This window comes from Equus quagga, chromosome 2 (genome assembly GCF_021613505.1).
Source record: "Equus quagga isolate Etosha38 chromosome 2, UCLA_HA_Equagga_1.0, whole genome shotgun sequence".
In the NCBI taxonomy this organism is placed as follows: Eukaryota; Metazoa; Chordata; class Mammalia; order Perissodactyla; family Equidae; genus Equus; species Equus quagga.
The window spans coordinates 87,344,796-87,921,511 of NC_060268.1; the positions used below are offsets into that span (position 1 = coordinate 87,344,796).

At 44.9% G+C, this 576,716-nt stretch overlaps 1 protein-coding gene across 2 annotated transcripts; it reads right to left on the reverse strand.

The window, feature by feature from the left end:
* Positions 1-151,276: 151,276 nt before the first annotated feature.
* On the reverse strand, positions 151,277-440,074 carry SLCO3A1 (solute carrier organic anion transporter family member 3A1). Of its 2 annotated transcripts, XM_046650659.1 has the most exons (11): positions 439,396-440,074; positions 379,630-380,095; positions 220,461-220,559; positions 211,182-211,445; positions 195,994-196,158; positions 190,770-190,968; positions 188,554-188,692; positions 175,714-175,889; positions 171,275-171,339; positions 160,848-161,090; positions 151,277-151,942 (listed from the first exon to the last, which is right to left on the reverse strand). In XM_046650659.1, the coding sequence occupies exons 1-11, from the start codon at positions 439,573-439,575 to the stop codon at positions 151,860-151,862; spliced, it is 2,079 nt and encodes a 692-aa protein (XP_046506615.1). In that variant the 5' UTR covers positions 439,576-440,074; the 3' UTR covers positions 151,277-151,859. The 2 variants fall into 2 exon arrangements, with proteins under 2 accessions (XP_046506615.1, XP_046506607.1); XM_046650651.1 differs by lacking the exon at positions 151,277-151,942 and having other exon boundaries at positions 159,624-161,090.
* Between the last annotated feature and the right edge of the window lie 136,642 nt (positions 440,075-576,716).

Consider the following 576,716-nt stretch of genomic DNA (forward strand, 5'->3'; position numbering starts at 1 on the left):
TCTGCCCATTCTACTTCCTAGATGTCTCTGGAGTCATTGTAGTTCTCTCCATCTCCATTGCTATGTTCAAATCCAGGTCCCATCATCTCTTGTCTGTACTACACAGTAGTCTCTTAACTCAGGTCCCGGCTGCCCTCTTGCTACCCTTCAGCCTCTTTTCCATAAGGCAGAGTAATTTCCCCAAAACAGTCACACCATTCCCCTGCTTTACCTCTTCCAATGGCTTCCCATGATTTCCATGGGAAGCCCGTTCTCCTGATCCTGGCTTTGGGGCTCCACTCTGGCCTGTGCCTACCCCCCAGCCCAGCAGACACCCTCCCTCCAGCCTCAGTACAATTCTCTTGCTGTTCATCTGGGCTGGTCTTGGTGATCTCAGAGCCCTGCTACACTCTTCCCTCTGCCCAGGACATCCTTCACACACACAGCCCCATATTGGATCCCTGGGGTAGGTTTCCATGGCTACCTATGCTTTCTCAATCACAGACCCGGCACTGGTCAATTGTAAGTGAGGTTTAATTTTGTTTCCCAACTAGACTGTAAGCTTCAGGGGGCCCAGGCCTTTGGAGGGCTTGTTCTCCTCTTTCTCTGCGTCAAGCACAGCACCCACCTTGCAGTAACATCGAGCAATATTTATTGGGTTGAATAACCATGGCCCTTTGCCCAACCATTGCCTTTTAGGGTCTCAGGGACACCATTTGGACCATTTAGACGTCACCAGTATGCAATGAACCCTCAGTTCCTAGTGCAGAAGCCCCAGGTGTGTGCATCTTCATATCACTGGTAGGGCCCACCTGCCTATCCCTCTCTTCATCACCTGGTTTAGGGAGAAATCAAGTTGGCATGACGTTGGTTTTCTCTGATTGACTGGAGAATGATCCTGCATGTACTTGGAGCCCTGAATCTAGTCCTGTGCTCACCACTCCAAGCCCTTGGGCAGGGCCAGACTCTACAGAACCCATTACCATTATCGCAAACAATATTATACCTACAAGACTCAGGCATGTTTCTCCAGTAGCTCCCTGCTTGCTGCCTTTCACAACACTAAAGACCACATATAGGCATGGGTCAGGGGCACAGGTCAGACGGTCTTTGATAACAAATGAACCCAGCTATAGGTAATTAGAGCAAAGTCAGGCCATCGCACTAACACAGCATAAGACAAGAATGTGGATAAAGAGCCCTGGGCATAGTGAAGTCCCGGATGCTCTCACCTCTTGCCCAACTTAACTTCTTTCCTCCCGTTCCACTGCCTTCTTTCAAATCTTTTAACTCAGACTCCTGTTTCCAGCTCCTCACCTCTGCACTGATCTCAGAGTTTAGGATTTGCCCTCTGCCTCTTGCTAGTCTGGATATCTCATGAAGCACTCAACAGCTAGAACTTCACCATCATACCAGCCTGCCCTTCCCTAGCCCCACAAAATGAGATGGGGAAAGTATGTGTGGGTGAGTGTGAGTACAGTGTGACAGAGCAGTTTATTCATTTTCCTCTTCAGTTGTCCGCAAGCCTTCTCTTCCTTTGCCCCCAACTCCCTCCCTGGCCCCAAGACTGTCAGCAAACAAGACCCTTCTGGGCCCCGAGGATCTATTTCTCTGGTCTCATTGTCATCTGTGTTCCTCCACTCACACTACGTTTCAGGACTCTGTGCTTGTCATGTGCTGTTCCTGTCCCTGGAATGTCATCTCCATCTTCTCTGCCTTGCAATTCCTGACCATCCTTTGGGAGGAGCCAGCTCCAATGCCCCTTCCTTTCTAAAGCTTCCCCGCTGCCCCAAGGCAGAGGTAGAAATCCCCTCCTTTGTGCGCTCACAACACCTTGTACTGATCTCTGTTAAAGTGTTTGTCATCTTGCACAGCTGTGGTCTGTTTGCAAGTCTGTCTCCCCAACTAAAACGTGAGCTTGCTCACTAGGTCTCATTCATTCATCTCTGGATTGCCTATGCCCAGCCAATAATTTGTGCTCAGCATTTGTTACAACAATGCATGGACCCAGAAGAGAAAGTCCTCATCCAGCAAGCCTTGCTCAGCCTCAGGCAAATGGGGAAAGTGGCCCTCGGAGAATCAATCAGTGACAGTGGCTTCCCTCCCTTCCTTCTCCCCAACTCATCGTCCAGCTGCTCCCACCTCTTTTGTGATTTAATTTTGATTTGGCCCTTCAGCCTCTTGGCTGGCCCCTTCAGAAAGAGTCATCAGCGATGAAAGCTCTCCATATCCCCTCACACCTACAGGGCTTGCTCAAATGATGGCCCTGCCCCTCCTGGCCTCTCCAGCACCTGAGCAAGCTGTCCAGGGACACAACTTTAGATTGGATGGAGGGCAAAGTGGTTTGGAAAAGTCTGTGCACCTGGCAGGGCATTATGTTGGCGGCATTGGAGCTTAGGAAATTAATGAAAAGGGAGGGAAGACACTGGGATTTTAGACTTGCAATCAGGGGCTCTGCGACCATCGAAGCTGGCAATATTAAGGGAGCTAATGTGCTGACCGCGGGAGCTCAGCTGGTCTCCATTTGCTGCGCTCTGCATAGCAGCGGGAGCTGGGCACTTTTTCCTCGTGCCAGACAATGAGATGCTGGTGGAGAGGCAGCAGGCACGCCGCTGCAAATGCCAAGCAGGCACAGCTGTGCCAAGATTTGAGGGCGCAGATGATTCCCTGGCAGCCCAAGAGGCTTAACCCATCCAGCTATCCTCACTGATTCAAAAGGAAATCTGGAAGGAAGCTGATACTCCTTGGGCCCCAACCACGTGCTGGGTGCTTTATATGGTTCCCCTCATTTAATCTGCCCAGCAACTTTGAGGCCTCTGCCTCCCATCCTACCTGACAGAGGAAAACCCCAAGGCTCCTGTGAGTTAGTCCTTTCGCACAGCAGGGCCACCTCTTGCACTCCTACAGGCTGTGTCCTGCATAATGGCTCTTGGCCAAGCACACAAAGCGGGGTGGAAATCTAGCCACCCTCTGGTTGTGAGGCTGTGTCCAGAGGGTGCCTTTCTAATTTGCAGAGGCATCCCAGAGACTGGCCACCACCCTGCTTGACAGCTAGAATGGAGGTTGATCTCGGGTTGGTCCAAATGCTCCATTGGCTACCTCCTTGTATATTTCAGTCTTAGCCACAAACTTGAAGGAGGTCCAAACTCGGGTGAGGGCAAAACCAAGAGAAAGGGGAAGAGTTAGTGCTGGGAGGAATGGGGACCCACTGGCCTAGTTTCTCAATCATCTTATTTCTTCTAATCATGACCTGATCATTTGTTTATGGGTCCCGCCCAGCTGCTTCTCATTTTTCAATATAAACTTCTTTGGGATTCAGTTGGGTAGGGTAGGGAGACACGGACGCATGTTATCTTTGCTTTTACTTTTTTTTAATCACTCGTCAATACCACCACACGTTCAATCCCAGAGTTCTCCTGGGTATGAGGCAGCTATCTTGATTGGTTTGCTCACAGCTGATGAAGTTGGGGCCTGGAGGGCAGCATCTTCACGGGGTCACTATAAATAGTACAGTTAAGCCTAGCCAAGCACATCCCAAATGCTGGTTTCGTTCCTGCCTCAGCTTCTGCCTCCGTGACTACCCTCTCCAGCCCGCCCTACAGACCTCTGGCAGATACGCCTTCACGAATCAGGAAGTTCATCGTTTTTCTTCCTAACTCAAAAGCTTTAAGGGAGTCCATATTGCTTAGAGGATAAAGTCCTAACTTTATCTAAAAGTGGTTCTCAAAGTGTAGTCCCTAGACCAGCAGCATCGATATCATCTGGGAACTTGTTAGAAATGCAACATTTTAGGGCTCCTCTCCAAGACCTGCTGAATCAGAAATCCTAGGTGTGGGGTCCAGCAATTTGTGTTGGAACAAGCCCTCCAGGTACTTCTGATTCTTGCTAAAATCTCAGAACTTCTGGCCTATCCTAAATCCTGACTTACCATCTCTTTGTTATCTTCTACTCCGACCAGATCAATCCTCTCTCGGCTCCTGGTCATGGGCTGTTGGTTTATTCTTTTCCTCTCTGCTCCTATGGTGCCCACTGGCGATGGCAGCAGCTGGTTGTCTTCTCAACCTCCATCCTCCCTTTCTTTATTACCAATAGATCTGTATTATGGAGACACCATTGTGCCTAGCTGTCCACATTTCCTTTGCAACTAGGTATGGTCACAGAATTAAATTCTAGCTAATGATTTTAAGTGGAAGTTAAGGGGGAGGGACTTCTGAAAAGGAATGACAGCCAGCCAGGGTGGGCCCCTTTTTGTCTTTCCACTTTTTCCTCTTCCTCCTGACTACTGCCTGGAATATGGATATAATGGCTGGAGCTCTAGCAGCCTTCTGGGACCTTTGAGGTAACCTTGACAAGGATGTTACACACAGCCAAGTAGAAAGATAGAAAAAGCAAGGGTCCCATGGAGCCACCATGACAGCCCTGGAATCTGATCTCTGAACTTTATGGGGGAGAGAAAATGTCTGTGTATAGAAGCCATGGAAATTAGGTTTCTGTTAATAACAACCCAGCAATTTCTAACTTAAAATGCCTTCCAATTTTTTCTTTATTTATACATATCCGACCTGTTCTTTAAGGCGTGGTTCGTTTCCTGTCTTATTCATTTAACAAACACTGAGAAGCATCCACACTGTGCCAGGCCCTGAGTAGGTCCTAGGAATGCAAACAGGATGAGCACAGCATCCTCACATGCCGGCAGGATTATGGACTTGTCTTTCTCCCCTGCCATCCAGGAGCTTGTCTGCCCTTTAAGGGCAGGGCCTCTGACTCATTCATCTTCGCATCTTGAGGCTGTAATGTGGAACCTGATACCTGGGAGGGGCCCAGTAAAGGTTTAGGCCTTGAAAAAATGGCTGCCGTGGACTCCCCTGGAAGCTTCAGCTGAATGACTTGCTGGCTTATAACAGCACAGCTGGTAGTGGTTATAAGTGGAATTGATACTCTATTGGGATGTTTTTGGTTGTAAGAAACAGAAAATCTGATTTAAACTGGCTTAAATGATAAAGGGAATTGATTGACTTAAACCCAGAACTTCCAGAGGTAGGGCTGGCTTCAGGCAAGCGTAGTCCTAGAAGGTTCCTTTCTTTATACTCCACAAACTTCCAGGAGTTCACTCTGACTGAACGAACTTTGGTTCCTTGCCCACTCCTGAACCGTGTGTGGGGTTGGTGAAGATGGGCTATGTTAGGCTTGCACTAACATTTATGGCTTCCAGGCAAGTGTACAAACAGAGGCTTCCAGGCGATAGCCCAACCCTTTTCTCCTCCACTCCACGCTCCATCCCACATTGTGAGGGCTTCATATACATGCTCGTGGATACCTCTGCTGTTGTGTCCATACTCCACATCTGGCCTAGGCGTGTGCCCACTGGCAGCAGGATCTGCCTTTGGGAGGACAGAACTGGGGAAGAGGCTGGTGCAGGCCCAGGAAGCAGAGCCTGGATACCAAGGGCATGATCTACAAGGGGAGTCACAGGCTCCTTGTGGGCCTGTCCCCTTAGTCCCTCAGACTCTCACCTTGTGGTAAAACGCCATGAGGTGAGAGCTCTGAACCAGGGTCAGAGCTGGGCTCTCCGAAGTGTGGGCCCTGTTGCCTGCCTGCAGTTCTGGACATGGTGATTAACTTCAGCTAATGGGCCCATCTCCAGAACTGGAGGGAGTACCACACCTGCTCAAACCCCAGGCCTGAGTAAGGTAGAGTATGGCTTGGAAGGGTGAGATGGGAATGGATGCTGAAGGGGCAACCACCAACTATGCCTACAGTGGCTCCGCCCGACTGGCTACTGTGTCCATGCTCTTCCTGCTGAACCATGCCACCCGTTAGCCCAGAAGAGCTTGCCCGCAGGATCCATGTTTTGTTCACCACTGAATTCCCATCACTATTCACAGAGCCTGGCCCAGAGTAAGTGCTCAATGTATATTTATAAAATGCTGAATGGTTGAATGAAAAAGGCTTCCTCTTATCCCCATCACTCACAGTTTTCATCAATTGTATCTTGCACATATTCTAAGTCTTGTTGCTTTCGGCCATCTCAGGTAAACTTTTTAGTTGACCCAAGGTCAGGGCTGCAGGGGGCCTGGCTTGGTTCCCTCCCTCAGAAGAGGTGGCATCACTCAAAGCCAGACACATGCTTCTAAGGGGGAGCTCAGTGATTAAAGGGCACCATGTCTTCTGCACACCTCATGTCCTCAAAAGCTGCGTGTACCTGCGTGTGGGGTGTGCATCACAGCCAGTCTTCTAGACTCTCAGATGCTGACATTAGAATTTGATCACACCAGAAGTATAATTTGACCAGGCATCACGAAGCATTTTGCTTTTGTCTAATTTATCATTATCAGTGGCCATCCGTGGAAATAACTACACTTTGCTGCTCAAAATAGCTGACCTTGTCTTCACTCCTGTCTCCACAATCAACGAGGGTCAGCCGTGTGCTCCTCACACGCCGGTTCATGGCAGCGCCTCCTCTGAAAGGGAATTTTCCTGTCCCTGTGATGAGAATAAAATGGATGTTATCTCCTGCTTCCAAGAAAGAGCACCACATTTTCTGAGACATGAGCTTTGACCTGTGAAAATGGCCATCCTCTGTTGATGCCTGGCCCTGGACAGCTGGGTCCAGGGCTCCAGTGAAACAATTGTACAAGACACACAACAGGAGGCCACTCTACGGAAGGACTCAATCTGGTTATTTTAACCCTTTCAGTAAGTGATCTGAACCGGCACATGCCTAATCCCAGAGGGTATGATGTAGTCCACACGTCCCAAAGCCCCCAGATAGGTTCCGGGGGCTGACAGCCCACAGTGCGGGGACCCATGTTTCACTTGACTTGTTCTTGACTTGAATCTTTTCCCTGCTCACTCCACCCACCAGTTCCTCCTGAATCAGAAGATTGCTATAAATTCTCTGGGGTATTCGTTGGGGGACTGTAAGAGCTGGATTCCAGATAATTCCTCTGTGCTACTGGCCCATAGCAAGTTCTAAATAAAGAGTAACAAATCTCCTGAGACCATCAATCTGTGTCTACTTTATTGCCTCGTCTCTGCAGCACCAGCACAGTGGTGGGAGATATCAGGGCTTGTAATTAGTAAGGAATGAAGGAATGAATGAATGATTGAATGAATGAATTCACTGTCCCTGGACCCAGTACATGTAACCCAACTAATTCTTCCCCTAGGATTCATTTTCTCCCAATACTATAGCCTACCCAAAGGTATAAGAATAGCTACTGTCCCCCATGTTTCGAGGGTGTCTCAGCCCCAGAGAATGATCAGTTCTGACATGTTCAATATTGTCTGGTTCGTGGGAGTCACCTGTTGCAGGTCCTGGTACAGATATAAGTTCTGTGAGCTGCGTTGGCAAGCCTGATGTGCAGTTGTATGCAGTGCTGGTCTTTGCTCTGGTTCCCATCATTGCTATACTGGCCAGGGCTGACTGGGGAAAGAGGTGATAAAAGTGAGTATCCAGAACATCAAGGCCTCATTTAAGCCTAGTGCTTAGAACAAATGTTCTCTAGTTTATATTGAGACCCTGATAACAAAATGACATTGGTAGTTTTCAGTTTCAAAATGAAGGGGAAAAAGGAATCAAATCTCAAATGCCATGTCTCACCAGTGAAGGATGTAACCCACACAAGTTACAAATGGCTATTGAGTGGACTTCTGACTGATGGTTGGGACATGGTTACATGGTGTTTTGGATGTGACAGGATCTGAAGAAGTTGCCAAGGAAACTATTGGAGAAATATTATTCTTGGGTTTAGATAGATACCCTCTGAACACATGTTGTTGGTAGGTTAAATAATTGTCCCTCAAATATGTCTGTGTCCTGATCCCTCGGATCTGTGAATATTACCTTACATGGCAAAGGGACTTTGTAGCTGTGATCAAGTTAAAGATCTTGAGATGGGGAGATTACTCTGGATTACCTGCATAGACCTGATATAATCATGATTGTCCTTATAAGAGGGATGCAGGAAGAACCAGAGTCACTGGTGATGTAATGTTGAGGTGATGTAATGATGGAAGAAAAAATTGGAGTGATGTGTTTTGAAGATGAAGGAAGGGGTCCCAAGCCAAGGAATCTAAGTACAACTAGAAGCTGAAAAGGGCAAGGAAAGAGATTCTCCCCTCAGAGCCTCTATGAGCCACCAGCCCTATAGAAACATGGGTTTTAGTCCAGGAAGGCTGATTTCAGACTTCTGACCTTCAGAACTGTAAGAGAATAAATTTATGTTATTTTAAGTCATGGAGTCTGTGGTAACTTGTTACAGCAACAATAGGAAACTCATACAGATGTCAACCATTAACCCTGCATTTACTATGTCTTATCATGAGTAATTTATTGTGTCTCTGACCTCCTACCAATGGAAGACATACGAGTGAGGAAGGTTTGTTTGGCAGTGAAGTGATTTGGTGTAGAACATGTTAATGACTTATCATGCAGTATGAAGAGACTAGAGAGGTGGGCAATTCCACGTTACCCGTTTGCAGAGCCATTCTGCATTCCAATCACTTGAGGAAGTGAACCTATGATTTGGAGGAGTGATAACCAAGAGTAGCTTCCACTTCCAGAGAAAGGATGAGGGAACAGAAATGTGTTCCATAGAAAACAATCTTCTCGGGTTGGACCTCTCTAGATGTCACTTTAAGTCTCCATAACTCAGTTTTCCTAGAGTGGTTAAGAGCATGGACTTTTGGGTTAGAAATATCGGGGTTCAAATCTTAGATCCACAGCTCTCCAGCTTTGTGATCTGGGGCTGGTTAAACGATGTATTTAGGCAATATTCTCATCTGTAAAACAGGAAGAATAAAAGTGACTCTATAAGATTAAATAAAATACCGTATGTAAGTAGGTTATCCTGTGGCCTGGCACATACTAATCACTCAATAAATGGGTATTATTATTATTTACTCACCCATGGAAGGGCCATTGTAATCATCTACATGAATGCCATGAGGGCCAATACAAATCCATCTTGGGAAGTACTTATCTTTTGATCAGTGTATTAGTCAGGGTTCTCCAGGGGAAAAGAATGAATAAGATATATCTATATTAATAGAAAGAGATTTATTGTAAGGAATTGATTCACACAATTATGGAGGCTGAGAAGTCCCAAGATCTGCAGTCAGCGAGCTAAAGAGCCGGGAGAGCCGATGTGTAGCTCCAGTCTGAGTCCGAAGGCCTGAGAAACAAGAAAGCTGATGGTGTAGGTTCTAGTCTGGAAGCCACTAGGCTCAAGAACTGAGCAGAGCTAACTGTTCAGTCCGGGTCCAAGGATGGGAAAAGAACCCCAGTTTAGTCAGGCAGGAGGAGTTCCCTCTCGCTCAGCCTTTCTGTTCTATTGGTCTACAACTGATAGGATGAGGCCCATCCGTGTTAGGGAGAGCAACCTGCTTTACTCAATTGACCAATTCAAATGTTAATCTTATCCAGAAACACAGACACACCTAAGGTAATGTTTGACCAAATATCTGGGCACCCTCTGGCCCAGTCAAGCTGACATAGAATTAACCATCACAATCGGCCAACAGATAAAATCAATGGGCAAATTCTGGTACTGTTTCACAGCTTGGGTTAGACGATAGGAGTGTGTGGTGTGTCATGCTCTCTTTCCCTTGACTGCCCAGTAGTGGGCGTACATGTTGAGTGAAGCCTCTATTAGCATAGACCCCTGAGTGGCTATGGTGAGTAGAATTCCCTGCTGACCTGCAATGGACATGTAACAATGTAGCAAAGGAGAGTCTTCAAAGCTTTCCTGAGCACCAGCCTGACATTTAACAGCATAAATTTACCGCTCCAGTCGGACAGCTCCAAATCACATCCCAAATTTAACACATTTGCATGTCCAAAACCAAATTCTTACTTCCTTCCCTCCTCAAACCTGCTCCTCTCCAGTTTTGCCCATCTCAGTATGTGGCACCAGCATCCTCCCAATTAAAGCCCAAACGCATATCCTTCCTTGATTCTTTCCTATATTCCCCACATCCTTTCGTCAGTAAATCAGTTCAATTTCCAAACTGTTTCCTGAGGTTATTCACTTCTCTCCATGACCAATAGTATGACTCTAATCCAGACCAGGACCAATGCAATTGCCTCCTAACTCACTTTGCTCTCATACTCGTTGTTTTACAATCCATTCTCTGCACAGCAGCCAGAGTAAACTTTAGAAATGGAAAGTATATCTTATCATTCTCCTGCTTAAAATCAATTTATTAATTCACTAACAAATTTTTACTGGGCGCTTAAGCACAAGGCACTGTTCCTGTGCACTGGAGACACAGCAATAATTAAAGCAAAGTTCCTCTCCTTGTGGGCAGAAATAGGCAAGCTCACAAGCAACTGCTGTATGTAACAGAAGAATAGAAGGCATAGATGCAGGTGGACCAGTAGATTTAATGATGGGAAGATGAGAACCCTCTCATGGATAGCTATATTCTTTAAGACAAATAAAAAGCAAGGTCATTAGCTGCAAGTGAGGCAGAGGGGCAAGGTATAGGTGGTTTAAGGTGAGAAGGAAATGTATGGAATGGTTGTCATGGAGAGAGGGATGACAAGGGGACTAAGGAACTAGAGTCGAGTCACCGGCAGCTCTGAAGGCTCCCTTGAGATTGTGAGCATAACTTTAAAGTCAAACAAGTCTGCCTGTGCGTTTCTCTCCAGACTCCATCTAGTTCTCTCAAGGCAAACATAGAGTATTTAAGCAGGGGTGGAATTTTGTTAGGTAAATGAAATGGCAGAAAGAGGTGAAAGAGGTTGAGGATGTATAAAAGAAAGTGTTACTAGTGATGGTCCATGGATTTAAGCTGAGAAAGAAGGAGAGTAAGAACTTGAGGGAGTAGTGGATAGTAAAAGAATGGCAGACTCAATGGATTGGAGGTCCTCGTGGGACCAAGGAATGGTTGCAGTTGGGGTACTAGAAGGAGTAATGGTGGGGGTGGGGGTGGATAATAGCACTTAAAATACAGTCCAGACCATGATGTGTCTCCCAACTTCCTCTCCAGACTCCATCTCATCCCACACTGTACCTAGGTCCTCAGCTTGGGCACACCAGTCTCTTTTCTCTTCTGAGAAACCTGCTCAAACCGCGCCCTCCTCTTTTTTGCCCTCCCTGTTCCGGATGCCTGGAGAGCTTTTCCCCCTATACGTAGTCCTATGACTGGCTCCATCTCATCATTCAAGCCTTCCTTGACCTCCTATCTAAAGTATTGACCCACTCCTTCCCTCACTGAGGTTACTTTTGATCATATCAACCACATAGTATTTGCCTAAACCTGAAGTTATTACATTTATCTGTTGACTTGTTTATTTTCAGTCTGCCCCTCCCACCTAGAAGGCAACAGAAGCAGGGACCATGTGTGTCTTGTTCTCTGCTGACCCTCCAGCACCCAGAATAGTGCCTGGCACAGGGGAGGATCCCAAGGACCAAGGGGATAAATGGACAAAGGCATGAAGAAATGAATTTTTGTAAAGAAACTTTCCCTTCATCACCTCAAAAATTGTTGATCTACAGACATTTTTTCTTTTTCCCAAGCAAGTGTAGTGTTTTGGGTGAAATCACATGGAAACCCTTTCCAGTAGGGGCGGCAGTTGTCAACTGTGGGTAATTTTGTCCTCCAGAGGCATTTGGCAATGTCTGCTGACATTTTGGTCATCCAATGTATTATTGGAATCTAGTGGGCGGCGATCACGGATACTGCTAAATGCCCTACAATGCATAGGACAGCCCCCCACATCAAGGAATTATCTGGCCCCAAATGTCAATAACGTCAAGGTTGAGAACCCTGCTAGAGGCTAAGAATAATCACCCCGTGAGAATCACCGGCCAGACCAAACACTGTGTGGAACTTGAACGTACCCCCACAGTGCCCTGGAGAAGTGGAGCTCTCCCTTGACGTTGGAACTCCCCCACAGGCCCTGCCAGTGCGCTGTGTCTCTCCAGAGAGATACAGTGAGGGAAGCACCGGACTGGCACCAGCCAAGATAAACAATCCAGAAAATATACCCAGTTCTTCCAGGAAAGGACACAACCCTGAGGGCAGACCTGCATTTGTAACTGGTTGTTATTTGCCAATTGGGGCTCAGGCAGCCTTGAAGTGGACAAACAAACAATTATGTGGAAGTGAAAGCACACATTGCAGGCCTTGATGGGCCCCGCATTGAGGGTTTCTCAACCCCTAAAGCCCTTCCTATTTATCGGGAGAGACCCCATTTGCAAAACATTTATTCAAGGCTTAATTACTAATAAATCCCCACATGGAGACACTCCATTGAAAGGCTGCACAATAGCCTGGCTTGGTAATCAATGCCCATTCATGCGCTAATCAGTGGAGACAAATGGTTGTGAGAGGTGTGGGGAGCAGGCCCAGGGAACAGAGAAGAGACTCCCTCTCCCCTTCCCTTTGGGGCTTTTCTCTAATTAAGGCCCTGTTCACAGGCTAATCAGTACCAGACCCTTTCAAGTTAGGGAAGGCGTTCCCCTGCTGGATCTGTGCTCTTGTGTAGGCAGATACTCCAGTCCCTGTGGATTTCCTTCAGCCTGAAACATCAGCCCTGCTCTGACCAGTTGGGGTCTTGAGCCCTGTTTTTAAATAGGCTGGGGATCATCTCTGGGCTGGTCTCCACCCATACATGCAACCATCATGTATCAAGTCCTGGGACTGGGAGCTGCTCTACATGCATTCTTCTATTTAGCCCTTATCACAAATATGGGATATAGTTTTATCATTATTATTCTGATGCTAGAGATGGGAAATGAGGTTATCTGACTTTTCCCAAATCATATAGATAGTAAGCAGAGGAATTGGTCTTCAGTTCACCAATGAATTAAACGTTTATTTTACACACACATGTGCCAGGTACTGAAAATACAGTCCAAGGGGGAGGATGGATACAAAAGCAGTTAATTATCACATCACAAGTGGAGGCCCATGAGAGGGGCCTGCTCCATTCCAAAACCCAATGACCCTCTCCCCTGATTGAGTAAGGCTTCATTGGTAATCCAGGTGAGGGACACTAGTGACTTGGACCAGTGTGTAAATGGTAAGAAGCCATCAGATTCTTGTAAGGGAAAATTAATTCCTATGTCATTAAAGTTACTTCAGATAAGGATAATAAGGGAAAGGGCATTTATAATCCCATTTCATTTATTAACATAGATGTAAAAAATCTTACACAAAATATTAGCTAACTGAAATTAACAGTGTATTAAAAAATAATATGCAAGTGATTCTTTGTGGATAAATAAGAAAGATAGCAACCCCCAATAGAAAAATAGTCAAAGTATGTGAACATATAATTTACAGTAGAGGAAACCAAACATATCTGAAGAGATGCTTAAAATCATTAACAATCTAAGATTATAAAATAAGATAGCACTTTCTGTCTAATAGATTGGCAAAATTAGAAAGCTGGATAACGTCAAGTGTTGGTGGCGATTTGGGGATGGAAAACCTTGGTCACTGCTGCCAGGAGGGCAGATGGTGCGGACGTTCCACAGAGCACAGCTGGTACTTTTCTCTTAATTGAGTCCAATTAGGTAGGTGCACACTGAACGACTCAGCAATTCTATTCCTCTCTATGTCGTCCAAAGAAATTCTTACACATCTCCCCAAGGGGCATATACAAGGTTCTTCATCGCAGCATTGGTTGTGGTGCCAGGAAGCTGGAGACACCTGGGCATCTGTCATCTGGAGATTGGGTAGGTGAACTTGAAGGATGCACATAGCAGAGCAGGGAGCAGCAGCTTAGACGCAACAGATTAGCTGTAGCCATAGCAACATGGATGAACTTAAAAAAACATAATTAGTGAGAAAGGTAAGAAGCAGAATATATAACTCAATAACATTTATGAGAAAGTTCAAATACATGCATATAAAACAACATAGTTTTGCAAGAACACATACAAACAGAAGCGCATAAGTAAGTGCATTTGGATGGTTTCCACCTTGGGAAGGAGACCAGGAGAGGGGTGTAGAGTCAAGGTTCCAGCAGGAAACAGATGGTGCACCCAAATTAAGATAATTCAAGATAGATTTGTTTACAAAGGGGTGAAAGGGTGTAGGGAAACCTCAAGAGGGAGTAGAGAAATCCAGAACTGGTGGAAGTTGAGCCGTTACTTCAACCCAACCTGAAAAGACTCGAGGAGGAAATGGTTACTGGAACCTGAAGTGATTAGACTTGTGAAGACAGGGTTGTCAGGAGAGCAGCAGTGGATTTCAGCAGCTGAGGGACCCAGCTAGGCTTGAGTGACCCAAAGGAAGAAAAGAAAATTAGGGATACCTTACCCTGACCTCACTCTCCTCCTCCCTTGTTCTCCATTGCCCCCACGCCACTCCCCATTGGCCTACTCAATAGAAAGCCAAGGGGCAAGGGAGGCCATTGATGTCATCCACTCAGGTCTGCCACTTGGACAGAAAGAAGAGGGAAGAAGCATTTGGGACGAGTAGATCTGGAGGGACAAGTGGCAGTTACAGGACTAATGGGCTCTGAGGAGAAAGGGAACTAGTAAATAAAACAAACAAATAAACATAACTGTGGGGGGTGCTTGCAAAAAACCCAACAAACCAGGCAAATAAAGAGAGTTCCCTGTCTAGGTGGAATCTGGGGGCCAGCTGCAAAGGAAATGAAACAAACTTTCCCACACATTCTTATTCTACATTCAACACAAGTAAATTTGTTTTGCATGTTCACATTTATGATACTTACTATAAAGTTGGCGAGTTAGCGCACAAATTAAAGCACTAGTGTTCTCCAATAATGGTAAAATTTTGGAAACATAGCCTTTGAATATGCAAGTTTTTATTAGACCTTTTGAGAAACAGATAAATATCTAGACTTTCTGACTCAAACGTTGATGGAATCCTTGCAGACTTGAAGCATCCATGTAGGACTCTGTTTTAGGACCAGAGTTTAAAAATTACTTTCTTGAACGAATGCATAGCTCTCTGTGATTATCTAACCCAAGTCATCAATCTCCATAATGTGTCTTCTCTTCCAGCTCCTGCCTTTGATTAATCCAAATTTCTTTTGGTTTTCTTTTATTACAGAGTATTAATGTTTAAAATACCATAGTCTGTAAGAGTGCAATTAAGTGGCCTCTGGAAAATTCCATTTCTTCTCGTTTAATGACGAATCTTCCAAGAATGACTTAAACATAGTGTGAACAGATGATAGGCCTTTTTTCTTCCTGCTTTGTATCACAGTTGGAAGTTAGAAATGTCTAGCGCATGTGAGTGACACTTGCAGAAATGAACCACAATGAGACCTAGGCTTTGAAATCAGGAGTGACTCTCGATAGGGTCTGAGGCAATGGCAAGGAGCCCCAAGGTAAGATGGCTTCCACATGGATTTTCCAGCAGACACTGGAGGGAGGGGCAGAAATGCTCAGTAAAATCAATAGATTAAAACGTCTAGCTTTGTTCAAGGCTAGACTTTGGCAACAGACCAGTAAGTGGTTCAGGCAAACTAAACACATTGGTTGAATGTTCCAGGAAGGGGAGAAAACTGTCCCGAGGACTGGAGACCATACCACACTGATCTCAGGAGGAGTGATGGAAACCTTGCAAAGGGACACCAGGCAAATCAGAAGCCCAGAGCTGGGTTCTTCAGAGGCAAGTACGAGGAGGCTTTAGGGACAGAGATGCTGTGGATAGGAGAACAGCTGCACAGAAGTGCTACGACTTCTGAGGCCAGGAGTGCAAGCCTAGGACCAAATAAGGACGGAAAGCAGGTTTGGGAGATACCAGATTTGGTGTCTCCAGATACCAAATCCACACCAGATTTGAGTGAGCAGCATCACTTCTGTTGGATTTTGGGACAGTTGAGACATCTGGGTTTAGGAACAATTTTCCTTACTCTCAATTCTATCCAGCTCACTTGATTGATCCATGGTTTCTGTGATCTTGTTTTCCACCTTTTTTTCTATCTTTGTAACCCTTAAAGTTGGTGTGTCTTTCTACAGCAAGATGGGTATAGATGGGGAGGTGGAAACTCACAGGGGTCCTGCTGGTGTGACGGTAGAAGGTCCAACAGCACAGCACCCAGGAAAATCTGGGCATCTGGGGGTCTGAGAGCAAAAGGGCAAGGTTGAGCATGACTCTGGAGGCCGGCAGGATCCTGAGAGGGTACCACGGCTGGTTCCTGAAGGTAAAGTAGGCTCCTGGGAGGGAATGTCCAAGCCTGGCATGGCTGATGCTATCTTCTTGGGCTCTGCTCACTCACCAACCATGATCCCCTTAAACTGACAGTTGAGTGCACTTATAGTATTCAATTGAGCCCTGGCTGGGAAATTTTAACGTGTGAGTGGTCTTAACCTTGTCAAGGAGGTAGGGTTTCTGGAAGTCATAGTATACCTCATGAGAATAATGAATATTCAAATATTCACAGTAAATTTCTTGTGGGAAAAGACCAGAGGAAAGTATTGTGTATTGTGCCCTTAATCCTAGCACAGTGCATGGCCGCTAGTAGCTGCTAAATAAATGTTTGTGGAAAGAAGGAAGAAAAGGAAGAAGGTAGAAAGGAAGGAAGGAAAGGGAGGAAAGGTAATCAATTTAACTAGAAGAAATGTTTTCCAGACATTATTTTCTAATTGTATGTTAGAGATTTTCCTTTCTTAGTTTGCTCTTATGTTTAATCATTATATTGGCTTATCAATACTTGCTAGCAAAAAACGTCAGTAATAGGGAGGTACAATTTTAAGAAAAATTTTGGAAGGACAATTTTAAAACAGAAAATTCCAAGTTCTCCTGCAAATTACAAGAGCTACTTTTATCTCTCACCCCCTTTTCAGTAGTGGTCTATTTTGGCCTGGGTCAGAACTGAGTGCTTTGTGGGAGAACTACTGCTCTCAGGGGATAAGCTGACGACCGAGGGAGGCCACTGCTCAGTTGAGGTCTACAAATATTTCCTCAGCACCGGTGTTGTGTAAGGGAGCTGGAGGAGGGCACTGAGAGGATGTGATGGTCAGTTGACCTGCGAGCTGGACCTGGGCGATCAAGGGTTCCCCACCCTCTCTCCATCCTTGGAATGCACATTCTGCCCACTGTTCCCGCAGTGGGAGCTGTTCTTCAGATTCAGACTTGAGAGAATAAGGTGTTGTTGAGACCATCTGGACAGTATGCACGAGGGAACCCAGTAAGGCCCCTATCTAACTTTTTAAGATTAGGGCAGGCAGGTGAGGAGATATGCTCATTTTGTGGCAGCCCAAGACAAGCCTTCTAAGTGAGTTCCTTCACTTGTTAAACCTGCCGCCTCCCAATCTGGATGAGGTCTACCTCTTTCTTCCATCTCTCCTTGCCCTCTGTCTACAGCGGCCAGTTTACAGACCAATAGGAGTTGCCTTGCTTGAGGTGTGGGCTTAATACTTTCCTTCCTGGAGGAGGTCTAGAAGTAGAAGGCAGCCTCTGATTATTTCTGCGTAACGCAACATCCATCCATCCTTCCATGTTTCCTCCCATCCTTCCAGCCTTTGATCCATTTATCCACCCATCCGTCCATTTATTTAGTCATTCAACAAAAACTTATTTAGTTACAAGCATAATGCTAAGCTCCCAGGATGCAAATAATAATCAACCTGAATGAAGTAGGCGAAAGCTGGAGGTGTTGGAGATTCCAGGTGTTCTCGACCTAGGGAGTACATTGGGATCACTTGCGGAGCTTTCAAAGCACTGACACCTGGATCCCACTCCCAGAGTTCGGATTTAGACGCTGTAGGGTGAAGCCTGGGCATCAGCCTTTTTGAATGCTCTCCATTTGATTCTAATGTGCAGCCACGGTTGAGAACCACTACTTGAAGGGGATGAGTTTGAGTTTCCTGGACAGATAAGGGGAGACAAGATAGTCCAGGAATAAACGTATACAGAGGCAGAAAAACGTGACAGAGTAAGTTGCCTTCAAGGAATAACGAAGAGTAGACAGTTGGAGAATAAAGGATTAGCTGGGACACAGGAGAGATGGGCTGGGCTGCTGTGATGGATGAGAACAGCATGCAATGGGAGACAGCACAGGCCAGTTAATCCCCTAAGCCAGGATTTGGAAAGACCATTTAGAGAAGGTTGGCGTTAAGTCTCTCCCTTGCAGGACAGCTAGGATCTGACAGGTGGAGATGGGATGAAGTCTCTCCAGGTGGAAGGGACAGAATAAGTCAGGTAAAGCTGTGATATGTCTGCGAGAGCTGGAGCCTGGAGTTCCCAGGCTGGAGTGAGGGAGTGACATGGTGAACAAGAGAAAAAAGATTGAAGTTAGATCACAGGCTGAGGATTTGAGATTTTACCCTGAAGGCAATGGCGAGCCATGGAAAGTCTGGAGGAAGGGAACATCAACCTGAGGCATCGTGGAGGAAGCCTAGCAGGCGGGAGAGCCTGAAATGAGGCTAATGAATAATTTCTAGGCGGTAGACTTTGCCTGTCTCTAACATGGTTAATGGGCACATTATTCTAGTCTGAGTGAGTAAGAGACATTTTCCTACCCTTTAAAACTCAGAAGCTGATTTAAGTGAGGAGTCATTTTAAAGATCAATTCTGAAATTGTTGTTGGTAGAGAACAGCCTGTGGGGGTGGAGACGAGGGTGACAGGGTGGAAGCAGAATTGGGTTTTGATGAAAAATCCCATTGCTTAAATACACGGAGCAATCAGCAGAGGATGAGCGGTGTAGCTTCCTTGTTACCTGTTCCAGGAAGATGGGGTCTCCAGAATGCGCCTGTGCTTGCCCCTCAGTCGTGTTGGGGCTGGGCACTGAAGGGACACCCCAAACAGCTACCTGATCCCCACAAATAGCTCAAAGCAGAAACAAAAAGGAGACAACTCCTGCCCTCGCCTTTGTGGTGGTTGTTAGCGCTGCCAAGTGAATTCTGACTCCTAGTGACCTGTATCTGGCTGAGCAGAACCCTGGTCTCTGTGTTTGTGCCATCCTTTTGAGCCTTCTGGCGCTGTATTGGACAAGGCTCTGCTGCTATTCACAGGGCTTTCATGGCCAATTTTTTCAGAAGTGGGTGGCCAGGTCCATCTTCCTAGTCTGTCTAGTCTGGAAGCTCTCCTGAACTGTCTGCCATGGGTGACCCTACTGGTATTTGAAATCCCAGCAGCATAGCTTTCAGCATCACAGCAACATGCAGTCACCGCAGTGTGACAACCGACAGATGGGTGGTGTGGTTCCCTGACCGGGAGACAAACCTGGGTTGCAGCGTTGCTGAATCTTAACCACTAGACTCCCAGGGCTGGATACCCTCCCCTTTATTGACCAAAAAATTTAAAGAAAGAACAAATGGGTCAGCCCTATCTCTCAGTCTGTGGGCGACAAGACCCTCCACCTACAGGTTAGGCCCTGCTCTTTCCTAGCTGTTCTGAGCAGGCAGGGGCCCTTCAGCAATGTACACCCATAGTGGTGGGCACAGTGTCTGGAATTTACTAGTGAGTGCAAGGCTGGCATTTCACCAGAAAGCACTGGTACACAGCTAGTTTTTAAAATACTGAAATGTTTTCTTGGGAATTAGAAAATTGCTGCTGCTACCCGAATGCCCTTGTACTGCCTGGCTGTCCCACCTCCTTCCCTGGGGTCCCTTTGGATACTCCAGACCTCTCCAAGGTCCGGCAACTAAAGGGCCAGTGTTCCTGGCACAGCAGGGGGCTCCAGGCTCCCATCTAGAAAGTCACCTGCTCAGCTGCCAGGTTTTGGGTATCACCCTATGTGTGTATCCAGGGGTCTCTCCTGAGAGCTTTGTTCTCGTCCTCTAGTTCCTAGCTGAACCCATGCCCAGCCCCCCTGCCTCTTCTTCCTGGGGCCTGGGCTCTGCCCCATTCCCCACCTCCCATCTTGCGTGCCCCTCTGCTGACTAGGATCTTGCTTTGAACTTAATGGACCAGCCTTCTCCGAGCATCACTGCTAGATGCCCCTCTATGTACACATGCCGACCTGTGTTGTCACAGCTCTGAAGTGTAGCCTGGGCCTGGTTAGCACAGCCTCAGAGCACCCTCCTTCACCAGGCCTCCAGAGCACTGGGCTTTGGTCTCCCAGTTGACCTCCCTGTCCAGGCCCTGCCTGAAATTGCAGCATACCCCAGCAGCCCAGTGCCTTTGAGCGAGGACAAATGCAGTGTCACATAGGATGATCTCAGGAATCTGCAGATCCTCACTGAAGGCAGTCGATGAAAGCCTGAGAGGCAGAAGGTTAAGGCCAAGGCCTCGGGTGGGCAACAGACACGTGCTCCAGGACTGGTGCTACCATGCACAGGCTGGTGACCTTGGACCATTTACTGAACACCTTAGAACCTCAGTTTCTTCTTCGCTAAAATGGGGGAAAGCATGCTAGCATCCCAGAGTTGAGATAAGCATTAAATGAGATACTATGTGAAGTACTGGGCAAGTAGAGGTGTTCAATAAGCGAGAGCTCTTATTAATAGATTATATTCCTCTTCTCTTGGAGCTTCTAGGCCTGTGTTTCCCAGGCCTCACTCTGACTGAGCCTCTGGACAGGCGGATTGGTCTTTGTTCCCTAGCTACTCCTCCCCCAAACCTGACTACAGATTTTAGTTCAGATGGCCCTCTGGGTCTTTCCTCTCTTGGACACTTCACCTGTCAATCTCAAATTCTGGCCCCTGCCCATCTTGTTGGCTGTGGCAGACATCACTGAGAACCTACCTAGTACCCATTCTTCCTTTCTTGCTTATTAACAGGGCCCTGCTTTTGTCCACGACAGTGATATACCCAGCCGAAGTACTCACCTTCCCAGACTCCCTGAAGGAGGGGTGGCCAAGTGTTTATTTAGCAAACACTTATGTTGCACTCACTATGGGCCAGGCATGATTGTAAGCACCTTGCAATTTAGTTCTCATGGCATTTCTAAGAGGTAGGTACTATTATTCCTATTTTATACGTGAGAAAACCAGGAAAGGTTAAGTCAATAACTCAAGAACACAACTATTACATGGTGGAGCCAGGATTTGAACCCAGTTAGTTTTTCGAGTCGGTGCTCTTAACTATCATGCTTGACTGGTTCCAGCCAATACAAATTGGATTTCTGAGAAAGTTTGTGCTTTTCGGACATGGCTGTCAACCTCTTCCTGCTTTCTCTTTGCTGCTTCTTCTGGCCAAGAATGCTAATGGAAGGTATAAGGTGGAGCCATCATCTAACAGCCAGGAGGTGACAAGCATGAGGAATAAAAGCCACAATACAGATGATGAGAGCCCAGGACGGTGAAGACACCATGGGCTGCTGTACGACTTCTGGATAGCCTCCCCTGGGCTCCTTGTTATGGAGAAAAGGAACCCTCTACTTGGCTAAGCCACTGTGGTTGGGTTTCTGTAGCTGAATGATAAATCCTAACTGGTACCCTAGCCCCAGCCTCTGGCAAGGAGGATTGCACAAGGGCTCACTCACATCAGAAGCTTTTTCAGGACACAGCCTGCTTCAGCTCACATCTGATGGCCGGGAAGTGGCCCCTTAAGAGACCCAGCTGTGGCGCTGCTCATCCACAGAGCGAATGAGAGCCTTTGAGCATCATCACAGCCTTTCCCCAGCTCACTCCAAACTAGCCGTCAGTGATGGTAATGGAGAGGCTTGATTAGAACTCTCTGACACGGCTAGGAGTCTGGCTCTGTTCTCTCTGCCTCTGAGTGGAAGAGAAGCGCTGTATGGTGTGAGGAGGGCCCCACAAGATACAGATGACCAGAGAAGACTCAGGAAGATCGGCCTAACAGAACCTTGGCTGGGAGAAAAGAATAGCTTCAAACTCTGTCCCCTAATTTCCCAGCAGGATGCCTAGCACATAGAGCCTGCTCAGCATGTTTTATTCACGCCTTTGTTTGAACTTCAGGGTGGAGAAGGGAGAAAGGCATTCATACATGGACGTGCTAAACAAAACAAATAGTACGAAAAATGATAGGATAAAATCTTTCCCACTCCTCATTCTACTTGTCTCTCTGTTGCCAAATTTCTGTTTATATTTTCAGAAATATCCTGTGAATATATGTTTAATCAGATAGACTAGAAGAAGCTACACTAGCCAACAACCCAAGTAATAGTGGCTCAAAATTAAAAACAAACAAGATTTATTTCCCACTCATGTCATATATCCATTATGGGTTGGTAGGGGGCCCTGATCCCAAAAGTTGAAAATCACTGGGCCGGGGGAAAGAGAGAACTAGAGGATCTTGTGTTAGCAATTAAATGCACTAGCCTGCAAGTGACATTCACTGCTTTTGCTCAAAACTCATCGGCCAGAATGAGTCACACAGCCCCTCCCAAATACAGTGGAGCCAGGTTGTCTAATCAACTGGGGCTCAGAAGGCGGAGAACCAGGATTGTTGGGTGAACAGCACGATTGACTACCAGACACAATTTTGCACTTAGTTTTTGGTTTGTCTTGTACTTTGGAAATATGTAAAGTGTTTAGAACAGTGTCTGTCTCATAAATATTTTCTATTATCATTTTTTACCTATATTAATTCATATATAATATATCTTACATCACTTTTACCGATAGACCCTTCTTGTTTAGTAGATGTCTCTTGAATGAGAGAATGGAAGTTAAGCCCTGGCTTATCGTGTCTCTGGAGCTGTGGGGAATGAGGCGGAAGGGGAAGCTGTAGATTAGGAACTCAGCAGATACAATGCAGAGACAGCCCTGCAGAAAAACTCCAGGCAGCTCAGAGCAGAAAGATGTGGGTATTGGACTTTCTGGCCATGTTCCCACACTGTGCTGAGCCTCAGGACCTCATGCCAGCTCTTCATTTGATGGCCTTCTGGGTCCACATAATGACGAGCACTCCTCAGCTGACTTGTCTTTTTTGCCTGGGAAAGGACAGAAGTTGGCGTGCCACCAAGCCCTGGCTGCCTCTTGGATCAAGTTCCTCCAACCATGCAGGACAACCCCACAAAGCCCTTTAAAAGGCACTTGTGATGATTTAATTAAATCTGACAGATTTTTAAAAAACCACTAACTGGAGACCTCAACCTCATTTCCCATCTATTTTTTTCCTGCTTCTAAAGGTTAACAGCAAGCTTAACTCCTTCCTTTGCCCTAGAACTGTAGTCATAATGAGCGTCCCAAGGGAACATCCCTTCCTCTGCCTTTAATGAAGCCACTTCATCTACTTCCTGAGAAGGGGGCAGTGTGTGCAAGCAGCAATCTATCATCATCTGGAGAGCTTAGAATCTCTCCCAGCATCAACTTGAACCTCTGGAGCTAAAGTGCGTTCAGGCTGGGATTCAATGGCAAAGACGCTGCCACCTCAGCCCAGGATGGCCATTGTCACAAGAATATGGCTAACTCTGGGGGTTACACAGAGGTTCTTAGAGACTCCTGAAGCTGCCAGCGATTGACAGTGGGAATGGCTTTGGGACAAACCTACCTCTGAGCTGGTGGGCCATGTGTGGAGAAGAAGAGGTCAGGGAAAAGTGACTTGAGAACCAGACTCAGCTACACTGGATTCAGCCTGCCTTGCACTTCCCAGCGGTGAGTGGATTGTTACTGAAAGCCTCCTTTGACTAGTGAAGGGGGTGCACAGGAAATTAACAACTTAATGTGGAATTCTCTCCCCCGATCCTCAGGTTAATACTGAATGGTCAGCCTCCACCACATATGACAGCACTGAGGTTCACTTTTCTTAGGGGAGTTGACCGCAGTCACGTGACTTGTAAGCAGCAGACCCTGGGCCCAGACGAGGGTCTTCTGACTCCTTGTCCAGTGTTTTCTCCACTCTCCCCTGTGGTCTCTCTGCTCATACTTACCCTACGCCTCCTCCCACCCGGGTGTATTTTTATGCTGCCCCCATCTCTGCTGTGGTGTGTTGCAAGGTCTGCTCTTCCCCTGTAAAGAACTCCTCCCGTTCAGTCCACCATCCCCCTCATCACCGATTGCCCAAACTTATCAGTCCAGGACCCATTCTCTGAAGACCTTGTTCTCTAAATCTAAAGGGACAGAGTTTTAAAGCCTGGGGGGGCACTACGCCCCCTAGTGGGGGGATTGGAATCCCCAGGGCGAAGGGGAGAGAGCTGTGAGCTTGAAGAAGCGTAGTCAAAACAATTTTGCTCCACTCTATTTTCCGTCCTGATATTCTATATCCTTTGAAGTTCCAGATAACTCTGAAGAAGCCCATGAGATTTTTATGTTTGTCAAGAAAGAGCTCACATTTGGAAATAGTGAAAAATGTGGATTTAACTACTATTAAGGTTGGTGTGGCTCTCATTGATGTCTGTATTTTAAAGGACTCTTGGAGACACGAGGCAGAACCCCACAAAATAAACCCCCAAAACGGGATCTTGGGCTCCATCGGGGCCAACCCTTTGTCAAAGAGCCTCTTCTTTCCAGCCACACCATTAGGTGGGTAGCCGGGTCTTTGGATAGAGGTGTTCCAACTCCCCCTTTCTCACCAACAGCCTGCAAAGCCTTTACAAGCAGGGCCAGTTCTGCCCTCTCATCTTTCAGCTTCCCTTTAATAGGAATTTTCAGAGCCACAAGATCCCAGTGGTCACAGGATGCTGAAAAAATGGTGAAAATCAAGAAAGACTCAGAAAATCTTCTGAAAGAAACACATGTGTGTCTAGATGACATTGAGAAATGCCTGGTTCCATCCAAGCCCATTTCCTGAGGACCCTCTCCCCATTCCTGCCTCTAGACAGGAGATACCTGTTACCTCAAGAAGGGGCATCCCTGAGGCTGGGAAAAAAGGAGCATCAAATTCCTGGCTTTTAAATGAGGCAACTGAAAAACTGTCATCATCCATGCCTAAGGGAAGAATATTCAGAAGAAGAGCTGCCAAAGGTAGTGTTTCCCCCTTGAACAGAGTTTACAATGTCTTTGGCTTGCAGGAGAAGGAAGAGCTGGAAATGGAGAGAGAGAGAGTGACAGGTGATGCCATGCTGAGATTGACCTCAAGTAAGGGGCTGTGTTATGAGTGAATTGTGACTCCCAAAAAGATACATTGAAGTCCTAACACCCCCCACACCCCCAGTACCTGTGAATGTGACCTTATTTGGAAATAAAGTCTTTACAAAGGAAATCAAGTTAAGACGAGGTCATACTGTATCCAGTGACTGGTGTCCCCATAAGAAGAGGAGATTTGGGGCCGGCCCGTGGCATAGTGGTTAAGTTTGCATGCTCTACTTCAGTAGCCCAGGTTCGTGGTTTGGATTCTGGGTGTAGACCTGCACTGCTTGTCAGCCATGCTGGGGTGGTGGCCTACATACAAAGTGGAGGAGGATTGGCATAGATTTTAGCTCAAGGCTAATCTTCCTTAAGCAGGAAAAGAAGAAAATTGGCAACAGATATTAGCTCAGGGCTAATCTTCCTCACCAAAAAAAAAAAAAAAAACCACAAAACAACAACAAAGAGGAGATTTGGACTCAGATGCAGGGGAGAAGGCCATGGGAAGGCAAAGGCAGAGATTGGAGTGATGCATCTACAAGCCAAAGAACACCAACCATGTCTGGCAAATACCAGAAACTGGAAGAAGCAAGGGAGGATCCTTCTCCAGCACCTTCAGAGAGAGCATGGCCCTGCTGACAACTTGATTTCAGACTTCTAGCCTCCTGAGTATATTTTTGTTGTTATAAGCCACCCAGTTTGTGATAATTTGTTCCAGCAGCCCTAGGAAACTATTACAGGTGGTTCTCTGAAGGAACACAATTCCCAGAGGAATTGAGGGATCCGAGAATAGAGAGAGGCCCAGGAGGCAGCATCCTTGCACCACCATGGCGTGGGAGCAGTAAAGACAAGGTGGCTGTCAAGGTCAGGGAGAGCCCGAAAGTTCTCAGTGGGGTGAGGGAAGAAGTATGAATTTTCCTGTGTCCTCAAGAAGGGAAGGTGCCATTCTGCACCTTCAGCCGTGCTTACGCTCCCATCCTCTACCTCGAGACGCGGCTGCTGATCCAGAAGGGGTTTGCGTCAGCTGACATTGGCTGGGACCCTGTGGCCGGGGATCAGAGAGGAATACAGACACATCAGCAGATTCCTACCCGGGCAGACACCACCCACAAGGATTTGAGGGGGCTCCTAAATGACATCCCTGTTCATCACCTAAGTTAGAAATAATGGACAGATGGACACAGAAGTTGGGCAGTTATAAATCCAAGTGTCATCTTTATAAGTGAGAAAGGCAGGGGAGGATGTTGCTGAGCTGAGTGGAAACAATGGGCCTATGACTACTGCACACCGGTGTGCAGTGGGCTGACTCGTTCACAGAAGGCACAGAGCACTGTGCCCCTTCGCTGGGAGGGGAGAGAGGAATGGGCAATTTCTGCATACAGATCCCAAAAGGAGGGAAACATGAGAGAGGCAGGCCTAGCTCCTTCTCTTAGATACCTCACGGAGAATGAGGAAAGGATCTGGGAGTATTGCTCTACGAACGTCTCCCCAGCTAGAAACGAGGACTGGGGAATATGAACTCCTTCCTTTCGCCTCCCCAGGACCAATGCTGCGATGCTGCGTGAGGCTCCCTGGACTATGATGCTACTCCCAGGAAAAGAAAGCGGGCGGGGAAACCCTGAACTGTTTGAGTTTAAACCTGAAATGCTAAGTTTATCCAGAACTGACTAAAATTATATCTGCTGCCTTCAAATAGAACGTGGCTTCAAAGAGAATTTGAGTTGTAGCAAAATCAAGTCTCCTTTCTTGCTAACCTGAGTTTATGAACTAGGTTCGTACCTGCTGCATGAGCAAATGAAGAGCCACGGTGGGAACACTGGAGGGATAGATGAATCACAAAACATGACCTTCCGGATTTGATTGACATAGGGCTACAGTCAATCCACCGTGCTGGGGCTTTCTTTTCTCCGAGAACTACAGCAGAGACCCTGCATGCAAGGTAGCTGTCCCTGAGGAAGTTTTCAGGTCATCAAAGCACTCTACTAGTTGATGCAGGCAGCTGCCCAGAGAGGGAGGGAGAATCCCCAAATCCATCACCTCCACTTTATACGTGATGCTAAAAGGTCGGTGTCAGAGTTGGGACTTGCCTAAGGCCATAGGGTAGGCCAGGGGCCAGGCTGGGATCGGAATTCAGGTCTCCGCATGCCCGGGAGGCCCTAGCTGCCTTTAGAGACTGGAAGCTTCCTGAGGCCAGGGTTGTTCTGCTGTTCTTTCCTAACTCCCCACACCACCCTTGCCCCACGTCAATGCCAGCATAGGTGGAGGCAACCTCGTTGTAAATAGCTTTGATGCACGCAGAGGGATTCTTTCCAGAAGGATGTGACAAGCAGGCTCTTGCAGTAGGGCCTCGGCAGAAAATCACCGAGGTTTGTGTCCATTTGCATTTCTACCTAACTCCACTAGGAAATTAGAGTCTTCCATTCTTCGGCCTTCCCTTTGGTACTAAGCAGTTCATCCCTGTGCCACATGGGCCGTTAGGACATGTCTGTATCATGTGTTGGCAGTCCCCAGGAGCTGGTGCCATTTTGCACCTTCATCCATGCTTACCCTCCCATCCTCCACCTGGAGACATTGCTGCTGATCTAGCAGGGAAATGCTCCTTTTAGGTTACCCATGCCAGTTGGAGCATGAGGTGCAAGAGTTAGGCAAGGGTTTACTTTATTTGTAAAAGTGATAACTTTTTCCTTCCAGAAAGACACAAAGGAGCCTAATAAAGTGTTCTATCTTTCTTGTCCCTTCGAATAAACTCTGGCTTTTATATGGCATTTATTTGGCTTAACCAGGAGCCTGGTTAAACATACAATTTGTTTATGCTTCTGATACATTTTAACCAGCATTTATGGAGGGGCTGCTTTGCACTAGCGTCTCGTGGGGGCAAGATGCTGATCGAGTCGTGGTTTCCCCTCTGGGGAACTACAGGGGAAGGCCTTTGCCTGAATGCAATGCACCTTCTTCATATGCACGGGCACCCAGCCCTGCCTTCACAGAGCAGAACGGGAGGGCTGGGCAGGTCCCAGGGAGGAGAGACAGACAGCACTGCCAGAGTCTGCGTCACTCGGGAATTCGCAGTCAGGAGCTCAAGTAGCTACATCTATAATTGGCCACCAAAGGGGAAAAAAAGATGCATGTTACTCTGTCTAAAGATGTACTTATTTCCGTAGATGGCTTTTCCCAAACTCAGCTGAGGGATCAGACTCTGAAAGCAAGAAGAAGCTCCCGCAGATGGATTTGACAGTTAACGCTGGACTCTATTCTCCAGAAACGTTCCTGTCGGCTTTTGGTTGATATCATTTACCCAAGGGAATAAGGAGTAACAAACGTTGAAAACATTTTTTTCAGATTTTTTATGCATAGCATTTTTATTACAACATGGATAAAACCATAATAGATGTCAAAATGGCACGGTCTGTTTTTACTACTTACCTGCATGCCTGTGTGAATGCCTCCACGTTGACCGGTCTTCGGAACTACCTTTTAAAAGTTGGTTGTTAGATTATTAGGTTGTCCCAATTTTTTTGTGAGAATAAATAAAATGATTAAAGACAGCTTTGTGCATGAAATTTCCTCCTCTTTGGATTTGCCTTGTAATTTTGTAAGTGTAGATTTTTGCTATGTAGGAGAATTACATTTTAGGTTGTCAAATCCACCGGTCTCTTATCATTTCTGCGTGGTGTCCATCAGCACCACTCCCAGGTTCTAAAGCCACCTAGGGCACAGAGACAAAGGAGAGACAGAAACCACCTCATTTTAACTTACCTGGTGGTTGGTTGCTAAAGCCATCTGTGAGCATGCTTGCTGGCAGGAGTTCCTGGATGGTTCTAGACCGTGTTTGTTTCTTATCTTGACTTCCTGATTTTCTTGTGAGTTACGCCCTGTTCCATCAGGAAATGAGTGATGGATTTTCGTTCAGCCTCCTTGTTCGTGGGGCACCGATGGGGAGCCCAACCAGTTTGGGAACATCTCTCCACTTGTTTTCCGCCACTCTTTCCCCTCACCCTCCCTACTTCTCCTGGTACCTTCTCATTGCCTTTACTGGATGCTCTTCTTCAGTGCCTTGATGCATATGCTCCCCAAGGCGCTCTTTCTAGCAGTTTTTAAGGGGTACCAAGCAGGCGGGTCGTTTTTCTTCCGACATGTCTTGGGGTATTGTGCGGGGATTATACAGATGCCAAGCCATTTGCTGGGCTCCCATTCTCTCCAGCCACGGGGGAAAACAGACTTCCCCGGCTCAGAGAGCCGCCACAAGATGTTTCCTGTGGGAAGCATTTCCTAACGTTGTATCTCAGAGGGCTAGGTCGTGCCTCGTGTGGTCACTGTCCTCTGGACTCCTTTGGCTGAGGGATAAAATCTAAACCCTTCCCTTGATATATAAAGCACTCCAGGTTGGTCCTGGCTGCTCTTCTGAGCCCTGTCTCGTGCTGCTTCTCCTCTCTCATATTCTATACCCCAGCAGTGCCAGCACATGGTCCACTCTCACATCAAGCCTTCACTTTCCCCAGCCCCATGAACCTGTGCCCTTGCTCTTCTCTCTGTGTAAACTACTGTCCTCCCACCCACAGAAGCTTTATTTGCCTCTGTGCTGGCACATCTCAGGGTATACCTGTTTACTTAGATCTTTCTCCTTTTCTAGATCATGATATTCACAAGGGTAGAGTCCCTGCCTTCTGTGACCTATAGCATTAGTTCTAGCCCAAGGCTCAGCCCAGTGTGGGTGATCAGCTTATGCTTGTCACGTGAATGCTTAAAGCTACAATAGTGAAAAGGAAGAAGGGAGGCTCTGTGGAGAATAAATACATAATCTATATGGTAAAACAGGGAATGATATTATGGGAGGTACATACAAGTTTACTATGAGTTATCAATTTTCTTTCAGCACATTTTACATTTGCTGCTGGAATTCTAAAGGGAGGAGCCAATATTTGCTCTGACACTTATAGCGCCTTGAAACGGGATTAGGAAAGACAAGATGGCAAGCAGCTAGCTGATTCTTTCAAATTCTCCTCCCATCACCAGTGCCTAACATGACAGCTTGTTTAACCAGGCTCCCGGGAAAGGCCACCACTGGGACTTAAACTCTTCCAGCATTTGACCTTCCACTATGTGCATGGTTATCATACCTTGAAAAATTCAATTTGGTACTCAAGAGTCTGCAAGAATCTCTCAAAATAGCCACAAATATTTGCATAGTGCTGACGCTTACACAATTTTGTCTTCAGAACAACTCTGGGAGGTTGGAAGGGCGTGTTTTGTTGTTTTCATCTCCATTTTATGAATGAGAAAACATACTTGGTGATGTTAAAGAACTTGCTGAAAGACAGACAGCTAGGAGTAAAGTCAAGATCTCAACTTGAATCTCTCTGACTCCAGATGGATCTTCTACCAATAGTGATTAAGAGAGAGTAAAGAGAAAGAAGAGTCTTCATCCAAATGAGTAACTTTGTATTTATTTTAAAATGTGCTTCATTCTTTGGCCAACAGACATCTGTAACCACATCTGAGTCTATGTCAGGACTTTTTCTTCCTCTTGTAGTGGGCAAGGGATCTTCATTTCACACATCATTGACAGTTGGCTGCCATGATTCCACCATGGCAATGCAAGCCATTAACAAGACCAAAAATTATTCTAAGATGTAAGAAGAAAAGTTATTTTCTTCTGAATTGTATATGTTTTGGTTTACGAACAAAACACATTAAATGACATTCTGATTAAAAAGAACAAAGGGCTTTGTAATGGATGAGCAGTATCCCCTAAAAAGATAGGTCCAAGTCCTAACTCCCAGTACCTATGAATGTGACCTTACTTGGAAATAGGGTCTTTGCAGATATAATTAAGTAAGGATCTTGGGATGAGATTAATGGACTGGATTAGTGTGTGCCCTAAATCCAATGACTAGTGTCCTTAGAACAGAAAAGAGAGGGAGATTTGAGACAGAGAGGGAAAGACCATGTGAACACAGAGGCAGAGTTGCAATTATGCTTCTACAAGCCACGCAACATTTGAGCCACCTGAGGCTGGAAGAGGCAAGAAAGCATCCTCCCCTAGAGCCTTCAGAGAGAGAGAGAGAGAGCGTGGCCCTGCCAATAACATTGACTTCAGACTTCTGCTCTCCAGAACCGTGAGAGATTACACTTCTGTGGTTTTAAGCTACCAGTTTGTTTGTGGTCAATCAGCCCTAGGAAACTAATACAGATTTTACTACCTGGAAATGGGGTGCTGCTGTAACAGATACCTACAAATGTGGAAGTGGCTTTGGAATTGGATAATGGGCAGAGGCTGGAAGAATTTTGGGGAGCACGAAAGGAAAGTCCTAGATGGCATGTTCCACTGGGTTTGCATTTGGGAGCTGCGGAGCACCTCAAGGAGTCCCACCAGTGCCCTCGGTGAGTGAGGACATTTCCTGCCCTGGCGAATCCTCTCTGCTCACAGAACGCCAGCCTCTGGCCCCGTGTCTTGTGTTCAGTGCCCTCCTGATCGAGAGAGTGTCACAAGGCCCCTGTTGAGTGGGAGCCCCTTGGTGCCTGCCAGAAAGCTGGGTGTAGAGGATCCTGTCATGGGGGTACCTGCAGAAACTGACACTCCAGGCCAGAGGCAGAATGGAAATCAGGACAGCTGTGGTGGGGACTCTACTGCTCAGGTGAAGGACTCGGCTCACCCAGCACGTGCAGGGTTGGGTGCCCCCTCCAAGTGGGAGGCAGCAGGTTCAGGGAGAGGACCAGACTGCGGGTTTTGGAGCCAAAAAGACACGTAAGTGAACCTTGGCTCCACTGCTTAGTGACTCCACGACTGTGGGCAAGTCACTGAATCTCCCTGGATGTCGTTGTCACCATCTGCCAATGGGGATGATCACACCCACCTAACACGGTTACTTTGTGGATTAAATGAGACACCAGGCATAGTAACATGGTAACAAACCTAACCTGGTGCCTGGCATTTGGTGGGCACTCAGTTACTGGTTAGTCCCCCTTCTCCTCTTTGAATGGGACTATCTTGAAATTGAGTTCCATTTGACAAACATTGGTTGAGTTCTTGCTCTGTCCTGTGTATGTGCCACTGCTGGGAACAGAGATGAATCCAATGAAAAAGTCCTTGTCCTCAGGAAGGTCACAGTGTAGGAAGGGAGACAGACAAGTAAATGTAATTGTGATGGCCAGAGCACGGCAACATGAGTTGTTTTACAGGACAGAGGTTACAGTATACAGCACCACAGCATAAAAAGTCTCCCAGTAAGGCATAATTCTCTCCTCATCTCTGGGGTGAATAACCAAAAGGTGCCATTTGAGAGAGAAGAGGAGCTTCCCAGGTTTTCTTAGTCTGCTCAGGCTGCTATAGCTAAATACCATAGACTGTATGGCTCCAACAAAAAAAAGAAACATTTATTTCTGACAGTTCTCGAGGCTGGGAAGTCCAAGATCAAGATGCTGGCAGATGCAGTTCCTGGTGAGGGCCCCTTCCTGGTTTGCAGATGGCGACCTTCTTGCTGAGTCCTCACATGGTAGAGAGAGCAAGCGCTGATGTCTCTTCTTATAAGGGCACTGATTCCATCATGGGGACCACACTCCCATGACCTCATCTAACCCTAATTACCTCCCAAAGACCCCAACTCCTAATACCATCACATTGGGAGGCAAAGATTCAACATACGAATTTTGGGGGGGTCACAGACATTCAGTCCATAACACAGATGGGCCCAGGGGAGAGGACCTTCAGGCAAAGGCCTGAAATCCTGAGCTGGTGTACTGAGGGATCTGTAAGTAAGGATCTGTAAGTGGATGTCTGAAGGGTAAACTTTCAGTTGCAGAGCAGGAGAGATGATGCTAAACAGATAGCAGAGCCAAAATATAAAGACCCAGTACATCATGCTGAGGCATCCTGAAGTTTCACTGAAGGGCTCTGGGGAGTCACTTAAGACTCGTAAGCAAGAATAAGAATGCTGCCATCAGCTATGCTTTCAAGGAACCCCTCTAGCCGCTGAGAGCAGGATGGATTAGAGGAAGAGAAGGGTGGAGGAAAGGAGACAGTGATCCTCTGTGACATGGCTCAGGGAAGAGCTAGTAATGGCCTAGACCAAGGTAGAAGATCCCTCCCATATGCTCCCAATACAGAATTTTCTCCAATCCACCTTCAAGGCACCTGAAGACCTTCCAGTTGGAGTCACTGGTGAATTGTTTTTTAATTGCCTAGGAGGAAGACAACATTGGTACCAACTTGTTTGCTTGATACTACCACCCAAGGCCACTTGGTGAAACTTACTCAACTTCTCTAAGGTGGGCTCTGCCGCCTAGAAAATGGAGTCGTGCCATCACTCAGAGGTTTAATGGGATGACGTATGCAATGTGCCCAACAGAGCAATGGCACCAGTGAGCGTCCAACGTAGTTAGCTATGAATACTGGACAGGTTGAGGAAGGAGACGAATGCCCTCATGTCACACTCAGATCTCCTCCTCCTTCTCTAACCAGATTTACAACCGGGATAAGAATTGGCTCCAGCTTTGATGTGAAAGAATTTATTGATGAAGAAATCTGTCCTGGCTGAGGGATGCAAGACCTTTGGGGATTGAGGGCCTTTTCTCTCCCTTTGCTAAGACCCAGTGTAAGCCGTGGCAGGCCCTAGTTGGGGCTTGTAATGGTAAAGATGCTCTCTGAAGCACCTTTTTAATGGGATTGATGCCCAGGCCTCCTGAAGTCTCCAGAGGCTCCGTGAGGATAAGACGGTGGGTGGCTGGGTAAGCCCTTTGAGTGGATTAGGTGTGACACCAGAGCTCTGTGTGTGTCAGCTTAATCACTGTTTTTATTATAACAACTCTAATGGAAAATTTAGAGACTAAAATGCATCACTTCTAATCCCACAGGTCTATGAAATTGATTTCATCTAATAAGCTGCTTTTCTGCCCTTGTCTATTTGCATATATGTGTACAAACACATACATATATCTGCATATCTATACACATACATTTTTACTTTTATTTGACCTATAAAAAATATTTTGGTTTGGAAGATAAAAATTAGAATATAGAGCTCTATCTATGTTGCTTATTCTTCATACTTGTCATTTTAATGAGCACAAGCAATTTCTTCAAGATGGTGTATCATAATTTGCTTTACTGCTTTTCTCACTGTGGGCACTTTACGTCGTTTTCAACATTTTTTTTTTCACTTTTAAGCAAAACTGCAGTAAATATATGCATGCATGTAATCTTTTTAGGAACTGTTGCCTTAGGGCAAATTCCTGGTAATGAGGCTCCTGGGAAACAGTAATGTGTAAAAATGCTGGCTTTGGAGTCAGGCAGATGTACATTCAAATCCTGGTTCTACTGTTTACTAGGAGTTTTACTCCAGCTGTGTTGCTTTCATCTCTTCATCTGACGGCACATATCAGTCAGGCATTGCTGCCTGACAAAGAAGCGCAAGTTATTAGTGGGATGTGACAATAAGCATTTAGTAGGGTACAGGTCTGTGGCTGGCTAGGGTTCAACCCATCTAGACTGGGCTCCTTTCATTGACCCTGCTTCTCTCTGCAGGTCTGTGGGTTAGCTGGAATGACTTTGTTCCACTTATCTCTTATCCTCTTCCTTTTTGCAGGTGTGTTCTTCTCATGGTGATAGCACACACACACAAGAAAATAAAACCAAATGCACAAGCACTTTTTGAGTCTCTGATCACATCACATCTGCTAACATTTCATTGGCCAAAGCAAGTCATATGGCCAAACAAGGCGAAGGATCAGGGCAATATACTCTGCCTCTTTAGTGGGAAGGACTTCAAGTCACAGCCAGAGGGAATGGATACAGAGAGGAATAAGGAATTAGGGAACGTTAATGTGACCTACCAGAGTGGGTAATAGTAGTTAGTATCCACCTCACATTGCTGTTATAATGACACAATGATAGAAAGTTTCTTAGAGCTTAATAAACTTTACCTTCAGGGGAGGAGGGTTCATTTCTGTTTCAGTTCTCCATTTTGTTCCTGAGCTTCCAACATTTTTGCATATGATTATTTATTCAGTAATTTTTTTTGTTGTTGCATGAAGTTGGCTATTATTATTATTTGTCCCAGTGACAAAGAATCCTAGCTTTACCCTAGTCCCTACCATAGGTAGTCACCACCCTCTACCTTTCTGTGCTCCTCTGGCACTTTGGCCAAATCTCCACCAGCATTCATCACATTCTATCATATTTAATCATTTCTGCATCTACCTTTTCTGCTATGGATGAACTTCAGGAGAGTGGGGGCTGCCACTTAATCATCTCTCTTGTCCCAGTGCCTAGCACAACATCATGTTCATAAGTGCCAGAATGAAGAAAAATGTCAGCACTCTCAATATTTTCTGTGTTTCTTTTCTTTCCTCCTCTTGGTCATGTTTTCCTCTACCTTCTTGCACATATAGAATATACTTATAAAAGCTGTTTTAATGTCCTTGTCTCCTATTTCTACGTTCTCTGTGATTTCTGAGTCTGCTTCTATTGACTGATTTTTCCTGTGGTTACAGGTTGTATTTTCCTGCTTCTTAGCTTGTCTGGTAATTTTTGATTAGATGTTGGATATTGTGTATTTTTATGTTGTTGGTTGCTGGATTTTGTTATTGTATGGAATTTTGTTTTGGCATGCAGTTAAATTACTTGGAATCAGATTCATCCTTTTGAGGTTTGCTTTTAAGTTTTCTTAGGGCCCTTAGACCAGCCTGTAGTCTAGGGCTAATTTATCCCTGCTAATAAACCAATGTGCTTCCAAGGATTTTACCCATTACACGTGTATTAAGAAGTCTCTCCACTCTGGCTGATGGGAACATAAACTATACGCAGCCTCGTGTGAGCCCCGGAAATTGTTCTATGCACTCTTTTCTGGTAGTTCTTTCCCCAATCTTTGGTAGTTTCCTCTCAAGCATGTGTAGATCAGTACTCAGCCAAAGACTCAAGACCCTTCGTGTAGCTTTATCCTGCCTCCCCAGAAATTCTAGTTGCTCTGGCCTCACTGAATCCCCTACAGTATCACCTCATCTCAGGGAGATGACCTGGCTCTATGTGAGTTCCCACTCCCTGTGCTGCAGCCTTGGAAATACCTCCGGGCAGTAAGCTAGGGCAACTGTAGGGCTCACTTCAGTTGTTTCTTTCTCTTGGTGACTACAGTCCTTAGCTACCTAGTGTCCCATGTCTGATAAACATTGTTTTAGATATATTTATCTGGTTTCCTTGTTGTGTAAGGTAGGAGGGTAAATCTGTTCCTGGTTATTCCATATTGGCTGGAATGGGTATAACTTTTGCTATTGCTCTGTGTCTGGGTGTTTTTAGCTTGTGAGAGAGCCATGCTCCCACCTCTTTCATGTCCTTGACATCACCAGTTTTGTATCTCTCTGACACGCTAGGCCAGTGTTTCTCAAGCTTGACACTGTTGACATTTTGGGCTGGAACATTCCTTGTTGTGGAGGGTTGTCCTGTGCATTGTAGAATGTTTATAAGCATCTGAGGCCTCTACACTAGATGCCAATAGCACATTCCCCACCCCAGATATGACAATCAAAATGTTTCCAGATATTGCCAAATGTTCCCTGGGGACAAAAATCATCCCCAGTTGGTAACTACTAGTCTAGGATATCAAGTTGATAGCAAAGCCCTCACTCATACCTTTCATGTAGTAGAGGATTTTCTATCCCTTGGGTCACGTACAGAGATGTGCTCTTCCAATCAAGAGTTTACCTCACTGGGATGATGTTTCATTGGCCAACATTTCCAGTAATCTTTCAGTGACTTAAATGCCTTTTGTTCTGATCACTTTGGCAGAGAACATGAGAGAAAGACTCTGAACCTGAAGAGTGAGGTTGTTACCTACACATCAGTTTGAGGTGAAGGGGAGATAATTGAAAGAGTTCATTTTCTCAGTAGGAATGTCCTTTACAGGAAGTTTCATAATGGAAGCACTGATAAGAACCATGGAAATGGTCTTCTTAGTGTTTTTTGTATGTTCTGGAACAACAACAACAAACAATTATTGAATAGTGACCCCATAATTTGCATGTGGAAAATACGCCATTAAGGCTAAGAAGAACGGATTTATCTGAGTATTGTGGAGATCAGTGTTCTCTTACCATGGTTCAATAGATATAACCATTGCTGTAAACATGAGGACAAACAAGAATATTATCACCAGTTAACAAAACGTGGGGAAAATCAAAAGGCTGTTGACTAATAGAAACTGAAATCCTTCCTTTAATGAGCTGCCTCATGCATCTTCCACGTCTTTAATCTAGTGAATAGTTAATTTTTTTCTTTGCATTTGAAAAATTGCGCAATTTGTTTTCATTGAAGAAAAATCAGAAAGTCCAAATTACCTCAGAGAAAAATACCATAAAACAACCACCAGAGATAAATACTCTTCTCACCTTGGCGTATACCCTTACAGACGCCCTTTTGTCTGTCTCTACCTCCACACCCCCGCCTCCACCCGTATACCATCTATCTTTTTTTAAACAAATTGACATCCTGTTATATATAAAGTCTTGTAACTTGTTTTTTTACACATGACAGTATATCATAAACATCTTTCTACATTAATAAATATACAGCTATATAATATTTAAAGTGGGTACATAGTATTCCATTGAATGAATGGAATATACTTGAATCAATCTCCTATTACTAGACCCTTATGCGTGTTCTGAACTTTATCTTTATAAGCAAGACAGTGATGGACATCCAATTGTATACATTCCCATCCACTTTTCTAATTATTTCCTTAGGACGCTAAAGTATGATCTCTCAGTTTATTCCCAGAATATGGGCCATTTACAAGGCATACTTCTTTTAAAATAGAATCTGTATTAGTGTCATGATTAAACTCTCATTTAGTGAGGGTCAGGAAGGAAGTTTGTGAAAGTGGCCCAAGGGCCAGGGAACTGGAGAGAAACTTCCTTTGCTCAGGGTGCCAAGGATGATGTACTGTTTCTTTAAAATCCCGTATTCCAAATGGCGTCTTCAACTTTATCCTCAGTTTGTTATACAAGTGAAACATGGAGAATTTTTTAAAATAAAAAACAGAGGAAAAGAAGATGACAGTCACCCATTGTATTAGTTTTCTGTTGCTACATAATGAATTACCACAAACTGAACTTAAAACAGCAAAAATTTATTATCTCAGAGTTTCTGCGGGTCAAGAGTCTGGGCACAGCTTAGCTGGATATTCAGCTGTGTCTCATGAGGTCACTATCAAGATGTCAGCTGTGCTCTGGTTCTCATTTGGAGTTTGGGGTCTTCTTCCAAGCTCATTCAGGTTGTTGGCTGGATTCAGTTCCTTGTAGTTACAGGATTAAAGTCCCTATTTTGTTGCTAACTATTAGCCAAGGACTACTCTCAGCTAGAGGCCACTGACAGTTCCTTACCATAAGGTCCCCATGGGCAGGTCATAACTTTTCTTCCAGGCTAGCAGGAGCTCTCTGACTTCTCTTATCTACAACTTCTAGACCCCTTTTAAGAGCTCACCTGATTAGGTCAGGTCCACCTAGGGTCATCTTCCTTTTGATTCAACTGACTCATGGTCTTAATGACATCTGAAAAATACCTTTTGCTGTATAATATAACATAAATGTAGGAGTGAATATCCCATTGTATTTACATGTCCTGCCCATACTCAAGTGAAGGGGATTATACAGGGTGTACATGCCAGGGGTTGGAATCTCGGGGATCATCTTAGAATTCTGTCCACCACATCCATAATTCTAGTCTCCTAAGAAAACTGCTCTTGTTATTGTCTAGATTTTTGTCACCCCTATGGTCAGGTATTTCCTTAAAAAGAAATAGTTGTAATTATAGAGTTCAGTCACCATCAAATCTTTTTTTTTTTTCTGCTTTATCTCCCCAAGCCCCACCTGTACACAGTTGTATATCTTAGTTGCATGCCCTTCTAGTTGTGGGATGTGGGACGCCACCTCAACGTGGCCTGACCAGCGGTGCCATGTCTGTGCCCAGGATCCGAACCCTGGGCCGCCGCAGTGGAGCATGCGAACTTAACCACTCGGCCACAGAGCCGGCCCCAAATCTTTTATTCTCTTCATAATAATATGCCAATGTGTCACTGCAAAATTTAGATGAGCATTATTTGAAATTTTTGGTTGATGTCTGATATAGACTGAATGTTTGCTTGCCCTCAAAATTTAAGTATTGAAGCCCTAACCCCAATGTGGTGGTATTAGGAGGTGGTGTCTTTGGGATGTGATTAGGTTTAGATGAGGTTGTAAGGGCAGAGCCCCCATCATGTGATTAGTGCCCCTCTTAGAAGAGGAAGAGACACAAGAGCTTCTTCTCTTTGCCATGTGAGGACACAGCAAGAAGACAGGCATCTGCAAGCCAGGAAGAGAGCTCTCACCAGGAACAGAATCTGCCAGCACCTTGATCTTGGACTTCCAACCTCCAAATTTGTGAGAAATGAATGACTGTTGTTTAAGCCGCCCAGTCTATGGTATTTTTTATAGCAGCCCAAGCCGACTAAGACAATATTATGAATGGGATTTTTTTTCCCATTATATTTTCTAATTACTTCCATTGCCAGGATTTTCAGAATTTTCCACTTGATTCCTTTGTCATCAGTTCCTCATCATGGATGTCAGGGGACATAGGGGTAGTGGATTTCTATTACTTTTTCTATTGTTTTTATAGAGGAGAGCTGAAGTACTGGAACCGATGAAGGATGGCTTCTCCCAGACAGACTTTCCTTCACCGATGAAATATTTATGATGACACGTTGCCTAGCTATGGTCACCAGATCCTCCTGCATACATAAGAGGGAAATTCAAGGGGGCATTTCTCCTAGAGACGCAGCAAAGAGAAAAACCAGCCTAATGAACACAGCCTCTGCTTCCTTGATGAAATTCCTCCTAGTTTCAGGCAAAGAAAATGTTCATTGGGGAAATGGTCGTGTAGGCTAGAATAATTTAACAGCTGGGTGAGAGTGGAGCAAGAGGAAGACTTTAAAGAGATAAAAGCAGACAGACTGTCAGGGCTACGTATCTGTCATGTAGCAAAATGTTTTATTTTTCATCACTGCCCACTGACGTGTCTCCTGACAACACTGTCCTTGTCCCTGTCATCTTGCCTGGTTCTGACTGTCAAACTGCTTGGCTCATTAAGGTAAACCAGGGCACCTGAGTTGAGGTCCACAAATTAAGGACCCATTCTTTTCAGGGGTGTTGGTTTCCAGGCATTAGAACATTTCACAGAGAAGGGGGCTAGGATGGAAGTCCCATTTAAAATGAATTGTGTTAGAATATAATTCTGTTAAAGGATGGGGTGTTCAAAGACTGTACGCTTCCTCAGAAGTCACTTTTCTCTTCCCAGGAGTTATCATGAAACCACAGAATGCCAGAACTGGAAGGAATTGTTGAAACCACTGTGACAGAGCCCAGTTTTCTTCTTTCTCTGTCTCCCTCTCTCCCTCCTTCCCTTCCTTCCTCCTTCTCTCTATTTTTAATCACCAAGAACATTTTCCCCTCTCCTCACAAACTGCACATTTTGCAACTAGAGTCACCACACCAAGTAAATGTAATTCCAGGCAAAAGCAAGAAACTGAACACCTTCATTAACAGGTGTGGCCTTAACACAGGTAAGTGTGCAATTTCTTTTAAATATTTTGCAATATTGAAAGTAGCTTGCCAACCTCATAATTTCCTTTGTGGATGCCAAGGGGCAAAGCATCCCAAGCTTGAAATCATGAATCTAATCTATGTTCCTCATTTTCCAGATGATGGAAATTTCCAGAACCCATGTAAATTACCTCGGTGGGCTCCTGAGTACTAAGCAGGCAACCTGGATCAAAGACCTTGGAGAGTGATCAGAGACCACGATGGTACATTGGAATCATCTGAGGAACTTAAAAAAATACTGACACTTGGATCCAGAGATCCTGATTTAGTTGGTGTGGGATGGGGCCAGGGCTTCTAATTTTAACGTGCAGCTGAGATTATTTCTAAGATCTCTTCCAGCTCTAAGTTGCTAAGAATTCTTATTTGGGGTGGGTCTATATGAGAATTGCACCAACTGTGACAACCCCTAGAGAGCCCATTTGGCTGTCGCTGTTATTTTACAGTTCAAAAGTTTATTTTGTCTTGGCTCTCCTCAGCCCCAGCTACTGTAGCCTGCTTGCTCTTAAGTACTCATGAACAGTGGAGGCCAGGCACAGCTTGATCTCCTCTGGGTCTCAGCATCTCCCTACTCTAATATGGGGATGACAGCTGAGAACTGTGGGCAAAGGCTCCAGAGCAGTGTGCTTTCTATATGCCATGACAGGTGCTCCTGGGGGTGAGGGAGCGCCAGCAATCCATGCAGGATGCTCTCCCCAGAGCTGAGGTCAGAAGATGAGTTCCATAGGTTAAACTACTTGTCACTGAGCCTCAGTAGAAGACTAGATTCCCCTCCACCCTCTCCCAGCTGGATTAGGCTTCTAAAAATATCTCCAACAGCAGCATACTCTATCTGATGGGCTTGACAAGTTATAGTCATCAAAGTCAGTTCCTGCTGCTCAGCCAAGAGGAGTCTGTCCCTGGTCAAAGTTTCACTTACTTGAAATCTGTCACCTTTCCCAGGTCAGCAGAGAGCTGATGGACGTTTTGTTTAATATAAGAGTGAATGCTCAGCTATCCAGTCTGACTCAACAGCGATAGCCACCAGAGAACCTTCTTGTCTTTGTGATCTGGACTTCAGTAGAGAGGGACCTCTCTACATGTCAGCCCCGAATCAGATCTGTGAGAAGATTCTGTTTCCTAGCTGTTGGGCAGCCTGGAATCTTGCTCCTCAAAAGCTGTGGGGCATCTTTATTTGTTCAACACTTCTGGGAAGCACTTGAGTAGAAGGATCGAGATCTGTTGGGAGGTTTATATCGTACAATACTCAGTGGAAAAGTATACAAAATGGATTGCACACTATTATCTATTTATCTAATCTCTCTATTAAGGAATAGAAAGAAACCCTCTGAAGTATTCAAATTGACAACCTCTGGGTGCTAATGTGACTATGGACAAATTTTACATGCTTTATGCTTTTCTATATTTACCAAACAACCCACCAACATCTGGCACTACCTTAACATACTTTTAAAACGTTTTTAATAGTTTATATTAAGAAGCGTTTTTAGTTTTGTGTAAACGTTTGGGGTGAAATGTTATTAGGGTTTTTTAATTACTTTAAATGTTATTTTACTCTTAGCAGGATAATAGAGTTAGTAACTTCTGATAGCGATGAATATTAGGTTCTTTACATTAGATAAAGTTGCTTCAAATCACAGGAACCAGTTGTGCAAATAACTGAACAAACTTTTAAAAATATTTATATCCATTTGATCTGGTAGTTCCATTTCTAAGAAACTATCTTAAATAATGTTAAACGTAGAAAACACTTAGGCATGAAGATGTTCATCACAGTGTTATTTATGAAATAAAACGCTGGAAATACTTTAAAATGTTTTTGTTAAGGAGTTAAGTTATATCTAGTTAACGTAAAATATGAAATCATTAAAAATGATAACCATAAAAATTTTAGTAAAGTGAAAATGCTTATATTTAATGTCAAAAGCAAAAAATCTAGCAAACAAAATTGCATATACAGTCTAATCACACATATGGAGATTATAAGTAGTATTTACTCCCGTGAATTGTGATGAGAATTAAATGAAATAATGTATTTACGTCCTTACTAAAGTATTGGATACGTTATAGCATTCAATAAATGTCAGCTCTTAGTTTTCTGTACACATGTAAATGTTTATATTAAAAAGAATAGAGGAAGGGTTATTCAATAATTCTTTTACTTTCGTGGAGTTGTGAGCGAGTTGCAGGAGGATTTTCTTTCTATTTTTCACATTTTCCAAATACTTCTTAATGAACCAATATTCCTTTAAATATGAGGAAATAAAAGCATATAAATGAAAATAAAATAAAGGTTACTCTACGTTTGGATTCCCTATTAAGTCAACAGAGTGACAGAGGAGAGGGAGACTCTTGTGATGCTCTTGTAGGACCCCCTGAGTGGTCCAGGGTTGGGTGCTCTTGCCCCACTGAGTGGTCCCGGACTGGGCTGAGATGTTGGTAGTAAGGGCCACAAGGCAACGCTTAGGAAATCAAGTAAAGATGAAACACATGTGACAGACTTAAAATTTTCAAGGAAGGAATAATCTGAAACACATCTTAAGGATGGATTGGAGAAGGAGACATCCATGGGTTTGCCTCCTCTTTCAGGAGCAGTGGCTTGGTGCAGTGTGGAGATCTGCCTCGACAAAAAATTATAAACTTCTCCATCAATTTCAGGGGTACCTGTTGTACTTTCATCTCAGTCAATCAGCAAAAAGCAACTGAGTATCGATTGTGTCCTGTCCATTTTGCCCTAATCCAATACCTAGCAAAATGGCCTCTGGGAGGGCTCTGCTGGTCATGGCGCTGACCTGAGTAGGCAAAAGAGGTGGTCATGGTGGGTGGGGGCACAAGATGCTTATTCAGGAAGATGGATTTTTGAGAAGAAATATTAATTTAGCATTCTAGGGGGTCTTCCTACTGTGGATTTTATCCTCCTAGCCATTCCATTTCCTGCAATATTTCCATCCCAGAATGCATGTGTATGTAAAGTACTTTGGGAGGCTGGTGTTTGATAAAAAGCATTCTCAGCTTCATCATTTTGATGGGCATGTTCCATTAAATGATCTACTCCCACTGGGTGATAGAAGACGTCAAGGGTGAGTCTCTTTTACAAGAGTTCTTGACACAGGCTTGGAATCAAGCAAAATCTTCATGCTGGAAGCTGTTTGCTATGCAATGGCCAAACATGGCGGTCTCCTCATTGTACTCTCTTCTCTGCATTGGATGTGAAGACAGGCACCAGGGTGGGGAAGGGCAAGTGGCAGGAGGTCTCTGCCATACGTTCAGCTACTCACGTGTCCTCCTGGAAGGACTTTCTCTCTTGGGGCATCAGAGGATGCCATTTTTTTTGCTTTGGGGCTGCTGGAGGTGTGTGCCCCTGCCTTTCTTCTCTGTAGAGCTTTAGGTGGTGTCATCAGCACAAAGGTAGAGTTAGTTTCTTACTTGCCCATCTTTATTTCCACTTGGATTCAGGGCTGAGGAACTAATTTCCTGCCTTGTTGCACTCAGAACCTGGAGGCAGTTTAACCTTTGACGACTGAGTTAAACTCTCAAATAGGCTGAATAATCATTAGGCTTTAAATTAAGGATTAAACACTCCATGAGGCTCCCAGTGTGAGCGCACTCTGAATACAGGCTGCTTCCATGGCTCTCAGCGTGGAGGTGAAGAATGTGATCTCAGTCTCTTGAGGCTCAGCTTGTGCTGGCAGCACAGATTCCATCCCTGAACTTGTAATGTAAAATCTTTGCTCCTCTTCTCATAAGATCCAGGGACTTCTACAGTACCCATGTGCAACTAGCTCAAAGCAGGTTTGGTAAATATTTGAAAAATCAAATCTCTACCCTGAACACATTCAAGGTTGGTCTACCCTTAATAACTCTGCTTGTCATCTTTGCTACTGCTTTGCTGTGTGATATTGGGCCAGTCACTCAGCTTTCCTAGGCTTTCTAAGATGAGACAGTTGGATCAGAATGCTCTAGCTTAAACTTTGATGACTCTATTTTAGGCAGGGACTTCAGAGTTCCTATTTTCTTCTTGCTTCTGTTCTCATGAAATAATCTTAACCTTCAATGCCTCCATCTATCCAACTATTATATAAGATATAGAGATAAAATGTCAGAAGAGCAAATATTTTGAACTTCTGCCACATGGGCAAAACACTTTGGAAATTCAAAAATATGCCACAATCTCTGCCCTTTGGCAATTATATTCTATGGGATGCTGGTTCCATAATATTTGATAAATCTTTAGGGGAAAAAAGATGTTTGGGGTTGAATGAATTTGGTTAAGGCTGCATACTACATCATCCTCTTAAAAATATGCAATGCACACTATCTTTGTGGCCTGAGATATCCTGTTTAACTTCATTTAATCAGCATCTTCCCAACTATTCAATCCACGGTGATCTTATTTATCTGCTTAGCTCACAATTACCTCGCCCACCTAAACTCACTTACTCTCTCAGAACAGAGGGCATTTAGAAGCCATTTTGGATAATCTGATTCATTGCCTAGCAAGAGTTGATTAGACTAGAGATGGGTCCCTCCCTTAAACTGGGCCAATCAGCTATAGCAGTCCCCCTTTAACCTGCAATGTACACTGAAGCAGCAAAGAACATCAGTCTGTAGAGGAAGCAAGAACAAAGCAGAGAGGCACTGAGGGACAGAGGTGAGAGAGCATCTGCATGGCATCCCTGATCCAGTCCATTCCTTAGGCCCCGCTGACTGAGGGTTCCTGGGAGACTTCTGTATCCTTAGACTAGGTTCTCCTTTTCTGCTCAAGCCACAGTGAGTGGTTTCTGTACCTTACAATGGGAAGAATCCAATTTACTTTTTTGGTTTTTTTGGGGAATGCCAAATAGCGTTTCCTTGAATCTGGAGAGTAGTTGGCCATAATTCCTTCTAGAGTACCTTGGGAGCTGGTGAGAGGCTGAGCCAGGGAGCACTCTAGCTGTCAGACCAGCGTTGTGGCAGAACGTCAGCATTTAGCTGGTTGGTGAGTAGGTAGAGTGGTTTTGGTACAGGTCATCTCTTGGGGCAATGGTGCAAAAGAGGCCTAGATAAGCAAAATTGTGTCAGAAACAAGAGTGTGGCCGCTTTCACATGCAAGTTGTTACTCTTTTGAAGGACAACAGGGGCTCAAAAGTATGTTAACCATGTTTTTTATTTTATGATGTTTTGACATTTTGGGGGGGTTGCTTGCTGGCTAGGGAGAAACTGCCCCTTGCAGGGCCAGCCAATTCCTAGAGATAGTAAACGACTTGCCTTTGAACATGCCTTTCATACGCAAACCAACCAGTCTTGGGTCCATATCCCCAACCACCTCCTTTATCTAACTCTCACAAACCAAGTCAATAGTCCCCTGCCCCAAAGCACCCAGGGATAGGTACCAGATAACTAGCAGCAACTCTTATGCCCCAAAGCCCATTGGAATTATTCAAACTAGCCAATCCTAAGATGTTTACTCTGCCCTGCCTTGCTGTTCCCATGGAAACCCCAATAAAATCTGTGGTCTATGCTTTCCCCTCGCTCCTGCTTCTTTCTCCTGACCAACGCTGGTGCTTCCTCATGTCACCCTGTGTGCCATACCTCTCATTTTTAGGGGAACCATGAGTAATGCTAAACTTTTCTTTCAATGGCGTTGACCCCTCCATGTCATGAACTTTATAAATTAAGGCCTAGTTGCAAATTAAAAAGCATCAGAGGGAAGGAGCTAACCTATGAGCCATTTCATAAAAATCTTCAAGAATAGATAAATATGTTCTTTAAAATCAAAGAAGGCAAAGTTCAGAGAAGTTAGGTCCGATAGCCAAGGTCAGATAGGCAGCACCAATGGAGGTAGACTCAAAACATGCCACCCTATGCCAAAGCACATCCTCTTAACCACAGCTAAGACAGAGGCTCCCTGATCCACACTGTGCTCGGCGCTGGGCACATGGGATGAACATGACAGATAATGGTCTTCATCCTTATGGAGTTTATGCTCATTTTAGTGAGGAGACAGACACGGATAAATGAATCTACAAAGAAATGGATACTTTGAAACCAAGAAAGCCCTAAAAGTTCAAGGTAGTCAAGGAGATAACTAAAAGATCATTCTAAGTGAAAATAGCCTGAAGTTGGAGGAAGGTGAGGATTTTCGTTACTGAATGGAGATGAGTAGAGCCGACTTAAAAAACAAAAAGCAACAGATGTTAGTCAATATATCTTATTTCACCCAATGTATCCCAAAATATCATTTCAACACATAATCAATATAAAATATTAACAAGATAGTTAACATTGTTGTTTTCATAATAAATCTTTGAAATCCACAATGCATTTTACACTTACAGTATATCTCAATTTGGACTAGCCACATTTGAAGTGTTCAATAGCCACATTTGCCCATTCAATATTCCGTATCAAACAACACAGTGGCAGATTATCTAGATATAAAATTCTAGATTGATAGTTAGATTCCCTCAGCCCTTTGGAAACACAATTCTGGCATCTGTTATGCTAATATGAAATATGATGCTAGTCTGATTGCCATTCCTTTATAGGTAATTTGAGTTTTTTCCCCTTCTTTGATTGCTTTTAAGATTTTTTTTTTTGTCTTCAGTATTTTGTGCTTTCACTATAATGTTGCTGGAATTAATTTCTTTATATATTTTTTGCTAATGATTCCATGTGTTGTTCAACATAAGAACCCAAGTCTTTTTAAACTTGGGAACGTTTCAACCATTTTTGTTGAATAATGTTTCTCCCCCCTTTTCAATGTCTTTTTCTAGAAGTGACATCAGGTACATGTTTAATCTTCTCATTCTATTCCCCATGTCTTTTGACAGCTCCTCTATAATATTCATCTTTTTTCCTTCTCTACAGTATTTAGTGTATTTCTTTAGTGTTTTCTTCTGGTTTACTTATTTTGTCATCAGCTACATCTATCTAATCTGGTTACCAAAGGTATGCTGGGGTTTTTAATTTTAATGACTAAGTTTTTAATTTCTAAAAGCCCCACTTAATTCTCTTTAAAATGTCTTTTCAAAAATTCTGAACTATTCTTTCATTACAGTTCCTATCGCTTCTTCCATCTCCTTAATTCTTTTGCTCATTTTTTAGTCCTTCTCAAATGGTCCTATTACCTCCAGTTCTCCATGTGATACATTTGCAGACTCACCCTCATTGTCTTCCATTTTCTCCTTGGGTTTATAATTTCGATTATGAATTCATCTCCAGTAGGGGCTGCCGCGTCTATAGTGGGCTGTGGAAGGGTTTGCGTAGTAGGGTTTTGTGTTTGCTTTGGCAAGAGTTCTAGGAGTTCCGCTGGTTCAGGAATAGTTTTGTGTTCCTTTCTCAGTTTAGGGTTTTTTCACCGAGTGGGTGGCTTAATTTTGGACTATGTATCCATAGTTTCTATTTTTCCATTTTGTAGAGTTTACTCACTTTTTCTTTATCCCTGGCCCCAGGAGGACAAGTTTCCTTGCTCTTTTCCCAGACCCGTGGGCAAAGCTTTGTTGTCTTCCTTTGGAGGATGGAGTATCTCGTAAGGCTCCAGGCTTTATGCAGGGGCTTATGCCTAGCTCCCGAACTCCTAGGTTTGATGCTTCACATGGGGCTAAAACCCTAACCTCTAGAATTTGTTTGGGCTCAGTATCCATGGGAGCCGTAGTCAATGAACTGCCCCCTTAGTACAGTTGCTTAGCTTCGAGGTCCTCTTTCATTTCCAGGTCTGGTCTTCTTGTTTTCTTTTCAAGCTTATTTTATAACTTTTTGAGAACCCTTTCCCATAATTTCCATTTGTCGTGAAAAGGTCTTGTGTCTTCTAAATCTACCATATTCCTAGAAGCCTTCTGTGCATTGCTTTTATAACTTAAATAAAAGGTAAGAAAACTCTTTCTTCTTCTTGTCCCACATACTTCATGTTCCCTGTCGTGGTTTTAAACAGTCTTTTCAATAAATGTTGTTGAGATAAAAAGTTTTTATGACTGTGTTGTTATGTTGTTATGACAGAGCTAGAAAGAACCATTTGTAGGCTTTCTTTGCCAGAAGAGCAAAAGAGGCTATGTGTAGGGGTTTGGGATCAGACAGGGTCCAAATCTTGGGATGACTCTCTGGCTATATGACCATGATGTTTGGACTGTCAGCCCCCTGAAAGCAGATACTTGCTGTCTGGATCTCCACTACCCTGTTCCCAGCACAAAGTAGGCCCAGAAATATTTGTTGAATAGATGAATAAGCAAATAACTTCAATTCTCTGATCCTTTGTATCCCTGTCTATAGGATAAGAGTAACACTGCTAACATTGTTATGTGGTAGTGCAGCTTAGAGTTGGTGTGTGTAAAGTACCAGGCACACTGTATGTGCTAAAAGATACGTACTGTACATGGTTCTAGAAAAGAGAGGACCATGGTTTTATTCAGAGAGTGGCCAACGTGGATCATGTAAGATTTTATAACTAGTCTCTTCTATGACTCCTTGCATGCGTTGTGCATTTCCCAATCATTCAGATAGCGTTGTTCACCTCTGCACATCTCCTAATCTATCTACATCTTTTGGCTAAGAAGGCTGTCACAATGGATGTAGTTCTCATGGCCCCCTGCACGGAGCTCTTATCTCCCTGTCATTCATGTACCGCCCTCTCATAGACTCCTTCCGTCATAATTAGTGCTTGTTTTTCTTATCATCCTTTCACTCGATAGCTTGCTGTCTGCTGTCATCCTTAGCTTTCCCTCAGATCCTTTGAATGCTTTATAAAGGTCAATTTGGAATCCAATCTTGCCCTTCCTCCCTTTTTCTTGTAACTATGTTGTCTCTGCAACTTGAGGCTATTGCTGAAATAATTTTTATCCTTTGCTGGCTTCCAAATGGCTGGATAGCTCTGTTTTTTGCCTGGATTTTTTATATATATATACTTTTAGATCTACATGTGATTTAGAAGTCTTTGTCAAGGGAGTTTATTTGGTCTAGCTTTTGAAATCTATGTGCTGATTTTCAACTTGTGAATAATCCAATTACTCTTTCATGGATTTCCTACCCTGTCTCCATGCCTGTGCCAGGTACTGTGGAGGCAAACAACAAAGGAGAACGTTCTGTCTCTGAGAAGAGTACAGTCTTATTGGGGAACATGCCACAGGTGGCATTATAGGATAGTATCAAATAATGTATAACCAAGTGGGAAATTATGGGACTCAGGCTATGAGTGGCACATGAATTCAGAGATGAGCAAAATCCTTATGGCTGGAGTCATCTACAGAGTTTCATGGGGTAGAAGATTCTTCAGCTGGGTCTTGAAGGAGAGGGAATATTTGAACAGGCATGAGGGAATTACAGATGTGGAGCACAGGTAGCCTCAAGCATGGTGTTCCGGGGACACAGAGAGGACACTCGCTATTACAGAGCAGAGTTTATGCTGAGTGGTTAAGGTGGGTGATTATAGAAGGCCTTACTAGGATGGGAGGGGCTCTTCCCAGAAGAAAGCATGTAAAGAAACAGATTGCAGAGGAAATACGTATGTGCCAGTTTGGGTTACCTTTGGTGGTCTTGGTCTTATACCATCCACCCCGCATAAACTTCACACTCACACTGGCAGTTCTGGACTGGCCAGCGTCAACTGGAGAGGATTCAGAATTCGCTCTCTCCGTCCAAGACTGCTCAGGATCCACATCTTAAGTAGAAGCTTTTACCAACAGAATCTCTGAAAAGGTTTATACTTTTTCCTTCAGCTTGCTTTGGCTACATCTGCTGATTACAGAGCAGTGACAACTGTCCTGAGTGGGCCTCCTGCCCTTGTGTCCAACTCTGTGTGTCTTGAACCAATTGTGATGGTGGGAGGAATTTGAGACATTTGTCATTTGGCCAAGAGAACAACCCCTGCCATGGCACAGAAACTGTGTCCTCTGTGGCATTCCCCACGAACCAAGCCCAGACACGCCCCAGCACTGCAGCGGCTCAAGGTTTGCTGTCCACTGTCACCTGGGCTACTTGAGCCTTAGGAGTGACCAAGTGCAAGCCAGGCATGGTTCAGAGTAGCACAGTGAAGGAAGCCGTGCTTCTTGTTCAGTTACAGCTGAGGATAAGAAATGTGGCCGTCGGTCCCCTGGATTATTTCCTGCTTCTCTTACTATCATCATTTCCTTGACTCTTTCTCCTGTTCATTTCCAGGAGGGGTAAATTCAAGTGTTACTTGCTTTTAAGAACTGTCAAGGAGTGAAAAAATATAGTTCCTACCTCTCAATATAAAGATGTCTCAAGTGACTTTAATGGACAAATGTGTCAGTTTGGGTAGGAACAGGCTAAATGAATCAAGGATATTTTGCCTTTGGAATGAGTTTGACTTGCTGGATTTTGCTAAACTGCATAATATCTGTAGTAGGAAGCAACACTTCACCCAGACCAAGACTCCATGGGGTATGAAGTAGCTCAAGGAGGTTTTCGTAAAATCCTTTGGTTTTCTGTCACTATAGTGTGTTAAGAGAACCGACATCGACAGCAGGGAATGGTGTGCTGGGGTGGAGTTACTCTTGTTTGAGTTGGAGGAGTTAGGAAGGGGCTACCCTGTGTTTAATTTGAGTGGTCTACCTGGTAATATACAAATTATTCACACACACACACACACACACACACACACACGCTTGACCTGATCTTGCCCTGGCAATCAGAAAAATGGCCTGATACTCAGATTACAGGGATACTGGAAAGATGACTCAGTAAAAATCATTCAATTAATGAATCAACAACAACAGCAACAATAATAGTAAAGAGATACGTGGTTTCTCCAGACCTTCCTGACCTTTGTATTATTTGTGCCATCATAGTTTCTTTGTTTTCCTCTGCCCACTGTGACACCATAACTGGTGTAGTCAGTGGCCAACATCACACTTGTGCTGTGGCCTAAATCTAGACGTTGGCTGATTTCATTACCCATTCTTTGACTGCAAGTGATTGCAAGTGGAAAAGCAATTGTGTCACATGCAAAAGTGACCAATGAATAGGTGCCAGAGACCCTGTTTGAAATCCCCACCTCCTCCAAGTTATGCAGAAGTGGTGAATTAGGCTGCACGCAACGAAACTGCCTGGACCACAGGAAACTCACCATTGGAGCATCACATTTGAGTTTCCGGTCATGGATGTACTCTGGGGCGAGATGCCTGATCATGGATGACAGTGCAGTGGCGCACAAAAATGAGGGTGCTTGAGAGACCCAGAGATGCCACCCATCCTGGTGTTCCTTGGGTCTTAGCTACTTGTGACACATGGCAAATCTCAGGGGTAGCAATTTGCCTTTAGGTTGGAAGTAAAGTTACCCTTTTTGTACAACAGATGATCGTGATGATTACTTTTGCTTTAGGCAAATGCATAAGAGGAAAAACAAGCCCACAAGGTTTGGAGGGGGGAGAAAAAGTTAAATATTAAGATCTGAACTTCATTCCTTAGAAACTGAGAAGGAATTGGGAGACAGGACCTGTTTTTTCTTTTTATTGCTGTTGGTTTTGTTTTTCAGTTTTGTTTTCATTCTAAGTAGAGATGACTCAAGGGATCATTAGTAGGTATTTGAACAACACCCTTTTCTGTTTTGTATTACTGAGTATAGAGACTACCTGACTGCAAACCTGCGACTTAGGAATGGCCTTATACAGTGTTTCTTTTTCAACCATGTCTACCTCTCCTCATCTACTGGGTCCTGATTACACTTTAAGGCCAGTTGGTGGAATGAATTAAAAAGATCTTTGTTGAATAGTGTAGTGTTGATCTGAAAAAAAATCTGTTTTTATTGGAGGAAGGAAATGTATCAGGTGAAATAATGAGAGTATAAAATGTGGCTGGTTACTGGATTTGCAAGTTTGGGCATGCAGTTCTGTGTGCTTTATTTATCTATTTAACCAGCATGTGTTGGTCTGTGTCCTCACACCAATCCAGGTGCTTGGGATCTAACTAAGCAAAGACTTGGAGGAGAGGGTGTCATCCAGGGAGAAATCTGGAAAAAGAGTGCTCTGGGCAGAAGCAACAGCAGGTGAAAACAGCCGGCATGCCTGACATGTTCCAGGGACTACCAGGAGGCCAGTATGGCGGAGTCAGTACACAAGGGCAAGTGAGGTCCAGAGGCACTGAGGGGTGCCAGACCACACAGAGCCTCGTAGGCCACTGAACATCTTCAGTTTTTACTCTGAGGAGAGTTGGGAACCATGTAGGGTTCTGGGCAGGAGTGATATCATCTGACTTACATTTTAAAGAGATTAGTTTGGCTGTTCTGTTACAAATAGACTGTTGAGGGGCAAAGACAAAAGCAGGGGAACCAGTTAGAAGGCTATTGTAGAAATCTGAGTCAGGGTGGCAGCAGTGAGGCAGTGGGAAGTGATCCGATTATAGGCATATCCTGAAGGTAGAACCGCCTTAGCTTCCTGATGGATTGAGTATGAGAATAAGAAGATGATTCCATATTTTTTGGCTTAAATACCTGCAATCTGGAGCTGGCATCACTATGATAGAGGAAGCCAAGGTGAAATTAGGCTTTGGAGGGAGGATCAGAAATTTGGTTTTGGATGTGTGTATAAGAGAGATCTATTAGCTGTACAAGCAAATGTAGATATCATTCAGATAGTAGGCATTGGATATATGAGTCTGGAGTTTGAGAGAGAGCCTGGGCTGGAGATGCCAGTTTGAGAGTCATAAGCAAATGGATGGTATTAAATCCCTGGAACCAGATGGGGTGGAGAAGAGACAAGGTCCAAGGACTGAGCCTTGGGGTACTCCAACATCGAGACCTCAGGGAGGAGGGTGAAGTTGTGAAGGAGACTGAGAAAGCACTGCTAGGGAAATGGAGAAGTAAGAGGAAAACCAAGAGTGTGGTATCAGGAGCTTTGTGAAGGAGGAAGGAATGGTCAGTGGCACTGAGCACTGCAGATACACCTAGAGGAGGACTGAGGGATGACCAGTGAATGTAGAATCAGAGACAGCAAACACGGGCACCCTTATTTGTTGAGGAGTTTTGTATAAATGCGAGCAAAGAAACAAGATGGCAGCAAATGGAGGAGGAAGTTGGGTCAAGAAAAGGAAATTTTTAAGAGAGAAACTGCAGTTTTGTATGAGTTCCAGTAGAGGAACTGTTGATGCACAGGAGACACAGGAAAGAATGGCTGGAATGCTTTGAGTGTCCTGCTGGCTGGAATGTGGATTAGGTGCTGAGAGAACTAGCAGCTATCTTGGGCTATGAGGTGTCATACTAAGGAAAGCAGAACAACACAATGGAAGGAGCTTGGATTCCTAATCATCATGGAGCTGCCATACAAGCTCCAGGCTGCCTGCTTCTGGACTGACCTTTCACGTCAAAGAGAAGTAAATCTCTTTCTTTTCTTCCAACAGGTTCTTAAGAAAAATTTCAAACATAGAACATTTGGAAGTATTGTCCAGTGAATACCTGCCACCTACTTTCTATATCTAACATTTTTCTCTTCTTGCTCTATCACATATCTAACCATCTATCCATTCCTCTATCCTTCCATTGATCCAGCTTATTTTTGGTGCATTCCAAAGTGAATTTCAGCTTTCAGTACATTCCACCCCTAAACTCTTCACCATGTGTACCACTACCTAGATTTTAATATCTGTTTACAGTTCTTATATATTTCTTTTGAGATAAAATTTACATAAAATGAAATGTTCAAATTTTACTGTAACATTTGATGATTTTTGACAGATACATACACCTGTAAAACCCAAATCTTCATGGACATATAGAACAATACCATTACCCCAGAAAGTTTCCTCGTGCCCCTTCCCAATAACTGCTTGCCTTCACCTCCCTCCCCAGAGGCAACTATTGGGCTTTTTTTTTTTTTTTTCATATATTAATTTTCCATGTTCTAAAACTTCAGATAAATGGAATCATGTTTTGCATAAGGCTATTTTTCACAAAGAAAAATGTTTTCATATTAAGCCACATTGTAGCATTAATCAGTAGTTCACTCCTTTGTACTGGTGAGCACTATTCTATTGAATACTGCTAAAGTCCTAGTGAATATACTGAAGTTTGTATATCCAGTCTCCTTTTGATGGACACTTGGTCTACTGGCAGTTTTTGCCTGTTATGAACATTCTTGTACAATTTATGGACATGTGTTTTCCTTTTCTGGTATGGAATTGTTGGGTCATAGAATAGGTAAATGTTTAGTTTTATAAGAAACTATGAGACATTTTATCAGAGTGGTTGCACTATTTTACATTGCTACCAACAATGCATGAGAGTTCCTGTTGCTCCTTATCTTTACCAACATTTGGTGGTGTCAGTCTTTTTAAATTTTAGGTACTCTAGTGAGTATAGTGGTATCTCATTGTGGTTTAATTTGCATTTCCCTGGCTGTAATGATGTTGAACATCTTTTAATTGCTTATTGGCTACATGTGAAGTATCTGTTCACCTCATTTTCTCATTTATTTATTTGGTGGTTTGATGTTTTGTTATTGAGTTTGTATTCAGTTGCTGCATTTGTCAGATATTTGTTTTACAAATATTCTTTCCCAATCTCTGGCTTGTCCATAAATTTTCTTCGTGATGTCTTTTGATGCTCAAAAGTTTTTGATGAAGTCTAATTTATCAAATTTTTCTGAATTATGGTCACTACTCTCTATGTCCTATCTAAAAGAAACTTTTACCTACCCCCAGGTTGTGAAGATATTTTTCTAAGTTTTTCTCAAGAAGGCTTATAATTTTAGTTTTTGTAATTAGGTTTATGTATGATATGAGGTAAGGTGGCAAGATTTATTGTTTTGCATATGGATATTTAATTATTCTAGCCCCTTAATTGAAAATGGTATATTTCTTCATTTATTTAGTTTTTCTTCAATTTCTCTCAGTAATACTTTATAATTTTCAATATAGAGGTCTTGCATGTCTTTAATGTAGAAACTAAATCCTAAGCATTTTATGTTTTTAAATACTACTGTAAATTGAACATTTTTTATTTAATTCCATTTTTAACTGTTTTCACACTAATATGCAAAATACAATTGATTTTTGCATATTTATTTTATATGATCTGATGTTGCTAAATTCATTTTGTAGATTCCTTAGGATTTTCGGTTTAAACAATCATGTCATCTTCAAACAAAGACCTCGTATTTTTTTAAAGAATTTATTCAGTTCATCTTCAGTTTCAAATTCGTTAACTTATATTTTCTTACTATTTTTATTTTAAATATCCATTATTTCTGTAGATATTTCCCAGTTTGAATTTTGTGTTTTGTTATTGGCATCTTCTCCTTGTTTCACTCTTATTCATCTTTTCCAGTAACATGATTTTGGTTTTATTAAGCATGACTTTTTTCTTGATAAAGTTTCTTGGTAAACATATTTAAAGTTATATAATCCCCAGATAGTACTGTTTTAGCTTCAAAATTTGACCTTCAGTGCTTAAATTCATTATAAATATTTCTTAATTTATTTTATAATGTACTATGAAAACACACAATTATTTAATAATGTGTATAGCCTCCAAATATATAGGATTTGAAAAACTATTCCTTCTCTATCAACTTCTAATATTAGTGTCTACAATCTATGTAATATTTATACATTGGTCTTGATGGAGGATTTTTTTGTGTCCTAATACAAGGTCAATTTTTGTAAAAGTCCTCTGTGCATTTGAAAAAAATGTTTCTTCTCTGTTTGGTGAAGAGTGTAAATATATCCAGTAGCTAATGTCTGAATATTATTAATTGCATCGTAATTAATAATTCCCAATTTGCCTTCTGAACTCTGGTGAATTTTCTAAGTACAATTACTTGTCTATCTATTACTGATTTAGCTATTTCTATTTTATATCTATTTCACTGAAGTTGTGTTGATTATTTATTAATATTACAGGATATATTGTCATATAGATTAATGATATTTATGCTGGTCTCTACAGTGTTCTTCTAAATGTTATAAATATTCTTCTTTGTTTCTTGGAGTGTGTGCAGTGTGTGTAATTTTTTCAAAAAAATATTTTATTGAGGGGCTGGCCCAGTGGTGCAGCAAGTAAGTTCACACGTTCCACTTCAGTGGCCTGGGGTTCACTGGTTTGGATCCTGGGTGTGGGCCTATACACTGCTTGTCAAGCCATGCTGTGGCAGATGTCTCACATATAAAGCAGAGGAAGATGGGCATGGATGTTAACTCAGCGCCAGTCTTCCTCAGCAAAAAGGAGGAGAATTGGCAGCAGATGTTAGCTCAGGGCAAATCTTCCTCAAAAACAAATTTATTTTATTGAGTTCATATTGGTTTATAACATTGCGTAATTTCAGGTATACTTTACTATATATTGGTTTCTACATAGACTGCATCTTGCTCGCCCCCAATAGTGTAGCTTTTATCTGTCACCATACATATGTGCCCTTTTACCCCTTTCACTGACTCCTACACCCCTTTAGTCTGTTCTCCTTATCCATGTGTTTGTTCATCTTGCACATATGAGTGAAATCATATGGTATTTGTCTTTCTCGGTCTGGCTTATTTCACTTAACATAGTAACCTCAAGGTCCATCCACGCTGTTGCAAATGGGAGGATTTTGTCCTTTTATGGCTGAGTAGTATTCCATTGTATATATATGCCACATCTTCTTTATCCATTCATCAGTTGATGGGCACTTGGGTTCCTTTCACGTCTTGGCTATTGTGAATAATGATGCAACAAACATCCAGGGGTGCATGTATCTCTTTGTATTTTTGATTTCATGTTCTTTGGATAAATACCCAGTAGTGGGATAGCTGGATCACATGGTATTTCTATTTTTAGTTTTTTGAGAAATCTCCATACTGTTTTCCATAGTGGTTGCACCAGTTTGCATTCCCACCAGCAGTGTATGAGGGTTCACTTTTCTCCACCATTTATTTTTTGTCTCGTTAATTGTAGCCATTCTGATGAGTGTGAGATGATATCGCATTGTAGTTTTGATTTGGATTTCCCCAATAACTAGTGAAGTTGAACATCTTTTCATCTGCCTGTTGGCCATCTGTATATCTTCTTTGGAAAAATGTCTGTTCATATCTTCTGCCCATTTTGTGTGTGTGTGCGCGAAGAAGACTGGCCCTGAGCTAACATCCATGCCAATCTTACTCTATTTTTATGTGGGATGCCACCACAGCACGGCTTGACAAGCAGTTCTAGGTCCATGCCCAGGATCAAACCTGTGAACCCTGGGCTGCTGAAGTGGAGCACACGAACTTCACCACTATACAACCAGGCTGGCCCCTCCTCTGCTCATTTTTTGCTTGGGTTGTTTGTTTTTTTGTTGCTGAGTTGTGTGAGTTCTTTTCATATTTTGGAAATTAAGCCCTTGTTGGATATATGACTTGCAAATATTTTCTCCTAGTTGGTAGATTGTCTTTTCATTTTGTTCATGGTTTCCTTTGCCTTGCAGAAGTGTTTTAATCTGATGTAGTCCCATTTGTTTAGTTTTTCTTTTGTTTCCCTTGCCTGAGAAGACATGGTTTTCAAAAAGATATTGCCAAGACCTATGTCAAAGAGTGTATTGCCTATGTTTTATTCTAGGAGTTTTACAGTTTCCGATCTTACATTCAAGTCCTCAATCAATTTGAGTTGTTTTTTTGTGTATAGTGTAAGACAATAGTCTACTTTCATTCTTTTGCGTGTGGCTGTCCAGTTTTCCCAACACCATTCTCCATTGTATGTTCTTGGCTCTTTTGTTGGAGATTAGCTGTCCGTAGATGTGTGGTTTTATTTCTGGGAATTCAATTCTGTTCCACTTATCTGTGTGTCTGTTTTCATACCAGTATCATGCTGTTTTGATTACCATAGCTTTGTAGTATATTTTGAAGTAAGGGATTGTGATGCCTCCAGCTTTGTTCTTTTTTGTCGGGATTGCTTTGGCTATTTGGCATCTTTTGTTGTTCCACATAAATATTAGGATTCTTTATTCTATTTCCATGAAGAATGTCATTGGGACTTTGATTGGGATTGCATTGAATCTGTAGATTGATTTAGGTAGTATGGACGTTTTAACTATGTTTATTCTTCCATCCATGAGCATGGAACATCTTTCCATTTCTTTATGTCGTCTTCGATTTCTTTCAACAATGTCTTATAGTTTTGAGTGTATAGGTCTTTCACTTCCTTGGTTAAATTTATTCCTCGATATTTATTTTCTTTGTTGCAATTGTAAATGGGATTGTATTCTTGATTTTCTGCTAGTTTGCTATTAGAAATGCAACTGATTTTTGGATTTTGATTTTGTACCCTGAAACTGCATTTGTTTATTATTTCTAATAGTTTTTTGGTGAATTCTTTAGAGTTTTCTATATATAGAATCATGTCATCCACAAACAGCAAGAGTTTTACTTCTTTGTTTCCAATTTGGATACCTTTTATTTCTTTTTCTTTCCTAATTGCTCTGGCCAAAACCTCCAGTACTATGTTGGATAAGATTGGCAATAGTGGGCACCCTTGTGTTGTTTCTGTTCTCAGAAGGATGGAATTCAGTTTTTCACCATTATGTATGATATTGGCTGTGGGTTTGTCATATATTACCTTTACTATGTTAAGGTACTTTCCCTCTACACCCATTTTATTGAGAGTTTTATCATAAATGGTTGTTGGATCTTGTCAAATGTTTTCTCTGCATCTACTGAGATGATCATGTGATTTTCATTCCTCATTTTCTTAGTGTGGTGTATCACATTGATTTGCAGATATTGAACCATCCTTGCATCCCTGGTATAAATCCCACTCAATCATGGCATGTAATCCTTTTAATATATTGCTGTATTCAATTTGCAAATATTTTGTTGAGAACTTTTGCATCTATGTTTGTCAGCAATATTGGCCTATAACTTTCCTTTTTTGTGTTGTCCTAGTCTGGCTTTGGAATCAGGGTGATGTTGGCCTCATAGAATTAGGAAGCATCCTATCTTCTTGAATTTTTTGGAATAGTTTGAGAAGGATAGGTATTAAATCTTGTAGGGTTTGTTAGAATTCTCCAGAGAAGCCATCTGGCCCTGGGCTTTTGTCTTTTGGTAGTTTTTTGATTCCTGTTTCAATCTCTTTACTCATGATTGATCTATTCAGATTCTCTGTTTCTTCTTCATTCAGTTTTGGGAGGTTGTATGATTGTAAGAATCTATCCATTTCTTCTAGAGTGTTCAATTTTTTGGCATATAGTTTTTCATAGTATTCTCTTATAATCCTTTGTATTTCTGTGGTATTGTTGCAATTTTTCCTTTCATTTCTAATTTTATTTATTTGAGCCTTCTCTTTTTTTCTTAGTGAGTCTGGCTAAGAGTTTCTCAATTTTCTTTATCTTCTCAAAGAACCAACTCTTAGTTTCATTGACCCTTTCTAATTTGTTTTAGTTTCCATTTAATTTATTTCTTCTCTAATTTTTATTATTTCCTTCCTTCTGCTGACTTTGGGCTTTGTTTGTTCTTCTTTTTCTAGTTCTGTTTAGGTGTAGTTTAAGATTACTTATTTGAGATTTTTCTTATTTGTTGAGGTAGGCCTGTATTGCTATAAAATTCCATCTTAGTACAACTTTTGCTGAATCCCATGAGTTGGTATGTTGTGTTTTCATTTTCATTTGTCTCCAGTTATTTATTATTTTTATTTTTTTGCACTGAAGATGATTTGCCCTCAGCTAACATTCACTACCAATCTTCCTCTTTTTGTATATGAGCTGCCACCACAGCATGGCCACTGACGGAGAAGTGATGTAGGTCCCTGCCCAGGAACTGAACCCAGGCTGCCATAATGGAGTGCACTGACTTAACCACTAGGCCACCAGGGCTGGCCCTGTTTCCTGGTAATTTTGTATTTCTCCTTTGATTTCTTCATTGATCTAATGATTATTCAGTAGCATGTTGTTTAGTCTCCACATATTCGTGACTTTCCAAGCTTGTTTCTTGTAGTTGACTTCTAGTTTCATAGCATGTGTTGGAAAAGATACTTGATATGATTTCAATCTTCTTAAATTTATTGAGGCTTGCCTTGCTTCCCAACATATGGTCTATCTTTGAGAATGGGCACTTGAGAAGAATGTGTACTCTGTGGTTTTGGGATGGAATGTTCTATATATATATATTCATTAAATCCATCTTGTCTAATCTTTCATTTAAGGCCACTGTTTCCTTGTTGACTTTCTGTCTGGATGATCCATCCATTGATGTAACTGGGGTGTTGAGATCCCCTTATATTATTGTGTTGCTGTCAATTTCTCCCTTTAAGTCTATTTGTAGTTGCTTCATATACTTTGGTGCTCCTGTGTTAGATGCATATGTATTCATAAGTGCTATTTCCTCTTGGTAGAATCTCTCTTTTATCAGTATATACTGCCCTTCTTTGTCTCTCATTATCTTTTTTATCTTGATCTCTGCTTTGTCTGATAAAAGTATGGCAATGCCTGCTTTCTTTTGCTTGCCATTTGCCTGGAGTATCATCTTTCCTCCCTTCACTCTGAACCTATATTTGTCTTTAGAGCAGAAATGTGTTTCCTGAAGGTAGCATATTGTTGGGTCTTGTTTTTTAATCCACCCAGCCACTCTGTGTCTTTTGATTGAAGAATTCAATCCATTTACATTTAGAGTGATTATTGATATATGTGGGCTTAATACTGCAATTTCATCTCTTGTTTTCCAAGTGTTCTATATTTCCATTGTTTCTTTCCCTTGTATTTCTGACTGCCATTTGAGTTTGGTGGCTTTCTGTGATGGTTTTCTCAGTTTTCTCTTTAGTTACTATTTGTGACTCTGCTCTGATTTTTTGGTTTAGTGGTTACCATGAGGTTTGTATAAAGGATCTCATAGATGAGATAGCCCATTTTCTGATAGCCTCTTATCTTCATTAGCCTGAGCAGGTTCTATCCTTTTCCTCTTCCTCTTCTGATTTATTCTTGTCACAAATTATTCTTTTTTGTGTTGTGAGTTTGTGACTAAATTGAACTCAGTTTATAGGTATCTTTTATGCTTTCCTTCCCTTTATATTTTATGTTATAATTGTTTGCTAACCTGTTCTGATAGAGAGCTATGATCTTCCGATTTTGTCTGTCTATCTCCTTGCTCAAAGCTTTGTAAACCTTTGCCATTTTGCTTCAGGTAGGAGGGCTTCCTTCATCTTTTCTTGTAAGGCAGGTCTAGTGGCCATGAAGTCTCTCAGCTTTTGTTTATCTGGGAAAGCTTTTATTTCTTCATCATATCTTAAGGATAATTTCACTGGATCGAGTATTCTTGGTTGAAAGTTTCTGTCCTTCAATCTTTTGAATATATCTTTCCCTTCTCTCCCAGCCTGTAAGGTTTCTGCTGAGAAATCTGCTGAAAGCCTGATGGGGGTTCCTTTCTAGGTTATTTTCTTCTGCCTTGCTGCCCTTAATATTTTTTCTTTGTCATTGATTTTTGCCAGTTTTACACTTATATGCCTTGGGGAAAATCTTCTTGCATTGATGTAATTAGGAGTTTTATTCATTCATGTACTTGTAAGTCCAATTCTTTCCCCAGGTTTGGGAAGTTCTCAGCTATTATTTCTTTGAAAAAGATCTCTCCTCCTTTCTCCCTCTAGTATGCATATAATCCTTATGTTACTTTTCCTAATTGAGATGAATATTTCTTGAAGCATTTCTTCATTTTTTAAAAATCTTAGTTCTCTCTCTTCCTTCACCACAAGCATTTCTATCTTCTAATTCACTAATTTTGTCCTTCATAAAATCTGCCCTATTTTTTATGGTTTCTACATTATTTTTTTACCTCAATAATTGTGTTCTTTGTGTCCAGAATTTCTGTATAGTTTTTTTTAGGAGCTTCTCTCTCTTTGGTGAAGTATTCTTTCTGTTCATTAATTTTATTCCTGAGCTCGTTGAACTGTCTTTCTATGTTTCCTTCTTACTCATTGAATTTCTTTATGACAACTATTTTGAATTCTCTGTCATTTAGATTATAATATTCTGTGACTTCAGGATTGCTTTCTGGAGACTTATCATTTTCCTTCTGCTCTGCAGTGTTACTGTAGTTCTTCATGGTGTTTGATGAATTGATCCTCTGCTGGCACATTTGTGGCAGTATCAGGTCTTGGATTCCACCTGCCACTGCTGGGGTTGGGGGCAGGAGATGTGTTTCCTGATCCTTCCCTGTCCTACTGGTAGTTGTGCTGATTGGGCAACTCTGCATTCACATGGGCTTGCTGCAGCCACTTAGTGCATTGCATTCATGTGAATGGGGCCTGTTTGCTTGGTGGGTGGGTTGCAGCCAGGCACTGTACTTGGTGGGTGGGTCCAGCTGAGCTGCTGTATGTGGTGTAGCATGAGGCTGAGCCAGCATCACTCAGTGGGGAGTGTTCACAAGGGTGGGGCTGCCTTGGTAGGTGGGTGTTCCCATGGGCCAATCTACCATTCTGAAAGCATTCACATGCAGGCTAGTCTGCCCCTGCCTCTACTCATGGTCATGCTGCCCACAGTGTGAGGATCCATGACCTGGATTGCTGCCTCTGGGGAGAAGTCTGTTCACCTAGTTCCACTGCTTCCCAGGGATCGAGTCCACCCACCTTCAGATGTATAGCTGTGTGGATCTCTCAGGCATCCTATTGTGTTGTGTTGAGAATCCTCTGTTGGTTAATGAATCTCTGTTTAGTTGTAACTTAGAAGGGAGAGATAAGGGAACAACTCACTCTGCCATGATGCTGATGTCTCTTGACAAGACTTCATATTTTTTTAAACCTCTGTTACAATGATACTTTCTGTTACTTGCAGGAGTACTTAACTGCCTATTCATGAGTAGCACTAGTGAAATTTGATAAATAACCAATGCCAAACACAATGAAGGCTCATTACACTATTTATAGTTTCCAAAAATGCTTCCAAATGTGTTCAATAATAGGAGATTAGTTCAGTAAATTTATGGTACATAAACTTGTGATGAAATATTATGGAGCCATTAAAAGTCTTGTTCTTGGATGATTGTTAAGGTTACGAGAGAAAGCTGATGTATAGTGTGGGGGGAAAACCCAGGATACAAAATAATCAGAACAGATTAAGTTATGTTATATTCAAGAACAATTTCAAAATCTTGATGTCTTTCCACAGCGAAAGTTTTTGGCACATGCAGGTCAACAGTCACTCAGGAATCCAGGTTGATTGTGCCCTACCATCTTGTGACTCCGGTATCTGAGTTACATGGTCCCTGTAGTTGCTGCTACAGGAGAACAGAGATTGGAGAATGGCTGGGAAGTGGTACAGTTAACTTCTCACATGTCATTGACCAAAACTAGTCCCATGGCCCTTTCCAACTTCAAGGGGCTAAGATGGTCGCCTTTATGACCAGAAGAGGAATAGAACCTCATATTGGTGAACATCAGTCATGTCTTCTGCAGTAATGATTCCAAACTTTCATCCAAGTGTATAAAATTAATATTGCACTGTACAGAAAATATATCTGTGGCCACATCTGCCCTACAGTCCACAAGTCTGCAACCTCTGACTTAGACATAGAAATTTACATCTAAAATCAATTTTCAAGATAAAAATTTGAGATAAAAATTTCTTTGACATTATAAAAATTACATAAAAACAAGAAAAAATATTGTAGCATTATGGAAAAAACAGAAAAAGTGATTATCCATAGGTCAGGCATTTTGGAAAATTTTTGGATGAGAGTAAATAGATTCAGATTGATGGATATGCTAAGCAGAGACAACTATCCTGCAAGTCAGCACAAGGAAAGGTGGCTGTATGGAAGTAAGTGGGTGGATGAATGTTTTTCAGTGGCATCTTTGAAAACTGCTAGCATTTCTGTGACACAGGTTTGAAGCACAAGTGGAGATGAGCAGTACCCGGAGAGGGAGCCAAGTGACCAGGGTTCTTTGCTCTGTGCTAGTGGCCATAACTCTTCCTTGTGACAGCACACAAGCAAACATGGGGGCTTATCTGCAGTGGATCCAGAAGGTGTGGAACAGGGTCATGGAGAGAAAGTGGGCTGGTGCCACAGCCAGTGTGGGAGGGAGAAGTCACTAGCACAATGACGGATTCTTGGACGCCTATGGCCTCCCTACTAGCTTTTTCCTGACTTCCCTTGGCAACTGCCACTGTGATCTCCTCATTCCTCCTAGATCAAGTATTTATTGAAAGCCTACTGAAGGCCAAGCAACGTGGCATGATGAAGAGCAGGCTAAGCCCAGTCACCTCTAGGACTCCACGAGCATTCTGGTCTGCTATCGCTGAAAGGAAGTTTCTTTCATGAGCTACCATGGCCCATACACCTATGTTCATAGTGAGCCAACATGCTCACCAACTGGTGACCTGAGCTCAAAGATGGAGTTCACACTATCTCTCTGTATTGTTCATATCAGTCCACTGGTTCTGATGTGGGGTAAGGAAGCATGTCAGAATCACCTGGCTAGGTGTTTAATTTCATTTATTTATTAAAATTTTTTTTAAGAAATCCTGTAGTTAACACCTTAGTTTTTTTTGTTTGTTTGTTTTAGTTGGGAAAGATTCACCCTGAGGTAACATGTGTTGTCAATCTTCCTCTGTTTTTTTTCTTCCCCTCTCTAAAGCCTCAGTACATAGTTTTGTAAATCCTTCTAGTTCTTTGATGTGAGCCACCACCACAGCATGGATACTGACAGACGAGTGGTGTGACTCCACACCCAGGAACCAAACCTGGGCCATCCAAGTGGAGCATGCTGAACTTTAACCACTAGGCCATCAGGGCTGGCTCAGTGTTTTATTTTTTAATACTCTTATCTAGACATCTTTCCTGGAGATTGTTATACTTCTGTTGAGATTAGGAAAAGCAGCACTGAAGGAGGAAAAGAGAAACTGGAAATGTATATTTTGAAAACATTTGCCAAGTGATTCTGATATACAATTCCTCAAGGCACTGATCTCAATTTTTCTTTGTAAAATGAACAAACAAAATCAGCAGTTTGAAGAAATGTATCAAGCTGAGTGGCCAGGAAACGGGAAAGAATTCAAAAACATGAAATTCATATTTTTCATGAGATTGGAGAGGACATCACGTTTATGAAACAAGAGAAGACAGCTGTGGGGAAGGACAATTCTAAAAACAAAGAAAGATCTTGGAAATAAAGCATGATCTTCACAAGACAAAATATAATAAATATCTCAATGGATACTTCAGAAAACTATATTAGAACTCAGGCCAACAAATGTTATCCTCCTAGAACACAAAACCAAAATTCAGAGGTGGGAATTACGAGTGAAAGTAGAAAAAACATTAAGGATAGAGCCAAGGACTCTATTTGTAGAACAGAAGTTCCAGCAGGAGAAAGTGGAGAAGAGGAGAAGCATTAAAGGAACCTGTCTAAGACTTCAATCGTAACACCACGTGAAACCTCAAGTGTTCTTTATCTAAGTTGAGGCTGCAAGAGGTGAAGGCTGGGAAAGAATTACTGTACACAAATTATAGCAGCTACTGTAACTGACCAAGAGCCCTAAGTTGATAATCATAACTTTCTTTTTCGTCATCCTCTCCTGTTCCCCTTACCTTCTGCCGGCACCTTGGGTGAATGGGATTCTGTTGTGTTGGAATAATGCCCACTCTCATTTTCACAAGATCAAGTTGTTTTTGGTCCCATCTTTATTGGATGGCTGCAATTTTCCACCAATACAGTGAACACCTGCCTCCCAGAGATAGTCCCACTTGCTCCGATAGCATAGCAGCAACCCAATTTCGCCTTGGTAATTGGATCAATCGCCTTAGTAGAATGACTCCTTCTCTACCTGTTAGTTCAGTAGTATGAGGAATTAAAAATGGCTAGGCTTCAATGTCAGGCTGCAATTTCATTGAAATATGGCTGTGATTCCTGGTGGAAGCTTTCTCACCTTGGGCGCTAGGAACTCCAACTCCATCAAACCCAAGGTCATAGCAAAAGAAAGTAAAATTTCTTCAGCAAATTATTTGGTAAAAGAAGGAGAGAGACAACTCCCACTTCCACACTTTACTTTCCAGACCTATGCATTCTGGCAGTTGGAGTAGCCCCAATATTGGCTGCTGACTTAAGGAACATACTGCATCCTGTAAGGTAGCTCCCCAACCTTGCTGAATGTCATCTCCCCACTGGTTCTGTAACTAAGGCTTCACCACTTTATCAAGCCAGCTGCCTCCAGGTGACGGGGCACATCGTAATTTCATGGGCATGAGCTCATTGCTATACTTCTTTGAAGTAAAAAGATCGCTTTGTTGGAGTTGATGTTGTTTGGGATATCATGGCAGTAGATAAAGCACTGATCATGGTGCCAGCAGAAGCACTATAGACAAGAAAGAAAATCCATTAACATAATATACATTTATCCTGGTGAGGTCAAATTGTTGCCCTCTCCATGATCAACAAAAAGTGGAGAAATGGCATTTGCTTAGGTCGATTGTTGCATACCTGTGGCCAGCAGCTGTGCTGATTTTCCAAGTAATTTACCACCTTTGGAACCAAAGGTAAAATTGGTGTCACCACCTGATGGTTTGTGATAGTGTGAGTTATTTTCCACACCCGTGTGGGTTTTGTACAGGCCAAATAAACTAGTTAAAGGGGACTGTGGTAAAAACTCCTACCCCTGTATTTCTCAAGTCTTTGATGGTGGCCCTCTACGTGGTGGAACCGGACAACTAAATCATGTTTGGTCCCTCTAGACTGATTAAGAGATGAATTCAGCCCAAAACTCCATCCACCATCTCATCTTCATAAGTCACCACTCAGACTATTGGACCATGGTGGCAATTCAATCTCCAGGGCTTGACATCAGTTCAGAGGCAGAAATCTTATAACCCTTGGAAGATCTGGGTATTCTTTCCCTAATGCACAGACACCCTCTAAATAGATGCAGGTCCCTCTGGGGAAGGCCTGGAGGAAGATGCATAGCATATACCTGTGTCTGAGTGATAGGGTCCTTTCTCAAAGGATACAGCCTAATCCAGGTCTGTGAACAGTTTATGTCTGGGAAATGGATGTGAGGCCATGGAAACTCATGACAGTGACTTATATTAGGATTCTGCCCACCAGAATATTAAGTACAGCTGAGTAAGCTGCTCATCTATTCTATTTCTGGGGACCCCATAATTAAATTAGCTAGTTTTGCAGATTCTGTGGGTCAAAATACTTCCATTTTCACAAAAGACACCATTGCTAATTTTAGAAATTGTTTCCACATTGTCTCTGATGGTTAAGCACTGCCACTCAGCCCCTGGAACTACTCCTGGTACCAATTACCATGTCAGTCCAAGCCTGTCAAGAAACAGATGGAACACTAGAAGGGTGACTGGGAGAGTTGAAGGAAGGGCCTCTTTGCAGAGGTGTCGGTTGGGTTACAGGAATCCAACCCCATGACTAGTAAGAGGATAGAGCTGCTACGTGCACACCCCCTGCCCCTCAAGGCCTGAAGGGCAAGAGGAGGGAGTGGTTTCCGGAAACTGGAGTGGGGGCGTATAACAGAAGCTGTGGCCTTTGGTAGCGAAATGCAGCTACTGACTAGGTGCCGGGAGGATGCCAGGGCAGCTTATGTGCTGAGCTTCTCCCTCCTTCCTCACTAACACCCCTTTAGATTTCCTAAAGGTCCCTCCCACTGGTTGAACCCAAGCAATAGATGAAGGGCAAGGAAGCCCCCCTCCCCACACAGAGCAGACTAGAAAAGGTGGATTAGAGAGCCTGGGGAGAAGAGGACCCAGCACGGGGAACGCACCCAGTATGCGTTCAAGAGTGAAACTATTAACTAGCTGTGAATAAAGAGAAATTCTCTAACTTAAGTCAAGTATATCTAGCAGAAAACAAAAGCAAAAATTATACCTATATGTGAAACAATAGAACAATGCCACTTAGAAATATCACTTTGTATAAACTCTTAAAAACACATATGCCCATTTATGGGTCAAATTGTCTTCTGATAGTTTATTCTAAAGAATCACATCCACAAAATTGATAGTACATTTATGCTCATTGTGGGATTCTATATTAATTTAAAAAACCATTGGAAGTGTTCAATAATTAGAGGTTGAGTAAATAAAGTATGGCATAGCTGAACAATGGAATGCTGTGCAAAGAAAAGCATTTCTTCTTTCTGTTGCTTTTCAGGTTTAAATTCTATTAGCCTTTCCTGTGCACCCGAACTGTAGATCAGGCACTTACCAGTCACTTTCTCAAAGTTCCATTTATTCTCCGTTATTCCATTTGATTTAACATCAGGCATGTGTTTTTCAATTAAAAAGCTTTTATGGAAGGACTGGTCTTCAGAAGACATCAAGACAGCTGCTGTAGGGTGCACAAAACGATTAAGATATACTCTCTCCCACCAAGGAACTCCCAGCTGAACAGGGCGAAGGCGGGACATGCGTTATGCACACAATGTGGTAACTGCTCTAGGGAACCAGGATCGGAAAGAGAGGGAGCTGTCTTTCCCCTGTTTGTAAGGAAGGCTTCATGCAGGAAGAAATACCTGTTCTGCATCTTGATAATGAGATGGGATTTGACGGGTGGGCATAAGCAAAGGGCATCCCAAGGAAAGCAAGATGGGAAAGCAGACTGTGTGTGGTGGGGTTTGGCAGTGTTGCTCTCCAGTATAATTAGGATTAGTAGGATCTTAGTGACTAGCCTGGGACCTTAACCATCGTTGTTTCTATTAAAGGAAATGTTCTGTTTTTTAACACAATGCGCTTTCAAGTGAAAATTTCTTCAGGAATCAGGGCTTTCAAAATCTTTGAGTCTTCCGTGAGCATAGTTGAAATCTGCCAATAATAATAACCCTGATTTTCTTCAGCTCTCTCTGCTTGCTGTTAGATTTCACTGGCTAATTTCTAATGGTCGGTGCCTCCTTATTGCTTATGTTGGAGATTTGCTCACAGACTGTGTGTTTCTTCCTGGGATCAGCCCCGTGGGGCCAATGTTTTCTTATCAGCAACGTATCATTTTATTTGGGGTTGATTATATGTGTTTAACAAGGCATTCAGCTGGAAATATATCTCATAATTTTAATTGTCGATCACTATTCCTGGTGGAGGGTGTTTCTTTTACCATATGGGATACAGACATGAGGAGGATTGACAGAGGGCAAATATAATGACCATTAATCAGGACTGTTCGGGGCTGGGGGACGCGAGGGAGTTCTGAGTTTATCTCTATGGATGAATGTGACAGCTGTTGGCCACATGCTATTTAAGATGTAAAAGCAGTCAACATTGAGACGTAGAAACCTGCTGGAATGAAAGTTCCTTTGGGAAAAAATGACATTTGGACCATGGCTTGTTCGAGAGAGGCACACATGCGATGTTTTGTGCTCTTCTCAGCAGAAGGGGGCTTGGAGGGCATGTGGAAGGTGCAGAAACGAAGCAGGTGCTACTTTTCCACAGCTGTTACCCTGAATCTGCCAAGCAGAGGCCGGGGTGTGGCCACCTTTTGTAATTAGTCATCCCAGGCCTGCTCTGCTGCAGGTCCGAGTCCTGGATCTTGATTGCGTCTTTTGACCATGTTGTCTGGCAATACACACGTCAACTTGGGGAGTGTGTCAGTGGTTTCCTAGAATGTGATGAGTGGGAAGGGGGTCAGGCGTGTAGTTACCAGTGGGGGGAATAGGGCAATGGCTCCTTAAATGCATTCGGTGGGAGGCCTGGCCTGGCACTCTATCATCTCGAGCACAAAAAGTGCAAATATGTGAAAGTCAGTGGTCACAAATATTTCTATCAGCCACCTTCACCCACCGTGTCCAGTTCTGCCACAATGTCCACAGGATGCCCCAGCCAGAGCAAGATGGAATCTCTGCAGTTGGCTTGAAAGGCCGGCCCTCTAGACCTGCCATTACCTGATCCAGGGGGACTTTCCAACCTGCCCCGCTTTGGTTCTAACATTTGAAGCATCTCATGCGCAATCCAACGCAGCTTCCTTCTCTTTGCCATGTTTCCTTCCTCCCTGCCTTGGCTCATTCTATTCCCATTAACCTGGAATCCGGATCCTACTTCTCCTTCAAATAGTTTTCCCAACTGGGAGGGACGGGCACCTCTTCCAGAAGTTACATCTCTTGGCTCTTTATGTGCACATGTTTCAAGGCACCAATCAGATCATTTGGGTGGACTTCTCACCAGTGGACTGACAGCTTCCCAAGGGCAAAGTGTTCACCTGGTTTGCAATACCTTGCATAAAGCCTAACAAAAAATAGGCCCTCATTGTGTGTTCAGGGCACCATTATCTGTTTTTCTCTCTAAAACATTTCATGCCTGTTAGTTTCTTCGAGGCCCTTTTTGAGGATTTTGGCTCATTTCCACAGCTGACTTTAATTGGTCAGGTTTTCGTGAACTTTAGAGCTCAGATGGTGCTGAAGGGGATGAGAGGAAGAATGCATTTACTAAGCATCTGCTTTGAACCAGATTCTAATATGATCTCATTGTCCCAATCACTCTCCAAGAAAGGTCTAAGCAATCCTTCCACTTTCGTATAGTTAAATTCCATATACCTGTTCCTTTGTACCTTGACATCCTTAGCTGCCTTTTATGCATCCGATTTTATACATTATCTGATGAGCAAATATTTGTGGCTATCATGTGAAGTCATGGTCACCAGCCAAAGATCCCTGAGCAGAGAGCCAGCAGGTCTAAGGGTGTGGAGGTTGCCTCCTTTTCCTTGGGTTCCACCTCAGTTCCCACTTGGGCTCCACAGGGCAGGGCCTTTCCAGAATAAGAGACAGCTCCAGGTAGCCCTTAGACACCAGGATGCTCTGAGAAGAAAGGAATCCAAGAGAAAAGAGAAAATCTCAAGGAAGAGGCTAATGGAAAGAATGCAAATGGTCAAGCCCAAGAGAATGTGCCAGCTGGACTTTTCCAAGCTCATTGCACTTACAGGGAAGGCTCCACAACCAACTACACTGGCCCAGTTGTGTCCTGGGGTCTGACAGATATCAGTTCCCTGCTTCCTCCCCAGGATTAGTCAGTGGGGGAGGCAGGCAGCTCTGAAGTGTCTACCAAGCCAACATGGCTTATAAAGCTTCTTATGATCCCTGCATCCCTCCTTCATTTCCCCAGAGTTTCTCTTAGCACCATGCTCTTGAACTCCACTTTGCTGCGATCCTGTGCTACTTAAAAGACCCATGAATATACCGTGTTCTCTTCCTTCTAGGCCTTTGACCCTGCTGCTCTTCTTCCTAGAAAGTTCTTCCCCCTCCACTCCCCGACTCACTCTTACTTCTGCCTGTGCTTTTCCTCTCAGCTGAGACACCATTTCCTCCAGCAAGGCCTCTGTCTTTCCCTAACTCTTTATGATGACCTCACCGAGGGCCTTGTCACACTCCACTGAACCTGTCTTTTTACCCCTGTCTCTGAATCTGGACCTTGAGCTCCTTGAAGGCAGACACTGTGTCCTATGCACCTCCTTTATCTCCAGCACCCAGCATGCTGTTTGCACACAGGGCACTCAGGGAGTATTTGTTGAATTAGTGAAGGAATTTGTGGCTCCTCATGCATACTTTCAGTGAATGGTTTGCAGTAAGGCAACGTGAAGCATTAGAGAAAGTTATCTGCAGACTGGCATGGACATATTTTAACATCTCTGTGGGGCTCTCAATGTGAGAAAGAGTTCAATTTTCCCAAGACTATTGGCAAAATTCCTAGGACCAAGGGGCTCAGGGTGAAAGAACCTTTTGATTTTGAGTAAGACCCTGCAAAGAGTCACCAGATAGGATCTCAACTGAGAAAGACGTGTGGCCCTGTTTTTTCATTGTTAGTTAAAAACAGTGGTGTTTGCTGTTCTCTGCATGCACCCATCCTGAGGGCCAAATATGTGGTCACTCATGGTCACATAAAGTTGGTAGGGACATAGCTGATGGGCACAAAGCCACGTTAGCCAATGGCTGTGGGATTGAGGCTGCCAGAGAGCCAGCCTGGCCTCTGAGTTGGGGACAGCATTCCAGTTCTCATGCATTGTGACTACTCCTGAAGCTCTGAGAAGTGAGACATCCTCCTCTGCTGGCCTCACATCCAAGTGAGAAGAGCAATGAGCCCCTGTCCATGCTGTCCTCATGTGGGAGCCTAGGCTCAGGCACGGGGGTGGCTGAGAGAGGCCAGGATGTGGCCCAAGAGCTCTTCAATGGAATAAACAAGCCACAAAGCAAGCTGCTGTTTATATTTTATTTTAAATAAAGACAAAACCCCCAAATTTTAGGTACTGCTTTGAGAAATCTCCTGTGCATATGAACTGCAAAGCTACTTACACAAACATTCATTTCCTTAATACATCTTATATTTGTTCCATTCTAACATAAGTTGTGTTTTGAGGAAGATTAGCCCTGAGCTAACATCTGCTGCCAAGCCTCTTTTTTTTCCTGAGGAAGACTGGCCCTGAGCTAACATCCATGCCCATCTTCCTCTACGTTATATGTGGGACACCTGCCACAGCATGGCTTGACAAGCAGTACACAGGTCCACACCCGGGATCCAAACTGGCGAATACTGGCCACCAAGGCGGAATGTACAAACTTAACCGCTGCACAACTGGGCCGGCCCAACATTTGTTCCATTCTAAAACCACACTGAATAAATCTGGCAATTAGAGATTCCCCCTCCCCAATTGCCCTAAATCCAAACAAAAGCAATCACTACTAATGCATTGACTTCTATTTTTTAACACGTAGATATTTTAGCATAACTGTAATTACAGAGTAATTATTTCTTATCTTCCTTTTTACTCAATGTTATCAGCATTAAAATAGCACAATCTTAAAAACCATAATTTAAAATATGGTTCATCTTTCATTATAAATTTAGTGCATGCTTATTAAACAAAACTTAGGGAAAAAAGAGCACAATTTGAAAGAACTATGCTGCAAACACAATTAATGCCTATATTTCGCAACATTTTCTTTCAGGTGCTTCTTGGGCACAGAATCCTAAAAATGTAGCTGTAATTAAGCTGTAGATGCAATGTTGTATCCTTTTTCTTTTTTAACTTAACCTAGAAATGGTTTGTTGCCATAATACTATAATTATCACTTAGTCTTCACAGACATAATTCTTAATGGCTATGTACTATTCTATTGACTAAATGCTGGGCATTCAATTGTTGACAATCCGTCACTTTTCTAAGTATAATTACAACGAACTTCTCTCTTATTTTCTTAAGATGGATTCCAATACACTATATGATTTTTTAATTGTGATCATGATTGTTACCATTTGTACTTGTTTAATCGCCCAATTCTGAGGCATCAGCTCTTTCTTTAGGAGATGGGTTGCTGCCCTTTGAAGTACGACAAACCTTCACTGGACATCCACTGGGTTGAAGTCAGGGGGTCTTAGGGCTTTCTTTAACCTGAGGGGAAGTTTGCACTGAAGTGCTGGGGCCCTGGGGTCTGGACGTGCCAGGCCTGGCACAGTCTGTGCCCAGTGGAGACAGCTACCTCTCTGTGAAGGGCAGCGCTTGGCTCACAGCCCCACTGCCAACAAGAGGCAATGCTGGGGACTCTTGGTACTGAGTGTTCTGCGCCATGGAAACTTAATATTCTCAAAATCACCACCTTGAGGTTGATAAAGCTGGGATGTACTTTCAAAATATTTTAAAACCTTTGAAGAACACAGTGGGACATCAATAACAAAACAAAAATAATTATGAATACCATGGACACATCCACCTTGCAGAATCTGTGAGGATACCCAGCCTTCAACAAGCTCACTGGTCCTGCTCATTTATGCCTACATTTTTAATTATGGCCTCTCCTGTGCTTCTTAATCGCCTCGCTTTTTCAATCCAAATCTACCTTTTGTCTCTAAAAGCCAAGAGCCTCTTTGTGTAACTGGGAAAGGTCAGGAGCCCAGGGGAGCTGCAGCTTCTGGAACTGCAGCCTGGGAAGGAAGCAGAGGTTTGATAGAGGATAATCTTTTACTGTCAGTTAAAGTTGGCAAATAGACTAATTCCCAAATTGCCTCATAATCTCAATTCCTTAAAACAATCTCTATTGTACATTTCCTTCTAGATTTCAACATGTAGGTTATTTATAACTAAAAATCATACCATGCTAATTTGTTATCTTGCTTTTCCTTATCCTGTCATAGTTAATCTCTTACTGTTTTCCACTCAAGTCTGTAGGCCAATGATTCTCAAAATGTGATCTCTGGACCACTGCATCAGTATTACCCAGGAACTTATTAGAAATGCAAATTGGGAGTCCCACCAAGATCTACTGAATCAGGAACCCTGGGGGTGGCGCCTACCCATCTGTGATTTAATAAGCCCTCCAGGGGACCCCAATGAACCGAGTTTGAGAACCACTACTGTAGGCTATCATATTAAGCAACACCGATGTGCCTGACATTCTTTAAACCCTGCTACCCAAAGTGTGGCCCTTGGACCAGCAGCATTGACACCACCCGAGGGCTTGCTAGGAATGCAGAACCTCAGGCTCTCTGCAGACCTACTGAACCAGAATCTACGTTATAAGAGCAGTATGAATCATCTGAATCTTGTTAAAATGTGGATTCTGCTTAGGTGGGTTTGGAGTGATGCCTGAGAGTCTGCATTTCCAATGAGCTCTTAGGTGATGTGGATGCTGTTGGTTTGTGGACCACACTTGGAATAATAAGGCTCTATTGGGCGTATACTTTAAAAAAAACATAATGAGCTTTAAGTATATATACAAGTGTTTTACATAAGCATCTTATAAGTTAGGCACTAATATCTCCCTTTTATAGATGAGAAAAAATGAGTCAGAGAGGTGAAGTGACTTTATCAAGATTGCACAGCTAGTTCCTGCAGAAGCCAAGTCAACAGGTATGTGACTCTTTTCCTGCTTTCTATTATATGGTTTTGAGTGTTTAATACCTCTAAAACACACTCAAAAGTAATAATAGTGAAGGAAGCCAAAATCCAATCTCCTGGTGCCATCATCTTCTGTTCTCTTAACTTACTTAGCATTTGTATCTGTAGCTCTGTTTTTGACTCAATCTTTATATTGGTCATATGCTTAAATTACGGCAGTAGAGGATGTCATTACTTATGTCTACAGATACAGCAAATCTCATATCTCACGTATTATTCCTACCAGAGACCAAGATGTGCTAGCTCTATTTTTTGAGCTTTGCTAATAGTTTATTCCACAATTACCGCTTTCTTCTTAAATATGTGTATCTAAAACTATTAGCTGCCTTATGAAATGGGACTGCAATTCAAATGTGGAATTCTTCCAGAAGATTATATTTCCAGCCTCACTCAGTGCTGCCAATTCCCCGTGTTACATACCTTAGGGGTGAGACACACCTGAAACTGTTAGTGTCTCTGGCATCTTTTGGTCGGAATCAGCCCCTGTATTTCTGTGTCCTGGAAGGAAAGCAAATCATTTTTTCTAAAGCGGGTGAGGGGAGGGAAAGGGAAGGGAATAGGGTTTGAGCTGCGTCTGTGTTTCATTTTGGACTTAGCTTAATGTGCATGCATTCGAGACTTCTCTTCACCGTGAACGTGGCTTTGTGTGGAGCCCAGAGTAACGTATCCCAAACCTGTTGGGACATGAGCTGGAGGCACAGGCAGAGTCTTCAAAGACGCGCGTCTTCGCTGCTTTCTGTCCAGCTCTCTCGGCGGACACTCATTTTCTGAAAGGAATAGGTTTCATTCCGCACCTGTTCCTGATGTGTCAGTCAGCCGCACGCAGAGTCTAAAGCTATTACCAAGGGAGGGGAAAAGAATAAAAGCCCTATTGCACTTTTAGATTACCTTTCTTGTTAAACGATCTCATTACTTCCAAAGTAAGATGAAATACAATATAATTTTAGCATACGTCTTGGCAGCCTCTTCTTTCCAATAAGAGTGTGTTGGGGGTTGGGGGGTGATGGATAAGTGGAGAGGAAGAGAGATGTAGCTTGTTCCATGTCATCAAGAATCTCAGTCCATATTCAGTGGTAAACATAAAGAGATCACCTCACCACCCTGGAGGAGGTTGGTGCATTTATCCCGACTAATAAATGAGGGGTCTCACATACAGGCAATTCGAAGATCAAGCTGAAGGGATGCATGAGAGTCCTGGCCGGCACACTCAGCATCAATAACCTGCTGCTTGTGTGGGAGAGAGGCTGGTGCATTCCTTCCTTGGAGCTTAGGGCCCAGTGAGGGCAAATTCATCCTCTAACAGGCACCACAGTCCGATTCACACACCATGTGCTCATGGAAATTTCTGTGGTCTGTACTTAAAAATAGAGTCCGTGGGACTTGTGGACACACAGATCAGTGGTTATTCCTGTAATGGGAAATGTGCATTTCCTGATATTTAGTAATGACTTCTCTCCTGGCCTTACACCACCTAATTACCACCCAATTCAACTTATAGTGGGCTGAGCAAGGCAGAAATTTATTATTTGCCTTTGTACTTTAATTTGGACATTTTCTGGTTATTCACACTGACTCCAGCCAAATGAGGAAACCACACTTTAACAACTTGTTTCACAGAAGCTGGAAAACTGTCTTGCTGTTTTATCCTGCCCCCTTGATGATGATCTTTAACTCCAACTGGATTATGAGTCACGAGGCCGGGGATCATACACATAATACACATCTCATACACATGAGTAGAGTGCCTTGTCCATGGTAAGTGCTCGGGAGTAATTATTTAAATCTTCATAGAGAGCTCTGGTCACGTCAATATTTACTTAACAAATCTCATTGGCTTCTCATGTTCTAAAGAAAGCTCTAACTCCTTGACATGCCATCCGAGCTCCATGCTGTGACCTCAATTCAATTTTTGTCACCTATTCCTTTCCTCTGTGAATGAGTCAAACTAAAAGACTCAGTGTTCCAAAAGCCCTGTAATGTCCTCTTGTGACGACATTTCCCTCTGCAGGGGATGTTCATCCTCTCATCTATCAAAATTCTACCCCCTTTTCAAAGCCCAGGCCTGATGCTGCCTTCTTCTGGAAGCCTTCCCTGAACCTCCAGCCAGAATTCCCATCCCTCTCACTTGTTTCCTCTGGAGGACTCATTTCACAGTTGCTAACACGTATGCTTACAGCTTTCACTTGTTCCCTCTGCCCAACACGGCATTCAGTTTCTGCCGTTTTAGCTGTTTTAAAGCCGTTAGAGACCCACTCAACCCACTCTGAGGATACCAAGGGCAAATTTGTGAAAGGAAAACAGGCAAACTGAAGAGGAACTACTCTGCAGAGGCAGGGGTGGGGTGGCAGGGGAGGACTTGGTGAGATCTGAGCCCATTATGCAAGAGGGGAGGCAGCAGAGAAACCGTCTGGGACAAGATGGGAAGATGGGTCTTGTCTAAAGTGAGAGGACTTCTTCAGGGTCAACTGGGTGAAGGGCTCCGAGAAGTTGCAGGGCACTCAAGAATATGACAACAGAATTTATTTTTGGTCGTTTGTTTTTCAGTTTTTATGACGTCCATTACGTGAAAAATAATATATGTAATATATTATAAATTATGAAACATACTTATGAACTAGACACTCATAAGTCTACTTCCCAACTTAAGAAACAGAACATTACAAAAGCCATTCAAACTCTCTAGTGCTTTTCTCCAACCCCATCTCCCTCTCTGCCCCCACAACATCCATCGCCCACTATCTCACCAACTAGAGTAACGATTGCTCTGAAATTTTTATCATTCCATTGCTTTCATTACAGTTTTGTCAGATATGCACGTGTGTTTAAATTGTAACTTGATTCCATTTTTCTTTGTTTTGCATTTTGTATGAAATGGTATCATACTGTTTGTATTCTTCTGTGACTTTTTCATTCAAATCATATTTCAAAGCTTCATCCATGTTCATGAGTGTAGTTAAAATTCATTTACTTGTATCTCTGCATAGCATTCCCTTCTGTGACTATATCACACTTACTGGTCCATTCTTTTATTGATGGATACTGGGATTATTTCTACCTTCTTATTATAAACAAACCTGCTACTAGTATTCTTGGACATATCTCCTTGGGCATTGGTGCAATAGTCATTACCATAGCTGGATTTGATTTTTGTATATGGTGTAAAGTAGGGATGAATTCAATCTTTTCAAGATTGGTAATAAATCCTAACAGTATTTATTAAATTATTCATCCTTTTCACAGAGATATGTCAAATTTCTATATAATGTGGATCTGTTTCTTGTTTTTTTGGTCTATTTTCCATGCATTCACAACAACCAGACTATCTTAATTACTATTTATTTGTAAGTCTTGATACTAGTAGGAAATTCTACCTACTTAATGGTTCTTCTTCAAGAGTATCTTGGTTACTCCTGGTCTTTTTCTTTTCCATTCCCATTTCAAATTTAGTATGTCAGCAACGATGGAAGAAAAGGGACTAGATTTACTCTCCTACTTTAATGCTATAAAATGAGCTGTGCTAAAACTGTAATGATGTTTTGAGTCTTTCCTTTACTTCTTCAACACATTTAACATACCTACTTATACTATATCTGATAATTCTGATATCTGAAGTCTTTATGGATATGGTCTATCATTGTAGCTATTTCTTTCTGCTTTCTTTTACTTAGGATGATTTTTTCTTATATTTTATTTATTTATTTTTTTGGTTTTGGAGCTTGTAATCTTGGGGACACTTTCTGTAATTTCTCTGAGACCTGCGTTGCATTTCTTTAGAGAGGATTTGTTTGTTTCTCCCAGAGAACTGGAACCACTCAGACCCAGGTCCCTGTTAAGTAGAATTCTCCTTGCAAGGTTTTGGCCCACAAATCAGTTGTGTGACTTCTGTATGTGTGCTAATTTATGATTATGGGAGCTCAGGAGAGGCTATCTTTAAATTTATTATTTATTTTATTTTATTTTTTTACTGTGACCCTAGAACCTAGACTTAGCAAGGTAATTATCCACAGAGGCCTCGATGGCAATGACTATACCCACTTCCCTCCTTAGCCTCTGCTCCTTTTTCAACTCCATTTTCAATCAGGACTGCAAGGGATTTCTTTCTTTTTTAATTCATTGTCCATTTATTTGAAAGTGTGTGTGTGTGTGTGTATGATGCAGAATTATTACCTAACTTGCAATCAGAGAATTTCAGAATCTCTAGGCTATCATATTGTCAGAGATAATAGTGTTCTACTAAGAGTTGCTTTATGCTATGTCCTTGGATTTGTGTTACATTCTTATACGGCACACAATTGGATTTCTTTTAATGCAATGCTGCTCTGGTTTGAGCCTTGTGTATCATAACTTAACATATGGGTTGTAGCCCCGTATGTAGTGCCTTGTGTTCTGACCATGGTACTTTCTTATCTCCCAACTAGAAAGCAAGCTCTTGAGGACTCAGAATGCATCTTACTCATGACTATGCTTTCAGTGGTGTGCTGGCAAATTGGCTCCCTGAAAGAAAAAAAGCCCTGATTTGTAGTGCTTGTCAGTTTCTGCGCCGTAAATACTCCAGCCATGGCCAGTTTCAAGCTACCAATGGTCTAATAACTGGATCAGAAAATTCTTGAAATTATAAGTGTGGGCTCTTGCCAGCTGACCGAGCTGGCTCCAGCACACCACTCCCACAACTCCTCACGTGACATGTAACACAGAGGATGCTCTCAAATACTTGTTGCATTAAAGTACAAGTGATTTTTCAGTACCTCATGCAGAGCTATTAAAACTCAGCAATTCCTCCCATTTTTCGGATTTTTCAAAGTAGCTACCCAAATAAAATTGCCTCTCTCTACCTTTTGTCATTCTATTATCTTCCCAGTTCAGCCAATGAAATGACTAAATGCCTTGTTCTGTAATGTCTTTTTCGATTTTCGATAAGCCTGCAAAATAAAATGACTAGAATGAGAATGACAGCTTCAACACGATGTGGAAAGCAAAGTTTGTCATAAGCAAGTTTCAAGGTATTTAGTGCCTCGACAGGTAACTAAAAAATGAAGAGTTGGCTGCAATGCCAAAAGCACGTTTTCTGTTTTGCAAAAATGGAAGAAAAGAAAAACTCCAGGTCAGAGTGAGTTCTTCACAGAGTGAGATAATTGTTTTGCAGCTATAATATGCACAGAACTCCTAATTGATTTAATTGGCCCAGTTATATCGACTGCTGGGTAAAGATATCCAATAAATTCCTAAAGACACGTAGGTTTAGAGAAGGTAGAGCTGTGTCCAGCTTTAGAGATGAGTGGGCTTCGTGAAAGAGAGCACGTTTGAGTTGGGCCTCAAAACGTGTGCAAGGTTTAGCCATGCCAAGTTGGGAAGAGTTTCAGGAATAGAGGAAACATCTGAAAACCCTACCACTTCTCTGCCTTTCCCTGAATTTACGTGCATCTCTGGAGGACTGTAAATGCTATAGCAATTTATAGATTTATGTACATGAAGAGGTCCTGACTGGTGAAGGATAGCTAGCTTCCTCTTGAAGAAGGTAGGAAGAATAAAACTCCTAAAGTCTCTACTTCTCTCCTTTTTCCAGTTAATTTAGGTTTTACTTTGAAAGGAAGTAAGAATTTTGGACAGGAATTCCACCATGGAATTTTCATAGCACACTCAATTTTTAAGGAAAATAGCTAAAATGAGTTTCCCTTGAAGTCAAAGCCTTTTAAACTTCAAAGAGTTTGGGGATGTGATTTGGTGAGATTGATTCAAATGCTTGCTTAGAACCTTACGGTGTTTAATATATGTTTTGTCGCGTGGTTGAAAGTTAAGCAAAGATTTGACGAAGTCTGAGTTTTTCAGGTTGTCTAAGTTTCCCTAGCAAACATCTTGAAAGTTTCTTGTAAACAGATGATGATTTATTATCCCCATTGTCTAAAGCCAGAAACTTGGAACGCAAATTCTCCTTCATCGCCTGCTTCCAATCAATCACCAGTCTTATTCATCATACGTCATTAATATTTCCCAAATCTATCCACTCTCCTCCACCCCCTTTATACTGAGCAGAGGCTGTCTTCATGCAGTAGTCTGTCTTCATGCAGAAAGCTGTCAATGCATCTCTTTACTTCTACCTTTGTTTCCCTTCCCTACCAGTTATGATTACTTTCTGCTGCCTATAATAGAAAACACAAATCACAGCAACTTAAACAAAATAAACATGAATTTTTCTCTAAATAAAGGTGGTCTGGAGCTAAGCAGACTTCTAGGGCTGGTATGGCAGCTCCACGGACAACAGGACTGACTCTCTCTGTTTCTCCTTTGCCATTCTCAGCACGTGGCTTCCATCCTCAGGGTTGCCTCATGATTGCAAGATGAACACTATTGCTACAGCCATTCCATCCACATTCCAGGTAGCAGCAAGAAGGAAGATGGCAAGGGCAAAAGAATTTACCTTCTAATCAGTCCTGCTTTAGAAAGCTTTTCTAGAAGCCCTACCCCTCTACTTACAGCTCATGGAGCAACCCTATTTGTAAAGGAGCCCAGGAAATCTCATTTTTTAATTAGAAATCTTGCTGTTCCCCGTAAATAAAGGTCCCGTTAATAAGAGAGAAGAGGAAAATGGCTACCAAGGAGGGAACCAGCAGGGCTTGCCACATGTATTAATTTTTGCAACTCTTAGTGAAATGCAAATTGGTCACCTCAGTCGTCCAAGTAAAATCCTTTTGTTGTTCCCTGTTATTTCCATACAGGGCCCTGTATTATCTGCCTCTTCTCTTTTATCTTTTGCCATCCCCACCTCACACTCTGTGTTCTACGCATAGACCCAAGCTCCTTCCTCCTCCCCAAATTCCAGGAGTTGTTTCCTCCTTACCTCCCAAGTCCCTTCGCCTGTTGACTTCCTACTTGTCGGCTAGATTCAGTTTAGACTTGCTCAGAAGTCTTCTGTGACCACTCAAGGATGGCTTGGGTGTTCCATCTCTGTGCTCACATAGCACCTTTTCCTTATCCTGTTCACGCCATTAGCACATTGTATTCTGTTTATCTTTTACTTGTCTCTTTCCCCAAATAGATTGTAAACTCCTGGAGGAAAGGGAAATCGTTTCAGTCATCTTTGCATCTCCCACATCTAGCATAGTAAGAGCACATCGGAAGACCACTTAATACATTCTGGTTGGATGAATAAACTAATTATTAAAGCATGGGTTGGTGATGGGGTCATTCGTCTTAATGACTCCAGCAATGGTTGCCAGCCCAGGAGTGGGAGCAGCGGGGAACATGATCAGGAGGTATGCCAGCGGAATAAGAGGAGTCAAGGGGACAATAAATGACCCATCAGAGTTGACTGCTTGTAGCTCCACATTCCACAGTTTGCATGTGAAATTGATAGGAAACTGTGAAGTGCAGATGAGAGTTTTTCCGTGTGGCCATCAGAAGATAAATCCATATCAAGGATTCTTTTAGTACAGTCTGAGATTAGTGGTGATTCATGAGGGCCGTCTTGGAGTCCTTGACCTGAACAAGACCTAGTCTAGTCTCTTGACCTGAACATATATGTAATTTATAAATTATAATTTTACTAATGATATTAAACCGTTGAGATTTCTTCTGGAGCATCTCATAGAAGCACCATTTTTCCTATCCATTCTGATAAATTATGCTATCATAGCATCTGGTTTTTGCTCAACTGAGGAGTTGGTGGAAAGTGGATTCCTGCTGCCCTCTGAGATCACAGGCCTGTGTCTGGACCACAGATAAAGCACAGTGAATGTGGGGCATCCTCCTGTCTGCTGTGAAGGCATCACACCCTGCAGGGCCTCTTGTTATTAGGGGAAGTGAGACAGGATCCTGCTCTGAAGCCACTTTAATATTTAAGTTTTAGGCATTTCTCCTGAAGAAGATAAAGGGGAAAGAAGTAAGAAAGGGGTGGAAGTAGAGCCATGTGGAGTTTAGAAACCCACTATTGGGGCTGGCTGGTGGCATAGCAGTTAAGTTCACACGCTCTGCTTCGGTGGCCCAGGGTTGGCCGGTTCGGATCCCAGGTGCAGACTTACACACTGCTCATCAAGCCATGCTGTGGCAGGCGTCCCACATAGGAAGTAGAGGAAGATGGGCATGGATGTTAGCTCAGGGCCAGACTTCCTCAAAAAAAAAAAAAAAACAATTATAGTATTATGACAGAGAGGCAATTAAACAGTTGGGCACCCCTTGTTTGAGAGCCAAGCCCTGTGTCTGGCATAAGGAGAAGAATCAAAAATTACTTATTGAATGGAGGAATGAATGATTTTGGAGTACCAATTAGACATTTTAATGAATGAATCACATAATCTTTCTCCTGCTGACGAGATCCCCAAACCAGGAAGTTTGGGAGTCTGGCATCACCTAACAAGACCCAAATGTGCCTGATTTCATATTTTGTCTTCAACCAGCCCATTAGGATGATATGGTTTAAACCCTAATTTTATTGTAGTTCTCAAGTTTAACCTTAGTTTTTACTTCCCCTGTGTCATTTTGATGTCTTTTTCTAACATGGCTTAATTATACTTCTCCATTTCTAGCAGAGAAACCATTTTATTATGGTTGGGAGATTTATGGCTAATGATGAGCAAGAACTGGAAGAAAAAGCTGAATCTAGTGAGCATACTCACCATTTTGTTTAGAAATGTTGTATATTTAACTCCCAATTACCTACACTAATAAAGGGAGGGGCTGTCCATATAAGAACCATTTGACATAAGGAAAAAAAATTTGAAGTAAAAACCAATAAAGTCAGACTTCCACAATTTGGAATTTCTGATCGTTCATCTAGAGTCAATCTAAAACTTTATAGTCTCTATGAAAAGTTTAAATATGCCATTACAAAAAGTCTTACATGTTTATTAAAGGCTGTTCTTGTTGAATCTCCCCTGGGAACCACTTTGTAGTTGTTGGTAGAAGTTATTACACTCAGGAAAGAATAAAGTTTCATTTCTTGAAACATGATCAATAATTCTGATGAAACTTCTTCGTAGTTACTCTGCCTTAGTAAGGGTCTTTTTTTAAGTCTCAGCATGAAAAGATTTTCAGGGGCCCATATTTATCATCCTGAATTTTCTTTGGCTTAAGCTAAATATTGAAATTATTTGACCTTCTTGGAGTCGTAGGTGACCTGGAGAAGGGACCCATAGAACCTGTTCATTGGTATTTGTGTCACTCATGTTTTTACATTGTTCTTGGGGTCTGTGTAAGTATGAAGAGTTATGCCAAGTCACAAAAGTACTCACAGGAAAATCTATCATTTTAACTGGCCGCTCCGCCTAATTAAGGAAAGAAGATTCAGGCCTTTCTTATGAGAGACTGAAATCACATTAAGAGCCCTTCAAGAGTTCAGAGGAAGCCTGTTTGATGTGGCTGAAGTAGTGCGAGTTCAAAGCCGCTTTGTTCTCCTCAGCGTGGTTGTGCTCTAGACAGCCCAGAGCATCAACCTAAATAGCTTCGTGCTCCCTAAACCCAACGAAACCCAATTGCCCACATCACTGACCGCTGGAAAGGTCCGAAGAGGCAGGACATGGCACCATTAGCCAAGGTTAAAGAGCTGCTAGTAGTGGTGCAAAGATAACCCAGCATTCCAGAATTCTGGAACAGCTCTCTTTCCGTGAATTTGCCACCAATTCTTTACTCCACAGCAACATTTGGAGTCACACGGTCTGGCTCTGAACTGGGGAAATTGCTTAATGACTCTAAACCACGAGTTTACAACTAGGGTCGATTTTGCTGTCCAGGGGACATTTGGCAATGTCTGGAGACACTACTGGCACTTAGGGATGCAGCTAAACTTGCCACAATGCACAGAACAGCCCCCATAATAAAGGATTATCTGGCCCCAAATGTCAATAGCACTGAGGTTGAGAAACTCTAAGCTTTTGTTTACTCCTCAGCAATATGGAAATGACATTCCCTTCATAGGGTTATTGAAATAATAACGAGTGATCATGACAGCAAAATTCTTAGTTCAGTACCTGGCCCACAATGGATGTTCAGCAACAAACAGCTACTAGGCTAAGGAAGATGCCATGACATGTAGATTTAGTGGGATATTGTAGGGCCCGGGCCTTGCTTGCTCAGCAAGAGCCCACAAGCCCATTGCAGTCATATGACCTTCTGGCTCCCTTTCTGGCAGGATGCCCAGCTGCTGGAATTTGTAACTAATCCAGGGCCTGGCCAGCCCAGATGTTACCTTGTCTCATTCAAAGAACATCACATCTTAAAGGAACAAGAGATCGTCCACATGAGCTACCATTCCTGGGAATGCTGGCCATGTCAGGGACAGCCCCTCCTGGCAAGCATCTAGCCTTTGTGCCCCCTGCCTATATAAGCAACCTCTTCCCCACCTGCAATTGTGGGCGTACACTTCTGTCCAGCCGGCCGCCACTGGAGCTCGCCTGTAACTCGCTCCCAATAAACCCGTATGTCTCGTCGCCATCTCCGGATCTTTTCTTCGGTCTTTCCACAACCTATCCTGTGCTGCTTACTCAACTGGGCGTGTGGCCAGACAGATATGAACAGAGAGCCCACTGCCATTGAAACCCTTTTGGACCACTGCTTGGCTTCATGCAGCCCATCTTTCTTTTCAGGTTCACGTCCACCTCATGGAGTTTTATGCCTTTTCTTATACATGACATCTCCCCGTGCTTTAAGATCTTTATTTTTTTTAATTCCTTTATTTGGCAGGTAGAAGAATTTATCAAGTTACTGTTTTCAGCCTGAATGTGTGGATGGATGTGTTAAGTATCTGCTTCTGTAAGGATGGTTTTCTACTCTCCTCGTGTCCACAACAGCCCCAAACCCTGGAAACGAGGCATTTATGGCAATTTCTTCTGGCATTTAGAATTAAGAAAGAGAAATCTGAGGCCAGTCTAAATCTTTTCCTTTGTAGGTAATCTAGGTTTTCTACCTGGACTTGGAAGATACTGACTTTTTGCTGGAAATGAAATGATTATTATCATAATTCACCAGAGTATGTTTGCCTGCTTTTCTTTTTCATTAATGGCTTGGGAATTGATGGGACCTTAAATTTTAAGATGTTATTTACACAGGTAATTTTTATTTAAATAACATCTTGGTGGAGATATAAATCACACACCAAATAATTCACTTATTAAAGTATTTAGTGTTTTTTTTCAGTATATTCACAGAGTAGTGCAACCATCACCACGATCCATTTTAGAATAATTTTATACCCTTCCCACAAAACCCCATACCCATTAGCAATTATTCCTCATTCTCACCTTCCCCACTCCAGCCCTAGACAAATACTAATGTACTTTCTTAATCTATAGATTTGTCTATTCTAAATATTTCATATAAATGGGATCATACAATGCATGGTCTTTTGTCACTGGCTGTTTTCACTTAGCATAATGTTTTCAAGGTCCACCTATGTTGTAGCATGTGTCAATACTTCATTTCTTTTTATGGCCAAATAATATTCCATTGCATAGATAGACCACATTTTGTTTATTTATTAATGAGTTGATGGGCATCTGGATTATTTCCACCTTTTGGCTACTATGAATAATATTGCTGTGAATATTTGTGTACAAGTTTTTGTACGGACATATGTTTTCATTTCTCCAGATACATATATAGGAACAATTCTTAGGAATGGAATTGTTAGTGTCATAACTCTATGTGTTTTTTTTTCCCCAAGATTTTACTTTTTTCCTTTTTCTCCCCAAAGCCCCCCAGTACATGGTTGTATATTCTTGGTTGTGGGTCCTTCCAGTTGTGGCATGTGGGACGCCGCCTCAGCGTGGCTCGATGAGCAGTGCCATGTCCGCACCCAGAATTCGAACCAATGAAACTCTGGGCCGCCTGCAGCGGAGTGCACAAACTTAATCACTCGGCCACGGGGCCAGCCCCATAACTCTATGTTTATTTAAACATTTAAGGAACTGCCAGACTATTTTCCAAACTGGCTGCACCATTTTACATTGCCATTAGCAATCTATGTGGGCTGTGGTTTCACCACATCCTCACCAACTCTTGTCATCTGTCTTTTTTGTTTTGGCTTTCCCAGTGGTAATGAGGTGGCAAGGGAATATTTTTAACATTTACTTTCTAGCTTTATTGAGATGTAATTGACATACAACATTATGTAAGTTTAAGGTATATAATGTGATGATTTGATATATATATATATTTTTAAATGATTACCACAATAAGGTTAGTTAGCACATCCATCACTTTACATAGGTACCATTTTTGTGTGTGGTGAGAACTTGTAAGATCCACTTTCTTAGCATCTTTCAAGTATACAACACAGTATTGTTAACTATAGTCACTATGCTGTACCTTAGATTCTCAGAACTTAGTCATCTTATAACTAGAAGTTTTTGAGCTTTGACCACCTTCATCCAGTTACCCCAACCCCCACACCCCTGGCAACCACCATTCTACTTTCTGTTTCTAAAATTTTGGATTTTTTTATATTCTACATCTAAGAGAGATCATATAGTATTTATCTTTGTCTACTTATCTCACTTGGCATAACATCCTCAAAGTCCATCCATGCTGTTGAAAATGGCAAGATTTCCTCCATTTTATGGATTAATAATATTCCATGTATATATTTATATATAGTTTTTTATCCATTCATCCTTTGATGAACACTTAGGTTGTTTCTGTGTAAGATAGAGTTTCATTCTTTTACTTGTGGCTATCCAGTCTTCCCAACACCATTTATTTAAGAGACTATCTTTTCCCCATTGAGTGTTCTTGGCTCTCTTCTCACATATTAGTTGACCACATATGCACTAATTTATTTCTGAACTCTTGATTCTGTTTCATTGGTCTCTGTGTCTATTTTTATTCCAGTTCCATATTATTTTGATTACTATAGTTTTCTAGTATAGTTTGAAATCAGGAAGTGTGATGCCTCTAGTTCTGTTCTTTTTTCTCAAGACGCTTCATTTATTTAGGGTCTTATGTGGTTCCATACAAATTTTAGGAATTTTTTTTCTATACTTGTAAAAAATGTCGTTGGAATCTTGATAGGGATTGTACCAAGATGACCTCGGATGGTATGGACATTTTAACAATATTAATTCTTCCATCTGTGAACTTGAGATATCTGTCCATTTATTTGTGTTTTCTTCAACTTCTTTCACAAATGTCATGGTTTTCAAAGTACACATCTTCCACCTCTTTGGATAAATTTATTCCTAAGTATTTCATTGTTTTTGATGCTATTGTAAATTGGGTTGTTTTATTACTTTTTCCAAATAGTTCATTGTTAGTGTATGCAATCACAAGTAATTTTTGTATGTCGATTTTTTATCTTGAAACTTCACTTTATTCTAACAGTTTTTCAGTGAAGTCTTCAGGGTTTTCTATATGTAAGATCATGTCACCTGCAAAGAGAGACAATTTCACTTCTTTCTCTCTGACGGGGATGCTTTTATTTCTTTTTCTTGCCTGATTATTCTGGCTAGGACTTCCAGTACTGTGTTGAATAGGTGTGGTGATACTGGGCCTCCTTGTCTTGTTCCTGATCTTAGAGGAAAAGCTTTCAAACTTTCACAGTTGAGTATGATGTTATCTTTGGCTTGTCATATATGGCCTTTAGTATGTTGAGGTACATCCCTCTATACCCAATTTATTGAGTTTTTAGCATTAAAGGATGTTGAATTTTGTCAAACGTTTTTTCTGCATTCTTTAGATGATCATGTAATTTTTATCCTTCATTCTATTAATATGGTGTATTACATCTGTTGATTTGTGTATGTTAAACCATCCTTGCATACCAGGGATGAATTCCACTTGATCATGATGTATGATTCTTTTAATGTGCTGTTGAATTTGGTTTTCCAGTATTTTGTTCAGAATTTTTGAAGCTATATTCACCAGGGATATTGGCTTATAGTTTTCTTTTCTTGTAGTGTCCTTATCTTGCTTTGGTATTGTGGTAATACTAGCCTGGTAAATTGAGTTTGGGAGTGTTCCCTCCGCTTCTATTTTTTGGAAAAGTTGAGAAGGATTGATATTAATTCTTTTTTGAAATGTTTGGTAGAATTCACCAGTGAAACCATATGGTCCTGGGCTTTTCTTTGTTGAGAAGTTTTATATTACTGACTCAATCTCCTTACTTGTTATTGGTCGGTTCATATTTTCTGTTTCTTCATGATTCACTCTTTGTAGGTTGTATGTTTCTAAGAACTTATCTATTTTTCCCAGGTTGTCCAATTTGTTGGTGTATAATTGTTCACAGTAGTCTCACGATTCTTTGTATTTCTGTGATATCAGTTGTAATGTCTCCTCTTTCATTTATAATTTTATTTCTCAGAGTTTTTTTCTCTTTTTCCTTGGTTAGTCTAGCTAAAGGTTTGTCAATTTTGTTTATCTTTTCAAAGAACCAACTCTTAGTTTTGTTAATCTTTAAAATTTTCTATTCCCTATTTCACTTATTTCTGCTCTAATCTTTATTCTTTCCTTCTGCAAACTTCCAGTTTCATTTGTTCTTTTTCTAGTTCCTTAAAGTGTATTTTTAGGTTGTTTATTTGTATGATATTGTATTTTATAGTAAGAAATATACATTTGGTCTTCATCCCATTTCTGGCACAGAACTCCTAAAACCTTGGAATTTCCTGTAATGAAAGCAATAAAGGTGACTTTTGTTATGTTAATGTGGTTATTAGATGTTTGGAACTTTCAGTTCTACCCTCCAGACTCTGTGTAGGAGAGAGGGACTGGAGGTTGAATCAATCACCAATGGCCAATTATTTAATCAATCATGCCTATGTAACGAAACCTCCATAAAAATCCAAAAGGATGAGGTATAGAGAGCTTCTGGGTTTGTGAATATCTGGGCATTTGGGGAGAGTGGCACAATCAGAGAGCATGGAACCGCTGTGCCCTTTCCCACATATGCATCTCTTCCATCTGGCTGTTCCAAAATTACATCCTTCTATTATAAACCAGTAATCTAGTAAGTAAAATGTTTCTCTGAGTTCTGTGAGCTGCTCCAACAACTTAAGTGAAACCTAGGAGGAAGTCATTGGAACTTCTGACCTATAGCTGATCAGTTAGAAGCATAGGTGACAGTCTGGACTTGTGACTGGTATCTGAAGTGGGCGGAGGTGGTGCAGTCTTGTAGGACTGAGCCCTTAACCTGTGGGATCTGATGCTGTCTCCATGTAAATAGTGTCAGAATTGAGATGAATTGTAGGACATGCCTGGTGTGGGGAAAAATTCATACATCAGAATTGAGTGCAGAATTGTAATATGAGATTTTTTTTTCTTGATTTATGTGTTTATAGCTACAAACTTCCCTCATAGACCTGCTTTTGCTGCATCTCATAAATTTTGGCATGCTATGTTTCCACTTTCTTTTGTCTTAAGATTTTTTTATTTCCCTTTCAGTTTCTTCCTTGATCCATCAGTTGATGAGGAAGTGATTGTTCAATTTCCATCTATTTGTGAATTTTTCAGCTTTCCTCCTGTTATTGACTTCTAGTTTCATACCATTGTGGTGAGGAAAGATACCTCATACGATTTTTATTTTCTTGAACTTGTTGAAGCTTGTTTTGTGGTCTAACATATAATCTGTCCTGGAAGATGTTCCACATGCTTTTGAGAAGAATGTGTGGTCTGCTGCTGTTGGATGGACTGCTCTGTATGCGTTTGCTAGTTCCATTTGGTCTATATTGTAGTTCAAATCCACTGTTTTCTTATTGATTCTCTGTCCATTGTTCAGAGGGGGATATTAAAGTCCTCAACTATTATTGTATTGATGTTTATTTTTCCTTTGAATTCTTAGTATTTGCTTTATGTATTTAGGTTCTCTATTATTGAGTGCATAAATATTTACAATTGTTATATCTTCTTGATTGATTGACCCTTTTATCATTATATAATGATCTTCATCTCTTGTGACCATTTTTAGCTTAAACTCTATTTTGTCTGATATAAATATAGCTATCCCTGCTTTCTTTTGTTCACCATTTGCTTGGAATATCTCTTTCCATTCCTTCATTGTTAGCGTATCTGTGTCCTTAAAGCTAAGGTGAGTCTCTTGTAGGCAGCATATCATTGGACCTTGTTTTTTAAAAATTCATTCAGTCATTCTATGTCTTTTGGTTGGAGAATTTAATCCATTTGCAATTAAGGTAATTACTTATAGGTAAGGACTTATTGACATTTTGTTGTTTTTTGACTATTTTGTAGACCCTTTGTCCCTTGCTTCCTCTTTTGCTGTCTTCCTTTGTGATTTGATAACTTTTTGCTTTGACTCCAGTATTATAATCTTTTTTGTATCTACTACAGGTGTGTCCTTTGTGGTTACCATGTGGCTTACACACGATGTCTTATAGTTATAATATCCTATTTTAAACTAATAACTTTAATAGCATACAGAAACTTTAAACTTTTATTTTTCTGCCCCTTACATTTTTAGGTTATTAACATTGCAATTTAAATCTTTTTAAATATTGTGCATCAAATAACAAATTAACATAGTTATAGTTACTTTTAATACATTTGTTTTTTTAACTTTTAAACTAGAGTTGTGATTTACATACCACCATTACAATATTAGAGAATCTGATTTTGACTATATCTTTACCTTGAACATTCATATGTTTTTACAATGTTAATTAGCATCCTTTCAACATATAAAATGCTCTTTAGCATTTCTTGTAAGGCAGGTCTGGTGGTGATGAACTCCCTCAGTTTTTGTTTGTTTCAGAAAATCTTTCTCTCTCCATTTCTGAAGGACAGCTTTGCTGGGTATAGTATTCTTGGTTGACAGATTCCACCCCCCGGCCCCGACCCCGATATTTTAAATATGTGATTCCACTCTCTCCTGACATAGATTCTACTGAGAAGCTACTGATAGTGTTATGAGGGCTCCCTTGTATGTGAAAAGTGACTTTTCTCTTGCTGCTTTCAAACTATTCTTGTCTTTGATTGTTGAAAATTTAATTATAATGCATATCAGAGTAGTCCTTTTTGGCTTGAAACTATTTGGGCTCCTTTGAACCTCATGAATCTTGATGTCCATTTCTCTTCTTAAGTTTGGGAAGTTTTCATCCATATTTCTTTATGTAGACTTTCTGTCCATTTTTCTTTCTTTTCCCCTTCTGAGATTCCTGTAAAGCATTTGTTGTTACTTGTCCCATAAGTCCTGTAGGCTTTATCTGCTATTTAAAACTTTTTGCTTCTCTGACTACATAATTTCAAACAATCTTCCTTTGAATTCACTGATACTTTCTTCTGCTTGGTCAAGTTCTGCTGTTGAAGCTCTCTGTTGAATTCTTTGGTTCAGTCATTGTATTCTTCAGCTCTAGGATTTCTGCTTGTTTTTTGATGGTTTCTGTTTCTTTGTTGAACATATTTTTTCCTGCATTATTTTCCTAATTTCACTTATTTGTGTCTGTGTGTTCTTGTAGTTCACTGAACTTCTTTTGTGTGTGTGTGTGTGTGTGTGAGGAAGACTGGCCCTGAGCTAACATCTGTTGCCAATATTCTTCTTTTTGCTTGAAGAAGATGGTCCATGAGCTAAAATCTGTGCCAATATTCCTCTACTTTGTATATGGGATGATGCCACAGCATGGCTTGATGAGCAATGTGTAGGTCTGCACCCAGGATCTGAACCTGCAAACCTCAAGCCATTGAAGTGGAGTGCATGAACTTAATCTCTATGCCACTGGGTCAGCCCCTCACTGAACTTCTTAAAAAGGATTATTCTGAATTGTTTGTCAGACAGTTCATAGATATCCATTTCTTTAGAGTCAATTATTGGATCTTTATTAGTTTCCTTTGGTGTATTCATGTTTACCTGATTCTTTGTGGTCCTTGATGCCTTGCATTGGTATCTGCACATTTGAGTAAGCAATCTCCTCTTCCAGAATTTATAGGTTTTTCACCAGGGAAAAAATTTTACAGGTCAGCTCAGCTTGGGGTCCTCAGCTCAGATGGGTCAGCTGGTAGTATCCATGGGCAGGTAGGACTTGCTCTCAGGGTCTCTTGTTGGGCATGGCCACTGCCCATGCTCTGAGGTCAGGGAGTGCTGCTGGCTGGGCTCCATGTTTGGGTGGTCCTGCTGACTGGACTCTGCATTCAAGCAGGGGCCACTGGATGGGCTCCCTGGCTTGGCAGTACTGCTGGATTTGTTCAGCTCTGGTCAGGTTGGGTTTCAGGCTGTGTTCCCTGGCAGGGTAGTGCCACTGGTTGGATTCCACAATTTGGCAGGGCTGCAGGCCATGCTCTGCAATTGCTCCTGGTTGAGTGGGGTCTCATCCTGTGCTCCAGACTTGATTTTGCCACTCTGTGTTGAGGCTGGACTTTGCAAACAGGTAGGCCATTGGCTGTGCACTGTAGAGTGAGGTTGCTGGCTAGCATCTCTTATTCGGCTAGGTCTTCAGCCATACCCCACAATTGGGTCAGGATGGGGACTGTGCTCCATGGTTATATGAGGTTGCTGTCCAGGCTCTCTGGTCAGGTGGGGCTTCAGGCTATACTCCACAATTGTTTGGGGTCACTGGCTAGGCTCCCTAACTGGACAAGGCCACAGGATGTGTTCAGTAATTGAGCAGGGCCATGTGCTGTGCTGTGTGGCTGGGCAGTGCTGTAGACTTGGCTCTGAGGCTGCTCAGGGCCACTGTTCAGGCTTCCTGGTTATGCAGGTCCGGAGGCTATGCTCAACAGTTGGGCAGGGCTGCTGGTTTTGCTCCTTGCCTAGACTGGCCATAGGATATGCTCTTCAGCTTTTGTGTGTCTGTGGCCATGCTTTTTGGAGGGATGGGACTAGAGGCTATGCTGAGCAGTTGGGCAGGACACAGAATTTTCTCTGCTGCCCAACTGTAGTCATAAAATGGGCTCTGTGGCTAGCATGTCCCATTGGCTGGGAATCCAAATCAGGCAGAATTGCCAACCAAGCTCCCTGGCCCAACATAGCCACCAGCTTGGCTCTACAGATGGGTAGAGCTGCTGGCTGGGATCTCCTCTCAGGCACCACTGCAAGCACGAGTGCTGTCTGCCAAGATCTGAGCACTGGTTGCTGTAAGCCCCATTTGCTTTCTCTGTCTTGATCTGATTGCCAGTGGTCAAGCTCCACAGGTTCTTCCAGTAATCTTCATGAGGCGAGACCTGAGTGAGCCTCCCAGGAAGTGCCCCTAATATTGAGGAAGCTGGATGACCGTCATGGGTTCTCCTTTTCCCACTGGAGAAATTGTAGATCTAGTGAGGCTTTCTCTGTGCAGCACTATGATGCTTGGGCAGAGGCAATGCAGTCAGTTAAACTCCTCCTTTTATCCTTCTAATGCAGTACTTCTCAGACTCTGTTGTCAAGAGTGGTGCTTCAGCCTCATCCCTAGGTTCTGGGATTTTCACAATGATGTCTTGCCTATGGATGGTTGCTGGGTGGTCTTCTTGTGAGGGGGACTGAAGTCGGGATTGACCTGTGTCTCCAACTTGATGATGTCACTCCTGGGAATTTTAAAAATTAGGTCTTTTATTATAATTTTTCTTCCATTTGCTCTGTTATTTCTTTTTGGATTATAAAGTCTTTTATCCGTTTACTAGTTGTCTTAATCTCTTTATCCTTTACCTCTAAATCCTGTTATATTCTCAAGCTGAACTACTAAATCATTTGATATTTTGTAATATTTACTTAATTCCTATTTCTTATTATAGTCTTTACATGTACTCTAGTCCCCACCCCAAGGCCCTTGACAACTCAGTTTTTCATCAGAAAGTGACATTTTAGTTTGAACCATATGAGACGGCCAGTTTTGTAGCTCAAAAGTGTTCAAATATATGTAATTTCATACAGTTCAACCTAATGTCTTGATTTCAGATTTCTCTTTTTCCATAGACATAATGTCCTCTTGACCTGTTTTCAAAGAGTGATCTAGAGATGTGTCTCCTAGAGGAGACATTTCGTAGTGTGATGTTTGATTCCTCAGGAGACCCTTGTGGAATACTGAGTCTATTGGGGTCTAGTAATTTTTCTTTACTCACTGTTTAAGAGGTAGGTCATCTTCTTTTTAGCATTACAATTTATGATGGCTTTTTCCTAAGATTGTATGGGCTCCTCATTCACCCATTGCCTATCTTTGAATACATTATTGTGCTAAAAGGTCTTTCCAAATAAGAATTAGAAGGAAAGGAAAGAAAAGAAGTAAAGGGGACCAACATGCCCATACTACCCCATCAAGGTAGCTTAGGAACCAAGTTGCATTTCTATCTGTCCATCCTCAGCCCTCCATTACTTGGATCCCTGACCAGATGGAGTAGGGTAGCGAAAGTGGTTGCTGAGGCAAGCAGCCACTTTATAGGCAAGTTCTCAAAGCTCTCCCAAGTGTATCCCAGTTTGCCTCTTTCATCCAGCCTTTGCTGGTAGGATTCAGGCATATCAGTGTATGGTCAGAGCTTTAGTAGGAAGTAAGATAAATGAAGAATGTGGTAGGAGAATGTCCACTTAGTTGGTGCCCCCCATATTTTCTTTAACTGTATATACCAAGCAAATATTGAGAGCAGATGCTGTAGCCAGAACCACATGAAGTCTTTTATGTGGGATCTGCCAACTGCCCATGGCCTGGTCTGCTATTGCCTTCAGCACCAAAGCTGTAGATATTTTTGTTCTTTTTTTCCCAGGGGTTCTAGTGGAGACACTTTCTTGCAGGAAACCAAACCAATAGGAAACCCATCCCCAACTGAGTTTAGCTGTGGAATCATATTCTGGGCATCATAGGTCAGCATTTCTTTTTTAAAAATTTCATCTTCTTTGTGATTGGATAAATGTAAGGGCTGACTCAACTGGGCCATGGAGTGCCCAGATATTTGCTCAAATATTCTTCTGAGTGTCTCTTTGAGGGTGTTTCTGGATGAGATTAATATTTACATTGGTAGACTGAGTAAAGGAATGCCCACCTTAAGGTGGCTGGGCCTCATGCAATCTGTTGAAAGCCTGAATAGAACAAAAAGGCTGACCCTCCCCCGAGAAAGAGAGAATTCCTCCTGCTTGACTGCTTTCAGACTTGAACATCATCTTTTTCCTGCCTTAGGACTTGAGCTGAAATCTTGGCTCTTCTGGGTCTCGAGACTGCCAGCTTTTGGACTGGAACTATATCATTGGCTCTCCAGCTTGCCAATTCGCCCTGTAGATCTTGGGACTTGTCAGTCTCCATAATCAAGTCAATTCCTTCTAATAAATTGCTCTCTCCCTCTCGCTCCTTATATCCTATTAGTTTGGTTTCTCTGGAGAACCCTAATAAATGCTTCATGTTGTCCTGAAGTTCCTCAAGATTTCCTGTTCTCTTTTTCCTGTCTTATTTTTCAATGCTGCTATAGATGTTTTTGTATCTCCTTGGTCATTCTCATGAATTTCTAGAGGGGAAGGGAGATAAGCACGTGAGCTCAAATCCCCATTTTGAAACCTAAAATCTACCAAGGTTTACAAAGCAGTGAGGAAATCGTCCTTTCTCTTTCTGTAAGTTCCTTCTCCTTTTTCATGCTACCACACATCCCCCCAGCTTCCTCATTGTTTCCTCCTAAATCATGACACATTTCCTCTCCCTTCTCTCTCCTCATAGTCTCTACTCTGGGCCTCTTAAAAAAAATACCTCCATTTCTGTGCTTTTTGGTAGTTAAATGCTAGCCATGTACCTCCTCAAAGCCTGTCATTTTCCTTTTTATTCCACTCACTGACCCTGTAAATGACATTTGATGCACAAGAGCTGGAACAGTCATTAGCTTAAAATGTATTTTTTTTAGGAAAAAAATCTCTCTCAGCTCTGAATCATGTCTAAAAACTTTTTTTTTTTTAAAAAAGGCACCCTGCAATAAACCGTCTCAATGTCCACGTCTGGCCCTGTTGGGGTTTGATTGCACAGGAAAGCAGAGGAATGTTAGGTAATGTAACTGTGTGCACGGTTAGGTGAAAGACTGAAAGTACCCACAACCCTAAGGGAAGGCTCCTAGGAGGGACTATTTTTTTCTTTTTCTTATAAAGATAATCTTTATCTTCCCTCTGATACTTAAAAACCAAGCTTCTATGTCTTTCCTGTTTATTCGGTTTAAGTAGAATCCTTGGAAGAATCCAACACAAAGCGATGTCTATTTGAAGCCACATGTCTTTTGAGGTGAGTTGGGTTGCATCTTGGAGTTATCACTAACTGAATAGAGTAGGAAATTTCTCCCCCAATCTGGAGTCAGACACACTTAGATAAATGCCCATACTGCATGATGCAAAGGGGTAAGAGCAATATGACCAGATAACCCTTTTCCATGTTAGGGCTCATTTAGGTTACTTCAACTTGCACATTCTGTCAGGACATAATGTCATCTGCTGGTTAAAGTATCCTGAATGGACCCCCACATAAAACAGGGACATCCAACCCCTTCTGTCCATATTCAGGCTGTACCAACAAGCCCCAATCCATTTCCGAACTAGAGTCCTTGAGCCTCTTTAGAGACCCAGAAGTCCTTTAGAGTTCGTAAGGCCCTGGGGTATTGCTCCAGAGAGGGCTTACACGACATCCAAGCTGTCGTCAAATTGCATGGTGATCCACACACTAGTGACCCAAGATGTATGTAATGACAAACTTGATTGAGAAGAACTTAAGTGCAGGAAAGTACAGAGCACATGGCATTCCCTCAGCCCCAATGTTATCCCTTAGAAGACATGCTTAGGAAGCAGAGCTGGGTGTGCACTCCAAGTGAGGAAATGCCTCTCTGCCACCACGTTACGTATTTATGGGCTAGATTAAGGTGGGATAGGGAATATCTAGTTTTTTATGATACAAACAGGATTCTTGGCCCAGAAAGTAGCCTTGTTACTCAGTTTGAATACTGATGTTGCCGACAGAACTTTTTGTCCTTTCAACAGCTGATTCAGACCAGCTGAACCAATTCACTCCCTCTCCATTAGAAAGGGCCATCCCACACTGTGGTCATCAGAGACCAAAGGTTTGTCTTTCTTCAGTCTGAAGTCTTTCTTTGGACCTTTGGGACTAATTGAATATAACCTTCCCCATCAGGAAAATAATAAGACTTTAAATGGAGCCTTCCAAGCTTGCTGATGACATCAGAGGAGTCACTGTGTGATGAGAGAGGTCTCAAAAATACTATAAAGCACACCACAGGGATCTGAAGAGCTCTTCCGAGCCCAGCATGGAGCCCAGCCTAAAGCAAGAGGAGAAAACCCCAAGGTGCAGACTGAGAAAGATCCTGGAGCCACACAGCCTGATCCTGAGATACTCACTGAGCCCAAGGCTGAGGGCAGGAGATGTTTTACACCACATATACTTCCCCCAGGGCTATGTGGTTATCTACATGACCTGGGAAAGGGGGTCAAGGCTGTTCTGTTCAGGACTGAGATACTGATTGGCTCTGGAAAATGTGTTTTAGGGTAGCCAGTAGGTTGAAGATTATGTCTTGGCCTTAGAAGTGCCAATCCAAGTCCAGAATGTTCACACAAACTGGTAAAAATCTGTTTCCTAGATGCCATAAGGAGGCCCCAGTGCTGGTTCCAGAGACCTTAAGGACAGGTGTCCTGGAGGGTTCTTAGCCACTATGAAGACTGTAGAGATATTCCCAGAGTAAGAAAGGTGTTACATCTAGAAGAGGGCAGTGGACAGCTATATGTCCACATAGGTAAACATGTCCCGAGATGGGATACACAAAGGGTACACATACAGAGTCAGGAGAACATTCAATATTCACTTGGCAATGACAATTGTCCATGGGAGAAGATGACTTGTGTGGTTTTAGGGAATAGTGATGGGATAGATTAGGCCTGGTTGTAGTGATGGGGTGGAGAAGAGCATCACCAGGTCCCTTAGGGATAGTTTCCAAGACTTCTGGGAAGTGAGGTGGCAGAATAAGAGCATCACTGCACACTTGAGAGTTGAACATGATGGGCATGGATAATTGGAAGAGAACTGAAGAGGGCGGAGAAAACAGGGACTCTGGATTCTGCAAGCCATAGTGATTTCCTCAGCATTCTCTGACAATAGGATGCCAGCAAAGTCACCCAAAACTCAATCAGATTGTGAGTGACAAATTCAGCACCAAAATACGTTTTCACTGTGAACTGCTATCTGGGACAGTTAATACAAGACTATTCAGGGATCTCTGTTTATACAGACAATGAGCCATTTGACTTTTCCCTATTGTCTCTGTATACAGCTTTGACTTTCACGTGTGTCTGCCAGTCTTCTTACATATCTTCCATTATTAGCTGATGAGCACCTGTTCAATTTCTATTTTTTTTGGTCCCTCTATCCATGATTTCATAGTCATATATCTTTGTGGATGGCCCCTAATACTCCCTGACATTTACATCCTTGTATAGTCCCCTCCTACATTGATTCTTTGCTTCTTTAAAAACAAAATTCAGTGGAAGTGATAATATGTGACTTCAAAGCTAGGTCATAAAGTCATTGTGGCTTCCAACTTACTCCTTCTTAGATTGCTAGTTCTGGGGGAAGCCAGAGCATTCAAGAATTCCTGTAAAGAAGCCCACATAAAGAAGGATTGAGGCTTCTAACCATTACCCAAAACCCAACCATTACACCAACACCACGCAAGGAAGCCACCTGAGAAGTGGATTCCAAGCCTACAGACGGCTACATCCCTGGCCAATATCTGATTGCAGCCTTGCAAGAGATCTTGAACCAGAGCCATCCAGCTGCTCCTGAATTTCTGACCCCTAGAAAGAGAGATAATGGTGATCATTGTTTTAAACCACTAAGTTTCGGAATTACTTATTATGTAGCAATAGTTAACTAATAGGAAAGAGGACAAGAGCACAGAGGGGAAGGGCAAAGAGGCAAAGTGAATCGCTCCAAGGCAGTGTGACTGAGACTTGATTGACGAACTGGAAACATGTGGTTGGCCATATTTCAGTATTGCTATGGACCAGTGACTCCTGTGCACCTCCCATTTTCCCATGTTGGTCGAAAAGTGGTTGTCCTATGTCTCTCCCACCAACATATGTTGGGTGAGTTGGAGCAGAAAACTGGTCTTTTCAGTTCAGAGGTGTTCAACTCAACAGAAGCTGTACATGAGCAGCTGAACTCAAGGAACCACACCTGCAACACTTCATCCACATCTAGATCCGAGTAAAATGGATGGTGAACCTGAGTCTGGTGCCGTAATAAATGAAACCTGTGGAGGAGCTTGGGAAGGTCTGAGTGTATTTTGCATATGGAAGGAATGTAGATAATTTGTGGCCAGTGGACAGATGGTAGTAGTTTTAAAACATATTCACAAATTCTTTGAATCCTCCCACAAAAAGTGGAGTTTAATTCCCTACCCTTTGAATATAAATCAGTTTTAGATACCTGCTTCTAATTAGTAGAATGCAGTCGAAGTGATGTTACATGACTTAGAAAGCTAGGTTAGAAAAGATGATAAAGTTCCCATCCTGGCTCTCAGTCTGTACTTTTGCCCTTGGAGCTTTTGAAACCCAGTCATCATGTTGTGAGGCAGCCCAGGCCACATAGGGAAACCACATGTAAGTTTTCTGGCTAATAGCCCCAGCTGAGGTTCGAGCAACACCTTCCAGACATGTGAGTGAGAGCGCTTTCAGATGATTCCAGCCTTTTGTGCTCACAGCTGATGCCAGCTGGAGCAGAAACTAAATTATCCCCACCAAGCCCTGCTCAAATTGTAGATTTATAAGCAAAGTAAATGTTGTCATTGTTTTAAAACACTAAGTTTAGGAGTCATTTGTTAGGCAGCCACAGTAACTGGGACAAGATCCTCTGTCTTTTCTTTCTTGGCTCCCCCAATTTTTTTTATCTTGGAGAGAAACCTGAGACACATTCTGGGGCCCCTTTTCATTATTTTCTCCTTTGAGGTAGGGTAACATTAGTCTCACCCAGTGAAAAAAGAAAATGTAAAGAGATTGTCCATTTGAGAAGGACATGCCCATATTAAATCAACTTTCATTCTCTGTGTCAAGGGTGTATTGTGAGAAATTCTCCCTCAGTGTCCCAGCTCTCATATAACTATGGTAACACAGCAACTGTCTCAAAGTGGCAAATACCTTAGCGAGGTAATCCAGTTTATATTTATAACCTCAGGGATATTTCTCAATAAGAGTATGTATTCCCAAATGCACCAAGTACTTGATAAAGAATTGGACAGCAATAGACTTTCCTACCATTTTTAATAAACCTACATAATTCTCTAGCCAGGGGTCATGTGTTAATTCACCCTGTCTCTTATCATGCAACTTCACTCAATAAAACTGTCATCCCTTCTTCATGAAAAAGAACATCCTAAGCTTTTAAAGGCCCCTCTGCATGTTGATGATAGCACTCATGTAGGGAGCTAGATCTCATATGTAATCTGGTACCTCTTTCCAGTGATGGCCTCCTTTAGTCCCCTGTATAATGCGCTATATGAAATTAGTTTCAAACTGCCTCCATAGCTGCAATACCAGCCATTCTTCTTTCCCTTCTGAAATAACTTCCCCTGTCTCTGAAGTGGCCATGTGTCTTGTCCTGTTGGCAACACTGGAGGTAGTGGTAGGGGTCTTTCCCCGTGGCATCTCCAGGATAAGTCATTGGTTCTACCAGCTGCCCTGGATGCAGTGAGAGAGTCTTTCCTGTTTTCTCCCTTCTCCCTTCTCCCAAGGGCTCAAAAATACTTAGAAATGCAGAGTAACCAGGGCATCAATTCATGAACCATGTTATCTTCCCTCATAGCCCTCTCATAGCACTTCCACCTTCTGCCATGTCCCTCAGGAACCATCCTGTCACCAACCATCCAACCTCAGCCAAGTGGGATGTCTTATAGCCCTTTCCAGTTAGCCTCTTTCCATAATTTAAAAAAACCATAATACCAAATCAACTGGCACTGGCAGGGACCCCATAGTAGATGCCAAACATCAGGTAGGGTACATGGTAACCCACACCATGATGCATTCATAATGGAAACAGTGATAATATTTATTGAGAATAAATTTATGAGCATAGAAGAAGTAGAGTGCACAGAAGTAAGCTGAATTTGAGTCAATGGTAGTGCAAGTGCTGAGAAAAGTGCCCCAGTAGAGGAAACTGGACCTGCACTGCTTTATTTATTGGCTGAGCTGGGAGAGGTAGGGGAGACCCAGTTTTCCATATAACAAAGTGGTTTACTGTTAGCAGCCTCGAGCTCAGCTATGGAGTATCCATACCAATGCTACTGATATGAGCTAGAGGCCTTGCTGAGGGATGGGAAAAAAAACGGGGGTCTGCATGACACTGGGAACCAAAGGTTAGTTTCTACTTACAGGCAGGGATGGGACTCTTGAAGCACTTACACTGCTTTTGTTGGGACTGGATGAACAGGGGACAAAGAACCACTCAAAGCACAAGCCCGGTGAGAATTTTGTTTACATGGTTTAAGTTGCCCTATCAAGACAATCGGGACATCTCCCAAGAGCTCTCAAACTACTTTGAAGAGTCCTCTTATCCCTGCCTACCTCTCCCTGTCCTAAACCCCTCTGTGTTTCAGTTTGGGTCATTCCTATGGACCTGTCTTTAAGTTTACTGATTCCTTTCTTGCCTGTGTTGAATCTACTGATGAGGCTAAAGGGCATTTTAGATATCTTATGTATTTTTCATGTCTAGCATTTCCATTTAACTCTTATAGTTTCCATCTCTCTGCTGAAATTAACCATCTGATCATGCATGTTGTCCATCTTTTCCACTAGATCATTTAAGATATTAATCATGGTTAAGTTCCCTATCTAATATTTCCCACAGTTGTCATCTCTGAATCTACTGGTGATTGATTTGTCTCTTGACAATGTGGGTTTTTTCCTTTTTTATGACACGTAATTTTTGTTGAAAGTCAGATAACTTGTACAGGAAAGTAGAGACTGATGTGACTAATTCTTATGTCTGGAAAATTAGCACAACTTTCCTTCTGCTAGGCATTTACCAGTTGGGCACTGGAGCCGATCTAGTCACAAATTAAGCTAACATGCCGTGATCTGTAGGTCTGTCCCCAGCACATATTCCCACCCCTCCTCATCAGTAATGGTTTTGTTATGTTTTCTTTCCTTGGCCACAATGAGTTTTTACCAGTACCTTAAGGGCAACAGAGTTTGCTGCTGTCCCCAATGTTTTAAGCCTTTAGTTCAAGAGGGAAAATAGAGAAGGATCCAAAAGAGGAATTCATATCCTTTCCCTTGGTGATTACTATTCCCTTATGAGATGCTTTGTTAAAACTCTTGCCCTACCTCTACCTCTTTTGTGAGCACCCAGTCAGGTATGTGGGTATAGCCTGCAGGTGGGTGCAAATTCCCTTTAGGTCTTTGTCTCACAGGGGTTCTCTCTCTAGCCCATATTTGGTCTTTTGTAATTGGTTAAAAATATTAGCTGAATTCTTCTTACTGGTGTCTGGAAATGTCTACCCTAGTTAAGAAGTCCTCAGGCCCCACCTCTCCTTAAAGGAACCTCTATTTCCTTAGATTTTCTTGCCCTGAAACTTCAGCTTTCTGTTGGGTTCAAGATGAGTTTTAAATTTGGCAACCATCTGGCATTTTGTTGGTCTTGTTGTCATGGTTAAAATGATGCTTTCTACAATTTTCTACATCCTAACAGGAAACCAGAAGATCCTCTCATTCACTTTAAATGAATCAACACAACTACAGAATCCTCCCCAGTAAAAACAAACCTTGAGAGTCACTTCATAAGTCTTTAATGATATATCCTGCCTTGTATTATTAATTACATAAAGACATAATATTCTTACTTATGGTCAAAAGTATTTAAAGTCTATTTCTTGGCCCTTCATTTGTGGCTGAATCAGTTATCTGCTGTGATTTCTTCAAGGTGAATTTTCCCAGAAGTATCCAATGCAGTGTTATTTTTAGCTTGCACCATTCCTGTCTAGTTAATTGTTTATTCTTCTTTCTTCTCAGTTAATTGCTTAAAAAATCTCCTAAATTTTGCATTTTCTTAATCTACAACATTTTATAGCATTCCTATATAGGAATCTGATCATAAAATTTAGGTAACTTGGCATGTATAGAAGCGTAATATCTGAGGTGTCAAGAAGTCTACAGTGACTGGAAACTTTGACTTTACCTCATTCTACCAATAAAATGAAATGACACGCTTTCCATTCCATTTTGTTCACTATGGGGTATAAATTATATGGTGATGGAGATATTTAGAAGATATTGGATAAGATATTTTAATACTGTAACCTATAATAATTTGTGAAATTTCTCTCTGAGTCAGGTTTGAATGGAACACATACTTTGGTGATGTTGATGGACATTATGTGATCGATAAAATCCTAAGACTCTACAAGCAGAAATTATCTTTGCTACTAAGAGATCATAGCTACCTAGGGAGTGGAGATCTTTGTATCATATAATCCCGAGGAAAACTAGATCCTTGACATTTCTCCTTTAGACACAATTATGTCATGAAACAGTGTGGGTCTCCAGCTGAAGTAGACATAAAAACCAGATTTTATGATACAGTATAAAGGAAAACATTACTTTAAAACTGTGATTTTTTCCTCATTATAAAAGTAGTACAATTTATTTTTTTAATGTGAAAAAACCAGAAGATTTAAGAAAGATTTCAAACAATATTTTAAAAATAGAATAACAAAGCCTAGTTGGGCAGTGTAAATGGTTGTAATTTTTTGTAGTCTCTCACAGATATATCCACATATAAATAATCCTAACTTTAAAATTATTCATATATACATAGTTATGTATATATTATCAGTGTCCTACTATATACAGTTTTCTACTCTGCCTTTTTTTTAGTTATCATTGCATTGGAAGTATTTTCCCACGTCATCAAAAATGCTTCATAAATATTTTTAATGGCTGAATAATATTCTGTTTCATAGTTGTGCAATAATTGAATATAAGCCTCTTGTGTATTAAGATTGTTTCCACTGTTTCAGAATTGAAAATAATGCCATGATGAACTTCTCTACATATAAATCTGTCTTCATTTTTGATTACTTCCTTAGGATCCATTCATAGAAGTAAAATTACTGATTCAAAGAAGATGAAATTTTTTATAGCTCATGACAGGATATTTACAAATCATGTTCTGGAGAGGTTTAACAAATTATATTGCCACCAGTAGTTTATGAGAATATATGTCTTACTGAATCCTCACAAATATTGAGTACCACTATTTAAAAAAGTCTGTGACAGTGGTGAATCGTGAAGAACAGTATTTCCTCGATATTTTACTTTTTATTTCTTCTCTTAATACTGGGGCCAAACATTTTCCTACGAGTTTATGTGCCATTTGCATTTCAATTTTTATAAAATGCTTGACAATGTATTTTCTTCTTTCTACTTTTTCATAATGTTTGGTTTTCCAATGTGACTGTGCCATTTTGCATTACCAACAGCAATGTATGAGAGCTCCCATTGTTTTACATCCTCTGACTGTGCTTAATATTTTAAGTTCTTTAAAAAAATTATTTTTGACATTATAAAAGGTGTATAGTGGTATTTCATTGTGGTTTTAATTTGCGTTTCCCTAGTGACTAATGATACTGAGTATTTTTTTTTTGGTGTTTATTTCCTATCTGTATCTTCTTTGTTGAGGTGGCTGTTGAAATCTTTTGTCCCTTTTTATTGGGTTGGTTATTTGCTTATTATTGAGTTTTGAGAGTTATGTTATTTATTCTGGATACATGTCCCTCTTAGATATGTGACTTGAAAACATTTTCTGCCAGTTTGTGGCTTGTGTTTTCATTCTCTCAACAGTGTGTTTTGCAGAGTAGAAGTTTTTATTGTTGGAGAAGTATGGTTTATTGTGTTTTTCTTTAATAGAGCATACTTTTGGGGTTGTATCTAAAAACTCTTTGTTACATCACAGTGCTTATCTCATTTATTTTTGTCTATAAGTTTTATAGTTGTAGATTTTACGTTCAAATCTATAATTTATTTTGAGTCTAGTTTTTACGTGCTGTGAAGTATAGGTTGAGTTTTATTTATTTATTTGCATATGGACATCCACTTGTTGCAGAAACATTTGAAAACACTCTCCATTCTCTGCTGAGTTGCTGTTGTGTCTCTGTTGAAAATAATTGACCATATTTGGGTGGGTCTATTTCTGGATTCTTTATTCTGTTTCTTTGATCTGTGCATCTAAACTTTCATCAGTACTACACTGTCTTGATTATTAAAGTAGCTTTAAAGTAGTCTTAAAACCAGGTGGTTTTTGTGCTCTTTGTTCTTCTTTTTTCAAAATTGTTTTGATTATTCTAGTTCTTTTGCCTTTCATATAAGCAATAGATTCATTTAAAAATATCTACAAAAAATCCTGCTTGGATTTTGACAGGGATTTCATTGAATTTGTGATGATTTGGGGAGAACAGACATCTTAATATTGTTTCTTTAATCCATGAACATGGTATATCTATTTATTTATCCTTTTTATGATTTCTTTTATCAGTGTTGTGTAGCTTTCTGAATATGGATCTTACACATATCTTGTTAGATTTATACATAAATATTTCATGCATTTTTGTGTAATCAGTATTTTTACATTTTTCTAAATTTCCAGTTGTTCATTGCTAGTATACAGAAATACAATTGATTTTCATTTGTTGATCTTGTATTCTGAGACCTTGAAGCTTCTTCGCAGATTTTTAAAAAAATTCCTACATAGACAATTATCTGTGACTAGAAACAGTTATATTTTTTCCCTCCCAATCTATATTCCTTCAATTTCTTTTTCTCGCTTTATTGCACTAACTAGGAATTCCAGTACAATGTTGAATAAGATTTCTGAGAGTGAACATCCTTTCTTTGTTCCTGATCTTAGGGAGAAGTCATTAATCTTCCACTATTAAGTGTCATGTTTGCTACAAGTATTTTGTAGATGTAATTTATCAGGTTAAGAAGTTCTCTACTTCTATTCCCAGTTTTCTGTGAGTTTTGTTTTTTTTTAATCAAAAGTGAACTTTGAATTTTGTCAAATTCTTTTACTTCATCTATTGATATGACCAAATAGTTTTTCGTCTTTATTAATATTATGATTTACATTAATTGATTTTCAAATGTTGAGTCAGTCTTACATTCCCAGAATAAGCTACACTTGATTGCGAGATATTATTGTTTTTATACATTGCTGGATTTGATTTGCTAATATTTTGTTGATTATTGTGTTTTCTTCTGGGAGATATTGGTCTGAAGTTTTGAAGGGTTTTTTCGTACTTTCCCTATTTGTTTTCATATCAGAGTAAAACTGCCTTCATAAAATGTTTTGGGAAGTGGTTTCTGTTCTTCTATTTTCTGCAAGAGATTGTGTCATATTGGTATTTTTTCTTAAGTGTTTGGTAAAACTTGCCAGTGAAATCATCTGGGCCTGAAGTTTGCTTTGTTGAAAAGTTTTAAATTACAAATTCATTGTCTATAATAGATACAGTACTATTATTTTTTCTGGAATGTTTTGGCAGTTTCTGTTTTTCAAGAAATTGGTCATTTTCGTCTAAGTTGTCCAATTTACGGGTGTAGAGTTCATAGTATTCTTTTACTATCTTTTTAATGTCTATACTAATGTCCTCTTTTCCATTCCTGATATTGGAAATTTGTGTTTTTTTCTCTTGTTCAATATAGTTAGAGGTTAATTAATTTTGTTGATCTTTTCAAAGAATTGGTTTTTGGCTGTATTGATTTTCTCTATTCTTTTTTGTAATAATTTTATTGATTTCTGCACTTTATTGTAGACTTTTAAAATATGTAAGCATTTTTTGCTATAAATATCCTCTAAGCATTGATTTAGTTGTATCCCACAAATTTGGATATGTTGTATTTTCATTTTTATTAATTTCAAAATATTTTCTAACTTTTCTTGAGACTTCCTGTTTCATCCATAGGCTAGTTAGAAGTACATTGTTTTATTCAAGTATTTATGAATTTTTCAAATATATTTCTGCTACTGCATTCTAATTTAATTTTGTTTGGTTAGAGAATATACTTTGTATGATTTCAGTTCTTTTAAGTTTTCTAAGATTTCTTTGAAGGCCCAGGATATGGTCTATCTTAATGAAAGTTTCATGCACATATAAAGAATATGTATATTTTGCTAAAGTTGGCTGGGATGTTCTATCTATATCTGCTAGTTTAAGATGGTTAATAGTGTTGTTTAGGTTTTCTATATCATAGCTAATTTTCTGTCTACTTGTTCAATTGACTACTGAGTTGATTGTGTTGAAGTTTCAAGTATACTTGTGGTTTCAGTTCTATCAATTTTTGCTTTATGAATTTTGAAGCTCTTTTGTTAGGTAGATACACATTTAGAGTTGTTAATTCTTCTTGATGAAATCACTCACGTGTTAGTCAGCTAGGGCTGTCATGACAAAATGCCACAAACTGGGTGACTTAAACAACAGAAATTATCAGATTAATGATTTGCAGATGTTTCCTTCCATTCAGTAGGTTGACTTTTCATCTTGTTAATGGTTTCCTTCCCTGAGCAGAAGCTTTTTATTTTGATGTAGTCTCACTTGTTTGTTTTTACTTTTGTTGCTTTTGCTTTTCATGTCAAAATCAAAATATCACCAAGACTGATGTCAAGGTTATCACTTATGTTTTCTTCTAGGAAATTTATAGTTTCAGGTCTTATGTTAAAGACATTCAAGTTTTTAATCCATTTTGAGTTAATTTTTGTGTATGGTGTAAAATAGTGGTCCAGTTTCATTCTTTTTTTTTGCATGTGGCAGGACACCTAACTTTTCATTCATTTCAGCTGCGTCTACCTTGACCTCATGAAACACAGATAACATAGTTGCTTTAAATCTCTCTCTGATAATTCCTACCTCTGAATCATCTCAGGGTTGGCATCTGTTGATTGTCTTTTCCTTGAGAATTGGTCACATTTTCCTCATTTTTTATAAGTAGAGTAATTTTGGGTTCTATTCTGGACACTTTTAAAATTATGTTATAAGACTCTGAGACTGTTAACATTTTCTGGAGAATGTTGATTTTTGTTTATTTTAGCAGGCAACCTGGTTGAGTTTAGACAGAAAGTTTTATGTTGCTTTGTGTGGATGGTAGTTCCAACATCAATTCAATTTTCAAGGCAATTCTTTGCTCTTTTTGCTCCGTCCCATGGATGCACCATTCATGGGTGGTAACTTATAGTTCAGTTTCCAAAGGCTTTGTTATGCTGCTTTTGGTCTGTCTCATTATGTACAGCTCAGGGTTGAGTACATGATTTATATTTTTTCATAGGCAGAATTAGGAGATCCACTTCTCCATTACTCTTTGATTTCCTCCATACTCTCTGGCATACAGGGATCCCTTTTCCTGGTCCTCTGGCAACAGAAAGATGGAATTTATCTTGGAATTTTACCTGACCACTCTGCTGCCAAAGATGCAGCTCCATGATTGAGGCCACTGTCAGGAAAAAAAAAGAGAATACAATCATCATTATCATATCGCCACATTCTTTGGATGACTGGGCCTTTTCCTGGTTTCTTTGCCTAGAGTTTTTCTCAGTGTTTTGGCTGCTCATGCTGTCATTGCTGCAGCTTGAAAACTACGGCCTGCCTTTGGGGCAAGACGAGGAGAGAGAAAAGATGGAAAAAAATTGGAATCTTCCCCATTATCCATGGCTCTCAGGGTCCCTTTTCCTGATCCTCTGGTCAGAAAGAAAATTTCTCTCTGAGTTTTGCTGACTGTAACACCATGCAGCTTTGTGACTAGGACTGCTTTTGGTTCGAAATTGTGAGAGAAAAGATAAAAACAAAATAGATTAATCACTCTATGAGGGTTTTTTTTTTCAATTTTTTACTCCCCTACCCAATTCACATGCTTTTACTTACTTTTTAAGTCCTTAGGTAGATGCTTTTTCTATTTTGTCCAGAGTTTAGTTGTAATCAATGAAATAGGTTGTAGTAGACCTACTCTATCCTGACCAGTGCTGAAAGAAGTCTTTCTTTTCTTTTCAAATTTATTAATTTCACAAGAATATGAAATTACTGGATTCTCTTTAATTTTCCCTGGTGTGTTTGGGCTATTTTGATCCACAGGTCCAATTCTCCCTATAGTTCAACTATTTTCTTCTATTTTATCTTTGAAAATTATTTTTCTTCCATTCTGCTCTTCTTTTCTCAGAAACATTGGTTATCCACTAAATCTTCAATGCCTGCTTTCTATATCTAGCATATTCTTTTTCCTGCCACTTTTTTCTCTTTGTACTTTTTCTTTGTAGTTTTCTCTTCCACATTAATGAGTCTATTTTCCACACTATAGTTTTAGTTCTTTATAACTTCTAATGTTTTAAATTCAAGAGTGTTTTTTTTGTGTCCTTTAAAAATTTCTCTAATAATTCCACTTCCCTTTTTACATCATTAAGTGTCTTAGTATTTGTTTTTAAAGAATTTTTTGAGTGCATAGTGGTACCAACAAAAATGTCTGGAGCAAGTATTCTTTAAAGTATGCTTTTCAGCTATCTTTTTAATGCTGTGTGCATTTTCTACTTTTAGAGTACAGAATTGCTGCATATATTTTATATTGGTATTTTGTTTATTCTACCCACTAATATGGGCAAATTCATCTAAATATTCAATTTGTCTCAAAATAGTATAGGAGGATTATTTTTGGATCTTCTATATGTTTTTCAAAGCATTTTGAGAATACTTTTATTAACACTTAAGACTAAAGGTTAATTGATGTAGAATAATGTTTTTAGTTTAGTCATTTTTTAGCAGGCTTGGCAAAGAAGTTGAGATTGTGATCTGACCCATATAAGAAACTTGATTTCTTAATGTTTTTTCTCTGTTGATCTTGCATCTCAAGGTTGAGATTTTTTCTCATTACATTAAAATCTTGCATTCCTTGGATAAATCCCAAATAATAATAATTAATTGGATTTTCAAGGTAATGTCAAACTCAGTCTGAAATATTATATTTGGTACCTACATTGCTACTTGAGGGAAATTGATCTATAATTTCCTTTTTTGTGCTATTCTTGTGAAGTTTGGTTGGGGAAACATTTGGTTTATTAAAGGTGACTCATCATATCAATTACTTATTATAAAAATGATAATCTCTACCATTTTGTTTGTCTAATATGCAAATTCCTTTCTAGATATTTGATGTTCATTATCTCTTGTCCTCACAAAAACACTTTGAGATACTTATTATTTTAAATATTTTCCATAGGACGTTTTGAGTCTCAAAGCAGTTAGGTACTTTTTTCAAGGTCACACAGCTATTAATTGAAGAGGTAGATTTCAAATATAAATTCTCAAAAGGTATCCCAAACATTCCTTTTTTTATGGAAGAGTGAAAAAGAACTCAGGTATTTTCTTGGGAATGAAATGTTCATTACTGTAATTTTTAATGTAGTTGGAAAAATAGAGAAGCTTTTAAATTCATATTTTATATTTGAAAGTATAGAAAGAAGTGGCAATAGCTAAGTAGGAAGAGACTTAGATATTCTAAGAGGGAGGGAGAGAGAGCATTTAAACATTACACCTCCCAAAGACTAAACTTTCTATAACTATTGTGAGGGAAAATCATCCCAATGTAAGTGAAGTTCAAATAAACCATAAAAGAAAGTGAGACGGTTACGTGCAACATAACATTTCCAAGGGGAAAAAGTTAGTATTTATGTCCACCAAGATGTCTTCTCCTTACTCAGTAAGAGAATTGTAGGTGGGCACGTGGCTAGAATACATTTCCTTAGCAAGTTCTTCCCAATGTAATGGCTTTTAAGAGGCAGTTGAGCTCCCACCACACTTCTCTCTACTTCTGAGTAGATGCAGATATTTATGAAGCCCTAGCTGGGGGTAGAGTCACAACATGAAAGGTGCTTGAGTCCCTGAATCACTGCAAGTAGACCACTGCTAACCAGGAATACTTGCTTGGGATTTCTATGTGCATGAACAGTAGACTTCCACTGTGTTTATAGTTCTTTTACATTTTAGTGTCTATTTTTACAACAATTTAGCATACCCTAATGCAATTGTTTGTTCCATAATATGGTGGTTGGAAGCAGGAAATTTTAGGAAGCGCAGAACTCAACTCACACAGAAACCTTTACATCAATCCCATTATTCTTGTCTCTAACCCTTCCCCCCAAGTAGGATATTAAAAAACAAACAAAATATTAAGTGACACAGAAATCCAAGAAATCAATATGCTGAACTTTTAGAGAGTAATTTCTAAGCTATGTACATGAATGAAAGCAAAAATAATTATAGTTGGTTCTGAAAGATAACATCCTGGTTATGAAGAATGTGCCATTTATAATAGCTAAGAAGAAAGAAGAGCACCAGGAATGGCCCTAACCAAGCTAACCACATGCCCATTATTCACAACAGAGTCTGTCCTGGAATGATTTTTCTTAGTTAACCTGAAGTTTTCCTCTGTTCATGGCAACTAAGACACAGCAAATCAGAAGCATAAGAGAGATTAATAAAGATAAGTTCACTTAGAGCAGAAAAATGACATACCACAGCCTAACAGATAAGGAAACTGAGGTGTAGAAAGGATGACTAATTTGCCCCAAATCACACAGTGGTAAGTGGCTGAATAAGGTTTTAAAAAGTGGAAAGAAGGATCTCCAAGGCATAGTGTTCTTGGATCCTTCATGTTGGGGTAAACAGGGCTATTGAATTGTTCATTAGACCCTAAAGATGGTATAATAGGCATAATAATCAATAGTTCCCATAATGAACTAGAGTCATCCAATATAGGGAAACAACTTCTTTTTAAGAAGGCATGAACTTCTGCCTCCAGAAAGATGGAGGAGATATACTTTTCCCTATTCCTTTCTCTAAGTACAACTGAAAACCCTGAACATTATATATAAAACAAATCTAATGAGACTCTGAAAAGTGGAGAGAAGTAGACAAAACTGTTAGGCACCTCACGACTCAAAGAACAACATGGTGATAAGTACCTTTGGTTTTCATTTTGCCTGATATATTCCAGACTTGGAGTAGAAGAAGCCAGCAACCTGGAGTTGCCAACCAGTGAAGAAAAAAAAAGCTCAAATAAAATCCTGGTCTCTCTAGCCAAAGGACCAGGAAACGGGCAGCCTAGTAGGAAATAAAATTTTTTAACAATAACCACAGCCAAATACAACAGCTTTGCTCTCATCCATGACAGCCAATGCTAAGTGGGGAGCCAAGACTTCTACCCTCACCAGGGTGTAATGAGGTACCACAACATCCCCACTGGAATGATATCAGAGAAGGCCAAGTAGGGGGCCAGGACTTTCATCCCTGCAAATGGTAACAAGGCTCCCCCTCATGGTATCAATGGAGCCTGCCTCCACTCCCATCTGGCAGTAATGAAATGCCCCTCACCCTCCCTGCTGAGGTACTATCAGAAGAGGCCTAGTAGAGAGTCAGGACTTCCACTGCCACCCACTGATAATGAAGCCACCCAAACCTGCATGGTATCAGTGGAGACCACATTGGCAGAACTAATGAGACACTCCTACTCCTAGCAAGGGAGGTATCAATGGAGGCTACTAAGGAGATGGAACTCCTACCTACACCCAGAAATAATGAGGAGCTCCCCCTTGGGTGTCAGTGGAAGCCAAATGGAGAACCTGGACTTCTACTTTTGCCTGACAGTAACAAGGCTGGACTCCTCCCCTTTGCCCCTGGCAGAGTAGTGTCAAAGGAATTCAACTAAAACAAAATATTTAAATAAGATTCAGAGTCTCATAGGATAATGCACAAAAAGTCCAGGTTTAAATAAAAAGTCACTTTTCAAAGAACCAGGGAGATCTCAAAATGAATGAAAAAAAGCCAATTAATAGATGCCAACACCAAAATGACAGTGATGTTAGAATTATCTGACAAAAATTTTAAGCAGTCATCATACAAATTCTTCAAAAAGAAATTAACAAACACACTTGTAACAAATGGGAAAAAAATTCTCAGAAAAAAAATAGCAGACATAGAGGAAAATCAAGTCAAAATTTTAGAACTGAAAAATACAATAACCAAAACAAAAAGCTCAATGCATTGGCTTAACAGCAGAATGGAGGAAAGAGAAGAAAGAATCAGTGAACCGAAAGCTAGAACAATAGGATTTCCCAATTTAAACAATGAAGGGAAGATAGATGGAAGAAAATGAACAGAGCTTCAGAGACATGTGGGACTATAACAAAAGATCTAGTATTTTGTCATCAGAATCTTGGAAGAAGAGGGGAAAGTGGGTGGGACTTTCAGGGAAATATGGTGGAAGACTTTCCAAATGTTGGTAAAAGACATAAACCTGCAGATTTAAGAAGATGAAAGTATCCCAAACAGGAGAAGCACAAAGAAATACACACCAAGCACACCATATTCAAACTTCGGAAACCTAAAGATAAAGAAAAAAATCTTGAAATCAGTGTGAGAGAAAAACAATACCTTACCTATAGGGGAAAAACAATTAGGACAATAGATTTCTCATCAGAAAACATGGAAGGTAATAGAAAGTGGCACAAAACTTTTCAAATACTGAAAGAAAAAACTATCAACCCAGAATTTTATATATGGTAAAAATGTCTTTTATGTGAAGGGGAAATCAAGCATTCTCAGATGCAGGGAAACTAAGAGAATTTTTCACCACAAACCTACCTTAAAAGAATAGCTGAAGGAAGCTCTCTCTCAAAAAGGAAAACGACAAAATAGGAATCTTGGAACATCAGTAAGGAAGAAAGAATATGGTGAGCAAAGTTAAGGATAATTACAGTAGATTTTCTTTCTTCTCTTGAGTTTTCTAAATTATATTTGATGGTTGAAGCAAAAGTTATAACACTTTCTGATGTGCTTCTAATGTCTAGAGAGGAGATAATTAAGATAGTTACATTATAAACGTGAGAGTAGAGGGATGTACAGGGAGGTAAGGTTTTTATACTTCATTGGTATGATGGTAAAATCATGACACCAGTAGACTGATAATTTATGTATACATTATGTAATACCTGGAACAACCACTAAAACTGTTAAAGAGATACACTCGAAAATGCTAGAGATAAATCAAAGTAGAGTTCTAGAAAATATTCAGGTAACTCACAAGAAGACATTATTTAAAAAAACAGAGAAACAAAAGACTGAAGAAGCAGAAAACAAGAAATTAAATGACATACTTGAACTCTTACATATGGATAAATGCATTAACTGTAAATGGTCTGAATATATCAGTTAAAAGACAGAGATTGACAGAGTGGATAAAAAATCATGACTCAATTATATGCTGTCTATAAGAAACTTACTTTAAATATGACAGTTTAGGTAGTTGAAAGTAAAAGGATTGAAAAATATTTATCATGTATATATTAATCAAAAGAAAGCAGAAGTGGCTATATTAACGTCAGATAAAGCAGACTTCAGAGGAAAGAAAATTGCCAGAGACAAAGTGGGACATTATATCATGATAGAAGTGTTAATATGCCAAAACAGCATAGCAATCCTACGTGTATATGCATCAAACAACAGAGTTGTAAAATACCTGAAACAAAAAGTAATAGAACCGAAAGGAGAAATAGACTAATCCACAATTATGGTTGGAGATGTCAACACCCCATTCTCAACAATTGATAGACAATGAGATAGAAAATCAGCAAGGATATAGAAGAACTCAACACCACCATCAACTGTCAGAAGCTAATCAACATTTATAGCATATTCCATCAAATATTAGCAGAATATACATTCTTTTCAGGTTCCCCCTGAACATATAGATCATATCCTGGGTCATAAAACAAATCTAAACAAATTTTAAAATAATTAAAACCATACAAAGTGTGTTCTCTAACCAAAATAGAATCAAACTAGAAATTAATAATAAAAAGATAACAGGAAAATCCTAAGCATTTGGGAACTAAACAACACACTTCTAAGTAATCCATAGATCAAAGAGGAAATCTCAAGAAATATTAAAAAAAAATAACTTGAACAGAAAGAAAATAAAATACAATATATCAAAATGCATGTGACACAGTAAAGCTGTGCTGGGAGCAATATTTATAGCACTAAATGCCCACATTAGGCAAAAAGGAAAAGTCACAAATTAATAATCTATGCTCCTACCTTAAGAATTTAGAAAAAGAAGAGCAAAATAAACCAAAAGAAAGCAGAGGTAAAGAGGTAATAAAAGTAGGAGCAGAAATCAATGAAAATGAAAATGGGAAAACAATAGAGAAAATCAATGAGAATAAGAGCTGGTTCTTTGAAAAGACCAATAGACTTGACATATTCTAGTAAAACTGAATGACAGAAAGACAGAGAAGATACCAATTACCCCATCAGGGATGAAATAGGTATGTTACTACAGACCCTACAGACCTCAAACAGATTGTAAGGGAATACCACAAACAACTCTACACACATAAATTCAACAACTAGGATGAAAAAAATACTATCATAACTCACTCAATATGACATAGATCATTTGCATTGCTCTGTAACTGCTAAGGAAATTTAATTTATAATTTAAAACCTACACAGAAAGAAATCTCCATGCCCAGATGCTTTCACTGGAGAATTCTACAAAATGTTTCAAGAATGAGCACCAATTTCACAAAATTTCTTCCACAAAATAGAAGAGGAAAGAACCCTTCCTAACTTATTCTATGAAGCTAATATTACCCTGACACTGAAACCAGGCAAAGACAGTACCACCAAAAAAGAAAAAGAAAAAAGAAAACTGCAGACCAATATCACTAAAGAATATAGATGCAAAAATCCTTAACAAAATATTAGCAAATAGAGTGCAGCAACACACAAAAGGAATTATATATCATACCCAAGCAGGGTTTATTCCATGGGTATAAGCTGATTCATATTCAAAAGTCCGTCAATGAAATCCACCATATTAACAAGCTAAAGAAGAAAACCGTATCATAACATCAACATCATAAAAACTCTCAGACAACTAGGAATACAGGTGGAACTTACTGAACTTGCTAAGAGCATCTACAAAGAACCTGTAGCTAATATTATTCTTAAGGCTGAAAGACTGAGTGAATTCTTTAAGTCAGGAACAAGAGAAGATTATTTCTTTTGTTCCTGTGTCACCCCTATTCAACATAGTGCTGGAAGTTCTACCCAGTGCAATAAGGCAAGAAAAGGAAATAAAAAGCATGCAGCTCAAAAAGGAAAGAAGAAAATTTTCCCTATTTGCAGAAGACATGATTATCTATATGGAAAATTCCAAGGAATCTATGTAAAAAAAAAAGCAGTCTAGAGCTAATAATATCAGGAAGTTTGCAGGATGTAAGATATTGTATAAACACATGAAAATCAATTGTATTTCTACATGCCAGCAATGAGTACATGAATATCAAAATTAAAAATTTAGTACTGCGGCTGGCCCTGTGGCCGAGTGGTTAAGTTTGCATGCTCCAGTTGGATGGCCCAGGGTTTCACTGGTTTGGATCCTGGGTGAGGACAGGCCACTTTGAGGCGATGTCCCAAATGCCACAACTAGAAGGACCCACAACAAAAATATACAAATATGTATTGGGGGGATTCGGGGAGAAAAAGCAGAAAAAAAAGCTTGACAACAGGTGTTAGCTCAGGTGTCAATCTTTAAAAAAGATGTAGCACCATTTACAATCACTCAGATAAAAAGAACACAAGTGTAAATCTAACAAAACATGTGCAAGACATATGCTAAAAACTATAAAACTCTGGTAAAAGAAGTAAAAGACGATATGAATAAATGGAGAATATGCTTTTTGTGGGTGACATAATAAATCTGTCAGTTCTCCTCAAATTGATATATAGGTTTAATGCCATTTCTATCAGATCTCAGCAAGGTTTTTCTGTCACTACTGACCATTTTAATCCAAAATTTACTCAGAAAAGGAACTAGAATAGCCAGAAATAATTTTAAAAAAAGAACAAAGTGGGAAGAATCAGTCTACCTTCTTTCAAGATTTATTATATAGCTACAGTAATCACGACTGTGTGATATTAACAGATGGATAGACACATACATCAATGGAGCAGTATAGAGAACCCAGTGTAACAAACACATACAGAGACCCAACTGATTTTTGACAAAGTTGCAAAGCAATTCAATGAAGAAAGGATAGCATTTTCAACAAATGGTGCTGGAGCAATTGGACATCTTTGTCCAAAAAAAAGAACTTCGATCTACGTTTAACAACTTATACAAAAATTAGCTCAAAATGGATCATGAACTTACCTGTAAAATATAAAACTGTCAGAAAAAAATAGAAAAAAATCTTCGAGACTTAGGGCTGGGCTAAGAGTTTTCAGATTTGATACCAAGAGCGTGATCCTACGAGGAGAAGATGATGTTAGACTTCATCGAAATTTAAAACTTTGCTCTGTGAAAGACTCTAAGTGGATAAAAAGACTGGGAGAAAATATTTGCAAACCACATATCTTACAAAGGACTAGTATCTAAAATATACAAAGCAGTAGAAGAAATCAAACAATTTGATTAGAAAATGGGAAAAAGATATGAATGGACATTTCACCAAAAGGATATACAGATAGCAATTAACACATGAAATGTTGTTCAGGATAATGCAAATCAAAACCACAACTAAATATCTCTACACACGTCTTAGAATGGCTAAAATATAAACCAATGAGAACACCAAATGCTAGTGAAAATGCAGAGAAACTAGATCACTTATACGTTGCTGGTGGAAATATAAAATGGTAGAGCCACTCCATAAAAAAAGTTTGTTAGTTTCTTAAAAACCTAAAATTGTGACTACCATGTAAATTGGCAAGTGCCTCCTAGGGATTTATTCCAGAGAAGTGAAAACTCATATTCTCACAAAAAGCTGTATGTGAATTTTTTTATTGTGGTAAAATATGCATAACATAAAACATACCATCTTAAACATTTTTAAGTATACAGCTCATATTAAGTACATTCACACTGTTGTGCAGCTGTCACCACTACCCATCTCCAGAAATTTTTTCATATTCCCGAACTGGAACTCTGTACCCATTAAACAATAATTACCCTTTCCTCCCTCTCCCCAGCCTCTGGAATCACCATCCTACTTTCCGTCTCTACTACAGATGCTTCATATAAATGGAGTCATACAGTATCTGTCCTTTTTTGATGGGCTTACTTCACCTAGCATAATGTCTTCAAGGTTCATTCAAGTTGTGATATTTGTCAGAATTTCTTTTTTAAGGATGAATGATATTGTACATGTATCCTACATTGTTTTCCAGTTTTATTGAGATATAATTGACATACAGCACTGTATACGTTTAAGGTGTACAGCATAATGATTTGACTTATATCTATTATGAAATTATTACCACAATAAGTTTAGTTAACATCCATCACCTTATATGGATACAAAAAAAGAAAAAGAAAGTGTTTTTTCTTTGCAATGAGAACTCTTCAGATCTACCCTCTTAACCAACTTCTACATATACCATACCACAGTGTTAACTATGGTCATCGAGTTGTACATTACATACCTAGTACTTATTTATTTTATAACTGGAAGTTTGTACTTTTGACCACCTTCATCCAGTTCCCCTTTCCCCCAATCCCTGCCTCTGGTAACCACAAATATGACCTCTTTTTCTGAGTTTGGTTTTTATTTGTTTGTTTGTTGTTGTTATTTTTGATTCCACATATAAGCGAGATCATACAGTAGTTGTCTTTCTCTGTCTGACTTATTTCACTTAGTATAATGCCCTCAAGTTCCATCCATGTTGTCTGTAAAGGCAGGATTTCCCTTTTTTCTTCTGGCTGAATAATATTGCATTGTATGCATTATACCACAACTCTCTTACCCATTCATTTGTTGATGGACACTTAGGTTGTTTCCTCATCTTGGCTATTGCAAATAATGTTACTATGAACACGGGGGTGCAGATATATCTTTGACATAGTTTTTTATTTCCTTGGAATATGTTCCCAGAAGTGGAATTGCTGGATCATATGGTAGTTCTATTTTTATTTTTTTGAGGAACCTCCATACTGGTTTCCATAGTGGCTATACCAATTTGCAATCCCACCAACAGTGTAAAAGGTTCCCTTTGCTCCACATCCTCACCAGGATTTGTCATCTCTTATCTTTTTTATGATAACCATTCCAATAGATGTGAGATGATATCTCACTGTGATTTTGATTTGCATTTCCCTGATGGTTAGTGGTGTTGAGCACCTTTTCATGTTCCTGTTGGCTATCTGTATGTCTTCTCCGATAAAATGTCTATTCAGGTCCTTTGCCCATTTTTTAAATTGGATTATTTTAGTTTTTCTCTATTGAGTTGTATGAGTTCTTTATACATTGTAGATATTAACCTCTTATCAGACATGTGGTTCACAAATATTTTTCTCATTTTGTAGGTTGTCATTTCATTTTGTTGAACATTTCTTTTGCTGTGCAGAAGCTTTTTAGCTTGATGTAGTCCCTTTGGTTATTTTTTATTTTGTTGCTTGAGCTTTAGGAGTCATATCCAAAAAATCATTGCCAAGATGCCTGTCAAGGAGCTTTTTAAAAAACGTTTTCTTCTAGGAGTTTTACGGTTGCTGGTCTTACATTTAAGTCTTCAATCCATTTTAAGTTAACTTTTGTGAGTAGTGTAAGACAGAGGTCTAGTTTCATTCTTTTACATGTGGATATCCCATTTTCCCAGCACCATTTATTAAGTAGACTGTCCTTTCTCCATTGAATATTTCTGGCTCCCTTGTCAAATATTAGTTGATCGTATATGCATAGGTTGATTTCTGGGCTCTTGATTCTGTTCCATTGGTCTAAGTGTCTGTTTTTATGCCAGTACCATACTATTTTGATTACTATTGCTTTATAATATAGCTTGAAGCCAGGAAGTGCGATGCCTTGTGTTTTTGTGTTCTTTTTCAGGATTGCTTTGGCTATTCAGGCCTTTTGTAGTTCCATATAAATTTCAGGATATTTTTTTTACTTCTGTAAAAAATGTCATTGAAATCTTGACAGGAATTGCTTTGAATCTATACATGGCTTTGGGTAGCATGGACATTTTAGCAATATTAATTCTTCTTATCCATGAACATGGGATACTTTTCCATTTATTTGTGTCTTTGATTTCTTTCATAAATGTCTTGTAGTTTTCAGTGTAGAGGTCTTTTATCTCCTTGTTTAAATTTATTCCTAAATATTTTGTTTCTGATGTTATTGTAAATGGGAGCATTCTCTCTTTCAGATAATTCATTGTTACTGTACAGCAATGCTACTGATTTTTACATGTTAATTTTGTATCCTGCAACTTTATTGAATTTGTTGATTAGATCTAAGAGCTTTTGGTGGGTTCTTTAGGATTTTCTCTACGCAAAAATCGTGTCATCTGTGAATACAGCCAACTTTACACCTTCCTTTCCAATTCTGATGACTTTTATTTATTTTTCTTGCCTGATTGGTCTGGCTAGGACTTCCAGTACTATGCTGAACAGGAGTAGTGAGAGTGGGGCACCCTTGTCCTGTTCCCAATCTTAGAAGAAAAGCTTTTAACCTTTCACCATTGAGTTTAACATTAGCTGTGGGTTTGTCATGTATGGCCTTTATTCTGTTGACTTCTGTTCCTTCTTAACCTAGTTTACAAGTTTGCATCATGAACAGATGATGAATTTTGTCAAATGCTTTTTCTGCATCTATTGAATTGATCATATGATTTTTTAATTTCATCATGTTAAGGTAATATATCACACTTATTTGTGTGTGTTGAACTATCCTTGCATCCTAGGGATAAATCCCACTTGATCATGGTGAATTATCCTTTTAAGGTGGTGTTGAGTTTGGTTTGCTAGTATTGTATTGAGAATTTTTGCATCTATATTCAAGAGGATTTTGGCTTGTAGTTTTCCTTCTGTTCATCAGGGTAATGCTGGCCTTGTAAAATGAGTTTGGGAGTGTTCCTTTTGATTTTTTTTTAAACAGTTTGAGAAGAATTGACATTAATTCTTCCTTAGATGTCTGGTAAAATTCATCAGTGAAGCCATCTAGTCCTGGGCTTTGCTTCCTTGGGAGATATTTTACTGATTCAGTATCCTTACAAGTAATTGGTCTGTTCAGACTTCCTATTTCTTCCTGATTCAGTCTTGGTAGGTTGTATGTTTCTAAGAAATTGTTCATTTCTTCTAGGTTGTCCAGTTTGCTGGCATATTGTTGTTCATAGTAGCCTCTTCTGATCCTTTCTATTTTTGTGGTACTGGTTGTAATGTCTCCTCCTTCATTTATTATTTTCTTGATTTGAGTCCTCCTTCTCTTTGCCTATGGTTAGTCTAGCTAAAGATTTGTCAATTTTGTATATTTTCAAAGAAGAAACTCTGGTTTTGTTAATCTTTTCTATTGTTTTCCTGTTCCCTATTTCATTTATTTCTGCTCTAAACTTTATTATATTTTTCTGCTAACTTTGGGCTCAGTTTGTTCTCCTTTTTCTAGTTCCTTGAGGCAGAATTAGGTTGTTTATTTGAGATCTTCTTTGTTCTTAATATAGGCATTTATTGCTATGAGCATCCCTTTCAGAACTGCTTTTGCTGCATCTCATAAGTTTTGGTATGTTGTCTTTCCACTTTTGTTTGTCTCAAGATACTTTTTATTTCCTTTTAATTTCTTCTTTTATCCATTAGTTGTTTAGGAAAGTGTTAATTTCCATGTATTTGTGAATTTTCCAGTTTTCTCTCTGTTATTGATTTCTAGTTTCATAGCATTGTAGTCAGAGAAGATACTTGGTATGATTTCAATCTTCTTGAATTTGCTAAGACTTGATTTATGGCCTAACATGTTGTATACCCTAGAAAATGTTTATATGCACTTGAGAAAAATGTATATTTTGCTGCTGTTGGATGAAATGTTTCATGTATGTCTTTTAGTTCCATTTTGTCTATAGTATTGTCCAAATTTACTGTTTCCTTATTGATTCTCTCTCTGGACAATCCATCCATCATTCATCATCCATCATCACAGAGTGGAGTACTAAAGAGCCCAACTAATATTGTATTGATGTTTATTTCTCCTTTTAGCTATGTTAGTTTTTGCTTTACGTATTTAGGTGCTGTGATGCTGGGTGCATAAAAATTTACAATTGTTCTATTTTCATGATAGATTGACCCCTGTATTGTTATATAATGCCCTTCTTTGTCTCTTTTTACCGTTTTTAGTTTAAAGTCTATTTTGTCTAAGTATGGCTACCCTCCCCCCTTTTTTATTTGGTTACTATTTGCTTGAAACATCTTTTTCCATCCCTTCACTCTCAGTCTGTGTGTGTCTTTAAGACCAAAGTGACTTTCTTGCAGGCAGCATTTGTTGGATCTTATTGTTTTATCCATTAAACCTTTCTGTCCTTTTATTGGAGAATTTAATTCATTTACATTTAAAGTAATTATTGATAAGTAAGGACTCACTATAGCCATCTTGTTAGTTGTTTTCTGGCTGTTTCACAGATCCACTGTTTCTTGCTTCTTATTCTACTGTCTTTTTTTTGTATTTTGATATCTTTTATTACCAGTATGCTTTGACTTTTTTTTTTCATGTTCTTTTGTATAATTACTATAGGTTTCCCCCCTGTGGTTGCCAAGAAGCTTATATAAAATATTTTAAAATTATAACACCCTATTGAAACTGATAACAACTTAACTTCAATAGCATTCCTAAACTTTAAACTTTTACTTCTCCTTCCCTCACGTTTGTGGTTATTGATGTTACAGTTTACATAATTTTTATATTGTGTACTGATAACAGATTATTTTAGTTATGGTTATTGTTTACTATATATGCTTTTTAACTTTTAAACTAGAGTTGTAAGTGAATTATGCACCACCATTACTATATTACAGACTCTTTCTGTGACTATATATTTACCATTATCAGTAAGTTTTATGCTACCTTCTTTTGCTTTTATGATAATTGGAGTCCTTTTACTTCTACTCAAAGAACTCCCTTTAGCATTTATTGTAAGGCAGATCTAGTGGTGATGAACTGCCTCAGCTTTGTTTGTTTGGGAAAAACTTTCTCTCTCCTTCATTTCTGAAGAACAACTTTGCTGGCCACAGAATTCTAGGTTGACAGTTTTTTTCTTTTTAATATTTTGAATGTATCATCTCATCTCTCCTGGCCTGAAGAGTTTCTGCTGAGAAATTCACTGATAGTCTTATGGGGGTTCCCTTATATGTAACTTCTCTCTTTTCTCTTGCTGCTTTCAAAATTCTTTATCTTTGATTTTTGATAACTTATCTATAATGTGTCTTGGTGTAGCCCTACTCATGGTAAAACTATTTGGGGTCCCTTGGGCCTCGTGGATCTGGATGTCCCTTTCTCTCCAAAGGTTTGGGAAGTTTTCAGCCACTATTGCTTTAAATATACTTCTGTCCCTTTCTCTTCTCCTTCTGGAATCCCTATAAAGTAGATATTGTTTCTTTTTTTGTGTCTCATAAGTCTCATGGACTTTCTTCATTCTCTTTCATTCTTTTTTCTTTTTGATCCTCTGACTTGATAATTTCAAATGTCTTTTCTTCTAGGTCACTGATTCTTTCTTCTGCATGATCAAGTCTGTTTTTGAAGCTCTCTACTGAATTCTTCAGTCATATTTTTCAGTTCTAAGGTTTCTGTTTGTTCTTTAGTGGTTTCTATTTCTTTGTTCAATTTCTTGTTTTGTTCATGCATTGTTTTCCTGATTTTGTTTAGTCTTCTATCTCTGTGTTCTTGTAGTTCACTAAACTTCTTTAAGAGGATTATTCTCAACTCTTTGTCAGACAGTTCATAGATCTTCATTTCTTTAAGGTCAGTTATTGGAGTTTTATTTCCTTTGGTGGTGTCATGTTTGCCTGAGTTTTTGTGATCCTTTGAGCATCTGAGTAAGTGGTCTCCACTTCCAGACTTTATAGGTTTACTTTGGCAGAGACAGTTCTTCACCAGTCTGTTCAGTGTGGATTTCTGAACAAGTCTGCTGGTAATATCCTTGGGCAGGTGGGGCTTGCTATCAGGGTCTATTTTTGGGAGAATCCACTGCCTGTGCTTTGAGGTTGGGGGTGGTGCCACTAGCTGCGAACAGTTGGATAGGACTGCTGCCTTGGTTTTCTGCCCAAGCAAGACTGTAGGATGGGCACCTCAGTTGCCTGGGTTCTCTGGTCAGGCTTCCTAGACATTTGGGACTGGGTGCAGTACTCAGCTGGGGCTCTGAATTAGCTTCCCTGCCCTAGCAGGGCAGCAGGACAGGGCCCCAGGTCCTACACAGCTCATTGTGTGGGGACTGAATCAGGCAAGACTGCACTGAATTCCCTGGCCAGATGAGGCCACACTTTTTTCTCTGCAGACAGAGAGAGCCATAGGCTGTGTTCTTTGTTGAAGTGCCACTGTAAGCAGGCTTGTTGGATGGCTACACAGCTTCTTCCGTGCCGTGGTAAGGTTCCCTGGTCAGGCTAGTTGGAGGCAGTATTCGGCAATAGGTGGGCCTACAAATTAGTTTCTGTGTCCAAGCAGAGCAGGAGAACAAGCTCCAAGGATGGAAAGGCTTTTTATTTGTGGTCTTGACTCATGCCCCAAGTTCCCTGTCTGAAAAGGGCCACTGGCTTTGCTCTGTGAACACTCATCTCTGCCTGCTTTACTCTTTGCTTGAGCATTGTTGGGCTGTGCATATTTCCAGGTGTTCTGAGAAGCCTTTCTGGTCAGACAGAGCTGGGAGCTACACTCAGCATTGGGAAGGGCTGTAAATTATCTCCCCTATCTGGGTGGAAAGGGAAGCCCAGCTCTAAGCAGACTCTCAGGTGTTCATGGTCGGTCTTTGTGGTCAGGAGGGGCAGGGAGCTATTCAACAGTAGATGGGGCTATGAATTAGCTCCCCTTCCTGGGAAGAGGCACGTCAGGCTCCAGGGATGTCAAAGCTCTTCATTTGAGGACCTAAATCGGGCAGACTTGCAACCCTCTGAGTTTGCTGGTCAGACAAACTTGAGCAGTTCAAGTTAGACCACTGACCTGATTCTGCAGATGTGCAAAGCCACTAGTTGGGGCTACTACTGCTAAGATCAGAGAGCTAGTTGTTGCAAACCCCTCCTCACTTCTCCATCACAGATTCCCAGTGGACAAGTTCCATAGATTTCCTGCAATTCTTGTGGAGTGAGACTGGAGTGGGGGCTCACAAGAAGTGCCTCACAATGATTGGGGAACTGAATGCTCACCCTGGGCTTTCTTTTCCACTCGAGGAACCATAGGCTTAGGGAGACCACTTGAGGTGGTTCTGCACCTGCCTGGGGGAGGGGCAATGCAGTTAGTGTGTAGCCACTCCTCTTACCCTTCTGATGCAGTCTGTCTTGGTCTCTGCAGTGCAGGGAGTGCTTTATCACACCTCCATGTTCCAGGATTTTCTCAGTGGTATCTTATCCATGAATAGTTGTTAGTTCTTGTGAGGGGAAGCTAAGTCAGGAATGACCTATGCCACAATGTTGGTTGTGTCATTCCTACCACATTAAAAAAAAATCTGTTCATCTATCAATGGACTTTTCATTGCTTCCACCTTTAGGCTATTGTGAATAATGCTGCTCTGAACATGGGTGTACAAATATCTGAGTCTTGCTTTCAATTCTTTTGAGTATATACCAGAAGTGAAATTGCTGGATCATATGGTAATTCTATTTTTAATTTTCTTGAGGAACTGCCACACTGTCTTTCTTTATAGTAGCTGCACTATTTTACATCCCCACTAGCAGTATACAGGTTTCCAATTTTTCCACATCCTTGCCAACACTTATTTTCTGTCTTTCTTTTTTCTTTTCTTTTTTTTTTGATAATAGCTGTCTTAATGGGTGTGAGGTTTTTATCTCATCATGGTTCTGACTTGCATTTCCCTAGTGATTAGTAATGTTGGACATCTTTTCATGTGCCTTTTAGCCATTTTTATATCTTGTTTGGAGAAATGTCTATTCAAGTCCTCCGCCTATTTTTAAATAGGGTTGCTTGTTTTCTTGTTGAGTTGTAGGAATTCTTTATATATTCTGGATATTAACCATTTTTCAGATACAGATCTTCCTCCACTTATGATGGGGTTACACCCTGATAAACCCATTGTAACTTAAAAGCATTGTAAGTCAAAAATGCATTTAATACACCTAATCTGCTAAGCATCGTAGCTCAGTCTAGCCTGTCTTAAATGTGCTTAGAATACTTACATTAGCCTACAGCTTGGCAAAATCATCTAACTCAAAGCCTGTTTTCTAATAACGTGTTGAATATCTCATGTAATTTGTTGAATACTGTACTGAAAGTGAAAAACAGAATGGTTGAATGGGTACAGAATGGTTGTAAGTGTATCCGTTGTTTATCCTCGTGATCCAATGGCTGACTGGGAGCTGTGGCTCACTGCTGCTGCCCAGCATCACAAGAGAGAATCATACTACATATCACTAGCCTGGGAAAAGATCAAAATTCAGAATTTGAAGTAAGGTTTCTACTGAATGCATTTTGCTTTCACACTATCATAAAGTTGAAAAATTGTAAGTCGAACCATCGTAAGTTGGGGGCCAAGATTTGCAAATGTTTTCTCCCATTCCTTTTCACTTTGTTGGTTGTGTCCTTTGATGCACAGAGAGTTTAAATTTTAATGTAATACAATTTATCTATATTTTCTTTTGTTGTCTGTGTTTTTGATGTCATATCCAAGAAATCATAGCAAAATCCAATGTCATGAAAATTTCCCCTGTGTTTTCTGAAAGTTTCATAGTTTTAGCTCTAATATTTAAGTCTTTGATCCATTTTGAGTTAATTTTTTTTTATATGGTGTAAGATAAGAGTCCAACTTCATTTGGGTGCATATGGATATCCCGTTTTCCTGGTACTATTTTTTGAAATGACTGTTCTTTCCTCATTGAATGGTCTTGGTGTTCTTGTCAAAAATCCATATATGCAAGATTTATTTCTGGGCTCTTTATTCTATTCATTTAATCTATATGTTTGTCTTTATGGCAGTATCACACTGTTTTGAGTACTGTAGCAGTGCAGTAAGTTTTGAAATCAGGAAGTGTAAGACCTCTAACTTCGTTCTCTTTCAAGATTGTTTTGGCTATTCAGGGTCCCTTGAGATTCCATATGACTTTTAAGATGCATTTTTCTACTTTTTCAGAAAACATTGTTGGGATTTTGATAGATATTACGTTGAATCTGTAGATCGTTTGGTTAGTATTGACATCTTAACAATATTAAGTCTTCTAATTCATGACACAGGATGTGTTTCCATTTATTTATGTTTTTAATTTCTTTCATCAATTAACATGAGCTTTTATAGCAGCGTTATTCATAATAGTAAAAAACTGGAGATCACCCAGATGTCCTTCAGCGGGTTAATTGTTAAATAATCTGTGGTACGTCCACATAATGGAATGTTACTCAGCAATAAAAAGGAATGAATTATTGATATACTCAACAGCCCAGATGAATCTCCAGAGAACTACGCTGAGAAAAGCCAATCTCCAAATGTTACATACCGTATGATTCCACTTATATGACTTTCTTGAAATAATAAAATTATAGAAATGAACAACAGATTAGTGGTTACCAGGGATTAAAGATGGGATGAGAATAGGGAGGAAGTGGGTGTGGCTACAAAGATCAATAGGAGGGATTCTTGTGATGGAAATGTTTGACCGTACCAATGTCAATATCCTGAGTGTGATATTGTACTAGAATTTTGCAAAATGTTACTATTGGGGGAAACTGGGTAAAGGGTGCATGACATCTCTTTTTATTATTTCTTACAACTGCGTGTGAACCTACAATTATTTCAAAATAAAAAGTATAATTTAAGTGAAAGAAAAAGGAACAGAAATGTGTAATATCTTGTAGAAAAATTTCCATAAACTATTGTTAAAAATAAAAGGAAATTTAATGCTATTTTGGAAACCACTGGCTACTCAAGTTCTCTTGAGAACCAAGGGTTTTTGATTTGCCTGTTTTCATGATGCTTATAATAAAAGTATGTGTAGCAGTCACAGCTCTGGGTGGTTTAGGAACACTGTTGTTATTAAAAACTAATTGTCACCAAAGATAATATGGAGAATCTGTCTAGAAGAGTGTGTGATGTTCTTACTTAAGTCAGACAACCATGAGTTCTAGTCAGGCAGCATTATCTAAATGGCCCCAAGCAGGGGAGTAGGTTGGCACCTTGTTTGTATTCACAGGAAAGTCTGCACTTGCCTGACCCAGAGACTGAGTCCCTTCTTGAATGTTGAGCCCTAGACACCTCATTCACCCCATCCTAGTCCTGGCCCTGCTCCCAGCCTTAAAAAGCTGGATGTCCTGAGCAAACTAATTTCTCAGCTGTAAATTGGATGAGTGATTCAAGATTATCTCTAGAGTTCTAAGTCTAAGATTAATAATAATAGCTAATGGGCATGGGCTTCTGTTTTAGCATTAGGCATTTTGTCCATTAACTTATTTAATCTTCATCACAACCTTTTGAGGGGTATCTTCTTATCACTCTCACTTTACAAATAAGAAAACTGAGTGTCAGAAAGCGAAGGAAATTTCCTGAGAACACACAGCAAGACGGTGAGGAAGCTGGGAAGAGGGGACCAATGATCCCAGTTTGCCCAAGACTGGAATTGGGAGTTCCAGTGCTAAAACTGGGGAAGCCCCAGGAAAAACGGGATGAGCTGGTCACCCTTGCTGGGAAGCCAATCCTAAATTAATAAGACTCCAGAGTCTATATTCTCTTGGCTGTACCACACTACCTCTCAGTTTCTTAGAGACCCCCCCTGAGAATTGCAACTGTCAAAGCAATGAGACAAATTGTGTTTTTTCAAGGGGAAGTGGGCATAAAGATGCTATCAGGAAGAATAAGAGAAAGTGGCACACAAGGAAACCTGTATTTACATTCTATATTGCTCAGTTTCAAAAATAATTGGTGAAAAGAAAGAACAGCAGACAAGCAATTAAATTTGAAATGTATTAAAATGAGAAAATCAGGGAGATGAGCAGGGAATTTATATATATTTTAAATGTCTTATAGAAGTTTTAATAAATAATGTATGCTCCTTAGAAACAAACGCTAATAAAATAAATCTAGGAGGATGGTTTGCAGTAGGATTTGAGATCAACAGATACAGAACATTAATCCAAGATTGGCAGAGTTAATGGCCCCGCACACAAGAGAGCTTGCTTTCTCAGAATTGCAGTTTGCACAGAGTTAACCTCCCTTCTTTCCATAACCTTGCCTTTTGAATAAGTGTTCCTTTGCTGAAAAAGTGTGATACATTCCTCAGGGAGCAGAGTAGCACATCAGGAAAACACAGAATTGGCAACAGCTTGGAGGATGCCAAACCCAGTGACCGCTGGAGCAGAGTTGGGTAGCAGATGTTGTGTCACCATGGCAACGGGTTGGGCGGCTCCAAATGAAGAAGGGACTCAATTTCTAAGGATTGAGAGCTGAGGGAGGCTTTGATCCTGCCCTTCTCCAGAGCTCTGTGGCTTTGAAAATGTTGGGGGCAAAGGAAGAAATAAAGGAGAGGCTATCATAGTTTTATTTCCTCAGTGCCATTGTACTGTTGGTAAAGGAGAAAGACACTTTTTTTTAAATATCAATCTTAGGAAACATCTTGCCAGCTGTGAACTGAGTTGCCTTGTCTCTGGGAGACTTGATAATCCCACTCCTACTTGAACTGGTGGCTCCTTCCACAACCTTCCTCCGCTTCTTTTTGCTTCCCAATTACTGTGCTGGTGAAGGGTAAGGAATCCTGCAGAATGACTGCTTATGGGCAAAAACAAGGATCTATGGGCCACTTTCCCCCTCGCCCTCTGGCTCTCGCGTTCTGCCCTGAAGCACAGGCACTCACTGGGCCATCACTACAGGGGCCCAGGGTCTATTTAGTGTGACTCACACACTCACTAGGGCCTCCACTGCCATCGCCAAGTGAGGTTGTGCACACACTCGCCGAAAGACTGATTGCAGCGAAGGGCGATGTTAACACAACCTTCTAATCGTTCTCCGACACCATTCTACTGCCTCTGTGTGCTCTGAATGAATTTTTTCTAGAAAACGTAATTATCTTGTGAATAACACAATTATATTGCATTCTGTTTTTTGCGTCAAAAGCCTTAATTTTTGAAATGTAAACAATTAAAATATTTCTCGGTGTTTTAACCCCACTTGGGCATTTCTTTGCCTTTCAATACATTGTGACCTTCAAAAAATAGCAGTACGCCCTGGCCTCCCTCACCCTCCAGGAGGCCTGGGAATCTGCATGCCATGCTGGGAAGAGCAAAGGCTCTGTGACCTGGGAGGTTCTGCAACCTTTCTGAACCTTAGCGGCCGATTCTAGAACAATCCCCTGGTCACAGATAGAAAATATTATCATTTCTATTTATTTTTCATCTCAGCCTACAAAAGTCTAGTTTCTGTATTTGTGTTATAGTGTACATAATATGTTAATGCAATGGTGTCTATGTGTGCATGTGTGTATAATTTTAAACTTAGTCTTTATGGAGGTTGTATCCTGTAATTTTTTAAACAGCTTTAATTCACATATAATGCAATTTATCCATTTAAAGTATATGATTCAATGACTTAGTATGTTCAGAGTTGTGCATCCATCATCAAGATCAGTTTTAGAAAATTTTCATTATCCCAAAAAAGAAACTCTCTTAGCTGTCACCTCCTCCAGTCTCCACTCCACCCCATCCAGTCCCTGGCAACCACTCATGTACTTTTTGTCTCTATCAATTTTCTGATTCTTGATATTTCATATGAACAGAATCATACTCATGTGGCCTTTTGTGTCTGGCTTCTTCAGTTAGCTTGGTGTTTTCAAGGTTCATCTGTGTTGTGGCATGTAGCCGTACTTTATTCCTTTTTATGACTGAATAAGATTCCACTGTGGATATGTCATCTTATTTATCCATTTATCATTGCTCTTATGCGTAAGCAACCCAACTTTGTTGTAGACCCTGACCCATACAATCTCTATATTATACATACTATGCATCGAAGATGATTTTCAAAATATTCGACAACAGCAAGGCACTAACTAACAACAGATGTTGTAAGCATTGGAGTTGGGTTCTGGAAGGCCCACTTAGTGCCCAGGCACACCCTTGATTTGCTGGGACCCAAGCAGTGGGGCAAGGTTCTCAGGGGGCTCAGGGCAGAGGCTGTTTACCAACTGTCATGGAAGCATTTCAATATTTTAACAACAGATGTGGCAGTATCCGTGCATGCAAGCTGACATCTTCCTGGCAGATCAGCTGTGAGGGTTAAGTGAGGCCAGGCACACAGAGGGCCTGGGGTCTTGTTCAGAAATATGTAGTCCCTTACCACATGTAGCAAGCACATCTGCATCTGTCAGCCTAAAGTCACTGCTCCTTGTTCCTTTCTATCTAGGACTGCTCCCCGCGGCTGAGCGAGTCCCTCTCCTAGGAGCCTATTTTATTATGCACCTAAAGGGAGTCATAAGGTCTATTGCATGTGCATGCCCATCCCACTGAGATATCAGATGGAAAATCTTTTGCATGGGCCCCATGGTCCCTTCCCTGGAAAGAGGACAAACCTGGCTGGAGTATGATGGAATAGACTGGTTGCGAGGCCCCTGGGATGCAGGAAGAGAAAAGTTCAAACGAAATCCTACCTTTTCAATTCTCTTCTTGCCTCTCCTTGGCCTATATCTCAAGCATATTCCCTAATTCAGTCTAGGGTCAGTTGATCGCATCTCATTTTTACCATTGAAGTCACAGAATTTAGGAGGAAACTGAGGCCCAGTTACTTGCTGAAGATCACACATAGATAGCTAGCTTGTGGAAGAGCTGAGTTGAGAGCAGAGGTTTCCAGATTACAGGCAAGGGCTTCTTCCAGAATACCAGCCCTGCAAGAGCAGCCAGTTTGACAGCCACGGCTGAAGTGACCGTTCAGTTCAGTACAACAAACGGCAAGCTTCGCCGAGCTCCTCCCTGTTCAGTAATGGTGCCCTACACCCGTGCTGCATTCCATTTATACTCATAAAGTGAGTCCACGTGCCCAGTCTCTTTCCGGCCTCATAGTAACTGTACAGTGCAATCGAAGGAGTTTTCATCTTAGAGGATCTTGGCCACTGGAGGACCTGGATTGGAGCCAAATGATAGTTAAAGAGAAAATAAAACTTATGAGAATGAACTCAAAGGATTTAGACCGAAGAAGAGAAAGCTGAAGGGGCAGATGGGTGACATGTTTGGATGTTTTAGATAACAAGGACTTGCTGCAAAGGAAGAAAGAGCATTTGGTGGAGGAATAGCATATAGCGGAGTCCAGTCAGAATGTAAATGGAGGGGTGACCCTTGCAGACGAAGTTTCATGAAGGCCTGGGGGCAGTATTGGTGGATCAAGACCTATGTTCCCAGGAAGGTTTGTTACAATCCCTTTGGGTTATTTGAATGCACCAGCCTGTGTTCTCCTGAAGGGAGAGCCAGGAATTGAAAGGAAAACAGCAGAAACTCCTCCTGAAGGGTGTGAAGGAAGCCACGGGTCACCTGAGCCAGGGGCACAGCGTCATCTTCTCTGCTTCTCCCACCTCTATATTACCCAGAATCGGGTAGGGTATCAGCCCCTCTGGGCTCCTCGAAGTGTTCAGAATCAGCAGGAGCATTGAGCTGCAGGTGACGGAAACCCCAGCTCCAGCTGGCTTAATCAATAAGGAGAGGGTTTATCTCCCATAACAGGACATGGGGAGCTAGCTAGGTCAGGCTCTAGGCATGGAACGATGAACTGCTCATCAACCCCATCAAGGCCCTGGGCCCTTCATCTCTCCATGCCGTTGTCCTCAGCTTTGTCCCAGAACTCTTTCCTTGAAGGCTGTAAGGTGGGAGCCAGGAGCAATTGGGGTGACATGTTCTCATTCATAGAAGAGAGAATGCCCACTTGCTTCCCCGTCATGACATAAAAGCCTTTCCTTTTCTCTTGATTGGGCTCAAAAAGGTCACACATGCCCACTCTTATGCCAAAATCAATTACTAGGGAAATGCCATGGCCAATTGGCTCTTTGCTTTTAGACCAAAACAGTGTGGATGAAAGTTTGGGAGTTAACAGCAAAGCCCACTACACTTCCATTCCATCTGGACAAATTTGTCACAGTGCCCGCTAGGGTGAGGAATGAGCCTGGGGTCACCAGCTCTTATAGTTACCACCTGAGGACCAGGGTATTTCTGAATCCAAATTCTGTCTTCTTTCTACTACCGTATATGCCACACTCTCAAACTTCTATCACTCAAGTAACACCTTCACATTTTTTTTTGCAAGATCAGCACACCATCTGTGGCATTTCTTACTATTTTTCTTTAAACAAGCTCACTTATTCTTCATAAATTTGCTTAAAAGTGAAACTTTATCAACATTGGAAATAGGAAATCTGTATCTCTTGCCAAAATTATAAGATTGCCATAAAAACAAATGTGATAAACAATGTTAATTTTATCTAGACACTGTTGCCTGCAAAGGTACTGATTCTAAGACAGCATCTTCAAAAGGGAAGGTTAGCAAGTGTTTGAAACTGTTAACAACACACCAGCATCAAACAGAGACTTTCTCTTTAACCTAAGCAGATGGATTGAAAGAAATTTGAAAGTGGAATAACTTTCCCACTAGATGAGTCAATGTTATTTAAAGACATACATGTATACCACCTTTCAGGAACCAGTGTGATAACCAATAAGTCAAGTGAATAACGAATTTTACTCCATCATTCTATCTGGGTCGTGCTAGACATAACCACATGGACCATTAATGACTGGTGCTCCACTTTTTGGGGAACTGTCTATTATACTCTGCTTCCTTCCTTCAATTTTCATAACTCCTCTTTAGCACTTGGTAGTGACAACAATTGCAAAGGTATTGACACTGTTTGCTAGACATGGGCCCCTCATCAGGCTACAAACTATAGATATATATTTATTGAGCACTTACTATGAATTGAGAGGGTGTAATGTACTTATATCTATAGTCTACTTATAATCTAGGCGAAGAAAGAGGACCCAACAGTTGGCATGAAGAAGGGAAAAGTGTGAGTGGGGTTGAAACAGCAGCCTCTGCCCTCTCCTCCCATAGCTCAGAGGCAGCCCGAGGGGCCTGGAACCCTTCAGTCTCTGGCTGGTGTCCAAGGGATGAGGCACCTGAGTCACTGCTTGGCTCCCTAGATCTGGAGTGGATTTGACTCCCCAGTGAAGGCAGAGCCAAGAGCCACACTGTTGGCACCTCCCTCCCAGGCTCACCTGGATGCCAGCCAGGCCCTGAGGAGAGAGATGCCTTCTACAAAACACTTTAATGGCCAGCATACATAGGGGGCTTGAATCTAGCCAGGGGACTCAGCCAGAGCCTGAGAGCAGGAAGAAAAAGGTATGATGTGGCAGCTGCCCCAGGTGAGCCGAGGCCCGGGGTGCCCTCCCTGTGCAAGGAAGGATGCAGGGGCTGAAAAGAGCTTCCCTGGGAGGGCAGTTCCATTCGCTTTGTTTTAGACGATTCCATGGGCTGGTCCTTAGCTCGGATCGACTCCTTTGTGCTGGCGTTGGTTGGAGCACTGTGCTCATTGCTATGGAAGGGATGCTTTTGGAGGAGGCAGGCAGGGCGGGGAAGTGAGTGCATGCCCTGCCCTGAATGGTGACTTACTGTTTCAGGCTCCCCCAGTGAGTTCTTCCCCTGGGCATAAGCAGGGACACCCTCGCCCTTTGATCCTAATGTCATTCATCCATCATCTTCTAAGGCTTATTGAGAGCTGAGGCCAGTCATGCTCAGGGCCCACACAGATCACCCTGTAGGGCACTGCGTGGATCTCACCAAATGTGCCTCTTCTTCTCATACGGGGCCACGGCCATGTTCCTGCTCTTGGTCACTGACCTGCTGCCTTTATACTCCCTCTGTCAGCAGTTGGATTAATCATCTCTCCTTCCCACCCCTCCACCAAATTATTCTGAATTATCCTAAATTATTCAGCAAAACCTGACTAGCTCGAAGGAGGCTCTTTCATCCCTCTGTTTAATGTTTTTTATTACCTCACTAGGTAAGGAGTGTGGAAACTTCTTCTTGATTTGGGTTAGGACTTGGGAAAAGTTTTTAGATGTTAGTGTCTTGCACTGAGTTGGGCTCTGCTCTCAAAATCAGCTCCAGGTGGTACTTCCCCTTCCCCAGTTCTGCCATCCCCCCATGTGGTGAAAACAGCACAGATCAGGGAGCCAGACAGACACTGTGAGATTCCGGGGTGTGGCGACCCCTCCAACCCTCACATTTCTCCTTGGCCAAGTAGATACAGTGGATACAAATTTCACAAATTCAGGTGCACAATATATGTAATTTTACTTTTCTATAGGAATTTAATTTATATTTTGAATACCTATTCTGCATGATAGAAGAAATGTACTGTCAAATAATTTGGGATTTCTTGCCCTTTCCCCAGGTTTGCACTTATGTTCTGGGAGACTTATCTAAAAATGTCATCATTCCCAGGGCCCAACTGCTCCTCAAAGTCATTTGAACATCTGCGGAGCTATTCTCCCCCTGTGTGGCTCTCTGTTCTCTATCCGTGCAATTGCCAGAGACAGTCTCCTGTCTGGAGGGTCCCTCCATCTGGAGCTCTCTCCTCCCCTTCTCAGCAATTTTTGGGAGCACAGGTATCATTCTCTGATACTACTCCAGTGGTGTGCTGGTAAATGTTTAACAACCAGTTCTGGGGCAGGGTGGAGGGGGAAGGGTGGAGAGAGAGAAGTCCTGATTTGTAGCTCTTGCTAATTTCCGGGGTGTAAATACTTCCACTATGGCTGATTTCAAGCTACTAACGATTTAACACTTAGCTCACCAAATTCCTCAAAATCTACCAATCGGCTCTAGCTAGCTGGCTCAAGCATGCCACTGCATGACACATCTTGTAACCAGTTCTCTGGAGATGAACTGCCTCCCTGACATAAGGCCCAGCATAGAAGACAGAAGTCATCTTGCCCTCACATCCCAGAAATGAATCTGGGATTTTTCTACCTGCTCAGGCTCAGCCCAGGGAGAAGGGCATAGGCCACTCTTGCAGGGGCCCCCAGCATCTGTGCTCTCTCATCGCTTCTTTTCTGACTCCTTCTCCCAGCCTAGGGAACGTTTTTCTAGTTGGTGGGATGGCTTTGAGTGGGAGGCGGTGACTTCTAATACTCAGTCCACCTCTCAAGCTTGAGTGATTTCTATTGCCAAAGGGCTTTTCAGATGACTCTTTGCTCTGCTCTCTGTTATCCTATTCCTTCCTTAAAGCAACTAACACAAAATGGCCTACCTGATTGGAAGGAGAAAAGGGCCAAGAGGGAAAAGTCAATACAAAAATGAAAAATTCATCAATATTTGGAAAGCATTACTCTATTGCATAGATATAGTAATACTTCACAGGATTTTGGCATGGATAAATGAGAAAAGATACAGGAAGAGCTCCAGGCAGAGTTTGACATGGAGAAGATGCTTCATGACATGTGGAATCCTCTTTCACCTCCAGCTGAAGGAATCGCAACTTCCACTGGTTTGTATTGCCTTGAGTCAAGCATGGCTCCCACGCGTGCTGGCCGCCCTGTCTCCTTCCTCTCCCTCACCCTGAGAATGTGGCACTATCTGGGATCAGAGTGGATATTCTGTGCACCTTTCCATTTAGAAGTTAGGAAACAAGCACCCAACTTTACAAAGAGTTTACAGATCTTGTGCACAGCAAATATTAGCTAAAGAAGTTAAGGCATCAATGACACGGAGAGGTTAAACATGTTTAAATTGTTTGAGACTCTATTTTAGCTCTCACTGCATCCTCAGGGTAAAGGATATCTTAATGATATCATCGTATCTGCCCATTTTAAAGGGCTTGCCATCATTTTGCTTTGTGTTCTAGTTAACTGTCCTTTTGACCTCAGCCTCCCTGCAAGATGCACATCCCTGGAGACAGGCCTAACACAGAACTTCTTGGTGGTCAGAAAATGACTGTTGAGTTGTTTTCTTGATTCCTGGTTTTGCTATGGTTTTCTTCTATAAGAAGCCACCCACTCAAGAAAGAAATGGAAAATGTGTATTTCTTCAATGTTGCACTACTTGACTCTCAGCTTACGGCCCTATCCGGGTCTATCATTTCTACTGGTTCTAGTCTAGATGACCTTCTGTACAGGGCATGCTAATTCTTCCTTCTCTGGGGAAGGGATTGGAATGTGATACTCCATTCTGGCTTCACTCAGAGTCTTCAGCCATGGGAAATGCCTTTCAACTTCCATAAGATGGGGCTACCTTTAGAAACAGAAATGATCCTTGGAAACCAGAGGGGGCTTATTTTACCCTGGGATGGGAAAGGAGTGGGATTTCAGTTTGCTCCATCCTCTGCTGTACAGACACTCAGCGTAGCTACTTTTGATCTTGGGGAGATGGAAGCGAGGATGAAAACTGGGCAGAGGGAACTGGCGATCATTGGTTGGCCATGAACTCCACCACATCAGCATTCACATTGGATTGTGTGTGTGCTAGCTGACTGCAACCCTGGAGAGGTCCTTGAAGAAAATAACATGTCCAGGCTCCAGCCTGCAAATCAGATCAAATGCAAGGCCAGACTCTCGGCATGGGCACATAATGAAAGGGACTCTCAATACCATTTTTTTTTCCTTTTGAGAAAAAGTGGATGGGTATCTTTTCAGCTATGAGATATCTGGAGGTTAGAATGGGAGAAAGAGGCTCTCTAAATCTTGCTGCAGATTCCCTCTGAACTTTGGGTCTCTATCTCCATGCCTATGGTGGCATAAAAATATTTTGCAGGATTAGCAATACAACATGTTTCTAGTTTTCTGTGCTCCCCTCTCCCTTTATTAAACCTTTTAGTCCTTTCCCATTTAACTAGCCTTTGAAGCATCTATTACCTCAACAAAGCATTGGCAGAGCAGGAAAGCAGAGAGAAGAGTTTGGGAAAGCTTTGACCTTTAGGTATCAAAATCTAAGGCCTTGAAGGGTGGTGCTTGATTGGAAGCAATTTCTCTCCTCCCCCTCTCTACTAAATTAAATAAAAATCCCCTGAGATGGGAGAGAGAGAGGAGAGAATCAGAGAGTGGGTTAGACCCAGCAGTAAACTCTGGTGTGGTTCTAAGAAGGTGCCTTGAGTTCCTGTCAATCATTCCAGGGTGGGGTAATTAATGATGGAACCCCCAGGTAGGTTAGAGGATGATTCAAGAGCGGTCCTGTCTTCCTGCTAGATCAGAGCCTGGGGAGCTGGCAGGCTCTGTAGAATCCCTTTGAGTCCAGCATGGCATGGGGAGGAATAAATTAGAAACGACTCCTGGCATTTCTTTAGGCAGAAATATACTGAAACAGTCTCAAGAGTTTCCTAGGGCCTCCAGCAATGGTAGGCAGCAGCTGAAATTTCTCAGAAGAGGCGTGTGGAAGCGGCTGAGATAGACCTATCTCTGGAGAGCTAGTGATGGGGAAATGGGAATGTAATAGTGACCTTACTTCAGTCTCTATAACTTGCAGCAGACGTTTTTTTCTTATAGAAGAAAAAGAGGTGGTGCCTCCAATTTCTTGAGGAATCCAGACTAATACTTGCCCAGGGATCCTTCCTAGGCCTTTGACTTGGAAACTCTGCAGGAGAAGGTCACACCTCCCAGCCTCTTCCTCTTGAAGTAGGCTATAGTGTGATGTTCTATGCCTGCACCGTCCAGGATAGTAGTCCCTAGATGGAAGTGACCATTTAGATTTAAGTTAATTAAGTTAATTAAAATCAAATTAAATTAAAAATTCAGTTGCACTAGCCACATTTTGAATGCTCAAAAGCATGCATGGCTGGTGGCTGCCATATTGAACAGTGCAGTCTAGAGCATTTCCATCGTTGTTCGAAGTTCTGTTGCTCAACACTGTGGCCTTTGCCACTACCTCTGCTAAGGCATTACTACTGACCACTTTTTTCTCCTCTGACATGCATGTGCATGTACACACACACACACACACCCACCCAAGCAGCCTGAGCCAACAGAATCTTGTTACCAATCTCTGAGCTGACATTTCGCTGGGTGTGGCCATGTTCAATGAGTGGTGTGTTTTTGCTGACATTTCCTAGTCTCCACTCTGCTCTCACCACCATCATTTCTGACCTTGATACTGAGTGAAAGCAAACCAGGCCCATGAAGCCTCAGAGTGGGCAGTCACCCAGGGGATTTTCTTGCTCCTCTAGCAGCTATCTCAAATGTCATAATCTCTGTGAAATCTGAATCACTTCATGACATGGACATCACACACTAATATGGTATCCTTTCGCAAGAGAGCCCATAGAGGATCAGCAACATGATGGCTTGGGGGGGACGATGTTACCAGGCCCTCCCAAGGGCTGATTGTCTCACCATACTAGAATAGCAAGTTTTCCAGGAAGAACCTAAAGAATTTTCTTGATCCCCAGAATCTACCATTATCATTAAATCCGTTAACTGATGTCATTCTTCCAACTGAAACTAGAAAAGGAGAGGCCAGTGCCCTCTCGAGGAGAAAGAAGTCACAGAGGTGGGGACTACCTTATAAAATCGATTGTGGGGACAAATATAAAGTACCTAGGACAGTGGCTGCTACTTAATTTGGTCTCAATAAATAACAGCTGCTATTTTTATTTCTCAGCTGCCTTCTGGGATAATCTTCATTTTGAGGGTAAAGCAGTAAGAGGGAGGGAAAACAGCAGTGGCTGCCTCACCACAGGTCACTTGCTCTTGCCATCTGGCATAATAAGAAATTGTCCTGCCTCATCCTTCAGGCTGGACCTGGTTTACTCTGGTGGGTGTTGGGTTTTTTTTGGGTGAGGCTGTGGTTTCATGTGCCAGGAGAGGGTGCATTCTGGAACAATCCTTGGGGTCTGCCTTGAGGGTCTTTTGGAGAAGGAATCCCAGAAGGGTTGAACATACAGTAGATTCAGGGGACAGTTATCTAGGTCTGCCTAACCTAAGCTGAAGTGACCTCAGCTCCACTGTGCTGGCCAACAGCCAGTGGAACCTCTGGAAGAGAAGGAAATGCAGTTTCCAAGGCTCTGAGTGTTCAAGGTGAGTTGACCTTAATCCCTATAAACTGGCCTCAGCAGAGTCACAGGAGAAAAGACTGTGGACCTCACTCTTCTAGAAAAAGAGTGGCTCATTCTGCAGAGTTTGTACTGGATAGATTCAGAGGGAATGTGTAACTAACTCAGGTTATACTCAGAATATCCTGGAAGAATGTAGCTCTTGGAAATGAACAGCGAGGAAACTGGACCAAGGGGCAGGAGAACTCACTTCAGCCAGAACTGGGTCCCCAACCTAAAGTTCAGGATGTCCCTGAACTATGGGAAGTGTGGAGGGCTTTGGATTGTCGCCAGAGGAGATGATGTTGGTCTCTCAGCCAGAAGGTGCCTATGTTGAATGTTCCAGTCTGCTGAGGAGCATGCATTCCTCACTTCAGAGCAAGACTGATAACCCCAAAGGTCCCCCATTGCCTGCCACTGTCCTTCCCGACAAAAGGGCTCCACTCTAGCCAGATGGACAAATCATAGTTGTTTCCTACAAGGATGGACTAAGAATTGATACAAATGTCCAATATTTCTCCAGAGGCTATGAAATCTTATATGGGTCCCTGGACCCAAGCAATCCAACCTACTTGAAAATGAAATCCTGGTATCCCCAAGCAAGGGTTGGGTACTGGTTCTGTGCTGTATCTGCCTGCACCTCAGATCAGGAATTGACTCTTGATGTCCCTGCAAAGACAGAAGAAGCAGTGGAGGGGAAAACACTCAACTCTTGGAGAAAGGCACACTAAGCTCTTAATTCTAGCTCTGTCACTTACCAGTCAAGTAACTTGGGTAAGTCACTTAACCCTCAGAGTTCCAGTTATTTCTTTGGGTTGTTGGAGAATCAAGAAAGATCACAATTGAGTATAGAGTAACCTTGGGAACTCTAAAGTCCTATCTAGGCCTAAAGAATTATCAGTCCAGAGTGGCTGATTTGGATTGGGCTAAAAGAGATGGAGAAGAACAAGACACTTCAGTTCTGGTCTTCCTCATGTAAACTTAGGAGAGATTTGCTCAGTCATGGAAGATGTGTATGGTTAGAATGGCTCTGGGCATCAGATCTTCCCCCTGGCAACGTAACTTACCTTTTTAGGCTACTGGACAGGAAATTTACTTAATGCATTAAAAATATCTAGTGTACTTTTATATGTATCAGGTATTATCCTCAGCACTGTCAGAGCTAAAGAATTAAACAAGACATAGATATTGTCTGTAAGGAATATATCTCAATAGAGGAACATAGCATATGGACCTAAACATGATTAATACAATGAGTATAAGTGCTGTGAGAGCAAAGGATTGTGGGATCCAGTGGGAAACTCACTCTTGGTGAAAGAGTAGCGGGGAGAGTGTGGATCAGCAGAATCTCCAGTGACTCACCACCGAGGTGGCTGGTGCATTGAGACTTCCCTAGCCCAGCTTCTGCCTGTAAGACCCCAGCAGAGGGGCCAATCTGGGTTTTAAAGATGCTTTAATATGATCACCCTGGGGATAACTGGGATGTGTAAGACATCACATGGGAGCTATTATGTGAACTAGATATTGAACTGTTTGCAAAAAGCCAAGCTTAATGAGCTGAACCTAGAGAGCACCATGGTTCTCTATAATATTTGTGCTTGATGTTGAAGGATAGGTGGGATTTAGACCAATGGAGACAGTCGGGTTATAACAGGATGTCAGGTAAAAGGAATTGAAGCTAAGTGCCCAACCATGCTCTTTATGTAGGTCATGATGGGCAAAAGATGAGAAGGTGGCCAGGAACTCAATTCTTGATCACCAACGATCCTGAAGACCCAAATCCTGTCATACCGTGGTACCTCCTTCCTCTGTCCCCACCCCACCCCTTTATTTAGGATAGGTGCTGAGCAATGTAATTTCTGGATCTCACCATATGAACATTTAAAGCATAATAGACATTGCCAAATTGTCTAGTGGGATGATTGTACCAATTTACACTGCAGCAGCATTTGAGAACAGCAGTTACCTTGCGCCCTGACACACGAGATTATCAAAATAAATTTTTACCATCTCGATAGGTAAAAATGATCCTTAATTCTTTAAAGATTTGTATAATAGTTCCTTGATTACTAGTAAGTTTGACTCCTTATTGTACATTTGTGGCTCCTCTTCTCTGAGCTTCTCGTTCATATTATTCGCTCTATTTTCTGTTGGATTTACAGACGATGATGGCAATGGCAGCCCCTGGAGCTGTGTAAAGCAGCAGCTTTGATTCTCTTTTTCTTGTTGATATGTAGAGATTTTTTATATAGTCTGACAGTAATATTTTGTCATTTATAGCTGTTTCAAATATTCTCTTCTCTTTAGATTTTGTATACGCTGTTTTAGATTATACAGATATTTTAATTTTGAAATGGTGGAATCTAAATCTATCAATCCTTTTAATTATGGATTTTTGTATTTTGGATCTTTTTAGAAAATCTCCAAACCATCAATGTATTCTGTTTTTCCTAAATCTTTATAGTTTTTTAAACACTTTTAGCTATGTAAAGCATGTAGGATTTATATTTTTCATTGGTGAGAGGCAATGAATCAAATTCCTCTCCAAATCACTCTCCCCAAACCATTAGTTGAATAGTCCAGTGTTTTCCCAGTAATTTGAAATGCTCTCCTTTAACATATGCTAAGTCCTCATATGTATAAGAGTCTGTTTATGGATGCTATTCTGAGCTTTGATTTATTTATCTGGTCCTGTGCGAACGCCACACCTTTTTAAGTACCAGATCTTAATTAGCATGTTGATTTTTGAGAGAACTACTCCTCATTTATTGTTTTTTTTTTTTTTTTGGAGGAAGATTAGCCCTGAGCTAACTGCTGCCAATCCTCCTCTTTTCTCTGAGGAAGACTGACCCTGAGCTAACATCTGTGCCCATCTTCCTCTACTTTATATGTGGGATGCCTACCACAGCATGGCTTGCCACACGGTGCCATGTCCGCACCCGGGATCCCAACCAGTGAACCCCGGGCCGCTGAAGCAGAACGTGTGCACTTAACCGCTGCGCCACCGGGCCGGCCCTTGTTCTTTTTTATTTGTATTTTCAGAATAACCATGGCTGTTCTTGGGCACTTCCATTTGAGTTTTGTAATCAGTTTGTGAATTTCCATAGAAACTTCTATTGAGATTTTCTTGGGGATTACATTGAATCTTTTGGGGAGAAATCACATTTTTCAAGTACTTGGCCATCCAATCTCGGAATATGGTAATACTCTCTATTTTTCAAGTTATTTCCTTTGGCTTTGAAGATGGTTTCACAGTTTTTGTTTTTAAATAAATAATGGACATTTCTGTTAGGCATTTTCATAGGTTAGGTGTGCTGCTCTCATGAAAAAGCAATGTCATCATTGTTGTGATTATTAAAATAATAAAACCTTTGTAAATGAACTGGGCTGGGTTCAGCCTTTTTTGTAGCTATGGCTTTGCATTTTGCTTTTTTAGAAATTTGAAAGCTAAGCCAGTAGGAAATTTATATTCATCAGTACTCAAGCAACACAACTGTCTCTACCCCCTGTCTGCCCCAGATAGAAGGATGTGCAGATTTCTGCACATAAGAGATGACCATGAATCTGAGCCTACACAGGCAGAGAAGTGGTAAACATCAACTCACCACATTACTAGTATATACGCACAACTACTGATGGTCTAATCACATTCACACTAGTGTCTACAAAAGATGACCTTATATTGAAAAAAGAAGAAAAAAGACAATACAAGAATCCTTCTAACACCATAAGTTTCAGGTTCAGGTAGATATTTAGAAAGATCATTAAATGGTCTTCCAAAGGGTTGAGCATAGTCCCAACTTGGTTGTACTTCAGCTTTAGTCTTACCAGGTTCGATAATTATTGAACTTGGTTTGGTTTAAGGGTACATTTCAATGAGGCTTGAAATTCTCAGAGCTAACCATGATCTAGACTCAGAGGGCATGTTCAAGTGTGCAGTAGATGTTGCATGTACCCGTACCCATTTTTAATTCTGCAATAGCTTTGTAGGAAAATTTCTTTTTCATGAGTGAAAATATGAAAGTGATTGAAATGCTCTTACAGGCCAGTAAAAGCTGTGGCTCTCTCTGGCCACCATCTTGGAACTCAATAACCAGATGGTTTTACTTTCCTTGGTGGCAGGAGTGAAGTAAGCACTACTGGGAAAGACACCTTTCCTCTTCGAGATTTTTCTGGTGGTAAAAGAAAATTTTATGCCTTCCTTATCTCTATGTCATGGAAGTATTTCAAGCACCTAAGAAGTAGGCCAGTGTAGACTGCCACCAAAACTCATAAATGAAAAGTTGCATATAAATTCATGTAACTAACAGATGCCAATGATCTTGAAGCTTTAGGAGTGATAAACAGTAGACAAAGATTTAGAAATGAAAACTTAGACCTATGTCAGAAGTATAAGAACAATTAGAGTATTGGACATCTTCAGAAAGGAAAAGGAAAAATCTTTTATCATTCAGGGTCCATAAATTTGGACCCTACTAATCATTACTAGTTTGTTGTAGAATTCATGAGAATGAAATAGTTTGTAAACTCAATTTTTAAAGCCATTTTGAGATAAATGTGCATATGACCATTAGATAACTTGGAGAGTTTAAGGATAAAAAATTATCTAAATTTGTGAAATGACCATATTATATCACATTCCTTGGCCATTATTTAAAATAAACTTCTCAAACCAGGTCACATATTTTTCAGTTGAGATATTTGCCAAATTGACTTCACCACAAAATACCTTGTCTTCTATGGATCTATTCTGATAAAAAGATGAGGAGGTCTGTGTCTGTGGTTTTATAAAACCATCATAGTCATAGCTTCTCAGAAGTACATGGTGTTTATAAGGATTGCATGCATGCTGGGTTTTGGAAAAGAATTAATACATGATTTGAATTCAGAGTACAAGCTTTCAAAAAATATGATCTAGTTGGAGAAGCATTTCTGAAATACCTCTGGGGAACAAATTTCTTTTATTAATCCAATCAGCCATTGGATGTCATCCTTCCAATTTAATTACGTTTATCTGCCACTGGGTGACTTTGCCGCTTATGCGTGTAATTTCAGTGGGTGCAAATGGTGATGGCAAATAATTGTCCTCTGGGAGATAATTGCTCTTATAATTATTTACCCATGCAAGTTAGCTCTGTTAGAAACTTAATCCTCTGTCAGATGACCTGGCAATAGGAGACAACATATTTCCTATGTACTCAATTGGAGCAGGAGCCCTTATTTTCTTGGACACTTTCTAGGCAGGCACAGCACTAAGTCCCTTATATACATCACCCTACTGAATCTTCACAATCTTCCTATGAAGTGGGAATGATTGCCTTTGCCTTATTGACGAGGAAAGCACTGCCATTTAGATGGCAGGTAGAGGAACCCAGATTCAAACAACCCAGGCCAACAGGCTGGAATGAAATGATTCTTATTTCACAGGGTCTTTGCAAGGCTTGAATGAGGAGGCGGCATTTGTAAAGAATTCAGCCAAGTGCTTGGTACGTTATCATGGTCCTTGTGTCTGTTCATAGAGATTTTACTCCTGCAACCACTGCCTGCCTCCTTCCAGAAACCCTTTCCAATGGACAGGCCAAGCCATCACACCTGGAGCCTTTGAGGCCTTATTCCACCCCACCTCCTTGAGAATGCTTCATCTGGCTACGCTGGTGTTTAGGAATCCCCTCCTCTCTGATTTCCCGTTACTCTCATGACTCTGTTTCTCAGGAAGAGCACCTGAACGTAGAGTATATCATAGAGATCTTTTTATTCTATGGAGGCTTGCTTTTCCTCAATCTAGATTGTAGATTTGTTGAGTGCATGTCTTGCTTGGATCTCTCCACAGGGCCTCAGAGGGAACAGGGCTCCATACCAGGCCCTGGATCAATACTCTGAGTAAGTGTGACCCCCATGAATAATTAACTACCTGAAGGCCAGAAGGTGCTGAGGGCTCAGGTCCAAGGTGGCTGTTCAGTATGGAAAACTGGGAGAATTCTCTTGCAGGAGCCTCCTGTCATCAGTACCACCCATTGACTGGCCTTCCTTTTTTGATGATAGTAGCATATTTTGGCGGTGTGGCGTGCCAGGGGAGATCTTGTGGGTTTTTCCCTCTTCAGAAAAACTGGCACTCCCAACTCCTCCTCTTTCTCCCTAGCCTGAGTGTGCCCCCTGCCCTCACACAAAAAGGGCTGTAGAAGAGGGTGAGTCGCCATTTTGGAGGAGAAGCGATGTTTATGAAGAGAGGTGTTGACTGATTTTCTGCCCCAAAATTGAGAAAAGCGATTGCTCATAAAGCTCGGGGTTATATTAAGAAGGGGAGGCTGACATCCTGCAAGCCGGGTGCGTGGGCTTGCCGAGCTGTCCCGTCACCATCAGAGCAGGCAGGGGAGAAGTGCACTGGAGAGATGGGTGTGGAGGGGCCCCTTTACAGAAGGGGCTCAGGCAGCAGAGATGCCCAGTGACAGGAGCAAGCTTAGCCACGGAAAGTCCGATAAGCAAACCATGCTTCTTTCTTCAGCTTCCACTCCTCGGTCTGGAGCTGAGTTCAGGCAGGGAAGAGGAAGGCGGTGGGAGAGAGCAGACCCTGCTTCCTATCCATCCAGGCCCCCAGAGGCACAGGTCTGGGCTGCCCTTGTCAGGGAGGGCCTGAATGGAACAAGTGCCTGAAGTTCTTGAATGGTTAGTACCGGATCTTAACAAGCAAAGCAAAGCTGTTTTAATAAGTAAAAATGACTAAAAAATTAAGGAATTGACTGGGAAGTCATTACAGGAGCAGCTACCCAGCAGGAAAGAGGATTTCTAAAGAACAGAGTGGTAGCAAATATTGGTAAACAGAAGCTGGTTTGTATTTATATGGCCGAGGATAAGATTTCGCAATGAAACTCATTACTTCTTGAGTCCCAGAGGGACTGACGCTGGGCTGTACATACATTGCATTCTCATGATGCCTCTGCCAAGGAGGCTGAAACCTTCCCATTAAAGACTCACATAAAGATGAGGTTCAGAGTGATGACTTGACTTGCTAACCTGGCAGGGCTAGTAAGCAGCTGAGCTGAGATGCAAACCTGTTACCTGCTCTTTCCACCAAGCCTTCCTGCTCTCTGACTGCCCCAGCTATGCAGCGCCTATGCTGTGCAGAGGACCTCACAGTGTCCTGTCTGTTTTAACTAAAAATCATGTCTTTGCTTGAAACCTAGCATACATCAGTTTGACATACAGACCGAATGGAGGAACCACTAACCATCCCCCCCCCCCAATGCTCATATTCCCAAGAAGTGTAGGATGCTAAGAAGTAGAGGGTGGGACCAAGTTGGAGTGAGGGCCTCCAAGTACTTGTCAAGTCCTGTCCTCAACCCAGCATAGGTCTGAGTTCTGGATCTCTCCTCCCCGGTAGCTGCCTTGGTGATTTTTTTGGGATTGATCCACTGACGCCATCTGAGGAAATTACAACGATATGCTCCTTCAAGGGTCACATTCGCAGGGACAGTTGCTATTTGAATAAAATATTATCTCCAATGTCCTGCTCAAGCCCTATGTTGCCTTTTCTAGCACTGCATTGTAACGCCTAATCATTTGCATAAACCTTAAAGAGGTAGCCAATGATTATTTTAGAAACAACTGAAGGAACTGCCATTTTCTTTGGGCTCTTTTTTTACCTATACTGAGCACTGATTTTACTAGGAAAATATAGTTGCCTCAATAGAGAATAATTCCCCAAAGAAACTGAAGAGTAGGCACAGGGGCGAGTTAAGCATCTGGGGGAAGAGGAAAACAGCTCGTTGCTAAGCTGGGGGTGTAAAGCATGAGGCTGGAGGCTTCCCACGTCCATCTCATTGGGAAGATGCTCCAGTTGCACCTGTGGATTGTGGCCAAGTTCTCAGTGACAGAGATGTAGAGAAGCCTCATAGGAAAATGTCCCCTTTCCAAAGGAGGCTGGTGCCTTCTGCCATATCAAGTTGGAGTCCCTGAGGCTGTTCTCTATATAGCTGGTGTTCAGGGTTAATCGCCTTCTTTATCTCATCCCTTAATTCCCTAGTGAGGAACACAGAAGCGAGACTGCCCACTGAAACACTTATAAAGATCTAAAAAGCCCTCCTGTGGGGGTCCAGTAACCACATGCTTGTGCATCCCATCCCTGGGAACACTAGAACTTAGGAAGCGTAAGATTCTTTTTTAAGTGCTTTCTGGAAAGCAAAAGCTAGTCTCTGCTCTGTGCATTAACTATAGACATTTCTCTGCAGAGTTACGGAAACAGTTCGATAGCAGTAGTTCCTAAAGTAACAAGGCCTAAAAGAGGAAAACAATAAGCAGCTCTCTGTGAAGTGAATGTGCTAGTGGTTCTGATGCAAGGCCACAGAAACAGCTGTTTCTATTTTGGTTGAGCCAAACGCTTGGGTGCATGACTAGCCCTTTCACGGAGACTGAGAAAAAGGTCAGGTTGGATTTTCAGATCTGGATCGAGGTGGACCAAATGTGTATGTGGTTCAAAGCCCTGGTGGCCCATGGTAGCTGATAGGCCCTTGGGAAGAGATGGCACTGGAGTTTAATATAAGCTGTCTATTCTCCCAGAGTTGGTTGAACGATCCGTGTGAACGGCTCTCTCATGGACCTGCTTAAATATTGAAGGATGAATAACTTGATTCCAAACAAGAAATAATATGTCTTTGTGAAGTTAAGATAAAATGGAGGAAGAGTAAGTTTTCCATAAATTGACCACCTTTAGGGGGGAACAGGTAGCAAGAGAAAAGAAAGTGAAGTGTAGGTGAAAAACAAATGTCAAATTTTGGTCTGAAAGCATGGACGCTGGGCGCAATACCCTCTCCTGCTTTCTTCTTCTGCCTCCAACTGAATTTCCAGTGAAAATGAGGAACCACTCACTGCACTTTCAGCCGCTTCAGCATCTTTTCACATCAGGACAGAGAATGTTGAAATTGCACTTTCTTGAGATTTTTCTGCCGGAGAGAATAAATCATGCTGCTTTGCAAAAAATAAACAATCACATAAGTAACAAGACCAGGCTAAAAAAGAAGTTCTCAAGGCACCAATGGGCCAAGTAATAGGGCCCCAGAGAAGGTAACTAACCCAAGCACACCCTTTCCTGACTCCAGAGGGAAAAAGACAATGCAGGGCTGAGGGAGGTGCTAGGTTGACAAGCTTTGATTTAAGGTTAGTTCAACTGCAAACAACGATGGGGCTGAAGAGCGCAAGATCCAGGCTGGAAGGAGATAGGAAGAACGTGACCAGCCCCACAAGAGCAGTGGGGCTGTTTGGGGTCTTTTCTTCAGAAGATGAAGGGGGAGCATCAGTTCCTGGTGCTCCAGTCTGGCCAGGGATGTGACGAATGTAGCGTGACTCTAAGATGCATGTCAGTGGCAGGCATCCACCTGACCAACCTGTCTATATGAGGTAGGAGTCCAGTCAGTGGACTAAGGATGTGCAGGAGAAGCTAGCTAATTAGGAAAAGGCCTGGCAAGGATTGGGAAGGTGACTGGAGCTCCATCCATGGTGAGGCTTGTAGGAGCGTCTATGGACTTAGAGAAGGGAAGCCAAATGCTGCCGTTGCCTCTGAGAAATGTGACTGTAGTTAAAGCCAGACAGGCTGATGAGTCTGAGGCTGTTGGTTCATCATTCATTCATTCAAGTGTATATTGGTTGTCCATGAAATGTCACGTCCTATACTAGACAGATACTCTGACAGGAGGCCATTCCCTGTTCCCCAGGGTTCACAGACAGTGGGAGAATCGGAAAGGAAAACCAGACAGTAACAGTACAGGATGATGGGATGTCTCAACAAGTCTATCAGTGCTGTGGAGCATCTCATTCCAGCCAGAGGCTGGGTAGCAGTGAACAATTACCATTTATCAAGTGCCCATTCTGTGCTAGACACTGTGCTTGGTGCCTTCACACGGGATCTCAACTCTTACCACAATGTAGAAAGCAGGTGTCAATATTCTCATTTTACAGATAATAAAACTGGGGATCAGAGGAGTCAGATCCCTTCCTCAAGGCCACACCGGCAGCAAGTGCTGGGGGCAGGATTTGAACGTAGGTCTGTTTTGGCTCCAGAGACCATGCTCTTTTGAACAATTCAAAGCCCATAAATATAGGACACACACAGCCAGAAACACTCTTCTAAAGAATCTTTTAGGATTGTCCTATCCAGAGGCACAAGAGAGAAAGATAATAGAGATTACAGCATGAGACAGAGGAAGAATTAAAATAGTGCTTTTAATATAATTTTCAGCAAACGTACAGTATGTACTTTACATCATATATTTCTAAACTGCTCATCTGGAAAATATAAGCTGCAAAAATACAGAATACCACACTCAAAATCTATTGAGTATGTGCTTTTTCCCCCTCCATTCTGTGAAGCAGGGTGATTTTTGAACTCTCCTAACAAAATCCAATCTCGGCCGATTTCAGAACTGTTGGAGCCCTCGGTGAGAGAAGCATTCCCAAGTTGGGGTTTTCTAAAGCATGTCAGCAGGCCACCCCGACAGGAGCCACCGGAAGGAAGGCAGAAGGGAATTTGCATACCGGCTCAATATTACTCTTGAGGGACCCGGAAAAAATGCCTACTCCGAGGGTTTGGAGGACTCCTGACCACAGCCGCCTCCTTAGTCCTCGTCACAGGCCTGTGCTTGGGGCCTCAAAGGACCACACACTGGCCGGAGAATCCACACAGGGCCCCTTGGGTTCTCGGGTGGGCAGAGCACACTAAGTCAGGCCCGCGAAGTGTGCGGGCAGTGTCAGGCTGTTCTCTGCAGGCAGAGGATGAGGGCCAGGCCCTCAGCTTCTCACAAAGGAGTCTTCTGAAGGTGAATGTGACTCGGGGCAGGTTTTCTCAGTCTCAATGTCTTGGTACTCTGTGCCTAAAGGGGGAGGAGGGAAGAAGAGCCAAGAGGAAAGAGAGATCGGTCTTTTCTGGTTTTCCTACTTTTTTTAAGGCTTATATAATAGTATCATGGCTTTCCAGTGGAACGGAAAAGGGCAGGAAGTCATGTCAATAAAATGCTGGGTTTTGCTCCATGTAACCCCAATGGAACCAGATTCTAAGCCCAAAGACCTTTTGCAAGGCCACATCTTTCTGAGAAGCATATTTATCTATGTAACTATACCAACACCCACGTGGATGTTTCTTCTATGAGAATTAAACAGATGTATGACAGTCATGAACTTATCCTTATCTTATATAAATCACCAGTGACAGACTTCGTGTTCTAGGACTCGAAGTGTCACTGTAGTCTCTACTGGAGAGGTGGCTAAGGGCCAGAGAAGACCTCCTGCGTCTTAATGTCATGCTCTCTCCTCTAGCATTCTGGACCAGTTTTTCTCATGTAGCCACAGATCTTTACTGCATGCTGAGTGAAACAATCTCATCGGAGCAAGGTTTTTAAGCCTATGCCACACTTCCAAAATAGATGCGGTGGCTTCACTTAAAAGGCATTAAAAACTCAGCTAGTCCCTGTGATGATTTACAAGCTGCGTAGATCTCATTGACTGTGACATGCAGCTTTCCTGTTCAATGGCAGAGGGGGGCCATACCAGTCCCCACTCATTTACTTGTCCTCTTTAGACTCTGACTCGCTGGTACAAAAGGTGACAATTTGGAAATGTCACTCCTTTCCTTGGGATTTTGCAGCTGAGATCTGACTTATAGAAGCAGCAGCCCATAGCTTCTGGAGCATCCTTCCTCAACTTTCCCAAGGCTCGGATTCTTGTAGTCCTAGGGGAACTGCTGGAAGCCTTGGGGGCAGGGGCTTGGGGAGAGTGGGACAGAAGCAAGAGAGCTGGGGTTGGTTCTTGCGTGCAGAATGAGTAAGACAGAGGAAAGCTTCTGCTGACGTGGCTAAGATGGAAGGAAAGAGGAGTGTTTTTAAATGTCTCCAATGTTTCACTATTAATGTAAAAAAGTTTTCTCATTTTAGTTTCCTGTGCCTGTAGGCTAAATTTTGCAGAGGTTCTCACCTCCAGCTAGCTCTTGGCTCATTTCTTTATGAAAGTACAGACTTCTGTGGGGCTTTTCCTGATAAGAGATGCCCTGTTGGCCTCATCGGAGCTTCCTAAGAAGCCAGCTCTGTGTTCTCACTTTGGTGGCTATGTGGCATAGGGGAAAGAGCACTGCTTCAGGAGGCAGACAGACCTGGCATTGGCTTCTGTTGACTTTTCCTAACTAGCTGTGTGAGCTTGGGAAGCTTGGGTTTACTCAGCCTTAGTTTTCTGATCTGTAAAGTGGAAAAAATTATACTTACCTTATAGGGCTGCTGTGAGAAAGCTGCTAGGAGCATGACCTGGGATCATGCCTTTATGGCACCTGGCACGTGGGCAAGCAGGCTCTTAATAAACTTGAGCTCCCAACCCCTTCCTTCCTTAAAGGTGCTGGACCAGAGCACAATTTGTGTTAGTGGGGTTCCTCTTGTAATGCAACTTCCTACATTGCATACTTCCAATTCATTTTATGGCCTTAGATTATAAAACCAAACTGTCTCGACAAACATATCTCCATGAGAGTTATCTTGTATTAAGTTAGCATGACTTTAAGAAAATCACTGTTTCAAGGGATTTAATGGGATGACAAAATCTCAGCCTACAGAATGTTAAACCTCCAGAAAATTTACTATGTTGTTCCATTTGCTCATAGCAAAAGAACATAATCACTTTACCTTATGGAAAAATTCAGAATTTATGCTAATCATTACCTAGTGATTATTGGCCTCAGTCATTAACACAAAAATAGAAAAGTCTAGAAACTCTGTTCCTAAAAGCCTAGTATCTGATAATAGAGTAAGACATATCCAAAGGGTGACCTGTGTCACTGCGTCTCAAGGCCCTGGGCTGAGCTCTTGAAGTTGATGCTGTGGATGCAGTGGTGCCAGCGGGAGAGGTGTCTGGGTCTCTCCACTGGAGCTGATGACCAGCACTGAGGAGTGCTTTGAACGTGCATTTCAGAAAGCATTAGAATGCAGGAATCCCGTTTCCTCTTACCTGTCCACTTCCGGTAGAATACCCCATACAAATTGATCACTGAGCTCTGTGGTTTAGACCAGGAATAACACAGGAAGCACGGACATCCACACAATATAGCTGTCATGGAGTCCTGGTTGCTATATCAGGGGGCATGTGAGAGGGTGTGGGGCCCCACAGTCCCTTTGAGCCGGAGTCTTCCTGATGAAGCAGTCCCTAAGGTGGGGAGGGTCTCTGAAGTCTGCCCAGTAGGGGGGGAATATCCACAAAGGCTAAAAACACGGGCTTTGGATTCATAGCCCTGGGTTTGACTCCCAGCTCTGCTTCGTGACCTTGAGCCAATTCTGGAACCCTTCCAAGCTTCATTTTCCTCTCCTGTAAACTGATGCTAATAACCGTCTCTGCCTCACAGGCTATTATTGAGACTAAACGAGCTAATACATGTAATAAGCTGGTCCATGGTAAGTCCTTGGTAAATGTTAGCTACTATGATTGTTAGTTTATTAGAGCTTACCAATTATTCCACCTGGCTTATCTATTAGCTTTATAGTGCCAATGTTTTATGTTGATGGGAAGGAGGGAGGAGATTTGAAATACCATTCAGTATCTGGATTCCTTCTTTTTCTAGTTCCTACGTTTTCACCTCCCATGCCTATTTCTAGGCTCATTTCCCTTAGGGAAAAAGGATGATTACTCTGGTGGAACTATCAAGTGAGTGTCAGAGCTGGAAGGGACTGTTGATTGTATAGTTCAAATTCACCTCATTTCACAAGAGAAAGACATGTTGCCTTCAATTATAAACCTGACAATAACGGGGTACTTACCTCATTCTTGGAAAATGAGATCCCTGAATTAGATTCCTGCGGTCAGGAACATCAGGGTTGATGGACACCTGGCTGAAGGACCCTTCCAACACATGACTCAGCCCGTGCTAGAGCAGCCTCAATTGCTCGAGTCCCCCACACATGCTGGGCTGCTTCGGACCTCAGCCTGCGCTCCAGAACAGAGATCAGCACACTATGGGCCTTAGCCAAACCCAACCTTGGCTTGCCTTGGCAAATAAAGCTTTGCTGGAACACAGCCCACTGCAGCCATGCATTGTCTAGCGCTGCTTTCATGCTACAACTGAGATGAGCAGTTGCAACAGAGATCTTCTGGTCCTCAAAGTCTAAAATGTTTACCACCTGGCTGTTTACAGAAATTTTATGAACTGCTCTCTAATTCTTGGTTTCCAGCACCAGCTCTCTGAAACCATCCCGATTCTCGATGCCACGAGGCAGAACGTACCACCACCATGAATCAGCGCGCCTTGCACCCAGACAGACAGACTGACCCAGCTCTTAACAGCATTCTAGTGCTTTTGTTTGTTTCAGGTCTGTCTGGCTCACTGAACTGTGAGCTATTGGAGGACAGGACCATGTCTTTTCCACGTTTTGTATCTGGTCCAGGGCCCGGCATATTGCCAAAATTTTAATAAAGAAATGAGTGAATAAATATGTTTAGAAAATATCAAGCTCATACCACGTACCTCCAAATGACACTAACCCTGCAAAGGAAAAGCATGCTACCATGTGGATAGTCTCTGAGCAGTATGAATTCTGTCCCCGTCTCCATGACAGTCACAGATTTCTGAGATACAGGCGATGCTTTGCTTTTTGAATTTCCCATTTTAGGCTTTTTAACTCATATTCTTTTGCCATGATAACCAAGCAGTCTGAGGTCACCTACAGATGTGAGAAAGGGGAGGCGTGGGTGGGTGGCTGTGTGCAGAGAGTGTAGATTCTACATGTTATCCTAGGCAACCGGCCCTGTGAGTGGCATCTGAACAAAATTATCTTTCTTGCATATTCCACCAGTTAGAGATTCTTCTGTTTTACCAATTTCTTCTCTTTTTGTGCGTGTGTGAGGAAGACTGGCCCTGAGCTAACATCTATTGCCAATCTTCCTCTTTTTGCTTGAGGAAAACTGTCGATGAGCTAACATCTGTGCCAATCTTCCTCTATTTTATGTGGGATGCTGCCACAGCGTGGCTTGATGAGCAGTGCTAGGTCTGTGGCCGGGATCTGAACCCACGAACCCCAGGCCACGGCTGAAGTGGAACACATGAACTTAACCACTACACCACTGGGCTGGCCCCCTTACCAATTTACTCTTGAGCAGCCACAATACCCCAGAGGGGCTAGGTCCAAAGGCTGACACTTAGTGCCAGTTGCTGTAGGAGATGAGGTCCTCACAGCTGCTGAGAACTCAAGAACTTGGACTGAGTTGGGAGAGGTGGGTATAATGCACAAGGAAGGAAGGGCAGAGGGAGGAGGAGGAGGACTGCATTTATGTCCCAAACTATTTTTTGAGGCTGAATTTAAATCCACTAGCACCTTCTCTTGGAGAACGTGGCAGCTCATAGGAGTTTGACCTGGATTCTAACCTGACGGGAAACACAGATCCTGGTTGAGAGGAGGCTGACGAGAGGGATGAGCTCAGGGGAGCAATCAAGTCTGCTATCTGTCTGGTACTTTCTCCCAGCTTCTGGACAAACGCCTGGTTCCTCCAAGCCATCAAGACAGATCAAAACAGCCCAAGACAGCAAATATTCTGTCTATTGGACTAAAAAAGTGCTTGCCTGGTTTTTTCCTCTCATCTAAACCAAACCAAACCAAACCAAATGCACGAACAACAATAAAATAGAGTGCAACTCCACAAAACTGGAACAGAAGTTTATCCTGTCCTTCTCCCTCTGCTCTTGACTGTATGACCAGCCACATTGATTTCTACACGTTGACCTTTACTGCTTAACACTGCTGAGGAGTGCTTTCAGGACCCCCCGAGCAGTGCACAGCACACAGGTCTGGCAGGCCCGACGGGGTGGAGAAACCGCGCTTCCCAGGACCTGAACAGCAGGCAGCAAGAAAACCAGTCTTGCAGGTGCATGGGGAGCTCACAGCTACTTTTCCACCCAGAGTTTCTCTGGGAATATACATGTATATATTTCCACTTTACATGCTCCTCAATGAATGGCCTCCTCTGGAAGTGGGGAAGAGAATCCACTGGCAACCAAGGCAGAATCCTTTTCCCTGAGAAAATTCCTCAGGAGTGGTGTGGCTCTCATCCTGGGGACTGGCACTGGCTGTTTGCCCTTGTACGGAACGTTTCCGTGGGTCACCTCAGGCCTGCGTGCTTTACAACAAGAAGGGATGGGAAATCTTGCCATGCCTGAGTGAGGGGAAGCTGTAGGTCATTACTGGGGACAGGGAAGTGGAATCAGGAACCTGAATGTACAGACACCACTAAACTAAACTTTGAAAATCATCACCAGAGGAGACTTTCCACTGTAAGGTGGTGAGAAAGCAGTGATTTTTAGGGAGAAGCACACTCCTTCCTGCTTGGGAGACATTAGGAAGTCTGTCAAAGGATTCCTTAGAAGCTCTTGGTTTCCCCTAATTACTCTGCTTGTTAAGTGCTACTAGCAGGCTCCTTAGGGGGGACCATGAGAGGAAGCCTCTCTTGCTCCTTCGTTAGCTGTGTGGAAAGCCCGCATGCTGTGGGCTTCTGGAGTGGCAGTGTCCCCACAGTGCCTTGGAGCTTCACAGCCTTCCTCTGTGGAGGCGGGAAGAAGGGAGCAAAGCTGCCCGTCTTCCCTGACTGTGTACAGCCTCGGCTGAAGGAAGACGGCGAGCCCGTCCCCCAGAGAGAAGGGTACTTTTACGAAATGGGTTTACTTCATTCGCGGGAAGAATATTGGTAAAAACCTTCTTGGTCTGTATGGAGGAGTCAAAAAATCTGTCCAAAGTGGCAGCAAAGGGAGACCTTTTCATCCATCCCTGGGCACGTTCCCCTAAGATGCTGGAGGAGTTGGTAGCAGAAGAGAAGAGAACTTGCGCATTCCCTTTTTAGTTTATTCCATCCCTTACATTTTTCTTTGCTGTTAAGTCCAATGGAGACCTTACCGGGAAATCTCTTCATTCAAAATACCACTCAAAACCCACCAACCAAGGGACCGGATCTTTGTATGTACAAAGGTTTTTTTGTAGCACAAAAGCAAAATTAAAAGCAGGCTAGGTTTTCTGTTCTGTAGTATATGAGAGAAATTAAAACTTTAAAAGGTGACACCACAGACTTTAGAGCCATCTTGCAAAAGGGGACTTTAAATTTATATCCAATTGTTGATAAAACTGAGCCCTGGAGTTGTTTTCCTTTGTCATCCTAATATCTTATTCTCATTCATTCTAAATCTTAGGGAAAAAAATCCAAAATGCAAAGAGTTTTAAAAAAACCGGTTTTTGAAAAAACACAAATAGCCCCAGGAAACGCTACGTTATGGGGCCTCGATGTGTGTGTACCAAATTTGGACAGCTATGCAATGATATCTGAGGGCAGTGACCTATGAGCAATACATTTTCAAAGCAAAACTAACCCCAAACCTCTACAGAAAGGTTTCGAAACCTCAGGAGTGACAGAGCATACATATTTTATGAATTGGTTGGAAAACAATCCTGCTGTCTACTGGTTAACATATTGATGAGTGTCCCCATTCTCACCAACAAGGGCAGACTAAAACTAAGCAGATGAAAGGGCTGTTTCAGAAGCATCCTGTCCCAGGCAGCTGATCACAGTGGCTGCGCACCACGACACAAGCTTCTCTTGTGGTTGTCCTTCCTCAGTGGCGTTTCTCTAGTTTTGGGCTGTCACTCAAATGCCCCATTTACGGCGTTAGTTAAAAATTTGGCACAGCACCCCTCTCCCCACCCCCTTTCTCCTTTCCTGACTCTTTTCTTGCCCTCTGGGTGAATTGCAAATATGTGTTTGAGGTGAAAAAGCAAACAAACCAAACCAGACAGCTCTTGAGGTCTTTCCCAGGGCCATGAGTGGCCTGGACAAAGGTCACAGAAGATGCACGAAAGGTAAGTTGACTGGGCCCTTTAAGCGGGGGTGTGAGCATGTGCGCACTTGCACATAGGCTCTGTCCCCTTATGGGAATGGCCTTATAAGGCCAAGTCTGCTGACTGCAAGAGGTTTTCCCATAATTCTTACCCCAAACAACGAGAGGTTTGCTCTCTAGCTGTTTGAGGTTCAGCCACTTTCAAAACACACACAAAGGCCTCTTAGTTCAAGACTGACCCAGAAAACATTACTGACACTTCCATGCACTGGCCAGGAGGGAGCTTCAGGAGCTTGTGGGTCTATTCCTTATCACAGACACCACAGACCGCTCGACAGCTTGTGCTATGGAACTGTTCTTTCTCTCCTTCCTCTCCCCAGAAGCACCGCGCCCATACACACAGCCCACATCTAAGCGAGTCTCCTCCACAGGCTGAAAAGAACGCCTCTTGGAATGTGAAACATGAATATAAAAGGGCTTCCCGTGACAGTGATCACTGAATCACGGGGAATAAAGCGAGAAGGAGAAGGCAGATTTGCAATTCATCACATTATCCCCTGTTGTCTCCAGTGTGATTCTTTTAAAGGCTGCATATACACTCTCTTTTTCAAGCGTTTTCTTTTTCTTCTTGTAACACATTGTATATTCTTGTTGTTTTCACAGAATATCCAAATGAGGATAAAATGATAAAAAATTACAATAGATTAATTGCATCCCTTGAATCACATTATATTTTTGGTGCATTAAAAAAAGGAGAAAAGTAAAAGCAACCAGCATAATAAATTCGGCCGAGAGAACTGTGTTAGTGACTAAAGGGTTAACACAGATTTTAGAAGTAGTTAAAAATAGTATTAGAGGATTATACATACAACAGTTTGAAATTCATATGCATTGCATTTTTTTTCTCTTTAAAAATGGCAAAATGTTTGGCAAATGTAAGCAAATGACTTGGACTATGTTGGGTTTCGCCGGCTCTGAGGGAAGTCAGTCATAGCCAGGCGAGGCCCACTGCTTCCTGAGGTCACTCTGCGGGGCTGGGGGAGGGGGGGAGGCGGGCGCCCACCACTGGGAGGTGCTGCGGGGGGAAGGTGAGGTGCTGGCCCCCCACGCCCCGCTCCCCCTTGGGCCCTCAGTCTTGAACATGGAAATGGAGCTGGTGAGAGGTGCCAATTACAGACTCCAGCATGGATCACCCATTAGCATCGCTGAGAGAACTCTGGGGCCTTGAACCACATGCAGACTGGGTGAGTCGTCTACACAGTGACCCATATTGCGAAAGTTAGAGAGAGGAGCGAGCTTCCGTTCCTCCGACTTGCGCGCCTCCCCAGCCCCCCGTGGAGGGGGAGGGTGGCACGGGGTGTGTCACTAGTGCTTATCCTGGCAATGTTGTCAACTTGTGTTTCATAGTAGACTTTTTTTTAAAATATTTTTTTGTTCTGTATGTGTATGTATATCCAGAAATGTCCATCCTCCAAGCTGGCCACCACTGTTCCCTGAATTTGCCAGTGCCTGTTGCTTGCAGCTGTCGGCATCCTGAAAAAGCACGAGGTGCCTTCCAAGAGTAGACTCTGAGCCCCAGCAGGTCGCACACCAAACACATGATCCCATGCTTTCTTTATTCTGAATCCTGTCTGGCTCTGATTTTGAGAAAAAAAGACAAAGGTCGTGTATATGTGTGCGTGTGTGCATGTGCGTATGTGTGTACTGAGGTTTGTTTTTTTTTTTTGGAAACCTTTTTTCTTTTTTTTAGGAAAAATGACCCTTTGATTACTAATACAGAGTTCAGCCCTCCTTCAGTCACTATAAAACGGACTCCATGTTTTCACACCACTCATGATCTTCAAGGTTATAGATAAACTTTGTCCTATGTGTCTGGTTGGTGGGCACAGGGTCCCTCCCCAGATTGTCTAAGGTCAGAGTAGAGGCAAAGAACTCACTGGTGCTCAGCCCGCCCTCGTGGTTTTTGATGTATCGTTTATAGTTTTTCCGCAGGCACTGCCACGTGGTGGTGTAGAGGACGAAGGCAAAGGACTTGAGCGCGATGGCGATGCTGACGTACAGATATCTGTAGACCACGTTGTCATAGAGGACGCAGGCGCCTTGCTCCCCACAGAACGTGCTCCAGAACAGGCAGGTGGAGTCGATGCCGGCCCCAAAGATGAGGGGTGGGGGGATGAAGCCTGCGGGAGGGAAAAGAACATTTACTGTCCGGGCTCTGATGGCTGCTTGGGTGTAGGGACGGGCTCCTCCTCCCTGCATGTGCACTTCTGCTCACACGACTGTGGGTTAACGTGTCATAATTGGTGGTTCTACAGCACAGGGGCGAAAGGACCCTGTCCGGAGGCTGAACTGCTTGAGTTCGAATCCCAGCTTCGCCTTTTGCTTACTGCACAAACCCGTGCAAGTTACTTAAGCCCTCTGTGCTTTAGTTTCCTCATCTCCATACAGGAAAAGCATTTAGAACAGTGCCTGGCACACAGTAAACACAAAATAAATGACAGCTGCTAACATCATCATCCTCATCTGCAGAGAGCCTGACAAGGAAGAGAGAGTCCTTCTCGAAGCGACACATTCTTGGTGTCACTCGAAGTGCAACCTCGTAGAGGGCATGGCCAAGAGGCAGCCTACTCTGTGTATCGTTCTTCTGCGGCTGTGTGTGCTCTTGAGCAGAGGGAGCTGGAACCAGGAGGGCCCAGAAGTTGAACACGAGTACACTAGACCTTGTGTCAGTGTACACGCGTATATATAGATGGGGGGTTCATGGGACCCCCTGAAGTCCAGCCACGATCGCCAGAATAAGAACGTCTGTGTTATATACACTTCAGGGCCTCCTTCCTCAGGGGCCTTCAGAGGGCAGCCTGGGAGGGGAAGGGTTGTTGAAGGAAGCAGCACTTCCTTGATTTTAATGATCGGACTGGAATGGCACGAGATGGGGCGGCATGGTCCCATCAGTGCTAACGAGGTTGGCAGAGCTCCCCAGGCCCAGTCTCCTCAGCACATCCTTAGCACTCTCCAGCGCTGTCGCTTGTTACCCTAAAGAGAAACTCCTGAGAAAGTTTTAGTTGAAACCTCATTAGACTTCCAGGCAGCATGAGTTAATGAACTCCAAACTCAAAATCCCACACGACCCGCCCCCTCTTTGCAGCTTCCAGGTCAGCTTGGTCTTGGCGAATGGAAACTTGTATCCCCAGCATTCACCGCCCAAAGGCAACCCTTCCTTGCCAATCAGCGTGTGTTCTCCCTGTGCAAGTGCCTTTCCTCATTTAACTGAAAAAGAGCCAACATGAGGAACCACCATAGCAACCACATAATAGAAATGAAGCCACACTCCACATTATTTAGGTAAAGAAATAGAGCTCTGGAGCCAATTTAAATGATGGATAGACTTGGGGAGAAACAGGACAAGTCTGGCTGGTTCCTACTGGCCCCATGGGATAAAACAAATCCATTCACCTTTCTACTTCTGAGTTTTATTAGGGTGTGATGAGCTCCCAAATCCTTCTGCCTTGCTAGAGGGACCACCAACCAGCAGGCAATGGGAGCTAAGACAATGACACCTCTGATAAAAGGTTTGCCATAGGAAGGAACTGATAGGAAAAGGCCCCTTGCTCCACAATGCATGGGTGCCCAAAGAGTTGTGCACTGATCCAAGTTGGCCTAATCAAGACATATTTTAAGCACAGTGGAGGAAATGTGCAATTTAAAAGAACCATTCATGAATACTTCAACGAAAATATCCCTCTGAAAATGCCATATGTAATACCTTCATGTACCTGCATCTGAGTGAGAATCTTTATAATATTGAGTTGTCTTTAAAGCAGGGCATACTGCTACGTGCCATCGATGTCAATTTTATCCTGTCTATTGTTAAGTTCTCCTACCTGATGACAAGGCCCTGGAGTCAGACATAGCCTTCAAACAGAAATTGGAAAGCTAAGCATCTAGCAAAGATTTTCACATTATACTCAATATTTTGGAGAACACTTGTAGAGATGAAAGAACATTTAACTTAAGGAGCTGGAAGCTTGGGGCAAGTCACTTGATCTCTCCGTGTCTCAGTTTTTTGATCTTTAAAATGAAACTGATACCAATTGCTTGGTCAAGGTCAGGGCGAGCATGATGCAAATGAGGTCATTGTTATACAAGCAAGGGTCTGGTCCTCCCATATGGCCAGAACTTCTGCTACCTTACTTATGTTGCACAGGTGATAGTTTAGAATAAATCTCAGTCGAGTACCTTAAGTAGAACCTATATGAGATTCCTTTTAGATTTCTGAATAGAGAAAATATTAGCTTTCATTCCTGCCAAATTCATCTTTTCCTTTTGATCGACTTAAAATTTTCTCCACAGGGGAACTCTAGCTCTCAGCCCTGAATTCCAGGTATGCAGAGAACACTAGAGATGATGAACTGGCTGGATCCCTTTCATTAGAGGCCTTTGCCATTCTAGATCTCATCTGATTAGTCACAGAAGGGAGTGCCACTTGATGACTCATTTGCACAGGCAGCCACTCCATCTTACACGTTTATTACTCAGGTGAACCAACTAGAAGCCCGGGCAGTCCCTGCAAGATCCTGGCTCTCCAGACACCAATGGGAGACCTCTATAGTATGATGACCGTAACGATACCCACTGTCTGTCGCTGCCCCTCACCCCAGCACTGCACACGGTGCTCCTCACATGTCAGGAAACCCCTCCACAACCTTTTTTACCCATAGAGAAACCAAGGCTGAGAGATATTAGTTGTCCCAGGCTTGATATTTCAAAACCCCAAACCCAATAACCTCCTTCCTAAAGTTTGGTGATTTGAGGAGAGGGTTTTAGAGTTCTTATCAGGGATTCCCAGGGCTACAGACACATTTTATTTACCCTCTGCTAAGCTCTTGGGAATAAGAGGCTTGTGGAAGCCTGGTTTTGAAGCTTTTGGAGTGAAACATACAGGGGTTCTGATCTTTGCAAAGTGTGAAGGGGGAAACACACACACACGCATGCATGCACAGCAGTTGTGATCTTTGCAAAGTGTGGAGTTCTGCCTTCTCCAGTTTGTTAATGCTGTGTAAGAAAGCTGGGAGATGGTTATTCAGTATACAAACTCTCTCTGAGTCTTGAGAACACCTCAGGCAGTGTTTGCTTGGTGGTGGGGAGGAAATACAAAATTTGGAACCAGAGACAGATGATTTTGGATTTCAACTCTACCACTTGAGAACTGTGTGACCCTGGTCAAGTTACTCAACTTTATTGAATCTGTTTCATTGTCTATAAAATGGGCACAGTAATGCCTTCTGAGATTTTTGTAGAGATTAAGTGAGATAAAATTTCTGAAAGCCCCTCATAGAGTGGGCTCTCAACAAATCTGGTTCCTTTCCTGTTCTTTGGTTTTTCACTTGGATAAATGAAAATCTATCCTCTTTTATTTATTTTTTTGGTGAGGAAGATTCACCCTGAGCTAACATCTGTGCCCAATCTTCCTCTATTTTGTATGTAGGATGCTGCCACAGCATGGCTTGATGAGCTGTGTGTCGGTCCATGCCCAGGATCTGAACCCATGAACCCCAGGCCACCAAAGCGGAGTGTACAAACTTAACCACTATGCCACTGGGCCAGCCCTAAATTTGTCCTCTTTTAAATCAGCATCTCCAGAGAAAGATACACAGAATACCCTTCAAGCCAAGATTCAGTGAATAACCCCAAGTGTCAAGAATTCTTCACGTCATAAGTATAAGTCAGGCTGCTGCTTCCTGCAGAGAGGCCACATGGGTAAGGTGTACGTGAGAGTGTATTTCTGCTCTGAGCACCTTCACTCTGTTATGCCCTCAGTTGCCTAAGGAGGGCGGGTGAGGATGGTGTAGCATTTCTTTACAAACTGTGTGAGCCTGCAGAAGCAGTCCTCTCCTTTTTTGCCCTCTTTTCTCCTGGGGAGGAGCAAATGGATGAAGCAGGCATTAACTGGGGTCCCATCACTGGGACACCAGGAACCCACCGTATGTTGTGAGGAGGGGATCCGGAGGCTCAATGCTGTTATGTGCTATTACAGGGCATATTAAAAGGATTAAATCTTACTTCCTATTACATTCAGGCCCAAATTGCAGCCATATATATTTCAATGCAAAAATTGCCACACCACTTAAGGAAATTGTCTCTGTTTTCCTGAAATCTATTAACAAAGATGAAACCTCAGGGTCCTTGGCAATTTAATTCACTCCCCTGGTTGAAAAGGCCGGGTCTATTTATATTCTTTGGTCTAAACTTAAAAGGTGAACTGAAAGGCTTTTGTAAGAAAAATAAATTCTCATTCCTTTATGGGACAAAAAGGAAGCTGAAAATTACTCTGCCATTTTCATTTCAAAAGATAGCCCTTCCTCTCCAGCTTACCTGCCAAGACTTGAATTCACCATGGAATCTCTATTTAACCTGATGGAATTGCTGTTATGTCCAGCACCAGCTAGAGAGGGATGTCAACAAGTATGCTCTCCTCAAAGGATTAACGAACTTCAGTAATGCCGAGAAAGAGACCAGACTGCCAACATTGGCCCGCATCGTCCATGGACATCTGACATTCACTTTTCTTAAAACCAAGAAGTTGGGAGGAGCTACTCTGTTCTCATTTCATTCCTGGGCACCTTGTTAAAGTCACTAAGGCTCAAAGACCTTAAATAACCTGTCAAAGGCCACGCAGTCAGTAATGGCAGAGCTGGACTCAAATCCAGGCATGCCTGACTGCAGAGGGGTCCACGGTAAATATGTGGTCATAAATATGTGGTAAATATGTGTCACCTTAGCACGCATATGGAAATAGATCCTGGGTGGTGCAGGTGCTTCAGGAAGTCAGATGTATCGTTAGTATTTAATAAATGTTTGCTGAATAAACAAACAAATGCACAGGAGAGTGGAAGGGTGTTCCATGCATTCCAGCCACTGTATCCTGCTCCCCACCACCCCATGGCTGGGTGCTGCACGGCCTCTCATCTGGGATCCCTGGCACGCTGTGCTCTCTTCTTCCAAAGCACTCACTGAATGTGTTCCTTTCTCCCCCTTGCCTAAAGAACTTCTTTATATTCAAGACTTCACAGCAGGAGCTCAACGAATGTTTGATGAGCCACATCAGGAGTTTGCAAGATGCACTTCTCCTAGACTAATTCACAATTCACCCAAGACCCAAGGACAGTCCCCTCAGGAATGACACCTGTGTACAGAGGTGGCCCCTGAGGCTGATGGTCCCAAAGCTTTTTGTCCAGCATGTTGTTCTGGAAATCTAAGAGTAGGGGTTTGTGGGAAGAGCGTGTGTGGTGGCGAGCCCAGCCAAGCTCTTACAAGTCCCTGGAGACACCTGAATGTCTGTTACCTTATTCTATTAAAGGCTACTCCATAGGGCCAGTCACAGGTCGAATCCTCAGCTTTATCTTGTGCTTCTGCTGCTTCTCTCTTGCTTTCATCTAGTCAGTTGGGGCATTCAACAGATGTTCCTCCACAATATGGCTTCCATTTGTCCTTGCCTTTTAATCTCTACCGGGCTTGGCTTCCTCTCACCTCAATGCTTTGAGTAGCTGTCCTGCATCCTGCTGCACCAGGTTGCACTTTTCTCTCAGGATGATCTTCCTAAGTCAGAATTCTGAATGCATATCCCCTCTCCCATCTCAAACCATCATTTGCTCCACACTGGCAACTACTTAAGTCAAATCTTTTTTTCCCTTGAAATTCAAGGTCCTAACTCTTCTAGTCTATACGTTCCCCATACTTGCTTCCTTCTCTTACTGGAGCCCCCCTGAAGGCAGGATCTGGCTCCTATTTACTTTGATATCCTTTGCAGCACCTACAACGGTGCCTTGGACATAGCAGGATTTCAGTGAGTATCTGCTTCCATTAATTTAATTAATCCACCCACGGCATGCAGTTGACCCCAGGAGCAAGATTCTGGATCAGACCTTTGAGCAGATGGTTTGCCCACACCCAGAGAGAAAAGCAGTGATCAGGGCATTTGCAAAAGGATGAAGGAGTGGATTTGATTACATCAGGGATTCTGCTATGGGTAGGCGATTCGGTTTACTCTGAATTTACTGACCTTATCCAGCTCCCTGTCCTCCTCCGCTCAACTTCTGCCACTGTCCTGGGTGACGAATTTCTCCATCGACATGCAATTCCACACTGGGCCCTTTCAACAACTCATCCTCAATGTCAAGGTTGTTCACTCCCTTTCCTCTCTGGTCATTCCACACCCTGGGTTTTGTCATCTCTCAGAGCTTCAGATGATAAACCTTTGGCTACAGATTCCAATTCTTTCCCCATGATTTATTACATCTAGTTCTTAAGCTCTTTTATCTTTTTGTCCTCTCTTCCCTCTTCTATCTTTACTGCTTCCTTATCCAACCTAGGCACCACGGTCAATCACCTTAGCCCCACTGTGACTACTTTCCTTAATTTCTTTGCTCCACACTCCTCCCACCTCACCTGCCATTGATACCACTAACCACATTCCCTCTTCTACTCCAGGGCTGCTAAGGGCTATCTCGGAAGCTCTTGGCATCACACTGACCTGTGCCGTTGCAGTCTCTGCCCCTGTTCTTTCTAGCAACTCCTTTCCATTGGCATCTAAAGCCACAAGGGAAAATAATCTCACATTCACTTCTGGGTCTTGCCCTCTTTCTTTACACTACTCACAAGTATCTGGAAAGAGTGGTCTCCCCTTGCTGCCCCCACTTCCTCATGCTCTGACATCAAAGATGGAATCCCTTTTCACATGTACTGTCCAATACGATAGCCCCTGACCACACGCATCTACTGGAATGAAAATCAATAAAAATTAAATGAAATTAGCTTACAGAAGCCACACTTCAAGTGCTCAATAGCCCCATGTAGCACAGATATGGGGCATTTCCATCATCAAATAAAGTTCTGTTGGACAGCATTGGTCCATACCACTCCCAACTTGCTCCTCATCCTGGTCTTCCCATTTCAAAAAATAACACTCCCATGTACCACGTGACCCAAGCCTTTTCAAGGAGCTGTCACTATGGATTCTTCCTTCTCAGATATTCCAGTCTGCACATTTCCATTCAGAGACTAAGCCTTGACAGGTCTTCCTCCGCCCACGTCTTCCCATTGTGGTAGCCATCATCTCAGCTCGGGCCTCCATCAGCTACTCTGCTATACCAGTGGCTTAGCATTCAGTCCCTACATTCTCCACGTGGCAGACAGTGGCCCTTTCTACAAATGCACAATGGATCTTATCACTCTCTGGTTGAAGTCCATCAATGACTTCATTGGCTTTAGAGATAAAGGTCAAATCTGACAACGGGGCCACAGCCCTTCTGCATCATGTTCCTGACAGCTGTCCTCTCCAGCCCCATCTTTTGCCGGTCCCCCCCTTGCCCTCCACGCTCCAGCCATGCTCGGCTCCCTGCAGTCCCCAACCAGGCTGTAGGTTTTGCTCATTCCCAGGCTTTAAGTCCCTCCATCTAAAGCACTCTCTCCTTCTTGCTCATCTGTATAACACTTCATCATTCTTCTTGTCTTAGGTAGACATCACACCCTTGCAAACCCACACCCTTGCCCCATCCCAAGGCCAGATTAGGTGGCTCGTCCACATGTTCCTGCTGCACCTGTGCTGACTCCCTCTCAGATCTCATCACACTCAACCTTCATGGCCCCATCGCATCCCCATTACCCATGCGGGGTCACATACAAAGGCGGACAATGTCATGGAATCTGCTATCTTGGTTGGCCCCTCATTAACAATACTCATGGTTAATCTTATTGGGTGCTGCTGGAAATGGAATCAGGCCAAATGCGAGCACTTCTTTGGTAAGCTGCTTTTAATTAAAAGGTGAAACCGCGTCATAACCTTCTAGAGCAGAGTTTTCTAAACTCTGATTTCTGACCTATAATGGGCAATAAAATCAATATGGTGGGTCATGACCAACTTTTTAAAAAGCATGGCATAGAACAGAATAGAAAATATCAGAATGCATCATACATATCAAGGGTGGGTATTTTTTCATGAAATTTTGGTTTCCGCTATATCTATGCATATGTATGTGTGTACTGAGCTATATACTGTAAAACTTATCTCCTGCTGTGGGTCACAGTCACAAAAGATGAAAAATACTGTTCTAGATAATTCCTGGGGCAGACATACAAATAGTGAAACTGCTTTAGAGCAACATACAATGATCTTAACAGTATCACATTATACACGCTCTGTAATCCTCAGTTCTGTCTTCAGGTGTCCTATAATTTTTTCATTAACTTTCAGAAATATCTTGCAATTTTTTCATTTTGTGCTATCAAAATTATTCTGAAGGGTAGCAATTTTTCTACCAGCTATGTTGAATCCTCAGCATCTTTTTAGAGGTGCAGAGACCTCTACAGCAACTCCACAGATGAGGGGCCCCACCTTCCCTGGTCAGGTTCGGAGAGGACTCCCTAAGAGCAGGGCTGTGCTCACTTACCTGGGAGTGGTCCACGGAGCTTTGAACACATTAGGTGCTCAATATACGTTAGTTGGTTGAACGAATGTGTATGGAGAATGGTTCCACCGTTTTCAGAAATAAGGGTCCCCAACTTGCTACCTGATATTACACATTCATCTATCCATCCATCCACCCAAATCAGGGTGAGACTGGTGGGCATGCTGACACACGCATATTCTACCCTCCCAGTGATAAGAGAAAAAAAATCAGCATAATTATTACTCGTGTGGTTACAGAGTTCTACAAGCCACTACAACGTCCAGGAAGGCCTAAGTGTTTTATTTGAATTACTACTGAACTTGTTTTAACTGGGTATCTTCACACCCAGAGCATTTCTGTTTTCCACGAAATTGAAATAAGACAAAAATGACATTTAAGTTTCCCCATGTGTACCAACACACATGGATCGACAGTGACTAGGAAGATTCTGGGGGCCTTGTGCGGGCACAGCTGGAAGGACTGCAGCAACTCACTGGAATAATTCCAAAATAATTATTGGAATTATTGAAAGGGAAGTGAGGAGGGGCATAGGCCGTGTATTTGCCATTCCCCAGGGAAGACCTTATCTCATTAATGGATCTAAGGGTGAATATGTTTCTTCTTTCATATATCAATTACATCGGAATTAATCTCATTATAAAAGTAATAGACAAATACATTCATTAGAAATCTTAAAACAAATTTAGAAAATACTTTTCCATAATTATAGATACAGCCCTATAACGATGTTTCAGTCAATGATGGACTTCAAATACGATGGTGGTCTCATAAGATTAGTGCTGTATGACCTAGGTGTGTAGTGGGCTATACCATCCAGGACCTTGTGTGAGTCCACTCTCTGATGTTCACACAACGACAAAATCGCCTAACAACGCATTTCTCAGAACTTATCCCTGCCATTAAGTGACACGTGGCTGTACTTTAAAAACATTTGAGTAGACAGTATATTATAGACCACCTTTTCCCCCCTCCACATATCATGTGCCCTTTCCAAGTCTATAAATATTTTCTTTCCAGAATTTTAAAAGGGAACATAAATCCTATTGGGATTATAGACCATAATGGATTTAACTAATTCCCTGCTGTCGGATGTTTGAGCTGTTGCCAATTTTTCAATTTTACAAATGTTTTTATAAACATCTCTATAGCTAATTCTTTGTGCTCATCCACGGTTACATACTTGGAATGAGGAATTTTATTTTTACTCTAAAAATATAGGCCGTGAGTATTTCTCTTTCCACATTTACCATTTAATGTCCAGTAAAGAGGACCACTGCCCTATTATTCAAGGAAAAAAATTATCCTATTTTGATCTTGGCCTTGACAGAGGGATGTTCATAAAGCAACAGTGTGGCCTAGGGGGAGACTTAATTCCTTCTATCCAGAGCAAACCTTGGAATGTAGGCTCTGGAACATGAAGGTCAAAAGTGCCTCATCCCGGAAATCCAAGAGAAAGAAACTAAGTCAGTTTGGAAAAATTTAAAGCGTGTGAAGTTCCCATTTGCGAGGCATTGTGAGAACGCCTCTCTCTCCCAGCTGGCGGCCCCATAAATGAAGCATTTCACAAGCTGCTCATGGGTTGCTTAATGAGGGCGCTGAATTGCACCATCAAATTTTTTTCCCTTTGGTGCCATCACTTTTCCTCCTTATGCTGATGGAATTCAGGGTGGCACGAAGGCAGGGTTGATATAAATGAAAACCGCGATATCCAGGTAGCTGCCTGAGTTTAAGTCTAAACTATCAGCAAAATTTACAGACTTAAAGTTTCTCTTGTTTACTAATTTCATTTTTTTAAAAAAAAGAGAAACTAAAGAAATGGCATGATTTCGCTGATATTTACTCACCTGGTCATGCAAGCATCCAATTCATTATTGAGGGAATAAAGAGAGAATACGTACCCAACAGACGAAGGAGGAGAAAAAGAACTCCCAGGGCGTAAGACTTGAGCTCAGGGCTGACTGTCCTACACACAAAGAGATGAAGAGGGGAAAAAAAAGATCCTTATCACTCCACTTCAATTAACAGACCCCAGAGTTATTCGCTACTGTCCATCAGAGCCTGGCTTTAGAAAATTATTAATAGTTTTGGCGGTTTTTTTTGCTTTCTCTGCCGAAAGTCTGAAAAATAACTACAACTGCAGTGGCAAGATAATTTTAAGAATTTAACTGTTTTTTAATAACTGGAGCTAATCTTGTCATTGGAAGGACGGAATGCAAATTTGGTCCATAAAGTCTTCATTTAAAGGCATTTTGCTTTTGCCAGGACAGGGACACATCCTAAGCTGAGAGGTCACGTGTATCAGGGAAACATCAACTAGGAAGACCATTCCCCTTATGCTTCATAAACAGCCAAGAACCCTGAACACCTTTGTGAAATCAACCTGACTAGCATGGTTTGACACCCTGCATGGACCACTTGTGAAATAATCCATCTAAATCCAGTTTGAGTACCTTTAAAATTGGAAAGGTACCTTCATAGAGTCATGGTTCTTTGTTTTGAACTGACTCAATTTCCCTGGCTTTGGTTCACCCAGAACAGTCCCTTAGAATGATCTTCTTGCACATTTTCTAGAACACTCTCAGAGTGCAACATTTTCTAGGATGAGAATGACAATGAAAGAGGTTTGGAAATGATGACCGATTCCAGGTAGAAGGTCCTCACAGCTGGTAAGAGCTCTCCTTTGTAATACCTCTTACTCTTGGAACTAGTATTTATTCAATGCTTGTCTTGTCTCATTGAGGCCAAGGACTTCTTGCACCTGGTTGATCATCAGTGCAGGGTGTGGCACACAGCATGTGCTGAGTGAATGTATAGGCGGGTGAATGGATGGGCAGACGTCTCCTACTTATGACCTGGGGTGGCCTCATCACTAGCGTGGTGGTGAAGGAAAGTGAAGGGAGAGATGTTTGACTGTCCACATGCACATGTGCTTCAGGTCATCCTGAACACCACTGGCAGAGAAGCTTCCTCTTACCCCATCCCCCTCATGAGTCCCTAGGGGAGATGGGGAGGTAAGTACATAACTATGCCCCCTGGAAGGACTTGGCTAGGCCTAGAGACAGTCCAGTGTGGCTGAGCCTTTGGAAACACCAGGAGCATTTCAGTGTGGCTGAAAGACCAGGAAGACCCACGTGATGTAGGAAGGACCTAGGCAATCAATTCTGTAGAAAATAAATGTTAGAAACAAAGTTACCAACAGGATGTTAAGTCCAATGGGATGCCCAGTACATAGGATACTTAACCTGTCTATGGACTTGGTAGCTAGAATAATATTCTTAACCGACCCCAGGGGTCATTCATCCAACCATCCCATGGCATCCATCCAATGACCTACCACCTGGTTTGAGCCTCAGATGGGCACATCTTTGGCTTCTCAGTATAGAAGGCAAAGAGACACTGTCAAACCAAAAGGACATGGAAGCAGTGTTCACAATATTTTGCCCTATTTCTGAGATTTTCAGGGAAAACTAAAAATGTGTTATTCTTGGGGAAAATATACATTTCTTCTCAATTATAAAAGTACAGTATAGGTAAGTAATCCCAGGGCAGCAGGTCAAGGCTTTCACTGAGTCACGGGGAAACCACTCTGGCTGATTAAGCCAGACACCTGCACAATATCAATGATGAGATCAGTGTTTCTGGACAGAAACATGATCAGTTCTCTTTAGAATGTGGATGTGACAAAACCCAAGTTCTTTTATGTTAGTATTGGGTCCATGGTTCCAGTTTTTGCACATTCATTTGAAGGTACTGACATGAAAGACCCAATAAATAAAGGCAAATTCTCCTTATCAAGAAAACCCACTGGCATAATGAACTGGAATATTTATCACTTGAAATTTGATTTCCTTTTAGCTATTGTCACTAGGAATAAAGAGAACAAGGTGCTGAGATCCCCCTTCATATCCTGTTGGGAAACTGGTTCCCACAGGAGGAACAATCCTTCTCAGGTCTAGTTATGGAGAGATGGAAGGCTCAGGTCTGAAGGTTCTTGAAAGTTCTGGGCAAGGCCAGGGACGGAGTCTTAGCTCCACAACTTACTGGCTGCATGAGCTGGAGAATGCTGCTCACTCACTCTCTGAGCCTCAGTCTCCCCCTGCAAATGAGGGATGCTAATAAAGATGTAAACACAAGAAGTTGTGACGAGAGCCCAGCAATGGCACCAGGGGCTCAGTGGGTGCTGGCTTGTCCTCTTGCCTATGGACCTCCCGAGCACTGTTGCTGGCAGGTACGCTCCTGTCTGGTGTGAGAGTGAGAATGGGTCCACTGCTCTGGGATGGGGAAAGGGCTGGTGCACATCTGGGCTATGGCCCAGACTGCCTGTGCCCTTGTGCCTGCCTGGAACACCTGTGATGGCAAGTTGGACTCGGACGGTGACAGAGTAAGTGCTACCCTGGCCCTCTTGAAAGGCACATGTGAGCATGTGCTCCCGCAGGCCCAATGGAGCACCCAGCTATGAGGTAGACCAGGCCCAGCCTAGGTCATTCAGGCCATCTGGTGCTGATCCATTTAAAGGGAATCAAATATTTCCCGCAAATCTCCAAGAGCTGTTTATCAAGCTGTGAAACTGGAAGTGATTAAGATTTCAGCCGACTTTCTGTGTTGGGTCCGTCAGTGACAACTACTGAGCTGGGTTTTTGCAGAGGAATCATGGGGGGAGAAAAAAAGGAATCGGGGGGGAGAAAAAAGAGGACAGGTCACTGCTAATGGTTGCGAGGGGCACTTTTCCAGCTTCTTGGTGCCTTTTGTGTGTGACTAGCATAATATAACTTCATGGGAATTTCTAATAAAAAACAAACCACTGTAATGCAGCCACCGCAAACCCATGTCTGAGATCTGATGGTTTGTCCATATGCATATTAGATATAATCATCCTCCATACATAATTTAAATTCAATAGTTCATTTCATAAACACTTGTCAGATTCTTAAGAATTTTCATTATTCCACCGAACTGTGGTACTATAATTTAACTCGCTATTCCAATTCAGGTTTTTCTGCTATTATAGTTAACATTGTAATAAAAATCTGTCTGCATTGAGCTTTTTTCTTATAGAGAAGTATTTTCCTAAGATAAGTAGCAAGGGGCAGGGTTACCACATAAAAAATCTGAACATTTTTATGACTCCTGATTCACGTGGCTATATTGCTTTTTTGAAAGGAGCTATAGACTTTTCAGCACCGCCAGCAATATGTGATTTGACCTGTTTTGCTGCAGCCTTGCAAGCACTGGGCGTGAATTTTTAAAATTTATTTTTCAAATTCAGTAAGTATAAAATGGCAATTTGCTATTGTATCCTTAATGCTTCTACACATTAACAAGGCTTTGCTAATGACCTTCTGGAGAACATAAGTACCCCATATAAATCCTCCTCCTCCTCGGAAATTCATAACAAAGACGTGGAAAAGCAGCAGGCACGGCGAGAAGAGAGAAGCTGGATAAGGCAGTGGGGATGTGTATTTGTACAGGGCATATGCAAGCATTTCATTCCTACTTTTATTCCCAGCGCTTGGGATTGAATTGGTTTGTTTAGATAACTGCATCCCAGGAAGGTGGGTCTGTCTGTGTCTGGGGTCACTTGCTCTGGTTCAGATGAATGCTGGGGGATGGAGCAGTTCCCTTCTAGCTTCCTCGCACAAATCTAGATAACTCTGCACATGTATGAGTGACTCAGAATATTACTCACTAATTCAGCTTTGAGGCAACTCATGTGCCCCCAGGTCAGGCCCTGAGAGACAAGGAACCACAGAATTATGGATGCCACTCTCTCCAACCATCTCTTTGTACAACAGCAGTCACTGCTTGCCTTCCACGAGTCACTGGGCATGGCATTACACGCTCCACAATAACCCCTCACATCTCCACAGCGTTTGTACACACATGGTCTCGGAGGGACCCACACCCCGCTGGATGCAGGCAGGACCAATGATGTCACCCCCAGCTCCAGATGCAGCAACAAGTCCAAGGGAAAATCTGCCCAGGTCGTACCGCTAACTGTGGCTGGGCAGGGGCTGGACGTGGGGACTTGGCTAGTCTAATGTCATTTTCATCTTACTCCAGCAACACCATTCTCTGCAAAAATCAATGCAGGACCACAGTCCCTTTCAAAATCACCTGCAGAGTGTATTCTCGGGAGGACTTGAAAGCGTAATCATCTCCCTTGGGCCCTGCTTTCTCCTCTGGGTGTGAGGTCCCGATCAAGTGTAATTGATTCCTATCGGCCTAGGGAAGCTGCCTGCAAGGCTCAGACCTGAAGTTCTGCTCTCCAGGACTGCAGACACAGCCAGGCAGGGGGAGAGGCGAGGCTGGGCTCTCAGGTCCCTGGGGCTAAGCTTACCTGATGAGGATGATGACTGAGGGCGTCTGTGCCATTGCCCCGATCATGCTGCAGACACACATCACGCACAGGAAGGTGAGAAAGGCCTCTTGGCACCCGGGACTGGGGCATTTTCCGGGAACCACGGTGGCGTTCTCAGGCGGGACGGTGGTGAGGCACGCACAGCCCGTGAGATTCTGAAAGGGAAGCGTTCAGCCCTTTTAACTGGGGGTGTCTGCAGTTTCCAAACCCAAAACCATCCATCAGCTGGAGCTGTTCATAGCCTAATTCTGCATTCTGTAGCATTCCATTAATTAGGCCTGAATAAATGAGTTAGCTTTTTAAGAAGGCTGCAAAACACACGCAAATAGAGGAATATTTATGGGAGGAGAGCCGATTCCCTGTCTCCCGTGTATTTCATCAACATGCTCAGGAATCCCTCAATAAGCTGTGCTGTAGAGAAATGTGTCCCCCCAATAAAATTAGAGAGGAAATTGCATTTCCACAATATGATAAAACATTGCCAAATTAACACTGTAATTACTTGCCAATTTGTCCTCTTTTTTTATTCAGTTATAATTACACCCAAGTGTGTTAAAAGAAGTAAACCAGGTAAACCTGCATATTGTTACTGGTTCCGTGCCCGATGTGGCACTTGGAACAAAGGATGTGCAATGTCATGCACGAAGTCCTTGTGCTTGTGGGGCCACGAGATGCGGGAGCTAACGGGAAAGTTCTTGAGTGGCTGAGAAAGAGAAGCCAGGGAGCTTAGAGCAGACTGTGAGCCAGCCAAAGCCCAACGAGATATATTTATTAATATATGATCAGAGGAGAAAGAAAAGCAACTGTATTCCATTTGATCTTCTGGGTGGATTCCTGCCCAGCCGCCCCTGTGCCCAGTCCTCGGTTCCCACGCATAGTCCTCGCTCTCTGGGGCAGGAGGACAGGCATAGTCCTTGCTCTCTCTGGAGGGGGGGGCGGGGGGGATTTCCAATGGCAGAGGGAGGAGCAGAGGCTAGGAGAGGCAGTGCCCAGCGAGCGCCAAGCCAATTAAGGCTCGATAATAATAGTGCAGAGGCCTCTAATGAATACAAAATGAAAACAATCATAAATGATTCATTGCTTTTTTCTCCAGGTCGGCTTGGCTTTCAGAGCACACGCCGCCGATGTAAATCCTCAGGAGGGCCAAAGAAATCTCTGGCTTCACGTTTCTCCTCCTTGGGCCGCTCTCCCCACATCCTCATCCCTCTCCCTTTCCTCCCCGCTCTCCTTTCTTTTCTTTCCCCACAGAATGTACAGATGGGGGTTTGTTATCCCATAAGGCTACATGGGATGCTTTCGGGCGCGTCCAAAGCCTTTATGCTCCCCCTCCAACAGGGTCTCCCTGAATGGCTGTGCCCCGCACTGGGGCAGTTGCCCAGGATGCGGAAGTTGGGGGAGATACTGGTGGAGCTGGACCCTTTGTCCTAAGTAGTCTGCCCAGAGCGGGACCCTTTGTAAATAGCCCAATTATACCACCCAGGGGAGGTTATGGGAGTTCTCTGCACGCTGCTGAGGCCCTGCCCCCTGCCCCTTTCCATGTACCTCTGCCTGAGACTTCCTAGCTCTTCTTCAAAACCTAGTGCTGAAACCTCCCTCTGCCGGGCCTCCCAGGCTCCAGTCCCCTTCTGTGAGGCCCCGTGAGCCCAGTACGTCTCTCTGCGAAGGCACGCTCCACACCCCACTGCAGAGGCCCTGCCCTGATCCCAGAGGAGACCTTGTGCTCCTGGGATAAGAAAGTGTCTTACGCATACCTCACTGAGCATCCTCTCGTAGCACAGCACTGAGACACGGCAGACAAAACTCAGCAGACGGTTTTAGAATGCATACAGGAAGGAGTCTCCCTAGGCTTTATTAGGAAGCAGGTCTTCTCCCAACTACCACTTAAACTGCCACTTCTCTCCCTGCCTGGGAGAGGAAACTGCTCCCTCCTCCCCAACCTCCACCTCACAGCCAAACTTTTCTAGCTGTTTACACTTGCTACCTCCATTTCCTCATGGGCCACGCTCTCACCTCACTCCAGCTGGCTTCTGTCCCCACACCCATGAATGGATCATGCTGTGCTAAGCTCTCCAGTGGCCTCCATATCCTGACCCCACCATCCATTTCTCTCTTACTGGAGCTCCCAGGATTGCACGCCCGTGGACCACTCCCTCCCTGGCTTCCCGGGCTCCACTCTCCCGGTTTCCTTCTTCCCTTTCCAGTTGCTCCTTTTCCACCTTCACTGATGGTACCTTCTCCCCTTTCCTACATTAAAATGCTGGTGCTCCTCAGGGCCCTGGTCTGGACTCTCTTCCCTTCTCACTCTGCACTCTGCCCTAATCTATGCCATTTGTTTCACCATCTATGTACCCTCTGACGACTCCCCTAAATTTAATCTCTAGCTCATATCCCTTCCAGACCCACGTGGTACGTCCCCGCCTAAGACTCTGAGCACGTTGACAGATCAACACTGAATCCAGGAACAAATGCCCTGTGCTGGATTCTGTGCCATCAGCCTGGCACTACCGTCTCATGCCCTCTCTTCCTTCTTTTCTTTCCCCACAGAACGTACAGATGATGGTTTCTGGGAACTACTTCCCCAGAACTCCCTTCCCTGCATGGATGAGAGCTGGACAGGAGGGGAACGTGGGAGAGATTTAGAAGGTAGAAGTGAAGCAGAGGCCATTACTCTCAAGTCAGACATGGGGATAGACATACTCAGAGGTGTCTGCCTATAAGGTACCAGTCGGCCCTAGCACCCCTTTGCATCCACCCTCTTTTCTGCCGACCCTGCTGACGACAGAGGCCCGTGTCCACGCCTACTGACTTGGCTGCAGGCCCGCTGGCATGGTTCCCCAGATCCTCCCCTAAGCAGCCATATGAACTCAGCCTCCTGGGATTTTCCCACAAGCCCTGACTTACTCACCTGAGCTGGTGCTTCTGGTGATGTAATAACTGTTCTCTGATCCTTCATCTCACTTCTTCCAGATCTTAATTCCCCAACTCCTCCATGTTCACGTAAGCTCTGATTCCTATACTAAACCATGAATTTCCAAAATACTTGTGGGTGCTGTTCTCCTGACTGAACCCTGACAGATACACAACTCCTGGCCCCAATCTCCTTTCCCTCCACATATCTTGCCTTAGAAATGGTATCCTAGGAACCCTATAGAAACCAGGTGGTAAATCTGGACCGCCCCTTACTCCTACGTCAAATCGATCTTCCTCATGACTCTAAGGCTAATGAGGACTGAGACCAGTGTGGTTTTGCTCCCTCCTTTATCCCCAGCTCCAGAGGACAGGGCTTGGCTCATGATAGAGATTCAATAGCTGTTTATCGAATGAATGAATAAATCCTCAAGTCCCGTTCATTTCACCATATCCCAAATTCCCTCAAACCCTGCCCTAGTTCAAACCACTCCCATGCTTCTCTGACTCTTGCAGTAGCCTGTGAGGAAACAGAGATTTGGGACTGGGGACTTACACCCACACGCACTCACAGAGTGCTCAGGCTTAAATGAGGCCCAGGCCCCTCACGGATGGCTATGGCCTTGTTTAGTCAAGTACCCTAGGAACTCACGTAGCCTCTCAGGAATGTGATGTGAGTATTGAGTGAGTGATGAGAGCCAGAACCCTGTGAATGAAGCGTGTGATGGTGAGTTTTGTTCAGTTTAATAAGTAATCTGGAACTGGCACTTACTCCCAGCCCTAGATCTTTGCCCCACCCCTAGGCTATGGCTCAAATGCATTACATTTGCTATAAGAGGAAACCGCCTGGCCCCTCTCTGCTCTAGGAAGTGGAAAACCACCTCTAAATGGATCCACTCTGGATGAGGTGTGTGGTCATGGCGGTAATGGAATGGGATAAAAACGAGACGTCTTCATCTCAGACCACGGCTAACACAGTGATCGCGCAGCCCTGTCTGGTCTGGGTGAGGCGAATGTGTTCAGAAAGCCAACATCCGCGAATGGAGTGAGTGGACATGGCAGGATCGAACTGTCGTGGGATTTGCAGCCAAGACAGAGGGGAAACAGGTGAGAACACACAAGCCAGGGACAGGACAAAAATGCGCTGGGGCAGCCCCCACCAACCTGACAGGAATGAGGCATCTGGGGTTATTAACACCAGAAGAGGAGAAGCGAGAGACGGGCATGTGACCAGTGAAGATGTCGGCTTCCTGGCGCCGAAGAGAAAGGTTGGAAATGGATGGATGCCCTAAAGTTTCTAGATGAATCTGTATTTATTCATTCAGATTTAATTTATTCAAGAAAAGCCGTGAACGAGGCTGGGGAGGAGGTAAGCCAGAGTGATCTGAGCAGAGACCTGATGGGTCTCCTTTTCAGTTAGAACAGCCCATCCGACACAGTGAACAGGAACCACCAGGCAGTCCTGCAGCCTGAGGGGGAGGCTGGGATGTTCCTGGGACCCCTCCAGCAGAGAATCCAAGGGAAAGCGCTAGCCTGCAGTCATAAGGCAAAGGATGGGGAACATCCTTTATTTGGGCTTAGGCAACACAAGAGAGCACAGATGGACCTGGCTATTGTGCTACAGGAGCTGTGGGGACTCTGGGTGCATAAGGCGTTTGTCAGAGAAGAAACTTCCACACAGGTGTCCGAGTGTGGCAGGAAGAAACATACAGTTTTTCCTCCCAGGGTGTGTAATCAGAAGAGATGACTTTCCACCAACAGGGTTTCATACTACCATCCCAAAGGAAAAGGAAGCAGAGGGACAGCCCTTCAGCTGCTATTAAGTGGGCATCTAAATGGGAACCCCTAGACCAGCAAAAGCTCTGAGCAGTAGGAAGTTTGAAAATAGAGAATCTGAGTATGAGAGAACGATCACTTTAATTAAGGACATGATAGAGGCTGGGATTCTAATTCTCATACTGTCTGTATACAATGGTCCTGTCTGGCCAGACCAAAAAGCAGATGGACCACAAAAACTGCCTGGAGATCCCACGGCCTGAATGAAGTGGTATGCCCCAGTGCTTTCCTGGGCAGCCCCCAATATGCGTAACTATTAAGAAAGAGCACCAGGCTCCAGGAGATGAGCTTATGATCCCTGACCTGGCAAATATCCAATTTTCCATCCTGTTTCAAAGGAATGTCTTCCCAGTCAGCCATTCTCTGGATGGAAATGCAGTCCCCGCTGCTTCCGTGAGAGTTGAGTTCTCTGCCCAGTGTCACACATCAGGCGGCAGGACCTAGTTTTACTGGAAGTAAGTGTACCCTGATATCTCATGTTGATAATCAGAGGACCGCTGTGCTCACAGAGGAACAGGCCTGACAGGCTTTGGAACCAGTGGTGACTTAGAGGACAGAGTGAGACTGTCTTGTAAATTCGACAAGAACTTATCCTATAGACAGACTTGTCCAGGCACAAAAGGACATAAGTAGAGTATGAGTCACACTGCTGTTTGTAAGAGCTGAAATTTTGCACCAATCTGAACACCCGTCAATAGGGATTGGTTAATAGATCCCGAGAGAGCCACACAATAGAAGATTATATAGCTGTAAGGAAGGTATGAGAATGCTTTTTATATGCCAGTATGGAAAGACCTACAAGACAGATTATTAACAAGAAAAACCCACAAGCAACAAGGTACAGAATAAGGCCCTATATGTGCATTACAAAAATCTAGAAGGATATAAACAATAAACTACTAATAGTGATCACCGATTTGGCAGGCTGGTGGGTTGAGAAGTGGGTGAACGGGAGACAGAGATGGAAGGGAGAATTTCCACTCCCTCCTCTTTACACTTCTTGAGTTTTGAACCACACCAATGTATCATCTTTTAAGAAAATTTAAAACTCGAGAACATTAAAAAATAAAGAAGAAATCAATGAAAGAAGAATAGCACCGTTATTGAAAATGGTACTCTTGTTCCGTATTCAGTCATTAATTTAAATCGAGAAATGTTTCTATTCGCATACAGTGACCGGGATAAATAATTACGATAAAGCTGGAGATCATAAAAATAGAAAAATTGCTCTCTGGAATCTCGGGCTCATTTTCTACTGATGAAGGAAATCATAAGCATGCTGTTTTGACAGCTCATATTGTAATAACAAAATATTCGTTAGCAGTGTTTCAAAAATACTGGCAAATAAAGTTGTTTTCTTCGCCCCAACATTCAACACCAACGAATCAATTCCTATTCACTGTACAAATAAAACTAATTTCTAGGTTGAAAGATTACTTTTCCAAGGGGCTGGGTATGGGGATGATGATATTATTTGTATTAAGAGCCTGCTGTGAACTTGTAAGGTAGAGAGTCACTCCCAACATTTGGGACCACTGTTTTTGCTTTTCCTTCTGTTACGCATTCAGTTATCAGGAAGAAATGACAATTTCTATGAAATGTCGGGCCCTAGGCCTGTAGTTCAGAAAGGGAGTTTGCCAGAAAGAGTGCTGACACACACAGTGCTCTGTCCTGCTTTTGTCTGCTCCATCTTCGATCCTTTGTGCATGACAACCTAATAACTGAGACGTCGTGGGACTGGTGACACCACCACAATAGATTGAGACATCTTCCTTTGAATGACAACATACTCCTATGTGTCCTGGCCATCTACGGATTCTTTCATGATTCAGTGGAGTTCCTCAGACATTCTCCTGTCATTTATTACTGTCTTCTTGGAGCTTAGAATCTCTTAACCTCATTGGCCCAACCCAAGCTGGTATTTCCAGGCAGAGACCTCAGGGCTCATCGTAAAGAGCACCGCCCGCAACCCACACGCCTCAGAGCAAAGGGGATATTGAAAAACTGCAAGAAGAGATGTGCTGCCTTGTTCCCTTGCAGGGTTGCCGGCTGAAGGATAATGGCCAGGGAGAAAAATTCACAGATGAAAGCAAGACCTCTGTCCACCTTCCACCCCCCTAACCTGTACTGCACGAGCCACAGCACATCCTGTCAGACTGTCAGAGCCTTAATTATCTCCTGCCGAAGGGGAGGAAGGGGCTGTTTCATGGGGAGCAGCGAGGCTCGCTGTGGGCTCCGGCCATCTCAGGGAGGGAGTGGTGGGTAGAGCACGGAAGTGGAAGAATGTGGCTGCAGCTCAGGAGGAACAGCAGGCCCCTGGGTCTCTCCCTTTATCCTTCTCTCTCCCTACTCCACACCAAACCCTCACCCACATCACGAGGTTCAAGCCTCCGTGCCACACCTATGCCTACACGCATTCCCATGCTGGAATGTCCTTCTATGCCCATCCACCAGGGAAATACCCACTCATCCTTGACGACGAGGGTCCAGCCCTGCCCCTGTTCCTCCTCCCGGGAATAATGTCCACGCTCCCTCCTTCTGGGCACACCCGCCCTGAACCAACTCCTACCCGAGCAGGCATAACACTGCAAGTTCACTAATTTCTCTACGTATCTGTTGCCTTCTATTAGAATGTAACCAGCTAACCTTTCACACCAGATTTTTTTAAATAAAAAGTTTCTCCTTATTGGAAAAGGGATGCATGGTCATCTTAGACAATTTAGAAACATACAGAAAAGTGTAAAGAAATAGATAAAAATGATTTTTTCAGTCCCTGGCCAGAGAGAATGTTCTATGAACAGTTGGCTATCTACCCTTCCAATCTTTTTCCGTGCAAGGACATATAAATATTTAGGTTTTTCGTTTTCTTCACTAAAGGGATCATAATCTATACTGTCTACTGTTTTATAATGTGTTCTTTTCACAACACTATCCTGTAAGGCATAAGGCCAGCTGAGCTGCGGCTCTTGCACGTCCCCTTGTACATAACTATGAGCACAGTACATCTCATCTCACAGTAAACAAGAGCTCCTGACCGTACTCATCTCTGTATGGCTAATGCACAGCCCAGGGCCCGAGATATAGGTACAGAGAGCCCAGTTGGGCCTGATTTCAGAATATTCACAAGTTCCTTCGACAAGCCATCCCCTGGATGAGTGCAGACTTTAAATCAGTTCTGGCAGATGGGGTCAGCCTATAAGAGAGTGTTTACAAACTCCAAACCTTTGGGGGTCAGAAAAGAAACAGATAAGACAAATAATCCAGGTGTAAGGGGTGGCCAGTGGTGGGGACTGTGGCTAAGTGGAGATCAAATATCTTGTCTAAAGGATCAGCCTCTTCTCAGCTCCAGCCACTTGGTGTGCAGGTACCACGTTAGTCATTGTCTAACTTTACAGAGGCCAGAAGCCTTGGTTCAGGCCACTGTAACCACATCTGCAGGGCAGACACGGTGTATAAGCAACCAGTCTGTTTCTTGGGCTGTCGCATGCTGACATGGCACCTCTCATCTCCGGCTTGGTTTCTACAGGGGGTGAACACAATAATGGTGACAGGGGAAAGGAGATGGAGGGAGGAATGCTCGATGTCAGCTAGATGCTGACCTGTTTCTAGAAAGACAAAATGTTAAGAACTCATCCCTCTACTAGAGGCTCTCAGCTAGGAAGGGTGCTGCGCCCCACAGGGAGCTATGGAAATATCTGGAGATACTGGTGGTTTCACAGATGAGGAGGGGGCTGCTCTTGGCATCTGGTGAGTAGAGCCCAGGCATGCTGCTCAACATCCTACACTCCACAGGACATTCCCACAACGAAGAACGATGCAGCCCAAAAGGTCAATAGTGCCGAGGCTGAGAAACTTGGTACTACAACAGTGGTTCTCAACCTTGGTTACATATCAAAAACACTCAGGGGAGTTTAAAAAAAAAAAAACCGACGTCTGGGTCCCACTCCAGAACAAGGAGAGCAGAATCTCTGACGGTGGGGCTCTGGCCTCATATTTTAAAAGCTCCCAAGTGATTCTACTGTGCAGCTAGGACTGAGGCCTGTGACACTGAATGACGAGCTGCCTGCATGCGGCCATAATGGGGCCATTCCCTCCCCTTCATAGAACCTACGCGGGGCTCTGCTCAAACAGGTGCTCGATAAATATCTGTTGCCTGGATGGGGGGATAGATTACCCGTCTATCACTAGTCCCCTACAAACCACTGTGCTGGACTTGTATTGACTTTCAACGTTCTATTGGTGGCTGATATAAGCTTTTTTTTTTTAGTCAATTACTCAGCACATCAAAAGGATACAACTTCCAGCAGTCAGTCAGCAGCATACCAACACGCTTTCTGTTGGAATAATTACTCCTGAGAGTGAAAGGTACAGCAACAATCTGGACAATATATTCATGCCAAAGGAAGCTTGCAAAATTAACTTGCAATCTTTTTTTGTCACCCCTCCTGGTCATATGCAATGAGGAGAACTAGAAATCGCATATTAAATGCAATCCTGGAAACTTCCATTGCCATCACTCCAGGAGCTAGGAAAGAAGAAAGCAAATACGAAGAAAAGCCCCAACCAGGGGGGAGCAAAGTCTAGTATCAGGAAACCGCTCACGCTAACCAGATTTCCTTAGAATCAGAATTATTTCATGGGTGACTTATTCACATCTAATCAAGTTACGGGAAATTTTCCAAGTCGTGATGGAAGCTCTAAGTGGTGGGAGACAACTAAGGATTGAGTCTTTAGGACTGAAATCTGCACCAGCCAAGCCACCCGCCTGCCAATTGCTATTCGAGAGAGTGGTACTATGGCCCGTGGCTCTCTGGGACTCTGAGGTCAGCAGGGGGTCTCCGGCTGGGCATTCAGGAAGTCTGGGGCCTTTGTCCAGAGCCATGGCTGGTCCTGGGATTGCAACCCCATCCCTGGATGCTGGAGCCTAGTGAGGGAGATGCAGGAGTAATGGAGCCATTCCATCAGGTGAGGTAAAAGCCTTGCGAGGAGACAGCAGGTGCCGGGGGCCGCTGTAGGAGGGGCACCAACACAGTCCTGGAGGAAGTGACGAGGCTTCTCAGTGACAGAGGAGGAGAGGCTGAGCATGACGGATAAGGAGGAGCTATGCATGTGAAGGGCTGAGACAGAAGACCATCCCTGACAAAAAGAACGGCATGTGCAAAGGCCCACAGCCAAGGGAGAGCTGGGTGTGTTGGGAGAATCCCAAGAAGTTCCACAAAGCAAGTCCTTCTTCTAGAGGTGGAAGGAGAAGGGAGGTTGAGCCCAGAGAGGCAGCCAGGGCCAGACTGTGAAGGCAGAATGGCCTGACTGTGGGGTGTGTGCACGAAGAGGTTCTTTCAGGTAGGAAAAAGGTGGGGATCCTAAAGAGGGAAGTCACAGAGTCAGAGGAAGACACTGGGTTTGGCACCAGACAGACCCTACGGTCCCATGCCAACTCCACCACATTCTGCTGTGTGACCTTGGGCAAGTGACAAAACTGTAATCAGGGAATAAAAGTAGGACCGGGGGCCGGCCTGGTGACATAGTGGTTAAGTTCACGCACTCCACTTCACTGGCCCGGGGTTCCCCAGTTCGGATCCTGGGCACGGACCTAGCACTGCTTGTCAAGCCATGCTGTGGCAGCATCCCACATATAAAGTAGAGGAAGATGGGCACGAATGTTAGCTCAGGGCTTGTCTTCCTCAAAAAAAAAAAAAAAAAAAAATAGTAAGACCTAGACCTCCTTCCCAAGGTTGTCGTGAGGATTAGTGAGATAACGTCCAGCGGGCAGAGGGCACAATGGCTGGATTCACACCTGGAAAGACAGAGGACTTCAGTGGATGGTGAAGGAGTGCATACGAAAAGCTGAAAGAGGGAGGAGAGAGGAGGAAGCCTCCAGCTCGTAAAGAGTCTGTCTGAGCGCTTGGAGACAAGAAGGAAAGAGGGAGAGAAGCGGGGAGGGAACGTACCAAGAATACAATCCACCATTTGGCTTTTTCTCAAAATACTGCAGCAGAGACTTAGAAGATTGCAATTGCTTTATGCTCATTTTTGGATGGTGGCCTGAGATTCCTCTGACTCTGGGCCAAGCCTCCGTGGGCCGTGAGTGACACGTGGAAGGCCCACACAGGCTCCGGAAGGAGCTTACTGCTGTTGCAAGTTTTACGGTCGTGGTTGTTTTTAAGGCTGTCACAAGGGCCGCTTTCCAGGATACGCGTGGCTCTGTGTCCCCAAATCCCTCATCCACCCATTGGAAGCCAGGGCATCCAGAGACTGTCTCCATGGGGACGGAATGCTGTTTCCATTCCTCACCCTGGTCCAGGGGGGTCTCAATCTCTGCTTTGTAATCGCAGGGGAATAAGCCCCTCGCTTTGCCTGCACCCCAGCAGACAATGTGAGGCCTCCAGGAATGTGAAGAAAAGGCAGGTGTCTGGGGACAAATGACATGTACAGAGGGAAACGGAGAAGCCCGCCAGCGAATAATTGCATTCCACAGCGTGCTGTTCCAGCTTGCTGGCAGCAACGTGGGCCTGGTTAGGCTCTTACTCAATAAGACGGTTGGACTTGCAAGATCAGGCGAGATGCAATTTTTAAGACAATTTTTTGGTCAGAGAATGTTCTGGAATAGAGACTTGTTTGGTCTTAGGACGTTAGCCTATACTGAGTTAATTTAATTCTTATCAGAGGACAATAACCCAAAATGACTTATAACTTTTTGGATATTAAAATGTTAATGAAAATTGTTGCCATGAAAAATAATAGCTTGTATTTTTATTTAAGCCATTCTCAAGGCCCTGTCCCCTTTTAAAAAATCATTTCCATTCACATAAAGAAATTGCTTTATCATCTAATTTTAAAAATCCATTCCTCCCCATCTGCCCCCTGCAGGGATTTATTTTCTCTATAGAAAAATGCTAATAACTGGCCAGGAATCTAAATGTTAAAAGCAAGGAAAAATGAAATCTCTGGAAATGAAAATAAATGATCAGTTTTTCTTCTTTCAGATAAACTACTGTTCCTAAAAGATACAGGCTGTGGGAAAGGGAGGAAAGAAACAATTTCAACTCTAAATTCCTTGAAAGCAGCCACTCAGCTTTCTTCTTCCTTTCCTTTTCATCTATGTGTTCCTGGACATTTACGGAGTACTTCCGGGAGCCCACGCTGGCTCATGAAGCTCACAGATCAGAGCAGATGATGAACGCTGTTGGCATGTTGCTGCAGTGAAATGAGACAAGTGCCTCTAGGAGAGGAACCCCCAAAATAAAGGAGGGAAGGGATGGTTCACAGAGGAGGGGGCATTTGAGTGGGGTATTGACAGTTGAGTAGGAGTTATCCAACTGGAGGGAGAAGTATGAAAAGACACATGTTGCGTGGGGAAAGCTGAAAGGAGGTACAGCTGAAGAGAATGACTGAGGACAGACACATACAAACCCAGTTCAGTGCCTAGATCTTCTAGTCCATAGAGCAGCATTGGAAAGGGTCATTTGAAGTGACCAGAAGGGACCCATTCTGATCTGTGAGTCCAGTTAGGCAACTACTGCACTGGTCCAGGCAGGAGATGAGGAGGAAAGAGCCAAAAATAAAGTATAGTGGGAGGATGAAAAAAGTTGGGAGGCATCCAGTTGGGAGGAAAAAGGCAAAAGGAACTGAAGAGGGAAGAGGTTGAATTTGTATCAGATAGTCTCAGGTTTGGAAGAGGTCTTCCTTAATACTTTGCATACTTCTGTTGATGGGGAGCTCACTACCTATAGAGTCATCCTAGTCCACTGACATGTTTTGTGAGTGCCTGAAATCACAATCTCTTTCTCTGGCTCCATACGTACAGCTTCCTCTGAATTTTTACTTTCAGCTGCTCAATACGCTTTTTGAAACGTATCTGATTTAGCAAGAAGGCCTGAATGGCTTGCAGTCCTCGCATCCTGCTGATGGTGGATCCTCCACTAGACAGCGCAGAGGCTGAGGAAAAAGTCACAATGCAGGAGAGCAAAGTACGGAACACGCGTGGTTGCCCACTCCTGGCCGTGACCTTGGGTTTTAAGCTACTCTGGCTGCCTGAGTCCCCTGCCCCATCCCATCCCGTCAGAAAATCACCAATACCGTGCTGTTGCAGCCAGCAAAGCAGGCAGACAGGTAGGTGACGCCATCTGCTCCACACACTGGAGTGAAGGAATCGGTCTGGCATTCACAGTTTTTATTGCAGGGCGAGTAGGGGTCCAGGGCCGAGGCAGGCGCTGAGCTGGAAAAGAAAGGAAACACGGAGCCCATCAGAAAAAGGTCGGCTTCCAAGAGGACCCCCCACAGGGCCAGACCTCTGCTGGGGTGAGTCATCGGGCACCCTTTCTTCTTCCTCCTCCAATCTGAGCCCTCCCCGTCCTGCAAGGACTAGCCAGCCCCACGGCTGAGAGCTGTGCGGACTGTGCCCTGCGCCATGGTGCCAGGCTGGGCGGCTGGCTGGGTAGGCTCTTCGTCTTCCCAAAGGAGGAAGAAGCTTTGTACCATTGGCACCAACGTGCCCTCTGGACTGGCAGCAAACGGGGCTCAGCTCAGGGCCACTTCCTCCCTGACGCCTCTCCTGGTTGCTGAAGCCTTGGCTCACTCCCCCCTCCACACACCAACAACTAAGCCCAGCTCAGACAGACGGACAGTCTGGGGTAGTCCTTGTCTCTGTGTCTCAGTCCTCCCCAGCAGACTGTAGGCCTCACGATGCTAACACACTACGACAACTAGACTGGCTTCAATAATTGTTGCCTGTTTGATTGATCCAATTTCTTGAGAAAAATAACACCAAGATATTTTAAATTTTCTTCTGCACCATTCAAGGCACAGTTACTGACAGCAAGCAAACTGCACAGAGCAGAAGGATGCAGCAGGTATCTTTTCGTGCTGTAAGAGAAAAAGTCTTCTTCGGCCCCGTTATTGTCAGCTAAACCTCCCAGGGCTCGGAGCACTTCACGATAATAAAGAGGATGATGGCGATATCTGATCATTTGTGTATTGCGTGTATGATTTCATGAATTCTCAGTATAAGCCCATGGCGTTCAGGGAGGAGGAAACTTTGGCACAGCCAGGCTGAGTCACCTGCCCAAACGTGCCTAATGCATAGATGGTAAAAGGAGGGACTGGAGCTCTGCTAATATTGGCAGACTTAGTGCTTGATTGTAGGCCCTCAGCTTTTCTTTTTTCTTTTTTATTGAATAGCTTTATTACAGCAAAACTCTGTGCTTTGAACCACTATAAGTCCACTAATTGCGAGTTGGCACGGTAAGGGCTGGCGGGCTTTATCTCCAAACACTGCTATTTACGGCATACCCAAACCAGAGGGCACCATATTTGGAGAGGGAGGAGCTGGGGCCTAGGGTGGGGTGGGGATTGGAAGAGGTCCTTGTGGTGATGGGAACAGGGATGAGGGGCATATGGGGCCTGGATTGTGCAGGGATCTAGAGACAGCTGCCTCTGCCTGTCTTCTCCCATTCTGCCTGCTCGCCCTTGCAAGGGGGCAGATAAGCCTGGTTCCAGTGAATCTTCTGGCTTAACTGCATGCAGGAGAAGGCCTGGTGGCATGCCTGGAGGAGGAGATTGGTGTGGAGAGAAACTGGTATTCTGCAGGCCAGCCAGGCAGCAGCCTCAATGCTCCAGACTGGATTCCCAAGGCAGCCTCCAAGTCGCATGTAGAAAAGGGGACAGCTACTGACGCTGGATCTATAAGGACTCCCCCGAATTCCCTTTACAGGTCATTAGGAGTGGACTCTAGATCAAAGTCCTGGGATAATAACTAGGAAATAAGAAAAGTGGCCCATAAGAACCAAAACTTCTTTCCCTTCTTCTCTCCCTTCCGTTTTTTCCCCACCTCTCTCCCTCCCACACTTATCAATACTTATCATGGGTCAGACCCTGTAATTACTATGTGAGTCTAATGATAGCTTCTCCAAGTTTAAGGAATGGTTGAAGTCTATTCTGTCTTTTATTTTAAACTGCATTTTAACACAAAATTTATTCTCATTATCTGTCTTCCCATCATTCCTAAAGTTAAATGCCGAAAGTAGTAATTTGAGTACCCTGGGGAGTGAGTGTCTGATGGTCCCCCCAGCGCTCTCCTGACCACCCTGGGAGGGAGCCATTGAGGGAACGCTCAGTCCTCTCTGCCCAGAAGGTTCACACTGATTCTCTGACCCCTGGAGGAAGAGGCAGGGGCATCATCAATTCCTCTGCCCCTGGTCACTAGGGACACAGCTGGCTCCACTGATGTACCGCGGAGGAAGAGTCCTGGGGTCTCTGGGCAGGCAGGGGTGGCAACAGGCATTTCTGGGACTTACGTGTTTCCATAGGGAACAGTAACCCCAGCCACGGGGCCCGTGTCACAGCCCAGGAAGAGGAAGGAGACGTAGCAAGCTGTGGACACCAGGTTGACGAGCATGGCCATCCGAATGGCCCCGAGGGCAGACAGGCTGAGCTTCTTGACCAGGAGACCGCCCAGGAAGATTCCCAGACAGGCACACGGGATCGCAGTCATCCCTGGGAGAAAGCAGAGGGCCAGGACCTGTGAGCAGGGGAAGCAGGGTGGCGCCTCGCTGACGGATGGGGGCCAGGCCCGAGGCTGAGCCCTACGTAGACAGAATCCCCCGTGACGTCACCCAGGGCCACTTCCTCCACAGCACCCCGAGTCTCCATTAAGGGCCTCAGATCTGCCCTCAGGGACCTCACAGAAAGAAAAGCTCAGTGATTAGGAGTCCAAGTGCATACACCGCTCATGCTGAGTCGGGTAGCCTCATGGGAAGCACACACAGCTGGTGTGGCAGCAATTCAGAGACAGTCAGACCGAGTGGGAACACGCATGCGCATGTCCGGAAAGTACCATGGACCAGTGACGCGCTCTCTGTGCTGCTGAGGGTATGCAGGAAGGGCACTCGCTCATTGCGGATTTTTGCCCCCTGCTCTCACTAGGCAAGGAGGCCTTCGCAGAAGGGTCTGGAGGTTGTTTAAACAAAGGTCTCGGAACTCACCAGCCCGTGGAGATGGCGTTTTAACCAGCTCCACAACCTCTCAGGAAGGTGCATCAATCAAATCAATACTTTTTGTAGCTCTTGGTGAGTAATCGGCATGAAATTTGTTTTTCTCTTATAAACAGAGCTATCTGCAAGGCAGCAGGACTGAAAACCTGTTATTTCTGATTCTCAGAGCCTCATGGAATTTTAGGAGGACCAAAGGGTCCTCGGGTTCCAGCCTCCCGCTTGGTTTTCCTCTGCTCTGATTCACTTCATCTAACACTTGGCTTTAAACCGCCCTGTGTCATTTATCCACCGTGTAGACTGTGCATGGCCAATTTCCCAGGCGAGGCTGCCTCTGCCTTGCCAATCAAGAGACCTCTAGGTCAATCAACTACATCAACCAGCTGGTATGTGCTAAGGGAATGCAAATTAATTTTGATATTAGGGTAAGAAAAACATAATCAGGGAGGCTGAGCTCTGCGAGAAAATGGCACAAGTCACGTTTTTCAAAACACATGTAATATTTCTGTATCATTGGATGCTCTTGGATTATCTGCACTTCATTATCCCTCATTCTGGGAGAGAAATGATCCTCACAACCTGGCCCCTGTGTGCTCCTCTACGCTCACCCCATGCCACATTCCCCCCAACCACACCCACTCCTCCTCCTTTCTCTCCCTGAATAGGCCAACCCTTTCAGGCCCCCAGTCTTCGCACTTGCTGGTCCCTCTTCTAGAACATTCTTGCCCTATGTCTGTACTTGGCTGGCCCCTCTGCTTGTCAGAGAGGCCTTCCCAGACCACTCCATCTAGTGTGGTCCCTCACTCCAAGCTTTGATTCTCTATTGTTTCTTGCCCTATTGCATTGTTTTCAAGGCCCTCCCCACTATCTCAAGCGGCCTCCTTTATTTTGGGTCTTTTTGTTTCTTGTTCCCTCTCTCCCTCCTAAGACGCAGCTTCCCTGAGGACAAGCACCTTTTCCATCCTGTTCAGTCCAGCACAGTTCCCTGTGCTTAGCATGGGGCCCAGCACAGAGGGAGCACACGAGGATTATTTTCGGGATGAATGAAACTTTGAGCAGACTGGGTCTGTGTGAATGAATGCTGGTGACAACGTGCCCGGGCCCAGACAGCAGGCCTGTGTTTTGTTTCCCTTCCTAGCAGAGACAGTGGGGAGTGTCACCCGCGATGATGGTAACTATGGCAATAACAGGCTTTCGGCACCTTTTCTCCAAGCCATCATCAGCCTCTCCCCTTCCTCCCTGCTGTGTGTTCAGCCTTTATAGTCAGGCTGTTGTTATGAGAACTTCCCCCAAACTCCATCGTCATTATTTAACTTATGCAGATTGAGTCCTTTTTATCTTCATGCATAAACCAACGCCATCAGCCCCTTAATCATCTGCGTTGCTCTTTTTTGAACTCTGCCCCATTTGCTGATGACTTTGTGGGTGGCCCAAAGGTCTGTCTGTGGGAGGTACCGATGGGGGAATTTCTGACACAAGCCTTGCCTTATGCTCCCAGGACCTCTCTGCCCCTAAAGGCCCACTGCCAGCTCCTCTTGCAGCCAGCCCTCCAGAGTGCTCGCTGATGAGAGTGATGCCACAGGCGGGACACCGGGAGAGGGCAGGTGTGCTGCCTGCCTGGACTGATGGACGGGCCACCAGGCTGCCTCTCCGCATGGCGGCCAGAGAAGGCCCCCCCCCCCCCCCCCCCCCGCCAAGCGCTCTAACAGACAGAAGTCAATGGGAAAGAAACAGGCGCAAGGAGGCAAGATTGGTTTTTGGAACTATTGATTTGTTCGTTGATAGAAAACTGAGGGATCTGTTCTTAAATAGAACACAGCCCCAGCGTCGGAGCAACCGTGCAGATCTAATCAAAATGTAAGAAACAGTGGCAAAGAAACCAGCAGGTAGAGAGAAACTGGATGCTGGAGGGTGAAACCTGAGAGATCCTCGGATAACAAAGAAATTATAACTTTAATTATAAAGAAATACGTTGTACTCTGTCAGACAGGGATTAAAGAGCTGGCTGCTTTTTGCTAATACTTCCTGGAAGAAGCACTTACAAAATAGTGGATGGTAAAGCATTATTAGTAAAAAAGGAGAAAATAAAGCTTGTGCTATTCTAACAGTTTCGGGGGAGAAGTGCTGTGATCCAGCCACATCATTGTCGTAGGGTTTTAATTTTTTTTCATTGTCTACATTACGTCGTGTGAAGTGTTAAAGCTTAAGGGACCAGCCAATAAATTTCTGCATCTGTATACACCCGTAACCACAGCTCAGTTAAAGCTCAAAACATTTCCAGCAGCGGAGGAGGATCGCTGTGTCCCCCATGCAAGTTGGCTTCCCCAAGGGTAACCATCATTGTGGCCTCTACCACCTCAATTCACTTTTCTTCTCTTTAACTCATATAAATATGTACTCTTTTGTGTCTGATGTCTTTCAGCTCTGTCAGATCCATCCACATGGAGGCATGTATCAAAGCTCTTTCCTTCTCACGCTGTGTCACAGTCCACTGTATGAACGTGCCATAATTTATTGACTTGTTCTACTCTTGACAGACACTTAGGAAGTTTCCAGTTTGAAGCTATTATGCATATGGCTGCTCTGGACACTCTTACATATGCATATCTCAATGAGTGGACTACACAGTCATTTCTGTTGGGTATACACCCAGTGTGGAACGGTTGGATCCCAGTGAAAGCATATGCTTAGCTTTAAGAGGCACTGCCAAAGAGTTTTCCAAAGTGCTGGTACCATTTCGCATTGCCACTGGCAGTGGAGGAGAGTTCCAGTTGCTCCGCATCCTCCCCAACACTTGGTACTAACAGTCAGGTGGATGTGGAGCAGCATCTCACTGTGGTTTTAATATGCATTTTCCTGATGACTCATGATGGGTTAGCACCTCTGCATTTGTTTATTGGCCAAAGTTGAAGAGAAGATCAGAAAACATTGCCTTGTCCACTCCTCTCAGAAGATGACCTGACTCTTACTTAATAGAAAGAATTCTATGGGGATGGACTCTCTTAAACGTCCAGCCAAAATTTGCACGTTCTCAGGGGCCACCCTCATGTCTTTCTCGTTCTCTGTGCTTTCAGAACAGAGGAGCTCTTCTGTCAAGGGCTATCCACCCACATTCTGCCTCCTTTCTGCAATCACCTTCTGCTGGCTCTCTTCTCTCTGCTTAGAAACTCACACAAGTCTTTCCTGTCACAACAGCAATTGTTTCCTAGCAACACCACCATCACCACTCCTCTCTGTCGACTCCAACACACACCGCCCACCACATCCTTTCTCCCCTCCTCCACTGCTAAGCTTCAGCAAAGTGTCCTGCAGTCACTGTCTATCCCTTCCCTCTCATGGGCGGCTCTCCACAGCACAGTATGGGCTCCCCTGCTGCCACCTCAGGGACACAGCCCTGACACAGGATGAAAGACATCCTGGTGATTAAAGCTAACAGACACTGAGCAAGCTGAGCGCTCACACTGCTGACCACTTCCTTCTTCTTGGAATGATCTCTTTCTTGACTCCGTGACCCGTAGATTTCTTCCCGGTGCTGTTTCTTAACCTTCTCTGCAGACTCTTCGCTCTTCTATGTCCTCAGGGTGAGTGTTTCATCTCTTCTACTTCTGCACATTCACACTAGGGAAATTCCACCCCCGTGTTCTCAACCACCATCCACATGCTGATGCAAACTAACCCAGATCTCCTTCTTGAGCCCTCAACCAAACACAGGACATCATGGAGATACACTCGCACAAGCATCTCATACTCAGCAAATTCAAATCTGGACTCATCATCTTCCTGACAGATCTGACTCTTTCCTGCCATTTCCAGGTTTCACAAATGGTCCCTCCAGCCATCCAAGCCACAAAACTGAGAGTCATTCCCGACTCCTTCCTCTCTCTCATCTGCTGAGGGACTATCTTCCTCCTAAGTGATGCTGCTTCTCACGAGAGCACATTGGTTTTCCTTAGCATGCCAACTCCAAAAAATGGGAGGCGGATATCTGTACTCTACTATTGAGAAGGACGGTAAGGCCCTGCTTGAGCGTGGGGAGGAGTGCCACGATCCACTGATTATGCCTGCCATGGGCATGGAGACCATAGGAGCAGACGGCTTCCAACCCCTATGTTTGCTGACTGTGTGTTTCATGCTGCCAAGAACATTCTTGCTTTTTTATGGGCATGACCAGAGCGTGCTCGCCTTTCAAGATCCACCTTGATTTCCCTCTCCCTTCATCCTATATTCCTCCATATTCTCCAGTTCACACCAATCTATTGATTTCCTGGCCTGTCACAATTCTTGCTACGTTCATGTTATATCTTAGCTCTTTATCATTGCATACTTTTAGCAATTAACCCAACTGGGCAAATCTTACCCCGAGAATATACTTTGAAATTCCTTCTACATATGGACCACACGCACACTGCTGCTGGAGGAACTGCACAGCCTGGGCCCTTTGGCAGGCCTCAGAAAATTCTTACAGTATTATATGCACGACATGCACGACAGCCTCCCTCCGCCCTCCCGGGGGACTGAGGAACAGACTCACCGAGCAGCTGGTTGGCAGAGGAGGTGGTGAGGTTAAACTGCTGCTCCAGGTACTTCCCCAAGAAGGCAGCGAAGCCAGCCACCACCGCAATCTCCATGCAGGCGGCCAGGATGATGCAGGTGAACACAGGGTTGGAGAGCAGGTGCTTGGTGACCTTCGGAATCACTGCAGGGAGAGAGCAGCAGAGGGCCAGGGTCACACACACTGCACTCCCAGGCCTCCTGCCCCCAAGGCCCCTTCTTCATCCACTTTCGCCCATCTCTGTAAACAGCATCTAGAGTCACCCGGTTGCCCAGGCCCAAACCTCCATCCTGTAAGTCACCCATAATAGTGAAAACTCCGGCTTCAAAACATATGCTGATATATTGCCAATTAAACTGACAACTACTAAAACAGAAGAGACTATACTACGCCTGTTCTTCCAGTTCACTGGAAACACTGAAATATTTTATAAGCAATCACCAGTTCTTTCTATCCAAAAAAAGGAGTTTGGGGTTTGTGTCTCAAAAGGGAAAATATAACTTAATTATATATCATAAATTATAAATGTATAATATTATATGAATACATCTAAGTAAATCTATCAATATACCTGTGATGAATATTTATAACTGCATATGCGTGTTAAGAAAATGTATTTAATCTTAACACTTTCAAGAAAGAAATGAAATTTTAATGCTCTCACATATACTGAATACAACCCTCCCACCCCCGACCTTCACAGCTACCCTCCCTGGGAAAAGCTTCCATGAGCTCTCACTTGGGGGACCGAAGCAATCCCACCAGGGTCTTGGTTTTCACTCATGATCTAATTATTCCCAACACAGTAGCCAGGAGGATCAGCTCAAGTCACTTTCCTGTTCAGAACTCCATGATGGCCAAGATTCATACCCCATTAGATGATGGCCATGGTCGGCCCCTCAGCAATCTGTTCACACTTCCTGCCACACCCCTCCTTCCCTCCAGGCCAGCCCTGCTGGCTCACACCATTTCTTGCCTGCACCCAGGTCCTCCCCACCCAGGTGTGTGCAGTGGGGGCTCTTCCCTCTACTGGAATGCTCTGCTCTCGGGTCTTTGCTGCACATGTTCCCTCTTCCTCAAGGGGTCTTTTCTCATCACCCAATCCAACCTAGAAGAAGCCGCCCACGCAGCCCTGGTGCTCAGGCTCAGATGTGAGTTGATGGTGGGCAAAAGCACTTTATGGTTTGTGAACCACTTTAAATACCACCAGAGCAGGAAACCAGATGTTGTTGAGGTCATGCATTTTGATCTTATTTTATTAGGTTCTTAAAGTACGTGGTTTCATAAACCACTAAGATATCCTTATACTGGTGCTTTTAAAAATGAGAGATTTGTTTTTTAAATCCTTTAAAAGCAATAACATTATTTGGCTGTTTCCAGCGGTGAGACCCTTGGTATGTGGTCTTTGACCAGATCTCCTCAATTGTGGTGTGATGAAGGATCCTGGCAGTATGCAAGAAGGTTCAGGGTGGTGGTGGGGGTACCAGGACAACCTCAGCAATTCAACATTTATGCCATTATTTTAATGACACTTCCAAAATATTTAACTAAAATCAAGCTGATATATCAATTGTGTGGTTTCATGGCTATCAGAGCTTAAGACAAGGCTAGGTTAAAACAAGTAGATTTATTCAAAGAGAAGTCTTATGTAAATAATGGTACAGGTAGTAAGCAGATAAGGCAAAAGTTTGTAAAAGTGGTGTGCAAATGATGAAAGTCAGGGGAACTCTGTTCTGCCATAATCATAATAACGTGGAATATTTGGCATGTGGGTTCTGTTTCCACCTGTGTAAACGGAGAATATAAATGGAGTCCTGGATGAAGCAAGTTATCATACTAAGTTTAGGAAAAACCGACAGTGCCCATGGTCACACGAAATAAACAGGTGAGCAGGGAGTCCAACGCTGCATTCCAAGGTGATGAGTTAGCCAGCTGTCCTGAAGAACAGAACTAATTATATGGGCTCAATCTCATCTCCTAGGAGACAAAACTTCTAAATGGCCCAACTAATTAAAATAAAATAATAATAGGAGATACGTAAGTTTTTAATAATGTTAACAGACAAGCTCAATAAATCAAAATGACAAAACAATGGATCAGGAACTGGCAGTTACACAAAACTTAAAATTTATCACTTCTGGGAAAGTTACCAAGTTTCCAGAATGAAAATTTATACAAAAGATAGGGACTTACAGGTCCTTTAACATAATAAAAGGAACTGGGTTATGGGAATGGACTGAGCCAGATGACTGGGGGCTCAGAATCACTGTGGGCTGAGCAAGCTGATCCTATGTCCCAACTGAGAAACAACCAGACAGTAAACAGAGCTGGTGGCCTCAGCTGTTCTGGGGTGATTTCTTATGAAATTACTAAAACCTTAGGAAGGCAACTCTTGGATCAAATAAATGCACACACACACATACACACAAACAAAAACTTTAAAAAGGATATGAATCAGAGTAAAGACAGTGAGGAAACAACTTTAAATCCATGGTATTCCCACATTTATATCCTGCTTTATTGCAACTGTATTCGCCTTTACACATGTGTTTTATTTTTTACAGGGTTCCAAACATTTAGGATAATCTGATTTTATTAGAAATGCTATTTCAAATAAATGTGTAGAAGCGGGTAGACAAAGTCTACATGAAACGTTGGGGAATTTTCCTTTCTTAAACCCACATTATCAAATATTGTACCAATATTCAGAGGAATGGTGACTGTGTAATGTTTAAAAACGTGGGCTGCTCAACAAATACAGATGAGGAATACATCGGGCACAGACAGAGGGTAATGAGGTAAGTGTCTTCATGTAGAAAGGCCCCTTGGATGTTAAGACTCTGTGATCATAAATGAATGAGTGAAGGCTGATTTGCTATAGTGTGTGGCACACTGTGATGGAGTAATGTACCTGTGACAAGGACTGGTTGATTATGTCACAAAACACCAAGCTTCACACTAAAGAGAGTGGTATGGATCACACTGGGTGACCACAGTGTCTCCTCGTAATGAATGAATTTGAAAATCCCCCACTATTTATGTTTTGGCAGATATTACATTGTTGCTCCATCACTGTGCTCTTTTGGAATTAAGATAGCTAAACTCTGGAAACACTGCCAACAATCAATAGGCAGGTTGGGGACATTCCAGGCCAATGATCCTCTGCCATACTTTCCTTGTGGGCCCCACTTCCTTTGTGAGAGCGCAGACTCTTCAGACTCGGGGACTTCAGGAGAAGGAAGCACACCGGCCACACTTGCTCACAAATAAAACAGCTGCTGAGCTGGCACCACCAACATCCTCCCATGAGGAGCTTTGGTCTCTGGCTCAGAAATGATGCCAATGAGGATCTGAGTTTGATCAAATTATGTATCTGGGCCTCGGTATCTCCCTGTCCTTGATCAAGGCCATCATGATTTGCTTGGGGATGTGGAGGATTCTTGCTCATCAAAGGCAGCTCCAGTCAATGGAATGTTTTCATACTTCAGCAAGCATTTAAATTATTCCAGAGATAATTCCACTTCAGTGGGAAGGACTCCTTGTCAAGATAGGAGCCTGCCTGCTTTTGTCTTAATATCTAATGATTAATTTTGCCTTGAATTAGATGTGAAAATCATTAAGTCTGAGGATCATGTGATTGAAGGCCCAGGGAAGCCTCTTTATTTGCACGAAGAACATTCTTTTTTCCTCTACCAAGCTGATTTGCCTCCAGAAAAGACAGCCTCCTTTTTTGTTCAGCTATTTTCCTCCCAGATTCTTCCTCCCTTCCAGGGTTTTCCTGCAATGACTTGGAGTGTTCTCAAAAGAAGAGTCCTTTTCAAAGGTTCAGCTTACTCTCCAAAGCCCCAGTTTCAAAAGGGGTATTAATGAGCTTGATCCTAGGGCTATCCCAGTGTTTCAAGCTTGTTCATTCAAATGGATTGTGAAGCTCATAAAATTCTAACTTTCTAAGGAGGCAGTAGTTAATGAGGTGGCCCAGAGAAACAGAAACTGGTGAACCAAGGCCACACCAGGCCACTGAACACCTACGGTCTCCCTTAGCCATTTACCTCCCACCTACTGATTTAGCCTCAGAGCTTGGCAGCTGGGGTGGGAGGCAGGCTGGCGCGCATCCTGCAGTTTCACCAGCTGGGGAAAACTTGTCACCTCTCACCGGGAGCACAGTGCTGTCACCGGCAGAACAGTACAAAGCTGGGATCAGCGGCAGGGGAGCGGCCTCTCGGGAAAACAAGTTTTCTACGGCTAGTCTTCAGAAGACATTCCTGTAGGATTGAGACCCTCTTGGGAACTGTGCGTCCTCCGGGAAGGAGGAAGGCAGGTTTGGAGAAGTTGTGAGGACTAATGCTAATGGATCATTTCCTACATGCCAACTCCTGCAATCCTTACAACAAAACTGTGATCTTGAGACTATTAAAATCCTCCATTTACAGATGGGGAAATTGATGCAGAGGGTGGTCCTATGGTTAGGGGAGAATGGCAGAAACTCAAACCCTGGCACCTGTTGCCACAGAGCACGCTCTAACCAGTGTGCTTTCTGGTCTGGGTTCTGAGAGGTGCTGCTCTTGGTCTGGGCACAGGCCACCTCTGGCAATCAAATGTGTGGCTTAAGTCTTAGAAATAATAATAATAAAACATTCCCTCTGGGGTTGAGGAAAGTCATCAGATCTGGCAGGCCTCAGGGACTTCGTCCATGTTTTTTGAAGGAGGAAGGAGAGAAATGAAAGAGAGAAAGGATTGGAGACATAGAGAGGAGAAACCCTGATCACAGAACAGGTTTTGTTGAATGAGGTTGCAAAAAATAATGACTAAGAACCTGGGCTAAGGAGCTGGGTCACTGGAGTTTGAATTCTGGCTTCAAGACTGAGTAGGTGTGTGACCAGAGCACACCACTCCATCCCGTGGATTGTCGCCAAGATGAAATGAGAGCCATGTATGTAAAGCAGGTCACCCAGTGCTTCTAGCACACAGGTAAGAGCTCGAGAAGCATCACAATAATTAACATAATGGAAGTAATCCTGGGCTACGTTAAGGAGACAGCCCTCAAGCTGTGAGGACATCGGGCTGGATGCAGGACTGCCTATGTGGAAGATGTGGTGAGTAGGCAAAATGGGAAAGAAACTGGGTGGGTGAGCGGAGCTGCTGGGAGCCACTTTCTGAGGAGATTCCCCTCTTGCAGAGGGCCATGCAGAAGGTCAGGGGATCAGGAGGTACAAATCCTTGTCCACTGCCTACCCTGGGAATTGGAGGTACCCTGGAAAGTGCTCACCATGGAGCTCCGTTACACTTCACTTTGACTCTCAGATATCTCTGCCCTTACTCTACTGAAATTGGCCTTGACTTTCTTTTTCTTTAATAATTTTTCTGTCAATACACCATGGTTAAAGTTCTCAAGAAGGGGAGCTGGAACCAGCGTATGGAACTGTTCAGTAATTGTGACAATGACAGCCAGTGCTTGCTGAGCAACCAGTGTCGGATGGGCAGCATGACAAGGGTTTCTCATTTAACTCTCACAACCATTACAACAGGGGGTGGTCTTATCACCTTCATTTTAGACACGAGGAAACCAAGGCTTCCTTGAGAAGCTGAAACCTCCCACCCCCCATATCGGAGTATAAAACTGAGAGGTGAAGGATGCTGGTTTAGAACTCAGGTCTGCCTGCACTCCAGAGCCCACCTCTAAATCGTCAGGTTTCTGGGTGGGGACTTGAATCGACAGAAGAGCGATTTTCTGAAAGGTGAGTGGTCATGAAGCACTTCCCAACACATGCGATGCAGGAGCCAAAGAGAACAGAGAGATGGAAGTGCTGGGTGAGCTAAGATAAACGAAAGTCTTCAAGTCACAAGCAAAAAACTGAAAGCAGGAGGAAGAGATAATGAAGACGTAGAAAAACAACATAATGGAGGCACAAGAGTGAATCCAGGGTCGAGTTAATCATAGAAAAAATGAATTCTCATGGCACAGCAGGCATGTTCAGCAGCCACCAAGCTGGTTCCCCTGTACCCTGTGTAGGCTGCGATCACCACACCAACGTCCCCCACCGGACCTTGGTCCTGGGCCCTCCTCGCTATCCCACTTGAGGAGCCACCTGAGAGCAGAGATGGAGCAGATCCATGTCTGGACATGGGCACTGTGCCCAGTAAGAGTAGATGCTTAATAAATGCAAGGTGGATTAAAGAATCCAATAAAGAAACAAATGAATGAATTGCGAAGTCTTAAAAGGTAGCTGTCATAGTCTCTTAAGAAACATTAACTGTAGAAACAGAGAGCAATTTATGATTGCACCATTAGTGATATTCCACAGGTTTATGGGCCACGATGGAAGTGGGAATAATTAGCTAATGTGGTCATTTCCATCGCTGCTTCTGGAGGCGCCCAAACCATTCCCTTGTCTCCTGTGGGAGGTGAGGCCTGCGGTGCCCAGAAGTCTTCTGGAAGCCAGCCCTACCATGCAATGGGCTTAGACCAGCTGCCTCGGGCTCCAGCTTTGAGCCCACTGTGACCTTGTCAGATGAGCCTGTCCCCCAAGCTGTCAGACAGCTCCACCTCAGGATGTCCAGGAGCCCAGAGAAGCTTCCTGGCACCCCCTCATTGCCAGCTTTGAGAGAAGGAGCTACAGGTTTCCATTTGCCCATCTTTGGTGAGGCAACAGGCAGAAGGCAGCACATCCCTTGTATAGAGAAGGTTGAGCTTTGAATAAGAAAACACGAAACCATCTGCACAGCAAACGAGCATCCTAGACTGAAACCCAAGGGTCAGATGGGTGTGGATGGGTCAGGACAACCTAGATTTAAATCATCAGCTCCTCACAGCTCCACCAAGAAAGCCCCGAGAGACAAGGAGTATTGCAGCTGCCCCTTAGCTGGTTTAAAGCAAGAACCAGGCGTCCACAGAGCTGTGAGCTGCAGCTCTAAACCGGTGTCATCCGGTCATTTCCCTCCCTCAGGAGTGTGAAGGCAGGAACAGGGGATCACCAGAGGGTTTCAGAGATGGAGACGGGAGCCTGCGAGGCAGCAAGTTAACATGAACAAAAGAGTCCTGTGTTCACATAAGTCTAAGCAATACGCAGTAAAACCAAGTCAGCCAGCTTCTCTTTGAGCCGGCCTTCTCAGCACCTTCAACACCACGCACCTCAGTGGTGGCAGGGCTGACCGCCTTTAGCATTCATAAAAATTCCAATGATGGGAGAATTTGTCTCTGGAAGCGTGAAAAGAGAAACAGTAACATTCAGAAAACAAAAAGTGAGGCAAAACATCCAAGTTGACATAAATGCCCATCTCTAAGCCTAGGCTTCTAATGTTGGGTTTACAGCAGACCTTTTCAGGGCCTTCAATATGCTAATGTCACCTTCAATATGCAGCATCAGCCTCCAAGAGGATCACGTCAGAGTGTCCCAAGCTTATTTTGTGAGTGGGTCCCCCCTATTTTATCTTATATACAACTTCCAGGGGAACAGGTCTGATGTGTTAGGCCCTGGTGGAGACCCCTCAAAGGGCACCCCCCTCCTGTGGAGTTCATTTTCAGCTGGCCTCCTTAGACTCACCTGGGGAGGTTTAAAGACATCTGGATGCCTGGATTACCTGCCCCTAACCCCAGACTCATAGAATCAGAATTTCTAGGGGTGGGGTGTGTTTTGAGGTACCCCACAGGTGATACTGACTCAAATCCTGGTTGGAAAACAATGGCTCATAGGATAAAGCCCAGACACTTCAGGAGGGCGAGGCGAAGGCCCTCAATAATTCATTCATAATTTTACAGAACACTTATTGGGCAGCCTCAGATACCGGGAACTCTGCTCGGTGCGGGAGCTGACACCAGCCTGTCTTCTATCTTGACCTTTGATCAATTCTATTTCCAAAACCAGATGCCTCTCTCCCATCTGCATCTTGGGCATTTCTGTCCCCTGCCTCTGCTCACACCTGCTCCCCAGCCCAGAAGCTCTTCCTTCTCCATCCACAGGGATCCTGCTCATCCTTCCAGATCGGGCCAAAATGCTGCCTTCTTCACGCACCTGTCTTCAAATCCTTCCCTGGTGGTACTTGCTACATCCCTTTGAACCTCTCATAATCCTCGCCACCTTCTATCCTGTATTCAAGCAACATTTCATAAGTGCCCCAAGTTAACATGAACAAAAGAGTCCTGTGTTCACATAAGTCTAAGCAATACGCAGTAAAACCAAGTCAGCCAGCTTCTCTTTGAGCCGGCCTTCTCAGCGCCTTCAATACGCAAATATAAATTATGAATCTCCCAGAGGGTCGTACAGTATACAGATGGCTTCCCAGCTTTTTTGGCCATGTAACGTCTCTTCTCAGTTGTTTTTCTTGTTGATCTGTCTTTCCCTGAGCATCTCAGAGGACTTGTGCTCCAAGGAACTCCCACTGGGAAATGCTGCCTTCTAGTTATTTCCTTCCTTCCTTCCTCCAAAACACTTATGGGGCGTCCACAGTGTGTCGGGCATTGTGCTAGGGGCCCTTGTCTGTGTTTACCTCAGGTGCTTTGCTGAAATAACTGGAGAAGAAAAGCCACGCTTGCTCACAGACATATCCCCCACCAGCTGTCCCCCGCACGTCCTCCATCAACACTGATAAGAATACAAGGAAGATGCTGACCCATCTGGTCCCTGAGGACCTATAAAAATGGCTCCTGTGACATGGCAGCATATGACCCACAGGCTGGTACAGATTCCAAGTCTTTAGAAGGGCAGATGGTTTCCTTGGCCAAGGAATCAAGAAAGAAGAAATTAATGGGAAACCCACATGAGATGGGAGAGAACACAACCCTGAAGACAAATCGCATGATAAAAACACTCAGCCATTCAGGCTGCAGAACAAGGACTCTCTGATCACCAGGTTCCTCACAATAACATTACGCTGAAAGGCACAGGCCCCTAATTAAGAAAAATGGAGCAGAAGCCGACTGCTGGCTGGCAGAGGATGGAGGCTTGGCAGAGATGTGGAAGCCAGAGGCGTGAGCTGGGTCCCGAGGCCAGGCCAACCCACATGGAGCCCCTGCTGAGCGGTGGGAGGCACAGTGGAGGGGCAAGTGTGTGCCCTGCCCAAGAAGCAAAACACCTGCCAGGCAGATGCACAAGTAAAGATATGCAGCCCAAAGTCACCAGTGCAAGCCAGCCTGAGCAACTGGGCTGGCAGACCCTCTGCGATTCAGCAGCCTGGGCACCAGGAGCAGACCCTCCCCACACAGGTGGGTCACCTGTGGACTAGTCGTGGCATTCAGCACAGGTGGCGCTCCCGCCAAGCCTGTGTCCGTGAACGGGTCAAACACGGGCCAAAACTCTGGGAGGGGGCTGGGGGCAAGGAGGGCTTTAAGGAAAGCAGCCAGTTGTGCTGGGCTTGGCAGTCATGTCCACTGACTCGCATGTCCCTCCATTTATCAAATAGGTCTTGAGCACCTGCTACGGAAGGGCAGGAGCAAAGATGCATGAAGCCCTTGCTCTTGTGGAGTGTATGGAGTAAGTGAATAATCACTCGTACAAAGCTGCCATTATGACTATGACAGAGACAGCAACGTGCCTTGGAGCAGGTGCCATCAGGAGGGCAGGAAATCATCCTTGGGGAAATGATGTGTGAGCTGATGCCTGAAGATGGGACCAGAACTCCAGTGGAGGGAACAGCAAAGCAATGGAGGAAATACAGAGGACTAACAGGAGGCTGGCGAGGCTGGGGTGGAGGGAACAGGGGGCAGTGGGCTGAGAAGAGGCTGGAGGAGCAGAACATCACAGGGATCTGTCCCTTTAAGCAGGTGGTGGCAACAGGATCAGGTGTGTTCCAAAATCATCATAGAGTGGATAACAGACCAGAGGGTTGTGAAAAAATCACAGTGTGGATAACAGACTGGAGGGGTCTGGGCAGACTGGAGTGCAGGAGGGACCAAGAGCAGGATGGAGACACCCCTAGGTGGTAAAACCAGCAGATCCCAGTGCTGTATGGCATTAGGGGGGCGGGTAGGGAGAAAGGTGAGGAGGGTGTCAACCCAGGCAGACTTCAACTCCCCTAAAAGGGTAGGTCCTCTCGAGTTTGGCTCTGTATTTTCTCTTTTGGAGAGGGAGCAAGTGGAGCAGAGAGTACGCTTCTCTGAAACGGGAAAGGCTTCGTTCATCTGCTCCAAGCTGGTTCCCTTTTTCTCCTCACTTGGTTCCTTAACAGTCAAGTAAATCCTTGTGGGAAACAGAGGAAAGGGCTCAGGATTGGGAGTCAAGAGATCCAGGTCTGGTCCCAGCTGCACCCTTCATGGCTGCGGGAACCTGGGGACATGGTTCAAGCCCCCCCAGAGTTCCATGTCCTGAGCGGTGGCACAGAGATTAGTAACAACACCCCCCTGAGCAGCCGGACTGTGAGGGCCCAGTGGGAGGCTGGTGCAAGTGCTCTGGAAGTCAGAAACCATCCTCCACGTTTTGGGAGTGGGTTTTAAGACTCTGAGCCTGAAGACCCACCCTCACCCTGCCAGCTGAGCCATCACCTGCTTACACTCGGTGCCGCTATCTATTCTGGGACAGCAAGAGGCCACTTGGCAGTCAGAGTGAAGTGCGCAGAGGCAAGTGTGCTCAGCTTTGCATCGCTCTGCTCTCCCAGTGATCAAAGGCAGGCCTCACCCTTCAGATTTTAAACCTTTGGTACAGTTCCACTTGTCCCAGCTAGAGAGCCCCTCAGAGGGTCGGCATGTGCCAACGCTTGCAAGAAGTCATCCTTCCCTCCCTTTCAGGCTGTCCCCTTGTCGAGAAGACCCATTGTTTAGGGTACATCTGTGCTGCGGCAGCTGGAGTTTCAGGACACTCTGATGAAAAGTGAGCGAGCACCTGCTGATGCCACTTTTTCTTTAACAGAGTCCGTTTATTGCCCAAAGATGCAGCCTAATGCTGTGGTTAAGAAGACAGGCACTGGGCCCTCCCCAGGTTCAAACGCCTGTCCTTACCATCTGTAAGCCTCATTTTCCTTATCTGTAAAATGGTACTGATGCCTCATGGGGCTGGGGGGGTTAAATGTGACAGTGCATGGAAAACAAACATTAGCTGCTATTGTGTGTGTGTGTTTGCGCACATGTGCATGCACGCTGGCAAGAAAGTGTCCATTTGTTTATGCATTCGATCAACCAACATCACCCATGTGCCAGGCCCTGTGCTATGCAGTGGGAATAAAGAGATGAACGAGAGCTTCGTCCTTGGAGAACCCACAAGCTTTAGGGCGGATGCAGACAAGCAGACAGGCCACCACGTAGTGGGGTAAACAAGTGTTGTGCACGGGCTATGTGGACGACAGAGGAATACAGCTAACCTAGCACTGGGCATATGGGGGCATGTGCGCCCAGGGGCTGTAGGGAGCGCTTCCTGGGAGGTGGGGGCCGAGTCCAGCCCAGAAGTGGAGCAAGGGAGGTAGAGCATTCTAGGCAGAAATAGCAGCAAAGAGGACAGTGCACGATGTGTTCCCGGAATCGTACAGAACGTGATGGGGAAGGTGCGCAGCCGTGTAGCTGCAGAAGGGACCCAGATCCTGACCATAAAGGCTTCTCTAGGGCACGTGACACTGGAGACAGTTTCCAAATGAAACACGAAGCTGTGGATGTGAGATTTAACACACGAGCTGATGATAATGCCGTCCATTTGTCTATAACAGCTCCTTGAACTCCTTCCTTTTACAAACCATTGGTCTAGCCTTTTGCAAACCATTATGCAAACTCTCAGCATCTAGATCCAGGCCACGTTAGGTGCAGTCCTGGCCCACATACGGCTGACGGGATAAGAAAAGGGAGGAGTGGACACAAGAGACAGCTGTGAGCAGGCCAGGTATGTCCTGAAAGATGAATCAGCAAAATGCCGTGAAGAACAAGATGAGGGAGGAGGGGCTTTAGAGCCAGGGTGTAAAGGAAAAGTTATTTTGGTGGCACAGAGATGCAAAAACTGTGTCTTGGATTTGCAGACTCCCACCTGGAGGAGACACTGGAGTTTGACAAACCCAAGCATTTGTTCGCCTGCTGCCTGCTTTGTAAATGGTTATGTGACAGTCACTACTGAATGGGGACTTCAGGGCTCCACAAGTAAGCAGTAACAGCTTTTCTGCACAGTATTGGAACAAAACTACAGACTTTCCATCTCTCCCCTTCTTGTAACAGTTGCAAACCCAATGGATGGCTGACTTTGTTGGAAATAGACCTTCAAAGGCTGCTTTTTCGGGAGAGTGCCATCAAAAGTGAACCACAGGCCTGAATTCTTACATCTCTGGAGCTCGGCTTCCTCATCTATAAACAGGAATAAGTAATAATACTGACCTCACGCAGCTGCGGTAAAGATCACACCAGACATCATTATGTTAAAGCCAAGGAAAGTTAAACAGCATGGCCAAGGCTGCATGATCAGGAAGTGGCTGAGCTGGATCTGAACCCAGGTGAGCAGCCTTACAGCTGTCCCAGGATCAGGGGAGGCTGTCTAGTCCCAGTGGGGAGGAGGATAGACTGGCTTCTCTTGGCACAATGCCAGCTCTTCTCAGGGGGCCTTTGCTATCTGTGGAGCATGGCAGGGGACACAGACTGATGCTCAAAGAGAAACTCACTTGCAAGCTCAAATGAAACAGACACGAAATTGCAACATATAGATTTTTAGAGCAATGTTAATTCCTCTGATAAGTGCAATGCTCAGCTTAACCATACCTGTTAATGTGTAGCACACAGCATGGAGACCACCAGGTCTCTCAGTCTTCATGCAAATTGGATGAAGAGTTTGGGAGCAGCAGGTAGCACCATGTGGTGCTTTTGGTGGAAATGTCCACGTGGCAAAAACATTTTCTCATGTGGAAAAATGAAGGACCGGGGTGGCTCCCTCTCCATGTGCCAGCACAAGTAAAATCTGTTTATTAGCACAATAGCTCACTTCACTGTATTCTGGCTCCTGGGGATTCTTCTAGACACACTGCCTTCCTTTCCTGCTGGGACATCCTTCAGGTCTATTAATGGACTATTGCTTCTGGGAATTGCTAATTCTAAATTAAAAATCATTAATTATCACCTCTCATAATTAACGGCCACAACGGGTGATCATATGGTCTCGCGAGTCTCAGGCCATCTACCCAACTGTGTCCTTGTCACTTGGCCAAAGCTTGTCCAACACTCACCCTGTCATTGCTTCGACCTTGCCTACTGCATGCCTGTCCACAACATGAGCTCCTGAATATAAGCTGCCTTGGTCACCTCTGTGTCCCTGGAGCCTAGCAGGGTCTCGGGAAACGCTGACTGAACTGAACGAATGAGTGAACGAGCGACTAAATCATAACCCAAGAATTCTGAAGCCGAGACATCCCTCATGACTCAGCTCTGCCTCCAATCCAAGAGGTGGGCTCTGCCTGCCTGCCCGCTGTGTTTCCATAACCTTCCGTGCTGTCTGGCTCTGTAGTTCTTGGCACCTTAGACCGGCTTTGCTGGCTTATGGTCTGCCCCTCCACTGGATGGTGAGTTCTTTGATGGCACAGTTCTATCTTTTTTCTCTCTGTATCCCCAGAGATGAGAGATGACAGATGACTGGTGCAGCAATCAGAGCCATGGGAAGGCAGGGCCATCATCCTGGGATGAGGAAAGACCTGGTAAGGCTGCCACTACCTGGGTCCAGGGTGTCCCTCGCCAGGCTCACTCTCAGGCCAGCCCCCTTCATTTCTGTGGATCTGGTGACTGGGCTGCCTATGTATGTGGCTGGCTGTGAGCAGCAGGCATCACCCTCTGGCTACCTGGGGGCTCCTAAAGTGGCCTGTTTGGTGGCCTCTTTTATTAAGCACACACTCCTGGGGGGCCAAGCCAAGGCAACCTCAGAGGACACAAATGGGGTGGCCTTCTTGTCTACTGACGCATTCTGGAACTTACAGGGATGAATTCTAAAGATCTTCTATGGACAGTTTCAAATTATGAATTTGGTAGAAACTATCACAGAACGTGGGGTCAGACATGACATTAGGTTATTAAATTAGTCTCTTCTGGGAATTAGCACGAGTTCTTTCGATTCCTCACCGACTAACAGGTGCTATTAACAGACAGTCTTCCACGAGCCGTGCTTTAATTCTCATGGCCACGCCGTCACTTAGGAATGGTGTTACAATTTTACACTGGTGGAAATGAAGCGTGGAGAAATTAATGATCGCAGAGCTGGTGAAGAGCAGAACGGGGATCTGAGCTCACGCAGCCCGCCCGAGGTTCCCTCCGTGGTCCTCAAGCATCTCCACAGAAAGTGCACCTCGTTATACAAAGCTCATTAGGGGGACTTCCACCAAATGTCTAAATCGGGCACCTGGAGGACTGCAGCTGTGCCTGTGAGGGCCGGCCTGGCTGTGCGCCCAGTTCCTGCAGAGAGGTGACTGTCCACCTTTCTCCCACCCCGGTTTGCTCCTGCTCACTTCTAAAATCCAGCAGGTTCCGCAGGGGGCACGAGGAAGGGGTTTTGTGAATTAAGGCCAGGACAGACACTGAGCAGCTTTTCAGGCTCTGCTGTCATTTCTCTCGCCTTTCAGAGACTGTGCCAAATGTGGAAACAACCCAGGGGGCTTCTCATTCTCATTCCGCATCATTGTTTGTGTCTTACCACATTGTCGAAAAGAAGCATTTTTTTTTCTTTTAAAAATGACTGCGAGACCCTTGCTGCATTCTAAAGTGTGACTTTGTTATGAAGACTGAGTTAATATTTCTTTCCAGATGAATGCATCTCTCGTCTCTCATGGAGGGGATGGAAGGACAGAGAGAATCTAAAGAAATACACTTCGGATGTGGCTTTTTAAGAATGCCTGGATCAGGCACAGGGATGCAACTTCAAACAGCCTTCACTGCCGCGATGTGCTCGCAAACGGCCTGAAAGAGCCCAAAAGAGCTCCAGGAAACGTCTAGCCTCCTCCTTCCCCCTCTCACTTTCTTCCTTCTACAGACATTTACGTTTATTATACGTCAGGTGCTGGTCAGTCACTGGAGAGTCTGCAGGAGAGATTGGTCTGTGTCCCTTCACTAAATAGTAACTATTGGTCCTTTCCATCTCAGGGATAAGTTAAGCATCATATTGGCGGAAGCAAATCGTGTATAACAGATAGGATTCTGCCTCAAGGCCCCGTACACCCAGTCCCGAGTGCCCCCCTTTCCCTGACCCGCCTCGATCACCCCATGACTCTGGCCCCTGCGGACCAGGTGCCTTCACCTCTCAGTTGTTGGAAGCAGGAGGCGCTGCTGTCCGGCTCCAGGGGGTGCCTCAGGACCCCGTTGCTGGGCTTGGGCCTCTCATACTCTCTTTCGGGGAGCATGGCCTGCTCGCTCTCCATGGCAGGGTCTGAGTGCGGGGGCAGAGACTGTGGAAACCCGAACATCAAGAGGGAAGAGAAGAAGAGTAAGGCACCGCAGAGCAGGAAGCCACCCCACCAGGCTCCGATCCAGCGGGGGTCGTCCGGAGTGATGTCCAGGTTACCTGCAATGGGAAAGAGCACAGTTACTGGAGGGGACATGGTGGGGCCGGGACTTAGCTGGGGTTTTGAGTCAGTTGCACAGACAGGCCGAAGGCTCTGGAAACAGCTGGGGGTGGGGAGGAATGGATGCCCAGCTAAGCAGCTTATCGTTCCACATGGGCGCTTCTGTTTCCCCCAAGGCTGAAGGCTGATCGCTCTCCCTCCTTCATTTGCTTGTCTGCTCTGTACTTGTATGAGTCTAAACAAAAACAGCGAGAAGCCAGACACCCTCAGAATTTAGGCTGGAACTGACTGGCTTGGCAGAGGCCCCAAGGTGTGCTAACAAAACACAAGGCAACAGAAACGTTTATTGTTCAAGTGTCTACATTTACCAGGTAAATTCACTCACACCCCCACAAAAGAGCAGCTAACCTGAGATCCCATTCAACGCTCCACCCCCTGTCTTAAATCGGGTTCACAGATCATAAGGGGTGGCACAGAATGGAAGTCAAGAGCCAGGAGACCTGGCTTGAAATCCTGCCCACTCCTCGCTGTGCGACCTCACGCCAGCGATCTGCACTCTCTGTGCCTCGCCTGGCTGACCTACACCACACCGATACTGATGACAGTACTTACCTTATGGCAGTTGAAAGATGGAATGAGCCACATCCCAGGTAAGGTGCTCAGGATACTGCCCGGCCTGTGCTCGAGCATTACTCGACGTTTGCTTAATATTTATGGCTAGGGTCCTGCTTCCAAGCTGCTAGTGGATAGGTTAATTCAAACCTTTGTGGTGGCCTGCAGTTTGGGGCCAGCCCTCTAGTAAAAAGCTTTGTAGCCAACTTACATGCTTAAAGGCAGTATGCACGTGGTTTGGCTGTCTTGTACTGTTATTTCTTTGATTTGCAGCTGAAGCCATAAAGATATAACTACAGCTTGCCCCTGGGTTGATTTTTTTTTTCCCCTTTCTCTACAACTGCCTTTCACAGCAGCGCTCCCAGAGGAGCTGGTTGGAAATGTCTCTTTGAGGGTAATCCCATGCCCAGGGAGCATCGAATGAAATTGTTGGAAACCTGGGCCACAGCCTATGAGCTAAGAAGTAACAGGGCCACAGGCCTGGACCAGATGGATGGACAGGCTTGGGAGGAGAAATGACCACAGGCACCAGACGACCGCTACACCATCTGTAAAATGCTCTCCCTGAAGACTCTTCAGCTAACACTAACGAAAACGCCAGCCATCATTTACTGAGGGTTACTCAGCACCAGGCATTATGCTGAGTGCGTTCTTAACGGTTCCAATCACAGCTGCCCACAATCCTACAAGATAGAGTCTTGTATTATCCCTATCTTAGATAGATAGAGACATCAAGGCTTAGAAAGGTTAGGCACCCTGCCAAAGTTCACAGAGTGGAAGATTGGAACACAGGCATTCAGACGCCAAGGGCCATGCTCTTTACTGTCTACTACACTGCCCACCCCCTTTCTTTTTTTTTTGAGGAAGACTAGCCCTGAGCTAACTGCTGCCAATCCTCCTCTTTTTGCTGAGGAAGACTGGCCCTGAGCTAACATCCATGCCCATCTTCCTCTGCTTTATATGTGGGACACCTACCACAGCATGGCGTGCCAAGCGGTGCTATGTCCGCACCCGGGATCCGAACCGGCAAACGCCGGGTCGCCAAAGCAAAACGTGCGCACTTAACCACTGTGACACCAGGCCGGCCCCTGCACTGCCCCCTCTTGATTGTCTGGACTTTGTTTTGGGCTCCCTGGAGGCCCTGTAGCAGATGATTAATTCCTACACTTCGTGCAATGGGCCTAAGACCATCGACTCTTCTGGTAAATGGCAAGTTGGCCTTTGGAACATGAGTGACCTTTGTTCAGGAGACCTTCATAGCAAACTAGCAGCAATAACCAGGGCACTGCAAGGGACCAGGTGCCTTTTTGTAACTGCACGCCAGAAAGGAGAGAGTGTAAGTATGATGCGCTTGGAGCTGAATCCCAGCTCTGCTACTAACTAGATGTGATACTGGGCAAGTTACTTACCCTCTCTGAGCCTTCGTTTCATTATTTGCGAAATAAAGATGACATCCACCTAGCATGCTTGCAAGGATGAGAGGCAATGAGCAAGAATACCCTGATACATAGTAGGCTCTTCATATATGGTAGTTCTTATTATTTTTACTTTTAGGTATGTATTTACATGAATGGCAATTTTAAGATACAGATCTTTTAGAAGAGCATGACACGGGAAAACACAAGGTGATCTTGAAGCATCTTTATGCAAACAAGAGAAGAGCTAAGGAAGTAAGATTGCCTGGGGTAGCGAAACAAGAATGTTTTCACCAGTCACTGACTGTGTTTCTTCACCTGCTGCCAAGCGATGAATGAAAACAAAAGACTTAGGTAAAGGGAGCTACAGTATTTCCCTCCATTGTCTATGGGCTCCACAAGGGGGAAGTGAAAGCTGGCAGATGTGAGGCAGCAGAGAGAGAGAAACCCTGGCAGTTGTTTGGAGAAACAAAATTAGTAGCATGTAGTCATATTTTAGGTAGGAAGTTAGTGACTCTCCTCTGTGGGAGAAAACATCCCAGGGAGAGAGGCTGTGGTGGGGGAGGCGGATGTTTGTGTGAACGTGTCGTTTCGCTCCCTGTAGGCATGTGCACGCATGCGGAAAGCCAACATTTGCTCAGGATTTGTAAGATGGGGAAGAGCAAGTGATGTCAGACCAAGGCACGCCTGCCACTCAGGCCAGAGAGCGTCTGTAGGAAGACGTGTAGAAGGCAGGACTTTGTGGATCTAGGAAAATCACAGCTGGCCATTTGGGAAAGTACTGATTTTTTTTCCCTCCATTTCAATTATCCAGAGCACCGTGGCAGGGAGAGAAATAACACGCTGAGAAGAAAGCACTCAGCCTTGGGGCACGCTGCCCGCAGGAAGGGGCCGGCGTAGTGAGCAGAGTTCCAGTCTGATTTTGGTGGTTCCCGGGAAGACGACTGATGCATGAAGCCAGTTTGGGAAACATCGTTTCTGAGGCATTTCCTTTCTTTACCCACCTCCACAATAAGAGTATTTTTATGACGCGTTTTGGCTAGTCAGGGTGAAAATCTCCTTCCACAGGCCTGGCAGCTGTCACTGCTTAGGGGATACTGTCCTGGAATCACTGAGGCTGAGGGAGAGTTCCTTCTGTGTCAGCTGGCAAAGGAGGGTGTGGTAGACATCACTGATGTCTGCCTTCGGATCTCCTCTTCTGAGAACAAGGAGGATTACTCCTCCCTAAGTGTGAAGTTAGGTATGGCCACAGGCCACAGAGTTTTGCCAATGAAATGTCACCAGGGGAACAGGTGTCACTTCTGGGTGTGGAGGTATGTATGAGCTGGTGTGTGGCTTGGCCGTGCTCTTCTTCCCTGCCTGATCATGGAAGCATCTGGAATCCTCTTGAGATGGTACCTGAGAGGCTACAGTGAGCAAACTGTTCTGCTGACCTGTGTCAGATATACTGCACGAGGAAGAAATAAACCTTTAGTATTATTCTAAGTCACAGAGATTTGGGGGATGTTTGTTACCACAGCAGAACCCAGCCTACCCAGACTAGCACAAAAGGCTTAGGAAATAAAAATGCATGCTCTTTAACAACAGTGGTCCTGGGCAGGCTTAGAAAAACAAAAGTGTTATTTTAGGTACAGGCGGGGGCAAGGCATGAAAACCCCTTTACTTCTCTTTCAATCTGGTTCTACTTAGTATCTTGATCTTAAAAAATTACTGCAGTTTAAGCCTTTTGGCGAAGGCTGCTGTCAGTAAGATGCCCAGAGCAAAACTAAAAAGCACTAATCTCTCACTGACTTGAATATATCAAATTGCCAATGACACCAGCACCATGGATGAAGAAAGACGTTGAAAAAAGCAAGTGGGAACAGTATCTCAAGCTTTGGGAACTGCCTGAGCAAAGGCGTGACATCCTCAAGGGACCCTTGAGTCAACTAGTGAAACTCCCTCCAGGCACCTGTCTATCCCTTGGTCATTCCAGCCACTGCGAAAAGATGCTAGAACAGGAGCCGAAGTGGAGCAAGGACAGCTACCCGCTGGGTCGTCAGGATGGAAATGTCTGCCTGCCATGAGGCTGCCCGATTCGGGTCTGCCTTTGTATAGGTGTCTACAGGCTTAGAAGGACTTCTGCTTTACAAGATTCATTTTTCTAACCCTTCTATGTCTTGGAACAGTGTTTTTGTGGTTTTGTTGGCTAAGCTGAGCAAGCTTTTGGCAATTGTTTGCTCCCTCTGCTGAAGGTCACGTAAGCACATGAGGTTGAGATTTCCACCCATTTCCCAACCACTACCATTATAGGTTGAAAACAAAAATCACGGGGAGCAGGGTCAAACCAGTTTAAAACTAACCAACCAAGCCATGCGGATACCCGAGACTGTGGGAAGGGCAGATCAAACTGGGGACACTTACTTCTTACTCCAGGGCCACGCTACTGATGTGTAAGTGATTCTAAGCCTCTCTGGGTAGTTTTATTTTTTTCTTCAGTCCATGTACCTATTTGGCTAACCTATTTTGCAAAACTTTTGCCATGGGACTCAAGAATTCCAAGAGTATCAAGTTACAGACCTAATTAGAACTTGGAGACAGGGAGGGGCTGAGGGTCGAGGGCAGTAGGGAACCTTCAGGATCCCAGCCCTTGGGCTCATTAGTCCAGCATGAAGGAATCTGGCGACAGCCGCCAGCCCCAGCGTGGCAGAGAAGGAGGCTCACAGCTTGTCGACCTTTTTCGTGAAGCAAACAGATGGATATATTTTATTCCAGCTGCAAACACTATGCGGCCGTACAGGGCTGGCTGGCGCACGTCTTAGGATGGATGTGCTGGTGAAGTCAGGTCATCTCAGCGAGACCTTTGTCCAAGGAAAGGGGCTGTCTTCTGGCTAAATTCCTAGGGAGGTTTCAGGGAAGCAAGCCGCTCAGGTTGGGGTCAGACAAGCCTGGGGTTTGGATCCTACTAGCTGTGGAAATGAGTTAACCTTGAGAGTCCCTCATTACAGCTAACATCACTGTGCCCATCCCATACACCAGGCACGGGGCTAAGTGCTTTGTGTGATTAATTCATGTGATCCACGCACAGACCCACAAGGAGAATGTCCCCAGGATCACACAGCTCGTGAGAGGTGTGGCTTGGATTCACATGGAGGTCTGATGTCAGTGCCGAACTCAGAACTCACAATCCTGCATGAGGACGCCTCGTTTGTTAAATGGGGTGAATAGGACCCACCCTCCCATGGGAACCTTCTGAGGTTCAAATGAGGCCATCTATGTACAGCTTCAATAAGTGGTCAGTTCATGGTTCTGTCGTTATCCATCCCCTTCTTCCGATACAGCCACAATGTTAAGGTTGGTCAGTTCAATGCTTCGGGGTGGAACCTGCTGGCAACTCCTTCTTTTTTCTAGATCCTATTCTCGACTGGCATCCGTGTTACAAAGATATTCTAAAAAAGAAGTTCTGGGGGCACCATCGTTCCTTCCCCTGGCTGTCACAGGAGGCATCTACTCTGCATGAGAAGAGGGACAAAGGGAGCCACAGAGGGATCAAGCACAGATGCAAGGCACAGCCACAGGATCCCCGTGTCTAAGTGCAGCGGGGGAGCACTCCCGGGAGCGGCCCCGAGGTCTCTCTGCCCCATAGCTGGCCCATCCCTAAAAGCAGCTGCCTCCCATGCACCCCCAGCTTCACCCACTCCCAGACTGCAAAAGGCTGCCTCACTGGTCTCTCCTTTTTACCTTGTTTCCTTGGCTGCCACCAGGTTGCATGAGCAAAAGCACGTTCTCTCCTCCATCTGCTCTGTCACAAGGGCCCTCCATGGACCTGCCACCCCACAATTCCAGGCCACTGCTCTTCACAGTTCCCCATCCAACTCTCAACGGGGATTTCAGAAACATGTGGCTGTGTGCATGGCCCCTGTGTATTCGTGCTTAAGGACACACCCCCATAGGCTGGACACACAGGGGCTGTGTCTGAGTTGGTGAGGAAAAGACAGGGGAGCGTCATCTCTAAAGAACTGAGAAGGCCCTTCCTCAAAATACAGCCCAAATTCACTCACAGAGAGAATGACAAGTTTCAGTCACAAGATCAGAAAAATAAAAATTGCTGGGAACTAGAATTCTGTGGCTGGCTCCCTAATAGAATAAATTATATTTTTCTGCCCTCTACTGGTCAAGAGCAGCACCGGCCTTCCCAGGGCCTTCAGAAAAGACACAAACAAAGATGGTGACTCACAATGCATCCTTCCATTCCTTAGAGACACAGGAGACCGGAAGTGAGCTATTAACCTGTTAGTCGGGGGAAGGCTGTCGTCAGCAAGATGCCCAGAAGGAACAGAAACGCACCCATCTGCCTTCTGTAAGGGGAGGCTGCAAGCTGCCAGTGAGTCTAGAACCATGGATGACGTGACTTCCCTCTGGGCCTTGAAGGATGAGGAAAGATGTTGAACAGAATGGGGTGGGGACAGCACGCCAGGCTGAAGGAACAGCTGGAGCAATACTTAGGGGACTGTGAGTGCACCAGCTAAGCCCCCTCTGGCCACTTGTCTACCCCTTGGTCATTCCAGGCACTAAGAAAAGATGCTATTTCATCCCCAGGTGGGAGCTTGGTGAGGGGAATCTTGAAGCAGAAATATCCACATGCACGCTTGCTCAGGAGACCTGGGTCTTATACACAGATACACCGCTTGGATTGGGCACATCCTTGTGCCTCTCTAGGCCTCAGTTTCCTCATTTGTCAAATGAAAGAGTTGGAAGAGAATGATATGTGAGGTTCATTCTGGCTCAGAGACTCTGGTAATCCACAGGCCTTGATTCAAGGGGGTCCCTGCTGACAGGCTGAGGGCAAAAAATATGCTGCCCAGCCACCTAGCTTCTCCTTCCAGGTAGCCTTCCCATGGCACTGGGAGTGCACCCCTCCCCAACCACCTTTTGCTATTCCTGTCTTGCGCTGCCTTCAGTGAACGCAGCAGAAGCTGGCTTTTTTGTCCATATGAGCAAGATGGCAGCTGACTCGCATCACATGTCATTTCTCTGAGGCCACCCCTCATCCCACTCATTACAGAGAGGGTTCAAAGGCGACCACTCCTGCACCCAGCAGCAATGAGTCCCCTCCCGAACAGACCCAGTGCTTCAAAAGAATAAATAAAAAAGGCTGCGTGTGCTTGATTTTTCTTTTTTCCCCACTTGAAAATCTGTAACATCGTTAGCTACAAGTAAATATATCAGTGGGATTAATGGAGTGAACCAAAAAGTGACTTGATTGGATTTAAAACTGCATTATTTCTTTGGGGTGAATTAGCAAATTTAGCACTGTCGAGAGATGATGGATGGAGGACCCGGGGACTGAGAGTTCTTATCGATCCTGAGAACAGATCAGCAGAAGGACGAGAAGCCGGAATGGCTTCCCGCACTCTGTTTTCACAGAGAAAGGAAATATGGCTTCTCTGCTCACTAGACTGCACAGGAATACAGGCTTCTCTTTTGGGCAGGCGGTCGAGTTGTGACCACATATGGTGGGCAGGGTCTAGGATGGTCTCCAATGATCCCCACCCCCTGGTATTCATGTCCTTGTGTAATGATCCCTTCACCTGAGTGTAGACCAGAACAACTGGCTTGCTTCTAACACACAGAATGCAGCAGACACAATGCAATGTCACTTCTGAGATTAGGTCATAAAAAGACCATGGCTTCTGTCTCAGGTGCTCTCTCACGCATGCTCCCTTGGGTTGTTTGCTCCAGGGAGCCATGGGGAGGTAGCCCTGTGGAGACGCCCATGGGAGGGAGCCTGAAAGTGGATCTTGCAAGGCCCAACAGCCATGGGAGTGAGCTTGGGAGTGGATCCTCCTCCAGGTGACCTTTGAGATGACAGAGGACCAGGTAGACACCTTGGTTGCAGCCTCTTGAGAGACCCTGAGCCAGAACCACCCGGCTAAGCAGCTCTTGGATTCTAGATGCACAGAAACAAACTGGGACATAGTAACTGTCTTGTTTTAAGTCACTAAATTTAGGGTAATTTATTACACAGCAATAGCAAACTAATATACTACATGACTTGCCATGGACACTGAAATGTGAGTAGAAACAACGTGTGTGTCATTTCTGAGCAGAAGCTTCAAGAGCCAGTGCGAAACTTGCCAAAGTCTGGTTTCCTGCCTTGGCAACTGTGCAGGCTGGGGTCAGACCAAACTTCTGTGAGCCTGGGTCCCGGAGTGACCACAATAAGCCAAGTCTCACCCTCCCCAATACCACCAACCTACACTGGATATTCAGTGTGAGCAGGAAATAAACTTTGGTTGCATAAACCACTTAGATTTGAGAATTGTTTGTTACCACTGCATAACCTAGCTCATCTTGACTAGCACTCTGGTCAGTCAAAGTGTGCTACGGGATTGGGGAGCCCAGAGCAATCAAGAAAGGCATTTGCTCTTCCTGCTAGGAACACAAGAAGTGTTGCTTGAAACGGTTCTGAGGTATGCTATGCTTCCTTATAGAGGCCACCACAACCGTGTCCTATAGAAAGAATTTTCAAATACTCTGTCTCATTGACCCCATTCGTATACTTGCACTTTCAGAACACATGCTCCAACTTTTGATTAGAAAGTAGGGTCCTCATATAAGTTAACTGGCCAACATTCAGTGAGAATGTGTACATGCCAGGCATTGCCACCAGTATCCTCTCATTTACTTCTCACGACAGCCCTGTGAGGCAGGTGCAATGATCATCACTCTTAAGATGAGGAAAATGCAGCTTTGAGGAATAAAATCAACTATAGGAAGTTATTTCAGCCTCTAGGTAGACATTGGCAGAACACAGACTTGAGTCCAGGCCCTCTGGACCAACCCTCACGCTCTTTCCTTCTATCTCAGGTGGGCCACTGGCCACAGAGGTGGACGCATTAAGGGGGCCGCTTAGTAGGAAGGTTTTGGAACCCATAGGCTGAAGGCTCCTTTACAAGGAAGGAAACGCTTGGGGATGGTGGTAAGAAATTGAGATATATTCCTTACTTGTGTCAATGAAGACAGCATCCACATAGATTTTGGTACAGAAAGAGCCCAGGATAAATCCACAGGCTGGTCCAAATACCAGCATCGTGAACAGGATTCCTGAAAGGAGATGAAACAAAGATTAGATTTTAAAAAAAGGCAATTGAATGAGCAAAATAGTCAAAAATCAAGGAAATTATTTTACATTGATCAGAGGAGAAATCTGATTATACAAATGACATGACAGGAATTAGTCTAAAAAATCCCAGAGGAGGGAAACCCAGTATTTCTAATTTTGGAAGCTCTTGAAGCGCTATTATGCAGGAATTCTATAGTTTTGGTAGATTGCTTTGAAATATTTGTGGGCCCCAAGTACCCACAAATCATAACATATTAAAATACATTCACATCCATCATTTAGTATTTTTTCTGCCATAAACATTTTGGAAAGGATTTTTGTAATTTCGCTTTTACGTTTATCTGTCTTTACGTAATTCATTTAATTTATGGTTGGCGAAGATTTCTCAGCACCCCTTGTGCAAACTCAGGAGTTCTTGGGAAGTGAGAAAAGTCGAAGCCACAAATTATTTTCAAATGTAATGAAATGTTTACGGGCATTAAATTTCCCAAATAAGAAAGCCGACATAATGGTATGCTTGGAGAACATTTGATTAGATGTCGTATTAATTTCAATTCTGCAGTGTCCCCTCGTCACTCAATTCTGCAGTGTCCCTTGCTATCTGCGGTCGCTGTAATAGCTGTTCAGGACTCCAGCTTTTCCGCAGGACTTGAGAAGATGGTACTAGGCACGTGCTTATGGAGCTGACAGATATAGTACCTGGAATTCTGCACAAAACTTTTGGATCATTCTGGGAAAAGTACTGAGGCCACATGAAAACCCACAGGCTGTATCTATTCAATTAAATTTCAATTTGGCAAATGTCTCCAGAGCACTGACAGTTCCCAAGGCCCTGGGAATAAACACATAGGTAAAAAAGGAGCCCTTCCCTCAAGAAGCTGGCTGCCTTGAGGGGACAATCAACAATATGTGGTCAATCCAACCCAAATAGGCAGCCAGAGGGTGGTTGCTAACAGGTCCACGTGGGCACAGGAAGGACGAGGGAGGAGATGAATTTGACCAGAGGAAATCTGGGTGCAGTGGAGGGTAATTTTGGTCTGTTCGCAGGGGTAGACTAACTCGCTGGAATTCTCTCGGAGATGTCATCATGGAACCACTCAAATATTCATCCAATTAACACTTACTGAGCTCCTTCCCTGTGCCAAGCAGTATTCTCAGGGATGGGGATTCAGCATTGAACCAAACAGTCAAAAACCCCAGCCTTCCTGGAGCTCAGACTTGGAGGGGGGAAGAAACACAATTTCAGAAACTGTAGTCAGGAGCTCAATTGGTTTCTAAATTCCCAGCAAAGGAAGCCATGACTTCCCGATTTACAGACAGGAAGCGGAACCTCAAAGCAGTTGCTGGAAGACAGCTTGTAAGGAATGCTGTTTGATGAAGAAAGGAATGAAAAGAGGATGATTTATCTCGTAGAAATGGGGCTGAATCCACTCTCAGAGAAATCCTACTCAGTGATTTGGAACAATCTAGAAATTCAGGTGTCTCAAAACTGCCTCTCCCACAGCCACCCAGAGACGCCTGGTCTCACAGTTATTCCGGTCTATAGGAATCTGGGGAGAAGCAACACCCACCTTATTAGTACATTGGCTCTGGATTGTCACAACTTAGATTAAGATGACCAAACAGAGAAAGTTGGGGGTATTATCGGAAAAGTCTAGAATATGAGGCTCTTTCAGGTATGGGCTAGAATTAGGGAGGGTGACCTTAGTGGGGTAGGGTCAGGGAGCAGAGCTAATCTTGGCCGCATTCCCTGGGTGGAGGAAAGTGAAGCACGAAGTGATGCTGAGAAAGACATGGGGACCGGGGCATGGAGAGGGGGCGTCCAAGGCAAGGGCAGCACCCAAGGGAGACTGAAGATTTCTGCTCCAGGGCAAAAAAAAATTGTGAAGCCAGCCACATCCTCCCTTCCAGGCTGCGGTAAGCCATGGTCAGTCACTGGCCCTCTAAAGATGGCTCAGCAAGCAAACCAAGTACTCAGGCTGTCCCTAAAGAACGGGACACAGGAGGGGCTGGCTCAGTGGTGCAGTGGTTAAGTTTTCACGTTCCACTTCTCAGTGGTCCAGGGTTCACGGGTTTGGATCCCGGGTGTGGACATGGCACCACTTGGCAAAAGCCATGCTGTGGTAGGCATCCTACGTGTAAAGTAGAGGAAGATGGGCATGGAAGTTAGCCCAGGGCCAGTCTTCCTCAGCAAAAAGAGGAGGATTGGCAGTAGTTAGCTCAGGGTTAATCTTCCTCAAAAAAAAAAAAAAAAAAAAAGGGGACGCAGGAGACAGGAACCCAATTCTCTTGGCAAGGGTGCTGCAAACACCCTTGTGACTCACCTTCAATATTCCCAGCAGGTGCTCTGAGCCCCAGCAGCATCCCCACTACGCATGATAAAATGCCTTCTTTCATGCAAATTAAATAAAACCCCCATCAACGTAATAATCACTGATTCATCCCCTACTGATTGAACAAGGAGAACTATCATTAATACTTAACAAGTCCAAGGACCAAGCTTTCAGTATCATTGGAAGGAAACAACCAATGAACTGAAGCGGCTGTGTCGAGATTGTTCCGTCCCCTCTCCTCCACTTGGGGGCAGTGGAGTAGAGTGTGTGGACTGGCCAGACATCAGGGGACAGCTGAGACCCCAGGTCCTGGGCCTCCTGCCCTGGTGCAAATTGTGACACAGAGGAAGGGCATCCCACAAGCTCAGTTGCCCACCAGAGCCCTGCAGGGCCCAGAAGGGCCAGCCCTCCCTTTAAGCAGCTCAGACAGGCAGAGGCGTACCACAGAGATGTCATGCACCAAGGTGGCCTGTCCATCCAGCCAAGAGCACCTCCCACTCCAGTTCCTCTAGCAAACCCTCGGATTGCGGCGCTCCATTTTAACAGGATGGAGTTCTCCTCCAATGCCAAAGAAGCCCGAGAGGACCCAATTCCAAAAACCAGTGACAGATGTGAGACACACGTATTTTTGCATGAAGGGCATTTCCCTCTCCCCCAGCTGGAATTTCTGGGGCCATATTCTAAGTGGCTCCTTTATCCTCTGAGAGATGTCTAGTAAATCCCCAGCAGCAATGGGTTCTCGAACAGTCCAGTAGTGGGGATGTGGGAGCAGCCTTTATCACTTAGAAATACCTAAGGAAAACAGCTCAAATCAAGCAGCATCGGAGAGCATGGCCCTGGTCTTCAGGGAAAGCTGTTCCCTGAGAGGAGCCTATGAGACTGGCTGTGATCTTACAGAAAGGGACTTCTGAATTTGCTTCCTTGCTGTCCCTTCAATTCATCCTACTAGGCTGTCATTTTGTTCTTGTTTAGCGAAACCACCCCAAATGTTCTACCTAAACAGGCGAGAAAAAGATTGTCCGGCTCTAAAATCCAGAATCCCTGTGTTGAACAGCGAGCTTCTCCGGGGAGGAGAGAATGTTCCTCAGCAGTCCAGTGCTGCCCCCTGCTGTCTGCCAGATTCATGTACACTTGAGAGGAGGGGGTGACGTGGAGGAGGAGAGCCAAGACTCAGGCCATCAGAGACGCCTGTGAGGCACCTTCGGTTCTGCTACCTTGAGCCCCACGCTTTGCATGCATTATCTCCTGTGATCCTTTCAAGGGCCCCGACAGGGGAATCTACTGTGCCCACTTCACAGCAGAAGAAACAGTATCTCTAAGAAGTTTAGCCCCTCACTCCCAGCACACAGCTAGAAAGCAGCACAGCCAGGGTCTGAAGTGGGGTTTCTTCCACCCGTTAAGGGAAAAACCATATCGGAGGCAGCTCAGGAGACAGCGTGGGCCACCTGGGTTCAAATCCCACCTCCACGAAGCTTGGGCAAGGTATAGTTTACCTCTGTGTGCCTCGGTTTTCTCATCTGTAAAATGGGAATGATATCGGACCTCTTTCACAGGGCTGTGGAGAGGATTTATGACTTCTTATTTGGGAAGCTCTTAGAACAGTGTTTGGCACACAGAAAGAGCCATGGAAGTGTGAAATAGCTGAGGCCCGTGTCTCTTCTACTACAAGAAGGTCAGCACACACAGGTTCCCAGTCCTCCTCGCTCCAAAGAACACTTCCCCTCCCACACCTCATCGCCTAAAGCCACAACAGGGGAGAGGGGCTGGAGCCGGGGGAGGCCCAGCCTGGGACAGGGTTCTTACTGGGAAGCAGCTGGGACCCCGAGCCTCAGCAGGGCCCAGACGGACTAACCATTTGGAGTCCACCCCTGCCCTGACTGCCTGCTCACCAAGCACATTCTGATGCTAAAATAACACAGCTTCCTAGGGATGTGAAGACTGGAAAAGGTGGCAGGGCCATTCAAGAGGGAATGGGACAAGCCCTGTGCTGACCTCACTCTGGCATCCTGGTCTGAACACAGGCTTTCTGTACATTAGATTAGTGTAAATCTGCAGTTCCCAAACTGTGTGCCGAGGCACCTTGGGGTACCCCAGTGAACTCATAAAACGTTTTAAGTTTTTGAGGGAAACACAGACATCTCTGACATCAGTTAGATGTTACTCATGAAACTACTCATTCAAGGGAGCTTGATGGTTTCAACATCGGATCGAGCTACATTCCTCTTAACTCCATCGTTATCTTTGTGAGCTGAGTTTTCAGTAGTTCCTGTGATAAAAAGCAAACACTGGGTGGAAATGGATGTGGAAAGGGAAAAGAGGGTGGTGGAGTCCATTCTGGTTCCAAGGTTTGAGAACCGCGCGGTCTCCAGCGGGGGCACACATGCCATTAGTAAGTGATCATGCTTATTTACAAAGAAAAGAAAAATATTTTTTTCTTTCAATTTACATGTATTATTTTTTCAAACATTTATTAAGTGGTTTGAACCTAACTGCTTGATAAACAGAACTGCTGGGTATCTTTCAGACTCAGGGCTCTGTGAAAAATATATTGGAGATGCTAAGGGCACGATGACCCAAGACAGTCTGGGGCCCTCTGCTGTAAACTTGAGGCCCACGCTATACAGTCTGCAGAGTTAGCACCAGGCATCTCCAGATGATGCAGAAGAAGAGACGAACTAGACAAGAACTCTGCCCTCGAGAAGCCTGCTGTCTTACTGGAGAGACTTTCAATCATTCTTAGTCGCTGAAAACACACGATGGGCACCTACTGGGTACCAGGCCCTGTGTCAGGAGCCTGGATAGAGCCATGAACAAACAGAAAAAATTCCCCCTTTCCTATGGAGTTTGTCTTCTGGAAGATGAAAGGCCATAAACCAACAAACTAACCCACCATACGATGTCAGGGGCGGTGCCAAAGAGGAGAGGGCATGATGGTGGGGGCTAGAGAAAGACCCCCCAGTGCACTGAGTCCTGTGCATAATACACACAGCACTGTGTTAGACGTGCTATCAACCTGGGGCAAGGGGACTCGCAGGTTAGGGGTTCCACTGTGGGAGGCAGAGTAATGGCCCCCAAAGATGCCCACGTCCTAATATTGGAAGCTGTTACTGTTACCTTAAAGGACGAAAGAGAATTAAGGCTACGAATGGAATTGAGCTGGCTAATCAGCTGGCTTTACAATAAAGAGATTGTACTGATTATCCTGTGCACCCAGTGCAATCATTTGGGTCCTTTAAATGTGGAAGGAGGAGGTGTCAGAATCAGAGAAGGAGATGAGAGGACAGAACCACAGAGAAGGCATCAAGAGAAAGACTTGACTAGTCACTGCTGGCTCTGAAGATGGAGGGTGGGGCCATGAGCCCAAGCATGTGGGCAGCCTCTATAAGCTGGAAAAGGCAAGAAAAGGGATTCTCCCCTCCAGAAAGAATCTTCCAGAAGGAGGGCAGACCTCCAACACCTTGATTTTAGCTCAGTGAGACCCATTATGGACTTCTGACCTCTAGAACTGTACGATAAGAAATGTGTCATTTTAAGCCCCTAAGCTTGTGGTAATTTATTACAGCTCCAATAGGAAACTAAAACAATTGTCAAAAGCACATTTGAGGAAATTCTCAGATCTTATAACTACAAATATACCTGTGAATCTCTGAGAACAGGATGTTGCATGAAGCTGTTTGTTAATTATTTGGCCACGCGACATTGTTTGTGGGTCATTTTTCAGACCTGGTGTTGACTGGGGCACAGTTCCAGAGATGCCAGAGGACACTTCAAGCCTGATGGGGCAGAGGTGGTGCCTTATTCTTCTGTCTGTTCCTAGTTTGGCCGAGTGTGATGATCAGTAAGTTCTTGAACTGTTGAAAGGATGTGTAAGGGAGCACACCAGTTATAGCAGTGATGCAAAAGAGGGAGTGAGCGACTCTCCTTGGCTGTGGCCTGTCCGAGCTCAGCCGGTGGGGAGGAGCAGAGATGGGACTCAGGCCCCAACCTGCTATTTCCCTGGACGGTGTTCTCTGCAGGGGTCTCTCTCAGTGCTGGGGACCCCCCATCCGTCTGCCTCCTCCTAGATGCAGTGCTCAAGGGGACTGACAAGACAGCCTACAGAAAGGGTCAGGCCAGACGCACAGAACCAGAAGAATTTGGAAAACCCAAATGGAGCCTTCTATTTGGAATTTACTGGCCCAGGAAGAATTAGTCAACTTTACTATTATTATTAATAAATGATAATTATTAAAAGTACTAAGAAACATTTTTTGCGTGTTTGTGGAATGTGACGTGCTGATTCTAAATTGCGTATAGAAATGCTGAGGGCCAAGACCAGCCTAGACACCTTTCTTACAAAAAGAATTGTCAACACTTTCCAACTGGAGATCAAGCCTTCTTTTAAAGCTATAATGATGAAGACAGTGTGTTTCTGGCACAAGCAACAACAAACTAGTAAGGGAAACAGAAAAGAAAGCCCCAGAAACAGACCCATACTTATGTGGACACCCAATTTATGACAAAGTGTGCATACACAGCAGTGGGGGAAGGATGATGACCTTTTCCATAAATGGTGCTGGGACAACTTGAAATTACAGGGGGCAAAAAAAAAAAGCCAGCCTCCCCACACATGGAAAAATCAATTCCAGGGAGGTAAGAGACTTGTGTGAAAAGCAAAACAATAAAGCTTCTGGAATACGACAGACAAAATACTGTCAGGATGTTGGGGATAGGGAAAGTCTCTTAAACAAAATAAAGAAAGCACTAGCCATTACAAGAAAAGCTTGATAACTTAGTCTACATTAAAATTAAGAAGGTCATTCATCAGATGCATCAAACGAGCCCACTGAGAAGTGAAAATGTGGGCAAATATATGGGTAACACACATCCTTACAAAGACACACACAAGAATCAGAGGGCTCATATCCAGACTACTTAAAAACTACTATAAGTCAATGAGAAAATGACAAACACATTGGAAAAGAGACAGAAACCTTCACAGGTACTTCGCAGAAGAGGAAATTCAAACCTCATTAGAACTGAGGGACATGCAAATTACAACCCCAATGAAACATCATTACATTTTCAGCTGACTAGAGTTTGACAATACCGAGTGTCGGCAAGGATGTGGGGTATCTGGGACTCTGTACGCTGCTGGTAGAAGTATAAATCACACAAACACTTTGGCATAACTCTGGCAGTGTCTACAAAACTGAAGATAAACTAACTCCGATGATCTACAATTCTAACTCCCAGGTAAATAGCCCACAGAAAGTCTGACGTACTTGGAGGCACATCCAAGAATGCTCATCCTAACACTGTGACATCCCCAAACTGGAAACAACCCAAAGGCCCACCATCAGAAGAACAGACAAACAAACTGTGACATCTCCATTCTCTGGAATTACTACACAGCAAAGAAAACAAATCATCCAAAACATGGATGAATCTTAAAGATATATGACCAAGCAAAGAACACAGACAGGCAAGAATACATCCTGGTGCGATTACATACATCCTGGTGTGATTCCACTTGTACAGAACTCAAATCAGCAAAATTAAACTATTTAGTGATAAATAACGAGGTAGTCAAACTTCAACGAAAAACTTTAAGGAAAAAAAAATGAATTGTACAGAAGTCAGGACTGTGGTTACCGCTGCTGGGGAAGGCTGGTGGGGAATTACCATCAAGAAGAGGCAGGGCGGGGAGTCGGTGCTGGTTTTGTGTTTGGTCTGTTTACAGGCTATCTGGATATTTGTTTCAGGGCAATTTTTCAAGCTGTAATATGTTTTCTGCGCAAAAACATGATTGTTACATTTTTCCCATATATATGCAAGTGTGATATAAGTACCTATATACACACAGCTGTTGGCTGTTTGCTGAGTGCCTGCTGCATGATGCCAGGAACTGGACTACGTGACTTGTACCTGTCATCTCACGACTCCTCCTAACAAAGCAGTGAGCTGGGTGCTGTGATCCCAGTTCTACCAAGAAGAAACTGAGGCTCACAGAGGTTAAGCAACTTGCCCCACGGCCTGTGGCTTCTAGGCGGCAGCTTGACCCCTGTACCCTCTGCAGAGCTGGGCACCCAGTTAGGCCAAGCACAAATAAGCAAAGTTAAAGAACCAAACCAAACCAAACCCCAAACCCTGCTATTCACAGGCAGCTGCCTCCTTCCTACACCTTACGCTGTGATGAGGGAGCCACTCATGGGGATGGATGGCTACCTGGAAACTGAAGCCCGCTGCAGAGGGCAGTGTGGGTGGTGATGAGGGGCTCCCAGAGCCAGCTGGGTGTGTATCCTGGGTGTGCACTTCGTCCATGCTGGCTTCCACTGATGCTTCACAGCTTTGCTAGGGCCTAGAAGAGCCAGGGAAGGGAAAGACGCATGGGCCCCTGCTCCTCTCCGTCGGCCCTGAGCCTTCTCAGCTGGGCTCACCACTCCCTCGGCGACAAGCAGGAGAGCCCATCCATGGGCTAGCCACAGCAGCGCCCATGTACCGTGTGAAGGAGAAGACGCTGACATTTCCCTCTGAGCCTTTACTCTTCTCTTTGGAGCATGCCATGGGGCCTGGCTTCCATGCCAGCAGCCCACAGGGCCGGGACAGGGGGGTGGAGGCTGTCCCTGAGGAGCTGCGGGCATCTGCCAGCTGGAGGTAAAGCTCTTTGTGTTGCTGAAAGCAAAGCCAAACGAGCCATCCAGAAACCCAGGGGCTTCCAGCAGCGCCTCTGCTCACTCTGTAATTAGACAAACCCATTAGGATTTCCGAGGGTCACTGCATGGAACAGGATAGCATGACACCTGCCTCAAGGGTGGGTCAGGACATGACAGAAAGGGCAGGGTCAGGCTCCGCTGCCACCTGTGTGTCTGCGAGCCCTGGATAGATGCTCCTGTGCCTCAGTTGCCACCTCTGTAAAATGGGCCAACAATAACCCCGACCTTTCTAGGGTCTTTGAGGATCAAATGGGCGAGAGCACAAAACAGGCCTCAGAGAGCTTCCGGGACAGAGATGTTCTCGAAAAACATCAGCTGTTAGTTATTCTTCTCGCCGGTGCTTCTCGGAGCAGAATTTTGTTTTCTGCTTTATGAGCTTTACTTTTGATTACTTGGGTAAGAGATGAGTATTTTAGAGAATGTGGAAAATAGGGAATCATATACAGAAATATCATTGTTCTCATGTTTCCTTTTTGGCGTCACTGTATTTGTATTGCATTTCTTCCTGTGTGTTTCTGCATTAGTGGGACCAGATAGGGTAAGCTAAAAACAAAACCCATTTTCCTCACTTTAAAAGAAACACTGAAGAACGATCTGAGAATAAACTAAGGATGGAGAGGCGCCGCGACACAACAGTCAAGAACACAGACCCAGGAGCTGGCCAGCGTTTGCACTCACTAGCTGTGTGACCCTGGGAAGGTTATTTACCTTCTCTGGGCCTCCATGCTCTCACCTGAGAGTGGAGATAATAACAGTTCCTACCCCGAAAGGTCATCTCAAGGTTTAAGTGATTGACGCATGCCAAGGGCCTCCCACAGTGCCTGGCATACAGTAAGTGCTTAATCAATTTTAGCTATTATTGTTACAAGGAAGATGGCACAAATCGCCATCTCTCACTACCTAGAGAGAAACACTGATGTTCATTTAGATATCCCCTTCCAGTCTGTCTCTATATATAAGATTAATTTTTTAGAGTAATTTAAAAAAACCACCGAACACAGCTCTCCTAATAGAAAGCCTGGAAACAAATGATAAGATTTTCTAAAGAATATATATTTAAAGAATAGAATTATCTATTGCCGTACAATTTGTGGGGCTGGGGAGGGAATTTCAAGGCCCAGGCACTTCTCGGCTGCTGTGGGGAGAGCGGGAGCTAAGATCCTCTGGAACCAGACTGCCCATCGCCCACGGCCCAGCTCCCGATACCTTCCCGGCCGTGGGGACGGAGGGCCCCCGAGGACACTGTGATGCCACGTGATAGCCCTGACTTCTTTGCAGGGACTGAGCACAGAGCCAGGCAGGTGAAGGGCGGAGCTGAGGGTTCTGTGATTGACAAAACGTAAGATCACTTCAGGGGAAGTCTGTGGCTTTCTCGGGAGGGATTCTGAGATGTGCTTGATACAACTTCAAGAAAACAAGACTGTTCTCTCCAGTAGCAGCTCGCTGGGCTGGCACATGTGGATGAGTGCTGTGGCCTCTTTTCAAAGGAAAGTGGTCTAATTCATCTTTTGTTTTTGTCCGATTATAAAAGCAATGCCTTCAGAAAGAGGGACAGACTACTATTATCTTACTAGCCTGAGACAGTCACTTTCTTCAAGTTTTTACCCCTCCTGATGTATCTGAGGTCAAACAAAAATTCCCATGACCCCTTGATAAGGTATCACGTTATCTTTCTGTAGATGAGAAAATGCTCAGAGAAGTTAGTCAATTGCCCCAAGGACACACAGCTTGTACATAGTGGAGGTGGACTTGAACCCAGGCCTCCAGGATCCCCTGGGTTCTTAGAGAAAGAGACGGTGATCATGGTGCAGTGGTGAAGCCTTTGGAATGAGTCAGACCTAGGCTGAGATCCTGGTTATGCTTCTCAATTTCTGGCTGACTTATTCCTCAACTCCAAGTCCGGGACTAAGATCTACTTTGCAGAACTGTGAGAAAAAGATGCAATGCAGGCAAAGCTTCTGGTGCCTAGAACGCAGCAGATGCTTTCTAGAATTCTCTTTGTGTCTCAGGATGATGTGTCCAGGAAGGGAAGCCTACATAGCTGGTCTCCCCCAGGCACGTGTGTCTTTAGCTGGACTCAGAACCCTGGGCAGTCCCCTGAAGCGGGCAGTGAGGAGAAAGCTCAGGTCGGTGGCGGCTCTTCCCCACTAGAGGGCAGCGCCGGCCTAGAAAAGAGAGAGTCCAGGCTTCTTAACTTCCTGGTCCTCCACTTCCTCGCTGCCCACGAAACCCTCACCGGAGATTGCTGTTTTCATCCCCCACTTGCCTTCCGTGCCCTCAATTTATCCAAATGTACTCTTCCGTCCTGCAACCTGCCTGCTGAAATTTCTACCCTAAGAAGGAACATGCAGGCATCGCACGTGCATGAATAAAACATGATCCGTAAACAGCAGGAAGCCTGCAAACACGCGATGCTTATTTCTCCGGTGCCCACGGCCAACAGCCTGACGGCGTTATGTAACTGACCTTTCTTCTCTCTGTGGGGGAGGCGGAAGGGGAGAGAGGACGAGGAGGTGACCGTTCCCTGAACACAGATGATGTGCCAGACACTGCACGAAATGTGCATAACAGAGTTATCCCCATTGGAAAGTTTATAAACAAAACACTGATGTTGCTAAGGCTGCGTGGCGTGTGCCAGAGCCACAGCCCACGTGCCCCTAACCACAGCATCATAGCTGTCACCTGTTAGGTCAGCTACATCACTGGGCCTCAAAGTTGGCTGCACACTGAAATGTCCTGGAAAACAAAAAATTACTAACGCTTAGGTCCCACCCCCCGGGATCTGATGTGGCTGGTGTGGGATGCAGCTTGGGTCCTGTGATTTTTCCCAAGCTCTCCAGGTGCAGCCATGTTGAGAACCTCTGGGCTCTGCCCTTGCTGACCTGAACCAAGGACCCACTTGTTACCCAAAATGCATCTGGGCACACGGGAAAAGGGAAGGATGTGAACGCTACTGATGTCAGCCCTGCAAAGTGGGAGTGTGGTGTGGCCAGACCAAGGTCACTGAGCATGGTGGCAGGCCCTGAATCTCTCTTGTGCAGCCGGCTAAAGCAGCTCTGTATGCCACCACAACTTTGAACTCGACTACAGAACCCTGCCCAGCATACCTGGCATGGCCCCTGATGCTCTCCGGTGTCCGGGCCTTCCTCACGCTGGTCCTCAACCAAGTTTCTCCTCTCCTCCAGGCCCTGAGCAGTGCACCAAAGTTCTATCCTCCACTCAAAGCCTGCCTTAAGTATCACCTCCTCCAAGGGGCCTTCCTAGATTTTTCTCTCCTTCCTTCTCCTTCCCTCTTCTGCCACAGCACCTAGCCTCAGACTTTTCCTATAGTTCTGCTTACATCTGCCCGGAGGCAAAAATAAAGTTCGATATATTAAGCATGCCATAATAATTGCAGGCCAAGGGAAGGCAGAGACCTAGTTTTAAAAAAATCCTATTTTGCACAGGGGAGATGCAGCCCTTTGCCTGGCAGAGGGATCCTGTGTTTGTCGTTTGTACTGTGAACTGATTACTGCCCCGGCCCGGGAGAGGCAGGAGGCCCTAGCACCATGGAGAAGGTGCATCTAACGAAGGTTGTTCTAAAAGGCTCAGCTTCTTTGGGATGCTCGCGTTTGGTCATTTGATCAAAGCTACAGTTGTCACTAGTCTTGGTTTCTCAACCTAGCTGACAGAAGCTTTTTTTCTTCTTCTCCTGCTCGGCAGGGCCTTACCAGGGTGAGGGCATATGTCCCACACCTGGATGCGATGCCCACAGGGAGGAACCCACTGTCAGCATGGGCCAGGCCGAGGCTCCCTGGTCAGTGCCCCCATGGGACACATGTATCAGGGCTGGGGCTACCGTCTCATTTTTCTGTAGCTTTCTTTGTACCTGGCCGGTACCAAGGAGCAGGGCAAGAGCTGGCTGACTCTTCAAAGCAAGTGAGAACAGGCCTGCCCTCCTCCCATCCTCCGTTACAGCCTGGGGAAACCCTGGGTCCAAGAGTGATGAGACTGCACCAGCTGACGAAATGAGAAAACGTGGCTGACAGGTGAGGGCTAGGAAGCTGTGAACCATACAGGCAGGCAACCCACCAAATAGCAACAGCTTGCACCATCCTGAAGGGCCGACATCCTGTTTGCACCCTGAGTAGCATCTTTCCAGAAGCTCTCCTTGGAGAACCTCTGAGATGAGAGGATGGCGAGTCTCACGGCTTCCTGTTGTTCTGACCCTCAGCCTCCAGCAGGGGGCAGTGGAGAGATGGCGGGGCCTGGAGTCCAGAGGTTGGGCTGCAGTGGCAGCCGCAGGAGGCCACGCTCAAGGCACTCAACCACTCAGCCTGGGCAGCTATGGCTGTAAAACGGGGCAGTGACCTACCCTGCTTCCCTCCTGTCACAGGCTGAACTGTGTCCCCTCAAATCCATTTGTTGAAGCCCTAACCCCCCAGTACATCAGAATGTGACTATATTTAAAGAATCGATTAAGTCAAAATGAGGCCATTAGGATGGGCCCTAATCTGATAGGACTGGTGTCCTTATAAGAAGAGACACAAGGAGGGCACGAGCACAGAGAAAATACCTGTGAGGACACAGGGAGAAGGCAGCCACCTGCAAGCCAAGGAGAGAGGTCTGGGGAGAAACCAACCCTGCTGACACCTTGATCTTGAACTTCCAGCCTACAGAAGAGAAATAAATGTCCATTGTTCAAGCCACTGAGGCTCTGTTTTTTTGTTGTGGCAGCCTGAGCAAACAACACGCCTCCCAGGACTGTGTGAGGGTTACATGTGACAAGGCATGAAAAGAGCATCTGGAAGTCAGAGTGCCACTCAAATGGTATGGGACCTTAGACACATAAGGTGAATCGATAAACATTAATCACGCCATCCCAGGACTCCCAGAAGTCAGGATGGAATCAACACACAGCACCCTGTGCGGGCATTACTCTGGTTAGGACCAGCAGGATGTGAAACAAGTGGGGAGCTCCGCCTGTGGGACCCCTGTCTTATTCTTTGCCTCTGACCTCCTCACTGTGCCCAGCATGGGTAGATTCTCAAATACACTGCCGAGTCTTGTATGCAAGGCAAGTGGTTTTCACCCAGGGTGGGAGCTGAACGGGGTGTAAGAACCACAGACAATCGGATGAAAAGAAGACCCCATCCACAGCCTCGGGCCTGAGTCGGGTTTTGAAGTAGGACTATTATTAGTGACGAGGATGTGGGTGCGGTGGTGATGGTGGCACTGACCTCTAGCCAGCTGAGGGCTGGGTACCCGCACTTTCTAGGCACCGTCTCATTTAATCCTCCCTAGAACCCTATCAGCAGATACACTCCCATTTTACACATCAGGAAACTGAGGCACAGAGAGATTAAAGCAACCTGCCCAGTGACACATGTACAGTAAGTGGGAAGTGCAAATAAGAACAAGGACAGAGGATTTCAGAAAAGCAGTGAGGGTGGGCACAGGGCACTCCAGGAGAGAGCAGAGGCAAAGGCAGGGAGGTGAGAGAGCCCCACTGGGAGGCAGACAGTAGGAGGAGACCCTTGCAAACAAGCAAAGGGTCTGGAGTGCTGTCGCGGAGCTTCTGAGGGTCTGTGGCTCCCTGTCGTGGGGAGCGCCAGCAGCTCTTGGATGTGGTGTCTTGCTAACACTGTGTGTCAGGAAGATTAAACCTGGAGGCAGGACGGGGGCAGGCAGTGGAGGGAAAAGGAGCAGGCAGCAGGGAGGCCAGCCGGATTCAGAGGGCAGGTGTGGGGTGGGGACGTGGACTGGGGTTAACCAAACTCCACTGAAGTCCCCACCATGGCACTCTGACCACCCGAGAGTGAGCAGACGCACGTCCCTGTGCCTCCCCCAGGGGGCGCTGCATCTTGGAGCCCTGCATCAGAAGTGGGGCCCGGCCCAGGGGACTTCGAGGACCTGGGCGTACCCTGGGCCCTCACTGGCTGCTTCTCAAGAGGAGTTACTTGCTGAAGAGGTCCTGTCTCTCTCCTCATCTCACAGGCACCCCCACAGCTTCAAAGGACCTTAGAACCATAAGGAATTTCCTCAGGGGCCTCAGGAGACTCACGGAGGGAGTGCTGCTGTGGTCACCGGGGCTCAGAAAGCCACAGTGATGGGCCCAGGCCTCAGGGATACAGCGGGACCCCGCGTCAGAGGTCAGGGCTCCCCTGACCGCAGACGGAGCTCCCAGAGGCCCATTCTCAGTTCTTGGTGCGTATTTCTTATTCACCAAAGTACTCAGGTGTTCACCCAAGGTGACCTCATTTTGTTTCCATTGCTCAGAACTGACAACCCACTGCCACTTCCATCTGGCCATACTGATGCCATCGCTAAGAGCAACAACAGAGTGACTCTCCATTAAGTACCTCTCATGTGTCAGGTGCTTTAGACACGGTACATAATTTAATCCTCATGACAACCCAGAGACAAGGGTGTCTTCACCTCCAGTTTACAAATGAAGAAACTGAGGCACAGAGAACTTGGGCTACCAGCCTACGGCCACACGACTGGATAGAAGCCAAGGTTCTGTGGGCCCCCAGTCCTGCACTTCCTCCCACCCACCATTTGGCAGGAGGAAATGGCAGCAGAAGGGTTGTGGGCCCTGGAAGTCCTTCTAACAAGTTCTAGAGGAGACGGTGTCGGTGTCTGCAGGGTGCAGAAAGCCTGCTCTGAGCCTTGGCCCGCCTGTCACTCGGAAGCCTAGTGGCCTGAGGGAGACTCAGGCATACATGCACACACACACACGGGGCACTACACAACTCCTTCAGCGTCGGGGACCCGGGGCCCTGGTTTATGCATCCTCCACTCAACAGGTGTGCTGTCCTCCATCAGTGGAAATGGGAGGCGAATGCTAAGACATTTTGTCTTGTCGCCAGAGGGAGCCAGACACCTTCTCATGATAGGGGACTGCTGCTTCAGGAGTGTGGCTGGAGGTCCGCAGTTCAAGGTAGGAGGGCCAACCTCCTGCTCCTCTGCCGGCGGCTTCCTCGCCTTCTATGGTAGCAAATGGCAGATCTGTGATCCTTAGTGAAGGTCCTCACACTGTGTCTGTCAAGAAAATGACCATTTCCAAAATGCCTGGGAAGGGGAAGGGAGGCCTTCAAGATCAAAACAGGTTACCCCAACCATGGCGCCTTGACCTCCCCACCCAGCTGAGTCCGTCCTTGACTATATTAATCCACCTAAAACTGGTGGAGTAATACTCCCACCCTGCTTGAAACCATCAGGGGCTTCCTACTTTATAACATAAAGTCCAAACTCTGGGCTGGCACTGTCATGAGTAGGGGCAGGGCTGTGATGCCAGGCTGCACCAACACACCTGGTGCCAGGTGGACCGGCCTCTGAGAGCAAGCCGGGGACCACAAGATGGGGGTGGCGGCCCACAGCCTTGCACTGAGTGCACACTGAACTGTGGGGACTGGTCCAGCGCTGAGCCAACAGGAGAGGGACACATGGCAGCAGCCAGCATGGTGCTCAAGGAGGCCAGGGAGCTCCTATCCAGGTTTGAACAAAGCATCACAATCAGGCACTGGGGTGGGGAGGGTCCTGGGCTAGTGGGAGGTCCTGGGCATTGTCCATCTGCCTATCAGTGGACCCAGGTCCCTGAAGAGGAGGCCTTCCACATAAGCAAACGAGCAGAAGCCCAGCTGTCACTCAGAGGGGACAAGATGGGGACGGGAGTTGGGATTCTGGAATAAAGCAGAACTCCCACCATCAAAACTGCCCTGCATCCAGGGGGGCTGACAGCACTGAAGCCCTGAAGCAGGCCCCAGAATACAGGGTTGCAGCTGCAGAAATCCCTATCTAGAGGCAGGGCGGGTGGGTCCCCCTGTCCCAACTGGGGCAAGACTAACAGACTGCAGGGATGACAGCTAGTGGGACCCGATGGCTGCATTCTCCCCTGCTTCCAACCTCATCCCCAGTGGCGCCCCTCCACCAGGGGTTTTGTCTGAAGAAGCATGGAAAACGGTTGAGGTGGGAGTGAAATGCAAATTTCACCCCTGATTTATCACTAAGGGTGACGCGGCTGCTTGTTGACAGTCTGGTGATTTCAAAGCTGACAAAATTTGAGGACGGGTTATTAAACGCTGCATTTCTGTGTTCTGTGAGAAGGGAGCCTTCACTGTCAGAAGTCGACAGACCTCACTAGGAAGGAGTCCTGACTGACCAACTTCATTTCCTTGGTGGTTTCCAATAGGGTCGGGAGGCTGCTCAGATTGGGGGAAAGTCATAAACACGCATCTCGAGGCAAGCACAGACTGGACAAAAACACTGGTTCACTCTATGAGAGAAGGCTGGCTGAACGTCCTCCAGGCAAGAGAGCAGGTGCATGGAGTCTAGTCAAGATGAGGGAGTCTCACCCATCCCGTCCTCAACATACGCGATGGTGCACTGGCACACTGTGCACATTTGAGAGGGGAGGTCAATACACCAGAGGATGATTAAAGACTCAAGATGAATGACACAGGCTGAATCCATGGACCCAAACTCTGAGGGAGAAGCGTAGCCAGTGTTCACGGACAGGAAACTTTAGGATGGACTGGGGAAAGTGTGGTGCCACCAGCTGTTCAGGGCAGGAAGTATCAGCACGACTTCCCATCAGTGAAGCTGTTGGCCCAAATGTCAATGCCACCTCAGGGGCATCAACAGAGTCTGGGGCACAAAGGGGTGGCCCCCCATCCTCATATGGTCAGTCCCCAGGGTGGTCAGTCCAGAATATGACGTTTAGAAAGGGCCATGCCATACTGGATTTTCTCCTGGAAGAGCACCTGGGAGAAGGAGGGAGCTAGAAGCCATGGCACGAACCAAGTAAAGGACCGAAAAAGAAGAATGAGCCTCAAAAAGAAGAATAAGCAGGAGGTATGACTGAAATGCTGTCATGAGGGATAACAGCTCAGCCACCGTGTATCTTTCCAGAAGCCAGAACCAGATTTGGAATGCAGTTATAAGAAAGCAGGTGACCGGGAACGTTGGGCACAGATGGACCGACTGTCTTAGGAGGTAGTGAGCTCCTCGCCAGCGGGGGTGTTCAAGTGGAGACCAGGTGTCAGGGTTGACGGGGAGGGAGTTCCTGCTGGGTGGTAGAAAAGCAGACAAAACGGTCCCCAATTCTCAGATTCTAGGATTTTCATCTGGGCAAACTGCCAGGAATTTCTCAAGCTTCTCCACTATCCCGAGCACACAGAGGGTGGGGATTCTTCTCCCCAACTGCTCCATGCACACAGGTGTGAAGCCCCTTCCCCAAGGGGCAGCAATGACTAAACTCACAGGGAGCAAGCACGACATGGGGGGTGCCCATCAGAAAGCCGAGTCACCACTGGCCATCCTCCACTGCTCTGCTATCCGCTCTCTCCCAACTCGGAGGCTGAATCAACACCAGCTGCTTGATTTCCCTGCGTCTCAGTCCCGGAAGACAGCTTTTCTGGAAAACTCGTCTGTGCAGACACTGAATCTCTCCAGAGAAATTGAGAGGCGGGATTTCAACGCACAGATTGGAGAATGGGGGAGAAGTCGCTGAGGGATGTCCACTTTTCAAAAGGCAACGGGACAGATGGATAGATGGATAGCAGGACTTGAGACAGCACCACATCCACCCGGGTGGGTCTCTGACGCGGTCCTCAAGGCCCACACTAGAAGAGAACTGGAGAAACTGTCCCAATAATTGGGCCAAACACTATGCGCCTCCCTTTCCTGGGAAACTGCTTCTGGTTCTGCTTGGAGATGAGGGGGAGGGGGGAAAAATTACGCAAAGCCAGCAAACAAAGTCCGCTTCCAGCTGCGAGACCCGGTTTGGGGGTTCACCGAAAGGATCAGATCAAACTCCTCCCACCAGAAGCCCTGGGCAGCCAGCAACTTGTGCTTTTTTTTTTTTTTTTTTTTTAACAAGGGGAAAGAGACTGTCTCAGTTCTGACACTCGACAGGCTGGCTCAGGAGAAGACAGTTTCTCCAAAGCAGGGGCTCCCAACCAGGGGCAAATTTCCCCCCAGGGGACCTCTGGCCACATCTGTAGACATTTGTGGTTGTCACAATGGGGTGAAGGGACGCTACTGGCATCTAGTGGGTAGAGGCCAGGAATGCTGCTCAACAGCCTACGAGGCACAGGACGGCCCCCACAACAAAGAATGGTACGGCCTCAAATGTCACCAGAGCCGAGGCTGAGAAGCCTGCTCTGAAGCACCCAGGCTGCAGCTGATCTCAGAGCCTGGCGTGGCCCACAGTCAACCTGCGGGGCAAGCAGGTGGGGCTGGGAGCAGGAAGCGGGGAGACCACTGGGATCCATTTACCACGGACTGCCATATGGCACTCAGAATTCAATAAGCTTGAGGAGCTCCCTCGTCTCTACCAGAGAAGAAGAAAAAACCCCTGATCCTTCCAACTCTAAAAGCTCTTGATTGTCTGTGAAAGCCAGAAGGAACTTTCTCGTCCACTGGTTCCTGACCACCCCTGCTGTGAAGTCAGCTGCGTCCCCATAACACCCCTGTCATCTGTGTCCCCGGGGTGGGGCGTCTTGGTGAGGCAAGAGGTAATGAATGACTTGAAGACAGCTGATCATGGGTAACGCTGCAGCATCTAGAAGAACCGAGGAGCTCACTTTTCACAGACGATGGAACTGAGAGGTCACGTTGTCCTGCCCAGAACCCACCCCCGCCCCCAGCCTATTCCCCAGCCTAGGACTTGACACCAAAGTCCCCCGAGCCCTCTTGAGCAAAGCTGTGGTTTTCAACTGCGCTCCCTGGTGCCCGGGGCTGCCAGGCAGAGGGTGGGGGAGGGAGCTGAACGTGGGAGGCCAAGGTCTGGATTGCACTGTAACCAGGAGCCCCTCCTTCGCCATTCTGTCCTGTGGACTTCTGTGTAAGCTTTCTGTAGTGGGATGAATGACAGCCCCCAAAAACGCATGTTCACATCCTGGAAGCTGTGAATGCGACCTTATTTGGTAAAAGGGTCTTTGCAGATGTAATTAAGGATCTCGAGATGTGACTGAGGTCCTGGATTACCTCGGTGGCCCCATAAACCCAAGTGTCCTTATAATACACACATAAAGAAGAGACAGAGGGAGAAGAGAAGGCCATGTGGAGCCAGAGACTGGAGTCACAAACCAGGAGTGCCCGGAGCCACTTGAAGCTGAAAGAAGCGAGGAAGGATTCTCCCCGGAGCTTTTGTGGGGAGCACAGCCCTGCCAACACTTTGATTTCGGACCTCTGGCCTCCAGAACCATGAAAGAATAAATTTCCGTTGTGTTAAGCCACCAAGGTTTATGGTAATTTGTTGTGACAGCCTTGGGAAGCTAATGCAGTTTTCTTTAAGGAAAGAGTCCATGGCCAGAAGTTTGAAAATCACCAGTTCTAGTGGGCCACCTCCCCAGGGGTGATGCTAAGTCCAGAGCAGGGACTCAGAAACCAGCACTTCAGTGACAGTGGAGTGAACAAGAGTGTGAGGTTGGGTTGAGCCCAATCTCCTTTTTCATCCATTAAAGGGAAAAAGGAAGGGTGGCTATGCTTATTGGGCTTGGAATTGCTCAATTCTTCCAGAAATTTTGCAACATCCAAATCCTTTGCAACATCCAAAATCCTTTGAAATCTATTAACTGAGAAGATACTAGAATCCACAAGTTAAAAAAAAAAGTCCTAGTGCTGTCATTGCTCTCCAGGCACCTCCCATGGGGCGCCCCAGAGGGAAGAACTGATCAGTGGCATGAACTGCACCCTCGGTGACAGCTGCAGAAAAACAGGACCCTGGTTTAGAGACCTCCCCAGGTTCTGGTGCAAGTTACTCAGTGGAAGGAGCTCATCCCGTCCTGGCTCCCAAATCACGACAAAGACACATCCTGTGTGCCTTGCCTGCCAGGAACGACCCTACAAATGGCCTCATAAACACTTAGTCACAGAGCAGTCTTCAGTCTTCAGACATGGCCAGCTCCTCATTTCACCGGTGGGGACAGCAAGAGCAGGAAAGATGAAGTAACATGTCCCTAGGTGTCACAACTAAAGAATTAGGGGCAGAAGAGAGGCCACAGCCCACCCAAGGACCTGCTGCTCTGTCATAGCGCCCTGCACGTCCACCTGCACTGGCGGGTTGGCATCATCCATCAGGAAGCCCGCTCTGTGCCCTCAATCATTTGGTAAGCCCTAATGCTAGAAGAAAATTATTCTGAGACAGGCCACACTTAGCTTCAAATAGACTCCGTCTCTGACACATATTTTTTAAAAGGCTAGAGAGGGAGTGATTATAGCTCCTACTTCACCTGTTCCTGAGTGTGAATTACTCAGCTGGGCACACAGGGGGCCCCACACTGTCCTTCAAATACCGCCCATCTGCACTCCATTGTGGCTGGACTAGAGGACCCGGTCTCCTCTAAATGGCAGACTGTGACCCTCCCCAAGCGCAGGGCCATGCTGCCTTCATCCTCACACTCCAGGGAAGGAGCGGCAGGCTCCTCAGCTCCTCACTCCATCTGTGAGCTCGCCCTCCTTGAGGTCCAGCTCCGCCAGCCACCCCAGGAGGGCATTGCCAATGTCCTAGCCAAAATGCATCTCTCCCCACAACACCCCTGTGGGAGGGAGTGTCCCAGCTGTTCTTAGCAAATGCCCAGGGCACGGCTGCACCTTTTTCATCCTGGCTGGCTTCTTTTCTTTTGCTTCTTAGTGTCTTTCTGTGCTCCCTCTACCCTAAATATACTGAAATAAATAAGTAACTTTAAAAGATATGCATATTTTTTTTAAACTGTGGTAAAATTCACCTAACATAAAACTTATCACCTTACCCACTTTGGAGTGTACATTCAGTGGTGTTAAGTATATTCACGTTGTTGTGTAATCTCCAGAACTCTTTTTTAAAAGATGAATATTTTTAAAGGATGAAAAATTTCAAATATAAAAGTAAAGAGAACAGTGGACCGGCCCGGTGGCACAGCGGTTAAATTCACCTACTCTGCTTCGGTGGCCTGGGGTTTGCCATTTTGGATCCTGGGTGCAGTCCTAGCACTGCTCATCAAGCCATGCTGTGGCATGCATCCCACATATAAAGTAGAGGAAGATCGGCACGGATGTTAGCTCAGGGCCAATCTTCCTAAGCAAAAAAAGAGGAGGATTGGTGGTGGATGTTAGATCAGGGCTAATCTTTCTCAGGGGGAAAAAAAAAACAACTAAAGCGAACAGACTAAAATAAGGAAGACCCGGATACTCATCACTGGCGCCAACTGTCATCACTCATGGTCAATTTTCCACGTCTGCCCCATCTACTTCTCCCACCTCTGTGTTATTTTAAAGCAAATCCCAGACATTATTTTGTCCATAATGTCAGGACCTACCTTTAAGATAAAAACAAAACCATGATGTTTCTATCACACCCCAACATTTTACAGCAGCTGCAGAAGGTGGTTCACCCTTCAAAGCCCCTTCACCTGCCTTGTCCTCTAAACACGGTGTGAGGCGCCATCAAGACCCATTTTGCAGACCCAGGAACTGATGATGAGGCTCAGCGACTTCTCAAGAACACTGATGCTGCGCCTGAGACTTCTGAATCCCAATTTCATGTTTCTTCCACATCCCTTACACTGCCTCTGGGAGGATGACTTGGTTGGACCAGCTGGTTCTGAACGAGCCTGAGGCCCACCCAACAGAAGCACACCCTCACCCCGCTCTGACCTTCCCGAGTTCTCATTTGAGTGGCCTCCCAGTTTGGCTTCTTTAAAAATTCCTGCTCGATTGTCTTAGTATAAAAGTATAAAGGTTATTGCAGTAAGTCACCTTAACTATTTCACATTCCATTTTTCGTCTTTGGGGAGAGAGGCAAGAAAGGCAGATTTATGTCACCTGGGTGGGTTCTCAGCCACCACTCTTGGGGAGGGCTTTCCCCAGTGAGTCACTTGGTGACTCATTTATCCTTCTGCTCTGTGGAGGGCGGGAGCCTTTAGAGGAGAAAGAACCAGAATGCAAAGGATTACTCATTGCAGAAAGCTGCCTCCTCCCCCAGCAGGCCCCACTCCCATTCTGGATTCCCCCTGCCCCTGGGGCCCTGTTGATGAGGGTGGATTTTGACGGGGTTGGAACTGAGAATAGCAAAGAGCACGGCACCAAACTGGTCTGATTTATATCACCAGGAGTGATGCCCTCTTGTGCAATGAATGCAAGGACTGCTTCTTTCTCAATGCTTGCTCCCAACAGGAGTCCTGGCAGAAGTATACCACCGCAGGCAGGACCACTGGGGATGACCTTTTCCTGAGAACCACCGACTGTAGACTCCTGCATACAGAGTACTGTATTGCATTTTCAGAATGTCCATCACACTGCACTGAAAACATCTGCTTACACATCTGGGTTGGTCTACCTAGACCAGAGTTTCTCAACCCTGACACTATGGAAAGGATAGGGCGAATAATTCTTGGTTGTGGAGGGCAGTCCTGTGCATTGTAAGATGTTTAGCAGCATCTCTGGTGTCGGCCTATTAGATACCCTCAGTCTTGACATCAAAAACGTCTCCAGTAATTGCCAGATGTCCCCTAGGGGTAGCAGTGGCCTTGACTGAGAACCGCTGATTTAGAGCATGGGCTTCCTGAAGTCTAGAACCTCTGTCTCAGTCCTCTTTGCCCCCCTAGAGCCCAGCACAGTGCCTGGCCCGGAGCAGGAATCCCCAACTATTTGTGCATCTCTACGAATCACCCTGTGAAACAGGTGTGTGACCCATATGTTACAGACCGGGCAGCTGAGGCCCAGAGTGGTTCTGAACCTCCTGGCTCACACAGCTAGTGAGTGACAAGGCTGGTAACTCCAGAGCTGGGCTGTTTCTGTGCCCCGTGTAAGGGGTGGGAGCTAGCAGGTAGCTCCAAAGAGAAGCTTCACCTGGGATCCTTCTGCTTTCCAGCTCTGGCCGCCCACGAGGCGAGGCTGTTAACACTGTTGGGACAGAATATTCCAAAGTGCCTGTAGCTGTTAATTAATAAGGAGTGTGTTTCAAGACTTCATTGAACCTGGAGCCTCTGTGCTGACGGGGATCAAAGTGACTGGAGCCACATGGTCCTACCAAGCATGAGACGAGCAGGTTAATATTTTTTTCTAGTAGCTTAAACCTGAATAAGTGATAATACTTTGAATCAGGTTTGCAATATGAAGCAGCCAGAGGAAGCTCGGTGCCCCAGTGCAGTTGGGCTGTGAATGAATTTACTTACAGACTAGAAGTGCTGTCTTAATTAGGTTTGGAGTCTGCTTTCCTTTTTGAAGAGGAAAGGAGAACAGAGAAACCGTCTGATTCATACTTGAAAGTGGGAGCGAGGTGGTGGTGGGGGATGGACTCACGTGGTTTGCAATCTAGAACCAGATTTGCTGAGCAGAGTCTAATTTCCAACGTGGCCACTGCAGGCTTCTAGCTAAGTTCTCCTTTAAAGGCATGCCAATTATGAGGGACACAAAGAGCTTCACGCATCTACACCTGGAGCTCAATCATGCCTATACCACCTGACATTGCCCAGCAGTGTCCTTAGGAGGTAGCCTGGGTCATGTGTCATTACTCCGCAGTGGTCAAGTGGGTACAAAGGGAAATAGTAACCTGCACGGATGCTCCCAGCGCCTGAAAGCCAGTCCCCAAAGGTGCATGGTCAACCTGTAGTTAGGGGAGGCTTAAGGAGTCTTATTTAATGATCTAGTTGCTGACACCTGACACCAGGTTAACGCCTTAATCACACCATACTTGCAGGTCTCCAGATTGAGAAGGCCACTGTATTTGTGTTAGGAGAGAAAAAGAGAAGCCAAAGAGAAATGGTTCCAGTGCAGTATCTGGGTGTCACCCCCTCAGCTGGCTTACTATGCTGCGAGAGGTCCCCAACTTCTCCCTCAGAGATGTAAGACACGTGGCCTGGGACCTGGGTAGTGGGCACTAGGGTGCTGGCAGGCTGAGGTGAAGGGGTGGCATCCTAGGCTGAGGACACCATGTGGGAAGCAGAGGGAGGTGAGGATGGGATCTGACCCAGAGCAGAGGGCGGGACAGCAGGTCTGAGCTGGATCACGGCAGACCCAGCGTGCCTGGGGTCACAGCTGTGGTCTGCAAACAGCTGTGGGGAGACAGAACGGTCTCCAGGTGGAAGAGCCATGCCCTAGGATGCCTACCCTGGCAGCTCTCTGGACATGTGTAGGGGGGATTAAAAAACAAAAAGAGAAAGATGAAGACACAGTGCCTTGTGAAACAGTGAGGGAGAGGCAGTGGACCCTGCTGGGCAGTGAGAACCCCAGGAGCAGGGTCCTATGAACCACCCCTTCCTCCTCAGTCCTTAGCATGCTGCCTACAACACATCAACTCTTGAAAAGAGGTTCGCTGAGTTGATTCAATAGGCCATGTGCTTATCGCCATTCTCAATCCTTGTTATTTTGGGTGAGTCTGTTTGCAAAGAAAACCATGTTCTCAAGTTGCTGGTTAAATTCTTGGTGGCAGAGGTAGAGATCCAGGCAGGTACGAACGCCCCTGGAACCACAAAGTCCCTACAGACACAGGCTTGGGCGCGGGCTCCTTGATGGTGCAGAAACCCTCAACAAGCAATTATTTAAAATGTGGTGAGCAGACTGGAGCTGCTCGAAATCTAGGAGCAATGGACACTGAAGAGAAGATGCAGTAAGAAGTAAGAACTTGACAACTAGGAGCTCACATCGGATTTTAAAATGCTGGTGTGGAAGAGCCTTCTAGAAGAGGCCACACCATGGGATGCAAGTGATGAAGATGCTGGAACGGACCATCTCATTGAGGGCTCAGTTTGCTCTGCCCTCTAATGATTAGATGCATGCAGCGAAAGTCTTATATTTATGTTAGATCTTCAGACCTTATTCATCTTATAACTGAGCTCGTACCCTTTACCAGCCTCTCCCTATTTTCCCCACCCCTCAGTCGCTGGCAACTACCATTCATTCTACTCTCTCTTTCTACGAGTTTGATTTTTTTTGGGGTTCCACAAATAATTCATCGCATGCAGTATTTGTCTCTCTCTGCCTGGCTTTTCTCACTTAGCATAATGTCATTCAGGTTCATCCATGCTATTGCAAATGACAGAATTTCCTTCTTTCTAATGAATGAATGATATTCCATTTTATATATATATACACACACACACACACACATAGACATTTACCAAATTTTCTTTATCCATTCATCTGTCAACACTTATTTCCATAACTTGACTGTTGTGAATGATGCTGCTATGAACATGGGAGTACAGACATCTCTTCAAGATGATGATTTTGTTTCCTTTGGATATATAACCAGATCTTATTGGAATTGCTACATCTTATGATAGTTTTCTTTTTAGTTTCTTGACTAACCTCCATACTGTTTTCCACAGTGACTGTACGAGTTCACATTCCCACCAACAGTGCACAAGGGCTTCCGTCTCTCCATGTCCTCACCTACACTTCTCACCTCTTGTCTTTTTGAAAGAGTCTTGATGTGGAGGGAAAAGCTCTTGTTTCTCGACACTGATACCCCACAGGTGTCTCCTTAAAGCAGCAAGTCCCACCTTTGCCACACGGAGCACAAAGACAACATGTGCATGGCCCCCAGCATGAATGGACAAGGCTACTCTCTCCTGCAGGGACCAGCCCTGAGCTAGCTCACCCCAGGCCCTGCCCAGCCACCTGCGCTGAGGGATCCCACTGTGTAGTGCCTGTAACCCCGGCTAGGGGTGGGGGCACCCGTCCCTGGAGAGAGGCATCCAAGAACCACAATATTTGAGAGAGCTTGGCGATACTGTAGCCAGCACCTTCCAAACTTGTCTCTTTTTGCAGTGAAACACTTTCCTCAAAGGAAAGCTCATGCAGAAGACCAATCCAAACCAGATGAGCAGAGAGCAGCTCTGGCTGCAGGGGGTCAGCCTGCTTGACCCCTCCTCCCAGGTACTCTGGGGCTCCAGAGGTGCCTTAGGGAACCCTCGGGCTCCATGGAAAGTACTTTCAAATTCAAGGCTCTAATCTAGTCCAACCCCTTTATTTTATAGGAAGAAAGAACTGCCCTTTCTTCTCCAGGATGTGAGTGTCCCCATAGGGTCATCACCAAGACTCTACGGCCCTTCTGAATGTGCAGCTGGAGCAAGCAGCCTGGCACCCCTGCATGGTGCAGAGGGCTCTGGGGTCCCTTCCCCTGGCCTGCAGGATGGGGGTATGAACATGCTCGTGGTCTGGCCATGGAGGGACATACCACTGGACCTTAAAGCACGCATGCACACAAGCACACACACAGACACGCACATACGCCCTGGGTGCCATCAGCGGGACAGGTCCTCAGTGTTTCCCTATTTAAGATCCAGCTTGCTCTCATCTCCCAGCATTACTTACAAGGCATGAACAAGCCAACCAGGACTCCCAGAGACATCCTAGAACGGCATCTGAATTCTCGTCAGGTCCACAATAGGCTTGTCTTTCACGTGTTCCCACATTCATCCAGATGTTGACTTTGATGTTAACTGAGGAACAGGGAGGTTTCCATCCACAGAGAACAACTAACCTTGACGGGCCCCTGAGACTCACTGGATCCTCCCCCCAAGTCTACAAGGCAGGTGCTATTCTTAGGCTCCCTTTACAGGTAGAGAAACTGAGGCTTGGAGAAGTCAAGCAAGCTGTCCAAAGCCACACAGTAGAGTGAACAGGAGAATGTGGATTTGAACTCACCAGTAAGATGCATTCCCATTTCCCCCCAGGAACCAGCTATGTCTCCACATTGTATTCAAGGTTTGCATCTCTCAGAAGCACCTTTTTTCTTTAATAATAATAACTACAATCACTGCTATTTATAGAGCACTTATTACATCCTAGACCCTTTGTATGCACACTGTCATTTCACTTCACAAAAATGCCAGAGATAGGAACAATTCTTTTCTCCAACTTTGAGATGAGGGAACCAAGGCTTAGAGCCGGGCACTGTGAAGCCAGCACTGGAGGCTGTCTTCATGGGTTCTTTCCATTGGATGCCCCTCCCCTGAAGGCCTGGAGGACATCACACGGGTGCTCGCCCTCCGGTACCAACTCCCCATTGGAATTTGGACTTGGGCCAGCCTTTTCCCTCCCATTTCCTTCAAGACAGATTCATTAGGTCAACCCTCTGGAGGTTGTTCTTGTTCTCCCAGAAGTTCCGCCCGCTGCTGAGGATGTGCTCCCACCAGGGATAGTGAGCACGGCCCGAACACCTGGGCCTCCCGCTGGCAGAATCAAGGATGACTGGTCCTCGCTCTGCTTGTTTCATTTCTGTGACTGTTGCCCATAAAAAGCTTCCTGGCTTCTGAGCTCCCTTCCCTAAGAGGCTGGGGAAACTTCTAGCCTCCTAATGCACAGCTTCCTTGTTTTAAACTTTCCAACCACGGCTCAACAGGACCGCCAGATAACTTTTTATCCACTTCTAAACAGAAATAGCAGGGGAGCTGTAAACGTTTTAATATTAGATTGTGGTGATGGTTGGACAACCCTGTAAGCTGTGCATATAAAACAAGCAAATTTTATGGTATATAAATTATACCCTAATAACATTGTTTAAAAAAAAGGAAAAGCAATAAGAAGCGTTTTTAAAAGAGCTATAAAGGGGTTTGAGCACATGGGTCCTCCTTAATTACTGCAGACAGCAAAGGCTACAGGGGAAAGGCTGGCCACATATTTACGGCAACTCTCCTGAATGATCTAGTGAGTTCTCCTTTTCTCCTTGCAGAAACACTGGAACTGAGACCCCAACTCATCCAACTCACCCTTAAGCTCAGTTCAGCAGGTGGGGGTTAGGGGGAGGAGGTTGGAGACCCAGGAGCAGAGTTTAGCATAAGGTGCATCTACTAGGAGGTTCATCCACGAGGGGTTATTAACTGAGGTCCCAGTAGGGCCCTGGTAGAAAACTGTCGAATGCGGGATCCACAGCCGGACCAGCTGCAAGGGTGGCCTGGTGGAGGGGTTACCTTGTCCCCAGTCACTGGTAAGCTCAGAGTAAACACATCTCTAAAAGCCTCATTCATCTCATCTATAAGATGACAATACTTTTAGCACCTACTTCATAAGGTTCCCCTAAGAGTTAAATGAGATAATCCATGGAAAAAGCAAAAACTCACAATAATGCCTGGCTCAATGTTTTAAAAAGTTTTGTTACACTCCTTAAAGGGAACAAGTGTAGGCGGAGTCCTCACGTTGCCCCTGACAGTGAGTTTATACGATTTCATTCAGTCTTCACAATGATCCTTTGCAATGATTCCCCTTTTAAAGACACAGAGAGAGAGGCTCCCCAAGGTTAAGACACTGGCCCAGGTCACGCAGCTAACAGCTAGCAGAGCTGGGATCTGACCCAGGCCTGGCTGACTTTGAAGCAGTTGTCACTCCACTACGCCATTATGACAAAAACCCCACCCACGTTTCCAGGGTTTGGACTGAAATGGATTTCACTGGTTATCTATGCACATGAGGGGTCCACGTCAGCATCTCTCACATTGACAACACGTCCATCTTTGCTGAGGTCCACACTCTCAGTTGTCATGGCCACATGCTCAAAACAGGCCCCAGTGGAACATCACAGCACATCAGGTTCCCAAATGGTTAAACTTCCCTCTAGCTTGGAGCTCAGCACTTAAAAGCAGAACCTGAACTAGCCCTAAGGGGCTATTTTTAGCTGCCCATTTTCGTTGTCCTTTTTGGGCGATCTGATAGTGCAGGCTGAGCTAATGCTTTCCGTCCTGGTGTTTTCCTCTTATTAACTCCTACCTTGAGAAATGCTGAGACTCCAAAGGCCTGGCCCAGTTATGGGGCTGCAATCCAGACTTATCTAAAGGGACCAGAAAGAGGCAGGCAAGCCCTGATCCAGGCGCCCTCCCAGGGCTGCCCTAGGGTGGGAGAGAGGTTGGATGGGAGCCAGTGGTTTCCAGGCACACTGATTTCCAGAGAAAGCCTTAATAAGCATCCGGCAGAGGGACCACAACGATAATCCCAACGGCCACGCTCCAAGCCAGGAGCAGGCCGCCTGAGCAAGAGGCTGAGACAGTGGCCCGGCTTGTCAGAGACTGCCTCTGGGGGACGGCTCTGCTCTCACCACCCTGGAGTAACTCCGTGAACAGCTTGAGTTTACAATTAGAAATTCACTCCTTGGGCCAACTGGTCTGCCGGTCGCCAAGCCCTGCCACCCTCTTCAAGTTTTCTAACGCCTGCCAGAAGAGTTGCCTTCTCCAGGACATAAGTTTGACCACACCAACCCCTCCAAAACTCATCAGTGATCTTTCATTGCCTTCTGGGAGAAATTCACACTTCTTCACACGGTTCACAAGACACTCCGGCCCCCTCCCAGAGCCTCTTCCCCATACGCCGCACTCGGGGCTGCTGTGTCTGCGTGCATCTCAGAAAGGCTCATCTGACTTGGATAGGGTCTGGCTGCTCCCTGAGCCTCCCCCCAAAAATTGATACGCACTCAAACATCACCTCCCCCACAAAGCTGCTCCTTCCCGCCCTGCAAGCTCTCAGAATCTTATTCCTTCCAGCATAATAAACGCTCAACCCAAGTTTGCTGCATTGAATTAACTTAAGGCATCTGCCTTCAATTAAAATATGCAAATTCATCTGGAAAGGGAAGCATTTCATTCCTTAGTCACCAGCACTGCTGTGCCAATGCCTTTGCTGGGTGCCTCCCTGAGCGCAGCATGGGAAGGCGGAGTGAGGACTGAGGGCCAGCAGAAGGGCAAAGAGGTAACTCTGGGAAGGTGTTGCCTCCTTCTCTGGGTCTGACAGAGGAGAGTCCTGGGGCAGCCACCAGGCAGCCTGCGGCCCCTCCTTCCACACCCCCCACCCCAGTTGAGAGGGTGTTTCCAAATCTTGTTTTCATAATGGTATGATGGAAATGTTATTAACCAAACCACTGAAGATTTGACCAAAAAAGGTCTCTGCTAAATGACAGCAGTTTGTCCTCTGACATTTGGCTCCTGCTGTGCATCTGTTCAAAGTGGAATCAAGGAGCTCAGTGTCTGATGGAAGAGACTAGACTGGGAACTGACCCTTCTGGAACAGACTGCGCCCTGGTGCAGCAGGAGGTGACCGTCTCTAACCAACTGCAACCGTCTGCTGCACTCGAGGTGGTGTCCTCAGGTCTTAGTTACACGCGGAGAACCTGAGGCCCTGAGAATATGTGATCTGCCCAAGGTCTCCGTCTACCCACGACGCTGTAAGTCTGACCACTGGGTCACACGCCAAGCAGCACGACGTGCAGGGGGCCTAGGCTCCTCTCCCCTTCTTGAGAGCGCTGGACATTACAGAAATTCAGCCACAGCCCTGGGGCTGACACATGTGACATTCAGGTAAGTTTCTATCAGAAAAGTATTCCTGTAAGGAAGGGAAGAGGACTGACACCAGAGCCCCTCCGAGCTCCGGGCCCGGGCTGAACACAGCCACATGCTGATGCAAGCTAATGTCATCTCTCTTTGCTGTGTCCAAGGAGGCTGCCACTCCTGGGCACACAGATGACACAAGTGCAGACCCCTAGCCATGCAGAGACCTCTGAAGCAGCTAACAGGGTAGCTCCCAGGGACATCACAAGGATTCATACCCAATAGTCCCCTCCGATCTATTTAGAGCTCACCTTTATCAAGTGCTTACTCAGAACCAAGGGCTTTTATCTTATTTAAGAAAGTAAGCAAAAGGTGAAGATAGGATCGGTTATTTTCATTCACATTTTACAGGTAAGAAGTTGAACATCAGAGAGGTTAAGCCACTTATCCAGGGTCACACAGGAACTCGTGGAGGAGATAAGATTTGAACCCAGAAAGGGCTGACTCCAAAATCAGCTCATTTAACAGCTCTGCCACACAAGAAACAAGAGACTGGGCTTTCCATCTTCTTCCTACCCAGCCCAGGAAGTATTTAGGGATCCCAGTGAGTATTTAGGGAATATTCCTGAATGAGTGATCAAACGAGCTCTTGTTTGTGCACGCATTACCTTCGGGGAGTAGAAAGGGTTATGCTCATCTCCTTCTACCACGAATTCAGGGATCCCCTGAATGCAGTCCATCACCCCCTCCTCCTTCCTCTCAGTAAACGCTCTTCTGGTGTCCAGATGGAACTAGGAAGGACCCTCAACTCCCGGGGGTGCTGAGCCTCCCTGCTTACAGCTCCCCTGGGTTCTCTGTGCTCTTCCCCTGCGGCTGCTCACTTCAGAGGCAGGAGGGCTGCCCTTCTCCCGGAACAGCAAGGCCAGAAAAGGTGAGCTTGCTGCCTGACATGAGCCAATCGTAAGAGAAGGTCATGCAGACAGCAATCCCTTCCTTTTTTCTGCAGTCTGCTGTGGAATGCATATAAGAAGCCCTGAACCACTTCACAAAGAGAGAGAGAGGGCGAGGGACCTCTGAGAAGGCTTTTAAGAGACAGGAGTCTGGGGGTGACCATCTTCAGGGTCAGGTAGAAGCCATTCTTGACCACGAGGAGCCAGAGCCAGGTGCCAGGTCCTGCCAGATCGGGCTCTGGGGAGCCACAGATGCTGCACCCCGACTTCAGCAAAGATGGGCTGCACTCCTCAGAAAGGCCAGGGAGAGCCAACCACCATGGACGTCATGGGCCAGGGTGCCTCTCCAGGACTCCTGAGGGAGTGGTGCTCTTGGGGGACTCAGTGATCCGGGCCTTGCCCTCTCCTCTGACTGCAGGGAGAAGGAGCTGCAGCCACAACTACCTCACCCAGCCCAGGACACGAACCTTTCCTCCTAGGTGAGCCCAGCCACTCGAGTAAGTGCAGGCAGCCCACTCTGTCCCCATTCCTGGTGGCACAGCCTACTTTGGGCTGGAGTCGAAGCGGAAACTTGGATTCTGGTTCCCGTGCTGCCGTCTTTCTCCCTTACCTGTGCCTCAGCTTCACTGAATAGTTCTCCAAAAGGCAAACACTCCCTCCCTACTCCATCCTACAGATGCTAAAGATGAATTAGATTATTAAAAATATGCAAAACCCTCGGAGGCCCTGAGGATTCTGGTGAGAACCAGAACCAGAGACCGCAGAGATAATTAGAGGAGGTGATAAAGGCTTCTTTGTAGTGGTGGGGATGGAGCTGTGGGAGGCTGAAATTCTGAAATTCTCCTTCTATCATTTTTCGCAGTGAGCTTTTCACTTGAGACACCAACAGGTGTCTCCAGAGCCCCCAACGGAAAGGGCATCTTTTCACGCTCAGAGTCCAGTTCAAAGCAGAATGCCCTCAGAGAGCACCTCAACTGACTGAGAGGGGCCCCTCACTCACTGTGGGAGATTCTCACCACACCTGGGGTCTGTTATCAAGGGACTAGGGGTTCACTCACATTCAATCTGTAAGAATTCTTGTCACCTTAAAAACTTTCTGGAACAGAATGAGATGTAAAGTGTGTGTGTGTGTGTGTGTGTGTGTCTGTGTGTCTGCCCTCCTTGTACAGGTATCTGAAAGGCCTGGACGTGGCTAATGGCTCAGGTCTTCCTCTCCTGGTTGACATTTCCTCCGTGCTCAGGGTCTGCTGCGGTGCCCCGGGAAGGGCTGGGGCAGCATGCAGAGGCAGTGAGAATGGGGCCTGGGAACTCTGCGGAGGGCCGGGGTGTGACTGTCAGTGCCTCTCTGGATAGCAGGAGGAAGGTGGTGCAGCCCGTGCCCTGCCTTGCCTACAGCCCCAGCATGACCACGTGGCCAAACCTTGTGGCCCCCCACCAAGGGGAGCCCTTTGTGTGACGGTGGACATGCACAGGCAAGAACAAGCCCATGGGGGTGTCTGCAGGGGCGATGCGGGCACTGGGAGAACGCCGGAAAAGCCCCTCCTTCTCCGGCCCCTCCTTGCCAGCATGCTGCCCACTCTCAGCATTCCTGCAGCTCCATCCCCACCAAGATGGCCAGCAGGGCAGGATATACAGCCTCCATGCATCTCTTAGCTCTCTCAGAACCCTCCCAGCAGCTCCACTAGCCCTTAGAGCATTAGAGATTTCACAGCTAATCACGGTAGGAAAACTCCTCTGGAGTGATTCAGTGAACAAACTGTGGGCAAGTCTCAGTCTTTCAGGACTCTCAGAGGGGCAGCTGGTAATGAAGCAGGAGCTTGATTCAAACACCAGCAGAGAGGAGAGGCTTCTGCTGGCTTCTCTTCCACTTTGATCCCTGGGATGGAGTTCAGCCGGAGCCCTCCCTCTCATCCAGGTCTATACTCATTTCCACTTGCTCTCAGCCCTGTAATTCTGATAAGGCTCAGGTACCCTCCTCTCCTCCCATCAAGGTTTTGGTTTGTAGATCTAGGGAAACCGGCCACTAGGCTTACAGTGGAACGTGGAGCCCTGAGCTCATGTGCCATCTGGTGAGGGGTATGGAACCCAAGGCGGGCACAATGCCAGCCGCTGCGCACAGGCTGGCTAATGAGTCAAGTGACAAGCTTCCTCACAGCCCAGGCATGCGTCCTGCCAAGCCCTGGGGAGAGGCGCTGGACACAGGTCGTGTTGGGAAGGTGACATCTCCAAGGAAGCACTTATGTTGTCAGAGAGGGTGCCCTGTGCCAAGGCCGGGGAAGGGCTTTGGGAAGTTGGTGAATCCAGCCCCTGCCTCAGGGCAGAGGGAAGGCTGAGCCCGCCCAGCTGCAGGGCACACATCTGCTTCCTGGGAACGGACAGGCAACGTTAGAAACCTGTTCCTGGGCCTTGGCTTCAGCCTTTCTCTAACGAAGGAGTTGGTCTACTTGGTAAGCAGGGCTGGGCAGGACGGGCTCACCGCTCTCACCTACCCCAACACCCTCCACTGCTTCCTGAACTGTCGATAAACCACAACAGAACACTGATAAAACAGGTTGAGGAGCGTCCCCCAAACAGAGATGCTCAAATCCTAACCCCATACGTCTGTGTTCCTCTTCCACGGGCTGCCAGATGGTGTCACTCAATGGGGTGTAGCTGCACTCCGAAGGCATCCAGCATCCTGCCTTCAAGGTCATCTGAAGGCCACCCTGACGGAATGGACTGAGGGTGTAGGTTGAAGCATTGATCTCAGTCTTCTGGTAGATTTTAATTCAGAGTAATAGGGGAAAAACTCAAGGAATGAGTCTCACTTATTCTTTAACTCTCTGCACAGGTTAGAGCTCACAGATCTCTTAACACTAAACAGGAGAAGGGGCACTGAACTTAGGCCCCCAGCACTTGATCTGTTTCCCAATGACTGAAATAACACCCCCCACTTTCGGGGGATGCAGGGACGCGACACGGATCAGGGTTGTGTGCCCACATGTGCCCGCCTATACAGGAGCCAGGAGAGTATTCAAAGACGGCCGTATTTAATCAATGTGACAATGCAGCTCAAGCCCAAGTCCAGCTTGATCCTTACCAGCTGCACGAGCGTGGCCAAGTCACATCCCTTCTATGGGCCTTAGCTCCCCCATCTACAAATCTGGGGATAATACTACATATCTTTCAGAGTTACAATAAAAATGAGAGATGACAAACGCCCTGAGCCTTGAACACTGCCTGGCATAGAGTCAGCCTTCATTTAACATTAGACATTACTATCAATCATTATTAAAGCAGAGTTTGAATTTGAATTGTTTTTCTCCCGCTCTCACCTAGGGCAAGGAACCTCTCCGTTCTGCAACCCAGTGTCCCCATTTGTCCACAGAGGGATAGGATGGGACAACGCTGAGACCCATGCAGCCTCTGACAATTAGTGATTCCTCTGTAAGGTGGCCTAGGAGGTCCTCCAGGAGAAGCACACTAAGGGGCAGCAAACATTTTTGTCAACATCTGGACACTGCTCACCTGCCTTCTCCACTGCTCTCTGAAGAACAAGGAGACAGCGAGGCTCGAGAGTGAGGGCTGGGCTGGGCTGGGCTCTCCATCCCAAGGTGGGGCCCAAAGGAGACCCATCTCTCTGGGACTTGCATCCTCACGGACTGACAGCTCTTAAGTGTATGTATGCAGAAGTGTTTTAGACCTCCAGGAAGAGAGGTACGTCAGTCCCCGAGACCCACCTCAATGTCTGATCAAAACCCACTTGCATTTTGTCTTCAGCACCTGCCACTCTTAGCTCTAACACTATTTTCAGGGAAAAGTAAGCAGCTCAAAAGCAGTAAGAAAATGACTACAATGCCCTCTATCCCAGAGCTAGCTTTTCGTGGGGTCCCTCTGCACAGTGAAATGATGTTCCACCTGGGGAAAGGGGCACAGGATCCACCATTCCCTCAGCAGCCTTGCCTCAGCCCAAGCCTTCCTATCTGCAGTCCAGGTGGAAGTCGGGCCACAGCAACCTCAGCTTCTAGCGACAGAGGGCCGAGAACTCTCCTGTGCCTGCCCAGCTTCCCAAGCTGGCCGCTCTGACAAATGAGAAGGGCAACTGCCAGGCGAGTGCTGCCTTCTGGAAGGGGATAGACAAACTCTTAGATACCTGGGAACATATTTTCTAGCTGGAGAGAAAAAGTGGCGTGATATTTGTCCATCCATAATGAAAGGATCAAGAGGATAATACAGTAAAGAAAACAGAGAGCTAAATATATACAGACACAAAAATGGGAAGGGGCTGGAGTTGACCCCGAGGATCGTGAAGTCCAGGTGCCCCCATAAACCCAGTCATGCTGCTGTCAGCAAGGCATTCTTAGGAAGATGACAAGAGGGATGGCTTCTCTCACCAATGGGGGAGGTGGTGAGGTCTGGGCAGACACACCCCGTCCTGGCATCGGCAACAGCCAAAGAGGGCAGATCTGCTCTGGATATTAGGAGAGCAACTGCCAACAGTCTGAAAGGGAACTTACAGGGAATGTGGCTCTGGATAGAAGGAGGCCCTCGGAAATAAAGTCTCGCTAATACCACACGGGAGGAGAAAGGTCGGATGAGTCTATAGTTTAAATGGGAACTCACAGATGGACTTAGAGCTGCTAATGACAGATGACGGAAGGAGCGACATGTTTTTAAGGATGGATACAGAAGAGTGGCAGGAACCCCTAAGCAAAAGGTGGGCCCTGCTACGGCCCAGAAAGGGACGAGGTTCTAAAAAGTAAAGAGCTCAGAAAGGCATTTCTAGAGCACGACGAAGCACCAGCAGAGTATGGGCCTTCAATTCAGAGCAGATGGTTCAGCAAGAAATCGTCCTCAACTACAATTTTATACATTGTTTTTTTCCTTCAAGGAAAATGTTCTTTAACCCCAAAGGGTTGAACAAATGTGGCTATGAGGGAACCAGAACCCAGAAATAAAGGAAAAAAGGAAAAGACTTCTAAACATGTTGTCCGATGACCTCAAGGCCCCTTGCTTGCCCCGGGAATTGGATGGAGTCAAAAGTTCAGAAGTACATAGAGGCTGCATGGGAAAATTATGTAAAAACAAAGAAAATACAGAAAACCAGCACTAGGCAAGTGTCCAGTCTTTAAAGACCGATAGGCAGATTCTGGAAATGATATCAGTAAAATAACAGAGTGTATTTAACCAATGGTTTCTGGAACTTTAACAAAAAAAAAAACCAGCAATAAATATGAGTAAAAATGGGTTTCCTGAAAACAAATTGAATCCAACCAACCTCATTTCCTATTTTCATAAAGTCAATAGATTGAATAAATTAAGGGAAAGCTGATGGTGACCCTCATCTGACAATGTCTCCCCTGGCAGCCTTGATTCAAGATGGCGGAACGCCAGTCACACGCAGACTCCCATTGGTTGACTGGTACAGCAAGCTGGAGGGGCTGCATGGGGCCCAGTCCCTGCCTTGTCAGCCACGGTGAGACCTGCTGGTCAAGTGGTGGGCGAGTATGAAGTGGAATGCAGGAATCAAGACTGCCGGAGGCAGCGACAGGCTGCAACAATGGAGCGGAATGAACACCACGAGAATGGACAGGGAAAGAAAGTTTTGTATTAGACAAAAAAATAAACCACAGAATAGGGATCTTTGACTGACGAGGAGTTTCAATGAAAAAAGACCTCAGATCTCTTTTGCTTGACTAGAAGTTCAATGTGGTGATAAAGCTGTTAAAAAAAAATTTTAAGCAGTATAGAGGGGCAGGTGAAATGAGCAAAGAGGGTCAAAAGGTCAAACCTTCAATTATGAAACAAGCCCTGGGGATGGAAGGTGCAGCATGGTGACTGTAGTTAATAATAGTGTATCGTATATTTGCAAATTGCTAAGAGAGTAAATCTTAAATGTTGTCATCCAAGAAAATAAACGTAACTATGTGTGGAGATGGATGTTAACTAGACTTACTGTGGTGCTCATTCTGCAATATATGCAAATATCCAATCATTAGGTTGTACACCTGAAACTTACATAACGTTATATGTCAATTACATCTCAATAAAAGAAAAGTCTAGAGGGAAAAAGCATTACCTGCAGCAACTCATTTAATCTTCAGAACTCCACAAGATAGGAACAGAAACATCCTTATTTTAATACAAGATGAGTCTGGAATGTCCTGTGGTTTGTAGTGCCAAAGAGGAAGAAGTTCCCAAAAAACCCCCACACTGATGGGGTGTGTACATCAAAAGGACACAAGAATCACTGAAAGAGCACCCAGTGGCCAAAGCTGGGACAATTTAAGCAATAATATAAATAAAGTAGTATTGGATTACAATCCAAAGTATGAAATAAATGCCCATGAGCCTACACCCATATAAATCAATAAGTAAATAAAGGGAGGAGGACAAAATTCTGGTGCATAAAATTCCAAATAATTTATGTAGATGCTCTGTCCTCTAGGAGGTGGAGCAGAACTCCTCACTCCTTAACTGTGGGTGGCACATGGTGACTTCTTTCCAAAGAACACAGTACGGAAAGAGGGAAAAAGAGTCACTCTACAGTGGAGAAACTGACTAACACTCCCTCTGCAAGTTGATCGAGGTCAACATCCACAGAGATAACTCATGTTGAGAGCATGTGTCCTTGATACGATGGGATGAGGATGGTGCTTGACTTCTGGGCTCTTCTCCCAAACCCCTATCTTCAGTCTACTCATGAGAAAGAACAGCAGACAAATCACAACTGAGAGACCTCCTACAAAATACCTGCCCAGTCACCCTCACATTGTCAAGGTCATCAAAAGCAAGGAGAGTCCGAGAAGCTGTCAGAGCCAAGAGGAGCCTAAGGAGACATGACATCTAAGTGTGATGTGGTGTCCCGGATGGGATCCTGGGACGGAGAAAGGACATCAGCTAAAGACTAAGGACATCTGGATGAAGTGTGGACTTTGGTTAATAATAATGTTTCAACCCCGGTTCATTAATTGTGACAAATGTACTATACTAAGATAAAATGTTAATAATAGGGGAAAGTGGGTGTGGGGTAAATGAGAATCTGTACAACCTTCACAACTTTTCTGCAAACCTAAATCTACCATAAAATAAAAAGTGTATGGACAAAAAAGAGGAAAATGGGGCCCTGAGAGGCCACACGTGGAACCACAGTCCTGCCTATGAGACTTTCTGATTGACATCTACCTCCCCCTTCAACTGTACCCCTGGGAGTGCAAGGACTGGCAGGTTTGTTCACATCACATCCCAGCTCAGCGCTGACACCACGCCTGGCCCACAGCGGATGCTCAGTAACACTTGTGAATAAACAGGAAGACTTGGGGACATTACATATATATCTTAAAATATCTGAAGGGTTGTTGGGTGAAAGGGCTGAATCTAGTTTAATTATATAATTCTAGAGCAGTGCTGTGCAATAGAAGTTTAACATGAGCCACGAATAATTTAAGTTCTTCTAGTAGCATAAAAGTGAAAACAAATAGGCGAAATTGATTTTAATAATATATTTTATTTTAATCCGAGGTATCTCAAATATTATCATTTCAACATGTAAAAGATAAAAACTAATATAAAAATATATTGCTATAAATATAAATTGCATTTGTATATACATATAAGTTTATTAGTGAGATATTGCATTCTTTTTTTCATAGTAAGGCTTCAAAATCCAGTGTGTATATTTCACACTTATAGCACACCTCTGTTGGGAGTCACCAACATCTCAAGAACTCAACAATCACACGCAGAGTGGGGACATAGGGGGAAATCCTGGCTCCAGAGCCCTTCGGAACAAGAACTTGGGAATTACAAGGAGCCAGCCCCACAGAAGGGAATGCCTTTAGCACTGAACTGTGTGTGCAGCTGGAATAGGGGACCTTGGAAAAGAGCGATCTCCCGGAGCCAGGAGGAATCCACGCAGAGGCTGGTGACTTCCTGCTGGACCCCTAAGAAAGAGCTCTTTCATCGGCTTGGAGTTCAGCCCAGCCGAACCCCTGAGGTTCCATCCAATTCTTACACAGCTCTGAGTCTGGGATTTACACTCTAGAAGCCTGCTGCCACGATAATTAACATCCATATGATGCCTTACAGAGCGCAAAACACCACAGCACACACCATCTCACCTGATTCTTTCCAGCTCCTCCTGGCAGATGTTACTATCTTTTCTTCCCCTGAGATAAGGGAACAGAGGCTCAGAGAGGCTAAGCGCTGCACGGGTCCCACAGGGTTAGCCCATCCCAAGGCAGAGGAGAGGAACAGACACTCAGCTGGGTGTAGGTGCTCTGTCTAAGGAAATTCTCTCAAAGGCCTCAGACCAACCACACAAGTCCTGAGCTTGCTCAGCAGCTTGGGGCAAGGAGGGGTTGAGGATAGGCTGGTGGCCCCAGGAAGGGGCAGTATGGGGACTCTGTGACAGGGGCACTGCTTCTGCTCTGAAATGGAGGACCCTGGAACAAAAGGACAAGGAGAGCAGAGCCTGGCTTTGCTCACAATGGCTGTCATTTGGTCTTTAAAGTCACACCCTTGTGAGGTCATCACCAACCGCTCCCCAGAACATCTGCCCAAAATAGCACTGACATCTGGATGTTGCAGAAAAGACTCATTGCTGTGGAATTACGAAGAGCATCTGACCCTCACCACGCAGCACTTTTGCTCCCGTCTGGCTTCAACGAGCAGGACAGGGAGAAAAGCATGAGTGGAAAATGTGTGTGTCTTCTTGGAACAGTTAATCTGCTGGTTTCATGGCTGTTCCCCCCACCACTGCTGATCCCTCCAAGACCAGCACAAACCTGGCACATGCAGGAACACCATGCGGCAGCTCGGTGCGAGATGGGTTCAGAAAACAAGATCTCCTCACTCCCTCACTCCAAAGCCTCTCCTTGATTCTCACTCCAAGCTGAAGCTCCTGATCTTACCACACTCTCCCTCCCTTGCCAGCCTTGGCTCCCAGTTACTCCTGCCAACTTAAAAAAAGTCAACTTCACTTTCAAACCCTGACTATTTGGTTCCACTGAGCAAATCCAGGAGGTCTTATGTATCAAAAGGGTGTTTCCTGTGCCTTCGTTTATGCTGTTCCTTCTCTTAAAATCTCTTCCACCCACACCTCAACCTGGCCAATCACACCTCTGCTCAAGTTCCAGCTCAAATGTCACCTCCATGTGGAAGGCTTCACCTCGCCATGATGTCCCTGAGCATGACGCATTGTTACCCAGTTCTGACTACTTGCACCTCTGCCATCGCAAAAGAAACAAACAAGATAATTCCAGAAACTAGGAAGAAAACACAACATGAAAATGTGGCAGAGGGACACAGGTGGGAAGCAAATTTGTAAGGGCGGTCAGAGAGATCTACTCCAAGAAAGTGGATTTGAGCTAGGACCTGATAGATGAAAAGAAGGCAGCTTCTGGGGGCCGAGAGTTCCACATGGTGGGAAAAGCAAGTGTGAAAGCCTTGGGTGGGCACCAACTTGAGCCATTTCAGGAACAGCAAAAGGGGCTGGGAGGCTGCATCAGGATGAGCAGGGGCAGAGTGGAAGGACACAATTCAGGGAGGACGGCAGGCTCTCTCCCCGGTTCGTGATAGGCAGGCTGGGTTTATCCTAAGTGGAATGGGAAAGCACTGGAACGTCTTAAGCAGGGATGTGGCATAAAAGATGACTCTGATTGCTGAGTGAGTAATGGATTATGGAGTGGATAGAGGAGATGCTGGTGGTGATGGTGGGTTGGACTAGCACAGTGGGCAGGGGATGGAGAGAAGTGATGGACTGGAGTGTATCTGGAGACAGAGCTGAGAGCATTCACTGATGGATGAGATGCAGGGAGTGGAGGCAAGGGCTTTCAACCACTTGTGCACCGTACCCAGGGTGAGCTCCTAAAGAACAGGAGCCCGTTTTATGAGTCTCTGGATGGCGCACCATGCCTTGCTCTGTGGGTGCAGGCACTGTGCCATAACATCGCATCCAGAGCAACAAGCCCTAGAAAGTGCTCCCCGTGTATGTTATTTCTATTTCTGTTGGAGGTCACAGTACACTGCATTGTCCTCTTTGCTTTCAAATCAGTTGTCCCTTCATGCCCCACGAGTCCCCGAAGGGCAGGGGCCAGGCAGAGTGTGTGGCCTACAGTGGGTGCACCATCATGCCAGGTGAACGCCTACCGGAGGCTGATGACTTAGTACCAAGAGTCACGGAGAGCAGCCTTGATGGAAAAAAGCCCACAGATTCCGCAGGAGACAGGAAGCAAGAGGCCACGCTCATTTGCATGTGACAGTGACCTAAGTGTGCTAGTTAGGGATCAGTCACACTGACTTTCAGTTACCCAGACCCAGGGCAAGGAAGGGACTAGAACCCCTGGAAACACCCTTGACGACACGAAGGGGTTCTGGGCCTCTGGGGGCCTGTTAGATGCCTTCTGAGCTCGAGGAAATTCTGCCAAGATTTGCTGTTCCTTCTCTTCTTAACTCTTCTACAGTTAAAAGGCTCCATGAGCAACTCGTGTTCTTGCTCAGAGATGCTATTGTCAGTATGTATTACCAAGCTGCCACTTATCCTTCTCCCTCTTCCCTCCCTTGCTGTGCCTGCAACAACTCTGAATATTTCCTCCCGGATATCTTCCTGAATGGCCCCAAATGTCAGTAATCTCTTGGAAATTGGCCACTGCTGCTGTTAATGTCTGGGTTCTCAGACCCCTAACAGCCTTTGGATTTGTCATGGGCTATTAACTAGCTAACTCTTCATTAAGTGCTGGTAAAGATCAATTTCTGGGGGGCTGATTTGGCTCCATTTGTTTGCTAAATGGGAGAAACAGATGTGCCTGCTCACATCTCCCTGGGTTTCACTTCGTAGGACACTGTGGCCTACGTACTGGTCCGCAAAATCCTTGCCTTCAGAGTGTTGGGCAAATTGGCCTCTGTTGTCATGGTGATGGCCGAGCAGGGGCAGCTAAGGGGCAGTAGCAAGAGCTCAGGACAGCCGGTAGGCCAATCACCTCTTCCCTTCACCTCTCCTGCCCTAACACACACTGCTGATTGGACCAGGAACAAATCACTCATCCTAGCTGAGCCAATCACATTGCTTCTCCTGGGAATCTGGATTTCTGACCCAGAGACTGAGGCATTTGAACAAGGCTGGGGACAGGGCTAGCACTGAAGCTATGGGGGAGGCAGAGACCAGGAGGGGAGGCCACTGGGTGGAAAGATACAGGCGTAAGCTCAGCCATGGGGCACTGAGAGATGAGAATGTAAACTTGGCTCCCAACCTTCCAATGCTATTTCTTCTATGAGGCTCTGTCAAACCTCATTTCCTGTCTTGCACTGCCTGTAAAATATCCCATTGTATCCTTAAAATAAACCCTCCAGAGGGTTGTCTTTCCCTCGCAGCCATACATCTCTAAGATAATGGGCTTTGACGTCAGACCAACTTGGATTCCAATCTTGGTTCTGGCACTTCCTGTTACCATGTGACCCCTCCCGGGCCCAGCTTCCTCATCTGTGAAACGGGGCCAATGCCCCTCACTTCACGGGGTTACTGACAGGATTAAATGAGTCACTCTAGGTGAAAGCTCTTGTTTCCCAGTAATAAATACCCACTGAATGGTTCTCAACGTGGGGGATAGGAGAGGATACCTGCCCCCAAGGGGACAGATGGCAACATCTGCAATGTCTGAAGACATTTTTGGTTGTCACATCTGCCAGGCATGAGGGGGCCACTGGCATCTAGTGGGTAGAGGCCGGAGGTGCTGCTGAGCTCCTACAGTACACAGGACAGCCCTCTCAAAGGATTATCCAGCCTCCAAGGTCAATAGGGCTGAGCCTGAGAAGCTCAGCCATTGAGTCTGGATCACTGCTGTCAGCAAGGCCAGGGACTTCTCCCCATTGTCAACATGGCCACACTGCACAGCAGCAACAGCACTTTTTCCCAGACCCTCTGTGCCCCCCAAATCCCCCTACCTCTCCTCTACCCCCTGCTCCCATCACCCTTCCTCTCCCCAACCCAACTCTCCTTTTCTTGAGGGGAATAAAAGTACCTATGCCATGCTTGGTTAGGAGTCTCTTCGTTCTCTGGGAGAAGCCCATGGGTTCCTGAAAATGAAGGCTGAAGGATGAAGACTTCACACTTACTTGCTCATGTCTTTGGCTTGAAAAGGAGGAGGAGAAGTGCTGGGGACGGTGGTGGCACATGGAACCTACCCAAGTGAGCTATAACCAACAGGGGAGCCAGGCAGCCCAGGCCAGGCACCTGGCAACCATACTTCTGGCTTCCACCTCTCCTCGGTCCCAGCTCATGGGACCTATTTTTCTCACCCTAATTCAGCTGTGTTTGGGGCTGCTCTCCCAAACACCCATTAGATGGTCCAACTTTACATGGAGGGTCTCATGACCATCTCGCTGACGAGGGAGAGGATACAGCACACTTTCAGTCACAGAGAAGTCAGCATCGCTGCGGAAATGGAAAATGGCTTCAGATCTCAGAGTAAAGGAGAAAATGTGATTATAGCTCTGGCCATGAGTACCCATGAAGAGAAATGGCCCAGGGGGGTACCGGGACTAGGGGTCTTCTGAGACTTCCCCAGGAGAAAAGGTGGCAGGTGGCAGGCCTATTTCAGACTCACATTGGGTATGGCAAACTCAACACCATTAGAAGTGGCTGCCAGGTCCCAGGTCTGACGGAGTGGCAGGGATGGCAACAGAGGCTCCAGGCAATGTTGAAATTGAGGTGTCAGGGGGTTGGATAGTGGGGTTCTGGGGAGGTTTGTGGCAGTTCAAATAGACCTCTTAGGGACAGAGCAGGGAAGCAGCTCCTATGGAGAATGGACTATCAAAGGCCAGCAAGGCGGCAGTCCTGGGCCCCAGGCAAATGGCTGGGACCCATTAGGGGCATAGATGGGTGACAGTGGGCACCACAGTTCAGTAGGCACGTAATTTTCTTGTGGACCTGATCCTAGCTCTTAAGATTGCAGGCTCTGAGCAGTAAGGTGAGTTCAGCCTGCCCTGGCTGCTCAGATGGGGTCCAGGTACCCTGCCAGGCTCAGGAAGACTCAGGCATGGGCTGGGGCTGAAACCGCAGCTGGTAGCAGGAGGGCCCGAGGCTGAGCAGGAAGGGAAGAGGCTCAGGCCAATCCTAGGCTGACAGAGAATGCCGAAAGCACTCTGAACTTCAAACGATGCAAAGGAGTAAGTGATTTCAATCACTCACGTTTGGCCATTTTGAATGGAAGGGCTAAAGACGCCTAGTTAATTGCATGACTTGTCTTCTAATATCTTTTTAATGGGCCAAGACTGTGGTTTTTATGATGTGGGTCCCAACCAGTGGCATCAGCAGCATCACCTGGGAGCTTGTTAGACATGCAAATGAGCAGGCCCCGCCTCAGCCTACAGAATCGGAAGCTTTGGGACTTGGCCCAGAAAGCCTTGTTGGAACAGGTCCTCCAGGGTGGCTAGACAGTCTGAGAACCACTCGCCTAAAGCAGAGAGACCCAGCTAACGGGCAGTTAAAAACTGGATTTTAATACTCTGGGGAATGAAATCCGAAGCTGGGGTCCTACTCTTCTTATGGCTCTGTTCGACCTGGAGTCAATCAAGGATTCCCAGCTGAGGAGCACAGGGCTCAGCCAGACTCTCCAGTACTGATGTGGTGTGGTGGCTGCAGACACTGCTGCATCAGACAAGACAGCCCGTATCACACGTCGCTAGAGCCACAGACTCTGACACATTAGCATAGGAAAGATAAGTCCGTATAATAGACAATGATTTTTTAAAAGTCAGTGTCTGCCTGTCTACTATAGACTGTCCAATATGGCTTACACCCCGACACTGGAGATGCCTGTTAAGCCTCTTAGCTTCTTCGTTGATAAGGTGAGCAAGTCCCCTGCAGCTCTAAGTCGGTCTAAGATTAAGTCTAGGGGTGTGCATCAGACGGCTAAAAGAATCTTATAATCCAGTTGGGAAACGACAGTGAAATCCACGAGGCCGTCCACTGCCTCCGTTAAGTCTTAGCGCCGGCCCGCAGATGCACAGCGCTCTGCATTCTTACCACAGTCACCAAGGGCAGAGCAATGGGCATGGATTCGGGATAAAAGGCTGGGCTCAAATAACCTGCGAACTGGGTGACTAAGTCAAGGGACTGGAGACACTGATAATATCTCCTTTGCACGGTGCTTTGAGGCGTAAGTGGGAAAGGAACATGCTAAACGTGGAGCCTGCATGGAGGAGCAGTAGCTCACTAAATGCAATGTGCCTTTGCATTCTAAAAATGCTAAATCCTCCGATACGGAAAACGAATGGCTGGAGTTAGTGAACAAGGTCATTTGTTATTTGTAACGCTGAAAAGCTGGAAGCCACAAAATGACCTGCAGTAGGAGACCGCACAAATCAATCAATCGTGTATCCATGTGATGGACTATTACACAGTTTTTTTAAAATGCTGTTTAAAAATAAATTAGTGAGATGGAAAAATCCTCATAGCAGTAAGAGAATAAAGAAAGATAAAATGCATAAACAGCACAAGTCTAATTATGTGAAAATAAAATATGCCCTATATAAGCATGTGCATTTAATCTTTCAAAGATACGTACAAATTATAATAGTAATTTCTGAGTGATGGAATGATGTTTTTTTAATCTCTTCTGTAAACTTCTCTGTGCTTTACAAGATTTTACTATGAGTCTGTATCATTAAAATAAAATTCATTTATAAACGTTAGAAATGAGAGGAAGCAGGATTGGAGGTTTGGCGGATGGTTGGAGATGGTGAGGTGGAAAGAAAGCTGAGGGGGGTTCAGGCCAGGGAGGAGCCCACGGAACCACAGAGGGGGTGTGGGGAGGGTCTGGTGGGGGCTCAGTGGACCTGCTTGTCTGAAGCCAAAGACTATGCTGGGCGTTGGGGGAAGCGGTCTCACTGGACAGACTGGGTGGCAGTTCAGGAAGAAGCTGGACTTGCTGCAACAGCTGACAGAGGAGCCACTGCAGCTTCTGGAGCAGTGGGCCGCAGGATGAAGAGCAGTGCTGTCGGGGCTGCATCAGCCCCTGAGTGCAGGATGTCCCGAAGCATGGGGACACACAGTGAGGAAGACGAGGAACCACTGAGGGTAACAGGATCCAGAGGAAGGAGCTCTGGGTTTGGGATGCCTCTGGAATGAAGATTCAGAAGGATTTCCCATCTGCTCTGTTATGAAGGGACAGGCCAGGAGGAGCCAGGGGTGGCCCCCATTTGCTGGCCTGAGAGGCTGAGTATGTGGCAGAGCAGTCACTGAAATCCACACAGGAGGAGATTTTATCTTGTGGTCTGGGGGACAGAACATGCCTGGAGCTAGGGCTTATCTGGTTAGGGTGAGGGATGACTTCCCAGAGAGACAGGAATGGGGTGCAAAAAACTGGCCTGAAGAGGTGCTCATCCTTTGGGGTCCCAGAGGAGGAAGGGGCCCAGAATGCGAGGAAGCAGTGGTCAGCAAGGGAGGAAAGGAGCTGCCGGCCCCTTTCCAGGAAGAGAGGAGAAGACAGTGTTTCAGGGAGGGTGACGGCCGAGATGACGCAGAGGCCACTGGTCACCTTTGAGAGGTGGCGCTGACTCTACATCCTAAGAGGCCAAGAATTCATATACCGGGCCATGAAGCCACTGGGCCCAGTTATGGGAAGAGTAGGCGGGAACCAGACTGAAGCTGGGAGGAGCAGCTAGGTCCAGAGAAAAGACCCTGTTAAGAGAGGGGAGTAGACGCAGTACAAGCGCAGGAGCCCATCTGCAGGCACAAAGGAAGGAGGCTCTGGACCAAGCGACTGGACGGAGAGAGGAGGAGGGGCACAAAGAGCTGCTTCAGCTTCTCCGGGCTTCCCTGGACAGAGCTCCACAACAAGCGTCTAGTTTCGGCCTCTCAGGGTTCTGGGTAAGAACTAAATGAGTTAACGGACGTAAAATGCCTGGCACAGTAGACACCTAGTACAGTCACGCAGCGCTTAACGACGTTTCAGTCAACGACAGACCACATACACCATGGTGGTCCCATACGATCAGTTCCATAGTGCCTAGGCATGCAGCAGGCTCTACCATCTAGGTTTGTGGAAGTACCCTCCATGACGTTTGCACAAGGATGAAGCCGCCTAACGAGGCATTTCTCAGAAGGTATCCCAGTCATTAAGCTACGCACCACTGTACCAGGAAGTGGCTTCCATTATGTGGAAATAATTAAAGAAAATGGCTGAGGTGCGATGAATCGAAAAATGTGAATCAGGAGCCAGGTGAGAACCTTACTTTGGAAAATAAAACATGAAAACGTAGTTCCTCTATGTATGGAGCCCATCGGCTAGCCGGCATCCAAATTTGGGCAATCTTAAACAAAAAGGTATCACAGGTTATATTTATGTGACACTGAGTTCTCCATCTGGGGTTGGACGGGGTGGCCAAGGATGGATCTCAGGTGGTGGACCTGAACACCTGCCATCAGCCTGCCTGGGTCAGGGAGGGGCCGGCAGTCCTGACATTTGGGACCTGCTTGCTCTGCTTATGCAGCAGAGCGAGAGCCCCTGAGGCTGTGTGATGTTAATATGTTAATTCTCACAGGGTCCTCAAGTGGAAGGTCTTTCTGATCCTCAAGAAACTGGCTTCCACCCACTCCCAAATTTCTCTAGTCTCTTCCTAAGTTTGGATTCAAAATCAAGTAATGTTGACACATAACAAATGCATGAAGGATACTGAATATTTGTGAGGAGGCAGCTATCCGGCCGCTGTTTGTTTTCCTGGCCTGCACTGGGAAAACAGAGAGTACCTATAATCCCATGGATGATGCTTTCCTTCTGTCTGCACGATGCCTTAGTTTTGTCGCTCAAACAAGTGCAACACTTCCTTGCACCACTTGCCCTTGGGGCTGAGGCCCAGCCAGGTCTAGGAGGCTGGCTTCACCAAGGAACCAGTCAAGTCAACCGGCATCTATGGAAAGCAAACACACGCCTTTGGCCAATTACTAACATCACAGCTCAAACAACTGGGCCAAATGACTCTCAGCTCATCAGGCAGCCATGGCTGTAACAACTGCACAAACGTGGGTCACAAGAAATCAAACAGTTAGCCCAGAACAGAACAGCTCATCCTAGTCATCTTGTTTCTACAGAACAGCTCGTCCTACTCATCTTGTTTCTAGACTCTCCCATCTTCTAATCACTCTGGCCCCCTGAGTCATCCTTCTAAAAATATCCATCTTAAAACCTGCTGATGACTTCCTATGGCCGAGATCACCTGAGCCCCTCGGGGTGGATATGGCTCCCCACAAAATGACAACTTTTTAATTCTCCTTGACCTGTGTCCTACGCTGGCTGGTTTCTCAATGTGCATTGCTCTTTCCTACGTCTACCCTTTTGCATCTTGGGGCACATGCGCTGTGGATGGAATATCTGCCCTCTTCCAATGTTTAACTAGTGATCTCCTATTCACCCTACAAGGCTCAGCTGAATTCGCACCTTATCTGTGAAGCCTTCTCTGCCTCTCACCTCCCAGACCCCCATGTGACAGCCCATGGCCCACTCTCGCCGAGCACAGGCAACATCAGGTTCCTCTGTGAGTTCCTCTGAAGCAGGAAGTGCCTCCTGAAGCTCGCATGGCCCGTGGCCCGATGCAGTGCCAGCCAGCAAGAAAGCTCCTAAGGGTTCAGAGGTGCATGAACAAGCTAACCTGCCTTGAAGCCTTGCCCCAACATTAACTGGCCCGACAGTCTGCGTGCTCCAGAAGTCATTCTCTAGGTGCCATAACAATAAAACAGTCACAGCTAATCCCTGAAGTCATCCTCTGCTATTGTCTGCAAGAGTCAACATCTTTTCACTTTTAAAATTAATTTTAGGTTCGCTAGGCAAAATGATCTGAGTCGGTTTTGCACAGCCTCTGCCTGGCACATTTTTGACACCATGTGAATGTCAAATGGTGACAGTAAAAGGAAGAGGAAAAGCACTTGTTTAAGGAGAGACGCCAATGGCTCTGATGAGAAGGGAAACAGCATGTACTGCTGCATCCGTCTGGCTGAGAGGACAGGGCAAGACTCGGGGGAAGCCATTAACGCTCCGAGCAGCCTGGGGCTCATGGGCGAACTCAGACCTCTCACCCGCTCCCACCCACTCTCTCGAGAAGGTGAATTCCGCTCCCCTCTTGTACCTAAGACACTTCAGCTTCTCAGGCCTTTGTGGTTCCAATTTCTAACACTGGGCATGTGGGGAAGGATGGGAGGTGGCGGTGGGGCCTCTAGATAAATGCAAGATCCCTCAGATTCTGGAACTCTATGATTCTAATCACACATGTATACACATATATCCAGTGAAACCCGATTGTCTCCATCTGCATTTAAAATACATGTGTCAGAAAGACCGTACAGTTCATTCTGAGAGCTAGGGGTGGGCACAGCCTACCAATACTTTCCCCTTTCTCTGAACTCTTAGTGTACAAAAGACTGTCCAGTTCAGTCTTCTGCTGTGTATCAGGTGATTTCTCAAGAGTTCTGGTCATTTAGCAAACGTTATTTGACTCATGTGCTAAAGAGTCACCTCCAAAAACAGGGCTACTACTCCATGGTGATGGCAACTATTTTTCACATGGTCATTTGTCTCTCCCTCTCTGACCCTGTGATGCTTGTTTAGCAAGGTGAATGTCCTGGATAAACACCTGTCAAGTGATGGAAACATACCTGTATTATACATGTACCAAAAGGGTTAATGGGAACCAAGAGCTGTCATACATCTCAGGAAATCTGAAATCGATCCAGTTCTATTTCTTCTCCAGGGATGCTATAAGAAAGGAGACAGCACTAACGTTTACTGAGCCCCTCTGTAGGCTGGACACTTTCTACAACGCATTACCTTCAATTTAATGCTCACAGCAGTCCTGTGAGATGGGCACTGCCAAGCAGGAAGCAACAGGTCCGAGGCCAGCTGGGCCCAGACACCACAACATGTGGGAACCAGGCAGGACACTCACCCACAGGTCTAGAATTGCTCAAACCATTGACACCCAAATCAATTCTAGTGCCTGTCAAAAATGCATATTCCCAGGCCCCATCTCAGATCAAGTCAATCTGAATTTCTAAAAGTGGGATCTGGAAATGAGCATTGGAAACAGCACCCCAGATGCTTCTGATGCTTGAGAGCCACAGCCAAAGGGCAGCAATTAAAGAAGGTTGGTGTCCACTCTGCTCTCCTTAAGAGCCACCACCTGCCACTACCAGTGGTAATCACCCTACTCTCCTGAGATGCCCTGTCAAGGCACAGGCAATGGCAGAGACAGGTAGCATGGTCCAGGCACCCCAACGCCCTCTTTGGGCTTCACTGCATAGGTGAGCACCAACAGGGCCATGGGAGAGGATGGCACCAGTGTCACCATGGGACACTGCTCGTAGAACACAGACAGGTTTGCAGGTCATTATTCTACCTTGATTACCCACTCGATGTCAAGATCAAGGGAAGGAGGCTCTGAGGTGAGAAGTGTGACTCACGTGGAGCCAGCCTTCTCCTTCTGGAATGTCTGCCTTCAGCCACTACCCACTTCCTTGCCCTGGAACTTGAGGAAGACATGCACTTGTTCTCACCTCACGCTGGAATATCTCCTGGTCCTATAGATTCAAACGTCCATTAGAAATCAGGATCACCTTGGGGCCAGCCCCATGGCCCAGTGGTTAAGTTCGCGTGCTATGCTTCGGCGGCGCGGGGTTTTGCTGGTTCGAATCCTGGGCACGGACATGGCACTGCTCCTCAGGCCATGTTGAGGCAGCATCCCACATGCCACAACTAGAAGGACCCACAACTAAAAATACACAACTATGTACCAGGGGGCTTTGGGGAGAAAAAATGAAAAATAAAATCTAAAAAGAAATAAATAAAAAGAAATCAGGATCACCTCACACATCTATAGATGGCTAATTTTCAACAAAGGAGAGTCTCTTCAATAAATGGTGCTGGGAAAACTGGACAGCCATGTACAAAAGAATGAAAGTAGACCATTATCTTACACCATACACAAAAATTACCTCAAAATGGATTAAAGATTTGAATGTAAGACCTGAAACCATTAAAACTCCTAGAAGAAAACATAGGTAGTACACTCTTTGACATCAGTCTTAGTAGTATCTTTTTTGAATATCATGTCTACTCAGGCAAGGGAAACAAAAGAAAAAATAAATGGGCCTACATCAAACTAAAAATCTTTTGCATGGCAAAGGAAACCATCAACGAAAGGAAAAGACAACCTAACAACTGGGAGAAGATATTTGCAAATCACATATCTGATAAGGGGTTAATATCCAAAATATATAAAGAACTCATACAACTCAACAACAAAAAAACAAACAACCCAATTAAAAATGGGCAGAGGATCTGAACGGACATTTTTCCAAAGAAGATATACAGACGGCCAATAGGTACATGAAAAGATGGTCAACATCACTTATTACTAGAAAAATGCAAATCAAAACCACAATGAGATATCATCTCACACTTGTAGAATGGTTATATTAAAAAGATAAGAAATAAGTGTTGAAAAGGATGTGGAGAAAAGGGGACCCTCATATACTGCTTGTGGGAATGTAAACTGGTACAGCCACTATGGAAAACAGCAGGGAGATACCTCAGAAAATTAAAAATAGAAATACCATATGATCCAGCTATTCCACTTCTGTGTATTTATCCAAAGAACAGGAAAACACTAATTTGAAAAGATATTTGCACCCTTATGATCCCCATAGCATTATTTACAATAGACAAAACTTGGAAACAACCTGTCTATTGAGGGTGAATGGATAAAGAAGATGTGGTATACACATGCAATGGAATACTATTCAGCCATAAAAAAGATGAAATCTTGCCATTTGCATCAACATGGATGGACCTAAAGGGTATTCCATTAAGTGAAATAAGTCACACAGAGAAAGTCACATACCCTATGATGTCACTCATATGTGCAAGATAAAACAACACCACCAGCAGCAAACACACACAGACACAGAGAATAGACTGGTGGTTACCAAAAGGGGAAGGGGAAGGGGGAGGGTGAAAGGGGTAAAAGGGCACATTTGTATGGGGACGAACAGCAGCTAGACTTTTGGTGGTGAACACAATGCAGTCTATACAGCAGAGAGATATAATGATGTACACCTGAAATTTACGTAATGCTATAAACCAACGTTACCTCAATAATCTGGATGAAATCTGAAATATTCAAGGAACTGACTTATTACCTTCATGAGAAAACATCTTGAGACTGTAATAATTGTTATTTTTGATAAGATTAAGACATACGGGGATGCAATACTGTAGGAATGAAGTTGGGTGTCAAAATTGTATACCTCCTTTAAAACAGCCAGCCTCTTCTACAGCCCTGTGAGTTTTCCTCCTCCATAGATCAGTTTTTCTGTTTATAGAAGATGAATAATGATCTCTCACATGTGTACAGAACTTTATACTTGGCCAAGTACTTTACTCACAGTAGCTTACATATTTTCTTCTGGCCAGCCAGGGAGGTTGTTCAGGCTGGGATCATTATCTCCATTTGAGAGATGACAGACAATTGGACAGATAAGGTGGCACATCCATACAGCCAGCTCTACCTGTTTCCACAGAGAAAGCAGCACCTGAGCACAGGTCTTCTAGCTCCAGTGCACTTTGCTATGCTGTGTCTGACCCTCACGGGAGGCTCATGCTCATCTCCAAATAATTTCTGGTGTGAGCAGAGGAGGCCTTCAGGTCCCATTACTGCATGTGTGAGGCTAACTGCTCTTCTCATTAGGGGACACTAATGGTCCAGTGGCCATGGTTGAGGACAGACCACCATGTCATTAAATAGAGATGCAGGTAACAGTGCTGAATTCAAGGCCGTCAAGCTGGAATGCTCACTGCTAGGGCTACGCTGGTAAGTTGAGGTAAAAAAATCAAAAACAGAAGCTGAGAGGAAGGGAAGTCTCATGCATCAGTATGTCTGGGAAGCCCGCTCATGTTCTAGCAACTGAATGAACGGCTGGAGCAAGGCAGTGTGAGCTGCGGAGGACTTCAGGGCTCCGGCTGTGTCTTCCGTGGGACTCTGCAGTCAGTTTCACACCGAGAATGAGAATGAAGCAACAGCGTGTTGTCGGCAACTCAAAAACCAGTGTCAGAGCGATATAAAGACAGCATCAGAAATCTGTTAGGAATTTAACTTACGCTGAAGGTGGACGGTCAAGGCCGGTAAACAGGGCCTGTGAAACAAGTTCTAGGTTTAGCTTTCTAGAAGCTGACTCTCTCTCTATATGGACACATGACTTTACTATTAAGATTTTTGTTGAAAGAAGCCTAGATTTTTGAATCAGAAATCTGGGTTGGACAGCTAGCTTGACCACTTCTTAAAAATGTCACCATGCACCAGCCTCACAGACTCAGGTTCTTATCTACTCACAAATGAGTTGTTTGGAGGGTCTAATGAAGAATGTATGAATTTCCCCTAATTCAGGCCAGGAAGAAAAGGCAATCTCGTTTGGCAGTAAAATACGTCATCTGGCATAGACATTATTACCAAAACACAACCTGGGTGAAAATGACTGTGGGTCTTACACAGGATGGCTGTAAACAACATACAGATCATGGAGGACTGAGGCTCTCATGCTTACAGAACACAATCAAGCATCTCAGGGCACGCTGCTGCAGTATGAGCTCCATCAGTAGAGGTACAGGCTTTTTGGTTTTATTCGCTTACTCAGAACAGTGCATGGCCCACTAGAACGCCCCTAGAATTCAGTTACTATTTGTTGAAATAATGAACCTCTGGAGTTGGTCACCAGGGAGCAGGAGAACCTGGAACCAGGACCTCTGAGTCAGTGTAACCAAAACAGCCTCAGGTCTGCCTCCCCTAGTCCCATCTTCTTGGAGGTCACACTGTAATGATCTGTTGAATGAAAACTGTACTTTCACCATGAAATCTGGGTGCTTCCCAGCCCAGAAGGTGGAACGTTACAAACCCACAGAGTCACAAGACTTCAGGGCTGGAAGAAGTCTCTGAGGCCCCCTAATCTCACCCTTTCAGAGAGGATGAAGCCAAGGCCCAGGGAGGTGAGCTCCTAGCTACATAACTGGTTAGCAGCAAAGCTAGAACTTGGAATAACTGAAGCAATGTTAATTTTTTTTTTAACTTTAAAAAATAGACTTTGGCTTTGAAGGAGGCATATGGCTCGCTCTCCAGGTGAGTGAAAAGGTTGTATTAATTGGGGCCTCTGCCCAGGAGGGGAGGAGGCAGGGCTGTCAGTTTCTAAACCCAAGGGCAGCTCTCAGGAGATGAAGCCCCTTAATTCTTGGCCAAGCGGAATTTTCAGGAAGAGAAGAAAAACTTGAACAGAATCATTAAAAAGCCCCAGAAGGTTTCTCAGATTCTAAACAGCCCTTCTTCAACAATAGGCTGGCACAGGAAGCGCATAGATTAGACTTCCCAGAACAAACTCTCGGACTGGCTTTAAAAACTAGAGGAAAGTATGCTCCAGGCGAGATTCATTTTGGGTTTCATGAAACCCAGCCAGCTAGAAGGATTGTCAGACACGCAGGAGGAACCCAGAAAACAGATGGGGCGTCTTCTTCTAATTGCAACATGGCCTGAGGAAGTTCCTCAGTTGGAGGGAAGCCTGGCGGTGGCGTCCAAGCCCAGGGCAGTGGCCCTGCCCCAGTTACTCCGGAGAGGATGGTGTTTCGGCAGACAGGCAGTAGGCATGCCTGGCCAACACCACAGTCCACACTGAGCGCTGTGTGAGTGCCCTGCGCTGCCCTACCCAGGAGCTCAGATGCGGACCATCCTCCAGGGCCCCACGCAGTGGCACCATGGGAAACTCCTGTCATCTCCCCCCCATCAACCCCTACACCCCACCGGCTCTGCCAACAGCACTCTGCTGCACCCCTACCTCAGGAGAGGAAGGAAGCAGACTGGGGACTTTTCTGGGTCCAGGAGGGACCCTGATGAGGGCAGGTCACACTCTCAGGGACCTCTCTCGGATGGGCCTCCACCACAAGAGAGGGGACTATAACATCCGGGGCTCCACGGTGTTAGGACTCACTCCCAGTTGTCATTATGTTAGGTCTGTCCTCTCTCTCAAAGCTGTCCTGGAGTGAGCCCCCTGAGGCTGGCAGAACCAAGCCCTCTGTCCCCAGCAAGGCCCGGTAGGAGTGAAAATCGGGCAGCCGGCAGACTGGTTCCTGGTTCTCTTCGGCACTCTGTCTGCCTCAGAGCCGTCTTAGAATTCACAGTTCTGTATGGGTATATTTATCTGGGTTTGTATATTTTATATTTAAACAGATCTGGGTTCCTATATCCCTTTGGGTCATACAACAGGGATTTTTCACCAAACATAGTGCTGCCAAAGGAAAAGAGTGACAGTCCCCTCTGGCAAAGTTTACCTTCGTTTCACTATGACATAACATACACAGCACGGAGTGACTGTTATTGGTGTCCTCACCAACCTGGTCTTATTTCTTTATCCAAATTCTTCTAAGGGCCTGAGGAGGGGCAGCTTGTGAGGCCACCAGGAGGAAAAGCAGGAGGACCCCTGAGCGGCCAGCTCTGGTCTAGTGCCTGGTTCCCTCCGGAGGTGTTCCCTGCCCACTGGACTAACTGTTCCCAGCGTGAAGAACCCTGCGCCCGGGAGCCTTCCTGTCCTGGATGCTCCATCCTGCTCTGCCCCTTTAACGCTGACCTTGGACAAGCCATTGACCATCTGTGAACCTGTGGGGACCTTACAGCACTGTGGTGAGGATAAAATGAGGGCGATGTAGCTCACCATCAATAGGTGACAGCTGGGGCCATTAGTATTAAAGCAGGGGCATAACTGATCAATGGAGCCGATATTCTCCCTGGCCCTTCTCTTACAACAGCTACATGTCACTGCAGGAGGGGACATGGATATGAGGCCCCCCCGGGTGTGAAAGTGATGAATCCAATGGCCTCTGTCACCCTACCTGATCCACCCGCCACCCTGGACCCAGGTGATCCCTCCTCTACCTGGAAACACTTTCTTCTCCTGGCTGCTAGGCTTCTGCATGCCTGTCTCCCCGTTGCTCCCTCTGGTCTCTAGCCCAGGTCCTCCTCTTCCGCCCACTCGGCAAGGGAGTGCCCCTGGCTCCCTTTTTTATCTGCACCCACTCCCTGGGCCACCTCATCCAGCCTCCAAGTTTTAAGTACCATCTCTACACTGATAACTCCCAAACTGACACTTCACTGACCTGTATGCTCATGTAGCCAAGTACCCACTCACTGGCTTCCACTGGACATCCTGGATGACTGGAGTCATCTCAAATTTAGCACGTCCACACACAAGCTCCTGACCTCCTCCCCAAATCTGCTCTCTCTGCAGCCCTCCCCCATGCTAACGACAGCCCACTCATTGGTCCAGTTACTCAGGCCCTCCTTGACTCCTCGAATTTCCCATTCTCCACACAGAATCCATCAGAAGATTCTATCAGTGCTCCTTTTTCAATACATGCACGCTGTCCCCTGCTCCCAGCTCCCGTGGATCCCTCTGGATCCCTGCATTGAGTCCTGCCATCCTCCTTGCCCATCCCCAGCCCACTGTCAACACAGCATATAGGGGCCGTGAGATCCTGTCACTTCTCTGCTCAGCACCCTGCAATGGCTCCCATCCTTCTGCATAAAGCCAAGATCACCCCAACAGTCAACAAGACTCTGTGATCTGCCACGGCCCTCTCTGTGCCTCTCCCCCTCCCTCACTGTGCCCCAGACAGGCTGGCCTCCCTGCTTGCTCCCCAACAAAGCAGGTTTGCTCCCTCCCCAGGACTTTGGTCCTTGTTGCCCTGTCTGGAAGGCTCTTCACTAGATAACCTCATGGCTTCTCCCTCATTCCCTTGAAGTGTTTTACTCACGTCCTAATCTCAGTGAGACCTACCCCATCTACACCAAAACCGAACCCCACCCAGCACTGCTATCCTCTTCCTTTTCCATCACAGCATGAATCACCATCCACCACCATCTATTCTGCTTAGCTATATTGTTTATTCTCTTTCTCTCCTCACTAGAATATGAGATCTGAGAGGGAGGGATTTTTGTCCATTTGTTCACGGCTGTATCTCCAGCTCTTAGAACAGTTCGTGGCACATGATAGAAACTCCAGCTGAATGAGCACACCCCAATCCCAGCTTAAGACACCCTCTGTTTTTCCCCCATTCTCTTTTGAGCACTGTCTCGGCATTAATCCCCCTTCAGTTTTCCACTCCACATGTCCAGCCAGCTGCCCTAGCTTGAACATGGCTACTTCTGTACTATCAGGACAGGAGGTGGAGGGAGAGTATGGAAGGAGGTATCACCCTGTTGCTCTGGGGGTGGCAGGAAGATGACAATCTTCCTCCAAGGGGCAGAACACCAGGAGGAGATGAGTGTGAATTTCAACGCTTCCAGGCACTTGGACAACGTGCTCTGAAACCTCCTTCAACTTGACTCTCCATTCTAGTCATCAACTCTACTACACAGGCATGGCCTCAGTGTCCTTATCCACAAAATGGAGACGGATAATAAGGCCCCATCCAGGGAGTTTTTTTTAATATATGAGATTCTTTTGTAAACTCCAAAATTCTATAAAAACTTCTCTAACATTACAAGGCTTCTTGTATATTTCTTTCTCTGATCTGTCTTCTATTTTCGAAACCCCAAACCCCACACTACCTGCTGAAGACGCTGACACGGACTTCCCAACACCTCAAAATCAAAATGCTCAGACACGACCTGTTTTCTCTCATTTTCCCCTCATTTCTCATCCTGACTTCCCACCACAGGCCACCAGCTGCACAGTCTTGAAATCACAGAGTAACTGTCATCTCTTCCTCATCCCTTACAAGCCCAGTTCAACCAGACTCCCGATCTTTCTAGTACTGCTCCTGTGATGTTCCTCAAAGATCCCTCCTCCATGCATCTCTGACTTGGTCCATGTCCTCCTGCCGGCCTGCCAGGAGCATCACAACAGCCCTCCAAAGGGCCCCGCCCACCGGCAGAGCCACTTCCCCATTCCAACCTACCCAATCAGGGCAGCCAGAGCTTTCTGCCGAAACTCCAGGGCATCGGCACTATTTAAAAGCTTCTGATGGTTCACCCATTACATACATAGTGAAATCTGAAAATCCACAGCCTTCTCCAAAATCCCGCCCTTCCAGCTTCATCTCTGTTTATACCCTCGACACCCCTCCACTTACTCCAGGGTGGTGGAAGCCCAGCCCAGACCTCAGACTCTAAATGACACTGTCCACTCGACCTCCCAGCCTTTCCTGTGCTGTCCCCTCACAGCCTCCCAGAACAGCAAGATGAAGCCCTCTTCCGCCTTTAGGACTCGGATCCCACATGCTCAGGGAACATTCTCGGATGCTCCCGGTGAGGTTTCATTCTCTTTCTCACGCCTGACCCCCAGAGCTCCCGCATGTTCCCTGGCCATGTGCTTGCACAAGGTGTGGCCCTCTGAGTTTGAGACAATTCTGGAGGAAGTTTTACACCAGCCTTCTGCTGGGGAACTCTGTATTCTGGCCCCTGTCTTGGCCAAAGATCGCTACTGCAGAGACCCAGCGTAAAATGAAAACCATGTGGGCAGTGGCCCACGGGTGAGGGCAGGCTATCACCACCACCAACGATGGTAACCACCGAATGACTAACGTGGCATTTAGTCCTGTGCCAAACCTTTGAGTGGACACAGCTGACATCCTATTTACAGATGATATGTTGGGGCACAGAAAAGTCTTAACTACCTGGCCAGCACCACATAGCTGGTAAGTAAGCGGCAGAACCCAGAACGAGGCATCTCGGTGGTATCCCCGAGACTGCCCTTCCCATAACCCTGGGCCCTCCCAGGAGTGAAAGTGGACAAGGCAGCCTTAGGGACCGACCTCAGACACACACCACTTCTACAGTTTGTACAATGCAATTACAAAGAGAGTCAAGGTTAGGGCTCCATGAAGGCCTTTTGAGGCCTTAAGGAGCGTGAGGCCTCATTAGCAGAACAATTGAGCAGCAAACGCAGCCCCCTTATTTGGGGTTGTAGAAAGTGTTTAGCATCAGATAGCTGGTTTCAGCCAAACAAAACCGGCTCCTGTTCCTGCTGTGCTCGCACAAGTTCTAAAAGGTTAACGTAATTAACTCTCTTTCTTTCTTCTCAAGCTTTGCAAATTCTCTTTATACCGCTATTATTTCTCCACTGACTCATCTCTTTGAAAAAACCCCTCCTGTTTAGCTCCTTTAATTTCTTTCTCATTCAAAGCTCCATCGATTTCCTTTGTCTTTTCTCTTCCTTGCCCCTGGCTTTCAGGCAGAGCCCTGGCAGGACTAAATGAAGCTCAAGCGGATCCAGAGTATCTTCTGTGCACAACAGTTTTCTAAAAGGGTAACAGACCTTCACAAAACTCGAAATGCCCTCCTTATGTCGCCCCACCCCTCAGAGGGCGTGACCCAGCTCAGATGAGACGCCAAACTGCAGCCAGTGGTGCATTTACGCAATTCCACGACTCCATAGGTTGGCATCTGTTTTTCAACTAATCCAGCCCCCAGCAAAGAGCGTTTCTTGTTTCCATGGTACTGTTGACGCATCTCTAGTGTCCTCAAAACGTGAGCACAGAGAGGTCCCATGAGGGCACAGGGGAGGCATGGCTTGGGCTTCAGGAGATGTGGGTTCGAATGCCCCTGTGCCATGGTGGGTGTGACTTACTGCATGCTGCTTAACCCTGGCAGAGTCTCTGTGTCCTCATCTGCAAATCCAAGGTCTGGGAAAAGATGACCTCACACACTCGGTTACATCTAAAATTTCCTAAATTTTTTACCCCTTAGGGCAGAGTTCTTCAAAGTTCACGGTGGGTTTCCTTGGTTCTATCAGCAGTAACGGTAGCGGGTGGTTAAATCTTTCTTAGGTGGGATGGTGGTGACTGTGCCCTTTCCTGTGGCTCTGGCACGGAGAGTAATCAGTCAGGCCTATGCCAAGCCCACAGACCTCCTCCCCTCCTCCCCCACGGCCGGGCTTCTGCCAGAGGCTCTCCAGAAGGCAAGAAATCGTCCACTGTGGACTCCCAGGATGAAACTTTGTATTTCGTAAAGGTCTTCTCCCCTGGTATTTGTCTAAGAAAGGCATCAATGCATAAATCTCAAGGCCACCAAAGGAAAAAAAAAAAAAAAAAAGATGCAACTGTGTCTAACACACAGCTTTTGAAAACCAACGAACCCTTTGGGGCATTTTGCAGAATAAAATACACAGAAAAAAATCAACAACAGGAGGATGGCATTAAATTATTCAAAGGAACATCATTAAAGCAAACTTTGCAATGCCGGTGGGGGCCTGGGCAGAGCCCGCGTTCAAGATAAATGCCCAGTTCCTTCGGGACTCCTAGTACCAACTGTTACAAAATTAGCGCTGAGAACATTTTATTACAGCAATAACGCACCTTAAGAAGTGTGATGGGCCGGGCGGGCTGCAATTCTGTGCCACTTCTAGAAAACTGACCTGTGGCCTTCTGGCTCACAGACTCTTCACCTGAGCCAAGAAGGTGCCTGATTGAATCACAGATCTTTTACCTTTCACAAATACCAGAGAGAAGAGTTCCATTAAAATGTATGAAGGCAGGTGAACAGGCCTCAGCTGGAACGGGAACCCACCTCCTTGGGGAGGAGGCCATCCACCTTTCCTTTTAACAAAATCCTATCAAATAATTCATTCAAACAGTGTGGCTCGACTACACATATGTGGATGGGGAAAATACTGAAAAAAAATAGACAAAAATGTACTTTATTCCTGGGTTGTGGGAAAATGGATGATTCTTATTTTCCTTCCCAGCCTTTCCTATGTTTCCAAATTTTCTATGGGGAGTATGTATTCCTTTATGAGAAAAAAATAAACATTTTTCAAAAACAAACGTTCACATGGGTCTTTGCCCAGGCAATGCCTACATTTAAGTAGGTAAAAGATGAAAAACAGAGACTCTGTAGATGGACACTCATCAAGCCTGGGTATAATCCTGCTTTGGTCCAGTGCAAATATCTTTAATCCCCAGAGCACAGGGGCCGGGCACTCATGCTCACTGCTGTGCAGGGCCTGGCCGGGAAGGGAAAACAACCCCTGACAGCTGTTCCCACATCACCAGGCACAAATCCTAAATTTGGCATCCTCTGGAAGCCAACGAGTTCCTTTTCTTTCCCCGCTCAGAGATCTGACGCGTAAATACAATAGGCTGCAGCAAGTTTTCAAATAAACATTTTCCAATGCCATGCAGTGATTAGAGAATCACCTTTCCCAGAAGAGATTCCATCTACCGCCTCTTCTGTAAGAAACTGGCAACAGGATGTAATTTAATTAAAATATTTACTTAAACGTATGCCCTTTGGGGCTTGAAAGAAATGGGATATTTTTCTAAGCAATTGGCAGGTTGGGAGGCTGTTTGACTGTGGGTCAGGGTTTTCTGACGTTTAAACACACACCCGGGCATGTGCATGTGTGTACACGTATACACACACACACACACACACTCGCTTCTGAAGCAAGAAGTCAACACTCCTATTCAATATGCCAGCAAAAAGCAAATTGCTCTCATTTCCAGATCCTACAAAAATCTTTGGGAATGCCAGGCTTCTGGCATTCTGCACTTGGCTTCAGAAGGGATGGAAAAAGCCCCAGTTCCAGAATGTTCTCCATGAAATTAGAAGTAATGGTTTCATTGTGGAATAAAACCCACTTAAAAAAAAAAACTCAAGACCTGACCATTCTAGCTTAAAAAATTTATTATAGATTTGAATATTGCATTAGGTCTAATATCCCAACAGTCTCCTTTCCGGGTTGGACCATTTCCCAATTTTGAGGGCCGGTATCTGTGTCTCTTCTTTCCTTTGCTTTTCTCTCTTTATTTCTATTTTATTAAAAATGCATCCCCAGAGCCTAGAACATTGCCTGGTGCTGTCGGCCCAGTAGATATTTATTGAATAAATACACTTGCTGGCTGGAGCACGGCAGGGAAAGTCCTGGGAGAGTCAGGGAACAGGTGCATGTCTCTGCTCCTGGGGCCAGCAGCCCAAGGCCAAGTTGGAGGGGCAGATTTCAGCCCTGTGGCTTCCCTATGATACCAATGGGGTCCGGACACCTGGGTTCCGGTTCCTACTAGACCACCGTCTGGCTGGAAACTTGAAGCAAATCCCAGGAGGCCTGCAGCCTGCACCACTGTCCCTCTCACTCAGCTCCATCACCACCTGACAGACAACTGCCCAGCTTCCCACACTCTGTGCTTCCTCTCTGCCTCCACTGGGCCACCGGGGTCTTCCTTTCCTTCACGTGCTCGGCGGCACCCGATGTAAACAGCAGCGAGTCAGCAGAACCGATTGGTCTTCTGCCCACTGTTAGTTGTCAGCGGAAATTGTAGGGAAGATTCTCGAATAGGTTTGTGCCTACTGAGAAGAACACTGTGATAGGAAGAGTCAATTTAGTCTCTTAAATGTCCACAGACCTTCCATGCGCTAAGTGTCCCTCTTGTACACGTGTGGCTCACCTGAAGATGAAAATAAACTAAAAATCAAGATGCGGAAATGTACACTTTGCCATGGCCCCCATGGTTTCCACCCACTGTCAGGACAGATGAGATTATTTCATGCCGTCCTGTGCATGACCTGTTCCTCCAGCCTGTGCCAACGATTTAGCATATGTGGAAAAGTACACCTTCATGTTTTCATTCGGGTCATGGATAAAAATGTTGAACAGTGCAAAGCAAAAGAAAATTCCTGTGGCACTCCACACCAGAGTTCTCTCCAGACCAATGTCAATCCATCAATGAATGCTCCGAGGGCAAATTGTGCAGCTACAGTAGCCCCTAGGAGGCAGTGTGGGTGTGCAGTCAAGAGCACAGGTGAGGAAGGCAGAGAAACCGAGGGGAGAATCTTCCTCTGCTGTTGTTGGCTGTGTGACCTTGGGCAAGTTGCTTAATTTCTCTGAGCCTCAATTCGATCATCCACAACATAGGAAAAATACAGCACCTTATTCATATAGTTGATCCGAGGATAGGTGAGACAAGGCATTAGCCTGTATCTAATATACAACTTATCTCTCAATAAATTGAAGTGTCATGTTGTTTAACAAGTTCATAAGGATATTATGAGAAAATTTGTTACACATCTCCAGGAGCTCACATCTTGGGCATCTATTTGACACAACAGCAACCCTATCAAAAATGTAGTGCATTTATTTGGCTTTGCTTGTTTTTAGAGAGCTCATGACAACTCCCAGTAATCTTCTATCAAAGCTCCCCCATCTGTTTAATAATCCATTGTAGACATTTGGCGGGGAGTGCCATCACTCGCTCACGGGCACTGTCTATTGTTCTCAGGATCCATCTTCCCCTGTTTAATAAAAACCATGACAACTTTCCCACCTCCTTGGCCCACCTCCTTTTCTTCCCTCTTCATGACTCCCTTTAAAGAACCAGGTAGCAGATTCTAGGAGCTCGCATCTCCAAATTCTCTTACGAGAACAGAAAGCAGAGCTCAGAGAGCCGCGAGGCTCCCTCTGTGCACTTGTTTTAATTACTATGGACTCCAGCTGCTTTGTGAACCTGTTGGCTCCACCCTTTCCAATTTGACGCATCCTAATCAGTGGGAACAGTAAAAGTGAAATAGGAGCTGACTAGTTCTTTCTCTTTGTCATCTGTTGGGCGTACCACCTGCTCTGGTCACTTCCGTCCCCTGAGTGGGAAACTTCTTAAAGACTCAGAAGTGGAAGAGCTCACTCAAAAAGAAACACAGACAGAAATAAACAAAACCCCCTTCCGCCTTCTTCCCCCCATTTTGCAGATAAGAAAACCAAGACTCTTCTCGTCTGTTGCCAAATCCATGAAACCAATCAAATCGAGAGGTCATATCCAAATCTGCAGTTCTCCTTTTTGAAGAGTCACCGGATATAGAAGCAGAGTCCTGCCCCACATTTGGTGACTGGTGGTGGACGGTGGCTTGGACGTGAGCATGGCAGAGAATGACATCACAGCCTCCTTTGCTGGGCACAGGGCAGAGCTTTCCAGTGATGCACTGACTGGGGCAGAAGAATCAGGAGCAAGGACTGAGATATGTAAACGGTGTCAATAACAGATCATCCAGCCCAATAAAATGCCTTTATGAGGTAATTAGCAGTTCATAAAATCTGTTAAGTAACTTAGAAACCTCTGTCCCGCTCCTTTAGCGTCTTCTGCTGCTAAAGGGCCCTTGGGAAACATTAGCTCTGACTCCATGATGAATCATGGCATTGGCAAGGTAGACGGCAGCCACTGATGGGGGGTAACTTAAAAAATTCTTCCTGCTTTGCTGACTGAGAAGATAGTCTCAAGTTACCCCAGTTTCACAGTCAACTGTCACAGGAGACTGTTATGGAGATGGTCGGGGAGGAAGAGAAATGACAGTGGCCTTAACCAGAGCCTTGATCCCCTCCCACGTGGAATGGGATAGACCAGCTTCGCAGAATTATGTCAAAATTTAGAAAGTAAGAATGGACAGTGCCTGGCCCTGGGCTTAGCACTGCTCAAAAACCATTGGTAGCTGCCCATCCATATCTGCTAGTATAGTAGTGTTGCCTTTGTTTGCAATTAGCATTCACTGAGAGCCTCCAGTGTCCCCCATGTATCTTCACAGGAACCTTATGAAGTATCATCCACAGCCTTAAATTAAGAACCTAAGACTCAAGGAAGGATAGACTTGGCTCACTTTTCAGCCCGTATCATCAAGTGCTTCTTGATGAATTTGAATTTAAAAATCTTTTAGAAGTAAGAATCTTATAACATAAAATAAAAAACACAAAAGAAAAATCTCTTATAGCCAAAAAGCTAGAAAGAAAAATAACTTCTACTAATCTGCTATTAAGGGATGATAGTCATTGTCTCTCAATAGTCGTAGGGCATCTAGTACCTTTAGAGTACTATGCCACAAGGACATGCCATTAGGAGGATGGATGGACGGTTGGGTGGATGGGTGGATGGGTGGGTGGGTGGATGGGTGGGTAGATGGATGGGTGGGGCCACTCCTTCACTTCATTCAGGTCCCTGTTCAAATGTCACCTCCTCAGAGAAGTCTTCCCTGGCCTGCCTATTGTAAAATAGGACTTCATTCTCCCTGTTCTGTAGCCTCTGAGCCTGCTTTGCTTTCTTTAGAGCAGTCATCACTACTGTTATTTTATTATATTTGTTAATTTTTTCACCTCCCTCACACTAGGGTCTAAGTTCCAGGAGGACCGGGGCTTTGCTTTCTTGTGGCCGTACCCCCAGGACTCAGAGCAGCACCTGCCCATAGCAGACACTCAATAAATGTTTGTTAGCTAGCTAAATGGGTGGGTAGAGGAATGCATACACATATGCATCACTTAGCACAAATTTATATCAATATACGTTAGTATAAATTCCACTTAAATACAGATTACCATGATTCCAAAAAAAGTCTGAATTCATCATAACAGTAAGCTGGGCAGCATAATATTTTCATTAACGTCCCAATGGACCTGAGGCCCAATTTCCTTTGAAGATGAAGGCCTGGGGGGGGGGGGGGGGGGGGAGGTTGGGAAGTCCTAGCCTCTTACATCTCAGCCAGTGACTTCTATCTATGAGACTGCAATCCAGATATGAATAGAAAAGAGAGATTCTGCTAAAGAAAGCATTGAGATTAACTCTGCCCATGACATGCAGAGCAGTGGGGTCACATCAGTTTCTTTCATTGGTTTTTTCATTCATCTTTTAACTCCACAGGGGACAGGCCTGTGCTATGGCCGGGGCCCTGAGGCCTGGTGGACCCACAGCAGGGAGGGGACAATTTAAACACTAAGGGCTAAGCCAGGCATAGTGGGATGCTCTGTGAGCCCAAGAAGCAGAGGAACCAGGAAACACATTGCCCAAGCGATTCGCTAGCCGGCTCCAGAAACTGAGCCTGGCTCGACAGAAAACACATCCTCCCCACCAGCACTGTGAACGCAAAGAAAAGGATTTCAGCCCCAGAAGAGGGAGCTCAAAAGCCATCCAGCATAAAGATCTGGCTCTCCAGGATGAACACCTGAAGGAGGAGGGTAACAGCGGTCTCGACTTTCAAAGTCGTTTATTAAAATATCAGTCTCGCTCTTTCACAGCCAGACGCTCTGGAAGCTCCGATTTTCTTCCCATACAGATTACCAAAAGATAAAAGAAGAAAAGAAAAAGAATTCAAAAAAATGCAATGAATTTCAATCCCTCAGTCTTGAAAACACAACCAGGCTAGCCATTTGGCACCAATGTGGCCATTTAGGATATAAACAGCTCCTAGACCTTCTCCTTGTATGTTCTGGAAAGAAAGGTGGATTTCCTTTAAGCTGAGTCTCATCCTTGGGAGGCTGCAGAGAAGCCTCAGGGCACCCTTGAGGAGCCTTAGCACACTTACCGGCCATCTCCTCAGGTCGCCCTTGAAGAAGCCAAGACCCAAAGGGCACAGACAGGTTCTAGTTCAGACTCTTCCCTGAAGCTGTGTGACCGTGGGCAAGCCACTCACTTTCTCTGAGTTTCCTCCCCTGTAAAATGAGCAGGTTTGCTGGAATAAGCATCCACGTGGCGATTCTAAGACTTCTTGCTGTTTCCAGGAATCAGCTTCTCTATAGGCTCTGCTCAGTACCCAGAATTCCACGCTTCCCTGGAACACAGGAAGGAAGGCACCGTACGTTTCCCACGGCCCAGAGTCCCTTGTTCCTTGGCAACGTCCTGTCAGTTCCTGACGCCCCCTGCTTCAGATGTCACCTGCTACTTCGAAGGAGCCCTCCCTGACTGACCACGCAGAGTTAGTCTCTCCCACCCTGCACATGTTTTCTCATGTACATGTCATACCACTTATCAAAGCAGCTTTTAACCACCTGTTTGCAGCCCTGGCTGTGCCCCATGACAACAAGAAACCCGGTTCAAAGAGAGACGAGAAGAGTAAATACGTGATGGATGAATTCATAAACAAAAGAACAAATTGTTTTAGTTTTACGTCTTCTCTCTCCGGCGCTTAGTAATAAGGTAAAAAATAATGCATTTTGAGAAAACTACCACTCCTACGAGGCAAGAGGCTTTTCCTCCATTCCAGAATGCCCCACACTTCAGAGCAGTAGGCCAAGGCCACCGATTTCCTTCATGGCTTTACTGGTGACTATTCCCTGGGTTCCCCACCACCCCCTAAGGTTTTGTCACACCCCACCCCACCCTGAGCCGAACCATGTGCAAAGGTCTTAGAACATCCTGACTCTCTAACAGGAGGACACGGCTTGTTTTTTGTTCCCAACCACAATCGGTCTAGCCCACATACCACACCTAAGTCAGCAAGAAAAATTATATAGCTGGAGACTAAAAATAATTTTGGAAAAGAAAAGCATTTCTAAATACCTAACTTCCTTTGCTAAAAATCTTGTCCTTTTAAAGCCAGGAATTTCCTGGTATCACTTTTTTTCCTTCCCCCAAGGGCTCATGAGGATTTTATGCCAATGGATGGGAACTTTGGCTTCAGACAGGACTTCCTGCCTCATCTCTACACCTTCTGGCTGAATCCAGTCCCCAGACAATAAGATGGATTGACTGCTGCCTGCCTGTCACTCGCAGCAGGCATGAGCCTCTCAGGACAAATCGGCTTTGGCCTTAGCTTTCTAAAAACTGAGGCGTCACTGTAGTAGGTGGCATGGAATGACAAGACACTCTGCCTGCCTCCCACAGCCTCCCTCCAGGCTCCCTTTCCCCGGGTTCTCACTGCTCCTGGAGCCTGCTTGCCTCAGAGTCATCGTCACAGTAACATCTCTCCAGAGCAGGTGCTGCCTCAGAGCAGAGCTGTGGCTCATCCATTCTTGTGGCCCAAATGCGTGGCACATAATGGGAGCTCAATAAATCTCTGCCGACAAATGAGTGAAAAAAGACCTCGCCTTTAAGGCAGGCCTCCTGCTGCATGACCCCCAGCACATTGTGCTCTGGCCCCCCAAAACTGTGATGAGCAATTAGGACAACAACAAGCACCACAATCACACAGATGACAATGGGATGGTGGCTGCCATTCACTGAGTGCTTGCTACGCGTCTGGGAAATCCCATGTATTATCTCATTTAATCCTCACTCCAATTCTCCGAGGATGGTATTATTATTAGTATCCCCTTAACAGACAAGGACTATGGTTTAGAGAGAATATACAATCTATATGATGTCATGCAACATAGAGCCAGGATTTTTTTTTCTACTGTCATTAAAATCACTTTTTATCATATACCACAGAAATAATGAAATGATTGAAAATATTTCTAAGGTGGCTTGAGAGAATCCATATTTCTGGAAAATGCTAAACTGTGCACTATGCTACCTTCTGGATTTGCTAAATTCTCCACTTTGCCCACAATGATAAGACGTGGAAACAAGTCTCTTTTGAGTGCTGAGGTCAAGGAGAAGGCAGCCAGGCTCATGTCAGGGGCCTGTCTACTGGCAGCCAGCTTTCTCTCTGCAGGGGAGCATTGGGTCGTGTGTGAGCTGTGCCCCCCCCCCACCTCCTTCTTGTCCCCACGTCACTTACTTAACCAACACCACCCACACAGAATCCAGCATGAGAGTCAATGGTGGTCGCTGTAAAAATATAAGAAAATGAAAATAAATACAATTCGACTGCTTTTCCATATTAGTTAGCCCAAAAACCTGCAATGTAATTTTTTACTCTCCCAGGGCAGGGTTCATGCGGGCCAGCCCCACATGGTTTCAGGAATTTAGTATTTCTGCCAAATAAATCTGCTGAGATGGGACTGTTAATTCATTGAGCCGACAGATTTCAACCCTGCTTCAAACCAGAAGCTTCATGATATGACAAAAGTACGTGCTGTGGGAAAAAAATATATATTGTCTGAAGTTACAAGTCTAGCTCGCTGGTGAGAAACTTCACGTCATTAGAGAGAAGCTTGTATCCTGGATATACAACAGTCGGGAAAACCCGTCCCCACCTTGTAGCTGGAACATGACCTGAGGAAGATAATGATAAGGGGCAACAGCTGTCTCAGAGGCCCTGCATCCGTGTCTCTTCCCCAACAGGGTCCCCGTGTGACCTGTGTTTTAGAAACAGGGAGAGGACACAGTCCTCACTAGCCTGCTATGAAGACCACGATGATTCCTTTCTCCTCTTCCAACACACCTGGGCAGGGCACTGCCAAAACCTTAGGTCTGCCCCATAAGGCACCCTGCAGGGATAAGGAACCCAAGCAGAATGGAGCCACCCACAAGCAGCAGGGGACACGGGCAGGCTCTCCAGGGGCCACTGACAGATCTCCCTTTGACAGGGTCAAAGGCCTCCCTTTCCTGCCTGCCCATGAACCTCTGCCATCAGGTAAACTCTGGACACCATCAGGCAGGCCTCAAGAGGAGGGTGCTGTCATAGGAGAATCACCCCCCAAGCCACTCCCCCACAAGTCTGCAGAAACTCTCCGTGCCCCCTCAGGGCTCAGCTCAAGTCTCCCTGCTGAGCCCTGAGCACTTCCAGCTCCAGCAGCTCACCCGGCCGAGGGTGAGGCTGGGCCTTGCATAGCAGTGATGAACAGTTTATAAATAAAAAGAAGCCTCTAAACTTAAAAAAAAAAAAAAAAAAAAAAGGAGGAGGGGACTAGCATCTATTGAACACAACAGTGAAGAGCGACACGCTTTATCTGATCTGAGTCTCCCAGGAATTTCATGACTTGAGTACTCGTTATCCCAAGTTACAGAAGAGTAAACTGAGGCTTTGAGAACAAGGCCAAATACATAGTCTGCCCAAGGTCACAGAGCCTTACTAAACGGCAGAGCCAAGCTTCGAAGGCCGGCAGTCTGACTCCAGAGAACCGTAAATCCCCTTCGCTCTCATGTTTCCTCTGCACCAGCAAGCCAAATGGGCCCCAGAGAGGCTCTGTGGGTCCAGGATGCTGAAGGGGCCAGCTTTATACAGGTCTTTAGATGAAACCCTGGCACCTCCCCAACGAGTGGAGGAGAGGAAGGTCCCAGGCCAAGAATTCCAGGACTGACCTGACTCACGCCCAGACACACAATTTCTGCCTGCACAGCTGAGATAGAATGAGCAAGACCACTCTGGCAGACCTGAAAACACGAGCCAGTCAGCCTGGGTAGCCCCCAGGAGGAACGGTGTCAGCCCCTCCTGGATGCACACACCTGCCCGCCTTGTTAAGGATGCACACATCCCTAGTTAAGATAGATCACAGGAGCAGTTCAGCTGGAGTACTTTAAAAATAGTCTCCTGGGGAAAAAGAAAGTCCCGTGCGGCACCTTGTCCTAGGCTGGGCACAAGGACAGTGCTGGCAGTGGCATCAGATGCTGCCGTCACGTGCTGTAACGGAGGGACAGCCAGGTCGCACCCGACAACTGCAGGGGCTGGGCACTTAGGTTTGCAGACCTGCAGGGTGGGCATGGGGAGGACACCGTGGGCACCCATACGCTCGGGACTCCCCCAGGCTCTCCTCTGTGTTCACCCAGTCAGGTGCAGCCCACAAGCGAGACCTGGGCTGCCAGCCAGATGCCCCTCCCTCTTGCCTCACTTTTCTGACTTGCCACAGCAGCCCTGGCTTCCATGCCAGGGTGAGCTCAGGCGGCCAGGGGCCTGGGGAGGGCACTGATGTAAACCCGGCTGCGGAATTCACAGCTTCCAGTTCTGGCAGAAGGTGAGCAGTGGTGTCACACGGTGAGGGCTGCCTGCTGCTGCTCCTGACACCATGAGCAAGCCCTGTGGGGGCACAAGCCAAAACAGGCTGGAAGGACTTGCCAGCCCCGGGTATGGAGACTTGAGGGTGAAGCACCTGAGGCCACTGCTCTGAATCACCCAGGGCCCCTGCTGTCCTGCCAGAGCACATGCACAATAAAGGATGAGCGGTGCTGACAGCAGCCCCTCATCCAGGAAACCCAAGTGACTTGCCCAAGGCCACACAGCTTCTTAACAGCAGAGCTATTAAAACTGAAGTACCTAACACTTATCTAGTGCCCTTCACATCACCCACACCTCCTCCCCTGGCCTGGACCCTGTCATCTTCAGCCTGTCCCCCTCAGTCCTCCAGAGGCCTCCATCCCTCACATGTAGCTCTGTGTCAGCCACAATCCAGCCCTGACCCACGTTATCACCTCTCTGCTCCATCTCTGTGGTCTCGGTTTGAAGCCCCATCCCCCGCACGTCCCAGCCAGCCTTCTCCCCTCTCCATCACTCGCTTAGCTTCCCTCAAGAACTTCTTTCCTTCCAACTTCTCCAAATCTGGGATGGTCTGGGGCCTCCCTCTGATTTCAGATAGTTCCTGCACATCCCTGGCTCATGTGTCCCTCCCAGAAGCCTCTAGCTCTCCACCCTGTTGGACCAAACCCCAACGCGGGGTCCCCTGTGCACATTCTCCTGACCACCGTGGGGAACGCCACTCATCCCTGAGGGCTCGCCTCACCCTTCACTGTCCTCTCACTGATTCTGGAGCCCATCCTCCACAACGGTCACTTTGGGGTTTCTCATCCCTAAATGTCCACTCATGCTGTCTCTCACCCTCCCCTACCACCCACAGCCATGGCTCTCTCCTTGCATGTTTCTAAGATGACAGTGGCTATCAGGTGCAGCACCCCTTCTCCTGTCCTCTGCACCCCCACAGGTTCACCTCTACCCCAACTTCTTTCTTCTACTGCCCCTGTATTTGAGAACGGGACTGTCTTTGCCCTTCTACGGATAAACTCCTTACTCACGTGTGGCCCTTTCCCACCTTCTCCAGAAGGGGCTTCATTCTGTGGCTCTTTTTTTTCCAGCACATTCAACACTAGCTCCTTCCCCCTCAGGGAACATGATTTGGTCTCACTCACAGCGTTGGCAGTTTGTTGATTCCCTCTGCTTCCTTAGACTCTTTCACCACCACCCACTCTTTCCCTACCCCTTAATCCCAGCTCCTCCAACTCTACCGAAACCACATTCTTAAAAATCCTCTGGACCTTTGAGGGATCAGTTCCAGTAACCACTCTCCCTAAGCCTCCTCCTCCCTCATGCACCTATAGCAGCTAGAACTGTCCATGTCATCTCCTTTGACTGTCTCATTTGCAAATGGCGCCTCACTGCTTTTCACGGCTCCCTCCTCACCTTGGAGTTCTCCTTTATCTGCTCCTCTTCCTTCTTTGGCCCATCACACATGGGTGTTGAGTGGCTGACTCTCTGCCTTCTTTCCCTATACTCTCTTCCAAGGAAGTGGTCTCCACTGTGACTTCTACAGAGATCCACTCTACAGAGGAGATTTCCAAATATTCAATCCAGCCCGAACCTTTCCTAATATCTTAACCTCACGTAACTCACTTTGAGATATTAACACTCAGATGCCACCTGAAACCTGCCTGCTCAAAGCTCATCCACCGTCTTCTCCTAATCATCCCTGCCTCCTCCCCTTCCGTGACTGTGACCACCTGTCACTCACTCAGTCTTTGTGGTCTTTTTCCTTAGTCCTGTCCACTCTTGCTTTGATAAATCTCTGGAATCCCTTCTTTCTCCTCCACTTCCACTGTCACCATGCCGATTCAGGCTCTTGTTAATTCATTAAGTCATGCAATAGTTCTTCACATCGGTCTCTCTGCTTCCCTCCTCCCAGTCCCATGCTGTACACTACCACCGTATCAACTTACAAAGGCCACAGAGACTCCCACTGCCTATATCCTGATGTGGTCAGGACCAGTTCCCTCCTTTGGCCTTCAAAGCCTTTCCTAGTCACCCGCAACAAACCTGCAGCATCAGAACCTGGCTTGCTGTCTCCCAGCCTTACATCTCTGGGCCTTTTCCACACTGTATCCTGTCTGGAATGTCCACCTCCTCCTTGGAAGTGCCCTAGCCTGAAATCCTTTCTCAGCACTCTTCAATGCTATAACAAGTAGTGTCTTTATAATTCATTTGGTAATGAATTGCAGCCATTTGTCTTTATGCTTAGGTCCAACTAAACTACCAGCTCTTACCTTCACCAGGTGTCTTGGCCACTGTTTCTGAAGCCATCCCCCTCTCAGTGCAGCCCCTCCTGACGGAGCAGAAGTGGTCAGGCACCCCGGCCCCACCAGCGAGCAGGGACTAGACTCAATCTTACAGTCAGTAGGCAGAGGCTGCGCCCCCAACAGTTATCCTGAGCACACAGCAGCCTGTTCACCCACGACCTCACTGCCGCATGGAAACACGCCCAACTTCTTGCCCACTTAGCAGTCCGGCTCCCCCTTGGGAATGGAAGCCTGCCCTGGACCCAAGCCTATGAAAAATGGAAGGCTCCTGGCATTAAATTTACTGAAGGTCATCCCCAGGCCTAGCTCTTGCCTGCCCCAGCCTGCCTGAGGACGGACCTTGCCTGTCATAGGCCTCTCTGAATAGCTCTATCACCTGGAACTAGGAACTGTTGCTCACCTGCCTTTACGTATCCCCTGCGGTCCCCGGCTTCCATCTGCGCTGCCTGCTTAGCTATCGAACTGAGTCAGAACGCACCAACCCCTGTGGGGACTGCAAACTGGACCTTTCCCCCTAGAGACCTTCCCTCCAGCCAGGTCACTTGCCTCCACATCAGATCCCGGCCTGATCCTTCTGGCTTTCTCCTCTTCCTCTTCCCTCTCCTCTTCACCAGGCCATGTTGCTGAATTCCCACAATGCTCTGGGTCTGAAAACGCCCATCCCTCTCCCTCTACAGAGAAGAACAACGTCCTCAAAGTTTCCATTTCCCTCATCGCCCCCAGCACAGAGCCTGGCACACTGGGCACTCAGTAATTTGTATGAATTTGATTTTTGAAGGAAAGTGTGTGAGTGGGCAAATGGAACAGGAGAGGTGGGTGATCCGGTGACCAGGATGGGCAGGGGGCAGGCTTGCTGTCTCCTGCTGCTCTTTAACCATTAAGCCTCATTTCCTTAGGACTGTTTGAACCCACTTCTAACAGGCCTGGCTGATTTCCTGTGTTTACAGAGCCCAGGGCAAGTACAGTTCAGTGCCCCTAATAGCAATAAATTATGGCTGTAACTTAAACTACAGGCCTGGAAGGAAACCCTAATCGCGGGGCATTTTCACCCCTGCAGCCCTCCAAAGGTGCCAGTTTTCTTTCCAGCTCTTTCTCTGCCTCTTTGCACCCACGCTTCACATCTGTGCCCAGGTATTTGGCTGGAACAGGAGCTGTGCTCAAAAGAGCCGGCAGGCGGCCAGCTGCCCACACAGCCCAGTGAGCTGCCCAACAGCCTTATTTTCCTTTCTTTTTCTTGGGCAGCAACAAAGGCATCGACTTTCCCCCATGTATTTCTCCCCTGCCAAGGTCCAGACGAAGGGAAATGATGCTGAAACTCCTGCCTAGATGAGGGGAGATGAGGAGGCCTCAGCCTGCTCCTTGGAAGAAGGCTTGTGCCCTCGTGGTGCAGAAAAGATGGGTGGGGCGACCACATGAGGCTTGGTCATCACTGTGTCTATTTGTGAGTGCTATCCTTATGTCATTTGACAAAGTGAGAAACTGAGGCTCAGAGAGGTTCAGCGTCTTGCCCAAGGTCACAGAGCTGTAGGGTGCAGGTCTGGGAATTAAACCCAGTGTGTTTGACTTAAAGTCCAAGCCCTTCCCCAACCTCCTCCTGCCAGTAGGATCTCTGAAGGTCCTTTCAGATTCCACAGTTGTATGACGGCTCTGCATCTCAGCTGGATTTAAACCCAAGTGATGAAGCTTGATGATCAGTGACATTTTCTATATCACTGGAAAATGACCTTTTGTATATTCTTAATAGTTGACGTTCTCGACTGACAAGTATAATCCAGCTGAGCTGGTGGCCCAGACGTGCCTCACCGACGAAGGGCTCCCTGCGTTGCGCTCCTAGAGTACATCAGACCACAGGGACAACACTCACATCATCTGGCCTTCTGCTGCAGTGAGATCTCTGCCCTAGAAGGCCTGTAGCATTGGGATCAGACCTTACTCCACCTGCTACCGTGGCAGTGGCCAACACGGCAGCTGGCGCAAAGTACAGGCCGAGTGTCGAGAAAATATCAGAGGTATGGAATACACTCTCCCTCCAGCAGCAGGCAGTACAATGCAGAGCAAGCCACAATCTCCATGAGACCCCATGTTCCCATCCATGAAATGGGAATAACGATCCCAAATTCGCTGTGTTGCTGAGAGACCTGATGAGCTCATGGGATCCCAGTTTAGGATTCACACTCCCTTTGGATGGAGAAGAGCCCCGGTTGCCCTCTTTGGGGGTCTGGAAAAGCTCCTAGCTTCAGGGTCTGCTAGGCACAGACCCACCCACCTGCACATGGCTTGGCTCCCTCTCCTACCAGCCCAGCCGAGACTTCCGTCCCTCTTCCTCAGGAAGCTGTGTTGTCAGAACTGCCGGGCCACTGGCTATTTTCCCGGCAGACCACATGACAAGGAATCTTCCAGTTTACAGTCTGTGACAGCTTTGGTCGATAAGCTGCTACCAGAGTTGTACTTTCACATTCAACAAATGACATTTTCTTTTTCATCAAGAAGAAAACTTCTCTGAAGTTATTCAACCTTATATTCCCCTGTGATTCATTCGTGCTCTCTCCAGCCGCTTGGGGATTCTCTGAAGATGCTTCTACCTCAATCCAGCAGGGGGTACGGCAGACCCTCCCCTACTCCTGAGTTTGGGGGAAGTGCTCCCCTTCCAGAAGGACAGCTTCCACCTGATGAGGCTTTTCCTGCAGCCCACACAGTCTCTGAGCTTCTTAACCATTTCTACAGCCAAACGGTCGGGGGCAAGAAGGGGAGAGTCTTCACAAGGCCACCACCACCTCTGGGTGTAGCTCTAATTTCTTAAGTGCTTTGCTATGCTCAGTCACGAAATGAATGACACACGTGGTCCAATGGCTTCACGGTGACTTTATTCCTAGAACCGTGGAACATCTGGGAGAGAAGGGACCTTTAAGACCTTCATTTCTGATTTGTTCATTTCACTGCAAGCAAATTGAGGCCCAGAAAGACTGTGCCCTTTTCTGCTCTGTTATCCAAACTGACCCCTAATGGGGAGCCATTCGCTCAGGTGCAAGCCACTGCTACCTCTAAGGCTTGTAACCGAGAAGATTAAAATACAATGGCATTTGTAAGAGGCAACAAGGACAGACCCTGGCAGAAAAGCACTCATGCAGTAAATGATCATTACAGGAAAACAAGCTCGAGTGATGGGGAGCTGCCTGCATCGCCGCCTGCAGTTCTGCCTCTTCTCCTCTGGGCTGTCTTTGCGCCATCCCCTCCCCGTTGGAGGCTTCAGTCCCCATCCACATGCTGATGCGTCACTGACTCTCCCCTGCAGCTGTGACAACTTCACTCAGAAGCGGCAGCCGCCTCTGGACTTGGAAAAAGCTGCCAGGCGGAGTCTTTCCAAATAACACGCCAGACTGAGAAGCCCCCTGACATTCAGCAACCTCTTGTGTGTAACTCTTCCTGGTCACGTCACCAACGAAGGATGGCGATCGCCGTTACTCATCCGTTCAGCAGCTAGTGCTGAGCTCTGCCGACATGTCAAGCACTGTGCTAGGAGCTGGGGAGCAAAGCCAAGGCCTGCCCTAAGTCAGCTGACACCCCGGAGGGAGAGGAGACAATAGACAAATAACTGAGTAAATACGTCACATGTCAGGCACTGATGGGTGTTGCGGGGGAGAGGCAGCAGGGACCAGGGACTGAGCTAGAGAATAACAACTGGGGCAGGGAGTGGGGTGGGTAAGGGCTGCTGCTTCCTATAGGACAGCAAAGGCAGGCTCTTTGACAGACGCCGGAAGTAAGTGAGGAAGCGAGCCATCTGGATAGCACAGGGAAGAGTGTCCTGGCAGAAGGAAGAGGAAACGGAGGCTGCCTGCAGCATTCGAGGAAGAGCAAGGAGTCTGGGGTGACTGCAGGCGGGTGGAGGAGGAGCAGGGTGGCAGGGCCCTGGTCACAGGGGGCCGTGGAGGCCACTGTCAGGACTCTGGCATGTCCTGTGCATTGGACTGACTTGATCCGCCTGGTGTTTTAGCAGGACGGCCCTGGCTGCTGTGCTGCAAACAATCTGGTGAAGCAGCTACTGTGATGGTCCAAGTGAGACAGAATGTTTGCTGGACCAGGGGGACCCACGACGGAGGTGGTGAGAAGTCGAGGGCACCCTAGCTATGCTTTCACAGCAAAGTTGACTGCATTATAGGGTATCAGATAAAATAATCACGATGCCCCCAGGGACTGCCCAGTAGGTCTTGTCTCATCATTTACAACTAACTTGAGGCTTAAGGAAGCTCAGATGTCATTATGCAAGAGATCAACAGGGCTTCTGAAGATGGAAACATGAGTCTAGCCACTCACTCAGTCCCCACTGACATCAACAACAGAGCTACAGGAGAAACAGTCACACGAAGGGTGTTGTGCAGCCAGGCACCGACATCAGCACTCGAAAGGAAGCAAATGCCTACACACAAGTCCGGCAATTACAGAGAAATGTGCGAGGATGTATGATTACAGACTAATACCCACCAACATGCCATTGATCAGTGGTTCCCAGGATGTGTGGCTGTTAGTAAGTGTCCTGGGAGAAAGTGAAAAAAAAGCTTCTCAAACCAAATGGAGCTGGGAAACATTGGGTTGAATGAAGTTAAACTGGTTTCTCTGTACAGGACTTCTCAGGGCCTTTAGTACGTTAATGTGCCTGACCATTCTCCAAGAGATCTGCATCGAGCTCAGGTATTTTGTTGTTTTAGTGGGGCCCCTTCCAAGAGTAATATTATATGAAACACTGAACACATAGATTACAACACATGAGCATCTACTCTGTGCTAGATCATAATTCAACAAAATTCATCCGGGGTCCTTGCTGCATGCTGGGAGAACAAAGAAAAACAAGGACACCAGCCAGCATGTGGTGGTTTGTGGTCAGGGCACCTGCTCCGCCGTCTACCACCTGCCTGCCTCCGAGGCTGTCAAGAGTGGAGTGAAGCTGCAAGGCAGGGAGGCTGGGGGAGCCCAGCCCACATGGTGCTCCTCCTCCATAAGGCCCCTGGGCCCCACTGTCCCTCTGCACAAGCACAGGGATTTGGAAAAAGCCTCTAGGGAACGCACATCTTTTAAAAGCACATTCCTTTCTTCACACCTCTCGCCCACCTGAACTAATCAGAAGGGAATGAAGGAAGCAACATTCGTGGGACAAGCTGTGTGTTGCCCCTTTCACACAGATCTCTCCCCTTTAGCCCGCATCACAACTCCACCACAATCATAGCTAACATTTATGAAGCTCGGGGTAGATCATAAGGCCTTTCCATGTACCAACCCATTCAGACCTCAGAGCATCCCTTTGAAGGAGGTGGGCATGGCTATTCAAACCAGAGGAAAGTGAGACCTGTAGACATTTGGTGACCTGCCCCAGATCACGCAGCTCACAGTGGCAAAGCCAAATCCAGAGGTCAGTCTGGTGTCGGAGCCTGCTCTCTTCCTGAGACCCCAGTGCCCACTCTATTTATTGCACAGGCTGTCCAACAAGCAGTGGCCCACGCTGGAGACCTTATCAAGTTGGCTGGCTAACCTCAGAGACTGAGCACGCTGGAAGAACTTAGCCCAGGGCACTGCTCAGAGCCTGGGCCGCCTAACCAGGCCCGAGCGGTAGAAAGATGGAGGCTCAGCAGAGCCCAGGGCACTTGGTATCTGTTCTGCCGCGGCTGAGCTGTGTGCCCTGGTCTGCGGCCCTGGCTGCACTGGCTCTTGCTTATTTCAATTCCAGAGTTGTTCTGGAAAACATTCTGATGGTGAGGCTCACAGGTTCATCGACGTCCCAACTGTAACTCAGCAGAGCACGAAAATTGGGGCAACACGCGCCCCTTGACCTGGACCTGGATGCCGGCTGGGGTCACTGAGAAAGAAAACAAGTTGGTGCAGAGAAATGTCATAGTATACAAATGTCACTTCAATAAAACAAAAAGAAAAGATGTCAGAAGTAATACATTTTTCATTTTCCTCACAAATGACTCCATCTATGATATGGTACAAACTCATTTTACACATCAGAAAGCCATAAAATCTCCTCAAATAGTACCCAGAGCTGAAATATTACTCTTCTGGATAGGCAGCGACTTTATTTCCCTTCTTCGGCCATGACTGATCCTACCCAAGGCAGATTTACTTTTTGAAAAGGTTCACTTTTAGTTTCAGTTTTGTATCTGCACAGATCACATAAACGCTCAGGGTCCTCATTACTGTTTTCTATGCATAATCATCACATTTGCCAAGATCACAGAAAAACAGCACTGAGAAAACAACCTATACCTCTTATTTTTATATATATGTGTGTATATATATATATCTCCCTTCTGTTCTACCAATTTGAACATAATTTTAAACCTAACTCATTATTTCAGTGTCAATGTCGAATATCCAAAACCTGTGAAAACAAATCTAGATTTTAATAAACTAGCAGAAAGAAGGTCATGGGTCAAAGAATTTAAAATGAAAAATCTTAACTACAATATTTTTAGTCCATTGTACACGCCACTCAGCTAGATACTTGATAAATATCACTTCATCTTCAGAAAACTCATGCAAAACAAGGTTACTATCCTGATTTTAAACAGCACACGAAGTTCAGAGAGGAAACTTGGCTTGCCCTCGGGGTGCTGCACCCTCAGGCAGAGGAGCTGGGACCCGAACCCGGCCAGTGTTCCTAGAAAGCTTGAGCTCTGGGGAGTTTTTAGTGGCTGGCCTGGGTTTCAGTCAGACCCGTGTCAGCCTAAGTGAAGTAATTCCAAGACTCCGAGGTATGTGTGTGTGTGGTCACAAGGAGAAAAAATAAGTCTTCTGATTTTGCTAGTGGGCCATCTGGGACCATGTATGGGGTTGCCCAGTTCATTCAAGAAATGAGGTCAGAAGGGGGGCTCCCGTTCACTGAGCTGACTTCTTCCTCAAAGGTACCTCTCTGGCCCCACTGGAGAGTAGACGTGTGGCTCGCTGGTCCAGGAATGGCAAGTCCCCCCAGGGTGTCAATCTGGCTCCTCCTAAAGGCACCAACTTATTTCTTAAAGAGCTTCTTTCAAAGATTTAGAAAATAAACAAACGCGCACTCTTTTTGAGCTAGCGCCCTACAAACCAGGAGAGCCTGGATCTCCATCCCCCCCGGGGTAAAACACGCACATTAACCTCAGGACATCCTTGTTTTATGCTTTGGGGGTTATTATTTTAATACATCTGACTCCTGATGCCTCAAAAATGACAGCACAGAACAAACAGATGGCGCGCTCTCTCTCTCCACCCCACCCACGGTTTCTGACTTTCACCAGGGTCTACTGCTCCTAAGGACTCTAAACACCTGTGAGACGGTCTCAGCACCACTGAAATCATCCACTCCCCTTGCACCTCCCTGACGACCCCAGGTCACTCTGTGTCCTGGAGCAGTCCTGTGACCCACCACAGGGCAAGCCCCCCTCCACATTCTCCCTATTCGAAAAGATGCCCCTTCCTTTGTTTTAGCCATAAACCACATCTGACACCCTCTCTTCTCTCTCAGATCTCCTCCTCCTTGGCATCATTGATTCAACCTAAGAGAGGCCTCCCAGCCTCATATTCCAGCCACGTACTCAATGTGCACGTCAACTCAAGCTCAGAGTCCGCAATGAATGAACACTTCTGCCTTTTCCCTCTAGACCAATGCCTGCATAATTTGTGCCTATATATTATCCAACCAACTTTAACATGAACCAGACAGGTTTTAGGAGAATAAACAGTATCTCCTGTACCGTTAGCACTTAACGTGAATTGGGCCTTTCCCTATACCAGAATACATGGGTAATTATGTTGTCCCGAACGTTTCATCACAGGTTTACTCCAGTCCTCTTGTGTGTCGGCTGGAACATTGCTTATTTCCTACAAAAACTCTTGCACAATGCACACCAGTGCTTAATCAGTAAAACATGACGCGGAAAGTTACGTAACTCCATGCAGCACAGTCCCCAAACTATCATTTAATGGGCCTTTCTGCTACTTCCTTTAGAAATTACTTCACCTACGTAAAGGACTCCAAAACAGAGATCAAATAAAGGGAGAGATTGCTAAGAGGACAAATGTGGGGGCCTAAAAAGGCGTCTTAACTAGCATTTTCTCTCGAGGGGAACTCCATTTCTGGATGTGGCAGCTTAACGAAGTAGAGTGAGCTAGTAACAAGATCACGGAACACATCCATCTCGTTGATTACCTTCACTGCGTTTGTCTTTCAGGGCACCGGGCATCAAGTTTTGATAAGAGTCCAGTCTTTATCAATGACTGCAGTCATTTAAATGAATAAGAAAATTGTTTTTCAGGGCTTTTTTTTCCTTGCTTTTTTTTTTTTCTTTAACTCAGCGTTCCTTAAAATGCTTGACAGAAATGAGTGTCAGGAACAGGAAAGGCAGGATCGGGCAGAAGTATGTCTGATCCAAGGAGAAGACAGTCACTAACGCAAATCTCAGATATGTGAGACCTAATTAACCTCCGAATTGAACAATTTCTGAGTGTTGCTTTCCAGGCTTAAAAAAAAGCAGATTAGCAAATTACCTAGTCGCATGCCCAAGCAGGAGACGACAGAGCAACAGAACAGCCAACCAGGATCGACTGAGCACTCCGGGTGTGATGTTACCCACTTTCACGGATAAGACAGTTTCTTTGTCTTTTTTAAAATTATTATTTTTTTCCTTTTTTAAAGATTGGCACCCGAGCTAACAACATTGCCAATCTATTTTTTTTCTTTCTGCTTTTTCTCCCCAAATGCCCCCAGTATATATAGTTGTATATTTTAGTTGTGGGTCCTTCTAGCTGTGGCATGTGGGACGCCGCCTCAGCATGGCCTGATGAGCAGTGCCATGTCTGTGCCCAGGATCTGAACCGACGAAACCCTGGGCCGCCAAAGTGGAGCACGTGAACTACTCGGCCACGGGGCCAGCCCCTAAAATTATTTTATTGAGGTCATATTGGCTTATAACATTGTGTAAATTTCAGATGTACATTATTATATTTCAGTTTCTGTATAGACTGCATCATGTTTACCAACGATAGCCTAGTTTCCATTTGTCACCATACATATGTGCCCCTTTACCCCTTTCGCCCTCCCTCTCCCCCCTTCCCCTTCTGGTAACCACAAATCTGTTCTCCTTATCTATGTGTTTGTTTATCTTCCACATGAGTGAAATCATACAATATTTGTCTTTCTCTGGCTTATTTCACTTAGCATAATATTCTCAAGGTCCATCCACGTTGTCACAAATGGCACAATTTTGTCTTTTTTATAGCTGAGTAGTATTCCATAGTGTATATGTGTATGTATGTATGTATGCATGTGTGTGTGTGTGTGTGTGTACACCATATACGATAGCTTCTTTAATCCTCATGAGGGTCAATTAGCTAGTTTATTCCTCAGGTGCCAGTTACAAGACCTGAGGCTTTCACTGAGCCCCAAGGTTGGTTTGTAGCAGATTCAGGAGTAGAACTCAGACCCACCTGATTCCATGACTTGTGCTCCTTCTAAGACCACATGGCCAGGCCACTCTTACAGAGGTGAAGGTGACCGGGACATGAGACACAATCCACTACACCTCCGTTCAAAATCTGAACACTGAGTTAGGGGCTGTTCCAACCCAGGAACATTAATCTGCAACAGCTTCCATGTGCAAAGGCTGAGTTTGCAGGACTAGCTGGGTGGCTTTCTATTAATTTTTCAAAGGCCAATCACATTTCTCAGTCTCATTTCCCCAAGTGAGTTCCTCGATCCAGCAAACCTGTCTACAGAGTTTCCCACACTGCTCTCCAAAACAGCTAGGAGACAATTGAGCGATTTATTTGACTAGACAGGCTTCTAAACGAATATAGTGCAAACATCCTGAACTTGTCATTTAACTACTGTTCTGCTCTTCAGTAAGGTGCAGCAAATCAAGGTGCTGGTGTTTATGAGGGTTCAATCAAAGAGTCCCAGAGACTTTAATAGATTTTTTAATTATTCCCATAAAGAAATGACCCAGTTTTCAGGGCTGAGAGCCACATGTCACTCTTGGCATGGTATTTACCGCCAGACACTGCTGCATTAGGTGGGTGCTCAAAAGCATGCCTTCGATGCAGCTAGAACTGAGGTTTCCCAGGATGGAAAATAAAAGATGTTTTAACATTTTAGAAAAATTATCTCAGCTCAATTGAGACTAAGGCAGTTAAGGGACAACGGAGAGGAAGCTCCGATTACCGCTTCTGTGGGCTGCATCTTCTATACTTGCCCCACTCGCTCACCAGTGCCCATCCCTTGCCAAACGCAGTTAAAAGGCTTCCCTCAGAAAATCACTCTGGAGAGTTTGCTGACGCACAGACAACAGTGACAGCTAATCAGGGAGTTAATGTTTCTGGGTTTTAGTGTTCGATTTGTCCAAAAATAGCCAATAATTCACTCATGTGTTGAGCACCACTCAGGCACCCATTCTGTGCTGGGAGCTGTGGGAAGAAGAACTACTAAAACTCTCTTCCCGGGGTGGTCATCGTCACCATGTCACCACCACATCCCCAGCAGGGTAGTCATCGTCACCTCTGCATCACCAAGTGACACTCATAAGTGCCTGTGGTCGGACAGACACAGGCCATGCTGCCTCCCACACAGTCACCCCATCCTGGCAACTCTGAGAGACAGACACTGTCACTGTCACACCATCATACAGAGGAGGACACAGAGGCCCAGCGGGGTTGCATGCCACAAGCCACACAGCCGGCAGGTGGGAGAGCCTGGACTCAACCCAGGTCTGTCCAGTTCTTAAAGCCACACTCCCATTTACTCCAGCACGGCTCTCAACCTCTCCCATGAATTAGAGTTGACTGGAGATTGCTGAAGCTGACACTTCCCGAACTCTAGCCCAGAGAGCCTCTCCCCAAAGGTCTGGGTGGCATCCAGAATCTGCATCTGTAACAAGTGTCTGAGACGGCCTCCGTACCACAGACCACGATGCACTCGCCGATCTTGCACATTTCAGTTAATCTGGATGCTGGTCAGGAATCTGAGATAGAGGCTGACAGCTCCAGCTGCCGGGCAGGTGAGAGCACAACCCTCATGGGAACCGTGTGGCTGGTCCAGAGCTGGGAAGCGCTGACGGGTAGCACCGCCAGGCAATGCCAACCCTAGTGCCGCCCTGGTGGAGCCAAGTGCCAAGGACTGTGATCTGACCTGGTGTCATCCTCTGGCCCTGTATCCATGAATCCTATGGGGACTGGCCATTGTGTGTACCGGGACTGTTCACTGTTGTTGCTTGGGGCACAAGTTGTTTCAGGTGGGAAAGCTCCTCACCCACACAAGAGGACCATGTCACTACCAGATATTTTCTTGCTCTCACTTGCCAACCCCTGGCCTTTCCCATGAGGTATGGGATTTCTCATCAATACAGCAGAGAAAATAACAGAGTGTCTGCTGAAGAAATAATGAGATGTCCCCTGATGAGCAATAATGAGATGTCCACTGATGTGCTTAATGTCAGGAGGCAGAACAACTAGGTTTGTTGGTGGATGCTGAGACCGATGTATGATGGGCCAGTTGATGGAAACTAAGCAAAAGGAATGTACACTCCAAAGTGTATACTCTCTGGAGCCAAGGACATTTATTAACACTAACCACTGGAGATGAGACAGGACGTGTGTAAATTATTTCAGCAAATCAGTATTCAAGCATCAAATAACATTAACCGAACCCCTAATCATGCATGCATGCATTCATTCATTGAACAAACATTTACACCACACCTGCACTATGCCAGGCACCGTACCAGGCACTGGGGATACAGCAGTAAACAGTGGGACTGAATATCCCTTCCCATCCGGATGTTACAGAACATGCAGCTGGGGGTTGGGGAATATAAAGGTTAAATAACACTTTTCTTACCATCGGGGCATACACAGTCAGGGGGAAGTTGGGGACTGTAATTTTAATGCAGGAAGAGTGATACACTTACCTCATTTCACCTTTACAACACTCTGTGAGGATAACCAAGCGTCCTTACTCCCATTTTACAGATTCGAGAACTGAGGCTCGAGGCATTTAAGTACTTGGTTGTATCATCTATTGGTAAGTACAAGAACTGGGAGGTGGAAATTCAGATGACTCTGTGCAGAGTTAACAGTTAGTAGATGCAGTATGATCAGCACAGGGATCCCTGTGTCCTACAACAGAAGACTTTTCTAATTAACTAAGTTCATTTAATTGAAACTGATATGCATTTGAGAAAATTTAATTCAAATCCTACAAAGATATTCAATAAAAGTGGAGCCTCCTGCCCAGCCCAGGCCCTTCCAGAGAGGCAACTGCTATTATCAGTTTCTAGGAAACGCTTTACTATCAAACTCTAAATATACCATGTGTGCATCAAGCAAATGAGATTAATTGTTCCAAAAGGCTACAATCAGTAAGAAGAGAAATTCTCAGAACGGCAGGGAGGAACCAGTTGACTCGCATTCCATGTTAATGTTTTTTCCTAATAAAGAAGAGAAAAGGCACTAATTACATTCACGCTATGCTGTTCTCAGCACCCGGGCTTTACAGAATATAAGAACTGTTACCAGACCTACAAAAATCCATTACTTTGTCCAGACAGATGCTGAGCGAGTCCTTTGTTCAAGTGCCTTTTCAGAGTGAAACCCATTTGATGGTTTCTCCCTCTTGGTGTCTCGGGCCAAGGGCTGATGTCCGGACAATGCCCGCCTGGGAACAGGGCCCTGGCTGCTTATCAGGGAGAATCAACACCTGTGGTGGTGGCAGGGGGGGCCTTCTTTCCGTATGAATGTACATCGGGACTGAGATTGACGGGCAAACCACGCATCCGCCCCACGGGTGAAGCATCTTCATGTCGTCACTGGAGTAAGATTCTGAGTCCCAGCAGCTAAGGGCTCAATATTGACCCATCAAGTCCTTACCCAAGGGCCCAATGTGATGGTCTCAGAAGTGTGGCAGGAAAAGAGGCAGCTCTACTGACCCTTATAAGAAGGATGCAGGAACCTGTACCAAGTGGGCACCTATCCACGGAGAGATGCTAACTTAGCTAACGAAAAGAAGTCATGCAACCTCCTTGGACCTCAGGCTTCACATTCTTAAAAGGCCTGGCAAAGACACAGAATTCAGTAATACTGGCTGGCTGGCTGGTTAGGTCAAATCAGAAATCCTTAACATACGACCAGCTTTAACATTCTAAGAGTGTAAACCCTTCTGTGTTGATAAAAAGGCACATGTTTACGTTCTCTTCTTTAATCCAGCCTTAACAACTCACTAAGATATTGCCCTGGGGGTGCATCTGAGACCAAGAGCCTAATCAGCCTTTAGGTGTCCTTATACATCAGTTTCTGTCCTTCTGCCCCTAGCATGGGACTCAACTGCTCCAAGTGACAGGCTGGAAGACTGGCACACACAGCAGGCCAGTGAGCCCAGGAGGCCGGGCAGGATGCGCTGGCACGCTCCCCCTTCAACTCAGGCTGAACAAGGAGCAATTCAAGCCAGAAGGTTCCTATGGACCACAGTGACCAGAAGGTAGGCATTTATTCCACAGCATTAACTAGGCAGCATTTCGTGGCGTGTGCTGGTGTTGTCCCACAGCTGGATGCTCTTCCCGCTGTAGCACTCCCAGTGGTGGGAAAAGAGGATTCACAGAGACACTGCAAATACAGCACCTTTCTCCCCTGGTCCTTAAAGCATATTAACTGCTTATTTAGAGAAAATGCTTTAGAGCGGTACGTTTTGCTCATTTTCGATTAGGCATTCATAGTTATGTCTCAGGAATGAATGAGTGAAAATGAGATATGTGAATTGGGTAGAACAGCTAGGATGTCATCATTACAAGGTAAATTGCACATTTAGAAGATGGAGACAGACAAAGACAGACAGACAGATCAGCCTGCTCCTGAATTTATTCCCCGAGGGGAAATGAACAGCCAATGTGCGAAGCCATTCGCCTACCCGGGATTCAGCAGACCATGGGGCATCCCAGGTTGCCAAGGCAACACCAGCTGAGCACAAGATGAATACAAGTGTGTGCACACGCAGGCACTGGCGCATGTGCACAAACACCTCCCTGTCCACAGCCACACAACTCAAGAGTATGTTCCAAGGAAGAAAGGACTCATTTCCACATAACTCCTCCTGGGAAATCTGAAAGGTGTTGACGGCTGTTGCTTCAAACACCCAAATACAGAAAATAGTTTAATTACCATAACAAGCTTCAAATGTAACAAATGTGAACACTTTGTACTATTGACTTCAGGTCTCTTTCATTTTGAGTCTTTCTTTTTTTAAAAGAGATAAAACATTGCAGAGTTGAAGCCTCCTTTTGTCTCCAGGTCAATCCAACTTCCTTTCCTTCCCAGAGAATACTCACTGCTCTTCTGAATGTTTCCACGCCTCCCCCATGCATGATTTTATAATTTGGGTACTTCTATGTTACCATTAACAATAGAAAGTGCTATTTTATGCCTTTTTTTTTTTTTTTGCAAAGGAGGATTCACCCTGAGCTAACATCCATGACCATCTTCTATTTTTCAGCATGTGGGCCACCAGCACAGCATGGCCACTAACAGAGCAGCATAGGTCCACGCCCGGGAACCGAACCCAGGCTGCCAAAGCAGAGTGCACTGAACTTAACCACTAGGCCACCGGGGCTGGCCCTACGCCTTTTTTCTAAGTTACATGAATGGAATACTACTTTACTGCAACATCTTTTCTGCCTCAACATTAAGTTATCCACATTTATTTAACCTTTTCATTTAATTGCTATATAGTATTCTATCTTATACATATCAGATACTTTGTCCATTCCCTCCCTGATGGGTATTTGGTTGGTCCCAGTTTTTACCTCTGTTACAGACAATGCCCCAGAGCACATTCCTGTATAAATACATTTCCTCATGTATGTACACCGGGTTTTCTTGGGGGTCTCTATGTAGATGCAGAATTGCTGACTTGTAGTAGAAACCGGCACTTACTCTCCAGTGATTTTTACCAATTTTCATTCCCAGTAGGATTGTCTGAAAATCTCCACGTTTCTGCCAACCCTTGGTGTTGTCAGGTTTTTAATTTTGGCCAGTCTGAGGTGTGAGACAGTAACTCACTGTATGGTTTTCAATTTGCATCTCCCTGACTATTAGCGAGGCTGAACATCTTTCATGCTTATTTGCCTATACAGTTTTCTTGCCTCTGATTTCTCCCTGTTCCCATCCTGTACCCATTTTTCTGTGGCGTAGTCTTTTTTCTTTCTGACTGTAGGAATTCTTTAAATATTCTGGATATTAATCCCTGACTGGTTATATGTAGCAGATATTGTCTCGAATTATGTGGCTTGTCTTTTAGTTTAGTTTATGGTGTCCTATTATTAACAAAGTCTTAATTTTAATGTAATCAAATCTGTGTTTTTGTTTTCTGTTTTTAGGGTTTGTCCTCTTCCTCCCAAAAGTTTAAAATTTTTGGATTTTCATATTTAGGATTTTAGTCATCCTTTTTAATTGATTAAAATATAACCGATTTTCTTAGTACGGTGTGAAGTAGGATCTGACTGTCTTCTCGTTTCTCTTGGTTTGCAGGCAGTCTAAGCACCATTCATTGACTAAATGGTTTTCCTCACTTCCTCTACCATCACAGCTCTCACTCACCTGCCCACACATGTACAGACTGGCTTCCGGGCACACCAGGCAGTTTAAATGGTATATATTTCTATCTCCCTGTGCCCATACCACATTTGGAATTACTACAATTTACAACCCGGATAATGATTAGGCCAATTTCCTCCCTATATAACCCCCTTACACCAAACTATGTTAATTATTCTTGATCAATTACTTTTCCACATTTTAGGAATTTTATCTTATATTGTTATACACATACACACACTCACATGCAATCCTTGTTTTCTTTTTATTGTAACTGCAGTGAAATTACAGATTAAATTTGGGGAGAAAAAATATCTTTATCGTACTGAGTCATGCCCTCCGTAACATGGTATATTCCACCCTGTGTTTAAGGGCACCGTTTCACGCCCTTCAGTAGAGTTTTACAATATCCTCCATAAAGGTCTTGCTTATTTTTGTCAAGTTTTTTTCTTCCGTACTTTACAGTTTTGGTTGCTAGTATGAAAGTCTATTTTTTTATTTTTTACTTTTTCTTTTCTACTTGGTTTTTATTTCTCTATAGGAATGCTATTGATTTTTGTATGTAGATCTTGTGTCCAAAACTGAATTCTTACTAGATTTACAGATTCTTTTTATATTGATAATCATATCATCTGCAAATATGGAAAACTTTGTTCTTTTCTAATTTATGCCTTTTTTCCTTGTCTTATCAAATAGCTAGAACAGCCAGTGCAATAGCGAATGCAAGCAGTGAAAGAGAGCATTCTTACATTATTCCTAAAGTTGCACAATTAAGTATGATGTTCACTGTATTTTTTTTGGTAGACATTCTTTTTCAGAATAAAGACGTTCCCCCTATCTCTAAATCGCTAAGATTTTCTGCTTTGTTTTTTCTTGTTTTGTGTTTTTAATCATGAATGGATATTACACTTTTTCCCCCTACCTTGTATGCATGGAGATGCACAAGATTTTTAGGGAGAAGCTTTCAGGGTGCATAACTACTTTTCTCCTCCAGGGCCAGAAACACAGGCTTGAAGAGACTAAATTGCCAGTCTCCCAGGTCGGCTAGGTCTCAGCATCCAAGGCTGGGGTCTGCCCTCCCGGTAGGCGCCCCTACAGACCACACGTCTGCAACTCCTCCATCGTTGCCTGATGGAATGCCTCCACACTGTTTTGGTCCGAAATTATCCCTAAATTTCCTTTGGGGAAAAAGATTCTTGTGTGAGCTCGAACTCCTAAGCATTAGCTGCCTATGACACTAGCTCTCCACGACAATCATCATGGGGAGAAAGGGAACTCATACTGATGCATGGTACCCACATCCTTCCATGGGATTCTCAAAAGGCATGATTGAGGTCGGCATCATTATCTTCATTTTCCACTCGAAATCAGACCTCGGGAGGTTAAATAACTTGTCCAAAGTCTTACCCCAGAAAGCGAAGGAATTGAAGTTGGAAGGCAGGTCTGTGTGACATCCATGTCCTGCACTTCCCACTTCTTATGGCGCCGCCCCTAGCCTCCAAGGCCACCCAACAGAATTACGCCCGGCCACCCGAGGCAGACCTCACAGAGCCAACAGAGCCACTCTGTTTTATTTCATCTTTCCAACTACTTTGTAAATTAGTGGTTGGGGTTGCAAACCGCCCACTTGCAGAGCACTGTGACTAATGTAATTAAGCACAGGAAATGGCTGATTGTTGTTAGTCTGCAACCTAACAATGAAGGTCAGGGGATGCTCAGGAAGTTGATTTTTCCCTTGTGGGGACTCAGGGCAGAGTCCCAAATGGGAGTCTCCTTTGGAGAGCTATGATCATGTGGGCCGGGATGCCAGGCAGCATCCAGGCATAGCCCATGGCTGCAGGACCCTGGGCAGAGAGCAGTCCCCTTCCAGATGACCCAGAGTTCCCCTTCGGCCAGGGTAAACAAAAGGTGCAGACAAGGGAAGGGAACCCAGGTGTACTGACCCCCAAGGCAGAGGGTTTCATGCCTTATCTCATTAATCCTCAAAACATCCCAAAATGGGAGTTGGTATTTCCCAGGCTTTACAGATGAGTGGACGAACACTCAAAGAAATGATTTATCCAAGACCCTCCCAATCCCCAAATCCCACATGGTGACAGAGCCGGATGCAGAAGCCAGCACACTCCTCCTCTCTTAGGTCTTAACCCAGCACTTCATCAATCCCCTGATCTTAGAACTGACTTCCTAAAACAGGCTCCTCTTTAAGGACAACACCATGCAACTGTTGAGAACATGGACACTGGCCAGACTACTTAATTCCAACCCCAGTTCAGCCTTTTAAAAATTCTGTGACTTCGGGAAAGTCATTTACACACCTCTGTTTCACATGTTTCCACATGGATAAAATGAGAATAACAATGTACCTACTACAAAAGGTTGTTAAGAGGATTAATAGGTTAATATCTGCAAAGGCCTTAAAATAATGCCTGGCATATAGTAAGGGCTATGTATTAGTTATCCATTGCCGCATAATAAATTACCTCAAAACAACAATAAACATTTATCATCTCACACAAGCGTGGGTAAGGAATTTGAGTGGTTTTCACTTGCCGTCTCTCATGAAGCTGCAATCAAGACATCAGCCGGGGCTCCAGGCTTCTGAAGGTTTGACTGGAGCTGCAAGACCTCCTTCCAAGATGGCTTATTTACATGGCTGATGAGCTGGTACTGGCTGGCGGCAGGAGGCCTCAGTTCTCCATGTAGGATTGTCCTCACAACGTGCAGCCAGCTTCCCCTCACAGCAAGTGATCCAAGAGAGCAAGGTGGAAGCAGCAACATCTTTCTTGACCTAGCCTTGGAAGCCACACATCATCATTTCCACATCATCGTATTGGTTACACAGGTCAGCCCTATTCACTGTAAGGGTCTGAACTCCAGGTGGCAAGGATTACTGGGGGCCAACCTTGCAGGCTGGCTACCACAGGACCAGGTCTATTAAATGAAGAAAGAAATCAGATCTTAACTATTCTTGCATTCGAAGTGCTTGGCATTTAGTGAGACAATCAACACAAACTTAGAACGGATGTATGGATGAAAAGAGGAAAAGCCCATGTCATCCTGGCCAGGCTCCAGTTCAGCTCTCTGCTATTGCACTGCCTGCTTTCTGAGCCATTTCCAAGGAAGGAATTACGTGCTCTCAATTTCTACTCTAAATCATTATCTCACAAATTAGTTCTCAAATTTCATCTTCATATAAAAGTGTTTGAAGTGGGAACCTCAAACCAAAAGTGCTATGTAACTTTCACCCTTCACCCAAGTATACCAATATGAAATACTTCCTTTGAATTCAGAAGACTCAAAACAAGGCAGCCTGAAATTGCATGCCTTGGTGGAAGCGTCTGCACTAATGCGGTTGTACATAGACGAGCATGTGTCCCAAGACAATTGTGGGAAAGTTCTTCCTTGCACGAAGGCAGACTATCAGCTTCCTCCTCTTTCCACCAAAGCTGTACTCAGGAGATACGGCTGGCTGAAACCCAGTGAGCCCAGCAGCAGGCCAGCAAGGGAGGCCTAATGATGGAGGAAGGACCCACCTCTCTGAGGGGCCTGGGATTCCCTTCAAGGTCCTTCAGATCCCTGTTTCTTGGCAGCTTTCTCACATCAGATCCGTGCCAGAGATTTTAGACATGGGGACATGTCACAGCAATGGTGTTCCCACTCGGCCCTAGGACGGCCTTTCCAACAGTGTTAGCAGCTCAACCCAGGATGACATTCTCCAGCTGCACCACTGCCCTAACTCACCAGAGGTGCAGACGTTGGCTCCCCGAACGCACTGATGGTGTCTTCCACAAGGCGAAAGTGTCTCTGAGGACACGACACTCAGGTCAAGCAGGTACGGCTGACAGTCCTGAGAAGCCGTCATACCTTCCCTGGTTCCCTCCGGTAGCATCACAGCATAAATGACCACACCTTGGCCTCTACTAGCAGTAAAGAGGCCTCCTGAGAGCCTGGTAGCCAGAGTACGCTTCACTCTACATCACTCTTGGAAGAAGATGTCAACATGATTTCCAGGATCATAGGCCTCACATTTGCAGCCTTAATAGTTCCTTTAACGTACCAAGGATGGAATTGTAAAGAAACATTAAAATCATGGAGCTGGGGTCAACAAATGGGTCACTGGTGGCCATACTCTTCCCTAGGCCAAAGCTGACAATAGCTCCAGGGCTCTGCTCCCCAGTAAGACGACACAGTAAAAGTAGGTAAACATCGGGTGGAAATGCTCATCTTTAGCAGTGAGTATATTCGCTAAATCTTGACTGAATGACAAAGTCATCACTGAATTCAGAACATTCTTCCCCATTTTACACTGGCCCTTTGACACTCACTTGGTTTTAAATGGTTAAGGACAAATGCTCACCTTGACATTTGAGAAGGACAACAGCAGAGTAAAATCCAAAATGTAACCCCACTTCCAAGTGTGAATTAGAACTTCGACTGTGAACTCCCATGTGATGGGCAGAGCTCGAAGCAAGGTCCTTTAAAAAACTCCGGTCAGCCATGCGTGAGGGGCTTATCAAAGCCTGCAATTCATCCCTCTCTGATGCCACCCCAGAAATTCTTCCTATATAGTTCTGTGTGTCATTTTTGGACTCATCATTCTCAGAGCTGCTATCTTCTACTTTGGTTTATCCTAAATTCAAATTATCTAGCTCTACACAAGCATAATGAATAAAATCTCACATTATATATACATATAATAATTCTTGGTCTTCACCATCTAGAGCTGTGAAGTCCAACATGGTAGCCAGCAGCCATCTGGGGCTAGCCTGGACTGAGATGTGCCAGAAGTAGTAAGCACACACCAGATTTCAAAGACTTAGTGTGCAAAAACAGAATGTAAAATACCACATTAATTTCTTTCTATTGATTACATGTTGATGTATTTTGAAAGTATTAGGTTAAATTAAATATGTTATTAAAATTAATTTTACCTGTTCCTTTCTACATTTTAAAATGTGGCTAGTGGAAAACTTTAGACCACACATATGGCTCACATATGTCTACTGGATTGCGCTGGGCTAGACGCTCTAAATTAGAGATTGCAAACCAGCAGCTAATGTCCACACAGGACTGACAGACACAATTTGTATGAACTATACAATGTTAGCCCAAAGGGTGATTTTAATTTCAAACAATTGCTAACATTTATAAAATCAAGTGATTAAAAACAAATGGATTACACATTCTCTTTAAAAATAAAGAAATGTATTAACACCAGGCCCACATTCCTACATGGCAAGTATGGCCAGGAGCTGCCCACTTTGGGCAGGACACCTGCCCTTCAGTTCTCCACTGTCCCCACCAGGCCCTATTGCCCCCCAACACTGAGGTGAAGGCCACCCCACTCTCTGCCAGCTTCACACATTCAAATTCTCTTCCTCTGCTGGCATTTGAGGTGAGTCCCATTCCAGAATCGCAGTGAGAGGCCTTCTAGGCAGGAGCATAGCAGTGTGGAGGGTCTGATCAAGGATGTGCAGATAAGAGATCTGGAAAGAGAGGTGGGTTTCAAGTACATGTGTTCAGCTTGGGGACATTTTTTTTGAGGCTGGACATCTAAGTGGAGATGTTCCAGGGGCATTTGGAAATACATAACTGAATATATATAGGAAAGCGCCAGAGGTTAAGAACAATGCCAGAGGGATACCCAGGGGCAAGAGGAAGAAAGATGAAATGAAATGGCTCAAAAGCCTGAGAAGGATGAGTTAGAGTCAAGAGGCAGGTACGTGGAGGGGAGGGGGTAATATGCAGAAAACCAAGCTTAGTGGGACAGTGCCAACAGTGGGGACTAAATGTACGAATCCTTGGATAGATGCCACCACAGCCCCATTCTCTTCTCTTAATAAAAGCTATCAGTTTATCTCAGGCAAAGCTGGATTTGGAAAAAAGGCAAAACTTCATCAAAGCAATTTCACAAAACTCTAGCCCACCACCACTTCTTCAAAACCAACTCTGCCTTCCCGTGCCCACACCGTGAATAGCCCCTATCCAGGGTTTGTCTCCAGAGAAACCGTCCATTTCCTCCATCTTAACTCATTGCCTCCCTGCCCCCAAGAATTTTTCAATCTATTGTATGTGTAGCAATTGAAAATACACATCCCTTGACATCAATAGGGGATTGGTTCCAGGACCCCTCCTACACCAAAATCCACAGATGCTCCAATCCCTTCTATAAATTGGCACAGTAATTGCATTTAAATCACATACATCCTCTCGGACACTTTAAATCATCTCTACAGCACTTACAATACCTAATACAATGTAAATGCTATGTGAACAGTTGTTATACTGCATTATTTAGGGAATGATGACAAAAGTCTGTACGTGTTTAGTACAGACACCACCACTGTAGGCCTTTCAATCGGCAGTTGGTTGAATCCACAGATGAGGAACCCAGGAATACGGAGGGCCAACTGTACACATAAGGATGGGGATCACAGACTCTCTGATAACAGATTTTGAAATATTCTAGATGATTACAATTCCACTGCCACTCTTTTCTACATAAATGGAAGAAATGTTCCTTCTCCTAATCTTTTTACTATCTCGGCAAATATTTTCCCAAGTGATTATGCTAGAGCTGAGGATTCAGACACTGGTCCTCTGACTCAGATAATCTACTCTGTGACCAAAATACAAAGGAGATTACAGATGCTTCTGGATAACTATTTTGTGATATTCATTCATGTCCCTGAGCTGGTATCAGCAAATTGCTTTTCATTAGTAGATAAATAACACTTTGGTTCTTCCATGAAACAATTAATATAAGCAGAGTTAGATGCAGACTTCACCGTGATGCCAAGCAACGTAATGGCAATCTCAGGACTTCTCATTACCATCTTATTTGCACCATGACTCTGCAACTCTTTTGCAAACATCAGTTATTTGAACTCTCTGCATTCCATTTATTGGTTGTGATTTCATTCTATTCATTTTTATAGATGCAGAAATCTGGGATGCTTTCACTAAATCATCTAATCGTGCAGTCCATAAATATTTACTGTGCATCTAGATGTGTAGGCTGGGAATAGGGCCACGACACTGAAGAAGTTATGTCTGATGCCCCTGAAGAGCTCCTCCAATAGCAAGGGGACTATATACGTTACAAACTATAATATAACGTGATCAGTGCTGCATCAGGAGTCCATTTAAGGCACAGAAAGGGTATGGAGGGAGGAAGATAGAGAAGCCAGGAAGAACCTATTCAGGAGGTGGCAGCTGAACAGGATTCTTGAGGAAGAATAAAAACTTGCAAAGGGTTAGTGCAGAGGAAGAATTTATGCAAAGGCCTAGCAGAGTGAACAGCAACACAGTGGGTCTGGGAAACTGAGTAGGTGCAGCTTCTGCAGAAGGGCAAGGTCAGGAGCCCACAGAGAAGGGCCAGATTACGGAGCCTAACTTTAATATCCCCACAGGGAGACACAGAGAGACTGGAGAACCTAATCAAAGACACCAAGGTAAGCTTAAGGTAGCGATGAAACCATACAGGTAATTGATATCTTTTCCCCTTAATTCCGGTTGTACCCATGATTAGACTGTATCCTGCCTCTTTCTGCATTGTAGGATTTGTGGCCCAACCTTGCATGAACCACATGAAACTGCAGCATGAAGCTGCTTGGCGTATCTAACAGTGTGATGAACAAGACACCAGTGGTTTCAAAAGTGTGGTTTCTGGACCAGCAGCAGCGCCTGGGAACTTATTAGAAATGCAGATTCCCAGGCCCAGCACCAGACTTGCATAATTACAAACTCTAGCGGGTAAAGATCAGCAATCAGTCTTGTGACAAGTCCCCCAGGTGATTCTGACTTCACTCACATTTGAAAGCCACCAACGTAAGACACAAAGGCTATTATTTTTCTAGTTGATCTCCAAATTTGCTTTTTCTTCTGATTCCTTGTGCTGAACCATCTCATGGAACAAAATTTTCCTGTAGCTCACTTGATTTTTAATGTTTAAAATTCAACTTTATTTTTAAAGGTTAAATTATTTTTTTCACTGCTTATTTGACCGACAATGCCAGACATGCCATCTATGCCCTCTTTTTAATTTACATCTTCCCTATCAGCCCCTAGAAAACCCCAAATCTGCAAATAAGAAACACTTATTGGTCAGGTTGCAGATAGCAGCCCAGAAACAGGCTTGTGAGGCAAACTCAATTTCAGATGAGTGTTCCTGAATGGATCCCCTAATCCTTTCCTGCCAAATCCCACATCCCTCAGGATGGCCAGCAGAACACCTCCAACTGGTGCTTTCATATCTGTTGTGCCTGCTGACTAATTATATCTTCTAAGACTCGGGATAACTACTAATTTTTTCTGAGTGCTTTGAGAGCAAGCCACAGGTCAGATTGTCATTTGAGCCATGTCCACTACTGGTGGTATTATTAACAACAACAAAGTAGGCTTCCCATCAACGACACAAATTCCAAGACAGCAGGAACTCTGTCTTGTTCACCATTGTATTCCCAGAACCTGGAGCAGCACCCGGCACCCAATACATAATACATATTCAATAAATACATGTTGAATGAGTGAGTTAATACATTAGCACCTACTATACACTTGGCTCTAGGAATATGAGAAGAACAAGGCAGATCTATACCCTTCCTTCATGCAGCACCGACCTATGTGCAAAAAGCAAAGAAGGGGATGCTGTGAGGTGCCAAAGATGAATAAGAAATGGTCCCTGCTATGTCTGGGTGGGGACACACTGAGACGGACAGTGCCTGATCACCCCAGCTGACCACGGCTGCCCCCAACCAGCTCCACTCTACATTAACCACTCCTGGCATCTGTGGCCAAAAGCACAAACAGAGACGCACTTGCCCTACGCCTAAATGTCAGAAGTTCAAAACCAAGCTAACCCACTGTTAAATAAAACGCTCTAGTCTAATTTTACAAACATACTTCCAAAACTACAAAATTAAAACTATGTAAAGCAACAGCTCATATCAAATAACCGTGGACAGTACAAATCCAAAATTAATTTATTTCCTACCAAAGGGTGGCGCTGTCCAGTAGAGCAACCGATGCCGCTGGTCTGACCTGAGATTTGCTAGGAGCACACAAACACACCGGATTTTAAAGCTTAGGACACAAAGAGAATGTAAATATCTTGTCAATGACTTTTTAATGTTGATCACTTTTTGAACTTACAATATTTGGGCTATACTGGGTTAAAATGCATTATTAAAATTAATTTCACCTGTTCTGTAGATTCTTTTTAATGTGACCACTAGAGAATTACAATTACACCTGTGGCCCACATCATACTTCTGCGGGACGGCACTGCTCTAGGAAGAGGCAGCAGTGGTGGGATGGGAAGGAGGGGAGGGATCCTGCTGCCAGTGCCCACAGCAGCTTCCTATTCCCATCGCTCCGGAAATCCATAGGATAAACACCCACTGTGTGTCCTCTTTACTGGGGGGTTGGGGGGGGGGGCGAGACAAGGAGGCTCTTCATCTCCTGGCCAAGGTGCCACTGCTTGCCCGCCATCACCACCCCCAAACCCCCACTGGCATACCTAGTGAAGATCAAGCACAGTGGCTGAGAGGTCCCCCCTCCCCTCAAAGTCATGCCACACAGCCTCTGCCCACAGATGCTCCCAGCGCCCACCTCCACGCTCCTCAAAGAAACCTAAACTTGGAAGACCAGATCCAAATTTGGAATTCTCAGCCTCCTTGGCACTGGAAGCTGGTCATGAAGGGGGAGAGCTGGTCTTTGGTCCAGGTGCCTCTTCTCCTCCCAGTCTGGGCTCCATCCTGCTCTTCAGAGGCCACTCCAAGTGCACGTAGACCCAGGAGCCCACTGACGCAAGCTCCATGCACTCATTCCTCCTTCCATCCCATCACTGCCAAGAACCATCTCTTGGCCACCCCTTAGGCCACTCTGCAGGACAAGCAGGCCCTGGAAGTGGTGGTCTCAGGGCCCTTGGTACAGGGAACTCCAGGGTTTCTGGTAAACTAGAATTCCCGAAGGGTAGCCCTCTAGACCCCAAGAACTTCAGAAGAGCACTCTAGGGGCGCCCTCCTAAAGCACAGCGCCTGGGGGACCTCTTATCTGACCTAAGGACTGTGCTGACAGCACCCACCAGAACAACTAAAGTTAAAAAGACAAGACAGTAATACCAAGGGTTGCTGAGGATGTGGAAATGCTCCTCATCCCCCACTCATTTGGAAATGGACATTGGTGCAACCACTCTGGAAAATCTACGGGCAGAAACCTGGACCTATGTTTATCTGCTGAAGAGGAACACACCTATGACCCAGCAATTCCACTCCCAGCTATACAGCCAACAGAAATGTGTACATTCCTTCACCAAGACCCAGAGGCAATAACGCTCACAGAGGCACTAATCATGAGAGCCTAAAACTGGACACCATGCAGATCTCCATCAACAGCAGAGTAGGTGATGAAATGGTGGCACAGTCATACAATGGGGGGCTCCACTGCAGTACAATGAACTACCTATAGCCACACACAAGACGGATAAACGGGACAAGCAGTAGAGTGAAAGCAGCCAGACACAACCAAATACACATGAGATCATTTCACTTAAATAAAGTTCATACAGGTAAAAGTAATATAAAGGACTGGATGTTAAGAGAGTGGTACTTTGAAGAACCAGCTGGTGGGAAGGGACTTGGGGAGCCATGATGGGGGCTTCTGGAATGTTCTATTTCCTGAGCTGGATGGTGGTCACCTAGCTGTGTATGTTTTGTGAAAATTCATCAAGCTGTACACTTAGGATTTGAGCGCTTTTCTCTATGTATGACATACTTAAATTTTTTTAAAAACTTCACTGAAAAAAAAAAAAGATTCCTGCAAAGAAAGAGTGGGTTGAAGATGACATCAATAATACAAACACAAGTAAATACCAAAAAAATGGCAGGGCCTGTCGTCCACCTAGGAAAAGCCTTTATTAGCCATATTACAAGATTACAAACAGTGACAACTCAGCAAAAAAATGTGAAATTATGGAGAAAATAATTTGAAATATGGATCTATATTCAAAATCATTAATAATAAACCTCGCTCTAAGTGTATATTTTTATGTCTTGAGAAATCAGCTGATGATAGTATGATGCCATCAAGACTGGCTAGACTTTTTTTTTTTTGAGGAAGATTAGCCTTGAGCTAACATCTACTGCCAATCCTCCTCTCTCTTTGTTGACGAAGACTGGCCCTGAGCTAACATCCATGCCCATCTCCCTCTACTTTATACGTGGGACGCCTACCACAGCATGGCTTGCCAAGCGGTGCCATGTCTGTACCTGGGATCCGAACTGGCGAACCCCGGGCCGCCGAAGCAGAAGGTGCGAACTTAACCGCTGTGCCACTGGGCCAGCCCCCATAGCTAGACATTTTTAAACACTGTTTACCTCATCATTCTTTTGTTTTTCTTGTTCTATAATTTATGTTCTACATGAACAAAGAAACACAAGTACACAATTTGTAAATATAAAGTATTATTGGTACTTAAAATTTTCATTGACCAGTTTTAAGCAAAAACATTTGGAAACCCTTATCTAGATGCATTGGCATAAATGCATTGTTTTATCCAGCTCAGGACAAAGGTGCAAATGTATTTCAACTTTGCAGAAATTCTGGACTTTTGAAATTATTTGTAAATCTGAAATAAGGACAGTCAGATCATCCAGGAAATCACTTCACATTTTCATTTTTTCCTTTACTTGTGAAAACACAGCTGAAGAGGGAGGTTATCAAATGTAACTTGATCCTCCCTTGAAGCTTCAGAAACAGTTTGGAAAGAGGATTTATGTCTTAGTGCTGGGTTCCCACAACTGCCCCTTGAGAAAAGTCAACAAATTGGACAGCCACGCAGCTCACAGCTCCGCCAGGCAAGCAAGTCAAAACGAAGGCACAAACTCCTCTTTTGAGGGGGAATAACCGAGAGCAAATCTGACCCTGCGACCCCCAGACTGGATAAAAAGAACCCTTATTTGGGTCGGAGAGAGTCAGAAGTGCAGCCGCTTAGATGGAAAACCATGTGAGCAGAAGCACGTCCACCCTCACGAGCGTCTCGCCTCTTTCATAGCAACCGTCTTCATTTTCCTCCGTGTTTTAATAGCCTAGTAACCACAGTCGGATTCGCTGGAGACACATGGCAGCATCCAGACCCAAGTTAGAGCCATGTTAGGATTCAGGAATGTACCACTGGTTGAGTGTCTTCTAAGGAGACAGGAACCAGCCTAATGAGATAGGGTCCTCCACAAGTCCCCTGGCCTAACAAGATAAGGCCCTGACTAATGGGCAAGCTAGGAGAATCAGATAGAGGCTACCAAGATTTGCATTCTGCAGCTTCGGGACTTTCCCAGCCTACACATGCGCCCTAGCACCCAGGAGTTGTCTGAAGTGACCTTAGCCCCATTACCATAGTAAAAATCACACCCAGAGGTGGAGAGCTAGCATGCTAATGATACATGCAATGCATGTGGTGGCATGTTGAATGACAGCGCAAGCCCAAGGAAAACCCCACTTCTACACGCCATGTCAAGGCCCTCCTCCCCAGCCTTTGCCTGATAAAAGCCCATAGTCCAACTCCCTAATGAGCGGATCACCAGCCCCCTCCCTTTCCACACGGCTCCCTTCTGTCTCCCTGTGCACAAGCCCATCAACTTTTATTTTTCTACTCCTGTTTGCTGTCTCTCTTGATTTCTATCCTGGGGGACAACAAGCACACAGTGTACGGGTAACAATAACAGGACATGTAAAACCAGAGATCTGTACCCAAGCATACAAGTGCCAGCTTTTCTCCACCCTGTTCCGGCTACTATGGTAAATTTCATGTTGATCTCACACTTACGTCCATCAATGCTATTTTATTGCTTTTTTGTCACAAATATTAAACTTTGATTTTTCACTAAGTCCCGTCCCCATGGTCTCCCCATGCCACAACCAAACAAATGTGCTTTCACTGCCTCAGGAAGGAAATAAGTAATTTACTTTTAAAAGTGTGCTGAGCACTCGGGGGAAATTCAGCCTCATGCTTCCTTCTGATGGGTTTCAGCTCTCAATTGGTCCAGGGGAGTCAATCAAAGATCAAGTTGGAACTGGAGAGCAACCTTCCGGGCTGGCTCAGCTGGGGCAGCTGTCCCATTAGGCCAGATAAAGGATGAGGATGAAGGGTCAGACCTGGCTCTCCTCACAGGGGCAGCATGGAGGATGTCTCAAGAAATAAACAGCCCCCACCCCATGACGCTCAGGGCCACACTTCAAGAGAAATGTGGGAGAAATGCACTGGGCCTTGTTATTAAAACTCTTACCAGGACAACCTTTATAAAATGGGCATGTCATAAAACTGAAATGAAATGCACAGCCCACAGGACCAGGCCTGGCAGGGGTGCACGCTCAGTTATTGATCACTGCAGCAAAAAGTCAAGAGAATCTTGTAAAACATAACTTGTTAAAACACGACTGCCACATCTGACTAGCCCCATCCCCAGCCTAGTGGGAGTTAGTCAGAGGCAGAGAGGGGACACACTGCTGTGGACGGAGCCTGTCTCTTGCTGCCGCTCCCAAGCAGGGAATGCCCTTCTGTGAAGGGACAGACCCTCTAATTCTTGGGGAGTCTGGGGTGGGGTTGATACAGGTAAGCCACACCTGGAGGGTCCTGTCCGCTCGTCAGGTGTAATGTGGAGAGCGTGGGCTTGGAAGACTCACAGGTCCGCTTTCACGATCTACCTGTGTGGCTCTGGGCAAGCCCAGGCAGCCCCCCACCCACCAACATTCCTTCTGCCACTCTTCACGTGCCAGCAAACTAGCTGTGATTCTGGGACATGGGTCTTCCTCATCAAATGTTGTTTTCTCAGAGACCCTGTAGGGGAGCCAGGTGGCGAGGCCACAGAACTTCAGGCCCCACCACAAAACCCCTTCACCCAGAACAGCTCCACTGTGTCATTATCCATTTTGGACATCTGCCTAAGATTCTATTTAAACAAAGGATTTCCTAGCTAAAAAAAAAAAAAATAGTTTGAAAACCACTGCTCTAGGAGGCACTCATCTCACGAACCCTTAAAGGAACCAACCTCTTAAAGAAAATGTGGAATTGTCTTTCCCACAACTATTTCTCATACGGGCCCTCCTCAAAGTCAAGGCCAGACTGTGAAGTTGTGACTTAAATGGGCCCTCCTGTGTGAGCTGTTACCTTCCAGTGGTGGCACCGCTCTGATGGCTAAGAGATCTAATGATGCGAAACAAGGAGCCACGCCCGAGTTTCCCCGTCTTAGGAAGATGTGGTGGGCATAACCCGTAGGTGGTCCCTCTCTGGCAACACCAACTGTTCCTGCCACAGATTTGGCAGGAACTCTTTTTGGCAGCTGCCTGAAGTCAGGAGAGCCTGGCTCGCCGGCTGAGGCAGGCTCCCTGCCTGATGTGGCCAGGGCTTTGTGGCGGTGGGCTCGCCCCGCTCTTGTGCTAACGTGCATGCTTTGAATAAGTGCTGGGGTGCAGAGGAACGCACATGCAGCATGCAACCCAGTGCCTGGTACGCAGCATCCTAACGTGCTCAGCAACACACAGCAGCCGCTTTGAATATAAATGAGTGCCATCTCTAGGCAAAGGGTCATGCAGGGTGCTGGGGAGCGGACGAAAGTCATCAGGCACCATTCTCCATCGTCAGGGAGCTTAGAACCTGGGGCAGGACTCAAAAGTTTACACTGATGTCCATATCTGCAGCACTGTGGGATCTGTTACAATGGTTTTACCAAGAAAGAATTGAGGGAGCTAGAGAAAGGCGTGATTGATTTCTTTCTGTAAAGGCTTTTGGGATAGGATGAGCTCACCACTTGGTTTGCCCGGGCAGTTCTCGCTTGTGAGTTTTGTTCTGAGGGAGTCCCAGTTTGGATGATAAATCTTATGATAGCCTTACATAGCGGGGGACATGGCACATGAGCTGGTCCTTGAGGGACCCATAGAATGTCCATAGGAAGGAAGCATCTCACAAGGGGGTACAGCCAGAGCAAAAAGACACAAGTCAGGAAAGCGTGGGTGTGTTTGGGAAATGTCGAGGAGTCTGCTGCGGCTGGAGCGTGAAGGGCACAAGGAGGGGTCAAGGAGAGATGAGAAAATACGGGCAGAGTCCCAGGCGCTCACAGGCTAGTTCACGCCTTACTTTGGCTGGCGAGGGCATCCTGTGGAGCTTTCTGAGCAGGAGCAGGTGTTCAGAGGTAAGCTTCAGAACGAAAGAGAGGGGAGGAATCAGAGGACAGAGCCAGGAGAGGAAGGAGGGCCTAGCTGGTGGGACAGCAGTCCGGCTTCCCAATCATCTCTCCCCAGCTCAGCCGCTGCCCTGGTCTCTACTGTTCCTGTCACTCAGGAATGCTGGCTCACTCTCCCTAACAGACAGGCATCCCACTCACACCACTTCCTGGACACACACTGGTCCCAGGACCGTCTATTTTTGGCCCTCCCAGGCCAGTGTTTGACAAGAAGGCACAGCTGCCAGGCACTTCCACCCCAGTGGGACATGCTGTTCCATAAAGGGTCACGTCGCTTTCTGTGCCTGAGTTAGGGTCGCCTGGACCAGAGGGTGGAGGTCGCCTTCTCCTCTAGAGTCGCCGTGCCTGCCTTTCCTGAGTCTGGGGAAAAGTCAGTTTCTGAGAAAACAGCATTTAATGAGGAAGACCCATGTCCCAGAATCACAACCAGTTTGCTAGCATGTAAAGAGTGGCGGAAGGAATGTTGGTGGGTGGGGGGCTGCCTGGGCTTGCCCAGAGCCACAGGAGAAGATCACGAAGGCAGAGCTGTGAGTCCTCCAAGCCCACGTTCTCCACACTACACCTGACAAGGGGACAGGACCCTATAGGTTCCCCAGCCCCAATACAGCTTCAAAACTGGGGCCAAGATGCCGAGCCCTTTAATGGCAGGGCCAATAATTTCTGATCTTCTTTGATATCACTGTGACCAGAATGGGAAAATAAATGTTGAATGACTGAGTGAATGACTGAATGAATGCACAAATGAATGAATGCTACTCAGGCAGTTCCATCTGAGCAGCCTCATCTCCCCACCCAGCCAGCCCCTGAGAGCTGTAAAGGAAACCAGAGTCACACATGCACAGCTAAGGCTGAGAGGACTGGCTGAGCATGCGGTGAGGGGGTCTGAAGGAAATCAGGCAGCAGATCTAAAAGAAACGTGCAAACCCAGCCTCTCCACTGCTTTTCCTTTAGGAGTGTTTTCAGGGTACCACATTCTCAAGGTGAGAATAAATTTATTTTCCCCCTAAGGACACATGTTTTCTCTGTTTGCTAAAGTGGAGCTCAGTGGCAGAGGTCTTACGGGATGCAAGGCACTACGCTAAGCACTTGATGTGCGTTACTCACTGACTATACACAATGCTACTAGGAGACAGATACCATTAGCATCACTATTTGGGGAGGAGGTTTAATAAGATTAAGCATCTTGCTCAAGGTTGCATAGCCAGTTACCTGGCAGAGCAGTGATTTATACCGAGGCTGTCTGATCGCAAATTTACTACTACACTGTAGTGCCATTTAACCTTTTTTCACGGACAAATGGTCATACGCTTTGGGGAAGAGGTAGAAAAAAGGAAGGAAAATACAAACTGAGAGTCTGTTGACTGCCAGACATAAGGCTAGGTGCTTTATATATGTAAACTCACTTGGTGCAACAGTTAACTCCAAAAACATTATCATATCCCCTTTTTGCAAATGAGGCACCTGGACCTCAGAGAGATTAAATAGTAGGTCTGAAATCATATATGACAATTAGTGCAAGAGGATGGAGAACGGCAAACCAATTCTGGTAACCAGTGATGGAGATGGGGTAGAGACAGGAGTATGAGATGGGGGAGTGGGGGTCAGCTTATTCTAAAGCTGAACTAGATCACAGGTTGGCAAAGTTTTCCTGTAAAGGGTTAGGGAGTCAATATTTTAGGCTTTATTGACAAAAACCGGATTTGGCCCAAGGCCATAGATCGTTCACCCCCTAAACCAGACGATGATGACACACAGAAAGTTTGAAATCTCCAGAGACTCCTACTCCTAAGAGCAGTTTTCACATATGAATTCATGGTTTCTGGGAGTTATTTTGTTCTGTGAACCTAGAATCATTAGCATATACTGTCAAAAGGCAAACCCCTGCGTAAATTTTAAATCAACTCCAGTGGGAAAATCCTAGGGCACGCACAACTTCTACAGCGGGAACAGAAAGGAGAATACTTTCTACAGAAGGGAAACAGGAAGTGCACGTTCCCATACTCTGAGCCTGAGTACAGAACAGATGCTGGGACTTAAATTGACATCCAAATCCTTCGCTCCTCTTTGGAGAATGGACCAGGGCTGAGCAATCTGGTGGCATGCGTAATTAAGAACTCTAAAGATCACTGGCTTCCATTCTAAAGGGCACATGTTCACAGAGAGCTTTTTCCTTGTGCGGATGCCAGAAACTTATGTACAGCATCATTTTCACTACAGAATGAAAGGGCATAGTTCACTGAGGAAAGAAGGAATAAAAGGATTCAAAATATCTAAATCAGAAATAATCCGTCTTCCTAAACAGCAATGGGAGGACATGGGGATACCGGACTGAGGCTACCATTTCCAGGTGAGAAAATCCCGCATATAATTGATTTATGGATTCATCTTTGACCAATGACCTCCAGTAGACGTGCTTCCTAGTCCTGGTGCATCTCAGAAACCTGAAAAACTCCCCAGAAGTGGGTGACAGCAGAAAACCAGCAAGAAGCACAAGGTGGCATTCATTTGTTCAGGAGATTATCTGGTTCAATATCTGATTCAGTAATCGATATTTCTACATTCAATATCTGAGTCAATATTCAATGATTACTGAGAGTCGACTCTGTGCCTGGCTCCATGCAAGTTTTGGGGAGACAACGGTAAACAAGACAGTCACTGTCCTTGTCCTCATAGAGTTGAGTCTCTAGGGAGGATCATTTAGAAGATAAATTTTTAACTTCAACCATTAAAAGTATTTCTAATAAGATTTGCCTGCAAAAGAAAGACCTGCCTCTGGTCCTTCTTTACTGAGATGTCTCAGGACTTCGTTTTCCTGGGGTACATTCTCAACATTTTTTTCCTTCCTCCCTAATTAAGCCAAAATGTACTGTGCTAACTGGTTTTGTCTGGAGCCGCCAGGAAATGCCTCCTCACAGTGCATCACTGACAACATGAAATGTGTCACGACATCCTTGGACAGCTGCTTCATTTCACTCTATGGACCAGGAGGACATGGCCCAGCTGGCTGGGAACTTGAAGGTGAAGCAACACGTCACTGCAGATGAAGGAACAGAGGTCAGGCCGATCTGAGGTTACTCCCCGCTTCCACCAGAAGACAGGAGCTGCATAATTATAGGAGGAAATGACTGTGACAAGTAAGCTCTCTACCTGGGCAATTTATTAGTGAGGTGTAAAAAACACAAGAACCTTCTCAGATACATAAGAACTCAGAAAATACATCACTCACATGCCTTTACTGGGAAAACATTTCAAAGACATACTCCAGCAAAACAGCTAAACCCAAGAACTCAAGAATGGGAAAGTCTCAGTGCACAAGGAGGGGCAAAGAGTGAGAAAACCATCTACATTTAAAGAACTCAGTATAAATTGCTGTTAAAAATATGGTTTAACAATTGAATATAAAAGCCAAAAACTAAGCTTGAAGAAATACTTTATGGTAGAAATAATTATGCCATGATAACCTTAGTCTATACAGAATTAGAGACTCTATAACCTTAGATGATATTAACAATCAGAAATTGGCTGGGGGCAGGTTGAAAAAGAAGGGAGAAAAGTGAAATAAATTTCTTATTTTGTCAAAAGGAAGTAAGATCTTACTCCTATCTTTTTTATTCTTGTCTGTAATGATTAGAGAATTATAGGTTTACAACCTAATGAAAAGCATTACTAGAGTTAAAAACAAGCTGTCTATCTTTCAAATCACCCCACAATTAATAAAGGGAAAGATAAAACATATAAACAGCAAGTCAACACAAAAAATAAAATTCCATGTGAAAGAACAAAGACCAAACAATTAGAAATTTTAGTAAAACCCCCAAAAACCTGAATGAGTTAAAAAAAAAAAAAACCATAATTATATGCTGTTTGACAAAGCACATAAAACAAGAACTATGAAGCATAAAAATGAAAGAAGGGACAGAGACATCATGTAACGTAAATAAGAAGAAGAATGACATTAAAATGAGACAAAGTAAAATTCACATCAAAACAGCATGATACACTATACAATCCAGCAATTCCATTGCTAGGTAACCCAAGAGAAATGAAAACAGACTTGTGAGCAAGTGTGCATAGCAACATTATTCATAATAGTCAAAACCTGAAAACAGCCCAGTGTCCATCAGCTGGTAAATGGAGAAACAAATTGTGGTACATCCACGCAATGGGATACTGTTCAGCAATAAAAAGGAACAAATTACAGATAAATGTTCCAACACCACTGAATCTCATTAGGAAGCGTTAAGCTGAATGAAAGAAGCCAGATACAACAGGCTACATACTATCTGGTCTCATTTACACAACATTCTAGAAAGGCAAGTCTATAGGGACAGAAATCAGACCAGTGATGGTCCAAGTCTATACGGACAGAAATCAGACCAGATGGTGATGCCATACAACTGGGTTCGTTTATCAAAACTCATCAAACTGTACATACTTAAAGGGGTAAATTTTATTGTATGTAAACAACATAATAAATCTGCCTTTTAAAAAAGGAAAAAATAATTAACAGGAGCAAACAAGGTCATTTTATGTAGGATACACTGTATGAAGAAAGAATATTTTATTTCAGCATCTGAAAATCAGAACAAGGAGACACTGAAGAGGACAACATCTTATGGGAGAATTTAATACTCCCCTTTCAGTCTTTGATCAACTAGATTTAAAAAAAGAAGAACACAGAGAATCATTACTTAACAAAACTGTAAAGGAATGACTAACAAGTAAACAATAATACAAACTCTACCGACTGGAAATTAATAGATTCTAACTACTGCATGTTACCTCACTTTCACCTGTTTACAATAACGCCATCAGATGGTCACCGTGCCCAGCTGGCAGATAAGGAAACTGAGACACATAAAGGTTGGGCACTTTGGCAAAGGTCTTACAGCCAACGGAAGAGGGATTCAGAGCCAGGTCAGCTGTCATGAAGGTAATAGCCAATCCTAGTAATCATATTTGCAAGTCTGCCACTAATAAATGTAAACAGTAGTATTTCCTTATGTCTCCCACCGCATTATCATTCTTCCACCATCCAATAAAGGGTAAAACAAATTCACGGAATTTGTTTGTTCCATTTAAGTTCTGGAGCCCAACCTCTGCCAAAAAGTCTACACATTTAGAATCACACAGATGCAAAACGGTATTAACCTATGAATAGAGAGAAATACCACTTCTTGTAACTGACAGCCAAACACAGAAAAAGGTGACCCCACAGAACTGGAGTAGAAAGTAAACATAAACATTTCTGCAAATGTTCCTTTGGCTTACCAATCACGACCGTCCACAGTCACGCTGAACTTGTCTAGAGTGAGATGAAATGTTTAAAGAGCTCCTCAAATTTTTTAATCTGAGGACTATGCCAACAGGATAGAAAGTTCTAGAAAGCAAAGCTACAACACAGATGCTCTGGAACCATTCAATTTCAAGTATTCCCTTCTGCTGCTCCCATAATGTCCCAGTGTGCCCCAGGGTACTTGCCAATGGTCAGAAGCTGTGCAGAGAGGCCCTATCCAGACTAAGGGGTCAGAAAAACTCTTCTGGGAGAATTTGATGCCAGACCTCATTCTGGGGGATAAACAGGAATTATTCAGTAAAGAAGGTGGAGCTGAGGCTACTCCAAGGAGAAGGAAGAACATGATCAACAACAGTCTTGAGTGACGATGGTACATTCTGGAAGCAGTTAGTATATATGGCTGCAGTTCTGCTGTCCAATAAGATAACCACTAAGCCCCATGTAACTACTGAGCATGTGAAATGTAGCTCGTCCACACTGAGATGTGCTCTAAGTGCAACACGCAGACTGGATTTCAAAGACTTGGTACCCAAAGAATACTGTAAAATATCTTAATACCTTTCTACTGATCATGTATTGAAATGATATTTAGGATTAAACAAAATATATTATTAAAATTAATTTCATCCGTTTCCACTTTTTTTAATGTGGCTACTTTTTTTAATGCAGTAGAAAATTTACAATTACGCAGCTTGCCTTTGTGGCTTGCATCATATTTCTACTGTTTAACAGAGTGGGGTTGGGGAGTGGCTAAGGATAATAACAACAGATACGATATTATTTTTAATAGTGATAGCTAATATTTATTGAGTGCTCCATGTTCTAAGCAACCCCCGCTCTGCATCACACAGCAAATGGTTGAGCAGAAATTCAAACTCAGTTTTGGCCCAGAGCCTCCCCTCCTAGGTGTGCGCGACAGAGCGGGATAAAGGAAGGAGGTTGTGTGTTCTTCCCTCAAAGTAGTGGCAGGCAGCAGAGGATCCCAAGGACAGTGCCTTCACATCAGAAGCAGACCCAGCTTCCCCAGGAAAATGAGCTTCAGTGTGGAGCTGGGAGAGCAGAGTCACCAGGAGCCTGAGGACCTGCCACCCCGGCTGCCAAATTGGCCTGAGAGCAGCCCCAGAGCAGGACATACCTCCACACCGACTGCTCACACTTGAGTGTAACTCTGCCTGTACAACACCCTGGCTTCTACCCACCCTCTCCCAGGGCAGCTGGGGACCCCCACCACAATCAGCACACCCATTCCTGCTTCTGGCCCCGGCTGGGAACTGCTTGGCCATACTTTGAGAAATGATGCAGCATGCTAACTTAATGATTTTGAATGTCTATTATGTGCAAAGTGTCTAACACCTAAACAAGAAGTCCCCTCTGCACACATTACCTCTCTCTGGAATCCCAACAAGCATATGAGGTGCTGCAGGCCATGCCAGTACCTCGGTGTCACAGACAGGAATCGGGCTGCCAGGCTCAGTGACTTGCCCAAAGTCACACTTCAGCCTAGGGCTCTGCCTCCGGGGCCAGTGGTCTTTCCTCGCCTCACCAGTAGCACTGCTCTTAAGGCTGATGTGTGCCACAGAAAGCAGGCTGCCCTTCTGCTTGGGGCACCCACTGCCTGGTAGGGTGGGAGTGCAAGCTGAGAATGGAACGGAAAAGAGGAGCCAGGCAATGGAGGAGGGCGGCTGTGCCAGCACTGCAGGAGCAACGTTGCAGAGAGGGGCTGGACCTGGACACAAGCCCGCGGCCACCACCTGGAATCAGAGCCCGGCAGGGTGCCCTCCTGGCCAGAGAACCTGTTGCCATGGAAACTGATAATCAATGAGCTGCTGGGCAGATTCTGGCATTTAAAATACTCAACCACTTTATGAACATGACTCACACCCATCTATGTGGGTGTGACAGCTCTCAGTTGAGGGCTAACAGTTTTTCTATCTTCTCCTCTCTGCTTACCACCACTTCCTGTGTCCAGGATGCTAAGAGCAAAGGATGCTAAACGCTGGAGGCAGGACAAGTTTGGGACAAGGGGCTGGGGTGCAGGATGGACTGTGGACCATGCCAGCCCCATGAAAAGGCATTCAAATCCGATTTCTTAAAAAATGCACATTTGACAGCCTACTGTCATGTACTAGGCTGCCAGTTCTCAAGATCAGGCCTAGAATTCAACACTCTCCCTCAAAGTTCTTTCTCTCCAAGTTCTCCCTTAAAGGGTATAGAGGGAACCACACTAGCGAATGTCCCTTGAGAATTTACTTTATTTCAGGCACTTTATTTGCACTAAATCATTTCATCTCATAAAAAAACCAACGATGTAGGTACATTTATTCTACTCCTTTTCCAGACAGGAAACTGTGGTACAGAGAAATTAAGTTAATTGCCCACAACTGCGCAGTGAGGAAACAGAGATGCTGGGATGGGAACTCTTCCCTGGGTGAGAACCACGGTCCTACCTCACCCTTGTCCCCTGCAATCACTCACTCAACTTCTTCACTTCCCTCAAAGGAACCATTATTTCAGACACACAGACAAAACCCCAGCTTCTTCCTGTTGATCCATCTATTTTTCCAGTCACCCACCAAATCCCACTAATTCTATCTTTAGTTAACTTAGGCTTGAATCTAAATTCTATCCCTTATCAGCTGTGTGTCCTCTGACAATTCAGGTAACCTCTCTGTCTGCTCTCCATCAGCAGAATGGAGATGATAACTCAGAGAGTTGCTGTCAAGTTCAGATGAGATCAAACGTGCAGGGCCTCAGGAATTTGTTCATTCCTGGATATCTATTACCATGTTTTTCCTGGGGAGTGAGAAAGAGGAGAGGATTAAAAAACTCACACCCTTCCATCTCAGTGCCCTGCCCAGTGCCCCGTACTTTCCTATGGACGTGTGCGTGGAGGGGCAGCTCATCTCACAGGTGAGACGCACAGAGGAGCCTGGTAGCGCCAGGAACCAAACCGAGGCCACGTCAGGGTGATCCCTGGGCCTGCGTTCTCACCCAGAGTACACGGGACCAGGAACACTTCTACTCTTTCCAGTAAGTTCTCTGTACTTACGTCCTATAAAGTCACTGCCAACACTGAACCACTGCTCCTGGAGGAACGGGGTTGGGTCCCTGCAAGCCTCTGCTCACAACAGTTTCACCAATGGTTCCCTAGAGAGCCTTGCTTTGTATGTTTCTGCTTAAAGGCACCTTATTTAATATGTCTTCGATTCACGAACACTCAACTTGCAACCCAACTGCTCTAACTCAGGCCCGAACAAAGCTTATCTAACACGTATTTTTTTTTTTCCCCCCACAAGGGACATCACAGCCTTCCTGAGCTTAGAAACACGAGACAGCACTTCAGCACTGTGCGTGGGGGCCATCTCAAACAGTGAGATCACCAACAGAAAGCACAGAAATGCGCCGTTAAACAGATCACAAAAAGGTCACTTGTTTACAATATGAGAGCTGAACCAAGAAGGCAGAGCGTGGCCTCATTTGAACTCTGCTGGGGATGTGCATACGCGGGAACTCCAATTTTTCGCCTCTCTGCGTATGTCTGCAAATGACCACAAAAGTGCCACAAGTATGGATTTTTGAGGTTGCGAATCAATTTTAGTGAGTAGGCGAGTTCGCAAATATGGAATCCACAAATAATGAGGACTGACTGCATAGGCCTACACTTATCAAAGGATTTACCCACACACGCCCCTCTGTGCTACCTGCATCTCAGCACAGGCATGCAGCTGGCTGGACGTGATGCTTGAGGATGGTACACCCCCAGCAACGCAGCTCAGCATCCTGGGTCAGGCAAACAGGTGTCGGCCCTGTCTGCTCTTCTGGCTTGGAGAGGCTGTCAGAAGGAAACCTCATGTCTGCATAGGTACCGTCTAGCTAAGTCAAGACACTGCACGGTGGTGTGATCCATTCACACTGCCTATTTCCAGTCAAGACACACATGGAGGTTTGAAGGTTTAATGGGAGAAATGAGTCCACTTATGAAAACATTTTAAAAAGGAACATCTTGTTTCACTGGGGCTCCTTCTGGGTTCCTGGATGCCAGGTACAGCCCACCTCCAAGCTACATGCTTCTATGCAGGGACTGGAGACAACCCCGGGCCTCTCCCCACCATGCAGCCTCCTCCCATAGCGACTCCGCAGGTCTGGTGACTGCTCCAGGGTGTGCTGGCGCCCAGTCTGCCCAGGCTTGGGGCCAGCTAGCCAGCTGTGGATTTCATCACAACCTCTCTTGTTTTAAAAACAGAGCCCAAAGACAGGCACACGAGTAGACTGCTCTGTGGCCATATTTTAAATAATACACTAAAATGTAGCTCAGAACACACGCTACCTCGCTCCTACACGTGCAACGAGACCCTTGCTGATGAAGTGCTTTGAATAGCTTGAGAAAAAGGTGCTGTATTTCAATGCCAATGCCCTTTTTTTAATGACCACAAGACTTTTTCTTTTCTGTCTAAAGTTAAAGGTTTTTCTGAGTGAGCAAGAAAAGTCTTTTTGCCTTTTAGCTTTCAGCCAAGGCGGGAAAACGCTATACGTCTTTGATCAACATGGCAAATCTCACGCTAGAGAATTTCAGCTCATAAAGGACTAACTGGCAAGTTAGAGGCCACACGACCATGGCTTCCAACTCGAATCTTCTTCTGGCCAGCAGGCCCAGGGGCTAACCCCACCCAACTCCCTACCACTCAGTCCGGACCCACCCCCAGCCTCCGCCACCAGGAGACCCGCAGATGTAGCCAAATTCCTTCCATGAGAGAATGGAAATTTCTCTTGGGATAACCAGGGGTCAAGTCTGGGAGACGCAGGAGCACTGGTACCAGAAAAGAAGTGATATAGGTTGAGTGTCCCCAAGTCAAAGAGGAGTTGGGAAGTGTTCTTGATAGAAAGACAACAAAGAAAAGCGACAAACACAAGAAATTTTACTCCATAAGAACAATTAGTTCTTAGTGTCGACATATAGTGGTCAGTAATTTCAAACCCCACAACCCACCCCCCAAATTATTTATTCACTCATTCATTTAGCAAATATCTACTGACTACCTATATGAGGCAGGCAGGTTTATGCACGTAACATCTGCTTTGTACAATGAAAAACCATGGTTTATCCCTCAAGATGTAGTGGAGAGACAGGTGCATGAGCAAGCGATGCAATAACGTAGAACAAGGACGAAGGATGACAATGTTACATGCAGCATGGCACTGGGAGGGAGCCCCTATGTGTGCGTGAGGTGGGGGTGGGCATAGAAGGCTTCACAGAGGAGACCCTTGGGCTGACTCTACAAGAAGCCACAGGGACTTGCCAGATCCACTGGGTGAAGGAGACAGAGGATTCCATGCAGAGGAAGCAGCACATGCAAGGCACACTGTACACATGTGTGTGCATTGTGTCTGTGTGTGGGGAGTGGGCAGAAACTTCACACGTGCATGGGGGCACTCTCATCTCCTCCCCAGCTCCTTTTCACTCTCTGTCTGTGACTAAACTTCCTTTTGTTGGCACCCGAATTTGGTGCCACTGGCCCCATGGTGGTTTGTGGAGCCCTATTCGTCTTAGTGACCAGACCTGATAAATCAGAGGCACTGTTCTAGCAATAACACCTTCAAGCTGCATAATAAACACAGTCCAGAGAATTCTAGAGGGCCCATCAATTACTCACACTCTCTCTCTCAGAATCTCAGCAGAACTCCGCCAAGTTCACTTGAGAGAAAGCTCACAGGAGGCTAGAAAGCATCATCTGAAAGATGCCAGCTGAACTCTCTTCCCCCTCCTCCTCCTCCGTTCCCGAGGTGGAAAAGCGAAAGGAGCCAAGAGTGGGTTGGGAGCAGGATGCAGACAACTTTTCCAGTCTCTGATCCTATCCTGAAACTGAGGGCGCCAGCTTTCCTCTGCAGCCTTCAGGATTACGTCTTCTGTCTGAGAAAGCGGATGAGCATGCACTTTGATGGATGGGCTGTGAGCTGCTCGCCTGGGTGCTTTCCGAGGTGATTAGGCAGAGGAATCGAGAAAATGCTCAGGATGGAAGCATCTGAACAAATAAGGCAATCAGAAGGGAAAGCAGATGTGAGCATTTCAAAATTTCAAAGCACCTTGAGTCTCGCAGGAAGAGGAAGGAGAGGAGGGGAGAGAGGAGCCTTCTTCCTGATTTAACTGCCCGAAGATCTGCCCGTGAGAACTCTTGGCACTGAATCTTGCAGACCCAGTAGACAGGAAAGAGAGCTCATGCCAGTGGGACATGGGACACTGCTGAAGAAGCGACCTTGACCTTTCTTCCTGCCACTATGTCCTAGTGGCCCCAAAATGGTTGGCTGGTTCAAAGTAACCATAGCCTCAAACTGTCCTTTGGATATCTAATAGATAACAGGATCTAGTTATTTAATATCGGATAGAGGAGAGGATCCAGGAAAATATGATCAATAACAGGAGCTGGAAGTCAAGAGGACCAGGACCAAATGGTTGATCTGGAAAATGGGTTTAGTTTATTTCATCTGAGGTTAGCTGCATAATATGTGACTCGTCCAAGAGTGGACTATTATTTTATGTCACGTGCTGTCTGTCCTCATCAAGGGGCAATGCTTCTGGGTTCCCTCCGCACACATCAGCTCTGTGTACTGGGGGGAGGGAAGGAGACGAACAGGATTATTCTCCAAAGAAAAGCATAACCAGGATGGACAGTCTACCCGAGAAAGCTTCAAGCGGGGAGGTTCTTTGTGCTCTCAAGGATTAATCTCGCCACAGTTCACTTCTGTGGAGAGCAATCCAACTAGGAAACTGGACTCTCTGCTTCCTTCTCCCGCTCCAGCATGCTCTGATAATTAAAAGCTTTTATCACTTGGAATGTTTATTTAAAATAAACACAAGAGCGACTGCATTTACTTAGATACAGATTCCTATCATCTAATCACTTCTGTGCATCTTCACTAAGGAAAACCCAAGCAACACAAACAGATTGAGGTATCTCAAAATGTCTTCAGAGTCCAACTCTTCTGGAACATTTACAAAGATAGTTTTTACTAGGGGCTGAATGTCTGTGTCCCCCCAAAATTCTTATGTTGAAATCTAAACCCCCAATGTGATGGTATCAGGAGCTTGGGCCTTTGGGAGGTGATTAGCTCATGAGGGTGGAACCCCCATTAATGAGATTCGTGCCCTTATGAAAGGGACGCCAGGGGCCGGCCCCATGAATTAGTGGTTAAGTTCATGGGCTCCACTTCAGCAGCCCAGGGTTCATGAGTTCAGATCCCAGACACAGACCCACACACCACTCATCAAGCCATGCTGTGGCAGCGTCCCACATACAAAATAGAGGAAGATTGGCACAGATGTTAGCTCAGGGACAACCTTCCTCAAGCAAAAAGAAAAAAACGGGACGCCAGAGAGCTCTCTTGTCCCTTCCACCACGTGAGGACACTGCGAGAAGACAGCCGTCCGAGAACCAGGCAGTCAGCCCTCACCGGACACCAAATCTGCCAGCACCTCCATCTCAAGCTTCCCAGCCTCCAGCACTGAGAGAAATAAATTGTTGTTTAAGCCACCCAGTCTGCAGTATTTTTGTTATAGCACCCTGAGGAGCCTAAGACAGTTTTAAAGCCATTTATAAAGTTATCTGATAGCAGAGTTCAAAAATGCAAATTAGGTCTCATCTGTCTTGCTGTCCAAAAAAAAAAAACCTATGCAAAGCTTTTGTCTTCTCCGTGACTAAAGCTGCCCTTTGGAAGTAAAATGCCATACAAATGTGATTTGTGCTACAGCAGCCACGCTCTTTGCAGAAGCAAGGGTTCGAATTTTTTACATTCTGCAAAGCGCCACCATATCATTCAGCCACGGGTTGAAACCGCCTCTTGACATGAGACATGCCAGCTGCTGGCTTTGAGAAGTGTCACCAAGGTCCAGGCATAAGTTCCTTCCACTGCTGCAGCATTCTAATACATCCAGGTTCACTGGGATCTGAGAATGGTTACTGCTCCCAAGGGACCCATTCAAATAAATGTTCCTAAAATTTGCATTTGGAAAGCACATCTCTGCCTAGTGCTGTAACACAAAGCTGAGGCCACAAAAATCGAGTTCTGGGCTCCACACCTCGGTGGGGTCAGAGCCTGAACTGCTCTGCACTGCAGTTTTGTGCCCAGCCCCAACAGGGATTTTTCTGCCCCAGGCACGGTGGGGACACAACAACACGCTCTCGATCCATTTGGAGACACCTGTACGTCGGCAATCAGCATCCTCCCCAGCTTAAACCCGGGGCTGTCCAACGCTCCGCTCTCTATGAACCACTCCGTCTGCACTGGTGTCAGCGCTGGCCTGGGTCAGTACAAAGCCTCAACTCCTCTTTTCTCTGCGCCCCAAATCTGTCAGAAAGCACAAACGCCCTGACCTCATCTCCAGCCATGGGTGCATCCACCGTGCAGCAGGGGTTGCCAGCCAAAGCCCTGTTTCTGTCCGGGTCATTTCTCAACCTATCTCCACTCAACCTTGTTACTTCAGATGAGAGAGCTGCCCATAATTAGCCAGGTGCAAATGCCCTGCAGCTGCCAAAACGAGGCGGCTCTGATGCCCTCTGGGTCACTCACAGAAGAGCCCAGCAAGGATGAACTCCATCAATTCTTATCGGAAGGCAGCAAGTTTGAGCTTCCCAAAATCCCCTTCCAGGCTCTTCTTTGAGCTTCCCTTCTCCCTGCAACAAGGGCTAGGAGCTGGAATCCACGTCCCCAGGGCAGGACAGGCTCCAATGACTGGCTCGCTCCTTTCAGACACCTCCAGGAGTCAATGCTGGGAGGAGAAGCAGTTCAGAGCAGAAGTGCCCACACTCACTCTTAAGACCTGCCACACACACACACACACACTTGCTAACTTCCCACAATCCGAGTGTGCCCACAGGCAAAGCACTCCTTTCCCACTTGCTCCATCTCAACAGGGTCTGCCCCAAGGCGAGGCCGCCAACTGCCCCCCCTGACAAGGCCAGGCTGGGGAGAAGAGGGAGCAGGCAGCCAGCACACAGCAGAAGGAGAGTCCAGGAGAAGCCTCGGCCCGGGTTATGAAGCGAACAGTCAGTGAAGGATATTTTTAGGGAGCTTGGAGCTGAGAAAGCCTCGGAGGCCCAATGAGATTTTTCCTGGCAGTGGAAGTACTTATTTGACCTGTCAGGTCTCATTTGAAAAGTGCTTCTTTAGTACCACTTGGAATTCAGAGGGACCGGACCGGGATCTTGGGCTTCTAGTTCATCAGGGGCTATCCAACCATCAAGGGGTAAACGTCTCCTTCAGGGGTCCCTGAGGAGTCAAGGCCTGACTTTGGGGTTCCCAAGCACTGGGCTGGGGTGAGGCCTCCTGTGCTTTCCCCTTTAAGCATATGTCTGCTCTCTGACTACCCTGCTCTTTAGGGCACTAGATTTTCACGTACACCACTCTCTTTCCAAAAGTTTCTGAGAGCCCTTGCCACCCCAAGCATCCTGACTGACCCTCTCTCGCCTGGCTGTGCACTGTCACCGAGGAGACAAGGCCCCCAGAGCCGCTCAGACATCAGTTACAACTGCGATTCTCCCAAGAGCCAGCAGGATGCCCATAAAAAAGTCTTGAAGTAGGACTTCTGGGCACAACAAAAACTCACAGAAAGAGTGAGTGGTGGCGCAGTGGTTAAGTTTGCACGTTCCACTTCGGCGGCCCAAGGTTTGCCGGTTCAGATCCTGGGTGCGGACCTACACACTGCTTGTCAAGCCATGCTGTGGCAGGCGTCCCACATATAAAGTAGAGGAAGATGGGCATGGATGTTAGCTCAGGGCCAGTATTCCTCAGCAAAAAAGAGGAGGATTGGTGGCAGCTGTTAGCTCAGGGCTAATCTTCCTCAAAAAACAAAACAAAAACCAAAAAAACCTCACAAAAAGAAAGTATAGGATAAGGCCTAAGAGTACGTGGATTCCAGTCCTGCCACCTAGTCCTCTGTGGGCCGGAGAAAGTTATTTCAGTTCTCTGAGCCTCCAATTCCTCATCTGTAAAATGGAGATGAAGACAACTTTCCTGGGAGGATCAAAGGAAACAATTCCCAAGAACCTGCTCGAAAGTACAGAAAGGGCTCTAGAATCGAAAGGGATCCTTGTACTTCAAAGTACTGGCTCCCTGTGGCAAAGAAGGGTGGCTGCTGACGACACCCGCTCCTGCTCCTTCCTGGGCACCCAGCTCCACCCCCTTTCCCGGCCTCCCAGGGTCACCCCAGGACTGAGCTCTGGCCAAGGGAACGTGAGTACAGGTGGTGGTGCCACCCCCGGGCCACAGCCCTTTGGCCATATTCCTCCATCCTCCTGATGCAGACAAGCACAGCAACCTTACAAATGACGTGCTGAAAATGGCAATGCCAAGGAAAGAGCCACCACTTGGAGGAGAGCAGCCCACGGTTAGTAAGACTCGTTCTGGACCTCATGCGAGCAAGAAATAATGTCAGTTTAAGCAATGATGCATGTGAGGGTTTGCTTGTTACAGCAGCTGTCAGGATCTCAACAAATACATTTCCACACAAAAAAAGGGCACAGGGTATAAGGCACTACTAAATGTTTCACCCAAAGATGACAACAACAAAAAATTATGAACGACAAGGCGTTGTATCTCCTTTTAAAGTTCGGTCTTGATTACACACACAGAGGTCACGTGACGTGGGGATCACTCCAGGTAAGTTTATAATCTTGAGTGATCTTTCTGGTGCCACCCAGGCTCCCTTTTCCTGCAAACTTATTTTCGCAAGTTGAAAACAGGCAGCTTCCCCATCCATCCAATTACCATCCATGTGACAAAATCACCAGCACGGGCCACAGTCAGATCCAGGGTGACCTGGGAACATGTTCTCTCGGGAGGTAAGCACCCCAGACTGCCATCCCCCAAGCATTAGACTCTCATCAGAGAAATATCTGGGGACACTGCTGGGTGGGGCACACTGACGGCCTGGGATGAACTGGCAGGCTGGCCAGGATAGCATTCATCACAAAGGCCCCTGAAGGTCACTGCTGGGGCTTTTCCTTTGGGTTTACGACCTTCCATGGCCATCTGCCCTGTGTCCTTCTCCCTCTGTCCTCCGCTGGCCCTTCCCTCAGCACCAAGCCTCTTCCATGGCTGTTTTACCAGGTTCCAGTGATTTCCTGTTTTCCCTCTCCGGTCTCAGGAAATCCTTGCTCCATAACTCTTGAAATTTCCACTCCAGTTGGTACCTTGGAGCCAGCTCCTGCTACAGTCTCGGGCATTTTCCGAGAATTTCCAAATGACCTCTGGAGGACCTTCTTGGGCCCTGTAAGCCTGGGAGATGCTGCACTGGGACCCAGAGAGCTGAGCTCGATTCACAGCTCAGCCACATGCCAGCTCATGACCTTGAGTAATTAGCCCAAGTCATCTGACCTGGGTTTCTTCCTCCACATGATAGCAATAGAAGTACCTTTGCCCCAGGGCTTTCATAAAACTAAATGCATTCATTCATTCTCTCAACACACAGTGAGTCCCTTCCCTGTTCTTGGAACCATTTTAAGCTTAAAGATATAACAGTGAATGATGCGCTCTCACGGGGCTTACATTCTGGTGAGGAACAACAACAAATAAACATAGAGTATGCTACGTGGAGACAGGTACTGTGAAGAAAAAGCCCAGGAAGGGGACCAAGAGCGCAGGTGGAGGGTGAGAGAGGAAAGAGTGTTCAAGGGAAGGCTTTTCTGAGGCAATGACAGATGCACAGAGACCCGAGTGAAGTGGAAAAGCAAGTGCAAAGGCCCTGAGGTACAACCCATTTATAACATACAGAGATGTACTGAAAAGTGCTCCACATATGTGAGACCTGACTGGTCTCTGGAACCCCACACACCTGGGAGTGAGATGTTTTCAACACACCTCCGTGCCTGCCACAAACCAGTGCTGTCTTCCTTCATTTCCTCTGCACCACCACGGTCCCCTTCAAGAAGACATGCCACTGCTGCATACACCCTTCAGAGCAGCATCAGGGGAATCTGACCTTTCTTTAGGCAAAGGAGAAGAACAGCCTGAGAAGTTCCAACATGGGCTGGTCCTGACGCCATCTTTGTTATCACATCTTCCCCAGCAGCCACGACTTAAGGAATCTTCCAGGAATTCTTTTTGTAATTCTACTGGGGTCGTGGATAATGCAATTAGGAGATAAGGAAATTGACTCGACTGAGATGAGTCAGGATCCTAAAAACTCAAGGATCACGTTTCAGCCAAGTCTGCTTCAAGTCGAGGGTTCTTGGGGCAGACGGACAGGGTGCTGGGGGAGACATTAGGATACCAGGTGGGAGGCTGCAGCAATAGTCCAGGGACAGAAATCACGGAGGCTTGGACAAGGAGGGGCACAGAAGCTGACCGACAGGGAAAACAGTCACCTACTGATCAAATTCTCAAACCGTTCTGGGTTCAGTTTTAGGCTCCTGTCTCCCCAGGACCTAGCCAGCGAATGGTTCCAGAAAAGATCTTTCACTAAGATGACATAGAAGGCAAATTCCCTCCTGCTTGTTCAGACAAGGTTAAAGATCTCTGCATGCCAGAGGCAACTTCTCGTTGCCAGAGGAGCCATTTATTCCAAGTTGTTTTCTTTTCATCTTTTGCAAACTGCTTCCCTTTGAAAAATTATGCCTACTCCACTTACAAATAAATATGCCAGCAGATCTGCAGAGCGAGGGAAGAACCCACACAGCGAGGGCAATGGGGCTGCCCAGAAGTGGGAAAAAGGAGAACAACCCACACTCGATTTTCCTCCCCAACACCCGGGGCCCATTTGGCACCAAGACCCCCTCAACCATTTGGTCACAGACACATGCACAGGTTCTGGATCTCAGACCTCCTGCTGAGAGGCCACCAGGATTCCCTGCAGCTCAGACAGGGGCCAGCCCCAGCAGGAAGTCAGAGATGACGGAATTACAATAGCCAGACTATAACTCCCTTTCATTCTCCAAAAGCTGTCTCTGACCCCAGTGCCTCCCAGGGATGGGCCTTCTACCCACCTGTTTGGGGAACCACTCCCTCTTCCTCTCATCCTTGCCTTGAACTAAGAGCCCTGGCCCAGGGCTTGGGAACTGCACGCACCAAGAGGCTTTTGCTTTTGATAACAGCAAAAACATGACCTCCCGTGGGCCAGGGACTTCACAGTGCACAGAGGCATTCCAGGAGCGCTTTCACCAGTGGCTGACATGGTTTTAGAACCTGTCTAGTCATTATGAACTCTCACCTCTGCCCCTAGAAACGCTGGTAATTTCAGCTTCCGAACACAATCACAGGCGGCATTCATCTGTTCTTCGGTATGCTCATCAGTCCATTTTCTCATTGCTTTATCAATGGCATATGCACAAGGCACAACGCCCCAGCGAGTGGAATATGAGGATGAAATCCATTTGTCAGACCTCTAGTGAGCGCCTACTATGTGGCAGCCTGGGGAGACGCACCTGGTTCCGGGGCTGGAAAGAAAATGACTTAGGACAAAAAGCAGCCCAGTGCAGCCAGCCTGTCTGGGTTCAAATTCCAGTGCTTCTACTTCCTGGCTATGAGACCCTGTGCAAGGACTCCACCTCGCGGGGCCTTGGTGTCCTCATCTGTGAGATGGGATAATACAGGACCTACTCCACAGGGCCCACGGTGAAGACTGAACAAGGAAATGTCTGCACGGCACGTAGGACAGTGGCTCAGAGTACGAGAAGGAGCTGCTGTGATTCTTAGGGAAGAGCTACAGGAGGCGGCAGAGGTGGACAGGGGGACGGGGAGAGGCAGGGGACGGGGAGAGGCAGGGGATGGGGAGAGAGACAGCTGGACTGTGGTATGAGGGTCACAGATGACCTGACCAGGGGCCACAGGGAGAGGGAAGAATATCTCAGCCCTGGGGAGGGTGTAGACAGTGAGGGACCCTCTCAGGGTCCCCCGGAGGGAGGTTAGGGGGGGCAGCGTCCAGGCCGGTGATGGACTCCTTCTGCTCAGATCCTGGTTTGGGAAGGGAAGGGGAGGTGGAGGGCGCTGTGCAGCCCCCCCTCTCCCAGAGGGGAGACTCCAACTTGCCCATGCAACCCCTCACTCTCTGAGCTCTAACCACGCAGGCTCCATCCTGATGAAATCCGGACAGGGCCACTTTCTCAGCCAACGGTGCTCTTCATCCAGCCAACCTGCCCTCCCTCTTAAGCTCAGAGCCTGGATTCACCTCCTGGGGAAAGCCTGCAGGCCCCTGATTAGGCTCGACCCCTGTCTCCCTCCTTCACAGCCCCATCACAACTGCAATATAAATATTTGCTTCTGCAATCCCTTATTGACCTTTGGCCCCCTCGGAGCTGCAGAGGGCAGAAATTACTTACTCAGGGTGGTACCCCTCCCTGTCAACATCGTGCCTGGCCCCAAGACAGCATGCAAGACCTGCCAATACAGTGCGTGGACGATTTATGCTGAGAAACTCGCTAGGGGGCTCAGGGACAAAGTAGAATGTGGACCCACACACATAGCTTCTAATCCAAAGGAATCTACACAGTGTGCTTCGGAACCCCTCAGGGGTCCCCGACACGCTTTCGGGGGGTCTGCCAGGTCAAAACTGTTTTCATAATAATACTAAGACCTCATTTGCCCTTCTCTCTCTCATCCTCTCAAGTGTCCAGTGGGGTTTCTACGTGGTGTGTGAAGACATCATCACTGATGGCCAATGGAACCTGTGCCTGTGTGTTCTCAGTTTTGGTTTCTAATAGTCAACATCCATAGATATAACCCATGGGAATGCAAGATCATTGGGGTCCTCAGGAATTTTGAAAAGTGTAAGAGTCCTGAGAACAAAACATCTGAGAACCGCTCATTGCTCTGATCGATCATTCCCACCCTCCCCCCACCCAAGGAAGATGGAGTTTCAAAGACAAACTGGTCTCGGAGAGCTGTTACACGAGCTCGGGGATCCCAGGGACAGGGGCAGGGCAGGCAGCCCACAGGTTCACCAAGCAGGATGAACGCAACCACCCCACCCTAACACCGTCTCTGCAAAGAGCCAAGGAATGGGGCCTCCCACATCTCCTGGCAACCCTCCACCCCATCCCCACCCACCCCCAACAAAGCAGAGCTGGGCGGGGCATCCTGACTGCCAACCTCACTCTCCCCATTCCTGCCAACAGGCTCAGGCACCACCACAGCAGACTCCCTGCCGTTCCCATTCACACCCTGAGGTTTCACGGGTACAGGCCCCAATGGGAACCACCCCATCTGCCTGCAACAACCTAATCTACCTGATAAACACCTGCTCCTCCCTGTGGCCTCCACCTCCCCCGAGGGCCCCTCCTAGGCCTCCCACAGAGGCCTGACCCCCATCCTACACCCCCTTATCCCATGCACCACCTCTGGGTCTTCTCTGCACTCATTTGCCTCCCTGCCTGGGTTTCGCAGGACCAGACAGGCTCCTGGAGGACAGAGGCTGCCCTGATTCCTCCCCGCGGCCCGAGCACAGGCTTGGGCTCAGCAAGCATTTACTCAACGAATGAAAACGAGTGAATAAGAGAGTGAGCGAGCAAGTAAGTCAGTGACTTGTGCTTTCCAAAGACGACAGTTTATCTGACATTAGCCACTTTCTACACAGATGTCTTCCTCTACTGGAATGACCTGGGACCTGTTTCTAGGATTAAGAAAGCTCCTTCCTGGTCTTATCTGCAGAATGAGCAATCTCTGTCCAGATTATTTCCCGAGGCAGCCTCCACTCAGGCTGACACAGACCCCTTTCTTTCGATTGTTTCCACTTCTCAGAGAGACACTGTCCCAACTTGTCCCTAAATCGGAGACTCTCCCAGCTGCCGTTTCCTTGACCAAGGTGACAGTGACAGTGATGGTACAGCTGGAACCTCCCTCTCGGGATTTCACCCCCCTCTTCTCTCCTAGACCCAGCAGTTTGAGGGGGTCGATGCAGATTAGATTCTGGAGCCGGGGTGGGGGCATGGCAGGAGGAAATGTGCAAATACTCGCTGAGAGGACGGAATCAATATGCGACAACTGTAATTCTCAGCACGATAATTACACCACGTTTACAGGGCTCTGCAGAGTCACTCTATTGATTTCAGAAAAGTATCTCTACTGCGTCAGAAACACAGGTGCAAGCCCAGCTCTGCACACCAGCCTTTCCCTTCATTGATCCTGAAAATAATATCCAGATACAGGATGCCTCAGCATGCAATCGTGCATCTTCTGCCTCCGTGATTTTGCTCAGCAATTTATTATCCACTTCCGCCTACCTTACTCAGATCCATTTTTACCCTCAGAAACGGGCAAAGGAAAACTATTCATTTATTCACTCGAATCACTGGTACTGGGCTAGGTGCTGGTGATGCAAAGACACAACAGTTCTCTGATGGAGTTTCTGAGCTCCAGCCTTTGTGCTACAAAAAACTCGATAGTCTGTTGCAAGGCATTGGTTTAAATGTATGCCTAAGATAACCACCAAATGGGAAAAAATACTTGCAAATTATACATCTGATAAGGGTCTAGTATCCAGAAAATATAAAGAGCTCTTACAACTCAACAATAAAAAGACTAATAAGTCAACTCAAAAATGGGCAAATGATTTGAAGAGACATTTCTCCAAAGAATATACATGAATGGCCAATAAGCACATGAAATGATGCTCAAAATCATCAATCATTAGGGAAATGCAAATCAAAACACTTCACACCCACTAGCATGGAGACAATCAAAAAGAGAGACAATAACAAGATAATAAGTGTTGGCAAGGCTGTCAAGAAATTGGAGCCCTCACACATTACTGCTGGAAATGAAATGTAAAATGGTGTGGGCCCTTTGGAAGACAGTTTGGCAGTTTCTCAAAATGTTAAACACATGTGAATTATGTGAATTATATCTCAGTAAAATGACATACACTTAAGGATGTGGATAAATGAGGTGAGATTCAGCCAATACTCACCCCAGAGCCACATCACCCCCAGGGAACTCTGGGAAGTGGCCTTAGCATGAGAATATGCACAATAGCTTCAGCTCACCTGTCAAATAAAGTGAAAGCCAGAGAAACAGTTCTTTTTTTTTTTCTCAGATTGGTTATTAGCTACCTGTTGTTAGAGTCACAGAGGGTGGCGCTCTGGCTGCTTTCCCCAGAAGTCTTTGTCATCAAATTACTAAAGGCAGAATCAGCATTCCACATACCATAAAACCCAGCATTGCCCAAGACACTGAACGGCACATTCGCCAGCCCTCACCCCAAAAAGCAGGAGCGCTGGCTGTGAAATACAGGAACAAAGGAAGCTGGACAAAATCTAAACACGTTCCAGAGGGACAAACGGTGGGAAGACGTGGAGCATGGGAATCAAAGGGAAACTAATTAAGTGTTAGGGACCTCAGGTGATTAGAAAGACTGGACTAGATGATGGAGCCCACCGCAAAAAGCCAAGGGGACACACACCCGTGTGTGTCCAGTCTGCTCTATGCACAAGGTTCCCCATGGTAGCTCACCTGCCCTGCCCTACACCCCGATCCCACAGTCGGGGATCAGAGTCCCCATTTGGTCAAGGCCGGGATCAAGGGCGGGGCCAGGCCAGTGGCAGGGCTGGACTCCCCCTGCCAGCCAGGCCACGTGGAACACCTCTGACTCTCCTCACGCACCTGGGCCAGACCCCACCACCATTCTTAGGCTCCTTCCTGCTTCCCCAGCCCCGTACCAATCCCTCCACTGTATACACACCCTAAACTCGGGCCACAGAGGCGGGCCCTGCCCCTTCACGCCGCCCATCTATGTCCCAGCTGCTTCCTGCGCCTGCTACAACTGTCTTCCTCAAGAGTAGCTTCAATTTCTCATTCTCCTAAAAGCCCTCCAGTCAGAACTAATGTTTCCTCCTCCCCATTTCCGCAGCACGCTGTTGAGCTCTCTAGTCCGCCTTCTACAGTAACGACACCACCAACAGGTTTACGGGCTGCCCAGCTGCCAGGCTGCTCTGGCACTTCACTTACAGCTCCTCTCTGCATCCTCACCACCAGCCCTGAGGTGGGTACTCCTCTTATCCCTGCTTACAGGCGAGGAAACAGGCACGAGTTCACACAGCCAGGAAACGGAGGAGCCGGGATGGAAGCTAGGCCGTCTGGTCTGCTGTCCACATCCTTCCCCACAGCGCCATCCTCCTTCTGAGCTTGTTTGTGTGTTTATCAGCGTAACCTGTGTACAGAAGCATCCGCATCCCCCTGCCCCAGCCTATTTTAATATTTGTAATGCCCCCTTCTCCAGCGCCAACCCCATCCACACCCAGACACATGTGTGCAGAGGGTAAGCACTCAATAAGTGCACAAAGAGAACTGGGGACAAGGATGGCATCTGCTAGAGGGCAGGGAAGTTTACACCAGGCATAAAAATGGAGGGAATTACTCCCACAAATGATGAAGTAAGCAGGAAGATAAAAAGGCTTTCCCAAAGTACTGATTTGTTTAATAATCTAAGAAATAGGTTTTCTGTAAAGGAAACGAGGACGTGGGGTGCACCTTGGTCTCTGAGACCCTTGACAATGAGTGTGGGCACATAGCACCCAGGATACCTTTGGGGGCACTAGTCGGCATAGAGGACCCCATGAGCCCAACCCCGACCTTCAACCTTACATCCCAGACTGACTGTCTTTCTTTCACCATGCCTCTCCTGCTCCTTAGAGCGCCTTCTGTTTCAGGGCAGAAAACCCAGCCCTTGTGTCTGTGGGCCCAGGGCACCCATGCTTGGCCCATACAGGAAGTCCTACTGTAATTGCCCACATTGTTTTGAAAGCTTTTCAATCTTCGAGACAAACTCCTTTTCTCATCAGTAACAACCCAAAGCACAAGGATACACGTTTCCTACAAAGATGTGTCTCCACCTGGCTCTTCCCACCAAGTACTCACTTGGGAGAATACTGGAGCTTAGACCGGGAACCCCCATGCTCCCAACCAGGGGCTCCTGCCGTCCACCCCCATCGTGGGGCCGGGTGCACGTGAGCACTGCTGCAGGCTCTCTAAGTCCACCTGCAGGAATAGCGTGTGGGGCTGGCACCACACTGGGCCGCCTCTTCTAAACTTGGCCACAGCTTGTGCTCTCAAAACCCTGCACGCCGACAACACCTCTTGGGAGCAGGACACAGGGTCACATTTGGGCCCACTGTGGAGGGCTGGTTATGAGTTTCGCACGCCCAGCAGGAGCAGAACAAGCTTCCCAGAGGATGGCACTAATTAGCAGGATGGCACAGAAACAACGGGCAGGTAATTGTTGGAGGCCAGGGCCTCATACCCGCTTGCTGGCTCAAGCATGCATCAGGGTGTGGAAAGCGGAGCAAGGAATGCAGAAGTCGATCTCCATTTTCTCTCTACTCGGCAGTATATCTGCCATCGGAATTCTGCTTCTGCTCCCACGGCCCTACTAGAACATCCAGTCTGGAGGATAAACACCACTCAGGAGGAACTGGAAAGCCCACTGCTGACTGGGCTGCAGCCGCTTCCTATAAGTCACATGGGGGGCAAACGGGAGTAGCCCCCAGGACAGCACTTTACAGTGTATATGACAACCATGGGTCCTGAAGTCACCTGCCTACAGGGCCAAGCAAAGAGTAGACACTAGAAAAGCAGACTGGGTGGGAACTGGGCAATTGGAGAAAACGAGTCTCATCTAGATGCAGCCGCCTCTTGGTCCAGCCATCACAGCTCCAAGAGAAGACCAAATCCAGAGGGGATGTTGGGAACTAAACGACGTTTTTAATAAACACTGAAGCGAGCTAAACAACAGAATTCCTGAACGCAGTCTGCTGGCCTCTCGTGGAGAGGATATGGGACACTTTACAGAGAGTCCACTTCCTGCCCATAATAGCCAGAGCCATGAGTGTTTGAGAATCCCAAAAGGGCCAGCAGAAAAACCCCAGGGCACAGAAGAGGAGGTGCAGGTGACATGTCACCCCCTGAGCAATAAGCTGAAAGGCACTACCTCTGCCAGCAGCAACCAATCCGAGGCCATGGGGAGCCGTTCAGGAAAGGCCAGGCCTGAGAAGTCTCAAAAGTTCACAGAAGGGCCTGTGCACACAGTGGATTTCTGGGTTAGACAAGCTGCTCTTGCCACGTGGGTGAGCGTCACTTTCTGCCACAGGGCACTCTGGAAAGGCCGGGCTGGGCAAGGAGGGGTCTTATCATTGGAGGTGCACCCAGGGAGGCACTGGGGCTATTTCAAAGAGCCAGGCTTCCTGTGCCCTTTCGTTCTGTCCTCCACAACCCCACCCAAAGTCTGAGAAGGGAATGCACGGGGCCAAAGGCCAAGGCACACCGCCCCTGTCCCCTGGCACATCCTGTGGTCAACTCGTCACTAGGAGGCCGTACGGCGAGCTTCCTTTATGCTGCTTTGTGGGGGTATGGTGCTGGGGATGGAAGAGCGCTCCATGAACACCCGCTGGGGCACACCCCTCGGACTCACCGGTCATCCCTGCCTTTGCCATTCCACCTGGCAAGTGTCCGTTGGCTGAACCTTCCTGGAAGGATGTGTACCTGTCCTTCCTTGCAGGGGAATTTGGATGACTCGGGTCATTTGTCATCTTCTCGACAGCCTTCAGGCATTACAACTAAACTGGGAAAACGGGTTCTGATCGCATTCCTCCTTTTTAATGTGACAAAACTACACCAGAGACATTTTGGGGAAAAAATAGTATAATTCTTCCAAGTCGTTTTCCTTAAGTGCACTGTACACCCAACCTATACTACAACTTCAGAAACTGTTTTTTCCTGTGGTTCTCTACCATACGCCTTCCAAAATTACACAACATTCTTCCGATAATCATCTTTAACAGTTGCAAAACATTCCGTCAGTTTCATATATCGTAACTGACTGGACCACTCCCCTTCGTGAGGGTCTTCTGACTAGATCTCAGTTGTTAATGTTACTGGTGAATTCTTACCTTTGCTTTTTCATCTCAGGCCCCTCTACAATGTTCTTCTGTGTCACCTTTCTCAGGCCACTATCTTTTCAATCTTTTTTTAAAAAAAAGACCTTACATACCTTCTCTTTAATACGTTTACTGGGTCAAAGGTACTTTTATTTCCTAAGTAATTATTTTAACTTTTTTTTTTTTTTTGGAGGAAGATTAGTCCTGAGCTAACATCTGCCAATCCTCCTCTTTTTGCTGAGGAAGACTGGTCCTGAGCTAACATTCGTGCCCATCTTCCTCTATTTTATACGTGGGACGCCTGCCAAAGCATGGCATGCCAAGCGGTGCCATGTCTGAACCCAGGATCTGAACCAGTGAACCCCAAGCCACCAAAGCGGAACATGCGCACTTAACTGCTGTGCCACCCGGCCGGCCCCTATTTTAACATTTTTGAGGGAAGCCTCCTCGTCAGAAGAAGATAGCAGAGGGGAAAGCATAGACGCTGGGTTAAGGCCTTGTTTCTGTCTCTGGAGATGGCCAATTGTGCCCTGAAGTTTCCGTGTGTGACACTCTGAAGACTCCTTCCCTCAGACCTTGGTAGAGAGGAATGTGCTTGAGGGAGTCAACAGCACCAGTGACTTCAGTCTCTCCCGTCTGCTGTGAACTTTGACAGGCGTTTCTGTCCCCCATGACCTTGAGCATTCCTCCGCGGTCCTGCAGCCCTGCCCAGATCCCAGGGTATCAGGGTATTACCGGGCAGGGACGTAAACAGAGTCCCACAGGTTGCCCAGGGCTGATTCCTTTGGCAAAAGTGTAGCCTGGCTCCCACCACTGACCAGTTGTGTGACACCAGACAAGTCACTCAGCTTCCCTGTGCGGAAGGAGCTGAACTAATGAGCTTTAAGTCGTCTCTGCTCTCAAATTACAAGAGGCCTGCCCTCATGGGCCCAGGACCCAAGGTGACCCAGGACTTGCCCCTGGAGTAAGAAGTCCACACTGTGGTCACAATCACGAGCTAGCGCAAAACACTACCTTCCGCTTTTCCTTTGCTGTCACCAAGTGGTATTTACATGTTCAAGGTTCATCACTTCCACTGTAATCCAGGCTGCTGCTACCTTTTACCCCTGCTGCTATAACAGCCTCCTCATTGGTCACCCACCACCCATTCACACAGCAGCCAAACATCGGCAGGTCACGTCCCTCCTATCTAAAACCCTGAAACTGGATTCCTATTACATTGAGAAAAACATTCCAGTGACTTACCATGGCCTAAGGGCCCTGCAGGACCAGTAGCCGCCTCCTCTCCACTTCAGCTCCCCATCTCCATCCTGTTCACTCTGCCTCATGGGTTTTATGCTGGTTCCTCCTGTACAGTAACTTCTCTCTTCTGCCTCAGGGCCTTTGCACATGCTGTTCTCGCTGCTTGTGGTGCTCCCCCTCTCCTCACAATCATTGTGACTTGTAATTCTCGTGTTTGCTTACTTAAGGATTCATTCACTCATTCATTTTTCCCTACTAGGATGTAAGCTCCACGAGGCCAGGGTCCTTGTCTCTTTTGTTCCCAGCCCAATACCAGCCACACAGAAAGTATTTAACAAATATTGCTGAATGAATAAGGGAAGTACAAAATCCACAGCTCAGAACATAAACTGTCCAAAGACAATTCATTCAATTAGGGCCTGAGTGCTCATTGTAACAGAAATAATGGAGAAAGGTTAAAATCTGGATGTGGGAGCAGATCTGAACATGTACTACAGAAAGTTCCAGGGGAAGTGTGATGCTTCAGCTGCACCGCGAGTGAGAGAGTGAGGCGCAGTGTGTGCGTGTGTGTACTTGCTGCCACCTCCCCTCTTCAGGACACATCACCAGTTCCACCTGGCAGGACAGCCCCTCCACCGCACACCAGCCGCTCGAACGGGCTGAGCAGAGTGACAAGGCTCCAGAGGAAACTGGTAGGACCTGTGATGGACCATCCGCCAAGTGAGCACAGAAGCTGAAGCCACCCTGAGTCCAAGCTCACAGCTGCCGGCTGCTCGCTAAGCTGGCACTGTGGGGAGGCCTGTCAAACGCCAGCCGGGGCGGCCAGCATGCACAACTCTGCGCCTCTGGCGGACAGAGCTTCGAGTGGCCTTGATAATCATGCTCCCTCTTGCTGGCCTCTCAGCCCAGAACCAGGAGCTGCAGAACCCCTGAGGGGCTCACACTTTAACGGGAGAGCCCTGGAGGCCTAAGCCAGCTTGCCCGACTAAAGAGGGGCCTTGCCCAAGAGATGGAGCAAGCCTAAAAATAATAGTAAACACTTATGTGGGGCTTCCTATGGGCCAGGGGCTGCTCTAAGCCCTGTATGTAAATCAACACATATTAACAACCCTGAGGAGGTATTTTAGAGATGAGGGAAACTGAGGCACAGTGAGGCAGAGCAATGTACCCAAGGTCACCCTGCTAGTAAGTGGTTGTATCACTGAGGACGTGCAGGCAGCAAATAGTACACTCAAAGGCTTCCACTGAAGAGAACCTAAGGAAGGACGACTTAGGGAGGTGCACGCAAGGCTGGAGGACCCAACAAGGGATGCCAGGGCACCCAGGACTAGCAATGATGGGAGTCACCACCAGCCCTTAGGCCTGAAGAGGCAAGAGGAGGAGCTGTCATTGGAGCTCCACAGGAGCTGGCAAGGGGAGAGGAGGCAGCTATGGCAACACCATGGCCCACAGGGATGGAGGGAGCAGGGGGACATGGTCCCAGCCCTCCATCTTTCGTCAGGGCTCCGATGTCCGGCCGGAGCCTCCTGGTGGCCCTCCACTTCATCATCAGGGAAATTACGCAGCCGTTATGGAAAACAGTATGGCGGTCCCTCAAAAAAGTTGAACAGCAGATTTCTGTATGGCCCAACGATCCCACTTCTGGGTATATGTCCCAAAGAACTGACAGCAGGATCTCAAAGAGATATTTGCACACCCACGTTCACAGCAGCGTTACTCACAACAGCCAAGAAGTGGAAGCAACCCAAACGTCCACTGACAGATGAACGGACAAACAAAAATGTGACATTGACGCAATGGAATATTATTCACCCTTAAAAGAAAGACATTTACACACGCTATAACACTGTGAACCCGGAGAACATTATACTACTGAAATAAGCCAGTCGCAAAGGGACAGACTGCACACTTCCACTTACATGAGCTACCCAGAGCAGTCAAATTCAGAGACAGAAGCGGAGGGTGGTCACCAGGGGCTGGGGGGCAGGGAGGAAAGGGGCGTTGGCGTTTAACGGGTACAGAGTTTCTGTTTTACAAGAAAGAAAACGTTCTGGAGACCTATTCCACAACAATGTCAATATACTGACCTACTGAACTGTACCCTTAGAGAAGGTTAAGATGATGAATTTTATGTGCATTTTACCACAATTTTACAAAGCAAACAAAAAATGGGAAATTAAACCAGACTTGAGGTTTTGGGTGTGTTCTGTGGGGTCCTGGATGGCAAGGACAGAATGTCCACGAGATGCTTACAGAGGAGAGAGGGCGGCCCCGGGCCCCCAGCCCACGCAGGGGGAGCCGCTCTGCTTTATCTGTCTGCTGGGGGGGTTTCCTTCAAGATTTCCAACAGGCAAGGAGTTCCGCCAAACCAGAGTTTAAAAAACCAGGGAGCCTGGTATTTTTAAATCTAAGAGGAAGGGCCGTGGGCCGACAACCAACTCTGGGGCGCATCACTCCCAGCGCGGCCTGTGTCTGGCGCCCCCTGCAGGTGCGCCCTGGCAGCGAGGCTGAGAAGCAGGTTTTATAGGTGCCACCAGGGACCAGGCGCTGCGGAGGTCAGCGCTTTCAACAGTTTGGGATTTCACGGACCGGTCAGATGTACAATACTGAGGGGTAAATGACAGAGGTGCCATCTTTTTATTTCCACAAGTAAAATTTTAAAAAGAAAAGCTACCTCGAACCAAAAATTAGGTACATTTGAACAACAAAATAGTAGGTGGGGGCACTATCTCCGAATAAAGCACAGACTTCAAATCCAATGAATCAAGGCGATGAACTCTCCACGCTGAACTTGTTTTTCTCATTTGTGTCCTGGGTGGGAGAGACCTGGCTCAAAGGCAAGCAGTCTCCAGCCAACAGTGGTTTAGTACCCTGGCGCTGACCTCTGAGAGCTGTCTCTCTACCATCCGCCCCTCACCCTCACTCCAGGACTGCAGGCTCCCGGAGACCCACTCGCACTTATGGAGCTCCTACAGTATACAAGGGCCCGCGGCAGGCAGAGGAAAGAAGGAAGCCTGAGCACGCTGAGATGTGGTCACACACACAGAGACCAGCTCGATGAAGGTTAATGATTAGAAGATTCTAGACTTAAAAATTAAAAGGGAGGAAAAAAAATTTTGTAAAAGAGGAAGAGTGAGAAACAAACATCCCAAGTGGGAAAAAGGACAAAGCCATCAGAATGAGAAGCTTCAAATCCTGCAGGATGAAGGGAGAGAAAAGACCATCACTGAGTTAAAGGGACCCCCAGATCCTTTCTAACATCCTCCTTTTCCAGAGGAGGAAAGGAAGCCTCAGAGAAGCCAAGTAACTTGGCCAAGGTCACCCAGTGTTAAGTCTCAGAGTTGCAATCTGGCCTTTCCCAAGGCCAGGAGGAGGAGGCCCCCCTCCTCCTGCCACCCCCTGCTCCTGATACACGTCTGCCTCCCAGGGGCTTGGGCTGCATCCCAGCTGGTCACTTATTCACTCATTTGATGTCCCACCCGCTCACAAACACTGAGCAAGTACTCAGTCCCTTCCCAGGAGAACAGCACAACCTTCTCACCAGGCCAGCGGAACAGCCTGCTTTTTCCCTGCCCCGGGGCGGCTATGCCCAATCACGCAGGGGGACCTGCAGAATTAATTTCGCAGGGTAGCTGCCTAACGACCTCTAATCGCATGGCTGGAGGCTTACACATCAATGTGGACAAAACCAGACGTAAATGTAAATGCACGATTTCCTTCCCACCATCGCCTCTGCCTCCCTTTCAATAAATCACTCTGCTAGAAAGGCAGGGTGGCAGAGCCCGAGGCCAGAGGGCAGAAGTCAAGGGCTCTCCTCTGGCTGGATCCCTTATTAACATTTAGCAGCCCCCACCCAGGATGTTCTCAGGGCTTCTGGGGGATGCCTGGGGCCATCAGAAAGTGGCAGAAACCACTGAGGGAGGCAGTGGTCAGGATGGACATTTACCCAAGCCTCCCGATGGAAAATGAGACTGACTCAGTGCCAGCCACGTGCTGGCTGGGGGCGCATGCTGCAGGAGCCTTGGGCACAGGAGGCTCACTGAAGTTGCCAAGGGCCCCTGAGCCATGATCAAAGCCACAGACGCACTGATGCAAACACAGACAGCAGGGCAGAGCAGCTCACAAGAGCGTGAGAGCGTGTGTCCGGGGTGTTTGACAAGGGGACAGGGGGTGCCAGAATGACACTCTTGGATCACCATCACAACTCCCTGAACCACAAGAAGTGCCATCAGTTCAAATATTGATTTGAAAGTCACTGTTTCAATTGACTTATTTCAGCATACACGGAGGGGCGACCTTGCACCCAGGGCAGGGCCTGGGGCTGGAGTCCGTCTGCTCCAACCCCTCTCAGTCAATCTCCTTGAGCCTCACTTGCTCCCCTCGTCTGTGAAACGGAGACTGGGGGGCGGCTCAGTATGCAGCCAGCACTGACTCTGGCTTGGTAGATATTATCTATGGCTATTATTTTTTTACTGAAACCAGGCAGCTATCAGGCCCTCTGTGGAAGGCACTAGAAACAGATGAGACCAATCCTATTCTGGGTCCAGAGAAGCACAGAGACCTGAGTGTCTCCAATGACAGGCAGGGATTGCTGTCACTGAGCGTGGCCCCAGGAGAGACAGCAAGCCTGAAGGCACGGGGCAGGGAACAGGGGGAGAAGGGGAAGGAAGAAAGGCCACAAAAGGAACGGCATAGGCCAAGGGTGTGAGGGGAATGTGTGGTGAGAGCAACTGGTGCGAAGAGGGAGCGGGAGGCAGGGGCCGGAAACAGGGGCTCCAGAGCCAGACAGCGGGAGTGCAAAGCCCAACTCTGCTACTCTCCTGCTGTGCGATCTTGAGCAAGTGACTTGGCCTCTCTGTGCTTAGACCAGTGCCTGGCCCAGGGGGAGGACTCAGTAATTGCTGGCTGTGAGTAACACAGCAGCAGCAGGCTGGCATGGTTCTAGGGGGCACTGGGTGGGTTATGGGGGCTGCTGATGGTTTGACGGCAGGGGAGAGGGCCTGGGCAGAGGTGTGGAAGGGGGATGGAGGAAGCAGGAAGGAGGCCAAGGGGCAAGGAGTATAAGCTCTGGGCCAGAACCCCCCTTAGAGGGGAGCCTTCTGCACGTGCTCACTCACATGCAGGCCCCAGGAAAGGCTCCATCAAGAGGGGCAGAGCTGGCAACAGGCAGTGTGGCTGACAGCCGCTGCCTTCGCCAGGCCTGGCTGGAGCCAGTGGTCAACAGGGGAATGGGAAGGCTGGCCCTTCTGCAAAGCTGTGGGCAAAACCATGCAGCCCTGCAGAACGGGGAGGTGGGGGGGTCCTGCGGCAGAGCCACACGGTCCCTCCACCATGCCCAAGGCAGCGTCCAAGAGGAGGGCAGGCACCAGGCCAAGGTTCCGCCGGGAGGAGGGGCAGCATCACAGCTAAGTTCAGAAAACAAGGATGAAATCTACTGTCGACCTAACGATGCTGGCCTTCTCCAGAAACCCTCTGGTCCAGCCTCCGCGGTTCCTGCTGCACCACGCTCCACACCACACAAATGCTAATGCAGGATGCAGGCCCCTGCTGAACCCAGACCTGTCAGCCACTGAGGGCAAGACAGATTCTGCACTCTGTGCGCCTGGGTTCAAACCCCGGCTCCACCGCACACTAGCTGGGTGACTGGAGGCAAGTTACTTATCTCTCTGTGCCTCAGTTTCCTGATCTGTAAAATGGGAACAAGAGTCCACTTGTTATGGTTGTCTTGAGGGTTAAATCAGTAAACATACATAAAACACTTAGAGCAGCTTGGCACATAGAATTATTTTAACTGTCAAAGAAATCATCTTGTAGCTATGACAAATACCTAGATACCAAAAGGCCATGTTTTCACTTTTCTGTTGAAGTTGCAGTGTTGTCCATGAGCAAATCCATCCTACACACAGCTGCTGGGTTAATTTTCCTCAAATGTCATTTCATGCCATCACTTTTCAACTGAATGAGCTACCAAATGACTACCAGGAAAGGGGGCCGGGAGGACAAGCAGTGGAGGAAACTAACATTACTGAGGACCACCCACATTCCTGGCCCTGTTCGAGAATTTGAGAGACAAGACCTCATTTAAACTTTACAAGAAGCCCCATAACACAGCTAGTATATCCCCATTTTAATGATGAACAAAGAGAGGCTCAGAAAACTGAAATGGCTTACACAGCATCAGCAGCAGAGCTGGCATCTGAATTCAAAGCCAAAGCCTGTTTCTCTATTAATAAAAGTACTGGGAAGATGAAGAAAGATAATGATGATGACAGCTAATTTCCCTTGAGCGCTTACTCTGAGCCAGGCGACGACGTTCTGAATGCTTCTCATGTGTTAACGCATTAATCCTCAGAAAAGTCCTGACAGGTGAATAGTGTTACTATTCCCATTTGACAGATGTGAAAACTGAGGTTAAGTAACTTACCCAAGATCGCACAACTTGGGAGTGGTGGAGTTGTAATAAGGTGTTCATTGTCTCAAATTAAAACTTTGCACAATCCGTTCTTCCTGGAAAGCCCCCTTCCCTTCTCCCCTTACCCCGGACTTACCAGCCTCGCTCCTTGTCTGTAAAATGTAGCTCAGAAACCCCCTCCCACCAGGCGGCCTCCCCAGAGACCCTCCTTGCTCCAAGGCTCCAGTCAGAGCTTCTCACTCCAGGCCCTTGATCCCCACTGGGCCTGGCGCCTGGAGAGCACTTTCCTCGTGCTACTAAGGCCGAAAGGCGACAGCCGAGCAGGGAGTCCTTATTAAGGCCATCTCTAATGAGCCCTCAAGAGCTCATAAGCAGAAACACATTTTAGTGCACTTGGGTGGTTTCCTCTTACATGGGCAGCTGGGAAGACAGCCTGCTATTCAGCTACAAATTGCAGCTCACACCCTTCCTTCTCACAGAGATAAAACTCAAGAGAGAGGGAGACAGGCTGTCCTGGCTCCCCGGCCCCTTTCAGGACTGACTTTCCTTCTCTGCAGACCCCAGGAGCAGAGCCAGGATGATGTGAGCTACCCAAACTCAGCAGATGAATGAAAGGCCTTCGGTGTCCCATAATCACGGTGACCACAGTTTAGGGACACAAATTGGGACACGTGGTGCCTATGAGGGAAACAGAATGGGATATTAGAACTCAAGAACATCCTGGGGACGGCAGCAACGGAGGAAGGCGGCCTCCGTGTCCGGAAGGGTGGCAGGGGGCAGTGATGCTGAAAGGCCACCTCCCAGATCAGCCTCAGCCTTCACCCTGGAGCAGGTCCCTCCTCCTCAACCCCGTCCGCTGGGGCTCCATAACTCCGGGAGCCACTGAAGCAGTCTGCACACTCCCATATCAGCACTACGCACGTTCTTCTCTGTTTGCACAAAAGGGCACGGAAAGGGTGCTGGTATCAGGGGAAAAGCCCCCAAATTTAACACTGTCATTATAATGTCCTCAAATCCCTCATAATTTAAACCCTCCAGGCCAGAGCTGTCCCAAAGAACTCTCTGCAATGACGTCAATGTTCTATAATCTACACTCTCCAAAATGGTAGCCAAGAGCCACCTGTGGCTCTTGAGTCTTGAGATTTAACTAGTGCAACTGAGTAATTGCATTTTTAATTTTATTTGGCCTGAAGTAGTTTCAATAGCCACATGTGGCTAGTGGCTGCCATACTGCACAGAAATCTATGACAGCTTAAACCTAGAAACCATGCAAATTAGTAGGTTGGGCTTGTGCTGACATTCTTCCTCTATTTAATGACACACGGGGCACCTACGACGTGTTGGTAATAGCACATTTTCATCTCACTTCCTGTAATCATCACAACATCTCTAATAAGAAAAATGCTACCGTCATTCCCACTGTCCCTAGGAGGAAACTGAGTCAGGGAGCTAGTCAGCGATAAGGAGCCAGGACAAGTACAGGCAGCGGGATCACAAACCCAATAGCAACTCCTTGGTCAGAGGTCTGCGTATGTAACAAGGGGTGTTCTCTCTATCCTTTTCTTGCCACTCGGACCTGTGAAAACTTTAATAATTAGGTTTATAATTTCCTCCTATGTCCCCAAGGCTAATTGTGATGGGACGTCTCCAAGACTCTTTTAAGATCCAAACAGATCCCATGGAGCCTGGGTAAACAAAAGATCCTTCTACTAAGAGGCCCAACAAGAAGCATAAAAGCTACTAAAAGCGTGGCCATGTGCAGGCACTGCTACCCATGCAGGAGCACACTGTGCACACACATGTGAAACGCTCCCTTAGAATTCACCAGAAAGGAAGTGATAAGCTCTCTTGCTCTCCCAAAAACCAGCAAGCCCTGAAAAATGCCCTTCTTTTAGGCCCCAGAGGCTACCACCTTTCATTAAAATTTCTAAGAAAGAAAGGGCTGAGGCTCATCCGCATCTAGTATATTAGACTTGTAATAATCAGGCTGGTTGACTTAAACAGTGCCCATCCTCGTGGCTAATAGGGCTCCCAGCATTCTCAATGCATCAGCTACACCATGTTTGTAAAAGCTCATTATGCTGCCTTTTCCTCTCCTAACTTAACAAGGCCACTTCTCGCCATCAAACGGACAGGGCCTGGACCCCTGACATTTCTTATTCAATACAAGAAACCAGATGAGGAACCTGATCATGGAGGATTCCCAACTGCTGGAGAGGGCTGCCTCCTAAGAGGCATTTGAAGCCTAATGTGTGACCATGAAAAGGTGAAGTTACAATCAGGGTCTCAGGAAGGGCAGTAATTTACAGAATCACAAAAATCATTGGCAAGAAAAACTGAGCTTGACGTTGAAAAGAAGTTCAGCCCAGGGAAAAAGAAAAGGAAATAAAAAAGAAACCTCCTATTATGTAGTAACGAAACCGATCAATGCTTGTCAACCTCGCCCCTCTGGCTGGTTTCAAAATATCACCTGTCACAAATAAAAAAGAAAATCCATAGGTTTGCAATGTGGTGACTGTTAAGAATTTGTTAAGAGTGGCCTTCAAAAGATCTCACTGGGTTTTGGGTTTTTGTTTTTACAATAGTTAGAATCTGAGAATCACAAAACCTGGAGTAAATACGTGAGGGAATATTGGCAGATGTCTTCAACAGCAGTAATTTGTCAAAGAAATGGTATGGGGTACCCACCTGACTCTTTAAAACAAGTAAGAAAGGTGAAAAGAAATATTGGGAGAAGCATTAGAGAAGATGGGTCTTGATGCTCCCACATAACCTGCTAGGTGTGCCATAGACGTAACGCCCTGACCTTCAGTACCCAGGCATTTCTCAGTGGGAGATTCTGAGGAATACGACAACCTCTCTCTCTCGGACAGAGCAGGCTTGCTTACTGCTTGCTATAAAAGCAGTGTGTTCCCCAAATTCAGTGCTCCTCTGCTGTAAATCAACTCACTGCAGGAGCAGACATCCACTGGGGCCCTCAGCATCACCTCTGGGATACTGACAAGGCAGAGGGAACAGTCGCAACACACTGATTACTGTGCCAGTAGTAATAAAGTCCTTTATCTCTGACCCAGGAGTCTCAAGTCTTCTGAGCATCCATGGGGTAACAACAGGCTAAGTTTTTAGCTTCTAATAAGATAAGATCAAATTCCAGACTCGAAAAGAAGCTGCAAGGCAAGCTAGTGACCATTTGGAAAAGTCATAAATCCAGGGACAGGGCACACGGGTAGTCAGACCTTTAATTTAACTGCCCAGGCATCATAACTTCCTCACTCATAAAAATCAGAAAATCAAACTCTGGCAATTCTAAAGCGGTCGAATATGGTACATGGGAGCAGACACCTGCATTCAAATCACAGGTCTGCCACTTACTAGCTCTGAGACTTCGGGCCAGTTACCTAACTAACCTCCCTGTACCTCAGTTTCCCCCATCTACAGAACGGTGATAATAATAGTACACACCCCAGAGGGTCACTGTTATGAGAATTATCAAGTGAATTTATGTAAAGCTCTTAGTGCATGGGCACAGACAAACGCCACATGAGTATTTGCTATTATTACAACTAGCTCTTAAAAATTCAGTGATTCTATGTCTCTATATAATGCTAATTACTTGTAATCCTTTATATAATGCAACATTCCTTTCTTTATAGGATACATTAAGTAAAAAAGTCAGTGGAGAAAAAAGTATATAATGATCTACATTTCATTAAGAAGAAGGGAGATATTAACATATAAATGTATTTGGTTACATTTTTAAAACAGAAAGATAAAAACCAAAAACTTAAAGAAAAATGGGTGTCTCTAAGGTGAGGGAGGGAAGAGAAGTGACAGATTCAGAAGCTAGAATTCTCAGAATATTCCTACTTGTGGAATTGACTTGGAATCCATGTAAATAGTTTACATCATTACAAAACAAAATTGTGTCTTGAGAAGTAATCCATAAAAATCAAAAGCAAAATGGAACAAGTTTAATTGTTTTTCATTGAATTAGAGGCCCAACCACACAGAGAGAAGCCATTTTCAACAATTTTTAGACAGTCATTTAACTATATAACCCTACTAGGATATCCCTTAAGGACAAAAAGAACTACAAAAAAAAAAGCTTAAGTTGGTTTTGGTAATCATACAGCACTTTAACTCTTTTTCTTACTTGAATTCTACCTCAGGATAATAAAATAGCTGAAGTGAGGAATTTTTTTTTTTTTTAAAGATTTTTTTTTTTATTTTTCCTTTTTCTCTCCAAAGCCCCCCGGTACATGGTTGCGTATTTTTAGTTGTGGGTCCCTCTAGTTGTGGCATTTGGGTGCCGCCTCAGCATGGCTTGATGAGCCGTGCCATGTCCGTGCCCAGGATTCGAACTGGCAAAACCCTGGGCCGCCGAAGCGGAGCGCGAGAACTTAACCACTCGGCCACGGGGCTGGCCCTCTAGGAATTTTCTCTTAATAGAAGTAATAAAAGGAGGAGGAATGACAGAATTTGAATGTTATCACTATCAAGGACATGATCAATAATGGCTGTCAAGACCACAGAAAGAGAAAGCCAGACATGTGTCTCATCATGGAAGCACACGTCACCACCTAGGAAGTATTTTTTGCCACGCCACCCCCCCCCAACAAAAAAAAAAGTCAAACCTGAATCTGATCAATCCTCTAGATCCAAGCACCACTTTACAAGAAATGCAGGTAGAGGACAGAAGAACGTGTCAAAAAGCACCATCCAGATTGTACAAAACTGCAGGATAAACAATCCAATCTCTTTAATCTGGCAGAAAGAAAGAGAGAAAAACCTAGAGATTAAGAGACCAGGCAACTAACTGCAAAGCACAGAGCTTGTGTGATTTCACAAAACTCTTTTATCTGAGATGACTGGAGAAATTTGAACACTGGTTAGATATTTGTTGATTATAGAAACTATTATTAATTCTTAAGGCATGACAATGGTAATGTGATTAAAGAGTTTTTAAAGAATCCTATCTTTCAGAAACAAATATTAAACATTTGCAGGGAAAATGAGATGTCTGAAATAATCAAGGAGAGAGAAGGATGGGTGAGGGTATAGACACCAGAAAGGCCGTGTGTTGATAATTACCAGGTAACAGATACACTGAGGTTCATTCAACTACCCTTTCTACTTCTGGATATGTTTCAAATTTCCCATAATAAAATAAAAAATCGATTATTCTACAAATCTCAATTTGGAGCCAGACACAATCAGCAGACACTATGTTCAACTCTTATCACTTATTTACTAAGAGATATGACTTTGGACAAGTTACTTAATTCTGCTGAGCCTCAGTTTCCTACCATGTAAAATGGTCATGATGAACATGAAATGAGAACACACAAGGGCAGCGCAGAGCACAGTGGGCATGTGGTGTGCGCTCTACCACCAAAGGCTTCCCCAGACCCACAGCCTTCTAAGTCCTGGCCATTGCAGATGGCAAGCCTCAGAACCTAATCTTCCACTCTGACGTTAAATTAAAAGCTTGTTTAATGCTCATGGATTCTTTGCTTAATAGTCTCCAGCAGGGGTGAAATGCATTCTTAAAAGAACATGCTTGTCTTCTGTGTGATGAATAGCAATCTCCGTTTCCCCTTTCATCTATACACACACACACACGCACGCACACACACACTGTGCTAGGTGGCCCTTCTCAGGAAGTCAACACCATTTCCCCAGCTGTGAATGCTCACAAGTTCTGAAATGCTTCTCCCAGATATCCAGACAGCCAGTTCTGAGATATCGCCTTCCTTGCTAAGCCTGGATGAGAGGCTTTGCCATGTTATTTCCTCATCTGGATAATGTATCACATCAGGGAACAGCATTTGACACCTATGAAAAATGGAGCCTACACAAGTCCTTGCTTTGAGAACACGCAGAACCCTGTTTCTTTTCTCCAACAACAGCAGCCATGGTCTGGAAGCGGCATGTCATTTTGCAAGGCATTGAGTCATTACCCACACTTGTGAAATATCCCTGAGCACATTTGGTCAACATTTCCCAAGTCCACATATACAAACGCATGTACATGTTCCTAGTAGCCCAGTATTTCATTCTGTCTTCCCTGTGTTTCAAGCTCTTGCTTTTTAGGACAGTCTCTGACAGTCTGATGGGAAGCAGAGGAACACATCTCTTGGAGAAAGAACCCTCTAGGCTCAAGTTCCCATGCAGTTCCTTACTGGGCAGGTCACTCAACCTGTGTCCTGATTTCCTTCCATAAAATGCAGACAATAAAACCTAACTCAAAGGGTTGTTTTGAGAATCACACCGGATAATCTGTGTAGAGAACTTTGCCCCATCTCCGGCACACAGAAAGTGCTTCATAAACGTTTGCTCATATCCTTATGCCTCTTACAGGCTGGGGCCAGAGGTGATTCATCCACCTCCCCAGCACCTAGCATGGGGACTGACACATGGTAAGGTGTCAATTAACGTTTGTTAAATCACTGAGTGAATGAAATGTAGACAATTAAATTTAACATGTCTCTATCAAAAAGGGGTCAAAAGTTATTTTAAGTCTCTCAAAAGTAGAGTACTATTATCCCATACATATGCATTATATTAATATACATAACCATATTGTTATTCTTCACTGGGCATGTAATAAAATTCAATTAAAATCCAATCAGATGCCTTGGAACTTTCAGAACAAAGGTTCCAGAACAATGCGCATCTCTCCAGGTTGGTAAACGTTCAAACCCTGCTTTGGAGCAGTAGCAACATGAAGGACAACTTGGAGACAGGCCAGATAGGGCACAATGACACTTGTCAGAGGTGGCCACAATCATCCAGGTGAGAGGTGCTGAGAGCCTGGCTTAGGGCTGTGAGGGGAGGCACAGAAGGGACTGGGGAGCCAGACACAAGGGACCTTTAGGAGTCATATCAATAAGAGATGGTGGCTTTTAAATGCGGGGGTGGGAGGGAAATAAGGTGAGTCAATGACAAAGCAAACTGGCGAGGAAATTAAGGAGTTGAATTCTGGACTTACTGAGAATAACACACCTTAGGACACCCAAGTGGAGACGTCCTTTTTTTTTTTTTTTTGAGGAAGATTGGCCCTGAGCTAACATCCGTGCCCATCTTCCTTTATTTTATATGTGGGACGCCTGCCACCGCATGAGTTGATAAGCGGTACATAGGTCCACACCCAGGATCTGAACCCACGAACCCCAGGCCGCCAAAGCAGAGAGCACAAACTTAACCACTACACAACTGGCCAGCTCCAAGACATGTCTTTTAACAAGCCAGAAATACAATGCACACAAATGTTCATAGCAGCATTATCCACAAGAGCCAAGAGGTGGAAACAACCCAAATGTCCATCAACAAATGAATGGATAAATAAAATGCGGTCCACACACATACAGAGGGATATCATTCAGCCTTCAAAAAGGACAGACATTCTGGCACAGGCTACAGTATGGATGAACCCTGAGGATTCATGTTGAGTGAAATATGCCCAATACAATAAGACAAATACTGTACGATTCCACGTACATGAGGTAACCAGAACAGTCAAATCCATAAACACAGAAAGCAGAAGGGTGCTCGCCAGGATTTGGGAGCTGTTTAATGGGCACAGAGTTTCAGGTTTGCAAGATGAAAGAGGTCTGGAGACCTGTTGCACAACAACGCGAATATACTTAACACTACGGAACTGAACACTTGAAAAATGGTTAAGATGATGAACTCTTTGTTATGTGTTTGTTTTAACCACATTAAATTTTTTTTTTTAATTTAAAAAGAAAAAGCTAGAAATGTGGAGCTGGAATCATGAGCTAGAGGAGCCCAGTCTCCCAAATTTCCAACTTTGCACCCATATTCCCAGATTGAACACTTGGTCACTCACACCCAGGCCTGCCCTATGAACGCTCTCTCTCTCCCCCAGGTAGACCAACAAAAAACAGCCACTTGTCTACAGTCACCAGGAAGCTCTCCATAAAGTGTGGCTTAAAGACACACACAGGGAAGAGCGCTCAGCTGCTTGGACGTCACGCCCACCAACACGGCCTCAGGAGGCCTTTGCCACTCTCTGATCCACCACATAACCACCTTCCTCTGCTAACACAGCTCGCTGCCACGGGCATCTATTCTGGAAGTTCTTTAGAACACCACGGGGCTGAACAACTGTAGGCACCCATTATTTCCCCATGTTGAAAGGCCTTGGGAATCACATTATTTTAACTTGTTGATCTCTGCTGGTTCTTTTTCTTCCTCGTGTGTTCCTCTCTGATCCATGAAGTCTTTCTTATCCCATCGTTTTACCATGTTTGTCCCAGCTGTGGTCGAGTGGGTTCTAAAGTCACTCATGACTTGCAGAGAAAAGCAACTCAGCTTAGCCAGCCATGGAGTAAAAAAGCTCAAGTCCAAGTTGCATAACAGGGATGAACATTCACCAATTAAACGTTGCTAGGCCTGGAAGGTAAACAAAACTGTCTGGTGAGTGAGTTTCTCTCCCTTCTCTACAGGGAGATTATGAAAACAACTCACACGGGTTTTTTTTTTCTTTGTAGGAACAAAGCTTTATCTGATGAGAGTTTTAAAAATTCCCACAGAGATGCCAGGCTCTGAGCACCCCATACCCATGAGACCTCTCCTGACCTAGGAGCTTATCACTATTTCATACTTTACTGCTAAAATAATGAACAGCTCCAGGTACTTAGTATACCAAAAATAATGAGAATAATAATAAGGGAGAAGGAGAGAGACAAATAATGAGGTAGATGGATTAAGCCACTTTTAATACTTAGCATAGCACTCTTGGCGTCCTATATTATCCTGGTGGGGCATAAGAGTGTCTAAGGATGGGGGAGGGGGAGCAATGGTGGAAAAGATATGGTCTTTGGGATAAAGGAGACCAGGATTATAATCCAGGCCTGGCCCCTCTCCAGCTGTATGACTCTAGACAACTTCCTTAACCTCCTCCAGCTTCATTTTCTTCATCTGTGCAACAAGAATGACAAGCCCTATCTCCCTGGGCTTTAGGAGGAGAGAGCAAGAGACCGCACATAAAGCTCCTGTTCTCTGTCTGTCATACAGCAAGGACCCCATAAACGAGAACTAGTGTATTCGCCGTTATTATGGTCATCATTCAAACATGCATGTGCTTAACACACTTGTCTAAATAAGGAGACAGCTGTTAAATTATTTTTGTGACAGCAATGAATCCTAAAATTCAACACCTACAACCAGTAACAAGGCCAATATTAAAAAATAAAGTAAAAGCACCAATGGGGGAGACATTTTGCTCTTTATACTGCCTGATGCCCTTTGAATCTTGTCTTTAGCCCCAGAATCACAGATACTAATGGGTACTTAAACCAATCCAGTTCATCTGGCTGGATGGATCAAGGCAAGGTTCTCTCCCCTGTGATACAAATGCAGAGATGGAGTCCAGGACAGGTGAAATGATTTAGATCCAATAATAGACACCACTGGGTTTCAAATGGTTCCAAGTATCCATACACAATTTTAGAATCTATTAGATCCTTGCTGTGTTAATGAGGCCTCTTGCTGGGAATCCAAACTCCCTTTGTAAACTCCATTAACAAGCCACAAGGCAGGTGGGCAAATGTGAAGGTTCTTAGAGTAAGAACGCCTTGCCCAGAAAGGGAACCAGTGGGAAATCCATCCATTTGTACCACATGCTCAGGACATCAGAGAGAAAGGGAGAAAGGCACCTCTCCTTGGAGCGAGATTAGGATGAGCTCAACTCCAAGCTCCCCTCCACCTCCCACACCTGAACGAGGAGGCAGTGGTAACTAGTAGACAAGAAGGAGGATTCTCGAAGGCAGCAACTATACCAAAAAGTTTGGGATGAAGAGTTTTGCCCATACAGTTTGCCAAGTTCATTCATGTCCCCAGATGATTTTTTGAGTCCCTCACAACGTTATCCCTATTTGTTTGTTTTCAATTGCCCCAAGAGGATTTTTCCGAACAAGAACACATGGAAAGTTTTGACTTTGAGAGTTCAGATTCCATAAAGGACCCAAGTGCATTTTTAAAATGTTTTTGCTTTTAGAGCAAAAAAAAACCAAGTTTTGATTTTCCTATCTGTGCATCAGTTCAAACCAGTACAGAAAATTTGCTGAATATTACCCAAAACACCTACGGTTAGGCTGAGAGAAGGGATGGAAAATTTCAGCCCCAAAGGAATTTGGGGGGGGTGTGAAGGGGGGACATAGGAGGCGGATGGCTAGGAGGGCTTGTCCCACTGTTGAGCTGAGCGGGCATTCTGACCTTTCACCCACAGCGATGCTTCCTATTGTAAATACAGTGGCTGCCCGGGGAGCAGACCAAGTTAAGAGCCGAGCGGTGAACAGCATTCCAGTCCCTGAATGCCATCTGTCACTCCATACAGCCTATCACCTCAACCATCGCGGCTTATCTCACCCCAAGATGCCTGTCATCAGGGTCTGCCCAACCTAAGGACTTCATGTGGTGTTAACCTTTTTTTCGGTCACGAACCTCTTCGAGAATCCAGCGAAAGCAAGAACCTTTTGCCTCAAGGAGCCCAGTTAAGCAGTCCTCCATTACTCTTGACATTCTTAAGGTAAATTTCTAAATCTCAGCTCTAAAGGCGACATCTAAGTTTTTACGAGTGTCCACTGGCCACCTAATGCTTTTAGTACCTTCAGATTTTGTCTGTATGTGGGCAAAAATAAGCATGCACATGCATGCGCACACACACAGCTTGGCAGGAATGAAATGGAAAAGCTAAGTTGGGAACAGAGCACACTCAGCTTATCCACTCTTGACAACACGAAGTCATGAGAGGGTGCTAAGGCAGCTTTGGCAATGGCGGCCATGTAAAGGAGCCAGGGTTGGTCACGTTTTTTCCACCCAATAAACTGCACCATTGAATAAGCCAACACTCTCCAGCCCGCACAAGAGATTTGCTATTAAACACTTAACTGTTCCTGCAACAAAGCCTGCAACAGGTTATTTTTAAATACTTTTGTTTTAAATACCTTGATGCTATGAAAGAGCTAGCACTTTGATCAGAGGACAACTGTCTCACACGTGTCTCCTTGGACAAAAACACTCATCCCGGTTGAAGGTGGTCAAACCTCAATGAGAGGAAAGAAATCTAGTCCAACGCTTACATGACATCACAGGACATTTAAGACTGATTCGGCAGGATCCTCTTGGCTGCAAATGTTGGAAAAGATAATTTATGTGCTCAAGTAACTGGGATTCTAAAAGGAATGCTAACTGGGATGCTAGCTTCAGGCATAGCTGGATCCAGGGAGCCCTCTTGCCCTCTTTCTCCTGGTCTACTTTCCTTTGTGCTGTCTTCATTCCTAGGTCAAGTCCTCTGCATGTGGCAGCAAAGACGGACATTGGAATCTCTGGGCATTCACAGTTGTTATAGTTAGCAGTCCAAGATGAGAAAGAGACCTCTCTTTCTCTCTTAGTCCATATTTCAAACCTCATGGTAGACTCTGATTGTCTCACTCCTTGCAGTTCTCTATCATAATTGGCCATGCCTGGACCACATGGTTATTTCTGCAGCTCACAAGAACCACTTGGGATGAGCATAGCTAGTTTCTCCGCAAAAAAACGAGATGCTGCACAGACAAAAGCAAACATCCACAACAAAGACTCTTACATGAGGCATTTTAACACTAAAGAATTCTCTAGCCATGAAGAACTCACTTCCCACTGAAGAGCAAGGCCATTAACCTCTAATCCCAGTGTTAAGAATAGCAAATCACAATCCTCTACAGAAACCAAACCTTCACAGCATCTGCTCTCACAGAACGCTTCCTGTAGGTGAAAGGAGAAAAGGAAATAAAGCCAAGCTGATTCTCTCTCAGACAGGAGAAGTAAATAGTCGAGAAATAAACTAAAGAAAGAAATATGCGTGTTATTCAGAAAAATCTCTCAAAATATTTTTACTTCAAAAACAATACCTGCATTACAGTTGAAAAGAAAATTAAATGGGTCTGCTTTCCCTAGCCAGGTACAGAAAGAGGTTGGTGGTAAAGAGGTAGTAAGCAGTACTCTTTGAGGTTTTGAGGTTCATATGGAAGGAAAACTTCCTCGTGTGCATCCTTACCTTTCCCACAAATCTCTTCTAGGTCCGCCTGGGCCTCTCTGGCCTCAACATCCTGTCTATCAAACACTTCAATGCTCTGCTCTAAAATCCCTTAGCAAAGACGCTCTCACACAGTAAACATCCGTAGGCCCCAACCAGCCCCAAATGGTATTGGTTTCTGCATTCCAAAGTTCCCTTCTGGGATCTGGGAGCAGCATTTTTCTTCATCTGGCCATGCTTAGCTTGAAAAAGTGGGTAAGTTTCTTCCCCATTCTGCGATTCCCATTCTTATGGAGCAGGAGGCAAAGCCTTGGCCAGAACAGCACCCTGAGAGGGCCGCTCAGCAGTAGGCACTCATTTCTGCCCCGGTGTCCTGTGTTTGCCCAAGAGCCCCTCTCCCCTTCTCCCAACCCAAAGCCCATATCATTTGAAACCACAGTAGATAACACTATTTATTCTGGCGGTGGCAGTCATGATGTGTGACTGCTTTCTTTTCCTCCTTTCTTAGTTGCTTTATTTATCTGCTACTCAAAAGGTGAATGCACTTGGAAATTGAGGGTCTGGCGCAAAGAGCCCAAAATGGTAAACCACTGATGTATTTGTGCTGGCTTACATATCACTGACCCACAGACGGCTTGGAGACGATTTCAATGAGTTGGCAATTCAGTCCACTTGAAACATCTAGATTTCCAGGCTCTCTTAAAAATCAGAAGACCTGGCATGACTGACTGAGTTCCCACAGGGCAACAAATGGCTGAGGACGAAGCAAGGACCGTTGGCTCCCCAGCCTCCAGGCAGTCTGCTTTTCTCATTTGCTAGCTGAGCCCCTGCAGCACTGAAGACTGCTACTCCTGAGCAGATGTGGGAGGGGGCTTCAAAACAAGGACACCAACACTTATGGCCAGCCCAAAGCCTCTTTTCATGACACCCTTGTGCCTCACTCATTTATCTTCTGGAAAAAGCCACAGCTAGGCCAAATGGCTGGTTTCCAGCTACACTGAACCGATCTGAACTAATCGGAGCTTTCAAAGTTTCCAGCAAATGTGGATGAGACTATAGCCACAAAAATGTTCATCACCTAAAGTTCCAACAAGGAAATTCCAGCATTTTTAGATTGGTAAAATATAATGCAATTACCTAAAACAATGTTTATTGTTTATGATATACAAAAAAGTTTATATCAATTGATCAAAAGCAGGTTTACTTATAGTATGATCTTAACTAACTAAAAATATATACAAAGAAAAAAGCTTAGAATGAAATATACCTAAATATTGACACTAATTTTCTATAGGTACCTGGATTATCAACCATTCACATTTTCGTTTTTCCCAATTTTACTAAAATGAGAATACATTCTTTTGAAAAATTAAACCAATATTAAGAAGCAACACATTGGAACCCAGAAAACCAACCAACACATCATGTTGGGGGCAATGGCCATACTCTGCGGTGCCTCCCACTTCATACAAACCAGATCACCTGCTGCCTGGGGCAGTGCCAGCACTTCACGTCCTTTGAAATGAGCCACAGGAAGGGGTCTGCAGGCAAAGGGGAGCGCTGCTGATTTAACTCAGGGCTGAAGAGGTTGCTATTCTCAGATCTAGTAGATGGATTACATCCTGGGCTGAAAATCAGGATCCCACGACTCTTGTCAGAAGACATGCCTGTGTGTTTAAATAAGTCACTTATTCCTGCCTCAGTTTCTTCATCTGGAAATGGAGATGATATGACCATAAAGAGGAACTAGATAGCACTTATTGACCTCCACGATGGACATGACACCTGATGCCCAGACAAAGCCTTGCAAGGCAGATCCCACCGTCACTTTACTGATAAGGAAACAGGCTCAGGTCAGCTGGAAACGTGTCCAAACTCCTGGTGGCAGGTCTGTGGAGGAGCCAGGATTTGAAACTCAAGACTGGCAGACTCTAGAGCCCACACTCTGAGTCTTGTCCAAGGTCACTCAGCAATGAGCACAGCAGTGACTCCATGAACCATGGGGCATGAATTATGAGCGGCTGAAAATGGATAAGAAACACCCACCAGCACGGGTAACATGGAAGTACCAGATAAGAGCCACACTCGCGTTCCCCAGCACGCTGCTAACACACACGAAAATGGCATATGACCAGCAGCTGGGGAGAGCGAGTGGAACACAGCCAAAACCAACTGACCAGTTTTAGAGTATCATTTATTTAAAAAAAGAAATTAATGAGGGAAACTTCAATATCAATGAAGTTGCAAGAATATAATGAGCTATGCTGGCTCCCAGAAGGGACAGCTTTTTAATTATCTTTTCAGATGAACTGCAGTCACAGTGTATTTGATCCATACTCGACCCACACTCTTTGGAGAGTTAAAACACATTTTACCCGACGTCAAGTTAAAATAAAAACTCATCAGAAGCAAAATAACTCTGGGCTCCCAGGGCTCAGAAGAGAAATTCGGTTCTCTTTGGTTGCTGGCTGGAATTATAGTGACCTTTGTACTAAATAAACACTTGGCAGATGAAATCTGTGAATAATTCTCTTTGCATCATTAACTGGAACACGGAGGTCTCCACTGGGTTTCAATATAAGTGACAAACAAAGAAAACTTGACACATTCCTGTCTAATATATGTGCCTCCCGGTTTGGAGCAATTGCTCTCTCTATTTGGGCATCCTGCAAGGACCTCATCCTTCTGGAAACGCAGAGTCCCCACAGAAAGGCCAACTCAAAGAATCACTTTCCTCTAGCCCCCTCCCACTCTACCTGCAGCCTTCTATCTCTGTATCTTCCTGTGTGTGTGTGCACACAAGCATGCAACTGTGTGTTGGTATTGCATGTGTGTATATCAGCCAAACACACTCACATGACTCACAATGATCACCAAATAACATCATCCTCATGTGATAAAATTACAGAGAACTATACAGAGACACACCGAGATACACAAATGAGTGCATATAAAACTGGTGAAATCAGAATAAACCTCATGGATTGCACCAATGTTAATTTCCTCGTTTTGATATTGTAGTACAGTTATGCAAGACACTACCATCAGGGGAAATGGGATGAAGGATACAGGGAACTTCCCTGTATCTTGGAACAACTTGTGATTCTATAATTATTTCAAAATAAAAAGTTAAAAAAAAACTACACCCTCAAATAATTTTTGGGGTACCCTAAAAGAAAACACATCAATGCAGCTCCTCATAAAAAAGTTAGGACAAAAGACACAAGAATCTTGGCTTGGTTTGGGTACTGGTCCCCTTGGTACCTGTTACAGGCTGAATCATATTCCCCCAGAATTCATTATGTTGAAGCCCTAACCCACAGTACTTCAGCATGTGACTATATTTCGAAGTAGGGTCTTAAAGAGGTAATTAAGGTTAAATGAGGTCACATGAGTGGGCCCTAATCCAATGTGACTGGAGTCCTTATAAGAAGAGGAAATTAAGACACACAAAGAGACACCAGGGATGTGTGCACACAGAGGAAAGCTCATGTGAAGGCACAGGGAGGAGAACGCACCATCTGCAAGCCAAGGAGAGAGGGCTCAAAGGAAACCAACCCTACTGACACCTTGATCTTGGCCTTCCAGCCTTCAGAACCGTGAGAAGGTAAATTTCCATTGTTTAAGCCATGCAGTCTGTAGTGTTACGTTATGGCAGCCCCAGTAGACTAGTAATAGTACGCACATCCCACATGCCCCATTTATCTGGTTTGTCCCCAGCCCTTGGTTTCTTTCTCTAAGAGGAAACAGCAGCTCAAGTGTAGCAGGAAACCTCACTAAGGAAAGCACACAGGTCCTAGTACGGAAGAGATAAATTTTAGGTACCTCATCCCCACCCATGTGAGACTGGTGCTCAGCTATCAGGCAAGTTCTCCAGAGAAAAGGGATCACAATTTTTCAGGACCAGAAGCACCGTGGGGATAGTTGTAAGAAGACAGATTTCTAACAACACAAGGACAATTTCCTAATGGCTATCATGGTTCAATAGAGCAATAACCAGCCCTCTGAGGGTAGCACATCCACAATGCTAGAGAAAGGTGAACAGAAGGCAGAACAGACCAGCTGCCCCAGCCTCAGGAGTCTCAGCTCTGATCTGTGCCCATCCCTACTCAAAGCCCCATATGAAACAGTGGCACAACCTCCTTCCAGAACCCTGACCCGAACTGTGAGGCAGCACTTCCCTCCTCTCTCTCCTTTCTACTCCCAACTCTCTAGTCTGGCTTTGACACCCATTCTCCATTCCAATAGCATGTCTCCCCTTGGATTTGCAGCACACTGCTCTCTTCCCACGGCTCCTATGGTTTTTATTTCCTGAAGGCCCCCGGCTGTCTTGTAGAATGCCCTGACTTGCACCTGACCCTGGACCATCCAACAGCCTTGCCACAGATCCTGGACGTACCTCGAAAAAACCCCACTCTCAGACCTGGAGCTCAGCCCCATTCGGCTAAGTTATCTTAAGCGAGAATTACTTAACTGTTCAGGATCACAGCTTACCTGTCTGCTTCATTTATAATGGCAAAAATTTTACAAACCCATGTTCAATAATAAAGGGTATTAAAGATTATGGGATAGAGCTCAAGGGACTATTACGTATGCAGTAATAACATCATAGATGAATATTTAGTGACACGGAGAAATGCTCATAAAATATTAAGAGATAAATGAAATTGCAAAACATTATTTATTATAAACATATTTTTTGTAGAAAAGCATACCAATGCAGAAAAAAAAAAAACTGTATATAGCCATAAAGCTAAGGGTACTTATTCTTTAACTATTTTTTTTATACTTCCAAAGTTGCCAACAGTGAACGTGGAATATTTTTTAACTAAGAATAAAGTTATTTAAAAAATCCTTACCACTCTCATTTCACCTCTTTCCTCCTCAGAATAAAAAACAAGGCGACAACCAGCTGACACAGCAACCTAATGAAAGGACACAGTGAGGCCATTACATTGCCCCACTCATTCTTCCTACAATACAACCTGCCATGTTGTGAACGTGAAGAAACAGAGCCGCTAAGAAAACTGGGCTAATGACAGGTCACAACACCGGCTAGAGGCACAAGCCAACTCCCAAAGTTGGGCCCCCACCTCAAACCCTTTCCAGTGCCAATCTGCCCGATCCGTCCCTTGATGAAGAAAGAGGGCCACGTGCCACCCACTGGTCACATCCAGCCTCACCGTGAGGCTTGGCTCCACACACTGCCGTAGTGAAAAGCCTGCCAGCAGAGCCGCGTCGCCATTCATTGGGTTTTGACTCCTGGTAATGAGCTGCCTTGGCTCCCTCCCCACGCTGGAGAGGAGCGGCCGCAGAATGGTGCCAGCCAGAGAAGCCCCTTGTGAATGGCCCATGGAGGAATCCAAGAGTTTGGCAGTGGCCCGGCCACAAGAGGCCAAAGCAAACAGTCATTTCAGCTTGACTGAAAATATCAGCTTGACTCAAGATAGCCTGCATCCCTTTCCCCCGGTTATAGTGGGATCTATGACCAGGCCACAGAGGTCACCCATCTGGTGACCCACCACGCAGGCAACCCAGGGGGGCAGGTCCTGCCACCAGTGACCTGCGGCCCGAGCACTGCATGGTTATCATCTCCCTCCCTGCTGACAGCCACAGGTAGGGATCCGCTGTGAGCAAGCCTGTGTCTACACACGCAATATCTAGAATCCTTTCAATCTCCGAGCCACACTCACATCTTAGGCGTATGATCAGACAGCTGGTTGTGGGCCTCTCTCTCTTACCCAGCTGTGCAGAAGCTAGGACCAGGGGGCACACGCTACTCTACCCCAACAGGTACACGTCTACACCCACAGTCCCAGTCCCTTCAGACTGCCCTCCTCTCCAAAGGGAGTTAAGAGGCCATAAATTTATATCAATCCTGTTCAGTGGGCTCCCCCAAACACTTCCTGAAGCAAAGGTAAGTGGCTCCCGGAACTAGCACCCTATTAAGGGAGATAAATGCTAAAATAGTCTCGTGATCACAAACACTTTTTTATGACCCGTACAGTAAATGAATGAACCAGTTATGCTCTGCTATGCTACGGTCTTCTTAAATTGTTCCTCGAGAATTCAAACCATGCATGGAATCAAAGGCCACCTATTGAGGCCAATCTGTGCAGAAGGCTTGCTCTCTGCTGCTCCCTGTAAACACAGACCCATAAACCCAGTTTGGAAAGACTTAGAGAGTCCATCTCCAGGGGCACGTGCTGTCATGTTTTGGAATGTGGCCAGAGGGACCAAAGCCCCCAAGATCTCCATGCACCATGCAAACAAGAGACTCTCAAACCTCTGGCTGCTTACTACCACAGAAGAAAAGGCGCCCAAGGAGAAATTTGGCCAAAACATTCTTCCTACCAAAAACTCCTCATAAATTGCATAGTCAAGGCGAACTGGAGAAGGCCCCTTGCCTCACACGGTCAGCCCTACTGCCCATGCCTCCCCCTCCCACACCTGAAAGCAAAATGCTTCCAAACCCTAAAGCTTTGCACACACAAAAACCAGGCCCTCGAGTGGGAGGCAACCACAGCCTAACTCATCAGGGAAGACTTCCGGAAGAGGGCTCTGAGCCTGAAGCTCCAGGCAGGAAGCCCCCACAGAGGTGATCTAGCACGGGCATGACTTCAGGAGAGAGAGTGGAGAGAAAGTTCTAAATTTATTCTATCATTAGAGACAAGAATCATGCTCAGATTTATCTACTGCTGTCATTGCTACCAGAATAAAAACCCCTCTCCCAGGGTCCTAGGGTGACATCAGTTTGGTTAGAGGCCAATCGTCTGACCACCTCAGGAGACTATTTTGGCTACGTGCTGTGGCCCGTGTCTTAGTCTGCAACAGACTCACGTGGAGTAGCTGTCACTCCAGCTTTAAAAGTAACAAAATGTCAATGATTTCGTTAGCCCCCGCTCCCCACTGCACCAACCTTCAGACACAGTTATGCAAGCCCCTAAGCATATGGAGGGAGGGGCTGGCCATCTTCAGCCTGAGCAGTCTTCTCTTCTACTTTACGTTCCACAGGCAGGCGGTGACCAGGCTCACGAGTGCTCCACCGTGAACGGGGAAGCACATACTCTCTCTGCCTTTCTCACCCTGAGCCTGTTCATAGAGTGTCTGCAACACGTTTGTTCCACAAAGGCGTCTATGCCATAGCTGGGACAGAAAGGCAGAGAGGAAACTCAGCATTCAGGTGTGTAACACCTCCTGTCTCAGAAAGCTTGGGCAGCGTAGGGTGGAAGCTTGGCAAATATGAAGCTTTATGTTAAGTTCTGTTCAAATTCTATTTTAAGCTAAACCTCCATATTATAATTAACTTTATACCTCAAGGCACCCTTCCTTCCGGAGGCACTAAGCTTCTGCAGGTAGAGGTAATTTTTCCAAAGCTTAGCACTCAGAGACTGGGGATATGTCATAACAATCCAACAGCTCGTGGGAGGCAAAATTATACTTGGCACACAACGGATGGAGATGCTGGGCAGGCCAGCCCTAGCCCTACAAATGACCATGTGACAGTGTCCAGAAGCAGTGACTGAGGACCCCTTTTACTGTAACAGCAAGTCACCACTAAGATACTTCCCAACCCTACACCTGCAAATGGCTTCCATCCTTCCAGCATAAAATATCAGAAACTATTATGTGCAAAATAATTTTTTAAAACTCAGATGTACCTTATTTCTTCCTAAATAGCCAGTTCCAGTGCATATCTCCACTACAGAAAAAAACTACTCAAATTTACCAACTTCCAATGATACCAAATACCAACAATGCAATGCTCTCTCCCTTTGAGCTTCAATAGGACAATGACCAGAAGATCGTTTTGATTATTAAAAACTGAAGCTTCCAATGCATAGACCCCAAGGATGCCTTCGTGGCTAATGCCAGATAGCCCAAAGTCCACACACACACACAAAAGCAGATAAACAAACATAAACCTCCTTCTGACCATGTCTGCCCGTTCAAGGTCTATTAACGCTCTAGCCCAGCTGAGCTCAAATTCTGCTGCACAGTAGAACCACTTGGGGAGATTTTCAAAAGGGCTCCATGTTCAGGTTGCACCCCAGACCAACTACATCATTACTCCTGGGAGTACAACTCAGGCAGCAGCATTTCTCAAAATCCCAGAGCTGTGCAGCCCAGTCTGAGAACCAGTGCTCTTGGGCTAAATAAAAAGCTCACGGGCCCCCCTTTCCTTCCCCACACACCCTGGTTACTAACACAGAGCAGGAACCCAAAAAGAACCGCACGCCCAGGGCGCTGCTGCAGCTCCTACCTATGTAGAGCGAGGAGTCCTTCCTGCGTACGTGGTCGTCGATGTAGGAGACGCCCAGCGGCTGCACGGGGGTAGCACCGATCCCCAGGAGCACCTGGGCCCCAATGAGCAGCAAGTACATCATGTTGGTGGCGGTCCGGCTGCGGCAGATGAGGTCAGGGTCGGGCCCCTGGTCGCCGCCCGAGCCGTTGGCGGCGCAGACGTCGCGGCCCTCGGCGCCCCAGCGGATCTCGCCCGCCTCGTACTTGTACTGGTGCGTCAGGAACTCGGGCAGCGCCGAGAGCAGCGCGCCCAGCGCCATGACGATGCCGCCGCAGCCGATGAGGCGCGGCCGGTGCCCGCGCGCCCCGAAGTAGCTCACGAAGAGGATGAGCGCCAGGTTCCCGATCTCGAAGCTGCTGGCGATCACGCCCACGTCGGCGCTCTGCAGGTTGAACCTCCGCTCCAGCGTGGTTAGCACGCTCACCTGCGGGATGCAAAAGGAAATCTCAGCGCCGACCCAGATGACACCACCGAGGCAGCCCCTTCCGGCCTCACAGGGTCCCTGCTAGTCCCAGACCCTCCCACCCTGCAATTTTTTTTACCAGCTGCAAAAAGGCACCTGCAGAAAGTGATTTAAACCTGAAGGGTCCGCGAAATGTTTACTTACTATGCTCATCCTAATCCAATGGTTAAAGAATTAACTTTGCCAATGGCAAAGAAGTTTTTCCTGGCACTTGTTTCTATCCTGAAAGGTTCTTTGTCTATTAAGGAAGCACAACTTCCACTGCCCCTAGCCCCACCATTTAGGGCTCATAGGACGCCCACAGTTCTCACGTGCTCTTTACTCTATCCTATTTAGAAGGCCCATGCTGCGCGGGCTGGGGAGCAAGGGCCTCTTTACCCAGAGGTTAGCAAAGCATACCTTTAGGAAATACATAAAAACAAAAGGAAACAAAAGCCTGAGTGGCAAAATGGACAAGCTAGATTAGCTCATTAGGGTAATCATCAGCTCTTCCCTTCCTTCTAGAAGCTTCCAAACAAAGTTCCTTTCCCTGGAGGCCAGGTAAATACATCCCTGTTCTGTGCAGGACAGCTCCACTAAGGCCCCTTGGAGGGGGTATTTTGAGGACTTTCTCAACCTTTGTATTCTTGTCTGCCCTCCATTTGTTTACCAAATATTTACCAAACATCTGCTGTTGACCTGGCAGTGCCCTAGACACAGGAGACAGAAAAATGAGGAAGTGATGACACCTGGCCTCAGGATGTCACCTAGCAGAAAAGTAAACAAGTATACAACTATAATGCAAAGCGACTGGATGTTACATTCATGCTGCAAACATCACACTAGGGGGAGTCAAGAGGGGATGCATTAGTTTAGGGCTTCTTGAAGTGGAGAGAAAATGCAAATGGCCTCCCTCGCCTGCTGTTTTCAGGTTCCACTCAGGGTATCATCAGCAAGACCACAGTATCTGTCGTGGAAGGGCTGACAGCCCCAGCTGGACAGGGAAGAACATTCCTGGCAAAAGGAACAGCCTGAGCAAAAGTCAGGTGACATGATTTAACAACAGAATGAAAAAGAGTTGGAGAGGTGGGTTGGCGACAGATTATAAGGAGCCACCGATATCACTCTCAAGAAATTAGGTAAAATTTGGTGGAGGAAGACCTGGTTTGAATCCCAGCTACTATTTCCTTAATTAGCTCTATGATTTTGGCCAAGTTACTTAACCTGTCCAAGCTTTAATTTCTGTGAAATAGGAGAAACAACTACCTGGCAGGATGTATGGGAAGATTAGAAATAAGCTGTGAAAAGTCCGTTAGCACAGACCTGGCAGGAGAGCATAGGGAGAGGCAGCGGAGGGGTGCAGAGCCAGCACTCAGGGGCCAGAACGCCCAGGGCCATCCTGATTCTGTGTGACCTTGGGCAGTTGACCATGTGCTTTCACTCTCCCATCTGTAACATGGAGAGAAGAGTGCTGCCTCTTAGAGCTGGTGCCACGAGTAAAGAACATACACGCTCAAAGGCTAGGTAAGGGCCATCTAGAACCATTATCATCATTTCTCTGTGGGCATCCGGGAACATCAGAGATTCTAAAAGCATAAGACTGACACCAGATGTGACTGCAGTGTGGACAATGGATGGCAGAAGAGTAAAGAAATGAATGTCAGCAGAGAAAAAGGCTGGACTATTACTGAGAGAAGGGAGGAAAAAAAGGCCGAATCAATACAGCAGCAGTGGAAATGAGCAGGGAAATTGCAGAAGCATTGTAGAGGCAGAATTCTATCCTCAGGGAGACGGGGCTGTGTCTGCTGATCAATTGGACATGTGCTGCTAAGGAAAGGGAGGAAGAAGGGTCTCATGGGTGTAACTTTCCTCCAAATGTATAAATAAGTGCACTGTTGTCAATATCCGTGCATCCCCAGCCTCGCGGCAATGGCCACACGTGCCTATGTGCAAACACCTGTGATGAGTAGCGTGCCTCTATTCTATTTGCCTTTATTATAGAAAGGTAGAGAAGCCCAGTGACTCCTCTTAGCCTCGTGTTCAACCCCACACATTTAAACAGACTTCTTTAGCCCAGTGGTTCTCAGCGCTACCTTCAGATGAAAGTACCTTTGGAAGCGCTAAAAATTTCAGATGCCTGGTCCCTCCCACGTTTCTGACTCAACGGTCTGGGGAGCAGCCTGGGCCCTGGGGATTTTGTTACAACCCCCCATTGGTGATTCTGTGGAGGGAGAGCAGCACAGTGCTAACACAGTGCACACATTGCTGTGGTCCTTCCTTCAGCACGGGTCCTAGGGCGAGCGCTGAGGAGCAGGGTTCTAACACTGGCACGGCCCCGTCTGTAACCAACAACAGGACGTCCGGGTGTCCAGCTATCGCCCGCATTCTAATTCTGATTCCTGTTTCCATTGTGCTTTCTAACCAAGTCAAGATCAGCTCACAACCAGCCTTGGTTATGTGGTTAGACCATTAATTTTCAAACCAAGTATTTGCAATTGTAGATAAATGAAATTTAGTGAGTCCTAGTCTCATTAAAATGGCTTGCAAATATTCCCAAAGAAGTTCTTTCTGAAAGCTCTGGGCAAGTGAAAACAAAGGCTTCATTTATTCACTCCTCTCCTTCATAACACAAACAAGCGTGATGGAGTAAGTGCTCTCACAGAGGCTGACAGTAGTTAATGCAGTGTGGGAGCGCAAAGGAAGGCAGGCGAGGTGGGGAGCTTCAGGGGGCCTTCACCCAGGCCTTTGCACTGAGGCTTGAGAGATGCCCAGAAGAGGCCGGATGCATAAATGGAACAGGGATAGATCTGGGCAGGGTCCTCTGGGTGTCCCAGTTCACCTCGAGCAGTCTGGTGAGTCTGCAGCCTGGTGACCTCCACCACAGGCGTAAAGGACAAGGGAAGTGGGAGAAAGGGCAGGCAGTTGGGAAGGGTTGGAGCAGAAGCCATATTTCATTTCCACTATGAGGCTTAGTGACATACATACCAGGCAGCATATCTGAAACATGACAACTGCTCCGTTTCAGCAGGTGTGCCCTGTCATAAAATATCACGCAGGTGTGGACATTTATGATGACTGATAAGGGTGGTGGGGATAGAGACAGCTGTGGGCAAAACAAAAAATAATCAGCTCTTCTAGAGAGAGCACTGACGCCTGTGCCTGCAGCTCTTGTCCTGCCTCAAACCTGCTCTTTGCAGAGCAAGGCCCAGGGTGACAGGAAGGAGTAGGGTCTGTACCTCCTTGACCAGTGGCCTCTCACAGGCCTCAGGGACACCCCAGTGGATCAACAGTTAAGCTATGCAAACACTCTGAAAAGATGCTTTGCAGATCAATGAGATCGGAGGCTAATGTCTTCACTCACTCAAAACACAATTTTGAGAAGATGGACTAATTAAGTATGCATGAGGCCATAAAACCCACTTGTGGCTTTTATGTGGCATGAACAGTCCAGCAACGAGGACGATGCACGCTAAAGCAAACGGCTGTCTTTACTTAATGGTAACAAGATGGATGGAAAACGTCTTGATAATTAGAGACGAAGGAGCCGCAACTCCAGGAGGAAAAGAAAAGAGGAAGTGTCCTTCTCCTGCGCCAAGTGGATATGAAGTTATTATTAAAAGAATGCAACATTTATCAGGTTTCCACTACCACAATTCAAAAAAAAAAAACCCGGCTGGCACTTTAGAATCTCCGGGAGCAATTGTTAAAAATAGATTCCCAAACCCAGAGAGGAAGCTCAGGAATCCAAGGTTTTATAAAAGTCCTGGGGTCTCTGATGCCCAGCTGGGGCTGAATACCACAGGCGTTCCAGGTGTCCACACACATACTCACCGTCAAGTTGGAGCTGTGGTTCTCAACCTTCAGTGGCAGCAAAATCACCAGGAGGGTGTCGGACTACCGGGCTCCAGCCTCAGAGTTTCTGATTCAGCAGGTCTGGGATGCGTCTGGCATTTTATAGTTCTAACACGCTCCCAGGTGATGCTGATGCTGCTGGTCAGGGGACCACGCTTTGAGAACCACTGCTCTACTGGACCTCTTCTCCTCACCAAGCCTACCCCCACTCAAGATTCAAGAGTTTTTTTAAAATCAGATACAAATTGAAAGCACACAGTCATTTCCAGTTCCTAGAGACGCGCTCTCCTTGTATGGGAAAGCTGGGTCGCATTTTGGGGAGGCTCACTTCTTAGGGTGCCTAAGGCACACTCAAGCCAACTGCAGTGATGGGGGCCCAGCCCAAAAGGGAGACTTCAGTCCATGCTGTCGTAAATGCTGTAAGACAGGAGACACCCAGAGACCACGGCCAGGTACAGATGGGCCCCTCGTCACCTTCCAAAGGGCCAAGGTTACCAGGAACTTGCTGAAGCAGCAGCCAAGTTCTTAGCAGCAGCAGCTGAAGCCCAGGACTGCTCCCAGAAGCCCTCCTTACTCTGGCTTAGGGAAAAGAGCCTGGATGGGAATCACCTGGGCAGCTTTTGAAACACACCAGTCAGCACCTAGCACCCCCACCCCCGGACTCTGATATAATTTGTGCCATCTGGGCCTGGGCGTGAATATTTTCAAAGTCCCCCAGGTGATTCTAATACACAGACAGTTGGAGGTACATGTGTGTGCATACAAGACACAGTGTGTGGACACTGCAGAGGGCTGTGTGTGCAGGGGTGTCTACAACAGGGTAACCTGGCCACATCAGTGCACTACCGGAACAGGGAGCCTCAAGTTCAAATCTAGCTTTGACAGCACTTGGCCAAGGCATTCTTTCTGAGTCTGTTTCCACACCTGGGCAGTGGGGACAACAATCCTTGCTTGAATCAGCATCATGAGATCGTGTATCAGAGCAGCTGGCACACAGTAGGTGCACGTAAAAGAGCTGCCCTCGTCACGGGTGTGCATGCTCTGTGTGACTTCCAATTCAATTCCACACACAGCGTGCCTGCTCTGTGGGAGGTGCAAGAAACCTAAGTATGATGGAGAGGCAATCCCTGCCCTGTGGGAGTTTGCAATCTGGGGAGAGCAGAGAGAAACAAACAACACAGCCTACAACACAGGGAAAGGGAACAGGGTGGCAGAAGCTTCAAGGGAATGAGAACATGCATGTGGCTGCACGTGGAGGAAAATGTAACTGGGATGCAACAAGGATGAACTGGATTTTCAAGGGAGGGGTGGGAGGTGCCACACTATTCCAAAAGCAAAGATCAGCAGCATGTGGGAGGCATGGCATGATGGAAAGAAACTTCAGACCACCCCTGGGCTAAGGGACCTTTTGGCCTCAGAGCGCTGTGAGGAGTAATCTGAGATACAACAGCCTTGAAGGCCAGGCTGAGGGTCTGCCCTTGATTTGCAGGTCCATGGGGAGCCAAGGGAGGTTCTTGAGCGGAAGCCATCCTTCAACATTATCGTGGCAGTGTTGCATAGCGTGGAGTGATTCGAAACTGCCGAGGCAGTTATTTCAAGAGTACTGGTGAGAAATGAGGCTTCAGCAGGGTACCACCAGCAGAACGTCAAAGAAGGGCACCCATGTGAGAGATGCCTCTGAAGTAAAGTGCAGTCAAGCCGGCAGCTGATGGGAGGCCCAGGTCAAGGAAGGTGGAGCCGAAAGGACCTTGAGGGGGTCTCCCCTGGCTCCTTCCAGAGCCCCTGTGAGGGCTGAGTGCTGGGAGGCTGTGAGGAGCCGGGGAGAACAGAGAGGCTGCATCTAAAAGCACTTCTGTGCTGAGGGGCATAGGACATGACAGAGGCCAGCAGGCTGCCCCCGGGGACCTGGAGGAAGCTGCACCCTCCAGCGACATGCACAGCAGCAGGGCCCAGGTCAGGGAGCAGATGCTGGAACAGTCCAGAAGATGTCAACCTCCCATGAAACTGCAGTCACGCAAAGCACCCTCGGCCCCCTGAAGAGGGATCAGCCCATTTTTTCTGAGAAGGGCCAGAGAGTAAATATTTTGGGCTTTGGGGCCTCATGGTCTCTGTAGCAACTACTCAGACTCTGCCATAGTAGGACAAAAGCAGCTTCTGTAGGCAATACGTAAATGCTGGGCATGGCTGCGTTCCAATAAAACTTTATTAACAAAAACAAGCAGTGGGCCGGATCTGGCTGCAGGCCGGAGCTCGCCCAACTGCTCTACAGTTCTCCATCTATCCAGTTTGGGAAATCGCATTATTCTACATCTGGTAATAAAAACACTGGCCATTCATAACAAATTTGTGAAGCACTCCTGTTGCTCACACAGCAAAGTCATTCTAGGCACAACATTAATGCAAGTTGGTTTTTTGTTTTTTTTAATCCCAAGAAAGCAATTTGCAAGGCAACTTCAATTTCTCGTCTGATGTGCCAAGAACAGGCTTTCCTGCAGGAAAGCGGGGGAAGGGGCTTAACTACCTCAACCCAGAGAGCATGTCCCCGTGATGAAACCGCAGCGGCAATTTCATCAGGCGAGCAAGACACACTGAGGGCTTTTGTTTTTCATCTGAACAGCAGCTCCTTGGAGCAAGTAATTTAGGGCACTGGGGAAATGGCACACATAAGGCATTCACTTGTGAATTCCAGGATCCGAGGTTTACAGAACCAGGTAACAGAAGACAAGACATGAGCACCTCCTGTAACTGCCCTGGTGGTAAACAGATCATCCGCCTGCCCACCTCACAGGTCAGCCAGGGAAGAGAGACATTTAGTCAATGTTGCTTTATTTCTGGTGGAATGATTTAGCCTGTATTATACCCACAGAATATAGGGGTGTAATTTTACAACCATTTTTCTTAAAAAGCAGAGTAAGAATTACACGGAATATCTCTGATTTAGACCTAACTCTGGCCTCCCGTCCAGGCCAAAGACATCAGTATGTGTGAGGGGACGAGGGGAGGAGAAGATGGAAAACACGGGAGATTTTCGGAGCCACACACTAACACTGGACCCTTAGGCAGGGCACTTAACATGCCTGCAACTCCCTTTTCCCATCTGTAATGTGGAGATGATGATTCTGCCTTCACAGCTTGGCCATAAGCTTCAAAGTGGGGAAATGCTCTGTGCAATGCTGTCACTGCGAGTGTAGTTATGCCTGGGGTTGCAAATTAGCAACGTGGCTTCGCCGTTCCCTGCAGCAGTTATCCTGAGAGCCTGCCAGCCGTCTCTGTACCTGGGTCTTATAATAGGCATCATCATTTCCTTTGATCACTCCATCTGAGAGTGAGAGTCTCAGACCAGCTTTCCTTAGAAAGGCCTCATTGGTTTCTGTCTCCGAGTCCTCCTCTCTAGCATTTCCTGCATCTTTCTTCATTATTTGCATCTTCCTCAGACTATTTTTCCCTCCACACCCCATTTCTTAGTTTCTCTCATCTCTCTTCTCCTACTAACTTTCTTCCCTTAATGGCCCTAAAATATAAAGGAAGCATATTTTGTATTATTCCTTCTATTTCATGAAATCTTATGTTCAATTAATTCTGAGAGAATGTGTAACATTTTGTGAGTCTCTTCTAAAAAAAAAAAAAATCCCTAAATTTAATTGCTTCCTACTTATAAATCTCATCATTGATTTTTCTCTATAGCTCAGTGGTCCATTATAGAAAAACAAAGATTCTCCATCCTGCCAGGTACAACTAGTGGAATTTTCTTCCACTGAGTTACTGAGCTTTAAAGTTCTTACCAGAAATTTTTGCATCAGGCTGATTATTATTATTAGTTTGTGTTTAGAACCTTTCACACAATAACTTGTGACATTCTTTCAATTGACAATTTACATGGTGCTGGTCTGTATTACTGGAGAAACTTCAAAAACAATAGGAGTTAAATGATTTTCTCAACATTCAAGAAAAATGTATAGAGGAGCAGACATAGTCTCAAGAAAGGGATTTCCATCTAACATGCTCACAATTTGCGCGCACACACACAAACTCCCTAGGCAGAACTGTTTCCACTGAATCAGGCTTCTCTATACGCTGGGCCTGGGCTCACTGTCAGATGAACTGAAAACCCCACACTGAGGACCCTGCCATGCAAGGGACTCATCCAGGGGCTGAAGATGCCCTCAGCCAGCTCACAGGATAATGGAAGCAACTATGAAAACAGGCAGTTATCACAAAGTGTTCACGAAGTTTCTCTGTGCCAGAATACAGAGAAGCAGTCAGCACCCAAAGAAACACAGTAGTTAGTACCCAGGAACACAGGAGGAATGCAGCATCAGGGCAGGCTCCGGAATGGGGGTAACGTTAATTACAATCACGTGGAGCACTTGTTAATTACTTATGCCAGGTACAGTACTGATGGGTTTCCATGTATCAACAAGTTTATTCTACACTATGATTCCAAGAGGGAGGCAGCTTTACTATCCCAATTTGACAGATGAGGAGCCTGAGGACAGAGGAGATGACCATCCCGCTGACGGCCACGCAGCCAGTGGGTGGACGGGGTGCCAGGACTGAAGCCCACCCGCCTGACCCCACAGCCGAGTGACCAAGCACTGTGCCCCTGCCTCAGTGAGGTCCCCTGACCCCCGGGAGGTGAGGGCTATCAGGCTCTATCCGGTAAGCAGAGACAACCCCAAGCAACTGGTAACCAAAGTTGCTGTAAAAAGGAAAAAAAGCTTAGTTATTGTTAAAAGCTATGCAGGGAGGAAACGCGTTATAAAGTCAAAAATAATTTTGAAAACACTGGGTTGAACAAAGATAAACAGGTTTCTTTACGACAAGACTTAGATTTCCAAATTCATTGTTAGTCATCCATGAAAATATATGTTATGTAGCATTTCCTGAAACTCTCCTGACTATGAAAACTTTTTTTTTTTAAATACTGAGCATCCCTTGAAAAAAATATACTTTCAGAAACACTGGGTTAAGGCGGATATGAGAAATGTTTTTAATTAAGTACATAAAAAGCTCTGCTTCTCCTAGAAACTAATTTTATTGCTTCTTTCACCCTACCTACCTCCAACCAAAGGCTATTAAACAGGATGATGACAGCTGGATTTCCCTTTTTGCTTTGCTTACCAGGAATCTCAGAGTCAATCCTGCAGCCATGCTAGAAGCAATGGTGTGGGATGCCAAGGCTGCATATAAGCATTTCATTTCTTTTTCTTCCTGGTCTTCAAATTCTACTTATAATTCCACAGGAGTATATTACTTATAAACTGCGTCTACCAGGGCAGGGTACAAAATCATTATACATAGATTTCTCAAGAGCAAACCACCAGACAGGTAGGCTTAAGCCCTAATACCAAGATAATCTACTTCCACCTAATTATATCCTCTCTTGAAAATGAACCCCACAAATAAGCTGATAAGAAAATAATACGCTTACCAAAGCTTGCGTGTCCAGGTGTAAGATAAAACCAGTCAGAACAAAATGGTTTTGTTCTGCCCATGTGCAGCATTCACAAAGCTTCCAGAAGACTAAGAAAGTCTAATTCTAGTGTCAGAACAGTGAAAGAAAGAGCACAAGCCTTAAGGGTTCATTTTCCTCAGTCTGCGCACACCAGCAAGCTGCTCTGACCCAGCTGTCGGTGTTTCCCCTGTTCCTTCCCTGCATGTCAGGCACAAACACCCTCAGCTGCACCCAAGACACACAGTGATCGATCAGAGGACCCACGGATGTTACTGCTCAAGGAGATGTTGAGGAAGACCTAGCCCATTGCCCACATTTGACTGGGAGGAACCGGAAGCCCAGAGGAGGGAAGTAATCTGCCCAGGATCACACACTTCTAAGTGACACGATGTCTCCTGATGCCCAGCCCAGTTCTGTCCCCAGTGTCATAAGAAAAGTAGACATGTCACTCCTTGGCCTCCCTCCGCCTACTACTTGGATGGATGTTACCTTGTTCAAGGTGCTAAAAATGCTGCACCAATATATATCAAACTTAGTACCAGAAGGTGTACCTGCGATTGAATAAAGCAGTGGAGAGGTGAACGGAAGTGCAGGTTGTGAGCACAGTGCCTCTTCCTGCAGGAGCCAGAGGTGGGATCCTATTGGGAAGAAGAGGTGAGGAGGGAATGCACTGCAGGGCGCCCACCTCACCTCCACTCGGGAAGAGCTGCCCTCCTCCACTCAGCATGGGTCCTCCGCCCGCTCCTCCCTTCTTGTCTCCATAAGACCTTTCTCCACCGTTCTGCCCTCTTTCCTTTCTCTTCTCGCTCTCCCCTGGCTCCTTCTTTACCCTAGCCACAAACTTGCCCAATGCTCATGCATGTAAAAACAACAGCTTGAAGTCATCTTTCTTGTCACTGCCTCCTGCTCCTCTTTGCCTTCCATCAAACGTCAGAAAGGAAGTCCACAGTTCCCTGTTTCCTGGGCTCACGTCAACCCCATTGCACTACTATGTGATGGCCACAGCAAGCTGCCCTGGATTAAGGTTCCCAGTGAGCTCCCACTTCTTAAATGCCCTATCGTACCAGGTTTCTTCGATCTCGGACACAGCTGACCACTCTGTCTTGTGACAAGCACAACTCAGCTGTCCTCCATTCTCCTCTTCCCTCCCCACCTCCTCTCCTGTAGTTCTCTATGGCCAGAATTCTCCAAGGTCACATCTGAGTGTTCTTCAGTCACTGCACTATTCCCATGGGGAGATTCCCACATTCTCCTGTCTGTCTCCTCCATGCTGATGACACCCATCTCTTCCTGCAGCCACACTGCACCTCAGTACTCCAGAGCCCCCTCCCCTGGATGGCCACAGCACCCAGCCTCCACAGTCTCACCCCAGCATTCTGCTCTTGACCACCCACCCCAGCCCACGCAGCCCTCTTATCCGTCTCCCCATGAACATCAATATTTCACTGACATCTGCAAGGTCCCAGGCCCTTGACACATGACAGTCATCCCCGGTTCCACATCCCACCCACCTTTGCCCCTCGTCCTGTCACTCCCTCTCCTCGCTCCCTCATCGGGACCCCTCCTGTCTAAGCTCAGCTGCTCATCCCCCTTCCCTGAATTCTCCCAATGTGTCTGCACTGGCCGCCATCCTCTTCCCTGTCTCCCCTCATTCAATCCATCCCCAATTCATTCTCTACTTAAAACTCTCTGGTGATGCCCGCTGCCAATTGGAAAAGCCGGAGCTCCTCACCTTGGGGTAACAGACCCACTGAGGGCTGGCCACATGCTGCCTCTCAGCCTCCCTCCTGCAGCAATCCCGACTGGCACTTTCCTACACTGGCCTGGATCTCTCTCATCCCCTGGCCTTCGAATTGGCCAAAATACCGCCCGGCTCCCTCCACTCACCTGGGAAACCCCTACTTCTCCAGCAGCAGGCAGTCCAAATGCCACCTCCTCTGGGAACCCTCCCTGCCTTCCTTCACCCTCTCCTTTGCAACCATAGAACTTCATACAGACTCCCATAAGGCTGTCATTATTTTGGCATGTCTGGCGTCCCTCATAAAGGCTGAAAGCTTCTTGAGGGCAAGGGCTGTCTTATCATGTCTACAGTCCTGCTCCCGAGCACAGAGCCGGGAGATGGGGGGTAAGCCAGGTCACTGCATCCAACTGTGCAGGACGTATGCTTTCCTGCACGAACGTGTCCCACTGAGGGGGTGAGTGGGAACTGAATTCAGTTTGTACTCCCTTCCCCCCAGTTGTGTCCACTGGAGGAAGGAGGACCAATTTCCCATTGCCACGATGGCTCTGTATGGGCGAACGGCAGCCTGGGTTGGTGAAACACACTATAAGGTCCCCCTGCCCTCCCACAGCTCCCCGGTGGCCCTTCCCTTTGTGCAAATACCTAACTAAGCATCATGGCCAAGCTTCACTGTCTACTCCTGGAGGTGCCCAATGCAAGGAAACTTCTGCATTGGTGGCAATCGTGCCAATTAACTGTTTGGAAACATGAGTGTGCAGACCTGTCTCAAACTCAATATGTTATGTGAGTAGCACTGGGCATTTTAGGCAGTTCCTGGGGCTGGGAGGAAAAACACACAGGAGCCCAAGACAAAGACTGCTTGGCCTCAACAAGGCACGCAGCCATCTGTTCCTTGGGTCCCCTGCAGTCTTTCCTCCTCACACCTGCAGTTACTCTGAGAGCTGCCCTTATTTTCCCTGAATGTCAAGCATCACTTAGTAAAGATGATCTGAGGGTCAGGTGAGCTGACTATGTGCAAGGCACCAGGCCAAGGATACGGGGGCTAAAGTCCTAAATAAAAGATAGTCCCTGCCCTCACTAAACTAATCATAGGAGCTAACATTTGGTAGCATTTACAAAGAGCCAGCACTGCTCCCATGACACTATGTATGCTAGTCCATTTCATTATTACAACAACCTCATTAGGTAGATACTATTATTATCCCCATTTTGCAGATGAGGAAACAGAAGCCCAGATGTTAACGTTAACTTAACTAAAGTCTTGCAGGTAGTAAATGGCAGTACCAGGATTCAAGCCCAAGCAATGTGGTGTCAGAGTCTATGCTTTTAACTGCACACGGTTTTTCTTCTGTAGAAGATGGGAAAAGAAAATGGGGCTGAAATCGCAGTGTGAGAAGCTTGGGAAATCCTCTCCTCAAAGAGCAATGGTAAAACTGGACAAAACTGTCACAAACAACCATTTCAAGACTCTGGAAATCAACTAAAACTTACAACAAATTGAGGAGCGTGTATTCATGAAAAACTTCTGAACCTCGGGTAAGAACAGTGGGAATCTGGGGTCTTTCCCTCCCTCCCATGACCCTCCCATGTTGGCTGGCACAGTTCCACTGGGCGGGCTGGCTGACCATGCAAACCAGCAGCCTCATTGGAGGAAGTCTGCTTGATTTGAAGTGGAAGGTGAAAACCCTACACTCAGTGGTGCTGTCAGTAAGGATGGAAATCCCAATAGCAAAAGAACAGAGAAGTCCACTTCAGCTACTCTGAGGGCATGATGCTGGTTGGGGCAAGCACCAGACTGGCAGACTAGACAGAAATTTAACAGAAAGATCAAACGTAAGGGTCCTCGATAAGCTCTCCACATGTCTCTGGTTGACTGAAAGCCTGTGCACAAGTGGAGGAGAGACCAGAGAGGGTCTGTGGTCTCTACTCACTCCTGGCTGACTATAAGCCTGTGTGCATAGGAAAAGGAGATGCAAAGGGGCCCAGAAGAAAATAAAAGCTGGGAAGACTTAAAAACTGCCTTAATTTTGAGTAAAATCTTAGTGCTTGGGGCATCTGAACACAAACTCTGACCAGCCATTGACTATGCAGACATAGAGGTGACCCCTAGGAAGCCATGCTTAAAAATAAAAACAGGAATTTAGGACATGAAAAAAATGTAAAAACCCATAAGAATTCAAACAAAAAACTGAGCCAAAATATCAATGGCCACATACCACAAGACACAGATTCCACAGATTTAGTCCAGGCAAGTAATTAAACAAATAGCAAAGACAACAAACCTCAGGTGGGACGGGGGGAGGACAGAGAACTGAATCCAGAGTTGCAAGAGTATATTATCTAAAATATCCAATTTTCAACAAAAAACTGAGTCATGCAAAAAACAAACAAACAGGAAAGCAAGGCCCTTCCTTAACAAGGGGAAGAAGCAGTCAATAGAAGCAGTCTCAGAGAAGGCCCCAGTGTTGGACATAACAAAGACTCAAAGCACCTCCTATAAATATGTTCAAAACACTAAAGAAACTCATGTTTAAAGAATTAAATAACAACATGATGATAATAATCCAATAAATAGAGAATAGATAAAATATTACAAAAAAAGACAGATGTTAAAAAAAAATGAACCAGTGGAAATTCTGGAGTTGAAAAGTATAACTGAAATGAAAACTTCACCAGAGGAGCTCAGTATCAGATAGATGTCAGAAGAAAGAATCAGTGAACTTGAAGATAAATCAGTAAGTGTTACCAATCTGAAGAACAAAGAAGAAAAATGAACAAAATCTCAGAGACCTGTGGGACCCCAGCAAGTACACCAATATACATGTAATGGGAGCCTTATTAGGAAAGAGGAGTGAAAAAGGCACAGAAAAAAATATTTGAAGAAATAATGGCCAAAACATCCAAAATGTAGTGAAAAATATAAATCTATAGATTCAGGAAGATCAACAAACCCCAAGTAGGGAAAAAGCAAAGATATCCATGCCCAGACACATTATAGTCTGCTCATATATATGTTGAAAGGCAAAGACCGACAGAAAATCTTCAAAGCAATAAGAAAAAAAGCAACAACACTCATCACATACAAAATTAACAGCTGACTTTTCATCAGAAACAACCTACATCAGAAAGCAGTGGAAAGGCAAATTGAAAGAACTGAAAGAAAAAACTGTCAAAAAAGAATTCCATATCCAGCAAAACTATCACTTGAAATTGAAGGCACAATAAAGGTATTCCTAAACAAACAAAGACTGGGACAATTCATGGTTAGCAGATCTTCCTTGCAAGGAATACTAAAGGAATTCCTTCGGGTGGAAAGTAAATGACACCACACAGTAACTCAAATATACACACAAATAGGTACTAAGAAATAAAGAGCACCTGAAAAGTTAAATATGTGTGTAAACACAAAAGGCTGTATAAATATATTTTCCCTCTTCTCTTAACTTCTTTAAAAGGCATAGGATTGCATAAAACAGTAACGCTGCATTGTTTGATTGATATAAAGATGTAATACATATGAGAATAGCACAAAGAAAGGGGAAGAAATGGAGCTGTATGGGAGCAAAGTTTCTATATTTTACATAAATTAAGTTAGTACTGATCCAAAGTAGACCGTGATAACTTAAGATGCATACTGTAGATACAATCACTAAAAAAATAATTCAAAGCATAGGGAGAGAAGGAATTAAAATGAAACACGAGACAATATCTATTTAACACAGAAGAAAGAAATAAAGAAGAAATAGGGAATGAGAAAGACATGAGACATAAATTACAAAATGGCAGAGCCAGATGTAAACCCAACCACATCAACATAATAACAGAGCCCCAAAATACACAAAGCAAAAATCGGCAAAGAGAAAGGAGAAATAAACAATACAATGATACTAGTTGGAGACGTTAATATCCTTCTCAATAACTAATAAAACAACTAGATAGAAAATCACTAAGGTTACAAATGATTTGAACAACACTTTCTACCAATCTTACAACTCAACAACAAAATGACAAAGAACCCAATTTTAAAAATAGGCAAGTAATTTGAATAGATATTTCATCAAAGAAGACATACGAATGTCTAATAAGACTTTGAACAGATGCTCAGCATCGTTAGTCTTTAGGAAAATGCAAATAAAAATCATGAGGTACCACCACCCTCCCACTAGAATGGGTAAAATAAAAAAATACAGACAATACCAAGCATTCACATGGATGCGGAGAAACTAGAAGCCTCAGACATTGCTGGTAGGAATGTAAAAGATGAGACGGTTACAGCCACTTTGGAAAACAACTGAGCAGTTTCTTAAAAAGTTATATATAAATTTACCACATGATCAGCAATTCCACCCCCAATCTATCCAAGAGAATTGAAAACATATGTCTACACAAAGACTGCAAATAACAGTATTGTTCATAATAACCACAAGCTGGAAACAACCCAAATGTCCATCAATGGTCAATGGGTAAGCAAAACATGGTATATCCATAAATCCACTAGTAATCTACTCCAGTTTATCTACTAGATTCCAAAACTAAGGAATAATATTCGGCAATGAAATGAAACAAAGTACCAATACATGTTGCCACAACATAGATTAATCTCAAAAAGATTATGCTAATCAAAAGAAGCCAGATGTAAAAAACTGCATATTGTATTATTCCATGTATATGTAATGTCCAGAAAAGGCCAATCTACAGAGAAAGAAGGCAGGTTGCCTGGGTCTAGAGCATAGGGTGGGACTTGACTGCAAATAGGCACGAGCAAACTTTCTGGAATGATGGAAATGTTTTAAAACTGGACTGTGGTGACAGTTGCACAACCTTAGAAACTTACCAAAAATCATTTAATTGTATACTTAGAAGGGATGGATTTTATGGTATATAAATTAGACTTCAATAAAACAGAAAGGAAAAAAAAGGACAACGTGTACAAATAGCCAGAAGGCAAGGCCAAATGTGGTAAGTGCAGTAAGAAAATGGGGTAGAATGGGGGGGGGGGGGGTTCATGAAAAGCTTCCAGCAAGAGCAATGACTGGAGCTTGGACAGTGGTGATAGGTGAAGATGAAAGAAAGCAGAGGAGTGGAGAGAACCTAACAAGCAAACGCATAGAGGTGCGAAAGGCTGGGGGATGTTTGGTGACCCATGCACCATCCAGTTTGCCAAAGCACAGAGGGGAGGAGAGGTGGGGAGAGAAAGGTCTACGGAACAGCCTCACTTTCTGGCCCCGGGTCAGCTCTATTCTAAGCCATCTTCTTATTCTAGATCAGTGGCTGGGAACTTAGTGTTGGTCTGACTATTCTGGAATCCCTCAAAAGATATCCACAGTTCCAGAAGATTCTGGGGAACATTTGGGTGGAGCCCAGGAGTCAGTATTTTGAAATCCCCCTGGGAGATCCCAATACTGTTTAAAACGGGTAGATAATTAGAATTCTCTAAAAGGGTTCTGACCAGCTCTTCGGCTGGAAACACACCAGCCTCTCTCTGCCCCAGAACCACACCTGGCAACTTCTTCACCCCAAGAAGAAAGCAACAAGTTTCCTTTTAGGCATTATTTTTAGTGAATGGAGAATATGGGGCATCAAGAGTAAAATTGGAGAGCAGTGTTTTTCAACCTTTTTTCATTATCACCCCTTCAAGAGCCTTTTTAGACATTTCTTCCTAATTTCCCCCCCTGAAAATTTGAATACCAGACATACTGTATATCTGCTTATATAGTGTATGTATATCTACGCTTTCTACATAAAAACAGTAAAAAGTCTTTTGTACTCCTCTCCCACCCACAGGAGGTAATTTTCCCTCCACTAGGGGTGATATCAGCCCCATTGAGAATGCACGCTCTGGGGTCTCCTGGTGCCAAGAAGGAGCAGACGACCCCAACCGGCTCAGTATCATGCTAGTATCCTGTGGATCGAAATGTAAATTTCTTTAGCTGAATTTTTCCAGATCAACTGGAAATGAGGAAGTGAGGGCAGCCTTCTCAGTCCCTCTAGAAGAGATCTAAATGGCTCCGGAGGCCAGAGAATAATAGAGCCAGCCCCAACAAGGAGAACAATTATGGAAATGAGATGTTCTGTGTTTAATAAAAGCTCGAAGCCAGGAGAGACACAGCGCTTGGGGAAATTGCATAGACAAGCGGCTCTGAGGTGGTATTAGAAATATCACCAAATATAAAAGACAATGCACTCTCTGGAAAAACTGCTATCTCCAGCTTCTAGAATGGAGGCATTTGCCCCTCCAGTTGGATATACAGGGCAATGCATTCTTCACCTCGGGAAGAAAGTGGCTATTGCCTAACTCAGGACCAGAGAGCTGAGAACACGTTGCTATGTCCACTGCTGACCTGGGGTCATGGCTCTGTTCTTGAGCAGGGAGCTGGGTGTACAATGGACAGTCACCAGATGCACCCCCGGGAATGCTGGAGCCATATCATCTTAACTGGGTCACATTATCTCCCTTTGACTTCATGCTTACAAAATAAGATGTGTTGAAAGAGACACCTTTGCACAAGCCAAGAACACCAGAAACAAACCATGAGCACAAGTTTTCTGCATCTCATTTAATTTCTACTCAGAAAACTACGCCTAGAGCAAAGACTCGCTCACATGCTTGACTTCACCTGGCTCTGCCCCTGCACCACACTCTCCTCATACCGACATGTCACCCACTGCAGGATGCCACGACAGGCCAGCAAACAAACGAGACAGTCTTGCAATTACAGGTCTTGGACACCCAGTTCCAGCACTGCCCTTGGCACACTGCTGCCAGAGTCTGGCTGCAAGGCAGACTCAGCTTGGCACACAGGAGCAAACCCATCCACCGGGCTGCCAGTGTCCAAGGAGACTGGCTTTATCAAGATGACAGTCCCAGCATTTGCATGAGCAGAGAAAACACCTGCCACAGAGTGCTCTGTGACAATCCACAGAGCCAGGATCAAGGAAATGGTCAGAAATCAGAAGGCTGTTGATTTTTTATTTTGATCCAAAGAATGTAAAAACCAGGGTAAAGGATTAGTTGTAACATCCAATTTCTTACTTTTTTTTTTTTTCGAGGAAGATTAGCCCTGAGCTAACATCTGCTGCCAATCCTCCCCTTTTTGCTGAGAAACATCTGTGCCCATCTTCCTCTACTTTATATGTCGGACGCCTGCCACAGCATGGCTTGATGAGCAGCACATAGGTCTGCACCTGAGATCCACACCAGCAAACCCCAGGCTGCCGAAGCAGAGAGTACAAACTTAACCGCTGTGCCACCAGGCCGGCCCTTGTTTTGTTTTAAAAGCAATAATCTGTGTAGACGTGGCAAACAGTGTGGTAGGAACTTACCATACTTAATTGTTAATTCTCACAACTCTCCAGCTGCCAAGAAGGCATTATTCTATTTTCCAGAGGAGACTCAAGATCAGAGAGTTATATATCCTTCCTAATATCACACAGCTAGACAGTGGCAGAGACTGGATTTCAACTGTAGGGGAGGAAGACAATTCCTCTACCCTCTGGGTCCTTCCGGCTGGGCTAGGAATTAAATTGACATAAGACAGTATAATAGGAGAAAATCAAACAAAGCTTTATAACATGTATACATGGGAAACACTCAGGAAAACTGTGCAACTGGCTGAAATGGCTGAGCCACCACCTTAAATACCATCTTCAGCTAAAGACAAAGGAGGATGTTGGGGTGGTGGTTTGGGACCTCAAAGGGGAGGAAGGCAACTCACATGGAGATGGAAAGGCAAATGGTTGGTAGACAGAACTTTGGTAAGAGTGGGCTTAGCAAGGATCCTCCCCAAAGTCTATAGATACCCAGAGTTATCTAGGGCAATGGCCTGTCCTGGGGACAGGCATTTTATCTCAAATTCTTTTAGGCAGTTAGGGGAAAGGTCAAAGTTTCTTCCAGAGTCTTTTGTTCTCAAAAATAATCAAGCCAAAGAGACACATTTTGAGGTGGCCAATTCTGACCCCCGACACAAGCCAGGACTGTCAGGCTCCTAAACCCATGATACCTCTCATCAGAATCATAGCTGGCATCGTAGAGACTTTTCTAAGTACAATGCTGACTGTTCTCTTATAAGATACAGCACGTCCTGATGATAAACTTCTTATATAAGGCCCACATTTATTCATGCTGAGAAGACTGTCCTCCATGTGCCATTTCTTCCTGGAGTGCCATCTCTGAGAAGCAACTGTGGCCACCCTATGGGTTTGACTTATTTTGTAGGCAAAGAAAAGTTTTTTTAGCTTTATGATCAGAGCCATCACTCTGAATCCACATCCAGGAAATAATGTGCTGGCTTACAGAGTACAGGGTAGAGAGGTGCATATGGTTATGCTGGGAGCATTTCTACAAACACAAGAAAAGCCCTAGTCTTAATTCTAGGACGATACTATGAAATGAAGACAGCACATTAAGGGCTCTCTCAGACCACGCCTGTTTCTTCCTTTGAAGCAGCTATCTCTGAAGTTACCTACAATCCCACAAAGAGAAGAGAAACCAGTGGGAAAAACAAACATTGGGAATTGGAGGAATCAGGCCTCTTTGGAAGAATAAAACCACAAACAGAGTGAGTGGCTTTATTGAATAGCTTCCACTCAGAAACAAGACAGGATATTGGTCGTCTTGACTGAGGTGGGTCGAGACAGTTCAATGTCCCCCGCTCAGCCGAGTTAAAAAATCCATGTGGGCTCTGAAGGGAAGATTTGCATTTATTAGAGGTGAAGAACATAATAAAAATGCAAAGTACCACATGATAATTTAATAACCTGTAATGATAAATGCCACAGCACTTGGGAACTCAAAAGATCAGACAGAAGAAAGCTGAAGTACAAGCCTGGCACAATAACCCTAAATGTTTAGACTGGAGGAGTCAAGAAAATAGCTTCAATTTCTCATATAGTACAAAATGGGACAGATTATTAAGAACTACTAGAAGCGCCATGAATCAATGGTATTGGCTGGGAAACCAGATGGCAAGTCACAGTAATTTTCTCCCAGTAATCAAATGTTAGTTTCATTTACAAAAAGCTTCCATATGGAATCCTGACTCAATAAAACATTCTGTGCTGGCCCTGGACGATCAATGCAGTTGAGCTAGCCCCTTCTCCAAGGGAGTACACTCATTTCAAAACAGCGCTAAATCCTAAGGCCTAGTAATAGGTTTCACTTACAGCAACGCTCTGCAGCGAAATGCATCGTATTCAACTTCTCGACACTTCCTTTCCCCATTTCATTAAGAAACAGATCCAGAGCTAGAGGCACCACTTCCGAGTTGCACCTCCTCTTTGCTGAAATTGATCCTCCTATCATCAATATCTCCAGTGATCAACTCTCATTTCTCCCGCCCAGACACCAAAGGAAGGCATTGTGTTAATAACACAAGCTTGCTTATATATAAGGAGTCACCAGCCTTCTTGCCCTCAGGTCATTTTGCTTTAAAGCTGCTTTTTCATGTAAAATACATCCCCTGGATTGTACCGCTTGAGATTGGACATAAAGAGATGTGCCTACACTGCTACAGGCTGTGAAATAATTGCCAAGGAGCGCCTTCCCAAAGGACAAAGGAGGAGGGATTCCTGTGACCCCACAAAGCCAATTCCTTGAGTCTCTGGAGAGGGCTCGCAGACACAAATCCAAGACGCCCGTGTGGATCCGCAAGAACGGACTCACCCTGGAGTCTTGAGAGTTCTTCCCAGCTAGCTTCAACCTGCTCCTAAGACACACAGGCTCTGGAGGGGCCCTGTTTTGTGCCTCTTTGTAGCAAGAGCATAGAATAGGGAGTGAGCGAGCCCTTGCTAGGTAAAGTGGGGCACAAGCACAGGGAGCCTTGACATCACCTGAGAGCCTTTTAGAAATGCAGTATCGCAGACTCTGCCCCAGACCTACAGTCAGATTCTGCATTTTAACAAGGTCCCCAGGAGATCTGCACAGTAAAGTCAGAGAAACACTGCCTCAGGCTACCTGCTTTATAATCCCCCAACCTACACTCCATGGCATCACAAACCTTCTTAGCAGCCTCCTGAAGGAAGACGGAAGGAAAGTGAGCTTATTCAGCCAGTGTGAACTCCAAATATGACCAAGCGTCACTGTCAAGGTATGTTTGGGGAGGAGGGCATATGCAAACTCGCTCTGTGACCTTCACATGGCCAATCCACCCATCAGTAAATTCTGTCAACTCCGCCTTGGTACATCCCCATCTGTCCACACTTCCAGCAATTCAATAGACACCTGGAGGACAGGAGGCATCACTCAGTATCTTCCTAGGGTTCTCCGTGGCACCTAGAATAAAGTCCTAACTCCAGACCCTGGCCTTCCAGGTGCTGAGAAGTCCCACGCTGTCCCCTTCTCCAAGTTCATCTCCTACCCAGTCGTCTGTGCTCGCCATTCCAACCACACTGGCCTTCTGCCTGTTTCGCCAACAGGCCAAGCACAGTTCCAACTTCAAGACAATTTGCTGCTCCCTCTGCCTGCAACACTTATCTCAGGTCATGACAAGGCTGTCTCCTCCTCACCAAACAGGACTTAGCTCCGACGTCCCCTCCAAAGGGATTTAAGGACAGTATCCCTTTGGATGCTAAGCACCACCATCCCTTCCAAGCCCACCACCATGGCAATAACCTCTTTTATCCTCAGTGCACTCAGGTACTTCGTCTGGAAGTGGTCCATTGGGTCCTTGTACATTATATACTCCCCCACTAGCATGCAAGTCCTTTGATAGCCAAGACCTTCTCTCTCTTTGCTGACTGCTAGCGCCTAGAAGAGTAACTGGCATTTGGCAGAAACTCAATATTTACTTATTGAATGAATGGATAGATGCATGGATGGATGGATGAGGAAGTACTGGCCTAAAAGTTCTAGTCCTGTGGTTCTTGTCGGGACCCAGGGCCGGCTGCCCTAACATACCCCACAATGCCATATTATTTTGAATTAAGTTACCTGTTTTGACCCTCCTCTCTCTGCTCCTCCTGAAAGCAGGCAATAAGTCTCCCATGTGAAAGGTACTCTTTCTGCACCACGAGAGAGAGACATCCTTACGACCAGAGCTAAGGAATTCAGGGCCAACAAGGCTGTAGAAACAAACCTCATTACTTTTACTGATTTACTACCTCAAGCCTAAACTTTGCTCATATTCCTCAATAATCACATATCCCAAACCCAAGTTTCGGTGTCCCGTCAATTCCTCACAAATGTATGGTTTCTTTGTGCAAAAAGATATGCAAACTGCCTGCTTTGTTCACTCTTTGAGCATCATTTTATGATCTCCCATATGCAAGTATTAAATTGGTGTTTCTCCTGTTCATCTGGTCTTGTGCAATTTTATTATTTGTCCAGCCATGAGAACAAAAGAAGGGTAAAGGGGGAGAATTTCCCCCTCCCTGACATTCTCTGTTCTGGCTGCATCTTAATCATGTGTGGCTGTCTGAAAAACACCAATACCAGACCACCTGAATCAACCTTTGAATGCTAGAGTGTTCCACGTTGTCCTCCATGGTAGCCACCAGCCACATATAGCTATATAAATTTAAATTAAGACTGAATAAAATTTAAAATGCTCTTCCTCAATGGCACTACCAACATGTCAAGGGGTCATTAGCCACATGTGGCTAGTGGCGACCCTGCTGGACAGCACCAATACAGCACATTTCTATCATCATAAAGAGCTCTATTGGGAAGCACCATTATAGAACATAATCTGAATCTAATCTATTATGTGGCTCATTTATGTATTGAATTACACCTATTGAGTACCTGTTCCTAACCAGACACCATACCAAGTGCTAAAAATAATGGTAATAATAACGATAACAAAAATAACAACAGAAAACACTTTCATAGCGCTTAGCACGTACCAGGTATTGTTCTCTAAGCTTTACATGTATAAGTTCATTAATTTGCATATCAGCCACATCAAAAAGATACTATCGTTATCCCTGTTTTACATAGGAGGAAACTGAGGCAGAGAGAGATTTAAGAAGTTTGCCCATGGTCACACGGCTGGTGAGATGAGGAGTCAGAATTCAAATGCAGATCCTGTTAGACAGACTTGTACAAAGAGGGAGCTGGAAAAGACTGGAGAGAGCCTTCACATTTCTTAGCAGTGATAACAGAGTCTCAGCTGACCCAGGGGCTTGCTCAGTGGCATAGCCAGCGTGTGCCGCGGCCCAGGGAGGAGCTCTGCCCCTCTGGTATATGCTGTTCTTACCTCCTACTCGTGTCAGAGGGAAGCAGCACAGGAAACAAGGTCTGGGCTGGAAAATTCCTCTAAAACCTTAATGGATAAGGCCTACCTGCATTCAAACCGCCTTGCCCGCAGGCAGACTCTGTGCCAGTTCCAGGACTCAGGGCAGCGAGTGTGGTGTTGGGCAGGGCCTCTTCCGATAGCTCGGGGCTCTGTGAATCTGCAGCCACCTCTGTTTAGGGGGTGCTTTTCTCCACATGCTAACTCAAACCTCTGTCCCAGTGCTTCCCATGACTGAGTGAGGTGGGCTGGTGGAGGGGGACAGAGCAAGCCTCAGGGCTAGATACACCACACCTGCTTCCAAGAACCATCATCAACTTAAGTAGGAAGACCACGGAGGAGCCTTATGCATCCTGTTACCTCATTTGCGAAACGGCAACACAAACAGCTTGTAGGCTGCTGTGGGGGTTAGAAATTACATCCTACGAGCATCAGAGGGGCAAAGAGGACAGGCAGCTTGTCCTTTCAGTGTCATACGAGGACACTGTTTAACAGACGTACCCAAGGATTACTTAACCTTCGGGGGGGGGGCGGGCTCAACACACTATGGCCCTCCAGCCAAATCCTACCCTCCACTGGCTTTTGTCACTAGGGTTTCACGGGAACACAGCCACGTCCATCTGATTCCTCATCGGGCCTGCTTTCCTGTTCCAACAGCAGAGTTGAAGAGTTGTGAGAGAGAGGCATATGGCCTGCAAAAACCTGAAATATTTACTATCTGGCTCTTTACAGACCAGCCAAGCCCTGATCAAGAGGAATATAATACACCTGGGTTTGATTTTGCTAATAAGCGCTCAGAGACTGTGTAGCTATGTGCTGTTAAAAAGAGGCAGCAGGCCCAGGACGGAGTCATTCGTCCCCCAGGACAGCAAACAAAGACTTAACGGCAGTTTCAACCCCGCAGAAATGTGACCTTTAAAACAGGCCATCTGAAAGGTCTTGATCAACACTAGTGAGGTAATCTCCAGGATAAAACTCCTGTTCCTTTCTCCTGAAAATAAGATGTCTAGGCCTGGAACAATTCTTTCTTTTTGCTAATAACTTCCTGGCTCCACTCTCCTCCTATAAAAACCTTCCAACAACTCCTCTGAGAATCTCTCTACTTGTTAGAGGGGGTGCTGCCTGATTCACGAATCGCTTAACAAAACCAATCAGATCTGCGAATTTTCTCTGTGAAGTTTTGTTTTTAACGGTGTTCACTTGTAGATTTCTGAACAGCAGAAAAGACAACCTCAAAAGTTGCAGGAACGTGGGCCTGCAGGACATCCACTAATTTTGTATCGAACTGCTACAGATTGAGTTGCCCAGGAGGCAGACTCTGAAATGGACACTATCAGGTCAGTGTTTATGAAGTCAACCCCCGCAGAGGGGAGGGAAGGGAGCAGGACTCCGCAGAGAGAGACGCTGTGCTGGGACACAGTTGCGACAGCAGACTTGGCTGACCCTTGGGCAGTTCTGAAGGTAGGATGACCCTCAAGAGATGCAAGTGGGGGTGAGAGGTCTGGCCTTCACACCCACTCATAGATCAGACACGGCACACGCTGCCCTGGGAGGAAGCATGACGTTGGGCCAGGTGACTCTCCAGCCAAGGCAATCCCTGAGGGCAGCTGACAGCACTTCCAGAAGCTGGGCTACCTCAAGGCTGATCGGAATGGTACCTCACCATTTCGCCCACACTTACCTCCTGATTCTCTTCTATCGTTCCTTTTTTGCAAAATGCCTATAAATACCCAGTGCCTGAGATGCTCTTTGAAGCAGCTTTACCAACTTACTGGTTCCCTCATTAATGAGTTAAATAAAATGTTTGACTCAGGTTCACACTATCATTATACGAGGCGCATGTTGTTCACTTTCTCACAATTACTTTTTGACAGAATGCACACATTAAATGGCAATATTATTATAAAAATAATCATGGAGAAAGTCATTATTTAAAAAGAATAGGAAGTTCACACACAGCAAGGCCTTCATTGCTACATCGCTGCTGAGCTGTGCCGTCCAGCCAGGACAGCGCCGGGGCACCAGGGAGTCGGGGCAGCAGCGAACTCCTCCTCAAAGGTCAGCCCGAATGGCCAGCGGGAGGGAGGAGGGAGCCTGCCCAGAACACAGAATGCTGGAAAATAACCAAAGGGGAACCCTGAGGCTAAATCAGGCTGCCTCTGGAGTCAGTGTCTGTCAGAGCCTTTATCTGGCTTGTGCTAAAGGATGGGGAGCAGACAGCGATTTCTGGGGAGTCTAGTTAGGTCTCTTTGCTCTAGGAAGTGAAAAGGTAGACACAGCATGTTAACCACGCTTGCTCCAAAATGCCCAGTAAGAATCAGAACTGTCAAGGCCACACACAGAGGGATAAAGCCCTCGGGGGCCGCTGGGAGGACTCTGTGCCTGCTGGGGAGACTTCAGGCCAGTCATGAGTAGGTGTCAAGGCCTCTGCAAGAGGGAGGTTCAGGGAAGGCTCAAGGAAGACCCCAGACGTAATACACACTCTCTGCAAACATAGCACATGGCCGTGGTGAGGGGCAACATGCAACTGACTTAGAAATACAACAGGAGCCAGCCTGGTGACACAGTGGTTAAGTTTGCGCACTCGGCTTTGGCGGCCTGGGGTTCTCCTGTTTGGATCCCGGGCACAGACCTACATACCACTTATCAAGCCATGTTGTGGCAAGCATCCCACGTATAAAATAAATAAAATAAAGGAAGATGGGCACGGATGTGAGCTTGGGGCCAATCTTCCTCAGCAAAAAAAAAAAAAAAAGGAAAAAAGGAGGATTGGCAGCGGATGTTAGCTCAGAGCTAATCTTCCTCAAAAAGAAAAAAAGAAATACAACAAAAGGATGGAAATGGCTGGATACAGTGGTGGCGAGATGGATAATTATAAGACAAAGCAAATATCATAAAAGATGTTAACTGTACAATCATCACAGTGTGTATATGAGTATTACAAGTGGACAATTCAACTTTTTTACACGTTTGAAATATTTCACAATAAAATATTAGGGGAGGGGCCAGCCCCATGGCCGGTTGGTTGGGTTCGCGTGCTCCACTTCAGTGGCCCAGGATTTCTCTGGTTCGGATCCCAGGCACGGACATGGCACCACTCATCAAGCTATGCTGAAGTGGCATCCCACACAGCAGAACCAGAGGCACTCACAACTAGAATATACAACTATGTGCTGGGGGTTTGGGGAGAAGAAGACGAAAAAAGAGAAGAAGATTGGCAACAGATGTTAGCTCAGGTGTCAATCTTTAAAAAAAAAATATTGGGGGAAAATGATTATTGATAGTATAATGGGAATGAAATATAACATCAATCCTTCTATAGTCCACAAGTTAAATGTGTACATACTTATAAAATATACATATTTACATGCACACATACATATATATAATATTGACAGAACGAATAAAACATACATATGTGCAGACTATTGGGCATACAAACAAAGGGAGAGGGAGTCAGTCTGGGTTTGTATTTTGTTCTAGCAAGAAATTAATGCCACAATATTTCCTAGACTGCAGAATTCAGGAAACTCCCTTCAAATAAGTTATTCTTAAATGTAACAGAAAGTTGCTCGGGGCAAATGATATTTATGAAACAGATGTCACAGAATAACAACAATTCTGAATGATACAAAATGAAATCATCTGAACAACCAAAAAAGAAAAGGAACAAAATTCAAATACCATTCATTCTCTTGAACTGCCTTGTTGATGCGCCTGGGCCGATGGCCTAAACAAACAGGTGGAAAGCAAGGCTGCCCAGCAGACTCTGGGTGTCAATACTTCCATGCTATATTTGACACTGGTGAACAGCAATCACATTTGCAATGAATCTGCCTTAAAGGCTTGCTAGTAAATTCATAGCACAAGCCAGCACTGTGTTAGAGGCAACATGGAGCCTCAGACGAAAGTACCAGTGCCACCAGCCAGTGTCAACAGGCACAATAACCCACGGGTAGAAGGAGAGGCCGTGGCAACCCAGGCCCAACCAGAGACCCAGGGAAACCCAGGCACTGGGATAAGCGCTGAGCAATGCGTTACAGCCTAAGGGGAGATAGCAGAGGCGTGCGGTGCTGCGAAGCCCACAGCGTGCTACAAATGCAGCCGAGATTCAGTAGGGCCACCCGCAGTCCTTTCCTGGGGACAACAGAAAACTGACTTTTATCTAAGGACTTTGCATCTCCAATGGTATCACCTCAGTCAAGGAATAATAGAGTTTGCTGCACAGAGAACCAACAACGTCCACTTAGCTGGAATATATTGATTCTTCCATAAGAAATGCTCACACATCACCTATTACTAATATTAATACAAGCAATTTTTACTGTGCCCTTTATGGAGCGGGTTCTGTGTTAACCACTTTATGGATTAATCCTCCTAGTCCTCATACAATCCTGTAAGAGCTCTCGCTACCCCATTTTGCAGATAAAGCAACTGAGGTTCCCTACGCCCAAGGCCATCCAGCGGGAGGACTGGAATCCAGGCAGTCTGACCACAGAGTCACAGAAAACCCTAGCTCTCTGGTTGTGACAAATCACAGTTCTGTGTATGTCATTTGTCTAACTGGAAGTGCACAAACGAAATTAAGGGAATGAGAGGCAAAGAGCAACAGCAAGTGTATCTACAGGAGCGAAGACACACATAGGGGACACAGTGCGAGAGCAGCGGCCCACGCAGATCCCACAGGCCGGTCCCCAAACCACACCCTGTTCAGAGGATGCTGCCAACCCATCTCTGAGGCTGGGAGACTCGCGAGTTCCCGCTCCTGACGCCCGGCCAGCCCTTCACTCTGCGGCAGCGAGAGGGCGGGCGCTGTACTCAAATCGCCTAATAACGATCCAAACCGAACCACAAACAAGGGCATAATTAAAGCTCTCTGACTTTCGTTTAAAGATATCTGAAATCTGCCAAGTGCAGATCACGGCCGAGACAAAGCAGCAGGTCCTAAAGTTTATTTGGCCTTTTCTTCTCCTGCCTGGAATCCTATCTGGGAGAGTAAAGAAAGCTAATTATCTACTGAGCACAGACAGGGTGCCAAGACCTGGATGAGGCGCTTTCCACAAACATTATCTCATTAAGCCCTGGCACGAACTGTGTGACACAGGTATTTTTAACTTCAATTTAGAGATACAGCTGGAGAGGCTCAGAGAGGTTAAGCAGCTTGCCCAGGGCACACAGCTGGCATGGCAGAACAATATTCTAAACCTCAGCCGTCACATCCAGCCTGGTTTCATTAACCCATGCAGGTACGTCGAACATCTTTCATCACAGACGGTCGGGGGACAGGGTGAGCGCAGCAGGCCCTCAGAAGTTCCCAGCATTGAAATCTGTGTATCAATGCAAAGTGGCAAATCCCCTGTGCAGGGCAGCCCAGGAACCCAGGGCACCAGCTGGGCTCTAAACAGCCAAACGGCCAGCCATTCTGGACGCCAAGATGAGAATGAGCATTGTTTGTCACCAGCTGCTGCTAGGCTCCCATGCACACAGGCAGTACCATGTCACTTGAGGGGGTGTGGCGCGGGCCAGGGGTGCAGGGCTGCGGTGTCTCAGCTGGCAGACCAAGAGAATAGTAAAAAGCCTGAGGGTCATGGCTGGGGGGTGGGGGGCCTGGACAGCCCAACTCAGTCACGAAAGGGCTCAAGCCATCCTGGACTTAGAAACAGCAGAGGGAGGGGCAGGGGGGACAAGGGACGACAACCTTCTAAAGGAGAAAAGGAAAAATACTGCAGAATAAAAGCAAAGCATCACCAGCACATGCGGACGTGCTGTATTAACTCGGAAGTCGAAGGCATTTCTAAACCCATCTGTGACCCGTGCTGAGGAAGCGGGCACTTGACAGCGACAATGACACCTGGCGTTCACACGCATCCATCTCCTGGTGCCTTCTCACAAAGGGCCGTGAAAGCCGGCCAGGATCCCACTAGGAAAGCGAGTCTTGGCCCCACATCGACGCACGCACAGAGGGAGAAGAAATAAACTCTCGTTCCTTCCCCCAGTCCACCGCAATGTCAACTGCAACCACCGTTCTTTGACCTCCAAGCGTCAGGTTCTGAACGATAATAAATAAATTGCAGGATTAGAAATGGAGGATGCAGGCACTTGTCAGCACCTGCCGTCTTGCAGGGGCTCATTAAATGCCCGTTATCCCTCATAGTCACAACTTTTAGAGAGAGTCAACAAAGCGCCATCACAGCACATCCTTAATTCTTGTCTCGAGTTAAGCTGGACGACTCAGATTGATGTAGTTCTGTGAGTCCTGAGAACAAAGCCACAAAGATAAGGGTGTTGAATGCATCCCAGCCCTAGGGTGACTGAGCAGTCAGGAAGCACAGAAATAAGGTCACACTGGAGAAACAATACTGATGCTGGGAGCCTGGACGTTACACCTCTCCAGAAGGGCAAAGCATAAAGGGGCAAATGACTGGGTCCAAGTTCACACTCCTGCAGGGGCCCCGGGCAGGAGGCACCGCAGAGGACTTCCCACACTCGCTCCACAGGGAAGACGAAGCAGGAGACCACCCTGATGGGGACAGTGGACCAGGGGCTCAGAGGAGGCAGATCTCACATAATGGGAGGACGTGGGGAGGAATCTTAATTGCAAAAGAAGTAGGAGATGAGCTCTGATGTCATTTTCCAGCTAATAAGAGTTTGCTCATGAAAAAAGATACCATCCTCCAGCTTCCAGTATGGATTTCTGTGCTGTCAGTATTGTAGAGGAAAACCTCTCATTGAACAAGTAACGGAGACCAAGGGAAAGTGCAGGACACACTGAAGGAAATGAATAATCAAAGGCAAAGATGCAGAGGCCAGTAGGGATGCTGGGGAAATGGACTGACCATCTTACCAGCCCCAAATAATACTTAAAAGGGATCAATTCAGCCTTACTATGGCTCACAGGGCCCTGCAGCTTCTGGTCTTCTGGCTCCCTCTCTATTGTCATCTCCAACTACTTTCCTCCTTGCTCCCTCTGCTACAGACTCACTAGCCTTTCCCTTCCCTGATGATGGCAAGCATGCTTCAACCCCAGGGCCTTTGCACTTCCTATCCCCTCTGTCTGAAACACTCCTGCTCTGAATAACTGTCTAATTTGAGCCTATACTTCCTTCAAGTATACTCAAATGTCACCTGCCCAGAGAGGCCTTTCTCTACCATCCCCTATGCTAGCAGTCAAGTAAAAAGGAAAGTGGATGGGAATCAATTCAGAGAACATATGGCTGCTCACAGTGGGGGGTTCTATCCCAAACACCTACTGTGAATGGAATCAAGGACAGAGAATGACGCACGTGTTCAATGGCCATCACAGCAATATAAGGGTTGATATATCTTACAAAAGCTAGAAACCCACCGGGGGCCATTCTCTGCATCACTAGAAGACCATGGGGGTTCCAGACCCAGCTGCCCAGCAGAGGGTTCCCTTTTCCTGTAAGATATGATTTCAGACACTCCGGTGTTTGGCTGCTCAAAAAGGAGGCATCTACCCAGCTTCTACCGGAGACACACGAGCCAGGGTAGCGTGGAGAAGCACACTCTGGCCTCGCACATCCTGGGTCTCCTGTCACAGGAGCTTGGGAAACTCTTGACCTCTGAGCTTGCTCCAGGAGAAGCCAGCATGGCCCTCCCTGCCCTGACGAGTGGGCTCTGGGGAGGTAACCCCGGAGAAGGGGTCAATAGGAGAAAAGGCACAGCCAGGTCTGGAGCTGGCCAGCGACATGGGAGGGGGCAGAGAAGGAGAAGACCATCTCCCTCCACTCTGTGCGGACCCTCCCACCAGCTGACCTAGAGCAGAAGGGCAAGCTCAGCATCCCTCTGCGCCTTGCCAGCCACTTCCTTCCTGGGCCCCCACATGGGGTGGGTAGGCCTTTTTCTACTAAAGGAGCAAGAATCAGGACATCTGCACCTTTTCCCAGAAAGCTTTCCTGATGTGCTGGAGGACATCGGATTTAGTGCTCCTGGACCACAGGTGAGCTCGTGAGGGGGGCTCCAACTGCTGAACCCCAGCAAGTGGGGTACGACCTGATTAGTTAACTTCTGTGGAGCTCAGTTTCTTCAGCTCTCAGAGAATACTATTTTGAGAGTTAAATGAGATGATATATGAAAAATACTCAGCAAGGGCCTGGCAAACAGTAGGCATTCAAAAAATGCTTCATTCGAACAAATGATTCTGATGATTTAAAAAAGAAAATGTCAAAGTTAGATCCAGACTCTCATTATCAAATCTTTCTGAAAGATGCAAATTGTGGAAATCACTTAAACCCTATTTAATACTAGGAAATAGACATTTTACAATAATTTCTGATTTTAGTGATTCACATAATCTCTGTTGAATAAATTAACGATGGTTTCCTTATTTTAAAACAACTTTTTATTACTTAAATAAAAGGTTCTGGGGCTGGCCCAGTGGCATAGTGGTTAAGTTCACACATTCTGTTTCAGCTGCCCAGGGTTTGTGGGTTCAGATCCCAAGCAACGACCTACACACTGTTTGTCAAGCCATGCTGTGGCAGCGTCCCACATACCAAGTAGAGGAAGATGGGCACAGATGTTAGCTCAGGGACAATCTTCCTCAAGCAAGGAGAGGAAGATTGGCAACAGATGTTAGCTCAGGGCCAATCTTCCTCACCAAAAAAAAAAGAAAAAAAGGCTCTGGAGTCAGAATGTCTGCTTTTGGTACCCCAGCACTGCCACTTTTAAAAGTGTTTAGAAAGTTTTCTGATCTCTCAGGACCTCAGACTCTTCATCTATAAAATAAAGATAAGACTCATACTTATTTCACAGGGTTTTGAGAGGATCAAACAAGTCAGTACACACAAAAACTTCAGAACAGTGTAGAATATTATCACTATTCTTATTATCACTATTTTGATCATCAATGCATTTTCCATGATGCTATAGCTGCCACGTTTTCTGCTCTGTCCCATATTTCTGTGCAAGAGGCTAGGCAGAGAATTGACATTCTGATCCGAAAGAGGCATTTCTTTTACTGAGAAGCCTAGGGTTTCTGACATTCCCTATGGCACCTCAGTTGATGGAGTAAAAAGGAACCAGCACGAGGGGATTCGAGGGTCTCAGTACCAAGTCTTCTCTTTCCATTCTCAGGACAAGCAGATTTCGCAAAGCCAGCATCCCAGGGCCTGGTGAAAGTGAAACCCAGACCATTTACTGCCAGCTGTAGAAAACAAAAACAAAAAACAAGAGGGGGCCGGGAATACTTTTTTTTATTATCAACCAGCCTCAAAGCTTCTTGGCAAGCTGAAGATTAAGATGAGCTGATAGAGAGGCCTAGAATCAGAAAGGCTGGAGCACACGGCTCCTTCCTGGGTCCTTGCCACTCTGCTGACAGAGGGCGGCACTGGGCTGGACCGCACCATGGCTGGTGGCCCATCTGCTATTCTCTTACTCACCAGGCGCTAAAAGTGCAGCCCAACCAACTTCTTAAAGAACAAGGTAATATCACAGCTCCTTCGGGTCCCAGGTGACACCTAACTGCAAAGAAAATCCCAGTTCTTTCTAGTCTCTAATTTACTGGCTTGGATGGAGCTATACCTTTTGCACATGTTCAGTCAAATCAGAGTGTGGCTGAAAGGCCATGGATGGTGACCGTGGGAGCGGAGGGGGAAACCGCCCCCAGCCATCCCTTACTACTAAACTTCACGTCTCTCTGCTTCATCATTCACTCATTCATTTAGCAAACATTTGTCAAATGCTACTGTGTGCTCAACCCTGAACTGGGAGCTGTGAACACAAATGCACATGCTTCACCAAAATGTTACTAAAAGAGGAGGAATGGTTTACCCCAGTTCCACTCAGTCAAGGCATGTCCTGAATGTGTGCCTGGGAAGGGACACGTGAAGCTGCCACCCTCCCACTGAGCTGAGCATCAGTCCTCACGTGCCCTCTTCTCGAACATGTATCTCACCGATGCTAAGCATGATTTCAGTCCAGGCATTTTTCAACAGCACGACCCCAAAATGCACTACATACCTTCTGGGCAACTGAGAAATATCCCTGGGTGATATCCCACCCACACACCATGTGGGTGTCCCAGCCTGCTTTAGAATTTAGAATTGCAAACTCCTTAGTAAGACACAGCCATCCCTCAAGGTACCGATCTTAAAGGTTTTGTGTTCTAATAGGGTCGATTACAAAAGAGGCCCCAAGAGAAGGGCACCTGACCTGGCCAGGGAGCGGGAGGGGAAGGTGATGGCGGGGAGGGGACAGGGTTACCCCACTCAAGCATGACGCCCCACGTCATTGCGAGAAGATGACAGGAGATTGCCAGGCAAAGAAATCACATTGCTTACACAGGGAAAACCATTTCCTAAGGTCTGGGCCAAGGGCACAAGTTTCTGTTTCCCTTTTCAGACGTCTCGCAAGCTGCTATTTCCCACAGGAATCTGCATCCACTGTTTAGTGCCGACAGAAAGTCCGAGTGCTGACTCTCTGACCAACAGCTGTTGGTACTACAAGCCCCTGATCCAATACAACAGGTTTCTCTGAGTGGCTTTCAAACCTGCAGTCCCAACGCTGAACACTCTTCCTTTCTCTAGGTCAACATAAACAGCAGAGGACAAGGGGAGAGTCTGCTGGTCGCACAAAGGCAGGTAAAGAAGTCCTTCTATGGGGAGGAATGTCAGATCACTGGGGCCATTAGCTAGGGCCTCTTTCGATCAACGTCAAACCAGAAACACAGCCCTGGAGCTGGGACTCTGAGAATGATTTTGGTGTTTAAGATCTGTCACGTGACCGGCTAAACAATCCCTGGGCATATCTTTTAAAAGACCACATGCAACACTTTTCAAAATGAAAATCCATCAGTGAGACACGGAAACGATTCCCTCTGTAAGCCATCCCAAAAACAGAACAAGATCTTCCCCAAAGGGTGCAGGGGACCAAGCAGGCTGAGCAGCTGGAGTTACAGCTCCTTTTATCAGGAAGCGTAACTTCTTGCTCCCCTTTGCAAGGAAACTAAATATCTCGGATCTCAAGGCCACCCTGCAAGGAGAGACACCACCTGGCTAGCCAGCTCGCCTGGCTTTAGTTGGCTCTCTCCACCGCGTTCCTTCCCTCTAAATAATTTGGGTCTTACTGCTTCTGGAGGGAGCCCTGCTAAAAACTCCAGAACAGAATAAGAGACGGAGACTGGATCCCTCTCAAGTGCGCACTGATTCTGTGCTGTTAGGACCCCATCAGCCCTCTCCCAGGTACTTCTGTTTAAAAAGATACGCACAACCCAATGTCCTTCAAGGAGTGAATGTTTAAGTTAATGGTGGCACATCCATACCATGGAAGATTACTCAGCAATAAAAATGAATGGATTATGGACACATGCAACAACTTACATGGCTCTCCAGGGATTTGTGTTGAGTGAAAAAAGCCAATCTCAAAAGGTTGCAAGCTGTATGATTCCATTTATATGAAATTCTTAAAATGACAACATGACCGAGATGGAGAATAGATTAGTTAGGGAGCAGGGGAGGGCGTGGCTATAAAGGGTGGCAGGAGGGAGGCATGTGGTGGAACTGTTCTGTGCCTTGACTGTGGTGGAGGTCACAAGAATCTACACGTGATGAAATTGCAAACATTAGACACACACACAAACGGGTGCACGTAAAACTGGGGAAGAAATCTGCGGGTGGACTGTATCCATGTCAGTTATGGGGACTGGGCCTCCTTCGGGATCATTTCTTACATCTGCATGCGAATGTATAATTATCTCAAAATTAAAAGTTAAAAAAAAAGATGAGCTGGTTGAAGTTCGAGAACACAGGCTAGCTTCATTCAGACACTCTGCACAGTGCCCTGAGCACTTATTAAATAACGAGATCCAGGTGCCCTCTCTGGGACTCACCATGCCACCACCTCTGCTGTCACACACATGCCTGCAGTCACATAAAACTCTCCCTGAAACCACTAAGACCACTGGCACCTTTTAGGGATCTTGTTAAGAGTTCAAGTACATATTAGAATTAATCAGCCACTGTGTGGAACATAAGTTTCACTCAGAAGCCAAAGACCTATCCTATAACAGTATTTTTATAGAGGGGAAAATGGACCACTACTTATAAAAACCACACCTAGAGAGGTGACTCCATGCATCTGTTGCAGCCATGAGCTGTGGGCAGCTGGAACAACTATATGAATCCCCTGATCTTCCTTTTTCTTTCCTTTGTTTTTTTTTTCCTTAATTTTCTGGCATTATCTTTGCAACCTAAAAAACACACAAATGCTCACTTTTGTTACATGCACACGCATCATGCTAGCTATAACTGCAGGAGCACACCATTGTCTCCAACACACTCCTAATTTTCCCCAAGCGTAGCATAAATTTCAAACCGTCAAATAAAATGATTTGATACTGTCCTTGGGGATGTTACGAACCCTCACCCCCACCAATGACATCACTGTTTCCATAGTAACTAATGTACTTCAAAGTGGGGAAAATGCAGACAGTGGCTTAAAAAAAAAAAAGGCAGGCAACGTAAGCGATAGAAATCAAGCACATCGCAGTGTAAGTGGTGACGCAGAACGTACCTGCGTTACAGGGCGCCAGCTCAGGGACAAGCAATCAGTATTTTAGTAGAATCCTTATGCTAACAGATATCCTATATAACAGCGGCCTATCAAATTACACAGTTGCCTTTTGAAACATGGCTACCCAGCTGAATGCAGGGGGGTCAACGTGTGTGTTCAACACAGGGGTACAGATCACAGGCTGATTTTCAAAACAGCCACATCCTTTATTTCATAGTTCTGTTGTAATTATGTCTAACTGAGAACAGCTTTTTCAGAAATATTTGAATGCCAGGAAGACTGTAACTTCTCACAAGAGAGAAATGGAGAAAACGGGTAGAGAGGGAAAAAGGCTCAATTCTTATTTCCCAAATGCAAGAAAAAGTTATAAAATATCCACGAAATGCAACATGTCTCTCCTTAAGCAGAAGGTGCTCCTGGCGAGGCAGGGGTCCTTCTTCAGTTACTGTAGGTATTTCATGGTCTAGATGTTGGTGAATGAAGATTTTTCCGGACACGAAAATCCACACTTTGAGCTGTAGGGGAGGCAGCTCAGAGGTGACAGTTCGGGATGGTTTGACACAAAACGAGAGTCTGGTTTTAAAACATAACAGACTGTTTGATCTGTCCCTGTCAAAATGTCATTCTTAACACTTAACATTTAACATACTCAACAGAAGCTTCAAGCAGTGCCATCATTTACTCTCCGTGCTCTGGGAGCCGATCTCTAGAAGACCGTGAGATGACACCATATCCTGCAAACACCCAATGAGCGGCTTTCCTCTGATGCCCTTTAGCTACACCAAGGCTGAGGAATGCACCCAGACTCAGGGAGCCATTGAAAACGCCCAAACCCAAGCCCGGCCTAAGATCCTACAGGACGATGGTTTCATTTCTGGGAGCCTAGATTTGGCCCCATTTTATCAGCTCAGTTCTTTGTGTTTCAATAAAGCTCTGAGATGTAAGTCTTTCCAGGGGACAGTCTCTGGCTGGCCCTGCCTCCTAGTGCCTGGGGGGACCGGGGAGGTGACCCAGCTATACGCCGCCCTCCCTAACTTCCAGCTGCGTGCTCAGCCCAGACTATGAATCTCCACTTGCTGTGAGGCTCATTGAGCTACTCTCCTCCTAAAACACTTCTTTCCACAGGTCACATGACTTTCTGCAAAAAACCTAAGATGCTTCCTTGTTGTCTACTAGATTGTCTGGAAGTCAAGGCCTTCGCTCACCCAGCTGCCACCTCCACCAAACGCGACCTTCTCCCCTCCCCTCAAGGGCGGACCTGGCTGCCTGGATCAGAGGTCTTCACTCTGATGTTAGTTCCTCCTCTTCCGAGAGCACAGCCCCCCTCTGCTCTGGATCTTGTGGGATCCACATCAGCGTGCTCCTCTTTCCCATCTCCACCAAGGGACTTTTTATCTTCAGCCGCCACACTCACTCTTCCACAAATCTCGGCCATCACCCAATGTCATTCGCAAAGCACCACAAGGCGAGCTCCTTCGGAGCGGAGATTCCTGTGTGTTTGGATGGTGCTGTTTCTCCAACACCTACAAAAGGGCCTGGCAAGTAGTAGAAGCTCCATAAACGGGTCTTGAGTTAAGATGGCAGCGTCACAAACATCTTAAACTCTTGAAGGGCAAGAGAGAGAAGAGAGCGGAGCTGGATAGCAAAATAAAAAATACACCCAAGGAGAACGGCCAGCATCCTTTTGAAAGGCTGCACGCCAAATTAATTAAAACATTAAATAGTTATTTAAGGGATTAGGAGACAACATAAAATATCAGGGAGAAGATTCTTCCACATCAGAACTAAATTTAATGCCTCCGATCAATAAAAACTATCTTAAAGACCAGGAAGTAAATCAAGTAAGAGAAGCCGCACATAATAGGAAATGACTTTAGGAAGGTGGTTGGTTTCCATCCAAATGCTGAAGTAACATATGGAAATGAGGTTTATCATTCAGTGGAGTTGAATCACTTCCATTTAGGTCAAACAGCAGGACCCCAAACATACCGGCAAAAGTAAGATACCCATAATTAGCTGTTATAGTGTCCCGGGGCCAGGAATACGAATAGAGGGAAGGCCTGGGATAGGCACACACCCACCTCCATCACAGACCAGAGCCACACAGGCGGCGAGGGCAGAGCAAAGGAGAGCCCAGCACAGCCATCTGGAAGGTGCTGTGCAGAACATAAGCAGGCCTATTCGACTGGCTGGGAAAGGCCCACAAAGGCAGGGACATCTCCAATTTGCAGGACCTCAGAACCCCACTTACCCAGCTGAGACAACATCTGTGCACACACGTGCCTTCGGTTTCCCAGGCAGCCAGCCTCAGATGAGCAGGAGGGGCCTGCCCAGAGGAAGAAGTCCGCCTAGGCTCCTGGTTGAAAGGACTGGAAAGAATTGGAAAAGACACCCCAGGAGTGACAGCTAAAGGCCGGAATTCACTAGCACGCAGCATCCTCTTTGGGCAGCCGGGACCCGCAGATCAGAGACCACAACTCGAAGAATTCCTTAAGATTTTAGAGCAGAGGTCGGCAAATGTGTTCTGTAAGAGACCAGAGAGTGACTATCTTAGGCTTTGCAGACCTTAGCGTCTCTGTCACAACTACTCGACTCTGCTCTGGTGGCGGAAAAGCAGCCGTAAACAATAAGGTGTAAATGAGCCAGCATGGCAGTGATCCACAAAACTTGACTTTCAAAATCAGCCTGCAGATGGATTTGGCCCTCGGGCTGCGGCCCCTGCTCTAGAACCATCCTTACTGCATCTGCTCTTGATTTTCAGCCATTCCTCCCCAGTGTTTCTCCACAGTGCATTACAACAAAACCCTCAAAGCAAAAAAGGCCTGAGAAACTGTCTTCAGGGACCCATGGGAGGGGCGCCAATGGGAATGAGGCGGAGATTTACTGAGCACATGAGCCAGGCACTGTACAAGTGTTTCACACGGGGTAACTCATTTCACTCTCATGAGGACCCTCTGAAGTGGGTATTTTGCTCATCCCCAAATTACAGATGAGAACTGAAGTCCAGAGAGTGAGGAACCAACCCAGAGTCAGGCATGAGGGGCAGAGCTGGGCTGGAATCCAGTCTCACCCCAAAGCCAAGGTCTGACCCCGTGGATATATAAACTGGACAGACAGTGCCCACATCACATCAGTGGGCCTGGGGCAAAGACCACGACCCGCCATGGGTGGGGAACAGTAAGAGGAAGGGGAAGCAGAAGGGGAGGAGGCCTGAGAAGGGTCTCCATAACAGAGGAGCAACCAGGGTCCCCAACAGTGAGCTGTAAAGTAGGGACAACGCTGAAGGACTGAATGAGATACTATGTGTCAAGTTCTGCATCAGTGCCCAGCACACAGCAAACACTCAATGAAAGAGAGAGAATTATTATTGGTACCCAGGTTAGTGCCTGCTCAGACTTGGGCAACAGCCTCATCTGTTAAAAGGATGCTGGCAGAGATTACTTGCCAACTTCAAGGGAGCGAATGTCCCTTTCATATGCAGAGGCCTGGATGTCACTACCCATCTCAACCCAGTGGTCAATCATAGTTAGCACCACGAATGGGGGTCAACCAGACATTTTAACAGGAAGTACTTAAAAGAATGCTTTACCAATTATCTAATATAATCAAGCAAAACATAAATATAGTCAAGAAAAAACTAACTTCCAGTGCACAGGAAGTACAGAGAAAAGAGGACAGGTTGGATGGAACCACGAGGAAATAATCAGATAAATTCAGAATGGGGAATGTTCTGTAGTATGTTCTATATAATGATGACTGGACTGATTTCTTCAAAAAGCCAACATAGTAGGAAAAAGTAGAGGAATTAGCCTAGATTAGAATTGTTCTAGATTAAAAGAGACTAAAGTTGTATACACATGTTCATGGCAGCATTATTCACAATAGCTAAAATGTGGAAGTAACCCAATGTCCATCAGTGGATGAACGGACAAGCAAAGTGTATTATATACATACAATGGAACATTATTCAGCTTTAAAAAGGAAGGAAATTCTGGGGCCCAGCCCAGTGGTGTAGTGGTTAAGTTCGGCATAGTGGTTAAGTTCAGCATCCTCCACTTCAGCGGCCCAAGTTTGTGGATTTGGATCCCAGGCATGGGCCTACACCACTCACCAAGCCATGCCACGGGGGCAATCCACATAGAAAAAATAGAGGAAGATGAGCACAGATGTTAGCTCAGAGCCACTCTTCCTCAAGCAAAAAGAGGAAGATTGGCAACAGGTGTTGGCTCAGGGCCAATCTTCCTCAGTAAAAAAAAAAAAGGAAAGGAAAGGAAATTCTGACACAGGCTACAACATAGATGAATCTTAAAGACATTACACTAAGTGAAATAAGCCAGTCACAAAAGAACAAATATCATATGATTTCACTTACTTGAGGTATCTAGAATAGTCAAAATCATAGAGACGGAAAGTAGAAGAGTGGTGCCAGGAGCTGCAGAGGGCAAACGAGCACGGGGAGTAATTATTATTTAACGGGGACAGAGTTTCAATTTTTCAAGATGAAAAGAGTTCTGGAGATGGATGGTGGGGAGTGTTGCACAACAATGTCACTGAACTGTACACGTAAAAATGGTAAAGATGGCAAGTTTTATGTTATGTGTGTTTTACTGCAACAAAATAAACTGAGAAAGAAGGGACTGAAAGTCATATAACAAATGAAATGCATGATCTTTAATTGGTTTGTGGATGTTTAAAAAATAAATAGTTCCAGAGTTACAGCTGGGGATGTCAAGAGTGATGCCAATAGAGATGTTTTGGGAACATTTTGAGGAATTTGAATATGTTGGGGGTATTAGTTGAAATTAGGGAATAATCAACTTGTTAAGAGTGATAATAGGGTTATGCTCTTAAAGGGAAATTATCATAGTCTATGGAGAGGCATACTAAAGTACTTAGGTGTGAAGTGTCCTCACTTCTATAATTTACTTTAAAATGGTTTGAAAAAAGGTATACGAGGGGCTGGCCTGGTGGAGTAGCACTCTACTTTGGTGGCCCAGGGTTCGTTCGTGGGTTCGGATCGCAGGCACAGACATACACACCACTCATCAAGCCATGCTGTGGAGGCATCCCACATAGTAAACAGAGTAAGACTGGCACAGATGTGAGCTCAGCAACAATCTTCCTGAAGCAAAAAGAGGAAAACCAGCAACAGATGTTAGCTTAGTGCCAATCTTCCTAACCAAAAAAAAAAAAAGGTATATATATATATATATATATACATTTCTGTGTCTATATGAAGCAGATACGCCAAATCTTAACAATTGTTAAACATTCCACACATGTAAGATGGCATTGTACCCATTTTCGTTTGTGGCAATAAAACTGAGACCCACAGTAAATAAATGACTCCCCAATCAGGAGTCTTTCAGTAAATATCAAAATGCTATTCCTGGTAAGTCGTGTGGGATACTTTTTGCATAAGGTACATATAATTTTGTACTAAGGTTTAGAAAAATGACCATTTGTTGAAGAAGTGAACATTAATTAGAGTGTTGTTCATACTGGCATGGAGGAGTCCGTAATTTTGTGGGGGCTGTGATGGCAGAATTATCACATAATGGCCCTTGTTTTGAGCAGCCGGCTGTTCAGAGCGAGAAGGCAGTCGAGGGCTGAGCATGCAGGTAACAACACGCCAGGAACAGGGGCCCTGGGACGGGCTGTGGAATGCACACAGGTCACATCAGAGATCTCACAGCACCTGCAAATGCCATTTTGCACTCAGAGGGGAGGAAGGGACAGACCACAGTGGTCTCTGGCCCCAGTGAAGTCAGGCAATGTCCCTTACGTTTTCCCTCAGTTGAAAAAAAAAAAGAGGAACGACAACATTCTCTCGCAAGTAGTAACGTGTTAAAATGATACCAAAACACCCAACGTGCTTGAGCGTTCAATTCAGCTGCAATTACTTGAGGAGCTGTAGCCTGAGGAAAGAGAAGGGATTTCAGGTCCAAACAAAACTGAGAGACCCAGGCTCAAACACCAACTGTATTAGCCTGGGAAGTTACTGAACCTCTCCGAGCCCTGGTCTCCTTATCTGTAAAAGAGAAATAACGACATCACCTCGCAGAGTTCTTGTGGGAGTCAAATCTGATCATTTATGTACTTCTGGGCATAAAAGGAAACCCTCCTAAAATGTCAGTTCCCCTCTCCACAGAAGATTCCATTGTGACTCCCTCTTCAGTTATGACCCATCCCCTTTAATTTCATCATCCCGTTTTATAATTCTGAAATGCAAAAGAGAGAATAGTTAGGAGAAATTGGATTCTATATTAGCAAAATAAAACTGTAAACAACCTCACTAACAGAAATAAGGGGCTGAAGTACGACACAATAGAGTGGAATATCATGCAATCTTTTTAAACGATGCTAGGTACCTCCCAACTAAAACGGTTCAACCTTCTGTACAAAAGCTTCTAAAACTTAACCCCCCAAATTTTAAAGCAAAAATAAAATAATCACCAATCAAAAAACAAACAAGAAAATGAGTGCGCCCCAGTGTCATAACACTCAAAAAGTGTCTGCCAAGAAAACTAAAGGAATATTCTAGATGAGAGCAGAATGGAACACTGTCGCAAGGCTCATAACCCTGCATTCATCGCTCTCAGGAAGATGAACCAGCAAATAAATAAAAATCCCGAAAATTTTCATGAATACCACCAAATCTGGAGAAAAACAACCTGAGTAGGTTTCTGTAGATTCCTTTTTTCGGGCTGGGAAATAGTGCAAACATCCACTGGGGAGGAAGGTTGAAAAGGAGGCCATGAATCCATGGTGCTGATTACCTCTGCTGGGAGGAAGTGAAGGCTCCAGGAGTACGCAGTGAAATCCCAGGCTGATCCGAGGCCAGAGAATACTGCCCAAGGGTAGGCAGAGTATGCCCCCACACAGGAAGACTGAACCCACTTAAAAGGACCTTTAAAAGATCCCAGAAGCCAAAGCCGCCAAGCCCACGTCTTCTGGCCACGACTAGTCAGCATCCTGCACACCACCTGCTATAGCTCAGCTAGCCTCAGCCACTCTGCATACCTTCAGGCTACAGAAAGCATGGACAGAAACTAAAAACCAGCCTGCAAACGTCAGCTTGGGGATAAGGGGAGAAAAGAAAGAGGCTTCAAATCAAGAAATCACCCACACCTAGAACAAAAAAGATCTAGGCAGACTCGCTCACGCAAGAACACAATGGGAAAAAAAACACAAAAAGCCCGGGCATATATAAACACAGACTCCTGGGGGAAAGGAAAAATGAAGCACTGTAGCAAAGAGAAAGAATTGAGCCTAAAAGAAAACAAAACCCAAGGAGAGGAAGATTCCACCCCAAAAGATCTTTGAGGCATAGAACTTAATATGAACATGAGTTCAATAAATTGAGAACTCAAAAGCAACATTAACCCCTCCCCACCAAAAAAGAAAAAGAAAAAAAAAGAATGAGATTGTAGACCTGAAGAAATAAATTAGGGGCACTAGCCCCATGGCCGAGTGGTTAAGTTTGTGCACTGCTTCAGCGGCCTGGGGTTTTGCTGGTTCAGATCGTGGGCGCAGACATGGCACCACTCATCAGGCCACGATGAGGCGGCATCCCACACGCCACACCAGAAGGCTCTACAAATAGAATATACAACTATGCACTGGGGGGCTTTGGGGAGATGAAGAAAAAAAGAAAAAAGAAGATTGGCAGCAGACGTTAACTCACATGCCAATCTTTAAAGGAAAAATGAAATAAATTGGGGACTAAAACAAACATTAGAAAAGTAATATATAAAATAAAATCTACAGAGAACTAAAGAAAGATGGCTTCAAATCAATGCATTGACTAGAGGAACGCTAAAAATAAACAGTGAATGTAGATGAAAATAAGGAATTAATCAAAGCAAAACAAATCACTAGGAGTTCAAAGACAATCCAACATCTAGATAACTGGCATCCTTAAAGCAGAGAACTCACTGTACAGGACCAAGAAAGTACTCAGAGACGACAGAAGAGAATTCTCCCGAGACTAATAAAGAACTGAATCTGTTGACTAAAAGAACACAGGAATTGCCACAGAAATATGACACACATCATGCAGCAGTAATACGCATTGTGATTAAATTATACATCAAATATTGGGGAAGAATTCCTCAGGCATCTCGTCTATAAGCAAATAATCTATAAAGGAGGAAAAATCATGCTGGCCCCGGACTCTTCCACAGTAACATTCAAGGGTGGAAGACAGCGACTTCTTTCGAGTTTTAATTGTTTGCTGGTAAATTTGAGTGAAATTAAATTCACTGCTTCGTATTTTAAGAACACATATTTTATAAAGTATACCCAGCCAGCCAGCCATTTTTCCACGTAAAACAGAAAGAACTCTGAAATGATATACATAGTGCTAATGATAATTGTAAGAGAGATTTACTCTGTCCTCCTCCCAGAATTCATACCTTGATTCATACTAGAGGAACTCGTACCTTCTGGAAGTAGAGAAAAACTATCTGCTCTTCTGACCTTGCTCACTCAGTCTTCCCCAAAGGGGTAAAATTAGAAAGCAACCTCACAGGCTTGCCCCAGCCTCTTGCTTTTCCTCCTTTTCTGTGAATAGTTCTCAGGATGCACACATTCTTTGCTCCTCCAGGAGATAAGCTTACCTGAGCAGGTGGGCCCTGCTGGGACACACAGCCTGTCATCTGACTAGGAGCAAAGTAGGGAGGAGCCCGAATCTGGCCACAAACTGAGTTTTCTAACCTAAATTCCACATTTTCCCATACAAACTCCAAGCTGATATTTTTATACCCCTGTGGCTGGCTAGCATGTCTACAACCCAATTGGTTCTTAATTGGGAGTGTGAGGGGGAGGCAGAGAGGAAGGTGTGATTAATCATCACTCCTCAAACCCCAACATCAGTCATGATTATCTTTGAATGGTAGGATTTGGAATTTCTTAAAACATTTTTAGCTGAACTCTTCTTCATTTTAAAATTCTTCCTAATGGGGTTGGCCCGGTGGCGCAGTGGTTAAGTTCGCACATTCTGCTTCTTGGCGGCCCCGGGGTTTGCCAGTGCGGATCCTGGGTGCAGACATGGCACTATGTGGCAAGCCATCCTGTGGTAGGTGTCCCACATATAAAGTAGAGGAAGACGGGCATGGCTGTTAGCTCAGGGCCAGTCTTCCTCAGCAAAAAGAGGAGGATTGGCAGCAGTTAGCTCAGGGCTAATCTTCCTCAAAAAAAAAAAAAAATTCTTCATAATGAACGGGTATTGTTTTTACAAAGGCAATAAGGTCATTTTTCTTTAAAACCATTACACCAGAGAAGAATATCTGATATTACAGAAAAGTGGTCATAATGGTTTAGGGGAAAGAGCAGGTTCAAAAGAATGCGTAGTGTGACCTGATTTTATCATAAAAGAATAGTAACAACCATAGTGATGTACTACAGAGAGACACAGGGCTTACCCTTATCTTTGGACAATTATCTCATTTAGTATTCGCAAGAACATCTGAAATCAGTATAAATATCATCCCAATCTTAGAGCTGAAACGGAGAATTGGAGAGGCCAAGTGATCTGCCCAAAGCCACGTGAGATTAACCCGCAGCAGACACGGACCTCACAAAGCCCATACCCTCTACCGCTCGGTCCTCAAAGTCACGAAGGAATGTGGGTAGACCCAGACAGACTGAAAGGATGCGCACACAATGTTGACAGCATATCTCCAGGTCATGGCAATACGGATGATGTTTCTGCTTTTTCTTTTAATGTATCTATGTTTATCTGTATTTTCCAAATTTTCGACACACGTATTCCTTGCGTAATAAGTAAAACAGTAATGTCTTTATATTAAGGAAAAAAGCCACAAGCATGAACTTGAAGTTCAAGTTAATGGTAGAGCCAAATGATGTGGCCATGTGGGGCTCCAGAGCTGTCTCAGCCAGTGCCTGGATTGGCCATCTGCAGGCAACAGGTGTGGGCCAAGAGACCAGAGGCATGCTGGCTGGACTCCACTTACCCTCTGCACAGACTTGGAAGCTGAAGGGAACCAGCTCAGTAAATCCCCCATCCACCCCTAAACCCACATCATCCGGGCCTCATCCCACCAGCCAGTTAGCCGTGATTATAGGATGGCTTCTCTCCGGACCCTCGCGATTATTGTGAGGAGGGGTGCCCCCTCTCAGAAGCTTGCCAAGTTCTTCTCAAGGAGAACAGGCAGGCAAGTCGGAATGGCCTGCACCCAATTTTTAAACTGTAAACCGCACGCCCACTTTTTGTTTGGAGACACTTCTTGTGTGTGAACACAGTTCGTTCTGTTACCAGCTTTAAAAAGTTATCCAGAACTGATACATCCGAGGCTGAACTGAAGTGTTAAAAAACAAAAAGTCAAATATGACAGGACCTTTCCTAATTTTAGCTCATCTTATAGAAATCTCATTTGTAGACAACTCAAAAGAGAGGCTGAATACAGAAGTGCCATTGTCTCTGGATGCTACGGCTCTCCCCCTCCTCCTCCACTGCCCCCATCCTGGGGAGCACAGCGTTCCAGGACAACCGGTGTCCTCTAGCCCTTTGGCGATGCAGCCATGCTTGCTTCTAGCCGAGCCCGAGGATGCCCTGATGCAGCTTCCCTCCACAGGCTGGCAGGCTGGCTTCTAGCAGGATTTTAGGGCACCACTGCAAAGCTGGGGGACGTGGTGTGGAAGAGTGGAGGCCGAGCCAAGAGAGATGCCGACAGCCCCCACGCTGCTGGCTGGAGCAGAGACTCGCCAGCGCTAGCCCTGACATGCCCCTGTGTGCGGCCATGGCCCCGGGTTCCCAGCCTGCCCCTTCTCCTTCACAGGCTTCCCAATCTCGTCCCACTCTGAAGGCTCTGCCCAGCCAGCCTCTTTCAGCACTAGCCCTGACATCTTGTTCCCCTCGGATCGCTTGACCAAGCTTAGGAAAATTATTTTCCATCTGCAACCAGAAACATTCTCCCCCTCCTCCCAGGTCCACCTCCAACACCGCCGCCCACCTCAACCCAACACTCTGCTTCTACGATAAGAGACCACACTGTCTGGTGTCATCCTAGAGGACTAGCTTCAAGGTTCCAAGAGGGCTAAGCCGCTGCCTGGCCCAGGACCTGAAACAGTCAAATAAACAGTTAATGAAGAACTTATAAACACACCATCTCCCCCACTAGGATATATAAACTCCACGAGGGCCAAGAACACGCCTTACTCAACTCTATATTGCTCACAGCACTCAAGGAAGTTGTCCAAGTTAATTAGTTTGGCAGAGACCAAGCTGAAGTCTTTTAAAAGGAGCCCGTGCCGAGAGATTCTGAGAATCATTCAGCTCCCACCTCCACCAAAAACACATGGAGACGAGTGAGATTAGAATGCAGAAGTCTGGTCCTGATGTAACCCATACCTGGCTGAATCCGAGACTGGCCGGCACAGGGATGAAGTCTCTTCCAGTCTCACCGACTCAGATTGGGCTTCAGGGAAGAGACTGGGCCAGCTGGAAATTTTACCAAGCCTGGTTCCTGGTAAGGAGTCCAGGCGTAAGGGACAGGGGAGATGTACAAGTACACACACACGCGCACACACTAAATGTATATGCGCACAATGCTCACCCCCATGTATTTCTAGGCGTTTTTATATGCATTTCCCTTAATCTGAAGATGGGATCATTCAGTCCACTCCCTGAATTCAGCTGTGCCCAGAATGGGGCAAGGACTTGTTCAAAGCTACTCCTTAATCTGGTCAGGCTCACCCCCACCAGCCTAACCATCACCACCAGAGACAGAAACACAGTTATCTTCCTACCGAAAGGAAACAAGGACTGTCACAGGGCAGCCCTTCTTCAAAGACAGGGCTTCCTGGAAAGAATGACTCTCCGACCAACGTCCCATAATCTTCTTACCCAATGCAAAACCCCAAAAAGGGCAAACAGTTTGTCTTTTCCTTCCTTTTTTGTTCTTCATCAGACCCTCAGACCATTTTAGGGTCCTCTGCTCTTCCTCTTCTCTGGCATTGTGGGTTGAATTGTGTCCCACAAAAGACACGATGAAGGCCTACCTCCCAGGATCTGTGAATGTGACCTTATTTGGAAACAAGGTCTTAGCAGATGTCATCAAGGTAAGATGAGGTCATGGGGGTGGGCCCTAAGCCAATACGACTGGTGTCCTTATAAGAGGAGGAGAAGGGAGAGACACAGGGAAAATGCCATGTGAGCTCAGAGGCACAGCTTGGAGGGGCACAGCCACAAGCGAAGGAACGCCAAGTCCAACGGCCACCATCAGAAGCTGGGAAGAAGCAAGAAAGGATTCTGCCCAGAGTCTCAGAAGAAGCGTGGCCCTGCCAGCACTCTGATTGCAGACTTCTGGCCTCCAGGACGTCAAGGAAATAAATCTGTTGTTTTAAGCTACGCAGTTTGTGGTAATTTGTTATGGCCCCAGGCAACTAATACACCCGCTTTCTTCCTTGAGAAATGCCCAGAGAACATATTCAATATTCGTCCACCCTCCCACCTCGAGGCCCAAGTCCACCTCACAACCACAGGATAAACTGTCAAAGCCACCTGCTCCCTACTACACACCACATCTTTCTATATCCAAGGGAGAAAATGTAACCCCCATTTTGGTCTAACATCGGAGATACTGAAAATGTTCAAGAATGACCCTACCGTCCTATGAACGCCACAGAAAGAAAGTTTTAAATAAAATATGTGAAGACTCCACTCCCCTATCCCCACTCCCAAATAAAATACAAAAGAGCTCAGAACTAGTCCAGGAAGGTGGGAATTAACATACAGTCCATGGCAAAGGTGGGACTGGATCTTTATGGCCTGTAAGAGGCCAAGAGCTCAGCTGCATTATCCACCGAATGAGGATGGTGGGAAGCTGACAAAGGAGGGAGCTAGAAGAAGGGCCTTAACAATGTCCGTCATGTAAGTCTAGCACAAGAGTCCCACTTGAGAGTGAGCTGGGTTTTGACTCCCAGGAGCATATCCTCATGGAGGTCTCACAGATCTGACTGTGACATCCTGCCAGGGCTGGTGAACTGTGGCATTGTTGGGGTCAGAGGCCAAGGCAGGGAGGTAAGAACAAAATTAATGAACAACCAGGAGGTGACAGAGCTAAGCTAATACCCGTGACAACCAGAGCTCAGCTCACTCGGCACGAAGAGGAAAGGAGCCACAGAGGCGACAGACCTGAACACTCAGCTTCCTTTTCTGGGCTCTAAAATGTTTCACTTGTCACACTGAACAGTCTCCGTGAAAGCCTTGGGTGCCAGGGGTCCTTGAGTTATTTTTAATTGCTGCCTTGGTGTTATTATTTTTAAGTGACAAAAACATTCCCCAATGAAATTCAAAGTACCAGAAGACAAATATATGTAAATGTATGCATTTTTATCTGTTCACTAAATTAAGGATAGGTATGATGCTTATTAGGAACACTGTGTCTATTAAAAAAGGAGGAATGTCTTAAAAGAGAGTGAGAGTGATTTTTTTCCAGCATTCGCCAAAACATTAATCTTATTTGTTTATAATGATTATTTCCAAAAATAAAATTCTTCCTGCATGCCTTACCTGCTCACACCTGCCAGCTACCGTGGGCTGGCTCTGGAGGGTGGGCTGCACATTTGGGTAAGTTACTTAATTCTGTGGCCTGATTTTGCCTACAATAAAAGTAACAAATGCAGAACTTCTGCAATGTTATCTTTAAAAAGACCCACGAATAGGTCTTTCAAGGCCGGCCAAGGCCAACCTCGGGACAACACATCTACTAGTCGGCCAATTCCACCTGTGCATCTGAGAAGTTTCTTGGGGCTGCATTTGGACTTGGCCCAAGTGCCGCTGGCTCCACGCGCCACTCGGAGCCCGGGTGCAGCAAAGCAGACCTCCCCATCTGCTCCACCCACTGCAAGCTGCAAAGCTGCAAAGCTGCTCGCTGACTCTGATCTATTTATATGCATCACCACGGATTGGCACAGGTAACTGGAAGGTGCTAATTTATGTTTTTTGTTTCCAGAAGATATCCTTTCCTCGGCTGGCTGAGAAACGTGCTGTTGGCATGTTAAGCCTCCAAACCGTCATCATTTTTACCAGCGCTGGGAATGCAACGCAACACGCCACATAATAAATCATGAGGCTTGCCCTAAATTTTTTGCATAAAGATAGGAGAGACCTGTCTGAAGCTCTTCTATGTCCATTTCAACTGGTCTATCTATTTCCCTTTAAGACTTTTTTTCCCCAGCACTCACCCTGGCCAAAACATAAGCTCCTTGTCTACAGCACAGGAGGCTGGAAATCCGAAATCGACCATGCGGTGTGCTGCGCTGTGCACCCCACGCATGTGTGGCTTTGAGAAGAGGCTGGTGTGATGTGCCACACTGAAACACAGGCACATTATGCAAAACAAGACACAGTACATTTCAAGTGCCACCACAGCAGCTCTTCAGGAAATGAAATGGCCAAAGGATGGAGCCCGTCACATTCAACAGTGCTTGTGTTCCAGGACATCCCATGGAACCGCACAGCAATCTCTAAAGCCAAGCTTAAAGGGTGCCCGCCCTCTGCAACCTTGATAGGTGTGGTGACCAGAGATGCAGGACAAGCCTCGAGCACCCTGGAGAGAAGGGGGCTGGTGCTGAAGCAGTGGCCAGCCAAGTTCCAAGCCGATAGCTCGAGGTGGCTCGATGGGTCTACTTCCAACCATTCTCTGACCCAAAAAGCCAATGGAGAGATGAACTCATCAACACCTTTCTTTATTCTACAGGATGCCTCACAATAATGGAATCTTACATAATAAAAACATATGGGTCCATGCTTAGAAATTTTTATCTTCATTAAGGGAATTCTTAGCAGGGTAAACACAAGATTCCAGGTACAGTATTTTAAGGCTTATATAATCAGTCAGAGGGAAGCTTTCCAATTTCAACTTGCTTATATTCAAGGTGGTAATTTCTCATTCTCAGCAGCTGAGGATGGGCGAGCAGCAGCGTCAGAAGTGGGGAGCAAAGCCAACAACTGGAGAAGGAGCCTAGTGTACCTAAGCCCTTTCCAAAATGGGGAGGAGGAGGGAAAGACGATAGCCATTCCCAAAAAGACTGCACAATAGTCTTTCATTAAAAGACACCATTGTCGCACTGTTCTCCCTACACCAACCTTGCAAGTGCAGAAATGGAGGTAAAAATCATCATTTCTACCTTCCTCAGGTTCCTGTAGTTGCGTGGGCAGTGACTTAGGGAGCAGTCTGCTCACTATAGGACAATATTCCCCAGGACTACTTGTTGAAAGCCTGCTCAGCTGCTTCCTATTTCTGCTAACTCCGCACAACCAGGAGCTCAAGTGCCACAGCAGCCTTTAGACCTAGAAGGAAAGGTTTCAAGGGTTACCTGGACAGCCAGGTTCATTATCCAGAGACCTGTCCTGAAGGGCAACTTGCCAGACAAACCAGAATCTGCCGCCACACAGCACAGAACTCACATGGGGAGTGTGGGTGGGTGGGTGGGTGGGTGGATGGGTGGATGGGTGGATGGATGGACAGGTGCTCTGAGAATCCTGGATGCAGGCTATGGCTGCAACCCATCCAAGCAGGCAGTGGTGCAATTGCTGCATCGCTAGGGTGTGGCCGAGGTCTAAGTTACTGTGCAGCAGCGCGAGTCCATTCAGAAGCCTGGAATATGCTGTTCTTCTCTCTATGCATCTGTCTATCATCCAAAGAGCTGGCCCCACCCCCACCCCCTACCATTCAAAAAGTAGGGCTCGTAGCAACCTATGTTGCCTTTTGCTTTTAAATATGTTCAATGAATGTTGACTGGAAATCATAAATGAGACCTTTGTTGTAAGCCCAGGAAAATTCTAATGACCAACAATTACATCTCAGACAGGGAAATAACTATTCCCTGTTCAAAGAGGAATGTCCGGTCATTTAAGAAACATCTGGGTTGGTTACCATCATTTCCATTAAGGAACTGAGCTACCAAACCCTCCATCAGGAGCAGCTTCCTTTTCAGAAGGGCTCAACTCAAAGCCACAAAGAAGCAGCGAAATAAAGAAATAGGGAACAGCCAAGTGCAGACATTCTGCCCACATCCAGAGGGACATTTCACTCTGCAGGTTGTCACCGGAACGCCCAGAACCAAGGCTCCCCATGCTCACTGACTCCACGACCGTGGCTGCAGAAGGCCCAGCACTTTAGAAAGCTGACAGGTTTCCTTCCTCGGGGAAGTCGACACAGGGCCACTAGGGTCTTGGGACCCAGGAGTCCTCCGAAGCATGTTTACTCTTATGAAGCCCGTGGCACTTGAACGTGAACCTAAGAATTCACCTAAAATAAACGCTGCAACTTGACCCACTGAGAAGAGCCCAGTTCCTTCCCCATCCTTCCCAAGGACAGGTGTGACCAGACTGGGGAAGGAACGCTGCTTCCAAAACTCCAGATGCAACGAGCAGGCCGTGCAGAAGGGATCCTCCTAAACAATCTATGAGCCATAAGCCAAGAGGGACGGCTCCACGGGATGAGAAACAAGACTGTACCAAGAGTTCATGTGCTCTGCTTGTGAGAAACCAAACAGGATCAAGATCAGGGAAATGCCCACAACTGAGCCCTGCTTAACACCGCAAGGAGACCAAGGGGAAGACAGTGGGTGCGGCGTGAGACCCAGGCCCTTCCTGGCAACCAGGGCTGAGACGCGAGGTCGCACGTCTTAAACAAGGCTGCCTGGAGGGCAGCATATGTCCACAACATATGCCCCTGGTTCCCCCACCCCCGACACCCCAGGATCCCCTGAAGTGGACATTTTTCATCCAGAGAGGCAGAACAAGCTACAAGAGCCCTGATCTCCAATTTGGCAAATCAAGCCCAAGCCCCACACAACACCCCCAATCCTCAGGTCCCTGGGAAGGACTTCTGCGTACCAAGGTCAAGGAGGAGGGTTATGCCATCATCATTCAAGCAATTACTGAATACCACACCCTTCGAGAAGCACTCTGTCACACGCCCACTTATTGAAATCTCTCAACCATCTGTAAATTACACTCTATCATTATCCCCATTTTTCAGATGAGGATATTGAGGCTCAGGTAAGTCAGTCACTAAAAGCTGATAAGTTAACAGATCCAGCTTCAAACATAGGCCTTTTGACGCCAAGTCTAACATACTTTCCACTGCTCCTCAGCCGCCTACAACGTAGAAGATCATTCCAGTCTTCACCCTGTGGCCACAGACCAGAGCAACAGCTCCCGAGGACCTCCCACAGCGAGGCTTCAGGGTACCTGCGCCTCCCAGGCCTCCTGTGCTGACCTGCTCCACCCACCTCAAAGCACCCATCGTCTTTAAGCGGTCAGCATAACCCTTACCATAGTGGGCTCCTCTCCCACACGACTGTCACTTTTATAGCATAAGATAAAATGGGCTGATGTCATCATAATAAAGGAATAAAAAGAATTAGTAACTTATTTATTAGTACTTATTTCTTGCTTGTAAAAACTTTCTACCTCCCAGACAAAACATTCACGCAGAATAGGAAACCACTTGAGTGCACAATTCACTACACCAAAACCAAAGGTTAAGGGAAATAATTTTATTTCTCATCGGTTGGGGCTACATAGTTATTATGTTTGCAGTAAATATGTGTAACCGTATGAGTATTAACAATAATAGCTAGTATGTATGAAGCACTATACGCCAGTTAGCGCTCAAAGTGCTTTACAGGCACTGATGCAGCGAATCCTCACAGCAACTCTCTGAGGGTAGGTACCCCCGTGATCCCAGTTTTAAAATGAAAGACCAAGGCACAGAGAGGTTAAGTAATCAGCCCAAGGTCACAGAGCTGGTAAGGGGAAGAGACAGGAATGAATCCTGGGTCTTCTGACACTCATCCCATGAGCCACGGCTGCCACAGGTACATGCCTGGGAGTTTTAACCATCTAACTTTGGGTTTTAACCTTTTAGCAACACTGCGTCTCGTGTTAACACATAAACCCTTAGATTACATAAAATACAAGTGTCTTTGAGCCACATCAACTCACTTATCCCGTGAACCAAAGCCACCGATTCCACTTTTTTTTCCTGTTTATTATCTATTTTGTAGATTTGGATATAGAAACAGAAAGCAAAAATAAACTAAAAGAGGAAGGGTGCTATCTTTCTGGCCTGCCAATTTCTTGGAATAAAATATACGTGACTTGTCTTCAGGGGAGTTCTAAATCCACGTGTAAGCCATACAATCAAAATTACCATTGAAATGTCCCTTCCCATGTTCCAAAAAGTACAGAACACAGCACTCAGTGAATGTAAGCCCGTACAAGAACATGTAAATATATAAGGCGCACAGGAATGTACAGAAAATAATAGAGGACATACGCAAAATGTGAGTGAGGAGAAGTGAGGGTATGCACTTAGAGTGGACTTCATAAGAACACAGTTATTCAAGGACGTGTGCTCTTAAATCTGTGCAAGTTAAACGTGTTTGTGAAGTTGGCAGTGAGGAGCTATAGAAATGCTGCTAGTACAGAGTTTTAGATTCCACCACAGCAAGGGGTGACCGCCTTTCACACACCTGCCTGCCCACGGTCCCCCCTTCCTCGCCTGGCACCTCAGGGAGTCCTTAATCCAAGGATCATGGTCAGCCCAGTAGGAGTCCTTGCCACTCCCATGGCCTCTGCAGGAAGCCTGGCACAGACTGTAAAACCAACGTTGCCAGCCTCTGCCTGCTCTCTGTAACCAGCAAATAACACTCACAGGACTTCTACGTGAAATGCATCTCTATCCTCGACGTTTTTGCAACGTTACACTTACGCATCCCCAGGCCAGTCTGGAAAGGGAACCCGGGTGCTGAGCAAGGCAGCACCTCCAAGCTTGCTGTAAGATGAGCAAGGTAAATGCACAGAGACCCGCTTGCTCAAGCTGCCCCAGCCCAAGGACTTCGTGCAAGAGGAAACTTACCCAGCCTGACACAAGACAGTGTTGCTCCCACAGCAGGCAGGAAGATGCGGCGTAAATGCTGAGCCACTGATCAGCAAGGCAGGGCCACTGCAGAGGGCTCCGGGTCACCCTTTCCAGAAGGGCTCTCCAATTGAAACGGGACAGTTACAAAATTCAGGAAAGAGACCTTGTTCACTTGACAACTAATTCCATTTCTGTGATTGTTAAACACAGAAGAGAAAACCTGCACAGAAACTAAGGTGTGTACACAAAGCTGGTCAAAAGGAATTTTCAGAAATACTTTTTTCCCTTCGTAATTATTAGCTAAACATTTTCAACCAAGCTGTAAGAAGAAAAAAAAAATCAGGATAATTTTATTTCTTACTACCTGGGGCTATATAGTAATTATGCAAATGACAGGGAATTTGTCACTTTGAGGAACCGTAAGTGTGTAAAATAATTTGATTAAGTAAAATACAGTTGCCTTAGTCATCATACTAATTTGACAAGGACTTTAAAAATGTCCCTCAGCTATCTGCTTCTCAGTTAGATATGCAAAAACCCAGCTTCAAAAAGATGCTTTAGGGAAAAAAAAACAAAAAACAAAGCAAAAAATAACAAATCCAGCAGTTTCACCTCAGCCATCAATTGCAAGCCCACTGAATGCTCTGAGGCCTGAAAAAACAAGTGACCATAAAGCGGTGAGATGGAGCTTTGCGACACACACTCAGTCATTCGTCTATTACTCTGTCACTACAACCTCAGACTTCATATTTCAAACTCTGAAGAGGGGAATGCCCAGCCTTGGTTCCTGGGAACCGCCTGTGCGCCCCACCCAGAGATGAAACTGGCCTTGCTAAGTTTTCATCCAGAGGAAATTCAAAGGCATACGCACATGAGCCTCAGTGACAACCCCCCAGAGCTGTCAGAGGTTTTAATTTCCTGTACATATCCTTATCTACTCCAGTCCTCAGTAACTTGACCACATCCACCAACCTCTGTATGCAGGGCTGCCGGCAGCGAACGGCCTGAAACACTTCAGTGGGTCTCCAAGAAACACCGTCAAGCGCACACAAAATCACTCTCTCTCTCTGCGCTTCCCAGCTACCTGCACCTTCTCCAAACCACCCAAGACTTAAGCAGATGTTACATCCTCGCAAGTAGGTCAGCTCAGACCGGAGCCACCCGAAGCAAAGACCCAAGCAGAGGAAAATTAAATTGCATTCTCTATTCAGCCCACGATGACAATCAAACTGAACAGGTCTCTCTTCCTACGCTGAAAAGAATATTTCATAGCCAGTCCCAGTTAAGCGACTAAAGAGAACCATCCTGTGGACTACTGGTTTATCTGAAGCATGATTTCCAGTTAAAACAGTCACAAGGGTAACAGATGTCAGAATCCACAGCCGGGCCAGTTTGTACCCAGATTACCTATCACTGAGCCTGGGCATCAGGATCAGTCTTCCGCACTTCCCTGGGAGATCGCGACACCCAGGCAAAAAGTTCCTAGACGACAATAGAGCTTAACAATTGGTGGCTTTCTCATACACAGTTTCCTGTCCTTGAGTTTCCTCCCTGGGCAGGTTCTCGAGGGAAAACACACAGACACAGACGCACATGTACACATACACACACGCGCAGAGTCCTGCTTTGCAAAGTTGCTTCTTAAATCACAGGCAACGTTGTGCTCCAGTTCTGTAGCTGGGAAGCCTACACCAGCATCACCGAAAACACAGGGCAATCTGTCTTTTCAGAAAGTAACGGGAGAAAGGAAACGCAGCCTCCAAGTAAAAAAAAAAAAAAAATGGCATCTGGCAAGACAAGACAAGAAGGTAGCTGCTTGGATTTCTGGAGTCAAATAGGAAATAATGTCATTGGCAGAGAATCTGTGATCACCCTCCTCTCTATGAACGTAAGTATTGTTGGCAGTGTCCCAAAGTGTGCCCTTCATCAGGTATCTGCAAACGCTTCCTCAGAGGGGCAGACCAATTGCCGACATAAAGATCATATATGACACACACCTTGCACATGGACCCTGCATGTGTGATCACCTACAAACACGAGTTCTCAAGTTTCCCAAGCAAGCCCTAATGAAGGAAAAGGGTGAAATTCACTTTTCCTGCAAACAGCCTGCAACACTTCATTCTCAAACGATCCATAAAGAAGTCTCAGAAAGCTGCAGAAATAACAAACTTTCTATTCCACCTCCCAAATAACAGATGAAGAGAAAACTCCCAAGTGGCCCAGAAGAGCAAAACCCACGGCGAGCTGACTCAGTCAAGCCTGGCAAGCAAACTATTTATTTTCATGAGCTTCAGATGGCAATGGAGAGTCGAGGGCAGCTGGGCAAGGCACAGCCCTGAGCACCTTCTGCCTCCACTCCTAGTAATCAGAATGAATTCAATTTCCTAGGCCTGTCCTCTCCTGGGCCTCCAGCTGCTTTCTGCTGGTCACCTGTTGAGTCCTGTTACCCTACCCTTCCGAACCAGGCTTTCCATCAGCCCCGGCTGGACGTGCCAGGAGGCCTCCACCAGGTGGACTGAATTCCTCCCGTGCCTGCCACTTGCTTACTCTGGGATTAAAGTCAGCTTCCTATGTCCTGGGGCCAGCCCTGCCTCTGTGCATCCACCACTCCACCAGCCCTCTGCTTCTTAACTTCTCAAGGAGCTGAGGCCACTCCTCTGGGGGAGGCCCAGCTTCATCTCTTTCTAAAACCCCTAGATCATTGCCAGCTAAAACTAAGCCCAGGCCTTTATCACTCCTGGTGTGAAAAGTTCTGTTGGCTCTTGCCGCACATGAATAATGCACTCTATTGAACAAAACTGGTTGGAGGCAAACAAACTGTTAAACTGGAGGCAGCTGTTGATATCCTAATTACCTCCTTTCAAACACAGACCCACCCGCTTAGGGGTTACACACTTTGCATATGCTACAGTACAGACCCACGTGTATTTTATTAGCGTACATTTGCAGCCTAGTTAGACAAGTACGTAGCAATACACGGTACCTATTTTGATATTTTAACAAATTCCCTCCAAGGAAAGTCTGATAAACTGATCCCCAAGAAATGGTTATTCCCTACCCCCAAAACTCCAAAGGCCACAGGTACTGTCTGCAACTGTGTATTGTAACTATAGACAAAAAGTGCATTTTATGAAACAAAAATCTAATGAGAAAAGAAAATGTGCTTTCGGCCACAGGGTTCACCTGCAGCGTACAAGTCACTTCCATCTCACAAGGAGCAAAAGAAATGCATTTGATTTTCAGAAGTCCTGTAACTCTGTCACCCCAGGAAGCCAGCTGAGTTTGAGCCCTCTCTCACAACCACAGAACCCACTTTACCCCACATCAGAGACCAAGCCTGCTTGTCCTTCCCTCTGACGGCAAGCCCCCAGTCTCAGGAGATCGCTTATGAATGGCCCACAGCACCCAGCGCCTGGCCCTCATTAGCCGTACCCCAAGGCCAGGGATGGGGGTTTTAGTGGTACCATCAGGAAGAGCATGGTTCTTTCTCTGAATGTGCTTATCCAACAGCCAAAATCTTGTCAGATTCTATCTCCATCAAACTTGCCCACTAACACTCAAAGTCTGTGACATTTGATTCCAGTTTCGGGTCAATAGCCAAGGAGTGATTTAACCCTATACACTCTGAAAAACCTCTTCCTGTTTCGGAAGGGCTGTCCTTGGGTCTGGATGTCACTGCCTGGAACTCACGCTGGGACCACCTGCGCTCAGCAGGAGAAAGCGGCAAAGTAGGTATTTGACAGTGCTGAGTCATTACAAGCTGGTTCCTCTGATACGTTATGCACCCCTGGGCCGTTTGAGCACTAATACCCCCTTTCAGAAAGGCAAATGAAATAGCTGTACATTGTGCAAAATAATGCAACCCCCTTGTGCGCGAGAGACAACGGTAGGGAATTTAGGTCGAAGAGCGGGTAGCAGGAACTACACAAACTCGCAGCTGCTCTCCAGGTACCGTAACTTTATCCCAGACGCTGAGAGATGGCTGTTGGGCTACACAGTGGCAATATTCCCTTGCAGCCCAGCTCAGACCAGGGCCACACTCGGGCGCATTTTACTCTAAACTGTTAAATCCCCCTGTAATTGGCGGATGGAGAAAGCGCCGGGGGAACATGATGCATAATGGATTTGTTCTCCAGGCGGATGGAATGGAGAGTAGAGGACGCAGGATGCCAACTGGCTTTTCTTCCCATGTGCAGGTCATCCGAAAACCGCGATGCCTTCCTCTCCAGGGGGGCTCCTGAACTCACCCTCTGGCTGCGCTTTCAAGCCGGGAGAGGAATAGTTTCACGCCCACCTGCCCGCTGCCTCTCCTCCCCGGGTACCCCCAGCCCCCGCCGGCCGCACGAGCAGCTGCCGGCATCCGCGGTCCCGCCTGCTCCCGGCTCGCTCGGCAGCCCGGGCCGGCAGCTCCCCCGGTGGCCGCCTCTGCACCACTCGCCAACCTCCACGCCGGGCCGAGGTCATGCCCGCCTGCCCCCGGCGCCCGGGCGGCCCCCTCCTCGTGCCAGCCGGCCGCCCGGGGAGCCGGGCTGGGGAAGGGGCCCCGCGGCGGAGTTGGCACGGGGACTCACCAGGTAGGCGCCCACCGTGCCCTGCGCCAGCATCAGGGCGCACTCGGACACGAGGAAGATCTTGATGTTGGAGAAGCAGGACACCTTCTTTTTCTTCTTCTTGTTCCTCTGCGCCTCGTCCCCCTGCAGCTCGCCGCTCCGGCCGCCGCCCGACGAGCCGCCCGGCTTCTTCCCCTGCATCCTTCCCTCGCTGCCGCCGCCGCTTTCCCGCTCGCCCCGGGTGTTGGGGCCGCTGCCGGGCGGGGGTGCCCGCGGCGAGGCTGCGTGCTGTCCCCGCCCCGGGTCCGCGGCGGCCGCCCCCGTCCTGCCGGGGCTGGAGAGGTGGAAGGCACAGCTCCTCACCGCCGCCGCCGCCGCGCTCGCCCCCTTCCTCCTCCTCCTCCTCCGCCCTCCCCTCGCCTCCTCCTCCGGCTCGGGCTGTGCCAATCACAGGGGCTCCTCGCGCCGCCCGCCGCCGCCTCGCCGCCCGCGGACGCCCGCCGCGGCCATCGCCCGCTTCCCCTCGCCCGCGGGCCGCGCCTGCCCTCGCCTCCCCGGCCTCCACCCGAGGCCCGGGCCTCGGTCGCCGCTGCCCGCCCCCGCCGCGCCGCTCTTCGCTGCCCGTGCGCCCCTGGGGAGGCGCGAGGGGAACCGGCTTGGGGCGCCGAGGGCAGCCCTGCGGCCGAAGCGGGGAGGGTCCCGCTGCCCGGAGGACTGGAGGGAGGGGGTGTCCTTGCGGAGGAAAGAAGGGGGTGCCCCAGAGAGAGGAAGGCGGTGCCCGGCCCCTAGGTGGCGCTGCGGGGCACGGGGCGCCGCCGTGGACGCTGAGTGGTACTGCAGGAGGAACTGGGGCCCCGGAGATGGGGTGCAGGGGCGCCCCCGCGGGGCAGCGACCTGGTGCTCCGGCATCGGGGCGCTAGACTGGAGGGGAGGGGCTGTTTCTAGGAAGAGAGAGAAGACCGAGGACCCAGGAAGGGGTTGGCGCGCGCTCTTCCCCTCCGCCCCGGTATCTCTGGGGACAGATGTTGCGCTCTGGGGTTTGGGGAAGTGCCAGAGGTCAGAGCCGCTTGAGGCTTCTGCAGCCTGCGGCCTCTGCTCCTGCTCTACGGAGCCATTCAGCGTAAACAACCCCAGACCGAAAGGAAAGAAAGGAATTGAAGCAGTGCAACGAGGAAGTTCGGTTAATCCATGGAGAGCCGCACAGATTATCAGTCGCCCCCAGCCATGGTGTCTAGGCAGCTGCACGGTCGCAGCGACCCCAGCAGAGGGCCTTGTCTAGCCCTCCATCTGCCTGGAGCCCATCCTCAGGAATGAGGCTGCCCAGGCTGGAGCCAGCGGGGAAGAGATTAGCCGCGGGCCTGCCTTGGTCCCCACCCCTCCCCTAGCTTTGTGGCCGGGGGCCGCCTTCCTTGGCCTTGGCCTTGGCCTGAATGCCCGGGGGCCCGTGGCAGCTGCTCTTTATAATCACCAGGAGTTTGGGCCACAAGTCGCTACGGATAAGATTTTGGAAGCTCAAAGGAAGCTGGAAGGACTGGACAAGTACCAGGAAGGGCTCAGCAACTTCTGCCTGGCCCTTCGTGGGGGTTCCACCAACCCTTGGAAAAGCCCTTCCTTAATAATTGTGTCAAAGAAAATGATCCACTCTCTGAGGCTCTGGTGTACCAGTGCAGGCTTAGATTTGAAACTGAATAGCAATTAACACTTCCATAATTTTTACTTACTCCCAAAGAGCTTGAATGAGAATGGATGGTGTAATGGTGGGGGTGTTGTCTTGCCATACCGTTTAAATATAATCTGCTGCATCCTTCTGTGGTTCTAGACATGATCTCACTTGGTGTCCCTGTCAGATGCTCCCCTCCCCTTGTCTGGGCTGTCTCCTATCTGAATTGGCTCCCCCCACAGAGGTCTTTTTCTATTTTCCCCAATTCTTGTCATCGGGGCTACACCAGTCCCCAAGAGTCTGTCACCTTACTGGAGCCCCTCCTCCCTTACTCCCAGCACCCTCCCCTCACTCATAGCCAACTTTCCTGCAGAATCCTGCCTCTCACTCCCTTGGCCCTTGCCATCACTCTGGCATCCTGGGAGCCCCTCCTCACCTTTTTCTGAGAAGACCCTTGATGGGCCAGCTCACTTCCCCTCCTCTGTGGCTGTGAGCCCCAAGCTGAGCTGAGACATTTCGCTTGTCTCTGCACCCTGATCCTGCTGCTGTTGGAAGGGCATTCAGAGTCCATTCTAGTCTTCAAGTCTTGTTTACATACTTCGTAATAACGAGAGCTAATGTTTATTGTGTGCTTACCCTGGCCAGGCATCATTTGTTCTAAGTGCTTCACCCGCATTTACAATTTAATCCTCACCACCTTTCTCTAAACTAGATACTATTATTAGCCCTCTTTTACAGATAAGAATAGAGGCCCAGAAAGACTGGCTAACCCTACCAATGTCATGAATCCAGTAAATGGCAGGGCCAGCCTTGGAAACCAAGGTGTCAGCTGTCACAGTCCTGGTTCTTAATGACTTGCTATATATTATCTTGTTTATCACCCACTAGTCTGTCCCTTGGGAAGAGTGTAATTCATATTGATCCTATTTTATAAATGGAGACTCAGAGATGTGTAGTGACTAGCCCAGTGTCACACAGCTCAAAAGGGACAGGACGTGAATCCTAATCTCTTTGCTCTCTACACATTGCCTCATGTACAGTCTGAGAGGAGCCCAGGCTTTTTTCAGTTCTGACCATTTGTTTTAGGTAAAAATTTAACTGTCTTTAGAGAAATCAAACACTGTCACTGTCAGAGAGAGGATTTTGGATGAGGGTTGTAGATTCCTCCTGTAATTAAGGGTAAGCAGCCATGAAAATAATCCTGTGCCTGAAGCCTTAAGAATAATCAAAGTCAGCCTGAAGGAAATTAGGCGTGAGCCTCGTGACTGTCAGAAAGAAGGAATTTAACACGTTCAGTTCCCTTCCTTCCAGCTCGTCCTTTATTTACTCGCAGATCAGGGTCCAGGGATGATGAGGGGCGTGTACAGGCAGCAGGTGCTTCCACTGGGCTTCTCTCCTGTGAAGACAGTGGGAGCAGCAGAAAGACAGTAACGTCCTCGTCTCTGCACAGCACGTGGCTGCTGATGGAGTGCTGTGACGCGCTGTTAGATCTCATGACAGGAAGAGCTGATCCTATGAGACCCATTCTACTCGTAAGAAAGAGCAACAAGTGGCCTTTTGGAGCTCGCAGCTAGCAAGTGGCAAGAATTAAAACCTGCATTTTCCACCCCAAATTGGTGGGACCCCCAAGGAGGAGGAAGGGGATTAAGCGGGGGTTTAGACCCCCCATGATCTGTGGTGCCCCCTCCAACCAGCCTCTGAAATGGACAGTTGACCATCACATGAAGAGCAAGGCAAACAGAGCTTAAACACCACCCAGCACCTCAACTGGGCACCTTACATGCGGCCTAGGAGAAACGCTGTGGCCACCACTTCCCAGTGGAGCCTGTTTCATTCATCTATCCCCCTAAGGGTGGATGGTGGATTTAGGACCAGTCAGGACAGTATTATGAATGACTCTGGGACCCTTGTGATTATGTTGGCCTCTCAACTACTTTTCTAAGTTAGATGAAAATATCGCTAGCTAAGGCTGTGGTTCCATGATTCCCGCTCTGTTGGCTACTAGAGGTATCCCAAACACTGAGAAGCCATGTGATCTAGACATCTGATCTAGGGAAGCAGAAAGAAGATTGGATGACAAGGGAAGATAAACTGGCTTTTGATTCCTAAAATATTGATAAACTGCCTGTAAATGTTTAGTAATTAGGATTGGGAGAGTTTTTCTCCCCCTCTCTGGAAAGGACCATCAATTCATTCACGTAGGAGAGAATTGGGTTAACTTCATGGGCACGGAAAAAGATGACAGTATCTTCCACTGTTACTGGGCTGTGGCAAGGTTTCACAGCAAGCAGCCTCCCTGTAATTCAACACATGAGAAGCTGTTGTTCAAGTAATTCACATGAGCCATCTTTTGCCAGCTTCAATTTTGTTCACAGGCAAATACAAAGTTGAAAAACTAAATGCAAAGAATGATTTCTGATTGTCACTGGGATGGAAAATAGATACTTAGAGTCTCACCCTATGGGTGGATTTTTTTGTTTTTCTGAAAATATACCAATCATGTATTGTGTCCAACCAAGGATAGAATTGGGACTAGGCCAACTTCTGTGCCTTGAAACTAATATTTGGGCTGAATTGAAGCTTATTTTTTCTTCCTCAGAGTTTGTCTCTCCCCACCCCCACTTTCCAATTAGCATGGTCCATATCCTTTACTACCAATATGGCCTGTGTTTGCTACTTACTATATTCATAGTGTATATTTTAAATTATATCTCTTAATTTAAATCGTATCTCTTAATTTGAGTATATCCTAAAGCTCAGTAAAGAAGTGAAAATGATAAACATCACTGTGGATGCAATTAAAAAATGGTGAATCCAAAATCCAAGGGGAGAAAGAGAAGAAAGAAAAAAAGAAAGAACATTAATGGAAATGGGAGAATAAATATGAGAAAACTCAGGTTTTAGGAATGTGTTATATTTATGGAAAATGAGTTTTGAGAAAGAAGCAAAATAAGAAACATTTACCGATGATGGTGTATTTGGCAAGCTCATCATTCGCTGCCTTTGATTGATATGTATGTACATAGACTGTGTTTCTCCAAATAGACTGTTAGCTTCTTAAGATTAGAGAGAGTGTTTACTTTAAAAATAAAGGATCATTTGTCCTGCTCAATGTCTAAAAGGCCTCTTGCCAAGAAGCTTAATACTTATGATTAGGACAGGAAAACGACCCAGAAGTGTCAAGGTTTATAGAAGGTTATAATCCTTCCAGATACTCTCCCCAGGAACCCCATTTTCCATCCCAGCGGCAACTGAACACCCCTCTTCTTGCAGCAAGAGTGGTCCCCATCAGTGCCTTTCATAGACGCAATGCCTTTTCTCTCTCAGAGGACGAGGTCTCAGCTTTGCCCTCAGAGTCTGCAAAATGCACACAAACCTTTGCATTCTAAGGATGGATACTGATAGTAACTGTGGGCAAATGAAATTAGGCAGCACTGAAAATGTCATGGAGGCCCAACAGCATCTCCAGCAAAGAAGTATGAGGCTTAGAGGTTAATTATAGGTTACGAGTTTCATGGTTCCAAGCCCAGCAGAGAGCAGCCACAGCTGTGTGCCTTCCTGAGGTCTGGGGGGCGCCAGGCCTGTGCACCCCAGGTGGGCATGGTGCAGTGTAATGCTTAACCCTCCCGCTGATCAAAGAGGATGAAGGGTTCCTGGAGAGCATGCAGGAAGAAAATGAATGAAAGAAAATCCACAAGGTGTTGAATGCCCCTAAAACCTGAATCAGGAGTATGAGTATAGAGAAAGCATATCGAGGTGAGGGAAGAGGAACAGCCCTGCTCAGATTAGGGTCCTCCCCTAGCCCCCAGCTTCCTCACTCTAAACCCTTTCCCGCCCCTCCAGGCACTCTCCTCCCCAATGGAACAGCAAGTAAGGAGGGTTGAGGAGTGTGACAATCTGAAGAAGAAGGCTATCTTACCTCTGTCTACCTGTAATGGGCTGATTTGTGTCCCTTCCTAATTCATATGTTGGAGTCCTAACCCCCAGTATCTCAAAATGTGACTGTGTTTGGAGATAATGCCTCAAAACAGGTGATTAAGGTAAAATGAGGTCATGAGGGTGGGCCCTAATCCAGTAGGACTGGTGTCTTTATGAGAATAGATTAGGACACAGAAAACACAGAAAGAAGGGTGACCATGTGAGGACACAGGGAGAAGAGGGCATCTTCAAGTCAAGGAGAGAGGCCTCAGAAGAAGCTGATCCTGCCAGCACCTTGATCTCAGACTTGCAGCCTCCAGAACTGTGAGAAAATAAACGTCTGTCGTTTAAGTCACCCAGTCTATGATATTTTGTTATGGCAGCCTGGGTAAGCTAATACGCTACCTTAACCCTCTCCCTAGCTCTTCACACATCCTTATACCCTGGCCATAATTAATTGCAGTTCCTTGAGCCCACCATGCTTTCTCCTCCTTCAAACTTTTGCACCTGCCTTTCCTTCTGCTTGGAATGCTCTTCCTCCCCTTTCTTCAGCTGGCTCATACCTACCGGTACCTTAAGATCCCCCTGAAGTGTCACCTCCTCCAGAAAGCCTTTAAAGAGTACTCTTCATTGTGCCCTTCCACCCCCCTATGCCACCACTGCCTCCCTACCACCTACATCCCATTGCTACCTTTGCCAACGTCTGCCCCAGCATTTATTCCATTGTTGAGGGCACTCACTGTTCTTCTCCCTGGCTAGCCTTTGATCAGTGTCTTTCATCTCCATATTTCTGCCCCTGGAAGAGCCAGGCCCCGAGCAGTCAGTAACTACTGGGGAGAGAACAAATGAATGAGGACACAAGAAGTACCCTTCCCCACCTGAGCCATCCAACAGCTGTGGGACAGGACAAAATGGCAGGAGAAGCCCATGAGCATTGGGAGGAGAAGAGGAAAGGGACATGATAGCGACAATAGCTATAAAACCACGCCTGGCCAGGCAGAAAGTGAGAGCAAGAGGGACTACCCAGGGCCCAGAGTCTCGATACTCAAAGTGTGGTCCACGGACCAGCAGCACTGGCGTCACCTGGGAGCTTCTTAGAAATGCAGATACTCAGACCTCATCCCAGATGTTCTGCATCAGAATTTAAATTTTAACAGGATCCCCAAGTGATTCATCTGTGTGTTATAATTTGAGAAGAATACAACCGGCCTAGGATGCTATCAAAAGTGGCCTGGGGTTGGGCAAATTTAAGCAGCATTTTCATATTTATATTTATTCCCCTCTTCCTTCTATTTGGGGCTTTGGAAGAGAGGACTAATGAACGACTGGCTCCAAAGAAGATGCTGGTTGTTTCATTTTCCTGGAATCACCATACTGCAGAGTCCCGCGGAGAGGAAGCCTGGGTGACTAATAACAGGGCAAGCCACTGAGGGAGAGGTCCACCTGCTGTTTTGTTTTGTGTCTGATTGTTGTTGTGGCAACGCCTCTGAATCAGAATGAAAGTTGAGGTGCTAGACTTCCGGATCACGGGGGCTGCCTGAATTTCCCTCTCCCAACTCCTGTTAAAATACCCACGAACATCCAAAAGGACCGCCAGGACTTAATTGAGACGAAACCCCAGGATCCTGAATATGGGTTGTCCAGTTTCTCAGGAGACTTGCCCTTAACACAGATCACAAGGGATGACCAAGGAAGCGTGCCCCCTCCCTCCACAGGGAGAATGGAAAGGAGGGTTCTTCATCAGGGACCTGGGCTGATTCCCCACTCAGAAAGCCTGATAGTCAACCCCTGGTTGCCTGAGGACACTCACCCCACCTCTCTCATCTTGTTAAATCTATCTGTGCAATTGCAAATCCCAGAAAAGCACAATGGGCCTAGGGGAAGGGGGGCCAGGGTACAGAGTATGTTCTGGGATGCCAAGTAATACAGTAATATAGGGAGTGGGTAATATAGTAATATAGGTCTGGGTGGGGATGGGAAGCACATCTAATAGTGTATAACAAGCCACCCCAAAACTTAGTGGTTAAACAATGAAATTTCTTTTGCTCAAGGGTCTGCAATCTGGGCAGGGCTTGGTGGGGAGAGCTGGACTCTGCTGTCAGCTGGGGCAGCTGGAAGGGTGAGGGCTGGAATCGTTTGCATGCCTGGCTCCTGGGCTAGGAAAACTCCAACAGCTGGGGGCTGGAATAGCTGGGCCTCCTTGGCATCTCCATTTGTTCGTGATCTTTCTTCATAATCTCTCCAGCGTGGCAGCCACGGGGAAGCTGGACTTCATCCATGTCCACTCTGGGCTCCCAATGCACATACCTCAGAGAGGAAGCCATGTGGCTTGTATGACTTAGTCTTTAGTCATACAGTGTCATTTCTGCTACATTCTATTGATGGAGGCAGCTACAAAGCTCCACCTAGACTCAAGGGGAGAGAACACAGCTCTCCCTCTCAGTGAAGGAGGGTCAATGCCACATTGTTAGAAGAACCTGTCGGATCTTGCTGTGGCCACCTTTGGAAAATATAATCTGCCATGTACATTGAGGGCACTGCATTGTTGCAATTAGAGTTTCTCATGTGCTGTTTCAGGCCACAGAAAGACAATGGAATTTCAAATTATTTAATAATTAATTCACTTCCCATTTACAAAGGAATAGTCAGGGAAGCAGGAGAAATTCCTGCCACCGTCTAACAGTACACACTGCTAGCTAGGCATCGGAAGCTAAGCTGGAGACTATGCATCTTAACTTGCTCGCCAATTTAATATTTAAGAGGAAGATTCTGGAGATCCAGAATACAACCAACTTGGATAGATTTCTCCTTGTTTAAGAAGTGAGTGTGCCTGTGTGGGAGGAGGAATAAGGATACACAGAGTCTATGAAAAATATTCTGTAGCATAAAACCAGGGACTCCCTAGACCAATGCGACAGAGAACAAACATACTTGTTTAAAAAATAGTTGATTATATAAAACAAGAAAAATCTTAATCTTGCTGTTTTGTATTCTTAATAAATACTAGATAGTATGTACTTTCTGAAATAAGAAATAAAGCATTAGGTGAAAAAGGTGAGGCTTGAGATTGTAATTGAATTTGAAAAGGAAGTTGACAAATAAGAATTGGATTCAGGTAAACTAAAAATAAAATTGTGGAATTGAAATCTGATTTTGAGGCAGTAAAGATCAGAATTGAAATTGCAGAAAACCAAATAAATGCTATAGAAAACAAGCTAGGAAAGTTTTCTATCAATGTAGAGAAAAGAAACAACAATAAAAATGATGAGAGAAAAGATGGATGATTTGATAGATCGAAAGTAAGAACTTAATATGTGGATAAAAAGAACCCCCCCCCCCCCAAGGAAAATATAACCAGAAGAAATGATGTTGCTGCAATATTTAAGGAAAAGAATGGAAGAAAACTTTTCAAATTGAAAAAAAATTGAATGTACAATTTAAAATAGCACACCATTTTCGGGCAAAATTAATGAAGAAAGATGCACAATTAGACATAATCTAGCAAATTTGTTTGAATATAAAGGATTTTTTAAAATTCTACAAACATTCGGACAAAACATTAAAGTTTCTTGTCATCAAAGGAAAATAGGCTGAATGGAGAGTGTATTACAAGAATGGATGCTGGATGGTAACGGAGCAAAGTCTAAATGGTACTCAGAGAAGATGCTTATGACTCAAGCTGAAATGTTGTTACTTTGCAAAGAAAACAAAAAAAGACGTTCTTAGATATTCAAATCAAGGGCTCAAAAAAGATACCACCCATGAGCTTTTCTTGAAAAATTTGTGTCAAGATACGCACGAATGAAACAACATATTAATTAAAGACAAAAAGTCAAGAATAGCAAAAGTGGGTTCAGAAACATTGTGACAGTCCCAGCTAAACATACAGAATTAAGTTTAAAAAAATGTTGTAAATAGAGTATCAGTACAGATGGAAAGATTTTTGGTGTTGTTTCTTGAAGCAGAATAAGTAAAAATAAAACTTATAAAAAATAAGTCCGTGATTCCAATGATTTTTGGCAAAGAATGGGAGAAAGAAGGGTAGGAGGGGAATTAGAAGGGTACAAAATTCCTCATCTTAGAGAAGAAGGAACCAAAGTTGTTATATTACTCATAAATTTGATAATTAGGGAATCTACACTCTCAGGTGTGATTTTGGAAAACCTAATTAGAAGAACTTGTAAGAGAACATATGCTTGGAAAAATGGGGAAAATAGAAACCAAAAAGAATTGTAATACCGGGAAGAAAACAGTATAACACAATGGTCAAAACTGTAGGCTTTTGAGTCAGGAAAATCTGTCTTTTTCTGGCACTTATTAATTTTTGTCTGAAAATTTATGTACCTACTTGGAGCCTCTTTCTCTATCTGTAAAACAGAAATAACATGTACTTCATAGTGTAGTTGTAAAGATTAAAGGAAATGTTTATCTAAAGAACTTGGTCCAGTGCGTGGCCTCGGTATGAGTCAATAAACATGTTGTTGTTGTAAATTGTTGTTACTGTCATTATTTTTTTTATTATCACTTGTAGTAAAAGATTGAAAATGCTTGAGTCTCATTGTGTGCCCTTCCTCAGAGAAGCTCTCCTGGTTCTGTTTTCTGAATCCTTTCCTCAATTGTATCTGATTTTTTACAATTCTTTGATTTGCATCCTGTCCTAGATTTCTGATCAGTTCCTCAGACTCAACATTTAGAATGTTCCTTTCTTTTCCCATGATCACGTGTGAGTTTTTCTTGTTTTCATGCCTGCAGCTGTTTCTCCTGTCTGTGTTCAGACTCAGTTGCTCTAAAATGTAACTGAGCAAAAACCCCAGCTATCCCAAATAATTACCCACGACGAGAGGAAGGACAGTTATAACAATAAATTTAAATGATTTAACCTCTTATATTAAGATACTAAGACTTCAGGATTGGGCTGAGAAAATCCAACTCTGATCTGTCAATGAGAAACATATCCAAAACAAAAGGACACAAATAGATTAAAAATTTAAAAATGAGTAAAGATTTACCTTCATTTTTTTTGTTTATATTTTTCTGGTATTAATATTAAATTCAGAAAAGACTAGATACAAAGCCAAGAAATGTTAAATGGGTCAATGTGTGCATAAAAGTGTGCAGTGTTCAAGGAAGATATAAAAGGCACAAATGTTTTATGCACCAAATACGTAAAACAAAGATGGACAGAAACATAATTGTTTCATGTGAGCGTTTTATAGAATTACCAGTCTTTGAAAAAACAAGTAGAACAAATAGATAAGTTTTAAGGGATTTGGGCTATATATAATTCAAAAGTATTTAAAACAAAATCAAGAAAAAACAGAAGAAAAGATTTTCTAAAGATAAGCATAGAAAAATGAATGAATTATTAAAAATATAAACGGTCAAGTTAATCCACAAATTCAAGCACTGGTTTTACTTTTAACACAACTTGAGAATATATAAAAAGTAAAGAGAGAAAACAAAAATTAAAAGTAGAAAATAATTATAAAAATGAAAACAAAAATTATGACAAGAACATATTAAAAAACATCATGCTAATAAATTTGAAAAGCTGAATTAAGTGGATATTTTCATAACAAATTTTACCTGACCCTCGGGTAATCACCTCTAAAGATGCCCCATTGTTTGAAAATTTTACTGGTCGTAACTTTCAGACTTTCAGAAAGATAATTCCATGTTATATGATTTTTCCAGATATAAAAACAAAAGCTGAAAATATAAACGTTCATTTTATGAAGTCAGCATAACATTGATATAAAACTGAAAAAGAAGCACAACAAAAGAAAAATAAATGCTGTTATAATTTTGCAACAACGTGTTAAATATTTCAATGACATGAGGAAAATCAAAAGATAAGCCAATGTTATCTTTCTCATGACAAAGCGATTCTAAAGTTCATACGGATGAATAACACGTGAAAAAAACATTAAGAACAAATTGAAATAGAACTGGAGCAATTAGATTAAGGAGGCATGTCCTCCAGGTATTAAAATATATGGCGAGCAACACTGACAAAGCAGTATGGTACCAGTTCAAGAACCGGCAGACAGATTGATAGAATAGAACGATCAGCCCTGAAATAGCCTCTAGCATATATCCCAGCTTAATAAAGTCAGCACAACAAAAGATGCGAAGGGAGAGGTGCTTCATCAAATGGTTGAGAAGATTGATTAACGCAAATTATAGCCTCACCACGCCGCAGCCCCAAACAAAAACAACAATAAAAACAGATGGGTTAGAGAACCACACATAGACAAAAATAGACATGAATAACTACCAGATCTCTGGGGAGGGAAAGACACGCTAAGCATAAAAGCAATGGAAGTAATTACAAAGGAAAAGCTAGATAGATTTTATTATTACGCGATTAGAACTCGTCTATATCAAGAAACATCATTCACAGCAATAAAGTCACAAACTGGGAAAAGTAGTCTAGCAACAGGGCAGAAGGATAATCTTATCAAAACATGAATGGCTCCTACAAATCAGTAAGTAAAACTCTAGAACCCCAAAAGAAATGTGGGCAGAGGATCCACAAAGAAAATTTAAAGAAACACAAAATCCAGTGAACATGCAAAAATGTTCACCTTGATGACTAATGAAACAAATGCTAGTTCAAACGTATACAAGCTACATGCTATTCACCCACTAAAATCGTAAAACACTCTCTAGAGAAAATTTTCCGTGCCGGTGAAAGTTTGATGGAAAGGCTCCCTAATAAATTGCTGGTAGAAGGATGGATTTGTTCGAACTCTGTGGAAAACGATTTGGTAATATCTACCCAGGTACTCAAATTGTTCCTTCCTTGGATCAGTAATTCCCCTCCAATAAATCTATCCTAAGAAAATAATCAGAGACATGAGCAAAAATATAAGTATATCGCTTTATTGTTTAATGTTTATTGAATAATTATGTATATCACTGAAAATGGGAAAGAATGTGTATGTTCATTAATAGGAGACTGACAAAATTACATTACATTTTCAAGAAAAGACAGTATTGGGGCCGGCCAGGTGGTGTAGTGGTTGAGTTTGTGCAGTCTGCTTCAGCAGCCTGGGGTTTGCCGGTTTGGATCCTGGGTGTGGACCTATACACCACTTATCAAGCCATGCTGTGGTAGGTGTCCCACTTGTAAAGTAGAGGAAGATGGACACGGATGTCAGCTCAGGGCCAATCTTCCTGAACAGAAAGAGCAGGACTGGCGGCAGATGTTAGCTCAGGGCTAACCTTCCTCAAAAAAAAAAAAAAAAAAAGACGGTATTCAGCCATTTAAAAATATCTTTTATAAAATATTATAAGAAGGAGGAAAGCTCTTAATGAGTAAGAAAAGGGAGGATTCTAAATTGTATGTGTGGTATGATCCAATTTTTGTTATATACGCACGCACACACACACATACACGCATACACATCATACTTAGGACCATGGATCTGGAGTCAGAGTTAGAATTTGAATCACAATTTACCACTGACTAGTTTATGACCTTGAATAATTTACTTAACCTTTCTGAGCCTTGATTTACCCACCTTTGAAATGCGAATAGCAATAGTACACATCCCAGCACGTATTGGAAGAGTTGTGCAATGTCAGGTGTCTAGCACAGAACCTGGCTCATAAATGGCAGATTTTGCCTTCACCTACATTTCTGAGTTGAGATTTTAAAAAAGTAAACATGCAATGGATTACAATTTTTAAAAATTTCTCCTGAATATTAAAACCTGTTTACACATTCCATCATTTCTGAACCCAAATTGCCTCATTCCATGGGAACCCTCCAGCAAATTGACATTTTTCATCCCCCCTGCCCCAGCCCAAAGGCATAAAATGAAACCTAGGTTGCTGTCAAAACCAGTCTGCTAAGATAATTTTGAATAAGAAATCATGTAGGAGTCCCTTTGTACGCTCTCCTTTCTAGCTCTTATCTCTCTAAGCAAGTGTTCTCTCATATCCTGTCCAGAGGCCTCTTCCTAACTGTAAAGATGAGAGGATATCTTTGGCACAACCCCCAAGGTGGTGTCGACCCCCAGCTCCACCCAAACCGTAGATGGACGCTAAACAAGTTGCAGCCAGAGCAAACTCTTGCGGAGTTCCAGATCCCTTGAATAAAGGAATCAGTACGTCTGGAGTTACCAGTCAAGGAGGAGCCTCGTAAAAAATGTAAGAAAACCAGGACTTCTAGAAGGAAATATAAACCAGGCTGAGACAGGGGAAAACATGCTTCTGTCCTTTTAATGTTCTCATTGAGGAGGACATGCAGAGACCACGTCTTTCTTCCTCTGTATGCCTGTATTCAAATATGTTGGAAGTCAATGACTGAGAATTGCAGGGGAAGATATAGAACAGGTGGTACAGAAAATATGGACCAGGGGAAACATGGGATCCTTCAAAACTGAATCCCAAAAAGAGAAGAGGCTTCAAGATGAGGGAAGCGAAGCCTTTCTTGGAATAGCAGAAACTCAACGTGCCACCATCCAGAGCAATTACTCCTCAGGGGCAAGAAACACTTACGTATATTTCCCAGGGGCCGGGAAGTCATCTGGGATGAGATTGGAAATCAGTGTGATAAGGGCCATGACGAGATGGTGGAACAAAGACCAGATGCTGAAAGTCCTCCAATGTCAGTGTGACGTGAAGACAAGCACAAAGCCAATATCGCGGCTAGAATTATGAAAGAAACAAGGTTCAAGCTGAGGTCATTTGTTGCATCAATACGTTAGAAAGTCTTAGAGGTCGATAAAACCTCATGCTATAAGAAGAGTCAAGTACAGCAACTTAATTATGTTTATAATATTAGAAAAAAATCAGTGTGAACGCATGAAGTTAAAAAGCAGTATTTTTCCAGCTAGAAGCTTTCAACAGTGGTAGCGTTTTGTTCACTGCCTATTCTCACATGAACTCCCAAATGCCCAGATTTGGATCTCTCATACTGCACTGGAAGGAACTAGTACTCCTTGTGTGTGTGCTCCCCCACACATAGACACACGCACAGTAGACTGGGCCTGAATACCCTATTGTTGCCAGAAGGCAGAGATAGTCTCAAAGATGCCAGGGACAGAGCTGAAAGGACAAAGGAGCCAGCTTAGAGGCCTCTCACCAGCCAAATTGTAATTTGAGCGTCAAAGAGGGTATAATAATTGTGGTTAATTGAAATATGATGAGTTTGTGAAAGCCCATAATTTTGTAATGATATTAAGCAAAAAGTTTATATAAAGTGTACTAAAGGCGATTAGGATGAGCGTAGGAGTTTGGCTATAAAGGGATCTGTTTAATTTTTTATTAGTTTTAATGAGAGGAGGTTAATATAAATTGGTATTTTATTTCTTCTGCTAATTCTCTGTTTGATTTTAAAACACAGAGCGTCTAGCTGCATAAGTAGAGAAGGAGAAATACAGGGAACTCTGAGTTAACCAAATCGCCCTGGGAAGATATACAGAATCAAGAGCAGGAAGGACTCGCAGGCCAGTGCTCATACACAGTAACTCGGCCCAGAGGAGGTTCCGAACTGCGTGCCAAGATGACAAATCGGCCAAATGTCTTAAACAGGAGCGCTCATTGCTCAACCTTGGTTCTACCTCTCCTGGGAGATTAGCCCTCTAGATGGCTCCGCTAATTATCCTGAGACATTAGTATGGCACCCACAGGTTTTCAAGAATGCCAATAGACCAGCTTATCACAATGACAGGACAATGGGCTGTGTCACACTTGGCTGAGAAAGACCTCAACGTTTGATAGGGAAATTCCAGGCTACTAAAAACTGAAATCTACAGGAAAAGTGTGGACCTAAAATTTTTCTTAATTAATGTAAAAGGCGAAGATGGTCTTAGAAAGTTTCAGCCTGATGTCCATGGCTTTGTTTTGAATGGCCTTGGAAGAAATGGCCTGGCTTATCCCATAACCAAGAATCAACTGATTAATCAGATTCTGTGACCTTGGCTGCCTGAATGGATAGCCATTTTCTTTTGGATCTGGGTAAGAATGCTGTAACGTTGGGGAGATTTTTAATTAATTACTGCTGTAATTTTAGGAAGCATAGAAGTAGTATTAAAATAATAAAGGAATAGGGAAGACAACGAGATGCTGAAATTTTAGGAATAGGTTTGGGTGTAAGTATAGTGACTTTTTTGGTGATCATTGTTTTATTTGTTTGTTTTGGGTTTTTTTGTTTTTTGATGTGTTTTTGGATGCGTTTTATTTGTTGTTTGATGTGTTTGAAATGCTCAAAAGAACATCAACTAAAACAGGGCATGAAAAAATGTCCTTTAAAAAAAATGACACACTGAGGATTTTTATGAACTTTTCAAGGTCTGTTTCCACTGCAGTTTTGGGAGTAGAAGCCAGATAGTAATGGGTTGAGGGGTAAATAAAACAGGGCTGGGACTGGCATAAGGCAAATGAGGCAATCGCCTTGGGAGCAAAATGCAAGGAGATGCCCAAACACTAAGCAATCAAGATTAATAATATTTTAAGGGAGTATTTTTAAAAAAGTAAAGATTAATGCAAAAAGGTCCGTGATGAACAAAATATCAACATTTTAAATACTACAGGGTGGAAATTAAGAGAATATGGACAGTAGGGGTGCACAATGGGTTCTTTTTCCAAAGCTGACTGTGCAAGGAAAGAGGTTATGCTAGGAAGAGACCCAAAGTCCATGGAGGTGAGTTGGCTGGCTTGTTGGTTTAAAGATGGGAGAACCTGAAACGTATTTATAGACTGAGGAGGGGGCCTAAGCCCTTTCCTTCCTCATCCAGCCGTGCAGTTACAGGGGGCATATGGATTCTTCCTATGTACATAGTATTAGGGTGGGAGGGGGAGGGGAAAGACTATCGTGGGAAAGCAGGATGTCTTGCCTCAAATGGAAAGCAATTCTATCCTCCCGGGGAATGCACAGATCTTCTTTTCCTTTTTCCCATGCTGTGAGGATGGGATGAGCCCTTGTGACAACCTCATGCATCCCCTCTGCCCACTCCCTGCCTAATTACCACAACCGCCAGGAGTTTCTAGCCACACCCACTTTTCTTTTAAATTGGCACCTTTTATCTTGGCCCACTTTTCTTTTAACTTGGCATTGGTGGGTGGGATCAGGGAGAGAAACTCTACCCCTTGTTATTTGAAGTGCATTCTGGGGACCTACCACGTGGCCACCACCTGGGAGGTTGCTAGAAACGCAGCCTCTGGGCCTGCCTAATTGAGAAGCACCTCTTATCCCTCTGGTCTCAAACTTGTGGTGCGTCAGAGAGACCTGGGGGTCTTCAACAAATGCTAATACCAGGATCTCACCCCAGATCCTGATTTGACGGTCTGTCCTCAGCCCCCTCCCCATCATGGCCTGGGTGTCAGAAGTTTTAAAAACTCCCAGGTGATTCTAAAGGGCAACAATGCAGGAAAATTTGAGAACCACTGCTTTGTGCCTCCTGTCCGTCACCTTCTAAGCCCATTTGCCAGCTTCTGTGTGGTCATTTCCATGCAACTAGGGGAGGGCAGACAAGAAAGGAAATGATCATTCCTTCCGCCTTTGACTGAGGATCATAGGCAGGCAATTGGATGATTTCCCCTTCAAGGGTATTGTGCCTTAAACTTTTGCACAATGAAGCCAATGAGTTACCTGTAAGTGCGTTAGTGGCTGGTTCTGTGTCTTCCACACTGCTGGGATCCCAGGGCCTGTGCACGCCAGAGCGAGTGCTCACATGTTATCATGTCCCTTTGAAATTCCGATGAGCGCTCCAGGTTGGAACACCCTCGTGCATCAGGGAACAACTTTTCAGCTTTTATTTTCAAACTTCAAAGTTCAGTTTTGAAATAAAGGGTTTATTTCCCCGCATAAGCCTACAGTTTTTCCCAGGACAGATTTATGTTTAATCAACTTTTGGGGAACTTCCTTGGTGTCGGCAGTTTGCTCTCTTTTCTCTGAAAACTGCTTCAGAACTGCAACAGCTGAGTATTTGCCTTATTTTTGATCTTTGAGATGATATAGCAGCTTTCTTCCACACAGCCTCAAATTAACCGTCGAAGTCAGGATTTAACTATTTTGAGGCCTCTTTTCTTTTTTTCAAACCAAATACAATTATTTGATCTAATAACTGGCCAATAACACAAACCTTAAAATAGGAAGGAGGAGGAAGAGGAGATGGGTAGAGGAGAAGAGGAAAAGGAAAAAGATGAGGATTCACAATGCAACCAACAGCTTTGATGAAAGAGACTTTGGGAGCAGGGTATGTCTCATTCATAGAACAGCACTTAGCATCTAGTAGGCACCTGTTAATTACTGTTTGAATGAATGAATGATCAGTTAATCTGCCATCCACTGCTCTCTGTCAAATCCAAAGGCTCTTCTCTGAATGAAATCACCACAGGAGCATGAAGTGGGGAAGAGAGGGTAGGGAGATTCTTTTTCTGGAGTTATAATGATCCACCTAGGGTCCAGCTGAAAATTAGGGGCCAGCTCGTGAGAAGTTCCCTACCTTTTCCACCCAACATAGGATTTAGCTGCAGGAAGCATGGCTATCCACTCAAATCTCATTCCTGGGGACCACCTTGCCCATTTCTGTTGGGAGACGGCAGATGAGTGGCAAAGAAGCAGCCGGCTGTAGCCCTTTCAGCTCCTGGGATGGACTGTGCTCCTGCTCCCAGGGAGAGACCTGCAGAGGAACCTCTGTGAGCTCCATATCTAGCCTCGCAAATGCAAATTGATGTTTAGGTCTGCTGTTCACACAACCCAGGCAGAGAACAGGGCGAAAGCTGAATGCGCTCCTACGAATTCACGTGAGTCTTTTGGTCACTTAAGATTGGAACCCTTGCTGGAAAAAGAATGGAGCATTTCATCTGGGTGAGCTCGACTGTAACTGGGCACTTCTGTAATGTCCTACATCATTTGCTTTTATTAATAAGCTCTTATAGCAGAATTCTGAAAATCTGAGTATGCTGTTACTGTCTAATCTTATAACAAACTGTTATTTCAAATCTCAAGTTTTGAAATGGCCCGGTAAAAGCAGAGAAATCTTCCATTCCTGTTTGCTGCAGAGCCACACATGTAAAAATAATTATGAACTGTGCTTTTTCACTATCACTTTTTTGAAGTCCCAGGAAGCACCTTTGGAGGAATGCTGGGCTGGGCATAGGCTTTTTTTTTTTTCTGCTTTGTCTCCCCAAACCCCCTCGTACATAGTTGTATATCTTAGTTGTGGGTCCTTCTAGTTGTGGCATGTGGGACGCCGCCTCACCGTGACCTGACGAGCAGTACCATGTCCGTGTCCAGGATCCGAACCCTGGGCTGCAGCAGCAGAGCTCGAGAAGTTAACCACTCGGTCACGGGGCCGGCCCCTGGGCATCGGCTTTTGCAGATTTGAAGAGGACAAACTGAGAGGAAGGGCATCCTCCATACACCAGATGGATAGCCTCTTTCCATGAGCCTGCTACAAGTCATCATTTATTCTCCGATGCCACAGGCTGTTCACCCTGTCTGGTATGTTGGCCCCTGGAGATGAGGCTGTCCTAAGAAAGGAGTGAGAGGGAATGGTTGTAATACCTCCCCATGCAAAAGCCGTGTGTAATGGGGTAATTTATCTTATTACAGACCCGCATATCAATTCACAGTGCATTTAGTGCATCATCAGGGAACAAAATCAGCTTCGTATTGAGGAAAGTGTGAGTGATAATTATAATCAGAGAGCTTAACCCTATTTACTTTTAAACATATGATTTTTGAAAGTAACTTATAAACAAGAGTTCATCCTATTTTGATTTCAGTTTTTAACAAAACTGATTTAGGAAATGACGTTTTCCTTTGGATAGTAACACTTTGGAGACATCTCACTAAAAGGATTAAAGTTAATGCCCCTCTTTATCTGAATGGGCTTTGCACAGGCTGCTTCCCTTGTCTGGAATGCTCAGCTCCTGGGTAATTTGTCCCATTTCTCAGGCCTCGGTTTATGTTATGGACTGAATTGTGTGCTCTCAAAATTCATATGTTGAAATCCTAGCCCCTAGTACCTCAGAATGTGACCTTACGTAGAGATTAGGTCTTTATAAGGGAAGTAAAGTAAAATGACGTCATTGATGTGGACCCTAATCTGATAGGACTGGTGTCCTTGTGAGACGAGGAGATTAGGACCCAGACACACACAGAGGGAAGACCACGTGAAGACACAGGGAGAAGACGGCCATCTACAAGCCAAGGAGAGAGGCCTCAGAAGAAACCAACCCTGCTGCCACTTTGATCTTGAATTTCTGGGCTCCAGAAATGTAAGAAAAACCATTTCTGTTGTTTAAGCCCCCAGGTCTATGGTATTTGTTATGGCAGCCTGAGCAAACTCATGCAGATTACCCATCACTTCTTCACAGAGGCTTTTCATCTGAGTTAGGTCACTCTATTATGGTCCCTTGTGCTACTCTTTATTATTCTTTCACAATTCTTGTCATAAGTTATAATCACTGTATTTTATACAACCTAAGATGCCATTGATTATAAAATGCACCATTATTGTATGTACCTATGAGGAAGTTTCTTTTTTTAAAAAAAGCTCAAGGTGGAGAATTTAGCATGGGACCCCACACACAAAGCTGGCCCACCAACGCAGTCACAACAGAAATAAATCAAGCAAATAGAAAAGGACAGCAAGGAAACACAACCTTAGTCCCTGGCGGAAGGAGGAGGAAAACTCTCGCCTGGCAATTTGAATCAGAAGGTGATCATCATGCAGGTTTGTGGTCTGAAGTCCAACCACAAGTGTGGCTCAGAAAACCTCAATCAGAGAAAGTAGCTTAAAGGGAGTCTCATGTTGGGAGTAGCCCCAGGTAAGAGAAACAAATGCAGATCCTCTCGAAGAACTTGACTCCCTTCCAGGCCAACTCTAACAGAATACATGTTAATGGTACAGTGAGTCTTGATATCGGATATGCTGACGTTTAAAAAAATAGACGTTATCGTGAAATAAATGAGATAGGGTATCATTTATTAGCAAGGATACTTGCTTAATGTCTCAGATTCATAGATAGCATTGACATCTGTTTGCTCACAAGCTTACCTCCTTTTCCCAGTAGAGAGCTGGTACATAGCGGGCATTTGATAAATAGGAATGGAATGAATGAGTGAGTGAAGCAAATTCTTCTTGAGCTTCGCCCACTGAAGTCTTGGCTTTTTTTAAAAAAAAATCCAGTTCTATCTACTAGTTACCTTTGTGTGCTGAATGAGTTTTGATTGTAGTGGAAAGAACATTAGATCTGGAAACCTGGAAATCCAGGTTGGCATCTTTATTGACTAGCTCTAAGACTCTGGGCAAAGGCTTCAACTTTCTGGTTCGCTGTTTACCTCTCTGTAAAATGGTAGGGTTGTATCCTATAATCTCCACAGTCCCTTCCAATTCTAGTAGACTGCCCTTCGATTTTATAAAGAAAATAATGAAGCAGACAGTTGGGGGGTACTTATCACTACCGTCATCACTAACCTTCTCCCAGTAATCAGATACGCAGTTGACATGGAGCTGAGAACTCAGTCATGCATGAACTCCTCATATGACTCTCTCTGCTTCTTTACTAACACCTCACTATGTGAAGACAACACCTTTCGTGATTGTTTCAAATATTTTCATGCAGTGATGTAAATGGCAGTAGATTGTGCATAAAGGATAAAGAAACTGAGCCTGAGGAAAATAAAACACGATTGGAAGAATCAGGTATTTGTCATGGATAAGAGAAAGTCTACCACTTTGGATCAAGGCAGAGACAAATTACTGAGATCAAGACAAATTATGAGTAAGAAGTAAGGTAGATTTATAAGAAATAGGCCAACATAAACCCTGAAGCTTTGAGCCATGTGGAAGACAATTTACTGGCAATCAGGAACCAAAGGATTCTTAGGGGCTGAAGGTAGAGAGCAAAGCAAGGAGAATGTGAGGGAGAGCCTGCGTATCAGGGCCAGAGTATCCACTGCTGCCCCGGCTCAGGAAACCTCCAGTCCATTCTGCCCAGTCCCACCTGGGCCGGGATGCAAAGTTCTCCTCCCCTTGTGAAAGTTCAAGCCTCCGTTTAGGTGCTAACAAGTGTCTAGGGCCAAACAGTGTGCTGTCCAGAGGCAATGGATCAGCCAAAGAAAGGACCTCAGAATAGCCTCTAAGCAATGCTAACAGTGCCCCTATCCTCTACCTGTGGACAGCACACCCTCCAGCAGCTCTCACAGTCAGAGGGCTTAATCTGGGTCTTTCTTCTGGTCTGGCAATGGCTTCCAGTCTTCTTCTCCATAGCACGGCCATTTCAGATTTGTCCCAAGCCCTTCACTGTTGACCTAAGGTTATGCCATGGAGTTGGGTTTGTTTTCTTCTCCAGGAAGGGACCTCTTCTTTCAAGGATTAAGAATCCATGAAGTGGACTTGGAGATAAAGATCTACACCCTCCCTTTTTTCCTTCTGCCAATAGTCCTACAGTCCTACATCTGTGCCTGCCCATCTGTCTCGTGAAGTTTTGACCCAGGCCTCCCTGGCTGTCTAATTTTTGTCAGGTCAACCCTGCAAAATACAGATGCATGTGATATGCAAACTATTAAATGTCCTAGGAAAGACCTCCCTCTAAACGTAACTGGGTGGTGCAGCGTGAGAGCTCCTGGGAAGCCAGGGGGTAGAGCAATGCCCAGCCAGCACCTGTTTCTTTCTTGAGCCAGACTTTGGAGGCAACGGACAGGATAAGGCAGGTGGTATCAGCCAGAGAGCTAGTCTATGCAGAGGAAGAAAGCTTTGCCTAATGGTGTGGCTAGATTCCATTGAAGATGGAGCCAGTGTTGGGAAAGTCAAGCTTCTTTGGAGAATGAGAAACAATCCCCATTGATAGGAGGTGAGACTTTCAGCGAATAATGAAGTTCATCTGACCCACTTCTGGGGGCGTGGAAGATGGACAAAAACACAAATGCAGGACAAGACCTAGTTCCCACTTTCTTGGAAAGAGTTAGATTCCTGGACAAAAGGAAGTGTCCTTAGAGTGGGGGAAGGGTACAAATGTTAATTAGGGGAAGAATATATTGAATTTAATGGTTTTTAAAAAAATATGGAACTGTGTGATTTATTGTCTCTAGTAAATTAAGCAATAATTCCGATATAATCCCAGAGAAGACGGGGAGGCATACGCTACCTCTGGACAAGGGAGGACATATGTATAAGCAAGTCCCGGAGAGGAGGAAGAGGGGAAACACCTGCCCATCTGCCCAGGTGGGCTGTGGGAAGGAAAAGGAAGCAGGAAGGGGAAGCAGCAGTCAGACCTCCATGCACTGACATCCTTGCTCCAGGTCGATGATTACGTAGCGCCATAACACACGACCCGCCAACCATTCTTCCTGACTTCATTTGTATTCGACTCTTGTTTTGTCTTCATATTTAATTTAATTTGTTTTTGAAATTGTGTGTGTTCGTAATCCATTGCAAATCCCTAGGGAATGAAGAGCAATATGCCTTCATTATGGGAATATTTAAGGATGAAGAAATAACCAGTATTGGCTCAGTTCAGATAATTCGAAGGTCTTCAATTTAGAAAAAACTGAGGGCTTTGAGGAGTTTATTTTGGGAATTTAGGAAGAACAGTTGAATCCCAGCTTTTCAGTTTTTTCCCTGAGTAATCATGTGGGGGGGGTGTGTATGTGTGTTAGGAAAATGGCAGAGATAGAGTTGGTACTAAGGGTGTGAATATTGCATGTAACTGAAAAAGACAATTCTATATCCCTTATATGTTTTCAAGAAATTGGAACATATCATACTTGTACATACACACACACGCACATGCACACACACCCATATGTCAGTTTTCAGAGAATTAGAACACGATCAAATTCACTTAACACTAAAATATGCTGAATATAATTTTAATCTTTCTTTGATGATTCAGAAGCTATTTTAGGCTCCTTATGCCTCTGGGTTATTACTATGAGCATAAATTATTATCGTGCAATTCTTCACAGCCTCGGTTGTTCACATTTTTCTGATTATTTTCTCATGAATGAATGGGAGCCTTCCATAGTACCTTAATTAATTAGTATGCAGAACTAGTAATAAATGTGCAGATCGTTTTAGGGTATGATTGGGTCAACTTACAGGAAGACAATAAACTTGTCCTAAAATGGAAATATATGTGAAGACTTTGCTAGTTATGCCTTTCTGGTGATTGATTTCCCATATCAAACATACAAGAATTTTAGGGAGAAAGAGTTCATATTTACTTCAGGAGATAGGAGAAAATTTTAATGAGGAGGTTGCATTTGAGCTTGACGTTGAGGGATTAGTGAATTAATTCATGGAGACCAGAGGGCATTCCACGCAGAAGTAATAGCAGGAACGCAGGAGCAGAGGTGGTCTGGAGTTGAGTATCCTCGCTACTCAAAGCTGTGGCCTGAGGAGCAGCAGCATCATCACTTGGCCTTTGATAGAAATGCAGAGTCTCAGGCCCTCACTCCAGCCCTACTGAGTCAGAATCTACATTTGAGCCAGAGCCCTCAAGTGATTCATATGTACATTAAATTTCGAGATATACTGGTATAGAATATTATATGCATTATTTGTAAATAAGGCTGAAAATGGTATCCAGTTATGAAAGGCCCTGATGCCATCCCAAGGAATTTAGACTCTGATAGGTCATGGAAGCGTTGACAGCTTGTGAGCAGACACTGATGTGTAGGCCGAACACCACTCAAGTGGGATCAAGGCTGGTCTTACTGTGGGGGCAAGGTCTTAGAAGTCCCCTGATGTGTTAAGTTCCTCCAACTGTTGACTGGAGAGAGGATGGGTGGCGGCAGCTAGGCTGGCAGGGCAGCATTGGGGACGGGATCAGTGTCACTTTACTAACTGCTGATGTGCAAATAACACTTCGGGAATGTTACTCTGGCTTCTGTGCTTTGGATGGATATTAGTGAGGAGACATAGAGCCCAGGAGAGAATCATTAAAAGGCTTTGAGACAGTCTAAGTAAGAGACTTCACTCCCTAGTTTGCGAAACTACAGAGAGAATGGGAATGAGGATAAAGACAGATGAGACATCGCGGAGGCAAACCATCAGAATCTCATGTATCCAACGAAGTGTGATTTATTTTCCTGTGACATACTAGGCATTGTGCGAGGCCTTGAGGCCTCAAGAGAAACTATGCTCTTCTTATAAAGTAACTCCAAACTACAGATGGAAGCAGGCATACAGCAAACAGTTTCTAGGGTGGCAGAGTTGATGTTGAGCCCAGGAATGTTCCAGAAGTAAAAGATCCCCATCTGAGTTAACCCATATAAGCAGAGGCATGGAGGGTTGGAGCAGGGGAATGGAAAAGCATGACCAACCTGAAGAAGAGTTGTTTCACATTCCTGCAAAGTAGGGTTTCTAAGGGGACTGAGAGGGGACAAGGCTGCAAGGACAGGCAGGAAGAAGATTCAAAGGGCCTTAGGGAAATTTCACCTTATCCCATAGGCCATAGGAAGATGCTGAAGGATTCTAAACAGGAGAACAATATGGGCAGAATTGGATTTTCAGTATAACTTTGCCAACATTACAGATGATGAATTAGAGGGAAGTGACACAAGTGATCCTGGAGAGAAATCAAAGGAAGAGAGAAATTGGAGAAAAGAGCAGTCAACTGTGCTAGAAACCATGAAAAAAATCAAGTCAACCAAGAGCTCCGGAAGAAACGCCTGCAGTTAAGAGGTTATTGGTATCCTTGGAGAAAATGGCTTCAGCGGAGAGCTGGTGTGTACTAAAGAGCTGAGGTGTGTCTAAGGAGGTGAGGGAGTAGAGAATATGGTGAGGAGTAGCTGCAGCTGATGGAACGTGGAGCCCATAAAGAGAAGAGATCAGGGAAGCATGTTTTACTTTATCCATCAAGTTGTCTCTTGTGGAAACAAAAGGTATTGCCTTCCATTTTCTTCTAGCATAGTGCTATACCTGTGTCTGATAGTTGCCTAGTGAGTGACGGTCTGTGTAAATGAATGAAACATCCGGGATATTTCGCTTTACCCTGGACTGTCTTAACCCTTCAGTTGCAGAATTTTAGTATGATTTCTGATGAGAATAGCACCATCTGGCTGAACGGATTTTTTCTGTCAGATTGTTGCATAACAGTAATGAAGGGAGCGCAACCATTTTGACCAATGTTGTTTTCATTTCTCCTCTTGTTGGAATTGTCCAATTAAGCTAAAAATGAGCGGTAGGTGTGCACCCTCCCCTCAAAACATACTTAATTAGTTCATCTAGGCTTCAACTTTAAAAGCACTTGAAAGGTTTCTTTACTCTTCATCTGAGTACACATGGAGAGAGAGGGAGGGCATGTTGGCGTTAAGAGGTGGAGTCATAAAAGACAATAAAACTTGTCTTAAAATGGAAATATATGTGAAAACTTCACTAGTTATGCCTTTTGGGTGATTGATTTGGGTGAAAATGCAGTCAATGCATCGTTTTTATTGACAAAAAAAGAAAACCAACATTTATCGAGCATGTGCCAAGTTTTGACTACTGGGTTAGTGACCTTCATTTCATTCCAACAACAAACCCACGAGGTGGTTGTTTTCTGTCTCATGCAGAAACACAAGGACAGGGGCTGGCCCGGGTTATTTGCTCCATGTTCTCGGGCTCTGAGCTGTAGCACGGAGACTCAGAGCTGCCTGACTGTAAGGGCCGGGCTTCCTCTCCCTCACCACTCTACCTCCTGGGGAAGTAAAACTCAGGAACTCTTAGTCGTGATAGGAACTAAAATTTCCAGTAAGATGGATAGAAAAAGGAGAAATAAAAAAGGAAGAAAGGAAGGAAGTCAGGCCTCTGAGGGTCTCTGGTGGAGCCTCTGAGCTGCTTTTGGATTTGCCGTGTGGTCGGGGGCCACCTGAGTCTTTCAGAAGAGGCCACAGACATGGGGGAAGCTAAAAACTTTGAAAAAAGAATGTCCTCTTCAGACAGGAGTTAGGTGATGTTGTAGATTCTGGAAATTTTTGTAAGATAACAATGGCAGCTTTTGCTCAATGATTGGCTTTGCAAAGAACACTAACTCTAGGTTACTGATATATCATTACCAATTCAGGGTTAGTCATATGACTATGAGTTCAGGGATGGTGATCTTCATGAATCTGTTAGCCCCCTCTGAGTTCCCACTATGCCTTCTCTGATAACTGCCAGTGGTGGCTATTTATTGAGAGCTTACTACAGCTGGGCCAGTGCTGAGGGCTTCACATTTATATGATTCCCATTTATTCCTTACAACCACCCTGTTAGGTAGATATTTTTATCTCTGCTTGCACATGAGGACATTGAATCTTAGAGAAAACTTGCTTAAGGGCACATAGTAAGTGCAAAACCACAGTTTGTATTCAGACCCGTGTTGATCACAAGCATAAGTTCTCAGGGCCACCATGTCTACTGCCTTTTATACATCTGGTTTTTCCAACTGTGTGTTTGCTTCACTGACTTTCTCACTGGATTGTGAGCCACTTGAGGGCAGAGCTGAATGTTATCTCTGGACGCCTGGAGCCAAGGACAGTGCCTGACGCACAGTAGGCACTCAACAGATATTGGAAGGAATGAATTGATGGATGGAGAGAAGTACGGAGGGCAGGCTAAGTGTCATTAATATTTCTTGTCTATTTTGGTCTTTTCTTTTTATAAACATAAATCCTTCTGTCTGTATATTTAATGTGAGAGCATTCTAATATACGTTTATTTCTTAACCTGCTTTTTTGGCTTGTAGGGTATAGTGAGCTTCTTTCAATGACACTAAATATCCTTCTAAAAATTATGTTGATATTAAAAAAATATGTATTCCCTATTTCCCTCTTTTCCCACCAGAAAAATAAGTTTCTTATTAGGAAAATATCAAAATGCCTTACTTTGAGATTCTCTTATGGGCCATATGAACTTCTAGAACTCTACACAAAACTTAATTTTCACAAAAAAAGAGCCACCCTCAAAGTAGGACTAGATCGAGTTCTAAGGACAAAGATTGGTAAGATTATTTCCAACTTTAAATATCTCATCCCAGAGCCACAGCATTTCATGAAATGAGCAAAAAGTCCCCAAACAGCACAAAAGGAAACTCTCAAGCTCTTAGTAAATTACACTGGTGCTCTAGATTTTTATGTTTTAGAAGGAGAAAAGTAGGTTACCACAAAGACACTGTGTATTTAGACATGAACATGTCTGGTTAGTGTTCACTGCATGTCAACGTTTTTCCATCAAGGCTGAGTGGGGCCAGGAATGTGAGTCAGGGAGTGGGAACCTTAGAACTTAACCCCCGGAGCGTGCTGTGTTTGGAGAAGTCAGGTAGAGTCTCGTGGCTCTTGCCCAAATCTGGGCACTTTGCTTCTTTGGTTCTGAACCAGCCTAAAGCCTCGTGCCAATGCTGGAGTAAAACCACATAGAGAGAGGGAGGGCCTGGGAGGAAGCAGAGAGAGGGGGCACCTGTGGGGAGGGACAAGGGCTTATTCTGATTTGACGTGTGTGGGTCCTGCCTATCCTTCCCCCTCTAGAAGCAGACTTGGGTCTTCCTATCCTAACCAGCTGAGCTTGCTTCTGTGCTTTCTTCAGGGGCACGTGGTAGTTACTCCTCCACAAGAGTTTTGGCATATTTTGGCCCAGTTGTCAGAGTTCTAGGTGAGATGTGGGAAGAACGTATCTCTAACAGATAGCACAACAAGTGCAAAAACACACATCAGGGTGGCTAGACCCTAAGTCCATGGGACGGGCATAGACCCCTGCGTGCACCTCATATCCTAGAGTCACAGAGGTTCTAGAATCTACTTACTTAATCTTGCCAAGCCTCAGATTACTTATCTGTAAAGCAAGGGTAAAAAATATACTTTATAGAATAGCCGTGAGAAGTAAATGAGAAAATATGTGTAAAGGAATAACATCATACCAGTCTTGTGACTAAAGTCTTATCATCCATTTAATCAATAAATATGTACTGAGCACTGACTTTGTGCTGGGCACTGAGGTTCCTATGATGAGACAAACCAATGATTCCTCTCTGCAAGGAGATTATATTCTAGTAAACTCAGCAAATGTTAGTCATTCTTTGTTACTATTACTATATGGTGTATCAGTTATCTATTGCTGTATAACAAATTATCCCAAAACTTAGAGCTTTGAAACAACAAACCTTTATTATCTTAGTTTCTATGGGCCAGGAATTTGGGAGCAGATTAGCTAGACGGTTCTGGTTCAGGGCCACTCAAGATGTTGGCCAGGGCTGAAGTCATCTGAAAGCTTGACTGGGGCTGGAGGAGTCACTACCAGGATGACTTGCTCACATGTCCATTGGTGGGAAGCCTCCATTGCTCACACATGGACCTCTCCATAGGGCTGCTTGGGTGTACTCACAACATGGCAGCTGGCTTCCCCCAGAGTGAGTGTTCCAAGAAAGAGAGCAGGGAGGAAGCCGTGATAGCTTTTATGACTTACTCTCAGGAACCACATCCTGTCACTCCCACCCTATTCTATTTGTTAGAAGTGAATCAGAAAGTCCAGCCCATACTCAAAAGGAGGGGAATTGGGGCCCACCTTTTGGGAGGGAGGAATTTGGAAGAACTCGTGGATATATTTTTAAACCGCCACATAAAATTCAGGAGAGAGACCAGAGAAGAGAGTGGGGAAGTTGATGGAGGCCAGACTCAGAAGAGTCAAGCAGGGCTTGCTGAAGAGCGAGGGTTTCCAGCCAGAGGCAACAGAGATGAATCTTGCTACTCTCACAGAAAGTAGTATGTGAGTATCAGATCTGTGAACAGAGCACGCTGGAATCACAGAGCTGGCCTTCTCTGAGTTCCTTCTGTTGTCAAAGTTCCCCCCAAATGAAAGACCCGCTATTTGGAATGTTGCTGGTTTCCTTTCCATTTCTGTTTAAGATCTGTTGGAGAGCCTTGTTCTTTCTGAAGCACAGGGAACAGAACTTGGGACTCTTTTTCTTTCTAATCTGTAAAGAAACATCTTCAGGTTCAAAAACTGATTAATATTCATGAAGCCGGGATAGTATGTTCAGTCACAATAAGTAAGCAGAAAATTTCTGATTTTCCTGGACAGAGTTGAAAAGCTTAGATGCTCAAGTCCTTGGTCTTCTGCCACAGTCGTCTCTCAGCTGATGCACATATGCTCACTTCAATAAAAGAAATGCAACCAAACTTTGACTGGCCTCATTTTATTTATTTCCTTCCGAGAGAACCCTTTTACATGGAAAAGGACCTGGGATCCTTTAAAAGAGAGAGAAAATTCCCCACACATCGCGCAAAACACAAGCAATAACTTAAAATGCAGGACATCAGGAGTCAGGCCTTGGCGTCTGGTCCATATGCGTGCTTAGTCTTAGGGGCCACCTCACGGGGTGAGCAGGCACCTTCAATCTGCTGGTTTATAGACAAAGCAAATAAAACTCATCTGTTTCTCATGGAACTGTGTTTTAAGAATGAGTGAGAACAGCAGCAAGATTTCCATTGGCAAAGCATTTTAGAAGGCAAATTGGGCCATTCCTAGATTTTTCACAGCTTATTTGTTGCCGTAGACTGTTTACCCCCTTGCTAATGATCTGTGGTTCGGTCAATACCCTCAAGAGGAAAAAGCATAAAATACTTTCCCCTTCTTTCTTCTGTTTCCTGCCCTCCCCATGAGACAAGTGTTAACTTTATGTCATTTCCACTGGCAAAGTAAGGAAGAAGATTTGTACCTAATTTAGCAGCTCAATGTTTGTCCTGCTCAGAACTTTTTAATAGGGATTCCATGACTCCTAGGAGAAAGACAAATGTCCTCACCTTGGCCCACAAGGCTCTGCATGGCCTGGTCCTGTCTCCTTCTCCAGCTGCATTATATACCACTCCTCCCTGCCTCTCTCTGCTCCAGTCACATTGGCTTTCTCTTAGTCCCTCATAGTTTCCATGATCCTTCCTGCCTCAGGACTTTTGCACATACTGTTCATGTTGTTCCCTACGCACATAATGATCTTCCAAATCTCAGCTCCAGGCACATCAGAGGAGCCTTTCCCAACTTTCCTGAGTAGGGCAAATCCCTCTTTTCTAGGCTCTCCAGGTACCATGTAACTCTTCTTCCTAGCCCTGTGTTTGTTGCTACTCTAACGTATGTTGATTTGTTCTTCTTCCTTGGTAGATGGAAGGTTAAAAACTGCATCTGTTTTTAATCACCCTGGCACCTAGGTACTTAGCACAGTGTCTGGGACATTATGGATACTTAATATTTGCCGAGTAAATGTGTGAATGCACCAGGGTTTGACCTCGAGCCCTGACATTTCTAGCTGTGTGAACTTGGGCACGTTACTTAAATTTTCTGGCTTTAAGTTTGTCCTCTTTCCAGTGGAGTTGATAATATACACTGACCTCATGAAGTTGTCGTGAAGATTAAATGAGGGAATTGAGGGTAAAAATACTTAACACAGTGCCAGGCATGGAGCAGAAAACAAATGTTTGAATATTTGTATTGATCTTCAACCATCACATATCTCCTCAAAAAAAAAAGTGGATTTCATATACTTAAAGTCAGTATGATTTTTAATAGAGTCTAGACCAATGCTTACCATTTTATAGATGAGGAAATAGAAAAAGAGAAGGGTTTAGTTTCCTGCCCAAGATTGGTGGTCACCTAAAGTCCATTCTTAATTTTGCCCATGAGAACATTACCTTCGTAAGTCCAAAATTCACTCACAAGTATTGAACATAAGAAGCCAGTCACCTCCTTTTGCTGTTGTTTTCTGGTCTTTATACCTTTTTCTCTCCATCAGAGCTTTCTCCCTCACTTTTCTCCAAGGTCTTCTCTTCTCTCATATTTATGCCTGAATAAACAGAGCAATAGGAACACTCCTTCCTAGGAACTGAATTTGGATCTGTTGCTGAGAGCACTGGATTCCGTTGTCTGTTCTTTACGCCACATTCACAGAAGCCCAGGCCCAGCAGAGGGGAGAGAAAGACGACATCTCCATTGAGGAATGGTGCCCAGACACCCCCATCAGACAAGCTGCATCCTGAGTTTGGGGATGTGAGAGGAGCTCCAAACCCTACCCATTGGTAGAGTGTTGACCCCACCCTGTACATTTAAACAAACCTGACCCATTCACACACCATGTGACTCGAAGCCAGTGTAAACAGTCTACAGACATTTCAGCTTTGATGTCACAGTACCTAGGAATCGCTTCACACCCTTTCAGATTCTTGATTTTGTCTACTGTTTTTTTGAACTTGTTCCTACCTTTTGGACTTGCCAACTGAGTTTGGTATCTTCAGCTTGGTCCTCAGCCCTGATAATGATAATGAGGATACAAAATAATTCATATTTATCATACGCTTACCATGTGCCAGATACAACATATATTCTTTGCAGTCTTTATAATAACTCTTTATTATACCCAGTTTACAGGTAAGGAAATTGAAGATCATAAATTTGAAATGACTGTCTCAGGGCCACAGAATTTATAAGGGGGTGAGTTGAAATTTGTACCTTTTCTGACACCCAAGCTTGGCCCTTCCGACCATGTCACATTGTTTCTCTATAGGCTCTATCTTAGGCACATCCTCTGTCTTTTTCTAGTCTTGATTTCCTGAGAGAATATTTCCCCTTGGCTTCTACTCTCAGAAGCCAAGCCCTGATGTTGCCCTCAGTTGGATCATCCCAGTCCCTAGTAAAATAAGACTGTAGTTTCTTCAACACTACCAGGCATAGAATATATTGTCTCACTACTGAGTTTAAGGTCTTCCATCTTGATTATGGGTGAATCAGAGAATGAAGCGGGATGTAGGAAGGAGCAGGTGGCTAGTAATAGTGATGTAGGAGGACTGTGGGGCATGGGGAAGATGAAGAGACAGGGGATGACAGAAGAAACCTGTGCAGAGACAAAATGGTATTCAGTAGCCAATCAAAGATTCTTTTATGGCACAATAGCCCATTAAACTGTGGGGCCCATTTATAATGGGACCTCACCCAAGGGTGCATTTATTTAATCATCATCCCTCCTCTCCCCCACCCCCACAGGCCCATTGGGTATTCTTAGCATTGAGAATGTATGGTCTTATTTCATAATTGACCTGCCCCAGAAGGCCTGAATGCTAGCAAAGGAGCCAGCTCACTGGAAAAAGGACAAAGACTAAAAGATTGTGGTTATTTTAATGCCTCTACTGAATGGACTGACCAAGGCATTGGGGACCTTCGGTAATGGCACTTAAAGCAATAAACCATGTGCAAATTTCAAAGATAATGTTAGATTTCAGGATCATTATAGCTTACGGCCATTTTCACCAAGCACAGTCCAACCACGGTCTCAAAATAGCTGTTGTCTTTTAATGCCTCTATGTAGACAACCGCCACATCTTTTCCAATCCATGAGCCACTCCAAATATTACAAAAAAATATTGGCTGCATTCATCTTAGATAATGTCTCCATTGAACACAGAGATGAGATCAAAATGATCTCTTTCTCTTAGCTGGCTTACACTGATGGGCCATGTGGTAAGGAGCCCTAGGTCGACCCACTGATCCTAGGAGTATCCTGACATGCCAAGGCAGACAATAACAGCTGAACCTTTGGATCCAGCCAATATTGGTCCTTCTCTGATTATCTTAGATCCTAAATGCTCTCGACATGACCCCTTTTAAAGTCACAATAGTTAATTTAGACCTCTGCAGTCAATTTATGGAAGATGCATTAGGAAATGGAAATCTGTCTTGACCTGGATGAGGCCTGAGATAATGTAAATTCCCCTTTAGCCATAAAGAAGTCCATGGTGGGTCTGTTCTGAATTAGCAACATGTGGAGGAAGTGATTCTGATGATGATGATAGAGCTTAAATTTCTAGAATAATTGCTGGTTTCCAATAGGCTCTTAGTGACGTGAGGCTCATTACAATAGCAAAAGCCAGAGTTATTGCTCAGATGTGGTCTCTTCATTGTTTGTTCAAGTTATTTCCTTTTCATAATGAGAACAAAAGGGTGCTAGCAGTACAAGTTTTGGCGGATCTTATCAGGTAGCCCTCGACTTTTCTTTAAATTCCACAAGCTTGCTATCCCTGAAATGACTACCTTGTCTTTTCATTATTTATGGAGCTATCTATTCTTGCTCCACAGTTCTCCAGCCTCCATCCCCAGTTACCCTCGGCATTCATTCATGGTCATCCTGGATTGCTTATTGTGCCTCTTATACCTTACATGTTTTCCCAATTTTGTGAACCCATACATATTCTCAACTGTCTCTCCGCTCTCCCTATGAGCTATTCCACAAAGTAGATTCCTAATGGTCCTTCAAAGTCCAATTAGACACAAAGAGGGCAGTGGTGGAGCACAGGTAACTCTCAGTTTGAACAGCAGGGAAAAAAACCACAGGAGGAAAAATTCTCTACTAACCTCTCAGCGGTCTCTTCCTTTATATCTGACACATAAGCGAGAGCTCAATAAATATTTGTTGACTTTAAAAATTTTTTAAATTCAGACATCCCTTCAGATTTCCTTGAGAAGCTCTAGGTCTCTTTAAAACACCTAGTATCCACAAATATGGACCCAAGAAACCTTGGTGTTGAAAGAGTGCATGGCTACCACACTAAGAATCCTATGGCCATCATAGCCTGTAAGGTGTTGTAAGCAAGGAAGGGGCCTGAGTTCTTAATCTGAAGAGACTGGGGGCAGATGCATTGAGAAAAGCTGATGGGGTTGGAGGTAATGTTCTTTTAATCCTTGTGCTCTTAACTCCCTGGTTCCATGGCCACTCATGTTTCCAACATTTGCTGCCAACACATCACCCACAGCGGCTTCTACAGCCCTGACCTTGCCTGCCAGCAACTGGAGGAGCAATTGTGTTCCGCACTTAAACTGAGTCATGAACACATTTGCCAGAGGCTACTCTGGGGACACTCTTCCCTATCTGCAGAAAGTATGAAACTAAATCAAATAAATATAAACAGAATCATCCTGGGCAGCCTTGAGGCTGGTTTCTGCACAGCATGATGTCCAAAAACCATAAATCGGACTCAGAAGAGCCTTGAAAAGCCATGCAAATATTTGGAGAAGTTCTTCTGAGGAGGCAGAGAGGAGGCAAAAGATTAAAAAATACACTGAATCACGATATTCTTAAACCTCAAAAGTTTGATTCACTGAATTCAACCCTTTAGTAAAGTGCATTCTTCCAAATGCATGAATTTGTTTCTGATTCCTCAAACTCAAAGCTGCATATTCAGATTGTAAACAAAGATCTGACTAGTAAGAGAGAGGCAAGTTCAAGGACCGATGCTGGCCTCAGGGTCCTTGGGTGGCTGCATAATACACAAGACTGGCATTTCCAGAACAGTCTCTTGGCCACAATCCGGGACATCCAACAAGCACATTTCACATTTATGTCATTCTAAGTTTATAAAAGGAGACTTCAGCTGGGGGAGGATAGCTTTTAGGAAAAAAGTCCTTTCTATGATAGTGTCCCCTCTTCTCTCCAAAGAAATGATCCTATAAGACATTTTAATAGATATTTCTTCCAATGACATTAAATGGTACTTCTGAAAAGAAAAAAATAAATAAAAGAACAAAAAGCTATGTCTCATTTTGCTCTCTCCAGTGCCAAAAAACCAGGCCTACATTAGGAATGCCACTGCTGAACTTACCCTATCAGTGGCTGTGCTACTGAACACCATTCAACTAATATATTTTTCAGAATTTAGATTTGCACATCAGTAAAGCAAATAATACATTCATTACCAGTGATTTACTAATGCCTGATAGTGAGACCATGTTACAGCTCTTTAAGTTTTACTTACACTTGATTTTTTAAAGGAACAATGGCTAAAGAGACAATTTTCTCTGTATTTGTGGTTTTTCCCTTCACCGTCTTTTAATATATCCTTGGGATCAAAATGAATTCATGTATGTGCTTCAGATATTCAGTGTTAGCTTGAGGGTAAGTAGGTGATGTGTTCAGTCTGTGATACACATTCAATGTGAGAGATGGATGGAAGGCCCACCCAGGAGATCATCTGGGTGGATGGTCTTGAAAGTCAAGTTAGTCTGAATGTCCTGCCCTAGACTTAGAGTCTGTTGCCAGAATGCACTTTTGTGAATCCAGTTGAAAGGAACCAGTGTGGTAATGGGGAAAGTTAAGGAAAAAGGATGAACAGGGAAGGGAGGCTGACTTTTGAGACTGGTGGCCAGGAGAGGCAGAGACACAGGGTAAGTGTAAGGTACAGCCAGAACGAGCAACTCTGAACTTTGTCCAAGAGAGGAGTAATGGTTGGAATTCTTTACATTGGTGTTGCAGAGGTGGATGTCAAAAGCAGAAGGTCATAAAGGTCCCTCTCCACCCATGAACTGTGTGGCAGACACTCTCAATTATGCACTAACATCTCTTCTATCCTTCTTGCTGAGTAAAAATACCCCAAATATTAGCCAGGTACTTGACAGCCAAGAATCAAAGATTACATTTCCCAGACTCCCTTGCAGCTAGATGTGACTGTGACTGCATTCCATTAGGATGTAAGCAGAAATGGAAGCGCCCTGAAAGGGAGAAGTCTTGCTCTTCTCCTACAATTTTCTCTTTGGAATGCCAACATGATGGCCTGAATGGAGCAGCCATCCTGGACCCCACATTGAAAGCTGCTAGATGACAGCAGAACAATAAAGTGAAAGGATCCTGCTCTGAACTGCCTACATTTTTAGAGAAGGAAATACACTTCTTTTTCTTTTATTCACGCCTCTGTTATTCTGAGTTTGTCTGTCAATTTTAAGTACATAGGTGGAGAGGAAGGAATGGATAACAGCAGGAGTCTGGACTGTGTTGTTTTCAGACATCTGACTGTCATAGTCCCTCTTCCTGTTTTGCTTTCTCCCCGCTCAAAGGGTGAGGGAGTGAAACTATGATCATAAACCATGGATTGACCTGGAGAGAAAAGGGCTGAACCAGAGTTTCCTGGAGTTTGCAGACTTACAGGTTAATATCTCAGTTTACACTGTAACAGCCTATGGTACTAAAAGACCATCAGATTTAACAGAAAGATGAACTTTTCCTGGCACACCAGGGCCACCTCACTCTCCAGCTAAACTTCAAGGAACACAGAAATTGTTCTGCCTGCTTTTGTATAGCTTGAAGAATGGTTTTTACATTTTTAAATGACTGAAAAAAAGGTAAAAATAAGAAGACTATTTGTGACACATGAAACTTATATGAAATTCATATTTTGGAGTCCATAAATGAAGTTTTATTGGCACACAGTCTTGCCGATTTGTTTACTTATTATCTGGCTGTTTTCACATTCCATGGGCAGAGTTGAGAAGTCAGGCTAGAGACTGTATGGCCTGAAAAACCTGAAATATTTGCTATCTGGCCCTTTATAGAAAAATTCTGCGAACCCCTGAAGTAGGTATAAGCAGCAGATTTGGTTTAAATCTTGGTCCTATCACCGGCTAGCTGAGTTGACCCTCAACACAACTTTTAACCTCTCTTATCTTTAGTTTCCTCATATGTAAAACTTGGATAATAGTACCTTTTTTGATAGAGTTTTGGGAGAAGAAAGTGAGATAAACACTTAGGAGATTGCCCAGCTTGAAGTATGCACTTAAATATGATAGTACTGTTATCTCAAATTCTTTGCTCCACGAAAGCTTAAGTCTTCTGTTCAGATAACCTTTCTCCAAGCACACATGAACAAATTTTATTTCAGGTATCAGTCTGGGTAGTCAGTATTGATTGTAAGCTTAAAGCAAATGGCACTAGAGTGTAACCAATATGCCTGTACTTCTGAGACAGTTTTTAAATTTCAGCAAGAGCGCTTGACCCAAATAGCTCTCGATTTGATGAGCTGTATTGGTGACATATGTGTTGAGCTGTGAATTCTTGGGTAATTCTCATCTGCTCTGGAAGCTTTGACTCCACAGGTCCTCAGCAACACATGTAGAGCCTGAACTTTTTCTTTTTTTAACGTTCACAAGGCTATACCCATATAAAGCTGATGACGTTATTCATTCACTAGGTATTTATTCAGCTCCTACTGTGTGTGTGTGGGGGGAGAGGCACTATGCTAAGTTCTGGGGATAAACTATGTAAGTGACCGTCATGGTGTTAGGAAAAAAACAGTTTGGAAAAACAGTTAAATGCTTCCAAACCCACCCTTGATTTCCTGGGGGCAGTGAGTTGGTGACAATGGTCTCTGTCTTTGTGGAGTTCCCTGTCTGTAGGAAGTCACAGGTAACACATTTTGGGAACGATCAGCCAGACCCTTGGAGCACACAAGGGCATCCTGTTAGTTTAGTTAACAGAGGATTTGGGTGAAATACTGTTAATCACTGAACTGAAAGGAAATTTACGAGGGGTCCTAGTTAATATTTACTTTTATATTCTTCTGTTTTTTCTTCTGGATCACCTATGACCATCATAGGATGTTATGTCTTACTAAACTGTCCTATCTTTTTTTTTTTTTGAGGAAGATTAGCCCACAGCTAACTACTGCCAATCCTCTTCTTTTTGCTGAGGAAGACTGGCCCTGAGCTAACATCCACGCCCATCTTCCTCTACTTTATACATGGGACGCCTGCCACAGCATGGCTTTTGCCAAGCAGTGCCATGTCCACACCCAGGATCCGAACAGGCAAACACTGGGCTACCAAGAAGCGGAACGTGGGAACTTAACTGCTGCACCCGTGGGCTTACCTCCATCCTATCTTTTCTCTGAGGATTGTTCTGAGCTAGGTTACGAGAATGTTCTATTGTGCTTAGAGGAGGAAATTTTTTAAAAAGAATGATATAATTGTTTTAATGAACTGTAAGAAATATAAGCACTTCATAAGATGTTTCATTTAAGTTAACAAAGCTGTTCTTAGTGTAACCATGTGGTGGGAATGTTTGTCTTCAAGCCGTTGAACTTGGTCTTCCTGTTGAATAGAATGCTTTGCCATTGTAGTATTTTGGCTCTGAGGCTCACAAAAACCAAACCATCACACCAACATGGCATTACCATATTTCTGTGCATCAATTTTCAAGGTATTTAAATAACTGTATTTTTAAAATCTTTTAAATTTCATTCCAATTCCTGGTAGTCAAATTAGATGAGGCAATTTTTTAAAATGGACTCACTTGGAACTCTGAACAATTCTTCTCTCTCTCATTTTTTTAAAGATTGGCACCTGAGCTAACATCTGTTGCCAATCTTCTTCTTTTTTTTTTATTTCTTCTCCCCAAAGCCCCCCAGTACATAGTTGTATATTCTAGTTGTAGGTCCTTCTGGCTGTGCTGTGTGGGATGCTGTGTCAGCATGGCCTGATGAGCAGTGCTAGGTCTGCGCCCAGGATCCGAACCAGAGAAACACTGGGCCACTGAAGCAGAGTGTGTGGACTTAACCACTCAGCCATGGGCCAGCCCCAATTCTTGTCTTTTTGACTTATCTTTTGGTAATAAAAAATGATCAAAATAGCTAGAATTCCAGTTGTAGTCTCGTTATCTTCAGGAAAAAAAAAAAGGAGAAGACTATGTTGAGTGGTACAATTAAAAAAATTTTTTTAAAGAGGATGCTTTTGTAGTATGCACTATATCTCTTTCTAGAATGCTCTTCACTCATTATCTGCCTGAGAAATCCTAGCCCCCTTCAGGACTCAGATCAAACATTAGCTCCTCTATGAAACCTTCCCAGTCTTACTTCTTCCCCGGCGGAGCTGGTGTCTCCGTGCTCTGCGAATCTGTAACACTTCATTACGCTCCTCATACTGCGCTGTAATTATGTGTTCACACTTCTGTCTCTCCCATTAGACCCTGTGGTTCCCCAAAGGTATATACTGTATCTTGCTCATCTTTGTATCCTCTGCTTCTGAAACATTGCCTGACACTTATCAGAGCTCGGTAAGTGTTGGATAAACAAATTAATTAGGAAAAGACCTGATAGGAAACCAACACTAAACAGTTTGCCCTGGGCTCCGTTTCAAGATAAAGACCTGGTCTCTACAGCTGCTCCTTCGCTGAGGGCAGGGTCCCAGAGTCCCTCCCTGGCACCCACCAAAAATTAAATGTATGACTGGTATGATTTAATTCCGACTCCTGCTTTCTCCACATCATTCTCTTCCTCAAATGCTCCAGTTGGCTTTTGCCTTCCAGAAAGTATTTGAAATTTTTCATTGCCTGATAATCTTGTTGCCTTTAATCCCTACTCCTCCTCAACCCATTTTCTTTACTATTAGTGGTTTAGTCATTTTTGTACTTTTCTCTTATTTTAGTGGGGTCTTGAGAATGAAAGGAGACAAAAAAGAAAAATACCTGGTCTTTATCCCAGCTTATAAATTAGAACTCTTGACTTTTAGAAAGATAAATGAGGACAGCCGGAATGGAAGACTTGTTCTCACAGCAGTTCCCTTGAAAATGACAGTCTGCAGTAATCTCTTGTGTCATATTTGCAAAAGATCTGATGCAGTAGTTACAAAAAATCAAAATAAATGTCATGTTGTTAATAGAAGCCCAGTGTCCATATAAAGGAGATGGGTGGGGGTGAACTAGCTCCCTTTCATTTTCTACCAGCCAGATCTCATCTGCCTAATGTGCTCACTTCAACAGGCGTGCATCCAAATGGAACTAGGCAGGAACTAGAAATAAAGCCATATAATGAAAGGTAGGAGAAAGACATGATACATTGTTTGGAGAACACATGACTTAACAGTCCAGGACAATCCTTTTCTAGTATCTGAGGAGTGAGCATGCAACTTGGGAAGTAGTTCTGACTTTGAAGTCCAAATGAACTAAGGTCGAATCTTGCTCCATCACTTATAAACTCTAGAAATTGGGGTTAGTGAGTTAACCTCTGGGAGAACCTGTTTCCTTATCATGAATTGAGGAAAGGAAAACTTTCACTCCAGGGTTATCTTGGGTATCAGAGAAGATCAGCTATGAGCTAGTTCAGTACCTGAGCACGGAAGCATTACGGAACTCAATTCTCATTAAAACCCAGTAAAGCAGGCAGTGTCATTCCTGATTTATAAATGAGGAAGCCAATGTTTGCAGAGGCTAAGAACTCGCCCATACTTGTAAATGTAGTTCCACTTGGAGAGTAGACCGTCAATAAACAACAGCTCATTCTTAGCACATGAAAGAGGAAGAGGCCTTATTCTGGGTTGTTCCAGAAACCATCGGGAGCATTCCAGCACAAGGAAATTATGAGTTTTAGCTTAGGGAAAATTCTTATTACATTTCAGAGCTGTCTAGCAGTGAAGCAGTTTTCTCAAAAGCTCAGAAAATTCCCTGTCCTTTGACATATTCACGCGAGGCTGGCAAGGGTGTTTCAGGGAGTCTGGAACTCAGATTTCCTCACTGGGTGAAAGGCAAGACTCCATGGCATGTCACTCTCTCCGGTTCCTGGCTGATAATTCCATTTAGAGGCCTCCCACCTAAAAGCATGCACAGTCTGACAGCTATGTGTTTCTCCATCCCCTCACCCAGCCGTATCTTCCATCATAGCATCCTGTCCTACGTAGGGTAATACATGTAACAAATACATCTTTACTTGTTACCTTGTATCTTGTATTTTCTGCCATCCAGACCAGAATGAAAGCTCCATGAGACCAGGGACTGGGTCCTTATTCCCTGCTGACTCCCCAGAGCAACATCTGGCCCTCATAGACACTTTGTAAATATTTGTTGAATGAATGAGTAATAAATACCCCAATAACATCCTCAAATCTATAAACAGGCTTGGAAACACATCTATTCTCTCTGTCCTCCTTGTTCCTTCTTCCGAAATCCCTCGTTCGGCCATGATGCCATCACACCGCCATGCACCCATTCTTCAGATGACTTGGCATTCCCCGTGAGGAAGCGTTCCCTTGCCGTTTTGGGAAAGACCTGAGATCCGCTGCTGGTAGCCCTACCGAATCCTGTGTGTGGTGTTCTAGCCCTATATCAGTCCATTTGCCATTCTCTCGAACTTAAAGACATCCCTTAGTTGTCAACCTGTATGGGACAGAGAATACTCCTTGTCCTATGTACCATTCCAAGGATCATGATGCTGAAGAAGGAGAAGAGCCCGTTCCTTCCCTGTGAGAGAGCAACAGCAAACAAATGAGAAGAAATAAATAAAAACCTATTATGGGAACACTGCATTCCTCCCCCAGTATTTCCTTCCATGAAGAGGGACCTCCATTAGAGAAATGCTCCCGGCGCCTCTCCCCCCTCTGGCTTAGTCATCTCTGGGAGAAGAGAGTGGCTTCTCTGAGTGGTGTGTTGGGGAGAAGGAACCCTTCCTCCTTCTTCCTCTCTTAGGAGATGGCTACTGAGTGCGATTTGTGCTCTGGCATGTTCTCTGCCAAGCTGTCAGCTCAGCAGTCATGGCTCTGCTTCTGTTGGGAGGAGACCTGACATTTTCTAGTGCTGCCTGCACTTGCACGGAGATTTCCGATTGACTTGGGGTGCGGTTTCAGGAAGCCTGTTACTGTTGCACGTCTCATCTGAGTCTTTCAATCAAGTCTTTATCGGTACTAAAATATTTTCAACTTCATTTGTTTGCCTTTTATCTCTCTTTCAGTTGGTTCTAAACTTGGGTGGCAAGAAGAGGTACAATTTATTAACCCCTTCAGATCCTAGTGAAATTGAAAAGCGGGACCATAATATGGTTGAAATCCTCTCGCTCACCCGGGTAGAGTGGAACAGGAGGACTGGGCCCTCACAGATTCTCTCCTCTCAGGTCTAGGAAGGTGATGGTTTCCCATGTTTGTCTCTGTGTATTTGAGATGGGGATTTATTGAAAATAGGCTACCAAGGACTCAAGGATGGGGCTTACAGCCTGCCGATGAATACAGAAACCAGCCACTCTTCTCTCATCTTCCTAAGACTTCAGCTAAGACATTTCAGGTGCAGGTCCGTTGGCTGGGGGGGCATCCCTGCTTGCATGCAGCAAACAGGGGGGCGAGGTTTCATTCTGGTTATACTGTGTTTTACAAAAACTCACCTTTTAAAACTCAAACATACAGGGGCCAGCCTGGTGGCGCAGCAGTTAAGTTTGCACGTTTTGCTTCAGCGGCCTGGGGTTTGCTGGTTCAGATCCTGGGGTGCGGACATGTTACCACTTGACAAGCCATGCTGTGGTAGGCGTCCCACATATAAAGTGGAGGAAGATGGGCATGGATGTTAGCTCAGGGCCAGTCTTCCTCAGCAAAAACAGGAGGATTGGCAGCAGATGTTAGCTCAGGGCTAATCTTCCTCAAAAAAAAAAAGACAAAAACCCAAAAACTCAAACGTACCTAACTGGGTAGTTATTTGTCTTACAAAACAATTCCACTTACTTAAATAGTCTATTAAGATCACATCGGGCATGATTTGGGTCATGGAAATTCAGTCAGCATCAAACTTTACACCGAATATGGAATAGAAAATAAAACATGGGCCCAGTTTTACCCACTGAGTTGGAGGCTCGTGACGAAATCTTGGAAACACTTGCAACCAAAGTGCAAAGACTAAAATACATGTCTAATTGCTCTCCTGCGCACGAGGCTGACGAGGTTTCTAAATCTGCCTGGGCATCCTCTCCTGGCCAAGAACAGTGACATTTTCACCTCTCGCCGTCTCACCCTCCAAAATCTAGGGCAGCCAGCAACACTATCCCTGTCTGGGGCTGAGGAGAAGCAAGCCCAGCTGAGGGGCCCAGCTGGGCCATCGCCTCAGAACGTCTCAGATAGCTGCTTAATTTTTTAAATCCACACTTAACCCTTGGGCCCCAGGCCTGCGCTGGTTCAAAGCAAGGGCACAAAGGGACAGTGTGAGCTGTTTGTGGTGTGGCTTCACGAGGATCAGATGAAGAGATCACACCGTGGGCCATGCCGGTCATACAATCTCAGCAGGAATTTATTCTGGGCTCTGCTTCTCAGAGGCTAACACTCACCACTTGGTTTGGGGACTGGAATAGCACGCCCTTTTTAGAACCTACAAACGGCTCCCAAGAAGTTCACCTCGAACAAAAACCCTGAGCCACATTTTGAGGATTTGCCGATGTCTTACCGCAAACCTGCTTATCTGTCCTGATAAGGTGTTCTACTCGTTTCCCGCTGTTACGCACACACTCCTCGGACCCAGAAAACACTGCCAGTTTCTCCTCTGAAATTTAGCTCTCTTCCTCCACAGTCCTATTAGTGTCTGATGCTCATGGGTCATGACCCCATCTGTCTATCTTTACTTACAGTCGTATCTCCAGTACATAGTCCACTGCTTGAATCATGCCTCCTGTGACTGGGCAACCAGCTGTTATGACGAACTCTAAAGCCACGGTAATTAAACCAGTGTGGGACCACTGCACAAATTAACAGATAGATTCTGGGGGCTGAAGAGAGATGGTCCAGAAACAAATTGAAGGATATGTAAAATGTAGTTCTGTAATTTACTCATCCACAAATACTTACTGGGCAGGTGTACTCACCACACAAGATTGTGGTGAAAATGGGTGAATAAGCCACGAATGGCTCTTGCCTAATGGAGCCACCAGGGGGTGGTGGGAAAGGCAGATATTAAACAAAAAGTTTTATCTGTCATAAGTGCTCAAAACGCATGGATTTTATGCTGCCATCTCAGGAACATTGAATTCACTGCTCCCTCCATTTGGAACGCTCCCTCCCTCTTTTCCCAAGAAATTGGCAAGCTTGTTCCCTCACTACATTCAGGTCTTTCCTCAATGCCTGTCCACAGAAAAGCCTTCTCTGACCACCCTTTCTTAAATATCAGGGCCTGTCACCCTCGATATTGACCCTCTTTATTTTTTTTGGTTACACTGATCTACCTAACACTATGTTATATAATACAGCTCTGTGTCTGTTTATCGCCTGGCCTGGCCACTGGAATGAAATCTCGTTGAGAACAGGAGCATGGTCCACATTTGTATCCCCAGCTCCTGAAACGGTGCCTAATTGGGGGTAGGCACTGATCAAAAATATAATGAGAGAATAAGCGTTAGCCTTCCCAATCAGCACACATTAAGCAACAAATGATTTGGGGATAATTAGTTTTCCATACACTCCTACATTATTCTACATTTATCAATAAGTGCTAAATAGGTTGAACTGCTTAATAAATATATTAGTGAAGTACACGTCAACAAAGAAAAGACAACACATGATAAATGTATAGCCAGGTGGCTTGTCACAAAGTGATTGCCATGTAACTACACCCAGACATAGAAAGAGAACATCACCAGCTCAACAGAGGCAACTGTTGGGACCTAGCCAGTTATGGTGACCAACCATCCCAGTTTGCTCTGGATAAACCTAGTTATAACACTCAAAGTCCTGGGTCCCAGTTAACTCCTCAGTCCCGGGCAAATCAGGATGGCTGGCCACCGTATTTCCAGTCACCACCACACTTCTACCAAAGTCACCCCTCTCCTGATTTCTAATAAAATAGACTAGCCTGTCTTCTTTTGAACTTTATATCCATGAAATCATGCAGTTCTTCTGCTCATTATCTTCATGAAACTTATTCATATTTTGCGTGTAGAAGGAATTCATTCATCTCGCTGCTGTAAAATATTCCATTTACTTATTCATTCTGCTGTCAATGGACATTCGGATTGTTTCTAATTTGGGGCTATTAAGAATCAAGCTGCCGTGAATATTCTTGAACACGTCTCTCGGTGAACCCAAGTGTGTGTTTCTGTTGAGTCGATCTATTCCTAGGGATGGAACCACTGAGTCACAGAGTATGAGTGTGTGCAGATTAGCAGATAATGCCAAACACTTTTCCAAAGTAGTCACATTAATTTGCACTTCCACTGGGAGTGTATGAAGATTTCAGTTTCTCCATAATTGAACAATATTTGGTATCGTGAATATCTTTAATTTTACCCATTTTTCTAAGGGTGCAGTGTTGTCTTACTGTGGCTTTAATTTGCATTTTCATGGTGATTATTATACATTTTTCAAAGTGCCTGGTCAAATCTGTTGTTCAATATTCTACTGAGTTGTGTATCTTTCTTTATTCATATATTCTCTCTATATTCTAGATAAGAGTCTTTATTGATAATATGGAGTAAATATACTCACTCCTTGTACTAAAAAAGGGAATATTCTATAGTTGGTTTGCTAAGAGATTGTTTTTTGAAATCATGAATCAGAGTTGAATTTTGTCAAATACTTTTTCTGCATCTATTGAGATAATTATTTACTTTTTCTCCTTTATTCTATTAATGGGAGGAATTTTATCAACTGATTTCTGAATTTTAAACCAACCTTGAATTCCTACAATAAGCATAAAATTTATCCTACTGTATTATCTTTTTAATATATTCTCTGTTGATTTTTTTTTTTGAGGAAGATTGGCCCCAAGCTACCATCCATGCCCATCTTCCTCGACTTTTTATATGTGGGATGCCTCCCACAGCATGGCTTGATATGTGGTGCATAGGTCTGCGTCCAGGATCTGAACTGGCAAGCCCCAGGCTGCCGAAGCAAAGCCCATGAACTAAATCACTACCCCACCAAGACAGCTCCTAATATATTCTTGAGCTCAGTGTGTAATCTAATTTTTTTGATCTATGCTCATGAGAGAAATTTACTCATAATTTTCATTTCATATAATGCCTTGTCAGTTTTGGGAATCAAAGTGATACTGGCTTCATAATGCTAATTAGAAAATTTTCACTCTCTATTCTCTGGAAGATCTTGTGTAAAATTGTTGCAATCTTCTTTTAATATTTGAAACTATTCATCAGTGGAAACACCTGAACTTGGAGTTTTCTTTGGGAGGCTTTGTGTGTGTGTGTGTAAAACAACCACCATTTTATTATCCTCAAATTTTTGTGGCTCAAGAATTCAGGCAAGGCACAGGATGAACAGCTCTTCTCTGCTCCATGACGCATGAGGAAAAATGCATCCATTATTTATAGCTAGAATTTTAGGACTAGGATTATCATGGAAGACAATCTAGCCTATCTGGTCTGAAAGCCATCTGGTCTTGGAATTTTCTTCATGGGAAGGTTTTTGTTGTTGTTGTTTTAACTCTGTTTAGAGTTCAAATAACTTTTTGAATCTTTGATTTGACACCTGTCTTTAGTCTTCTGATGTTTTTCTCAGGTATCATCTTCAAATATTGCTTCTGTCTCATACTTTTCTTCCTTTTATTTTGGTGCACCAACTATCCAAATATTACAAACATTAGATCTTCTTAATGTATTCCATATGTCTAACATGACCTTTATTTCCTTCATGCTTTTTTCTCTCCGTTATTTAGCCTGAATATTTTCTATTGACCTATATTCCAATTCACTAATCCTCTTTTCTACTGTGTCTAATCTACTGCTTACCTCATTTAATGAGTCTTTAGTTTTCATACTTTCAGTTCTAGAATTTCCATTAGTCTCTTAAAAAAATGAAGTTTTCGGAGCCATCCCTGTGGTGTAGTGGTTAAGTTTGGCACACTCTGCTTTGGTGGCCCAGGTTTGCAGGTCCAGATCCCAGGCATGACCCTACACCACTTGTCAGCTATGCTGTGGTGGCAATCACATATAAAGTGGAGGAAGATTGGCACAGACGTTACCTCAGGGCTAATTTTCCTCAGCAAAAAAAAAAAAAGGAAAGAAATTTTCTAATGAAATCCTCCTTTCCTAACTCCTGGCATGCCTGGTAATTTCTTTATTGAGAAACAAATATTGTATATGGAAAATTATCAACAGCATAAGATGCTCTGGCTGACAGCTTCCTCTATAAGAGGTTTTATTTTTTCTTTCTGGCAGCAAGTTAGAATTGGGTCAGATCTCTTTAATCTGTCTTGGGATTGAGTAGTTTGGACAATGGTTTTGGTTTTCATGAAGGATGGTCTACTTCCAGTTTACCTTTACTCCTAAGGTTTATTCTTCCTACGGTTCTAACTGGAAGTCTGGGGTGTTTGCCAGGGTGCCTTCTGTTTGGTGAGCTCTAACCTTCAATTTCTGTCTTCCCAGCTCTGTGAGATTACCAAAATCTCTGTTTGGCCCTTCAGCCTCTTAGATACCACTTTATACTCTGATTCTTATTCTCTTGGCTCTGAACTGCTTTAGAAGTAGCAATGCCCCAAGGGGAAAGGTGTCTAGAATGTCAGGCTCACATCAATGTGCTTCTCTTTTCTGCTGCTTTGATAGATTTTCATTGACTTCAGATGGGATCTTTTTGAATTGCACTCATCTGGGTGTTCATGCTTTCATCTTGTCATACCTTTGTCCTGAACTGCTTGTCCCAATTGTGTATGTGTCCTGCATGCCTACATGTTACTGCTCCTCTGCCTTCAGATCTTTGCATTCATTCTCCCACTTTGGGTCTCGCCTCAACTTTCAGCCCTGAAATTTGAATTTGTTTCCCCAGCCAATCCCATGCTCCTCTCCTTGACTAAAATTCTCATTTGATTCTCCTCCTGGTTACACTGCCTCAGGTTAGCCAGCAATGGTGATGAGCAGAACAGATGGGACAACATGGAGTCACAAAGATGGATGGTTTGGCAGAAGTGCTCAGCATGTTTCAGTGTCCTAAACGCTCTCATTCACAAGATCTCAGCTTCTTTCCTGCATTTTCCAGCCAAGTTCTTCACTATTTCACTCTTTGTTCTCTACCCAACCTCACTATAACCTTCCTTCAAGCGGGACTCAAAAGGACATTTGCAGCTCATCTCTGATTATCTTTGTAATTTATTTGCGTATGACTTTTCTTTTTATATGTCATTAGCATTTGCTCAAGGTCAGAGAATTTTCATGGAATTTTATTCTCTATCACCATATCATTGTCTTTAACTTATTGATCAAGACTCCTTCTCCCAAACCCACAAGATTAAAATATTGTATTTCTAACCTATGTCATAAAGCCTGTTTATAAGCAAACAACCACATAATTTTACCTTCAGATCTTTTAACCACATATGCTTTATGTACTTAACTTTTAACCAAGTAAATATCCCTGCTCTAACACAATAAATTCCACCCAGGTAATATTATCCATCAAAAGGGGGAATAACATTGAAAGCAAATAATCCAAAAGCCAAATCTGTCATTTTTTTTTTTCCGGTCGAATAATGCTGCTATGTTACTGCCCTGCCCTCTGTCCCTCTAAGCCAGGGGTTGGCAAACTATAGCAAACGGGCCAAACGTAGCTCTCCTCTTGTTTTTACAGGGCCTGTGAGCTATGAATGATTTTTGCATTTTTAAATGATTACATTTTAAGTGGTTCTATAAGCACCAAAATCACATGTTTGATTTTGCCTCTGGGCCTGCAAAACCTAAGCTGTTTACTATCTGGTCCCTCATGAAAGAGTTTGCCGACCCCTGCATGAGCTCAGAATGAACCGTATGCTCTTAAGGTACTAGGTAAGGTGCAAAACAAGGGGCAGTTTAAGATATTGGTTCGCCATTTGTGGTTGTAGGAACTGCAGCTTTTCTGTGTCAGGGGTCCTCAGGCTGGGCTTTGCTCATTTTGAAATACAGACAGGATGATTGTCTGGAAAGTTCAAACTGAGAAATCACTTAGATTGCATATTAGTAAATATCAGGTAGAAGAGTATCCTTCACTGGAGAGTTCATTGCAGTTTCCTCTCTCAGTCACACAGTGTCAAGACCCTCCTGAAAACGTAAGTGCATGTTCCAGTGTACGATCCTTTGGTTTCCATAGTTGATCTTCTGCCGATCTGCTTCTCCGGGCTGGAGCGGGGAAAAGGGGTGAAGCAGAGAAGGCAGTCCTTTGTGAGATGCGATGTTTTGGAATCCAGTCCTTAGTTTTGTAGGCTCCGGAACATGACTTTTCTTTTCACTCAGGAATGATCAGGCTCTTGGGCAATGACTCATAGTAATTCAACTCACAAGCAGACGCCAGTTTGTTAATTTTCACTAGGAGGAGGACTGGTCATGAGACCTGGGACTGGCTATTTCTGCTGTTGGAAGCCTTCCTGTCGGGGGGCGGGGTGAATTGATACAGGAGGCCAAATGGAGGTTGTTAGCAAGCTCTGCAATGGACTTAGAGACTGACATGGTCTTTAAGGCTATTTGCATTATAGTCTCATAATCCTTGAGTACATTTCTACCTAAAGAACTTGAGTTCATCTAGACCGGGGGTCAGCAAACTCTGGTTGGTGGGCTGGCCACTTGTTTTTGTAAACGAAGTTTTGTTGACGCACAGCCACGCTCATTCATTTATGCATTATCTGTGGCTGCCTCTGCAACAGAAACCTGTGGTCCACAAAGACTGAAGTATTTACTATCTGGCCCTTTCCAGGGATCCACTGCCTCCTGATCCACAGAAGAGTTTTTCAAGCTGTAGTTGTGACTTATTAGTGGCTTTTAAATCAATTTAAAGACTTACGACCAGAATTTTATTTCAAGTAGAGTAAAAAAGAAGAAAAAACAGAGTCCAATTGATTTTCAAGGCAAGTATTATTTGGTGAAACCTTTGTTATGGTATGTTGTGATGGTTAATTTTATGCATCAGTCTGATCCGTGGCCCAGATACCTAGTTAAACATATCTGGGTGTGTCAGTGAGGGTGTTTTCTGAAGAGATTTGCATTTGAATTGGTGGACTCAGGAAAGCAGACGGTCCTCCCCCAGTGCAGGTGACCATCATCCAACTAAGAGCCTGAATAGCACGAGAAGGTGGAGGAAGGGTGGATTCGCTCTGTGCTTGACTGTCCCACCTGGGACGTTGATCTTCTCCTGTCCTCAGTGCTCCTGGTTCTCAGGCCTTCAGATCCAAACTGGAGTTACATCATTGGCTTTCCTGGGTCTCCAGCTTGCAGATGGCACACCATGGGACTTCTCAGCCTCTGTAACTACATGAGCTAGTACCTTTTAATAAAGAGTATATATATATCCCCTATTGGTTTTGCTTCTCTGGAGAACCCTGACTAATACATATACATACACGCAGACATGTATGTGGATCCTGGCTCACAATGTAAAATGTTTTTTCTTACTGAGGGTCGTGTTAAATAAAGTTTCAAAAACACTGATCTAGCAAAAGTTCTCTTTTCTTAGACAATTCTGAGAAGCACTGAAGAACTCTAACTTTAAAACACCCCTTTTTCCAATCACTATTATTCATAATTTATAGTCATAATATTGTGTAGCACGTCATCATTTTCAGATGTCTTCTGCACAAATCCCTGTGAAATCTTCACACCAAACTTGTGAAAAAGAAACTAGGACCCCTGATTTAGAGTGCAGAAAGCTGCAGCCTCTAGAGTTCAGCTGCCTTGGTCAAGGCCAACAATTTTTTAAGGTTGAAGTTGATCTTGAAACCTGTGTCTTTCAACTCGTTGTCCAGGGCTTTTCCCACCAAGTATTGTCTTTATAGGGTCTAAGAAACTCCTTCTTGTCTGACAAATCCTCAAAAATGTTTTAGGATTTTCAGAGTTATCCTCTTTATATTCTGTTTTTTGCTGATGGCTTTGCTATAAAATGCTCTGGAGATGCCTCCCTCCAAACCAACCCTATACTCTCTGGAAGGCCAGGAGATGGCAGCTTCACAGTCCCCCTCATCCTCCTCTTTGGGGTTAACAAGGACTTACAAAGATAGGGACCTTCTATGACATGGCAAGACTGGGAAAGTGGAGTGACAAAGGCCAACCCAGACACCATTTTGCCTCTGCCTTGCCCTCTCTTCCCAGGGGTGGGGGAAACGAATTATAAAATTATCAGACAGGAGGGACCAAGGGTTCTTGAGTCACTGGAGAGTTGGGCAACATCATTTGGGAGATTCATTTTTGGCACAGGAAAACGCCTTCTGCCTTGACCTTGTCCTGAGAACTAAGAGAACTCGGGGAGGCAGGAGTGGACTCCAGGCTTAGCTGCTGCCATTGGGGGTCACACTGCACTGGAGGCCTTTACCCGGATGAACTCAGTTGAGCTCCCCACAGCTCTCCATGACAATGAAGTTGAGAAAAGCTCGTGGTAGGTGCTAAGCCTCACAGGTGGCATTGGCAGAGCTGGGCCTCAAATTTAAGCAATCTGACTCCCAAGCTCATGTTTTTGACCCCTGTAGGCACTGCCCCCTTGTGAATGAAGTGAGTAAAAAACCTCTTGAGGCTCTCTCCTTCTAGATTGCGCAAGATAACCCACCCAAGTAGGAAACGGGCTTGGGGTGAAGCTTACCTAGGAATCAGGTACACACTTGGCTGGACCCTCCTCTGGGTTGTAAGTATCTGCACTTGATCCCAAAAGATGAAACGCACCAAGGGCAGCAGGGGAGAGGGAACCCTGCCATCTGCTGAAGGCAGTCGGAGAGATAAGACAAAAAAGTAACAGCATGGAGACGAAGCTCCCCCTCTAGTTTGTGGAAATGGGCGTGAGGGTTAAACTCTTCCTGTTGTCATCTTGAAACTCAGAGGAAGACATCTGGTTTGAAGATAATGGTGTAAAGGTGACATGCTTTCCCTGCCACCTTCTTCCTGTAAATCAACAGAAATAAGGAGGAGAATGAGAACCAAAAGCACCAACTCCATGTTCAGCATCAGGACCCCCCTAACAGCAAGGCAGCTGAAAGATGTCTGGGAGCACAGGGGTATTCTATGAGCCCTGAATGCCGAGGTTCTGCCTGGGTTGGGCCAGTGGCCACAGAGAGGGCAGGGATGGCAGGGGCTGCCATTTCCCTACCCATTTCCCTTCAGCAGATACAGCTGAAGACATTTTCTGAAAATCCTTCAGGGCCTGGAGAGAGGCTAATGCTCATAACAATGAGGGGCGATCCCCCAGGATTTCAGACGCTGGAGCTTCCTCCCCTAATTTTTGGAGCACTATGGGAAATGGGAAGGAGTTCAGGAAAAGGTTAATCTTTCAGCAGTCATTTTGGTTTGGGAGGACTGGGTTGTTAAATAAGCTACACCAGGGTTGATGACTTCTTGAGGAAATCCCCCTGGCCAGGGGGTTTCCAACCAGCATCTTACTGCATCCTAGAGACTGATCTGAGGTCTCTAACAGGGCCCTCAGGAGTGAGGGGGAAGAGGAGGAGGGAGAGGAGAAAGCAAGGTACTGAGCTGTAACCACTGTCTGGGAGGAGGAAGGGGGAAGGAGAGAAGACGCAAGAGATTGGTAAGCATCTTCCTCAAGGACCATGAACTGCGCTTTTACATCATTTTAACAAAGGGTGATAAATTATGGAACTACAACTGGACAAATAAGGGCTTTGGGCTTCCAGAAGGAATAAATTGTAAGAAAGTAAATATTTGGGGGAAACTAATGGAAGAGAAGAGTTCTTTAGTAAGGTTTTGTTTGTGCAGACTCGTCTCAGTGCGATCTCCATCTCTGGTCATGCAGGTTTTTCTTCTCTTCCTGGTGTGAGAGAGGGCGGAACCTTCACGAAGAGAAATTTATGCCCTCTTTTTAGGCAGATGGGGGATGGTAGGGAGCTTTTCCTGCGTCTGCTGCTTTTCAATTGCCTTCAGCTCAAAATAATAACATTATGTCAAAGTGGCATATTTTCAGGTGGCATATTCTGACTGGGGTGGTAGTGGTGTTACAGGGGGTAGAAGGTCATCTGAGGCATAGTCTTGAGGTACAAGCTGAAGTATAAGGATGGGGAACAGGTCAGCATAACCACCTGCTACTGATCATGGAAACACAGCTTCCGATCATGGCGGAGATAATACTTGACAATCTTTAAAATAAGGTAAATACTTATTTTAAAAAATTCTATTGTGACTCTGGATCAAGGCTGACAAAGGTAGCCAAAAGAGCAAATGTGTCACCCATCCACCCACCTTCCTATTCATCGTTCATCCATCCATCCATCCATCTGTCCATCCGTCCATCCAGCTAATCAAGTGTGTGCCAGGAGCTACACAAGGCAGGCTAGATGCTGGGGACACACAAATGAATACTATATACTCCATGTACACAAAAAAGACTCATAGTTCTGCACCAGAGAAAGACAGGTGCATGGATAATTATACTGAAACTTGATTAGTGATATGATCTAGTTAACAAACAAATACGTCAGAGAGCTGGGTGTGGCTGTTATCCCCGAGTTGTGACAGAAGTTTCTCACCCCCACTGGAGGCACAGCATCATGTGTGGCTTTCCTTCTCTTGTTTGAAGGCTGGAGGAAATCCTAAAGGGGCTTTTCAGTTCTGCCAAAGGATTGTGCTGTTTCTTTCTCATGGCAACCAGGCGAACTGGGGCTGCCGGTCCAGACCAGCCAGCCCCCAAGTTGGATGAGGCACCGGTAACCAAGGAGCCCTGGGCAACTGACCAGCAGGTGTGTTTACAATGACAAGACACGGTGATGTTAGTTCTGTTTAGCAATGATAATTCCTTAGTGAGGAGGGACTGGAAATTAATGCTGGAGCCAAATACTCACCCCACCTGCAATTAATTTGAGCTGTGGTGTGTGTATGTGTGCACATGTACCCCTCAGGTATACAGTGTCTGGATATATGAGTATATGTGCACAAATATATCTGTCTAAGCTTATCAGCCCTTTAGCAAGCCAATTTAATTTTGTACACTTGAAATAATTTTTTCTAAAAAAATCATAGGTTCAGTTTTTCTTAAATACCTTTTCATCAAAATTTTGAAATTCAAAGAAGAAATGTTATTTGTAGCTATCATTCACTAAAGTCCTACTATAACCCAAACTCATTTCATATCCACAACTTTCTGAAATAGGTACTGTTGATCTCATTATAAAGATAAACAGACCTTGAGAGAGGTTATGTTTAGTCCCGTGCCCATGCAGCTAGTAATTACCAAAGGTGCTATTTGAGCTCAGCTTGCCTGATTCGGGGGTCATTTCTCTTTCTGTCCTATTATGCTGCTCCATCCCATTGAGGAGAAATAACTTCAGCCAAAGGATGCAACTTCCTAGGCCTTTAAGATTCTGGGACCTGGACTGGGTAGGCCATGGAGAACAGACCTGAACAAAGTTGCCCCCATAGAAGGGCTGGCTTCCATGAAGCATCCATATGTGCAGCTGGAGAACAGCGTCCATAAAGAGCAAGCCACTTGTCCACCCTACAGGTTGTCACTGAGTCAGATGAGAGCCAGCCAGGCCAGCAGTCAAGCCTCAGAGAGTGTCACTGTTCAAGACTGTTTGGGAAAATGAGTTTAAAAATGGCTTCTCTGCCCTGAAGGTCCTCATACAATTTGAATAGAGCGAGTTTTAAGCCAAGTCAAGCTCCCATGAAATTACATACCCACACCCCACAGATATCTAGGGGAGAAGAAAATTGACCCCTGCAGAATTCACACTTGGAAAATAGACACGTAGGGCGAGATTATTTGTATTCTAAATGATCATTCTGTTTTCTAAGGATTTCCTACAGGATAACAGCAAGCTCCTCTAGCATTTTTCAAAGATGGTAAGAAGGACAGAGTAGCTTTCTAGCCCCTCTTCCAGGAGTACTCCTGTTTGGTGATGTAAGGGGTACTGTGATGGAGAGAGGCCTGCTCACTCTAGCGCACAGCTCTGCGTGCTCAAGGGAAGGGGGAATCGACAGTGAAATCAAAGCCAGAGGGATGGGATCTTGGACCACTTCTTGGGATGGGATCTTGGTGGAGAGGTGGTTTGTCAGCGATCTTCAGGAGGAGAACCTGTTTCACTAGAAAAACAGAGAGAGTAGGGTATGGCATTTTGAGGTCAGATGTGGGCAGGAAGGATGACAAGAAGCTTTGGCTTCCTGACTAAAATGGACCAGCCAGAGAGGGATACAGGGGGCATATGTCACGTAGAGGGGGGTCATCCCAAACCTGCAGATCTTCAAAGTTGATCTGGGCATAAAGGGATCTGGGGCTGTACACTGAGCATTTCAGCATCAGGTCAGGCTTGGGGTGGGTTGCCCCCCAATCCTGAGACTCTTGTCTAGGGACTGAGTATTTGGTCATCTGGCCAGGTCTCTGTCTTGCCCTCCAGTTTCCAAATGGATGGAGGCCCTGGTCCTGAATACCACTTTCCTTTGGTCTGCTCTGGACCTCCCTAGAACCTCTCTCCTGCTTCTTTGTGCCTCTCCAAGTGCCTCTGCTGCATCTACTGGCTACTTGGCCCTTCTTTGTTGGTCACCTTGCCCTTGCTTGGGCACAGCCCCTAACCTAGGTAGTGGATTTGGACCATGGGGCCACGTACCCTTCTCTACAAGAGTGACTCTTGTCCTGACTCCATGTGCAGATGCTGCACCTTCATCTAGCCTGGGCCAACACTTGACCCTGGTCCCCGCATTGTGGGGTTGAGAGAAAATCAGCATTTTGGAGATTACCTGACCAGGGTTCAAGTTTCCATTTGGGTACGTGACCTTGGAGAAGTTATTTAACCTCTTTGAGCCTCAGGATCCTCAACTGCAAGAATGTGGATATTTTTATCTAGCCAAAGGGTGACAGTAACAATTAAATGAGATATTCTGAATTCAGAATCTAGCACCGTGCTTAGCGTGGGAAGGACTCAGCCAGTGCTCCCTTCCTCTTTGCTGGCTCATCTAATTATTTCTCCCAGTACCAGTTATGATGTAGTGAACCAAGATTTTCTAAAAAGCTTTTATCTGCCTAAAAATATGTTCTTAACTATCCGAGAAGGCTGCCACTAGAGTGACTTTTGCATTAGATCCACAAGCAAAGGCATTATCAATAAAAGTTGAATTTTTGACTGGAAGGAACTCTCTTGTTGGCGATATATTTTCAGAATTTAGTTTAGTGAGTCAGCTGTTTGGTAACCTCCATCCCTGAATTGTGAACTTTGAGGCAAGTGATGTTCATGGCCGAGGCAGCCTTAGGCATGAGGATGAGGGAGGTAGCAGTGGGAGAGGTGGTAAGGGCTCCAGAGTGGGAGGCAGGCTTAGTGGGTGAATGGACATCCTATTTTCCTGGACTCTCCCTGCCACCACGGTGCCAGGATGTGATGGGCAGGGGGGAAATAAAACCTCTCAACAGATGCCAACCCTGGCAGCTGGCGAGATGGAGGCAGGGCACTGTGAAGATCCTCCGTGTGCTCTCGAGGCAGGGGGATGGGGTCCGCGTTAAGCATGAATAATAAAAGGCCAGATTCTTCCATGAGCTCTAGAGATTGAGAGTCTGGAACTTTGCTCTATTTTTAATACCAATTTTCTCCCAGCCTTGCTCCCCTCTCATATATAAAAATGACCTCAAGTGCAAAAATGGATTCCACTAAAGTGAGAGAGCGCCAAAGAATTTCTAACTGATTAGAGTTGGAAGTTTTTCCTGTTACTGCTACAGTTAAATAGATATTGGCAAATAGTGTAACCTGCGGGGAACCAAACAGAGTGTGGACGAGCAGGTTATAATTAGAAATATACATCATTCGCCTTTCCCCAAAGAGAGGAGAGCGGTATTTAAAGGGACAGCGAGACACGATACACGAACAGCCTTGATTCAGCAATGGTTGAGAGCCACCTTACAAATGACTGTATATTTTGCAAATGTAGTTAAAACTCTTTCTCCTTAATTTTTACTAACGCACCTTAGCTTCATTGATGTGCTTCTCAGAGCAGAATCTAGAGATGTGTAGGCGCAAAACGGTTACATGTCAACAACAAATTACATTCGGAAATACACTGCCCTTTTATCTGTAGTTTGTATTGTGCCTGCATGTATTGGAGAGAAAGATGATTATCTTGTCACTTAGGAAAAAATGAGATAAGTGTATTTCAAACCCATATGTATAAAAAGACCTGTTCATTTCCCCTGGCTCTGATGAAGGCTGTAGGAATATAATTCCCTTAGCCATCAACAACTGAGTCCAATTCAGTTGTATTAGACAGACGCTGATGAACACCAACCCCGTGCTAGGCCCCTTGGCGAGTGGAGGGCTGAGGACCGGAGGGTGGGTGGGAAGGTGAATGAGGCAGTCTAGCTGAATAGTCAAGTGCATGGACTTTGAGGTCTGACAGATTGGATTTGAAACTTCCCTCTGCTCCTTTCCAAACTCACCACCTTGAACAAGCAACTTAAACCCATTCTCCTTATTTGCAAAGTGGGGATAAAAATAATGGCTAGGTTTTTAGGGTGGTTGATAGGAGATAACGCTCAATAACTTTTAGCCAATAACATTGGCAGTGGGTCCATCTTGGAGAAAGCCCAACTCGAGGTGGAGGTGAGTACGCCAACAGCACATTTCGATATATTACAGTGAGTCCTATGGTAGGGCTATACTCTGTCACACAAGGGCCACTCTGGGTCTAAGGGGTTAATACCCAGTTGCCTGGAGCCAGCACTTGAGCTGTGTTCTAAAGGAAGAAGAGATAATCAGATGGAAAGAGCATCATAGATACAGGAGATAACTAGGACAAAAGTGGGAGGCACAAAGCACTGTAGGTGATGCAAGCTGATGACTAGTGGTGCTGGCCCACAGCCTCCTGGGTGCTGTGAAGCTAACAACAGAGAGAGCAGTGTGTGGGGCAAATAGAGAGGGGCAGAGTGGTAAACAGGAAGTGACAAAGTGACAACTGTTTAAGCTACTTAACATTTGCTCATCAAACACTTTCAAGGCCTGGAGGTTTTGATAGAGAGCAAAGTTGTGCGAAAAAGACAAGAGGCAGGCTTTGGTTTTCTTGAGTTTCTTGACATGGAGCTACGTTTACAAGGCTCTGCATGATCACGAATTTATTGGAAGTTGGCAAAAGTGGGGCAACACTTGACGGCTCAGCAGAGCCACAGATAATGGGCTGATGGCACCATGTTAGAACACAAGAGGGAAGTGCACCTGCAGATGAACCAAAACAAAATGATGGAGCTGGGAGCCTGTCTTTGGTCTTCCTGGTAGGGCAGGGGAGCCAGTACGACTCATCTCCCTAGGAATCAAAGGGAGAATGGGACTCTGAGTGATGGGGGTTTCCAGACTGTGGCTTGCCCTGCATCTGTGGGCAGACGGGACTTCCTTCAGGCCTGAACACATGCTGTGTGAGGGGCCACTGGGCCAGAGAGGAGTAGGCACATGAAGCTTCTTGAGCTGTAGCCCCCAGTGGCTCGTCAGCTGGATCTCAACTGCGAAGAAGAAAGATTCTGGCAGAATTGTTCTATACTAATCTTGGTATCAGAAATTCCCCAAGGAAAGAAGCTGTAGAGGTGTGCATACATGGGACTGCTGTATACTCTCTATGTAAATATTATCTGAATGGAAAGTCTTGGAAACGTTAACAGGTTATATGCATATGCGTTACAAAAAGCTGAAAATAAAATGAGTGGAACAAAGGGTGATGTGTGAGAGTATTCTTTTGGTGAGGATGACCCAAAGTGGGGAAGGGAAAGGAACTGTGGTGGGCAGGCTTGGAAAATGGCCCCCAGTGAGCCCTGCCTGTTGATTGATGTTCACACCCTTGTGTAATCCTCTCCCCATGGGTCTGGGGTGGACCTGGTGGCTTGCTTCTAGTGAGGAGAATATGGGAAAAGTGAGGGGATGTCCCTTTTGAGGCTCAGGTATAAAAGACTGTGGCTTCCATCTCTCTTTGTCTCTCACCATCTTAGTCTGTTCACTTCCATGAAGCCACCTGTCACGTGGGAGAGGCCCATGTGACAAGGAACACAGGGTGACCTCCAGTCAGCAGGCAAAGGGGAACTGAGGCCCTCAGTCCAACAGTTGATGAGAAACGGCCCCAGTCAGGTCATAAGATGGATTCAGACCCATCTGATACCTCGATTGTAGCCTGTGAGAGACCTTGAGCCAGAGGACCCAGCGAAGTCACACCTAGATTCCTGACTCACAGAAATGGTGAGATAAAAAATGTATTCCTGTTGGGCCTGGCCCGATGGTCTAGTGGTTAAACTCAGGGTTCGCCCGTTCAGATCCCAGGCGTGGACCTACGCACGGTTTATCCAGCCATGACGTGGTAAGCGTCTCACATATAAAATAGAGGAAGATGGGCACAGATGTTAGCTCAGGGCTAATCTTCCTCAAAAAAACCCAAAATAAAATAAAAGCAAATAAAAATAAATTTTAAAAATGTATTACTGTTATAAGCTGCTAAGTTTTGGGGTAATTTGTTATGCAGCAGTAGATAACTAATACAGGGAGTAACATTAATTGAGTAGTACTCTGGTGTGGTATCTTACATAGTTTATCTTATTTAGTTTCCTAACTTCTAAGAAAGCTGTATGTTTAAGAATATATAATGTTTAAGAAACTTGCTGAAGGTCACTCAGCCAGAAAGTAGCAGACAAAGATTCAAACCAGGACTGACACGCTCCCAGTGAACATGCCAAATCTATGATACCAAGTGAGAAGGAAAGCATTCTCCTGAATCAAAGGTTGTCCGGTGGAATCATGGGCACCCTTAGATGTGAGTGCACTAGAAAGATCTACATGCCCCTAGATATTGCTCCTGCTTCTTTTTCATGCTGTCAGTGCTGTGGGTCATTTTGTGGTAAAGGCTTGCCTGCATCCAGACCACTGATTCCATGCAAATTCATTACCTCTCTTTCAGCCCAGGACTCAGGTTCCTAAGGTTACGGTAAGCAACGGAGCTCTGGAGACGAGAGGGTGAGAAGACAGCACATGTGGTGTGGGGCACTGGTGCAGAGGGAGGCAGAGGCAGGGTGCCAAGGGTTGGTGAGCAGCCCAGTATGTGGGCCAGAGTTGTTTAGAAGGTACTGGGCAGGACACGGGCAGAGTGGGCTGGCTGTGTGGTTTCTTTCCCAGAGAAGTAAGGAGGTAGCTGAAAGGGGTCACGGAGAGAGACAAATTCTGTCACTATCTGACCTCTGGCTGGCACTCCGAAAACTCTAAGATTTGAAAGCTTTCCCTGTAATGCTATCATCAAGCTCTTAGGGACTGACTGAGCCATCATTGGCGTAGGAATCACACACAGGCTCTGAGTGTGGAAAAGGGTCCTGCTCTCAAACAGAGCAATGATTCCAACAGGGATTTTAATCTCACTGGATTCTGCTCTGCCATTGGTTCTAGCGCACCAGGTAACAGAAAGCAGGTGAGAAACAAACTCAGGCTGGTTACCGGAGGGCTGGGGAGCCGCTGGGGGCGCTAGACTCTGACAGGCGTCTAGCTGGGAAAGACCCACGATTCATTTAGTCTTCGGCTGTTGTAGGAATTGCGTCTAAAAGACACGCAGCCTCAGAGCGAACCCTTTCAGTGAAGGCAGCTCATAATGCCTTTTTGTGCTTTAATGTTATAAAATATTTCAAGCATGGAGATGTATAAAATAATTGTAATAACAGAAATAATAAAAAGTATGTACCCACCACCCCCCTTTGTTAAATTATACTATTTTTCCATATTTGCTTCAGATTTTTAAAAAGAAATAAAACATGTCAGCTAAAGCTGGAGCCCCTTCTGTAATTGCTCTAGTGCCATTTCTTACCTTACTCCCTGAAATAACCACCATCTGGAAGTCAGTGAATCATTTTGGGGCACATTTTAATACTTTTACTATATACTCATATGTACATAAACGATATATTTTGCATGACTTTAAAGCTTGTATGAAGAATATCATATTATATCTAACCATTTTACATTTGTGCTGAGATTTGTCCATATTGGTATGGTACATGTTTCTCCAGTTCATTCATTTTAGCTGCTATTTACTTCCCATTCTGTGAATATTTTACGCATTTTTGGAATCCATTCTCCTGTTGATAAATAGGTAGGTTTTCTTTTCTTTTCCGCTGTTATACACAATTCTATAATGAAATTCTTCCACTGGGCTCCTCGCACACACAATAAGAGTTTCCCTGTGGAGAGGTAGCATTGCTGAGTTGCAGAACAGCCATGTCTTTAGATGACTACATGTCGCCATAGAACTCTTCAGAGTTATTGTACAATTTACACCCATTGCAGTGGTTCCCCTCGAGTCCTCTCTAGTCGGCTGAAGTCTTTCCTAGCTACGGCACTCAGGACGGAACAAGATGCACTCGGATGTGAGTTGATCCATGAAAAGCTTGATGGGACCCTCTCTTCCCTTAAGCTTGTCAGTGAATTTCTTCTAAAGACCCCTGACCTCATTTTGAGCAATCACTTCCTCTGTGGTTCATATTGTCCATCCTCTCACCAGTCCATTAAGGCAGCAGGAGCCTGGAGGCTAATAATGTTCTATGAATCTATGCCATTAATTCCTGTCTTTGGAATTGAGACATTTCTACAAATGAAAGCTGTACACACACACACACACACACACACACACACACACACAGAGTTACATACAATTCCAGAAGCTTCATTGGCTCCTGAAGCAAATCAGTGGGTCTCAAGTTGACCTTGCACTGCTGTGTTGAGGGAAGAAGGAAGAAGGATCGGGAACAGTCTGCCCTGCTGACATATGTCTAAACTGGGGACTATTGGGCAAATGCCCCAATGCCCTAAAGATTTGTAGGAATTTTAATGAAACTTAATATGTTTTTAGAGTTGTTAATGTTGTTTTAACATCAAACTTCAACTCTGCTCCACGATGCTGCAGGGCAGAAGGAAGAGTTTAAACTCGGGAGTCAACAGAGCCAAGTTCAACTCTGCCACTTCTCGTTTGGGCGAGATGCATAGCTTCTGCTAGCCTCGGTTTCCTCGTCTGTCAAATGGACTCATATCTCACAGGATTCTTGTGAGGGGTAGTCTTAGTCATATCTATCACAATGTTTGGAACGAGATAAATATTGAATAAATGCTGGTTTCCCTGCCCTACCATAGCCCTTTGAATGTCACCTAGCGATCTATAGACAGAGGCTGGCGTTGGCGTTTCTCTGGGCTGTTGTGGGCTTGGAGGAGATTGCGTTTGTCACATTTCCTATGCAGACTTGTCTATCAACACAGGTGAATTTCCTCAAAGACCATTTTTGGGGGGCTATGTTTTAAGGAGAAAGCCAAAATTCAATTTCATTTATTTTCTGCATTTGCTCAATATTGTGTTTCCATACTAATGGGAAGTTGCTGCTCCTTCTTCACCACAGACCCTTGACATCTCCCCAGGAGCCTCTGCCTTCTCCTCCAACCAGGGATGCAGTTGCCTCTAATGATCACAAAAGAATGCTTGGTGTTTCCTATTTGATTATATCGCAGAAGAATTATTGTCCAGGGTGCTCTCTGGAGCTTTGAAGAAACTCCTAATTCCCCATGTGTCTTTCAAAGCAATGTATTATTTCAGGCACCTGTAAAAATAATAGCCATGGATTATTTGTAGATAAATATTAATGCTGCATTCATATGGAAGCAAAGTACAAATTGAATAGCTTTATCTACATAAAGCCCCAAATAGATTTAATAGAAATTTCATTCCAAGTCATATGTTATTTACTCTCGATGTTCAATAAAAATTCACGCCAGTGAATGTAATGCTTTTGACACCTTTCACTTAACAAATGTTGGAAAACAGGTCTTAAGAGAGATTTGAATTATGATTACTAAAACTGTTCCAATTCTGTCTCTGTCAACTCTGAAATTCCTAGCAAGAACTGCTTTTCTCAAGAAGAGAATTGCCATTTTGAAAACATATATTGATGATGAGGAATTTCCTGCCCCAAACTACCCCTAAGCATCACAGAATTGGAGCTGAAAGGGACCTCAGAGGTGAGCTGTACCGAGCCCCTTATTTTCCAGGTGCCCAGAAAGGTGAAGTGATGCACTGGAGACCACTCAGAGTTAATGGGAACTAAGGAGCAAGATGGCGTGTCAACAGGTCTTATGACCACCCGTGCCATGAGTTGGAAAGAGAAAAATGAAGTCAAAGCCATTTCCTTTATGTGCCACAATATCAAACAACAAGATCTAGCCATACTGGAAACTGAAAACTGCCTCAAGCCAAACAAAGAATTTTGGGTCTATTATTTCAAAATAACAAATATACAAAAGACCCACCCTGCCCTTCCTCTGTGTTGAATTCAGCCAAGCATTCTGCGCATGTGTGTGTGCACGATATATATGACATCTCCATCACTATCTCTTTATCTCTCTCTCTCTATATATATATATATCTAGATAGATAGATGAATTCATAGATATCTAGTAATCTCTCTCTCCATATATATATATATATAGATGGGGAGGGGCGCAACCACGATCAAAGAGAAAGAAAGAAGTCAGGTAGAGACACAGGCTAAACGATTGAGTTTTCAGTGACTTCTGTATTTTTCTCACAAAATTGTGAATCTTTTATTATATTACCACCAAGCCATTTCCATTTAATGGAAAGAGAGATGATTTTCCATCTACTGCCTTTGTTTTGGCCTCTGAGACATCTGCCATTCACATAAACATGTCAGTGACATCAGTAATAAAACCACTAGTATTTACTCAGCCAGGCAGAAGGTATATCTTCCTGTGAGGCCAATGTCATTTGAAGCATCACTGAGTCACACTCTGAGTCCCAGGAGGAGGAGGCGGGACATGGTTCCTACCCCACAGTAACTAAATATTCAGTTTGCCGTAACAGAAAACTGGAAGGGGAGCGCAGCGCATGCAATATGTGACAGAATCAAGAGTTGTAATGATTTTGATGGCATATATTCTGAACAAAAATTTTACCAAGTATATATGAAGTGCTGTCGTTGGGTATAAAAAAGAAAAAAAGAATTTCACAGTACAGGATAGGGGATACCTGACTTGTAGAAAAGCTCTTGGGAGGGAGGAGCGTGTATTAATTTGCTAGGGCTGCTGACAAAGTGCCGGTAACGGAGTGACTTAAACAACAGAAATTTATTGTCTCACGGTTCTGGAGGCACGAAGTCTGAGATCACAGTGTTGGTAGGGTTGGTTCCTTCCGAGGGCTATGAAGAAGAATCTGTTCCATGTCTTTCTCCTAAGTTTGAATGGTTTGCTGGCAATCTTTGGCATTTCTTGACTTGTAGAATCTTTGCTGTCACCTTCATGTGATGTTTTCCTTGTGTATGTGTGTCTCCAAATTTCCCCTTTTTGTAAAGACATGACTCATAGTACATTAGGGACCACCCTAATGACCACATTGTAACAATTACATCCGCAATGACCCTATTTCCAAATAAGGTCACATTCTGAGGTACTGGGGGTTAAGACTTCAACATATGAATTTTGAGGAACACAATCCAATCCATAATAGGGGGCTTTCAAGATCTAAATCATAGCTTAGATGATACTTATAGTCTAATCAATACAAACTGAGTCTAGCATAATCCTTGAGTATATTTATTAATGTATGGTTTACAAATTCTAGCAGCAATGGTCTCACTGGCCTCTTTTTAAGCACATTCACATTGTTGTACAACCGATCTCCAGAACTCTTCGTCTTGCAGAAATGAAAGTCTGTACCCATTAAACCCAACTACCTACTTCCCCCTCCCCCCAGCCTCTGGTAATCATCATTCTACTTTCTGTCTCTATGAATTTGACTAGTCCAGGTAACTCTGTTAAGTGGAACAATACAGCTTTTGTCATTTTGTGACTGGGTAATTTTACTTAACATAATGTCCTCAAGGTTCATCTGTGTTGTAGCATATGACAAGATTTTCTTCCTTTTTAAGGCTGCATAATATTCTATTCTGCATACATACACCAGCTAACTATTAATTTGAGCTCTTGGGTATCATGAAATTTGCTTGATCCAAACAGTGGACAGACCAATGGGGATATTCTGGTGGCTGAAAAGGGGAAGAGGGTCAGAGTTCATTTTAGCCAGGGTTTGCCGAGGAAAAGGCTTTTGTGTTATTTCTAGGTAGGGAATGAGGGTCTCGAGGAGGAGGGAGAGAAAGATGCAAAGCCAATACAAGGATGACTTACTGAGTTAGCTACCACCAAGTGCCCCTGGTTACCAAATTGTGAGGGGTCAAGGGTCTCAGGGATGAAGGGATAGTACTCTAAGAAGCCTTATAAATGGTCTCAGGACAGTGGAGGGGAGTAAAGGGGAGGATTTATCCTGAGTCCTATCTCTCTTTTGTCAAAGATTCACTCTATGGGGGTAACTCTCCCACCCTTCAAGGTCTGCACAGGGGGACACCAAGACGCATTCTGCAGCCTCACATACCTCCAAGTCAACAGGGATGGCCCATGATGCCCAGGAGAAGTCGCAAGCCAGAGGAAGGCACTGCCAAGTTGTGCCGGCATGAAATTCGTGAGAGCTCACACAGAGCTGGTTGTGCTGCAGTAGCTGGAACAAGAACAGGTGAGGCCAAGGGCATCTGGAGTGGGTCAGGAGAGGAGTCTGGTACCGAAGGTGAGGGAAGACAAATGACAGGAGCTGGGTCCCCATAACGTTCCAGGCACTTCGCAGGTAACATCTAATGCAACCCTCCCACCAACCACAGGCCTTACTTGGGCTCAGATAAGTTAATGAACTTGCACAAAATCACACAGTTAAGAAATACAATGGGCCAAGTTTGATCAATCCAGATCTGATTCTAACCCAGTACTTTTTTATTGAGAAATTAAAATCCTGTTCTACCCGTCAATCACGTTATGAATTTGTTTGAATTCACCTGATCAATTCCAAGATTCCTGGCTAAATTGAGTTTCCAGACCTACATAGCTGAAGACCAGAATCTAGACTATAGTGACCTCACTAAGGGTAGCTTCTCTCTGTGGTGTCTCCACTTTGTCTCTCTCAATCAGCTTTAAATTATATGCAAGTCTGTCAAGAAATCTGTTTTGAGTTGTTCCAGAGGGTATAGATTACTGGGTGAACATTTCATTTCCATATTATAAGGTTTCACAATCACAGGATGTCTACGGAGGTGAAACCTTTTGGTGTTAAATGACCTGGGTGGGCCAGGGAAGCACTAGTTTCCATGAACAGAAAGATCTTATCACTGAGTTGTAACTCCATACGTTAAGCATTAGGTGGAAACCGTATTCTCTTCTCTGGGCCTGGAGCTGATTTCGCTCAAGGAAGATCTGAGCTGCTATGCCTTCTCACCTTTTCATTGTTTCATCCTTCCTTCTTCTTTTCCATCCCTTCCATTCATTTCTTTCTTTCTTCTATTCTTCTCTCTTTTATTTCAATTTTCTATCCTTCTATTCTTTCATTTTTTCTTCTTCCATCTTTCCTCCTCTTTTGCAAACTCCCTTCTGTTCATCCTTCCACTATTTTTTTCTTTTTTTTTTTTCTTTTTTTTGTTTTTTACCAGTTATGGCTTTTTGGTTGCAAGCAATAGACACAAACTCTGGCTAATTTAAGCAAAAGAGAATTCTGGAAAAGGATATTGGGGAGCATTAAGAATCAGCAATAAGGTCAGAAAAGCAGACTTGGGGAGCAGGACATTATGTCACATTGGACTAGCAGAGTTCTCCAGATGAAATGAATTGAACCCAACAGTGACATCATTTTAACAAAGACCAAATTTCTAGGAGAGTGTAACCAGTTAGCCAACGAAGGTGGTGTGTTCGGGCACCTTGGACGTGTAGAGTGAAAGGAAGGGTGTAGCAGAAGGTCTTTGCAGAGACCTCCCAGCTTCTCTGGTGGGAATGCAGGGCACTTTCATAGCCTCCTGGGTAGGGGGTGGGGTAGGCAAATTCCCAAAGGAAATCGATTATGAAAGAGGAATTGATGCCCGGTGGCCAAAATATTATTAAAAAATGGCTCTGTTTGCTTTTCTTGCCCCTTCCCCCTTTTTTCCACTTCACCTCAGAACAGTAAGGCTTGAAGGTGGCTTCCATGAGCCAGTCACCCCTGGTGGAGGTCTGAGGCAGTGTATTCTAACGTTTCCTTCCAAATGATCCTACATTATATCATATAGCACTGTGCAATCTATCATGTACTTGAGTATCCAGGATCTCATTGCATACTGACATTTGCTTTATGCCATGGGCTGAATTATCCCCCACCCAACCCAATTCATATGTTGAAGCTCTGGCCCCTAACATCTCTGAATATGACTCTATTTGGAGATAGGGCCTTTAAAGAGGTAAGTTAAAATGCAGCTGTTTGGATGGGACCTTATCCAATCTGACTGGTGTCCTTTTAAGAAGAGGAAATTTGGACACAGAGAGAGACACCAGGGACACGCACACACAGAGGAAGGAGCATGTGAGGACCCATTTGCAATGAGAAGGCAGCAGTCCGCAAGCCAAGGAGAAAGGCCTCAGGAGAAACCAACTCTTGATCTTAGACTCTGGCCTCCAGAACTGTGAGAAAATCAATTTCTGTTTTTTAAGCCACCCCGTCTGTGGTATTTTCTTATGGCAGCCCCAGAAAACTAATACAGTCTGTATGTAACAACCGCTATTGCTCAGGTAAGGAAACCAAGTCTCAGAGAGGTCATGATATTTGAACATGACTCACGCAATGAAACCAGATCTTTGGGTTTCAATTCAATTTTCTCTCTGCTACATCATCCTGCTTCTTTATTTCTTGGTACAACCTTCCTGCTGTGGGAGGTCAACCCTGCCCTAGTGAGTCTCTGTCCTTCCCCCTCCAAGCCCTAAGCTCACAGAAGGAGTAGAAAGAGCCTGTGGATTTTTGGTTGGCTGTACACTGTCGAGGGCATCACTGTCCATAACTGTCAGTCAACTGCCTTCCTTCCTAAATGCACTTCGTCTCCTTTGGTTCCTCTAGCTGATGAAAGGAGACAGGCCAGTGACTCGGTGACTGCTGGTGACAGTAGAGCAGCTGGGGTGGCAGGCACTCTCACCAAGTGTGCTCTATGGAGCTCTAAGTGAATTTGATTTATCACTGATTTCATCAAGGGATCTTATTTCAATAGCGATTAGCCATCTTGTTGAAAAAAGTCATACTCAAATCGATGATGCCTCTATAAAGATTATATACAGCAAATAGTAATATTATATTGAAAGGGGCCCTCGGTCAGCCCAAAGGATGCTGGGTTTATAGTGTGAGTCATATTGCATTTCATTATCCTATCCTTACAGATTTAACCTCTTGCTCCCATCTAAAGTGTGTATTTTTAACTGGAGTGGGGCATATGCATCTATAAATAAAGAGCTCTTCCAGCGGGAGCTTTGAGATACCAGCTAATGAAACAGATCCCCTTATGTCACCCATTATCTACTCAGGTATCAAACATCTCAATGTCTCTTTGGCTTTGACCTCCACGGCAGCCAGTTCTTCTTCCTAACAAGCTACCTCAAAAAGTAAATGTGCATTTCACCCAATTCTGAAACCTTATATTTCAGAGTATAAAACCAATCCAGATGGATGCTCCTCAGTTTTATCAGAATGTGCGATAACATACTCAGCAGGAGAATTTGTTGCTAACACACACACAGTCCTGAAATAGCAGGTGGGTGCCTGGCCTTGGAGGGCTCCGCGTGTATTTGCACAGATGCCTTCCTTCGGACTGCAGCCCTACCAGCATGCAGAAATGGGGAGAAGTACTTTGGAATGCACTGAAAAGTTCTTAGCACAGTCACATTTCTCTTTCTTCTGGGTAACGCCTTTCGCTTAGCGCCTTTAGACCAACAAAGAATGCTCATTGATTCTGACATGGGGGAGGATGAATTGCCTCGACGTGCAGAAGTATAATACTGTTACCAAATGAAACAGGAGTCTGAACAGCACAAGTCGTACAAAGGCCAATCTGAAGGAAAGGTGGGCATTTGTTTTCAAGTCAACAAAATAGCCTCTATTTTCTCCATTTGCACCTGCCACATAAATAATGCTCATTGGTATGCTTAAGCACAATTTTAACAAGAGGGAGATTTTGTGAGGACATTCACATGCTTCAACATTGAAACAGAAGAGCTTGTTTGCATAGAATTTTATCTAGCTGCCTATTAGCCAAACACTCAGGACAAATGTTGGGAAAACATGTAAGGTTATCCACAAGCTTTAAAACTGTCAGGCTACAGATGTTAGGATAAACAAGCCCTTACCAGGAATTTTGTTTAATAGCATTCCTCTGCCTTTATCACTCTTCAGTACCAAATTGTCAATGTGAGTTTCATGGTTTTTGTGAGTTCCATGTTTATACAAGTGTAAACAACTTTGCTTTTGTATCTAATCCCATTTCCTTGATTTGAGTGGTGGGGGTGTACAAAGGGATGAATTGACCCCCAGGATTTGATAACAATAAATAACATTTAATGAGATATGGATTCTGAAAGATGGGGCGCAGGTGGGCTGAAGAAAGCCTCTTGCACATTACTCATGGTGCTCACAACCATGGAGCTAGTGTAGAATAATGTGCAAGAGAGAAAGGGTCTCAACTCAAGGTAGTGGGGAGAGGAGTTGTAAGAGGCTTTTGTGGGTATTCATGCCCAAGTAACTAGAGAGGGAGATTAATGAAAGCAAAAAGCCATGGGTATAAATTATCAGGTGTGAGGGTGTTGGTTAGGTGAATACAGTATAGATGAGCAGAGAGCGTTAGCCAAGTGGTTATGAGATCTGTCCAGTGGGGGTTTTGAGGTGAGTAGGGGTGATGCAAGGCTGGGTCAACACCAATAGGCCTCCTTCAAAAAGACCCATTTCAAATAGTTTCAAACCAGTATTTTTACACAAATATTTCAGCTAGAAAGCAACTTCAGATAAATTAAAATAAGAAGATAAAAATCAAGTCAACCCTTATCCAAAGGTAAAATGTGTGTGTGTATATAATTGTTTTCAAAATGGGAACATATAATAATAACTTATGAGCAGCTTTTCATGTCAATAAATATATTTCTGCAATGTAATTTTAATTGTTGGGTAGTGTCCAACAATATGAAGTGATTTATTTAATTCCCTACTGTTGGGCATCTAGAATGTTTCAGGCCTCTAATAAATAATGTTATATTCAACAACTTAACAACTAAATGTGTGTGCTTACTCCCAGCAACAAATTTTAAAAATGGAAGGGCTGGAACAAAGTATGTACACAATTTTAAATCTTTTGATAGATATCTCCAAATTGTCCTTCAAATATTTGCACTAAAGTTGATTCTCACCTGTAATGTACGGTCATTTATGCCTGCTTGTATCCTTGCCAGCAATGAGTATAATAATTTAAAAAATTCTGCTGGGTCAGTTTCAGTTGAATTTGCTATTTCTGCATTTGGATGGGGATGATCTCGTCAAGCCCTCCCCACAACTCACACACACACATAAACACACACACACACACACACACACACAGAGGCATGTTTAACTGAGACTAGACCAGTGTCATCGGTGAGCTGCAATATATAAAAGTGCAGTGCCACTAAATATGACCAGAGGATTTCTTGTGAAACATTTTCACATATACAAGAACACAAGAGTGGTGGGGCCTGGAGACCATCAATACCAATTCTTACGAGCCATCTTAAGAAGCTGTAGTCAATCTGAATGTTCACACTTCTCCATGACTTTTGTTTCTACTACATCGGTATGAGCATTGTCAACTAATTGTCAGACTCCTATACTCCAGTGTAAGTGTGCGTGTGGGTGACTGACTTGTATGGAGGTTCATTGTGTAAGGGCAAGGACAGAGATACTGATGACAAGAATTCCAGAAAAGGGTCCAAGATGTCATAAAATCATAGAAAAGTTGGAAGGGAGTTAAGTCAGGAGTCTGGGATGAAGGAAGAAAAGAGAAGCTTTAATGGACATTACTAGATGTCACAAATAATCCCATTCTTCTCTACTTCCTGGGCACCTGGAATTCTGTACTTCCCAGCTCCTATAGTTTGATGGGGGCCCTGTGACTGTTCCAGCCAATGGTGTAAGTGAAAGTAGTGTTCATTGCTCTGCATTGTAGATTTTGAATTCCCAGTGTGTGACCTTCAGTCTCTCTCTTGCCCTGCCTTGGTGACATGGAGGGCCTGGATCGAGATCGTGGAGCATCAGTTAATGGGTCATTCAGTGTCTAATGGAGCAGAACTGTCTGCCGACCTGTGTTGGTCATATATGTTGGTATGAGTAAGAAATAAGCCATTGTTGTGGTAAGCCACTGAGATTTTGGGGTTGGTTTGTTATCGTCGTCAAGTCTAGTCTAGTTTATTAATGCATAACAATCAAGTAGTTAATTCCAACAAAGGTCTTGAGGAGTAAGGGAGAAAGATTCCTAAAGAATTCGCCAGAAACTTTTGTAGTCGTGGACCCTTCTGCTCAACAATCTTTCTTGGCATATCTACATGTAAAACAGCTAGAAGCAGAGCTGCCTCCCCCACAGGGCATCCCGGGAGGAGCCTCTTCATAAAGTGGCTTGGAACCGCTGGCCTGAAAATAAACAATTAGCATCTGCAGACTGGTGAGAGTATTGTGCTCAGATAAATCAAACCGGGCTGACAGATCAAGCCAGTTTAGGTGGCTGTTCAAACTGCCCTGACTTGTTTTTTTTTTAGAAAATTGCAAATAAAAAAATTTATTTCAGAGACTGAGTGCGCCATTTATGAATACACTAAAACATAGTCAGTGCAAATTCAGATTTATAATAGGTATTTTAACAAATAACAAATAATAGGTATATTTAACAAAATGACAGCTTTTCTGAAAGGTCATAGGCAAATGAGTGACTTGTTTCACCTAGGATATTTAATTGGTTTGAAATAACAAAATTAACCCTTTTCTAGATGTTGAAGCAAAAACTTTGAAGACGTATAATTATTAAAAGACTCTGACAACTGATGCTTCATTGTGATGTCCTTGGGATTCTAAAAGACCCCAGTGATGGCTGACTCTTCCTCATCGTATATATTAAAAAATCTAAACACCGAAGCCTATTCTTACAACTGTAATATAACAATCTTCTTCCCTCTTAATAAGACATCTCTTCTAAAAAGAATTTTATACAAAATTTGATCAAATCGAGGGTCAGTGTGCAAATTTCAAAAGGTAGTTTTAGAGTTTAGAGACACTAAGCTAGTAAATCAGGGCTATTTAGCTTCTGGATTCAAGGTTACACCAACTGGCCAAGAGTAAAGGGAGGGAATGATACCAGAATAAACCCTATGTCTTTAAGGCATTAAGTGAGCTGCCAAAGAGAGTGGTCAAGGGAATACTTCAAGGGGAGAAAAATCTTAATTGAATCTTGACTCGCTTCCGATTTGGGGAAAAGAGTTTCATGTAGGAACAGTTGCCATAGAACTTTTTCTACCGGGAGTGAAACTCCCTGGGGATTTCAAGCAGCAGGAAGCCCAGTGGAAAGCTCACAATTTACCAATTAATGTGATTGATGTGCAGAGCAAAGACTGGAAAAGACGGCCAAGAGAAAAATCACCCCAGCCCTGAATTAACAGGATTGGCTGTTTACATCCAACAGGTTAGAGAAGTGATTCCCAAAACTTTGTTTTAGTTTGTGCTGTGTAGGCAGCTGTAAAGGTCCGTCCTATCCAGGAGCAGGATTTTTTTTTAAGATTTTTTATTTTTCCTTCCCCTGAAATCCCCCCAGTACATAGCTGTATATTCTAGTTGTGGGTCCCCGCAGTTGTGGCGTACAGGATGCCACCCAAGCATCGCCTGATGAGCGGTGCCAGGCTCTTGCCCAGGATCTGAACCGGTGAAACCCTGGGCCACCAAAGTGGAGCCTGCAAACCCAACCACTTGGTCACGGGGCCGGCCCCGAGGAGCAGGATTTTAATGGTACATATTTGATAAAGAACAGCTGTGTGCTGCCTTGGAAACTTAGCAGAGTCAATGCTCTGATGTCAGAATATTTCTCCCTGTCATTATTAGAATACTCAGAGCTTCTTGTTATAAATGACAAATATTTGGAGTCTTTCTGATAATCCTCTGTCACATTATACTTTGCTGCAGAATCAGGAGAAGTTTAGGAGGTTAAGGAAATGCAAATCAGATCTTCTGAACTCTGAAGACGTCTTTCCTGATTTTAAATCTTACACATCCATTTTGAGGCTTAATAATTATCTTTCGTATTGCAATTAAAGTTTCTGAAAAAATTCCACCATATGGAATGCAAATGCCAAATAATATATTAGACCAGCTAAGTAGGTGTGATGGTTAATTTTGTGTGTCGTCTTGGCTGGGTCGTGGAGTTCCCAGATATTTGGTCAAACAATATTCTGGGTGTGTCTATGAGGCTGTTTTAGGATGAGATTAGCATTTGAATCCGTAGACTGAGTAAGCAGATCGCCTCCCTATTGTGGGTGGGCCTCACCAACCAGTTGAAGGCCTGATAAAACAAAAAGGCTGAGTCTCCTACCAGTAAGAGAGAATTTCTTCTGCCTGACAGACTTGGAGCTGGGACACTATTTTTTTCCCTGCCTTCAGACTTGAACTGAAATGTCAGCTCTTCCTGGATCTCCAGCCTATAGGCCTTTGAGCCAAAACGACATCATCTCTTGTCCTGGTCTCAGGCCTTTGGACTCAGACTGAAACTAAATCATTGGTCTCCTGTGTCTCCAGCTTGCTGAGTGCAGATCCTGGAACTTGTCGACCTTCATAATTGTGTGAGATTCCTCATAATTGTGATTATAAGCAATTTGCCAATTCCTTATAATAAATATTTTGATGGATGGATGGATAGAGAGAGAGAGACAGATAGACAGATAAACAGATAGATAGAGATATATCTATCTTATTGGTTCTGTTTCTCTGGAGAACCCTGACTAAAACAGTAGGAAATGACCCCATGTCTGGTGGAAGGTCAAGATGCTTTCTAGTAACTGGCAAAGAGGATACTTAAAATAAAAAATACTTCCATCTTTAACGTGAACAGAGTGACTGCCTTAGGATTTGTTTCAGATCTTGTGTGTTGTTTACTTAATTAGGATAATTTCCAGAGAATGTATTCAGTGTTAATCCATTGCTCTGGAACTAAATAAGAGCTATAGAGCAGAAACATCTGAGGCACCCTTTAAACAGGAAGTCTGATGTTATCAACTCTTCTCTAGAGTTAAGAAGTGTGGATTGGTTTTTGCCTGCCTGAGTTTTCAAGTTTGTGGCAATTAAAAAAATTGTATTGCTGATTTCTTTTACACTTGACTCATAATGAGCAACCTCAGGGCACAAAATCTGAAGTATTCCTACTTACTCCAGATCAATTATCTCACGCCTATGTTCCTTGGCCTGGAAAAAAAATTCCTACAATGTTCTATGTGGAAAACACCCCTGCTAGTTATCCTTGATATTCTAGCTCAAATGCCACTTTCTTTGGGAGTCTTTCCTTATCTTCCAGAAACTCGGGGAACTCCTCTAAGGTTCCTAAATGCACTCACCTCTCTATAGGAATTATCCTATTTGTTCTGTTTCTTTTAGCTCCTGCCTTCCCACTGGATGGGGAAGACAGGACCTTATCTTTAGCTTTTCCATACTGGTTTGCTCTATTATGAATCCTGGTACTTGTTGAGCACTTATGTTCTGAAAACTTTTTACAAATTAATTAATTCAATATTCAGGACAGCCCTATGGGTTAGATTTTATTAGGGTCTCTATTTTAAGCTGGGGAAGCTTAGATGTGGAGGGGTTAAGTAGTTCCACACTCTTGTATCGATCATTCTTCTTTCCCAGTTGGTCTGTAGAGCATACAGCCTAGAATTTTCTTTGTGGAGCAAGTCTCCAGGTGTCTGCTGCCTGTAGTTCTGGGATTTCCTTATTCCTGAAGAACCTGGCATTTGTGAGCTGGAGGTAAGCTACCTACCCACGCGAGTGTGGTGCCCGCCATCAAGTCCCCAAAGAAGGGCAAGTCAAGTTCAAGGGAGGCTGATACAGGAGCTCAGCAAGTCCCCCAAAATTTATGTCACCTTCATTTGTTATTTTTTCAGCATCATTGAAGCATAATTAACAAATAAAAATTGTATATATTTAAGGTATATAACGTGATGTTTTGATATATGTATACATTGTGATGTGATCAACAAAATCAAGCTAATTAACGCACCCATCACCTTACATCGTTGCCCTTTTCTTTTTCTTTCTTGGTGAGAAAGCTTAAGATCTACCCTCGTAGCATATTTCAAGTATACAATACAGTATTGTTAACTATAACCACCGTGCTGTCCTGTAGACCTCCAGAACTTATTCATCCTGCATAACTGAATCTTTGTACCCTCTGACCAACACCTTCCCATTTCCCCCTTCCCGCCCTTCCAACCCTTGGCAACCACCATTCTGCTCTCTACTCGTATGAGTTTGCCTATCAGAGAGTTCACATAAGTGAGATAGTACAGTATTTATCTTTCCATGTCTGGCTTATCTCACTTAGCATGATATCCTCCAGGTTCATCCATGTTTTTACAAATGGCAGTATTTCCTTTTCTTTTTTAAGGCTGAATGGCATTCTGGTGAATATATAAACTGCATTTTCTTTATCCGTTCATCCACTGATGGACATTTAGGTTGTTTCCATATCTTGGCCGTTGTGAATAATGCTGCAATGACCATGGGAGTGCCGATATCTCCTTGAGGTCCCGTTTTCATTTCCTTTGGACGTATAACCAGAAGTGGGACTGCTGGATCATATGATAGTTCTGTTTTTAATTTTGTGAGAAACTTCCATACTGTTTTCCATAGTGGCTGCATCACTTTAGATTCCCACCAACGGGGCACATGAGTTCCATTTTCTCCACCTTCTCGCCAATATTTATCTTTTGTCTTTTTGGTAACCTTCAACTTTCTCTTCAACGTTTAACCTCTGGGCTGGAATCAAGACACTTTCAGGAGGGACCCCACACCACACTTGGCCCATCAGGGATTTCTCTGAGGTGTTCAGTTATAGCCTTGGAGGGACACGTGGGACAAGACCTGGTGGAGCACCAGAAGATCAAGTGAGGAACAACAGATGCTGCAGGAAAAGATTATATAAGAGTCTATCTCATTTCCAGAAGAGCCACATGTCTGTGGGAGGTCCCTGACCTTAGATGGTCAAGCTCAGTTTAGAAGCTTCCAGTTTTGACATGGTTGAAGCCAAGAAAACCAAAATACTTGTCTCTAGCAAGGAAAATTCGTACCTACCAGTATTTTCCGTCTGGAGCGTCACCCAGCAATCCTTAGGTTTATATTATGTATCTCATCATTTTCTCTGTGTTTATGGGAATGAATCTCTGAGTAAATGAATAAATCTCTGACTAAAACAGCTTAGAGAAGACTGATTGCACAGAAACAGAATCTCCCAGTCTCTAGCAAATCTCTGAAGCAGCCCTGTGATTCTCTCCTTAAATAAGAGTGCAACTTACGTTCGGTGTGACCTCTCAGAGGACGCCTCCCTTTGGAGTGGATATAAAGTTGTTTCCAGCCTCCTGAGAAACAGATAAAGAATAGCTCTTTCAAAGAAGCTTTGTGCCAAATGTCCAGGGTGTTTTATAGCCCTTGTGGTGGACCAGTAAAGTAGACAAGAGGCTGGTGAGTTGTTGGATTAATACTATGCAGTTGAGTATTTAAGAGATCTCCTTTTTCACAGTAATGTGGGTCCAAGGGAGGCAATGCCACTCACACAACACTTGAATCATCACTCAGTGAGCAGTAGTTAGTAGAAATTTTGCTTAAATCCAAAGACGTTGTTAGAAAATAAAAATTTGGATTCATTCAGAATTGTATTCTCCTGTGCCCCCCTGTGGGTGTGCTCCTCCAACCAAGATGAGCATCTCTGCTCTAGGAAATAAAGACACCAGGGATCTCCTCCGGGGCACCAGCTCTGCCTTCACAGGCCAACCCTATACTTCCTTGCTAAATAATTTCCCCTTTTCATGTCCTCCTATGCCTGTGAAGAGAAATCCTTGTTGAAATTTTATGTATGTACACATATTTTCCTTCATTATAAGGGAAACTGGACCAGGAGACTCATTGTGATCAGTCCTTTCTGATTGAAGGAGCCCATGTTCCCAGGAGAATGAACTCGGTAGTGGTGTTCAAGTGGTTTGAGTGGTTCTAAACAAGCTACTGGGACACAGGGCACTCCATTTAATGTCCCCTCAAGGTGAGAGGCCTTTCTGCAGAGGGCACCGATGCCCCTGCCTCCAGACAGAGCACATTATGATCTGAACCTTTGTTCTGCAAGCTGATCTAGGCCACTGTGTTCCCAAGGTGGGGATTCAGGGGTATCAGTAACTCCCTCACCTAATTAGAAGGGTCACGGGCTCACCAAATGACCTTATCACTCTTAAACTTGATATTTGGCACAGACTTGGGAGCATCTCTGAATTATAATTTCATGCCCAGCTATCACTGTGAGCAGTATAAAATGAGAATTTGTGACAGGGGCTTATTTTAAAGTCCTTGCCAGTCAGTGGAGACTGTGGACCATGGGAGACACGGGGTTGCTATTTTCTTGTAAAATGTAGCTAATAAATATGTAAATCAGACTATCTTTATTCATAACCTGGCAGGGATGGGACGCGAGATAGCCAAAAAACACTATGTTATCTATAACATTAAGTGATTTAATATCTCAAAACCTCAAACACTGGGAAAATAGCATGAAAAAACCACTTTTTCCTGGTCAACTTCTTGGTGAGCAATATTTAACATGCCTGTCAATTCTTTGTGTGCACAAGCTTGGAACTTGAAATGATGGATATATTTTTGCCTTTCTTAAGCCACTTTGTGCTTTCACCTGTGCCTGTAGTGCTCTGTTCTTTAATGAAAGAAGCCTGGGTTTCTCCCTTCTGGTAATTACCTCGCTGTCAGAACCTGCTTCTTCAACTGTGGCCCATCCTTCTTATTTTGTTATTAGGAGGCTTGGAAGTACCGGCAAAAGCCCTCTGCTCCTGCTTTTATTTTCTTTTTGGGCTCCAGGACCCCACAAGGTGGAAGAAGCCCCTCTACTGCTCTCCCATCCATCCTCAGCCTCCAGCCTGCTGATGTCTGTTTCCCCCGAGATCTTCGTTGCTGGGGAGCTGAGAAATGACTTTCCTGTTAGAAACCAGGGAACTCTTTTCCTTCAGAGATGGGTTTTTCTCTGGGTCATCCAATTATCCTCACCCAGATGAGTAATCACTGAGATGCCCTGCACTCTTGGAATGGGAGGAATTTTGGAGGTCACCCTGCTGGGTTAGCGCTTTGGATCCCATGAGGAAAGAGCCCCGGAAAGCCAGAGATGGATCCTCAGCCCAGCTCTGTCATGACCCAGCTCCGTGACCTGAACTTGGGCGGCTTCTTTCACTTCTGAGCTTTGCTTTCTCAGCCACAAACCTGGGATAATGATGCGCACTTGGAGATGAGAGGAGGTCCCTGAGGCGAGGGGCTAACACAGCAAGTGGCACAAGGTAGGCGCTCACTAAATGTGAATTTTTCCATTCCTTATCATTTTCTTATCCAAATGGGGAGTTTATTTGAAACTTTGTGTCATACAGATGAGAAGATTCTTCCTCAAATGGTCAATGTTCATCTAATGGTTTATGTGGCCTTTTTACATGTGTTGTCTCGTTCCATCCTGGCAAGGACAGCCAGTGTGCATCACCCACGTTTTATATGTGAGCACGTGAAGTCTCAGAGAGGGTAACCCTTGTGGTCTTCCCTCACACCATTGTGTGCGTCCTCTTAATCCTGCTGCATGTTTTCTTCTTCCCATAAGCTTACCGTGGTCTAACTCACATAATTAGCACATTTCCTATTTATTGTCTGTCTCCGCCTGCTAGAATCTGAGTGTCACAAGGATAGCCACCCATTCTGCTTATTTTCTGTACTAGCCCAAGGGCCTAGAATGGTGCCTGTAACCCAGCAGACGTTCAGTATTTGATGAATGAATCAACCAAACTTATGCAATTACTGAGTGTCAAAGAAGGGCTCAAACCCAAGACTCCTTCTCTAAATTCCATTCATCAGCTCGCAAGGGTGTGATACTGATTAGTATTAAGTAGCGTTCTAGTTGATGAGTTGGAGAGGTGACAGGGAGGGAGGAGCAGAGAAAGAGGGAAGGAGGAAGGAAAGAGGTGAGGGAAGGAAAGAGGAAGAGAAAGGGAGCATTTAGGCAGGTACTGCATGGGAGCTCGCAGATGCTCTCTCCTTTAATGCACGAGGTAGGTATCGTCACCCCATGTGAGGCCTGCACAGCTGCTCTGTGGCTAGAGCTCTGAAATAGATGCTGTGTGTTGAAGTGTCTGCCCCCAACTCCCTCATAGATTAGGCACCACCCCCACCAGGCATTTCAGCTCTCAGTATTCCTTTTAGAATTTCACCATGATACTAGAGGCCTCTTACTCATCTCTAGACATGATCCATAGGAGCGAGAGGAGCAACATGTTTTTCGACTGTGCAAACCCAGGATCTCAACACTCTGGGTGTAGGCAGTGCTCAGGACTGGCCCCAGAGATGGGTGTCATCATCTACCAGGACCGATACAAAGCAGTCATCTTAGGGAACATTTAATATCTCTGTGTACTACCTAGAAGGAAAGACACTGGGAGGTCTGGTCAGGAAAGGAGTGGAATCATTTCCCAGAAGCTGCACCAAAGTTCCAGAGAAGAGGAAAATTGGAATTTAAGACATTTTGAGTCTACGTAGGCTGCTTTCTGGAAAGGAAAGCTCATATACCACAATCCCAAACCCAAAAGTCTATTCCAAGAAACCTTTATTTTACTGGTTAGGGAGATTTCTTGTGCCCAAACCACTGTGGGAATAGTTCCTGTCTTCCTCAAGTCAGCAGATATAAGAGCAAGAAGACCTTTCCTCCTTCACCAGAACGTGGCCCCTGAGAGCAGCTTTATTGTCCCTGTGCCCTTCTCTCCGCCAATGCGGTTACACACTGTGGGCCTCCTGGGCCAGTTCCTTCCACATATAGTCAACTCCTGTTATTCCAGGTCATTTTCTTCTGTAAAGACCCTGCAAACACAGAATTAATGCGTCCTGAGCCTTTGCTTCTAGGGGAGATCCTGGGTTAGGTTACTGTGAGCTTCTAGTGACATTTTCATCAATTGATCAATACATAACTTTGTTTTAGGTGTGTTTCTGTTTAAAGACACCTTATTTAATAGATATTGTTGACTCACTAACGTTGAGCTTGTGGCCAACAGTGTTATAACTCATGCCTGAATGAAGCTTGTCTAACACACCTATTTCCTCCATGAGGCACATCACAGCCTTCTTGGGCTTAGAAATACTAGACGGCATACAGCGCTCCTCTTGGGAGTCACTTTTAAACAGCAAAATCACCTACAAAAAGCACAGAAATGTGAAAAATGTGGCACTAAATAGACCACGAAAGGGGCAGTTGTTTATAGTCTGAGAGCTGATACAAGAAGGCAGAGCATCACGTTGGTTGATCCAGGCTGGGAATGTGCACATTGGGCCACTCACATTTTTTGCTGCTCTGCATGTCTGCAAATGACCACCAAAGCACCAGGAGTATTGACTTTGAGTTAGCAAAGACAATTTTAGCAAGCAGGCAAATTCACAAACATGGACTTTCTGAATAACGAGGATCAACTGTATTTGCAGAAAGTGGTTGGCAGTGCTGTGAGGTTTCTGGAAGAGACCTAGATCAATAAGCCAATGAGCTCTAACTGACAGTTCATCAACCCTTGCTCACAAGATATCAAGCGTAACAGTCTTTGGTAGAACCTCTATGGGCTGAGCAATATTCTATCCTGCCATATCATAATCAAATTATCCCACCTTCATTCCATATTTGGTCCTGGAAGCCAAGATGTGGCATTGGGGGTGAAGGGCCAAGTGAAGCAGAAATCATCACCATGATCATCATCATCACCACTATCACCATCAGCATCATTATCACCATCATCACCATTATCATCACCATCATCCCCCCCCACCACTATCATCATCATCCACAACAATACAACATTAAGCATTTACTGTGTGCCAACACTGTTCCAACCACTCTACATGGTGAGCCTTCATAACAACCCAGGCAGGTTCTGTTAGTATCTTTATATTATCAAAGAAGAAACTAGGTCTCATAAGGTTAAGTCCGGGGCTAGTTTCAAGAGGGAAAAATGTTTGCCTCTCATGTGAACAATAGGTGAGTTTCTTTTAAAAACTGCATGGTGGGGCCAGCCCCGTGGCCGAGTGGTTAAGTTCTCACTCTCCGCTTCGGTGGCCCAGGGTTTCGTTGGTTGGGATCGTGGGCGTGGTCATGGCACCACTCGTCAAGCCATGCTGAGGCAGCGTCCCACATAGCACAACCAGAAGGACCTACAACTAGAATGTACAACTATATCCTGGGGGGCTTTGGGGAGAAGACAGAGGAGAAGAAGAAGAAAACTGCTTCGTCAAGGTCAAATCTTTTTTTCCCTCTGTTATGTACCTTTGACAAAAAGCAGATGTGCAGAACCATCCACTTCCAGATGGTTGCACAACAGTGTGAATACACTTATTGCCACTGAACTGTACACTTAAAATGATAAGTTTATGTTGTATATATTTTCCAACCAAAAACACACACACATGATCATCTGTATTTTCCCAAACTTGTCATGTGGTTTAAAGCCTCTGTGCCTTTGCATATGCTGTTCCTTTCATCTTAATGCCGTTTCTCAGATTGTTTGCTTATTCAGTCTTCAAAACGTGCCCCAGCAGGGTCATCTCCTTTCTGAATCTTTTTCCTTTCTTGCTTTTCTCACCCTCTCCACCCATGGAGTCAATCGCTCCCCTCTCGGAAGCAATTCTGGGCCTCTAACCTATTTTTTATTATTACACGTAAGTGAATTCATTGCAAATATGTTTCCATGCATCTTTTGCTCCTGTTCTGGTCTGTGTTCCTCAGGCCTCGTATAGTCTCTGACACACAGCAAGTGCTCAGTAGATGCACGTTGGACAGAAGGAAATTTTTCCTAACCTATTTACCATAACACTCAAGTTGATCACGTCTGGAACTAGGCCTGAGATGTCAAATGAAGGGAGAAATTGCCATCCGGAGTTTGGACACATGTTTCTCTCTGGCTAAGAGATTTGTTTGAAAGTGGCAATTGCTTTTTATTATCAGGGCGGCCTGCCTTCCGTGATGTTGATTGAAAAACTCTCTAGGAATGCCATCCATGAAATTATCTAACCTTTTCTGTAACAAAACTGATATCAGAGGACATTTTCCTTTTACTCAGAGCTTTCCTGTACATCACTTTATCTCACCCTCAACCATGGATGGGGTGGCAGTCTGAGGGGGTGACAATATTTGGACTGAAAAACTGGAGACCTGGGTTCCTGTCCCCAAACTGCCACTGTCTTGCTCTGTGATTATGGGCAGGATATTAAATGTTCAGGCTCACAGTTTTCCCCTCTGCATCACAGGACAAATATTCCTTTCTTTGTCTTCTTAACAGGATTGTCCCAAGTATCAGATGAGACAGTATGTGTTAAATACTTTGAAATTTATAAAGTGTTTTTGAAAATAGGTGTCTCTGTAATCAGGTTTATCACTGTAGCATCTAGCTTCCTTGTCTCCATATATGTCTCTTTCAAGCTCTAAGTGTGTTCTACCATAATAGGACCCCACGACCTTGCAGAGAGGGCATATTATGGTGTGCACGTTATTGCCTCCCACCCCCATGCTCATGGGAGATATCACTAATCAACCACAGCATGATGACCTGGGCTTCTGATCTTTCTGAATGCACTGCTCTGTGTAGGGCACTGTTTTTCAAATGATCTGTCATGAAGGGCCAGTTTTTACTCTCCTTTAATTTCCAGCTGCCTGCAGACTGAATTGCAGTCCTACCCCACGTGACTAGAACACAGCTCGTGCTGCACGAGATTCACCATGTGTGTTCGATCACACCTGAAGTGGTTAACACCTGCTCAGTGACACAAGTGTGCTGATCACACTCTTGGACGTTACGGTGACATTAAATTGCTTGAGAGTCCCCAGAGGCTTATTTTCTGTTTCTGCACTTGGACTCTGCTTTGAATAGCGCTGCTCCAGGCAGCAGATCTCAATCGATGTGGGTTAGCTTTTGAGATTAACCCCCTTTGCCACTCCTGACCCTGGCTCTTCTTCTGTGAAATGAGATGAACAGTGCCAATCTCTCCGGCTTCTTGGGAGAATCAAAGGAGACAATGTGTGAGAAAGCTCTTTGTAAACTCTGCCATGTTATCCAAATGTTGGCTTATGACTCTGATCTCCATATCCATTTCCTAAGTCCTTGAAAATTATACAACAATACATATAAAAAAGCTTTGCTCAACCAATGCGCGGTATTTTCTCATTATCATGATCTTCTCTTTGTGTTTGTTTTCCTAGACCAAGTACGTTCATAATTTTTTTGGTTCTGTTCTTATTTGCTACCATTTCAACCCTACGTAAGAGGATGTTAAATGTCACTTGTCTGTCTGGGGCTTCCAGGAGGGCCCCAAGGCCTTACTCACAACAGCACAGTAGGTGCCAAGTACCCCCACATCCTTGGCAGGGCAAGCCGCGAGATGGAAATCAGTTCTGTAAGGAGCAGCCCTTCACCCAGTTCCAGGCTGAAGGGAGGAGGGGTGGGGGTAAGAAGGAGAGTTTCTTTGATGGAGTTGTTAGGATTCTGTGCTCTGCCCTCTGTCCCGGGGTGGGTGGAGGGGCCTTCTGCCTCACTTTAAGTCAAGTGAGAGGACTTTGAGGCGACCACCCAGAGAGTCCAACTTGTGCCCACTGGCATCTGGGGCACACAGAAACATGTGTCTTATTATCATCAAGAGAATCCAAAGGGGAGCTGCCGTGGCTGACACTGCTCCCATCTGATTATAGAGAGCAAAGGTGTGTGTTCTCCGGGACCAGACGTGGACTTGGTGGAGTGGACCAAAGGAGACATCCCGGAGGGGACAATGTGATCCCAAGAGGGAGTACAATCAGAGGTCAAGAGCCTGAGGGGGGACGTCTTGCCTGTGCTGAGAAAGCTGCTCTCAGAGGTCTGCTGTGGTAGTGTGTGTGTGTGTGTGTGTGTGTGTGTGTGTGTGTGTGGTGAATCTGCAAGGACTGTGCAAAAGTGCCCACGAGGGCAAAACCCAGCAAACATGTACCTTCCACCTTCCATCCAGAGGGACAAGGCAGATGACAACATGTCAGCGTGCAGGATGCTTTCTTTTCCCCCCAATCCACTCACCCTCTCGGCCCTGCCTGGGATGTTCAGAAACAGCATCCCGGGAAAGGCAGAGACCAGGCGCCCAGCCTGATGCGAGCTTGCTTTGAGTGGGGAATTCACAATTTTTAGATTATTGTACTCTACTCCACTGGAATTAGGTAATTATTAGATTGGACTCAACGTTTTGATGCCAAAACCAAGAGATTACTTATTTCTTATTTAAAAAAGATTTAAAAAGTCCTGTCCGAGATTTCATCCAGGAATGGGAGAAGTTGTCTTTAAACGGACAGGGGAAAAAGAATTAAATTGATCTTCTAGCCCTCTGTCAAGTTAAGTTCATTTAATAAACGAGTTTTATCATTAGGTTATTTTAGTTCCCCTTCCTGGACTTTCTACAGCCACAGGAAGTGTCGTGAGGTGAGGACATATACTGCAAGGTGCAGAGCTGGAAAAGCAGTGAAGTCCTACTTGAAGAGAAGGTTTTCTACTCTTATCACGAATATCTTTAAAAAGACCTGATCAACTCTCATGACCAAGCTAGTCATTGTACTTCCTCTGAAGGAACCTCTCTGGCTTTAATAATTAAACACAACGCAGCCACCACCACCACTGCTGCCTGCACCATTTCCCCCATCACCTCCACCTCCACCATTACCTCCACTTCCATCAACTCTACCACCACCTCTACCACTCCACCACTTACACCTCTGCCTCCATCTCCACCCCCACCTCTACCACCTCCACCTTCACTTCATCTACCTCTGCCTCCATCACCTCCACCTCCATCACCTCCACCTTCACCTCCATGTCTGCCTCAACCTCCATCACCTTCACCACCACCTCCACCTCCAGAATTGCCACTACCAACGCCACTGCCACTGTCACCACATCATCATCTCCAGTAACACCACAAAAATTATTGCCACCACTACTCCTGCCACCACCTCCACTCTATCACCTCCCCACCACCACCACCACTAAGGTGTCCACTACTACCACCGTCACTATCACCACCACCACCATCACTACAGCTACCATTGCTACCACTACCGTCAGTCTCCATCACCACTATCACCTCTGCCACTATTTAGGATGTATTAGTATGTGCCAGGCACAGTGCTAAATACTACGTGCGTAATATCTCATTTAGCCTCACAGCTCTCTTTGGAGATAAATACTATTATTATCCTCATTTTACAGAGCAGGAAACAAAGGCTCAGAGAGGTTAAGCCACTTGTCCAAGGAAGTCGAGCTGCATTTAAACCCCACTTTTACTTGATAAAAATAAATAAAGTCATAGAAGTCCTGTTCTTGGAAGAATCTTCATTTCAGCAGCATCTTTCACGAGGTCCCCATGACTTAAGACATTGCCCCTTCTCACGGTTTATTCCCTTAAACATACTCTTAAGGAGGTTTAATTAGCAGAGAAAATATATAACAAACATAACATTCCTAAAATACATTTCAGGGCTAAAAATCTCTCCAAATCCAAATCTCCAAAAGCTCAAGAATGTTTTCAAGTGCACGTCAACAATGGAAAGCGCAACCAGTGGAGAGTGAGCAGGAGAAACTCCGCTCTCCTGGACGGGCCCTTTGTGCTTCCTGGTGGTTGCTCCATTATTAATTTCCTGAGCCATTTACTTATTCCCTAATGACAGTGGTTTTGCAATTCTTGGCTAAATCACAGCATCAATGAGGTAAGTGTTTTTGGAAACCCTTATGATTATTTAATGCGGAAGAAAATTATCCCCGGTCTCCGTGTCATCTTCAAGCCTTCTTCTTGGACTCTTGCTCTCTGACGACTTCCTCTCCTGAACCAGCATCATCCCCCCATCCCCACCAACACCATGGAGGTCATTGTTCAGCTTTCTTTTTCCTACTTCCTTGTGCTCTTGATTAATATGGAAGGAATCACCCACCCACCAGTAAAAGGACCTGGAATTTGGGTTGGTTTGGTTTTGTTTCTCACTAAGTGGCATCTCTATTCTCTTGCCTAGTCCCCCTCATGAACAGCGGGACACATTCATAGTGATAATGATAACAATAAATTGGCTACATTTAGAGGTATAATTTCTAGGTGTAGAATGAGATGACATAGTTTGGAAGACAATGGTGTTGGAAACCATCACTTTTCATCAGAATCAAAAGGGGCTCTGGGTTGAACTCCAGGATGGAATATTGATTGCCAGTGGATGTCCCTTGAGCTCTGGCGATTTAGTACCATCCTTGAGTACCGCATGAAAAAAGGGCAGGTATGCCTAAAGCACTTCTTGTGCATACTGAAGCACAGTGGTTTTCTAGACCAAAGCGCCTGTATAATTGTCTAAGTTGCAACCCGAAGTAGTCATTTTTAAAAATGAAAGACCAATTTTACTTGAAAAAATGACTGATAGGCACACTCTAGTTTTTCAGACTTGGGTATTTGCAAGACATTTTTCTAAAAAATATATGAAATGAGGCTGTTGCTTTAAGTAAAACAACTGAAATTTTTAAAAATTGTATGCTATGTTTATTAATTGTGAACTGGATAATTTTTGTATTTATCTTAATAAATTTTCAGTATAATCTCTAGTCTTCTATGTACATAGTTGTAGTTTCCATAACTAAATGTTAAATTGACTTCTCATTTTAAAATGTTTTCTTTTATTATTATTAACTCAGGCGAGGGAAACAAAAGAAAAAATAAACAAATGGGACTACATCAGACTAAAACACTTGTGTATGGCAAAAGAAACCATTGACAAAATGAAAAGACAACCCACCAGATGGGAGAAAATATTTGCAAATTTTATGTCTAACAAGGGGTTAATTTCCAAAATATGTAAAGATCTCACAACTCAACAATAAAAAAATCAACAAGCCAATTGAAAAATGGGCAGAGGATATGAACAGATATTTTTCCAAAGAAGACGTACAGATGGCCAACAGGCACGTGAAAAGATGTTCAGCATCACTAATTATTAGGGAAACACAAATCAAAACTACAATGAGATGTCACCTCATACCTGTCAGAATGGCTATAATTACCAAGAAAGGAAACAAGTGTTGGAGAGGACGTGGAGAGAAGGGAACCCTCATACACTGCCAGTGGGAGCACAAACTGGTGCAGCCACTATGGAAAACAGAATGGAGATGTCTCAAAAAATTAAAAATAGAAATACCATGTGACCCAGACATCCCACTACTGGGTGTCCATCCAAAGAGCTTGAAATCAGCAATTCCAAAAGTCCCATGCACCCCTATGTTCATCGCAGCATTATTTACAATAGCCAAGATGTGGAAACAACCTAAGTGCCCATCAACTGATGATTGGATAAAGAAGATATGGTATATATATATACAATGGAAAACTACTCAGCCATAAAAAGGATAAAATCGTCCCATTCACAACAACATGGATGGACCTTGAGGGTATTATGTTAAGTGAAATAAGCCAGACAGAGAAAGACAATCTCTGTGTGACCCCACTTATATGTGGAAGTTAAACATGTAGACAAAGAGAACAGATTAGTGGTTACCAGGGGAAGGGAGGGGTGGGGGATGGGCACAAAGTGGGGACATGGTGCACATACAACACGACTGACAAACAAGAATGTACAACTGAAATTTCATAAGGTTGTAAACTATCATAATCTCAATAAAAAGTTAAAAAAATTAAAAATGGAAATACCGTATGATCTAGCTATTCCACTACTATTTAGCCAAAAAACATGAAATCATTAATTCAAAAAGATATATGCACCCCTCAGTTCATTGCAGCTTTATTCACAATAGCCAAGACATGAAAGCAACCTGAGTGACCATCAAAGGATGAATGGATAAAGAAGATGTAGTGTATACACACACACACACACACACACACACACACAATAGAATACTACTCAGCCATAAAAAAGACAAAATCATGCAATTTTTTGACAACATGGATCGACATTGAGGGCATTATACTAAGAGAAATAAGCCAGACAGAGAAAGACAAACACTGCGTGATTTCAGTCTCATGTGGAAGATAAACAAATACATAGATAAGAAGAATAGATTGGGGTTACTAGAGCGGAAGGGAGTAGGGGGAGGGTGAAAGGGGTAAAGGGGCACATGTTTATGGTGATAGATAAAAACCAGACTGCTGGCAGTGAACACGATGCAATCTATACAGAAGTTGAAATATAGTAATGTACACCTGAAATTTACACAAAGTTATAAGCCATATGACCTCAATAAAATAAACTTTTAAAAAAAGTCAACTGAAATTTTGTTGCCAGCAACAAAATTCAAGGTTTCAAGTGAAAATTAGACTTACGGAACATTTGTATTTGCTATTGTGAGTTGGCAGTTTGCAAAAATTACTTTCCTGATGAGATTGGTGGTGATATTAATAAATGTAATTTTTTGATATTGTATAGTGACATATGATACTTAGAGGATCAGCATAACTCAGTGAATTAATACATTCCAAATGATGAATGCACAATTTTATAAAAGCACATGGGAGTTAAATATCTACTCAAAACACTAAATGAGCCAATGGATTTTAAGGTGACAGTGTATGAAAAAAGTTCACTGCTAATGTTTCAGATTCTATATTGCAAATAATCTTTAAGAAATTGCCACTTGTTGAGTTTTGGTGTAGTAGTAAAGAATATCCACAATTATTGAAAAAGGCTAATAAAATCTTTTCCAAGTACATGGCTTCATGGTGCCAGACTTTCTTCATATACTTCAAACAAACCAACACGTTGCAGCAGGTTGAAAGCAGAAGTAGGTATGAGTATTCAATTGTCTTCTTTATATGAGACAGTAAAGAGATTTCTTTTTTTGTGTGTTGGGGGGTGCGGTTAGCCCTCAGCTAGCATCTGTGCCCATTTTCTTTATTTTATATGTGGGAAGCCTGCCACAGCATGGCTTACTTGATAAGCTGTGCGTAGGTCTGCCCCCAGGATCAGAACCAGCGAACCCAGGGCCACTGAAGCAGAGCGTGCAAATCTAACCATCATGCCACTGGGCGAGCCCCAAAGAGAGTTTTTAAAATGCAGAACAATGCCATTCTAAGTGATATTTAGGGTTGAGAAATACAATTTTTTTTTTGTTAAAATGTATGGTCCTTTTGTTAACATGTAATGTGTTTATTATTTTAATGAATTATTAAGTTGATATTTTTAAAAGTTTTCCAGTTTTAACTCTTAGTTGGTAAATCTTAATAGATATAACCCACTCAAATAGCTCTTCAGGGCCCTAAAGGAGTTTTAATACTGTGAAGGATCCTGAATCCAAAAATTTAAGACTGCTGTTCTCATAGGGGCATCAAAAATGAAAGCAAGCACTACATATTTGTTTGTTTTATTGTTTATTTAAATATGTATAAAAACATTGATTGAATGTTTACTGTGGGCTGTACACTATATTAAATCATGTACAAGAAGATGCAAAGAGAAATATGGCAAAGTCCTTGTGTCAAGAGAGTTATAATTAGGTAGGATAGATGAACAAACATTAAATAATACAAAGAATTAATTTATTCTTTCAGCAAATATTTTTAAAAGGTGCAAGATCCTCAGCTGAGAGTGGAGGCAACAATGATGAATATGATAGTCATATTCTGGAGCTTAGATTCTAACATAAATTCGTCAATTATTTATGAATTACGTTTCTGATAATTGATTCTAAGATGGAGAGTTCTAAAAGAGTTGATCAGGGAAACAGTTAATCAGTTAACAGCTGACAATCAGTTAATCAGGAAGGCTGTCCCAGAAGAAGTGATGTTGAACTCAGATCTCCATGAAGAACAGGATTTATCCTAGAAGAGGGGAGGGGGGAGACAGGGGAAGAGTGTCTCAAATAGAATACAGAGTGTGTGAAATGGACCTAAGCAGGCAGGCACTTTCTTCCTTGAGGCTCTTAATGAGTTGCTGTGGTTGACAACGAGGAAATCCGCTTCTCCATGATCAACAGATATTCCTGGCTTATTCTCTAAAAATGTCAGCCAGAGAGCTCCTTAATGATTTATTGCCGTTGGCAAACATCTTGACCCCTTTATAGAGCGTCAACACTTTGCTCTCCTGGACAAAAACTGTAATCCCTTATTGATCCTAAATGCTTTATTGGACAAATACTTCCTTCAAACACACGTTTTCAGATCCCTTCTATAAATGAGCTTTGAAGTTTGATAGTTTAGGTCAAGGTCCAACTTTGTCTCCCCAGTGAGCAGCCTAGTGTCTCTTCTTCCCCACCTGAGTGTCATGAGGCCCTCTCCTCCTTTGCCAACTACAGGACAGCTCTGCGAGGGAGTCTTTGTTGTACTTAGATCTAAAAGAAAGCCAAAAAAAAGAGAAAGCCTTAACATATCAAAATATGTTAAGAAACTGGCTTGAGGTTGTGCCTGACCCTTGGCTGGCAAGAAGTCTTCTTCTTTCCTGCAATGTAATTTTTATAAAAGTTAAAGCCTTGTTTTCAAATTCTGAGTCTGTGTTCTCCCCCACTCCGATATCAGATCACAGAAATCAAGGGGAAAGGTGAACAAGATGAGGATGAGGAAAAAGGAAGTGGTCGTGTTGTTGGGAGTCCTATAGATTTGGATAAAGATTTTATCTTAAAAAAAGAGGAAAATCATTGAAGGATTTAAAGTTTGGGAAAAACAAGATTAAATTGGTGTTTTTAAAATGAGAAATTTGACTCGAGAGAGAAGATGACTGGAGGAGGGCAAGAATGAATGCAGAAAGACAAACTGGAGCCTATTGCAATGATCCAGTTGAGATGAAATCTTCGCGCAGTGGCGTGGCCATAAAGATGGAGCGAGGTGGACAGATTGGAGAGAGATTTTGTCAGGAGAAGCAATAGGATTTGGTAACGTAATAGATATACATGATACGTTGCATAGGAGGTGTCAAGCCAGGTTCCTAGCTTGTGTAATAGCATAGATGGTGGTGTCATTCACTCACATAGGAAACTGGAAAGGAAGTGGGTATGGAGCAGAGGTCACGAGTTCTGATTTGAACATACCGAGTTTGAGTTGTCAATGAGTGATTGTGGTGGACATACTAAATAGGCAACTGCATACATAGGTTCAAAGTTTAAAGAAAGTTCTGGGGTATGGAACATATGTGTTTGGGAGTTATCAATGTTCAGATTGTAATTGAAGCAATGGGAGTAGACGAGCTTGCCTTGGGAGAGCATAAAGAGTGGGAAAGGAAGAGGGCTAGGGTAGAGAGTATAGAGTAAGTCCTGAGCAGAGAGTAAGCTGGACAGGGAGGTACTTAGTGGCAGGAATGCAAATTGACACATTATTGCTATAGGATGGAAAGGGCTGCTTGAAGAAAAAATAATCTTTTTGAAAATAAGCCATACCTAACTATTGTAGAAACCTGGAAGAATAAGGAAAAAAAAATCAATCATCATTATATAACTCAGAGATCATTATGATGAACATTTAGTGTACTCCTTTCTAGCCATTTGAAATATATTTTATATCACATATTTTTATATCAGTGAAATTAAAGAGCATATATTGTTTAATATCTTGTTTTCTTTGCTTCCCATGAATTGAAAACATCATTTGAGCGTGTGCCTAATATTCTATCACGTGAAAAAGGAATGCTTTTAAAATTTTCCCCAATAGCATGAATCATAGGTAGAAATTTGTCCTCTGTCTGGATATAGGGGAGCAGACTGGATTTAGGTCTGATCTGGAAGGGAGAGGAGGACCCGTTTCAAGAAGCATTTGTGTATGAAAATCTTGAGACTTTCATGAAGTTCTAATTACTTTCCATGAGCTCAGCACTTGTTTGTCTCTTGAAGAAGTTGTTCCTTTGATTCTCTTTTCAAACCTGTCGACTGAATGAGGGAGCTGAAGGTTTGAATACAATACCGAATTCTAGACACATTATTATAATTGTACAAAGATAAATAAAGGTTGCCTAAATTATAGGCAAAATAAGCCATCTTCTGCCATTCTTGGTTTTCTATAATGAGAAAAACCCAAGAATAAACACACTGGAGACTAACACACATTGTCTGTATCTTCCAGAGGTAGATGGAGTCACATAGCATGTCTTGTACATGACAAATACTCCAGCATTTGTTTTTACACATAGTTTAGAATGTTATAATTGGAAGGGCTTTATAATGAATAAATGGAAGGAAGGGAATAAAAAACAACAAAACAGGGGCTGGGCCGGTGGTGCAGAGGTTAATTTCGCACATTCTGCTTCAGCGCCCGGGGTTCGCCGGTTCAGATTCCGGATGTGGACATGGCACCGCTTGGCAAGCCATGCTGTGGTAGGCGTCCCACACATAAAGTAGAGGAAGATGGGCACGGATGTTAGCTCAGGGCCAGTCTTCCTCAGCAAAAAGAGGAGGATTGGCAGCAGATGTTAGCTCAGGGCTAATCTTCCTTGAAAAAACAATGGCACTGAACTGTGAAGCTGTACAAAAGAGTAGCAAGCCAGTATTATTTCTAGGGAAGCCTATAAAACTGGGTACCCATTCATCTTGGATTAGTGATGGAATTTGGGGAGCCAATGCCCTAATAGCCTAGTTGATTTTTAGCACTTTGCAAGTGGCTACCTCAAGAAAATAGACAACCAAACAATTGCTCCTTTTTTCTTTTTTTTGTAGCTCAGTACAGGACATTTAAGTGGCTAAACTTCGCTTCTTACCATTGTGACCAAACGACCATCCTCAGTCCAGATTTAAACCTTGATAAGTCACGTAACCTCTGAGCCTCATATTCCTCACTGTGACACTGCATCACAGAGCTCACTCTAACCCTGGCATGAGATAATGTGATTCAGGCAGATCGTAGACTGTAAAATCCTCTATGAATGAGAGTGATGTAGGAGCAGAATTTTATAGACAAACATATCTGCAAATATGACTTGTTTCTGCCAGCTCTAAGGTAGGCCACAGCGAAAAGGAGGAATTATTTATCCCTCATCATCGTCTTTTGCCTCTGAATTGCATCTGATACTTGATACAATAATGTTCACTTGCTTTGGAAGTCCTTGAAATGGTCTCTTCATGTACTGTGCCTCTCCTGGGACTGTTGGACTCCCTTTGAGGTTTAATTGATGAAGACTAATGCAGAGCCCTTTGGAAGACTCTTTGGCAAGTAATTCTTGGAGAGAGTTGAGAGACGAATATTAGTGCAGGCTTAATCACAGTGGCTCAACCAGCAATGGTGATGGACAGCATATGGTTTAGTCCAAGTGCTTTTCCCATACACGTAAGACAACCGTGGGCCTCAGTCTAGTGTTCAATGTGGATATTGCCTTCCCTATTCCATTTCTCTTGCTCAAAGCCAGGTGTGATGGTGTGGCATAAAATCCACTTCAGTCAGTACTTTAAATATCTCTCAGTGACAAAATGGAAGAGCATCCAACAAATGTGTGATTCAGTGATGTGCCAAACTGGTCCAGGAATACGGTAGCCAGTGACTCTGGGGCTCTGGCCATATTCCCTTAACAAATATTTTTGGTTTTGGTTTTGGTTTTCTGCCAGGAATGAATATTGTATAGCCCATTTCTCTGAGGGGGAGTATTCATCCTCTACCCTCCCTCCACGACCAAAGAAGGTGTCTAGGTTTTTCGATCTTTTGCAGATGGTTCACAGGTTGTCTCATTCTTTACCGGCTAATGTTTCTTTGTGGCCCTAGTCCTAATTCCTCTGCCTTCCTTCAACCCTCACTCACTTGTCCAGCTGAAAATGGGCTTGCCTCCTTGTGTGGCCAATATATCCTTAAAATCCTTCACGTGTTTTTGCTCTTCTCCTGGGTTTCGCCAACAGCCTTGCATCCACTGCCTTTTGGCATTTTTTTCATTGAGGAGAATGGCCTCATAACCTGCCTTATTTAAATTATTCACTCTTGGCCTTGCTCTTACTTATGCTTTTTCTTTTAATTTCCTTGTTTGTGCAGTTGAATTAATGAAAGCGGAATGTGCATATCATGCAACTTCATTCTATTATTCGGGATCAGCCCCCGTGCTTGGCTCATTGATTCCATTATCTCAGCTCCAACATCATATTCCACCTGTTTCTATTCTGCCCCAGAGAGGAACTAGAGAGGGCCAGGGAAACATTCTGGCTCCCCTGGCCACGCTTTTGTGGACCAGATTCTTTGGCCTTCTAGGTTTGGCTGAGGTTCATCAGATTCTAAGCTTTGGGGGCCTCTTGCGAATGCACCAAAGCTTAAGAGTGCTCCATCTCTCGCTCTGCTCTTTTTTGTCTGTCTTCAATTATTTGGGGGCACGTGTATTTGGAACCTTAGAAATTGGAAGGCACAGAAATCAACCCTTATGTGCAAGTAGATAAAACTTAAAGCTCCTTTAACAAAGGATTTGTAAACTGTTTTTTAAAATAAATTGGGATAGTTTGTCAATCTCTTTCTCTATGTTCAAGAAATGAACATGACAGAAGGCTTGAGAGGCCTCTGGACTCTCCATAGGGATGGTCTCCAGGCATCCATGGACATCCCAGAAAAACTCACATGAATGGAGAGAGATTCATTTTCTTGAAAGATCTTCTATAGCCTTCATGAGATTCTCAAAGGAGTCAGAAACCCCCCAATTACACCCTGTTGTTCTGAAGAGGATTTCTTAACCAGTTGGGGAATGCCTCACATCTGATTAACTACTCCTGAACTCCCAGCCAAAAACGAAAAGTGAGACGGCTGATTCATTTTAAAATAAAAATTATTATGAAAATAATATGCCTTATTTTATACTTTGGATTTGTATATTATATATATAATTTAATGTTTATATATAAAGATAATTTTATATTTCATATTTCTACATAATTATATTATGTATATATAAGTATACACATAATATATATATTTGCATAAAAATATACAAATCCAAAATAGTTATATGCATTCTATATAAACTAGAGCAGACGTTTGGTCATGTAGCACCCCTCTGCCTGCCTGGGTCTCGCTTTCATTTCTGGAACGAGCTTCACAGGGCTGTGATTCTGGTGCTTTCCGCTGTGCAGCCTTCTGTTTGCTGGGCATCTCTCCCCACCTTTGTAAGTGTGGTTAACGTGCCTTTTGGGAGAAGCTGCTGCAGCTTTGCACTGAAGCTCCTGTTTATGCTTCTGCTCGGGAGATTGTTTTCTCATATAACATACAGACAGTTTTGTTGCCATCTTTGAAAAGAAAAAACAGTTTCTTGTGACTTGAGCAGAGAAAAAAGGTGAAAACATATTTCCCTGGATTACACCTTGAACAGGTGTCTCCACCATTGAGGACGCTCATCTTCTTACAACATTTACATGGAACTTAGCGCGTACCTTTTGAAGAAAAAAAGAGATAGTTGGTGTTAACTAATAACCAAGTTTAACCAATTTCCCGTTTGTTTTTTTTAATGATGTATTTAAATAACGACTTCAAGCTCTCATTTGTTTTGCTGGGGTGTAGGGTATGTGCTGTGTTACCCGTGTTAGCACAGATCTGCTCCCTGTAAATAAGCAGTGCTGTGTCTGGGGAAACGCTTGAGGTCTGAAGCCAGAGAAATCTAGATTTGATGGCCAGCTAACAAGGTGGCTTACTGCTTCTGAATCTCAATCTCTTCATCTCTAGCAGTGGCGATAATAACGCTTATTCTGTAGATCGTACGGTCCTGGCACATGGTGGTGGTTATTTCTATGAATTTCAGAGATAAGTGTTCCATAAAGATGCAGTTATTAAATGCCAACTGCACTGAAGAAGCATGGGTCCTACGGTGACTTGGGACCAGAGGAAATCTAGCTGCTATGGAGAAGACAGCCCCCTCGATTTTGCTTCTTGGCAATTACCCTTCACCTCCTTTGTTTGCTGAGTCCATTTGCTGTCTACATTGATTCACCAGTGTGATGTGTTGTAGTGGAGATGAACTTGAGAAATACATTCAATGGATTCACCAAAGAGGCCAATTTTTCCATCAAATGCATAATGAAGCTTCTGATTGTCTCAAATGATTTATCCTAGTGACTATTCATCAAGGTTGGTACACCATTTTTTTGGTGAAGTTGGAGATTTTAGCAAAAGATCTAAGACTTGTGGTGTTTATGAATTCTTAGAGAAAAATCCAACAACTGAACTGATAGCTGTGGTAGAGTCCTTGAATTTATTAAATTGTGCACAGTTCTTAATAGTGCAGCCTTTCGGAGCGATCTTTATAAACTGGAGAATTAGCCCACTCCTTACATTTTCCATTTTTTCTTTTCTTGATTTTTTCTAGGAATTGGACAAAGAGGCAAATCCTCTTTGGCCTATGACTGAATGTTCCCAAATGGAAAGTACCCATGGAGCTTCTGCCAGAGATTCTGTGACTCGGATGTGATCTACTGGTCTGTTTTTTGTGTTTTCTAAAAAAAAATTTTAAACTTTTTTCTTTGCAATAAGTTTTAGATTTACAGAAAAGTTGCAGCGTGAATACAGAGAATTTTCGTATACCGTTCACCCAGCTTTTCCTAATGTTAACATTATATATAGCCGTGCTATATTTGTCAGAACTAAGAAATCCACGTTGGTACAATACTTTTAACTAAACTACAGACTTGATGGCCAGTTTTTCCGCTGGTGCCCTATTTTCGTCCTAGTACCCATCCAGGGTACCACATTGCACATAATTGTTAAGTCTCCCTGGTCTTCTTCAATCTGTGACAGTTTCTCAGTCTTTCCTTGTTTCCCATGACCTTGCTAGTTTTGAAAAGTGCCGGTCAGATATTTTGTAGAATGTCCCTCAATTTGGGTTTTGTTTGATGTTTTCTCACGATTAGACCGGGGTTAAGAGCTCTTGGGAAAAATACCACAGTGAATTGCCCTCCTCCTTGCACCATACCAGGGAACACATGATGTCACTATGACTCTCTGCTGGTGATGTCAACCTTGACCATTTGGTTAAGGTGGTGTCTGCCAGGTTTCTCCCCTGTCAAGTTACTATTTCCTCTTTCTATAAGCTACTTTTGGGTTCAGATAACGAAGTCCAGCTGAGGCTGAGTGAGGGAAAGTCCAGGCTTTTGAGCCATGTGTTTTCTCCATCTCTGCCATCAGGGCCACGTTGTTCACTGGCCCTCTGAGCAAACACCAGTATAGATGGGAAACAAGACTGGCTGACATTTATGTGACAGATAATACTGTCTGACTGTTGATAGCCTCCTCCAGTATGGATCCCCTCTCAGGAGCATTATGTAGGATATGAATAGCCTCACATTCTGCTACCAGTTGACTAGCTGGTGCCCCAAGGGAGTAGTGCCATGTGGGTGGCCTCATTCTCAAACCTCATAGGTCTGCACAGTGATGCTCTCCTATTGGGGTTCACCAGGGCTTTCATAATGCATCCTTGTCCACTCAAGTCATGTTGGGCGTCATTGGATTTGCAGGATCATAAGAACCAAGTGGAGATCAGCTTCCAGGGGCACAGAGCTCGTGGGAAGGGTGGACAGTGGATCTGCAGGGGCATGGAGAATATTCAGCATGGAGGCTTCCCACAACTGCCCTATCTGAAGAAGCTCGCCCACCCCTCACAGTGACTCTCTACCAAACATCTAATTTATTTCTATCATAGCACTTCGAATTATCAGAATTTGTCTTGTTTATTTATTTACTTGTTAATTGACTGTATCCTCTACTAGAGTGCAAACTCCATGAAGGCAAATAATCTGTCTATCGCCTTCATTTCTATATCCTCTGTGCGTGGAATAGTGCACGGCATATATTAGATGCTCAATGAACATTAGTTGAACCCATGATTTATTGTAAGGTCTCTTCTAGCTCTAATACTCTTTCATTCACTGAGTCAATAAGCATTCAATAACTATTAGATATTCTTATGATGGTATATTTTATTTCAGCTTATCACATAGTCTGCATAGCTCATGGGTTCTAGAAGCCCATTATTTTCCATCAGTCTAGGAAATCTCTTTTAATGAGACAGCCAGCTGTGGAGTAGAATAGCTATGAACTTCAAAATCAGGCAGCACATCTAAGTAACTGTGACCCAGTATGGGTCATAAAGCATTTTTCAAATGTTTGCCATATATGTGCAAACACACACACACACACACACACATCAGCGTGGCCTTTGCTTTCATAGAATTCTAGGAGGGCATATGTATGCCGCCTTTTGCCCTTGTGAGAATGGCTCTTTGTAAGCAGGGAAAGGACTGGTCCCAGTCCAATGCAGCATTGGTAAATTCCTCAGCCAAAGATCAAGAACAGAGACATACTGTTCTGTTCGACCCCTGTGTCTGGGTTATTTTAACTCCTCGGTTCCCATGTCCACTTGACCCCAATCAGTGTCACAGGGACAGCAGCCAATTTCCATCTGCTGGGCAGACTGAGGTCCAGTCAATAGTGGAGATCCTTAATCCTCCGTGCTGATTAACGATGGAAGCAACTGTATGCGAGACTGAGCTGACCAAAGGGTCATTGGCTGAGGGCCATTTTGAGGGGACAGTCTTTAATTTATATTTTAACCAAAAAATGACCCAAACAAAGAAATCATAGAATTTTTACAGACCAGAGACTATAGCTCCTTTTTTTTTTTTTCCTCCTTGCCAGCTGGCCTCAGACTTAAAGTTCCTTGTCTTGGCTACACCATGAGGGTCAAATGGCAGATGCAGGACAATTGTGTGCGTATGTGATAAAGAAGGGGCCCTCCTGAAGGTACACTTATTACCTCTCAAATCCTCCTCAGCCTGGGAACCCTGCTTTGCAGAGAGGTGTGACCCACCTATGCCCTCTCTGGGACCCTCCCACAGGATCGGCGATTCCTCCAAAGTCATTCCCTACTGGCAATTTCATGGTGTCGTTCTCCTCATGGGCTGAAGCTTCTTCTCCCCTGGGGGCTGGGAGCTCCTGGCGAGGAGAAGTCCCCCGTCTTCTTCCTGCCCTATCCCCTCCATCTCCACAAGACTTACACATGGGCTCATGTAAAGTTCTTTATTGAACAAGGAAGACATTTTCAGAAGGGAAATAAAACATTCAGAAAGGCACAGACACAGTTCTAGCTAATATGGAACTTTTCCTTACACAAATAAGGATAGGCAAAGATGGGGTGTCCTGTCAGGGGTGTATTTGCCAAGAAGCTAACGAAGTTTTAGCTTCAGGGCCCCTCGCTTGCATGGACCCCTTGTGAAGGCCCTGGGAGGGCACAGAGCAAGTGATTCTAGGTTTTTGTACAATTGGCAGAAGCAAGATATTTTAATTGCAAGCAATTAAGAACAACCCTCTATTGTCATTCTATTTTATTCTCTGTCGCACACCCCTGTCTGATTTGGGTGCATTGGAGTGACCATAGACATTTATGTTTCAACGTAAAATATTTATGTGGTTGCCGTCATAGCACACTGACGTGTATAGTCACTAGTAGCTGTTCTGTATTGGGATGGCTTCTAGGAGGAGCCATCCTGCTCCGTGTGCTGACTCTCCCAGCATCATCACACAAAGGAGCATGGCTCCAGAGCATGAGAAGGTCTCATATGAGGCCCAGAGCCATGAGTATGCAGGTGGTGGAGGAGAGACATGAAGATATGAAGCATATAGAGTCAGATACTAGCCTGGAAAATTCTTCCAAATCTAACAGCTCATAAAAGAAAGAAAGAAAGTAGATGCTGGCTTTCAGGAATTGACAACAATCTCAACAAAATCATATGACATTACCAAAAATCATTTTTGAAGCTAAAGAAAATTTCCTACATGCTCAATAATAAAAAATAAATTTTACTGTTCTATGCTAAAGCAAGGATTGAGCTATCTTCTTACCCTCTTTATAGGAAATATTACAAAATTCCAGCATATGTAGCCCAAAACTATAGGCAAACACTCTTCCAGAGGTGTGTCAAACAAGCAAACTACTATGTTATTTACCGCGCTTGTGATAATGCTTTTAAAAATTTGTAATCTGTTGTAATTTCTTTTTGCATTCTAAAGAAATCATCACCTTTGAAACTAATTTTTGTATCTTTCATATTGTATTCTTTTTTCTAAGAAGGACCCTCACAGTGTATGTTTCAAGCCCTGTGAAATCATGAGTGGGTCCTTCCCAGGACTGTCCTTTGACTGTGGATGTGATCTTTCCTTCTGCCCTCAGGACAGTGGTATACAACCCCATAAGCCCTTGCAGTCTAACAAGCCCATCGCCTGCTTTGGGAAAGCCCACCCCCTCCACAAAAGAGATCTCATTTTCCACCCTCAGCAAGTACTCTGGTCTCAGTCTCCAGGTTCTGAGACGTGCCTTGGGCTCCAGGCAGGTGGGTGACAATACTTCCCAGCTGTTGGAGGTGAGGATGGGCTCAGGGGGTGGGCAAGGGTAACAGTGGATCCTTCCATCTCAGTGTTCTCTTCAGTTATGATCTGTGAGTCCCTTTGCCAGGCGATCTAGGAAACTCATCATCAGAACACAAACATTTGTTTTTCTTAAAGTCTATACAATACTAAACCACAATGTGGTCTCCTGATTTATGACAGAATTGCCACTGAAGTCCAGAATGGCTTGTCAATAAATGTAGTAATTGGATATCTATATGGAAAAAAAATCAACTTCAGTGCATCACAGATCTAAATGTGTTAAGGTGAAGCAAAAAACGCTTCTAGAATAAAACAGGAAAACATCTTTGTGACTCTGGTTTAGGTAAAGTTTTCTTGAATAGGACTTAAAAATGTCATTAAGACACCGCTAAGAGAGTACAACGGCAAATTACAGAGAAAGAAAATATTTGCATACAAATATATAGAATTCTTTCAAGTCAGTAAGGAAAACACTATCAACCTAATGGTCAACAAGAGCAAACTACTTGCCAGGCTTTTCACAAAGGAGAATACACACATGGCCAATGAGCTTACAAAAAGTAGACATAGGGAAAGTGCAAATTTAAAAAAGAATGATATGCCACTACACACCCGCCAGAACGGATAAAATTCGAAGGCTTGGCACCACCCAGTGTTGGAGAAGATATGGAAGAAGTGAGCTCTTGCACAATGTGTCTGGGAACATAAATCGGAACGACCACCTTGGAAAAGTGTTCAGCAGTATCTACTAGGGGAGAATATTCAATGACCCAGAATTTCTACTACCATGTATATACACAACAGTGGCATATGGTATAAAAAGATCATTAGAAGCTTTGTTCGTAAAGCTCCAAAATGGAAATAATCCAAAGAGTAAAAATGAATAAATAAATTGAGGTTTATTCTCACAGTGGAATATTATGTAGCAGTGAAAAAAATAAACACTTCTGCATCTTGAACAACAATGTAAAAACATAGATAAATCTTGCAGACACCATTTTGACTGAAAGAAGCCAGACATAGAAAAAGTCCATATATGATACAATTTATATGCTTATGAACAGGTAAAAATTACCTATGATGACAGAAGTCTGGACAATGGCTCCCTGTCTCGGGTAGTGACTGGGAGGAACATGAGGGAACGAACATTCTGAAAGACTGGTAAATGCTTTCTATCCTGACCAGATGGCAGTTACAGGATGTGTGTTTGCAAGAGAACTTAGATCTGCTCACTTAAGATTTCTGAACTATTCTGAATGTATATTATACTGCAATTTTAAAGAGTTTGAAAGAAGAGACTTGACTCATTCACTTATTTAAAAACATCTCCTGAGGGCCTACTCTGTGCCAGGCATTATGCCAGAACTTAGGTATATAAAGACAAATGAACAAACTCACTGGCTGGTGTTGAAATAAACAAGCACAGTCTGTGTATTAAGTACTATCGTCGACTGCGGGGCCTCAGGGAAGGCTGTGGGTGGGGGAAGGCTGTGTGTTTTGTCAGAAGGCGGAAGTGTTTCCATTCTCAACTCTGGGTGGACTTGAATTTCTCGTGCTTGGGAGACGGTCAGTCTGTTCATAGTAAAAAGATCAAACGTGAATTTTTATTGTTTCTGATTTTTAAAAAAATCTTTATACCTTTTTTTTTTTGAGGAAGATTAGCCCTGAGCTAACATCCGCTGCCAATCCTCCTCTTTTTGCTGAGGAAGTCGCCCTGAGCTAACATCTGTGCCCGTCTTCCTCCACTTTATACTTGGGACGCCTACCACAGCACAGCTTGACAAATGGTGCCATGTCTGCGCCCGTGATCCAAACCAGTGAACCCCAGGCCACCGAAGCGGAATGTGTGTTCATAACCACTGCACCACCAGGCCGTCCCCTATAAGTCTTTTAAAACAGCTGGGGACATCTGAATACGGATTGGGTATTGGATGACGGATGATCCTAGAAACTTTCTATCACTTTAGGTGTGATAAATCATATTGTTGTCGTGTAGAGAGTGTCCTAGTACAAGATGTGTGCTGTAGTGTTTAGGGGTAAAAGACCATTGGAATTACTTTTAAATGTTTCAGGAAAAAAGATACACTAATACACATAGATGGATAAAGAAAATTGGGCAAAATTACCGAAGGCAGGGAGCATGTATATAGGTTATCATTTGATATTCTTTCAAATAGTTTGAACATTTTCATATAAAGTTGGAATAATAAAGAGCAGGCTCAGACGTCAGAAGGCCAGGTTTCAATCCAGGCTCTGCCATTTACTCGCTGTGTAACATTAGGCAAATTAATTAATTTCTCTGTACCTCAGGTTATTCAACTGAATAATAATAGTACCAACCTTGCTTTTTGTGTGTGTGTGTGTGAAGAAAAAACTTTAATGTCCCAACTCAGTAGTCTTCATAGAGCCCATTTTTCACCAATAGCCCTGGATCTTAATTTGTATTTTCAATTTGGACTTATTCTTGTCCTGAAGCCTCACTTCACACTTATCCCCATTAAAACGCACCCCAAACTTCTCTGCTTTGGCAGGCAGATTCTTAAGCTCTTTCTGTGATCCATCTCTTTCCATTTGGTTCCTCAAAGCCCTGATGAATGTCCAGCCATTGGAAATCTTGGACCTTTCTCTCTTCATTGTCTCCTAGTCACTTAGGAAGATGCTAGGAAAGGCAGGTGCTCACTCTCATCCTGAGGGACTCCCTACTTCCACCATCTCAGTGCACAGAAGTGTGTTAGGAGTAACAGCAAACTCATGAAACCAGGCTCAATGCAAAGTCTGATATGGGGTCCCCTATCTTGGCTGTCTACTCTTGGTATGAACAAAAGAGCTCCCTTTCTTCTTCAAGTGGAGAAAGGGGTTTGGAGAAGCAAGGGCAAGATTCTTGAGTCGAGTGTAAAGTCGAGAAGGGAGAGGCCATGGGTGCTAAGAGTGGTGGGAGGTCTTGGGAGCTGTGAGGCTCCCTCCCTCTTCAGCCCACATGGCAGCTCTCTCCCACATCTTGAAGGTTGGGGAACAGGTTGAAGAAATAATGGAAGATCAAAAGGAAAAAACTGGAAGTTCCCATCTGCTTGCTCTCTCCATCTCCAGAGAGGAGAAAGTAGCCACATTCAATAGGACACTGGCCACATGGACACTGGTCCCTAGTCACCATCACCAGAAGAGCCCACAAATTATATTGAGGACATTTCATCTCAGACACAGCTGTGCTCAGGCCACTGGAGTCCTTTGGCAGCTCTGGCTCAATTTTTCCATTGTGGATGGGATGGCTGCTGGAGTGGGTGAACAGAAACCATCTGGGAGAGGAATTTGAGGGCAATCCAGGGAGTGGAGGAGATTCACCAGACTGCCACGTGGATGGAGGTGGAGAGCATGTTGGCCAAGTTTGGGGAACTGCAAGAACTGAGGAAGCAGAAAGAGAAAGAAAGGAAAAGATGGTAATAGGGTCTAAAGGGAGGAAAAAGAGGGCATGATGGAGATGCTATGATGGAATCCAGCAGCTTTTTCCCTGGGGCAAGGGCACTAGGAGGACAAGCCAATAGTAATGAGGGGTGGGTGAGAAGAAGGCTGCCTTCTGTGAGCAGACAGCAGCCCACTGAAGATGCCTTCTGCCATGGCAGCTCCAGGCCTCCTTCCCTCTTCCCTGCCTCCTCTGGCTGGGTGTGAAATGGAGATAAGTGCATGAAGGATGCCCAGTGAAAATAAGAAAATGTTGAGATTCTGTGCACAATGATATATATTATATTGATTTAGTATTTTTTACTCTATTGTTTGTTACTTCTCTTCCCATCCTCTCTTTTTGGTAGTGCACACATTTAGGGAATGTGGATTACCCAATATAGTAGACATCCCAGGTATGCCACCTAAGATAACCCTAAGAGGGAGACATTGCAAGATGGTACTTTGCATTCTTGGGATTGCCTTGAAATCAAGGCAATGAGCCAGTAACACAGAGAAGTGATGAAATAAACTCTTCCAGGCCTCTGGCAATTCATATCTTCAATGCATTCCCATTCTTAAAAAAAAAAATTAGGCAGATTTATCTCTTTTCCCCAAATTCTCAACAGGGCTTGGGATCCTCTTTGCGCATGCCAGAAAAAACTTAACAGTTTCACAAGGACAAAAAGTATTTTCTCAGTCTTCAGTTTATGCCTAGGATCTGAAGGCGTGAGGGAACTAATTATGATGTGTCCATACCTACTAATCATCTAAGCCCAGCGAATAGATTTGATTTGATTGATTTTTGTGGACCGTCCCAGAAGAGGGTGGGAGATCTAATTTCTTATCTTTTTGTGAGCTGGTTTATTTTGTATACATCTTGGAGAGCTCAATATCCAATCAAGTTTGTGTAAGATTTTGATTAAATCTGTCCCTCTGATCATTAATGGATTATAGCAAAAACGCCTAATAGACTAGGATAGAAAGGGCTGGTGCTTAGAGTGGGCACTTGACCCAGGAGATTTAGACTCTGTACCCACAAGTATGTTTTTCTCTGCCGTCTTGGGCATAATTACTTTATGTCTTGGTCTCTGCCTCTTCAAGATTGGCCTCAATGTGCCCTTTACATACTTACTTTTGTGAATAAAGAACAAATTGAACATTGCAAACTTCCTGGAAAAAAACTTTGCATAATCTACCTGTTACTGACTGTTATATAATGACTTCCCCAGAAGAACTCAGGGGCACACCATGGCCAGGTTATTACAGGACATAATTTATGACCCTCTTGCTCAGAGACCATATTACCGTTTCCTGTTTTGAAAACTCAGCTGCCTTTACATATTCTTTCTTATTTAAAAAAATGGTCACTTGCAAAAGCGGCAGGGACTTGAAGTGGGACAAGATTGGTTTGGGACCTTGAAAAGGCTCATGTTTCTTCTTTCCAATAGTCAACTATAGTTCTCATTCCCTCTTATAATGTCAAGGAGATACATGGATAAAATCCCTTCTAATATTGGTCAGTCTCGTTTTACATTTTAGAAGTGGAGCTGCACGGAGTGCTGCAATCTTGTTCAAGTGTTAATCTAGTATTTGGAGATAATAATTTTGGCTTTGTCACCAATATTCTTGGTCATTAAACCATGTCCTGTAGAGTTAACGCAAGGTCAGATGCCTCTTTTTCAGATAGCTAAAAATGGGGTCTTCAGATTCAGTGGAAAATTGTTCTCTTGCCCTTTCAATTGCCCAGGAATTTTCAGAGACAGAGATATTAAATGTGGCCACAGCCCGAAGTGTTTCTTTTGACTATCCTTCATGGTGGTAAATCTTTGTCCTTTAAGTCTGGCTTTTTTGGGAAACAGCCTGAAGTCATCTAGAACAAATCTGGTATGAAGTAAGGAGAGCAGTCAGTCTGGTGGTGAGTACCTTATTCTGATCAGAAATAAAGCGAATGAATCAAGTAATGAGAGTGGCTTCTCATCGCCACGCTTTCTTCCATCTTCTCCTTGTGCACCTGAGCAATGACTTAGATAAATGTCTATTTGGGGCAGGTCAGACAGGCAGGCATCTATCTAGCAGGCAAATTATTAAGTGTATCACAACGCTAAAGCTCACTAGATAGAGAGATGGCCTACCATGTTGGAAAGAACATCACTTTTAGAATCAGCCCAACCTGAGTTTAAATCTCGACAATCCTGTGGCCCTAGAGAAATCATTTAAACTCTCTGAATTTCGGTTTCTTCATCTGTAAAATGGGAGAGTTCAAACACTTGTCTCGAAAGGGATTGTGAGTGTTAAGTGAGATTAAATGTATGAGGGACCTGATATAGGGCCTGACACAAAGCAGGTTTTCATTCACTGGTTGTGATGGCTATCGTTCAACCTTCAAGTCCCAATCCATCAATTCTGTCTTTGAAGAACAATTCCTAAGCTGTGTCAGTTCTTCATCCTCAGTGTGTTGCACTTATAGAGCACTTAGCACCCTCTGCTATAATTTTCTGTATATTTTTCAGTCTCCCCTAGTAGATAGCACTCTTTCTGAGAATAGGAACCTGTTTCATTCATATTTTCATCTCCTGTACCTCTCTAAGTGCCTAGGTCATAGGTGAGGATTGATGCTTGAGTAAATGCTGAAAACATCTGTCTCAGTTAGGATACAGACATAAACTGTAACAGCCAGAGACCCAACAGTACACTGGTTTAAATAACATGATTTATTTTGCACCTGTTTCCAGGTGATTTTTCCATGTCCGTGGGGCAGCTCTGTTCCACGTGGTCACTCAGGGAACACAGTTTCTTCCATGTATTGCTCTCCCTCCCCCTAGGGCATTGTCATCGTCTGCCTGGTGAATTCTAAATCCCCTCCTGTGGCAGCTGGTGAGTAGAAGAAAGATCACGTGAAGGCATGCTCAGTGATGTAAGGCCCAGGCTTTGCAAGTTGACACATGATTTCTGTTCACACAACACATTTCTAGTCATGCAACATAGCTAACTTCAGGGAGGCTGGGAAATGCAGTTGTCCCTTTTGTCCAGAGTGCCTGGCTCGTGCACCGATGTGCATCACAGGGAACCTAATTTCCCAAGCTTCCTTGTCTCCTAGCTTTGGGTAAAGTCGGCATTGGTGGGAGACTGGAGGCAGGAGCAGGAGAGAAGTCAGGATAGTTTTCCCCCTCTCTGCTTTAGCTGTCTTTCCTCCTCCTGACAGCCCCTCTCTCCATGCGCCAGGCGTTCCCAAGACATGGCCATTGTGCTTCTGGCTTTTGCCTCCTTCCTTTGCCCTTTAACCACAAACGCAGGGGCAGCTTTCTGATGCTGAGAATTTCTGCCTTATCTCACCTTCTTCTGCTTCTTCTAAAGAAACCAATTCCCTGTGTTAAATTCCCTGCTGTTGAAAGACCTGGTGGAGTTTGTGTTTTCCTGATGGACCCTGATTGAAACACACAAGAAGAGGGGAATGGTTTTTTTATGCATAGATCTGTCTCTAACACAGTCCACTCCTCTGTCTCCAAATATCAATGTGTACTCTTCTTCCCACACGTAGAACACAATCACTGTTTCCCAAAGGAGACAATTCAAAGTACCACCTGGTTTCTGAGTTAAGCTCAAAGTCGACAACTTCAGGCCATACTTTGGCTCTTCATGGTTCAATAACTTATAAACAAAAAGACAATTTATCTGAACTTTCCCCCTGTCCTCACCCCCCCCCCCCAATTCAATATACAATAATGGAGGAGAAACAGACCACGTGCAATAAAAATTCTCAAATTGAACAGGGAAGGGTGAGGAGCACATAGCAGTCCCTTCTAGAACAACGGAAATCCCACAGGGCAGGCATTGTGAAGATTCACTGCCTGGCAGGGAAATTAGCTACTTGGTTAGACTTTGGCCCTGTTCTGTTGGAGAAACTCTCCCATCCATTTTCCTCTGCTTTTCCTGACCCTGCCCTTGAGAGGTTCTTCCTGGTGGTCCATTATTCCCTAGAGTCACATCTGGAGTGGTTCCTGGGGAGTAAGACCTCCCTGGCAGCGGCAAAGCTTTTACAGCCCACTCCTACTCCTGAGAATTTGGGGGATCTGGGAGTTGCTTGAAGACCTGGAAGTTATGGGCTTTTGCAAATGAGTTTTATCATTTCTTTGATGATACAATTCCATTGGCTTTTAGTGAGTTCCATGTGCCAGAAACCACACCAAAGTTCTTTCTTAGACATTATCTTAAACCTGCCTATTTTGTTATACCCATCCCTCCTCCTTAGTTTGATATCTGCACACACTGAAGCCTTTGGGAACAATAGGTTGGGTTGGAAGGCAACATTTTCAGTTTATCCTTGGTCAGCGATGGATACCTTTGTTTAACTTAGTGTTTGACCAGGAGAGCTTAATAGGTCTTTGAAAAACGTTTTGAACAATAGCCCTCTCTCTAGCTACTTGGGTCATAAATAGGATGGCCATATATTTGTCTTTCAAACTGAGATACCTTGAGCCTCCCAACAACGACTATGTCAAAGACTGGCTCAAGTAAACCAGGTATGGACGCAGTGAGGACCTTCATCTTCGGACTCTCTATTCCCTTCCATCTTTGCTTACTCACTGCCTAATCCTTCCTGGAACTCAATTTTTTTCTTGAAATACTTTATGAGGAGCAACCAACACAAACTAATCTCCTAGTTCTTTATAATCCCTTCTTCTTGAGTTACTTGCTTGGTAGTTATATGTTCTCACTTCCAAGTTAGAGAAGGAAACAGCTTTATTAAATACTTTCCCTGAGCATAAAAAAGTCAACTTTGCAACCTGTAAATTCATTGCTGTGTCAGCCAGCACTCAGTGCAAGAAACAAAAGTCACCTCAGGTGTTTTAAACAGAAAGAAATCTAGTTCAGGGAAATGAGTGCTCATGAAATGATTGGAAAGGCTGGAAGAGCAGGAGCTAAGGAGCTGCTGTTCAGCTTTAAAATCTTGCCATGGCAGCTGTGATTTCAGTTCCCTGCTGCTGCCAATGTCACAGCAGCCCAAGTCCATGAAGCTGCTGATTAGATAGTGGAATGTGGTGTCGGCTGCCATAAAAACTCATATCAGCTGCAGCCTAATTGTCAGCTACCCCCACCACAGGCCGATTAATGTCTCCCTTCCTTCTCCTTTCCAAATCTCCTGAAAGAACCTCCCAGAAGCAGAACCTCAATAATATCCAGAACCTTCCAGGCAAGGGAGTCTGGGAAATAAACAGAGGGTGTGTCATTTAGGGGCCTTCAAGGAGCAAACACCAAGATAGGATTAGGTAAGATTAGATGTGCAAGATATTTACTAGGGGAATCGTCTCCGAGTGATACAGGGGGAGAAAACACAAGTAGGCAGAGAAACTCTCCGGACTCCAATGCAGAACGGATAGCTGTACAATGAGAGAGAGGAGGAAGAGGGTAGGACAAGCCTGTGACTGAAGTTCTAAGGAAGTCTTGGCCAGGCCAATGGAGAGTCCCCAGCAATAGTTGCCCATTAAAGGAATCCTATGTTGGTGGCAGGAATGGCCTGGCACTAAGACCCCTGCTGTGCTTAGTTACCGGCTGTCAGCCACATGATGGAAGTGTGGTCTTGGCACACATGGGTGGATGCAAATGGAGGGAATCTGGAGCTGCCCACCAACCATGCTCCCTGCAGTAAGTTCTCTTGGAAATCTGAGTGGCACCCTCCTCGGCCACCCCAGGAGGGGCAGAAGGGGCTAGAAACAAGTGCTAAGTCCAGCAATATCTAGCACAGCATCCTCAGTGGATGTCCCTTCGATCTCCCCTCCCCACCTGTCCAGCTGACATAGCTTGTGTTGCTAAAAGCAAGAAATAACTGTTTTGTCCTTGTTCTTGACTTATCAGAATTCTTAGGGGAGAAACAATCCATCAAGAGCATTATGTAAAAATAAAATAAAACTATTTTAATGAAAAGTGCTTTAATCTGATTAAAGAAGGCACAAAAGGTCAGCTTAGATTAATACACTGGGTAACCTTTCTACTCCCTGTAAAATTCTTAGAATACCAACACAAGTTGAGCTGCCTTGTTTTCTGAGTTTTGCTGTAATGCCATGCCCTTTACAAAAGTGGATTTTCATATACATATAAAAGTGCAGCAATTATAATAATAGCTAACACTTATTAGTATGTATTATGTACTAGGCAATTTACCAAGTACTTCACATATATTAACTGACTCAGCTAGTATCATGGCCATCGTCCTCACTTCACAGTGGGGAAACTGAGAATGGTTCTGTAGTTCACCCAAGGTCTCGCAGGGAGAAAGTAGAACAGGATTCAGTCCCTTGCATTTTGGTGCCGAGTCTGTGTCCTGTTGCCCTGCTCATACTCACTGAGCCCTTTCCACATGCGGAGCACTGTCCTCCAGAGGTGGTCCACCAGTCGACCACCCCCGTGAAGCGGGTTCTTCACTCAGGTCTGCAGCCTCTTATCTAAGACTCCTTGAGGCCAGATGGTTTTCAGAATTCAGAGTTTTCACATTTTTGGAAGGTAGAGCAATTCACATACTAAATGTAACCCCTCCCCCTATTTCCCCCGTGAGGTCTGGTGCCACGCTCCATAATCAATATGGATATTTACACCTAGAGGGATGGATAGACTGGAAACAGGCTCCTGTCAGTGGAGGTCAGGGTTTGTCACTAATGGAGTTAAGAAAAAGTTTTAGGTTTTTTGAAGTGTTTGAATTTGGAAATTGTGGATAATGGGTTGCAGATATATATAACGACGCTCATATTATAGGTGGAGAAACTGAGGTACAAAGAAGAAAACTTCCCCAAGATCCCATAGTGAGTAAGTAATTGAGCTGGATTTGAGTCCCGGTATTTGGATGGAGGTCTGGCATGTCTCCACCTACTCAATTCTTCCTCTAACGTGCAGTGGCAGCTACTCTCCATTATCAGATGTTGACTCTGTTCCAGGCGTTTCGCACACCCCATCTCATGAAATCCTCTCTACTGCCTTAGGAAATAGGACTTATCTCCAGTTCTCAGTTGAAATAACTGAGACTCAGAGATTAAGTAATTTCCCAGGGTCACATGGCTAGGACGTGGCATAGCCAAGATTTGATTCAAGGTCTGGTGGACTCCAAAATGCCACACCAACTTAGTTTTAAAAATGGAAGCCCAGTACCTCGGAGAGCCTGACGAATGGCCCTCACAGAACTGCGGGCACGTTCAGCAATAAGACATTCACCACACCAGCTGTGGTCCTGATCTCAGGGCAGCTGGAGTCTGTACCCATAGTGCCCTGTGTCACTGAAGTATGTCTTCGCATTCCTGGCATCTCCAACAATGCCCTTCTTCACTCCACTCTCCCTCGATGGCAGAGTAATCTGAGATTCAGCCAGAAATGCTCTGCAGGGTTCCTTTCATCTTCTTGTCCCCATCCTCATGGAAAGAAGTCCTAATGCATCAAACGTGATAATTCACTCACATCTGTCCCAAGAGACTCAGGACATTGACCATGCACACGGTTTTGTACCTTCACCAGCAGAGGGAAGGAACACAGGAACAGAGGGTGGGATTCCATGGTTCTCTCCTGGCTGAGCTGAGAGACGGCTGAGCACGGGAGAGACCTGTTCCACATAAACGCCACCATAGGCCACCCTTCATTTTCTTCCACTTTGCCACAGAGTTATGGCAATTGCATGGCCTGGGTTTTTAGCACAGTCCAAATACGTATCACATGTGCATGTTATATAGTGTACCATGTAGTAATTGGTTATTATATACTGGTCTTTGTGCTAAGTGCCTATAAAATGACTCCAGTCAACCTCTCCTATAATCTTAGGTAGGATTATTAAACGGTTATTAACCCATTTTATAGATTAGGAAGCTAAGACTCAGAGAGACTAAATCTCATAGTTAAAGTGAGGCATAGAGCCAGGATTCAAGCTGAGGTCTGTCTCTCCCCAAAGCCCTTATATTTACTCCTGTGCCTCTGAGGGTCACTTCCATTATGTACGCTGCACTTGCCACACACATGCCCTGATTTGGGATGTGGAAATTCTCAACTCTGCATGTTAGGTAACTTCTGCTCTCCTGATATTTGAACCTTACTCTGATTTCACCTAAAATTTGGTCTAATCACACATAAAATATCCCTCAAACATGTTGGCCAGTCAAATCAAATGTACTGGTGGGCAAAGGAATGCCATATTCTATTTCCATTAACTTCTTTCATCTCAAAAATATGTGTGGAATCAAAATAGGTATTATTATTATCATCTTGCAAATAAGGAAAGCTGTAGCACAAAGAGGTTAAGAGATATGTCCAAGCAGGTTTTCTCACTCATTTAATCACTGTTATGGATTATATTGTGTCTCGTAAAAAGATATATTGAAGTCCTAACCCCCAGTACCTGTGTATGTGACCTTGTAGAGAAATAGGTTCTTAATAGAGGTAATCAAGTTAAAATGAGGTTATGAGGGTGGGTCCTAACCCAATATGAGTGTCACACTTATAAGATGGGGAAATTTGAGCACAGACAGACATGCACAGAGGGAAGTTGGTATGAAGATACAGGGAGAAGATGGTCATATAACTGGAGGGATGTACCTGTGAGCCAAGGCATGACAAGGATGGCTGGCAAACACCAGAAGCTGCAAGAGGCGAGGAAGGGTTCTTCCCTAGAGCCATCAGAGGGAGCATGGCCCTGCCAATACCTTGACTTCAGACTTCTGGCCCCCAGTACTGTGAGATGAGACAATACGTTTCTTTTTCTTTAAGTCGCCCAGTTCTTGGTACTTTGTTAGGGCCACCCTAGGCAACTAACGCAATCGCTATTTATAAGCGTCTGTTCTATGTCAGGCATTGTACTAGGCTAGAGACAGAACAAATAATAAGACACAGATTTTGCAATCAGGTGCCGAAAACAGATATTTAATCCACAATTATATGAATCAATATTCACGGTTGTGACACACACAAGAGGGTTCCCTGTCCCGGGGAAGCTGCAGTATGACCTCTCCTGGGGGTAAGGAGAGGTTTCCATGAAAAAATGAATTTTAAAGCTGATATTGAAAGTGTCAGGAGTAGGGAGGGGGATTTGACAGGCATGAATGAATATTCTAGGCAGAGGAAACAGCGTGTGAAGTAATGAATATAATGACAGAAGTGGGCATGGAGAGAGGCTGAGGAGAGAGCCAGGGGCCTCATTATGCTAATGTCAGCCTTTTGATTTCAAGTCCTTTGTCTCATTCCCACCTGAGCATTGGACCAGGTCCTTCCTGTGCAGTGAAGGACGAGTCTTAGCTAAAAGAGTTGATAACTTGTACCACTCAGCTGGGTTTGCCCTTGGCCACTCAGAGGCCACCAACCCCCTGCCTTGTCCAGGTCTCAATCATAGGGGCTCCAGCTAGAAGGACTGATTGCTGCCTCCTTTGGTCTTAGCTGCCATTTACCCAAACACAAGGGTCTTTAAAATTTTCCTTAGTTACTGTCAAATGGTCTGTAACTTCAGTTTATTGCTGTAAGGGTCTTTTTTTCAATTTCTAATATTGCATGACTCTTAGCTCTGCTGGATGAATAAAGGAATATCCTGTGCAATATAAAAGGAAATGACTTATTATCCCCATTGCCTAAGATGTGGAGGCCATCAAGGCTCAGAGAACTGGCCCTGGGGCTGCAGACACTGGGTTCCAGTCTCTGCTCATTCACCATCACCCTAACCTTCACCTTTGGCTATTCATTAGCAGGATGGACAGAAAAATAACAGCATCTGCTTCAAATTAAAGTCCTTGTGAGGATTAAATAAAAATCACTTAGCAGAGTACCTGGTCCTTAGTAAGCACTCAATGGATGTTAAATAGTATTAATATTATTATTATTACCATTAATTAAAGCCTGCTACAGTAGGGCACACTTTTAGACTTTTGGGCAACTAAGTACATTCACATATTCTTTGCAATCAAGATCAAGCGCGGGTACGTGATTAGTGACTGTGTTGTTAATTAACTCTCTCCAGTAAAAAAGGACCTTGGAGAACTCTGCACTTAAACAGCTGATTGCAATACAATAAGCTCTATTATGCAAAGACTCTCATTGGGGGCCCTCTGCTTTCCACTCAGAGAAAACAGAAGTTAGAGAGCAAAAAGATCACCACTTCTCTCCTTTTTAATTAGAAAGCACTAAGAAGATGAAAATGCATAATAAGGTTCTGCAGTAGTTAAGTGTAATTCGAGTAATGTGTGCCTGGGGACTCTCTCCGTCATTACTCCTCCATGCAGAGCAGTGCCATTAAGAAGCAGCAGTCAAGATGCCCAGTGCCAGAGGTTGGGTCTCAGGTCAGCCTCTTCCTAGCCGTGGGACATTTTCAGGACACTTAATCTTTACCGAGCCCCTTTTGTCACTGGTAAAAATGACAAGAATGAAACCTACATCTCAGTTGAGTTGTGAGAGTAAGAAGGGGTAATGTGATAAGTGATGGTACTGACCACCATATGTCGAGAATGTAACACAGCCCAGCATGTGGTAGGCACCCCATGGACATTAGCTCTTGGTATTATTTTGGGAAAAATCAAGCATCCAGCATAGATTCTTCCATTTGTGAGACCATGGGTCAGAAGAGTTTGGAAGGGGGTGTCAAGAAGATGACTTCTTCCTTGTTTTTGGAATTGAAGATTAAATCTTCAAAATCAAACAGGCTGCATGAAATCAGAAACAAGAATGTGTGGAGAGGAGGCAGGAAAGGAAGGTGGGAGGCAGGAGATTTTCAAGATTCTTTATTGCAGCTTCAGGCTCTGGAAAATTCTTAGCAGCAAGGGTTAAGTGGCTTGAACTAAAGGAGTCAGTATTGCACAATGGTTACGTGGAGAGGCTGCAAACTCAGACTGCATGAGTTCAATTCCCACCTCTGACATTACTGTATGACTTTGGGCAGGTTAAGTGCCTTCATATACTCATCTGTAAAATGGGTGCAAAATAGTGCCTACCTCTTTGGGTAGCTGGCACTTAGTCTAGTGCCTTAGCACGTGCAAGCATTCAAAAGCATTAGCTATTAACAGACCTGGACTGACTTGCAAAATCAGTGATTAATTTGTTTCTGGGATTAATTAAAGTTACAACTTGATATCTTATTATTCAAGATTCAAGTCTGGTCAAAGTTTTACCACTTTGATTTTGATCAAGCCAAGCATTTGATCCTAGAGATCCCTGAGATACAACCAGTACACAGAAGCATTTCAGGAAAAACATTTGATGCAGTGGGGGATCCAGTGCAAGTGTCTTCATTGTATGAGCACTGAGAATTTAGGTGATTTCACATTACAATCGTAAGAGTTAATATTTTTCATATTTGAGACTCAGAAATATTAACTGGCTTTTTCTTTGTGTTCTCCTCCTTTGCTTTTTAACTGTTAGGTCCACACTGCCCACTGATTCAGGGAAGGCAGGCAGAAAGCCAAAAAGAAGAGTTTGCTTGGATTTATTTCCAAAATTCCCAGCCTTAAGGAAAATGGAGATTTTCTAAGCTATTGAGAAGAGGAGGGGAGGGTGAATGAATGGGAAGTGAGAGAAATAGAGATATTAGTGGGTCCTGGAGAGGAAAATGAACTTGAACCTGAACTCTGCATCTTGGGTTTGAGTCCTTGAAGGGTGAAGACCTTGGGGAGGTTTGAGAGACCAAGTCTGCCAAAAAGACTACATGAGAATTGTGGGGAATTTGTGGCTTTGAAGTAGGGGAACTAGGAGCTCTCGTTCAACATTGACCAACGCTAGGATCCAGTGCCAAGAGTGGAAAATTCCATGGCTCCAAATTGTCCCCTGCCTCTGCCTTTCTTCTGTGTTTTCTTTTTCAAGTCAGCTGATGACTGTTAACGAAAGTAAAACTCTCAAAGCAGTTCTGGGCAAAGGCAGAGGGGACCCGGTGATCCCTTTCTAACAATAGAACCCCATTCAGTCTAATGACTGAACCCCAGGGAGCAGGTTTTCACACTGTGCTTGCCCTGCATAGGCCCAGGGTTCCAGGGATGCTCAGGGCATTGGGACACTTTGTGGATGCAGCTCTGACCTGTGGTAGACTGGAGCTAGCTCTTGTTGGCCGGCAGGAGCTAATTGTTAAATTTTCAGAAATTCTGTGACCCAATTGTTGAGTAGAATCATTAAAAATTAAAGTAAATGAACTTACTATTAAATAAATTATATTCAAATAAAATATGTTGAAAGCAAAGGAAATAAACACTCAAAACTCATCACTTTTTATTATTTTGCTACATGTTCTTATTGTCTATGCTCTTGAGACTATTTATGTCCATTTTACCCATACAGTGAAATGATTACATAATGGAGTGTTACTGCACATCTCTCCCCAGTTTCATGTTCAGTGAGGTTGGCCATGGGGGGAGCTATCTATACACTACAGAAATTGGCAAAAGCTACAAAATAGGACTTTTTCCTCTCTGGAGATCCAGTTGTTACAACGAGGGGAGTTAACACTGGCTTAGGGGTTTGCAAAATCATGAAGAAGACCAGAGTGGAAGCCCAGGCTGTTAACTATTGTACAAGCGTGGGTGTTGGGACTTGAGCATGGGACCCCCATGATCAGAATGGAGGCTGCAGCGGTAACTGGGTGAGGGGCATGAAAACACCACAGGAAGAGTGATGCGGAGTCTAGAAGGGGAACCCAAGGGTACACACAGGACCTGCCAATCAGGGCATCCTAACTAGGACACTAGCACCATATAATGGCCCACAGTGGGTGCAGGAGAGGGAACAGGCAGCTGAAGTATTTTCAGACGCCAGCCTGTATCAGCCAGGGTGCACTCAGGAGACAGAAATCACACCAGTTATCTAAACAGAGAGAATGCAATATCAAGAATTATTAACTGGGTATAAAATTGTTACCCAGTTAAGTGAGGGGAAAAAAAGACAATTCCAATGTTTCAAGGGGTCACAACTGCAGAAGTAGCAACACCTCTAGTGCTGGAGACACAGAGTGAAATTTTTTAAAACTGAGAAACTCAGAGGAGGATTCCTGAGGAATTGAACTCAGATCCTTTTGGAGGGATGTTTCTTGGCTGCAGTGGGTTCTGTGGGATGGGGAGTGTGCAATAAGCCATTTTCTGCAAATGGTGAAAAACTAGATTCAGCTGTTGACACAGGAAGGAGCTGCTTCTGACAAGGTGAAGAAGCGAGACTGTAGGGAGCCTGAAAGGAACAGGAAGTGAAGAGAGAGGTGTTCCTTCTCCTTCTGCAGCCTCTCAGTCGCCCTCTAGCGCCCCCTCTTGGCAGTGCCTAACAGGACGCAGTTGGCCAAATGGAAATATGACTTGCAGAGAGCTCAGAGAATGGGCCCCACCCCAAGTGGTGTAGGGCCATCCCAAAACTTGAGAGATGATTAGACCTTGCTGTGGGCAAAGCCTGAAGGTCAATGACAGATGGAACTTTCTTTCTGCTAAATCTGAAACCAAAAGAAGAGGTGCCCTCATTGCCGCCTTGCCAAAATACTGCCCTGACTCCTCTGTTGTCAATTTGGGGAGGAGAAAACATCGCCTCAGCTTTTTCAAGGGTTGAAAGCTTAAGTAGTGGTGTTTAGGAAGTGAGACAGGATTCCGGAAAAAGAAAAAAATAGATGTTTGAGAGAGAAGGATGTGAAACCAAGTGAAAGCCTTGATAATCTCATGTCCTGTCAGCATTTATTTAAGTGGCCCATTTAGAGTGGGTTTCTCTTAAGTTATTTGCATTAGACAGGAATCTAGTCATTTTATGTGTTTGAAATTTGGGGGCGTATTTAAAGTTTCAGGCTGTCCTCTTATTCCCAGCTGACCTCCTTTCTAAAAAGAATTGAAAAATCCATATCTTTGCTTTGGCATCTAGCAATGGTCAACAAAAGCCTTGGAGGTCACCTTTTCAGATGACGATACAAGCTTCCGTAGAGAAAAACTTTCATCCTCTGGAAAAGTATTTTAGCAACTGAATCTCAGGAGCCACCATCCACTGCTCACGTCTCATGGGCCAAGCTCTGGGTTAAATCTGAACGACTGTAGTGGGAGGGAGAACCAGTCCCAGCCCATAGGAGGTGATAATTCAGTGGAGGAGGCAGCAACACAAAGAAGAATGTACTTGGCTGAGCAATGATTCTACGTAGGGATGGGTTAGGAGGGTGGCAGTAGTTAGAGAGTGGGAATTCTGCAGAGAAAATAGAATATTTGTTATAGCCTCTGAAGGCTGAGTAGAAACTTGCTAGGTAGAGACGAGAGGAGAACATTCTAGGCAAAGAGAACTAGCAGAAGTAACAAGGAGGGGCTCTGAAGGTGTGAGGAGGCCAAGTCAGAAAAAGCGCCTTACATGTCCCATTGAGGCATGTGACATTTCTCCTGCAGGGGATGGGGAACGATCGGAAGAAGCTATTTATGCAGCAGCTATGCAGTTACCAGTTTCTCAGCTGTCCATTAGCCAAATCACACCTGCAAATAAAACCACTTTAGAAAAACTCTGAGGCCGACCATGTCCTGACCTCCTGTGTACACACCTTCACTTTAGCCTCATCTGATTTGCAGGCTCTGGCTAGTGGTTAATGAATGTGTCTCCTTTTTGTGCCATGGCTGGCCAGGGATGGCCCACATCAGAGATGCCATCTTTCCCCTAAGAGCTGCACTTTCTGCTCCACATGGCTCATTGCATGAAAACAATGCAAAGGCTTAGGTACAAGAACTGCTGGTAAGTGGAGAACTGCGTGGCTGGCATTGATACTCGTGCAAACACTAAGCTTTGGCTGCTCAGAGAGAGGCCTCCAACTGGCCCCCTCTTCTGTCTGCCTTGAGTTGTATTGATTAACCATTGTTGTGTAACAAGCAACTCCAAACCACAGAGCTTAAAGCAACAATGAAGTGTCATCGCTTATGCCTCTGCAGTGGGGCTAGATGGCTCTGCTCCATGTCTTTCTGATACTCTTCCTGAGATCAGTGGCCTGGCCTGGGCATAATCTCCCCCTAGCGATGGCAAAAGAGCAAGAGGGCAAGCAGGAACACGTGCAGCCTCTTCAGATCTAGGCTAGGATCTACCTCATTATTATTTCCACCCATATGTTATGGGCCAAAGTGAGTTTCATGGCTCAGGAAAGCTCACCTTGCCCACTATGAGGCAATCAAGGGTGCAGATCCAGGGAGGGGTGAGAATTGGAGGCAATAATGCAATCTACCATGGCTACCTGCTGATTGCATTCTCCGTCTATTCTTCCAAGTCCCTCCTCCTCATTTGCATGGGCCCTAATTGAGATGGAAACTCAAATTTCACAATAGGGCTCAGATTTCACTTTGGGCAGACTATTGACAGTACAAGTATTGTACGGTATCAGCTTCACTAAGCTGGAACTACATATCCCAGAATTCTCATCCCTCTTCCAAGGTTCCTGGTTACAGTTGGCCATGTGAAGAATTAGTGGCGGATTTGGAAGGTCAGTGTAGGACCATCAGGCTCTGTTGTAGCTCATGATCTGTTGCTTGCCTTGTTGGCAGGGGGCAGCAGCCATGCCTGCAGCTCCTCCATCAGCTGCTCTGAATCTTGCCTAAGGTACAGATACAACTCCATGGTAAAAGGCACCAATATCACTTGCACTATTGAAGTTGGAGGCAGACCTGTGTTCCAATTTATTCTCATAGATTCCAGCTTGTTCTTCCTTCCCCCACTTCACATCCATTTTTCTTTCCTAACTGCCTGCATTGCTGACTTCAGCCCTAGCATCAGAGGAAGAAGCAATAGCTTCACAGAGACCACTTACTTGGCTTTCACAATTGTGTAAGGTCCAATTCTTACAATAAATCTCTTATTCTATGTCACTCAGTGTGGTTCTGTTTCTCTGGCCAAACCTTGATATACCTACAGTTAGAATAGATAATTTAAAATAGTTGAAAGGTAGATTAAGGGTTAGTCCATTTATTTACTTGTGTATTCATGTTTTCATTCACCTATCCATGCATTTACTGAATATTTGCTACATAGTAATCCTGTTGCTCTGAAAATTAAAGGTCTCTAGTCTAGATTCTATACAACAGGGTTGCAGTCCTGGAGACATTCACAGTCTACAGACAGCAACACAATACATAAAGGATTATAATGCAATATGCATTATAATGCAACTGCTATAATAAAGAATCACAATGTGCCACTGGGATACAGGAAGGTGCATCTCATATTGTTTGGGGAGATTAAAGAAAGATTTTCCTAAGAGGCATGGATGAGTAAGGGTCACTGGCTGGTCAAGATTGGGAAAGTCTTCAGGAATGGACGTTGTTACATTCGTGGATGGGAAACCGCCACTGAGAAGTGTATAATTGAGTTTCCTTGCAGAAGTCTATGTTCAGTTCACGACTCTTAATGGTTTTGAAGAACGTTTAGGATGACTTAGCACCGAGGTGTGTGGGGATACACTCCCCTGTGAAAATCAACTCCTTTTTCCATCCATTCCTTACTTACCAATCTGAAGTGTCCCATGGAAACAGAAAGAAGTGTCAGGTAGTAAGATGGCAGTCGAGTCAGTATCACAGGTTCGGTCATTGTGGATAGTAGAACCGTAACAGGAAATCCCCATTCAGTGTCCCCCTGGTCACCACTGTCAATTGGTAGCTACTATTTGATCTGCGCTGCCCGCAGATTTAGAACAGTAGTACTTCCATTAGAAAGCATTACTCTCTCACTATGGCGGTGCATACTTTCTGGTAGGAAACCCTAAATTTTGATCTTCATACAGCTGGTCATGAACCAAGTTTTCTCTCTTTCTGTTGGCAGTTCTTGTCCATGGATGCATTTTCCTTTAGCCGTTATAGCTGCCCTCCATATTGGACACCATTGCTGTGCTGCCAGGGACTGCTGTCACCAGTATGTGCTGTAAGATGGCATGAGCCCATTGACAGGGCAGACCAACCTCTTGCAGATGCAGCTGTGAATTTAACTTGCCTTTTATGTGCTTCTTTATGTTTCATATCCTACTAGCAGTGTAACCTGGAGAAGTTATTAAAACTCAGTGCTTCAACTTCTCATGTATAATATTGGGATAATAATTGTGCCGACATCATAAGATTGTTGGGAGAATAAACGAGTTAATACATATAAAGTGTTTAGAAGAGTGCCCGGCTTATCTGGTGAAGCCTCTAGAAATGTTCATTGTTGCTATTATAACTCTCCTCCTCCTCATCTCTTTCTGTCCTCTGGCTGGCCTAGAATAATTGAACAACACTGAGCAAAGTTCTGAGTCAACCACAGTAAAGATATGAAAGAACGTAAAGTCCTGCATCCTGAAATACAGTCTGTCTGGTGAGACAAAGGGCTAATTAACACTAGAGACTAGATCATGAGGCCGTTCAAGTTTCCTATAGAAGCACCAATTGTGCTTTTAAAATGGTGGCCTATCTTATCTCTCTTGCCCCTTTCAAAAGACATTGTACTTGTGGAAGCTCTTAGAGACCGAATACTCTATGATCATAAAATATTATAGACTCAATAATGGCTCTGACCCAGAAGGAAACAATCAATGTGAAACCTAGTATTAAAGAGGAGCTGAGTTACTGAAGGGAAGGAAAGAAGGCGGCTATAAACGTGTCAGAATAACGGGTTTAACCAAAAGGGAAACCACGTGATGAGAAAGATTATAGTGGTGCAGAAGTTGAACTGTATAAAAACAGAAAAAGAGAGAAAGAGAGTTACCCTAACAATGAGGCAAAGGATTTGCTGATATGGGTGGAAAAAGAAGCAGGAGACAACAGCAGAAGTGTTTAAGTGAGAACTGAAATTTTCAGTTATTTGTGGGTGTGTCACGGAAGAGGGAGGCCATGGATTGTCTAGAACTCAAACTGAGAGGCAGGAGGAACAAAGCTCAAGCAAATAGAGAAAGGCCTAGGTGAGACCAAATTGGAGGCAGTGTTGGACCCACAAGTGAGGTTTAAAAGTGAGAGGCTGGGAGAAAAATTAGCATAGAAAGCCAGCCCTGAAAAATTGAAGACTAGGTTATATCGGAGATGAAGGAAGGGAACTCTGAGCTGATGAAAGGAAAAAGTGTGTGGTGGGAAGGAGAATCTCTCAAAACAATGTCGTGAAAAGAACTCTCCAAGAAATAATGGTTCCATCCAACGATATTTATTGAGTGCGTGCAATGGACCATATGCACTAGACTTGGAGAGATTAAGCAATGGCGCCAGCCATCATGATCAGAATTACTGTCTTCAAAACTTTGCCACTTCTAGTGGTGCACAACAGAAAGTGTCTACTTCCCATTTGGTTTTACAGAAGGTATTTTATTCGATTCTCCCAACAGCCCTATGGGATATAGGGGGCAGATAATATTGTTTTAATTTCATACCCCAGGAAGTGCAAACCCAGGACCATAAAGTGAATGGCCCACGTGGCACAGAGGCCAGATGAAGAGTAGGACTGGGGACCCAGCCAGAAGCTGCCCCGTAACCGGTTACCATTTATGTTGATTAAACCCAGGGCATTTCCTGTGATACTTGTAAATCTGTATTTCTAATTTTCATTTCTAGAACATTATTCTTCTAAGAAGCCTGAGGCATTTTCACATTTTAAATTCTGATTCATTCAGTGCTTCTTGGGAGATATAGAATGGCAAATAATTCCCAAGGTAGGTGCTTAATCAAAAAACAGAAATACAGCAATTTACATTTCCTTATATAAGAAAAAAACCCTTCTGACCTCCTGGTAGGAAAGTAAATGTAAATTTGTAATGAAACGAGGTTAGAACTAATAACAAAGTCTGAACATAATGAGAGAGTCCCAAGGAAGAACTAGGATATTTGTATTCAAAGCCGTCTGCCCAAAGGGTCTGAAGCCAAGAACATGAAAGTGAGGCATGACCACCCAGAGCAGTGCCATCAACAGGATCAGAATCGTGTCAAGGCTGGACGTAATCCTGGAAAATCTGTCTTCACAACACGGCCAGGGTTTTTCTTCTTTTTGTAATTGCATTATTCATGCCACAAGGTCTAAATTAATTGATTTGGTTTGTCAGAAACGCACATTTTCAGGGTTCTCTGCTTGGAGCTTGCTTTTCTAAAGATATGTGTTTGTTTTCACAGGTTTGGTCTGTACTTTCTAAGAGGAACTAGAGCTTTTTCAGAAAAGGAAGTAACAGAACAGAAACCTAAAGTTCCTTCTCTTTCTAAAAAATCGTATCTGTGACTGACTTCATTTTCCCCACAGTGTAGCAGCAATCTGTGCTGTTCCTTCCCTTCCCCCTTCACTGGACAGCCCTTCCTTCTGGAACCTGTATTTCTGCCTCGCTCCCCTTGCATGTGGAGGAGGGTCTCCAGTGTCGCCCATTCCCAATCGTCTTCCACACTTCCTGGAAGGAGACAGTTTTAGAACGCAGCTCTGACCCTGTCATTTCTATCCTTAAAGTATCTCCACGGCTCCTCATAGTCTTTAGGATAAGCCTCTTGTTCCTTAATTTGGCACAAAAGTTCCTTCAATCTCTGCCTTTATTACCAGCCCCATTTTTAAAAAATTCTAATTCATTCACATTCTTGATCTAGAAGATTAGTCTGCACTTCCATGTCTTTGCACACGTCAAATTATCTGACTGGAGCCCTCTTTTCTTTCTTTACTTTCTTAGGCCTGTGAGCTCTTACACATCCCCTATATGAGATACCCCACCTATTTATCCCTCATTTCTCTACCTCACACTTACCACACTAAATTTTAATTTTTGATGTCCCTATTTATTTCCACTTCTAGAGCACTGCTATCTGATATAACACGTACCCCATATGTAACTTTAAATTAACTAGTAGCTACGTTTAAAAATTAAAAATAAAACTCCAGGTAATTAACTTAAATAATATATTTTATTTAACCTAATATATCCAAAGTGTTGTCATGTAATATATGTTCATATTATTAATGGGACATTTTACATTCTTCTTTTCATACTAAGTCTTAGAAATCCAGTGTGTATTTTATAGTAAAAGCACATCTCAATTTTGCCACTAAATTTTCATCAGAAATATTTCATCTTTACTCATATTTCATAACAATTAGAATTCAAAATAGAGACTCACATTCTCAAATTGTTCCAAGCATACTTAGAAGTTTTCCAGTAGTGGAAGTGAGTATTAGTTTTTAAAGTAAATTGAAATTAAAGATGATTACAAATATACTCCCTCAGGTGCATTTCGAGTGCTCAATACCCACAGGTGGCCAGTGGCTGAGTATTGGGCAGTGCAGATCTAGGCAGTAAGGTCCTAGAGGGCAGGTGATCCTTCCACTTGCACAACTCCAGGGGGCACCCCCTCTGCTGTGTCTTGACCTGTAATGGGACAACCTCAGGGCATAAACAATGTCTGTCTCATCTCCAGGCCTCCAGAACCCTGGTACACAGCAGGTGTTCAATACATGTTTGAGCAAAGGGATGATTGGGAATGTGGGTGAGTGAAGAAGGCAAAAGAAATGCATTGAAGCTGGACTCTCTTAATTTTTGAAGAAGATGTGTGAGCATAAAGAAGCTCCCAGGTTCTCCTTCTGAGTGACAAGAGGTTTTATATAGTGAGATGAAAAAGAACAGAAATCTTTTAGCCAAGTTTATTCCCAGAAAGTTTGCTCAATTTTTAAGCGCCTCTGTGATTCTGGATTCCATCCAGACCCTGAGACGGCACCGTCTTAAAAAAAAAAGAGAGATTTCAGTGGCAGGTGGATCCCAATGGGAAAAGAGTTCCAGAAATGTGACAAGAATTTTATAGTTTCTTCAGGAAGATGTAGGAGCTTTGCGCAATTCTGTAACATGCTTAAAAAGGAAGGATTTGGACGTCTAATTGCTTTGGGCCTACATAGGGGTTACGTTAGAATGATGCAGAGGCAGGTGGCAAGGCCACACCTACTTGACCTTCTCCTGCCTTATATGAAAAGAAGTGCTCTCATTCTGATAACTCCACAGCACAGCAGCCAGGAGACAAAGGGCAGAGACAAGGGGAGGGAATGTGTAAGGACCGGAGTCCTGGAAACAGAGTGCAGTGTGTGGTTGGAAGTGCCGCGGCTGCACTGAGAGTTTATTCGGAACAAAGTGTTTATAAATAACTGCCCTTTGCCTGGCATGTGTAAATGCTGGAAAAAGATGGAGAGCCTGTCGTTGCTAGAAGCACTGCCACTTCCACGAGTGGTTTGAACCTGGCTTAGGGAGTACTTGGATTCTTGAAAGAGACAGAATAGCAGTCTTGCCTCTCCTTCCCACGGCCAACCCCAGCCACAACTCTGCAGGGCGTGAGGCAAAAATCTCTGTGCCTGCTTGAAGCTGTGGGAGCCTCCGTGCCAGTCATTCCTGCACTTCAACTCAGGACAAACAGCTCCTTCTAAAAATGAGCAGGGTACCAAGGCAGCAAGCAGCTTTGGCCCACAGGACTGCCCAGGGCCACAAAACCCTCTGAGACTCGTCTATATTTACCACTCTCTGTTCCTGAGGGCAAGATAATCCATATATCCTCATCCTTAGGAAATATATTTAATTCATTCTTGGAAGGACAGCACATTTCACTTGCCTCTGCCCACTAATAAGCACGTGTTAAAGATGGGCAAGGATGGAGTTACTGTGAAGCGAGATGACTAACATCTTTTCCTTCCCCTCCCCCCAGGTCCTGCCTTCAGGACCAAGGCACTCATCTCTCCACCTTCCTTGACTGTTTCCTGCCAGCTGCTCCTAGCTGAATTTCTCCCCAGGAATTGTCCTTGGCTTAAGGGAGCGGCTTCATCTAAGGTTACCCCCTTGACTGGGATATTCTACACCCAACGGCTGGTCATGTTGGGATTCAAAGGCTCAGCCCCATTGCTTGAATTCAGGACACCTCTGGAGGGTCCTCCCAGCTCTAGAGCTCCTCTGGGATTGGCCAAGGCCCTTGCTGAGACTGCATTGCAATCCTACTTCCAGACTTTTCCCGGCAGATCATCTTTGCTTCAGTGGAGTCCCAGATGAAGTAGTTGGCTTGAGTTAAGATCCATGATATAAGAAAAATATCCACCTGCAAGTGCAAGAATCAGCTTCACTGCGGAAAGATGCTTATAGGAACCCAGCCTGACGGGGGCATAGAATATTTAGATCTTCCAAATCATGCTTGCATCCTGTGGCATAAAGCATGATACGTGGAATATCTTTTGTGTGTGGGGGGTGAGGCACACATCATTGAATCCATGAAACTTATAAGTGTGTATAGTGTGGCTTCATGATAACTTATATTTACACTTAAGCGTATGTCAGCTCCGTTAGACTGAGGAGTTTGAGGGAAAGACGTGTCTGGCTGAGGGGCTGGCACATACAGGTGCTCAATATTTCAGCTAAGCCCAAAGGTGTCCCTTGTTCCCTGTCCATTCTTAAACATTGGTGACCTTTCCAACAACCCGCCTTTGACTGCCCAACTCTTCTCAATGCCAGGGGCTGTTCTCACCCTCCATTTAGCCACTGCCATTCATTCACTATTTTAACAGCTATGTTTTAGGCGTGTCAACTGTGCCAGGCACTTGGGAGACCGAGATGAGTAAGACAAACACAGTCTTTGTCTTGACGGAACTTACATTGTAAAAGGAACTACAGATTAAGTATTATACACGTTGCTATGTAGTTACAGTTGTGGGAAATTCCTCTAAATACGTGTACACTCTGCAAAAAGAGTTTACAAGGGTAAGACCCAAGCTAATCTGGGAGCTTAGCAGAGGCTTATTTTGGGGAGTGACATTTCAGCTAAGGCTGAAGGGTGAGTACAAGTCAGCCTGGAGCAAGGGGCCAAGGGAGGAGACTGGATCTGGAGAGGAGAATTTGAAGACAGACCCTTAGCATGGCCACATCTGGGACCATTTTCCTCCCAGTAACTGTGAACTTTCGACTCAGAATTTCTCATGGCTGTGGAAGGGACACCATTCACCACCACAGTAGCAAGTACACAGCCTTGCATACAAGGAGTCTTCTTGAAAATTAGGTAGACCTCAGCTTCAGGAGAACAGGGTGTCTACAAAGTTTGAATGAAGACCAGGGGTGGAACACCAATCACACTGGCCCATCGTGCACAGGAAGGCTATCCCCATTGGCTCATGTTCCATTTAGGCATGAATGGTGCGCTACACAGCTACATTTTTGCTCGGTGAAATGGAATGCAACTTTGTAGCACCGGTTAGAGTCACAGAAGGGAGATGGAGAATGGCAAGCTTTCAGTTCCAATTTTTCATTTAAGAAATGACTCAGCTCTTGTCTCTCTTCAACATCACCTACAATTATGAAAGAGGAGAGGAGAAGAGCAAGAATGAAATTCTACTTTGTGTCATTGAAAAGCAGAACATTTACCACCTAAAACATACAACTTGCCAGAAGGCACCAAGCAGATTCCAAAAGTCTCCAGTCTATGGCTCTGTAACTATGGTGAGAGGAGTCATATAGAACAAGATAAATATTAACAGTTTGATAGCAGCTTCTTATTCCAAACATTCTGCACTGATGTCTCAAATCGTGTAATACATGTATTATTTCAACAGGTAAGTTTACTGAACAAATTATATATAAGTGAACATTTATGAAATGCTGCATAGCATATCTGAGGAAAGCTTCTAAAAGGAAATAATCAATAAGAACTACGCTGTAGGTATTCCGCTGGAGCTGTCTGGAAAAGGAAAAGGAAAATAAAGATAGCGGTATTTCCTGGATCCTTTGTTAAACCGGTGGCAGTGTGGGAAAGGCTCAGAGGAGAACGCATGAGTCTTAAACTGTGAGGCGTTGGCGACCTTGGCTCAAGGTTCTGCATCTGACAACTGCTCGCAGTAACTGAACTGCCCGAGACCCTGGAAGTTCCCTTCCACTTCTGGGATTCCGTAAGTTTTACTCTGAGGTTTGTCTTGTTCTCATATGACGTCTTGGGGCTCGCACATTGTCGGGAATCTGCCGCATTGAAAGGCACAATTGCTTTGGGGGCTGGCTTAACTCCCCAAGTGAAGTATCTGGCGAAGACCTCATGACATATGAAATCACACTGTTCAAAATAAAGAAATAAGATATTGCTTTTCCCTATTTAAAAAAAAAAAACACAACTTCATCGGGACATTACTTAGAAACAGTGATTTAAATTTTAGGTCTTCCCAAACAATCTGTTTGCAAGAATGCACGTGATAAAAGGATGTTGATGCAAGCACTGACATTCTGTCATTCCTTTTTGTAAGGACATTGCTGATATGACCAGAGTGAACCCTGGAGGCACCAACTCACATCAACCATGTAAAACAAACTCCTCGTGAACAAGGAAGACTGAAGTGGCCCTTCTTGGATGGCAAAGCCCAGGGAGTAGCCTGGTGTGACCTACCCTCCTTGTAGAGTGGGGACGCAGCCTGGGAAATTACCTCTGGGATGTGGAGTCCCATGAGTGATTATCTCCTAGAGCAAGTTAACAAAAATGAGTCAGAGGAAAGCAGTCCCAAATTCCCAATTTCTCCATTCCTCAGCAATATTTTGGAATCAACGCTTCTTCCTTTGCTCCAGATGCCCCAGCTCCAAGACTGATTTTCATGACATCATGCTCCATTAACCTCTCATTGGAGGCAGCGCTGTCTGTGATTCGAAGATTGGGAAAAAAACAAATCAAAACAAAACCTAATATTTCGGGGACTGCATGTAGGCCAGGACTTAGCTTCCACCCTGGGCCCATCTGCCTCCAGGACTGAATCTTATCTGATCATTTCCATGGCAACAGCTGTGGGATTAGAATAGGATGAAGGTTTAGGAAGAGTTGCTGGAATTCAGTCGGTTGACACTGAGGACTATTTAACTACAGACTTGTGTTGCCATGGAAACACAAATTTACAAATCAGGCAGGATTTTTGTAGCTCAGTGCACAGTATTATATTCTTAGGCTGCTTCAAATCCCCAATTCCATCTCCTTTCCCATCAGGGAGGAAATATCTCACCAGATACAATTTAATTATTCCTCAGATACTTTCTCTTTTAATTTGTAAAGCAGAAATATGGATTGCCTAGGACCAGGGCCAAAATAATTGTTCTTAAAATGCTTTTCTATTTTATTTTTTAAAGGAAAATTCAGCTTAGTCTAAAGAATCTCAAACATATCATGGTGAATATACTCACACAAGAGTCAATTAAGTATCATACAAGTCCAAACCAAAATTATGCAGATTAAAAAAATTGATATTTATTTCTTGCAGGGCCTGTCACTCCTGGATTTCTAAGTCATTTGACACCAAGTTAATTTCAGGAAATCCACAATACTTCGTCGTTGCCCACTGTGTTAGAATTTACAAGCCACTTTCACCAACGATAGCTTGTTTGATTTCACACCAAGCTGATGTGGAAGGAAGGGTAGGAGTCAGGATCTGTAGTATTTGGAGATGAGAAGCTGTGGTCTGAAGTGTCAGGTGGCTCCCCCAAGGCCAGGCAGCCTTTCTTTATTTCTCATGATTTTTTTTCCATCTCTTTGGTCTGTTGATGGGAATACCCGTTAGGACTCCTGTGAGGACTGACTTTAACTTCTTACAATGTTGCGGACAGAATCCCTCAGAAATTGATTCATTTTATCTTTTCTTGCCTGTCCATCCTTCTTCAAATTGCCCATCTTCTTGGAGGAGCACGTTCCTCAGGCTGGGAAGACCCAGGTCCACTCTTGTCTCCGATTTCTGAAGTGGGAGGGGCTGTGGGAATCAGGATGACAGCACGTCTCAGAACTAGCTCCTATGGACACCACTGCAGTGCAGCAGCAAAGGGCAGGTGCAGAAGGGCTGGGCTCAGAACAGTCCCACTCCTGAGCTGAAGCAGGCTGTGGGGAGCAGCCTCACCTTGCAGGCACTGAGACAAAGTCCAGCACAGGAGCCGGGGAGAGTCACAAGGCAGCAGCAGGAACAGGAGCTGGTGTGGGATGCCTGACAGGAGGTGGCGAAGTTGTGTCAGGGACTGTTTCCCACCATCTAAGAATCCATGGTCCGGATATCCAGGGTCCTCAGGGAGGGCTGGGAGGTCGAGAGAAGCTGCAAGGAGTAAGACAGAGGAAGTGGAGGTGGCCAGCACATCGCTGAGATGCAGCTCAGGCAGAGGCTGAGGGACACAAGGAGACCCTGACTGTGCTGAGACCCTTACTGGGTTCAATGTGAGCTGGACCAGCCACCAGGAGGAATATATGTTGACTTCCAAGCACTGGCTGGGACGATTAGGACTGGGCTCAGTGGCTGGTGTTGTGGCACGCAGGGTGGGGGTGGAGATGGTCCAGCTACGGAAAGAAGACACTTACAGAGACTGGGCTGAGGGATGGCCACATCAGGGCACCACACCCCCTCTGGTTTGGAGCTGCATGCATGTCAGACTCACCTGGGATCGGTCTCTAGTTCCAAGACTTGCTAGAAATGTCGTGTCAGGCCAGTTACTTCATTTCTCTACGTCTCTGTTTTCTCCTCTGTAAAATGGGCATAATTACAGTCTCTATATCACTGGGTTGTTTTGAGAAGTGAATAAGCTAATTCGTATTAAGTGCTTGGCGGAGTGTGTAAGCCGAGTAAATACTTCAGTACAGGTGTGGCCGCCATGATTCTTACTTCATACTATTCTGAATAGTCAAGCGTCAGAGTTGGAACAGTCTGACAGAGAAAACATCCCGACAAGCTCACAGACCTGTTGTTTGGTTTGGCCAGAGGGTGATTTAAGCCTCAGTCCTGCATGGTAGCCATCAACTGTAAGAGGAGCGGCCATTGCCCTCTTGGGTTAGGTTTGAGGTCCCCTGCAGCTCAGTCTCCCTGGCCCACTGCACACAAGCAGGTGCGTGCCTGGCCTCTGCAGGCATCCCAGGCTGTCCCCAAACCCAACACCCTCATTTGATAGCAGAGGAAGTGCATGTCCAGAAAAATTAAATGCTGCCCCTTCGCAAGGACCTTCCCCCACCCCACCCCACGCCACCTCTGCTTTCAGTGTCAGAGCTGAGCCTCAAACCTGCATCTTGAGGATGGAGGCCAAAGCTTAAGAACAGGAAGTATTCTCTCTTCATGTGATGCCACTTCTGGGCCACCCATGTTAACAAAGTATCAAAACCCTATTCTAGCAGGGGCTGGAAATTTGACTCCCAAAGAAGGTAATGTGACGAAGGGGGTAGAATCAGGGCCACTTCCAATAGCCTAACCGTGTTATACAACTGGGCTGATTCTGAGAGTGTAAGTGTGGTTGGCCTTAGGCAGGCTTGGATTTTTCTATTCCACAGACATTCTTTCTTGAGAGTAACTACCCTACATCATGGCTGAAACCACATCCCTTTTAGTTGTATCACAGCGTCTGCAAGAGAATGAAAAACGTTCACCATGTTATTCTAGCCATTCTTTAATTAGTTCCCTGCAAACTCAAAAACGGCCATTCCGTATTATGCACACCTCCATGACCCTCCTCAAACTCCGCACACAGATACTCAAAGCCTCACCAAAGGCGAACGGTACCTTCTGCCACGATATCCCCACCAGCTGCTTAAGTCGATGCAGTGACAGAAGCTGTCGGAAGTTAAGTGACTTTGCTCAAGGTTAGGCGGGAGTACAAAGGTGGAACTAGGACTGTCAGTCAGAGAATCATAAAGTCAGAACGTGAGCTGACATGACCCTTTCTTGGACAGGGCCGTTGTAGGCCATTTGCATACTGATGGCGTTTCTGGTACAAGGCTCACCTGTCAAGAAGGAAAACTGCAGAGAACAGAGTAGAGCGAGCATCTTCCCGTGAAGAGGGTGGGATGCTAAGAATAAAACACGTCGTTATAGTGTTAGTACAGGACTTCAGCCTGGGCAGTGCACGGGTGTGGTCAGGGCTGTGGGCTGAGAGAGGGTGGAACCTGTGCTAGGCTAAGAGAACTTTTAAAATACATGCCAGCTCTCTCATTCCCTGAGGATGGGATTGTATGTGGGGACACTATTTTGCAGGGTGTCTAGTCACATTTATCAACCTCCAAAAGAACATGGCTTTTAACCCATGAACGTTTCCTAGTAATTATCCTGCACCGATGCACAAAGATGTTTATTGTAGGATAGTTTATAATAGCAAAACATATGAAATCAAAACCAACCACATCTGGAGACAATCTAAATATCTCTTAATAGGGAACTGCTTATATAAATATGGCATAAATATTCAATGAACGCTACGCTGCTGTTAAATAAATGTGATTGTTTTGTATGGACAAACATGAAACGATCTCCAAAATCCACGATGAAATGAGACAAACAAGATGCAGAATAGAGTGTGGTCCAATTTGTGTAAAAATACAGGCACCATATGGAGACGGGCTATGAATGTGCACACAATTTCTGAAGGAACCCATAAAAAAGTGTTGACGGCAGTTACATCTGAGAGTGGGACAGTGGCTCATGGAGAAGCGGAAGCATTTCTTATTTTACACTTTTCAGTACTCATTCTAATTTTTAAACTGTGCATATACATTCCTTATTAAGAAAAGTTAGTTTATTAGAAAATAACAGAAGGGGATTGGTTTGTGCAGGAGACCAACAAAAACGTGGGGAGCGCAAAGAGAGAAAAGAAGAAAGGAAAAAAGAAATAAAGAACTACTTTAACTGGCAGGAGGGAAATGATCTTTATAGGATCTTTGTCAAAAAATTTTAACAGCTTTGTTGACATACAATTTACATACCATAAAATTCCATACCATTTAAGGTATAGAATTCCATGATTTTTTACGCATATTTATAGAATTATGGAATCATCACTAAAATCTAATTTTAGAACATTTCATCCTCTCAAGAGAAACCCATTAGCAGTCACACCTCACCCCTCACTGCCTTCACCCCATCTCTTGGCAAACACTAATTTGCTTTCGGTCTCCATAGGTTTGCCTATTCTGAACATTTCACACCAGTGGAATCATACAGGATGTGGTCTTTGGTGACTGGCTTCTTGCGCTTAGCATAAGGTTTTCAAACATGAGATTTAATCTCTGATAATCCCAAAGCATGCACTTGTGGTCCACTAGCCCCATGAAATACTCCACTGGAAAGGAAGACAATGATTCCATGGTCAAATAATCTTGGGAAATGCTGCATACTTTGTACACATCACAGAGATTGAAGACTCTGAAAAGTCCCACTGCAAAGAAACCTGTTCAGCTTTCTTGAATTCAGCATTTCCCAATTGTATTTAGGTCCCAGTCTGGGATGAAGATCCCCTCCTGTGTGCTAAGGGCAGAGAGATGACTGAGACAGCAGAGTCACAGCATTTTGTAGAGATGCAAATTTGGAAAGGGGAGATGAACCCATTTGTCACACGAAAGGTTCATTTCATTTCAAGGAACTTCCCAAAGAAGTCAAGCCTTACAGATCCTGTGGGTAGTCAGCTGTCCCAATATTCCTAAACTTTCTTCCATTTAAAGACTTTATTTTTTTCCTTTTTCCCTCAAAGCCCCCCAGTACATAGTTGTATATTCTTCGCTGTGGGTCCTTCTAGTTGTGGCATGTGGGACACTGCCTCAGCGTGGTTTGATGAGCAGTGCCATGTCTGCTCCCAGGATTCGAACCAACGAAACACTGGGCCGCCTGCAGTGGAGTGCGCGAACTTAACCACTCAGCCACGGGGCCAGCCCCTAAACTTTCTTCCATTTAATAAACACACTGTCTCCTCCCTTCATAGAGCCTGCAGAGCCTCTGCCACTTAAATAGTGTTGTATCATCAACTTCACAGAGACGCTTCCTAGACAAATGCTGGGAAGGTTTTGAACCTCAAGCCAACCCTTTTGCATCCCTTGGTTGGTTGAACAATCTGTGTTCAATCGGCAATCCCCTTGCAGAGAAATCCATTAAAATGCCAGTCAGCTTGTCTGTCAGCTGAAGTGTTCCAGTGTGATATGTCTGAGCTCCAGGGGAGGAATTCTTGAGTCCAGACCTAAAACAATTAAAGCATTGAGTTTGAAGTGGTGCCTGTGGGAGGGTCAAAGGAATTTCTTTCTTTATATGCAGTGTTTCACTACCACCTGCTCGAGATTTAGGCCAGAGAAGAAGCAGACTGCAGCCCACTGGGCCCTTCTTTGTGGTCATTTTTCCTTTGTTGTAGAGTAGTTCAAGGACCATGTCTTATACCTCCCTTTTGTCCTGATTATGCTTAACACAACATTGCAATTTATAGTAAGAAATGTATATTTGGTCTTTGTCCCCATTCTGGCACAGAGCTCCTAAAACCCTTGTAAATTCCTCAATCATAAGAGCACCAGGAGCCTCTTTTCTTCTAATGAGTGACTCCCGGTGGACTCCTGGGTGGGGGCTGGTCACCAGAAAGACCAAGCCATGATTAGAAGCTTTGAACTTTTAGCCCCAACCCCATCCTCCAGACAAGGGAGAAGGGCTGGAAATGGACTTAATAATGGATCATGCCTCCATGAGGAAGCCTCCATAACGTCCCAATAGTCTGGGATTCAGAGAGCTTCCAGGTTGGTGCACACATCCACACATTAGGAGGGTAACATAAGCCAAATGCACAGAGACAGAAGCTCCCATGTGTGGGACCCTCCCAGACCTTACCCTGTGTATCCCTTCATCTGGTTGTTCATCTGGATCCCTCATCATATCCTTTAATAAACTAGTAAACATAAGTAAGTGTTTCCTTGAGCTCTGTGAGCTGCTCTAGCAAATTAATCAAACTCATGGAAGGGGTCATGGGAACCTCCGATTTGTAGCCTCTCAGTCAGAAGCACAGGTGACAACCTGGGACGTGCAATTGTCATCTGAAGTGGGTTGGGATCACCCTTGCGGGACTGAGCCCTTAACCTGTGGAATCTGACTCTATCTCCAGGTAGATAGTGTCAGAATAGAGTTAAATTGTAGGAGACCCAGCTGGTGTCACGGAGAATTGCTTGCTGGGGAAAGCTCCCACACATCTGGTGTCAGAAGTGTTGTGAGTGTGATAGTAGTATGAGAGGAAAGGAAAAACACGGGAGGAAGACTGAGTTTTTCTACACAACACTGTTACAGCCATTATACATGACAGGATCAAGGGCCACAAAGATGATGTTTGAGGGCATCCAGTGGGCAGTTATGGATGTCCACAGCTTTGGGTATATCATTAGTTAGTAGACTTCCTCAACTCCATGACTGGTCATGCTATGATCTACTTCATCTTAGCCCCTTTGATTTCAGCTCAGTTCTTTAACATTCTTGTTGCATGAATTATTACCCTGGGTATTGTTCATCACAAAGATGGATGTGGCACAATCCCTTCCCTCACAAGGCTCACATCTTAATGAAGGAAAGAATGACCACACCTTGTGTGTTACACAAGTATATATGGGGTATCTAGGTGCACAGTGGAGAAACAGATAACTAAGACTTAGAGGGTCTAGGAGGGCTTCTTATTGGAAGTGACACGACACCCAAGAAGAGTCCTGAAGGACGAATAGGAGTTCCCAATACCAACAAGAGGGGAAAGGCATTTCAGGAAGAGAGAGTTGTGTGAGTGAAGGCGTAAAAGAATGAAACAACGTGGGCCATTGAAAACTTGTGTGTCCTCGGGGAGCGGCTGGGGCACAAACTGCAAAGGAGACAGTGATGGGGTAGAGGGTTGGCCACTTCCTCAAAGGCAACTGGTTAAACATGTGTTTACCTCCCTGTCTGCTCATAGGGCTGTTGAAGATTTTAAGCCCAACACATAATAAGCACTCATTAAGTATTTGTCACTATTAGTATTACTAATTTTAAGACTTGTGATAGTGTCTAATTATATTAGACACTACTTTAGGAAATAGAACTTCTGAAACTGTCTGCCTTGATACTATTTTAAGAAAAATTTTGCCAAAATAAGCTCATTCTACATAGAATGCTTTCATAGTCTCTTTTGGAAGATACATGAACACCTAAACCATCAACATTTAATCAGAACTTCACTTCTGCCAAGTATTTTTATCTATCTATCATCTATTTCTCTCTATCTATCTACCTACCTATCTATCTACCTATCTATCTATCTATATCTATCTACCCATCTACCTATCTATCTAGGCAGGAGGATGTCTAGATAAAGCATCTCTGATTAAGTCATTTGATTCCTGGGATTGCACAAAAATGCCTGTCTTTTAGCAAGAGAGGAGGAGAAATCAGGGTAACATAGATTTGTCAACTAATGCTATCGTTTTTCTCCAGTGAGGTGGCTGGTGAAGCCCAGTCCTTGGAGTCAGACAGCCCAACTGACTCCAGGAGTTCAGATCCTGGCTCTGCCCCTGATGAGCTGTAAGAGCTTGAATGAGTCATCCGAGATCACTGGGTTTCCTTGTTCTCATTGATAAAATGGGGCTAAAGCTGCTAGATTGTTCTGAGAATTACATAAAATAATACACCTAAAGCATCAAACATTCATCTGTTACACAGTGAGCCTTAACCAAATCATGGTTATTATTTATCAGTATTATGATTCAACCAGTTTCTTGACGTGGAGTAAACTGTAGCAGAATTGGGAGCCTAATATCCTCCAAGGCTTATACTTTCAAGAAACAATAGCAAAGAGCAGGAAGAGGGTGTGCCATTTCTCAGGACCTGTCAGCCAAGCAGTTGAGAGGCATCCATTCTCAAACACTTACTGAGCATCTATGACATGCCAAGTACTTTCCTAAATATTGTGGATACAGCAATGAACGAAACAGGCAAAAATTACTGCTCTCGTAAACCTTACAATCGAGTGGAGGCGGAAAGACAATAAAACTTGAATAAGTAAAGCATATAGCATGCCAGATGGTGCTAAGTACTATGCTGGAGAAATAGAGCAAAGATGCGGGAGTATGCATGCTAGAGTTTGGAGGAGGGTTTGTAGTTTTAAACAGGGTGGTCAGTGCCAAAAACTCTTTGCGGAGGTGATTAAAGATTTGTACCCATTCACAGAATATTCTGCTTGGGACGCAAAATGGGACCTACAACTGAAAGCAGAAATTAGGAGCCAGAAGGTGGGGATGTGGGTGACACCCCCACACAGTCTCCTTGGAAGCAGGCCAGCTGATGTTTCCCACTATTTTTGTTGTGCACTGTGGGTCGGTCTCTTTAAAACAGGACTGTCACACACCAGTCATAAATGCCACCCAAGCAAGTTTGAGACTCGGAGAGGTCCCTGCTGCCATCTGGAGCACACTTGCAGAGGGAGCTCCAAGTAATTGAGCCAGCGCTGCATTGCAAGGAAGCTGCCAGGCACTGCCCACTGTGCTATGGGAGTTACTCCTCTGCCAGAAATCATCATTCTCTTGTTCCACAAAGTCCTGGGAAAGCCAGAAATAGTATTCACTAACGTATCCTGATAGTAGGAATTAGGAACACACTCGTCTCTGGTGTGAATTTCTCGGTGGGGTTTTTATTTCCAGTGGATTTCCCCTTCTGGGTGAGAAAAAGGCAAATGGTAATGCCAGGGAGATGGCACTGTGATTCCTTGCTTTCTGGGCTCACACACAGAAGTGACTTCATCCAGTGAAGAAATGTTTTTACAGCATTCAAAACTGCCTTCTCTGCCCAAAGTATTAAGAAATAGAATACTACTCAAAGCTCTGATCTCCATGGGGAAAAAAATGCTTA

What these genes read in the sequence shown, in the direction of transcription:
- SLCO3A1 (XM_046650651.1), bottom strand. Translation starts at nt 439,575, where the DNA reads ATGCAGGGGAAGAAGCCGGGCGGCTCGTCGGGCGGCGGCCGGAGCGGC. An exon ending in GCACGGTGGGCGCCTACCTG is followed by an intron (nt 380,096 to 439,395) that starts GTGAGTCCCCGT and finishes TGCATCCCGCAG; the next exon opens with GTGAGCGTGCTAACCACGCT. An exon ending in TCTCCTCCTTCGTCTGTTGG is followed by an intron (nt 161,091 to 171,274) that starts GTACGTATTCTC and finishes TCCCTCCCGCAG; the next exon opens with GCTTCATCCCCCCACCCCTC.